A 576,716-nucleotide genomic window follows, 5' to 3' on the forward strand; every position below is an offset into this window, starting at 1 on the left:
AACGGAAAGTCCCCAGCGTAATATTATAAGTGCAATAAGCAAAGGTTCAGAGAGTATTTTAGTCAGGGGCGGCTTTCGAAGAGGGGCTGCGGAGCTGCAGCACCCCCAGACATTTGTGACTCTTGTCTCGTTTTATGTTGTGAAATACATTTATTATACGGTCTCTATTTAGCGGCTCGATTTTTTTTTTAATTTCGCTCTCATTGACATGCACGTAATCCTTACTGAAGTCACTTCCTCTCCTGGTACTGCCAGAGCGAAGCCAGAGACAAGGACTATGGGTGAAGCCAACTCCTCCCCTGGAGCTGCCAGTCTCGTCTCGGATGCTTTGCGCGTTAGTTTTACCCCTCCCCCTGCTGCCCCTGGCCATGAATCCAGAGTTTCCAGGAGCTGCAAAATTTGCAGCAACTTGTCAGTAGCGCGCAGTTTTAAATACATTTTCTTTAATGTTGTGAGTATAACAAGTGCAACAATGTTTAATTATGTACAATATTTACAGTCTATTCAGTTCAGTACCTTAACAATTCAGGAGAAATGTGAAATTAAGTGCACATCAGTTGAATCTCATAATGGAAAGAGCCACTAAACAAAATACAAAGGCTCGCATATTTTTTTGGTGATTTATCCAGTATCCCTGCTTTCTTCTCTCGATCTCTACTCAGTCTGTATTAGATTAATGTGTTTCAAAGACAATTCCATCAGCTGGGGCAACAAGAAATGCGATGAGAGAAGAAAGACTGACCGCATTAGCTATGTTTTCCATTGTAAAGACTATGTTAAACGACATCGGATTTTAATAAGAAGATGATTCAAACGTTTGCAACCTAGAAGACAAGGCGCATGGAACTAATCTTTAAACAAGGTAAGTTGCATGCTTTATTTTTGTATGCAGCCCTCCTGAATTCAATACCCACGAGCCGCCACTGATTTTAGTGTCTATCAGCTTAGACCATCTGAGCGAAACAGATCAAATAATAATGAAAAATTTATTCACGAATATCATGTTTTCCAAGATCCTACACAAAATGAGTTAGGGTGCACTAGTAGAGTTAAACACAGGATTAACGTGAGAGATGCGCTACCGATAAAGAAAACAGCTAATAGGTTACCACACAAGCAGTGTGCGAATTAACGGGGAGTGGGAGGGATTCCCCCTGTTGGAAAGTTATCCCCTTCTCATAAATTCATATTAACATCCGTGCCAGGGATAACTTCTATCCCCCTCACAAAATATAATTTGTTTTAATACGAGTATACTTTATAAAATAAGCAAAGAAAATAATATTGATGTATTATCATCACCGGCAAGCTAACAACAATCAATAACTTAGGAATTACACATCTTATCTTAAGCCTGCTCATGGATATAATTATTATTGTGATCAAGATGCAAGACAAGCAACTCAGTGCGACCAAGCGTTGAGCCGTATTGAATGAGGATAATAATAATTTTACGTATAGTATTCTCTATCTAGGATTCTAACCCCCCTTATCACAAATCTTAATTCACACCCTGCGCACAAGTATAAAGAAGCAAAGACATGTTATAGGATATTTTATTTTATTGTTATTTATTTATTTGTTATTGAACATAACAGGCAATATGCTAGAGACCATAATCCGACCGTCTGCAAGCCCGTGGTCGCACCCATAGTTCCAGTTCCAATGAAAACACCTGATGAAAGCGAGAAAATGCGATTCTGTACCGATTTCAGAGGTCTATATTCTCTCACCCATGGCGATTCATATCCAATCCCTAACATTGTAGAAACACTCGAAAGTTTATCTGCCACTAAGTACTTGAGTAAAATTGACCTATTCAGCGGCTTTTGGCAAGTCGAAAATGGGGGAAAAGACAAAGAGAAAACTGCCTTCGGCACACCCACGGAAACGTTTGGCATTTGGTTTAGTGCGAGCCTCGAGTACTTTTCAAAGACTTATGGAGTCCACACCTGTGGAGTAACGGTCAGCGCGTACGGCCGCGAAACCAGGTGGCCCGGGTTCGAATCACGGTCGGGGCAAGTTACCTGGTTGAGGTTTTTTCCAGGGTTTTCCCTCAATCCAATACGAGCAAATGCTGGGTAACTTTCGGTGCTGAACCCCGGACTCATTTCACAGGCATTATCACCTTCATTTCATTCAGACGCTAAATAACCTAGATGTTGATACAGCGTCGTAAAATAACCCAATAAAAAAAAAAAAGACTGATGGATGGTGTCCTAGAGGCTTAAAAGGCGAGTCGGCCTTTGTTTATATTGCTAATGTCATTGTTTACAGTTCAACAATAGAGGAACCAGTGGCGTAGCATGAAATTTTAAGCAGGGGAAGCTAATTCAAGTTGTCTTTCATGCAATTTGAGAAAACGTATTACAAAAATATAGTCTTAAAATAAATAGTAGTCAACATCAAGTCAGCAGTCGAAGATTGGTTGGAACCTCGTAAGTAACACCAATAAGGCATGACCTCAAACGGTACGTAGTAAAATATGATTTCACGGTTTACACATCAAATAGACACGTATAGTGTTACACTAGCTCACTCCCTGTCATAGAGAAATCACAATATTAACGGTCAATAGATACAGTATTAGTGGCATTACGTAAGTATGCATCTGTCTTTTGGTTGTGTCCTTCATTGACAGCAAGGTCCACACCTGTGGAGTGACGGTTAGCGCGTCTAGCCGCGAAACCAGGTGGCCCGCGTTCGATTCCCGGTCGCGACAAGTTACCTGGTTGAGGTTTTTTTCGGGGTTTTCCCTCAACCCAATATGAGCAAATGCTGAGTAACTTTCGGTGTTGGACCCCGGACTCATTTCACCGGCATTATCACCTTCATCTCATTCAGACGCTAAATAACCTAAGATGTTGATAAAGCGTCGTAAAATAACCAACTAAAATAAAAAAATGACAGCAAGGGAGTCGGTGATTTGTTTTTTAGATCACACTTTTGTTCGTAAGTCAGTCTTGATAATAGAATTGTCCTAAAAAATTCAAGTAAATTAGTGTCAGGGACTGTTATTTCACTCATTATTTATTATATCAGCCACAATGCACACTAACACTTCAACTGAACACAACTGACGAAAAGGGATAACTCGGAACCTACTTATTTTAAATGTTAAAGCTAGCTTCATACGAGCCTTGCGACCAGGGTAGTTTAGTTAGAAAGGGATGGAAAATCTGCGGGGTGGGTTACACAGAAGAATGAGTGTAATAAACCAGTCTGCTTGGAAGCTGGTGTGTGCAGGCTTCTTGTTTACTGCTGCATCACAAATCATCCTGAGCTGCCCCATCACAATATTTAACGCGTAAATATAAATTCTATTAAAATTAATAAATAATTTTGTCCATAGACTGCAGGTTTATTATGAAATTATTATTAACTGGGGAAGCTGAGCTTCTTAGCTTACATTGACGCTACGCCACTGAGAGGAACAAGCAAAGAGGCTAAAAGAGATTTTGTAGCAGGGGTGGCCCGTCCATAAGAGCTGCGGAGCTGCAGCACTCCCTGCTTTGACAGGAAAATAATAATAATAATAATAATAATAATAATAATAATAATAATAATAATAATAATAGTTTTATTTTTGTAGAAGAATTGTTACAGCTTTTATTGGTAAATTGCTTTATATTTCATCTGGCCGGGAATATGTACTATTATCTTATGCATAATATTTTTGCGCGTCGACTGTATTGGAATTGACACTGCATTCAAAGTCGTCCTGGGATCTGCAGGGTGAACAGCTCATAGAGAATGTGTCTTGCATGATCAGGAGGTAGAAAGGGGAAGGGAAGCAGAGGGAAACTGCTGCTGTTTAAAACCCATATTTCGCTACAGTGACTTGCAGAGCCAGGCCACAAGGGGAGATCTTTCCTCCACTCCCACACCGCTATTGTAATGCTACGTCAAATGGATTCTCTATTCCCTTGAAACTTAATGACAACATTTTTATTTTCTCTTCACATACTTATTGTTGTAGAATCTTATCGAGTTAATATAACGGAATTAATATTCTTTTTTGCCTTATTATTACGTATATATCTGCCTCCAGTAGAACCTTAGGATTTGCCTTAACTCAAAATGATTGCACGAGTAGAATCTTTTTGATATAGCAAGTAAAATACGAAAGAGACTTCCTTTCCAGTTTTAGAAAATTGTTGACCATCAGTATATCTGAGTGTTGCTTTGGTGTGACGTCTTAATACCGTAACTTAACCAGTGCAAATGTGCAAGCATGAGTGTGTGTGAATTACAGAATATTAATTTTATTTTTTTCAACTTTCCCTCGCGGAGAAGATTGATGTAATGAAGTGAAATTACAGGGTCGTCCGTTACCCGACTTACGTATATCTTACTCAAGCTTTATCCGGCCGAAATAGTGCATATATGTAAGGAAGTATAACAATGAAATTTACGCTAAGCATTTGTGGTTACGTATATGTGAACAAAAAAAAAAACGCTGTATATTGTTTTCTTTGCCTCCTCTTCGGTGGTGATCCTGCATTGACTAGGAGTGGTGTGACAGATTTAGGATACTTGCCTCTAAAAATTAAAAATCACGAATCTTCGCAATCTCCCCTGAAATACGTTGTTTCATTGGCTATGTTAGGAAAAACTAATATTGCTGCGCAGAGCAGGGAGAAATATTTAAAAACAAAAAAGACATAGCTAATGAATTTAATAAATATTTCTCAAAAGTAGGACATAGCATTGCATCGAACATCAACAAATCGGCATTTAACACGGAAAATTATTGTAGTGACCATAATAAGCACGCATCTTCCTCCATGTTTTTATCACCAGTAACCGAAGAAGAAATTTATAATATTGTTAAATCCTTAAAAAATAATGTCTCACCGGGAATCGACAAAATTACAAATAACACATTAAAGATTATCATTAAACATATATTAAAACCGCTTGTTTATGTATTCAATCTATGTCTCGCACAAGGAGTTTTCCCAGAATCTCTGAAAAATGCTGTAGTTGTACCGGTCCATAAGTCGGGGGGAAAAAAAAGTCTGAATAACTATAGACCTATATCCTTGCTCTCTAGCTTCTCAAAGATATTAGAAAAATGTTAAAAAAACAGATTAGTAAATTACTTCGAGAAAAATGAAATTCTGCCCAAACATCAGTATGGCTTCAGAAATAAATTATCTACGGATGACGCTATTATTGAAGTCACTGGTAAAATTATGCAGGAGTTGGATAACGGTTCTAAATGTTTAGGGATTTTCTTAGATTTAAGGAAAGCTTTTGACACGGTTAACCATCGTTTACTTCTGGACAAATTATTTGATATAGGAGTCAGGGGTATTGCGCATAAGTTATTTCAATCATACTTAAACAAAAGAACTCAGGTAACCAAAATTGATGATAATATCAGTGAAAATGTAAATATTGATATAGGTGTCCCTCAGGGAACCATTTTAGGTCCTATTCTATTTTTAATATATATTAATGATTTATTAAACATTGATCTGAAAGTACATAATGGCTCCTGTTATTCTTGCGCTGATGATACGGTGGTGATTTTCAGTGGTTTAACTTGGGAGGACACTTATAAACATGCCAATGTAGGTATAAATTTGATCAAAACCTGGCTTGATGCAAATTTGCTATCTCTAAATATAACTAAAACTACTTTGGTGCCATTTTCTTTAACAGTCTCTGGATTGAACAAATTGAAATCACTTTCTCATTTAAAATTAAAAATCCATAACTCATTTTGTAAACTCTCAACAACCTGTAAATGCCCTTGCCTGAAAGAATCTGTAGATGTGAAATACCTGGAAATTATTGTTGATAAGCACTTGAAATGGGAAAGACAAATCACCTTTTTATGTAACAGGATACGTAAAACAATTTACAAATTTGTAAACCTTCGCCATTACTTGCCTACTCATGTATTAGGTTTGGTTTATTTGGCTATAGTTGAATCTGTTATCCAATATGGTATAACGGGATGGGGAGGCATTACAAAAACTGCTCTTTTTCCTCTAATTATGTTGCAAAAACGTATAATCAAAATTTGTTTGAAAAGGCGATTGGATTATCCAACAAATTTGATCCATTCCGAATTGAATGTTTTTAGAATTGACCAAATTTACTCTTTAATGAAATTCTATCATAAAAATAGAATGAAATTTGTAGCTCAGCCACATGCTCATAATACAAGACGAAATGAAATTCTTAAATTAGTTGAACCTAAATATTTCACATCTGCTGCTTTACTACACAGTACAAATTATGGTCCACGTCTATATAATTCGATAATAAAATTTCATCAAGAATTGACTACTTTAAGCAATGAAATTTTCAGATCCAGAATTAAAAAATTTATATGACAGACTTCCCTGTATATATATATATATATATATATATATATATATATATATATATATATATATATTATGTACCATGTATTGTAAAACAAGTTTATTTCTGTCCTAAGTGTATTTTTCTATTTTATCTTGGTTACTATATCAACATGACCTGCACTAATTATACTACTAATAATAATTTAATATTAATCCATCAATCTAAACATCGTCTCTTTTTTCACTCAGTTATTACTATTATTATTATTTAATAATTTTATTATAATCTTTATGTGAGCTTTTTTCTTAAGTATTTTGTCTACAAAGTATGTGTATCTATGTAACGGAACTGTCCCCGAACACGAGCTTTGCTCTTTCGGGGTATTTTAATGTAACGTTTTTATGTATATGTTATTATTAAATAAATAAATTTTATAGCAAAAAAATAATAAGTGAAGCGCGAACAGAACATACATTCTCAAACATAACGACGAAGTGAAAAAAAAAATCGTGAAATTATTTTAAAAAATATTGATTGTATCAAATTTTGTAGCCAGTATGAACTTCCCCTTAGGGGGCATGATGAAAAAACGATTCGAAGAACTCTGGTATATTTCGTGAGTAATCTAAACGAGTCTCTCAAAAATCATTTGGAACATGCCATTGTTTAAAGGTAATTCTAAAACAATTCAGGATGAACTGGTAGATTGCATGTTGAGTGTCTGCCGATTTGAAATTCAGACTGAAATCGATGGTATTAGTTTTTTTTTTCTGTATGGTTGTGAAACTTGGACTCTCACTTTGAGAGAGGAACATAGGTTAAGGGTGTTTGAGAATAAGGTGCTTACGAAAATATTTGGGGCTAAGAGGGATGAAGTTACAGGAGAATGGAGAAAGTTACACAATACAGAACTGCACGCATTGTATTCTTCACCTGCTGACATAATTAAGAACATTAAATCCAGACGTTTGAGATGGGCAGGACATGTAGCACGTATGGGCGAATCCAGAAATGCATATAGAGTGTTAGTTGGGAGGCCGGAGGGAAAAAGACCTTTAGGGAGGCCGAGACATAGATGGGAAGATAATATTAAAATGGATTTGAGGGAGGTGGGATATGATGATAGAGAATGGATTAATTTTGTTCAGGATAGGGACCAATGGCGGGCTTATGTGAGGGCGGCAATGAACCTCCGGGTTCCTTTAAAGCCAGTAAGTAAGTAAGCGATTATGGCAAATGATGCCACAGACATCTCCCAACTAAGTCAGGAAGTTTTGATTTTTCGATATGTAGTGCATTTATTTTAGTCCTATACTTATTAGTAATGATATCAAGAAGAGAAATTTGTATATACCAAAATCTACTGCAGCTCCCCCAATCCACAAGTTCACGAGCCGCCACTGTTTTGTAGCATTTAAGAGACGTGATTTTGAAAGCGCACCCACTAAAATGTACTTTCGCATTACCCGAAATCGAATACTTTGGTCACGTAGTGGACTCGAGAGGCGTACGTCCCGATCCACAGAAAATTCAAGCAGTAAAAATATTTCCGGTTCAGAAAAACGCAAAACAAATACGATCATTCTTAGGTCTAGAAGGCTATTACCGTAGACATGTTGCTAACTTTTCTTAAATTGCTAAACCCTTGTCAGACCTCACAAGAAAGAACGCTAAATTTATTTGGACTAAAAGACATGAAAATGCATTTAGGACGTTAAAAGAAGCACTGTGTAGTGAACCAATCCTGAAATATTCTGATTTCAGTAAACAGTTTATACTAGCGGCAGACACATCAGGAACTGCGCTAGGAGCCGTTTTATCTAATAAAAAAAATGGCGGGGAGGAGCACCCAATTGCATATGCCTCGCGAGTATACTACAGAAATTTGAAAGGAACTACTCCACCACAGAATATGAGCTATTAACTCTAGTGGGCCACAAAGTACTTTGGTGCTACTTATACGGCCACGAATTCACCTCAGTGACCGACCATGCAGCCCTTCGTTAGCTAATGAGTCTCAAGGAGCCGAGTTCGAGACTGCTCCGATGGAGTCTCAGATTGTCCGAATTTAATGTTCAGGTTCGGTATAAACCAGGAAAAATAAACATCAGAACGTAGATGCTCTATCTAGAATTCATGAAATGTGCTTTGTTAAGATCGATAAGATGGAGCCCCAATCCGTTCGAAATCTACAGATTGTCGAACCACAACATGCGCAATGGTTGAATGATACAAATCAGTTTAAATTAGACGACAGTGGGGTTTTATTTCCAATCCAAGATGATCGTGAATTTTGTTTGGTAGTACCTAAATCATTGAGATCGACTATACTGAAGACATATGATTCACCAATTGGTGCACACCAAGGTCAAAGGCGGACCTATGACTTATTAAATCGACGTTTCTATTGGCCAGGTATGAGATCAGACGTAGAAAATTACGTTGCGAATTACATGTAATGTTGCGAAAGAAAAACACGAAAACATGCTGTAGCCCCTCGTCAGGTGTTCGGCGAAGTGCTGCAACCCTTTGAATTACGTAGTTAGCATGGACATCCTTGGTCCATTTTCAAAGATCACTTCCGGGAATGTCTATCTATTGATTCTCATGGATGCCTTCACGAAGTGGAATGAAGCTATTCCGATACCAGACCAGTCAGCAGAAACGGTAGCTAGAGAATTTGTCACAAAAATAATTGCTCATCATGGAATCCCTAGACAAGTATTAACTGACCAAGGCAGGAATTTTGTATATACATTGTTCAAGGAAGTTTGCAAATTCCAAATTGCTACACATAAGGAAAATACAGACAAGTCCGAATCATTCTATGACACATGGACTAGTTGAACGCAGTCATCTAATGTTCACGGCAAGTATGTCTCACTTTGTGCGTAAACACCGAAGAGATTGGGATAAGTGGATAGCTGTAGTACAGATGGCGTACCTACAGAAGTACATCCAGTGATCTCAACATTTTAGTATAGAGCTCAATGAGTACACCTCACTCGCTGACCGGCTATTCCCCTTTCTTTCTCTTGTATGGCAAGGAAATGCCTCTGCCATTTCCAGTCGATATCAGTCCGAAATTTCCAAGGGAAAATATAGAATCCGACTCTATAGTTGGCCTAGCCACGAAGCTAGAGACGACCTACAAAGTGGTTAGAGATCGGCTAGAGCAAAGTAAGACAACGCAAGCCAGACAGTACAACAGCAGACGAAATGTGAAACTTCAAACATTTTAGGTAGGAGACAAAGAATTCCTACTGTTCGCGCAACTTATCTGGGCAGCTAAAAGAGCGTGGTGCGGGGTGTAACGGGGTCGCTTCTAGCGGAAGCGGGGGAGGAGAGGGAAGGATGCTCTACGAGGCGGGTAAAATACATTTACTTGCTTAGTGTGATCTGTACTTACAATAATTTTGCGTTCTGTTGGCCGGTAGTAATACGAGATGCAACAAGATTATACGCGCCTTCTATACTAGAGATTGCCGGTTCGATCCCGGCCGAGGTCGATGGCATTTAAGTGTGTGTAAATGCGACAAACTCATGTCGTAGATTTACTGGCATGTAAAAGGACTTCTGCGGGACACAATTCCGGCACACCGGCGACGCTGATATAACCTCTGCAGTTGCGAGCGTCGTTAAATAAACCATAATTTAATTTTAATATAGCGTACACAGTAAGGAGAGGGAGATAATAAGGTCAGTGGTTGTTTGATGCGATCAAGAGGGAAAAGAGAAATGTCTTACTTACTTACGACTTTTAAGAAACCCGGAAGTTCATTGCCGCCCTCACATAAGCCCGCCATCAGTCCCTATCCTGAGCAAGATTAATCCAGTTTCTACTGTAATCATATCCCATCTCCTTCAAATTCATTTTAATATTACCCTCCAATCAATGTCTCTGCTTCCCCAAAGGTCTTTTCCCTCCAGCATCCCAACTAACAGTCTATATACATTTCTGGATTCGCCCATACGTGCTACATGTCCTGCCCATCTCAAACGTTTGGATTTAATGTTTCTAATTATGTCAGGTGAAGAATAAAATGCGTCCAGTTCTGCGTTGTGTAACTTTCTCTACTCTCCTGTAACTTCACCGCTGTTAGCCCCAAATATTTTCCTAAGCACCTTATTCTCAAACACCCTTAACCTCTGTTTCTCTCTCAAAGTGAGAGTCCAGTTTCACAACCATACAGAACAACCGATACTGTTTTATAAATTCTGACTTTCAGCTTTTTTGAGAGCTGACTGGATGACAAAAGCTTCTCAACCTAATAATAGCAGGCATTTCCTCTATTTATTCTGATTTTAATTTCCTCCGATTGTCATTTACAGTTGTTACTGTTGCTGTACTATGTTCTAGTCACGAGACGTAATCATATACTTTGTCTTTTCGGGATTTATTTGGAAACGTATCTCTTTACTTGCTTCAAGTGTTTTCCTAATAATTTATGGATTTTATTATACGTCTAGACGACACCAGCAGTGATGACTATGATGATGATGATGATGATGATGATGATGATGATAATGAAGAAGGGAAGAGAAGGAGGAGGAAGAAGAAGAATATTGATAATGACTGTATGTGAAAGTGAACTTTTTGGAAACCCAACAACACAGACCTGTGCTTGTTGTTAAAGACTTCATGCATCGCTTACCATCAGTATCTGATGGCCAGATACGAATATTGTAATGATTGGAGTTGTGATCATACTGTATAGCACACAGAAGAAGAAAAATGTAATTTATTTATGTTTGTTATTTTGTGAAACCATATACTTTCACCTGCCATATCCAATAGAACGCACTGAAATTAAATACCGAATGATGTTTTTGTAACTGTACGTAGGCTACTACTGCTGCAGCGATGGTCAGGAGCCAGGAGACAGCTACGGGGCACCGAGAGAGCACTAGGGAACCCAGGTGCCTAAATAAGTTGCGCGGACAATACACAGCACTCTGTTGAAAAGGGAGTAACGAATAAACTGGTTAAACCATGGAAGGCCCAGTTGAGGTAGTAGAAAGACTAAATGCAGTCAATTACAGCATTTGCAAGAACGCAAGTAGTTCACGTAAATAGGTTAAAGTTGTGCCTTGGTAGAGTCGATGGTCTGTATGACGACATTCGCTCTAACGAAAGTAATACGAAATTATGTATACGCATTATTGGGAAGATTATGAATTATCCCTGGGAACGGAATCGGACAGAGAACCCTAAGATGAAGGGATAATCAGCGAAACGTTAGGAACGGCGACAGAAAACGCGTGGACAACGGAAGATGAGATACCACTAAACTAATTAAGAGATGGAGTGGAAAGAGATGAGGATTTTGAGTCTGAGGACGAAATTTCTCTTGTCTCGTGGAAAGCGAGATTCCCTGATCCTCCCCAGGCACACGGTTCTTACGGGTCGACCCTAATTCAGTTAATGCTCCCAGCGTGAGTAATGAAACAATCGAATAGAAAGACCAATCAACTTCACCTCGCTACGGACTGCGAAATAGAAAAAATATTCACTAAACTATTTGATTGTAGATTGTCTAATTTTATTGTTGTTGCAAGAAAGTGATCTAACAAAATGTGGGGACGAGATTTACACTCTCTGTTCTCCGGATGTAACAATATTTTCAGCTACTCAGCCGCACTATCTAGCCAGAGAGAACTGACTGAGGAAGCCTGTCATCGGATCTGAACAACCTCCGTCGTGATATCGTTCATTCCAGGAAAAACTTTGAGTATACTGTATTATATACAGCGTGAAGGACGCCCGGAGTTGCCAGAGTTCAAAATGGCACTCGTAAAATTTACTTCTACTTTTGTAACTTAAAATAACTGTATTATAAATATTTCTATTGATCCAAGTTAACTGCTATGTAACATGTACAGTATATAAATTTGGAAACATTTAGAATAGTGTGATAACATAATATGTTTCTAAGTTTAGGATTGATTTATCACAAGGATATAATAGCATTCAATATAGTCTAGAGCACAAACAGCGCTCAACGAGCGCGTGCGCTCCTTCGGAGCGGGAGAGCTGTGTTTACCGCTCGCCGAATCGGAGAGGAAGATACGTCAGAATGACAAACTTGCTATAGGTAGAGGAGAGGGAAACGACCACTCAGTTATCTAGTGGAGTGCAGTGCGTATTCTCAGTAACTGTTTCACGTTGCTTACCTTCTGCTACAATACAGTATGAAGGAATCTAAAAGACGGAAAAGTGGTGATCAGGCAAATTCTTTCAATGTTCCATGGGAAAATGCTAATTTTTTCATAGCGCCTGGAGTAAATACTCAGTGCTTTATCTGCCACAACATTTGGTAAGGTAGAAAGAAACGTAACATAATGCGTCATTACGAGTCCAGACATAAAGATACTAACAATTTAAATATCTCTCTTCAGGGAAAAGGCCAGCTCAGTGTTGATATTATGAATAAATTACGGGATTTCAGTCGTAAACTTACACTTTTCGTAAGTCAATTTCGGGAAGGTAATATGGCTTACTTTCCAACGATATAAACTGCTCGTGATGAAGCCATGTTAAATGATTATGTGCAAATATTAATCGAAATTCAAAATGAATTTAATTCTAGGTTCCAAGACCTTGTCTTAAGGTCCACACCTGTGGAGTAACGGTTAGCCCGTCTAGCCGTGAAACCAGGTGGCCAGGGTTCGATTCTCGGTCGGGACAATTTACCTGGTTGAGGTTCTTGCGGGGTTTTCCCTCAACCCTGTATGAGCAAACGTTGAGTAACTTTCGGTGTTGGACCCCGGACTCATTTCACCGGCATTATCACCTTCTCATTCAGACGCTAAATTACATAAGCTGTTGATAAAGTGTAATAAAATAACCTACTAATAGTCTTGTCTTAATTGGAAAGAAGTTTAAAGTTATCATAATAAATTCCTTCAACACCAGTTGAAACAATGTCATATAAGTTACAGGTGGGCCTGGTTGGCGCGGTTGGTATAGTGCTGGCCTTCTATGCCCGAGGTTGCGGGTTCGATTCCGGGCCAGGTCAATTGCATTTAAGTGTGCTCATATAACCTCGGCAGTTGCGAGTGTCGTTAAATAAAACATAACATTTAACGATTTACAGCTCGGACTTATTGATCTTCAATGTGGCCTAAGGGCTAAAGATCGTTTGAATAATACTACTAGCCTGGTTGCGTTTTACAAGACTAAACATTAGCAATGATATCCACGACTACACATGCTGGCTGTGAAAATGATTGGTATGTTTGGCTCAACATTTATATTTGTGAGCAATTACTGTTTTCTATAATCAACATTAATAAAGGCAGGCATCGAACATCTGTAACTGATGTTTCATTACGATCAGTAGGCTACTGTTCCTTTCAGCTGCCAACAGCATAAAACCGTTTTTGATGTACTGATAAATAAAAATATAACAAAATGATATTGTACATTTAAGTAGCTATAGAATTTCTATTATTTCTGTGAAATAAATATTTCTTTATTAATTAATAATAGTCCAAGATAGTTTTGCAAACACTGAACGGGAATTCATTTCATAAACACTCGTAATAGTACTTCCTTTTGTGTACATTTTGTACGAGATCATCCCTTCTTCCAGTATAACCTATACAGAGCGCAGCTAATACCTGCATTCCGCTCATGAGCTGTGAGCCGGCTCGGAGAGTGCAAACCTTGTGCAGGCCTGGTCTATAAGGTTATTCTGCCTAATATCCATAACATATGTGTAAATATTCAGTTTTAAACGTATCCCAGATGATGATTTAAAAGAAAACATAGTTGAATAACCCTTCTCGGGATCTCAGCCAGGCGAGTTGGAGATTTGCTTCCAAGCTTTTGACGGCTAGCTCTGCCATCTTGTTCAGGGAATGAAGCAATGTGGGACGCCGCCGAAAAAAATCGAAAAAGAGAGGAGAATTGGGAGGACAAATTTAAAAGGTACGCAAAACGCGTCCTTGCAAGGGATTGGGGGCTGTACGAAACTAAATATGTGAGCTCCAAGCCTGTTGGCCACTAGTCTCACTCCGGGTTACGCTGCTCCACTGACGGAGCTCTAGAAAATTTTGAAAGGGAGAACAGAAAATGGACGTAACCTCTTAGGTACCACATACGCGAGGGGGACGGAAATGTGATCCAGTGATCACGGGACGGGGCGAGGAGGAGATAGCTGGTGTTTGCCGTTAGGATGGCAGGTGTTATTTTGCACATTGAAAGGGGCTTAGCCATTTCGCAGTGCAAGTGGAGTCGTGAAGACTCTGTCATCTGTTGTTCGATGACAAGGCAAGTGAAGGCCGTCAGAAGAAGCGCCGTGAAATCTAAATCTGCAATTTGAGAAGTTCCCTGCCCTTTCAAATTGCGACTAATTGAGTGACCTCGTACATTTAATAGACAATTTATAGGTTCTGAACTAGGGCATACGTCGTTTACAAGAAAAGTGGAATATATATGGGGAAGGGCATATAGATCCGTGGCCCATTTCCTTTAGGGCTCATCTCGACACTTGTCTTACGCCTTAGGAAAACCACGGAATACCTTAGGCTGGATGAGTTGTCTCATATAAGAGACTAGCCAATTTGGCTATTAGGTAGGAGGTGATTGTTGTCATGAGCCTTGTTGAATCGTCTCAATTTAGAGACCAGCCATTTAGCTTTATGGTGACTTAATTACGAAGAGAGGGGAGAGATGTAATTATTAATTAATTTAGAGTAATTAGGGGGATTCATGGGGATATGAGTGCAGGTCCGTGGCCCATTTCTTTTAGGGCTCATCCCGACATTTGTCTTAGCGCCTTAGGAAAACCACGGAAAAACCTTAGGCAGGATGAGTTGTCTCAATTTCAGAGACTAGCCAGTTGGCTCTTAGGTAGAATGACTCTATGAATCGATGGATATATACTAGCCCATTGGCTCTATGATAGTTCCATCAATCAACAAATGTAGATACTGTTAGGGAGGGATTTTGTTTAGCCCAGTTAAGACAAGGTCATTTTGAAGCGGTTGCACTATCAAAGGAGTCTCACGGAGTTGAGTCGTGACTACCAAAACCTGGAAGTAACGCCAGCCTCCCTGTCCTCCTGTCTCAAGAGTATAGCTAATGGACCTGTCTGGTGTCTACGCCGTAACCTAGGATCATACTGGCCGAGGCCAGATATGAGCGGGTTGGGGTTAGCACGAGCTTCCGCATACAGGTTCCTAGCCAGTCGAGCAATGAACTCGTCTATGGTTGGCAAGTCTAGTTCATCACGGAACTTTCTTCTCGAGGCGACTCGGGAGAGATGAGTAATGAGTCGAATCACCTGGTTTTGGATAACTTGGAGTTTACGGAGATGGGACACTGCCGCAAACCTCCATGCGGGTGCGGCATAGGTAATGACAGAGCGAATGAGGGCCTTATGTACATGGTAAGTCCTACCCCCAGGTTGTCAGGGGTTAACGCCGCCAGAATGGGATAGTGTCTAACTATCAGCCCGTTGGCCTTATGAAGAAGGGATTGGATGTGATCTCGGAAGGTGAGATGAGAGTCCATAATGATCCCTAAATATTTAATTAGGTTCATCCAAGGCATTTCTTGTCCGAAAAGGGTGGATGATGGTGGTGGTGGTATGTCTTCGAGCCTCGCTCTTAGTGAAAAGAGTGTGGCCTGACATTTCTCTACATTGACCTTGATTCTCCAGTCGTGGAACGACGGCTTGAGGTGATCTAAGATCGACAGCAATCTACGGGACGCTAATCTATAGGTTTTGCCCATCGCCAAGAGGGCGGTGTCTTCTGCATAGATATACAGATGATTACTTCTGCCGTGGATATAGCGAAACGGGAGGTCATTAATGAATATATTGAAAAGTATGGGACCGATAATGGAACTCTCTGGGACTAGTGCCTACACGGGTTTAGAATGTACGGCCTCGGAGGTAGTTAGAAATGAGGCGTACCATTCCATCTGGGACTCCCATACCCAGTAACTTAACGAGGGGTCCCTCATGCCAAACCTTGTCGAATGCTCGCTCGATGTCCAAGTAAGCTGCAGCTACGACACGCTTCGTTCTCATAGCCCAGGTAATGTCCTCCGTCATGCGGAGTGCCTGGAGTGTAGTGGAACGACCAGGGTGGAAACCGAACTGCTCGTTCCTGATTTGGAGCAACACTACTTCAGTGAGGCGTCTATGTATGACCCGCTCCGCCAGTTTGCTGAGAAAACTGAGGAGACTAATAGGCCTATAGTTGTTTGGATTCGTCTTATCCTTTCCGGGCTTTGGAAAGAGAACTACGTGAGCCTCTTTCCAGGGAATGGGAGTGACCGGAAGCCAAGATGTTATTAACTATCTCTGCTATGCGCTTCATAGCTGACCTTGGGAGATGCTGGAATATAGTTCCTTGGATACCGTCGGCTCGGCCCCCATAAGGCCGCAGGAGCCGACGAATGAAATGGGCGACCTCGTGGGTGTTCGTAGGTCGTATCCCATTTTCCGGCTCCCTGCTAAGGATGTCTCGAACCAATTCCTCAACAGCTCTGATATGGGGCAAGTTTAAATTTTGTTCCATGGGTTGGAAAGTGATCTCTAGAACGTCTGCCAGTACGGTAGCCTTCTCTTCAGGAGTAAAAGCCGTGACATCTGGACCGACTACTATGGGTGTATAGATTGAGACGGATTGGACAGAGTTCAAGATACACGCGAGAGATATCTGGCAAGTTTCTGCTGTCCATCGTCTCAAACTTGGATTTCTAAGCATCCACGAACGTTTCGTGGACCGCCTCACTGATCCGCCTGAGCAAGCGGTTCATTTCTATTCTATGCTCATCTAACCTAGAACGCTTCCACAAAGTTCTTGCTCTATTGCGGGCGATCTTTAGGTCTCTATTATAGGTTGGGAGCTGCATCCGTTCCGGTTGTGAAGACCGTTTCGGTATTGCAGCATCCATTGCCTTCTTGATGCATTCCGTCAGGTCGCTGACCTATCTATCCCTGCCGGAGTGACTTCGGGGGGGAGTGGTGGAAGCGTAGCGGCTACCTGGTCTTGGAAGAACACAGTCTGCTGCCTTATAGTTGAATTTCTCAGCGGTTGGGGAGAGTTCGGCTGGGTGCATGATCTCCATTATCACCGGAAGGTGGTCGGACGGAAGATCATACAGGATTGTTAGTTCTCGCTCTAGTTGTGAGACCTTTCACCAGAGCGATGTTCAAAATGTCGGGGAGTTGATTCGCAGCATCCGGTACGTGTGTGGGTTCCCTAGGGGCCATCACGACGTATCCGTTTCCTGTAGAATTTAGAAAAAGCCTATCGCCCTGCCGATTGGGGCGTTGACAGTTCCAGCTAGAGTGCTTCGCGTTGAAGTCGCCGGCGACTACGAATCTATCGGATAGACTTGTCACTATATCTAAATCGCGTTCATTTACTGTGCCCGGAGGACTGTAGGCAGCCATAAACAGAAAGGGGAGTCTGCCTATGTAGGCTCTAATAGCCACTGCCTCTAATGCCGCTAGCTGGGGAAGGAGATACTCACAGTGCGCGATCGAAGAACGAACGAACACCGCTACACCTCCGCCTCTTCTAGCTGCTCTATCCTGTCTATAGACTTTAAATACCGCGCATCTTAAATTTACTTGGGGTGTCAGGAACTTTTCTGTTATAAATGCTACGTCTATATTATTAGCGTCCAGGAAAGCCCTGAACTCATGTCTATCGTGTCTAAGGCCCCTGGCGTTCCATATACACATCCTAGCAACTCCGTCACTTCGTCTGGCCATTGAGAAAAACCAGAGAGGTTAGGAGCTTAAATATCTCCGGGAGGGCAGACATAGGATTCTCCATAAGGAGAACTATCTCCCTCGTTAATCCTTCGAGGATTGGGGCGAGTGGTATGTTAGGATTTGCTAATTGCAACGCCTCGGCAAAGTGCTGGACTTGGTCGAGAGTAGCACCTTGATCGGTCGGGCCTTTCAGGATGCTTGCAACAGCCTCCTGCTGGGCCGGTGGGACAGGGGCGGAGATGGACTCTACCGTGGTAGTCTCGGTGGCTTTCTGCTGCCCCTGTTGTGCTTAGGGCGCTGGGGAAGGGGTCCTGCATTATTGGCAGCAGTTTGGGGGGCTGTCGCTGCCACGATGGACCACAGAGGCGCGGCAACGGGCACATCCAAGAACGAAGGGATGTCCGCCTGCTGCTGCTGCGGCTGTTGGCGGACCGGCCCGAGTTCCATGCGTCGCTCCGCACGAGGTCCCTGCACATGGGCGCGAGCCTGAGGCTGTGGCTGCTGTTCTCAGAACAGCTGCTGTTGCCTCGCAGCTCGCTCTACCCGCTGCTGCCGGAGCCACTCGTATTGGAGCGTCCGCTGTTCCTCGAGCTCTGCCTCCTCCGTCGGGCATCCCTGCTCGTTCCTTCAGTGGCATCTCTAACCTGTAGTGCTACAGGACACCCTCCTTAATTGGCGGTGTGAGCGCCACCACAGAGTGCGCATGTAGCGTGGACATCGTGCGGCTTGCGACAATCTTTAGTCCTATGGGGGCGTGCGCAAGCTCGACACATAGGCTGCGCTCTGCAGCTAGCCTGCGTGTGGGATTACCACTGGCAGTTGCTGCACTGAGGCGGGCGCTTGCTGGGGACGTAGTCCTCAACCGTTACTCTCATCAGGCAGCACTGCCGCAAGGCTCTCATCCTATCACGGCCTTCGGAGGAATTCTCCACATCGACAATGACCATTCGGAGATTGTTCTTTGTCCTTGATGAGTACATCCTCGTCACTCGCCGGACGGTGATGCCTTGGAATTCCAGGTCGCCCTGGATGTCCTCATCAATGTGAACATCTATGCCCCTCAATACGAATCGCAGAGGCTTGTTCTTCTTGGGGCGCAGCAAGTTGTACGCTACTCCCCGTTCGGTCAGGAACCTGCAAAGATTTGAGTAGTCCCTTCCGCAAACAGTTTTCACGGCCGTCCCGGCGCGCGTCCGGTACGAGCATAAGTCCAACGGTTCGTATTCAGCCTTGAACTGTCGGCCCAGTCGGCCCAGCGAGCCAGTGAAGGCTGGCGTAATAATAACGGGGGGGAAATCACCACGTCGCCTAGTGAGGGCCGTCTCAACATCATCTTCCTCGTCCTCACTCTCCGACACGTGAGTATGAGCTGCGGAAGGGGGGCGGGAAACTGCCTGATCTACCTCAGGGGCAGCAGCCGTCTCCTGTGGGGCCTCAGGTACGACGGGGTTCGCTGCCTCCTCGGTCAGGACTTGAAGAGTCGACGCCCCTAATTGCTCCAAGGTAGAGAGAGCAGCTCTCTCTTCCTTGGTGAGCTCACTGGCGGTACAAAGACCGCCTTGTTGAGTGTTAGCTGAGCCCTTCTTCTTCTTCTTCTTCTTCTTGGCCTTAAAGACCTGAAGTGCGCCGGACCCAGATGGGATTGGCAGCACTTCATCAGTTTTCACTCTATCTGGTTTACTCAGTCCGCTGGGATCTGGCAAGTCAGGACAAGTCACCTCAGTGACCTTGGGAGCTACCTTGGGGGTGAGCTTACGCGAAAGTCCAGAAGGGACTGGGATGGTGAGAGGGGGACGAAGCTCAAGAATTTCGGCGACGGGGACCGGGACAGACGGCGTCCGTATAGGACCAGCCGATCGCAGGTTCCGACGCCTGGGCGGAGGAGTAATGTGCGAGGGACGCGATACGCGCAAGTAGGAGGTGGTGGGCCCTGTCTGGATAGTGCAAATTAGCAACCGCTTTACGCCACCTGCTTTAGGTTGGCTCGTGGCCTTGTTGCTCTTAACTGGAGCCATTCGAATTTTAGATTCGATGCTATCAGGGAGGAAGCCTAAGCGGCACTCTGTCCGCAGTGCAAGATCCTGCTAGGCCCCTTTCCCACTAAGAGTGAAAGCCCAGCAGTTACGTCCGACCGATCGCCGAGGACTAGCCCGGTTAGCTGATCGCAACAAGCGTTGCGGAGCTCGCGGGGGACCGTCGGTTGGGCCGGACGAAAATTTGCGTAGCCCTCAGAAGGGTCGGACAATAGTAGAAGAGTGGAGGAAGGAAAGCAAATTAGCCCGAAGGCCCTGCCTTTAGGCAGTCACTCCGGCACGAAGGCACAGAGTCTCTCCCTAGCAGGAAGCCTGCCTACGGACCGAGGAGGGCTAGGGGTCTCTTCAAGAGAGGACCCAATCCCCGACCCGGATCCGCCTGCCCTAGGGAAGTTAGTGCGCACAGCCCTACGTGGGCTGCGCGGCTTTCTTCGCGCTGCGCGCCTGTGTGGCAAGGGAACCATTAGGCTGCTCTTTCAAAAGGTGCCGATCACGTAGGTGTCCGCCGCCTGGCCGACAGAAGTACGATGCTCGGCGACTCGATTCTCCCTGGCCGAGAGCTGCTTTCTGGTTGGTGGTAGCGGTAGCCAATCAGGAGCTAGTTGCTGGTCCCGACTGTCCTCCGTGTTCTGGTGGTTGAAGCGTATTGGTGGCAGGTTTCCATGCTGTACTCAGCTGTAGACCCCCGTCTCTGTTGAAATTATTGCCATCTAGCTGGATTTCGATGACTTCCTTGATAACCAACCAGAATGCGCCTGGCGGTCGGGACTAGGAAGTAGCTCCTAATTGGCCCGCAGCGGGAAGCCCTACTATTGCATATATACCGGCTAGACATGGTGCCAGATCACTTCATTCCCTGAAGAAATGGCAGAGCTAGCCGTTGAAACCTTGGAAGCAAATCTCCAACTCACCTGGCTGAGAACCCGAGAAGAGTTATTCTACATCAAACGCCGGGTAAGCCTCAAATCAAGAAAACACTCTTTCATGAGTGCGGAAACGATTATCTTAATTTTATCAATTGTGTCGAACTTATATTATCGCCGGGGCCTCGTACTTAACATGCCGGCATCATATGGATACAATAAGGCCGGTTATACACCAGGGGCAGCTTTAGTGGCAGTGCCATCGTGCCATGGCACTGCCAGAACACGAGAGAAAAGCAGAATTCATATTTTCCGTGAAAATCCAGAAAGAAATAAGTTCGTACGCTTGTGCTTGCAAACTATACTGCCAATATCGTTGCCGCCAATCTCGTTGTAACCAATGTTTGCAGCATTGATCTGAGCCAGGCACTACAGCCCATAAGGAATATAATGGGATGCGCGCGCAATGTTCATCTTCTCCCGTCCATTCCAAGCATCTGAAATGTGCCAGGCACAGTTTACCGCTCTCGTTTTTAAATGCTTGGATAGTTGTATACAATCCCATTTACTATCTCAATTCCTTACTCCTCGCACTCTCGTCTGCCCTCCCGCTTTGTCGGAATAAGTTTCTTAGAGGGAAGGATGAAAAAATAAGATAAAATCCCTTTTCGGTTTCTTAAAATATTTTGTTTAAGAATGCTTTTCATTCAGTATATTTCTAATTGTAGTGCGAAACTGTAAACCTGTGAGGTGTTATCGTGTTATGTAATGTTGTGAAGAAATTAATTCAGTTATCACTTTATTAAAATCTCCGCTTTCAATATTAACATATCAAAACTTACTTCATGTTAAATAATTGACTTACATGGCATTTAAATATTAACCAAAACGGCAAAGTGCTAGAGTTAACAGATCTGGCAAATTCAATTTGGATGTTTATTATAAAAAAACAATAGTTGTAAGGATGAGATATGGAGAATGCGTTATTCTGTTTCCCGTGTGTTCTGTTCCGAGGTGAACATTACTACTTAAAAATTGGGTGTTACAGATTTACTACACTTGGGTATAAGGAATAAAATAAAACTCATAAAAAATCAATGTTCAACGTCTTCAGTTTATCTATGCTCGTTAAAGCGAATATTGAAATTTAGTTAAACTTAGCCTACACTACAGATTCGCGATTGCAAAACACATCGAGAAAGTTGAGGAAAACAAGCAGATCTATGTCCTAAATTTAATAGTAAATTATATAAAATTTTATGCGGCAGTAGATTTAGCATTAAGAAGGCACAATTAATCCGACGACTCAGAATACAGGGGCGTGTTTCGTGAATTAGCTCACCTCAGTTTTGAGTTAGATAAAGACTTAAAAAGTAAAAAGAGCACTTAACCAAGTCAACAGCATCATTTAAGAGTACTTCTAAAATGATTCAAAACAAGTTGCTTGATTGCATGTTAAAAATGTACCATGTAGAAGTAAAAAAAGAACTAATGACTATAGACTATGTTTATATCATTGTTGATCATACGGCTGATGTTTCAGTTCGTCCTACTATTACGTTACATTATTGATGGAAAGCCTGTCTATTAACATGAGACTGGCAGACAGACTACAGCGTGTTCATAATGCATGCGTTCGATTTATTTGCAAAGTCCATAGATCTGACCGTATCATACCTTCACTAAATATGTTGTCCTGGGTCCGTCTCAAAGAGCGAAGAACTATTCACTCTCTCATTTTACTCTTCAATATTCTTCAAACCTCTAACCCTAGCTATCTAGCTTCTCGTTTTCAACATTTGTCCTCATATCACGAAATAGATACTCGCTCACAACACCGTATCACACTCTCCATTCCTAAACACAGAACATCCTTCTACTCTTCATCTTTCACCGTCTCTGCAATTCATCTCTGGAACTCTACCACAAAATGACAGAGACTGTCGGACATTGTCTAGTTTCAAAAATAAATTAAAATTGCACGTTTTGAATTAGATTCCTTTCAATTATAAGCCCTTTTCTCTGCCATAGTTTTGTAAAAATAAAGGCTATATATTTCTTTTTCCTTCCTTTCCCCTTTTTGTTCTCTTTATCAGCCGATGAATTTATTATCATAGTCTTTTTATCGTGAATTTTATTTAGTTTTCGTATTTCTTTTCTTTTTTATTACTATTTTATGACATTCCATTTTGATATATTCTTCCTTACGTTTTTCCATATTAACCATTTGTACTAAATGAATTGCTTTCACTATATTCCAATGTATTTTACTTTCTTTTTTTCTATTATGGTATTATTTTCATGTTGTTTAGTGTCGATTTTATTATGCTATTATTATTATTTTTTGTAATATGTTAGTATTCTGTTCTTTAACTTTTTGTTAAATTTTAACTGCTTGTATACTTTGTGACCTGGTAGAGTGTAAGAGAAGGCCCTATGGCCTTAACTCTGCCAGTATAAATAAAGAATTATTATTATTATTATTATTATTATTATTATTATTATTATTATTATTATTATTATTATTATAAAATAATAATACTAATAATAATGATAATAAATGTGAATACTGTGCACTGTTTGTCCCTATAGGCCCTATCTGGCACTAAGCATTAAATGTTTATGAGCCGCCACTGTTATACACTATACCAAGAGATGTGTAATGTGAAATGTGCGCCAAGAAATGCGCGAGCGAGGCGAGACGCGGTTATTTAGTAGTCTATCGGCGAGACAGCATTGTCCACACCAATGTCGTTAAGGTGGAATCACACCAACGAGTTAGAAAGAACTCGTTGAATCACACTATTGCCACGGCATGTGTTCTCCTGTGAGATCATATAAATTGGAAGGCACGTGCTGTATCGTGCTGTGTGCACATTATAGACACGCCATGTCACTTCACACTTACAATCTGTTTAGTCGCTCTTTTATTCAGTAGCTTTTCTGTAGCAGAGATGGAAGGTGAATGGAATATTAGTTCAGCAGTTCTTCAGAGTTTGAAGAAGACATCGAAAATGCTGCTTCGACTATTATCATTCAGGAAAAAAAGTGTTGGAAGTGGGTGCATGACAAACTTGAAACGGGAGGAATTTGGTGAATTTCACATCTTGTTTAAACAGCTGGAGCAGCGTCTTCATATGCACCGTAGTAGGCGCGGATACAAGGGGGGGGGGGGTTTGGGGGGCTATAGACCCCCCTATCAATTCAAAGACTTTTTTGTATTTAAAATGTACAAATCATTATTTTTTCATTCATATAACTTATATGATTTCTTCACTCTCTAAACTTCATATTATTTTGCTATTTTACTTTGGCATACAAACTCTCTTTACAGTTCGCAGTGAATAGATCAGGTAAGTGGTAGCATTCCTTAGGGGCTGTTACCATGGGGTTTAACAATAGCTCGGACTTCGGAACGGAAATGTAACGGTAACCACCCCTACTACACTGTAGCTAGGCCGCTACCAATACCTTTGTTATCGTACTTTAAAATAGCCACTACATTCGACTTCTGAATTGAGACGAGAAGTGATCCGTCCGTACAGGTGAATTGTTTAGTGTAACAGTTATAAGAAATTATAAATGTCGAAACGTAAGTTTCAAACAAATATCTTAGAATTCATCAAGAAGCCGTGTGGTGAAGTGAAAGAAAAGTGCAGTACGGATGACAATGATACAACTGATAAAGAAAAGTGTATGCCTGTTAATACCGTAACAGTGGAATCGGTTATGCGCGGTGAAAGTGATGACGCTAGTTCGACGACTCATAATGTATTAGATATTGGTTGCTTAGTGGAAAAAGAAATATGTAGTGACGAGATAAATTACAAAGCTCTTAACAAATCCGTCGGTTCCAGACGAAAAATATCCATTTCCGAAGACACTAGAATCGGGACAGTCTAGACAATTTCAGCGTGCGTGGCTTAAAAGATTTCCATGGCTCTTTTACAGTAAGAATGATGAAGGTGTGTTCTGTCACATGTGCGTTTTATTCGGACCTAAAGAGAGAGGGCGAAGCAAAGTCACGTTACAGAATTTAGTTACGAAACCTCTAAGAAAATTCAAAAAGGCTCCTGAAATATTCAGGAGACATTCAGAGAACAGTTATCACAAAACTGTTCTCTTAAAATGTGACAACTTTAAACCAGTGTTTGAAGGTAAGGTAGAGAACGTTCTGGTTCAATTGAATAATGAAGTGTTACAAACAGTGCGCGAAAACAGGATGAAATTTGTCCCAATAGTAAAAACAATTATTTTGTGCGGCCGACAAAATATTCCATTAAGAGGACACAGGGATGATGGTGCGATTGACTTGGAAAGCGAAAATCAAAACGAAGGTAATTTCAGGGAGATTCTAAAATATCGCGTTGATGCCGGTGATCAGATTCTGCATAGTCATCTTAAAAATGCCCCCAAAAACTCATCTCTAACAAGTAAAACAACGCAAAACGATATCATAAACTGTTGTGGCACCATTATTGAAAAGAAAATGGTTGAAGAGTAAAGTAAATATTTTTCTACCTTAGTAGATGAAACAACCGACGTCAGTTCCAATGAGCAACTATCATTATGTGTGCGATTCGTAGACCGAGAAAAGTGTTACTTGCATGAGGAATTTTTGAGATTCGTAGTGGTGCAAGATCTAAGTGGAGAGGCATTGTCAAAAGTTGTTTTAAGTGAACTGTGGGACTTAGGTCTAGACATTTCGAATCTTCGCGGACAGGGTTATGACGGCGGTGCTAATATGTCGGGGAAGTTTCGCGGTGTCCAAGCGCGAATTTTAAAAGAGCAGCCTCTCGCATACTATATGCACTGTGCCTCACATTGCCTGAATTTGTCACTTTCAAAATCGTGCTCTGTTCCCAGTGTTAGACAAACTGTAGACACAGTAGCTGAAATAGCAAAATATGTTAGGGAGTCTAGCAAGCGGTCAATCATGATGAAAGAAAAAAATAGTCAAATATGCCCTGAACACAAGAAAACGAAACTAAAGACCTTGTGTGAAACAAGCTGGATTGAACGGCATGACGCAGTGTTACAATTTTTAGACATTTTCTCCGCAGTTATATAATTCCTGGAAGATTTTGGATCCTATGGTACAAAGGCACATTTGATGTTAACTCAATTCTAAAATTGGAATTCATAATTGCATTGCATATTTTAGCAGAAATATTTGGAATAACACTGTGTGTTTCGCGGAAGCTACAGAGCCCAAATCTCGAAATAAGTCAGTGCTACCAGATGGTTGAATGTGCCATGAATACTCTTCAGGCCTGCCGAGATAATAACACTTATAATTTTCTTTTTGAGAAGGCTGTTACATTGGCTCAATATGTAGACGTAGAAGTAAATGTACCTCGAGTGCAATCCAGACAAATCCATCGCAATAATGTTGCGTCTAAGTCTCCTAAACATTATTACCGCCTCAATGTATTTCTTCCTTTTCTTGATCACCTTCTAAGCGACTTTCAGTACGATTTTCGCCTGCTAGGCACAGTCATGTAATTAAACTCCAATCTTTGATTCCTAACATTTTACACGATCCTGATAAAAATATCGATGTCATCCTACAAGCTGCAACGATTTATGAACAGGATCTGCCAGGAACTATTCCAGAGCTTAGAGGAGAGCTACATTTGTGGTTTCAATTTTGGAAGGAGCAACAAAAAAAAAAAAACCAGACACGGCTATAGAAGCTTTGCTGCATACTAGGAATAATTTCTACCCCAATATAAGAGAGCTGCTCACCATATTATGTCATGCCAGTGACAACTTGCACCGCGGAACGGTCATTCTCAACACTGAGACGTGTGGAAACCTACCTCAGATCGACGATGAACCAGGACAGAGTGAATGGTTTGGTATTGCTCAACACTCATCGTAACATTGACGTAAGTCCGGACGAAGTCATAGAACTTTTCGCAAGAAAACATCCCAGACGACTTCAGCTTCGTTAAACTGTAAGTAACATTTAATCGACTTTCCATTCCAGTCACCATTTCCTTTAGAATTAGAACTAACTGAAGATTTAGAACCTAAGAGTGACAATATTGTTGTGGTTTATTTATTTGTTTTTAATTCCATTGTTCTGTGTTATGATTATACTACTGTATTCATATGTTAATTGAGGGGTTGGGTGCAAGAAAGGCACTTCTCTCAAATGCAAGTTTTGAGAAAATTGATGTTGAAAATTCAAACCGTAATAATGTTATCTATGCACGCCTTTACATTTTCGGTACCGGTACTCCTGACCTCTATGATCACAGTATTGAACTACAACTTTGTGATCATGTGCATAACAGATCAGAGAACACAATAAAGCGTTTTACTCAAAAAGGGCATATCCTCTAAAATGCCCTTCTTGCACCCAGCCCCTAAATTATTATTAGCCCCCCACCCATTATTAAATTCTATACTAAAAGCCAGGTTATGAACCGACGAAACAGGAAGTAGTTGGATGGGCGAGAGGAAAGTGCGGGTTAGAGGGGTAGCCTGTGCAGTGATGACACGTTGAGTGTGGGGGGATGGAGGGGAGAACGAGAACGGAGCTTTTCATTGGACCTCGCCTGAAAATGTCGTCTGCTAACGAAAATCTGGCAACGGAATCACGGAGACAGTGTAGCCAGTTCATTTGCAGTACCACGTGCATTACGAGTCGCATTTCGTACCAGCGTCATTAGCTCGTGCTTTCTTAAAAACCGTAATTTTAATTACTAATATTGTTGATAATGTTATCGAGAACTATATACAGTAGTTATTTTAAACATATCGGTGACAAACGCTGAACACGCTTTGAATCTCGCCCTACTATGTGGCAACAGAGCTCAGAAAGAGACCAACAGAACGTTGCTTCCGGTTTAGTCGGTTCATAACCTGGCTTTTAGTATAGATTCGCGCCTGCTGACCGTAGAATGAATAAAGAGGAATTTGAATTTATTTACAATCTAATAAAAGAGAACCGCCTGAACGCAACTTCAGACCGGCAGGCAAGCACCTTAACCGACTGAGCCACGCCGGAGGCTAACAATCAATAATCAATAGATTAATATTCTAAAACATCGGGTGAACAATTTTATTAACACAAATTTTTATGGGTATGTGTATAATTTAAAACTTGATTGTAAATTATATCCCGTAGGATACAGCAGTTTAATTTATATTTTGCACACACAAAAAGAGGTTTGCATATTACTTTCATATAGTAATGGAACGAAAGTGTGGGTGTAACGAACTAAAAAATAAGCAAACCATATAGAAATAGCAAATGTCTGTGCTTTCAACACCGAACATGATATTGGAACCATATAGTGCTGCTCATCGGAGTGACTACTACCGCGGAGGAATCGGAGATTACGAATAACCGGTGATCTGCGGTACTATCTTAGGTGGAACAGGGGACATATGGAGGGATGCGGTCGTTCGGAGCGAAGTGAAGTTGGAGGACGTAGAGCTCAAGGACGACCGGCGCGTACGGACTGACGGTAGTTGTGAGTGGAATAAAATGGCACTAAATCGGATATCCATCGCATGGAAATTCTTTAATTTAATAGAAGATAATAATAAAGTCTCACGCTGTGAACTTTGTGGGCGAATTTACTCTAAGGGTAGTGGGACTTCGAATTTGTTAGACCATTTGAAGCGATCGCACAATCGCGAACTTGAAGAAAGCGTCGACAATTATGTTGGACAGCAGCTCGAACACTCAGCACAACTATCGAACAGTGCTGAAAAAGTTAAATTGGATAAATTGGATAAATTCAGTTTATGTCCAATGATATGCAACCACTCAGCGAGGTCGAAGATCCCGGATTTAAATATCTCGTCAAGGGTTTAAACGCAAGAAATTCATTGCAGCGTCGTAACACTTTTTCTCATGTAAGTAAATAGAGCTCGTGGTTTACGTGATAAAAACATTGTGATAGTGTGCAGAAAACATAAAAAACTATTCATTATAATTATCTAACGAGGGTTCTTTGTTGCTTTTTTCAATTGATATCTATCTTACGTCAATATTGCAAGTTATTTTAGGCGACTTATACGACAGCGTTCAGAATAAACTGCGAACGGAATTAAAGGACTTAAAAAACTGTTGGTCCTCCAACAGTTAAGATGGATACGTAACAGCAACAGGTCACTACGTGACAGGTGACCAATTAAATTCTGTTCTTTGGACTTATCTATCATCAAGGGAAGTCATACAGCCGACAAAATTGCTGGTTGAATTCATGGGGACTAAACAACAGAGTTTCTGCCACTGTCACAGACAATGCCCCAAATATGGTTGCTGCCGTTAAAAAAAAATTAAATTTTTGCCATCTAGGCTGTGGTACGCACATCTTGAACCTTACCGTGAAAGTAGGAAATTATAACACCCCAGATGTGGGTGAATTTCTCTCTCACTTTTCGGTAATCGTCACCTTTTTCAAATAAGTAAATTTAACTGTTCAAAACACTTTTGAACTCTTTTAAAGAGCATGTTTACTTTGATTTATATATAAAAGTTCTAATAAATAATTTCGTAGTTTGATGTGTAGACAGAGTAACATTGCGAATGAAAAACTGAAAAAACAGAAGAATTACAGCAAAAAAGAATCCTCTAAGATTGATCCAGCATATTGTGCTATTGTTCCAAAGGTCCACAGTATAGAACAAGTCTTGAAAGTTCTATAAAACGTAACTTTCGAGGCAATAAAAAACATACATAACTTACATGGACTATTTAAAAGGCAACTTGAATTATATTTTAATGTTTAGATTAAAATATTTACTAAAGAAACGTGTGGTAATAATATAATTACGATTATCCTTAAGTTGATATCAGGTTATATTTTTTATTACGGAGAAAGAGTGACGCGTTTTAAAAGAGACAGTTCAAATACTGGCACCCTTTAACACAATGATCACAATCCTGTTCGGTGAAGAATCTGAATAAATTATTTTGGACAGTAAACTTTAATCCATTGACACCACACGTTTCTTTTGTTCCATTCTGAAACTCCCTTAATATATTTTATGTTAAACTAAACCGATTAGAATAATAATTGACAAAAACTGTTTGTGAATAAACAAGTGTTTCCAGGAAAATTATAAATGTTTACATTAGCTACTGAAAAGCTTTACTTCTGCGTTAGTTTTCAGTTAATTTTAATGTTATTAATTTGACCATTGACTTAAACTAATACGCTTTTCCACATATACTATGAATTTATAAACTAGAAAAAAAATCTGTCAGTTAACTTAGTACTTCAAGCAAAACAAGAAAAAAAGAAGAGCCAAAGAGAGAGAGAGAGAGAGAGAGAGAGAGAGAGAGAGAGAGAGAGAGAGAGAGGTAAATAAAAAAGAGAAAATAAACAACGAAAAATTACAAATTATATAAAAGATACGCGGACGTCAGCGGACTCGAATCACTACCTGATCCGATTAAAGGAATGCTCAGCGGAAAATGTATGTCTGCGCTGCAGCACATACGCAACCCGCGCGGCATCAATCGGAGTTAACTGGAGGTCTCCGATTGAAAGCGCACAAACCGCTCCGGAGAAAAACCTAATCATAAGCAGCACTAGAACCATATCTGTTACAGCAAAGATGTGTAGATGGAGGAATTGTCCTGTTGAAAAAATATAATTCTATCACGTTGCAACATGCGCATACTAGGTAGCATACAGTATTTTCCAGTATGTGGATATATTGCTGGGAAGTCAAATTCTCTTCAATTTTACACAGAGTTCCTCCCCACAGTCTGAAAATCCATTCGAAACAACGATAGAAATACGTCCACTGCGTTGTGTTGATGTTACATATTCTGGCTGGAACCTGGAACCTTGTGGACCCAATAGGACGAAGTACCTGAATAGACCCATGACTGGTGTTTGAGAAAATCTTTTAATCTGAAACTATTACATTTTTCCATGGATATTCATAATATTCTTGTCAAAACGCGATGTGATCTATTCTATGTTCATGATCCAACATGGTAGGCCTATTTATATGTGCAGGGAAGATGAAAATTTTCCTGGTATATTATATAATACTCAAGAGAAATAAACAACATGTTTGAAACATTTCGGTGCAAAATAGACTCAATGTTTTATTTCTGTTAGTTAAGTATATCATTATTCCTCTTAAAGGTTGTCTTTGGTTCGATTAGCTAGGTATATACCTGCAACTCAGAGTTCAAATACCTCCCTTCCCAGGACGACATGTGGAGTGGTGTATGTAGACATATTGTCAACATGATATCTTACAAAGTTCACTTCCACATTATTTCATAGGACGAAAGTTTTTTGAGAGTCAATGTACCTAAAGTCAGAGGCGCATGAACCGCAATGTAACGGCATACAATTCTTAGCCCTAATCATAACAGTTGTAGAGCAGTCAAGTGACGTTGTGAATGGCTTCGCCTTCTAGAGATGTAGAGAGACGGTACGTGATACTGGAGGGGATTACTTGTAATGATTAAATAAGTATTTGTTTTTAATAAAATTTTCGAATCACTCGTGTATTATTGTATATTTACGTTAATCTCAGTGTTTACTTACGTACCGGAATATAGCGTAATTTTGTCAGATATGTAGTGAAATTCCGTATTTGTAGGTTGGCGATACTGACTGAGTAGTATGAGAACGAACTTTGGATTCCTGTAGATGAGCGCGCTAATCTACCTAACTTTTCTGTTTTGCTAGATCAGATTTTAATAGAGACTGAAAGCAATGAAACAACATGGAATCATAAAATGAAATCTGTAGGCCTGCATGACAAGTTGAAGATAAACTGTTACGTACAGATCAATCTCTCTGTTTTAAAGACATTTGTTTATTTAAAGACAGTATGAAGTGAAATTATGAATTCTGTAATCACAACCGTAGTTTCTGACGGAAAACGACTTACATTTCAGTACCGTACACACAGGATGTCACCTAGGCTCTCGCGGTGTCAGACTTCCGCGTTACCTAAGTTTGTTCACATTTCTCCGCACCTACTTCGACTAAATCAGTGGACGATACATAGTTTGAAAGGTAATGGTCCCCAACTCAGAGCACTGTGTCGTCATCAAGCCTTGCCCGCTCGCCCGCGGAAAGTCGTAACAGGGCAGGTAAGACGTTCAGCGGCGGGACCACAATATGAATTTACTGCATAGGTTTAGGATTGTTTTTTGATGCAGTGGCGGCTCGTGAACTTGTGGATTGGGGGCGCTGCAGTAGATTTTGGTATATACAATGTTCACCTCAATCTTCTCCGCAAGGGAAAGTTGAGAAAAATTAATATTCTGTAATTCACACACACTCATGCTTGCACATTTGCACTGGTTAAGTTACGGTACTATGATGTCACACCAAAGCAACACTCGGATATACTGATGGTCAACAATTTTCTAAAACTGGAAAGAGGTCTCTTTCGTATTTTACATGCTATATCAAAAGGATTCTACTCGCGCAAACACTTTGAGTTAAGGAGGCTGGATATATAATAATAAAGTAAAAGAGGATATTAATTTCATTATATTAACTCGGTAAGATTCTACAACAATAAGTATGTGAAGAGAAAATAAAAATTGTGTCATTAAGTTTCAAGGGAATAGAGAATCCATTTGACACAGCATTACAATAGCTGTGTGGGAGGGGAGGGAAGATCTTCCCTTGTAGCATGGCTCTGCAAGCCACTGCAGCGAAATATGGGGTTTTAAATAGCGGCAGTTTCTCTCTGCTTCCCTTCACCTCTCTACCCCCTGACCAAGCAAGACACACTCGCTACGATCTGTCCCATCCTGCAGACCCCAGGACGACTTTGAATGCAGTGTCAATTCCAGTACAGTCGATGCGCAAAAATATTATACGTCACATAATAATAGTACATATTCCCGGCCATATGAAATATAAAGCAATTTACTTAAGAAAATCTATAAAAAATTATTCTACAAATTAAAATTAAAATTATTTTTATTTTCTTGACAAAGCAGGGAGTGCTGCAGCTCCGCAGCTCTTATGGGCGAGCCGCCCGTGTTCTGATGAAAAAAGATACGGGCTGAATAGAAATAACTAAATAAACTATGTTAAGCAATTTGAAAAAAAAAAAAAAAAAAAAAACATTGTAGCCTATTTTCAACAAAGTTAGAAGTTAATAAATTTATAATTACTTTTAGAAATGTAATACACATTTCATGTTAATTATTCGGGTAATACTGTAAATGTGTAAACTGCTTCTGTTAAGGAAAATGTTGAACAAAAAACACAAAAACCCTAGGAATAGTAATGCAGAAATTTAACTCCATTCAGTTCACTCAACACTGGCATTAGCACTGATTTTTCGGGATTTGTTTAATTCTCTTTTCCCTCAGCAATTTATCAACGTTTGGAAGGAACTATTGTTTGTATAGTGCATAATGTGACAGCACATTTTAAGTTGTGATCCGATACTTGGCTTCCATGACATGGCTTATTTATATTCATCATAGGAAAAAAATTACTGTTCGCACAGATATGTGAATCCGAAAATGGATGTCTGTACAATCGGGGAAATCTAAGACATGGAAAGTTCAAATAAAAGTCAGATAACTTCTTTTGTTTTGATATTTGTCCTTCAATTCACTATCGTAAAGTAAATCAATAAGTTCTAATTACAAATAATAATCGAAAATCAAATTGAAAATTTTCCTAGTCTTTAAGGGCCGTATTCATAGACATTCTTAGCGCGGGCTTCTGGTGGATGATCAGCGAACTAACGTTTTTCGTATTCATAAACCAGTGTTAGCGATATGTTATGATATGAATCCTGTACAAGTAACCAGTCGATAGCCGGGGCTAATTTAGCACTCTCGTAGCGCGGACTAGCGAAATGTCTATGAATAGCACCCTAAATCTCGAATCAAATTCCTGGCGCAGATCGTCATGATGTGCGAATATATTCTTCGAAATCCAAAGTCTTAAAAAACTAGTATGCCTATATCGTTAATTTTGAAAAGTGTGCTGTAACTTAACCTTTTAGTTAAGCTAACGTTCCATAATTAGAGGTGGTTTCATATTAAACGCCTTCACTCTGTCATATAACTGTGTAATAATATTTTTGTTACCTTGTAGAAAACAATTTAAAGCATTCAGATAATTCCATTAAGAAGGCAAGTTCACAAATCCATTTTTTCATTTTTCACTTATGATACAGACGTTTCTTCTTTCTCCGTGAACGATGATGTTTCCTCCCTCAGTTCAAAGAACCTATTCAATAATTTGTCACGACTTAGTCACCGTACTTTATTATAATATGACACATCGCCATATTCGCTATTGCATTCATCAAAAAAGAATTAAATTGACAGTGAACCAGACTTTTTTATATAATTGTGTTGGTGGTTTTTCCAACTGGGCTACTTCTATAACACCATTTTGATTTGTTTTGCACATGAATTCTGTTGGTGTATAATGCAGTGAATAGAAATAACTTCATGGGATACATTTCACTTCGTCCCTTAGATTCCTTATTACACCCGTTTTACTTCCTACTATGGAAGGAGCACCATTGGTTGCCAAGGATGTAAGTTTATTTTAAGAAAGTCCAAAATAGTTTCTACAGCCTCTACATGAAAATATCGGAACCAGTAGTAGTATCCTTTATGAGAACAATATATAAGAGCTCTCCTTAACCTGAAGGTTTTCAATAACGCCTCTTACAAAAATCACCAGTTGGGGATTATCGCTTACATAAGTATTTTCATCTACTGCCAAAGAATAACAAATGACAGACCGACAAATAATTACTAGTTGCACCTGAACGTCCTCGGCTAGACCTCGGATGGGATGCATCACGGTGGAAGGAGACAAGCTGATAGATTCAAACTCCTACACTTGAGAAAAGTTCTTCAGTTGTAATTAAACAGTCTTCAAATTTTCAATCTTTAAAAGTTTATAATATCGTACTATTACAAGTGAAATTTTATAACTGAGTCGCACGGCCGATTACTAACATTGTGATCTTAAACAACTTCTAACTCATTTTCCTTCAATTGTTGAATTAATGATACACGGTCTTCTCTTCGTATCTGCCATATTCGTTACTGTGAGTTGTATAATGTATCTCTAAATTGTATTTCTTGAGTGTGGCCCACGTTTTGAAGTGTTTTCTGCTCCTCACATCTCTTGTTTGAATGGATGGCAAGAACCGCCTTTGTTCATTACAACGCAACGTTACAAACCGGTCCTCTGCCCGGTACAGTAAGCACCCATGAGCCAAGCACTGCCCGTGCCCGTTCATACGCGAGTTGATGATCACTGCTCTATAAGAAGAAAAAAAAAAAAAACAGAAAAATCTTACTCTCACCACCTGAAACATTAAGGCCCGTATTCATAGACATTCTTAGCGCTGGCTTCCGGTGGATGATCAGCGAACTAACGTTTTTCGTATTCATAAACCAGTGTTAGCGATATGATATAATAGAATCCCGTACAAGTAACCAGTCGATAGCCGGGGCTAGTTCAGCACGCTCGTAGCGCGGGCTAGCGAAATGTCTATGAATAGCACCCTTAATATCTCGTGAACCACTCAACATACGCTGACGAAGAAATGTTTCTTAGAGAGCTTACGATATCTAACATCACGCAAAAATAAAGTCTGTTAATCAATAAGAAAGTTTAATTTTAAAAAAAGTCATAGCATTTAATCTTGCAGCTTCACAATGCCGACACTGTCGCACATAAGCACACAGAACTCCTTTGCACTCAACTTTATCCACCGTAACATCGTCTTGCCTCTGGAATTCTTTATCTAGTAACGTCAGACATTATACCGGACATCATCACAATTTAAAATGAAATTAGAGAGGTGTGTTTTATTGCAGGAACTCGAATTTTTTAATAATTTGCTAGATATGATGCTAAGTACTTCAATCTAACAAATTTTCATAATAATTAAATTGTGTTATACATTTTTTACTCTTTTGTTACTCTAATTTGCTACTATATGAGTATTACAGTTCTGATTAAGCTGTCATTACTCTTTATATAGACCTGTCACCTAAATTCTGTCATTTTAATGTTGTACATTATTAATAATTGCTAATTTAGTCTTATTTCTTTGTTCTAATTTATATTTGTATTTTGGCGATATGGAAGAGAAGACCTATTGGCATTATGTCCACCAAAAGAAACAAGTAAATAATAGACAGATAAATAAATAATTAATTAATTGAATAAATTAGTAAACAATAAATAAATAAATGTATAAATAAGCAAATGCATAGACAAATATATAAATGCATAAATAAAATAAACAAATATATAAATACATAAACAAAATCAACGAGCGAAGGAATAAACGAACCAAAGAATAGACAAACGAGAAAAACAGGCAAACAAGCAGGTAAACGAGAAAAGAAACAGGCAAACGAAAAAAGAAACAGAAAAGAAACAGGCAAACGAGAAAAGAAACAGGCAAACGTGAAAAGAAATAGGCAAACGTGAAAAGAAACAGACAAACGTGAAAAGAAACAGGCAAACGAGAAAAGAAAAAGGCAAACGTGAAAAGAAACAGGCAAACGTGAAAAGAAACAGGCAAACGTGAAAAGAAACAGGCAAACGAGAAAAGAAACAGGCAAACGTGAAAGGAAACAGGTAAACGTGAAAAGAAACAGGCAAACGAGGAAAGAAACAGGCAAACGAGAAAAGAAACAGGGAAACGAGAAAAGAAACAGGGAAACGAGAAAAGAAACAGGTAAACCACAAAATAAACAGGCAAACGAGAAAAGAAACTGAAATGAAACAGGTAAACTAGAAAAAACAGGCAAACAAGAAAAGAAACATGACAAAGACAACAGTGACCGTGGCAAAGACAACAACGATTATTACAAGATCTATGGCAACGATCAATGTAAGGACCATGACATGGACCACGGAATAATCACCATAAGGACTTTGTCAAAGACAAGGACGATGTTAAGACTCATGACAACAAAACAAAGACGAGGACCACGGTAAGAATAACGACATGGGTCACGACAAACGTTATGATAAGTATCACGATAAAGACCATGACAAACACTACGATAAGGTTCATAAAGACCAAGACAGCGATAAGGACTATGCGAAGGAGAATACGGACCACTATAAGAATCACGATAAGGATAAGGATGAGGACTACGATAAAGATCACGACATGGTCCACGACACGCACCACAAGGTTCAAGGATGAGAAGACTCATAACATGAACCACTTTAAGGATCGCGACACTGACTAAGATAAGGATCACGACAAGGACTACGATAAGGACCAAGATCATGACAAAGACAAGGAGTAAGCTAAGGCTTTTACAATGACAACAAAGATCACGACAAAGGAAACAATGATTACGATAAAAAAACACGACAAAAAGAATGAAGATCACGATAAGGACTATGCCAGAGACAACAAAAACCAATGTATGAAGCGCCACATGGACGAAGACAAGAACCACGATAATTAATAATCGCGACATGAACCACGATAAGAACCATGACAAAAACAGAAAGAACGATAAGGGCCATTATAATGACAACTAGGACCACGACAAAGACAACAATGTTCACGATAAAAAATATGACAAAGGCAACAATTATCACGGTAAGGACCATGTTGGAGACAATTAGGACCAATGTAAGGACGGGAATTGGGCAAAGACAGAAACAACTATAAGAATCACAACATGAATCACGATAAGGACCAAGGCCACGATAGGAACCATGACAAAAACAAGATCGAAGAAGGTCATTACAATGGAAACAAGCACTGTGATAAGGACCCCAACAAAGCAGAGCATAACCACAACAGAGACAACAATGACCACGATAAAGACCATGGCAAAGACATCAAGCACCACTATAAGGACCCCGATAAGGACAAGGACCGCGATAAATATCATGACATGGACCATGACATGCACCACGACAATGATCGAAATAAGTTATTATGGCTTGGACAACAATAATGACCACGACAAGTATTACGACAAAGAAACAACGACCATTATAGGACCACGAAACAGACGAACACAAAGACAAGAATAACAACGACCGCAGTAAGAATCAGGACATGCATCGCGGTACGGATAACAATCAGGACTATAACATGGATACAACACAGGCCATGACAAGCATTACGACAAGCACCAAGGCCACGACTAGAACCATGACAAAGACAATAAGGGCCATGATTAGGACAACAACAAAGGCAACAAGATGACGATAAGAATCAGGAGAAAACGACAAGGACTACGATAATGATGACGGCATGGACAACGGAAAGCACCAAGACAAGGATTACAATAACGACTAACATATGGTTCACGTATAGGAATACGAAAGAACCATGATAAGGGCGAAAACCACGATAAGTACCATGACAAATACACCAAGAATTGTTACAAGGACCACAACAAGGACAAGGACCAGAAGAAGGTTCACGAAGAAGACAGCCACATAAGGCCACGATTTCACAACATAGCTCGGATCACAAAATATCATTACTTCTCTGTACCGAATGGCAAATGCCTGCTATGGGATCTAAATTCTGGACTGCTGCTTATGTCACTGTCTTGTCTCGGTAGCTCATACGAGTAGAGTAGCATGTCGGTTCCACTGTATAACCGAAACGTCTCCTGTTTTTTAACGCCTTATAGTATAGACTATAGTATATAAATATTATTGACAACTTAAACATTCAAGATTTTGCAAAAGATACTGCAATTCATTATTTAACAGATGTATTTAATAATTAGTATTAATATATCTAATTAGTCAATAACTGCAACAGTGCGTTTTCATTCAATCATAACATGAATAAAATTGAATGCACATTAAATTAAACACTATTGCAAACACGTATATAAAGCAGTTAAAATCAACTGAAGGGGTGAGAATGAAATAGTTAAGATTCACACTTTTAACAAAACTTGGCTCTACTGCAGTATTTGTCCCGCTATGCTGTAACATGTGAAGGAGTGCCAACGTATTTCTAGCGCTTTTTGCGCTACCAACCTTAACTCATCTCCCTCCACTGTAACGAAAATTGTTACTTATGTCAATGTTCCTCTCGATAAAAACCTAATGCAGATCGAGAAGAGAGTATAAGACGCGCAAAGAGTGTAAAATACTGCTGTATTATTACAAAGATTGTATTTGTAGTAGGAACGGTTCATCTATGAAACCGCCAACATAGGAACCAATTAAGGCCGAATTCGAGCTCCGAAAATATATAATTCATCATTATAGGTATTAAAAATTACAGGAAAAGTCCAAAAACATGTACACTCAATGCTTCACTTCCGCGAAATTACAGTCTGTAGTTTGGATTCAGTGACGGTATTATATCCTGGGTTTGAGCTCCGAAAATGTATAATTCTTTATTAGAGACATAAAAAATTGCAGGAAAAAATCTAAAAACTTGTACAGACAATGCACATCTTCCGCCAAATTACAGTCTCTTGTTTGGACAAAGTGAGGCAATATTTCCTGAGTTCGAATACCGAAAGTGTATGCTATAATTGTTTATTAGAGGCATAAAAATTTCCAGGAAAAAACCTAAAAACTTGTATACACACTGCTCGATTTCCGCCAAATTACAGTCAGTAGTTTGGACCCAGTGACGGCATTATTTCCTGGGTTTGAGCCCCGAAAACTTATAATTTTTTTTATTAAAGGAATAAAACATTTCAGGAAAAACTAAAAACTTGTATACACAATGCAAATCTTCCGCCACATTACAGTCTGTAGTTTTAACCCAATGACTGAATTACTTCCTGAGTTCGAGTCCTGAAAATGTATAATTGCTTATTGTAGGAATAAAGAATTGCAGGAAAAATCTAAACTTGTATACATAATGAACCCCCTCCGTTTGATATCGGACTGTAGTTTGAACCTAGTGAGCGTGTTATCTCCTTAGTTCGAGCCTCTTAAAATTAAAATTCATTAATGTCGGTATGAAGGATTTGCTGGAAAATCTAGATCTAAAAAAAACCTTACATATTGAACCCCTTCCGTTAAATTTCAGTCGTCACTGTCTTCTCAGTCATTGTTTTATTCTCTCTCTTCTCTTTCCTTCATGAACTGAACTTTGAAACGAGACAGAGTGGACAGAGGGAAGGCAGAGGGCAGAGAAGGCACAAAAATGACAGAGTGAACTGTGTGTACAGAGAGTGGACTAAAATACAGAGAGTGAACTGTGTGTACAGAGAGTGGACTAAAATACAGAGAGTGGACTGAGAGTACAGAAAGTGGACTGTGAGTAGGCCTACAGAGAGTGGAATGAAAGGACAGGCAGTGGACTGAGAGAACAGAAAGTGGTCTGAGAGGAAAGAGAGTAGACAGAGTGGATAGATGGAGCATTGTGGGGATAGCGATGGCACTAAAAGAAAAGAGAGGGACCAGAGAGTGAACTGAGAGAAGATAGAGTGGACAGAGAGGATAGAGTTGACTGAGAGAACAGAGAGTGTACTGAGACCACAGAGTGTGGACTCAGAGGACAGAAAGTGGACGGAGAGGACAGAGAATGGACTGAGAAGGCAGAGAGTGGACTAATAGGACATAGAGTGAACAGAGAGTGACCTGAGAGAACAGGGAAGGTACAGAGTGTAGACTGAGGTGACAGAGAGTGGACTGAGAGAACAGAGTGGGGTGAAAAACTGAGAGTGGATTGAGTGTACAGAGAGTGAACTGAGAGGACAGAGAGTGGGCAGAGAATAGAGAGGACTGAGAGTGAACTGGGGAAACTGCGAGTCAGAGTTCTTTCCTCTGAGTCCTCTCTGTGCTCACTCACTGTAATTTCAGTATCGGTACTCTCTCTTTGATATCGGTCCACTCTGTTTCCTTTCCCTTTTCTACTACCGGTACCTCAGTCCTCTCTCTCTCTTCTCTCGGTCCAATCTGCGTCTTCTCAGTTCACTCTTTTTCTCCTCAGCCCACTCCATCCTGTCAGTTTTCTTTGTATCATTTTCCGTGCTTTCAATCCACACAATGCACTCTCTGTAATCTCTGCCCCTTCTCTGTCCTCTCAGTCCACTCTCTCTTCTCTCAATATACTCAACATTCTCTGTGTCCACTCTCTTTTCTCTCAGTTCACTCTCTGTTCTCTTAACTCATTCCCACTCCTCTTATTCATTCCCTATGCTCTCAGTCCACTCCCTATCCTCTCAGGCTACACACTGATGTCTGAGTCCTCTCCCTGTCGTCTCCGTCCACTCTGTCTCTTCATTCCATTCTCTGCCCCTCAGTCTATTCTCTGTACTCTCAATTCACTCTCTGTAATCTCTGTCCACTTTCTGTCCTCTCAGTCCACTTCCTTTCCTCTCAGTCTACTCTCTGTCCCCTCCGTCTACTTTCTGTCCTCTCAGTCCACTCTCTGGTCTCTCAGTCTACTCACTATCCTCGCTCTCCACCTTCTTGTCACTCAGTTCAGTCTCTGTTCCCTCTGTTCTCTTAGTTTACTTCCTATCCCACAGTGCTTTATCTATTCTCCCAGGCTCCTCTGTCCTCTCAGTCCACTCTCTGTACTCTAATTCCAGTCTCTGTTCTCTCAGTCCTTGCAAAAGTTTCTACTGCTATAGGACATTTGTCACAGCGTTATATCAACATGCCAACAGCACCTAAAGGAACGGCAAGGGTTAAGCACGGATTTTATACGATTTCGCGTTTTCCTAACTATATAAGTGCAATTGACTGAGCACATGTGAAAATACAATCACCAGGTTGAGGAGATCCAGAAATCTTCAGAAATCGCAAGATTTTTTTTCAATTAATGTGCAAACTGTGTCTGATTCTTCCTTGTTGATTCGAGACATTGTGGCTAGGTTGCCAGGCTCATCTCATGACTCACATATTTTTAATTCTTCAAGAATTAAGAGGCGATTTGAAGATGGAGAATTTGGTGCAGCCATTCTAGTTGGAGATAGTGGATATGCTGTACAAAATTATCTCATTACACCACTGACAATTACACATACGCCAGAGGAACAACTTAAAGACTAGAAGTCCAGTAGAGAGGAGCTATGGGGTATAGAAAAGAAGATTTCCTGTTTTAGCTACTGGAATCAGACTAAAATTGGACAGAATTCATACTGATGACCAGTTGGATGCCATTATCGCTGTGCATAACTTCCCTCAAGCAGCTAACAATCACCCAAATGTAGCAGAAAATAATGTCAGGCGAAACCACCTTATCCATCAGTACTTCCATCATTTGTTGGTGAACCAGTGAAGGAAGAGATTGCATTAACATAAAATAAGTTTTATTCACTGCAGTACATGTAACATTGCTTATTATTCATGTTAAACTTGGATATTTTCAAAAGTATATATTATAATTTACTTCACTGATAATTAAGCAGTACCAGTAACTTACACCATAATTATTAAGCCTAAAATTGTTATTTTTTTTATACCTGACTTATTATCTTGTGTGATGTAGCTTTAGATGCAACACAACCTCCATAATATAGAATCTAATGATGACCTGACTTAACTGTAACTGTGTTGTATAAAATATTACTACTGATACACAAACATTTTAACACATTATAGTGTAGTCACAATTCATGTAAAAATTCCACTTTATTTTAATTACACAGTGATGTTACAAGTTGAAATATGTCTGCATTTGTATCAAAATTATATCAATGTCGGATTTCAATGACAGAACGTAACTAAATACTTGAAATATGCAGTTTGTTTATTTTCTAACATATAAGAAATTAGCTGAAGGGAATATACTGTATATTTCATATTATGTTCATGTCTATTAAAATAATTAGAAATGAAACTAACAATTGATTTATGAACATTTTGATGTCATGTTATAATTAGGCCTAGGCCTACTGTTTTTTTCTAATGTATTATTACTATATTATATAAGCCATATATAAATTATGTGATAGGTGATAACATGCAATAAATTTTCTTTTTCAATTGGAATTAAGTTAAACTACCTACTGATTAACTTGTTATTCAATTACTTAAGAAGCTACATAAATTTAAATATCTTCTGTTTTAAGTAGCATGATAACCTGATGTGATATGTTGATTATGGTATTATTAATACAGTGAATAATATAAACCGAATGACTTTATGAAAATATCAAAATGACATCATAACATATTAGGATCACTAAAAACCACTACAAAACTGAAGTTATCAATACTGCCTTTAAATATATAAGTTACCGGTACCTAAAGGGATTTAATACGTTAGATTAAATTTTTTAATTTAAATAAAAAAGAACATATAGACTTGAACAAAATAAACACCATAACTACATCAAAATCTTGTGATTTCAGTTAGCTGTTTGTTTTAAGGTCCAATTCCCTATTCCTAACATCAAGTTCAAGAATTCTTCTTTTCATCTCAAGATCAAACTCCTTATTTTTTATATAAAGTTCTGTGAGTTTCATCTTCACTGTATGTTCTTCTTTCATAATATTGTATATGTTACCGGTACTTTAAATTCATGCTCCATCCTTTGGAATTAAATTTGATCCTCTATTACTTGTTTTTCTTGCCAGAATGCCATAAGTTTATTTCCTGCCAATGAACTGTCTTGTGATGGTCTTTTCTTCTTTACTAGGAGTGGAGTGGAAGTAGGTTTCCTTAGGTCCCTAATACTGAATTGACTGCTACATGAAATGGCTTCTACTTCATTAATTTGTATATTACCGTGAAATACTATTATATTGGTATATCTTCAGTTACCTGATCAGTGGGATTTGAATAGTCACCTGCGACAAATGCTTGGGATTCAGAAGCTACAGACTTGTATAGATTCACAGATGAAAAGGGAATTACATTGGAATTTTGAATTGATTGGATTTGAGGAGGAAATTGTGCTTTTCCAATGTTTGCAGATGGGTGCTCCACAGATGCGAGTAGTGATGACTGGCCAGTACAATCTGAGTCACATACAGATGGTGGCCCCTCAAGTTGTATTGTGCCAATAATCTCTTTTATTTTAATATAAGTTATTATTAAGTTCGGTTGATTTGGGTCTCCACCTGCACCTATGTGTATTTTTTAGCTTCGGAAAATCTCCTTTTACAGGTGTTTTTGAGGTTTTCATACTTCCCCTTTAATATCTTCCAATCTCTTACCGTACTACAGTTCCACTAATTTCATTGAAACTTTCTGCTAGCTCTTGCCAAGCTTTTTCTGTCTTTTAAAGATGTACTATCGGTTTTCTTACATTGTAATATATCTTTCTTTGTACTAACTAAAGAGAGCAGTAAATCAATTTCTACTGGACTGAAATTCTTACTTTTTTTTTTCCCCCTGAATTCTACATTTCTGAACACAGGACCTTACAGTGTACATTAATCAGCTTATGATAATCTGATCAAAATTCGTAATGGACGATGAACGAATCATACATTGCAACCAACCGTTTACTGAAATAAAAATAATACAAGAGGATGACACCTATTATGAATATTTAGGCCCTGGGTTTAAGTCATTGGAAAATTGGACAGAGCAAATGTTGGCACCCTAACCTCTTTCTTTAACTTTATCCCTTCTATTACCAAACAAAAATGTGAAACAACAATTGTGCCAATTCACCAAACAAAAAGCTGTTTTTATTAAATTATTTATAAATATTGATTTTTATTGAGCATGTATTTAACAATTATTTCAACATCCTACCTTAAAATAGTTTCTCTTGCTCCGGGTATTTGCCCATACTAGGCAATTATAAACTAGGGCCTGTGAATATTACATAAATAGTAGATAAGGTCACATACTACAACGTTAAAAATAAAAGCTATTTCCCTTAGAATTATCAAGATCCTGGGTACATCACGTAGGCCTAATTTAGTGGGTTACCGAACACGTTAAAAAGCTAGAAGTTGTCTTCCTGAAATTAATTAAGATCGTGATTTTTGGAGGAAAGGAATAAACTAAAGGAAATTAATTTTTATATTAAAATGGATCCACACATGCCACCAGATAATGCATATTAACACGACACAAATTATTGTACGATCTTGCCTACCAGAGAAAAGTGGAATCGAGAACGCTTTCCAATAAATTCAAGAAAACAGCTGATTAAATGATACACAACACTTCACATGGGTATAAATGATTTATTTATTTGTGAAACTAGTAGATACATTCCTTCTTTATTCGAGTTGATTTGATTATAGCATTAATTCTCTGTAAAAAGCTGATACCGTGATCTGTGGCTGACATGTTACTGACGCGCCATCAGTAATCTTGGCTCTGACTGGGTTGTTGTTCAGTGTAGCCAACACATGAGAAGCCAATAGCATCTAGTGCCAACATTAGTTTAAACGGATGGGCTGTCTGACATTTATTGAGAAAATGGAAGCATGTTTAAACTGAATAGTAAAGTTGAACGGGTTTAATTTATCCCAAGTGTAACTAACTCTGGAAAAAACGGCCCTAAACGATGCAATATAACCAACGAGCACAGAATACATAGAGTAGACACTAGCATCTTAATACTATTGGACGGAGTGAAGCCGGTTTGATGGACCTGACGCCATCTTGTTGCTACCAAAACATTGCAAAATAGCTATTACGTTATAGAAGATCTTATGATAATAGGAATTCCATATGTCCCTAATTTCCTGGAGGACTCACACTTTCTTGTTTGTTTCGTAATACAGAATCGCTGGGCACGTATTTTTAGCAAAAATTGCAAAACTGTCATCGATAAACCACATATATACTTATTTAAATTGACAGCTCTTCAAATTGCAGTATGGTATTTAATGGGTACTCTGGAAGGTTAAACAAACAATAATGATAAAAAAGGAAGATAACAGTTTGATGTTATTTTGCTACTAGTCCAATGAAAATGCTAGCCTATAATAATTACTTTTATATGTTGATCCATTTGCTTCAATTTAATAATGCAACTTGCTTCTTAACGTATCATTCTCTTCCTTTTGCCAGTATTTCGTATAGATGTCCCGATTTTGTTTAGAGAAAAAGTGGAATGGTCTAAACCATATAATATTTGATAGGCTCTTCGTTTATAGTATATAATTAGATTATAACGGCGAACAAAAGTGAAGTTTTATTACCAAGTGGGTCAAGTTAGATCACGACCGAGTTAATGAAGCTACTAAGTCTGCAAAGCATAAGTCTGATTTCGTGATTGTAAAAAATAATTACAATAATATTAATACACTATTCCGTTTTCTTCATCAAACGAATACGTGCATTCGGTTGAAGAGAAACCTCGATACACCCATTTTCTATAGCACGCGACACAAACTTCCAACATGGGTTGTTAGGTTAGCTTCGCTCGTAAATGCAAAGTCTGCAAAGCATGTCTGATTTCGTGATTATAAAAATTAATTATAATAATATTAATACACTATTTCTTTTTCATCAAACGAATACGTGCATTCGGTTGAAGAGAAACCTCGATACACCCATTTTCTATAGCACGCGACACAAACTTCCAACATGGGTTGTTAGGTTAGCTTCGCTCGTAAATGCAAAGTCTGCAAAGCATGTCTGATTTCGTGATTATAAAAATTAATTACAATAATATTAATACACTATTTCTTTTTCATCAAACGAATACGTGCATTCGGTTGAAGAGAAACCTCGATACACCCATTTTCTATAGCACGCGACACAAACTTCCAACATGGGTTGTTAGGTTAGCTTCGCTCGTAAATGCAAAATCTGCAAAGCATGTCTGATTTCGTGATTATAAAAATTAATTACAATAATATTAATACACTATTTCTTTTTCATCAAACGAATACGTGCATTCGGTTGAAGAGAAACCTCGGTACACCCATTTTCTATAGCACGCGACACAAACTTCCAACTTGGGTTGTTAGGTTAGCTTCGCTCGTAAATGGTAAGTCTACAAAGCGTAAGTCTGATTTAGTGATTATAAAAATTAATTACAATAATATCAATACACTAATCCTTTCTCTTAATCAAACTAATAGGTGAACAATTTACAATACGAATATAACCGACTAACCTAGGATAAATGATTCATTATCTACCGGTCATAAGTACATTTCGCACATGCATATTTATCTGTGATAAGTTATTCAAGGGATTTTTTTTGAAAGCCTGTTTGTGCAACCATACGCAGCACATGTAGGCATATTGAAATTAGTTCATTTATTAATTAAAACAACGATGCAACATTACAGTCAACTGCCCATGTGCTAACCTGGAGCCCAATGTTTTGGTAGCATCATAATGGCGACTGTCCACAAAAGCGGCTTCACATTCAAGCTGTTCATGTCTACTCTATGCATTCTGTGCTCGTTGAATATAACTGCCGCCATTTGTTATGTTGAGTCTCAGCCAAAGACGTTTTATAGTTTAACCTAGACTCACTACGAGCGCTGTTCCTCGACCAAAAATTGAACACTTTCGCGCATAGCCACTGCCATCGTGATCTAATACAGGCCGTAAGGCAGACCACGTGACTCGCTTAACAGCTGATCGCGAAGGGCGGTCTTTCAACCATATGAATTAGTTGCAGTGCATGAAGAATAACATATATTTCTCTGAAATGCGGTGTAATTGCGTCAGTAAAATTTTAAACAGTGATTGTGAGACACTTGAGACACAATTTACTTGCAATTTAAGGTATAATATTATTTTTGGTGTGAAAATTACGTTGTTGCATGCAAAGTTCGTATGTGTAATACCTGCCTTTATTTCGATTAAATATTGCGCCCTTATGTGGTTAAGTGAAATTTTGGTCTTATAAACAGTAGGCTAAATATGTGTAATAATATATACGTGAAAGTGAAACACTGACTGGCATGTAAAGTAAGTTGTGATTAGGCCTAAGTGCAGCGTTACCGATGTTACTCTTGTCTAATCCATTATTGTTAGTTTACCGTATTTGTCTTATTAAATTTAAATTATTGCGCCCTTTTTATTTGTGAATAACCTACATTATACGAGTAAATAATACGACGTTTGATAATATATACAATTTGAACTAAAAACGAGATACATATATATATTACGAAAAATTATACCCTATAGTTTTAATTACTGTTACAGTATCTAGAATTGTAATTAGTTGAAATAAAGCACTCATGCTTCATTACGAAATTCTTGCACATTCATTTATGCACGTTTCAACAATTTTCAGTTGCATCGCACGCATATTTTAATGCGTTGAAGTTATAGGTTATGTTTATACTATCAGTACTTGCCTTATTTCCATATTCGCAATTATGCATTATAATTAAGCATAACGCTACGTATAACTTATAATAAATGCAATTTGTCTACACTTCAATTGTATTTATTCGTTTCAGACGGTACTCCAGTCTGAAGTCTGATTAGTTTAATATGTTACTAGGGCTAAACTAGCGCTGAGGTAGTTCCCTTCGTATTCATACATCTTGCATATACAGATTAGTTCGGTTCGTTCAGGATTTTAATATGCCTTGCTTATAGGATCAAATGCATCTCCACAAAAAAATAAATTCAACTGTTTTCAGTCCAGAAATTACCGGAACTATACCTCAGCGCTACTAAGTAATATAACGTATGTACATTTCATAGGAGGGACTGTGGTGAATTTTCTACATATAAGTAAGGACGGTAACCGTGTTCTGAAGTTTATCCTAAAAATATATTCTTCTTTATTAAATCTCAAAACAGTTTTCGTTCTCAACTTAAGCCTAAAATGTTGACGCAGATAGGTTATGTTAACATGGTAAATTCTCTTCACATAAAAATAACACAGTTTTATTTATTATTCCTGCCACATTATGCAACACATAAATGGAACTTATGCACATATTACATTGAATAAAAATTTAATTGCATTATTTATTTGTTCCCTACTATACTGGGTTGTAATGAATTGTATTTATCTAACCTACCAGATTAGCACACAACTGTACATACACTAATTTCATAGGAGGGACTGTGGTAAATTTTGTACCTACAAGTAAGGAAGGTAGATGTGCTAAATTAAAATCACAATATAAATAATTCTTCTTCATTAAATCTCAAAATAGCTTCCATTCCAAACTTAAAATGTTGATGCAACCAGGTTATGTTAACATGTAAAACTTCGTTCACATTAAAATAACACAGTTTTGTAATTATTTCTGCAACATATTATGCAATAAGAAGTGTGAAGGGGTCTTATACACACATTACACTAAATAAAATTGAGCGCCGACACGCTATAAAGTAATATATTTCACTCAGCTCCGTATACTCAAATAGAAAAGCCCGACTCATCGAGTGACGTCACACAACCTGCATTACGGCCTGGTCTAGATCACGATGGCAGTGGCATAGCCATCTTGGGGCAGAGAGCCATGTGATTGCAATATGTTTACATCACAATTCCGCTTAATTTGAAATAACATAGAAGGTTATTAAGTATTATTGAATGTGTTAGGAGTAAGCGCGTATTAATTTAATCAATAGTGTGTGTGTATATAGTGTTTATATAGTTTAAATGAATCGTTCTCCTGTGATATACGTGAAATCACAGTGTAGGCCTACTATTTTGCTACACTATACATAGCCTATATTGTATTAGGATATTGTAAAATGACTGAGAACATTAGTACATATTTATTGTGTTAATAGAAGAGAATGTTTTATAGGAGTAAGCGCAAACTTTCTTTTTAGATTTCCATTGCAAAAGACTGAGCTTCTTAGTAAATGGTTATCTGCTGTTAAACGCGATAAATTTATACCATCAATTCACCACAGGCTTTGTTCAGTTCATTTCATAGAATCTTGTTTCTGGAAGACTAATGGTAATAAATTACTGAAACCTGACGCAGTTCCATCAGTTTTTAATTTTCCAGCCCATCTCACAAAGGTAATCACAAAATAAGTTTAAAAGGCCATAGACTAGTTAGATTTTTGACCTTTAAAATAATGTTTTTTTTATGTTCATTTATTTGTAACTTATATTGAAGTACGGTACTGAAAGTTACTTATAATATAGATCCATGTCTATATTTTGCAAATCATAATTAAAATGCTCATAAGTTAATGTTTTTTATGTGTTGGAACCCGTATGTCCACATTCAGAATTCTTACCACTTCTAAAATTTATTTCAGATTGAACAACCACCCCGTAGAGTATTAAAGAGATCATTAGAATCAGACAAACATGAAACAAATGAAGAAAGTAACAGGTTTCCATTGCAAAAGCCTGAGCTTCTCTGTAAATGGTTATCTGTTGTTAAACGCGATAAATTTATACCATCAATTCACCACCAGTATTGCTTTGCACAAGAAGATAATTAGACAGCATCTCTCTCAATCAATTTTATTTATGAATCAATAAGTGAGTGCAAAATAAATCTGGTTAAGTATTTTCATACTATCTAGATATGGCCTAGTTACAATATTTTGACATTCTTGCACATATTCGATTTAATAAAATAACAGTTGATGCATTTTATTGTTTATTGAAATAACCATTATTAGGCCTAAGCAAAATGCACACAGTGTGCAAGATTAAGTTAATGGCCTAACTCGATTAATTAAATATTTCAGGAACTCCATCGGTACAGATTTGATGAATTGTGTAAATATGACTAGGCCCAATCACGAAGACAAGAATTTTTAATTGACAGTTTTAGCATAACAGCTTAATATTTGTTGTTCACAAAGATGACGATTACTGACTGACAGTTCCAATTTCTCCAATTATTTGCTGTTGTAGACTACTATAGGAATGCAGGTGATTACGTTTCACTGTTTATATTTGTTTTTATCCTTGTTACTCTTTTAGCTTATATTTGGTTGTTTTTTATGGTATAGTAATAAATCTTAGTGTCTTTTGCGTTTGTGTTCTATCAACATTACTTTTCGTCCGCTATTTTTCACGACTGCAAGATGCACACAATGTGCAAGATTAAGTTAATGTTCTCACTCGGTTATTGAAATACATTTCAGGAAGCCCATCCTACGGAAATGATGAATTATGTAAATAAATACCCCCAAGTCACAAAGACGACGATTATTGACTGACAGTTGCAGGATTAATATATTTGATTATTTGATGTTATACCACAAGAATGCAGGTAATTACGTTTTACTATTTATATTTGTCTTTATCCTTGTTACGCTTAGGCTCATGTTTGGTTGTTTTTATGTTGTATAGTAATAAATCTTAGTTTGTTTTACGATTGCGTTCTATCAGCATTGCTTTCCATCCGCTATCGTCACGGCCCCAAGATGGCGGCGAGCGATCGCTTCAATTTGGGTCCAGTCGTATCTTCTGCGCAGCCGGCAGTGTGGGGACTTGGTCTCAGCTATTGTGAAATGTACCTGCTAAAACGGTTTAAGTACATGTTTCTGTAGGGCACCAGCTTTATCTATGGTGTGGTAGCTCCTTTACTTGTCTGTGTCGTGCGCATGCGCAGTGTCCCATCATTGGACTTTGAAAAATTTCTTGCGGGACACTAACTGCAGTTTCTCCCAAAAATTGTTTTGTGGGAGTGCATTTCTTACACCTATGGGAAAGCTACTAATAAAATATTGTAATAATTACTCAACAAATGGCATAGGCCTAAGGACTCTACATTTTTGGAAAAGTTTGTCTGTGTGGCTTAGGAATATTTTTTAAATTTCATTCTAATTGTTAGTTTTTAATATATAAATGGTGTAAATGCATTCATTAAATTAATGTTTATAATATTATAATTTGTGATTTTGTATTGTTTGCGATCATTAACACTTAATCTCAGAACTTTGTAAAACTTTATTTCAACATTATTTAGCTATTTCAACGTCATTTAGACAAAAAAAATCGTTGTGTAGACTAAGAATCGAACTCGCATCCTTCTACAAAACACGCAGAAGTCTTAGCGTCTGAGCTATTGAAACGACACGAAAGCTTTCCTTTCTATGCGGAGTGTCGATCTAGTCATGAAGGTTCAATGTCGATTTAACTACATGATTTATGTATTTATCTATTATTTACGTCATATTACCATTTTTTTTTTTTGGAGTGAATTTGGAAACGATGCTAGTAACAAACCAAATAGCCTGAATTTAACTCAATATTCGATATCTTGTGTATCAGTGCTCTGGTCTCTGATCATGCGCAGTGTGATTCTGATCCATATTCACAGTCAGATCAGCGAATAGGGATTATAAAGAATGGACACTTCACGTCGGTACCTTTGATGTAGCCGGACTGATTTCAATGACCTTCAAGCCAGCTAGAGCGTGAGATTCTGCTTTCTCCCTAGAGTTGGCGCAGAAATCACACCAGCTATCAGTCGACACAGCGGAAATATGACACACATAATTAATACATCTAGGTACATTATGTACTCAAATAAAATAAATTGGATCCATAAAATAATAAATCCGTCATTAACTGTAATGTCTAGACTCTAGAGTTCCTTTATAATGAGAGTTCAGACGTTGACCCCAACAACAATTAAAATATGTAATGATTTGATAGTGCTGAAAATGGAAAAACAAAACACTCATGAGAAGTAAAACCATATACCTGTATTATTTAATTCAATCAATTATAATTAATGCAGTGCATTGAATGGTAATAACAGTTACATTTATACTTCTAATCACAAGTTTGAAAATAATTCAGAAGCAAATGACTTATAACTTATAATAAACTAATTAGATCTATTCATTAATAATAACAAAGTTTCATTTGGAAATATAATAGATTTAAGTCAATGATAGGCTATTTATTTATAAAAAGTGCAGCGAAGAGCATGGGTATGGCTGATAAGAAATATAATAGAAAAAAGACTAGAATTTAACCTTGAGACAATATTGACTTTATAGATTATGAAAAAGCCTTCGATCGGATCAATAGAGCTATATTGTGAAAAATTATGGAGGAAAGAGGATACCTCTTACATTTAATAAAAGTAATAAAAAGTTTATATCGAAACACAGAAATTATAATTAATACCGGAAAATAAAGAACAGAACAAATAAAAATTAACAGAAGTGCGAGACAAGGATGTGCTTTATCACCCACTCTATTTAACATATACAGTATATATTGTAAGACAATGGAAAAAAGAAGTAAACCCAGGAATAAAGCTTACATCCAAAAACAAATGTATAAATACCTTAATGTTTGCAGATGACCAGGTTATTATACCAAAAAGTGAAAATGATCTGCAACATGCAATAGGTACATCACTTTAACCTACTGTGTGAGAATAATAATTGTAAAATTTCTTACAAGAAACTAAAGTTATGGCCTTTAAAGGAAGATATTCAGTACGTTCTAAGATCATTATAAATGACAATATAATTGAACAAATACCTCATTTTAACTTCTCACGTTGTGATATAAGTTAGCAACGAAAAAAAGTAGATAACAGACTTAATAAATTTCAAATGTTATGTGGTACAATTCAGAGAACATTAAAAAATGAAACAAGACAAGAAACAAAGCTAAAGTTTTATAAAGTAATGGTCACGCCTGTTCTAACCTATGGAAGCGAATCATGGACTTTAACCAAGAAAGAATAATGGATACAAACTGCAGAGATGAAATTTTTAACACAGGTAAAAGGTTGCACATTAGATACTAGATGCAATACGAAAATAATGAAGATGGAAGAACAGAACTGAACATATTTTTCATTAATGATCGTATACAAGAAAACAAACAACATATTGGAAGAATGGAAAAGGACAGGATAGTAAAACATATACTAAAATGTAAACCAGACGGATGACAAGAAGTGGGAAGACCAAGAAAAAGAACATGTTTCTCGACGAGAGGCTCAAGTCAGGATCATCAAGTATTCTTATTTTATTTAAAAAATGTGACACTCTTAGTGGAAGATCCTTTATGTGTATGTAACAAAGAGAAATACTTAAATACGTCAATATTTATTATTCGAGGACGAATGTTATTATGTTTCTTTCAATTTTAAAATGGTTCCCTTTAATAGTATAAATAACTGGTTAAAGGGTTTGGGCTACCGCTGACCCTATTATTACACAAAATATATCTAACAATTACTTTAATTTTAATTACTATGGTAAAACTAATAATACAAAATTATTACATTATGTTATATTATAAACTTTTTCTTTTGTAATTTCCTTGGGCTACCGCCGGTAGCCCCGGTAGCCCGCAAAATACGCCCCTGTAAATAATTTTGTTATAACAAAACAAAATATATTATATTTATATTGATTTTTTTTTTTTTTTTTGCAAGAGCAGGTTGTGAGATTGTAAACTGCGCATCCTGCGCATGCGCGGCCATCTCATGCACTGCCAGTGATATCCTTACTGGTATATACTTCATGCGAGTAAATGGAAGCTTGTTATTCGAATATTTACATGTGAATATACAAATGTACAACGTAATTTTTGCGTACCTACCTCTAAAGACAATTAAACGGAAGCTTGTTATTCGAATATTTACGTTTGACTATACAAATGTGCCACGTAAATTGCGGATCCTTCCCGGGATTCACTTTGTGCGAGAAAATGGAATCTTGCCATTCGAATTCTGTTTATGTTCTTTTTGTATATTTACATGTGAATATACCAAATAATGGGCTTCGTAAATGTTGCGTACCTGCCTGTAAAGGCAATTATTTAACTGGTTCGAAAGTGAGTGTATTTTTATTCCCTAAGGATGAAGATTTATGCTGGAAATATATCAGGGAGATGCATCGGGATAATTTTGTCTCAAATAAATGTGAGGTAAGTATTTAGTAGAATTTGAATAAGAGGTTATGTAACATCAAACTGCTATGTAGCCTATGTTGTAAAACTTAACTTGAGAAACAAAAACTAATGAGTATTAATTTGTATCGCAGGTATGCGAATTACATTTCTGAAACCCAAAATATTGAAAGAGAAGCATCAGTGTGCGATTCGAAGACTGGTAGATAATGAACAACAATTGTAAAATTGTAACGTCCCCGTCGTAAGGAAGGTTAGTTGCAATTTGTAAAGAGAAACTAATTAGGCTACATAAGCTCTAATAGCTTCCTACGATAGTGCAATTTATTAGTACAGTACTGTGACTTGTTTACATCCTGAAAGATTCAGAATAATTGTTTTGCTGCAGGTTTGAGGTTATGACCTCACCACTAATAAGACACATTGTTTTCTTTTATTGTATATTTTCCTTACATTCTATAAACTATCATTAAATAAGAATAGCATAAAATCTTCACCATAATCTAAAATAGTTTTCATATGTAAAATTTATTTCAGATACTGTGCCTTCAAAACTGCCTGAGTGTCCTTCATATCTTTCTGAAGCATCATCATCCAGGGAGAATCTTGATGATCGTAGGGAACGTCTACAATACAATTGGCTTAAATGTTCAATGGAGGAGAGTTTAGCCTATCTGTGTATAATAAACAAATGGAAAAGATATCATTTAATTCTTTAGATGAACTTACTTCTAAATCGAAATTGGACAGTGATTGGGTACTTATGAAGAAAAATACCTCTGTGTGCTTGTTGTTAATTAGTGAATACTGGTTAGGCCTATATGCTTATTAATACAGATTTGTTATTAACAGTGCAGTGCAGTGCTTGTGAACTTACTTCTAAATCGAAATTGGACAGTGATTGGGTACTTATGAAGAAAGATACCTCTGTGTGCTTGTTGTTAATTAGTGAATACTGGCTATATGCTTATTAATACAGATTTGTTATTAACGGTGCATGTGAAAGATATACAAGTAAGAATGATAGACAACGCAACTTTTCCAGTCATGGTATACTGTACACTATACACTATACGGTGAATGTAGAGTATCCAACACCCACTGAACGAATATTTCACTTTTATCACTGCCAATGTTGCGCTATAATCGTATATGCAAGGTAGGCTATAACAAAAACCTAAACTAACCAAACCTAACCTGTCAAAGAAGCAACAAGTTATACTAAATATGTGTAAAATTGGCCTATGTTTCTAAAGTGGGCGGGACATAAGAAACATTGACCCACTATACTGAATGAAATTAGTGTTAGATTTAAAAATTAAGAATATGCAGTACTGACAAAAATTGATTCAACACTTGCTCAACAGCATGTGTACCGATCTGCCAGGAAAAGAGATAATTAGCTTGCTTGTTCAACAAGTTTTTCTGTTAAATTGTAAGAAATCCAGCATGAGGTATTCCAGGAAGTTAATAGTTTTCTGGTTGCTGGTACAATCTGTATCCATAGGCTACATTTTTAAAGATAGATAAGAAGCAATTCAGGTTTATTGTTGCCTTTTGAAATTACATTAAGTAGGATCTGGAATAATTTTTCCACAGATACAATAATAGATCAATAGTCTTCAAATTTCTTAAAATACTTGTCCAAGAAAGTATCATTTCTAAAAGAGGAAGATAAAAATGTCTTACTGCTCGTGGATGAAATCCATTTAATAGCTCAGTTTGATTACAAGAGTGGGAATATAATAGTTGTCAGGCAGAAGGAAATTCACAGTTTTTATGATACGAAGTTTGGACGCAAGTTATTTAGATGCAGCAAATAATAATCTTGGATGTTGCAACTATAAAAACTGTACATTTGTAATATTTGTTTGGAAGGGGTATTATTTTAAAGCTGGAGGAGATAGATTTCCAGGTTTTGACCATAGACAAATAAATAGAAAGACCCCCAACTCAATGCATTACCTTCGACACGCTATTGACGCGACGTCGAGACACTTGGCGGCAAAGCATCGGAACTACATCTTGTTACACATAGCGGCAGAATGCGGAACTACATTCCTTGTTACACGGCCCGATCGGCATTACAGGTATCCGTTATGCCAGCATTAGAGCATGATCGGTACTGCAGATACCTATTATACCAACACATACTGGTATTTTTCATATCGCTAAAGGAGTGTGTAATGGTTTATCAGTTTAAATAACATGTTTAACCACAATATTTATATCACATTTTTGTTTTAACATGTGAATATAAATATAATGGTTGAACATGAAACTGAAAACCATTAACACACTCCCTCTTTTAACACCGTCATTTAACCCTTCTATTAAATTAATTTATCAAATTTGACTAATAAAAGTTTTTGCATCTTCTAGATCAAATATGTAATTGAGATACAGGATGCGAGGATAGGATACTTCTCTCCAAAACACCTTAAGCACTATTTTTAAATAATGTTATGTATCATGTATTGGAAGATAAAAACAAAGATTGACTTTGGAATATTGACTTCGAAGTTATTATTGGTCAGTTATATAATTATAATTCGCTCTTAATTTTTTTATGTCAAACATTAGCTTGAAAATAGTCATAAGATGTTTTGCTGTGCCATAGTACAACGCACGTTCATAAACATTTATAATACACCACTTTATTTGTTTTACACTGTCAGAGCTGAACATCTATTTTTAAAAGTAACTGCCATTAGTTTAATATATGGATATTAAAAATCTAAGTAATCAATAATCACCACTGATAAAGAATACAAAGAAAACTATTTGTCTACAACAGACATAAAATTAACTTAGACTTTTAATAAAAACACCATTAAGAAATACAAGTAAAAAAATAATTTTTCATTCTCTGATGTATAGTTGATTCAAAACACTGAACATATTAGAAAAAGTGCAATACAATTTATTAGAGATAAGTCTATACTTCGCAACATTTCCTAATTTTGAGCTTTGATACTGAGTGTTTGATTTGGTTGTGGCCCCATTGCTCAAAATATGTTGTTGTTGTATTCTAATGCCAGGGGTTTGACAAAGTCATTTGACCTCTTGCACTCCAATATTTTTCGAAGATATTATCATGGCCAGCCACTGAAGCACAGATTTTGAAGTGTTCCGAATCCATTTCTTGGTTTGAGTTGCACAGTGGGTAGTTAGGGGACTGATATATTCCTATTCTATGCAGGTGTTTGTTTGGCCAGACAGTCATGGCCTGTTGCCAATCTAAATGCAGCTACAGACGATTTTGTGGTAAATCGGGAATTAACTGTGGATTATGATGCAGAGAGTTCCATTTTTTCCCTTGAGATTTGTGTTATCAAATTTTGTTTGTTGAAGTGTAAGTATGTAGATTTAATAAATCTTTTCACAGAGTAATATGTAGATTTAGCAACAGGTCTGTAAGCAGCAGTGCTGCCCTTCTTTGCTAAAGCATCAGCATTCTCGTTTCCCAGGATTCCACAATGGGATGGTATCCACTGGAGCATTTTAGTTATTTCTGCTGTTTGAAATGAAAGTATGTATTTAGAGACTATTGATAGAATAGCTGCTTTGGAGTCTGACAATATAACTGCATTCTTAAATTTATTGATGTGGCATAGAAGATTCCTGAGACTTTCACTTATTACAATGATTTCTCCTTCAAAACTTGTTGTTCCATATCCAAGAGATCTATAAAGTGAGAAGAGACAAAATATTGTACCATATTTACTCTCTTCTTAGCTGATGTTATACAAGCATTCCATTATAAAAAATTTAGTTGCTTCTGTACCAATAAAGTAGTCCCGCCCAGAAATCCGATTGGGGGACTATTTTGCTGCATAGAATTGGAATATATCAGTCTCCTAACTGTCCATTGTGCTACTCAAACCAAGAAATGGATTCGGAACACCTAAAAATCTGTGCTTCAGTGGCTGACCATGACAATAATTTTGAAAAATACTGGAGTGCAAGAGGTCAAATGACTTTATTGTCAAATGCCTGGCATTAGAAAACATCAACATATTTACTCTCTAAACATTCTAAATAATGCACCCAAATCTCACCAGTTGCAGAAGCTGCAGATTCGTATCGCTGCCACTGGACTCCCTCCTATGCCCCATAGATGACACAACTGAAATGCTCATTGTACTAGTAATTATTATTTGTATTTATATTACTATGTAATGTTAACTTAGGGTCTTAAAGATAGATTTATCATTGCCCTATATATTACAAAAATTATATTGCTCATAATGTAGAAGTAAAGTACTCTACTTTTTTTTTCAGATGAATGAATGAATTCCCCTTATTTTCCTTCAATTAACTGAAGAAATCAACACATTAAACGAAATGAGATAACAATGATAATAATAATAATAATAATTCATTCTAGTACCGAGGTCATGGAAAGCATGGGGCTCTACCTCCATGCCCCCCAAATGCCTTCTTGACATGTTACGGGGATACCTTTACCTTTTACCTTTAATAATAATAATACTAATAATAATAATGATGAATGAAGTCCATTACCATACACTTGTCAACAAAATTAAACACAATTTTGTTAAAAGATAAAGACAATGAATGAATCACTCAATGAAAGAGAATACAGGTTCAAATTGATGCCACAGTGAAGTGCAATGAATGAAGCAATTATGTTAGGTGGTGAAAAAGGTTAATATAAGTAGGCTGGTGATGAAGTGGGTCGTAGTTCTTGAGTGGGATACCAAGCATCCCTTGATGGAATGGCCCCTCTTAGTAAGTTATATCTGAAGTCACCGTTATACTGATTACTGCGAAAATGGCTTGCACATAGGCCCTTCTGTAAGGATGAGGATTTTCTGCCACAGCTGCCCACATGTGGTACCTGTTACAATCAAAATTCTATTATTATCTTAAAAAAAATACACAATGATTTAATCATGATGTAAATAAAATAATTTTCATTTTATTTACATCAAATAACTGTTACTACTTAAATCACAGATTAAAATTATATGCACCTAACATGATTAAGATGAGAAATTAACTTCCTGAAAAAAAAAAAAATATATAAACGTTTTTACATATGACTGTTCCGCTGCTTCTTAAAACTATTAGCAATATATACGAGTAGCAAACTTGCATCTCTGCAATGAACAAAATATTGTATGACTTGAGGCTTTCCCGGCGTTTGATGTAGAATAACTCTTCTCGGGTTCTCAGCCAGGTGAGTTGGAGATTAGCTTCCAAGCTTTCGATGGCTAGCTCTGCCATCTTCTTCAGGGATGAAGTGATGTGGGACCACGTCTAGCCGGTATATATGCAAAAGTAGGGCTTCCCGCTGCGGGCCAATCAGGAGCTAGTTCCTAGTCCCGACCGCCAGGCGCATTCTGGTTGGCGGACACGGCAGCCAATCAGGAGCTACTTGCTGGTCCCGACTGTCTGCCGTGTGCTGGTGGTCTAAGCGTATTGATGGCAGGTTTCCATGCTGTACTCAGCTGTAGACCCCCGTCTCTGTTGAAATTATTGCCATCTAGCTGGATTTCGATGGCTTCCTTGATAACTAAGTCCCAGTAACCTGATGTCTTGTCCAAGATGGTGGTGGCGCTGAAATCTATCTTGTGACCAGTTTCTAGGCTGTGTTGGGCTACTGCAGACTTATCAGGATAATATAGTCTTATGCTGCGTTGATGTTCCTTGCAGCGTTCCATAATAGTTCGTCCCATCTGCCCGATGTAGCATTTCCCACACTCACAAGGTATTCTGTAGACACCAGGTGTCCTAAGACCAAGGTCGTCCTTAACTGGTCTCAGCAAGTTCTGGATCTTTGTGGGCGGCTTATGGGTGGTTTTAATCCCGTGTTTTCTTAGCATTCTGCTAATTTTGCCCGAGATGGGGCCGTAGAACGGGATGTATGCCCTGCCCTTTGTCTCCTCTTGTTCCTCGGCAGGTGGTTTGTTCGAAAAGGCCCTTCTGAGGGCCAAGCTGATTTCCCTGTTGCCGAAGTTGTTCTGTAGGAACGTCTTACAAAGGTGACAGATCTCAGAAGGGAGACTCTCTTTGTCCGAAATCCCTCTCGCCCTATGTAGAAGAGTCGACAGGACCGTTCGTTTCTGTGCCGGATGGTGGTGGCTGTGTCCATTCAGATATAGATCGGTATGAGTCGGTTTCCTGTATACTCTGTGACCCAGTGTGCCATCTGACTTCCTGGAGATGAGAATGTCTAAGAAGGGGAGACATCCGTCTTTTTCCACCTCTTTCGTGAACTGGATGTTCGGGTGGATATTGTTCAGGTATTCTTGGAACTCCTGAAGTTTTTCTTCTCCATGAGGCCAGACGACCAAAGTGTCATCTACATAGCGGTAGAAGTGAGCTGGTTTCAGGGCCATGTTCTCCAGAGCTCTGTGCTCGAAGTCTTCCATGTACAAATTGGCTATGGCAGGTGACAGAGGTGAGCCCATGGCTACACCGTCGGATTGCTCATAGTACTGCCCTTTGTACATGAAGTAGGTGGAGCTGAGCGTATGGTTAAAGAGTCCAATTACCTCAGGCGGGAAGTGAGGTCTCAATAACTCCAAAGTTTCCTTGAGTGGGACTCTCGTGAAGAGGGATACAACATCAAAACTCACCAGAATATCAGATGGATTTGTTCTGATGCTCTGTAGAGTCTTGATGAACTCTGCTGAATTCTTCACATGGTGGCTGCATTTTCCCACAACAGGGTTCAGAAGACTGGTGAGGTATTTGGCCAGCCGGTAGGTGGGAGAACCTATGGCGCTGACAATAGGTCTCAGGGGAACCTCCTTCTTGTGAATTTTCGGCAACCCGTAGAGTCTAGGTGGTCTCGTGGAATGTGGAGTCAAGGACTTCGTCACTTCGGTTGGCAGATTGGCCTTCTTTAGTAAGGCTGTTGTGCGCCTTTCTATGGAGCTCGTGGGATCGCGGCTGAGTATCTTTTATGACGGATCCGCTAGTAGTTCCAGGATCTTCTCATGGTAAGTATTGGACTCCATGACGACCGAAGCATTTCCTTTATCTGCCAGTAGCACCACAATACTTTCATCCTCTCGTAACGAGCGGAGTGCTTGGTGTTTTGCCTTTGTAATGTTGGGTGTGGCTCTACCGGCCCTTATGAGGGCCCCGCAGACGTCCCTGCGAATCTCTTCCGCAGTGTCGGTCGGGAGTTTGTGGATAGCTTGTTCCACTCCGCTTATGATTTCCTTTACAGGAGGTTTCTTGGGTGCTAGGGCAAAGTTAAGTCCTTTCGCTAGAACCGATACCTGGTTCGGGTCCAATGTCTTGCCAGTCAGGTTGACCACCACGCGGTCAGAATCCAAAGGTGGTGTGACTTGGTTGGCAACAGACAGTCTATTAAATTTGTCACTTTGCCTAGTGGTCGCCTTTCTCCTGTAAAGTTGCTCTTGTGCCGTGGTGAAACTGTCAATCCACTCCCAATCCTGCGGATGAAGCGCAGAAGTCAACTGGAGGTGGATGTCTAGAAGCTCGCGGGCGATGGTGTCCAGTACTCTCCTAGTGTGGTGTATCCGTTCTCTTACGAGCGCCAGGCTCGTGCGTCAGAAGATTCTCCAAGCTGCCAGTGAATTGACATGGTGTCGAATCACGGTAAATCGGGGGATGGTGTCCTGGTCCTGGCACCTCTGTAGAAAGGCCAGAGAACAAAGTGCACTGGCCCTCTTCTTACGCAGCTGTTCGAACTTGCGGATGCTGCGATGCATTTCCTCCCCATAAAGGTGAACAATGTATGACTTGAGGCTTTCCTGGCGTTTGATGTAGAATAACTCTTCTCGGGTTCTCAGCCAGGTGAGTTGGAGATTATCTTCCAAGCTTTCGACGGCTAGCTCTGCCATCTTCTTCAGGGATGAAGTGATGTGGGACCACGTCTAGCCGGTATATATGCAAAAGTAGGGCTTCCCGCTGCGGGCCAATCAGGAGCTAGTTCCTAGTCCCGACCGCCAGGCGCATTCTGGTTGGCGGACACGGCCACATGGTGAAATATATTTTTCTTCCTATGAATTCATATAAAATTTCACCACAGAAAAATCTTTGTTTATTACAGACATATAATTCTAGCATTTTCTGAAGAAATGGACAGGTTTTGAAAGTTTGCTTCTCATATGTCTTTTCCCAACTCCTAATTAAGGAGCAAAAGAACACATGGTACAGGTAGTCAAGTAGAGCCTACTTTCGGAATCACCACCTAATTAAAGCACAGTATGATGCTGAGGATTGAAATGAATAGTTGTAGCTCATAACAATATTCAAAGTAAAAGTTGCACAATGCCAAATGGACTATGTATTTATTCTGAAAACACACAATGCTAAGCTCTTCTGATAAATTTATTTGTAAATATTAATCTCCCTAAATAGTTGAATTCTTTTCTAATGAATAACAAACTGAGCATAATATCTTGCCTAAGTCTAAGCTAATTATTATTATCATTAAGTGCAGGTTATTAGTGCTGTAACTCTTCATGTATTAATAATGAGGCCTATGTGTAAACATAGTAAATTATTTTTGAAGCGATGTTGTTAATTACTTAAAATAACACATTAACAAAATACACAATTATGTAGGAACTAATACACAAATTAAGTTTAAATGAATTACAAAAGAAGGCAAAAACTCATTTTAATAAACAAATATGAATTTGACAAATAATTCTCACTTAAATTTAAAAATTACTACAGTTTACCAACCCTGACTATTTACTGATGATATATAAGGATATCTTTGCATTGAGCTTATGCCAATGCCATTGCTTACCTTTTAAGCTGTGCTGCATTACTTGGCACAGGAAACAGGAATAACCAGGTCTTCTCATTACTATCCGATTTCTGACAGTACACTGCAGCACATTCACAGTGTAAAACACCGCCATTTGTCTTTCTATTAACTGAAACAAACCAGCAGTAGCCTAGTATCATATAATGCATTAATAACACTACATTTCATACAACAATTGAAGGATTGCAGTATAATCAACGTTTGTGAAATATTCCTGGAAGAATTCTATCCACGAGTCTATAAAAATAATAAATATCTCCGGCAATTTAACTCCTTTTATTTTATCAAAATTATTCCAGTAAAGGTACTACTGTTAACTGTAAAGTCAAATTTCTAAAATATTTTTTTTCGGGAATAACACTTCTTTACCATTGCGTTACCAAGCTAAGGTACCCTGCCATCCTTTGGTAACGCAACTGTAAAGAATTACACCGGGAACAACATATTTAGTCATATCAGATTCTGTCCCACGAATTTTAAGATGTCTGACCAACTTAACCCGTTAGCGCCCAGAAAAAAAGTTAGTCAATTTTGTTGTTATTTTTATGAAATTATTGTGTTAAGGGTGTAAGAATTAAGGAAATGCCACATTTCTGAAAAAAAAAAAAATAATGTAATCTATTAGATTTTAGCTGATACCATATGGTATCACTGGGCGCTTACAGTACTGTGATTACACAAAAATACAAAGATAGCCTATGCTACAATAATGAGGCCTGAAGCTCTTCACTGAGTTCATGGTGTATGATATTTTGCAAAACATGTCACACACAAGCCTACATTACATTTCTGACACATTGTTCGGCCAAAGGACTTGCATCCTTCTCCAGCACATCTTCTTCTATTGCAGTGCGCAACAAAATGATGGAGTCCATCAAATCTCAAATCTGACAAATTTTGTCGGGAAGGATGTGCTCTTCCAGGGGATTTCTGTGGAACACCATAGCGCGTTAGATACACTTGGACAATTTCTCTTCGGAAGTCAAGCTGCGATGTTCCCTTGTGGATTTTCTTGTAGAGGAACCATGAGTTCATTACGGCCATATCTAACAGCCAAGTGACAATGGACCAATACCACTTTTTGGATCGAATACCGATACGGTATTGCGCAATCCCTTGGTCCATGATATCTGTTCCTCCCATATTGGAATTGTATTTTGCAATACAGTCTGGGCGAGGTACCATAATATTCTTCTTGTCTTTCAGTGAGTACCTCTTCACATTTCCAATTGGGGCAAGTCCAGTGCTGTTTGATGCAATTGTAACAATAGAATTATCCATCCATCTCACAAAAATAATACCATTGTTGTGTTCAATAATATGCTGAAACTTGCCCCTGATTTCCTTGGAGAAAGCTTTCTTATCAGGTAATGGACATGACTTTGGTACTCTGTTCTCTCTTATGGTGCCAACTGCACCATATCCTAAATGTTTCAGGTAAGCGAATAAATTCACTCCTGTAAACAAGTTGTCCATGTAAAATGGTGAAGGGTACACGTTTGGTTGGTAGTTCATCCAGCATGAGCACTAATGGAGACGCAGCTTTGCCAAATAAACTGTCATAATCACTGTCACCACGCTCGGTCTTGTCCTGATACAAGTCAAAATCAACCAAATATCCATCACTAGTATTTAGACACCACACTTTATACCCAAACCTTATGGGTTTGCTACGTATAAATTGTTTGCAACCGTGGTGTCCATAGTACCTAATCATTGATTCGTCGTAAGATAATGATTCAGTAGGTACAAAATTAGTCAGGCATTTTTTCTTTAGTCTGTCCATAAGTGGGCGAATTTTCCACACTTTATCTTCACTATTCGGTGCTGTGTTATCAGCAAAGTGTAAAAATCTCTGTATCTGGAGAAACCGATTTCTTCTCATTGAATTGCTGACCATGGTATTTTTTACATCTTCATGAGTTTCCCAATACATCCTTTTAGAAGGCAAAGTATTATACCCACTTAGAATCAAAATACCGAAGAAACACCGCAATTCTGACACAGTAATTTGAGGATCCGCTTCAGTTAGAAAATGTGCATAGTGCTGAGTCTCTTTGACAAGATATTCTAGTGTCTCGTCATCAAAGAACTCTTCAAATAAGTCAACACATGACATATTTGAAAAGCGTGTATAGTCAGCAGGAGGAAATGAAAAATTACTATGTTCCAAATCACCTTCGATCCAGTCATATGTAGTTGGGTTAGTTTTTCTTTGTTGAATCCAATCAGGTGCTTGTTGCTTACGTTGCTGTTGTTGTTGTTGCTGCTGCCGCTGCTGTGTAGGCTGTATGGATGGTGGGAAGACACTAGAAGCAGTCACTTTTTGTTGAATCAAATCAGGCGCTTGTTGTACAGGTCGTTGTTGTTGTTGTTGCTGCTGCTGTTGTTCTGTAGACTGCAAAGATGGTAAGAAGATACTAGAAGCGGCTAAACTTTGTTGAATCAAATTACATGTTTGTTGTTGAGGTCGTTGTTGTTGTTGTTGTTGCAGCTGCTGCTGTGTAGGTTGTACATATAGTGAGGCGCCACTACAAGACATATCAGATGGTTCATAATCTCCTCCAATTCGTTCATTGTTTGCTAAGCGTATTTCAGCTGCAGCACGTAACTGACGTCCTGTTACATTATATATCATTCCTCCCTCATCTTCATTTGCTGAATCCTCATCAGTGTCAACATGGACGTCTGGTGGCACAATAAATATATCCTCAGTTTTATTTGCTAAGTCATCATTTGCTTCTATTATATCTAATAACTCAGATAGTGTCAATCCATCACTGGAATAAATAAATAGGAGTACCATAAATAAATATATGTAAGTAAATAATTTAATTATATATGAATATACCCTACTTTTATGTCTATGATTGTAGATTGTATATAATTTACGGTTATGCTGTCTAATTAGGCACAACATAACATTTAGAAAATATGATACACGTATACATACCTCGATGTTATAAACGCCCAGTGATACCATATGGTATCGTGGTCTTTAAGACATTGTTGCATAAAAGTTATTTATATTATTGAGATTTAAAATTTGCATGCCACTTCTTTGACTCATTGTTAATATATATTACATATTCGTTAGAAAGATAATGAAGGTTAAAAGGATGATATTGTACTTACACGTATTGAACATCCATGATCTTCACTTCTCACAACCACATCCACACTCTTGAGACTGGCCCAGCTCACTAACAACTCACACGTGTGGAATGTCTACTCGAGTGCATCTGCTACGTCACGCTGAAGAAAATATGACCCTCAGACTCAACCCCTAAAATACCAGGGGCCAGTACTGCCAACGTTACACTTATAGTGCAAGCTGATACCAAATGGTATCTGTGGGCGCTAATGGGTTAACTTAGCTATATACAAAAATAAGATGTTCGTTCATACCCAAAGTGTATATTAACTCTGTTAGCTTACCTTTAAAGCTCTTGGCGTAATTATAGTTAGGCCTAATACACTGTTGTAATTCAACACAGAAGTCAGTTCATCATGTGGTAGTGGTAGAAGGAAGGTAATCGCGTTCTGAAGTTTATCCCTGAAAACAATTACAAATCTCAGTTTAATAAACGTTTAAGATATGACGGAAGAATTCAGTTTAAATTAGAAAACATGACGGTGCAGTTAAGCTGCATCTACACGGTTCAGTTTTTCATGCTCGTACGCACGCAGTCTGGGAAGAATATTGAAAGAATCAAGTTTAAAGCGCATGTCGAATTAAGATACATTAAGATTTTCTATCTACAAGGTACGCCATATTAATATTAAAATACCAGAATACCATGTGATGGAGTGTAAAAACCGATTATAGTTTCACTGACCAAGTTCTGCAGCAGCAAAAGCTAAAATAATATATTATCCTGCACATTGTGTGCACTTCCGTTATTATTAAATACCAATCTTGCAGGCATTGCTTGAATGTGTGAAGTTGAAAGAAAAGTTGAACAGTGTAGATGTAATCTCAAACATATTTCTTTCTTACCTTTAACGTTGCGAATTATTTCTTGTTGCAGGAAAGCACCAGTAACTTCTCGATCTGTTCAAATTTCTTCCTTAAGCAGCCATGTTCGTCCATTCCATAATTTATACAAGCTTTAAACAGAATAGGAATGCCAACATCCAACAATTGATCAACTGAACAAATGAGGTTAATAGGTCATACACAGTACACTAATATGGCTACTTTGTTCTCGAATGAAAATGCAAATTAGCTATATAGTAATAGTAATAATAATCCGAATATTATAAAACTGACACATTCTGTAAATAATGGATATTAATATCTGTTTAAAACTGTCATATTGGCAAAACTTATAACCAAAGAATTTTCGAAACCAAAGAGTTTTGTACTGCTAATTTTACAAACTCTGTGATCGAAATACAGTCAGCGCTGTCCTGACCACATGCGGCAAACTATGGAACATCTATGAGCATCCAACATCTATCATTTGAGTTAAACCCCCCTGGTTTTGACATTGTTTCAGATAACTGTGCTATAAACAGAAATGCTGTTTCATAATTTACTAATACCCCAATAGCAATGTTACAGAGCGACCCCTGTACTTTATTTTTGACAGTGTACTTATTTTAAAGTATGTCAGAAATAACTGGCTGAACCAAACAGATCGTCCAGATATAGGATTAGGGTTTGCTAATATACCACATTTATTTTGTAATTGTTTTGCTTTTCTTGCTAAATAATTAGAAACTCCAAATTATTTTTCAATTGTCTACTAGTTAGTCCTACTTTTTGCGAGAATCGTCAGTATTTGAATCTTTTTTATTTTTTTCTCTCACTATTTGTGACACTACTTTGAAGTTTATCTTTAAGCTGGCTTATAATTTCAGATTCTGAATTTTTTTCACAAATTAATTCTGTGTATGTTTATCACACAGACTGTCTATACTTCCAAGCTTTCACAATTTGTACTCTACACTTAACAAATTGGAGGTACTAATTTATTACTTTACAGGTGGTCAATTAGTCACTGGCTGTGAGTGATTAATAAATATGACTGGTTTTTATAATTTGTATTGTGATTGGTCATAATAAGAATGCATGTTACTGGTTAGTTTAATTTCATAGCATGTTACTGGCTAATTGAAGTTTATAGTTTACTGTGGTTGCTGGTAATAAGATATATTATTGGTTTGTTGAGAGATATGATTTGTTAGTGATTACTTTCATCATATGTGCAAAAACATATACAGGCTATGTGTCAGAAATGTCTTAATATGCTTAGTATGAAAGATCAAGATAGTTATGTGAAACAATTTGCAATATATCATAACATTACTGTTACAATTGAATATCATGGTAATTAATAGAGAACGATTAGGTTAAGAATTTTTTTTTTCCAGAATTTTTAGAAATAACATATTTTGAGTTATTCGAGGTCAAAGGTCAAATTACATGACCTTGCAAACTAAATTTGAAAGGTTTTTTTTTTTTCATTAGCTAAGTTTCATTGATACCTCTTTCAATCCAATGAAATGATAAAGAAAAATGTTATGCTAATTAAATGAAAAGTATTTGTATGGAAAAATGTTTTTCTTTCATCAATTTGAACCCCTGTATCTCATAAAGTTCTAAACCTAGAGAGCTAAAATTTTACACAAATATGTGCTACTTAGTACATACATGCGTATTAAATCAAAAGAGATCAGGTTGAATATTGCACTTCTCTGTGTTGATTTGGCATGGAATGACTCTGTTGTATTAAATTAGAGGCTATTGTTCTTATAGAATATTAAAAGAGTTAAAGAGTGGTAATTGTAAGATTTTTGTATGTAGTGATGGTAATGAAACTAGAGATGTAAGAAATAATTTGATGTGTCAGATGAACAGAGGTCAATTATGATTCCTAGTACAGATGTTGTAACATTAGTGTCTTATATTTTTGCAATTATTTAGAAAATTCTAGGTCACAACAAAGAATTTTTTTTACAACAAGAAAATCAGCAAAAGGTGTTGTTCAGAATTTCTGTAGACAATATGTCATGTAATTTATTATCAGCCCTTCAATGTATAGTAGGTCAGAATGTGGAAAAGATATTGTCCAGTCTAATATATCGCCTATCGTCAATAATTTAATAAATGTGGTGAAGGCAGTCATGGCCTGAAGCTGACTGTCACACCTACGAAGAAGATTAATAATTTAGTGAACAATTATGTGAAAAAAGTGAATGATTTCCTAAGGAAGAATGGTGTTGCAAATTATAAAAGGGCCAAGGGTCACAATGAATTGCTATTTTTCTAACTGTTGGTGAAATTCATTGTCTGTAATATCTATGTAATGTTTTGCAAAGTATTCTGCTCAAGATTTATGTAAAATAAGTAATGATGTAATCAATTGTCGAGTGGGTGTATAAAATCAGTTCAGTCACGAAAGTGCTAAATGTAGTTACAGGCATTCTGCCATTTAAAAAATTGCAGAAATTTTGTGTGTAATCGGCTAAGTTATATCTATGTTCTGTAGGGTACAAAGTTAAGGACAGGTGTATATGCAGCCATGTCCAGAAATCTATATTCATTGGCGGGTTAAAAGCAGTAAAAACAATAAATATTGAATTACTGTGTTATGCACAACATATGTAATGGTGTGTAAAAGAGTCAAGACAGTAATTTAAATCAGCCCAACAGCCACTGTAGTTAAATATATTTTAGAACATTGGCCACCCCTTATGTATCTGGGTCATTCCATAGTTACACACGTAACATTTTTGAAGTAACTATGATCTTCATAGGATATATAATTAAATACTTAATAGTTCATGAAAAAGACAATTTCTTTTAACATAAGCATTCCTATATATAAACACAAATTCTTAAAGAAAAGAATAGTTAATACTGTAAAAAATATTAAATATTGTATTTTCTTGCCATTTGATTTATTACCAAAATGGAAAATGTTCATATTGTTGTGGCAAATGACATAAATGCATTCAGTTGTATTCCAAATAATTAAGACACTTGTGTAGTATACTTCGCACGAAAACATGACGATCTTCCCTCATACCCTTCACCAGTTAATTGCAGGCACGCGCAAGGGATAAACCCTTAGCCGAGTTGCCAATTCTTGAAGTCATTGTGATTTGCGAACATTTTTCAAACTGTGTTCCGTGAAACCGCGATTTTCAGTGAGACTGTATTATCTTTGTAAATATACCTTAATTTATAATTACTAAAACAAAATTCGTATAAAAATGAACAAACTTATTTTTAAAACACTTTATATTTATATTTTCACTAACATGTTTTGCCTAAATAAACAAGGAAATACAGAATTATATAATAAGTGTTAAATTCTCATGTTATTGAAGTTCCAGAATTTTATACTTAATTAAGGATGTTGCGCTGGTAAAATTTTCGAAAACTGTGATCATTGAATAGCAATTTATAGTACAAGAGAGTAAAATTAGATTTTGGGTGATAATTTCCACGAGCGCATAAAATCTGTTTACTCTAGTATGCTATACGATATTTTATTCATTACTGGTATGTAAATTTAATTTTAAATTGTAGGTATTTTCTTTGTAATGTGTTGTTGGAAAAGCAGTTCATATATATTCATTTTATTATTGCTAATATGTTGGTTGTCATGTAGAGAGTGATTTAAAAACATTTAATTCACTGCTGTAAGTTAGAAAACTTTAAGCACTGCTGTGAATAACGTCATTATTTAGGTTGCTAAGGACAGTGAAATAAAGACCAGTTTGGATACCAGTCATGGATAAATGTATTCCTTTTACATCATTATTTCATAACACGAAAATCATATTAAAGCACAAAAGAATATATTTGTTTCTCTGCCAGTTTAGTTGCCGATTCGATGCAAATTTTCTGTAGGCCTAAGGAACGTAATAAGATACGAAATATGATTGAATTAATTAAGGGGCATGTACACTTTTTATACCTTAAAATTCTGTTATGTAATATATATAGGCCTAATATAAAATTTAAATTTCTACACCAACTATTGAAGTTCATTCAGGTAAAACAACCTGTATTAGTTTCTTTTTTAGTTATTTAACGACACTGTATCAATTACTAGGTTATTTAATATCGATGGGATTGGTGATAGCAAAATGGTATTTGACGAGTTGAGGCCGAGGATTCGCTATAGAGTACCTGACATTCGCCTTACTGTTGAGAAAAACCTCGGAAAAAACCCAATCAGATAAATCAGCCAAAGCGGGAACTGAACCCACGCCCGAGTGTAACTTCGGATCGGCAGTCAACTCAGCCAACTGAGCTATGCCAGTGGCTCTGTATTAGTTCTGAAATTATGATTTTTAATGTAAAGTGCGGCATTGGCTATAATAGCTGTTACGTGGAATATGGCATAAGCTTTTTTTTCTTCTTCGCAAACTATATTCCTTAAAAAACCTTTTCCTGGTAATTCCGAAAGTGCTGGATAGAATCGAATGAAATTTTTTCTGCATTCTTAAACATAATGTACAAATCAGGCCAGAATATTTCCGCAAGTTTATTTGCTGTTGGCGATATCTCTTTCGCGTACTGTTCACATACTGTTCGACGAAGTAAATCACGCATAAAATCATCTTACCGAATTATGTTTTAATTTATTTTCTCTTCAGTTGGTGAACTGTAATTCTTAATTTCTATGCCCCATATATATATATATATATATATATATATATATATTTTACCAACTCCGCCGGTTGCGTCCGATGTTAAGTGATTAAGATTTGTACTTATCAAACTGCTTCAACTTTCTATTACTCTATGGGTAGAATTTCTAACGTTAGACATAATTTTAACACTTCGTTTTCTTAGCTACGCTCCTCTGCAAATAACATATTCTGTTTTCTTCGACGGTGTTATTTGTTCTTGTCATGATCTTCAGGTGAATCAGGAGGCCTGACTGTTCCAACACTCTTTAATCATGGCCAGAATGAATTAGACATATTGAAACGCACAACGGTATAAAACAACACGTCGACAAATGTCTAAAAAGACACTGAGAACGGGTGAAACCGAACAGGTAGAGGCAATGACTGCTAGATTTGGCAATGCTGGGATCTATTGTATTTCTGCCACGCGGCTAGGGGTTGAGTAGAGGATGGGGGTTTATCAGGGATTACCAATTCCAAGAACAGAGGCCGTCATGTTTTCGAGCCAAGTATACATGTAACTGCTAAATCACAAACTTTACAAAAAATTAACAGTGCCATTAAGAAATAAAATATTGCAAATATGTTGTGACACACGAACATTTCTGTCATGTAGATTACTAATTATTTCTAAATGCACTGTAATACATCACATCTTGTGAAAGACTTAACTTATACACTGCCTACAATTCTTATTATACAAAACACTAGATTACACTAAAATATACTTTTAAATTCAAAATATGCACTGTTGTTTACAACCATATGAGGTGATATTTCCTGTGTAATGTTATGTGACGAATATACCAATATGTCAGCCATTTGTAGTACTTCTTTTCTTGGACATCACAGACACTTTAAATTCTTCGCTACCACAAGCTATTGTATTTGATGTCTTTTTTTTTTACTTGATCATTTAACGACACTGTAATGACGACTAGGTTATTAATGTCAATGGGATTGGTGATAGCGAAATGGTATTTAGCGAGATGAGGCCGATAATTCACCATAGATTACCTGCCATTGAGAAAACCTCGGAAAAAACCCAACCAAGTAATCAGCCCAACTTAAATTCTTGAAAATACTATCAAAAATGTTCAAAATGTATAAATATTTATATCAATAAAACTAATATAGATTTAAATAGGCCTATCTTTTAGAATTGCTAAATGATACCTAGTGGAAGTTAATTAATGTTATTATATAAAAAGATTTAAAATTAATATAAAAAATTTAGTACCATATACCTAATGTGTAAATAATTACACCAATTTATTTATACATAGGCCTAATATGTTGGCTACCTAGTTACCATTAAAATGTACTGTATAAGCTTGTTTTTATATGAAATAAATTAACATAATCCAATATTTGTAAGTTTTTAATTCAAGGAATTAAAAAAATAATAAACTGTCAACTGTCCAAAGACTGGTATGAACTTCACAGGTGATACCAAGAAGGCACCACTTATGAGGCAACTAGGCTAGGAGATAATGCAATAGCATGACCAGTTCCTTTGCCCCTTACAACAGTTACACATATTTTCAAGAGTGTTTAACCTACATTTTGTACACTGAAAAAAAAAAAAAAACCTCACAGGTAGGTGTGTGCACACACACAATTATCTAAAACAACAAAAAGTATTTTAAAATCCACTACTAATTATGTTTAGGCGTGATTCGATGACTGGGAGATTATGAACAACAAATGTAATGTCCCCTTCTTAAGAAAGGTAAGTTGCAATTTGTAAAGAGAAATTAGTTAGGCTGCATAAGCTGTAATAGCTTCCTATACACTAGTGTAATTTGTTAATACAGTACTGCGACTTGTTCACATCCTGAAAGACTCAGAATTATTATTTTGCTCCAGATTTGAGGTTATGACCTCAACACCAATAAGACACATTGTTTTCTTTTATTGTTTATTTTGCTTCCATTCTATAAAATATAATTAAATAAGAATTGCATAAAATCTTGACCATAATCTGAAATAGTTTTCATATGTAAAATTTATTTCAGATACGTGCCTTCAAAACTTCCTGACTGTCCTTCATATCTTTGTGAAGCATCATCATCCAGGGAAAATCCTATTCTTCGTAGGGAACGTCTACAATACAATCGCCTTAAATGGTTCAATGGAGGAGAGTTTATCTGTGTATAATAAACAAATGGAAATGATATTTAATTCTTTAGATGAACTTGCTTCTAAATCGAAATTGGACAGTGATTGGGTACTTATGACGAAAGATACCTCTGTGTGTTTGTTGTTAACTTGTGAAGTTCCTTACCCAGAATACTGTAGCCTATTATGTAGTTATTAATAGTGATTAGTTATAGTGCATGTGAAAGATATACAAGTAAGAAGGATAGACAACGCAACTCTTCCAGTCATGGTAAGTGACATATGTAAGTTAAACACTATAGTGAATGAAATTAGTGTTAGATTTAAAAATTGAGAATATGCAGTTACTGACAAACTGGAATTGATTCAAAACTTGCTAAACAGCTTGTGTATCGATCTGCCAGGAAAAGAGCCAATTAGTTTGCTATTTTTATAGTTCAACAAGTTTCTCTGTTAAATTGTAAGAAGTCAGCATGAGATATCCATGGAAGTTAATGGTTTTCTGGTCACTGGTACAATCTGTATCCATAGGCTACATTGTTACAGATACATAAGAAGCAATTCAGGTTTATTGTTGCCTTTTGAAATTACATTAAGTAGGATCTGCAACAATTTTTCCGCAAGTACAATAATAGATCAACAGTCTTCAAATTTCTTAAATTATTTGCCCAAGAAAGTATAATTTCTAAAAGACGAAGATAAAATTGTCTTACTGCTCGTGGATGAAATCCATTTAAAAGCCCAGTTTGAATACAAGAGTGGGAATATAATAGTTGGTCAGGCAGAAGGAAATTCACAGTTTTTATGGCACAAAGTTTGGACACAAGTTATTTAGATGTAGCACATATCTTGCGTGTTCCAACCATAAAAGCCGAACATTTGTATTTGTTTGGAAGCGGTATTATTTTAAAGCTGGAGGAGATAGAGTTAACAATGCTATAAACAGAAGTACTGTTTCATTATTTAGTAATGCCCCAATAGCAATCTCATAGACCGACCCCTGTACTTTATTTTTGACAGTGTACGCATACTTATTTTAAAGTGAGTTATGTCAGAAATAACTGGCTGAACCAAACAGATCAGGTTATTAGATTTAAATTTTTCTGTGATGGTATAGCTGCAGAGGAGAGGCTTCTTTTGCTGCTCTTAAAGTCCTTCATGCCCTAGAGGACAATTTATTGAAATATGGTAAAACTCTGACGTGTTAAATTGTTACTCGTTATTCAACAGTGTTTTCCATAATCATTAAAATGTACATAGTACTAAAATGTTACAGGTGGCTATTAAAACATTTAAAAAGTTAAAAGTTTCAGGGCTTTAAGTATCCTCAGTAGCTATTAAGTCAGCCAGCTAAAAACACGTACCACGAACTAATACACTAAATTCTCAGAATATTACAGAATTTATGACTCGCTTTTCTGTGTGGTTGAGCAAAGGAATGACAGGTTTCAGTATGCAGGCAGTCGTCATTCTATCACACAACAGTTGTCTTGCTTGACTTATTTTCATTGGATCAACATAATGCATAGGAACTATTTTTTAACTTGTTGGGTGCAGACAGATGACCTGGAAGACAGATGTGGTAACTACCATCAAATGAGTTTCCATTTTCTCAGGAACCATGACCAAATTTTATGGTGTAGGAGTTGAAGCTACTTGATTGTGGTGTGATGCAATCCTTTATTAATAATTTGGCTGAAAATGTAATATTTACCATCAAATATTTGAAAAAAAAAAACTAAAATTTTCACTGTGCCAGAAACTTTTGTTACACTCTCTAGATCTTTATTCATCAGAGAAAAAAATGTTAACTGTCGTAAATCTATGCATACTAACCTGTTTATTAGATGCTGACAAAACTTCAACAATTATGTTAATAGATCTAAATTTCACAGTTACAGCACGAAATATAATTATTTTTCTGAACCAAATATTAGACTGAACAAATCAAACGACTGTTTTAGCTCCATAGCAGTTGCTACAATCAATAAATTGTCACAACAGATACATATATTGTACATTTTAACACATTTAAAGTCATCTTGCAACATTTGGTAATAGAAACCCACTTTTATGATATTAGGATTGTTTTGAGTGCCACGTAGGTGTGAGGCTGTCAAAATAGAGGGGTAAAATGGCACATTAGAGAAGAGCAGCACTATAGAACAGTGGAGTTAAGCATATTGTTAATGCCTTGACAGCAGTTTTCAGTTTGGTTTTGATAGTTCACCTGTATTGTTAAGAATTATGTTTGAGATTACAGATATACACAAAACTTCAAAATTTTAAGACTGCATTTTACCCATATATTCAAGAAACAGGTTTATGGCTTCATTCATCAGGCATACTAGGAGCAAGTCCTGATGGACTTAATGATGTTGAGGGGAAAAACATGTACACTTGAAGTAAAATGCCCCTATATTCACTACAAATACATTAAACAATATTATAATTAATTAATGAAACACATTACGCACTTAAATTTCTTCCTACGACTGTTTTTGTGAACATGATATATATTGGTCGAAACAACATAGCGTAAAAGAAACTGAAATCTTGGAAAGTTAGAACTCGATAAATAAAAATTCAGGCACCATACAAAAATTTTTTGGTGCCATGGCAACCTGACGCCAGATATTTGTCTACACCTGGATGTGTTGTTTCTAGTGAAATGAAACGTGTAGCTTCTTTCCTAATTTGGTTTTTCTTTCACAGATCCTTATTTGGAAAACTACAATGACTTGAAAATTTGTTCACCACATTTTTTTCTGTTAATGGTATTAATGTAAGTCTATTCACATTATTACTTCTTATGTTCGTGCAACCATGGCACGAATTTATGACTGAAAAATGACTGCAATATTTGCATGTTTTTTCCCATGAAGAGTCCTCAACGAAATACACAACAGGCTGCTGTGGAGCCCATACTGCCAAATATCCTACATCACAACCTGTCATATACAACTGACCTTGGATTTGATGACAGTAATAATGGTCCATATTTAAAAAAAAAAAAAAAAACATCATCATCCACAAACAATATATAATCATTTACCCCTTTCAGTGCCTGAGTCAATGTTGTGTTTTTGTATTTATAGGGGCATTTTATTTCACGTGTACATGTTTTCCCCTGAATATCATTAAGTCCATCAAGACTTGCTCCTAGTACGCCTGTTGAATGAAGCCATAAACCTGTTGCTTGAATCTGTGACTTTAATAACCCTGAGACTTCTAACACAGCTACTGCTTCATGCTGTTTTCCTCACTACACAGCTTTTACACTTGACATATCATAACCAACAAGTTTTTTAAAGATGAATGGGGGAAATCTATCCCACTGACAGGATTTGAGTAAGATACAAAGTTACTTGCAGTAAATCTACACTTTCTCCGAGTTCTGTCCATCTAGTGTTTACTGTCTGCCCCTTAGTCTCATCAACAGAGTAATTGCTGCATCTGACAAGGTGCAGTGTTGCTTTAAGAAAGCACCTTTATCTTTTGCACTATTGTAGTTCTCAGAAAAGATAACCAACTTTTTCCATACATGGTGCTACAAATGGTTTCAGGTAAACGATGTTCTAAACCTAATAACCAAGTAAACCTAACTGTATGATGATCCTTGAATGAAGAAAACACTATCTTTTATGTCTATTGCAGGCTTCTTATTCAAAGGAATGTATTCCTTTTCTGCTGGGAACAATTATTCAATAGTCTTAATTTCACTACCTTCCTTCTGCTTTCTCACACTCCAGCTGCAAGACTAGTCAGTCACCTATACATTGTGATGTGCGTGTATAAGCAGCACTGCCATATGATGACATCCAACTGCTCCTCAAGGACAGAAACTTGCAGCACCACCGATATTACCATCTTCCATCGTTAACTATTAAAAAAATCAGATCTCAAATTAATAGGCCTATTCACACTAGTACTACGCATGTTGAACTAACCTCAAACATGTATCAATTTACACAGTAATTTACACCAACCTGAAATTCATGTTTTATTTTCCATACTAGTTTTAATATTATATACGTATCTTACATTATTTATACATATCATATGCCTTTTACCAGCTAGTCATACTTACCTCACAATTAGTTGGGACAAAATTATCCCGATGCATCGTCATGCTATATTTCCGGCGTAAATTTTCTTCTTAAGAAATATAAATACACTAACTTTCGAACCAGTTAAATAATTGTCTTTAGAGGTAGTTAGCAATATTCGTGTGACATATTTCCGTTTAATTGTTTCTAGAGGCAGACACGCAATATTTACGTTGCACATTTGTACATTCACATGTAAATATTCGAATTAGAGATGGCCGATATTTCACAAACCGATATTTTGTCACAGGTATTTTTTTGTCACAGATGAACCTGTGACTGATGATGCGAAATATCTGTGACAAAATATCGCTACCGAAATCTGCTCCGTATTCAGTAGTCTGTGACTAAAATATCACTAGTGATCGATTCAGTACTCTTATCTCTTAGGAAAAGGAAGTCTGTGACGTTCTCAGAACTTTCTCCTCTACGTCGTGGGTTTGCGCATGCGCATGATACAGTAACAGCAATCGGGCGGTGACATTTGATTATTTTTTCGTGATATTTTCTTCAATATTATTTTTTGCAAAGTGATGATTTGTTGCAAAGTTATTAGCGGCATTATAATAATATAATTATCAGTCTGAAATTTTTGTTTTCATAGTTAGTCTGTAGCCTATATATGTTTTATAAATATTTTATGCATTCTCCGATATCTTTACATTTTCATATAACTGTGAATTCATATTAACTTATATGTATTTTCCACTCAATTTTTACGCAGTAGCAATATTTTTTCAGTTATACTTTTAATTACAAACAGAATAGTTAAAGGAGCCTACAACATTATCTTAATAATGTCACTGAACGTTATGCTCTTCCGAACTTTCGAAGCATTTCTCAGAATCCGACAACAGTACCTATAGGCCTAGTATTAAAACCGAACGAGACAAAACTGGCTAATTTGGTGGGCAACTTATTTGACTAAACTAACCTTGAGGTAGTTTTCTTCGTATTCCCCTTATACACTTTGCATATACGAATCTGTGACAGGTCAGGTTTGGTTAGTTTAAGCTTTTATTATGCCTAGACATATATGATCAACAACTAAACTAGCGTTGAGGTAGTTCTCTTCGTACTCCGCGCATACACCTTACATATACGAATCTGTGACAGATTAGGTTTGGTTAGTTTAGGCTTTGCTATGCCTTGCATATACGATCACCTGCATCTCCACAAAAAATCAAATTCAACGATTTTCATTTCCGATATCACCGAAACTACCTCAGCGCTAGTTTAACCCGATCAACTGCATCTCCACAAAAAATTCCTTATAAATGCAATGATTTTCACGTCCGAAATTGCCAAAACTACTTCAGCGCTAGTTTCACATCTTATTATAAATGATGTGATTACTTCAGATATCACCGAAACTACCTCAGCGCTAGTTTAATCCGAACAACTGCATCTCCACAAAAATTCCTTAGAAATGCAACGATTTTCACGTCCGAAATCGCAAAAACTACTTCAGCGCTAGTTTTACCGTCTTATTATAAATGATGTAGTGATTACACGATTTAAATAATACCATTGATTACCAGTACCACTTTATCTTTTGTAAAATCCTATCTGAAGAACTGTTTTGTTTCGTAATTATTTTCCAATGTTTTTCCGAATACTTATGTTTCGTTAATTTTTATTCTATGACTCAATATTATAATGTTAATGCACGACTTAAAATAATTATCCATTATATTATATACAATAAAAATGACCAATTTTTAAAACGATTAGGATAATCACATAACCTCAATTTCTCCATATCCAACTACATTTAAAAATGATCAATTGATTCAATATTTATAATATAACCTCTTGGCACAATAGGTTAACTTTTGACATTTATTTATTTATTAATGGTACATGTACATAATTTATTTGTTGGATTTTCCCATATAAATCACTGATGTGTGGCGCGTATAGAGAAATCGCATTCACATTTCATTGCTCTTCAATATTTCTGCTAGTTTTTATGGGTGTGACAAAATATCGGTGTAATTCATGCATATTGTGCTTACTTATCGATATAAAATATCGGTGTGACAAAATCACAGATAAAAGTCACAGATATTTAATTGTCACAGTCACAGTTGTCACAGATACTTGAAAATATCGTTTAAGCTCATCTCTAATTCGAATAACAAGCTTCCTTATACTCGCACCAAGTAAATACCGGTAATGATCTGACTGGCAGTGCATGAGATGGCCGCGCATGCGCAGCATGAGGAGTTAACAATCTCACAACCTGCTCTTGGTAATCTCAGACTACTTGATGATCCTGACTCGAGCCTCTCGTGTTTCTCGCGTCAGGATCATCAAGTACTCTGAGATTACCAAGAGCAGGTTGTGAGATTGTAGACTGCGCATCCTGCGCATGCGCGGCCCTCTCATGCACTGCCAGTAGTTGGGCAACACGATTCTTTTTCAGAAGTCGATTCCAACGATTCAATCATACATTATGAATCGATTCTAACGATTCGTTCACGATTCTTCTCAGTCTGCGATTCCAACTATTCTTTTGAATCGTCAACGAGTTCACGATTCTTCCTACTCTGCGATTCCAACGATTCGTCAACGAACGACTTACAGGACACTTTCCATTGCAAACCACGCGTAGAACAAAAACGTTCTACATCTCTCGCATAGATGGCATAAGAGGCGAGACATTTTGATTGTCTCTTTCTCATTGGCTGGAACCATTCAGCATGACCTCCATTAATCTACAAAATTACCCAAGATAATGTTTCTAAATTATAATTTATGAAAACCTTATTACGAAGTACGTTTTTTGCATTACATCTCTATTTAACTATGCACATTTCAGGGCTGTGTTCATTATTTTCCATACTTCACAAATGTAGTACATATTTTGATTTCACTCTCGCTCGGGAGCATTCGACACGGTTCGGAAATGTCCGTTGACAGGTTACATCACGAGACGATAGAAGCAAGAGGAGTAGAATAGAAGAGAGGGGCTCAAGAGGCGGATTAAGTGTAATCTGTCAAGAAGCTTCTTTTTACCAGCAGTGGAGCGCCACATGCACAAAAATGGCGGGATTTTCAAACGACTTCCTGCACCGGAAATAGCGGGAATTTCAAAATACTTCTTTGCACATCCCCGTTACATTCATATTAACATGAATGCTTGAAATGTAACCATCCCTATTACGATTTTTTTTTTTTTATTAGCCAGAAACCTTTTTTTGTAAATTACAATACCATAAGTGTTTTCAGAACGAGATATCTCATGAAGTAGAGTAGTAGAGGTAGGAAATGGACTGTGAAATTGGAAATGATTTAGACATGACCAAGCAAATCTGTTATGTTGGAATGTATCAGATTTATTTATTAACAATATTTCATTTTGTACATAAACACAAAGACCTTTATTGAAATTAACTGTTTGATGTTTTACTGTAATAGAGAAAAGATCGTGAGCTCACAATAGGTACTATATATATATATATATATTAGCAACATAGTAGTAAATGTTACACAAAGAAAAAAATCATACCTAAACATTCTTAACACACTACATATTTATTAATGAAGTAATCTCTGCTCTTTGAAGTCGGCTAACCGCTTAATTTTCTGATATTTTCAGATATACTACCATTAGTTATTATTGTGTTGTAAGGAAAATAATTTCAAATCACCCTTAGTAGAAATTGGAGTCTACAATGCTGTGTTCTTATTGTCTCCAAATAAGTAGCTATAATGTGTAAAGTCTTCTGGTTACATTGAAGGCAATCGTGCACAAATATTTTTTTTAGGATTAACACTTAATGACATTATGTCAGTTTGTTCATGAACTTCTACATTACATTTTGGACTATATGTGGGGAATATTGGAAAATATTGTATTCACTAGTGTAACTTTGTGTTCAAACATTACGAACATTAGTGTTGTGGTTAGTTAATTTAAGTTCCATTTCTCTGAGAAACACAAATATAACAAACTGAAGAAATAAAATCATACACAGTACATGATAAACATAAAATTAAAACAATAAAAATTAATATTTAATGACATTATGCCAGTTTGTCTGTAAACTTCAACACGAAATTTTAAGCTGCCTGTGGGGAATATTAGAGAGTAGAGTAAGAGAGTTAATGGGTTTATTGCCAAAAACTCAGCATTTGTTGATTTCAGTTAAGTTGTACAGGTTTAAGAATTCCAACGTATATGTAGCACCTACTACTGCATTTATTTCCTCAATGGCATAATTTGTCATTTAATATGAAAATATTCTAAATGCTAGTGCAGAATACAATAACTTTATGTTCCAACTTTGCGATTATGGTAAATAGAGTCTACAGTACATTTCACAGGCTTTGTTGAAATATGCCAACAACATCGGTCCTGTGTTTGATATTATGATGTTATTTAAAAAAAAAATTATTATTGCCTTGAGTTACTTCGTATTGTAGTTAATTTAAGTTCCTTTTGTTTGAGAAAAATACTAAATCATAACAAGAAACATAATGTAACAAAAATACAAGAACAATACAAAATAGCAACAAATAGCAACTAAAATTAAACATAAAAAATCTTAAATCAAAAATACACAAAGAAAACATACTCATTTGGCCACAATACCACAGTATCAGTAAATGTGCACATCACTTTTCTGCATCCAGTTTCACAAGCACATTAGGTGCAAAACTTCTCACATCTGCAGTTCTCGTTGACATGAAGAAGAGGAGTGCCAGCGAAGATAAAGTTGTATTTGAAAAGTAATGTTAATATTATTTTACATATACAATCCTGCAGACAATCCTCTGATTCATGATTTGTACAGGAATGTCCCTGGTTAACAGAATTCAAATGTAACGCCCTTAATGTCTACTTACACAGTACAAGTGAAACAGAATTGTTAGAAAATTATTGAGTATTCCTTGTAAAGCCACTCTTCTACGAAAGTTTGCCTTATATACAAATGATGTTGGGTTTTGTGAGAAAATACTGGATAAGCTAAAATATGCTTGTGACAAAATGAGTGACATAGATGAGCTGTGCTGTCTCATATGCGATGAAATACCACTAAAATCAGCTTGGCTTGTAACAATAATGATGATTTTGTTCATGGGTTTCAAAGATTTTAAAAACACTTGTCAGGTTAACCTGCAAATCAGATGCTTGTGTCTATGGTGAGTGGTCTATGTCTTTATTACAAGCAGGTAATGAATTACTTCTTAGCAAATTCTGCTACTCCTGGTATATGTTCAATAGTGCAACACGGACATTAAGCCATTTAGTTGCTGCAGACATTTATTGCTTGTCAACACTGCTTTTAAAGATATTTCATCCCACATAAGGCAACCTACTTTGTCAGTGTGAGTCATCTTACTACAGGCATTCCTTAGTATGTCGAATAATTTGTCACTAAAACCAACATCAGTGGTATACTTTCGCAAAACTCTAAGCAATGTAGCCTTAGAAGGGAAATTTAATAGCTTCCTAATCATTCTATAGGCACTTGGGTTCTGTAAATAAATATTAAGAGCCTTTGCTTTCAATTCCGGTGACCACCGAACTCTCTGTACATACCTTGCATTTGAGGAGACACAATTTTTTACCAATTCATATAATGGCCCGGGAACCTTCTTCCTTAAAGTTGCAAGGGCAATGTCAATCTTCAGATCTCTCTGTGTGGTCTTGAGGACTCTTCCTCTCAGATGCTGCAGTTGTACTCGAAGACTGCAAATTTTCCTCCTCTTCAGTGTTACTATCGGTGTGGCCGTGGTTTGCATTCTTGGGGACTCCCCAGCCTCTTCTCACTGCCTCTCCTCTCTTGGGGGGTCACCAGCCTCTCTGGCGGGGGTCCTCTGTTTCTTCCCATACAAAATAAAACAACCAAAAGGTTACAATTATGAACTGACAGCAAGAGTAAGTAGTCCTGTACCACCAAGGATAGAGGTTACAATTGAAGCGTTGGGCCGAATAATGGTTTATGTTACAATTTTTGCCATTATACTTTATCTTAGAATGTTATCAAGTTATTTCGTTTCAGGAACAGATTTTCGGAAATTCTTTCAAGATGTGCTCACAGCTTGCTCTTGATGTCAGAAAGGAACTGTTTAAAATGTGTTACTCTCTTATAGTCAACATTTAAAAACTGTTTGTCATTGTCTTCATTATTATTCTGTTCATAATGTTACAAACTTCTCCGATGTGTAATATGACTTTCAGTAACATACAATCTATACTTTGCTTAGTGTACAAAACATATTGATGGAATAACGGTGTATGTTGCCCGTCCAATAGTAAATTATTTATAAGTGGAATGACGATGTAACATTTTCGTTCCTCCCGCCCAGTTAGCAGATTGCAATACAGACCATTATTCGCCCCAAAGCTTTAATTATGGGATCTACTTAGCCTGATACTTCACGATTTGTGTGAATGGCTTTTCTTTATGTATTCATTCACAATTTGCAATTACGACAGAATTTATAGGTATAGATATGAAGCACTGAATTTGCATAATATAAAAGGCTTGCAGTTACTTAAGTAAGTTACCTTGACCATTGGAGATAGCTTCAACTTTGCAAGGTATGGCTCCCGAAAGCTGTTGTGCAGTTTGTTGGGCTCTTTAACCATCAAATCTTATATGCCCAATGCTTCTAGGCATGCCTTGCATCTGAAAAACATTGAAATAAAGTGTAAAATAAATATAAATTATGAGCACAGGAAAACCATTTCATGGCACTTAATAAAATCATGCCATGAAATAATTGCGAAATCTACCAATGCACTATTATTATAATTACGTAACTTGTATCACCGAAATGTAAATAATATATGATAATTGTGACGAAGGTGAATAAAACAATTTTTATGCTTACAACGGGGCCCAGCATCACACCAGAAGCGGAAATACTACACTGATGGCGCATGCGCAAAAAGAGAGCCGAGGGTGACTTCTATCCAAGAAAAGAGGAGTAGAATAGAAGAGAGGGGCATCTACTCCTCTTGTCTTGGATAGAAGTCACCCTCGGCTCTCTTTTTGCGCATGCGCCATCGGTGTAGTATTTCCGCTTCTGGTGTGATGCTGGGCCCCGTTGTAAGCATAAAAATTGTTTTATTCACCTTCGTCACAATTATCATATATTATTTACATTTCGGTGATACAAGTTACGTAATTATAATAATAGTGCATTGGTAGATTTCGCAATTATTACTCCAGCTCCAAGTCTAATCTTATTTTCGTATAACTGTATTCCAGAATATTTCCTCATAAGTCTTGATAGGCTATATGTATTAAGAGTTAATTTCTGGTGGTAGTATTGATATTAAACTTGGCCAACACAATATTCCATCTACAACTTCAGAGGGGCGGCAAGAACTAGCGCTGAGGTAGTTCTGGATATTCCAACTGTAAACAAACTTATGAATGTCGTGATGTGCAAATAAATATCACCAAACGTAGGTGCCAACTTCAGAGGGGCTGCAAGATACTTTGTGTGCAAATTTATAAAACCAGGGGCATCACATCCAGTAAAATTAAGAGTGATCTCAACCTTGTTCACAATTCGAAGAGATATTCCTATGTTAATAAAGCGGCGAAACTAGCGCTGAGGTAGTTCTGGTGATTTCGGAAGTGAAAATTGTTGAATTTATAACGGATTCTTTTTATGTAGATACAGTTGATCGTATATGCATCATAGACAAATATATGCATGGCATAACAAAAGCCTAAACTAACCAAATCTAACCTGTCACAGATTCGTATATGCAACATGTATATAAGCGGGGAACTACTTCAGCACTAGTTTAGCTAAAAATTGAATTAATTTGTTTGAAAGATGAAGTAGGATATAGGCCAAAGATTATTATTTGAACTCTATAGAGAGTAGTGGTTTGGTTCGACTGGAACATCTCGGAAAAAAGAAAATATATATATTTTTTTTATTATTACCGGCATAGACCTATATTCATATTATTATTCCACAGTTGAGTAACAAAATGGACAATAAACCATCAAGAAACTGTATTACAATAATCTGTAAGATGTTTACAGGACAAAAATTATTAAAACATGTAACAATGCTATACAATATTGAAGTATAACTTAATACACAATTTATGGCATTCATAGTTGACAAATTACCTAAGCAAGTGGTTGCCCACCTGGGTGTGTGGAACCAATGTATGTTTTCAAACGTTATTTTAACTAAATTTAACTTCATCGCATTCTGTGACATATCAGCTGGCTGAAATATTTTTTATCTCACACTTCTGAGATTTTAACAGGAATGAGTTTGTCCAAGGACTTCCCTTGGCTTGAAACTCTTGCTTACATATCCGATATTATTATTATTTTTCTTTATTTTAATCTCCAGGATCCAACTGTGTTCAGCATTCAGGATAAGACTAAAGCAACAATAAAGAAATTAAACTTGTCTTGCTGAGTTATCAATCGAGAATTCGATTAATGTTCCACTCTGTGACTTTCGTCCAATATGTTTGGAAGCATAAAAGTATCTTCATTGATTGACATTAAAATTACGGAAATATTATCTAATAAAGACAATTGTATGAAAATTCATTCCCGATGACAAACAATTAATAGTTTGACCAAAGAAAAGGGTCTCTTAAAATTATTAGAATTATCTACTGATATCGTGGTTAAAAATTGTGTTTCCTAAAACATCTCTGTTGCAATCTTGGTTCCATGACTCACCAGTATATCTCAATGTTTTCTGGATTGCAGTACTACACTTAATGCCATTTGCATCAGTATATTTCAATGAGAGTACATTTTCTGCTCTGGTTTTCTTGAAGAACAAATACGAGTATAGAAGTAAACATAATCTTAAGGTAGATTTGCAACTTAAGCTATGGTTTGTTTATGGTGATCATCACCGGACGCACATCGCCGGCGATTATAAATGCTGGCGATGATCGTCAGGAAGTGGTTTCTTTATCAGTGTAAATCGCTGTCAATTCTCATTTGTTTTGCTACTTTAACTCGATTAAATATTTCTACATGGCCTTCTCTAAAAATCGATTATTGAACATGTCGCTCATTTGCGACAAGAGAGGCACAACTCAAAATTTTTCATTTTTGAGATTTTTACAAAAATGAACTCCAAAAGTAGTATATTTTCATCGTGAATAACGACAAATACATGATTACATTATTTTTCCCCCAGATGGCAGATGTGTCTTTATTAAATTGTTTTAATGTAACAAAATCATTACAACAACAAAGACTTAATTTCAGTTGTTACGAAGCATTCAAACTGAAACGTTTAAATCTTTTCATGAAGAGTGACAGAATTTGCGTTGCGTCTTTTCATTGAATAATTTTTTTTTCAGCGGCAAAGAATTATTCTGCGTTGTGTCATTATTTTAGAAAAGTAACAAATACTTACTTAACTTCCCTTATCATCAGTAAGCTTACATTTAATATTGTGACAGTATTTATGATTAAAACTATTTTAATTTAATAATTATTTAATGTTATGTCTGTCTATTTGAAAAGTATAATAACGTTTTACCTTTATTTTGAATATGGTTAGTAATTTTTTTTACACAGAAATGAGTCAATTACGTTCCCATGTAATTCTAAAGCTGTCAAAACAAACATTTTTAGACAATGATGTCTGGGAGCCGGTTACTCAAACACAACTCGAATGTTTGTTCAATAATATACCGAAAATTTTATCAAGATGAATAGTATTAATGCCTTGATTAAAAATTTAAAAGAAATAACAGTGTCCCTGTAAATGAAATAAGTTTAAAATATGTAACATGCCCTGTTATTTACATAAAGTAAGCATGCTAGTGTAAATGATGCTGATACAGATTCTAAATAGAATGTTTTTAATTTAACATTTTTAACTTGAAAACAACTGATGTCACCTGTTTCATTTGGCATGTGGGAGAAGCAGAAAGAGATGTCAATGAAATAGGTATCTGTGTACTTAACTTCTTGGAAGAAAAACAGAAAATGTCGGCTGAAGTCATAAACATAATTTTCTATACTGATCATTGCTGAGGACTTCTGTTCTAAGGTTCATGATCCATCTATACGTGTTCACTGTATCCAAATTCCCAAATCTGAAATCCATTATCCATAAATTCTTGATAACTGGACACACTCAGGATGAAGATGATAGTGCCTTTTCAATTATCGAGAGCGAAGTAAAACGCGTGTCCAAAAGTGGTCCGATTTACACTCCACATCATTTTGTCTCTATTGTTAAAGCTGCAAAGAAAATAGGACGGACCTACAAAACCAAAGAAATATCCCATAAGGACTTTTTCAATATCAAGAATCTAGGAACAAATTACAAGAACGCAAATTACTTCAGGAGCACAAGGAAAATGAACGAAGTAAAGGTTTTGACAGTGCATCAAAGTCATCCATTGTCATTTTCCTACAAAACATTCTATTTCGACGAAGAATTTCAAGAAGTACAACTAAAAAAAGTTCTTCAAGAACTGAAACCAAAACCGAGACTCCAGAATTGCCACAAGTTTATAATGAAAAAAATAGGTATAAGTGAGAGAAAAGAAGCAGATTTACTAGATCTCAGTAAACTGAATCACATTCCAAGCTTCTATAAAGAATTCTTTGAATCTCTGAAAGTGTAGAGAAGTGTTGTGAACTGTATTGAAAGTGTTGTGCTGTAGTTTATGTTTACTGGGCAACTTATTTCAAAAATAATTTTGTGTAAAGAATTTCAGATCTTTTATAATGCTTTCTCAATCTAGGTTGTTGCTATTATATTATTTTTTCTAACGTAATTCATAGTCATGTATTTAAAAATAGTCATTAAGTTATACGGTTAATTATAAAGTATAATTTTCATAAAAAGTTATTACATTCGTTGTCAATAAAACAACATCTTTGTTAAAATTTAAATTTATTAATTAATGTCACAGAGCATCCTTATAATATTATTGTGTAATGACATGCCAATAAATTATTCCCTTGCATTACTTTAACGAAAAATTGCTTTTCTACAAACACAATAATTGTGCAGTTATTGTACAACTGCAATAATTGTACAATTATTGTACGTCAGGTAAATATTCTTACTGTCATAACTAAAAACAGACATATATTTATTTAAAAAAAGAACGACACAACTTAAAATAATTGTTGAAATTATTGAAATTAATTAATAATTATGGTACTATACGCTACAACACTAGAAATATAATATATATGCAAAATTGCATTCCGTTTGGAAAAAGCGTGTGCCTACAATTTGATTTTTAAGAATATGAAAATTTTGAAATGCTTCTCCTGTAAAATTAACACTTTTTTAAGTTGTGTCACTCTTATCGCAAATGAGCGATGTATGGAGTGATATGCGTCCTGAATTTGCTTCAGAAGCAACCTCCAGCGATCTGCACCGCGTCCAACAATCATCACTGTAAAGAAACAGTGCTCATTCATTTTAACTGCCAGCAACTCCAAGCAATGATCGCCGTAAACAAACTGCAGCTTTAGAGTACCTACAATTGAGCCAGACTTCGCAAAGCAACTTCACCATTCCACTAATAATTTTATAAGTATAAAAAAAACTTGTTTAACATTAGAAGAACCAACCGATCATTTGACTCATTTCGATATTTAATTTATTTGTACCTCCTCTGTGTATTTGCTCATCAAGCTAGTCCTTCAGGACATTTATTGAATTTACTCTTTTTAGATCCTCTGAAAATGTCAAGTCCCTATCATTATTTATGGGGGTAAAATTACAGTTACCTAGAAGGACGAACATAGGTCATTTTTACTGCAGCAGCAAACTACAAATATTACTGTTTTATGATCGTCTTACGCCTTCTAATAATGAACTCAATAGGCCTACATTGTCCCCATGTGACAAGCTTACTGAATGTATGTGGCAAGTCTTTCATATTACCGAAAATATTCCCTTTATGTAGACTGGTTGATACTCAAAACATAAGAACGACAATAGGGAGTTTATAACCGCTTTCCTGTGACATTACAATATAGTCAATATATTCTGGATAACAGCGGCAATTCTTTTGGCAACTGTGTGAAGTATTTCATTAGTCTATCTCAAGATTTCTATTTGCCATGTACTGTAGTTATTTTGCAAACATGGCACGAAAGGGTTTGAGCGATGAACTTCTGTTATGAAAGATTATGAGTGATGAAGAATTCTGCATTATTTAGAAACACTGTCAGAAATAGATTCGGAAAGAGAATATCCAGTTAGTGTTTGTGACGAAGATGAAAATGAGACTGGTGATTTTAATTATATCTCGCGAGATTATATATGCCAGCAGCGTCCAGGAAACCAGGGAGAAAGACCTGTTAGATTGGAGGGTGTCACAGCAGAAATAAGATATCATATGTCTGCGCAAAGTATAACAAATTCTGAAAGAATCGTGTATGTGTGTGCAAAGTGTAGAATCATGTACATGTGTGTGTACAAGATGTGATTATAATAATCAATAGACTATAGATACATTCAGAAAACACAAAATATATATGTCAAAAATATTTAATGTAAAATTGAGTGAACATGATGTTAAGAACAGAATTGCATTTGAGAAATGGCAGAATTAATATGCTAGTACTTATACACAGTTAATAAAACAAATTTTCTTCATCTACACATAACAATTTCTTCTTAGAAGAAGAGTGTATTGTGGTCTCAAATTTTGTTCTGAAATTATTAACTCGAAACTCTTTAATTATACCCACTAAGTCTGTAGTAAGACGATATTTCAAATGAAAGCTGCTAATGAGACAGAAATTTAGGATAAAACGTGCATGTCAAAATGACCGGTGCTGGTCGTACTAGGTAGTTTGAAAGTCCCAGTCTTTGTAATGTTAATTTTAACAGCAAAAGAAACATCCCACTGGAAACCGTATGGTTTCATTTTTGACAGTAAAGATATGATAAAACATAAAATAACCTTGTATTTGTATATTATATTCAAAACTTAAAACTGATATTTAATATAGCTACCAACTTATTAAGGGTAGTTAATTCACTACATTATGCAAATGTTTAATGAGTACAAAATGATTACCAGATTATTACAGAAAACACTGGAGGTCCACCAAAATGAAATGTAAGCTTCAAAGGGTTCATCACACACCATATTTGGAAACCACTGATTTAGGTTATGGCAAAATATAAGGATAATAATAACGACTATAAGATGCAATGTTACAAATGTAAGATATTTACAGGGTAAAAATAGAGCACAATACATTAACAGAAAATAATATATAAATTATGAGGAATATTTACAGAAATTATCTTTGAGAAAATAAGAGACGATACATGGAGACATTATTCATTTAAGATAAATGATGATAAAAACAATAATACGTTAGCATTAAATAAGTGCAAAATAAGTGTTTGTTGCTTGAATAGTGGTGCGAAATTACATGTTGAGGATGTAATGTAATTAATGGAACACACTGAATATCTGGATTGCGGTAAATAAAACATTTTTATGCTTACAGCGGGGCTCAGCATCACACCTGAAGTGGAATTTCTTCACCGATAGCGCATGCGTAATAAAGGGAGCCGAAGGTGACTTTTATCGTCTCGTGGTAAATACCAGTAAGGATATCAGTGGCAGTGCATGAAATGGCCGCGCATGCGCAGGATGCGCAGTTTACAATCTCACAACCTGCTCTTGGTAATCTGTTATTTGTCTATGGTAATCTCAGAGTACTTGATGATCCTGACGCGAGAAACATGTGAAAACGATGGCTGGAGTGAAGACGGAACAGGCTTCAAGCCTAATCCCTGATAGTGAAGAAGGAGATTCTTCCATCCTTGGGTTTCAGGGTACTTTTCTCTACAGTTTTAATTTTATTCATTATGTGTTTCGATATATGCCATATATCAAAGGTATGATCTGGGTACTGAGTCCTGATTAAACTTCTGACACCTCGATGCTTATCTGTGAGAAATATCTATATAGGACAGTTTTCTTCCTTCATCAGCCTATTTAGTAATTACTCGTATGAAGGTCTCTCTAATTCGTTTTTTATCATACCCTTTTGCACTAATTGAAAATCCACTATAATGTGTGTGTCTCACATCAGAACTGAGATCTCCCTATAGTGCTTATAGTCATGCCTCTTAAGTTTGCTTGGACTGTCATGGTAGCTGAAGCATGTGATATTTCCTGAAAACATCCTATGCCACTCCAGGGGTAATACTGACAGACTGGAGACTCTAATTGTGATTACCACTATTGCTATTATCTCTGAAGGCGATTTCCGAAAATGTACACACTATGTCACGCTTGATCCCGTCTGGTCAATAGCTGAATTACTATAGAGCAGCTTCTCAAAGTATCTTCCCAGGGTCCTGCAAGCCCTATATGATTTTTTAAATTTTATTTTATACTTTGTGGATACTATAAAATGTATATAAAAATTACGGAAATATGAATCAATAATAACATGAAACTTCATGAATAATAATAATGATAATGATACATTGTGTAATTTCAAGAAATGTACGAAATATGTATCAGTAGGTCACTAAAATAAAAATAAGTTTTATTTGCAGCATGCTCTAGGGTGCAAGGGCTGGCGGTCATAAATTTTACTGCCCTACTGGCTAAGGGAGACGAATCTTTTCAAAGATTTTTCATACTTCACAAAATGTTTTTCCGTGTCTGAGCAGAGCAGTGTAACTGTAGTGACTTCGTGATAAAATGTCGCGTAAAAATGTGGCACTATCATTAAGTGATGAAGTAAAAGTTATCAAGTTAAAGGATAAAAAAAAAAAAAAAAAACGAAGTGTACCAGAAATAATGTTGAAGTTCAGTTGTGGGAAAACTCAGACGCATGACACTTTACAAAAGTAAAGACGTGTCATGGGTGGTTCAATTTATACGAGTACAGAAGTAATTAATTTTTTGTAATTGTTTCTTCAACGGTCTAATATCACATTGCTCATGATTATTATTTCGTAAGAATTTTTACAAGATCTTGCTCCAATGTTATATGTCACAGCTCCAGGAACACCAGGAAGTTTGTTGAAGAAAGATTTTGACATTGAATGGATGTACTGTTCTAGTGGAAGAATTCCCAATTCTTGATGCAGTTGTTGATTTCTTACAAACCAGGGGGCATTTGTTGCAGTACGCAGGAACTTGTTCTGGAGAACTTGTAGGCGATGCATGTGTCTCTTATTTGCAGTCCCCCACACTGCGCTGCATAAGTTAAAAGAGGTCGTACAAGCGAGGTGTAGAGTAGCATTGAACAGTCCAATCCAATTTGTGAACGTCTATTAACCAAAGGGTATAATTTTTGAATTCTAGAAGAGGTTAGTGTAACAATGCGAGTTATATGGGCATTCCATGTAAGTTTCGTGTCTAATAATATTCCCAAATATTTGACAGCTTCTTGACTAGAGAGCCATGTAACTTGTTCATTTAGAAGAACCAAAGGAGGTGGATTATGAATAGGCCTTAAAGAGAAGATTTTAGCTTCTGTCTTGGTAATGTTGAGTAGTAATCTCCAGTCAGAGAACCATTTAGACAGCTCCTGTAAGGATGTCTGAAGAGTGCTAATTGCAGTATTTAGGTTACTATGAGAATAGAAGAGAACTGTATCATCAGCATACGTAGCTATGTGTGACGGTTGTAAACATGGAATGTCATATGTGAAGATATTGAAGAGAAGTGGTGACAGTATAGATCCTTGTGGTACCCCGGCTAAAACTGGACGAAGCGTTGATTTAATGCCATCTATACGTACTGAGAACTGACGCTCAGATAAAAAACTTTTCACGATGCGTGTGAGATAGGAGAACCAATTGTATATAATTTTAGCATTAAACCATCATGCCAAACAGTATCAAATGCTTGGGCAATATCCAGAAACACAGTGGCAGTACTCTTGGTTTCACAAGTAAAGAACCTTCGTTGCAGGGTTGGGTTCAGGAAGCCATAAATCTGACTGACACGCTCCCCCAATTAGTGAAACTGTGAACAAAGATACCGCCAGGAGACCGCCGAGAATGCTGTGTTGTGAATTTTCCATTTTTGAAAGAATCCAACCAGTTGCAAAAGAAAATACATTTAAAGAGTCCAGCCAAGAGCAAACGTGGCAACAGCTTCCCCTGACTGGCCTGTCAATCACTGTCATCTGTGCAGAAGTGGTGTGAGGCCAGGGTTCTTTACTTGTGGAGCCGAGAGTATACTGTTTTTCTTCAAAGCCTTTTATAATGGATTCAGTGACTCTTTGCAGTTGGTGTGTTGTAGAATGTTTTGGACGAAAGCCAAACTGAAAATCTGGTATTATCTTGTTTTGGAACGTAAATTTACAAATGAGATGATGAATAACCTTCTCAAACAATTTCGATAGCGTGGGCAGTAAGCTAATAGGTCGATAACTTGATGGCAAATGCTTAGGTTTGTTAGGCTTATGAAAAACAATGATTTCAGCAAGCTTCCAGGCTCGAGGAAAGTACCCAATTAAAAGAGCAGCATTGAAAATTATCCTTAAGTAAGTAAGAGCTTTGTTGGTGAGCTTCTTTAGTACAATGTTGGGTATAAGATCATGGCCTGGAGATTTTTTATTTGGAAGCCTTTGAATGAAGTGAGACAATTCTTGTGGAGTAGTATAGGAAATTTTCTCTGGCACAGTCGGTTTATTAATATTTTCTATACGTTCTTTTTCTAATTCAGAGGTAGTCTGTTCATTTTTATTCTCGTTTGGGGTGAATACATGTTGATAATGAGATGCAAGCAAGTTACATTTTGACTCTGTGTCTGTGGCTATTTGAGAGTCTAACCGAAGTGTCAGGATGACTGTTGGCTCGCGTAGAATACGCTTTGTAGCATACCAAAGAGTATTATCAGCTTCAGATAGAGATGATAAGTAAGACTGATATGACTGCAGGCGATGTTGTTCAAGATTTGTCTTGACTAATCGTATGAGATAATTCAGCTTCTTCCGCTGCCATGGTTGCCTCTCTCGTTGCCATTGTCTACGAATACGATGTTTTTCCTTAATTAATTGGAGTATGGAAGATGGTAAATAGTAGCGCGTTAATGGCCACTTGGAGCACATTGTAGAATAATTTACACATGAGCACATTGTGTCCGTAAAATGTTGAACATCATTGTCAATATCTGTTGCTGTTAGTGGATGATATTCTGTGACTAACATTGAGTCCAGAGTCAACTGAAATTTATCTCAATCAACAAAACCATTAATAAGGCGTTGCACTTTAGGTATTACATTAGGAGACAATTGGAAAGTAATCAACACTGGACAATGATCTGAATCAAGTGCTGTTAATGATGCAATATAAGTTGGTAAATGCATATTCTTTTGAATTCCGATGTCAAGGATATCGGGAAGATTGGCGGGATTATATGGATAGTGTGTTGGTTCAGTTGGTGCGAGAATATAGAGACCAAGGTTGTTAATGCAGTTGTAAAGACGATGTCCATTTGGGTTCGTTACTCTGCATCCCCATGATGTGTGTTTACAGTTTAGATCGCCCACAAGAAGTGTTGAACCGACTGAGGGAAATAAAAGAGCAAGGTGTGCAGTATTTAGCAGATATTTTGGGGGCTTATAAGCACAAAATAAAACAAAATCATGGTTATTTTGACACTTAATTTTGATTCCGACTGTTTCTATATCAGACGTATAAGGAAGAAGGACTTGATGATGTGTAATATTTCGCTTAATTAAAATGGCAACACCACCAGATGCAGTTGAAGCATTCCTGTCATATCTATATAGTTTATATCCTGGAAAAGTGAAGACTTCGTTTGGAAGAAGGTGAGTTTCTGTGATGCTGGCTATCATAATATTATGTGTTGACAAAAAGGCAATCAGAGAAGATCGTTTCATTCTAATACCATCAGCATTCCAATTGATTATAGTGAGTTGATGAATAGAAATTTTATTATTTGCTGCCATTCTGGAAGTAAGATGACAGAGAAGAGATAAAGTAATCTTTAATTTCTGACAAGAATGGAGTCAATAAAGTGATAATGTGCGGAATAACCTTAGAGAGTAGATCGATTAAGAGAGATGAAGTGGAAGATTCTGGAGCAGGTTTTTATCAACTGTTATTGTTATCTAGCTACTGAGTAAAATGAAGGTGATAATGCTAGCGAAATGAGTTAAGGATCAGCACTGAAAGTTACTCAGCATTTGCTCTTAATGGTTTGAGGAAAAACCTCAGAAAAAACCTCAACCAGGTTTTGAATCGGAGCCTCTTTGTTTCAAGTCCGATATGCTAATCATTACTCCCTGTGCAGTAGTTACGATTCAATTTAGTCCAGAATGCCGTTTTGTTTTAAAATAAAAAAATTGATAAAATATTCCATTTTAACTTCATAACTGAATAATACAGATACCTGTCCACAACAGAAAACAAATTAGGAACATATGACTTCTATCTTGAACAGGTTTCACTGTATTAAAAGATCTAAATTGCAAATGTTTTGCCTTACTAGTTATAAATGAACAGACCTTGCCTGTGTCACCGAAAACGAAAATCTATAATACGACATTTCATAGAAGATTTCAGACTTCTGTAAAAGTACATCAATTTTAACATGTTCAAAAAATTGTTGTATATTATTCTATTACAAAGTTCTGAAGCAATATACAGTGAAACTTCCCAATAGTACACATAGCCGGGGAAAAATTAAATGTCCGTTATTGAGAAGCGTCCGCTATTTAGAAAATCGTTAGTATGTACTGTATACAGTATATTAAAATTTCTCATACATATTCACGCTTCACAAATATCAGTAAGTTTACTCTTCCAGTCAGATGCAATTTCTGGATCAACAGAAGTAGATTCACCACATACACTTTTGTAGGAAATATTGTGTCGTGACCGAAACTTGTCTACCCAACCACCCAAAGCTTTAAAATTAGAATAGCACAACTCTTTTTCAATTTCTAAGGCTTTCTCTCTAATCAAGGTCCCAGATAAAGGCATCTTATTTGTTCTAGCACGGCAGAACCATTCATATGTTAAATTGTCAATGGCACGCTCTTTTTTGTTCTCATTTGCATTCTCAGTGTATGATTTTAAAATAACATCCTTGTTTTTCAAAATTTCGTTAACCTGAGTTTTTCCCACATTAAACTTTGTGGTCAGCTCACGAACACTTAATTTCTCCTTCTCACTATGCTTTACAATATCCACTTTCTCTTCCAGTGAGAAACGTTTACATTTTTGTGACATTTTTAATGTGACTGTACTTCCGAACACTCAACTTGACAAACTAAGAAAGTAGACTGCTCATGTACAGTATCACAACTAACAACTGTGCTGCTTACCTTCAATAAAGTACAAGAACGTTCAAATGCACGATAATGATTGTTGCAAAGAATTCCGTTTAATTTACAACCATCTTTTTCTTATTTTTCTTTCACGCTGTCCGTTATTTGGAAGTTTTAATTGTTGTTGGGAGATGTATTTCAGTGTCTGGGTCCGTTATTGAGAATGTCCACTATTTGGAAGAATTTTATCATAACAACATGAAGAACCTGCTCCACACGTCAGGGAGATGACAGATGCCATCCATAGCGTCTTGTTGTGCTAATCTTCGAACAGACTGCTCTGCTGCTGCTATAATTGCATGTCTGGTTTTAAAGCGAACTAGTCCATTGTCGGGAATAGGTCAAAATCACATGGACTCGTATCTGGAGAGTATGGAGGATTCTCCAGAACTTCTCAGAGTCATATGCGAAGTAAATTAACCACAGGGGCAGCTATGTGAGAGCGAACACCATCATGTAGTACAATAGGCTGAGAATTCGGGAGATTTTGACGCTGGTTGTAAATGGTGTTCCAGAAAGTAACTGTACTATGCACTATTCACACGATTTCAGACAGGAACTGAATGAGTGGGAAGGATTTCGTCAAAATCATAACCATTCCATTCTTGCCACATGCAATCTGAATTTCAATGAAGCACCTTTGTTCGTATTTGCTAAACATTTTAGAGCGCTACAGATAACAGTCTACAAATATCTTATAAATGAGATTGTCTTCAAACTCACAGATAACACACATCAGATGCGCTTCTTTCGCATTGTTATCAGTTTGCATCATTTACCGCTGTTAGCACTACATAAAACATTTTTGCCACTAATTATTGAATGATACATGTATTTAATGACATTTGCTATTATAGCACGTTCACTACTGTAAATAACTGATGATTTCTTCCTTCTTGGAGGTGTTCGCAACATACATTTGCTTGTTGGTGGCTGATCTCACTCCATAGCTAACAAAAAGAATACTGAAAAAACCGATATGTTGAAAGTAGGGTAGTACTAACTGCGGTATGCATTATAAAACCATCCAACCTTCCTCTCTGCATCTCACCCCACAAAAAAACAGGTCAGGAAGCAAGACACACACACAGTAGCATATCCATGGCAGATTATATCATATACTTAGCAGAATACCCAGGTGAGTCGTATTGTCCATCCCCTGGTAGTCAAGTATCATTCTTGGAATTATTCATACATTCTCTTTATTCTTTTCTCTCATTTTTCCACAGCTGCTTAATTACTGGAGCGGCAAACTTATTTACAATCTGATCGAATATTGTTCTAGAAATCATTGCCAAGTTAATAGACCTACAGAAAGATCGAAATGGTGCAAACAGAATACCACAAAGCAACAATGAAGACGCAATCATTATATTTCCTTCCAGTAATTTGCCCTTCATGGACTGAGACGTCCAAGCATAAACATTACCACATACAAAAAGTTTTAACATGCAGCATTGTACCCCTCGTATAGTGCTTTATAGTTTTAATTTTTTGCTTACATACAACAAAAATCTCGGAACAGTAGTATCAGACTACTCCAAGCCATGATAAAATAATCATGTAATCCCACAAATCCATTTTCCACATCGTTATTGTCATTGCTAAATTCATCTTGCTTGTATGTGAATCACTGCCAAACACAGGATGGAAATTCTGCATACTGTAATATCGAAACACTTCAGAACCCATTTCACACTGTATTTCTTCATGATGTTGGGAAGATTTGACACACGTAGCAGGGAGTTCGTCTATAGTTTGTTCTTCATTATCTAAAATTTGTTCTATTAACTTCTTTCTCTGCTTTATTTTATATTTCTCAGATCGCATCTGTTTTGATGTTGACGGTCCATCACACTGAAGTATTGTCATTAACACTCGGTTTGAAATTATGATTTTCAAATTTCATAGTAGGTACAGACCCGAGCTTTAGTCTACAGCTGTACAGTTTTTAGTCTTTCATCAATTTCATTTTTAATAATCAGGACTGGTCAAAGCATAGATTAAGGGTGTTTGAGAATAAGGTGCTTAGGAAAATATTTGGGGCTAAGAGGGATGAAGTTACAGGAGAATGGAGAAAGTTACACAACACAGAACTGCACCAGACGTTTGAGATGGGCAGGGCATGTAGCACGTATGGGCGAATCCAGAAATGCATATTGAGTGTTAGTTGGGAGGCCGGAGGGAAAAAGACCTTTGGGGAGGCCGAGATGTAGATGGGAAGATAACATTAAAATAGATTTGAGGGAGGTGGGATAAGATGGTAGAGACTGAATTAATCTTGCTCAGGATAGGGACCAATGGCGGGCTTATGTGATGGTGGCAATGAACCTCTGGGTTCCTTAAAAGTCAGTAAGTAAGGACTGGTCAAAGTCATTTTCAGTGAACTGTAATGAACATAATCTAGCTCCAGATACGGGATTAAGTTTTTTCCTTGTGCAATATTCCCTCCATTTTCTAAACAGAGTCGGTGAAGAATTACGATGAAGAAATGTTCCCAGCTTTTTCTTATCAGGGTTGCTGATAATATTAAAACAACCAAAAGCACTACAAGAAGGCATATCGAAATAATAATAATTCTAACTTAATGAAATTGAACTGACAGTAAAAAAAAAAATCTGAATTACTACTCTCACACACATGCATATTTTGCTATAAAGTAATAATGACAGTCCTAGACTAAATATCGGCTCAATGACTTCACGCAAACATTTTTACAGCTCATTGCAAGAGAACACAGTGGAAGAAGAAAGAAATTAAGTCATTGTTGAATGTGTTTAATCGGAAACTTTAATTTAATAAGTTGTTATTTTGTGTTGTGTTCCCCTTTAAGATTATGATATGCCTATGCCTATATCAGTAGAAAGTTCTATAGTATCGTCATATCAGTATTAAGGATGCATGCAGTTTATTTTAAGTACTAAACAAATACCTATTTTTGTCAGTAGTTTCACTCTGGTTAATTCAATACTATCATTTGTGTTATATTCACTTTATAGTGTTTTAGCGGTATTATATCAATATCTCATTAATGCACGTCAATATGTCAATGTTAATATCTGTCCCTATAAATTTTGAAGAAAAAAAAACTGGTAACTTTACGCTAGTGACGATCCAAGAGTTTTCAATCGAGATCACTGTCAAAACAGGGAACTCCACTCTTATTACTATAAATGAAACATAAAGGAATTCTACTCATGATACAAATGAACCACCAAATGGACGCAGCCACCATCACCCGGCACAACAATGAACGGTCCTGTCGACTCTTTTGCACAGGGTGAGAGGGATTTCTGACAAAGAGAGTTTCCCTTCTGAGATCTGACACCTACGTAAGACGTTCCAACAGAACAACTTCGGCAACAGGGAAATCTGTTTGGCCCTCAGAAGGGCCTTTTCGGACAAACCACCCGCCGAGGAACAAGAGGAGATGAAGGGCATGGCATACATCCCGTTCTATGGCCCCAACTTGGGCAAGATTGGCAGACTGCTAAGAAAACACAGGATTAAGACCATCCATAAACTGCCCACAAAGATCCAGAACTTGCTGAGACCAGTTAAGGACGACCTTGGTCTTAGGACACCTGGTGTCTACAAAATACCCTGTGAGTGTGGGAAATGCTACATCGGGCAGATGGGACGCACCATTATGGAACCCTGCAAGGAACATCAATGCAGCATAAGACTATATTACCCCGATAAGTCTGCAGTAGCCCAACACAGCCTAGAAACAGGTCACAAGATAGATTTCGGCGCCACCACCATCTTGGACAAGACATCAGGTTACTGGGACTTGGTTATCAAGGAAGCCATCGAAATCCAGCTAGATGGCAATAATTTCAACAGAGACGGGGGTCTACAGCTGAGTACAGCATGGAAACCTGCCTTCAATACGCTTCGACTACCAGCACACAGCAAACAGTCGGGACCAGCAACTAGCTCCTGATTGGCTACTGCTTCCACCAACCAGAATGTGCCTGGCGGTTGGGACTAGGGACTAGCTCCTGATTGGCCCAAAGCAAGAAGCCCTACTATTGCATATATACCAGCTAGACATGGTCCCACATCACTTCATTCCCTGAAGAAGATGGCAGAGCTAGCCATCGAAAGCTTGGAAGCAAATCTCCAACTCACCTGGCTGAGAACCTGAGAAGAGTTATTCTACATCAAACGCCAGGAAAGCCTCAAGTCATACATAAAATGTTGAATTGTAAAAAATTCTGATGTGGTACACGAAAACGGATTTCATTTTTGCAATCAGTGTGAAATGTGATTCAGAAATGCTCATTTATTTCGAAACAACAAAATCCATGCAGAATGGTGAATTGTTTTACTCATAAAATTAGGCCATAACAAACAGAGTACATATATATATATATATATATATATATATATATATATATAAGATCTCGCGTGCAGGGGGGTGGAGTTTGAGATTTGAGGTGGCCTACACACCACAAATCGTGCTGAAGATATTGCTGTGCTAATTATTCAGTATGAAGTGTTGTGCAGTATACAGAACTCTTACCTATTAAGCATATAACCTTCTCAGTGATCACATTGTGTCTGTAGAGTAGTGTGTTATAATTCTGATGTTATTTTCATTGATTTAAGTACGTTGTGGTGTGAGAGAATATCGAAGTTTCATCTTATTTTGTTATGTAGGTTGGACATTAACAAATAATGTGTCCCATTTCGTAGGTTCTATATACTAGAGAGCATTCGCTTATATAATGTAGGTCGACCAGGCGACGTGTGACCGGCACGAAGGCCATGCAACATGTGGCAAACGTCTCACATATGCTCGGCAGTTTTAGTAATTACTGAACTTACCTGAAATATAAGAGGTATTGGAAATGATAACTTTCTGCTGCAACACATCTCTGATATCTTTTAAGGATTTATGAATTTTAATGGCTTCATATGCTGTGGTTTTAGAGACACCAATTTTTTGCGCGAGATGATTGAGATATTTTTATGAGGTGTGATCCAATCTTTTCCTCAGTAAGTATACAATGTGGTGTTTTGGTGCTTTTATTCACTAGGTCGACTTGGTTGGCAAGTTGGTATAGCGCTGGCCTTCTATGCCCAAGGTTGTGGGTTCGATCCCGGGCCAGGTCGATGGCATTTAAGTGTGCTTAAATGCGACAGGCTCATGTCAGTAGATTTACTGGCATGTAAAAGAACTCCTGCAGGACAAAATTCCGGCACACCTGGCAACGCTGATATAACCTCTGCAATTGCGAGCGTCGTTAAATAAAACATAACATTTATTCACTATTGACCCAGTTTCTCTAAATGTTTAACGAAGTTGCGTATAGTTTTGACATGTGGAACAGTAACATTACAAAATATTCTTGCAAATCATTTTACCTTTCACAATCACTCTTTTCCGATAAGTCTCCACCATGAACATCCTTTGTTTTAATGTAAATTTTAAATTTCTGTGGTGCTATGTGAACGAGCTAATTTAGACACTTCACTAACACAATCACAATCTAATGTCAATACAGCCACAGATTTACTGAAATGGACTGTTGAGCATTCGGGAGATGGTTCACCGTGGGTTGCTAGGCCTTCGTGCCGGTCGACCTATATTATGTAAACGAACACTCTGTTAATGACACCTCATGATCAAGTGTGGAAGGTTCAATTTGCTTTCAAAATTTCACAAATTTAATACTATTGTTAATCTGATGTTAACATTTACATTGTCTACACCTATACCTAACAATTTTGAAGGGTTCAATCTCAGTTCGTTTACGTTGGATAGGATTGCTTGTGCAATTGATGCTGCTGTGCCATCTGTTAATACCAGCAAACTCAAAAACCTTGAAACGACCCTTGTCATAGTCACACTAAAATAGCATATCACGATATTGTGACAGCTGCAACGGGGTTCGAACACGCGTCCAACAGGGCGCGCGGCAGACGAAACGCTGGTATGGGGAGCATCTGCATGCTGAAGGGCAGACGACGTCAACGCGACGAGGGGAGGTTGCGCGCGCAACTGCTACGTGCGGAGTGAAGGGGGGATGGACCCTCCCGACTCTTCCAGAAGTCCGTCCGAAGTGGAGATATCCAGATAATTCGAGAGGACACCCGTAGAAGTTTCTCGTAACTATGGTTTAGCTATAAAAGAAGAAACACGAGCGAACTTGAGCAGTTTTCAGTTTATTCAGCCATTCAGTGAGTAAGCTAGTGAACAGAGCAAGCCAGCCAGTCTTGTGTACTGGAGTTCGACTTGAGTGTGCGCCCGTAACTGTCAGCATCCGAAGGCCTGAGTTTGAGTCAAGTGGACCGCAGTTGGAGGGACCTGAGATCGAGTGCAGTGGACCGCAGTTGGGGGGACCTGAGTTCGAGTACGGTGGACTGTCTCTGAAGGTCTGTGGTTCGAGATACTGTGAACTCGAGTGACTGAGCTAGAAGAACTGTGAACTGAGAACTGACTGTTCTGTGTTGTAAATAGTGCTTTGTAAATATTAGTTAAGATTAACAGTTCATTGTTGTTCGTAATAGTCCTAGTGAATTGTCATTGTCGTCGTCTGTGGAGTGCACTAACGAATACTGTGTTACTGTGTAGAAAGTGAAGAGTTATTGTTGAGATAATAAAGTTACATTGTTGTTAGTAATAAAACGTTACAATATCTAATACTTTTGTGATAGCAATGTCTGTCGATTCATCAATATACTATAGCCCTGACTGCCAACGTCTGATACCTACCAGCTCTTGTACAAAATGAGGCATAAGAACATTTTTTATTGTTTCCGTACATTTTGTCCAATGCAATTTTATGTTTTTTGCTGTCTCACTGTCGGGAAAGGCTTTAGAACACAATTCCGACAAATCATCAATGGTCACTAACGAACAATGTCCAGCAATAAATAGCGCCAAATTGCCTTCAGCTATGCAACTATTTATATTTTCCTTTTTAAACGGGATTTTTTTGTTGTTGTTGTTTCTGAGACGTGAAAGAGGCAACTCGTGTTTTATGTTTTAGTGTTTTGAAGTGTTTTTTTCAAATCCGAAGTTTTTGCGTAAACTTTACTTTTATAATAAACACAAACACTTTAGTGTTATCAGATTCCACCGGTCTTAACCACTTATACTGTTTTCCCATTATTTCTGATAGCATAATAAATGATGGCTTCCCAATAATTAAAAAACCACTAAATCACTAATACGGAGTAGAAATAATTATTTCTATATACTGTCACTACAAACAATAATTTATACACTATATTAATTCACTTGTCACAAAATTTTATTATGCTACTTATAACACTTGATTAGTAGAGATTTGCCTCTTATCTGCTTGTTACATTTACAGCATCTCGTGCAAGACAAGGATGAAATTGAAGGCAAGTCTCCTAACATGCTGAATCAGTGTACACAACGTGGGGATGGGGGATTTACCAAACTGCATGAATAATCGCCACGTGGAGGGTTGCATAATCATACCAATGTTACTATCTCAGAGTTGCATTCCTGATCACAATATGTTTATGCAACGTTACTGCCACTGTCACTGTCATGTAAAGAATTAAATGTATAAAAAGATAAATTGAAATCCGCCAGAATTGTCCCTAAATGGCTCCTAAAATCGACAGAAAAGTCACTGGTCGCTAGCCTTAATATTTTGTCGCAAATGGCTTCAAAAGACTCCAGATCTAGCGACCTGTCGTTAGAGTTGGCAACACTGCTGAACAACATTAATTTTTTTCACCACTATCACATTTTTTTATTTCTCGAAATTTCTTTCAAATATCACTTTCTCCACTTGCATTCTCACCAAAATATACTCCCCTGTTCGTAGCCTAGCCCTAATTTCTTCCATGTTCATTTTTGTCCATATTATTAATTACCTACCGGTAGTACAGCTCACTTAACAGACTCATCTCACCACTGACTGATAAGAAATGTGACTGACCATGCATAAAGGGAAGGGGTCTGCTAGTATCTAGGATGTATTATTACACGTACAGAAAGACACGGAGAAGTACATAATCAAAACAGTGGAGGTAGAAACAAAATGAACTCCATATTTGTTTTGCTATTGCCAACAGATAAAGCAGAGGCCAGAGAGGTCAGGAACAGCTGCGACTGATTATCAATCCAGTAGTAAAATGAAAAAAGTAATCTCCTAGTCTCCCAGGTAAAATAAATAAGCATTTCTCTGTGTCTATGACAGAGTAGAGACGAGACAAATACCGTTACGAAATACGAAGTGGAACTAAACTAAACAGTAAGTTACGGTGTATTATTTTTTAATCAGTATATAATTCGCAGAAAAATATAATGTGTTTTCTTAAGGCCCGAACCCAACAAGCATGGGCTGGGCCTAGGGCCGCAGGCTTGACCCGAGCCCATGCAGATCTTTAACTCATAACTTCATAAGTCATAACTGTGTATGAGGACGTATTATTATTAAAATTAAAATAACAGGTTCATTACTCGCACACTGGAGGTCAAAGTCAAGGAAAAATTAATGTCAGTACCAATATGGGATTCACGCATAAGTGTAAAAAAGTGTAATGATGCAGAGAGTGGTGCATTTTAAAATATATTGTAAGTACTTTTTTTTTCAGAGGAGGGCCCGTAAGCAAGCACCACAGTCTGAAGCTTATTGTGTAACCTGCTTCATTGGGATGAATTTTGAAGTCCTTAGGACTGCTCATCAAGCACTGATTCACTGCTTGGTACCATCTCATTGATTCGATTCAGCCATAGCATCCAAGTCTGATGGAGTCCGAGTGAACAGGAATGTACATCCGCCTCCCTGTGATGTACCTCTACATCTGTATCTGAGGAGGGCCCTCAGATTGATGGCATCTGTTCGCAATTCAAGTGCATGAATCTGCTGCATCCTTGACCAGAAGGACATGCCACCATTGATTCTGCGACTTACCAAGGCGCCACCTATCCACGGGAGCTACACTCCCCGTCTACTGCAGTCCGCTGATTGAAGCCCCTGCAGTTTTTCTGGGATATGTGCAGCTCTCGCAGACAGATGTCACCTGTAGGCGAATCCCGGAACCACGTCAGGCATGTTCTGGTCAGGCTGTAACTATTAAAGATGATTAATGAAATGATGGTAATGAAGGCGAAATGGGTCCGAGGTCCAATGCCGAAATTTACTCAGCAGGGGCAGCTCATTTCACATTCAGACAGCCTAACTGTCCACAGTGGTGGAATTACTGTATGTACCTACTTCAACTATAATAATACTAGGTACTGTATATATAGAGATATGAACATAAAGTGTAAATTTCTGGCTGTAAACCTATAAACGTGATTTAGAGCTGTGAAAGCATAGCTGTTCTTGTATATTAAATTAGTCATAGCTCTGTGACCGTTCGAAATCTGACATATTCATATGGATATTTTTTTACTCCAAATGGTTTCAAAAGTTATATTCTAAAGTTACAACTTTTCTTCATGAATCCCGCCCTATAATGTTGAATGAGAAACTGCAGTAACCCCCCCCCCCCCAAAAAAAGAATGAAATGATGGAATATTCTTAAGTCTCAGATGTAAGACACTCCACATGATCACATAGCAGAGCAAGATAACGAATATTTGAGTTACCGGTACTTAAATTCAGGCTATTTGGTTTGTTGCTAGCATAGTTCCGTAATGCACTTCAAAAACTGCAAAAAATATGGTAATAGGCTTTGACGTAAATAACAGATAATATATACATAAATCGTGTAGTTAAATCGGCATTTGAATATTCATGATTACATCGACACTCCATGGAGAAATGAAAGCTTTTGTGTCATCTCAATAGCTCAGACGCTAAGTCTTGTGTGTGTTCTGCAGAAGCGAGTGGGTTCAATTCCTAGTCCATACCAACGATTTTTTTTTTGTCTGAATAACGTTGAAATAGAGTCCTGAGATTAAGTGTTAATGATCACAGACAATACAAAATTACAATAGGATATTAAAAACTAACAATTACAATGAAATTGAAGAATGTAAAATGCTTTAACAACAAGCATTAAGAAATTAATTTCAAATAACTACACTTAAATATTAAATATTAACCGAGACAAGATGGAGAGACAGACATTTATCCAGCTTTTTAGTCTCACCGCAGGCAGGTTCCCATTCAAAATACTGATAAAGAATATTATAGCCCGGACCATTTAGAAATACATTCTCAGAGGGAAAATATGCGAGTGAGAGTGCTGACTTCTCCTCCTCGAAAAGGCTTTAAAACAAGTTTTTTTTTTATTTCATTTACTTTATTCTATAGATCTCACAGTAGTATTGAAACTTCAAGATGTGGAATAAGTCACAATTTTATAAGATTACAATTGTACAAACTTCTGTACTACAGTGAAACCTCTCCTTATGGACACCCCTCAGATTCTTATGTCCCAACTGAAACAATATAGATAAAGGTAAAAAAAAAGGTAAAGGTATCCCCGTCACATGCCATGAAGGCATTTGGGGGGCATGGAGGTAGAGCCCCATGCTTTCCATGACCTCGGCACTAGAATGAGGTGGTGTGGTCGGCACCACGCTCTGACCGCCTTTTACCCCCGGGAAAGACCCGGTACTCAATTTTATATGAGGCTGAGTGAACCTCGGGGCCTTTCTGAAAGTTTGGCAACGAGAAAAAATCCTGTCACCACCTGGGATCGAACCCCGGACCTTCCAGTCCGTAGCCAGCTGCTCTACCAACTGAGCTACCCGGCCGCCGAAACAATATAGAAATAAAGATAAATTTAACTCTCGTTTACGGACACTCTCAGACACGGACACGGACAGCTGTTTCACAGTCCTAAAGCTTGCTTTACCTCCTGACTGCGGACAGAACTTGGATTTCATGACCTAATGTGTTACAAATGTGGAAAATTTAGTTTTGAGAACTGTACAGAAATTCTTTACTGTACAGAAATTCTTTAACATGAAAGAAGACAATAAGGGTCTCGTAGGCTACCATTAGTCCAGCTGGCTACCCCTTGTTAGCTAGAAGCGGGTGGATAAACAAAGTCATAGAATTTAACCTGTCTGATAGGTCCAAGGTTCCTGCAATCGTCATATTATATTCGACACATGATAGGGTTAGTAGGATTATTCTCTTCACTTCAATCAGTTGTTCTGTTTCGAGAGACGTGGCACCTGAATGTAAAGGTTAAGTTGAAAACTGTAAATTACAGTATTGCATAACTGCAGATCTAGAATAAAACTGCATGGCACAGTACTGTATTTTCCTTTTTCGGTCTTATCTACTGTAGTTCAAAGTTGCAGAGAATTTACTGTAGTACAGTAGACTGTATTTAGAATACATTTCATTTAAAGCGTGAAGGGATACATAATGCATATTATAAATTTACCGTTAGATTGGGGAGCCCCCCTCCCAATAAGGATACCTCCCAGATGCAGACAGATTGTTACGTTCCTACGATGTCAGTAAGTGAGAGGTTTCACTGTATATAGATGAGGAGGCGAGATATGGCATATGAGCTGTGTGACATGGAAAAGAATAAGCTATCAAAAAGAGGGTTGTTTCATGATGGTTAATATTATACGAATCTACTGACATGAAAGTTCATCTGTCTTCTCCCTCTATACTCATTGGTGATATAGCCATGGCACATGATAAGGTCACAGGATAAATCTTGCATCCTCTACTATAGTATAGTTCACCTCAAAATTAGTGATATGGCGCTTGGTAGAAAATATGAGTATCCTGAGTAAACGGTCAGGCTGCCGTAGAGCATCTTAAGACCCTGCTTTGAGGACATTATCTACCATGTGAAGCAATAGTCACTTGTCAAAGGGGAAAAACGTTATTATTTGAAATGACAATTGTAAGAGCATGATAAAAACAAGGACGACGACAAGGATCACAACGTGTGCTGCGACAAGCACCACAACAAAAATCACAATAAGGATCACAAAATGAATCACGATAATGAATAAGATCATGATAACGACCCTGTCAAAGAAAATAAGGACCATGATAAGAACCATAATAAAAACAACAATCGTCGCGATAAGGACCATGACAAAGATAAGGATCACAGTCAGGACCACGACAAAGACAACAAGGATCAGCATAAGGGCCCTGACGAAGACAACAAAGACCGTGATAAGGACTATGACAAGAAGCACAACAGAACTAAGTATCACAACATGAATCATGGTCCTTGTGATCCATGTCATGGTTCTTACCGTGATCACCATTGCCTTTGTCATATTTTTTATCGTCCTTGTTGTGGTCCTTATCATGATCCTTATAATGTCCCTTTCGTAATTATTATCATGGCCCTTGTCCTTTATCTATGACGTGTTTCTTATATTGGTCCTTGTTTTTCTTGTCATGGTTCTTATCGTGATATTTATTGTTTTTGCTGTGGTCCTTGTTGTCTTTGAAATTTCCTTTTCGTGATCTTTCTTGTCTTATATTGTAGTCCTTATTGGCATTGTAATAGTCCTTATCGTCTTCCTTGCTGGTTTTGTCATAGTTCTCATTAGGTATTTGTTGTCTTTGTCATTGTCCTTGTCGTGGTCTTGGTCCCTATCATAGTTCTTGTCATGATCCTTATCGTGGCCCCTATCTTAGTCATTCTCGTGGTGCTTGTCAATCTCACAGTTCTCATTGCAGTCCTGTTCCTTGTGATCTTTATCGTGGCCCAATGTCATGGTCCTTTTCGTGATCATTCTTGTGGTGCTCGTCGTGGCCCACATCATGATCCTCATTGTGGTCCTTATCCTTGTCTTTGTCCTTGTTGTGGTTCTTGTCATTCTCATAGCTTTTTCGCAGTCGTTGTCCTTGTGATCACTATCAAGTCCTCCTTGTGAACTGTCGTGGTCCTTATGGTGATCCCTATCAAAGTGCTTTTTATGACCCATATCGCCATCCTTATTGTTATTCTTCTTATCTTTGACGCATTCCTTATCGGGATCCTTTCTTGGTCTTTTTATGATTATTTCTTGGTTCTTATCATACTCCTTCTGTGGTCCTTGATGTGATCCTTATCATTCTCCATGTCGTAGTCCTTATCATGATCATTGTCTTTATCGCAGCCATTAGAGCGGTCCTTGTTGTTTCCTCCATGGTCCTTACCATAATCCTTGTTGCCATTGTAATGTTCTTTATTGTTCCACTTGTCATTGTCATGGTCTTTATAGTGGTATTTTTTGTTTTTACCATGGTCCTTATCTTGTTGAATTTCGAAGTTCTTTTCGTGGTTCCTATCATGATCCTTGTTTCGCTTGTCATTGTTCATATACTGATCTTTGTCATGGTGCTTGTCGCAGTTCCCGTCATGATCTTTATCCTGATCCTTGCGTGATCCTTATCGTGATCCATGTTGAGGTCCTTATTGTGATTCTTATTTTGAAGCTCGTCGTGTTTCATGTCGTGATCCTTACCGTGGTCTCTGCCATAGTCCTAATCGTGCTTCTTGTCATGGTCCATGTTATGATCCTTATCATTTTCCTTACCGTGGTTCATGTCGTGATCTGTATTATGATCTTTGTCATTCATATCTTTGTCCTTTTCGTGGCCCTTGTGATGGTCGTTGATATCTTTGTTGTGGTCCTTGTTGTCTTTCTAATAATTTTTTTCGTGATTGTGTTCCTTGTCATAATCCTTATCGTGGAATTTATCATAATCCTTGTCCTGGTGTTTGTCGTGTTTCGTGTCGTATATTATCATAGTCCTGATCTTTGTCCTTGTTCTCTTTCTAATAGTCCTTTTCGTGGTTCTGGTCCTTGTAATCCTTATTGTGGTCCATGTCATGGTATTTATCATAATCCTTGTCATGGTCCTTTTTGTCTTTGTCGTGGTCCTTACATGTTCTTTGCTGTCTTTTCCGTGGGTCTACATTTGTAATTTCAAAATTAATATTGTTCTACCTCTTTGGTGAATGATTTTCTTGTTACACAGTACATTTCAAACTTTCATAAAAGGTAAACGATCAAGGACGTAAAAAGAGATCTACACTAGAAATAGACAACTGATAACATTTTGCACTGGTGTGTACTTTTGAATAGGATGAAAATAGGTCTAAGCATGTAAGACCAGATGTCTTCTTGGCTACATCGATATCACATGAACAGCGCTGTAGAACTTTAACTTTTGATGACCAAGAGTCATCTCATTCTTTTCTTGGGGAACTGTACCTGTCTCATAGTGATGTTTTACTAAGCTGCATTTTGTAACAAGATACATCTGGCCTTACAACCATAAATTTTACAATTAAAGAATTATAATTACTGTTGCACTGTTATGGGAAGTATGGCTGAGGTTAAGAAATTTTATATTAGGTCTAGGCAAGATAAAGCTGATCTGTATATATGTTTAATTTATTTGAATAATATCTTATACTTCAACACACAACAGTATTCTATTAAAGTTTTTATATGTCATTTACTTCAGTATAAAAATAAAAACATTGTGTCACGTATTAATATCAAATCTATTTTGGAAAATGGCCTAACATGAATTAAAATGAGTTTTTAAATGAAACACTACTAAGTGCAAATGAATGTATTAAGTATATTGAAGATAAATACAGCTCTATTATCTGACAAAACACCACCTAGGCCTTTTTTTTTCCCTCTCAAAATATGACTAACATGACTAACCAAACAGATTTATATCTATAAAATATGTCTGAATAAATGAGAAAACTCCGTGATTGTTGATTTGTTTATATTGTTCATATATAATATATCTGACAATAAAAGAAAACGAAGTTAGACTCTTATGTCACTGCCATTATAAAATGAATCAAAATCACAGAAATAGTTTGTCACAATTCTTCACAATGAAATTTCACTCAACATTTTAATTTTTTTATAAACTACAATGTTTCAAGAAATATCACAATTTATATTTTAGTCAATACAGAGACATGCAATGCTAACTAATCTTAAGAAAGAGATTTAATTAAAAGGCTAAAACGTAAACAAATAAAGAACTTTGTACTAAATTCAACTTCCAAATAAAGTTGCCACAATAAGATGTCTTCCAATATACTAATATAAAGACTTTGTATTAAATTTAAATAATGTTTACAAGGATAACAAAAGCTATATTATAAAGTATCTTCCTCTAATGCTACATGCACGAGTTCGAAATTTTAATTTGGCTGCAACAGGACGGAACGAATTCAGAATCCTATAATTGGATTAAATAGAATAATTAATTGGTACAAAATTACATTTTAAGAAAAATAAATGCTGGAAGAGGGATATTTTACGAGAAAATGGTCGTTATTCTGTCTAATAAATGCTAGAAATGTTTCTATCTCATATAAAGAAATAAGTTTAAAATTGTAAAATATGTTTTTAAAAACCTGTTAATATGTGTATATTTTAGTGTTGAGTGTTGTTCTGCTTTAGCTGTGAAGGAATTGATCATAGGATAATGTACTGTTCATATTACTGTATTTTAGATAGGAAAGTTTATTAACACGTTGATTGCCATCGTTTTTATGTACAGATACGGAAATAAAATTTGGATCTCCCTTACAACACATTGTACAGGTGCAGTAAACAAGAGCCCCTGTATATATGCTACTTGTGGACAGTCGTGCGAAATTGTTGCCTACATACAGTTGGACTCCCTTGCTCGAAATATTAATTTCGTATCTGTACATTAGTTTTGAATGCTTGTGGAGACACTGGTGTCCTCTCTGGCAGTCATCATGTTAAAAAGCAAAACTATTTTGAGTCCAGTTAAAATATTAATAGCTGCCGACGCAAACTTGTTACTTTAATAATAGTTCATTAAAATGAGTTTAAGATTCGTTATCTCTTTGAAGAACATTAATGAGGTTTAAGAAAAATAGTTTTTATGGAAAGAAAGTTCCATCAATTTCTTTGTGTATTTCGAAGTGATCATGACAAATTGCTATGTACACAATCACAATTACCTAGATAAGACAGTAATCCACAATATATTCAACAGCATCTTATTGACTTCATGGATGATGAGTGAAAGAGCAATTCTGTGAGAATACTTTCCATTGCCCTAAACTACGAACTATCTTGCTGTACTTTATACATAATCCACGAACCTGACAGAAGGTAAGATTGGGACTTGAAATGAAAACTGTATCCTCTATTACATATTCCTAAGACACATTTACATGCAATGTATAAAATGTACGATACAAAACAATGAAAAGAAGTGGCATGACAAAATAAAATAAGATAATAACATTATTTTTCAGTTCCTTACCATATGACATCTAATTTGTAAGTCTGAGTTTTATGTCAAAATATATTCTGTTCACTTAAAAGAATAACTATGTATTTAATTCTGATCTTGATGGTACAATATTACTAATTTACTTATAAAATGTAATGTACTCTTAAATATTGTGTGCTAGGAAAAAAAAAAAAAAAAAAAAAAAAAAAAAAAAAAAAAAAAGGCAAACAACAGAAAGCCGATTAAAAATCTACTTAGCAATTTCGAAGAAATGAAATGTATTGTACAGAATATAGTAGTCTCCATCCATATTTTTAGTTACTTACAATAAGAAGGCAATTATATACCATATCAGCTGAATCTCATTAACAACAATTTTTTCCAACAATAAATATGCCTGAAATTGATGTGCGTAAATATATCAGATTTAAATACAACTTTTGAAGCATTAAATTCATTAATATGTCACCAAACATCGTAAGATGAATACATTTGTAAAAGTTTCTTTCAACCCATAAGCAGTGCTGACTAGATCAGACGCTATGGACAGTACTCTATAACAGAGTCACCAGTATGAAAGGATAATTACAAGCCTTTGGCGTGAGACGAACTGAATAGCTCAGTGGTAGAGCGCCTGACTGGAGAACAGGAAGTCGCAGGTTCGATTCCCGCTCGAGGTTGTAAAATTTTTCTTTCATACCATGGCATGATTGTGAATAGTATTTAAATTCATTAATATGTCACATCAACGGATGTGTATACGTCATCAAACATCGTAAGATGAAGAATACATTTGTAAAAGTTTCTTTCAACCCATAAGCAGTGCTGACTAGATCAGACACTATGACAGTACTCTATAGCTCTGTGGTAGAGTGCCGACCGGAGAACAGGAAGTCGCAGGTTCGATTCCCGCTCGAGGTTGTGAAATTTTTCTTTCATACCATGGCATGATTGTGACTATAATAGTATTTAAATTCATAAATTCATTAAATATCTTTGATATGCATCACTACATGTAAGTTCTAAGTAATGTCAACAACTTCTTGTGTGCATAAATAAAATTTTCCCTTTTTTAACAAAATCACACCCAAGTTACATTCCAGTCTTAGGTCTTAATTACTATAATAAGTAAAAACGAACACCATTTTTGGTGATTTAAACCAATAAAAAAAGAGACAAGAAGTGCATTCTGATTGGAATATGCGTGTATGTGATTAAAGGAAGAAATACTTATCTCATCTTGAAATTCGAACAATGATGAGGAAAAAAAAGTGTTGCATTTGGAATTAAAATTACTGCTTAATTCAACAAAATGATAATGATAAACACATATATTTTTTTATTATTATTTTTCTTACCGTAACCACTACAGGTTGGCATAAACAAAAAGTACCATGATCCAATAAATATGGAGTAAATGCCTTGAGGCTTAATGAAACATATTTATGTTGTTACAGTGAAAAATAACAAATTGAAATTGATTGAAACACACAACAATATACAAAGAAATGTCAAGAAGATGTGAATTAAAGTCATGGTCCATATGTATGATGCCTGAAAATAGCTATTGATCCTTTGAATGTTGCAATTATTAGATCTCTTAAAATATCTTTATGCATGTCAAAAGATTTACAGAAGTAGATTAGGAACTGGGGTATGGTCCCATGTGCTCCTATCATTAGTCCCATAATGACGATGGATTCCAGATGGTATTTGTCCCTATAAAATTGATTGTAGGTTCATATATATTCATTTTTTCCTCATGTATTTCTTCTTCTGGCTGATATTCATGTGATCCGAATCTCACAATAGGGTCTATGATGTAACCTTCAAGAGAAGGAGGTTTAAATGCAATTATGTCGATTCTTCAATTACTGCACTCACTGGATATGTCGTGTAACCTTTGTTCCTTAAGGCAGTTGCTATTATAGATCTTACTGTATGATGCCGCGTATTTCGTACAAGTTCACAGGACTCCAGGACATGGGCAAGGGTTTCAACCTCCCTGCTGCAACATCAACAGAGGTTACTGCCTGAAGACCTGCCAGGTACACTACATGCAGCTGACACGTTTGCAGTCATCTTGATCACTTCCCTCCACTCACTACATTAAAGACCCTTGTGATTCTGAATCCACTTATTGGCTGGGGTATACGTATTGTTGGTATAAGAGCACGCCTTTGCCTTTATGTTTTTTCTGGCTCCAATTCTCAAATGCTTTTTCTCTTAATACTTGCCGTACCTTACGCATATCTACAGTGCTACATTTGTCTGAAATATTTGCTGATTCGGTGATATTTAGTGCTGTTAGACTGGATGTAATTTCTTGGGATAATTGCCTTGTAGCATGTAGGAAGGAATTATAAGTAAGTTGTAAGTATAATTCCCACGCTTAACAAAATAAATCTAATTCCTTGAATATTGTGTCTGTATACAACGTATCTGTAGGAAGGTCATTAGGTAGTTGCAATATTTCTTTCAGCACACTCCTTATCATAATATCTGCTATTGTTAGACATTTTTTTGGAGGCATGTCTGAAATGGGTATATTAGACCAAGACAAATTGAAGTGTTAATGATGTATTTTTGATCCGCTTGTAAGTATGGTGAAGAAATAAGTAGTTCTAAATTTGTTCTTAGTTTAGTCAATGTTGAAAGATGATCAAAATTAATCTCGTCATAAAAGTTGACACCTAGATAGCAAATGAAGTTCCTTCTTTGCAAACCAGCTACTTCATTTCCAGATGAGATGAGGAAGTTTTCTTCAGACAGTTGACCTTTTTTTAAAATATATGCCTTTACACTCGTTAATGTTAATATCTAGTCCGATTTCATGGAGTAGTTGAACTGCGTGACTGAAGAGTGTTAAAGTAGAATTTCTGTCTTTACCAATGACAACAATATCATCTGCGAAGCCCATTACAGTTAATTGATCTTCAGATGGACTTACGTTAAATCCATACTGAGTAGTCATTCAAAATATGGTCAATGGATAGATTGAAAAGAGAAGGTGACAAAGGGGAACATTGTAACACACCTCTGACTATGGTGACGGGTTTTGTTTTACCATTGTTAGATTGAATCGTTGTGATATTGTTTGTAAGCTGAAGATCAGATTTGTGAGTTTAGTTGGAATAGGTAATGCGTTTAAGGTGTTTCTTAAGTGGTTTTGACCTATGTCATTAAAAGCTTTCTTATATCAATGAAAATAATAGCCAGATCTTTTGCCTTTGCTTTGGTATCGCATAGCAGAGTCGAGAATTGCAGTGCTGATGTGAGTACCAGAGGAGTTGGTGATATCTCTTTGGTTGGAGTTAAAACTCACGAATTCGCAGATACGTCGGTCACGTACATGTTCAATTACTCTTCTGATCACTGAACATATTGTGATAAGCCTCCAGTTTGTTAAATCCATTGTATCCCCACCTTTATGGATTAATATGGTTCAGGCTTGTTTAAACTTGGCGGGTAAGAAGCCAGTTCTTAACATTCGTGTAGCTAGAAGCTATTATTTCTGTTGCTGCTGTTTTATTTTTAACTACTCTCACAATGATGTGATCAGGACCAGGTGATGTATCTATTGCTATACTCCTTAGGGCTGTCTCAATTTCCCCAGTACTGATTGTTTCCATGAACATGTCGTCCATTTCAATTCGTTCATCTACTTTTAGGGTGGAAGAATATTCAGTGCGAACCATATGATTAGGCTGTCCATGTGTATCACAAAAGTATTTAAATATAGCTTCAGTTGAAACTTATATTTTTCTCTACATTTCAGTCGATCTCTTTTAGTCACATGTTCTGGTTTTGTAGTTTGTTTATATTTCTTTTGGTTATCTGTGTTAATTTTGTTTTTCCGATATTGGTAGTACTTTCAAGCTGGGTGTTTTGGATCTGGAAGTAAATCGATTGCTGTAGTCAAGAATTCAGTCCACTAGTTGACATTAAGATCGTAGTTTTCATCATTAACATCAACAATAAATTTATCTCGCCATTCTATTAATATTAATAATAATAATAATAATCCGTGGCACTTACAGCTCGTGAAGGGCTTAGACCGACCAGCCGGCTGCTGGCCTCAGGCACACATGCCGAAGCAGAGGTGGACGATCATCCAACCAGAATGGAGGTATCGGGTGGTTAGCATAATGATCCCCTCCGCCGTTACAGCTGGCTTCGCAACCGGATTTCGCTACCTATCGTAGCTCCCCAAATGCATCACGATGCTGGGTGGGCACCCTTCCCACACACTGGCCGAAATTACATGAGAAATTTTCTTCCCCCATGAGGACTCGAACCAGCGCACATTCCGTAACGCGAGTCCTAGGCAGGATGCCTTAGACCACGATGCCACAGCGCAGGACCGCCATTCTATTATTTTCTGATTAAATTCTGTGCACACAGTGCGATTTCCAATATTGTTATGTCGAGGGGATGATGGGTTAAAAGCTGTATCCTAATATCTCAGAACCATGGTTTCGTTTTCCATGATGTAATAGTAAGGCCTGACGGTGTATTTCATGGTGGACTTTCCTGATATGAATTTTTACCCCGTGTTTACTTGAATAGAAACAGCCACAGTGTGAACATGGAGATGGATCAGATGCTTTACTCTCCTGTATACTTTGGGAATTATGAGAAGTCTCGCTTTCTCGTGAAGTCTTTCCTTGCTGATCAGTATCATTAGAAATACAATCAATGTTGTTAATAGAGTCTTGAGATGACGACTTATGACTTCTAGCTGTATATATGTAAATACCTCTTTTTTTTTTTTTATTTCTTTTGCAAATGGTACATTTTATTATGTCTAAGGAATTAACAAAAGCTGTGGGCAATAGTTGGATTAATATCATTTTAATTTATGACAACATTATAATACTGGTTGCCAATGTAAACAATTCTTTCATGTGATTATCAATATTCAATATTGGAGAAAGAAATGAATATGATATGATATTTATTCCACCAGCTTACATCGGTTGTGATGGCCCTTCACATTTCTGTATACAGTGTCATCACTCGCTTGGATACATATTAGTCTTACTTTTTTTTTCCTTTTTATCATCCGGCTATTACATATAAATGACCCTGAACACTTTTCTATCACTTCTCTTACCTCTGTTTCTTCTCCCTTCTTCTTCTACTCCTCTCCTTTTCCCAGTTATCCATCTTATTCTTATTAATCTCATTAAACTAAACACTCACCTCTCTCAATTCCTTATAAATCATTCCCAACATTGTTTACATTAAGTTGAACTCTTCCATAGCTGTCATTCTATTTATTCACTTGAATCACTAACATTCACTGATCACTTGTTCCAACTAATCTAATCTGTATATTTTCAGACGAACTAGTTTCTACACTTTCATTACATTTCCACTCTCACTTTCTTTATTATATTTGTATTAGTACTTATTTTCACTCCCTGGCTATTACTTGTATCTTTCTCATCCTTTTTGCCTTACCGTCTTTTCTGTCATCATCACCATTTTCACTTTATCACTTTCCTATGTTTTGTCACTCATGCACCAACCCTTAAGTTATAACTTTTCTGTCCCTTACTTCTTCCCACTGACATACCTCTATTTGGTGTCAATAATGTTACTTCATCCCTTCCATTTCTTGCAGAATCTTGACTTCTTATCTTAGTTTCGTCTTCATCTCTCGATCCCTTTCATACTTGCTGATCCATATTTATTCTTCCAGCTGGATTCACTGAACTCTTTTTGCTGTTCTCAGCTCCTGTATGCCGTCCTTCAGTTCTCCCCTGTCTACCTAGTGCCATCATCATTATTTTAGTGCAAGTATCTTGTTTCTTCCTCAATCGCTTGTCGACATCCTCGTCTGCCACTATTGCTGTGCTTTGAATTTTTACTCTGGTCGCTGGCTTCTCTTCTTAGTTCCTATGATTCACTGACTGTTTCATTCCATTGCTTGCTATTCTTTCCTGTGTGATGACCTTTGCATCTTCTAATTTTCCAAATAGTTCTCCCGTCCTATGTTTTACTACAATGTTCATTATCTCCTCCTTCAGGTCTTTTTTTTTTTTTTTTTTTTCCATTTCATTAACATTTGTCTCTATCTCTGTATGGTTCAAATTTTTCAAACAGAATTCCACATCAAACATCTCCCCACTTATCTTTAATTTCTCTCTGTATAATCTAGCAAGATGACTATTTTTCCTTGCAGCCTTCATGAAAGGAATCAATATTCTTCTTCTGCATCTTACTTCACACTCAAAATCGTGTTCCAGTCTAATATTTGAGTTTTGCTCAAAATTTTTTCTTTTGCCATTATACTTGAGAATTTAACTAAAATAGGTCTATTCACATTTTTTCCGTTTCCGTATGCTCCTTTTATTTGGCCATCACTCACATTAATCCTGAACCAATCCCAACACACTTTCATTACAGTCTCATATGTTTCCAATGCCTGTTCCTTCTTCTTTTCCTCGATTCCAAAAAATATTAAGTTCTTTCTTCTCTGATCGTCTTCTAAATATTTCACCTTACTTTTCATTTGGTTGCTTTCCCTCTCCAGAATTTCCATCTTCTTGTAGATCTCTTCAATGTTTGCTTCAAGGTTTACTACTGCTTGACTATTTTCTTCAATATTCGCTATTATTACATCGTTGCATGATATCGTCTTTACTACAATGTTTCCTCACTGCCAAGGTCCCTCCGCATACGTGAATACTGATTTGCTGTTCACTGTGGACTGCGAGAAATGAATATACAAAACTTAGATTCAAGTGCCACTAACATCATCACACGTTCCCATCAACTTATACTTCACATCCAAAATCATAACTAAATAAATTAACTGTTGAAAACTATGAAATCACAAGAAAATAATGAACTAAATATTGGCCTTTGCATTTCTCGTCATGGCCAACTATGTTTTTTTTCTTTTATTCGAAAGTATTTAGAACAGTTTAAAATTTCATTCTCCTATTTTGCTGTAAAGATGATTTTCATGTATTTTGTTCAGATAATGAGTAACATGAAAATGTACTCATCAAATGGACTGGCTGTTAGAAGATATATATGTATAACTTTCAGAAACTTGATAAATTTATAAAGATTTGTGTTTGATTGACTAAATACATACTTAAAATTTCATGTCATATGGAAGTGGCATAACTTCATATGATGAAGCAATTCATATTAAGTTCAATGAATTAAGGACACTTGGACAACAAACATTTAAAATGTTTAAAGAAGAAAAGATGTCAGTTGGAAGAATAAACAATATTCTGCATTATTGTGTGTAGTGCAACCTTGCTCAAATCACCCTCTAATAAAGTATAAGCACAACTTCAATTTCGATATTTCTGACTGATGTCTGCTTTCCAAAATAAAAGAGTCCTGTATATACACAGTCATCAAATAAAATATTGGTGAAACTCATAAAAAGACTTCTCTTAGACAACAACTCAGACAAAAACAAGTTAGATGGATATCTACCATCATCTCAAATTCACTAAATATCACAAAATCTTAGCACTCGAAGTTTTGCTGATTAAAATGTCTGACAAAATTTTAAAATATTTCAAGTTGTGTGCTTTATCTAAATAATTGTTCTTATGTATAAAATAGGAATGATGGTTTACCCTTTTGAAAGGTATTAAGGCAATGATTGATAATCCAGAAATTATTGATGCTATATTTAAGTGTGTGTTCCAGAAAAGCAAAAGTTAAATTAATAGAAACAAAATTATGGTACCTACCATTTGAAAGAATTACATTTGCTCAATGACATCTAACAATGACAAAATATACAAAAAAAAGTTATGAAACACATAGTCCACCACTTGTTTCTCTATCCTGCGATAAAATAATTAAGACTGAAAGGCATATTAGATTCTTTTAAATACAGAAAACAAAACAACGAACTTCTAACGTATTTTTATAGTTCATGTAAAATTTCTCATTTTATTTCGAGTAGTTACCATAAACCATGACTATAACTGGTAACTAAATTTTAATTTTCTACAGTTTTCTCCAGTTATGAATAGCTGTTTATCAGAAATTAAAATTTGTGCACAGAACTTCATTTTAAAATCTTATCAGACGATATAATAATGTTCGAATGCTATAAAAATACTACCTGACCTAGTTTTAAGTAACTATAATTATAAATATTAAATGAAAAACAAGAAGAGAATGAAGTAACATGTATTTCCTACTTTCTATTATTTTCATATGAAATTTGATTTGACCTGTTATGCAGTCAATTTCTAGAAATCTGCTATAATTTACGTAATTAAGATTTTTATTTTTATATTCTCAATGCACTGGCATTTCAAAGAAACTTAATCTCAAGCAACATACCAATTAGGAGATCAGCCTGTTCCACTCTTGCTACTGATACATTTCCTAATAATAAGCGTATCTTGTAGTCTTAGCATGCAGGCTTTCATGGCCAGTGTCTAGTTGAAATGGAGCTTTTGGGCTAAAATTCTGTGGTCTACTGGGTTTTTAGTTATCAGTTGCTACAGGTATCCCTAGCAGAAGACTTCGACCTAGGACACCTAACCACTGAAGATGTCTGCCGCAGTAGTAGACGAAACGTCTGGGAACAGTGGCATCTTAGCCCGAAAGCTCTGTTTCAACGTATCTTGTAGATTCATTAACTCAGTTTTCTGAGAGTAATTCTCGAACCTAAGTTTCTGATATGATTTTCACATACGTGAGGATATTCATTTCATTGATGCAGTAAATATTTAGTAAAAATGGATGTTAAAATATTTGCTTAAAGGGAGACTATAACTGTACCGTATGTATTTTATTGTATCATACTGATTAAGAATGTAACACAACTGTGTTAGACTATAATAAGAATAAGGATGCTGGAGGAAATGAGTGAGAGTTAAAATTTCGTATGTGTTAATGGAATATTTAACAACACCTCTTTTAACAAATGCATCTCTTCATTGACAAGAAACTTCCTTTATAATGCACTGTGAATATGGAGATGGAAATGACTTCAAGACAAATTTATCTTAAATGAACAAAACTATTACTAGAAAAGTACAGCATCTGAAGAATGAATGCAATATATAAGTATTACTAAAGGGTTTTCTGTTTCATGTGAAGTACCCATCTGTAATTCTAACCTTCCATCTTCATCTTATGCAAAGATTATGGAAGTGCATAGTCCTGCCTATTAACATACCACATTTCTTCATGCTTGCTAAGTCATAATGGGAATTTTTGTTTTATTAACCCAACAGTTCAGTTCCACAAATATAACAAATTTAATTTTAAGCTGTTTAAAAAATTACTTTTAGTTGATCCTCTTTAAAGTACTTTAGTAAAGTGATTTTCCAGAGCCATTTATACACAGCAAATAGTAACTCTGCATTGTCAAATGTGCAATTAATACAGGCAAATGGCATATCAAATGGAATGGATCATGAAAAAAATATCTAAATCTCTCATTTTAAAATAACATTATTATAGCACAACAACATTTCTGTAATCTTCATACAACATAAAATAAACTTTCTATATCCTGAATATTACATTAATGGATAACTCTGCTCGTAAACAGCTTTTCATTCTTAGTTTTACTGATATACTTTCAATGTAATTTTACTTAATACTAAAAAATAAAAAATTCTGAAACACGGAATATATTCAGAGAATAATTTTTCACACATGCACATGCACGCACAGAGACAGATATATATAATGGCGAAGACGCACTGTATATATCACACATTTGCTATAAGTTCCAATTACGATGAAGTAGAGCAAGCAGATGGAAAACAAAGTTACTAACTTAATTAAAATATACTAAATCACATAGTTTTAACCAAATATATAGTATATATTTCGAGTTTCTAGTTTTTTTCTTGACTTGCTTACTTCAGACATCCTAAACTACATCTTTTGAAAGAAAAGGAAAGTAATTTGTAATGAATTTCATAAAGTATAAACTTGATAATTATAACGATTTTTATCTTAAAAAGACAACTTCATGCAGTCATATCCTATGGCCCACAATGGCAAACATCATTAGTCATTAAACTTACATTAAAACATTATGTTGCACATACTTTCTTACTGCTGTGAAAAGTACCTATTTTTATAATAATAGAAACTGCCAGTTAAATAATACCGAGCCGGTTAATAAAACATATATTTAGAAGACAATAATGCCGAGGTTTGATATTTGAACTTATCCAATACATCCACAACAAGAGCAAGCAAAATTTAAGCTGTACCAGAATGCAAAGACAGATTTCTTTGATGGACAAGATACTGACTGACAATCACAAATAATTTTCAGTAACAGACACTATTGTAAGCATATAAATTCTTAAATTCACAAAAATGTGAATGTAAACAATCTCATTTATGTATATAAAATTTACAAGTATCAAACATTTGAAAGAGCATGATATGTCAGTCCTCCACAAGCAATGCAATACTCCTTACTTCCATTCACTCTAGACCACTAGATAGAGTTTTCTCATTGTCACATCTTTGTTAATAATAATAATAATATTACTTCAACAGGTGATAGCGTCTAAGTGCATACTTGCAATAAAAATAAAAGGAGTCATTAGTTGTATACTTTTATCACAGTATAACATGAAGGAAGCAAATATAATAATTCAATGTTACTAGTAAATTTACAATGGATTCAGAATGTATGAAATGCTTTATAGTATTCACAATTCTCATAGGCAATGGCTAGAGAGTCAAATTTCCAACATCAACTGCAGTGAGGATAGAAAAATAGGTTATTTAACGAAGCTGTACCAACAATACAATTATCAAGGATAAATCAAATTTATGATAATGCAATGGTATGTTTTTGTTGTCGGTTCAATGTCCAGACATTTGATAATGGAGTCATTTGTCCTCTTGCACTCGAGTATTTTTGTACAATGTCATCTTCTTGCAGCAATGCCATGGATCTTTTGATGTGTTCCATGTTCATCTCTTCATTTGCATCACACAATACACAGGCAGATATATGGGAAATTACTATCCTGTGCAGGTGGCTTGCCAAACACTCATGACCTAATATCACAACAGCAGATTTATGTGGCATTTGGGGGATTATCTTGGAGTTAGTAAAATTGCTCCATCCGATTTTTGTTCTTTTCGGGCAGATATGAATTTACTTTTAATCAATTTTGCGAGATGGTATTTGGTAAGATGATTCACAATGGAATTATTTGACATTCACCTTACAGTTGGGGACTTTTTTTTAACTGGATATTTAAAGATGATGTATAAACAGTGAAGCTATCCAGCATTGGTGGAACTGGTGCTAGTGAGATGTTAATTTGATGGGATGAGCTCGAGGATTACATTTACCTTACAGTTCGACACAATCTCCGAAAAACACAATCACGTAATTAGTCCAAGCATAATTGGATGGAACCCATATCTGAATGCATCTCAGCATGAGTTGTGCTGACTAATCCTTAGATTATTCTGGTGACTCACAGTATGATATTTTCATATATTTTTATCACTTTCACCTCCAAAAATATTTGAAAACAGAAATATTTAGTAACATCTCTTAATTGGGGAAATACAGAGTGTATACAAGCCCAAAAGCAAGCTACATGTATTTAATAACAGTGGGAGGTTGTGCACAGAAGATAACTACAAAAAGTAACATTTTTTTTCTGTTAGAACAATAGTAATAGTTCTGAATACGTTTACATAACAATACCTGAATGTGTGGGAGTGGGGGAAAACTTAAAACGAGAAGAAAAATGCATTTCATGGAAATAATCATTAACAATATCCTGTGCATAAAGAAAATCTATTTGGAAGAATGAATACTGGTGGTTACTAGGCTATGTCTACATATACAGCATGTCTCACACTTACATATCAGCAAAGTGATGCATTTATACCTGTTTGCAAAAGAAAATAATACAGAAAATGGACACTGGCACAAAAAGCAGTTTTTAAAGTTTCGGTAAATCAGAATCTTACAGTAATGCTTCTACAGGTATATTTTTGCTTTATCAATAAACTGTAAGGAAAATTACGAAGAATAATCAAGATTCTTCAACCATGCATTAATATTTAATATCTCTGACATCTGATGTTTCAAAACTATGTACAAGTTCCATCATCAAGATCTAGTTGCTTGAGTTAGCCATGCATAACAGATAAAGCAGAATATGTGACTATGGTACTGTACTTTTCAAATGGAAAACGAATTACACAACAGCCAATGGACACTAATATTAGTGGAACCTTACTGCTTCATGCATAAAGAATGTCTACTGCTTTTACTTCGCTTCTTTTGATTGAACATCATTTGTTGCGAGGCTCTTAATGACAAACTGCTTGTTATTTGAAAAGTGCAGTATCCAGTTTGGGGTTATAGGATGGAACCTGTAAATGCTTTTGAAATGGTGAAGACATTAAATCTCAACATATATTTCAGAAACCGAATTATTCTTCACAACCCAACTGTGAGCATCTACAATCTCATAACAAACATATGATGCTATTGTTTGTAGTGGCTAAATAATTTGTCTCCAATGACAGGTATTTGCCGTTTACGTGATTTGTTGTTCTTTCTGCCTTTACGAACTTGCTAAATGTTACTGAATAAAAAGATAAAAGAAAACAAAAGTGAATATGTGTAAACATAGAAAACTGAACATATGAGGTTGTTTCCTAGGGAGTAATGCAATCATATATGAAATGATTAAGTATGATACAGAAACACAGTGTACATAGAAATTCATTTTTGTGACAAATTTTGTAGATCTAAGCAAGATCATATACTGTGCAGCAAGAAGACAACACAAGATGGTATCTCAGTTGTAGTTTCCAAAGAAACTTAATATAGAACTATTACCTCTGGTGGAATTGTGGCTGGCAAAATGTTTCCATTCATTGCATTTCCTTTATGGCAGAGAGTATAGAAGGTGGTTGATTATAATTCCGTATTTAGAATACAGAATAACACTGTTTTTAAATGTCATTATATAGTCATTATTTAAACATGTACTATATCTTAAATAAAAACGCACAAGATTAGTTAATGGATTTGATTTATGTACTCAATACACAAAAAATGATTATAATTTTTAAGTTCCTACTGAGTAAAACATCACAGATTTAATATGCAAACATAGGAATTAAGACAATTAAAGACAAATTGTTTCCGGAACACACTTTATAATCAAAGTAAAAGGAATGAGATAAAAATAAAACATTCACTTATACTCCTATTTATGTATCTAATCTTCATTCCTCCATTTTTCAACAGCTTCTCGCCTTGCATCAGGTACTAACTGACTTCGCATTCCACCCAACACATTGGACGTTGCTTCTGTTGCCAGAATTATAGGTTTCACAACTGTGGGTGGGATCTGACGCAGCACACCTCCCACAGCTCCCGACATGCCTTTCTGCTCATGTTCTTCACTTGCAACACGCATAATGGTCTGTGCTGTTTCACCAATTCCCTGAATGCACATAAAGTATCATCATTACTTCAATGAGTTTTTTTTATCTGTTTAATGTAATATAAATTTGGTTTTTGAAAAATGGTTTACAAGGAGAGGAGCAACAGAAAGCTGCGATTTCTTTTGTGGATAATCATTAGACATTCATAATACAGAATATACATTGACCAGCAAAAAAAAGTGAATTACTTCCTACAAATTGAATCACCACCAATAAACTACTCATTTAGAGGCGACATAGTAATCAGCAGATAGCACACAGCAGACAACACGAGACAGCAGAATGGGACGGTCTGAGGAACTCATGAACTTTCAACGGTCAAGTGGTTGAGTGGTACTTGTGTAAGAAGTCTGTGCTCGAGATTTCCACTCTCCCAGGCATTCCTAGGTCCACTGTTAGCGATGTTACAGTGAAGTGAAAACGTGAAGGAATGTGTACAACCCAAAAGCATGCAGGGTGGCCTCCCATGACTTCCAGAGACTGTCGAGTGTTGAGAGTCTATTGCCACCATGATACAAGAATTCCGAATTGCATCAGAATCTACTCTGAACACCATGACTGTTCAGCACAAGGTGTGTAAACTTGGTTTCCATGGCCGAGCAGCTGCCCATAAGCCACACACTACACAGGCAAATGCCAAATGCCATCTTGCATGATGTAAGGAGCGTCGAAACTGGACCTTAGAACAGTGGAAAACCATTGTGTGGAGTAATAAATTACGTAGGTATACAATGTGACGATCCGATGGTAGGATGTAGGTGTAGCGAATGGCTGGTGAATGACATCTACCAGCCTTTATAGTGCCGACTGTAAAATTCGGGAGTGGTGGAATCACCATTGTGTCTTTCAACATGACTGAGCACCCGTTCATACTGTAGGGCTTGTGGGGGAGTGGTTTGACGACAGCGTCGTACTAATGGACTTTATTGCGCACAGTCCTGATTTGTATCCAATAGAACATCTCTGTGATGTCGTGCTAGACTACATCGACACCTCTTCTCATGTTGGCGCTCAGGTAGGAATGGGCTGCCATTCCTCAGGAAACCTTTCGCCAACTGATTGAAAGTATGCCTGCGAGAATGAAGGCTGTCATGAAGGCTAAGGGTGGGCCAACATCGTATTGACTGCCACTTATTTGTAATGTTCTCAGCATGATCGGTCTGTCTGTCTGTTGTTGGACAATAACTTAATTTAGGTCAAAATTACATAAATTCTTACTTAACAAATTAATTACTGATTAATATTTATTACATATAATGAAACTAACATTTGTCCATTCTTATTATCATTAATTTCTCTAAATAGATTTACAAAACCTCTAATGGCAATTACATTAATATTCTCATTATAGAAATATTTTTCAGATTTATATATATATATATATATATATATATATATATATACATATTTTTTTTTCTCCCTGTAACATAGTTCTAGTAAGCTTATATTAAATTAATTTTCATCATTTTACTAGCTATCTCAAATTAATTATAAGTGATTGAATTAAATTAGCTCATAAATTAAGTTACTATTTTATCTTATACGTTTATCTAAACTTAAATAAATATGTAGTCTACTAGTCGTTAAAACTTAACTGAAGAATATTGCTGGAGAACCTTTTAAGTGTAGTGTAAATATTCGTAATTTAAATATGTATTGTATTGATTAAGGCTGGTTGAGTGGAAGAGAAGGCCTTATGGCCTTAACTCTGCCAGCGAAAATAAAACATTATTATTATTATTATTATTATTATTATTATTATTATTATTATTACCTACCTACCTACAAACCCATTCACCCACCCACCTACCCACCCATCCACCCAGTTGCTATGACAACAGATGTTATTGTGCATGGTTAAATGTAGAGCACTATTTTTAACTGCTCTAAAGCATGTTTACTAAACCTGAGCAGCGATCGTGGATAAAAATGAGGTAGCCCATAGTAGAACTGCATGCCAATGTCATTAAGAGTTACTTGAAGCTTGTGGCAATGATGCACTACCATATCGGACAGTTGCAAGATGGTTATCTGCATTTCATATGGGTCAGAATGAAACGGCAAATGTGGCTCGAACAGGTTGCCTGTCCATTTGTGACGAACAAGTGGAGTTAGTGCGAGGTCTCCTTGCTGCTGACCATCGCTGGACTGTACGAGAATTATCCATCGAGGTTGGACTTGGCACATCCTGAAGAAAACCTCCACATGAGAAAAATTGCAGCACGCTGGGTTCCTCATAACCTAACAGAAGCACAGAAGTAGCACCAATACGCAATAGCTCAACTTCACCTACAGAGATATCACAATGATGGGGATGTATCCCTGCAACGTATTGTTGCCACTGACGAGATGTGGGCATGGGCATATGAGCTTGAACTAAAGTATCAGTATAATGAATGACACCACAAAGAATCACCACGTCCAAAAAATGTGCGATATGAACCCTGTAGAGTGACAATCATGCTGATAGTGGCATATAATAGTGAAGGTGTTATCATTAGCCATGCCATACCTCAAGACCAAAATGCCAATGCAGCAACATTTTCTCGAACACAACCTACGTCCAGCTATGCAGCACAAATGTCCACATTTCCTGAGAGACAATCCGCCTTTCATCTTGCATGATAATGCTCGTCATGTCGCAGGAGCAATGGCTGAATTGCTACAGAGATGGGATTGGGAAATATTGAAACATCCTCTGTGTTCCCTGACATGAGTCCTTGTGACTATGACTTGTTTCCACGATTGAAAGAACCACTTAGAGGCAACAGGTTTCCAGATATTGCATCAGTGCTTCATGCAGTAGGGCAACCCCTCAGAGAGATCAACAGAAATAATCTTGCTAATGACATTTAACGATTACCATGGATTTGACAAAAGATACAGGAACACGCAAGTGATCGATTATATTGAAGACATGTAAATGTATTTTCCATGTAAGTTCAATACTATGTTCGTACTGTCTATGTTGTCATTACTTTATTGACAATCCTCGTATATGGACTAGCAAACTTAATAAATACTCCGAGCGCCTAAGTTTTAATTGTTTCACTGATTGTGAATTTAATGAGCAATGATAAAAGACGAATTTCTGATATCTTACAGTGAGCTGCAGTCTGTTGGTTAGTTGGTGTGTCTCTCTCTTTTTCCAAACATGTGTCACTGTTTCTTAATGTAACAATTCAAGAAGTTTCTGTATCCTTAAGGCTTATTTTTTATATTAGCCTACCTGCTATGGACATTTACATGGACAGTTTGAAGGGAGGTTTCGACATGAGCTCATTATTACTTCCCTGATAAGTTCCAGTTACCAACAAAATCGTTACTAGCAAGACTGACAGTACTCACCTCCTTGACTAGCATGTAGGCATTGGCCATGCCTTCTCTGATGTCTGCAGGCTGATTATAACGTCGCCGTCTGCCTTTAGGACCAGGAATTCTGCGACGGACACTTGGACCAGGGGATACCATATCATACGCCATTTCTGCAGTGCTCTGCAATTTGAACATTGATTCAAAATACTTGTAAAGCAAAAGTGGTTATACCAGGAAATTTAACCCTCCATTGCACAAATATGCAGACTGGCTGTGTGGATGTCATGACAAAAATGCCTTTTTTATGTTGTACATGTTTAGTTATAAATGCTAGTAATCCTGCATTGACATAAAATATCTTGGTGAAAAAGTTAAAAAAACATAAACTGAGTCGAAAATATATAAACACCTCAAAATCTGTGCTTCAGTGGCTGGTCATGATAATATCTTTGAAAAATATTGGAGTGCAAGAGGTCAAATGACTTCATTGTCAAACGCCTGGCATTAGAAAACAACAACATAAATGCTGGGTAAGATGTCAGTTAAACAGCAAATACAGATTACAAATAAAACAATTTAATGAAGAGGTGTCAAAAAATTGCTACATTCTTAGTAACTAATAGAGTGCATAAAATTTTGCGGAAAATTTGAGTTCACGTTGCGGGGACATGATGAAGTAGACTTATCTGAGAATCCTGGCATTTTGCGCGACTTCGTTAATTTATGTTGTTGTTTTCTAATGCCAGGCATTTGACAATGAAGTCATTTGACTTCTTGCACTCCAATATTTTTCAAAGATATTATCATGACCAACCAGTGAAGCACAGATTTTGAGGTGTTCCGAATCCATTTCTTGGTTTGAGTTGCACAATGGACAGTTAGGGGACTGATATATTCCAATTCCATACAGGTGTTTGGCCAAATAATCATGGCCTGTTGCCAATCTAAATGCAGCTACAGACGATTTGCGTGGTAAATCGGGAATTAACTGTGGATTTTGATGCAGAGAGTTCCATTTTTTCCCTTGCGATTGTGTTATCAAATTTTGTTTGTTGAAGTCTAAGTATGTAGATTTAATAAATCTTTTCACAGAGTAATACATAGATTTAGTAACAGGTCTGTAAGTAGCAGTGCTGCCCTTCTTTGCTAAAGCATCCGCATTCTCATTTCCCAGGATTCCACAATGGGATGGTATCCATTGGGATACAATTCTTTTATTGAGTGATATTAATTGAGAGAGCATTTTAGTTATTTCTGCTGTTTGAGATGAAGGTGTGTGTTTAGAGACTATTGATAGAATAGCTGCTTTGGAGTCTGACAATATAACTGCATTCCTAAATTTATTGATGTGGCATAGAAGATTCCTGAGACTTTCCCTTATTGCAATGATTTCACCATCAAAACTTGTTGTTCCATATCCAAGAGATCTATAAAGTGAGAAGAGACAGCACGTAACACCTGCACTGGCACCTTGTTCTCTGGAGATCAAGGATCCGTCGGTGTATAAATGAAGCCAGTTTTGTGGAGGGTACCTAATATTAATTGTCTCTAAAGACAACTGTTTCAATATTTCAGTGTTTTCGTTAATTTATGACTGAGCTTGACAGTACCTTAAAGCAACTTATTGAAAACACAAACAATCGAGTTTTTCTGGGACTTCTAAGTCTATACACAATGAATTGTTAGATTCTATCAATTTTGTGTTTTTAAAGTTCATTTGCGAAGAAATATCTGATTATCTAGCAATCGAGGTAGCTGAAAGCCGGACTGTGCTACATTATTACAACTAGTGTTGTTGTTCGGTACGAGTTATGTGGTCAAATACATGAAAGGTTTATCACACAGCCGAGGGAATTACGAATGCTATATTGAGTTAGATAAACTAGAAATAAATAAATCTCCTAACAAACTGATTGCCCAGAGCTATGAAAGACCCCTGTCATGAGCGGTAGGCACGTTGGTGTCCAGGCAAAAATTTGTACAGTTTACAACAATGCTAATTTTATAACTTATGTGCACCAATTGTATTTGATAGCAGAATGTTGTGTGACTCAAAATAAGCAAGTAAAAATATTCTTCAATAATACTGAAGGATTCTATTCATTTTTTTCTAAATTGGCCGTCCTTGATGAGGTAGTTAAAAAACGTATACGGTAACTAAGAATGCTGCGAATAAGGTGGAATTTTAAAGAAAGATGCATTAACATGGCATTTGTGTACAGAAACGAGATTTATGATTGTATAAAAGTTATTGTCGATGATGAAACCAGTGACTATTCAACAAGGAAAGCGATTGGTCTCCAAAGCATTTTAAAGGATCAGAATTTTTCGTTAGGGCTACAAATTTTTTGCATTCTGTTTACTGAACTACAACACAGGAAAATTGTAGTGTTAAAGACATCAGGCAAAGACAAAATGGCGGCCAGTCAGATTGCGTGTACTTGTGCTTACAGGAATAATCGTAATATTGAAGGTAATCAAGATCATCAGTGTACGTCTTGTGCATTCTTACAATTGGAATTGTGTAAAGTTTCCGCTGAATTGAAGACTGCGTGGGAAATTATACGGATTCTCCAAGAAAATGCAAACCAAATAGCTACCAACCAAGCCCACACAATGGCGCCTAGGCATAATGTTTCCACTGTTGAAACTTGGTCTCAACCTGATCGAAAAAGAGGTAGAAATATTCGCACCAGCCTTGTGGAAAATATACCCACAAGTAATAGATTTACTCCTCTACAATACGATGAACGGCATCAGATGAGTGAAGAAGGGAAAAAAGTTGATGGAGAAGGAAGTAGGCCAATAGCAGCGAAAGCAGTGAAGCAAACCAGTTCCAGTAGGCCTAATTTTAGCACACGTAAAAAACATAAAATACTGGTAATAGGTGATAGTCATGCCAGAGGGTGTGCATCTGAGCTAAGGTTACATGTGAATGAATATACGGAAGTGAGTGGTTTAGTAAAGCCTGGTATGTGCCTGGACGTTATAACAACTTCTGCAAAAGAAGAGATGAAGAAAATGACCAAAAAAGACACGGTAGTGATCTGGGGAGGTTCCAATGATATAGCCAGGAACAACACAGACAATGGACTACGTCATCTACAACAATTTGTGGAAAGAAATGACCAAACCAATATCATAGTAATGAACGCTCTACATAGACATGACCTTCCTACAACATCATGTGTCAACAGTGAGGTTGTAAATTTCAATAGGAAACTGAAAAAGAGACTAAAAGTGTACAATCATGTAAAGGTAAATGAGATAGACTTTAATAGAGACAATTTCACTAGACATGGCTTACATTTGAACGGTAAAGGAAAGGAGGCAGCAGTGAGAAAAATAGCAGCGATATTACATAGCAAGTTAATACTCCCGAGTATCCCCATTGCTCTTCAGTGGAATGACGATCAGTCCCAGGGATTGGATCGGCCAAATGATGAGACCTGCACGAGAGCTTCTTCGCGATCTAGTAAAGCACCTGCTCGTCTTCAGGATTCTTTATGTCCAAGTTTATCCCGGAAGAAGAGACAAAGGAGTCTGTCAGAGGAGAAGCTGTCGTCACCTGGACTGGATTTGAATTTGGGGGAATTGGAACTACCTCTTCAATGGAAGTCCGACTCGATGGTAGATAATGAAGAAAATCGATGCCTCCAAGAAAGTCTTCAGAGCCCGGAAGCGGCAACTAGATCCTCGGCTCGACTTGTGAAGACGCCTGCCCATCTACGTGATTTTTTATACCAGGGCCACTCACGGAGATTGGAACCACAGACCTAAATAGTGCATGTAAACTTAGCTCTTTCTCATTTGCTGATAAAAAGACTTCTTATAATGCTAACAAAATGGCCTCTGTCACATTAATGCATCAAAATTTTCAGTGCATTAGAAATAAGCTGTATCAATTAGAAATAATCATAAACCATGATTTAAAGAAGTTAGATATCTTATGCTGTACAGAGCACTGGCTAAACACAAAGGAAATAACATACTGTCATATTCCAGATTTCAACCTTTCAAGTTACTTCTGTCGGGACACTTACAAAAATGGAGGAACAGCTATTTTTGTGAGACAACATTTATCACATATAGAAAAAAAGAATACGTATTATCTAAACCAAGACAAAGTATTCGAACATGCTGTGACTGAAATTAGCGGTCAGGATTATAATTTAACTGTACTGTGTGCCTATAGGTCCCCAGATGGCTGTATAAAAACCTTTTTTAGAAAAGTTTGAACTTCTTTTAAATCACCTAAAAAGCAAAAAGAAACAATTAATTTTGTGCGGTGACTTCAACATAGATTTTTTAAATAGTGATGCTACCATAACAGAATTCAGATCGCTAATTCGATCATATAATCTGATAGAAACAATAGACACTCCAACTAGAATAGCCTCTAATTCTAAAACATGCCTAGACCAAATAATTATTGACCATGATTCTTATCCGTTCTCAGTAGGAAATATTGATATGGGTATCGCAGACCACAATGCTATATTCTTAAATATTTATGCATTTGAAAACCCTAAACCAAATAGCATTAAGCCAATTAGGTATAAAAGATCTTTTAATGATGAAAACGTTGAATATTTTAAACGTTTGCTAAGCAAAGAAAATTGGATTGAAGTAACCAACTTAACAGATGTGGATGCGAAAACAAACGAATTTATAAACTCAATAACTCATTATTTTGATGTTGCTTTTCCACTAAAAAAATGTACACTTACAAATAAGCAGTTCAACAATTCAAAAAATTGGATAACGAAGGGGATTGTAACTTCTTGTAGGAGGAAAAAGGAGTTATATAAATTGTGCCAAATTACAAATAGCCTAGATCTTAAATTACATTATAAACGATATACCAGCATATTAAAGAAAGTTATACATGCAGCTAAACTGAAATTCAATGGAGAATTCATTATGAAAGCACAGAACAGAGGTAAAGCTATATGGGAAGTTGTAAAGAAAGAAACTTGTAAAAATACCAAAGTCTCAAATCAAGACTTTTCAATAATACATAATGGTCAAACAATTCAAAATTCCTTCGAAATAGCTGAAATTTTTAATAAATTTTTTGCAAATGTAGCAGACAATCCTAATAACCAGGTAACAGGTAGTCAGGAAACAACCTTACATGGAACAGGAAATGTAATCACCATATTTCTATCTCCCGTGACTGCAGATGAAATTCTCGATATAATAAAAAAACTAAAAAATAATCTTTCCTGTGGACCTGATGACATTCCGGATGGTATTGTAAAGAAATGTGCTGTACTACTAGTAGCTCCACTAGTAAACATCTGCAATTCATCTTTAATTAGTGGTAAATTTCCCGAACAATTCAAATTCGCAAAAGTATGTCCTATATTTAAGAAGGGAGATAAACAAAATATTAACAACTATAGGCCGATATCTCTATTATCTACATTCTCCAAAATCCTTGAAAAAGTTATGTATAATAGATTAGTTCGGTTTTTAGATTGCAATGGTGCACTATCTAATGCTCAATTTGGATTTCAAAAAGGCAAAGGAATTAATAACGCCATATTCACTTTCACGGAATTTATTCTAAATTCAAAAGACAACAAGAATCAAACAGTTGGGCTATTCCTGGACCTGAGCAAAGCATTTGACACAGTTGACCACATGATACTGATCCAGAAACTACAATGGTTTGGCATAAGGGGGTTAGCTAAAAGTTGGTTTGTTTCTTACCTAAGTACAAGGCAACAATTTGTTGAAATAGGCTCAATGAAATCATATCCCACTATCATGAAAAGCAGGGTGCCCCAGGGTTCCATACTTGGCCCAATTCTATTTCTCCTGTATATAAACGACCTTCCCTCAAGGATAACACAAGCTAAAACCGTTCTCTTTGCAGATGACACCAATATTGTTTTCAATGCTCTTGATAAAAATAATTTACAGGAGAAAATAAATGAAACCTCAAGACAACTAGAACAGTGGTTAGCTAGCAATAGACTAAAACTGAATGTCAGTAAAACCGTTTGTATGTATTTCAGTCAGAAACAACTACATGACTCCATTGAAATACTACTTAATAATACTGGAATAAAGGACGTCGATTGTACAAAATTTTTAGGGATATGGATTGACTCCAACCTCACGTGGGAAAGTCATATTCAATTCTTAACTGATAAACTAAGTCGTTTGTGTTATGCTTTCCGTGTCCTAACCAATATAACTCCCAAGGAACTACTTAGAGCGGTTTACTTTGGCTATGTTCACTCTGTATTATCATATGGGATAATTATCTGGGGGTCGTCATCAAAACTTGCACAAGTGTTTAGACTGCAAAAGAGAATATTGAAAATTATAAAGAAAGTACCTATTCGCTCGGATAGTAAAAAAATATTCAAAGAGTTTGATATTTTGCCCCTACCTTGTATTTACATTCTTGAAACAGTCTGTTTCATCCACCAAAATTATGATAGTTTTAAAATAAACTCTGATTATCACAACTACAGCACAAGAACATGCAATAATTTACATTTTAATCATCATAGGTTATCCAAAAGTCTCAATAGCTTATCACATACAGGGATAAGACTTTACAACAAACTCCCTGTTGAAACTAAAGCCCTTAACTATGCTAGATTTAAAAAGTCAGTGAAGCATATTTTACTTTCCCACATGCCTTTTACTGTCAATGAGTATCTTAGTTTAGCACTCCAAATTTAGCTTACAGTCGTTAGTATCTCCTTTTGTGTTTACTGCTGTTCTTTTCTGTCTGATTCATGTCTGGGGTGAGACTGCCCAAGAAGATAAGGAAACCAAGAACCTTGTACAAGTAATGATCTGGAGAAAACTGTGGAGAATTGACTTCATTACTGAATGTGTTGATTGTATATTATTTGTATATTATTGTAGACATCTTGTATGTCGGAATAACATGTATGTAACCGCATATTTATTATGTATTCACTCTGACGATGCCATGAAATCATTGTATTTCCTAAGGCTAATAAACAGGGAAAGGATTTATATGTAAATACATATTTACTTATAAAGCTAATATAATTTATATTTTGCATTATCTTTATGTTTCACAATGTGTAGGGTTGAAAAATCCTACTTTTATTTTCCATATTTTTCCATATTTTAGAGTTTAGTACATATTTTCGTTAATTTCCATATATTTTCCATATTTCATATAAAACAGTCCATATTATATTAGGTTTAACAATAAAACAAAACAAAATTCCATTAACTTTTAAAAATACATTTCAACAATAGAGATTTAAACACATGTTCAGTAATCCCTTTAACATCAGAGTTATTTGAAAATTAGCAGTCCTATCAACAATGGGAAAGTAAGTTACAAAACTGTATTAATTTAATTTAAAATTTTTAACAGACTTCAGTTGTGCAGCTCAACAGTTAAATGCCAGTCAGAGTACACATAGGTTCAGTTTTGTAAATCATACTATAAAGACGGTAAATATGCCAAAAGTACGTCATTCAGTCAATTTAAAATCAAAACTAACAAGTTACATTTCAGAATTTAAAGAAGATGGTTTATCAACTGACAATAAAATATTATTTTGTAATTTGTGTCAGTGTGCAGTATCATCTACACAAAAGTTCCTGGTGCAACAACACATTACAACTAGTAAACATCAGGCCAACAAACAACTAAATTCCAAGCAGAGACAATTGTTTTTAACACAACCAACAACATCGAATGTAAGATCTGAGTTTAACATCGACCTGTGCCGTTCTCTCATCTCTGCTGATATTCCTCTCTACAAACTAAAGAATAAGGTCTTCAGGGAATTCCTTGAAAAATATACTCAACATACAATCCCGGATGAGTCAACACTTAGGAAGACGTATGCTCCATCCATCTACGATGAGACAATACAGAAGATAAGAGATGAAATTAAAGATAGTTCAATTTGGGTTTCCATTGATGAGACTCCCGACAAAGAAGGTAGACTTGTTGGTAATGTAGTTATCGGTTTGTTAAGTGAACAATATTCTGAACGAATTCTTTTACATTGTGATGTTCTAGAAAAGTGCAATAACAAAACTATAGTTAAACTGTTCAACGAAGCTATGGGTATCCTGTGGCCAAAGGGTATTATGTACGATAATGTGTTATTCTTTATTAGCGATGCTGCCCCTTATATGGTCAAAGCTGGACAAGCATTATCTGTTGTATATCCTAAATTGACTCATTTTACTTGTGTGGCGCATGCATTTCATCGTGTGGCAGAAGTGGTCAGAGACAATTTCCCTAAAGTAGATTTGTTGATTTCATCAGTGAAAAAAGTATTTCTCAAAGCTCCCAGTAGAGTTAACATGTTGAAAGAAATGTACCCTGAAATTCCATTGCCACCAAAGCCAATTTTAACTAGATGGGGTACATGGCTAGAAGCAGTTGAATATTATGCCGAACATATAGACTCTATTAACAATGTTCTCCTTGCATTGGACTCTGAAGATGCAGTCTCAATTGATACTGCGAAAACAGTTACCTGTGACATAAGTGTGAAGAATGACTTAGCTCACATTCAGCATACATTTTCATGCATCATAAAAACGCTCAAAAGTCTCCAAAATAGGCACCTTTCACTATCTGAAAGTTTTGAAATTATAAATAGTACTGTGGAACAACTGAATCGTGGTAGAGGTAAAGTTGCAGATGCAGTAAGAGCTAAGGTGGACACTGTACTTTCAAAAAACCCTGGATATGAAGAACTACAAAAGGTTGTTGCTGTGATGAGTGGTGAATCAACAGTGAAGATTAACTTGGACTTATCCCCAGCAGACATTGTGAAATTGAATTATGTACCAGTTACTTCTTGTGACGTCGAACGCTCTTTTAGTCAGTATAAATCTATCCTCAGAGACAATAGAAGAAGATTCACTTTTCAGCACTTGAAAGAAATGTTTGTAACCTATTGTTATGGTAACAGACAATAAAAATTGTGTTTTGTTGAAACTACATTGGAAGATAAGGTACGTCCATTATATTTTTTGTTTAGTTTGATTAAAATGTACTAATATTTAACGTACATAGTCATTTTTTTATAATTTTAAGTCCATATTTAATTCCATATTTTGGTAAAAATCCATATTTAATTCCATATTTTGGTAAAAATAACTACATATATATTTACATATTTCATATATTTTTAGTCCATATAAATCCGTTCCCTGCTAATAAATATCTATCTATCTATCTAAAGCTAAAAAAAAAAAAAAGAAGTTACAGATTTCAAGTCTGCAATCCAATGCATAAAGAATTCTCTTGATCATGAACAATATTAGCATTCATTCATTCATAGTTTTCTGCCCAAGGGCAGGTCTTTCACTGCAAACTCAGCATTCTCCAGTCTTTCCTATTTTTCGCCTTCCTCTTTGTCTCTGCATGACCCATGTAATCGTAATGTCGTCAATCATATGATTGATATCTTCTTCTGCCTCGAACTTTAGTCCTGTTCATCATTTCTTCCACTGCATCCTTCAGGAGACAGTTTCTTCTCAGCCAGTGACTCAATTCCCTTTTCTCTTCCTGATCAGTTTCAGCATAATTCTTTCTTCAACCACTCTTTCCAACACAGTTTCATTTCTTATTCTGTCTGTCCATTTCACACGCTCCATTCTTCTCCATATTCAGGTTTCAAATGCTTCTATTCGCTTCTCTTGACTTTGTCATAATGACCATGTTTCTGCTCCATATAATGTCACATTTCACACTAAGCACTTCACTAGTCTCTTCCTTAGGTCTTTTTCCATAGATCCGCAGACGATGCTCCTTTTTTTTTAATTAAAAGCTTACTTTGTCATTATTACTGGGATATGGATACAGAAGAAGACCTTCACTATGCTCAAATGGAAAACGTGTGCAGTTTGACACTAGCAAAATGAAGTGTGCGACATTATTTTAACAGGGACTGAAGACCATTTTATGTTTAGTGATCATTTATCTGTAGCTACTCTACTGTAGCCTAGTTTCTTTCCTAGACATAAATTACTGTTTCCAGAAACCGAATTTAAATTGGCTGTTCTATTGTTCAGCTTAAATGCAATGGAACTGAGATAGGAATTTACCGTTATCTATGGCAGAAATTATTTTGCAAATGCATCAGGTGCTTCGGCACTTCTTTCTTGCATTTATGAGATCAATATAGATCTCCTTTTACCGAAATCAGTGAAATCCTTACGAATTATTTGCACGATTCCTGTGACTACATTAGAGTGCGAGAGGTGTTTTTCAACTCTCAAGAGAACCAAAATGTCACAAGGAGTACAATGAAGGAAGATAGGCCATGTGTTCTATTGAGAAGGCTCTACTGTCCATTACCGACTTCAATGAACATCTCATCAACCACTTTGCAAAAAAACTTAATCTATAAGCAAATTAATTAGGTAAACTTAATTATTTTGAAATCTAATGTATTTTTATTATGTATTTTTCTGCTAGTATTGTGGATAGAGTGTTAACATATTTTAATTATGAAAGTTGGAAATATGAACAACTGTCCTCCCAATTTTTGAAGCCACAAGCTGCCACTGCATTTAAATAAATATACATTCCTACCAAAGATGATGCACTTACGAGGCATGTCCAGAAAATGACCCCAATCGGCTAAATAAAAAAAAAAAAATTCAAAATTTTTTATTTCTATAGGATTCTACATATCTTAAACTATTTTTATATTTTCCACTATTAATAAGGCACTTGTAATGAGGAACTAGTTTTTGTATTCCTGCTTTATAGAATGATGCAGTCTGTGACGAAAACTACATATTCACAGCTTCACTGACATCATCATCTTCGAAGAAACACTGGCCACTAAGGAGCTTCTTCAGGAACAGGAAGAAATGAAAATCACTTGACACTAAGTCTGGACTGTAGGCAGCATAACCAAATTGTTCCCAGTAAAATGTCTTGATGAGATCTTGAGATTTGGTGGCAATGTGCAGCTGGGCACTATCCTGAAGCATGCCAGGTCTTTTGTTCTGAATCACAAAATGCAGTTTCTTTAGTGTCTCACACAGACGTTTCTGCTGATTGTTGTCTCTCTGAAGCCAAAAATTCACGAAGCAAACACATTGTCTCTTTCAAAAAAAAAAAAAAAAAGCACATGATAAGCTGAAATGGTTTCCTCGACTGTTATCTCTGTTGGTGACGACATGTGCCTCTACTCCATGGACTGCTGCTACAATTCAGAAGTTGCGACACCCATACCTTATCACCAATGGCTCAAGGAATCACCATCACCTTGCTCACTGCATTGTCTGAGAAAGGTCAATGTACTGACAGCCCATTTCCATTTGTGTTCCGTGGTGAGTGACTCTGGCACCCAGCATGAGCATAACTTCCAAAAATTCAGGTGATCAGTCGACCTGGTTGGCCAGTTGGTATAGCACTGGCCTTCTATGCCCAAGGTTGTGGGTTCAATCCCAGGCCAGAGCGATGGCATTTAAGTGTGCTTAAATGCGACAGGCTCATTTCAGCAGATTTACTGGCATGTAAAAGAACTCCTGCGGGACAAAATTCCGGCACATCCGGCGACGCTGAATAACCTCTGCAGTTGCGAGCATCATTAAATAAAACATAACATTTTTCAGGTGATCTGGCAAAATTTCGTGGAGAAGTAACCATGAAATAAGGAAATTGAAGGTAAAATGATGAAATTATGAATCTGTTCTCACAAACTTTCTGTTCTACTGCATAAAGCAAGCTATCACTGATCTTCATGCACATTCTCACGACCTTTATTAAAGTTCCTAACCCATCTCCTTACCTTTGATTAACTTGTGGCATATTTTCCATTCACCTCACAAAGTTGACGATGAATACCTACCAGTTTCACATTTCTTGCATTCAAGAAATAGATAACAGACAGTATTTCACAGGTGGCAGGCTGCTCGATTGTCTTGAACATTTTAAACACACAGATCATCATGATCTGACTGTCTGCATGTGGCATCTGTGGCTTGGCACACGCACAAGCAAAATTATGACTGCAGTAACAATATTTGCAACTGGTATCCACTTTATGGACACGCCTCACAATTCCAACAAATGTGTCAGCTATGCAGACAACCTTTAGTCCGACTGATCAATCAGGACAATTACATATTAGAGCCTACTTTAACGAAAGATATGTAGCTTTCTTAAATACTCTACATGTGAAATAAAGAATCGTCAAAGTGATGGGTTGTCAAATTATTTGTTTATTGATGTTGATAAAATGGTTCTTATTTTAACGAACTATTAGAAAATTGACAGCCTTCAAGTTCATGTTCATCAACAGGCAAAATCTGATGAATTTTGATGAAACTAATTATAAATCATGCAAAAGAAGTGCTCACTTCTCTCTAAAACCTACCTGTATAGCCTGAACAAGCCTGTTGGTGAGTTCGAGAGCAGCCATTGCTGTAGAAGTAGTGAAAGAATTGGCCCCACGCTGCAGCCCTCTCACAATACGTCCATCCTTTTGGTATTGCTCAATAGGAAGCCAGAACAAGTCTCGTATGCCTTGAACTATAGAAAAACAAAGACACATTCATATTTTTTTTATTATTTTCATAGGCAAATAAAGAAAATAGAGATCAAGTGAATTTCATATTTTAAAATACTCTCTCCTGTTAGACTCGTTTTCTTCAAATAAATCAGTAAAAGAGTAAGTCTCATCACTAAGGTGACATATATGACATAACATGGCTAACAAGAAAGACAAGCTAAGGCAGGACGTCACATTCTTAGTCATAAACATGACCTACATTAAATAAGTTTATATATAAATGCATGTTTAACATGAGTTTAATAGAGCAATTCCTTTGTTTTTAGAACTTTCAAGATATATTTATATTAGGCGACTGTCAAGATAGCCATGACTAGACCATGACAATCACGTGACTCTGATTCGTGCCAAAGCCTTGTTGTGAAGTAATAGTTAGTGAACACCAATAAGGCATCACTCATGAGGCACCAGTCCAGAGATAATGGGGAAGGGTGGCCAGTTCCTTTCCTCCTCCACTGTATACATCGCTGATTAGTAACATATTACACTAATCAGACTTCAGATGTACTGTATACAAACAATTGTTCTTCCTCTGTCAAGTGAGATGTAATGCCTGATAATACAGTAAATGTACATATGTCGCTGGCATAATCACCACCAATTGACTCCGATGCTAAATAACCATTGCAGTTGATAAAGTGTAGTAAAATAAACTAATTAAAAAAATACACCCTTTCATTATATGAGGTATCTAGTATCAAAACTGGTCAAGTCACAAAATTTAAGAAAATAAGTTTTAATTATAAACTGAAAGTAGTAGTGTATCTCTGGCTGGTGAAACAAGAATTTGCTACAAAATTGGCCACATCATCATATTACAGATCACTGAATACAGAGCTGTGCAACAAAATGGGCCAAGTGAATTCAAAACCGGCCAAGTTAAGGAGCTACTCAGCATCATCCTGCTGCAATGTTTTTGTTTTGAATCCTATATTGTTGGATTACGCAACATTGTTCCCAAATAAGTAAACAACATATTTGTCTATTCTTGAAATCCTTATATTTCATTTTTGCGATGTTGCCACCAAAAATTCTGAAAGTTTGCATTCTCGACAAACATCTTCCGGAGGTTTGCATTCATTATGTTGTTGTCTAGTGCCTTGCATTTGGCAATGAAGTCATTAGCAGTTGCATTCATTCATTATCTGGAGACGAAATTTGTTATGTAAGAAGGGTCTTTCATTAATTTTCAGGTATTTTGCAGGAAAATTGAACTACAGTTCTACTTGTCTTCAATGGCCAAACTAACAAGTAAGCTTTATTACTTTCATGGTTCACCAACGAATTAACTTTTTGGCTGATGAAATCTTGCCATAGTAAGAACAATTACATTGTAAGAATCATTACTCGAATTTCGACTCATAAATGGCGGAACTCATTTCAATCGTTGATTTGAGTTCCAATGACTATGGTAGATAGCACTATCTACAGATGACCAAGGCGTGACTCAACTCTGTGATCGAAGAAACTGTGCTTCATAGATTACACTTTAGCAATTGCCACTTTTATGTTTCAATAGGTTATACACTAATTTGTATGAAGTTTTTGCCTGAATTGAATAAGTCCGAAGACATACTTTAAGAAAGCCAATCCATGGAGGACAGTCTAGAAGAACTCTATCTACGTATAAGTATCGCAGATCTTTTTGGTCCCTGAAATTCTAAACTCCAAGCTAAGAGCAAGTCACTATCCAACTTATATGTTGTCTCCCAACTAGCTGCAGTTCCCAACTGATATCCATCTGCCAATCACTGTGACATTGGAAGTACACTCATAACTCGTGTAAAGTGACTTATAATGCCAATAAGTAACGAACACAAACTCTAATATGATATAAAGTGTGTGTTTATTGTTAGACATTTTTGCCACTGCATTATCACTACTGTTTTCATTTTAATTTGTTATTATGATGATCTCCATTCTCTCCTCTACCATTGTGGCTTCTACAATAATCTTACTCTTTTTCTCTGAACTTTATGGCTGACAAAAATTATATTTTTCGCCTCTTTATCAGTGTACACTTCTATTTTTCCCAGATTTCTTCCACTTGAACTATAATTCTCTTAAAACACTTCTTAAACTGGAATTCTTCACTGTATGATGGATGATTTCGTGTATTATTGCCGCAGTTTCTTGCTTAACATTTGGCAGGTCTCTGAGCAGCCTCGTGCATAACATTCGGCAGGTCTTTGAAATTTAGTTGTATTATTGTTTTCAATTTCTTATGTTGCCGCTCCAATCACTCGCCTCAATTTCAATGTTGCAACCAATAAGCTGCTTCCATTATAAAATGACACCTACTTGCCTAATCCACTTGGACTAAAACCGAGGTTGCAATGTCTTGTGCTAAGGACGAACATTAAGGTATGTGATTAAAAATTATTATTAAAGAGTTATTATTAAGAGTTAAGTTAAGAATGTCAACGTACTCGTGTATGAAACAACAACTAGAGGGAACCCAAGAGTTGGAGCTTAATCTGAGACGATTCTAACCGGCGTCGGAGTTGTATCCGGTGTGGCTTAGTGGATAAAGCATCAGCACGTAGAGCTGAAAACCCGGGTTCAAATCCCGGCGCAGGAGAGAATTTTTCTCCGTTCCATTACTCTTTCATCGTATGATGACGCAGAATATCTGCATGGAAATATCATATGTACTTCGGTACATTAAAATAATATATATGATATGCGTAAATCACTTCGTGATTTAAGACGGCGCTTATTCCGTCGGATCCCGGCCAACTAGTCACTCATATGGAGTGCACCTCGGCACATATGTGGACTTCGGTCCTGCGTTCATAGACATCTATGACGTAGTGCAGAGGGCGGCCACTAGAGGGAACCCAAGAGTTGGAGCTTAATCTGAGACGATTCTAACCGGCGTCGGAGTTGTATCCGGTGTGGCTTAGTGGATAAAGCATCAGCACGTAGAGCTGAAAACCCGGGTTCAAATCCTGGCGCCGGAGAGAATTTTTCTCCGTTCCATTACTCTTTCATCATAAATAAAGAAGGTAAACTTGTGAATTCTAAATGAGGCAGTAAAGCAAGTGGACAGCTTCAGATCCTTGTGGTGTACTATAAACAGTAACATGAGCTGTTGCCAGGAAGTCAAAAGGAGGATAGCAATGGCCAAGGATGCTTTTAATAGAAAAAGGAGCATTTTCTGCAGACTTCTGGAAAAAGAACTAAGGAAGAGACTAGTGAGGTGCTTTGGATGGAGACAGAAACATGGACATTACGATGAAGTGAAGAAAAGGGAATAGAAGCATTTGAAATGTGTATAAGGAGAAGAATGGAACGTGTGAAGTGGACAGACAGAATAAGAAATGCAGCTGTGTTGGAAAGAGTAATTGAAGAAAGAATGATACTGAAACTGATCAGGAAGAAGAAAAGAAATTGGTTCGTTCACTGGCTGAGAAGAAACTGCCTACTGAATGATGCACTAGAAGGAATGGTGAATGGGAGAAGAGTTCGGGGCAGAAGAAGATATCAGATGATACATGACATTAAGATATATGGATCATATGAGGAGACAAAGAGGAAGGCAGAAAATAGGAAGAGTGGAGAAAGCTGGGTTTGCAGTGAAAGACCTGCCTTTGGGCAGAACACTGAATGTAATGAATGAATGAATGAATGAATGAATAGACTTATCAGAAATTCCACAATGAATTGTAAGCTAAAGAATAGCAGAGGCGACCAAGGTATCTCAAACAACAGTAAAGAGAATTTTGCCTGAACATAATAACAAGAAGCTGAAGGAACATCAATGAGTACACCAGGGAAGAAGTGTTGATGGCGAAAGACTGCTACTAATATTGACGACTTTCATAAATGTGTGACATGACAAAAGGTTCACAAATTCTATTTTTTGCACCAAATTTCTCCTCCAGTTTCGAAGTTATTGCCCATTGTATTATTGCCATGGTTTCATATTTAACATGCCGGCATCATACAATAACGTGTGGTTTGCTTTTAAAACATAATTTTGCTGAGTGATTGTTGCTCTGTAGGTTTTACATTGTCACGTCTACTTCCTCGATAAGAATAAGCACTAGTTTGTTATACTGTTAAATGGCTGCTATTATTATTATTATTATTATTATTATTATTATTATTATCACCATCATCGATACAGATATAAGAATGACGTAGATGATGCTGATAATGGTGGTGGTGGTGGTGGTGGTGATAATAATGATAATAATAATAATAATAATAATAATAATAATACTTACTTATGGCTTTCAGAGAACCCGGAAGTTCATTGCCGCCCTCACATAAGCCTGCCTTCAGTCCCTATCCTGAGCAAGATTAATCCAGTCCCTACCATCATATTCCACTTCCCTCAAATCCATTTTAATATTATCCTCCCATCTACGTCTCGGCCTCCCCAAAAGTCTTCTTCCTCCGACCTCCCAAATAACACTTTATATGCATTTCTGGATTCGCCCATGCATGCTACATGCCCTGCCCATCTCAAACATCTGGATTTAATGTTCCTAATTATGTCAGGTGAAGAATATAATGCGTGCAGTTCTGTGTTGTGTAACTTTCTCCTGTAACTTCATCCCTCTTAGCCCCAAATACTTTCCTAAGCACCTTATTCGCAAACAACCAGAATAATAATAATAATAATAACAATAATAATAATAATAATAATAATAATAATAAATATTCCTTCCTCATTTCTCAGTTCTGACAGCTTCTTTGATAGGTTTCCTCTGCCAAGCCATATAATATGTATCCACTCAAAGACGAGGAAGTTCCTCGTGAAGTGCCATATCTGGAATATTACTGCTTTTGCATTTCAGGTACATCTCTTATTAAAGGTTAGGTTGATAATTGTGTTTTAAGTGGTTCGGTTATTATTCCTGATGCTGTTAAAATGATTGAAATATATAAACCGTTCAGAGCAGAAGTGGTGTAAGTCAAAATTGGGTAATGAGCTTTAAAGTAAAAATTCTGTATAATACGGCACAAAGTAGCAATTAATATGTCCTTCGTGCTATCCACTGACTACTAATAGTTTAAATAAATTCAATATTAATTGCAACTTTGTGCTGTATTTTACAGAATATTTACTTTAACCCTCATTACCCATTTTTGACTTGCACCACTTCTGCTCTGAATGGCTCATATGTTGTCGTCATCGATACTGCCACTGTCACCACCACCAACATAAAAAAATTAGGGAGGAAGGCGAAGGCTCAGAAAGAGGAAGAGGAACAGATAAAAAGTAACTTACCCAATTTTACTAATGCATTTATTGGTCCAACTCCACCTAGAAGACTTGGTATCTGGTTCTTCTTAATATCCTGTAGCCATTCATTTAGGACGAAAGTGACTAACTTATCAAAACCAAGTAGCCTGGAAGAAAATAATACATCATAGAAAGCAACAAGAGGTTTTATAAGTGCTAGTAATACGTTTATAATCACTGTTAGAACACGCTATTTACACTAGTCAAAAGTTGATTCCAGCATCAACTAGAACAAAAGAAAATATATTAACCTATCCAAATTAAAGCTGTGAATATAGTTAAAAATATTAGGGATAGTACATTGTATTCAGTGAGCTTTCTGCTTTCAGTGGCACAAGTTTCATATCGCTGCCAGTAGAGAGCTCTGAGTTATAGCCTGAAACATGTACTGAACTATGTCCGTGGATCTGAAGCAGCGTGCTGTGATCGAGTTTTTAACAGCAGAAAATGTAATCCCAATAGACATTCATCGGAAATTGAAGGCTGTTTATTGTGATCAATGTGTCGACATCAGTGCTCGTGCTCATAATGAACCTGGTGCAACTCTCAACTTGTGTGACAAAGTACGCAGTGGAAGACCATGTACTGCAACTGATGATGATCATCAGAATTGTGTTAATAACTCATTACAGTGAATCATTGCATAATGCAGGAACATCTGTCAATCAAGTGTGGCATATCAAGGGAGCGTGTGTAGGCAATAGTTGCAGAACTGGGATTCCGGAAAATCTACGCATGATGAGTGCCTAGAATGCTCCTTCCTCAAATGAAACAGAAGAGACTGACATTAATTTGCCAAGAGTTGCTTCTGTGCTATGAACAGGAAGGTGATTAATTCTTAAAGAACTTTGTCACAGGTGATGAAAGCTGGGTCCTGAAAACAAGAGGTCATCAATGCAGTTCTGCCACAAAGGATCACCTGCACCCAAAAAGTTCAAGGCTCTGCCACCAGTAGGCAAACTCGTGCTTACAGTCTTTTGGGATATTCAAGTTGTGGTGCAGATGGAATTCATGCTTGAAAGCGCTATCATTAATTCTGTAAGGTACTGTGAAACCCCCCCCCCCCAAAAAAAAAAAACTGAAAGCACGAATGCGAATGATTCGTTCAGATATGGAGCAGCCCCTCCTACAGCATAACAATGTGCTCGTCTGCACACTAGTGCAATGACAACAACACATTCAGTGTCTTGGTTTTGCTGTTGTTGATCATCCTTCATATAGTTCCGACCTGGCACCATCAGATTTTCATGTGTTCCCAAAACTTAAAGAACACCTGAGAGGACATCTCTTTGGTTATGATGATGCAGTGCAGATAGAAGTAAGGCTGTGGTTCATTACGAGCACGAAGAATGTTGCACAGTACTGATGTCGACACATTGATAACGATAAACAGCCTTCAATTTCTGATAAACATTTTCTGTTGTTAAAAACTCGATCACACCACGCTGCTTCAGACCCACCGACATAGTGCCGCCATGTTTCAGACTGTAACTCAAGAGTTCTCTATTGGCAGAGATACGAAACTTGTGTCACTGAAAGCAGAAAGTTCACTGAATACAATGTACTATCACTAATATTTTTAACTATATTCACAGCCACGAAAAGAAAATAGGAGGCATTACTTTTCAGGACACCCTCGTGTATTTGTCAGAGGAATTATTATTTTTAGAACCATACTGTTGTATTGCCTCAAATATAATATGACCCCAAGCTTTCAGATGTTTTAATGGGTTGGGGGGGGGGGGGAAATCTCAATATAATACAACCTACACTTCCAAAATGTTACAAGAATGAAAAAAATTATAAATATAAAGTTATTTTCAAGTTTTCAGTTACAATCTAATAGCAACATCATCTTCTGGTTGTCATTTCTAGTCTTCATCATCATTATCTTCTTCTCCTTCCTCCTCCTTCTCCTACTGCCTTACCTTCTGAATTGGAACTGGATACTTCTTCAGACTCGTAACTCTCCCACAAAATATCACCATATAATCCATGTTATTTGAAACACAATCCTTTCGAAACCTTTTATAATTGACTCTGCTAATCCCATAGCATTCTGTGATTATCCATCGGGAACAACTGCAAACTGGCTCTCTTCAATTTGTCTATTGGGGTAAGAGCATGGTCTCCTTTAAGCAATGAGTCATTATACTCTCTGTGCAGGTTATCCTTAGAGGACTTACTAACAACAATGTCTAGCACTGGAACTGAGATATCTCGTCTGGGATAGTGACTATAAATCATGTTCATTTCTGCTTTCTTGATTTTGTCAGTTGTGTGACCACAAAAAAAAAAAAAAAAACAATCACGAAATAACATTTCTCTCTTCCTGAGCAAAGCACCTGGTTGTTGTCCTCGCACAAAACTTTAAGCAAATCAGCCTCCAACTCCTCAGTCATCCAGCCCTTTCCTGTGTTCGAATTATAATATCAGGATGTAACTGCTTTTTAGCAAGGGTTTTCCATTTTAGACTACATATAGTGACAGTCTGGACACTTTGTAAAACAGACTTCCTTTACAATTGAAAATGGCTAGGCTGCAATAAGAACACAAGTACAGTTTTCACACAGCTGACTTTTATTCAAAATATGTCATACTAGTCTCGGGCCAATGTGATACTTCCTTTCAGAAACTACTTCAAACAAAACATTATAGAGCAAAACTGACATAAACTACCCATTACAGAAATAGAGCAAACAATAAACTTTATTCTTCTAACAAAAATTTTAGGGTTTCATGATATCTACAGAAATTACTTTGTAAAATTAACGTGACCCTGGCCATTAATGAAATAGAGCAAAATAGACAATCTGTATTTTTCTGTGAAAATTTTCTTTCATAGAGATGAAATAGCAATTGCGCCCTCAAGCATCCATTTCTCACTATAAACAATTTAAAAGTCAGGTATGACCACAGGACCATCCATAACTTCTCTTGTACATACAGGCAAATGTCCATAATACATTATCAGTTTACGACTTTCCCCTTGAATGGCTTGCATTCAGAATACTGTTGACTAGTTGAAAATTATACAATATTACCCCACTTTTACATTCCCGGATTTAATATTTTCCCACCTTTTAAAACACTTTCTTTCGGTCCTTTCAATTTTCCTATATTCACAATGTATTAAAATCCTCGCTTTTACGTTTTAAAAAAGACGATGTTTCTCACTATTTATGCCATGTTTGTAAGTGTGAAAATGAAACCGAAGTACCATGGTGTGACAATTAAGTCAAATTATCATGTGCAATGAACTCTAATAACCATGACTGGAAGTAGTGAAATAACCATGGATCGACCTTGAACAACATAGTCTTTGTAGGCTTGGCTTTAGCAGTATTCTCTCATAGCATCCTTTTTGAGTGTGTATTCATTCTCATTGTGTAAAGTGGTGTGAAGTTTGGCATGAGTGTTCTTTGATGATAAGTTTTCTGTTAATATTGTTACGAAAAGTTGTTCTTTTAGCTATTTGTTACGTTTAAATTTATTTGTTATTTGTTAATTGAAAAAGGAGAGGAAATCTTTTTCGAAGAAAAAATTAGAAATTAAAAAAAAGTAGACTCATTTTGCAGCACATTTGAATTGCAAATCTCTGTATCAACTTTAAAAACTATTGTGAAAAACTGGTCAACTACAACCGTAAATGCATCTGAATGTGGCCCAAATTCAAAGAAGAGGAAATATACCAGCTAATCAGAATACGATGGGCTAGAAGACATTGTAAAAAGTTGGTTCGAGACAGCAAGGGCGTCGGGCATCTCAATTAATGGTGTGATGTTGAAGGAGAAAGCACTTAGAGTGACCACCATGCTAGAGATCGACAATTTCACAGCATCCAATGGACGGATCGACAGATTTAGGAAACTATATAACATCATATACAGGTCTGTATGTGGGGAATCAAATGATGTTCCTGACCGAACTGTTGAAGGATGGACTAATGGAAAGGCAACCTTACTCGGAAGTACCAGCCCAGAGACATCTTCAATATAGATGAAATGGAGCTGTTTTTTAGTGTCTTGCCCAGTAAAACTATGGCATTCAAAAGAGACCAATTCCATGGGAACAATCACAGCAAAGTTAAGCTAACTTTGATGTTGGGAGCCAATGCTGATGGCTCTGAAAAACTTCGCCCGTTTGTGTTTGGGAAATCAAAAAAGCCTCCATGTTTTAAGAATGTGAGGTCCCTACCCACTACTTATGATGCCAATAACAAAGCGTGGATGACTTCTGATCTGTTCCGCCAGCAGCTAGCCACACTGAATGCAAAAATGGTGACGCAGAATCGAAAGATCCTTCCCTTTACTGACCACTGTCCTGCACATTCCATAGATTTGCATCTCAAAAATGTGCAGTTAGAACTCTTGCCAGTTAACTGCACAAGCAAGCTACAACCACTGGATTTGAAGGTATTTCACTCCTTCAAATCCTTGTACAGGAAGAGTTTGGTACAGCGAGTGTTAAGCCTAATGGACAGTGGTAAAAATCCTTCATCATTCAAGGTATCAATCCTGGATGCCCTGCACTTCATAGCTAAGGCCTGAAAGGATGTAAAGCAGTCAACAATTATGAACTGCTTCCTGAAAGCAGGCTTTTTCAAGAATAGTGAAAATAGCCAGCTATCAGAAGAAGAAGAAGAAGAAAGCCTGCTTCCTGTTGTATGGGACAAATTACAGGTAAACTGACTTTAGAGTTCGAACCATGTTGCCTATTTTAGGCAACAAATATTTCTTATTCTTTCTCATTTGAATAATAAACCAGTGAAATTCCACAATTTTGTGATCAAAATCATGCGGCATCATGTGATAAAGAGATGTTCTTCCTCTAAATGAAAGTATACTTCTCTTAAAACGGCATATCAATCCCCTGCTTGCTCTTGCTTTAAATTCAGTGAAACTGATGGCCATACTTTTTGTGACTTCACATGCTTTGTACTGCTACATTTCGTGTGAAATACCAACTCCATTATTACACAACTTAGTTAGGTACATATTCCAAAATTCATGGATACTTGCTACTTTTCGGATCTCAAAATGCTTTTCTTGATTTGTTTGGCATTTCTGAAAGTGCCTGTTTCTGTTTTTGCCAGTTACGCATATTGCATTCAGAAACTGTACACTCTCGACTGGCAGTCCTATTTCCGTGAACTTCTGCAAATTTAATTACCTTTAGCTTGAAATTTGCCCAGTAACTTGTATATTTACACTTATTGGAGTTTATTATAAAGCAACACAATAATAACACAAAACACAACTGAAGCAAGCAACATTACAAGAGACAAAAATTGACATTAATGCTGCTCATAGCATGCTTAAAGTTTCTAAACTATTAAAAAGAAGCAATGACAATCCACTTTTGCATTTTAAAAAGACCCAACCGTAATAAATTAAATCTTTGTTTTAAAAATTTAAACATGAGAAGTGCATCCAACATTACGATTGTATATTACTACAGGTAGCAATTAAAAATGTAATGAATACATTTTTTTCTTGCATATTACAGTAAAAAATAGGGGTGTGTACATTATGCACTGGCGTCTATTACATGAGTAAATACGGTACCGGTATTACAATAATTAATTTCTCTAGTAAACACTTTTTCTGTTAAATAAAGCCTTTAAATGCTTCTATTGCATTTCTTTTAGACATTCATGACATAATATTACTAAATTTATAACTAGACTGTAAAGTATTTAGTTTAGTTTACTACATTATCGTCTAATTAATATTAAAGATATCTCTATTTCAAAAATTGAATTCAACATTGTGATACTAGCAGTGTATGAGAGTCTCAGATGCATCTGGAGTCAATGGAAACCAATCAACCTTATCTTATATTAAATGAAAGATGAAGTGAAGATGAAGAGTGAATAATCTGGGTATACGTAAATTTTTCTGTAACCTTCACAAATTAGAATTCACGTCCATAATCATTACACTAAATAAGCTATTTAAGTATGATATATATCCTTACTTGTAATAAAATGGAATTCAAAGTGTGCCCTGAACTTCTCATGTAACAGATAGGTAAAATTATAATACTTCTAGTTACTGGACTTCAATCTAGTGGCAGAGGGGCTATGTATTTACATGTAGGTGGATGCGCATATATGCATGGTATCAGACTGCAGTTTTCAAATCAGTTGCAAGCTATTTGTCAGTGGTGTACGTAATTATGTAAGTTTAAGTTGTCATTCTTAGAAGTGTTTACTGTTCAGTGTGTGTGTAAGTGTGCACGGAAGCGTGTGTGTGTGTGTGTGTGTATTTTGTGGTCAAGTCTGTGAAGCCATGTGACTGTGTGTATTTGTACAATATATACATAAGAAACAGAAAATCGTGTGCGACAAAACGCAAATTCCGAGAAAAATGTCCAAACAGTGCAATAAGAAGACTTGCTAAAAAATTCAAATGGATAAGTTCAGTAAACGATCATAAAAAACATATAAGATGGCACATCTTTACAGAAGAAAATAGACGAGATTGACGAAAAATCTCTTAGGCACTTGGCGCCTTCTGCTCGTAGTGCAACAAAATTACTTAGATTAAAGCCATACAATATTACATGATGGATGTGGATAACTATGCTACCACCTTGGCCCAACGGGTGTCTGATACTTAGATGCATAATGAGTGTTCTGCTCTGTAGAACAATAATATCATTCATTAGTGCTTAACAATACAGGATTAACGAAAACTTACCCATGTCTGTAACTGATGCGTTTAAGTTTAAATTCAGAAGAGTTAAGTTCTCCTAGTCCCAAAAGAATACCAGTCAATGGGCCATGAGACATATCTACTCTTTTCCCTTGATAGTCTAGTCGAATGGGAACATCACGCGAAAACAGAAAGCTCCTGAAAAGAAAAAAATTCAATATTTTAATTTTATAAATTATTCTGAATAAATTTTATTTATTCAGCTTCCTCCAAGTGGAAGCTGCGTACAAGACAAAGCTTACCATAAAATTGTTGTTTATTTCTTAAATAAATGGTAGGCAAACAATTATAATGGAAAAAAATATAAAGCTCCTGAAAAGAATAAATTGAATATTTTAATTTTATAAATTATTTTGAATAAATTTTATTTATTCAGCTTCCTCTAGGTGGAAGCTGCGTACAAGACAAAGCTTACCATAAAATTGTTGTTTTTTTTTTCTTAAATAAATGGCAGGTAAACAATTTATTATAACGGAAAAAATATAAGACAATGGAGAAGGAAAAGAAAAAATACAATTATAAATAATTGAAAACGATTAAACAAGTCATCATTAATTCCAGAAAAAACATAAACTCTTACCAGTATCTATTTTCTACCAGGTGATCGTCATAGGAAAAAGGTCAGTTTATTTAAGTGTAGAGATGGTTTTTTATAATTTTTTATAGATTCCTTCACTGCAGACAGAGATATTGTGACAAGAGTTGTCCTAGATCAAACTGCTTGCAAAAATGCGCGAATATTTTTGGGATGACCTCTCTAGCCCCAATCAGTAATCCAATAACTTTGATCGATGTTAGATGATATATTTTTTTTTCCTTATAAAGTAGTATGGTATAGTGGAATTATATATATCGCATTTTTCCTGATGTAACTCAGCAGGTTGATTTTCGTATGTTTTCATCCTTACAGTTGAATCAATTATGAATCCACTTGTTGATCTTGTCAGGATAGCAATGATGTCAAAATGCGTTGTAGACCCATTTGTGGACAAACCATGGACCTCCTCTTCTACTTGGTTGTTTTTTCCTCAATCAATCACAAAAATGTTAAAACTTCTACATAGGAATCAAGTAGATCGAAGATACAGTTCACAATGCATGACTACTTTATTTTATCTTACACTTAAATATATATATTGTTTTATTTAGTATTAACATTTTATAGTCGTGACACCAGGGATCTTCAAAATAGTTTTCAGCAAGGAATGGAGAAGAGTGCACTCCTGTATTGTGCTCACATCTTTGCACTTATTGAACCAGAGTTTAACTCTTTGGTACGTTTCAATGTGTAATACAATTTTCAATGAAGTAATCACCACTTTACTGTGTGCCCAAGCATCCAGTCAAATCGGAAGGAGGTGATTACTGTAGCTACAGTATGTTATGACCAGTTTGTTTGTAGTTATGTCACAGATGCTGTACTGTTCGGATCATGTACACTGCAGTATGTTCTGAAATTCTTACTCCAAACAAATCAATATTATAAGAATAAGTAACCATGCACATTAGTACAGGGTAATTTTATTGCAACGAGTGTCTATATAGAGGACAAGTTACACAATTTGCGACTTGGACCTCATTATCATCATACTTTAATCGCTACTACAGTAATTAGTGCAAACAAGGCCAAATCACAACGTGTGCAAAGTTGCAGTGCTCTAACTCTTGTTAATATTAGTATTATCCATGGCATTGAACAGTATATTCATTTTTACAAAATATATATATATATATATTTTAATCAGATTCGCATTTAAGAGTGCATAGATGATTTGCAGATTAATAATTGTGTAGTATGCAATACTATTTAAAGTGATATTTTAATCCTTACTGCTTGGCTTATTTACCTTCTTTTCGAATTCTACAGATCACTTTTTCATTTAATTTTACCATGGCTGCTGTTTGTTCCATTACCATAAGGGAATAGTTAATCCATCTTTCTTTCTTAAATCACAAAGTTCAATTACATTATACTGTACAGTAGTGTCAAAAAGAACCGGATCGACCCTTGTAGCTGATTTCAGAGCTTTGTTCACTCCAGAGCACGATAGACTGGTAACTAAGACTTTTGTGGTTCGAAATCTGCTTGGGAAGGAAACTTTTTTTTGTTCCTTATTCAAATTTATTCCCAATACTTTTCGATTGCTGGTAAAATTCATGTTCTGGGAATAATAAGTTAATTAAGTAGTAAAATATCGCTGCAATCGAAAAATATTGGGAATAAATTTGAATAAGGAACAAAAAAAAAAAAAAAAAAAAGATTCCTTCTCAGGCAGGATTCGAACCATGAAAGTCTTAGTTACCAGTCTATCGTGCTCAGGAGTGAACAAGGCTCTGAAATCAGCTACAAGGGTCAGTCCGGTTTTTTTTTGCTACTATTGTACATATAATCCCCTCTTTCCCATGAAACACACGAGACTTCTTTGGAGGCACTGTTACACTGTGCGACACTAATCACTCAACTATACTATGTTGTGTATCGAAAGAGAATGTACTTATACACGTGCATTCTGTTCTGTGAGTGATAGGAATGACGCAATACATTTAGTTCGGTATTTCTCCAATATGGTTGAAAGCTTGGTCGCACTGTACCTGGCATCCTAAGCAATGTTGGGACTGTACAATAAGTCAAATACACTGTATTTGCACTTGACAAAAATATATTATTATAATGTACCTTTATGTCCTAGTTTCGAAAGTGAAATCCGTTTGCAATATTACCTAAAGTTTTGGGGAAAATCGATTTTGAGCAGTTTGTTCTTGGCACTGTAAACCACATGTACTGCACATGTTGCAGATCATAGTGAGTTCTCGATGAGGTGGACCTCATGTGCTTCACATCTTAAAGACAGCTATATGATCTCAGCACAGTGGACCACGATTTTGCACATGTTGCAAATAGCCATTCAAAACTTCGTATCTATTCCATACCTGCTTTGATGGAATTTGGGTCTGTAGAGTGGCAATAATAATATAGTTTCAGTAGTATTTTCGCGTTTGTGAAGTACAGTGTTATTCGGCACTCTTTGCAATTTTTATATCAATAATTGTAGAATTTGTTCGATCGATCCATCCATCCATCCATCCATCCATCCGTCAATCAATCAATGAGAAATGGGAGGAGAAACATTTAAAAGATACGCGAAAACGTGTTCTTGTAAGGGAAATTGGGGCAGAGACGAAGTGTCTATGTGAACTCCAAGCTTCTTGGCCATTTATCACACACCGATTTTCGCCATTCCATTGAAGGAACATAGAGAATTTTGAAGGGGAAAGTCGAAAATAGACGTAACCTAATAGATACCACATGACGGAAGTGAAGTTCGACAGAACAGCAACAGGGCAAATCGCCAAAGAAGTTAAAAGTCTGCACATCGAGTAGGATGCCGCAGTCCTCACAAGAGAAGGGATCTGAGCCCTTGCACTGTGTGAGTGATACTCAAGTAAATTCGCCCCAGGGTTCTGAAGGTAATAAGCGAAAGCCAGAAGACTTTAATTTGGAAAAATGCTGAAATTTGCGAGAGGAGACGTAGGTCTGTGGCCCATTTCTTTTTTGGACCCACCCTGACAAGTTGAAGCCAAGGCAGGATGAGTTGTCACAATTTAGGAGTTTTTATTAATATATGTATATATTTACATATTTCATCTAAGTCTAGTAATTTACCATATTTAACATTGATCCACTTTGAATTATATTGTGAAAAATTCTGACAAAGGCTGCAAAAACAATGATTTTTGAACTCACATTGCTATATATTTATATTAAAAATGTAATCTTATGTTTAACCAAATGAACAAATAATAAATAACGTATATAATAACTGCCGGAAAATACTAAATATCTTTAAACTAAATTGTTCATGAAAATTTAAAATTTTAACATGTAACATATAATGTGAAGCTAAGAGGGATGAAGTTACAGGTGAATGGAGAAAGTTACACAACACAGAACTACACACATTGTATTCTTCACCTGATATAATTAGGAACATTAAATCCAGATGTTTGAGATGGGCAGGGCATGTAGCAAGTATGGGCGGATCCAGAAATGCATATAGAGTGTTAGTTGGGAGGCCTGAGGGAATAAGACCTTTGGGGAGACCGTGACGTAGATGGGAGGATAATAAATATTAAAATGGATTTGAGGAAGGTGGGATATGATGGTAGGGACTGGATTAATCTTGCTCAGGATAGGGACTGATGGCGGGTTTATGTGAGGGCGGCAATGAACCTCCGGGTTCCTTAAAAGCCATAGTAAGTAAATAAGTAACATATAATGTGACCTGATGATGCTCAATGTAAGCAAAAATGTTTGTCATGTAGATAATGTATTCTTATTAGTAAGTTATTAGATAGATTTTGTAAATATATACTCGTACATATATGAATAAAAATTGTAAACTGTAACATAATGGAACAGCAAAAATGAATATAAAAATATAAATTTAGGAAACTAACCAATTAGCTGTGAAATGATTAATAAAATATGGCCTGCTTGTAGTGCTGCTCAGTGGAGCTAATACTATTGCGGAGGAATCAAAATATTATGAATAAAGCTCTCCTCCTTTAAATAGTGCCACTCATTTTTTTACAGACAGAAACGGATTTCCCCAGTGTAGCATCCATGTCTGCTTCAATTTCTGTTGGATTCATTCCCTTTTTACGAAATATTTAATGACGGCACGAAGCTCGATATTTTTCATTTTTGCCAGCACGAAGCTCGATATTTTTCATTTTTGCCAATCTGTTTGGCGCACAAACTTTAAAACCAAATTACACAAGATGTAGTCAATATGATATTATGATTTTTCGTACCTGAACTAATGTAAAATGGCCGCTAACAATGGTGGCATTGTTGACAGTTTTCAATGCCATCTATGTGTCAGGTCACGAATTTTTCTAACACACCTCGTATAATTACTATCATCATTATAATCATCAATTCTTCGCCTGTGTCTTCTACCTTATTTCTTTCTGGTAGTATTCAGCTTGTTACATTTTGTACACATTGGTCACATTGTTTAACTGCGTATTTCGTATTTCATCAGTTAACGGTTTTTCTGCCTTCTTTATCTCTCTAATTTGTATAGGCCTAAGTATAATAATAAAAGCTACTTATATTGTGCAATGAAAGAAAATGCATGCTATCTTTACACAAATAAAAAATCATGCAATTTAATAATAATAATAATAATAATAATAATAATAATAATAATAATAATAATAATAATAATAATAATAATAATATCAACATTAAACTACAACCCTGAAATTCGTTATTCTATTGTAATTTAATTTAATTCTGCATCAAGTTCATTAGATGCATAAAAAATATCGTACAATACTTTTCATTACTACACTTTCTTACGAGCATAGATTTCATGTCTAACCAGTGAGAGCATTGCAATATTTCCTGGGACCAAAACAAAGACTGATGCTTAATATTTTTAATGAAGAGGAGAGAAAGAGAGAATGGAAAAAGACACTTTATGCAACAAAATTCTTATAAATATTTTTGTCAAAAAAACCAGATGTGAATAACATTTTCATCACAGTCATGGTTTCACTAATTCTTCTACACATACCTAAAGAATATCGGTGGTGTTGGAGGTTTGTCATTAAGTCTCTGAGTTATTGACAAACTATGTCTGTGCCCAGGACTTAGGTTACTAGCATCTTCTTCCAAAAGAATGAGAAGTCTTTGAGGCTCAGGGGAAGGTGTTCTGGAACCTCCACCCACATTCACTGTCATCACAGGTGCCTGGTGTGTGGGTGTGTTGTGACGAGGAGTGTTGCATTGGATGGTTCCATGCTCTGTACATAACACAAAAGTTTCTCCTACATTTCATTGATGTGCAAGTTAATATTTAAAAATTTCTGTGCCATTAATAATAATTTTACAAAGAGTGGCAGATAAAATGTATTATTATGAAGTTTAATTGCCAGTTTACTCAACGAATGTCTCTCATATGTACCTTCATTTTTTTTTAATCCAGATATATCAGAGAAGAAATTGAAGAGGAAGAGAAGAGAATCTTGATCGATGTTTAGCCGCAAGGGAAGAAGTGTAACTTTCAGGCAGCATTCCTGAACAACCAATTTCGGATCTGGACGTACATGCACAGCAACTATTCTTATCTGAAATTTAAGAAATTTATAAATATAAATAAAAACAGTTTAGACTTCTTATTAAATAAAGATTTATTGAGGTTGCCTTTTCAGAATAATTAAGAATCGCATTCTAACTCTCCGTTAGTGTTAGCAGAGATCAGCACCTGACCCCACTCCACTAATATATACACACACAGGTAAAAACTACAAACATTTTTTTTTTCAATTGTTATAATCTAGCCTTTTCAAATCTCAATTCTTCAGAGTCTGGTTGTTATTTTATAAAAGAGGTATGAATAAACTATACTGTATATCATTTCGCCTTTTCCTTCATACCCATTTTTATTTTAAAATCATTGAAATTTAAATTCAGCAACTTATAATTTACTTAGAATGGATACTATTAAGGAGAATAAAATACTAGTAAGTAATAATTATATATATTGTAAAATGTAGTCCCATGGAACAATAACATTTTATTGAAATAAAGAGGCATTACAAACAGGTGAGAATACAAAAAGTCGATCAGGTTCAAACTGTGTCCAGATTATAATTACTTCTTCTTTCTCATGTGTGTGAGATAAATATAACTGCTGCACGAAGTCCACACCTTCACATATTTCAGATCTTTGCTTTTGCTGCATGTATAACAGAAATCTTTTTTTGATACATTCTGTATGGTCGTTCAAGTTACTCTGAGTGAACAGATTCACTCCTTCATCTTCATTGCAATGAAGCCCATATAAATGTATTGCTGTTGCATATTTCTTGTACTGGACTATACCATTTTCGACAAATCTTCTTGCGTTTACCAGTATATTATTAAGTTCTGAGGCAAGCCGTTTCGAATAATCTTTTCTTCTTGATCCCTTCTTAGAATATTGGGTTGTCCATTGCTCATTGGTCTCCCAAAATATGACATAAGAATTGTATGCTGCAAGGTCAATAAGTTGAGCAGGACTGCCAATTACCACTGACACAATTTCTTACATAGGAGTACGAGGCACATCTAGAAAGTAAGTTTCCTATTAAAAAAAAAAAGAACACACACTTTCAGGAAAACATTTATTGGCAACAGGTACAGCAATGTTTCAGCTATTTTTCAACATAGCCACCATCAGAATTGAGACACTTGTCGTATTGTGCGATCAACTTTTGTATCCCTCTGTCGTAGAACTCTGCCGCCTGTGAATGGAACTAGTGTGTGACAGACATCTTCAGCTCTTCGTCATTGCCAAAACGCTCACCGGAGGACAGGAATTTCTTGAGGTGCAAGAAAACGTGGAAATCGCTGGGAGCAAGATCAGGACTGTAGGGTGGGTGATCAAACAACTCCCAGCCAAATTCCGTCAAAACAGCTGCTGTGCGCCGAGTCGTATGTGGACGAGCATTGTCATGGAGGAGCACAACACCTGCAGTAAGCATTCCACGCCTCTTGTTTTGAATGGCACGTCACAATTTTCGCAGTGTTTCACAGTAACAGTCAGCGTTCACTGTTTCACCTCTTGGAAGGAAGTCAATGAGCAGAATGCCCTTCCTGTCCCAGAACACCGTGCACATCACTTTCCGTACCGACAGCGTCTGTTTGAATTTCGTCCTGACCAGAGATCCACTATGCTGCCAATGCATTGACTGCTGCTTGGTTTCTGGGGTGAAGTGCGAAATCCAAGTGTCATCGCCCGTGACGATCCTGTCGAGGAACTCGTCGCTGTCATCATGATACCGTTGCAGAAATGTTAGTGCTGCTCCTAAACGTTGCATTTTGTGTTCGGGTGTCAGATTTTTCGGCACCCACCTGGCACACACTTTTTTGAACAGCAGGTGCTTAGTGACAATCTCATGCAACAAGGATCGCGATATCTGCGGAAAATGGCTGTTCAGCTCCGTAATCGTGAAGCGACGGTTCTCCATGATGCACTGCCGCACCAGCTCAACACGAACATCATTGATGAGGGACAGTCGCCCACTGCGCTCTTCATTATGGACACTTTGACGACCTTCGGAAAACTGCTTACACCAGCGATGCACCATCTGCTTACTCATGATGTTCGGCCCATAGACCTGACAGAGCTGCCGATGAATTTCAATTGGCGCAATGCTTTGTGCATTAAAGAACTTTATCACCGACCGAACCTTGCAGGCGGAGGGGGAAGGAATAAGAGCTTCCATTTCGGACCACTTCTGCCACGCTACTGGCACCAGGCGGGACCTGTCCGGCTGGCATATGATTGATACGTCAAAGATCTGTTACGCTTGCACAATTGACACGGCTAATTACGTTTACTTTCAAGGGGGAAAAATCAGGAAACTTACTTTCTGGATGCGCCTCGTACATACGAGTATTTACACTTTTGCCAAATGCGTCCATTTCTACTTAGGCAGCATTAACATAGTGTCTGGCTTATCATCTGTCACCTTCATGCCAAGAAAGATATAAAATGCATTTCTTAGAATCAAATGCTCCATTCCCAAATTACATGATGTTAATTCTTCAATAGTTATTCTTCCACATTACTCCTGATGAAGCTTCACCTCTGCTAAGTTTATCTATCTTGGCCACTAGTCTTAGATGGTATTACATGGGTTGGATATCTAAAGGTCATTTCATATGACACAGGGCATATTTGTTCACTATTCACTGGATACTTTGGACACAGCTGTGTAAACCTGCTCTGTGTAATAAGGCTTAGTAACAAATTTTCTACTCAGAAACGAGAGCAACCAAAGTTGAACTCTGCTCTATTTTATTCACTGGTTGCTGGCTACTTTGGTTGCCTGTACTGTTGGTCGCTCCATGTCATACTTATCAAAAGATAAAGTAGCAACATGTGGTAGACAAAGATGTTGAAAGAACTCGTGAATGTGGGTGTTTTGTTACTAGCAGCAATTCTAAGAGAACAAATAACTCAACAAAATAAAAGAATTGGGAAAAAGAAAAGAAAATGGGTAAAAAAAAAGATTGTTTCTTTCAATAAGTTGCTAGCACAAAAGTCACCATGTGTCATTACATTAGCAACTTCATCCACTACTCTCTTATTTCTCGAGCTTCCAAAGATGCTACAATGCAGCAAACAAATATGCTCTATGTTATATGCCCTTAAACAAAATAAGTATATAATGATGGAGAATGAGAGAGACGTAGGAAAAAAAAAAACAAGACCAAACTTTTTATCAAAGAAACTCTATAGTGTAACATTAGCCCTAGCTCTTACACAATATTGGAGGGAAGGGGGGAAGATCGCAGATAATGAAACTGCACAGACAGATGGAGACAAAACCAGCATGCCATGCCCACTCTCCTCCACCTCACTGCTTCCTGCCCTTTTTTTCTGAAACTGACTGAACAAGATATCCTGAGTTTTAATGTCAAAACTGTCAAAGATTTATCATAGAAATTCACAATCTCTTAAAACTTTTCTGCTGACAAGGATTTTTGTACCATTAACATCTTTACTGTTATTTAAGAATAAGAGGGAAGTTTACACTGTAACTTCGATGGTGTACTGTTTTTGTTGGGGGAGGGGGAGAGACGAACTACATAAAATAAGGAATGTTTCATTTCTACAACCTTTTCTTTTCCACACTGTAATAGAGTTGGCCAGATACTTTTGAATCTCCTGTTTATATAATAAATTTGCCGAATTTTCAGGACACAAAACAGCCTCAGTCCAGGACCTTTCAGAAGGGTAGTTTTAATATTTACTTGTGCCTGGAGTTTGTTGTGAGCAACAAATTGCACTAAACGTCTTTTATTTCTTTTCAGACAATACAACAATTGACACCAGAAACTACACATCCATATTCCTATATAATACACTATTTCTCTACAATTGACACCAGAAACTACACATCCATATTCCTATATAATACACTATTTCTCTAAAAATGTTATATGAGTGTGATTGAGTTTATGTTTATGTGATTATACACAGGACCTTGGAGGCAACATGTTTTCATTTCTTCAAAATAAAGTAGATCATGGTATTTCCATGGTTACAGTGAAATCGTTTTCATGTCTATTGTAAAAATGGCTACAGGTATCAGTTTGGAGCAAAGACAAATGATTGTGGCATGAATGGAGGTTCAGTCCCCCACAATGAAGCCTATTTCAACAGTGATCCACCACCTAAATTAACCATTTACCGTATTTATGACAAGTTCGTCAAAAGCAGTTCAGTTGCTGACAATTACAAGGGTAATAAGGAAAGTTGTTCCGGTAATTTGTTTTTACAGAAAGCACTTTATTGAGAAAACTTCTATGACATGTAAGTAAAAGTGCACTTTTCAATTACTTTTCAACATAAATCCCAATTACATTCAGACATTTGTCATACCGCTTCACAAGCTTCGAAATTCCCTCTGCGTAAAAATTAGTTGTCTGTCATTGTAGTGACCCACTGACACTCTCCTTGAGCTCCTCATCCGTTTGAAACTTTCTGGATCCAAGCCATTTCTTCATGTTTGGGAACAAGTGGTAGTCACTCTGCGACAAGTCAGGACTATATGGTGGATTATGGTATGGTATGGTATAGTTTATTCTCACTCAAACCTTTGGTCCTGCTGGTCCTTCACATTATAGTATTCGGGCCAGCAGTCCCTTTCATATACTATTTACAACTTGCACAATACCCAATGTTAATGACCGACACCTCTTCATCATTTAATGTTCACCCACTATGTCTTTCATGTTCGTTCACCACACTTCCTATATTTCTGCGTTTATTAACTATTCCTTCTTTCCTTCTAATCCTACCTTCTACTATTTCCTATTCCTAATAACAACATAACAATTACTTTTTTCTACTCTGCATTTTCACAGACCCAACTTATTTACAAATCACTACAATCATTTTACTGTACTATAGTCTTAACTAGGCCTACCCTCTATTATTTGCTTTACATCTATCTATATTACTTCTTTGTCCTACTGATACCAATTAGTCTAGTCCTACTTTTAGCTCCTCTACTCTTCCTATATTTACAGTACATTCTACTCATTCCTACTAATTAAATAAACTCATCATGACCCTTCTCATACTTAAACACTATTCATCCATATTCATTGCACCCTTAATTAATCCTTCATTCCACTGACACACCATTTCCTTAGATTGTATGCTGGTGTGTCCTTGCTGCTATCCAACTTATTTTCTCTTGGATTATGAAACACCTCCCACTGGAACTGTCCAGGAGGGTTTGAGTGCGTGCAGTGGTATGTGGCCGAGCATTGTCATGGAACAAAACAACTCCAGAACTCAACATGCCATGTCGTTTGTTCTGAATTGCTCTCCTCAGTTTGGTTAGTGTCTGATAATACATGCCAGAATTTATTGTAGTGCCTCATTCCATGAAATCCACAAACAAGACACCTTTCTTGTCCCAAAAGACAGTTCCCATGAGCTTCTTCACTGATATGTTTGGAGACATTTTCGTGATTTCTTGGGGAGGTGGTGTGACCTCACACCATTGACTGTTTTTTTGTTTCGACATTCACATACCGAACCCACATCTCATCTCCGTGACAATCTGATCGAGAAATCTGTCACCTCACTCTCGTAGTGCTGAAGGAATGTCAGTGGGGCTCCAATCTTTGTGGTTTTTTGGGCTTCAGACAGAACTTTCGGTATTCACCGAGCACAAAACTTGCAATAGTCTATTATGTCACCACTTTATACACAACAGTCTGACTGATTTGCGGAAAATGCCCAGTTACGAAATTATGAAATTGCGAGTTTGTTTGACCACATTATCCACTTTTGCAACAAGTTCATCGTTTACAACAGACGGTCGGCCACTTCGCTCTTCATTATGGATTAGTGCATCCATTTCGGAATTCACGACACCAACGTCAAACAATACTGTCACTCATAATGTTCCCGTATATTGCAGTAATCTCACGATGAAATGTGGCTGCCATTAATTGTTTTGCCCACAGAAACCGCATTACTACACGTACCTCACAGTTGGTGGGAGCTTTAATTACTGCACACATTTTAAACATCTGTCTTGTTGAGAGAAACAGTCAAATGCAACCTCACAAAGATACTGCTGGGAGTACACTGAACCAAGCTACATAGCAGAACAAAGATGATGCTGCTACCACCACTCCTGCACATGACAGACGAGACCTGAACTAACTTCCCGAATCACACTCATACAAAGCAAGATCAGTCGACAATGTGCAGACTGATCCCTTGACAACATAGGTGCTGTACAAGAAGCCTTCATATGTATTTTTTTTTTATTTTAGTAGGTTATTTTACGACGCTTTATCAACATCTAAGGTTATTTAGCGTCTGAATGAGATGAAGGTGATAATGCCGGTGAAATGAGTCCAGGGTCCAACACCGAAAGCCTTTATATATAGTCCAAGCAAACCAACAAGAAGATACAGTACAGAACCTGGTTTCTCCAGGTCAACTGCGTGGAAAAACGTTGGATGGTGTTCCGCTGCACTTTGCTCAGAATGTGCGAATGTATCTTTATGAAACATTTCAGCAAACATGAAGTGATAAAGGAGGACTAATGCAATGGCCAGCACATTCACCGGATCTTATTTCCGCAACTTTTGGCTGTGGGGTATGCTGAAAGATCGTGTACATGCAACTAAACCACATCATTTTGAGATCTGTGAGAGAAAATACACTCCCTAGGGGTTGCATGACCTTAATGGTGATGGGAATATTAGCATGGTCTGGTGATCCTTTCGGCTGTGTCGGAGGTAGCATAGCTAATGGCAGGGTCTCCCATGCCAGAGAGGCCAGAGGTGAAGGCCCAGACAAAGAACCAGCTCAGAAGAAGGATATGAAGGCAGATGAGGAGTGAGAGTCCCAATGGCAGAAGAGGTGGAAGAGATCCCTCAACGTAGGGAGGGGGCAGATCAGGCTCTGCAGCTGTAGAGAAAGCAACTGATCTAGGAGATGGAAACTCCGAAATCAAAGGACACACCCTCCAGGTTGGAGGTTGGACGTAGGGCCAACAATCCTACCCCATAAAAAAAGTTATCTGTTCAGAAAGCTGAAGCAAATAAAATGAATTTGGTATAGACTAGCTACTTGGAACGTCAGAACCTTGTTACAAGTGGGAGCTCTTAGCAATGTGAAGGATGTTATGAAAACATATAAACTGGGAATTTTGGTGATACAGGAAATGAGATGGAAAGGTGAAGGAATTATGAAGTCTCATGGGTTTACTGTACTGGAGGAGTAAATAGTTAAATGGAACAGGTTTTATAATTAACAACCATTTTAAGGGGTCTATTTTAAATTTTAATGCTGTTAATGACAGGATTAGTGTTTTAAGGATGAAAGGAAGATTTTTTAATATTTCATTAATTAATGGATATACTCCAAAAGAAGAAAAAGAGGCAGATATTAAGATCATTTTTATGATACTCTGGAGACTGTTTTTAATAGAATACCGATGAATCATGTTAAGATAATTGTAGGGGATTTTAATACAAAGGTAGGAAGGGAAATTGCAAATAGAGGTACAACTGGGTTATACAGTTTACATGAAGTCAGTAATGATAATGGCAATAGACTAATTGACTTTGCTATTGGAAGAAACCTTGTGATCAAGAGTACAATGTTGCCAAGGAAAGATATTTGGAAGCATACTTGGATATCCCCAGATGGTTTGGTAGCTAATCAGATAGATCATATATTGATAGAAAGAAGGCATGTGTTGGATATATTGAATGTGAGGAGTAGAAGAGGTGCTGATTGTAATTTGGACCATTTCTTAGTTCAGGCTAAATACTGTGACAGCCGGGAAACGATCTCATGACCGGCAGAAGGAGGGCAAGGTCGGCTGTGGCTCGGCAAATGAAGATGCACGTGCATCTGCTTCCTGGGGCATGTGCTGTGGCGTAGAGAGAGGAGAGGAGAGACAGCGACCGCGGCAGAAAGGGAAGAAATCCAGAGAATTCGAGAAGTGCCATCTTTTGGACATCCGTAGAAATTTCCAGCATCGTACTTTCCCGAAACTATGGTTTAGTTATAAAATACAACACACGAGTGAACTTGAGCAGTTAGTTGTTGCAGTCGTCAGTTTTTGGTCAAGGCAGTCTTGTGTAGCAGTGAAGCCAGCTTTGAGACCGGAGTTCGACTTGAGTTGTGTCCGTAACTGTGGGAGCCGGAAGTCCTGAGTTTGAGTGCAGTGGACCGCAGTTGGGGGACCTGAGTTCGAAGTTCAGTGGATTGTCTCAGAAGGTCTGGGGTTCGAGATACTGTGAACTCGAGTGACTGAGCTAGGAGAACTAGCCAAGGCAAACGAACTGTGAACTGAGAACTGACAGTTCTGATTTGTAAATAGTGCTTTGTGAACATTAGTTAAGATTAGCAGTACATTGTTTTTCTCAATAATCCAAGTAAATTGTCATTGTCGTCTGTGGAGTGCACTACCGAAAACTGTGTTACTGTGTGGAGTGGAAATCCCATTGTTGACGGGAGTGTTTACATTCAATTATAGAAAGTGATTATTGTCGTAACAATAAAGTTACATTCTTGTTTTGAATTAAAGTTACAATACCGACAGAAAATTTGTACACTCAGACACACAAAAGGAGCTAGAAGTGAGGTTGAAAGACAAACAAGTGGATGTAAGGAGTAGTATTGATGGCCAATGGTGCGAACTGAGGGATGTGATGAGTGACGCAGCAGAATTGGTGTTTGGAAAGAAGAAAACTGACAACAATAAAAAAGAATGGTTCAATGAAGAATGTAGGAAAAAATTAAAATAAGAAACGAGACTAGGATTAATTGGCTACTCAAGAAAACAAGAGCTAGTGCTGAGATTTATAAAATAAAGAGAAGAGATGCAATGAAAATGTGTAGAAGGAAAAATAGAGAATATATGAAACAAATGATGGTAGAACTTAATGAATGGGGAAAAAGAGGAGACTACGAAATTTTATACAAGGGTAAAAAATTTTAAGAAAGGATATCAGCCAAGAACTGACTACTGTCGAGATGTAGAAGGAAAATTGATTGGAGGTAAGAATGGAAAAAAGGATAGATGGACAGAACGTTTCTACGAACTACTGGGGGACATAATAGGAATGAGGATAATGATGAGAGTAGTGTGAATGTACAACAATACGAGGATGAACAATTGGTACCAATGGAAGAAGAGATAATATTATCTGAAATGTACTCAATCAAGAATAATAATGCTTCTGGTGATGATGGTATGGTAGCAGAACTATTTAAATATGGTGGAAGAGAATTGGGATTACGTATTGTCAAACTTATCCAAGATGTATGGATTAAGGAGGAAATCCCAGATGACTAGAATAGAGTTACACTTCTGCCAGTTCTTGTCTACAGAAAAGAAGATCCCCCTACTTTCATTCATTATTCTGGTTCTGGTACAAATCCAGACTTATTACTAGTAACATCAGATATCCATCACGAAACCAAGAAAAAAATAATTGAAGACCCTGGATCTGGCCGTAGAGTCATCATTGCTTCTATCCATCTCCACCAAAACCGAAGAAAAGAACCCTACAATAACAAATCAACATGGAACTTTAAGAAAGCGAATTGGAAACTATTTACAACAGAACTCGACGAACACCTCAAGCTCAACACACCACTAATGGAAAATACAAACTCAGATAGATTGAACAAATATTTCTGTGAATCTCTTCTTAAAATTGCAAAAAAGCACATTCCACGAGGCAAACCAAAAAAATACACCCCATTCTGGACAGAAAACCTGAATTTATTGAAACAAGATAGAAATAAAGCAAAACCAAAGCAGAACATAGCAAAACACCAGAAGATACTCAAGATTGGAGGAAGAAGACTGCCATTCTTAAAAAAGCAATCATAACAGCAAAAAAGAACAGTTTCAATAAATTTATTGAAAATATTAATTACAGAACCGATAACGCTAAAACATATAAATTTCTGAAGAATATTTCCAATACACAGGAAAATACTAGCCAACCTATTATTCATAATAACAAAACACTAACAGATGGTAGGGATATAGCAAACACATTTAATAAACACTACTCAAACTCTCACAGATTACATCCCAATATAAAAAAAAAAACTGACAAATTTATCAAAAGAGAATTACATAAAAATAATAAAAACAATATTACTAGTACAAAACTTGAAATATTTCATCAAAATTTTACTTCCAAAGAATTAACTCTAGCTATACAAAATTTAAAAACCAAGAAATCTCCTGGCTCCGACAACATTCATTCCGAATTTTTTAAACATCTGGGGGAAAAAGCCAAGTCTGTACTTTTATCCATTTTCAATTTATCATGGAACACCTCAATTCCTGCAGCTTGGAAAAAAGCAATCATTGTACCAATTCACAAAAAAGGGAAACCTGCTCATGATGTTAATAGTTATCGACCAATAGCACTATTAAGCATGATAGCAAAAACCATGGAGTCCATGATCTCCAACAGATTAACTTGATATTTAGAATCCCAAAACCTTTTATCACCAAGACAAGCCAGCTTTCGGCAACTACACTCTACCAATGAACAAGTCATATGCCTCGGCCAAGAAATAAAAGACAGTTTTAACAAGAAAGAAGATACCTTGGAAATATTGACTTTCAGTTAGCATATGACTCTGTTTGGAGAAATAAATTATTACTAAAACTCCAGAAATTAGGTATCTCCAGCAATATGTTCAGATGGATATCAGAATTCCTTAGTCAAAGATTCATTGCCACTAAATTCAATAATTCACTTTCTAGTTACAGACAAACGTATCGAGGTCTACCTCAGGGCGCTGTCCTCAGCACAACTTTATTCAATATTTATATAAATGACTTACCCTCCCTATTAGAGGAATCAAACATGAAAACAGCAGTATTTGCAGATATAGTTTTGTGGACTTCCGGATCTTACAGACATAGAGACAAAATTCAAAATTCTGCTCTTAAAGCTCTAAATCAACTACACGAATGGAATACATCAAATTTGATGACACTCAATTTAAGCAAAAGTAACTACCAAATATTTTCACATGGTAAAAAAGAAAGAGAATTCAATATCCAATACAATGGCCAACACCTTCCTAGGACTTATGAATCCAAATATCTTGGAGTTATTTTCGATAGTAAGTTAACATGGAGCAACCATTTGAAATACATTTCTGAAGAAGCTCGTAAAAGATTCTCCCTTCTAAAAAGACTAGCAGGAAAGAAATGGGGATGTTTTAGGAATACTTTGAACACTACATACAAAATGTTTATACAGCCAGTGCTGACATACTGCGGAGAAATTTTAATTACTTCACTTTTCATAAACGACATCAAATATGTTCAAAACCAAGCTCTCAGACTCATTACTGGTGGAATCAAAACAACTCCAATAGATTCTATGAGATTCCTCACTAATGTTAACAGTATCAAAATGACAATAGAAGAAAAAGCACTGATTCAGTATGAAAAACTTATCAGATTACCAGGAAACAATTGGCATTCATACAGTCGTCTCTGTAGATTGAAAACTCAAAAAAGTTTCATATCCATTGTTCAAGAATTAAAACAGAAAATCAATATCCCGAATTTAAAAGAAAACTTACAAATTAAACCAACTCTATTAAATACAGAATATCATCTAAATTTAACAGAAGAAATACTGAAATCAGAAGTAAAACTGAAATACTGAAACAATTGTCTTTAGAGACAATTAATATTAGGTACCCTCCACAAAACTGGCTTCATTTATACACCGATGGATCCTGGATCTCCAGAGAAAAAGGTGCCGGTGCAGGTGTTATGTGCTGTCTCTTCTCACTTTATAGATCACTTGGATATGGAACAACAAGTTTTGATGGTGAAATCATTGCAATAAGTGAATGTCTCAGGAATCTTCTATGCCACATCAATAAATTTAGGAATGCAGTTATATTGTCAGACTCCAAAGCAGCTATTCTATCAATCGTCTCTAAACACACACCTTCATCTCAAACAGCTGAAATAACTAAAATGCTCTCTCAATTAATATCACTCAATAAAAGAATTGTATCCCAATGGATACCATCCCATTGTGGAATCCTGGGAAACGAGAATGCGGATGCTTTAGCAAAGAAGGGCAGCACTGCTACTTACAGACCTGTTACTAAATCTACGTATTACTCTGTGAAAAGATTTATTAAATCTACATACTTAGACTTCAACAAACAAAATTTGATAACACAATCGCAAGGGAAAAAATGGAACTCACTGCATCAAAATCCACAGTTAATTCCCGATTTACCGCGAAAGTCGTCTGTAGCTGCATTTAGATTGGCAACAGGCCATGATTGTTTGGCTAAACACCTGCATAGAATTGGAATATATCAGTCCCCTAACTGCCCATTGTGCAACTCAAACCAAGAAATGGATTCGGAACACCTCAAAATCTGTGCTTCATTGGTTGGTCATGATAATATCTTTGAAAAATATTGGAGTGCAAGAGGTCAAATGACTTTATTGTCAAATGCCTGGCATTAGAAAACAACAACAATAACAACAACAACAACTTCTGCCAGTACACAAGAAAGGAGATAAAACTCTCTGCGAGAATTATAGGGAAATAGCTCTGCTGAACGTTGCATATAAAATTATGTCTAAGTTAATTGCGAATAAAATATCTAAGATTGCGGAAAATCTGGTTGGTAAATATTAAGGTGGTTTTAGGAAAGGTAAATCTATCAGCAATCAGATATTTATAATTAGAACCATTCTGGAAAAATGTTATGAATTTAATGTGGACCTTCATTTACTATTTATCGACTTTAAACAGGCATATGATGGGGTATTAATAGAAAGGCTCTTATAGAAACGCTTGTGCAATTCTATGTACCCAGGAAGCAGATTAGATTAATCCAAATAACATTAACAAATAATAAAGGAAAAGTGATGATTCAAGGATAAATTGCCGATGAGTTTGATATTAACCTTGGTGTGAGGCAAGGTGATGTGCTTTCCACAATATTATTTAATATTGTGTTGGAAAGAGTATTTAAAAAAATTGACATCAATCCTGGGGGCACGATATATAACAGAATGGCTCAAATCTTGGCAAATGCTGATGATGTACCGATTAGTAGATCTGTGCAAAAATTACAGTCAAGCTTTACCTAACTAGAACAAGAAAGTATTAAAATGGGTTTGAGAATGAACACTAGTAAAACTAAATATATGATTGCTACAAGAGAAGAAGGTAGATGGATACACTGTAATAACATAACAATTGGAAGGAATAATTTTGAAAGAGTACAGAGCTTTAATTATCTCGGGAGTATGATTACTGATAATAATATGGCATTGATAGAGGTTAAAGAAAGATTACAGGCAGGAAACAGATGCTATTAGGCCTTACTTCCTTTGTTATGATCTAGGGATCTCTCAAGAAATGGGAAAAAGAAAATATATAGAACAATAATCAGGCCAATGGTTACATACACCTCCGAAACCTGGTCTTTACTAATAAATGAGGAAAGGAAAATTCTGAGAAGAATATATGGGCCCAAAATGGAGAATGGAGAATGGAAAATTAGAACTAACAAGAAACTTTACAAGATATATGGTGAACCGGATATAATGGAAATAATTAGAAGCACACGGTTGAGTTGGACTGGCCATGTTGAAAGAAGTGAAGAGGGATCATTACTGAAAAAGATTTATAGAGGGAAGCCGGATGGTAAAAGATGTGTTGGAAGACCTAGGAAGAAATGAATTGAAGGCGTTGAAGAAGATATAAAGCAGTTGGGTATAAGGGCATGGAAGAGAAGAACTCAGGACAGAAGAGAATGGACTTCTATTGCTAGGTAGGCTCTGTTCCTTCAAGGAACGTAATCACCATGGAGTAAGTAGTGAGAGAAAATAACAGATGTAATTGCAGCAGTTCCACGAGAAATGTGCACCCAATCTCTGCATCATATGTGAAAGTTTTCTTACATGTGCTGAACACAATGGTAAACAAATGAAGAAATTCTGAAATTAGTGACTATAAGTATGAATCACTATCCATATAAGTGTTAACATTTTTTTTACAGACAAAATGTATATAAATAAAATTCCAAGATTTAAAAGAGATACGACCAAAAATCCATGTGACACACAATCTGTGACCTCCCTGATAAGTATACGAATGTTAAATCTCTAAAGCTGAATACTACTTTTAGACAAGAATACTACTGCCCAGCCATTCCAAAGTAACGGACGTGACACTTAAGACCCTGTATACTCTTAAAAATTTCATAAAGATTTTACATATCGAATATGTACATTTTTTATTAACTAAATTAACACCATTTAAAATATATATGTATAGCCAAAGGTGAGTTAAACTATTAAATTACAGATGGTAACGGACGTGACTTGCACAGATCAAACTTTTCGCATTAGCTCAAAGTAAAACTTTTGTGTTTCTGTTAAGAGTTATAGAATTTTTTTAACAATTTTCTTAGAATTTTATTAATAAGTTTTCTTTTGGTAACGGTTGTGACAAGGCATAGTAACAGATGTGACATTTACATTCTATTGCTTTGTTTCTACATTTCAAAGCAGTAATATTATGTAAAATCATCAGTACCAGTTGCAGAAGACACAGCCCTGCAGTATATATTGACTACATCCTAACTCTGGCTACTAGCAACAGGTATCTATAATGAACACCAATCAAAATACCCCTCATTTCTCGTAAAAAACAACAACTGAATAGACTACAGTGGACTATAGTTGACTTTATGTTGTCAGCAAACAGCTGGATACATTAAGAAGATTGACTGATTCCCAGGAGCTTGTTGGCTTATTTCATCAAGGTAGTAAAATTCTTTCACTCTAGCCTCAAGAACTCTGTTATTTGATAGTCTTTCCCCTAAGTCCTTTTTTGAAAAAATATTTTGTTTACAATTTTCAGGGTTAAAGGTTTATGTACCGGTACTTATTTGTTGAACTACTTATTTACATTTGTCAAGAGTGTTTAGTAAAGATTGAAATGCCATTTTGACTGCTTTGCCAAGTGATTGAGAAGATCTGAATGTGCCCAATTTTGACTTGGGAACCTACATTTTGTGCTTCTATTTTTTTAAATTTAACCTGGCAAATTAGGCTTAAAGCTTCAATTTCATAACACAAACAGTTAGTGTCTGAACTGAATAACCATTGTTACCGGTACTACTAAATAAAACTGAAGAAGATGCAAACAAATATGCCTGTTGTACATAACCTATTTAGATAAAAAAAAAAAAACATATTAAAATATATGTTGTATTCTTAATACAGTACTAAATATGAAAAATCGAACCTTTTAGTTTATAAATATATACAAGTAAATTTATATAACTTATATTTTAATTTTTCAACATTTGGTTGATATTTTTCTGGAATAGTTGTGCCTCTAATTGTAAAACAGAAAATGACCAATACGGGCTTACCAATTTCTTCTCTGTTGAAAATACTGATTGCATTAATATTTTATGCTAAATCATCCTATCAGGTATGTTTACTGTATATATTCAATAATGCACTAAGCTTAATTACATTTGATCAATAAATAATATTATAGAAAGTTATAATGAAACTTTATTTTCAGTCGGTTTGTGCAGGTTTATACTGTATTAGCCAGTGAAGTGTATGCCAAATTATTTCATAGGCTTCTAAAATTATTGCCCAGTATGTGAAGTTCATAAAATGTTCTTCAATACAAAGAGAACAGAGTAGTGTGAGACTGCGATTTTATAAGAAAGCTGATTTTTTTTTTTTTGGATTTGTTAGAATCACTGACAGGGCCCACAACCCCATTAAAAGCCCAAGGGAAAAAGAGAAGTTTTCAGAAAAAAAAAAATATTTTTCCATAAATGTGCAAATTGTTTCGGGCACTAATGAAGAAATCCTTGATTTAGTTTTAAGACATCCTGGTTTCGCACATGATAGTAACATTTTTGTAAGAGTTAAGACTTTATGAGGGACAAATTCATAGACACTTACAGTAGATAACCACAGTGAAGTTATATTAAATTAATTACATAAGTGCTACGTCCTACGAGCCAACAGAAACAAAATTACAATCTTAATCTGAAAATAATTATAAGTGGAGCTGAAAGAACAATTCGAAGATGGAGAAGGAGATTCCCGTGGTGTCTTTATTTTGAAACTCACAATAAATTAAAAAACATCACAAGAATTAGAACTGCTTATGCTATTCTATATATAACACACACACACACACACATATATATATATATATATATATATATATGAATGTCTCAGGAATCTTCTATGCCACATCAATAAATTTAGGAATGCAGTTATATTGTCAGACTCCAAAGCAGCTATTCTATCAATAGTCTCTAAACACACACCTTCATCTCAAACAGCAGAAATAACTAAAATGCTCTCTCAATTAATATTTCTCAATAAAAGAATTGTATTCCAATGGATACCATCCCATTGTGGAATCCTGGGAAACGAGAATGCGGATGCTTTAGCAAAGAAGGGCAGCACTGCTACTTACAGACCTGTTACTAAATCTACGTATTACTCTGTGAAAAGATTTATTAAATCTACATACTTAGACTTCAACAAACAAAATTTGATAACTCAATCCCAAGGGAAAAAATGGAACTCTCTGCATCAAAATCCACAGTTAATTCCCGATTTACCACGAAAATCGTCTGTAGCTGCATTTAGATTGGCAACAGGCCATGATTGTTTGGCCAAACACCTGCATAGAATTGGAATATATCAGTCCCCTAACTGCCCATTTGCACACTCAAACCAAGAAATGGATTGGGAACATCTCAAAATCTGTGCTTCAGTGGCTAGTCATGATAATATCTTTGAAAAATATTGGAGTGCAAGAGGTCAAATGACTTTATTGTCAAATGCCTGGCATTAGAAAACAACAACAACATATATAACAAAGGAATAAAAGCTGGTGACAATTGGAGGGAAGAAGGGGAATTATAGAAAGTCCAGCAGCTTCACTTCCAGTAAATCCAGAAGAAATGAAATTAGTAATTTCAATTGATAAAATCCAGTATTCATAAAATGTCTGAATATTAATGTTAAATACTATTTGCACAATATTGGCTGTTTCAGTTTATTCCTCTCATTGTTTGAAAAATGCCACACCAAAACTAATGACTGCAATCTAGCATATGCATCACATGATGCAACATTACAATATCTGTTTTGCCATAAGCGAATGCTCATTTCATCACATTTTACTTACTACTTATACACATAAGTATCGTTTCTAGAAACAGTTCCTTATTACTTATCACTAGGGTACGGATTTTTAGATTGTTAAAATGTAATTTTAGATGCCTAAAATAGGTTTAAAAGTGTAGGAAATAGTCTCTAAAGAATCGAAATTAGGCTGTAACAAAAATAATGTTTTCTTTAAAAACATGTTCCAAATCATCAGGAATTCACTTTTAGAATTTAATAATTTTAAATGCTTATACACTGTTATCACTACTACTGCTACTACTACTGAAAGTACAAGAACAATAAATATCTAACTAGTTATAAATAAACTAAACAATTAAATGTGAAAAATAAGTTTTAGACATAAAATCAGTACACAAACGAGTCAAATATAATCAATTTTTACCAAGTCTTTTCCGTTAATGTCCATAATTAGCTCCACAATTAATTACTAATACTTTTCATAAATTTTCAACTAAAAAGCAATGCCATCTGTCACTCAGCACAAATTTGTATGGTGAAAATGAATGTTCCCTAGATATCACATGAAAATTTTATTGGGGGATTTCAACGCTAAAGTAGGACGGGAGGAGGTTTTTAGACCAACTATTGGAAAAGAGAGCCTACACGCAATTAGTAGTGACAATGGAGTTAGATTAGTCAACTTTGCCACATCGAAAAATGTAATTGTCAAAAGTACAACATTCCCCCATAAGATATACATAAATATACTTGGACTTCTCCAGATGGATTGACACACAACCAAATTGATCACATCTTGATAGATAAACGGAGACATACTAGTATAGTAGATATTCAAACTTTCAGGGGTGCAGACTGTAATTCTGACCATTATTTGGTGATTGGAGAATTAAGAGAAAGATTATCAGTAGCCAAGCGAGTAGAGCAACAAGTTAATATTACTAAATTCAATATTTTGAAATTAAAGGACGAGGAAGCTAAGCAAAATTATCAGGTCGAAATTTCGAATAGGTTTGCCACTTTAGAAAGTTCCGACGAAGTTGAGAAAGAATTAGATGTTAATAGCGTGTGGGAAAATATCAGAGATAGTATCAAAATTGCAGCTGAGCAGAGCATAGGTTATTATGAAACTAAGAAAAAGAAACCGTGGTTTGATGAAGATTGTTGCATGGTAGTAGAAAGAAGGAAACAGGCAAAATTGAAATTCTTACAGGATCCAGTTGAGGAGAAGAGAGATAATTATTTCAATGAAAGACGGGAAGCAAGTCGTACACTTAGGAATAAAAAGAGAGGTTACTTGAAGGAAAAACTGAATGAGGTAGAAACAAATAGTAAGAATAAAAACATTCGAGATTTATATAAGGGTATAAAGGAATTTAAGAACGGATATCAGCCAAGGGTAAACGTGATCAAGGATGAGAATGGTGACTTGCTTGCAGACTCTCCATCAATCCTAAACAGATGGAAAAACTATTTTGCGCAACTACTAAATGTACATAGGCCAAATAGAAATGATCGGGACGAAATTGAAATACAAACTGCTGAGCCATTTATACCCGAACCCACGCTTTCAGAAGTCGAAATTGCGATAGAAAATCTGAAAAAGTACAAGTCTCCAGGTATCGATCAGATTCCAGCAGAATTAATACAAGAGGGTGGAAGTGCATTATATAGCGAAATTTATAAACTTGTACTTGCTATTTGGGAAAAGGAAATTGTACCAGATCAATGGAAGGAGTCCATAATTCTACCTATTTTTAAAAAGGGGGACAAAACCAACTGTGGTAACTTTCGAGGAATATCACTTCTGTTGACGTCGTACAAAATTTTGTCCAATATTCTTTTGAGGAGATTAACTCCATACGTAGATGAAATTATTGGGGATCATCAGTGCGGTTTTCGGCGTAATAGATCGACTATTGATCAGATTTTTTGTATTCGGCAGATAATGGAGAAAAAATGGGAGTATAAGGGTACAGTACATCAGTTATTCATAGATTTCAAAAAGGCATATGACTCGGTTAAGAGGGAAGTATTATATGATATTCTTATTGAATTTGGTATTCCCAAGAAACTAGTTCGATTAATTAAAATGTGTCTCAGTGAAACATACAGCAGAGTCCGTATAGGTCAGTTTCTATCTGATCCTTTTCCAATTCACTGCGGGCTAAAGCAGGGAGATGCACTATCACCTTTACTTTTTAACTTCGCTCTAGAATATGCCATTAGGAAAGTTCAGGATAACAGGCAGGGTTTGGAATTGAACGGGCTACATCAGCTTCTTGTCTATGCGGATGACGTGAATATGTTAGGAGAAAATACACAAACGGTTAGGGAAAACACGGAAATTTTACTTGAAGCAAGTAAAGCGATCGGTTTGGAAGTAAATCCCGAAAAGACAAAGTATATGATTATGTCTCGTGACCAGAATATTGTACGAAATGGAAATATAAAAATTGGAGATTTATCCTTCGAAGAGGTGGAAAAATTCAAATATCTTGGAGTAACAGTAACAAATATAAATGACACTCGGGAGGAAATTAAACGCAGAATAAATATGGGAAATGCGTGTTATTATTCGGTTGAGAAGCTCTTATCATCCAGTCTGCTCTCCAAAAATCTGAAAGTTAGAATTTATAAAACAGTTATATTACCGGTTCTTCTATATGGCTGTGAAACTTGGACTCTCACTCTGAGAGAGGAACATAGGTTAAGGGTGGTTGAGAATAAGGTGCTTAGGAAAATATTTGGGGCTAAGCGGGATGAAGTTACAGGAGAATGGAGAAAGTTACACAACACAGAACTGCACACATTGTATTCTTCACCTGACATAATTAGGAACTTGAAATCCAGACGTTTGAGATGGGCAGGGCATGTAGCACGTATGGGCGAATCCAGAAATGCATATAGAGTGTTAGTTGGGAGACCGGAGGGAAAAAGACCTTTAGGGAGGCCGAGACGTAGATGGGAGGATAATATTAAAATGGATTTGAGGGAGGTGGGATATGATGATAGAGACTGGCTTAATCTTGCACAGGATAGGGACCGATGGCGGGCTTATGTGAGGGCGGCAATGAACCTTCGGGTTCCTTAAAAGCCATTTGTAAGTAAGTAAGTAAGTAAGTAAGAAAATGAATGTTCCACATCCACCGAAGTAACAGAGAGTATTTCAATTTTGACACTAGTTGGACAGGATGTTGCATTGTAAATCCGTGTTCTTCCCTGCTAGGATATGTGAAACAGGTCCTTCAGTCATACATTTCTCTGCAGAACTTGCTCCAGTTTATCCCATACTTTATTTTCAACAGAACCAGGAACACATTTGGATTTTAAAATACCAATTTTCGAAATAATAATGGATGTTTTGACCTATCAGAGATAAAACATACTTAATAGGTCAAAGTAGGCTTAGTCGTCAAAATAGGCATTTTAGGCACTATTAAAATATCAATTTTAGGCATAGTTTGATATGAAACGTGTAATTTCAAGCTTTTACGAACTTATGTTTTAAGGATTAAAATAGGTTTTTACCTAAAATCCGAAGTCTACTTATCACTTAAGGAATTCTTGAAATTATAAACATTGTCTAATGGATTCGGCCCTAAGAAGTAACATTTTATCTTATTTTCATGCACAACTGCATTTCCAACTGTCTGAATAATGCTTTTAATAATGGAGTTCACTCACATTTTCATATAACATTATAATTTTAAAATGTATAATTTGTGTCACCACATATTCGTAATATGACGAGTTCAGTATAATGCAATGATAAGCCACATGTATGTCAAAGTAAAAATTTCATTGCAATGTAGTATAAAAATAGTCCCACTAAACTTTATATATTTATAAAATATTAATTCCATAGTTTTGCCATTACCACTATAACAGTGTTACTTTTTAAATTAAATTTAAAATTCTATCTTGGTCATAAGTACTTAATACAGAGAGCAATATAATTTTTAAAGGTGTAGTTTAAAAAATGACAAAAGAGAAATTTAAATTTCTCTTTTCATGGAACTGATTGAAATATTTAAACATCTGCAAAATTATCAATATATATGTAAAGTTTCCCATTATACTGTATTGCCCTTCATATTGATTACATGAGTTTTACATTCACAATTAACAATAAGAACTGAAATTGAATTAAATGAAAAATTCCGTGTATGAAAAATACATCATGGTGAGAAATGTTTTCAGTTTAATAATTATAATGGAGAGAGAAAATCCTTTCTTCTCAAAATTTAGAATGCACATTTGTGTCCACCTAAAAGACTGCTGCTTTGTAGTGATCAGTGGTGAGAAACTTTTCTGCAACTAATGAAGATCCAGTATAGTATAATGTAACTGTTAATTCATAAGCTTCTTATAAAATTAGACTTACAAAATGAAAACTGTATTTTCAACAACCTGTGGCTACTTACCATGTTTGCATGAGATTGTTTGGGCCTTGTTTCACTACAGAATTGGTAGAGGAACTTGTTAAACTGCGATGAAGCCAGCCTGTCTCTCACTTCCACTTCACTCACCAACAAAATTTGTCGAGAGGCTTCCTTTGCATTGTCTGGATAAACTTCATGCCTGAATTTCACCTAGATTAATACATAACAATGTTGTTGATGTTGTTATCTTATTGCTAAATGGGGATATTATCCCATTTGTCACACACACAAAAGAATGTAGTAGCAGTAAGAACAGAAGAGATAATGAAAACAAAATTCAACTTAATATCAATATTTGAAAGTATAATTTTCAAAACGTGGATCACGTATGAAACTAATCAAATGTAAGTTATGTTAAAGCAAGTATTTTAGTAGAGAAATCAGGAAATAATAACAAATAAAGGATACAAGAAGAAATCAACAGTTTGTATTAATATAAAAAAGCTAATACCAAAGACAATGAAGAATAGGTATGGTATTCTTAAATATCTTTACATAATTCCAGGAATAATTTATTTCCATCATTTATCTGAACACTTATGTTAGGCGACTGGGTGGTTTCAATAATTACAATCAGTCAGCAATTAAGTTTCCTTGACTGAAATTAGTTTCAATAACACTCATTTTCATTTCTGATCGTTCTATTAGTACTGTATATTAACAGGCAATGTCACTTGAAGAAGACAGTAGACCAGTGAAATTTTAAATCGACAAGTTCTCACTTTTTTCTACCAAAGGTTTCACAATCATTATCATAGTGACTGTACAGTAGCGTGCAAATTAATCCGAACAACGTAATTACTTATGCAAAAACACTCAAACGGGATAAAAAAAGGATCTAAGACATACCTCAGTAATCTATGTGGCCTCCCTTGTTCCTAATAACAGCTCTGAGACGATTTGGCATGGATTCCACTAATTTCCCACAAATATTCATTTCTTCATCGCGAAACCATACATCAATGAGGGCAGAAATCATCTTCCCCTTTGTAGAACAATCCATTTTTTGCATTCTTCTTTTGCAAATTGACCACAAGTTCTCAATGGGGTTGATGTCGGGTGAGTTGTCTGGCCAGGGGAGTGCCTGAATATTCTTCTTGTTGAAGAATTCTGTAGTTTTTTGAGACGTATGGCATGGTGCCAGGTCTTGTTGGAACACACCTCTGCCATCCGGAAATGATTTTTGCAGCTGGGGTACGATTCTGGTTTCCAATAAGTGAATATATTTGTCAGAATTCATCATTCCCTTGATAGGTATTAATGCTCCAGGCCCTTCGTGTGTAAAACAACCCCAAAACATTACTTTAGGGGGGTATTTGGGTGCTTGTTGGAGATGAGCTGCTGTTACTTTTTTGGATCCTTTCCATACGTAAGAAACATGGTGGCCGTGGACCTCGAAATGAGACTCATCGGAAAAAAGTACATTCTTCCAGTCATTCACTGTCCAGTGTTGATGTAATTTTGCCCACATTAAGCGTTTTTGCACATAACAGGGATTAGCAGTTGCTTCTTAATAGGCTTACGAGCCCTTCGTCCAGCTTCCAAAAGCCTACGCCGCACTGTTGTGACGTGAATATTCGCCCCAGTGGTAGCCATTAACTCGCAGGTTAAGTCGACAGCAGTTAGTCTAGGATTTAATTTACTTTTCCTGACAATTAAACGATCATCTGTAGGTGAAGTCTTCCTTTTCCGGCCACAGTTTCCTTTTTTCCGGGGTGTGATGGATCCAGTCTCCCTGTATCGTTTTATGATCGAATTAACAGTAGCCAAACCGATGTGACATTCTGCAGCAATTTGCCTCTGTGTCATAGAAGAATGCTCTGCTAATGTTATAATTTTAGACCGTTTTCGTGGAGTTGTATCCATTTGTGAAGACGACAGAATGTACACAGGATTGCAGTATTAAGTCTTCAACACAACTGAAATGCTTATAAGTACAAAACAACAGGCAAAATGTCACATATTATAAAAAAATGACAGACCTTCAACAATGGAATTACACATACTACAGATGTTAATTAAAGCAGTATGAGCAGCTGTGAGGCCAACAATGACAGAAAATTTAAAAATATGTCGTGTTCGGATTAATTTGCACGCTACTGTATATTACCAAGAGTTGAAGGCAGCATAATGGTATGACTGCATATAAAAATTTTACCTTTGTCCATGAATAAATAAATTTTTAATATGCAATATAATCTATTATTTGGGCACAATGGTTGTACTTCATCTGATAGAGATCACTCTTGGTATTTTTTCCCTAAAAATCCATCACCCTTAGTCAGAATTGAACCCAAGATGCTTGAATCAGATGTAACATGCTACAAAATTTAATTAAACCAGTGATTGATAATTCATTAAATTATTTGTCAACATATCACACCATTTTCATGTGTACTAATACTCCTGAAGTATTAAGATTATGCTATAGGTACTTAATTATTAATATGTACTTACTTACAATCGGACTTATCTCTTGTTTGCTTACCTTGTTCAGTTGTAATTCCATGAGAACATCATGCTGACGTCCAGAACCTCCACGAGCCTGCCATGTTAAATGGGTACTGCGGGGTATTATCTTTGGACTATTCAAAGATGAACTTTGAGACCTGAATCGAACCTGATACAGACAGAAATAATTCACGTAATTCTGAGGTCATGTGGTGTTGTGAAAGGAGAAACTGTTGCAAAAGAAATGCACTGTCTTCTCAGATACAAATACTCTACATTTAGTAACACAACATTAATTCCTCCCCGTTTTGTATTTATTATTCACTTGTACAAAAGGCACATCCCCATTAACAGACACACCAAAATAGATATAGTCATATTTGCAGATGATAAGGCCTTATTAGCTACCACAGAGAATGATTTTCAGATATCAACACATTTTTTTAAATATCACTGCAAAATATTTTAATATGGAAATATCTGTGGAAAAATCCAAAATAATGGCATTTCACGGGAAACATCCTATATGAAGCAAAATTTGTATTGATGCTAAAATTTTTAGAAAAAGGTAACATATTTAAATACTTAGGCTATAATATCTCATATGTACAAGAAAAAGATATACATTTCAAAACCACATATTTTGTAAAAGTCAAGCTCACTCTGGTACAGTGCTACAAGATTAAGAGTGTATAATCTCTTGGCAAGACCTACTCTGTGGTTCTGAAGCCCAGATAATGACAAAGAGGGATGTTCAGAAAGTAACAGCTAGTGAAATGATATTCATAAGGAAAACAGCAGAATACACTATTTGGGATAAAAAACGAACTGAAGACATTTTGGAAAACTGGAAGTAAAAATAGTGACTGACTTCCTATATGAATACAGAGCTAACTGGAAAAGTCATGTAGAAAAAATGCCGGAGAACAGATGGCTGAAAGCGCCTTAAGTTATCGAACTTTCAGAAGACATCTATTAGAAGTAGAAGGCCCTTAAAAAGATGATCATTGAGACTACAATGGATCACTAGGTCCAAAGCTTGAATTGGTTGGTGAGGATATTAAAAAGGCATATATAAACTCCTTACCTTTCATGATAGCATATTATTTAAATACCATTAGCAATGAAAATGATCTTTCATATGTTGTTTGGATACAATGACGCAACAGATTGGAGCACTGCTTTATTTTTCCATCTTGAGTCTTCCATACACTACTTTTAACACTTTTTTATAGAAGATTGATCTTCTGCTTTATTTTTGTTGCATAGCAGTGGCCTTCAAACCATAAGCTGCATTAGCATTTTGTAACCACACAAACTTAGATGGGTGCAAAGTTACTGATGATACATTCCTTATTTTAAAGTATGAAAAAGGCGCAGATGAATTAACACTCCAAGTTTTCTTAGCTTTGCTACTAATAACTAGAATATTAACAAATGTTTTCTGTCAAGACAGCGTGCCAACATGAATGAAAACAACACACATTTCTTTCTTTCCCTTTGCAAATCTGTCCGTATAAATCTGAATGTCATAACTATCTCAGCAGCATTAATTTATTGGATCTGAAGTCACAACAAGGATCTTGGTTCTGTACTCTCACGAACTCATTTGTCAGCCTAATACAACTTCAAATTTATTCCTACAACCATCAAACTTATCAGTATACAAACGTGATTGAATAGACAGATGCTAATTACACATATTAAAAGATAAATGTTAAACCTTTTCCGTTCAAAGGAACCACTTCAGATGAAATAAGTGAATCTAACAGAGTACATTATATAATTCAAACAAATAGTGAATTATGTATGAAGTAAAAAGGGGGAACATAATGGAGATCAGTAGTGCATATGAATGTCATTTAGTTAAAATAGGTTAAAATGGAATAAAAACATAGAACATTAGCAATTATAATAAAGATGTACAGGGTGATTAACGAGGAAAGGTAAAAAATTTAGGATACAATATCTTAGGCCATTTTGAGTGAAAAAGTTCATATGAATATATGTCCATTTTCGAACGATGGCGGAGCTAGATGCATTTTTTTGGTAAAATGTCTCGCCCTAATGTGAATCAGACGTTACCATATGCTGCCGACGTGAGAAGTGAGACAAGGTCACTGATCGCAATGAATGATGTAACATGAGAATCAACATTGTGAGCGATGTGATTAGTTCATTCACCTCACAAACCGGGTGGTGGGGCATTACAAATGTCCAATTGTCTGCCCTTGTCTGATGTAATTATACAGAACTCGCACATAATACAAATACAGTATCACTATCAGTTCACAGCAGTTCAATCAGCTACCTACAGAACAGTAGTTATACAGGTACAGTTATCGAAAGTGTTAAGTTGTGTTTGACAAGGTACCTTCTAATTTTCGATTGCAGAATATGCCGATATTGTGTATGTTTATAGTTTATGCAATGGAAGTTCCTTGTGTGCTGTTGCTGAATATGAATGATGCTTTCCGAACAGAAGGGTACCAGATCGAAGAGTATCTACTGTCTATGGGGTTGGATGAAAGACTTGGCATACCAACAGAAGGTGGAAATGAGAGAGGCGCTAATCGACCGTATATTGGATGCTGCACGCTGCATAAAGAACAGCCACGAACAACTCTCCCGAGAGATGAGCTCGATTCATGCCCGGCGCAACAGTGCATTGAAGCAGAAGGGGGTACCTTTGAAAATGTGCGAAAACATCGACCCCGAGTCTAGAATATTAAGTATGTATGCGTATGTGAATGTAAACTTTAAATTTGTCCGTTATCTGTCTCTAAATGCACGTTAGTACAATGAAATCCCAGAAGTTTTTGTGAAATCAAAGAGTGATATCTCTGTAACCGTTCGAAAACGGACGACCCATATTCATATGAACTTTTTGACTCAGAATGACTTCAGAATTCACATCATAAATCTTTTACCTTTCCTCGTGAATCGTGAATCACTCAGTATATATGAGTTAGTACAATTATGTTTTGGTAGGAAGTAATAATTAATCCTTAACTTGTATTAGAGGAAGGAATTGTGAGCAGATCAAGGGCATTATATGGCAATGCCATGAGACATAAGTTCGTAAAAAATTACAAGTACCAATACAAATGTGTTTGCAGATAAATGAAGCAGGATTGTAGCAGGTGACAGCATATACAAAAATATGAGTTCCTGAGTGTTGTTACAAGATAAAATTAAATTGAATTCAAATCAAGATTTCTGGTATAACTCCCTGTAAAGTTGATTTGAATAATTTCGAGGGAAAAATTGTTCCGGAGCCGGGTATCGAACCCGGGACATTTGGTTTAACGTACCAATGCTCTACCACTGAGCTACCCGGGAACTCTAACCGACACTGATCCAAATTTTTCCCTCTATATCCACAGACCTCAAAGTGGGCTGACAACCGTCAAGCAACCAACTTCGAGTGCACACTCACTCCGTGTGACTTAAATTGTGGTTTTCTGTTAACGAACAGTGACGTGTATTATGCAAATCAAGATTTCAGGTATAACTCCCTGTAAAGTTGATTTGAATAATTTCGAGGGAAAAATTGTTCCGGAGCCGGGTATCGAACCCGGGACCTTTGGTTTAACGTACCAATGCTCTACCACTGAGCTACCCGGGAACTCTAACCGACACCGATCCAATTTTTCCCTCTATATCCACAGACCTCAAAGTGGGCTGACAACCGTCAAGCAACCAACTTCGAGTGCACACTGACTCCGTGTGACTTAAATTGTGGTTTTCTGTTAACGAACAGTGACGTGTATTATGCAAATCAAGATCAGGTATAACTCCCTGTAAAGTTGATTTGAATAATTTCGAGGGAAAAATTGTTCCGGAGCCGGGTATCGAACCCAGGACCTTTGGTTTAACGTACCAACGCTCTACCACTGAGCTACCAGGGAACTCTAACCGACACCGATCCAATTTTTCCCTCTATATCCACAGACCTCAAAGTGGGTTGACAACCGTCAAGCAACCAACTTCGAGTACACACAGACTCCGTGTGACTTAAATTGCGGTTTTCTGTTAACAGAATGATTTGCATAATACACGTCACTGTTCGTTAACAGAAAACCACAATTTAAGTCACACGGAGTCAGTGTGCACTCGAAGTTGGTTGCTTGAAGGTTGTCAGCCCACTTTGAGGTCTGTGGATATAGAGGGAAAAATTGGATCGGTGTCGGTTAGAGTTCCCGGGTAGCTCAGTGGTAGAGCGTTGGTACGTTAAACCAAAGGTCCCGGGTTCGATACCCGGCTCCGGAACAATTTTTCCCTCGAAATTATTCAAATCAACTTTACAGGGAGTTATACCTGAAATCTTGATTTGCATAATACACGTCACTGTTCGTTAACAGAAAACCACAATTTAAGTCACACGGAATCAGTGTGCACTCGAAGTTGGTTGCTTGACGGTTGTCAGCCCACTTTGAGGTCTGTGGATATAGAGGAAAAAATTGGATCGTGTCGGTTAGAGTTCCCGGATAGCTCAGTGGTAGAGTATTAAATTGAATTGATTGCAAGTTAATTACATGTCTTCATGCATTGAAGAAAAGACGAAACGTTCACAACAGATTTTGCCTTGAAATCTGAAATTAAATATGTAAAATATAGGTTGGAGGATTATTAATGTAATATATATATATATATATATATATTACATTCCCTCTTTTTTAATTCATACATAACTCACTAACTTATTTGTTTGCATTATACCGGATGTTTCAGACCACATGTATCAGCCTTTTTTCTCGAAAACTATATGATACTGGTTGTTTATAAAAAAATTTGATAACCAAAACCTATGTAAAGAATCGATTGGTGGTAGTACCATTCCCCATAACAAACCAGAAGTAGGAGTACCTGCGGTCAACTTCGAAATTTCAAATGAGAACATGGGTCATTGAAGGTGGCATTGGAAACTACTTTTAGAAAGAAACAACTTTTACTAAAATTTTTTTTTTCTAATCTTTATTGTTTACTCACAAAGCAACAAAAATGGTATCTTCTGAGAAATGTTATATGTTGTTTATGTAAGTAGGCTACACTCTTCATAGTAGTGTTCAAAATGTATGCTATCCTGTGCTAAACAAGGTTCTGATCATCTCCTGACATCCGTGATTGCACTTCAGCATAGCTGAGACACCCACAGGCTTCTCTAATTGTTTGTTTCATGTCTTCTCTAGTTGTTGGAAGCACCTGGTAGACCATATCTTTAATTATCCCCCACAAGAAGGCTTGCCTGTGACTCAGGATTGCACCATAATACAATGTTTAGAGTTCTGAAAGACAACAAATTTCATTCATACCATATTCATCTCCATCAGGAAGTTGGGGGACATGACTTCCAGACTCGCGTTGATTTCTGCAACTGGTTTCTAAACACAAACCGTGATTTCGAGCTCAGAATTCTGTGGACTGATGAGGCAACTTTCAAAAGTAATGGTCAGGTGAATCTACAATGCCCATTACTGGTCTCTGGTTAATCCACACTGGTTACATGAAGTGGATTACCAGCACGTGTGGAGCCTCAACACATGATGTGGCCGCCTCGGACACCATCATAGGACCATACTTTTTTGAGGAGAACTTGAATGGTAGAACGCACGCTTCCTCCAAAACATTATGCACCAGTTCCTTCACGATGTTCCCCTTGAGCTTCAGTTAATGATGTAGCTTCAGCAAGACGGCTGTATGGCTCACTTTTCACGTAGGGCTGGACAAGTTATTAACCAGTTATTTCCCTTACGGTGGATTAGACGAGGAGGACCAGTAGCTTGGCTGGCCCAATCTCCTGACTTCACTCCAAATGACTTCTTCTTGTGGGAGAGAATTAAATACATGTTCTACCAGGTGCATCTAACAACTAGATAAAACATGAAACAAAGAATTAGAAAAGCCTGAGGGTCTCTCAGCTGTGCTGAAGTGCAATCACGGATGTTAGGAGGTGATCAGAACATTGTTCAGCATAAGATGGCGTACATCTTGTACACTTACTATGAAGAGTGTACGTACATAAACAACATACAGCATTTCTCAGAAGATACCATTTTTGTTGCTTTGAGAGTGAACAATATAAAAGTTACTTACTTACTTACTGGCTTTTAAGGAACCCGAAGGTTCATTGCCGCCCTCACATAAGCCCGCCATCAGTCCCTATCCTGTGCAAGATTAATCCAGTCTCTATCATCATATCCCACCTCCCTCAAATCCATTTTAATATTATCCTCCCATCTACGTCTCGGCCTCCCCAAAGGTCTTTTTCCCTCCGGTCTCCCAACTAACACTCCATATGCATTTCTGGATTTGCCCATACGTGCTACATGCTCTGCCCATCTCAAACGTCTGGATTTAATGTTCCTAATTATGTCAGGTGAAGAATACAATGCGTGCAGTTCTGCATTGTGTAACTTTCTCCATTCTCCTGTAACTTCATCCCGCTTAGCCCCAAATATTTTCCTAAGCACCTTATTCTCAAACACCCTTAACCTATGTTCCTCTCTCATAGTGAGAGTCCAAGTTTCACAACCATACAGAACAACTGGTAATATAACGAACAATAAAAGTTAGAAAAAAAAAATTCAGTAAAAGTTGTTTCTTTTTGAAAGTAGTTTCCAATGATACCTTCAATTACCCATGTTCTCATTTTAAATTTCGAAGTTGACCACAGGTACCCCTACTTCCGGTTTGTTACAGGAAATGGTACTACCTATCAATCGATTCTTTACATAGAGCGTATTCCGAATCTCACCGGTGAGCAATCCAATGGCATCACGGTGTTCCGAATTCCACCGATGACGTCATTGATGCTCCACCGGTGTCGCACTGGTGCCATCAACTTGCAGAGGTGGTGGCAGTCTCCATCAGCCGCCATCAGTGAATCTGATTGGTTCTTGTATAGGGCGGGAATTAGCAGACGAATGACATCGTGCACTGTTGTGTCATGGCGGTGTGTTCTGCTTTAGTTCTGCTGTATTGTTTGTAATGAGCACAACGTAAAAACAATATGTTAATGGCTTATGAGCGAACATATCAACGGACCAGTTATTACTACCGGTTCAAGAAATAAGTTGTTTATGATCTCTTTTATTTGAACAAGATGGCAGTACGGAAATTTCGCAAAATTTTGCTAGCATAGCACAGATAACCACTTACACAGTCGCCATGACAGCATCGATTCTTCCAGCAGCTTTGTCCCTTATTTTCGTTGCAACGTGACGTCATTGATGCCACCAGACCGGTGAGATTCGGAATACGCTGATAGGTTTCGGTTGTAAATTTTTTTTTTTTATGAACAACCAGAATCACATAGTTTTCGAGAAGAAAGGCTGATATGAGTAGTCTGAAACACCTGGTATAATGTACTCAGTAGGTTCACTTATTTGATCTGAAGATGGTTCCTTTGAAACGAAAACGTTTATCATTTATTTTTTAATATGTGGGGTGTAACTTTAATAGTGGCAACACTGCTGTAAAAGCAAAACGAGACAGAGTTAATTGTTGTCACTTCTACCACATGTTAGTCTATGTCTGCCCTCCTCCCCTCTAAAAGGACTCTTCCGTCAGACTCACAGCGCATGCGCTGTGGAAAGCTGAAGTTAGTCTCCTATTAGTTACAGCTCTAAGCGGTTGTGTTTCACCATGTTTACAAAGCAGAAATAGCGATCTTGGCTGAAAATTCAATCTGCCCATGGTCGTACAGCATGACAATGTCATGACGGTCTTGTTGAGGCATGTGGAGAGATGGTGGACTGTGGCAAGGTCGGTTCGAACCTTCAACGAGGGGCGTGACCACGTGGAAAACATTGCTCGGCTGGGTCATTCGAGTGTTAGTGAAGAGGAAGTGCAAGCTGTTTCCGCACTATTAGACAACAATTGACGAGAGACGGTACGTGAGTTAGCCCAGGAGATAAGAATATCACATATGACTGTGTTTCATATTCTAAAGTATCGCTTAAAAATGAAAAAAAACTGCATCTCGGTGGGTTCCCTAGGATTTGATGGAGACACAGCGATGGATATGATACGACACAGCTCAAATTCACTTGGAGCATTATAATCATGAAGGAGATGCCTTCTTACGGCATATTGTTGTGCTTGATGAGACATGGGCCAGGTCATATGAACGTCTACTGAAGTGCCAATCAAATGAGTGGCGTCATTACTGGTCACCATGCAAAACAGTGGAGCATCGTACACCTACAAATTTTAAAGTTATATGCTGATTGTTGTGTACGTCTGTGATGGCATCATCCTAACACATACTCTCCCGCAAAGACAGAATGTTAATGTACAGTATTTCCGTCATTTTTGGAGCATAATCTGAGACCAGCATTGCGAAGAAAGCACCCACATGTTTTGCAGAACCTTCCCACCATTTTGCAGGATAACGCAAGGGTGCACACGGCATATCCTGTAGCTAATTTATACTGTCACTGGGGATGGGAAGTGCTTTTCCATCCACCACATTCACTGGACTTAAGCCCCTATGATTATGACTTAATCCCAAAGATGACGTTCGATTCCGGACTGTTCCCGATATTCTGCAGGCAGTAGGGCGATCCATCAGAAATATCAACAGAACAGGAGCTGCTACAGGATACTATGACTTCCACATCACTGATGAGTTGTAGACAATGCTGGTTACTACACTGAAGGACTGTAGAAGTTTCACAGACATATCATTTGTATATTCCTAATAAATAAATAGTTGTCATTATTAAAGTTACAACTTGTGTATGTGTAATTAGCATCTGTGTATTCATTCACATCTGTATACTGATAAATTTGACGGCTGTAAGAATAAATTTGAATATTATTGCACAGCTTATCAGATCTAACATGGTTTTCAAACTTTTACAACTTGCACTAAACCTTAGTTTTCTTTTGGACCACTTTGTGAGTTCATAATCACAGGCAGAGCTCATTGAGCCTCAACAGTTGAGATTTTCTCCCTTCTCTGCTTCTGTAATCAATAATCACAGCAAGTCTTGATAGCAGAAGCTTGCTTTCTTGACTAGAGCTTCAATAACAGGGGTTATTTCCTCAGTTGATAACCACAGACAGAGCCTGCTAGAGTGTCAATAGATTACACTTGTCAGTTACTTTTCCTCTCATAATCAAGTTCCAGAGTTCTTGTCTGTGATACTGCTTTCCCTCTTAACTGTCTACACTTCAGAGGACATAACAGCAGTCATGACATGGTAGCAATGGATACTGAGCTTAGTTAAACAAAATCAACAACAATTATGGATAAACACACTTTCTCCATTTTCCACATACAATTATGAAATTATACAAAATTGATCTCTACCAGAAAATGGTATTTACAAAACAGTCACACTCATACAATAATTCTCTTCCACAAAGTTGAGTTGTAATAAAAGATTTTATTTCTGAACGATATACTCCCTTAATGTAAAAATATTTTGCATAATATTAATCTGTGAAATAGCCTAATCATTTCCCAGCAAATAATACGAAAAAAGTTTCAAATATATGAAGAGTATGCGGGGAAAAAAGATGAATGTCACAATTTAAGGGTGGTGTTATTATCTAATTCAGTGATGGTCAACAGGTGGTCCATGACTTGATTTATTCCAGCCCTCGGGGAGTCTGGGGTTTACTTTTCAAAATCATAATTTTACTACTGTACCAACATAGTGTCGATGGAATTAGTGACAGTGAGATGGTTTTTGGCAAGATGAGATATTCAGTTTTATCAGGACGCTTCACAAATTTACAGTGTTTTACAATAGCCTTATACGTTCTCACTGTGTAGGATATTGACTTCACCCTGTCTTCTAATAACACTTAGGCCGGGTGCACACAGAATCAGACGCTACGTTTTGCTTTACAACGCCTCGCGACAGCTTAAAACTGTCTGCTCGCGACAACTGATTTGGTGGCTGTGTGGGTTTGGAAAACTGGCCTAGGCTAGAAAATGGCGTCAATAATAGAGGACTGTCTATATGAAAAATTCTATTGTAGTTGCTTATTATTTCCTAAGGACGCAAGCTCCTAAAAATCTATGCTATACGATTGAAAGAGTCTTAAAATTAAAATGTACTGCACAAACGTCATTTTTTATGTTATGACTACTTCACGACTCACAATAAAGAAAAATAATATATTAAATCAATAATGAGTGATAGTTTAGAGCAGAGAATTAGGCTTACTACAAATTACACTGGTCAACAGTCATTTTGCGCCAGACATAAAACTAACAAAATCTTAATAATTTAGACCTCCTGAATTAAAAAATAACAAGCAAAATGTTCCATCACTTCGGGTTTTCGAGATGCACAATATAATTAATTTTTTGTGCATTTTATTTAAAAATCACCGTATTAGGTGTGTAAATATTTTGTTTTACAAATGTCAAGACCCATTATGTGAAAACAAATGTAGTATATGTAGGGCACCATGTTAGAAGCACTTGTAGAAAGGGCAATTATTTTATTGCCCTTCTACGAGTCTATTTCGAGGGAGTGAAACAGGTTCGCGGTATAAATTCACTTGAGTTTACCTGATTTTACTTGAGATGTGCATTTCTTTCACGGTGAGCTTAATTACATTACTGTAGTTTATATTATGCAATATAGCACCATGTCAAAACCACTTCTAGAAGCGGAAATTGTTTTGTTGGCCTTTTCGGTTCCATTTGGAGGGGAAGAAATAGGTTCGCCGTATGAAAATGCTTCAGTTTACCAGGATATTTCTGTGGTGTTAGTATTCTGTGTAGGACGTGTAGGCTATTTCTTTAAAGTGTGCTTTAATGATAATATTCAAAGTACGAATGGTTTATATGTGCGGATTTGAAGGTTGTAGCAATGCTTTTTGGGATGCAATTAGACTACACAAAATTTTGCTGCTTTCTGTACGAATTGGACAGTCGCGCTCCAGATATTTTATTTTTATTTTATTTTATTGGGTTATTTTACGACGCTTTTTCACGATCTAGGTTATTTAGCGTCTGAATGAAATGAAGGTGATAATGCCGGTGAAATGAGCCCGGGGTCCTGCACCGAAAGTTATCCAGCATTTGCTCGTATTGGGTTGAGGGAAAACCCCGGAAAAAATCTCAACCAGGTAACTTGCCCCAACCGGGATTCTAACCGGGCCACCTGGTTTCGCAGCCAGACGCGCTGACCGTTACTCACAGGTGTGGACTCGCGCTCAAGATAAGCATTATAAAATAAAACGACAATCACTAGAGCCAAGGAAGAAAAATGTTATACATCAACCCCTTGTACCTCAAAGCGAAGTAATTTTACTCCTTTTACACAATAAGTTAGGGTTAATGAAGAATTTTGTTAAAGGGATAAATTATAAAACTGAAGCATTTAAAAATATCCAGGAAAATATTCTTGCTATTAATAATCCGTGGCGCTACACCCCGTCATTATATCTGGCTTTCACTACCTATCGTAGCTCCCCAAGTGCATCACGATGCTAGGTGGGCACCGGTCCCATACACTGGCCGAAATTTCATGAGAAAATTTCTTCCCCCATGAGGACTCGGACCAGCGCGCATTCCTTAAAATTTCCTGCTATTAGTGATTCAAAAATAAAAGAGGGAGTTCTCAATGGACCACAAATTAGAGAAATAATGGACAATCACTTCGAATCTTTGCTGGAAGGAAAAAAGAGAGCCGTCTGGATTGCATTCAAGGAGGTTGAATTAATTTTCTGGATAACTGTAGAAGTGAGAACTATGAAGAACTAGTGAAAAATTTACTGTTGGCGTATTAAACTAGGAATTGTAAAATTTCCCTGAAAATTCACTTCCTTCACTCACATCTTGATTTTTTTTTCCCCGAGAATTGTGCGATTTCAGTGATGAGCATGATGAGCGCTTCTATCAAGAAATTTCAACTATGGAAAAAAAGATACCAAGGACAAAGGAGTACCAATATGCTAGCAGACTATTGTTGGACTTTAGCTCATGATGTACCTGATGCCCAGTGTAAAAGAAAATAGAGAAAAAGAAAGCTGTAATCTTCTGAACAGTGAATATTTAGCCTTATTGTCATTATATAAAACAATATTTTGAATAGATAGAAATTCCAAAATTTCTCAAAAACCGTAACCAACAACTGTTTTTATTGCCATACAGTATTCGTATTCAGGAGGCTCAAATTATGTAGAAAATATATATCACATGCCTAGCGCAAAAAAAAAAAAAATGTTAACATTTGTTACGCAGTGTTATTATTATAAATATTATAAATTATTATTCACCTGGTGCTTTCATCTCATTTGCAATTTTTCACATATTTTCAGAAACCACATTATTCTCGTGATATTGTTTCAAAGATTGTACAGAATGTATCTTTCCTGTATTAAATCAACTAATTTATCCTCATCGAGCTCCATTATGAATAATGTGCACTACACAACAATAGTATTTTTTGTAGATAATGAAAGCGTGCAATCATAGCCACTACTAACGCATGCGCAGTACACTGCCGCTATCAGACAGTCTCCTCGCGACCAACTTCAAGCAGTAATTCGATGTTGTCTCTTCGTGTCGCCTTGTGTCTCCTCGCGACCGTCGCGCCGCGTCTGATTCTGTGTGCACCACATCATAAGAAATCAATGGGAGACAAGTACCACGAGACAAAATGTCGCGTCGCGCCGAGTCTGATTCTGTGTGCACCCGGCCTTACTCTTCTCTTGAAGTTCCAGGAGAGATCAAAATAAGCTCCCTGCAGTTCTACTCTAAGGGTGAAGACACTGAACAAAAGTCCGGAGTGATTAAGAGAGAAGGATTTATGATACTCTCAAATAATAACAGTGAGGTTGAGGATTAGTCATATACTACTTAACATTCACCTTAGAGTTGAGAAAAGCCTCGGAAAAACCCAACCAAGTAGTCAATCTAATTGAGATTCGAACCCACATCCGAGCACAGAGCAGCTAGCAGTTTTAAAGGAATACAACCTCAAGAGACATTATATGACAAGCCATAAACAAAATTTTGTGAAACATCAGTGTGAATATAAATATTTTACAGTAACAACCAGTCATACAGTGTTACTTAAATTGTAATGGAACATGATGTAAATAAAATAATAAATAAAAATACCAGTGCGGACATGAACACAGTTCCATAGTAGCTTAAATATAGGTCAGTTTCAAAAGGTTGAATATCAATACATGAACGCTGGCAGTAAGAAAACAAAATATGTGAAATTTCTGTAATATTCCATAATTTCAATTCTATCAATATTTACTTCTTAAGGTTTGCAGATTGTGAGAAACTGACAAAAATTGCATAAAAATTCATTAAAATAAATCTCTGCTGCTTTCCTTACCTCAGAAGGACTGGATTTTGAATATGTGACAAAGCCACTGCTTCCAATATGTGTATCACTTGGAGATCTGGCAAAATGGTATGTCATGAAGGGTGGTGAAGATGGGCAACTGCTGCTGCAAGAGACCATACCATACAAATATGTCTTATCGTATTCAGAAGGAAACAGTAAACAAACACAATATTTGATAACATTTCTCTGCACGATAATTTCAATTTGAAACAGAATTAAATGGAAGGGAAATTGACATTTCTAATTTATTTGCTTCATTTTTTGCTTCAGTGGCTGACCATGATAATATCTTTGAAAAATATTGGAGTGCAAGAGGTCAAATGACTTTATTGTCAAACGCCTGGCATTAGAAAACAACAATGAAGTTAATTTTAAATTTCTTAGCCATCATAAGAGGTGATGCAATGTTTGATTAGTAATAAAGGATATCGCACATACCGTATAATATTACATCAATTTTCTGAATCTCACAAAAAGAAAAAATTACCAGCTTAGAAACGTTTTAATGGCAGCTGTGCAATACAACTGTGCCAAAATTTTGAATCATTCTATCTTTATAATTCCACTTACCGTTTTCCCTCCCACACCTTTAGAATGAATTTATTCCTATTCTGTCATTATCTGTTTCTAATTTAGATAATGATATAACTCAAGAAACTTCCGAATACACGACTTCAATAATAATGAATAATGCCAGGTGCCAGCAATGTTCACCAGGCATACTCGTAGGACATAGGGTACAACATATTCTGAATCTCAGTGCTGAGCAATCAGACGGCATCACGGTGTTCCAAATTTCAGTGATGACGTCATATATGCTCCAGTGTTGCAGCAGCACTTCCATCACCTTGCAGAGGTGGTGGCTGTGTCTATCTGCAGCCATCAATGAATCTGATTGCTTCAAGTAAAGGGCGAGAACTGGCAAATGAATGACTCTTGCATTGTTGTATCATGGTTGTGTGTTCTGTTGTGGTGTTTGTAATGGGCTCCATGTGAAAAAAAAAATAAAATAAAGTTAATGACCTATAAACGAACATGTTAACAAACAAGTTATTGCTACTGGATCAAGAAATAAAGTGTATGATTTGAGTATTTCTTGGCGCTGTTGCAAGTAAAAGAGAACCAAGGGCTTAAAACACCAAGGAAGTCACAGACCGACTCCAGTGACCCACTTTTACAGACGAAACATGGCTCATCACCCACCAACATCATGTCCGGTGATGTCACGAACTATGCTGAAAAATTCCTGGCCTGCATTCAGTCGCCTCTGATTGGCTGATCTCTCTGCCAATCCTAAAACATACGACTTAAACTGAACATAAAATACACGACTTTCTGGTCACGACCATCATTTCCCTGAAGACAGCTGCAGAGTTAGTAGCTGAAAGCTTGGAAAATTTCAATAACTTGACTGATAGTCCACGAAACCATCAGAGAAAGAAATAAAGTTTTTGTGCTCTCTTTTATTTGACCGAGAGCGAGGTGACTATGAAAATTTCGCAAAATCTTGCTAGCGCAGCAAATACAACAACTCAGATAGCCAACATGATAGCCACTGAACCTTCGAGTGGTTCTATTCCTAGTTCGCTGCAGCGTGATGTCATTGATGTCCACTGGTCCGGTGAGATTCAGAATACGCTGATAGGCAATGACTTATTGTCAAAGTGTGTGGTAGCTCAATGGTACAATATTGCACTACCTACGAAACAAAAGTTATCATGTTCGAATCCCACTCATTGCTTGATTTTTTAAAAATATAAGTTTGTATTTAGTTTCACGTGATATTAATTTTATTCCATTATCATTGTTGCAATTGACTAACCTACTCAAAGCAAGAACACTTATGATTAGGGACCATATTTTTTTGTAATAGAATGAGTGATTTTGTGTTAAACCTGCCACTACTTTTTCTGGTGGGTATTTCGTGATATAAGTTGTCAACTATATTATGTTATGTTTAATATAAAACTCTTTGCATACAACAGTCTTCAATATTTGCTGCAGTTGACTACATGGGTCGATTTTTTTTTTCAATAGCCATAAAGGTAATAAAAGTGAGTGTACACAATATCCACAAAGAAAATACACAAATATTAGCATTACCATGCAAATGACAAATTAACTGAAACAAAAGTGACAAATATGTTTTTAACAATAAATAAACAAAAATTTGGTGCATATTTCCTAGTTCTGTGATAAAGGGAGTATATTTCGTGGTTATTGACATATTTCGCACAATGATCCAAATTTCGCGAGTTTGTTTTACTTCAATATGACATTTTAAGTAGGCCTATATATCTAGAGGGTTAATGTAACAAAGAAAGTAATTGTGAAAAATTTCACGCATATTGATATTACCAAAACAAGTGGTCACTACTCATGACAATATATTATAAATAATCTTGCATTTGACTGACACTATATTGGTGTGCTTCTGAGTGACCCATTTTTCTTATGATACATTTGTTGTTAACAATCAACAGTTTGTTTTAACTCAATAGGATTTTAACTTCGATAAAAGGACTTGTGCTATAGAACAGTAACATATGGAGTACTTAAATGACAATATAATCAAATAAAGACGAATAATTACTTTGAAGTGACAATGCCAGTTTTATAACATACACCAATAACTCTGACAAGGTTTTTCTTATCGAATGATTCTGTCTGCACTTCGTGGTATATTGGCTAAGATACGAGTTTAAATATTATTTCCACGTGCATTTTCGATCCTCAAACCCCATGAGAATAAAAGATTTTAATGACATATTTTATCTTTTGTTCATAAAGTTACAAAAATTATTTAAAAATTTCAGTAATACAATTTATGCAACCTCTTGATACACATTTTACTTTTATTCATTTTATTTGATATTCCATCATTATCATTTTTATAATATTAACATTATGCAATAATTCCAGTTGTGAAAAATACGAAGTAGACTAGAGTTTCATTTAAAGAAAAACAAATTACAGCTATTGTTGTCAGTCAACTGTCCAAAGACAGGTCTGAACCTCACAAGTGATACCAAGAAGGCACTACTTATGAGATAATGGGGTAGGGTGGCCAGTTCCTTTCCCCACCTCCATTGCATACATCACTGACTAGCTACATATACACTAGTCAGACTTCAGATGCATACAAACATTGTTTTTCCTCTGACACATATAGTCAAGTCAAATGTACCGCCTGATAATAATAGATTTACATATCAGCCAGAACCTCAATCAGATGATAAATTACAGCTAGACTCTGTAAATTATTATTGAATTTATGACGATTTTATTGTACTCAAACATTTTAAATATTTTGTTTGTATTTCTGTCCTTCATTCACTATGGAGTAGAATACATACCTAGTGATAATGCTAGTCATATACTGTATTACAGATGGCAATTATAAATTACTGTTCTGGTCTATGTAACTGTTTCAGTCTTAGAATATGTCTCCACAACTATTACAAATTAGTGTGTCCCTTCCCACTCGACTACAAGAAGTCAATGAGAACAGAGGTCATTGGCGTGTATACTAAATGGACACTCTTCCCAAAATGTATTCAAGAAACATACAATTCTGAGCATCACAGATTCAAATTGCAAAGATGTAATAATAATAATAATAATAATAATAATAATAATAATAATAATAATAATAATAATAATAATAATAATAATAATAATCATCATCATCATCCTTGCATGTATTGGGCCTAGTGGCCTGTTACGGTCTCTTGCCAATGCATGAATCTCTTGCCCACAGGATGATGATTTAAAATTTGGCGTGGAATTCTAGAACGAGGCACTCTGATGACATGTGATCTCCAGTTTCGTCTGTATTTCTGTAGGTATTCCGTAATCGGTTCAATCTGCAGATCTTTCATAATGTCAAAATGTTTAATGTGATCTATTTTCGTGTATCCCGCTGTACGACGCATAAATCTCATTTCTGCCGCCGTTAATCTTTGTGAATTAATATTACGAATCGTCCAAGCTTCACTACCAAAACAGAGTATAGGTCTGGCCAATGTTTTATAAATTCTGATGCGCGTGTGTTTTTGTACTAAGGTTGGTTTGGATATCTGATTAATTATCCCCATTGCTCTGTTGAATTTAATAATTTTCTCATTCAAATCCTTTTCTTCTTCATATGAAATCTGGTAACCGAGATAACTAAAATTTTTTACTTGTTTGATGATCTTATTATTGATGGATATTTTGCTACGGACTGGTTCCTTTCCTAAAAAAGCCATCACTTTAAATTTGTCAGTTGAAATTTCCATATTGAAACTTTCTGCCATTTGATTAAAGTTGTAAATCAGACGTTGTAAATTATCTTCTGAAGTTGCCATAAACACAATATCATCAGCAAATAATAAGGTATCTATTTGGGACAAACGACTTATCGGTATACTTCCATGTGGTTTCAATCTCCATTCTTAATAATGTGATTCATGTATATGATAAATAATAGAGGAGATAAACTACAACCTTGTCTCACTCCTTGATTTATTCGTTTCCATTCTGAATATTTCTTTTCAATCCTAACCTGTATATGATTATTATTATAAATATTGTAAATAGCTGTTAATTGATTTGGAATACCATCATGTGCTAAAATATTCAATAATTTGTTTCTATCTACTCTGTCGAAGGCTTTCTTCATATCAATAAATGCCAGGTGGGTTTCAATATTAAATTCTCTGTTTTTCGATCAAAAGCTTCAGTGTAAAATATCCTTCTGCACATGATCTGCCTTTTCGGATATTTTTTGGTAGGCTAACAATCTACCATTCAGCTACCAAAGAGATACAGAATGCATGACTATAATATTGAAGTTGATTCGCATATATTAAGATTATCTCTAATATAGGCTACATTTTTCAATCAACAAGCACTTACACATACTCTATAATTATGTAGGTACAAGTACCTTCTCAACATTCTAGATCTCGATTAGGATGCATGTTCTTGTGTTTTAATTATATTATTGTGCTTTACATATGCATGTTGAATTTATGCCTACAATTGTACCATTTGACCCCGTGGTGTCATTGGGCCAGTATGGGCTGGTATGCAGTACCATCTAAAATAAAAACTTGCTGTTAGCATATTGGCAAAAAGTATAGACTCGAAAATATATTATGTTTCACTAGTCTTTAATATATTTTGAAAAACATTTCAACTTTGATATCTGGCATAAAAATAGTGGCTCGCATCTAGAGATTTTCTTAAATGCTTGGCCATTCGTTGTTTGATCAAAAACCATAGTCTGGCACTTCTGGAGTAGTCGTGATTTGTTAATTTGAAGCTTGCATACTGCTGTGGTATTTCTACAAGTAATTAACTCTAACTTTATGGCATGGCGCCTCAAGAAATCTGCTACACTGCTTCACTAATTTCAAAACTTGCGTAGATGCCTTCCCATAACACTAATCTTATGATGTGGCACCTCAAGAATTCTGCTGCAGTGATTTGCTAATTTTAAAACTCGCTTGGGCGTAATGCATTTTGCTAAGTGAGGGAAATATAGACACTATACTGAAACCACAAATCCGCAAAGGAAATCCAAACGAGAAAAGCAAGTCAGACTAGAAAAATACAATTACCAGGTGACACAATTCCTATATTATAACCAAAGAAAGAAAGCAGTTCGTCGAATATTTGAACCAAAGAAATGTCCTTTAAGTATTCCGGTAAATGAGATTGAAACTACGTTTAATAATAAATTTAATAATGTAAACCACCATCACTTGGATAATTATCCGAACCATATTACTGAAGTTGACAAAGATGATATTAACAACAAATTTCTGGATACTGTTAGTAAGGAAGAAATTCTTAAAGCTATGCAAGGTATTTCGATTGACACTTCTGCAGGACCAGATAAAATATTGATGCGAACTATTAAATGTGAAAAAGTTGCAGTAATTTTAGCATTAATAGGAACTAAAATGTTATCACACAATTGGGTACCTAATTTTTTTCGGAAAGCTAGAACTGTTCTTATATATAAAGGTGGAGAAAAAAAGGACCCAAATAATTATCGACCTATAACCATTTGTTCAGTAATTCGAAGAGTTTTGGAGAGGTGTCTTTGTTCAAGAATGCAACAATACGTAGAATTTAATGAAAACCAACGAGGATTTGTATCTACTGCTGGTGCACAGATTAATGCCTCTATATTAAATTCAGTTCTTCGTAAGGCCAAAATCGAAAAAGAAGATGTCACCATCTTGTTTCTTGATGTGCATAAAGCTTATGATACTGTTGGACATCGGCATTTGGAATCTGTCATTCACAATTCTGCCCTTCCCCAAAAATTACAGGATTTAATTATAAATTTACAGTGTGGAAATGAAACCCAGATAGAGGTTGGAATCCATAAAACAAAACCCATACCGTTTAAACAAGGGGTTATGCAAGGCGCTCCTCTTTCCCCAATGCTTTTTAATCTCAGCATAGACCACATTTTTGATGAATTATCCGAGCCTAGTGTGGCTGAAGAATTTGGATATGACCTTGTATCGGATCTAAATAATGTAGTAACATTAGGATTTGCGGATGATATTGCACTTGTTGCTAAAAGTACAATTGCTGCATCTGAAATATTTACCATGACAAAACGGTCATTACAGCAGATCGGATTAAGTCTAAATGAATCTAAAACTCAAACCATCGTTATTGAGAAAGGAAAATTAAGTAGTACGACATTGAATCTTGGAGGATCAATTGTTAATAGTATTGATGGAGATGAACGAATCAAATACCTTGGGATTAATTTTTCTGATGAAATTAAGTTTGACATTGCCAAAGTAATCAATAATTTAAATAACAAGATCCAAGCTTTAACATCTACTTATCTTCTGAAACCAGAACAAAAACTCAATGTTTTAAATATGTATATTTGGCCTATACTTGTTTATCCTCTTCAAAATGCTCCCCTTCACCAGCTTTCTGACCGGTTTCTCGAAGATGTGGATAAGTTAATTAAAAGTTCGGTGAAGGAAATTTTATGTTTGCCAGGAGACACGCCCGACGCGATGTTGTACACCGAACGTAAATATAAGGGTCTCAGCCTTTTCAAAGCTCAATGGGAAGCATATTTACAGCATCTCAATATTTGCAACACATTATTGAGAACCTCGAATCCTCTTGTCGTTTCTACAAGGAACATAGCAGCAGAAAAGAAAGTATGTTCCAGGAAGTTAAAAATTCCACCTGAAGATCTGGATATAAGTAACATCAATGTCCATAAACTACGACAAAATCTTAGGAAACAAGAGTACGACAAATGGTGTGCGCTTCCACATAAAGGAAAAGGTGTTATTTTATTTCAAGAATATACTCCCGGAAATAAATGGATTTTTTCTAAGGAGGGTCTATCTTCCTCTGAATGGCGGGACGCAATTAAGATGAATGCTAACGTAGCACCAGTGAGAAGTCTTCATGGGAGATCCTTGGACGGTTTCCGTTGCAGATACTGCAACGAGACTGAAACCTTAGCACACGTCCTAGGATCCTGTCAGCATGGAGAACTCCTGAGAAATTCACGCCATCATAACATCCGAAAACTAATAGCACAAGCTCTTAGAAACAAATCCCTCGAGGTCCATGAAGAGGTGCACTGCGTTGCGTCTGAAGGCGGCGGAATTAGAAGAGCGGACATCGTGGCTCTAGACAAGACTAATAGTAAAGGCTTTATACTGGACCCAACTGTTAGATTTGAGATGAGCCAGTCCCAACCATCCGAGGTCAACAAAGAAAAACAACAAATTTATGAGCCTACTATTCCGTATTTTCGAGAAAAATATCAGATGGAAGGCACCTGGGAAGTACATGGTTTAATGATCGGAGCGAGGGGCACCATCCCACGATCAACTGTAAACACTATCAAAACATTTGGAATCCATGACATCATTCCAAAAATAATTACTTCAACCATTAAAGGGTCTGTGGCAATTCTGAAAAATCATTTATACGGAATATCATAATACCCCCCCCCCCTTTTCTATTCGTTAGTGTGTGATTGTTACAAATATATGTACAAATTTATTATTTCTTAAACTTAAGCTCCTAGTTCACATTTAAATTTGGCTCATCTATCTTACTGTAATCATTACTATTCTTATATGTGTGTTATTCTGTGTTTTTGGCAACCCAGGATGCCTGGGCAGACTATTTCTTGAAATAAATTATATATTCGTGTATTCACGAATCTCGAGTTCTGAGGTAATGGTTGAACATCGAAAGTGTTGAACTACTCTGACAGTGGACATTAAAGTCTTCATTTGTGCGTTATAATGAGTTTGCTTAACTGATTGAGAAGTTCAAAAAGAAAAGAAACAGAATGTACTGTTCACGATGAAAAAAGTGATAGTAACAGATATCAGACGTACAAAGTTTCCCAGAATACGAGGCTTACAAGGGAAGGGTTTCAGCTCGAACAGGAATTTCGTATCCAAAATTTGTATACAGGCCCATCTTTACATCTCTGTAAAGCTCCCAAAAGCATTCATTTGTGTAATGTGTGCTTTGTCTGTTAAAGCACTGTACAAGTTGAGGAGTGGGGAGAGCACTGCACAAGTTAAGGGGATGAGACACCTTACCCGTAAGCCTAGCCTAGCCTAGAAGCTAGTGCGAATGGTAAAATGTCTAAAGCCCATTTAAGAACATTTTTCTCGAACGTTCTGTCTGAAAATATTGCAGCTAATCATAAGTATATACTGTTGTGTGAGTCATTGAATGCGCACAAGGACGCAACCTTAACAAATGAATCATTCCAAGGCTAGGATATGGAATGTATGATCATTCCACCTAAAAAACTAAAAATATCCAATATATTATTTTAATGTACCGAAGTACATATGATATTTCTTTCATCGTATAAATATATCCAGCCTCTGAATATCTATTTCCTTAAACAATACAACATATATGCTTGGAGGATAACACATTACATAAGGACTCTTGCCAAGAATCCAGAACTTAACTTGGGAAATCGACTGTTTATAATGAAAATGCACTCTGTTATTCATAACCAGTTGTCTGCTCCGTATACTGCCCTATGCTTCAGTATTCCTGGCAGTCAGCTGGTTACGTGAATCGTGAACAAGTCTCGGACTTCAAAAATTTAATTCAGGTGGCATTTGATTTTTCAGCACTGGAGCGTGGTTCAGAAGATTGTTCAGGTGTTGCTTCTGTGTGTTGTGATTATTGCTCTGCTCCATGCAGTTTCATGCATTTTATAGAGAATCCTCATGTACATTTTTAAAGAAGTGTATTGACCAATAACAACCAAACGGAGAGTGACACAAATCAATGCTTTTACGGTCTTCATCAGGCTGTTAGATTTGAAGGATGGCTGGCTGTTTAGAAGCTGTGTTGGAGTCAGACGAAATAAGTGAAAATTTGTAGTTCCACCAACAGATTTTCCAGAATATTTTTTAATATGATTAGCCCATTTTAAAAAAGAACAGCTGGATGATTGAAAGAAATGAAAAACTTGATTGTTTTATGTATGTTCAAGTTTGTAAGCTTGGGTTAGGTCCATCCCAAGACACTTGCTTAAATTAATCAGGCAAAGAGTGGGTCGATTGTGACGTTAGAGGGTTTGGAAACACTAATGAAAAACAGCAGAATGATCTGTTGATAAAGATACATGAACATAAAGGCACTACTACTTATACAGTATCAAAACAGATTAAGAGTGATGCTAATAAGAAGTCTTTAGAAAGTGGAGTAGAGAAGAAGAATGTGGTGCAGTATGAAACAACTATTATAGTTTAGATCAGCACATAAAATTGGAAAATTTGGTAGACCACTCACTGATTTTCTAGCAGTTATTCAAGTTCAGTTAAATGGATTACACTTGGACAGAGTTTTACACTCCAAATTTAGCAGCACTAATATCTTGGACCATGTCTACAGAAATGAGAATTAGAATAGCCAAGCATATAATTTCAAGGTAATTTCATAGAAAACGGACACTTGGTTGAATGTACTAAGTATTACCAACTTTTTTTATTTCAGAGTTAAATGTTAGTGGCCTTTTAGTGACTTTTATATGTTGGTTCTAGGTTTTTTTTACTAGGTGTCGCCATGATTTTCTTTTAATTTGGTTATAGTTGTCATTTGTCCTAAAATTTTCATTAATTTTGAATGATTAATGACGTCAGTTGTTCTTGGTTGTTTGACGTGAGTGGTGTTATGTCGTGTCTGATGGCTAAAGATATTGAAACTTTGTCATTTTATGATTTTCTTTCGATTTGATTGGTTATAGTTGCCATTTGTTCTAGAATTTTTCGTTAATTTTGAATGGATAATGACGTCAGTTGTTCTTGGTTGTTTGACGTGAGTCGTGTTATATTATGTCTGATGGCTGAAGCTATTGAAAGTTTGTCATTTTATTATATGTGTGAAAAATGTGTGAACTTAAAACAAAGTATTAAATTTTGTGTCGGTTTTGGTTTAGTTCTTTCGCTGGTGAATAAGAATTGTGTTGAATGATAAAACTGTTTTTGTGTGGTTTAAAGGAATTATTTATTGAATTTTCTGTAGGCCTATAAGTTAAGGTGTAATAAGTGTTCGAAGAGAATTTCATTTTGTGTACATACATGGTTTATTTAGGTGAAGTTGACTGTACGACAAAGTGTTGGTTTAGTTCTTTGTTGCCTGCATAGTTTCTTTAGATTGCCTTAAAGCCTGTGTCATATACTGGAAGTGAAGTGGTTGTCGTTGAAGATGTCAATGAGAATTGAATTTTATTTAATAAGGTGATAAATTATCATGTTTTAGTTTAGGGGTAAAGTCCGGATGAAAACTGCCAGAAAAGTACTGCCAGCTATGAAGTTCGAATGCCACCAAACGCCAAAAATCAAAGGTGAAAAATTAAATATATTTTAATTTTTCAGGAGGGCTTGTTCTTCTTTAAAAATATGAATATGTATTTGATTTTCCATCTTTGATTTTGTGATGTTGGTGACATTTGAACTTCATAGTTGGCAGAACGTTTTTGGTAGTTTTCGTCAGCCATGTTGGATTTTGCCAGTCTTCTAGGAAATTACCAATTTCAAATAATATTAAATTCAGTGTCATGGTAGATGAATCAACGGCTATCGACAATAAACCTGTACTGGTCATGTTTAAAATGTGCAATGACAGAAAATACACCTGTGCATTCTTTCTTTTGGGACATAATTAAACTTAAAAGACACAATTAGCAATTCGATCAAGAATGTTATAATATAGAATCTGATTTTCTCTCAAAAAATATGGTTGAATCTGCTTGTAATGGAGCATCTGTTATTTTGAGAATTTGCCATTGAGTTATAGAAACTTTTCCACAATTTCACTGTATTGCGTTGTGCTAACTATAGATTAGAGCTAGCAGTCCATGATACAAGAAATGAAGTACAGGGCCTCAACCATTTAAATATTTTCTTTGACAAATTATACTTTGTATGCAGTATGTCCTTAAAAAATGTAAATACAACTTCATGGCTGCAGCTGAGTTGAGAGAAAAGTTCAGTAAAGTTGGGAAGATATTTTTTATTAGATGGGCTGTCTCCAGTACCAGGACAGTGGAGTCAATGTGGAAAAGCTATAGAATTGTCAGATGTATCTATACTTCTGCAAGGGAGAGCTATAGGAATTCCAGAAGCTGATAGAAAAGCTATCAAGCACACTGTCAGGGTCTTCGAATCTATGGTACATTTGCCAGAATCTTATATCGAGGACTATTCTCTGCTTTAAAACAGACTGTTTTCAAAGAATTCAATTGCACAGCAGTACAAAGAAAGTTGAAATAAATCCTGGTCAGCTTCACAGAAGCCTGCAGAAAATCTCAAGCAGAGGCTTATTATCAATCCCACACAAGCATCCTTCTTACATTTACAATCTAAGATTAGTGATACAGAAATAAAAGACAGACAGAAAAACGAAACTTGAAAATGTGGCTGTTGTAAATACAAACAGATAAAATCTATAGTGATACAAGCATCCAACTTGTGTGAACATTTCCATCTTGAAGACAAGCGAAAGTACATTCAGGCCTTCAGGAAATATATTGATATCAATGTGAAACCACCAGACCTTTGTAGTTTTTACAAATTGTTGTTATTGGTTAGCCAACTGTTCGAAGACAGGTTTGAACCTCACACGTGACATCAATAAGGTATTGCTCATGAAGTAACTAAGCCCGGAGATAATGAGGTAGGGTGGCCAATTTCTTTCCTCGTCCATTGCATACATTGCTGACTAGTAACATATTATCAAACTTCAGCTGTATACTAACAATTGTTCTTCCTCTGATACATATCGTCAAGTGAGGTGTACTGCACATCATTCATTATAGTAATACTCATTCACATTCTTTAGTTGAAATTGGAATATAATCTATAATATGTAATTGGACTCTAATTGAGGTTCTGGTTGGTATGTACAGACTTAGAAAAAAGTTTGTCGCACAGATACTTTATAAGTCCCGGAAAGTAGGCATTGCACATGATCAGAGGACGAGCGACCTGGTTCACAAGAAAATGACTAGTTAAGGTAATAAAATTAGTTTTGTTTTGTTGTATGTCTGATCATGCGCACTGTTTCCATTCTGGGACTTACAAAGTATTTGTGCAACAAAACTTTTTTCTAAGACTGTGGGCCTACATCTATTTTCAGGCACAGTACCCCCTAAAATTTGTTTCCAACTACAGCACTGATTTAGCCACTTTGTTTCCGCGAGTGTACATACTACTTAACTGGCATCAAACAGTCCTGCAATTCTGTAACAATATATCTATAGCTACTGCTCAAAAAATCAGCAGACCACATCAAAACTCATAAAGATGTAAGAACTGAAGAAATCAAACTATTAAAATGAAATAAAGAAGATACTAACAAGGATAGAAAAGAAAAAGGAAGCAGAAAAAAATAAAATGAAGAAAAGATAGTAGGAAAGAGAAATAGAGTGATCCTTTAACTGTTTTGAGCAGTGTATTTTCAACAAAAATATTCAAAAACGAAATTTATCGAAAGCTTAAATTACGAAAAATACTGACAAGCTTTCTGCAGGTCACCACTTTCACAGCAACTTTCCACCCTTATTCTGGTGTGAAATTGGCGTCGCCATTCAAAATGTCTTTTGTTTACAGTATGTATAACTCGATTAGAAGTCAAGTACGTAAATAGATCCCACCTTTCTTTGGTAACGTAACTGTAAAGAAATTTTAAAATTTGTTACCATCCTGTCCTGTAATTATCTTCAATCTTGACCTGCTTCTTGGGATGCTGAGTTTTGTCTTGAATGGCATTAGAATCAAAATCATATCCTCCATACATATGCCAAATTACTGTCATTTCACAGAGAGTGTAACGAAGCACAGCATCTGGGAAATGTTCTGGAGCACGCAGCTGATCAGTCTTTCCTATTGGAACTGAGAAATGATTATCCACTATCCGTACAGGCTCATGTGTAAGTGTTCGCACTTCTGGTGGTCCATTCTGAGTCTGAAACAAAATATATTTGCAGATTTTACATGAGAAAATATTTGCGTTTTTATAGTCAGAAACATGTAGTCTATTTCTAACTCATACTTTAATGGTAGGCCTACTGTATAATCACTATACCAGTGAATGAATGAATGAATGAATGAATGAAAGAACAAGCCACTGTGTCCCATGTAGGACTAGGGGTTCCTGCGAGAGGGGAAAGCACGTGTATGTGGCTCATGTGATGAGCTACTCCACATGAGCAGATGATTTACAATCACACTTTAAGCCTTGCATTAAGATTTACAAATACAGTTTATCAAAGTCTTTTACTCTTTTTGAGATTGTTCACTATTGACTCTATTTGTTCCTGTCATGGGTGATGTTGGACCAGTGAACTCCTATTTGTTGCTTGAATGTGTCTGCCCATCTCCTTTTTGGCATGCCCTGTGTTCTCTTGCCTGTGTAGGGATCCCACATGGTAGTTTCTTGCGCCCATCTGTTGCTGCCTCACCAGGTGACCACTCCACCTCCATTTTATCATTGAAGCTTGTTGAGCAATGTTTTCTAAAGCTGTGATTTCCTGTAGCCTCATATTTGAGATCCTATCTCTCAGCGTTATACCTAAGATCTTTCTTTCCATTTTTCTTTTGCATACTTCGATATTTTTCCTCTAACTATCCATGAAGGCCAAGTTTGCTGACCGTACAACAGAACAGGGAAGGCGCAGGTGTTGAGAGCCTTCAGTCTCAATTTCTGATTTAAAGATTTGTCAAGAAATAAGGATTTGAGTGACCAGAAAGCCTTCCAAGATTGGCCTATTCTCCTTTTTATTTCTTTTTTCCATTCTTTGGGTGAATAAAACTATCTGTCCTAAATAAATATATTCGTCTACGTAGTGTATCTCTGTCCCCATTATTGCTATTGGGCTTGGTGTCTCATTTGTCATTATTTTTGTCTTGCAGTGGTTCATCAAGAGGCCGACAAGAGTTGCTGAGCTCATTTAGTTCCTGAAGTATCTGTTGTAGTTCGTTGGGTGATCTGGCAAATAGTATTACATCATTGGCGAATCTTAAATTGGTTTGTCTTCTGCCATTTATTTTTATCCCATATTTGTTGTCCCACTTGAGTTTCCTAAAGACATCATCTAGTAAGCTCATGAAAAATTTGAAAGAGATTGGGTCTCCTTGTCTAACTCCCCTGCCTAGATTGAAGTTCTGTCCCTCCCTTTCCATCTTCACTTTGGATTTGCTCTGTGTGTACAGTTCGTTTAGGATTCTGATGTATTTTGTTTCAATTCCTTGATTGTGCAGTGATTGCCGTATGCTTGTATGTTCGACCGAATCGAATGCCTTGCTGTAATCAACAAATGCTATGTGGAGTGGTAGCTGAAACTCTACCAATTTCTGTATGATCTGGTTTACAGCTTGAAGATGATCTGCTGTGCTAAATCCTGATTGGAAGCCTGCTTGTTCATTGGGCTGATTCTCATCCAGGTCTTTGTCAGTTATTTTGTTATTACCTTTGAAAATAATGTGTACAGGTTGGACATTAAGCTAATGGGTCTATAGTTTCGTAACTCATCTTTTGAGCCCTTCTTATGTAATAAAATGATTGTACTTGTTTCCCATTGGTCGGGTATGGTTTCCTCTTGTAGTATTTTGTTGTATAGCATAGTGATTGGGTATGTTAGAGGTGTTAATCCGTATTTCACGTATTCGTTCCAAATTCTGTCCTCTCCTAGGGTTTTTCTATTCTTTAGTTCTTCTACCGCACTTCTAACCTCACTCTGGAGAATAGTACGGACCATGTTGACGAGTTCGTGTATATCTTCTGGTGTAGTGTATAATGGTGTGTTGCTTGAATATATTAGGTTAGTGCATAAGCTCATAGGATTTTTGTTTCATATGTTGGTACTCTGGTTGCTACAGGTTTATTTATCGATTATAATTTTTTATTTTAAGTTTCATTGTTGTGCTTGAGTTTACATATTGAAGTTTTCATTTTTGCAGATAGTGTGTGGAGCCTAGACACTAGAAAATGGAGTGTCAAGTGGAGAAAATGGAACATTTCCCACATATTCTTCTTTTTGAGTTCAATAGAGGGATGAAAGTAGTGGAGGCAAGCAGAAACATTTGCTCTGTGTATGGGGACAATGCTATCGGGGAGAGCACAACAAGAAAATGGTTTTCTCGTTTTAAGGAGGGTCATTTTGACATTAGCGACATTCCATGTTCAGGAAGAACCTTCAGGGTTTGATGAAGACCATTTAAATACATCAATCCACAATGATCCACATCAGTGTACCCGAGAATTGGCAAATGTGATGAACTGTAACCATTTCACCATCGTGCGACATTTGCATTCAATGGGCAAGGTTAGAAAATGAGCCTGAACAAAAAAGCAACTCCCCATACAAAGGCCAGTGCCAGAGCCTTCTTTAGTTACAAGCCGGGGCCATACGTCGGCAACACTGTAATTATCTGTCACCCTGAGGCTGACCGTACAGTATACGTGTTTGTGCTAATGCCATTTCCAATGTAAATTAATGTTACAATATAAGTATGTGTCGATGGAATTATGTTTGCGGTCGTACCAAATGTCAATTGTTGATGTATTATAAACTAAATGCGTGTTGGTGATAAAAAAACAAGACAATAAATGAAAATAAAATGGTTGCAGTCTTTGGGAATTTTTACGGTTATGGATGACAAAGTAATTGACTATTCTAACCACATTTTTATATTCTTATTTGTGATTTGTGTGTATCAGAATTCTAGTCAAATTGTTGGGTCTCGCCTGCTATATCAATAAAGTTACGCCATTGGTTTTCAAAGTCATTGTAAACAGCTGTTTTGTGATCCCATAAATGTTGCAGTTTTGTTGAAGATTCGGAATGCCTGCTACACGTCAGAACTATCCATAATTTGTACATGCATATAATCACTTTGTTGGTTTGGTCAATGTTACTTATGTCCCGCCCACTATAGAGACATAGGCCAATTTTACACATATTTAATATAACTTGTTGCTTCTTTGACAGGTTAGGTTTGGTTAGTTTAGGTTTTTGTTATAGCCTACCTTGCATATACGATTATAGCGCAACATTGGCAGTGCTAAAAGTGAAATATTCGTTCAGTGGGCATAGGATACTCTACATTCACCCACTTGGTATTTACAGGATTTAAAGTCAACTGAGTTTACGCTAATTGATACATACATGTACTTAATAGATAATGTTGCGTTTTGTTACGTATTATGTTGAAGGGATGTGTTTTCATTTTTTCATAGATTGTTTTACTTACTTACTTACATATGGCTTTTAAGGAACCCGAAGGTTCATTGCCGCCCTCACATAAGCCCGCCAGCGGTCCCTATCCTGTGCAAGATTAATCCAGTCTCTATCATCATACCCCACCTTCCTCAAATCCATTTTAATATTATCCTCCCATCTACGTCTCGGCCTCCCTAAAGGTCTTTTTCCCTCCGGTCTCCCAACTAACACTCTATATGCATTTCTGGATTCGCCCATACGTGCTACATGCCCTGCCCATCTCAAACGTCTCGATTTTATGTTCCTAATTATGTCAGGTGAAGAATACAATGCGTGCAGTTCTGTGTTGTGTAACTTTCTCCATTCTCCTGTAACTTCATCCCGCTTAGCCCCAAATATTTTCCTTAGCACCTTATTCTCAAACACCCTGAACCTATGTTCCTCTCTCAGAGTGAGAGTCCAAGTTTCACAACCATACAGAAGAACCGGTAATATAACTGTTTTATAAATTCTAACTTTCAGATTTTTGGACAGCAGACTGGATGATAAGAGCTTCTCAACCGAATAATAACACGCATTTCCCATATTTATTCTGCGTTTAATTTCCTCCCGAGTGTCATTTATATTTGTTACTGTTGCTCCAAGATATTTGAATTTTTCCACCTCTTCGAAGGATAAATCTCCAATTTTTATATTTCCATTTCGTACAATATTCTGGTCACGAGACATAATCATATACTTTGTCTTTTCGGGATTTACTTCCAAACCGATCGCTCTACTTGCTTCAAGTAAAATTTCCGTGTTTTCCCTAATCGTTTGTGTATTTTCTCCTAACATATTCACGTCATCCACATAGACAAGAAGCTGATGTAACCCGTTCAATTCCAAACCCTGCCTGTTATCCTGAACTTTCCTAATGGCATATTCTAGAGCGAAGTTAAAAAGTAAAGGTGATAGTGCATCTCCCTGCTTTAGCCCGCAGTGAATTGGAAAAGCATCAGATAGAAACTGACCTATACGGACTCTGCTGTATGTTTCACTGAGACACATTTTAATTAATCGAACTAGTTTCTTGGGAATACCAAATTCAATAAGAATATCATATAATACTTCCCTCTTAACGAGTCATAAGCCTTTTTGAAATCTATGAATAACTGATGTACTGTACCCTTATACTCCCATTTTTTCTCCATTATCTGTCGAATACAAAAAATCTGATCAATAGTCGATCTATTACGCCGAAAACCGCACTGATGATCCCCAATAATTTCATCTACATACGGAGTTAATCTTCTCAAAAGAATATTGGACAAAATTTTGTACAACGTCAACAAAAGTGATATTCCTCGAAAGTTACCACAGTTGGTTTTGTCCCCCTTTTTAAAAATAGGTACAATTATGGACTCCTTCCATTGTTCTGGTACAATTTCCTTTTCCCAAATAGCAAGTACAAGTTTATAAATTTCGCTATATAATGCACTCCCACCCTCTTGTATTAATTCTGCTGGAATTTGATCGATACCTGGAGATTTGTACTTTTTCAGATTTTCTATCGCAATTTCGACTTCTGAAAGCGTGGGTTCGGGTATAAATGGCTCAGCAGTTTGTATTTCAATTTCGTCCCGATCATTTCTATTTGGCCTATGTACATTTAGTAGTTGCGCAAAATAGTTTTTCCATCTGTTTAGGATTGATGGAGAGTCTGCAAGCAAGTCACCATTCTCATCCTTGATCACGTTTACCCTTGGCTGATATCCGTTCTTAAATTCCTTTATACCCTTATATAAATCTCGAATGTTTTTATTCTTACTATTTGTTTCTACCTCATTCAGTTTTTCCTTCAAGTAACCTCTCTTTTTAATCCTAAGTGTACGACTTGCTTCCTGTCTTTCATTGAAATAATTATCTCTCTTCTCCTCAACTGGATCCTGTAAGAATTTCAATTTTGCCTGTTTCCTTCTTTCTACTACCATGCAACAATCTTCATCAAACCACGGTTTCTTTTTCTTAGTTTCATAATAACCTATGCTCTGCTCAGCTGCAATTTTGATATTGTCTCGGATATTTTTCCACATGCTATTAACATCTAACTCTTTGTCAACTTCGTCGGAACTTGCTAATACGGCAAACCTATTTGAAATTTCGACCTGATAATGTTGCTTAGTTTCCTCGTCCTTTAATTTCAAAATACTGAATTTAGTAATATTAACTTGTTGCTCTACTCGCTTGGCTACTGATAATCTTTCTCTTAATTCTCCAATCACCAAATAATGGTCAGAATTACAGTCTGCACCCCTGAAAGTTCGAATATCTACTATACTAGTATGTCTCCGTTTATCTATCAAGATGTGATCTATTTGGTTGTGTGTCAATCCATCTGGAGAAGTCCAAGTATATTTATGTATATCCTTATGGGGGAATGTTGTACTTTTGACAACTAAATTTTTCGATGTGGCAAAGTTGACTAATCTAACTCCATTGTCACTACTAATTGCGTGTAGGCTCTCTTTTCCAATAGTTGGTCTAAAAATATCCTCCCGTCCTACTTTAGCATTGAAATCCCCCAATAAAATTTTCATGTAATATCTAGGGAACTGATCAAAAGTATGTTCCAATTCCTCATAGAAGCTATTCTTTATATGGTCGTCTTTCTCTTCTGTAGGGGCGTGAGCATTTATAACTATGATGTCGCACCTCTACCCTTAAGTACTAAATATGATAACCTGTCACTGATAAATTCGACCTTTTTTACTGCTGATTTTACTCTTTTATGAACAAAGAATCCTGTTCCTAATTGGTGATTATTGTTTCCTTCCCCATAATACAACAAGTAATCTCCTATTTGTGATATGCCATTCCCATCTAACCTAACCTCTTGTACTCCTACGAAGTCTATTCTATATCTAGCTAGTTCTTTTGCTACTAATGTTACCCCTCCTGTTCTATAAAGACTAGTTACGTTCCAAGTGCCAAATCTCAAATCCTTATTCCTTTGCTGTGGTCGTGCCAGAGAATCAGTCCTATTCCGAAGCTTATTATAGGGATACGTAACAAGCTGTTTTTTATGGTGATGGGTTGTTAGCCCTTCGCCCAACCCCCAAGCTGGAGGACCACCCCTTATCGGCTGTCCACGACTGCTTATTCAATATATTCGCAGCTACCCTCCATATCTGGAGGCCGTCTCCTCTATCCGCAACCTGAGGACGCGCCATGCCGTGGTGATATCATAGATTGTTTTACTTGGCTTAACTATATTTACATCCTCATACTTTTATTATAATAGGAATGCCAATAGTTTCTTCTGTTTACATTTTGTTTTAGGCCTATTTGCATAATTCACATTCTTAGCTTGTTTTCTGTATTTATATTTATTTAAAATTATATTTTTAAAAGTTTATAACAAATAATTTAGGATAACAGTATTATTATGGTGACTGGCCAGGTTCAAACTAAAACTGGCTTCCTGGACATCTGAAATATTTATAGAAAAGCACGACATAATCACATGAAATTAAAATGCATATGATATCCTACACCTTTCATGTCAGAGGTGAAACAACATTAAGCGGCAAAAACATTGTCAATTTACTAGCCACATAATGGTTAATTGATTGGAATAGGGTATTGCGAAAGTACGTCATTATTTTATTTATTTTTGGTACAAGTAACATTTCTTTAAGCATTTATTTATTTTCCCTTGTACCATCAATAAAATAACAAGTATGTTTTTATTTTTTTTTAATTATAAGTGTAGTTGCTACGACACATAGGCACACAGCACTTTCTAGGCATCTGAAATATTTGTAGAAAAACACGATAGATAATCGCATAAGATAATATTAAAATATATCCTAAACCTTTCACAGATGAAACACTATTAAGTCGCAAAACATTGTCAATTTGCTAGCCACAAATTTGTTAACTGAAAGGAACTTAAGAATACTGCGTAGGAACTTACGTCTTTATTGCATTATTGATTTTATTATTTTCGGTGCAAGGAATATCTATTTTATTTATTTATTTATCTTCGTACTATCAAAAACATGTTTTTTTGTAATTATTTTAAGTGGCAGCCTTTGTATGTAAGTAGCCTACTCACGCCGTATTCTTTAGTATAGCTAATTGATTGCAATAAAACACTATTTTCGAACCCGTAATAATTTACATCACTACTCTGAATCTTGATCTTACCTTTGTGCATGAAGTAATATTGAAAAAATACGTGTTACGTATAACTAAAGCAATGAGCAAACACAATATCACTCTAAAATCTCCCGCCTCCACTCTGCGTTGCCAAACCTACCCATGCCCCGGCTTGTAACGAAAGAAGACTCTGCCAGTGCGCATATACAAAAGATAATGTTATGCATCTGGTGGAACTACGAGAGTGTGCTCTACTACGAATTGCTTCCCCGAGGTGTAACCATCACTTCTGACATTTATTGTAACCAAGTGAGACGTCTTGCACGCGCAATCTAAGAAAAACGACTGCGTGAAATGGTGCTACTCCACAATAACGCTCGTCCACACTCTGCTAACCTGACACCAAACACTATCCAGGAGTTGGGTTGGGAAGTCATTCTGCGCCCACCTTATTCACCTGATCTTGCGCCCTCAGATATTCATTTTTTACGCTCTCTATCGAACAACCTTTAAGGAACTTCTTTTCCGGATGAAAATGTGCTCCAAACATGGCATGAAGACTTCTTTAACTCAAAACCACGCGAGTTCTACAGGCATAGAATCAAAAAATTACTCCAGCATTGCCAGACTGTTGTAAGTAGTGAAGGAGAATATACTGTTGATGATTAACTTCTCTCTTATGTGTATCTGATGTGTTTAACAAACTTCTGAAAAAACGCTATGAACTTATGCACCAACCCAATAATTGCTTGTAGAATCTTGTTGCTTCTTCTATATCTCTTTTCGAAGTCATGCGGTTTCCAGAAGATTTCTTGCTTCCCAGCATCCATTGCTTTCCTCGACTTGGGCATGACCTTACGTTCTTTATTGATTTAGTGCAGTAGTGTCAGAGTTGTAAGCTCCAAAACCGGTTGTGGAGCTAGAGTCAGAGCGTGAACTTGCTTATGTCTGTGGAAACACCAGAGCACACAACAAGTCTAGTGGAGCGCTCCGCTCTGTTTAGTCTCTGTCTGACAACGCTGATTTAGTGTCTTAGAATATCTGTTTTGCCACTGTTGCATGGTGGTCTCATATGTCCATATGTACTGCTCTCTTTGTTAATTTATCAATCTTTATATACTCTGTTTGCTTCTCGGCAGAGTTTAATCCTGAGTGTTGCAATCTCTCTCTTCTATGAGTGCAATAGTTTGTTCTTTGAGTTTGTCCTTGGATTTCTGCATCTCTATAGTAATAGTTGCGTTACTATTGCTTTGAAGTAGCCTATAGCTTGTTCCAATTCATTGTAGACTTCCGCAACTTCACATTCCAGTTCAATAGGTTCATATGATATTTGGTTTTGCAGCTCTATGAGGAATATATCTTTGTCTAGCACTTCTATCTGTGGTCTTGCGGGTCTGACATGATAAGGTCTTCCCTTGTTCAGCTTAATTACTGCTAGAATCATTCTGTGACCAGTGTCGAATTTCAGTTTATGCACCACTTGTATGTCTGTGACTACCTTCAGTGTGTCTCCTATGATGTAGTCGACTTCATTGAGCATTTTCCCATCTGGAGATCACCATGTCTATCTCTTACTTGTTCTTTCTTAAAGTAGGTGTTTACTATTTTCATTTCATGGGCTTGTGCAAAATGGATTAATCTTTCACCTCTATCGTTCCTTACTCCATATCCGTATGCCCCGACTGCTTCCTCATCTACAAGTTCCCTCCAGTCTACTTTACTCTTTAAGTCTTTCATCACGAAATTTATTGGCGATCTATATTCACCCAGTGTGACTTCTAATAACTCATAGAAATCCTCTAGTTCATCTTCGCTGCTCTGATGTGGGGGGCGTGGGCTTAAGTGACTGCAATCTTATGAGAACCAAGATTGCTATTCTTTCAGATACTCCGACTATACTATGTATAATATGTTCCATGTGCTTTTTTTTATTATGAAGCCTACTCCCTTTTGATCTGGTGAAGTCCCCCATGTGGTACCATATGTCCCCATTTTCTTTCTCTAATATATCTTCTTACTTCACTTAAGCCTAGTACATAGAATTTGATTTCTACCTCTCTCATATGTTCTGAGTGTTCTAGCATTTATAGTGGCCAAGTCATATCTAAACATTGAAAATCTATTATAGTGGCATTCAGTAGTTTATTTCACTTTAAGACTATCAACTACATACAAGAAAAGCAACAAGCTGTTATGTGCATTATGTCAGTTCTGCTCTTTATGTATCTCTTATTTGTTGTTGGTGATTTTGTTCACATTAAATCTTTACAACTTCAGATGTAAATAGAAAATTATTGAGACATAATATCTGGATGCAATTAATCAGAAACTGTCAAAGTTTTTATGGGAATTTTGTTGGATTGTTGAAATGCGTTTTTTAGTTACAGGTGTGAATTTTGGTAGAATCTGACACTGAAGGAGATGTAGACACCTCAGGAGAGGCACAATGTGTATCCTGGTTTATCAAAACATGATCAGATACACAGGTGCAACATCATGTCCGGACCCAATATGGAAGAGAATCTCCATCACAGCCAAACAATCTGGGGATGACACCAAAAATTTATGGAGACTGGAAAAAAACAGTGGCAGCAAAACACAAGTGTGGAGGACATTGAGCGTGTGCAAAGTGCATTTGTCAGAAGCCTAAGTAAGTTCATTTGCAGTGCTGCCAGGGAACTGAACTTTCCGCATTTGACTGTCCACAAAGTTCTTCACAAGAATCTGAGGCTATTTGCGTAGAATGTTCAGCTAGTTCAAGCTCATCAGCCAGATGATCGTCCATGCCGCACAGCATTTGCTGTCGACCTGTTGCCTAGAATTGATGCCGAGGAAGAATTCCTTTGGACAAATGCACTTTGCACACGCACAATGTCCTCCACACTTGTGTTTCACTGCCCACTGCCCTTTCTCCGCAGCACACTCCCAATCTCCATAAATTTTTGGTGCCACTCTCGGATTGTTGGCGGTGATGGCGGATCTCTTCCATATTGGGTCCAGATGTGATGTTGCACCTGTGTATCTAATCGTGTCTCGATAAACCAGGATACAAACTGTGCCATCTCCTGAGGTGTCCACATCTCCTTCAGTGCCAGATTTTACAAAAATTCACACCTGCAACCAAAAACTCATTTCAACAATCCAACAAAATTTACATAAAAACGTAGACAGTTTCTAATTAACATGCAGAAAACTACATTCAGATATCATGTCTCAACAATTTGTAATTTACATCTGAATTTGTAAAGGTTTCATGTGGACACGTATTTCCTTGTGTTCATTTTTAATTAATTTTTTTATGTCATGTATTTGTTTATATATTTTCAATTTCTGTTTTATATTGGCTCCCTTTTAGCAAGTTGATCTGCTTGTTCGCTTCGTAAAATTCCGTAGGCCTATTATTGATCTAGCCTATTTAAGATTGTTATGGCGTTAATCAATTACCTTATTTCATTTATGGTTTGTATTGATTTGTTTTTATAACTGACAATGGCTTCCATTGCTGCTTTTGAATCTAAACGTATTACTACTTCTCTTTTTGTATGATGTATGGTTTGTGAGTTATTTTGATTTATGCTAGTTCCCCAACAAAATGTATTTTCATTCAGTGCTATAATTCATTTTGACAGATTCTGTCCATCTCAAATTTTAAACCGTAGTCACGTGACACAGTAGTGGTGGGAGAAGAGCTGCAAGATCAAGATGCTTCAAAACTATAACAACAAGAATAATACGACTTTTGTACTTGGGTTACGCTATATGAGTTTTATAGAAATGAGAAGTTACTGCGAAGATGCAAATAGTGATGATAATGTTTGAATAGAAATGTATTATGTTTATATTATTTCAACAATCGGTAAATATTTCCTATTAATTGTAAATTCCAATTTTAATTATTAGTGCTCAGTTAACTCACAAAACACTAAAAGTAAATGAATCAGTGAGTTGGAAAAGGGGTCAAGTCCATTATTTTTCAAAATGGCGTTTATTGGCGATACGTGACTGCTATGTCCGTACCCATCGTTTGGTATAACAAGGGGTCATGTCCCGTCCACAGAAGTGTGCGTTAGATTAGTATTGAGTTGGAGAAGGGGTCATGTCCGGAGATGACCCTTTTTCGAAGTATTCCATGGTAAGATATTAGGTGTCGCACATGTCATAGTCAGAACTTCCATTTTGTTTTAAACTGTTTTTGGCGTCTGTTGTGTTAAGTTCAGTGAGTGAAACTTGTCTGGTGCAGAGTTTATTAGTCGATAACAATGAGTAGTGACAATGATACATCCAGCAGTAATGGAAATGTGTTACGGCGAAAACGTCGACGTCGCGATGTGATAAACTATTCACCATACAAGAAGAAAATTGCACAAGTTAAAGGACAACCTTTCACAATATCTAGGGGGAAACATATCCCACCTCGCAAGACTGGGTTGATTGTTCGTAAGTACTTGTTTATGCTATTGATGCGTAACACTAGCGGATTGTTCACTTTATTAGTTATCACACGTACTACTTATCCACTAGAGATTATGTTTGTGTACATGTCGTGTTTTACTTACAGGTGTCAAATGAGATGCTTTGATGCATTTTCCAGTGAACAAGAAACGCAGATAATTAGCAGAATCAATGAATGTGACAACAAAAATGATAAAGACTCGTATTTACAATGCCTTATTCAATATCACGCTGTTGAAAGACACAGAAGCCGGAATAAAACAACGGAATCTACCCCAAAACCCAAGACATATTCGTATGAATATTATGTGAAGGTGAGCAGTGAAACAGTGAAAGTATGTAAAGCAGCATACATAAACTTACACGGTGTTTCAAAGAAACTAGTGGAGCATTTGCAAGATAAATTGCCGAAAGATCAACGAGGTAGAAGTGCCAGTTCCCGACATAATGTCATACCAGGAGACATTTTCCTCTCAATCCATGACTTCATAAAGTCGATTCCTGTGCATGATGTGCATTACAGTGACACAAAGAAGTACTATTTTTCAAGCAATTTGAACATGAAAATTCTGCACAACATGTTTATCACGAAAAATCCTCAGAGTGGGGTGAAATATGACTTCTTTGTGAGGTACATGCATGAAAATTTCAACATCGGGTTTGGGCAACCGCAAGTTGATGTTTGTGGTTACTGTGAAGAAAGGAAGACAAAAGTGCGGAATCCTGCATTATGTGATGCAGTGAAAAGGGTTGCTGCTGATGAACTGAGTATTCATAATCGTAGAGCAAAGAAATTCTACCATAAAATGCAGGAAGTTCAGCAATTGTGCAAAGAAAGAGACGATGTGGCAGGCTTTGTCTTTGATTCTTCTGCTACCACACATTCCTGTCCAAGAGATTTTCTACTATCGGCAGCTGAGGGTGTACGAATTTTGTGTTCATAATTTGAAATCGGGCGAAGCATACATTTATTCCTACCATGAGGGTCTTGCTAAAAAAAGGACCAAATGAAGTACGGTATGTACTTGTTTGTTGCACTGCATAATAGAAAACCTAACTTCTGATGTGAAGCAGTTGTATTTGTTTGCTGATAACTGCCCTGGCCAAAACAAGAATCATACTGTTCTTAGATTCTTGCTAATAATGATGCATCTTATTCCAGAGATACATTATTGCTTTTCCGTGCATGGTCACTCATTCAATGCATGTGATAGCGACTTTAGTGTCGCAAAAAGGAAAATAAAACGAGAGGACAGGATATATACTCCAGAGGAGTATGAAACTTTGATACGTTCATCGGGTCAGAAGAATAACTTCAGAGTCATAAACCTGGAAACAGAAGATATTCTGAACTTCAAATCGTGGTGGCCAAACCACTACAAAAGGAATGTTACCTCAGTTTGCTCTTATGGTAGCAAAACAAAAGTAAAGTTTCAGATATCTATGTACAGCCACTTCACTTTCCGTTGCGATTGTCCCGGAATCATTGAAGCCAGCACATCCATTGATGACCTCTCTACAGTACAGTTTTCACTGCTCAAAGGAGAATGTAACGCAGATCTTCCAGATCAAGAAGCATATAGTGAACCTGTTCCAATATACAGGAAGAAACTAGATAATGTAAAGGAAATTCTGCAATACATACCTGACGAGCACAAACCATTTTATGACAGTATCTGCCAGTGGCCAGCAAAAGATGGAGAAGATAAAGATGACTGAAATATACCTACCATTGTCTGCATTTGTGACTGTATTTTGGGTACATTATGAATAAACTTGTATGCACAAAACACTCTTTCATTGATATCTAACGTACGAAACATATAGCCTTGCATAACATGATTATTCCCCTGCAAACAGATGGCTAGTGGCCTCATCAATGTCATAAAGTTCGAAAAGGGGTCATCTCCAGCACGTTTAAACTGGATTACTGACCACACTCAATGTCTAAATTAACTTGTAATAGTGTATATTGTTTCACCCTGGAACCCATTGCTTCGTAGCAACTCCATGACACCATGCTTAAACCCTTTGTGTAGTAAAACAGTTTTTTGTCTCTCCTGAACAATTTACTTTTCAGGACATGACCCCTTTTCCAACTCAACGATTCAAATAAAACAGTTATGCCCGATAAAAGTCCTTTAACCAGATGTCTCGAATAATTTATCTATTTATAATTCATGCATAATACGCTAAATAATTATATAATAGCTACAATATCTTATTTACAATCCAAGAATGAAGTTATGCATTCATCTTTATCCCTATCCTCTTTCACCTTTCCTAAATCGTTCACATCAGAATCACCTCAGTTTACAACAAAATGATTGGTGATGTGATCCATTAATTGATTTGAATTTCAATCTTGTTTACAGTCTGCGAGCATAATATATGCAATCGACAAAATCAACAATATGCTTCCAAAGTCGGTGTCTGTATGAAGGTATTCCGGGCTGAGGTGCCATGGTCTACTGGTAGACTGGTAGCAGTAATTTTATACTTCACTACTTTTTCTCTAGAGAGTTGTATTTTAGAATGTATGCTTCCACGGATGTCTGTGATGAAGGTTTTTTGGGCTGAGATGCATGGTCTACTGGTAACTGGTAGATCATGGCATCTCAGCTCAGAAAACCTGCTACACAGGCACCGGCCATAGAAACACACATTCTAGAATAGTCTCTCTGAAGAAAAAGTAGTGAAGTATAAAATCACTACTAGAGAGTTTTAAACAAGAGTTGGATGGAAATTAAAAAAGTAGCATTGGGACAGTTTTTAAATCTGAGTTCGATGGCAGTGGAAAATAATTTAATTTTGTATGATGTCCGGTATGTGGGCAACTATATGCTTATGCAACACGTGAAGTGAAAGCATAACCAAGTGGAAAACGCACTGTGCAAGTAGAAAAGCAGTAGAATACAACCAACTGGTGGGTTGATGTCAGTGCAGTGCCGAGCAGTGCGGTGGGCTATGGTGGACTTCAAAGTCCAGTGCGATAGGAATCACCTTGGAAATCATTAAGGTATCACGAAATATAACACTACAAAGACAGTAATTTATACAAATAGTCGGATGGAATTGCAGTAAATTCAATAATTTGTTTCATGAAATTAATTAGATATGTAATAAAAAATAACTGCTGTTAGTGTTTTTCATGGAAAAAATAATTTTTAAATGTCACCTGTAGAAATAAGTTTCCATCTGAAAACCAATTGGGCTTATTAAAGTTCGATAATACTGTAGGTAGACATCAGCTACGAACTCATGGCACTTGGCTGCGTGAAACAAGTAGAGGGCAGAAAGGGATGTTTATGGGTGGAGGTAGTTCTTTCTTTTCTAGCACAAGGCGGTCAGAAGGTGGGGTGAGCGCTTGTAATGCTATGACAGAAAAACACAATTCCCTAAACTTACGTAGCCTATAGATTAAATGCTAAGATTTTTTTTTCACATGTGCAAACTTAACGAAATGAAATAAACATTAAACAGGTAAATAACTGAGAATTATGAACTCATATTAGTATAATATAAATAAATAAATTAGTACGTGTATATAATAATACAGCACATAAATTAAATTGTACTGCACTAAATAAATCTCACTGTTTAATCGAAAAGAAGAGGTTCCATGCCATCTAGTGAATCGTCAATTTCACTATCACAGTCGTCATTCTCAGAATTGTCACTTTCAAACTCTATTACTGTCAGATAATTCTAAATTTATAATCATGCTATCTGCGATGTGAACCATGGTATGTTCATTTGTATGTAACCTTTCTTTGTCCTTTTTGCTTTTTCGCATACCAACTTACACTCTTACACCACTGTGAACTTCCATCCTACCAATGTATACATGTCCTCCATATTGAAATTGACATACCACTATCACTACCACTACTACTACTACTACTACTATAATAATAATAATAATAATAATAATAATGATGATAATAATAATAATAATAATAATAATAATAATAATTAGGCCTAATAATTTACCTGTAGCCCAGCTTTTTATAAGACATCTTAACATTTCCTCTTTCTCCTTGAAAATTTGTATTTTTCTTCACTTCATTGCGAATAGCAGATATTGTTGGTCTCTTGTTTTTTTTTTTTTTTCAAACGTGAAAATTATTGTTGATTCTCCTGATAACTTTCTTGTCGAAAGAATCAATTTCTCCAACAACTTCTTTCTGCGGGCAAGATTTTCTAGGAGTACTGAAATGCATTTTAGTGCCATCTTCTGCCTCCTTGCTTTTTTTCTACAATATGTTGTAAAGTGTATTTAGCTATCCCCGCAGCAGCCATAACTCTGTCTGTTACACGTTTTAGTGGAATATTTAGTCCTTCCACAGCTTCAGTATGGCATCCATATATAATTAAACATTTCACGTCCTTAGAAATGAATTACTGTTTTCTTCCCTAACTCAGAAGACGACTTTATGTTAACTTAGCTTAACACTAAATTAATAAATACACTAAACACTAATATCAAAATTATCTAAATATAGAACGAATAAATTGAAAACAGTGAAACTTCAATGCTAGAAAGCTAAGTAACTGATATATTGCAATTGGGTAGTAACAGTGTGAGAGACAACTTCACCGATTTCACAGCACGGCAGTCACTTTCATACTAACTCATGCACCTGCATTTTGTCCCACAAGTAGATAGTGCCTAAGGAAGACGAAAATGGGTTTCTGAGTGGATGCCACCATTTCAGAGCTGGTCTATACATTCGCTATAGTGTCAGAAAATTTCAACTACATATTTATATTCTCAGGAAGATTCGACAAATATTCACTAAATTCATCACATGAAAGAGCAAACTTATTAATTTTACATTGAGTAGCTTTCGACTTAATTAAGGTACATAAATAGTTTTCTGCCCAAGGGCAGGTCTTTCACTGCAAACCCAGCTTTCTCCAATTTTTCCTATTTTTATCTTCCTCTTAGTCTCTGCGTATGATCCATATATATTAATGTCGTTTATCATCTGATTTCTTCTGCCCCAAACTCTTCTCCCATTCACCATTCCTTCCAGTGCATCCTCAAGTAGACAGTTTCTTCTCAGCCAATGATCCAACCAATTCCTTTTTCTCTTCCTGATCAGTTTCAGGATTATTCTTTCTTTATCCACTCTTTCCAACACAGCTTCATTTGTTATTCTGTCTGTCCATTTCACATGCTCCATTCTACTCCATATCCACATGTCAAATGCTTCTAGTCATTTCTCTTCACTTCGTCGTATTGTCCATGTTTATTTCCCGTATAATGCTATACTCCACACAAAGCACTTCACTAGTCTCTTCCTTAGTTCTTTTACCAGAGGTCCGCAAAAGATGTTCCTTTTTCTATTAAAGTTTTCTTTGCCATTGTTAACCTCCTTTTGACTTCCTGGCAGCAGCTCATGTTACTGTTTATAGTACACACTTGCTCTACTGCCTCATTTAGAATTCGCACATTCACCTTCGTTATTTTTCTTCTGATAACCATGATCTTTGTCTTGTTTGCATTTATCTACATTCCACACTGCTCACAGCTGTCACTTAGCTCCAGTAGCATATCCCTTAGTATCATCTCCTCTTCTGCTAACAACGCCATATCATCAGCAAATCTTATGCACTTTATTCTTCTTTCTCCTCTCATGTTCTGAAAACAGTTCTTCACTAAATCCTCCAAGTAAATGTTGAACAGGGTAGGTGATAAAAGGTACCCATCTTTCACTCCTCTCCCTATTTCACTTTCTTCAGACATTTTTTATCCAATCCTGACTTTGACTAGTTTCATATAAAGATTACTGAACAGCCTTTCCAATCCACACCTATTTTCTTCAGGATCCCCATCAGTTTGTTCCAATCCACTCTGTCAAATAGGACCATGCCATTCTGAATTTATTAACAAACATTTCAATAAGTCTAAGCATTAGCACTCAATTTAGTATTCCTAATTGCAAACTTGGAGCCTTTATTATCCTTTTTATAGGCCTGAACTATTAAGGGATATTTAGTGGTAAAAGTGTATGAAGACACAATTTTTCTTTTCACATTCTGTAATTCATTACTGCATCAGTGAACTTTTCGTTAGTGGTTACTGTTATGTATTTCATTTATTGCAATACATTGCTATGGCTGTCATGATTTTGTTGATAAATAAAGCAGAATAAAGCACTGAGTTGGATTCTCAAGACATTACAAATTTGGCGACGAAAATTGGATAATGATCTAGAACAATTCGTTAAATATTGCCATCCTTGTCAGAGTAATGCTAGCAACCCAAAAAAAGTAATGTTAATCAAATTTGAAGACATTGAAAAACCATTTGATTGTATACATATTGCTTTTTTGGATTCTACAAAAGTGAAAATGTATTTAATTATAGTTGATACTTATACAGAGTGGCCTGAAGTTTATGCTAAGGAAGAAACTGATACTGAAAAACTACTTTAGATGAGCTAATGGACTGTTTTTCACGATTTGGTCTTCCAAATACTGTAATTTCTGACAATGGGCCACATTTTACTTCATGAGTTCGCTCAGTTTTGTAAAAAATAATGGAAGTGCTCATAAAACACCAGCTTCATACCACCCTGCCACTAATGGGGCTGCTGAAAATGATGTTAAAAATCCTTTCAGGAAGCATTTAAGAAACTTTTAACTGATTCACGACAATCGAAGTGTAGTATATCTTGTTTAATAAGCAAATATTTATTTTCGCATCATACTAGTCCTCATTGCATGACAAGTCAAACTCCTGCTAAGATGATATTTAGTAAAGAACTAAAACTTTAAAACTGGTTTAGATTTTTTTCCCTCTGTCAATAAGAGTCAGTTTGCCTACCATCATGATAAGCATGAAATCAGTTTCAGAGTTGATGAAAATGTATACGTCAGAGATTACAGGGGGGGGAGGCAAAATGGGTGAAGGCTTTAAGTAATCGCAACTATTTATGCCAGTTAAGTGGAAATAAAAATATAATTCTTAAAAGACATGCTAATCAAATAAAAAAATTGTTCATTTGTGATATGTTGCTAAATTGTTATGATCATAATGTATTTATGTAAAAAAAACACGCACGCACACACAGACACACACACAGATAATTATATATTTCAGTCTTGTGGTGGAGCAATTGTTATGTATTTCATTTATTGTAATACGCTGCTATGGTTGTCATAGCTTTGATGATAAATAAAGCATTGAGTTGGATTCTCAAGACATTACAGTTACTTGTAAAGCCTAGTACAAATGCTCAAGAAAGTTGTCAAATAAAACTGCGCATGCAAGTCATCAAGTAAGTTGTTGGAGAAATAGACGTCCACACAGGTCAGTGTTCGCCCTGTCTTCCTTCAGTTCTTACGAATCTACCATAGAGAAAGCTATGTTACCTACTTTGTACTTTCGCGACTTATCTCGTTGCAAAAATTATCAACTAACTTAAGTGTTTACAATGTCACTGAAAAATTCCACAATATTAATTTGAAAACTAAATAAGGATCATAAGTGAATACTGATTGCAAAAACAACCTAAGTCACATTTTGGTTGAAAATGAGTTGAGCATTGTAATAGTTATCTCGCACACAGATGCATCAGTCTCAGCAGAAAAATAACTGAAGTGATGATTGAGTAATCTGAAGCACAAGGCATCAATATCGCATTGAGTGTAAAAATATCCGAAGTGTAAGATTCTAGTTGTTTTTGCACTCAACAGGCAGCAGTTGGTTCTACTGAAGAAAAGCTCTTTACCCACTTTGATTGTTTCCATATCAGTCTCTTTCACTTAGAGTGGATGTAAATCACATTTTTGAAAATGTCTCCCTGACTTTCAAGGCAAGGGTCTGTACAGGTGTGAACTGCACATGTAGCATTTCAATGGAAAGAAATTATTATAAAGATCTATAAATCACATAAAAGAAGTAAAATCAAGTTGTGGTTGGTTATGGTTATCAATAATATTATACCAATGGATAATTGATTTATAAAAGCATTCAAATTAAGATTGGTTATTTTCCTAACAGGCAGTGTCGTATTCTGGTCCAAGTTTAAATTCCTACTGTAAGCAATTACTTCACACGGAACTGAAGGGTACAGAGAAAAAATGAACAGAGTCACACAAAGTAAAATTTACAGGAGAAGCTTTTTAAAGTTTCAACACTAACCTCCAAAAATAAGGTTGCAATTTTCCAAAATTACTCTCTACATACTTACTGGCTTTTAAGGAACCCAGAGGTTCATTGCCACCCTATATAAACCTGCCATAGGTCCCTATCCTGAGCAAGATTAATCCAGTCTCTATCATCATATCCCACCTCCCTCAAATCCATTTTAATGTTATCCTCCCATCTACGTCTCGGCCTCCCTAAAGGTCTTTTTCCCTCCGGCCTCCAAACTAACACTCTATATGCATTTCTAGATTCGCCCATAAGTGCTACATGCCCTGCCCATCTCAAATGTCTCGATTTAATGTTCCTAATTATGTCAGGTGAAGAATACAATGTGTGCAGTTCTGTGTTGTGTAACTTTCTCCATTCTCCTGTAACTTCATCTCTCTTAGCCCCAAATATTTTCCTAAGCACCTTATTCTCAAACACCCTTAGCCTATGTCCCTGTCTCAAAGTGAGAGTCAAAGTTTCACAACCATAAAGAACAACAGGTAATATAACTTTTTTTATAAATTCTGACTTTCAGATTTTTTGACAGCAGACTGGATGATAAAAGCTTCTCAACCGAATAATAACAGGCATTTCCCATATTTATTCTGTGTTTAATTTCCTCCCGAGTATCATTTATATTTGTTACTGTTGCTCCAGGATATTTGAATTTTTCCACCTCTTCAAAGGATAAATTTCCAATTTTTATATTTCCATTTCGTACAATATTCTCGTCACGAGACATAATCATATACTTTGTCTTTTCGGGATTTACTTCCAAACCTATTGCTTTAATTGCTTCAAGTTTTCCCTAATCGTTTGTGGATTTTCTCCTAACATATTCACGTCATCCGAATAGACAAGAAGCTGATGTAATCCATTCAATTCCAAACCCTTTCTGTTATCCTGGACTTTCCTAATGGCATACTCTAGAGCAAAGTTAAAAAGTAAAGGTGATAGTGCATCTCCTTGCTTTAGCCTGCAGTTAAATTTACATACAATATAAAATAAATACATATTATGGATGTAGCGTACACCTGTCTGAGCAAGTTCGTGTTCGGGAGCAGTTTCTATAAATATTTTATACTAAATGGAACATAATCAATCAATCAATCAATCAATCAATCAATCAATCAATCAATCAATCAAAGGACATTATGGAGCATGTCGACTCCATGTCAGTTTGACAAAATGCTTCCACTCTATTCTGTCTTTTGCTAGTTCCTTCCAGTTGGTAATTCCCATTTCCATGCATTCCTTCTGAATTCATCTTTCCATCTACTTCGAGGTCTTTCCAGTGACTTTGTGTTGTTAAAGGTGTTCATATATATTCGTTTTGGGTGCTGGAGTCAGCCATACATATAATATGTCCTGCTCAATTTAATCTTCTGGTCCGTATTACATCCAAAATTGACAGTTGATTATAAATTTTATAATATTTATTGTGTATATAGTGTTTTTTTTTTTTCTGTTTTATTTCTATTATTGTATTTGTATTCCTGGTGTTGTGGAAGAGAAGGCCTGATGGCCTTAACTACACCAGAATAAATAAATAAACAAACAAACAAACAAACAAACAAACAAATAAATAAACAAATAAATAAATAAATAAATAAAGTTTGTGAATATCATTACTATGTCGAATTTTTCATTTGTATTCGAGTGGGTCAAAAATTGGATAAAATATTTTCCTCAACACTTTGTTTTCAAAAAAGCATTAATTTTTGTTTCTTCTTTTAGTTATGCTCCATGTTTCCAATTCATATAATAGTACAGGTTGGATTAGTGTTTTGTACAAAATGATTTTTTAATTTCTGGTTAAAAAATGGGAAGATAATAATTTGTGAACAACATAAAACGTTTTGTTTGCATTATGAAGTCTGTTAAGTATTTCATATTTTCTGTCATTTGAATTGTCTATCGAAACACCACGGTATTTGAACTGGTTAACTGTTTCAAAAGTATATTTTTTTTATTTTTAGGCTATTGGGGATCCTTTTTGTTTCAGTGATTACCATATATTTTGTGTTACTCTCGTTAATATTTAATCCAATGTTTGGTGCTTTTTCCATTAATTCAATAAATAGCTGTCTTGAACATAACAGATTCAATAAAATTACAAACCCAATACAATTATTACAAAACAAGGATAATTACGCAGATAAAAGTAGAGAATCAAGTCAAGAATAGAATATAAGTTGGAATGAATAAATAGTATATTGAAATTAAGAAGGAAAAAAAAAACATGAATAATAAATCATTTATTTTTTTTTTAATTTATTAAACTCAAAATAACGTAGTCCTATGTCAGGATTTATTACCAAAATAGAATTGTATAACCTTGGCCCGTAACTTTGGCTATGATTTATTCCAGTGGTGGTGTAACATTTTTAGGTACAGTTAAAGAACATGTCAAATTTTTCTGGTAGGATGAACATGTTCTTCTTTATATTTCAGACGATTTTTATGATAATATTTTAATAATGTATATTTATGATGCCACTTCATTTGTCATTTTATTCTATGTAGGCCTAATAGATGAAACACAGAGAATCATTGGTTTTGATTTGGACTAAATTGTCATCATGTGGTTTTTTTACTTCAAACTAAGAACCATTAGAACAGCACTGTTTTTTTATTTGGTTATTTAACGATGCTGTATCAACTACTAGGTTATTTAGTGTCTATGGGATTGGTGATAGTGAGACAGTATTTGACGAGATGAGGCCGAGAATTCGCCATAGATTACCTGACAGTTGGGGAAAACCTCGGAAAAAACCCAACCAGGCAATCAACTCAAGCGGGAATTGAATCCATGCCCAAGTGCAGGGAGGCAAGCACCTCAGCCGACTGAGCTACGCCAGTGGCTAACAGCACTGTTGCTAGGCAGGAACCTGAACACATGTTTCAATGTCATATTGTTGACAAAGTAACCCCATACATGAGCCCAACCAGAAAGCAGTAAGAGTATAACTTTTTACTAAAATTATTATATTTCATATCATTTTTAGATCAACTGACTCATAAATACCAAATATAAACAAAATTCGACAGTTTAGCAGAAGTAAATAAGTCAGTCCGTCGGTCGGTCGGTCGGTCGGTCGGTCGGTCGGTCAGTCAGTCAGTCAGTCAGTCAGTCAGTCAGCCAGCCAGCCAGCCAGCCAGGTCCAAAATCAGTATTTCGGTATCAGATACTGACAGTGTATTTTCGTGAAAATCACAAATTCGATCTTTTTGTAATACATTATCTTGATATAATTATGGTGTAACAAAAAACATACTATTTAGCTATCACATCACTCTTAAAATTCTTACAGATTGAGTTACTCTGTATTTTGTTTATGAATGCATTTCTTCCTAACAAACAGAACTCTCATTGTTCTTTATGAATATTTATGTATTGTGAAAAACATATCTTCCATCACTATGTTGGTTGTTATGGTTTAGTGCGATTTATGTGAGGTATTTGTTAAAACAACATATATTTATGTATAAAAACGATAATACCAGATTATATTAATAAGAAATTTACTTAAAGTTACCGCACCTCACAAACTTAACTTTAGTAAAAATAAGGTCGATATATGAGAGTTTCCCTAGACAGATCCAACGAAGACGTGTGTTTTAATTGAGGAAGAGTATCTTAATAATGAGGCTTGATGTTATGTTGTTTTATTTAACGATGCTTACAACTGCCGAGGTTATATCAGCACCACCTGTGCCGGAAATTTGTCCCGCAGGTGTTCTTTTACATGCCAGTAAATCTACTGACATGAGCCTGTCGCATTTAAGCACACTTAAATGCCATGGATCTGGCTTGGGATCGAACCCGCAACCTCGGGCATAGAAGGCAAGCACTATATCAACTGCACCAACCAGATCAACATGAGGCTTGATGATACTGATATGGTGTGTTAGTGCGAAAAGAATTGTAGAATTTTATATTTAAGAGTAGAAACCTATATTAGAAATATTTTATACCATTATTTAATGAATACAGTACTTGAAGAAAAATTCTATAGGTATTTTCAAGAAGACAACGCAACTACACACACTGTCGGTTATTTCAAGTGTGTGTTGGAATCTGTGTTTTATGATCTGATAATAAATTATAATTTGGATACTTTGATCTTAAACTGTGATTTTTTACAAGGACATATCAAGGAGAAGGACTATGAGATAAATCCCCATAAACTGCAGGATCTGGTAAATATCTCACTCACAACAGGGATATATATATATATATATATATATATATATATATATATATATATATATATATATGTCGTTGTTGTTTTCTAATGCCAGGCGTTTGACAATAAAGTCATTTGACCTCTTGCACTCCAATATTTTTCAAAGATATTATCATGGCCAGCCACTGAAGCACAGATTTTGAGGTGTTCCGAATCCATTTCTTGGTTTGAGTTGCACAATGGGCAGTTCGGGGACTGATATATTCCAATTCTATGCAGGTGTTTGGCCAAACAATCATGGCCTGTTGCCAATCTAAATGCAGCTACAGACGATTTTCGCGGTAAATCGGGAATTAACTGTGGATTTTGATGCAGAGAGTTCCATTTTTTCCCTTGGGATTGTGTTATCAAATTTTGTTTGTTGAAGTCTAAGTATGTAGGTTTAATCAATCTTTTCACAGAGTAATACGCAGATTTAGTAACAGGTCTGTAAGTAGCAGTGCTGCCCTTCTTTGCTAAAGCATCCGCATTCTCGTTTCCCAGGATTCCACAATGGGATGGTATCCATTGGGATACAATTCTTTTATTGAGTGATATTAATTGAGAGGGCATTTTAGTTATTTCTGCTGTTTGAGATGAAGGTGTGTGTTTAGAGAATATTGATAGAATAGCTGCTTTGGAGTCTGACAATATAACTGCACTTTTTAATTTATTGATGTGGCATAGAAGATTCCTGAGACTTTCACTTATTGCAATGATTTCTCCATCAAAACTTGTTGTTCCATACCCAAGAGATCTATAAAGTGAGAAGAGACAGCACGTAACACCTGCACCGGCACCTTGTTCTCTGGAGATCAAGGATCCGTCAGTGTATAAATGAAGCCAGTTTTGTGGAGGGTACCTAATATTAATTGTCTCTAAAAACAATTGTTTTAGTATTTCAGTGTTTACTTCTGATTTTAGTATTTCTTCTGTTAAATTTACATTATATTCTATATTTAATAGAGTTAAAGGGTTTGGTTTAATTTGTAGGTTTTCTTTTAAATTCGGGATATTGATTTTCTGTTTTAATTCTTGAACAATGGATATGAAACTTTTTTGAGTTTTCAATCTACAGAGAGGACTGTATGAATGCCAATTGTTTCCTGGTAATCTAATAACTTTTTCATATTGAATCAGTGCTTTTTCTTCTATTGCTATTTTGATGCTGTTAATATTAGTGAGGAATCTCATAGAATCTATTGGAGTTGTTTTGATTCTACCAGTAATGAGTCTGAGAGCTTGGTTTTGAACATATTCTATTTTGTTTATGAAAGGTGAAGTAATTAAAATTTCTCCGCAGTATGTCAGCACTGGCTGTATAAACATTTTGTATGTAATGTTCAAAGTATTCCTAGAGCATCCCCATTTCTTTCCTGCTAGTCTTTTTAGAAGGGAGAATCTTTTACGAGTTTTTCAGAAATGTATTTCAAATGGTTGCTCCATGTTAACTTACTATCGAAAATAACTCCAAGATATTTGGATTCATAAGTCCTAGGAAGGTGTTGGCCATTGTATTGGAAATTGAATTCTCTTTCTTTTTTACCAAGTATATATATATATCGAATTTATAAAATAAAACCATTTTCCCTTTAATAAGAGTGACCACACACACACACACACAGATATATATATATATATATATATATATCGAATTTATAAGATAAAACCATTTGCCCTTCAATAAGAGTGACCACAAGGATCCAGAAAACAAATACATATATAAAAGTTTACAATGAAACAATGAAAATACACGCAATAATTTTCAAAATAAAATTAAAGATGAAATTGCAGAAATGAATTGAATCCTTTAGAATTTGTCTAAGGATTGTATCAACATTGTAAAATGTGAATCCCTTTGATTTTAAAAAGTTACAGATGTATTTGCAGAGGTATCAATGGCAACAATATCTGCTTGTCTTGTCGAATTATCTTCCAAGATACAATGACTTCTTCAAGGACTTCTAATCCTTGTTGTTTTAGGATATCAGCAAGCATTGTCCTTACCCTGTGATGGCAGTTGTTCCACAGTAACTCAGTCTTCCAGCAGTAATCCAACACATGTGCAAGTGTCTATCTCAGAAATTATTCAAGAGGAGTGCATTCTTGACAAGGTGACTGACATTTCCAGAACACTTGCACTAAGTGTTGATTTTAATTACGTTAGATTGATGTAGCAACTGGTACCACTAGATACTCATTTCATACCGGGAGCAGACTGTTCACTTGATGATTCACATCTGATTACAGCAGGGCCAATATTGTCAATGGTATAGTGTCAAACTTACCAAGATTCCCGAGCCAGCTTCTTTATCCAAAATACAGAAATCATCCTCCCAGTTGTCATCATCCTCATCCTGACATAATTCGGAGTCATTCAGAGGTTTGGCAGGTAGTGGATGATTCTCATCAGGGAAAAAAAATACCTCCACTCCCTGTTTGTTCTGACTTGAGCGCACAGATCCTAAAAATAAAACGAAGTTATTAAATCACTAATTTCTTGACATTTAGAGTGTAATAAAGCAAGAAGTATGGACAGTACATAATGTTCCATACTTTATTATACTTTAAATTACGTCAATATCTATTCTATTACAAAACATTTACAGTACATATTTAGGCTTATATCACACTTAAAAGTATGTTAATATCTATTTTATTACAAAATAATGATGAAAAACTTAATAATTGTACAGTTTACATATGAAAATCAAGGGAATTATAATTATTAAAGAGGACAGAAATCTTTTTAGATTTACATTCACACCTCAATCTCTCGATTTACTAGCTACCTGTGAGCAACGACATAACAAGGGGCAGCAAAGAGAGTTAATATGATCGTTTGCAAAGAGTATATTCCATTGATGCTGCTGCTATCTACAGGCAAGTTACTTGAAAAAGACGTCAAATCAGATAATTCAAAATATCAGGCATACAAGTTACGGAAAGGACATTTCTTCATTTTTTTTAACATCCGGCCAGACCCCGGACAAAGGCCTGAAAAGGAGGAAATGTCCCGACAAAAGAGGATGTTTGGTCACGATAGAAAGGCGGGCGGACGGACGACCAGACAGACGAGATAGATAAGATAAGATAAGATAAGGTAGGTAGGTAGATGGATAGGTAGGTAGGTAGATAGATAGATAGATAGATAGATAGATAGATAGATAGATAGATAGATAGATAGATAGATAGATAGATAGATAGACAGATATATAGACAGATAGATAGATAGATAGATAGATAGATAGATAGATAGATAGATAGATAGATAGATAGATAGATAGATAGATAGATAGATAGATAGATAGAAAGACAGACAGACAGACAGTTGCTACTTTCATGATAACTGTTATACTCCTGGCATACTGCATAGCATGCTTAGATTTCGCAACATGAAAAGTTACAGAAGTTTGTATATGGAACGCGATTAAGTCTCATTTGTTCATTACACACTCTGTTTTAATTTTTTTAATTGGTTATTTTACGACGTTTTATCAACAGCTTAGGTTATTTAGCGTCTGAATGTGATGAAGGTGATAATGCCGGTGAAATGAGTCCAGGGTCCAACACCGATAGTTACCCAGCATTTGTTCATATTGGACTGAGGGAAAACCTCGGAAAAAACTCAACCAGGTAACTTGTCCCGACCAGGAATCGAACCGGGGCCACCTGGTTCCACAGCCAGATGCGCTAACTGTTACTCCACAGGTGTGGACCTCTGTTTTAAACTCATCAATAAATCGATATATTGATATTAATAATAGTACAAAATTAATATCAGAAGACAGACATCTGTTGACCTCAGTGCTGTAAGTATCATGGCCTCTACCATCTCGCCTAAAACCATTTAGCAACTTCTTGTCATGTAAATTCTGTCTTTAATAATATTCACACATATCTCACTAAATGTTGCCATACCTATATTAAAACTCTTTTAATACAGTCTGTTTTAGTTTTAAGACAAGTCAGAAGAGCTCCTTTTGAAGTTGGACGATGATGGATGGCTACAATGACAGTTTAATTACTCTGTATATTTTCCAAACAAGTAGCATGAAAGAATTATATGCAGTACCTGCTAGAAAAGAAAAACACTGATTACCATTAAATTTCAAATTGCACATCTTCCACAATCACAGAAAAGATAGTAAATATAATGTAATAAATCAACCTGTATATATTTTACGTTCCAGTACATTAAAAATAGACTAACTTTTATCGAACTTTATTTCAGAACTTGCAATTTATGAAACAAGATTTAAAACTCAAGTACAAGTACAAGAAAAATGCTCTATTTATGAGCTCCAATTTCAGGCTAAAATAATTATATAATATGAAATTTTAAACACGCAAAAGTCGTGGCATTTAAAGGAAAAACAATAAAAACATGTATTGGAAGGTGATGAAAAAATTCCATATGTACATATGTCTGCAACAAGAGCATTTCAGAGCTACAGCCCTTTCCATAAGGAAATATAAATAGAATCCCTCAAACTACAGTAGATGTTCGAAATTTGATCCTCCCATCTAAAACAGGACTGGGGCACAATGCTGCATTGACTGTACACAGAACATCATCTTAGGCACATGCTTAAAAAATATGCTGTTGCAAAGTTTCCACATCATCCACTATGGTACCTACTATAAACTAAATATGTTCCCACAAGAAGTCTAAAAAATTAAGATCCAATGAGCGAGGAAATCACATACCTCTGAATGAGGTTCTGGCAGATATCCATTATCAGACAGTACATCTCACTTGACGATATGTGCCAGATGAAGAACAGAACATAGAAGATAAATGCCTGATTGATTCCCATCTCCACTACAAAAAGATTCGGATAATGTTTTGCAAGATCTCAATGATTTACATGGCGGACATGAGTGCTGATAAGCTCCTTAAACATAAATATTATTTATAGAAAATCTATATATAAAGATTCTAAATCCATTGCACTTTTCTGCAAAATATTTGGCCACTAGATGGCATGGGGGTAAGCAGATTGGCCAATAGATGGGAGGAATTCAATGTATCAACAACAATCTACCACTCCAAACAGACAGTAGACAATAGACAGTACGGGTAGCGAAGTGACTTGCAGAGTGACTATAAATAAAACCTAAGACAAAAATAAATATTAAAGCCTCTACTGGGAAGCGAGAAGAAAGATGACGTTAAGTCAAGATCCAGCCATTGGAAACTAACTAAATCTATATAAACTATTTTGTGTACACTTTCATAGCCTTATAACAAATTAGACCTACACAAATTACTTTACAAATTAATAACCCCATACGTTTATGAGACTAAAGCAAGAAATGGAATATGTACTAAGTCAGCCAATGAGGAACTAAGGCAAGGAGCTTTTTTTAACACATGTAATCATTTACCACATCAACGATCATCCTTGCTTTGTTAAAATAGTAAATTGCATGCCAATAAGAAAATGAAAGACCAGAATCAAAAATGTATTCAAGTTATTCTGATACATTATGTAAAATAAATTTCATCCTATGAGATTTTAGCCTTCCATGATACAGTAGTAATTCATTTGTGATACAGATTATGTGGTTTGCAACCATACTCTCAAATTTAATTTCAAAATTAAAATGCAACGTATGGTTGTAAAACTTGCAGTCTTGCCTATCATTTGAACCACTAACATCTTTTCTTTTCTTTTTTCCTTTTTTAAATAAGACATCCTCACTCACAACAAGTCAAATCTCAAAACATTCTCCCTACATAAGTATCTTTTCATTACTATGATTATAAACTTACATGAAAGCTAATAAGTTTTATTACCTGCTGAAGCTAAACCTCCTTGGTTATTTCTGTATTTTATAATACTTCAAGGGTGTCTTGTTTTACCATGGCAAAAATGATGTACTTGTAGTAACGAGCTGAACATTGGTTGGGTGATGTCCAAAGCTAAGAATTTGACAACTAGTGTTTCATATTCAGCTCTTCATTTGTAAAAAACACACACACACACACACACACACACACACACACACACACACACACACACACACACACACACACACACACACACACACACACACACACACACACACACACACACACACACACACACACACACACACACACACACACACACACACACACACACACACACACACACACACACACACACACACACACACACACACACACACACACACACACACACACACACACACACACACACACACACACACACACACACACACACACACACACACACACACACACACACACACACACACACACACACACACACACACACACACACACACACACACACACACACACACACACACACACACACACACACACACACACACACACACACACACACACACACACACACACACACACACACACACACACACACACACACACACACACACACACACACACACACACACACACACACACACACACACACACACACACACACACACACACACACACACACACACACACACACACACACACACACACACACACACACACACACACACACACACACACACACACACACACACACACACACACACACACACACACACACACACACACACACACACACACACACACACACACACACACACACACACACACACACACACACACACACACACACACACACACACACACACACACACACACACACACACACACACACACACACACACACACACACACACACACACACACACACACACACACACACACACACACACACACACACACACACACACACACACACACACACACACACACACACACACACACACACACACACACACACACACACACACACACACACACACACACACACACACACACACACACACACACACACACACACACACACACACACACACACACACACACACACACACACACACACACACACACACACACACACACACACACACACACACACACACACACACACACACACACACACACACACACACACACACACACACACACACACACACACACACACACACACACACACACACACACACACACACACACACACACACACACACACACACACACACACACACACACACACACACACACACACACACACACACACACACACACACACACACACACACACACACACACACACACACACACACACACACACACACACACACACACACACACACACACACACACACACACACACACACACACACACACACACACACACACACACACACACACACACACACACACACACACACACACACACACACACACACACACACACACACACACACACACACACACACACACACACACACACACACACACACACACACACACACACACACACACACACACACACACACACACACACACACACACACACACACACACACACACACACACACACACACACACACACACACACACACACACACACACACACACACACACACACACACACACACACACACACACACACACACACACACACACACACACACACACACACACACACACACACACACACACACACACACACACACACACACACACACACACACACACACACACACACACACACACACACACACACACACACACACACACACACACACACACACACACACACACACACACACACACACACACACACACACACACACACACACACACACACACACACACACACACACACACACACACACACACACACACACACACACACACACACACACACACACACACACACACACACACACACACACACACACACACACACACACACACACACACACACACACACACACACACACACACACACACACACACACACACACACACACACACACACACACACACACACACACACACACACACACACACACACACACACACACACACACACACACACACACACACACACACACACACACACACACACACACACACACACACACACACACACACACACACACACACACACACACACACACACACACACACACACACACACACACACACACACACACACACACACACACACACACACACACACACACACACACACACACACACACACACACACACACACACACACACACACACACACACACACACACACACACACACACACACACACACACACACACACACACACACACACACACACACACACACACACACACACACACACACACACACACACACACACACACACACACACACACACACACACACACACACACACACACACACACACACACACACACACACACACACACACACACACACACACACACACACACACACACACACACACACACACACACACACACACACACACACACACACACACACAGAGGCAGATGTAAGGGAAATTCCTATCCTGCGCAGTGGCTTGCCTAACAATCACGATCTCATTGCAACAATGTGGTCCTTGGGGGATTATCTTAGAATTAGTCAAAATTTACCAGGATTATCTTTTGCTACATTCGAATTTTGTTGTTTTTGGATAGATCTGAATTTTCTTTTCATTAGATGTTCTTTTACAGAATAAAATGGAAGTCCGTTATTAGATGGTTGTAGAAGTTCAGTGCCCTTTTTAGCCAAAAAAATATGCTGTTTCATTTTGCTTTATATCATAACACAATAGGAAGGAATCCACTGTAAACACTTTTTTTTTTTCGTAGTATAGTTAGGTAATATATCATTTTCTTACAATCGTGAATTTAGTCTCTTTTGTAGACTGTTTTCAAATTGTAACTTGTATGGCTAACTTTGGCTCTGATAATATGGCAGTGTTTCGAAATTTATTTAATCTATATAACAGGTTTCGCAAATATACATAAATTGCAGTAATTACTTCTTCAAAATTTGTTGTATATTCTCCAACAGGATGATAAATGAAAAGAGAGGACATGTTCATCCAGGATTTCCTCTTAAATGTGATATAAGAGATCCATGGTTAAATTTGTAACCACTCAATTGTTTCTACAGCCAGAATATTCAATGAAGTTTATCTGTTTCAGGTTTTTAACATCGTCCATGATGGCCAAACTGTGTGTTATATAAATGATAATTGATGGGTTGTCTTTCATTAACAAATTTTCTTTTCTTTGAGGAATATTTAAGTCTTCTTTAATTTCCTGTACTATTGTTATAAAAATTTTCTGTGTTTTTAATATATCCACAGTTTGAATATTATACCATTATTTCCTGTATATGGCAATCAAATTAATATCTCGTACTGTATTGGTGCTTATTTTTCTCAATTCCCCAATTAAGTTATGTTATGAGTATTCGTAAGAATCTGCATAGCAACAATTAGAGTTATTTTTACTGCTTCAGTAGTTAATTTTAGAGCCTAATTATGAAATAAACTGAGTTTATCAACATAGTTTTTAGGTGATGTTATCAGTACTTAAATGTTTAATAAATTATGAGTGTATATTGTCTGGGCCTGTTGATTTCCTGTTTGGCTAGTGCTACGTTAAGTTTGTTGTATGAAATCTGCATTGAAAATTGTATGTTTATTTTCTTTACTATCCATATTTATTCTTTCTTTATATGCTTTTTCAAAGAAAAAGGCAGAAAATAGTAAAGACTGGAGAATGCTGGGTTTGTAGTGAAAGACCTACCCTTGGGCAGAACACTATGATTAAATGAATATCCTTTCTTTACGTTTTTTATCAATTTTCTTTATATTTTTAGAACATTTATGGTTATTGGCAACGGTAAAGTCATCTATTTTTTATTATTTTGTGTCACTTAGGGCCATATTCTCAATAGTAGTTTAAACTAAGTTTAATTTAACCTGCTTCCAATTTAATCTATAGCTTAAATCATCCTCCATATTTTCAACACTTTCTGGAAGGTAGATTAGTTTAAACTATTGCTTCACATCCTGAGTTTAAACCAATGTTACAGTAACAAGGAGAATGATTAGCCTGACTTCTAGGCTGTATTAAACTAAATAGAACTGGATTCTCATATTATACATTTAAGTTTATCACAACAAGAAAACAAAAGAATCTCAATACTATAGCACTGACAAAGAGGTTGTAATTACAGAGAGGTTCCAAAGAATTTACTCTACCACATTTACCCCACCTATGTAGTATAGTCTGCTAAATAAGCTGGAGGGCGATGTTCACGAGCACTTCGTCTAGGAGGTTGCTGGTTTCGAAGATCATCTTCAAGTAAAGAAATAGGGTTGTCCATATTCCTAACTTCCTGGGTCTGATCAGGTAAAAATGGTTCTTGTGTCTCTGCATCTTGAATAGAGAATGGAACTCTTTCCTCTAGATTACTTCCCAGAGGTGCCAGATGTCTTGTGGACACTGTTGTCTCTCTTCCATCAGGCAATCTTACGTGTGAGTACTCAGAGTTTCCTTTCAATAAAAATACTTCAACAATAGGTTCGTACTGTGAATAACGAACAGGTTGCTTCATTAGGACAGGTTTGAGGTTCATCATCCATGATGACATCGTCATCCCATAGCTTGATCTTCTCGAAAAGCTGAACAGTCGCTCGTGTTGTGTTGCATTGGTACACGTACATAACAATGAGCGAATAGAATGTAAGACTTCTTCCCATCTGGCATTGTCAAATTTCCATTTCCTAGGGCTAGTTGAATTGTCTTTCAGACTATCCCTTCATAACGTTCTCCTTGCCCATTACCTTGTGGATTGTAGGATGTAGTTCTATTCGAGGCAACACCTACAGCACAGAGAAAGGACTTGAATTCTTGAAACATCAAGTTCGAACCTCTATCAGAATGGACATATGCAGGAATGCCAAACAAAGAGAAAAGTGCCTTGAGCTTCAAGATAACGTTTCTGGCAGTCATATTCTGGCAGGGGAAAGCAAAAGGAAACTGAGAGAATTCATCAACAAGAATAAGAAGGTAACGATTTCTAGGAATAGAAGGTAAGGGACTTTGAAGTCCATGTTTATCCTCTCAAAAGGCTGAGTGGCTTTTACAAGATGACCTTCGTGTTTGTAGAAACATGGTTTAACTTCAGCACAAACACAGCATGAAGATGTTACTTTACGAATTTCTTCAAGTGAAAAGGGAAGACTTTTGCTGCATATCCAATGGTTCATTCTTGTCTCTCCTGGGTGGCAAAGATTTTTATGCAGAGAACTCAGCTAAGATAAACTTCTTCCAAATGCCGAGCATATTCGTGATAAAGCGTCTGCCATTCTATTTTCTTTCCCAGATTGATATATTATATCATACTTGTAACTAGAGAGTTCTAATCTCCACCACATGATTTCCTCCTTTTTTATTTTTCCTGGGTAATTACAGTCGAACATAAATGAGACAGATCGTTGATCTGTTATGAGACGAAAGTGTTTGCCAAGGAGATTGTGTCTCCACTTTCTCAAAGCTTCTACTACAGCATAAGCCTCTTTTTCAACAGATGAATGATGTTCTGATAAAGAAAGCGATCTCAAAAAGGTGTTAGGTCTATTATTTTGAGACAGAGTAGCTTCAATTGCGTAATCTGAAGCATCTGTCTTTATAGTAAAAGTAGCTTTATTGTCAAGTGATGAGACGACAGCATTTTGAATGTCTGATTTCAAGTCTTTTAATGTCCTTGTCACTTCAGAGCTCAAAGAGAATGTACTTCTAGTTATACATTGTATTTTTTTCAGCAAGTTTTGGAATAAATTGTGCATAATGAGAAAACATGGCAAGTGTGCGTCTGAGTGAAGTAATATTATTAGAAACAGGCAAATTTCAGAGAGGTTGTAGTCAATCAGAGTCTGGTCTTACAGATTTATGACTGATAATGTATCCCAAAAGGTGAATTGTTGTCAATGAAAAAGAGCTCTTTTCAAGGTTCAAAGTAAGGTTATATTTGGAAATGGTCTTCATGAATTTATCTAAATTCCTATCGTGTTCTTCTTGAAAGCTACCACAGATGGTTATGTCATCCAAGTAAACTTCTACACCCTTCTACACATTCAGCTGTTACTATCCCAGCAATAGTCCTTTGAAAGGCTGCAACTCCATTCTATACTGCAAATGGAATATGAGTAAAACTGAAAGAGCTTCCCATATGCTTCATAGGCTTATCTTCTTGCCTGACTGGGATCTGATGATATGCACTGCGCAGATCTACCGAACTATATACCTGATAAAAAGCAACTCTATTTACGATATCATTTATTCGGGGCATTGAAAATGCATCTAACTCTGTCGATTTATTGTTTGTGAATAATCAACTACTGTACCATCCTACGTCGATGGTTTTCTGAGGACACTGCCAAGACTTGAGCTCTCCATGGTGAAACACTCTCTTCGATGATGCCTTCCCTCAATAAATGCTGTACTTCAACTTCAATGAATTTTAAATCAGAATCAGAATGCCTACGAGATTTGATGGTTACTGGCTTAGTCAAGTAACAGATTAGTAAGAAGTTGAGGTGGTTCCATTTTAGCTGCTACAACACTGCAAATGTTTAGAGCGGCATTTTCTCCTTCGAATTGAACTTGGACATTGAATGCCGCTTCAAAACATCGTGACCTACAAAAATATCTGAACAGAGATTCGGCAGAATACTGACTGTGAGGTCTTTGTAATCATAACCTTTGATACGAAGATCGATTTTGCATTGCCCTTTCACTTAAGAATGAAGAGATGTAGAGGCCATGGACACTTCTCCTTCACATGGGATGACAGGAATTTTAAGTCTGTGAACTGCATGCTCATTAATGAAACTGCTGAACTTCCTGCATCGATCAAGCCAAAGATCTTGGAACCACTTAGGGATGCAATGACTGCCTTCTCTAAGCATGAAGGTAATGAAGCAATACAGTTAGAAAATTGAGTTGTAGATCGTGAACCTCTAGAAGTTCTAGGTCTAAACTTTTGCTTGCATACTTTCTGATAATGACCCATGACTCTTGATTCCACATGCTCTACAAATTACCTCTCTGGCAGGACAGACAGCTCTGTTATGCTTTGGTAGACCACAGTAGTAACATTCCGGGTTGATAGTGGCTGCGTCAGATAGATTTAGCTTCCAACATCATTTTAAATGTATCTGGAACTCAGATTCGTTGTTGATGGCAGCATTCACTGACGTTGGTGTTAAGTACTGTTGAGATTGAAGTTGGCAAGTTCGATGGTCTGGCTTGACTGAATGCTTCTTCCAAGGAAAGAATGCTATTTTCCATTAACCTCTGACGAATATGAGCTGAGTGAAGGCCGTCTATGAAAGCATCTCGAATACATTTGTTCATGTTAACTTCAGCAGTAACAGTCTTGAAGTTACAATCTTTAGCCAGACGTTTAAGTGATTCTAGATATGTCAATTGTTCCTCCAGGTTCTTGATGTTTACTTTTGAGTTTATGTCGTGCGAAAACTTTGTTCACAGGTTTTGTATAAATATTCTTAAAAATATCAGTGGTCATATCATAATAATTACTACATTCACTTATGTATTCATATATAGAAGGAGAAATAAAATTGATAAGTACCTTCAGTTTGTCGGTTTCCTCCATTTTTGCTGAAAAAATTAAGTTTTCGAAAGTCGTAAACCAATGAATCCATTCTATAGATGCATTTATTTCATCAGGACAGAGTGAATCTTTCAGGACGTAGAATGCATTCCATGATAAGTATTTAGTTTAATAAATTGTTATAGTAATAAAAAGAATGATTAGCCTAACTTCTAGGTTTCATTAAACTAAATAGAACTGGATTCTCATATTATACATTTAAGGTTATCACAACAATGAAACAAACGAATCTCAATAATATAACAATGACAAAAAGGTTCCAAAGATTTTACTTTACCACAACTAATCAGTTGACAATCCTGTATTTCTAATTGTTCACCAGTAAAATTATATGTTAATTGTTGTTAATAGGTAATTTATTTTATGTTATTTTGTATTGAAGATCAATATTTTATTTCATACCTTACAAATTAAATAATATTAATTATATTCATATTATTGTATTATGATGACGCAAAAAAAAAAAAACACTGAAATCAGAGTTTCATTTCTTGGCTTGTAGGAATATGACAGGCTTTGAAATATAATTTAATAAAATGGATAAAACAAGCGAAAGGGCTAAAAATTTCAGGGAAGAGGAATGCAGATTAATTTTGGAACTAGTAAAGGAAAGAAAGGATATTTTAGACAACAAAAAACAGATTTAGTCACTGCAAAAAAAAAAAAAAAAAAAATGAGGCAAGGAAACAGCTTGAAACAGAGTTTGAGGCAGAAGACGATATCAGATGATAGACGACATTAAGATATACGGATCAAATGCAGAGGCAAAGAGGAAGGCAGAAAATAGGAAAGACTGGAGAATGCTGGGTTTACAATGAAAGACCTGCCCTTGGGCAGAATGAATGGGGTCGTAAGTGGACAGCAACAAATCAATGTAGTTTTTTTAGTAGGTTATTTTACGAAGCTTTATCAACATCTTAGGTTATTTAGCATCTGAATGAGATGAAGGTGATAATGCCAGTGAAATGAGTCCGGGGTCCAACACCGAAAGTTACCCAGCATTTGCTCATATTGGGTTGAGGGGAAAACTCTGGAAAGAACTCAACCAGGTAACTTGCCCTGATTGGGAATCGAAGCCAGGCCACTTGGTTTCGCAGCTAGACACGCTAAACGTTACTCCACAGATGTGAATCAAATCAAAGCATGATTCCGATGCAGTAGATGTGACAAGTGATCCGAATCTTGTAGAAAGCTACAAATTTTAGAAGAATATAACATGAAAATTCAACTATTTTTAGGTTTAATCCAATTCCTATCGCTAGTACTGGAAATCTTCTTTTCCATATACCATAGGTGAATTGCACATGATTTCTTGTTCTTGTCAATGATTCTTGAAACAACTGTTCAGCTGATGTTTGTGGATTAGCGAGTGGTGTTACTAAATAGTTCTTTAGCATGTAGCCACTATCCCCAACTAGCACATTTTTTTTTCAAAATTCTCCACTTTCAAATCTAGCACAAATTCTGGAAGATCTAAAGATAGGTGAATCATGTGCCAACGACAAACTAGATCTCTGATTTGATATTTTGAGTTACTCCCTGTTTGAACATTCAAAGAAAAGAAACCTTTATGGTTCCCATAGATTTCTGCATCATCATAACTGAATTGTTATGTGTGTACAGTCAACTGCTTCCATACACAGAGGGAATCCTGCTTTTTGATAACAAATCATGCTTCACAGTGTTAATCTCTTCGCTTGTAGATGACATTTTAATATATCTTTGTGATAATCCTGCTATTGTCTGCGAAACTTCATGTATCACTTTACTTACAGTACTCTGGTGTATGCTATAATGATCCTCAACATTTATTTGAAAATTTCCTCATGCATAATACGTTAAGGCTGTAAAAAGTTTGTCATCTGGAGAAAGAGCATGGTTTCTGTCTGTAGATGATTTGATTCTGTCTTCTATTTGATTTCAAACCATGTTTGCAGTATCCTTGTGGAGTCCAAACCTATTAAAAGACTCACTTCCATTCCATTCTTGAAAATTACTTACTCTTGGTCTAAAAGTTCTCTCTCTGGGTAAAATTCTTATATTTTCATCTTCAGTTTCATTAAAAACTTCCATAAAATTTCTCCATCACTCACAAATTACTAGCAATATTTTTCTAAAATAAACAGTTAGCTTTTAGATTGTAGTACGAAGTTTAACCATCTCGCATAATTTAAACTATCAAATTTGGTGGTTTAAACTAAATTGGTGTTTAAACCAAAAAGGTAGTTAAATTGAAATTGAGATTTTTTTTTTTGTTTAAACCACAGTTTAAACTTACAGTATATTAGACTTAGTTTAAACTACTATTGAGAATACGGCAATTTAAAAAAAGAATTAACAATTTCAGCAACAATTGGGACTTAAAAATTTCCATGTATGTGGAAGCATTATAAACAATAGAACAAGGAATGGAATACAACATACATAGTATATGTAATAACTAATTTGCATAATATTTCCCTAAAAATATAATAAAAGCTCTTTCATAACAATGGAATGTTAAAAATGTTTTTTTTTGTTAGATAAATTTAAATTTCATAGTTACATACAACTAACCACATTATTATACATATTATTATAAGAGTTTCTAGGCTTTTATGGTGATTATATTCAGATGCAGGCTCTTGGATATTCTACCACCATGTCCTGAAACTTTGAAACTTAAAATCTGCATTGTTTCGGAAATACATGCAGATTTCATCATCAGGGCAAATATGTACGACCTAGGATCATATATGTACTCTATTGGACCTGTTATGTTGTTTGGAGCAGCCAAGCACAATGAGCCAACAGACTATGTGATTCTTCAGGTCGTACCTGCTTGCCCTCAGGAATTGATGATGTGACCTTATGTACTTCCAAAACATTGAAATATTTTAAGTTTCAGGACATGATAGAATACCCAAAAATCTACATAGGAATAGGCCTATTACTCTACAGTTTCATAACAGGACGTTGAATTAGTCAGTGTAACACCCACCAAGAAAATTCATAAATTCGCCATTTGGACGAGTGTAAATAGAATTTAATCGTAAATGGACACACGCACGCACGCACACACAAAAAAAATAATAATAAACAGATTGTCATTCAATTTCGATTTATCAACCCAAAACTGCATATGTTAAATAAAATTTAATTAGTGAGAAATAGGTTACCGTACCTATGCAGTTTTATGGACAGATGAATAAACAAAGGTGATGATATAAAGGTGCTTCTGCATGTACAAGAACACATCTAATATAGGAATTACATAAACTCCTAATGTTTTGTGCTATAAATTAACAGTAATATATTTGTAACTATGAACAGTATAATAATGTGTTTTCTATGAAGTGGTGTCAAACTTGGTTTTCCCATTTCATAAATAATTTCCAATCTATAGTGCTGTCCTGCTTATAATGCCTTAAGGCCACAGTCCCTTGATGAGCGTATTAATGGGGTTATACTGTAGTTAAAGTGAAATACAAACTAGGCCTAATTGGCTCCTTACAATTTATAAGCCTGCTTTACTGAAACTTTTATAAAGGCATTTGAATATTCATGTTATATAAACTGAAAAAGTAGCCGAACAGTAGGCTGTAATGGATGAAATGACTAAATGCAATGCTAGTTTTAAGCTAGTATTTCTCTGTAAATGTTATTGTCGCAAGAGTGACGAATTTGAAAATATAAAACAAAGGGTCACAATGTCAGTACCTAACCAATACACTGTAAAATATACGGGGTGGACCATTTAAGTTGATACTGTACAATATCTCCAAAACTAAGAGTTGTAGAAATAAATGTCTTGAATAAAAGTTGCTTGATATTATGGGGAAAGTAAATGCCATTTGTCGTGTTTTATTTGGAGGACGTTGTGATGGTTATTTTAGGGTCAATTTAATTTTTTTAAATAGGAACCTACATTTTTTATGTTGTTTTCTCATTCCTCATAAAAAATTAAACAACTTTTGTATGAAGCACTTTGCAATTGTTCTTACACCAACGTAAATAACAACAAAAATTATGAATGGCTGTGTACGAAGAGCGCAAAGAATGGTTGGACCCATTCGAAACAGTCCAGCATCACAGTAGGCGAGGAGGCAATGAGACATTGTGTCCGTTGTTTTGTTTACATCCACAGTAGGACGATTTCCTTGTATCTGTCGTTAGTGTACTTGCAGTCGCCTTCGAGTCCAGGTGGATTCACTGGTGGTACGTACATACAATTAGTGATTACCGAGTAACAACCATCAGTTCCATGCAAGTCGTTTAACATTTGAAGCGTGCTCAGTTGTCTGTGGGTTGAAATGGACCTACTTTCTCAACAAGAAAAAGTAGAAATGGTTCTCATTTACGGGGAATCTAGGAGAGATGTGGAACAAGCTATTCTTGTGTATGCGTAAAGGTTTCCTAATAGAAGAACTCGGTAACCATGGAAACATAACAACGACGCCATTTCCTCATATTCTGTCGTATACTTCAGCACTCCACGATTGTGTTCTGTTTGCAAATCACGTAAGCATAAGAATGAAAGTTTGGAGTTTGCAAACTTTCATGTTAACGTCTTACGGTAATGTTTATGTCAATGCTTATGTGAATCATTGTGAATGATCCCATTTGGTAGGCTGGGCGCAAACTTCTGTGTTTATGTTATGGTTATGTTTAATTTCATTGTGAATGGGCCTTTAAACAACTTGCATGGAACTGATGGTTGTTACTCGGTAATCGCTAATTGTAGGTACGTACCACCAGTGGATCCACCTGGACTCGAAGGCGACTGCAAGTACACTAACGACAGATACAAGGAAACTGTCCTACCGTGAAAAGTAAACAAAACAACGGACACAATGTTTCATTGCCTCCTCGCCTACTGTGATGCGAATGAGTCCAACCATTCTTTGTGCTCTTCGTACACAGCCATTCATAATTTTTGTTGTTATTTACGTTGGTGTAAGAACAATTGCAAAGTGCTTCATACAAAAGTTGTTTAGTTTTTTATGAGGAATGAGAAAACAACATAAAAATGTAGGTTCCTATTTAAAAAATTAAATTGACCCTAAAATAACCATCACAACGTCCTCCAAATAAAACACGACAAATGGTATTTACTCTCCCCCATAATATCAAGCAATTTTTATTCAAGACATTTATTTCTACAACGCTTAGTTTTGGAGATATTGTACAGTATCAACTTAAATGGTCCACCCTGTAGTAACAAAACCTAGGCCCCATTACATGGTTTACAATTCCATCTGTATCATACAGAACAGAGCATAATGTAAGTACTTTCGTAATAAATTGTCATAATGATGATTTTTATTACGACAATAAGAAAGCTGACGGAAAAAAGAGAGAGAGAGAGAGAGAGAGAGAGAGAGAAAAATAGATATTTACTTGACTTTCCATTGGTGCTGATACCATGTGTGTCTCTCATGGCTTCCTCCATCATGTCGTGGACGTGTTCCACTTGGGACTTGGAGAGATTGTGAGCATTATTTTGATTATTGTCCACTGTACCCATGTTTACAAGAACTTGATCCACTTTTGCACTTTCATTGAATACACTACTCTCTGAATTTTCACTTTCGTCCATAAGATCACCATCAGAAGCAAAATATGTTAGGAGGTCAGTTAAAGCTTTTCCTGAATCAGCACAAGTCCGAATGTGAAGAACATTATTAGAAGCACGGAGATCTACTCTGGGACTTCCTTTGTTCTGGTCTCCAGCCTTGTCGGAGAGACGTAGGGACAGCTCAAATAATCCCAGGTCTAATACACACACATAATCTTTCCGAAGATCTATGGAGGTCGTAAGATGCCTTGGTCCAGTCTTGTCTGAGATGAACAGTGCAGCATCTTCTGCAATAAATCTGAGGGTAGAAGTGCTGGTTTGTGCTGCAATATTGCTGGAGATGCTGAAGCTGCCAACCGTAATCATGGACTTCAGTGGAAGATGCAGTGGTCTGTGCAAAACAAAAAACAAGTCTTCAGTATTAATTTTGCTTCATGGACACTTCCATTCATATTCTACTGATGCAATTTGTTGGTTAAATCAATAATGGTCACGTCTCAAAGAATAAAAAATCCTAATGAATTTGCTAGCCTATTGGCATGTCATATTTGGAGGTTGAGAACTTTGTTATATTGTATTAGGTGAACGATTCACTTAGGTTTTAATTTTTAAAGGTATACAAAATGCACAGTTCTGTGTCTTGGGGCACATGCACTAATATTGTGAACACTTCATTTGTGTAATTTTATTGGTTGTATTTACAAATAAACAGCCACGAGCCACCTAAGCAAAAGGAAGAGTAAAATATATTCACATCCTGATCTCTGGATGGAAGAAGTTATTCCAACAATAGTTTATTCAATGAGATACTTTGTCTAGTAGTTACCATACTTGGCTCTGGCCCAAATCCAGTCAAGGGAGATAGAGTCTTCAAACAAAAAGTATCAGGAATATGGCTTTGTCTGAAAGGGGAATAAAGCTGGATTCCAGCATCATATTATGTTCTCAAAATTTCATTTTATCATCCATCTACAGTTCCTATTTCCATGGGTAGATGGTTCTCATGGCTAGTCCTTCATGGTGGTCTCTGGTAGAAATGTGAAACTTCTCCAAGAGATACATTGGTATAAAAAATACATTGAATAAAATCATGACAACACAGCTATATCGTGGCTTTCATATAATTGGTTCACTAAAATTGGACAAATGTATCAAGAAGAAAAAGAAGAAAATCATATCTGCTTCGTCTCCTGTCAATCTAACCAGAAATATTTAATAGCTCATAAGTTTTTCTACTGCTTTCTTCTCTAACATGTACTACAGTGCCGGCTCGTGAGATTTCAGTTATTAGGGCTACATTAGAATTTGTACATATAGAATTATCATATATCACAATAAAATTTATATTATTAATAACCTTTGCATCTCTGGTTGAGGTTTTATACATCTATTACCAGGCAGTACATCTCATTTGACAATATGTGTCAGAGGAAGAACAATTGTTTGTACTGTATACATCTGATGTCTGATTAGTGTAATATATTACTAGTCAAAGATGTATGTAATGCAAGGGGAAACTTTGATTCTTCTTTAAGACCTATATTACACTATCAAATGTCTGTGGTCACAGAGTATGATAAACTTTTTATCACATATATATATATATATATATGATCAAATGTAAGATTTTGACATCAAGATCTGGGATGTTATAGGAATTATGATTGGAGCTAGGGCCACAATCGCATGGGAGTCCTTAGAAGTCTTCCGAAAATTAAAAGTTCCTAACAGCACCCTGGACATGATATCCTCCACTGCACTGAAGTCATCAATTAGCATAATTAATCATCACTTATATCCTTTATAAAATGTAATTTGTCTTGTTGCATTTCCAATCAATTTCTCAATGATAGCCTACCTAACTAGGGTTTTTATTAAAGAAAAAATTGAATTAAATATTTAGAATTGATTAGGAGACCGATTATTAAACCCTGGTTGGGACGGCTATCAACTATCTATCTATCACACTATGTCAAAACTTTGATCATATCTTTCATCACAGTTCTAATAATGGATCCACAATAGTTCTATACTTGTTGTAACTGTAAAATATGCAGTAATGGTTATTGCATTAATACTAAAAAAGAAATCAAAGAAAAATTGTATTTCGACTGTAAAAGATTTTATCACATCTATTTTATCAAACTTCTGTGACACAGAAATTTGATAGTGTAATATAAGCCTAACTGGACTCCCATGTGCCTTTCTGCTGAATACCTTGACTATGAATGAAGAATTAAGCAGTGTTAAGAAGATTGCAAAGTGTGTAAAGGTTGTAAATGAGTTGACTGAGCATAGGGTGACCAGATTCACATCGATAAAAAAAAGGAGGACATTGTTCGAAAAAAGAGGACAGAAAATATGTACTTAGGTCTAGGCTTATGGCTATATTATACTATAAATTATGTCCTTATCTATTTTATTACAAAATATTTACAGTACAGATTTAGGCTTATATCATACTTAAAAGTATGTTAATTTATATTTTATTACAAAATAATTATGATTAAACTTAATAATAATGATTTTAGTTAGCTACATATAAAAAGTCAAGGGAACTATAATTATTTTTTTATTTTATTTTTTTTTTAATCCAATGCCACCAGGTTGTCATTTGACATTTCTGGTCTCTCCTAGCAATGGCTTATTTGTAACCCACTTCTGAGGTTGGGGCGCCTGGAAGGTAGAGTTATGCTGCCCCAATGATGATATTATGACAAGATGATTATGAAGTGCCAGGAGAGGTCTTAAACCTAAACCTAACCTAATTTCCAGACCATGGACGAACACAGGAATATTCCCCTTTAAGGAAAAATTCCTGTGTTCTAACCGGGAATCGAATCCGGGACCTCATGAACTGCAGCCAGAAGCTCTGACCACTAGCCCATGAAGCTCGTCGAACTATAATTATTAAAGTGAACATAAAATATCTAGGTGTATTTAGATTTAAGCTTAAGTCTATATTATCAATCAATCTTCTTAATGTATCCAGCTGTTGGCTGACAACATAAAGTCCACTGTAGTCTATTCAGTTGTTATTTTTCACGAGAAATGAGGGGTATTTTGATCGGTGTTCATTATAGATGCCTGTTGCTAGTAGCCAGAGGTGGGGTGTAGTCAATATATACTGCAGGGCTGTGTCTTCTGCAACTGGTACTGATGATTTTAATTTACTTCTTTTGTGGTTTATGGATGGACAGTATAGAAGAATGAGTTCCAGATCTTCATCATGATTATTACACCACAGACAAGTAGGATTATCAGAAATGTGAAATCGGTGTAGGTACAACTGAGTGACAATGTGACCTGTTCTGGCTCTTGTTAAAAATGTTTCAACATGTCTAGGCAAGTTTTTGTACATTTCCAGGTATGCCAATAAATATTTTATTGCAGCATACGTACTTATGATAAAAGTTAATAATATAAAATGATTTTACAGTTAGCTACGTATGAAAGCAACGATCATAACAAGTAGGAGCAAAAAGTATATACCATCGATGCTGCTGCCACCTACAGGCAAATTACTCGAAAAAGGCGTCAAATCAGATAATTTCAAAATATCAGACATACAGTTATTAATAAATCAAATATAAGGATCCATCTATGCTTATCTATATAGGAACAAAATACCTAAAAGTTATTTGTACACTTTCCTATATATATAAGCATAGACGGAACCTTATATTTGATTTATTAACATTATAGCTTATTCAACATCCACTATGGCTTTTAAATTTATTCCAGGCATATAAGTTACGAAAAGGAGGACATTTGATTTTTTTTAAATCTGCCCGGGCCCCGGACAAAGGCCTAAAAAGGAGGATATGTCCGGACAAAAGAGGATGTTTGGTCACCATAGCTGAGCATGATGTTGCCGTAATGGAGTAGTATAATAAAGTCCATGAACTAAATGTGACTAATAAATACATCAATATTAATTTATTTTATGAGACATCTGTTTTTAAACATTGTGATTAAAAACGCAGATTATAATAAAATACTGGATTTTTATTAAATTGTGTGAAAAATTGAGCTTTGATAGTGACACTTAATTGTTTTTCAAATAAGTTGAAATTTCATAAACATTAACCATTGTACAAAAGGAACAAAATGATGAGGTACCCCGTAAAAATTTTATGAAACAATTTTTACCACATTATGAAGCACCGTAATGTATACACAATCTTCCAAAATTAAGAAAGCATAACCTAACACAATTTTTTACTGGTTAGTGCTTGGCACAGAAGTTTTCACATACATGCCCATACCTGTAATCCACTGCACAATCCCAGAGATGCATATGCAGTTCTGTGATCACTCCAGGTGGCTCATATCCTGCAACTGGATAGTCTATCACATCGAAGAAATCTACAAGTTGAGTGAACCAACTGTGGCTGCTGATGCACATTCGATGCCTAAGAGTGGCACCACGAAGACCAGCTGCTACTCGGAATGTCTGAAAATTCCAGAATTCAACAGTCAAAACACTTCAGTAAGAAGGGGCTTCACAAACAATTTCCTTGCATTTCTTTCATCCAAGTTAGACATTCTGTCTTCATGGGAAGAGCCAAAAACTGGGGTGCCAGGCTGTACACAATGGTACTTTCAGAACGTTTTCCACTGCTCACCCACCCATTGTAAATGTTTGGGAGGTTCTTTGTTAACTGGCAACTTACCAAGAGGATTGTCAGAATACTCCACCAACCTAAAATACCGTATACCAAAACCTATCATTGTACATTGGGATGCAAAGAAAAATCGACTTTTTAAAAATTCACATTGTAATAGTGCTCAAAAGTTGCCTTTTGATAAACATATGCTATCCTTAAAGTTTGAAATATGTATGACAATTCCTTTCAGTGCCCCAGTACGTTTGAAATTTTGCCTTTTCTCTTCAAAATACGGAAATATTAAGATCCATTCTTCGCACTGTGATAATGGTTTCTTGTCAGGGAAAAATTTGGAAAAATCTAATTGGCGACAACTCATCAGTACCAAAGGAACCAAGAAGAGAAGCTGTTACAATCTTCTGAATGACTACTGGGAACGAATGTTTGGCTTTCCACTTACACCGAATCTCTATCCTCCCAACTTCAGAGTGTCGCCTGTGTCATGAAAGTAGCTCATGAACAAAGAACATTTAACCAAATGTGTAAAATTAAGTGACTGTGGTCAGAACTTAATGACATTGTATTCGGAAGCAAGATAGCGAATGACAATATGTGAATGGCTTTAAGTGATTTATTTAGTTTGGACTTCACTAGCTTAAAGGAGAACGAAACATAAAAATCATGTAGCTTCCTAAATGAAGGGCATGCTTTGTTTATTGCAGTGGTATGCTTATATCTCTTGACCTCTACCCCGTTGTGCCAGGAAAAAGGATAACGAATCTCCCTATGATGTCACACGATCCAGCCATGTGGCTGGCGACAATATGCGGTAGTGGGATTTAAGTTACAGTCGGTACATGTATGCACAATAGTGTCGTAGAATTCGTCGTTGTATAATTATTTCGAATCTTTCGTACACTACTTTTAACACGAATATAAATAATTGATTAAATGGCGATCTTACTCGTGTTAATTATGTAACCATGTGCGGCTTACAGCTGTTTCGGTGTCACTTGACGCCATCCTCAGAGCCTACTAGATCTCAATTTCAGAACACACACACTATTTGACACAACTCTTCATCACACGAACGCACCCACACAACAGGTAGCGAAGTTGAGATAGTGCCGAGATCTGAGGATGGTGTCAAGTAACACCAAAACAGCTGTAAGCTGCACATGCTTATATAATTAACACGATTAAGATCACCATTTAATCAATTAATTATTTCGAGTTCAAAAGTTTGAGATTCACTTTATTATTATTATAGTGCTTTTTAACTCGTGGTGGTGAGAGACAGTCAGTAGTAGAAATACATAAGTGTGAAAAAATGCCTTTGTGTAGTGCACATGGCTGTAATGTAAGAAATGAAACTTATAGGGGAAATAGTTTCCATACTTTTCCAAATAAAGATAAATCCCACCAGGGAAAGAATGTACTCCCAGGTAAGATCACATTTCTAAATTTTGGAAATCTTTTTAATGCATACCAGTCATTATCTTTATAAACTTCGTTTTGTAAAATAAAAATTAGTTTTGCTTCAAGGAGGTTCCATTTTATTGGCTAATTTCTGTGTTTAATTCGATATATACATATTTTCTGCAGTGTGTAGTTCAGATAAAATTGTCAGCATTATAAAACATTTCAATAATGTCCTCCTGTAATTATTGTCTGGAGGTAATGTTTTACACAATAAATGTTTTTATCCATGACTGGTATCTAAACTGGTCACAGTATAAAGAAGATAAAGCAGGGACAACTAGCACATTTTGTGGAAATGAATTCTGAGTGTGCATGTCACGAAACAGAGTGGAATATTTGGACTCTCCACCAGATAGTTCTGCATCTACATAAGGAATCTGACAGGGCTGGCATAATTTAATATTAACTGAGAACATTAATTACTCATTTTTTAACAATTTGAAAGACATGAGGCAAAGAAATGGCAACATAACCATAATAATAATTACTTCCATACGTAACGATACGAAAATATTTATTAATTGACGCTAATGTTCAAGTCACTGGTTGATGCATAGTATTGTGACAGTTGGGAGTTGATCCCGTCCCACAGAGGTAGGGGGCGCACGAGAAAACGAGCGATGCAGCGAAGAAGGTTGCGTCCGCTCGGGTCTGGAGGGGACAGATGTAAGGGGGCGTGAGGAGGCAACATCCTGTTCCGCGGCAGAGAGGGGGGAGTAATGCGCCTGCGACTGAGGGAAGAAATCCAGAGAATTTGAGAGGTGCCATCTTCTGGACATCTGTAGAAATTTCCAGCATCGTACTTTCCCGAAACTATGGTTTAGTTATAAATACGACACACGAGTGAACTTGAGTTAGTTAGTTACAGTCGTTGCTAGTTTGGACAGCAAGGCAGTCTTGTGTAGCAGTGAAGCCAGCTTCGAGACCGGAGTTCGACTTGAGTTGTGTCCGTAACTGTGGGAGCTGGAAATCCTGAGTTTGAGTGCAGTGGACTGCAGTTGGGGAACCTGAGTTCGAAGTTCAGTGGACTGTCTCTGAAGGTCTGGGGTTCGAGATACTGTGAACTCGAGTGACTGAGCTAGAAGAACTAGCCAAGGCAAATGAACTGTGAACTGAGAACTGACAGTTCTGTTTTGTAAATAGTGCTTCGTGAACATTAGTTAAGATTAACAGTTCATTGTTGTTCTCAATAATCCAAGTAAATTGTCATGGTCGTCTGTGGAGTGCAGTAACGAATACTGTGTTGCTGTGTGGAGTGGAAATCCCGTTGTTGACAGGAGTGTTTAAATTAAATTGTAAAAGTGATTATTGTTGTTTTGAAATAAAAGTTACATTCTTGTTTGAAGTAAAAGTTACAACTGGTGTCAGAAGTGGGATATTGTTGACATAATGGAGAACCTACAGCAGATCCTGCAAGCCATCACGGAAATGAAAGCAGAAATGAAAAAACATATCAGTGAGGTGAAGAACGATATTAGTGAGGTGAAAAACGACAAAAGTGAAACAAAAAACAGATATGAACAAGCACATCAGTGAGGTGAAGAACGATATAAGTGAAGTGAAGGCAGACATGAAAGACGACATGAGCAAGCACATTAATGACGTCACTACGCAAATTGGAAGCATTTCAACCCACATAGATGGAATTGTTAACATCGTGAAAGACGAACTTAAGGCCGATTTGGATAAACTAAACCAGAATTTTGCAACTATAAACAAGACAGTGACCGAACTAAGACAGGATGTAGACCATTTCGACGGCAAAATCCGCGATCTCGAGCGTCGTCAAGAGCAGACGAGTGAGTTGCTGGCCAAGACGAGTGAGGTGATGGACAAACACGCTGAGGAAAACAAGCACATACTCGCATTAATGGACCAACATTCTTAAGAAAACAAGTACATCCTCGCGTTGGTGGATCGCCAGGCTAGAGAACATAAACCGATAGTTGCCGAGGAGGTTCGATGGGCCATACAAGAAGCAGCAACAGATTTGAGGACTCCATATAGTGGCCCTGCAGAACCATCACCTTCAGCCAGACATTCGAACGTCAAGACGCCGAAGTTCGATGGTACGACGTCTTGGGCGATATTCCGTCGTCAGTTCGAGGCCATCGCAGAGCACAATGGGTGGACGCCGGCAGAGAAAACTACTCAGCTGCTGGCTGCGCTTCAGGGACAGGCATCGGAGATTCTTCACAGCGTTCCAGAAGATGAGACAGCCGCTGAGATAATGGCAGCCTTGGAGGGACGTTATGGTGACCATCAACTTGCGGCAGCATCTAGGACCCAACTTAAAACGAGGGTCCAACAGTCAGGCGAGTCCCTACAAGAATTTGCTATGGCGGTGGAACAACTGGCCCATAAGGCCCTCAGGGGCCTACCTACTGATTTCATCACTGGAGAGGCGGCCTACACATTCGGCAGTGGAGTTCGAGACCCCGAAATCAGACAACAGCTACTCTTGGCAGAGCATCGTACCATCAACGCAGCTCTCGCGGTGGCCCTCAGGATGGATGCAGCTAAGTTGACAGCGAACGTCTCGGCATCACACCAGATTAGGAGCGTCGCGGCGGCCGACGTCGAGGAACGTCAACCGAAGTCACCCGAGCGACAGAGACGAGAAGTACCCACCTGCTGGTCCTGCAGCGAACGTGGACACTTGAGGAGGGACTGTGACTGATCTGGTCACAAACAGGAAAACTAGAAGGGGCCGATGCGATGAGGGGCACATCGGCGCCATCATCACCATCCCCTCGGCTGATCTTGAAGACAGTTAACAGACGATGCGACGATGGACTGATTGCTGACAGATGGATAAGAGGCCGCCCATGCAGAGTGCTGGTAGACACTGGGGCGTCGCTCACTATCGCCAGACTGGAAGACGTACGTGGCCTACCTGGGAGGACGCCGCTGCGTCGATATGAGCTACGTACTGCCTCAGGCGAGAGCCTGCCCATCCAAAAGGAGGTTTTCCTGGATCTGACGTTGGGAAAGAGGAGATTGGAGATGTGGGTGTTCGTCGCCAACAACACTGAAGACGTTATCCTGGGACTCGACGCCATGCAGATCTTCGATGCGACGGTGGACGTCCGGCGCCGTATCCTCCGTTTTGGCCAGGATGAAGTGTACCTGAGGGACGTCGAAGACCAACCAATGGCCAGCAGACTCACTTTGCAGAATCATGTGACAATCCCAGCAGGCTGCGAGATGGTGGTGACGGCAAGACTGGACGGACAACCTAAGAGAAACCTGCTCCTCGATTCGCAGACAACTCCGATAGATGGGGTTTATGTGGCCAGATCACTACTCCCGAACCAGAAGGTGGTACCAGTGAGGGTCCTGAATGTCACCAATCGGGACAAGGAGGTGCCTAGCGGAACTGTACTAGGTAGTGTCGAGCTGGTGGTGTCTGTGACGTCTCTGGCAGATAACGAGGAGTATCACCGACCACGTCCAGATCTAGACCCATGAAAATGATAACTTATTTTCAGTATTTGATCCATCAACACGTATAATAAATTTATCATTAAATTGAATTAGCACTATATTAGGACTATTTATTATTCCAATAAGATTTTGATTAATTCCATCACGACACTATATTTTATGAAATAAAGAGCTGGCTCGAGAATTGGCGGAGAATTTAAGCAAAGGAGAAGGAAGACAAGTCCACGATCTATTGACAGAATTTCAGGACGTGTTCAGTCTGTCTGAAAACGACTACGGGAGAACGGAGAAAATTCAGCACCGCATGGACACCGGAAATGCTCGCCCAATCAGATAACCTCCTCGACGTGTCCCTCTAGCTAAACAGAGGGAGATTGACAGCCAACTGGAGGGCATGAAAGCAAGAGGGGTCATCGAGGAATCTGACAGCCCTTGGTCATCACTGTGGTGCTGGTGAAGACGAAGAATGGGGACCTGCGTTTCTGCGTGAACCACAGAAGACTGAATGACGTCACCAAGGACTGCTTTCCCCTTCCACGAATTGACGATACCTTGGACACCCTGGCAGGAGCAGAGTGGTTCTCGACGTTGGATCTCAAGTCAGGATACTGGCAGGTGGCGCTACATCCGGAGGACAAGAAGAAAATGGCATTCTCTACAGGTCAGGGACTATGGCAGTTCACCATTATGCCGTTCGGCCTCTGCAACGCCCCAGCTACTAATGGAGTCCGTAATGAGAGGCCTGACATACGACACCTGTTTGCTGTACCTTGATGACGTCATCGTGGTCGACAAGACTTTCGGCGAACAGCTGTCCAACCTGAGGACAGTGTTTGAGAGACTGCGACAAGCCAGGCTGAAGTTAAACCCAAAGAAATGTCATCTATTCCAGAAGAAGGTCAGCTACCTGGGGCACGTAGTAGGGACCAACGGAGTGGCCACGGACCCGGAGAAGCTACAAGCCGTCAGAGGATGGCCAAGACCCAGGGATAAGCAGGAGTTGCGCCGCTTTCTCGCCCTCTGCACTTATTACAGAAGATTTGTAGGTGGGTACGCCTACATCGCTAAGCCTCTAACCCAGCTGACTGAAAAGAAACGACAATTCCAGTGGACTGACGAGGCAGAGTCATCCTTCCAGTCCTTGAAAGAGGCGCTCTGCACTGCTCCTGTACTGGGTTACCCCATCCCTGGAAGGAAGTTCACGCTCGACACGGACGCTAGCAACATAGGCATCGGCAGAGTACTCTCTCAGGAACAGGACGGGCAAGAGAGGGTAATTGCCTACTTCAGCCGAACACTATCCAAGGCTGAAACTACTGTGTGACACGTAGAGATCTTCTTGCCTTTGTGGAAGCCCTGAAGCATTTCCACAAATATTTGTATGGCCAGGAATTCCATCTGAGGACAGACCATTCTGCACTCACCTGGCTATTGGGCTTCAAGAATCTGGAGGGGCAGACCGCTCGTTGGGTTCAACGACTGCAGGAGTACAACTTCACCTCCGAACACCGCCAAGGGAAGAAACATTCCAATGCTGATGCCTTATCACGACACCCATGCTCGGATGGCTGCAAACACTGCCCAAAAGTAGAAGAGCGAGATGGCGCCCATGCAGTGTGAGCAATTGCCGCCCAGCCGAGCCCAGGATGGGATAACGCCGCCATAAGGAGGTAGCAGCTGGAGGACCCAAACATTGGACAGTTACTGCGTGATGTGGAGTCCGGCCAGAGACCAGTATGGGCCGATATCGCCAACTGTAGCACCACTTACAAGAGCTACTGGGCCCAGTGGGAATCCTTCACTGTCAAGGACGGTATCCTGAAGAGGATTTGGGAGTCGGCCGATGGAAGGACCCGCATAGAACAACTTGTCCTGCCCAGGAGCAAGGTGAAGGAAGTGCTGGAGGAGACTCATACTGGCGTGACTGGAGGCCACCTGGGAGCCAACAAGACGCTGGACAAGTTAAGGCAGAGGTTCTACTGGCTGCATCAGAGAACCGACACAGAACAATGGTGTCGAAGGTGCGACACATGTGCAGCCAGTCGCGGACCAAGGACACGCAGAAAGGGAGTCATGCAGCAGTACATGGGAGCTCCTTTTGAGAGGATCGCCATCGACGTTGCTGGACTGTACCCGGTCACGGATCGAGGGAACTGCTACCTGCTAGTCGCTATGGATTACTTCACAAAATGCCCAGAGGTGTACGCGATTCCCAACCAAGAGGCTTCGACGGTGGCAGACGCGCTGCTTGACAACTTCACCTGCCAATTCGGGGTGCCCCGGGAATTGCATAGTGATCAGGGGCGCAACTTCGAATCTAATCTGATGGGAGAATTGTTCGAGCATCTGGGGGTGCATAAAACCAGGACCACTCCCCTCCACCCACAGTCTGACGGCATGGTGGAATGCTACATCAAAACCGTGGAGGAGCACCTGCGGAAGGTGGTGTCCAACCATCAGCGAGACTGGGATGCCAGAGTCCCACTGTTCCTCTTGGCCTACAGAGCATCGGTCCATGATACAACAGGGATGACACCGGCAAACATGGTCTTCAGGAGAGAGCTGCGCCTGCCCTGTGATCTGCTGTTTGGCACGCCAAGCGCCGACCAGCCAGCGACGGACTATGTGGCAGAATTGGCCGAGAAGTTGAGCACCTCTGGCCAGAGAGCATCTCAAGATGCCCAGCGACAGGATGAAAGTGCGCTACGACAGATTAGCCAACTCTGTAGGATTCCAGGAGGGTGATATGGTGTGGCTGTATCGACCTACCAGGACCAAAGGAAAATCACCGAAGCTGCAGCGTGCCTGGGATGGACCATACCGTGTGGTGACCCGGATCAACGACGTGGTGTACCGCATCCAGCGACAACTCCGAGGGAAGATGATGGTGGTGCATCTGGACCGACTAGCGGCCTACCAAGTGACTGTCCGGGACGGCCAGCCCTAAGGAGGGAGCAATGTGACAGTCGGGAGTCGATCGCGTCCCACAGAGGTCGGGGGCGCACGAGAAAACGAGCGACGCAGCAAAGAAGGTTGTGGCCGCTCGGGTCTGGAGGGGACAGATGTAAGGGGGCGCGAGGAGGTGACACGCTGTTCCGCGGCAGAGAGGGGGAAGTAATGTGCCTGCGACTGAGGGAAGAAATCCAGAGAATTCGAGAGGTGCCATCTTCTGGGCATCTGTAGAAATTTCCAGCATCGTACTTTCCCGAAACTATGGTTTAGTTATAAATACGACACGTGAGTGAACTTGAGTTAGTTAGTTACAGTCGTTGCTAGTTTTGGACAGCAAGGCAGTCTTGTGTAGCAGTGAAGCCAGCTTCGAGACCGGAGTTCGGCTTGAGTTGTGTCCATAACTGTGGGAGCCGGAAGTCCTGAGTTTAAGTGCAGTGGACCGCAGTTGAGGGACCTGAGTTCGAAGTTCAGTGGACTGTCTCTGAAGGTCTGGGGTTCGAGATACTGTGAACTCGAGTGACTGAGCTAGAAGAACTAGCCAAGGCAAACGAACTGTGAACTGAGAACTGACAGTTCTGATTTGTAAATAGTGTTTCGTGAACATTAGTTAAGATTAACAGTTCATTGTTGTTCTCAATAATCCAAGTAAATTGTCATGGTCATCTGTGGAGTGGAGTAACGAATACTGTGTTGCTGTGTGGAGTGGAAATCCCATTGTTGACGGGAGTGTTTAAATTAAATTGTGAAAGTGATTATTGTTGTTTTGAAATAAAAGTTACATTCTTGTTTGAAGTAAAAGTTACAGTATGTTGGTAATATTGAAGCATGAGATACATAGATCATGGCTTTTGTTTTGGGTGAAGTGCGGATGTCAACAAGGGATATAAAGGATTTGCTAATAACATTATATTAGTGACTGATATTATTTCATGTCAGTAACATTATACTTAGGCCTAAATGATTATTTCTATTATTGACAGTAACATTTTGTATACTATTGATATTGATTTTGGTTTCCTAATTGGAATTAACATACACGTTAAAATTTCGGGCTGTATCGGTTGAATATGATGTCTCTAAATAAGTGAAACAAAACCAAATCTCGACTACATACTTACCCAGTTAGGTTGGTGTAGAGTTAACTCTTGGGTCTAGCTAGTATGAAGGAGTGATTCGAAAGATAAAAAAAAAGTGATATTAGCAATGACCCTTGCCCATATATTAACATGTTATAGTTTGAACTCAGTGAGTGCATTATTTCCTGAGTTCGAGTCCTGTATAGATAAAAGTAATTAGTATGAGTATAAAGGAGTTAAAAATGTCCTAATTTACATACTTATATAATGACTAGTAATAAGCCATCGTTTCAACTTTGTAAAGGAATTTATTCCCTGAGGTCGAGTCTTATAAAATTATAAGTAATTAGGGTTTCGTGTAGGGCTCTTGTGTCTAGCTATGAAGGAGTTAAGAATTTGTATTACTGACTGCAAAAAATCCTTTACAAGAATGGAAGAAGGTAAGAATTTTAATTTAAATGTGTTACTGCAATATATCTTTTAAGATAATGAAAGGAGGTAAACATAGCCTATAGCAGTTCAAACATACCCTATTACAGCAACGGAAAAGTGAAAGAAGTTACCAGGATTAATTTAAATGTATAGTCAGTGATTCAGGAGAAGACGAGTGCAGAGTGAGAAAAAAGGATGGTTAACAGCTAACATTACGACAACACGTCCAATACTTGTATAATAGTAAGTGGAAACATTATTTTCTGCTTACTAGTACTACAAGTCTTGCAATATTTTCGTAAAATTCTCTATTAACTACCTTTTTCCTCACTCCGCGGTCATCTTCTCCTGAGTCACTGACAGTAGTTATGTATTGCTCTCTAAGTGCAGCACTACATAACAATTTAAGGATTACGTAGTTATGTGATCAGATAAAAGTTGAGGTAGATAATTATTAGACCCACTTTGTACATTTAGTTAGGCCTACAATTCTCCCCCAAGTGGATACCACCATAATGAAGCACTGTTCGTGCGGGTGGGGGAGTGTGCATGATCTAATGATTATTTGGACTATGCTGGATAGGTCACCCATACCAGACAGGATAAATATGAAGAGCCAGACGAAGAGTGTCACGCAACAACCTACCTTCCTAACTCCATTTTTCCCCTATCCTACTTTCCTATACTTAATAATTCTAAAGCCCAATCCCAATGTGTTGTGCGGCCCGTGCTGAAGGGGTGAATAGCAGAGGGGAAATGTGTCTTAAATGGGGCCTCTGGATACCACGTGACCTCCAGAGTATCAGCCTTACCCAGGCAAGCAGGGCTCTATCTGGGCAGAATTTATACATCCCTAGCTACTCGTGGGACTAACCATGAATAATAAATGAAAATCTGTTTCTGAGGACCACATCCATGAGCTCTCAGCAACCACAATATCAACAGCCACTTCCTCTGATGAAGCAGCTCTTATGGAGCAAGCTTCTGATATGGATTTGGGTGATATTTCCTCCGAGGGTGACTTGATCACCTCGAATGAGAAAAAATTACTTAAAAAGTCTACTCCAGGGTTGAATGAAACCTTGGAAAAAAAATGGATGAACTTAAGGTCCAACAGGGCTATGCAGATTACATAGCACTTTTTGTCTTCGGGAAATTTCTCAGTACAATCTCAGACTTAACGGATTGAGAACTGAGGAAAATTCTGTATGCAGGAGGGACTTTCTATCAATCCCAGCAAAACAGTTGTTATTCCATTTACCAACAGGAGGAATTTAAAAGGGCTAGGAAAACTCAGACTAGGCAATTCAATCTGGACTATTCTGAGTCAGTTAAATATCTAGGAATTACACTGACCTGGAAAGCTCACATAAATAATACTCTCCGTAGAGTCAAGTGGTCTCTTCTAACCATCAAGCGTGCTATTAAAATAAGCTGGGGCCTAAAACCACACATCAGCCATTGGTTGTATGTAGCAATATTTAGGTGCCAGATTTCTTATAGTGCCATCATCTGGTGGCACAAAACATTACAAACTACTATAGCAGGCAAGCTTGTCATACTACAGAGATTAGCATGTCTGTGTAGTACAAGGGCCTTCAAAAGTACTCTAACCATTGCATTGGAGACTTTGTTAGGACTCCCATCCATGGACATCTATCTACAAGCAGAGGCTAGACTTACTGCATATTGTTTAGTTCAAATAGGAAATTGGAGAAACAGCTGCTCAACAACTGGACATACTCCATTTTAAATTACCTGGATATCCCAGTACTGAGTATGAGGTCTGACTTAATGAATACCCAGTACTGTTTCTTCCATGCATACACTCGCATCTCGAGAAGACTGGATTGGAGGAATTACACCTAACATAGAATGTGATCAACTTGTGTGGTTCACGGACTGATCCCACATAGGGACGAAGTCGGGCGCAGGCATCTATGGCCAATCTCCTAGAACTAATATCACTATAAGCCTCGGGGAATATTGCAGTTTTCCAGGCGGAAGTATTCATCATCTTAAACTGCGTACTCAGAGGACTTGAGAGAGGTTACCATGGTAAACGAAATCCCATCCTCACAGATAGTCAAAATGCTTTGAAAGCACTTTCTTCAGACCAGGTAAAATCAAAACTGGTATGGGATTGCCTGAATGCCCTGATAGCCCTGTTTTCTCGTAACAAGCTAGAACTGTGGTGGGTACCAGGGCATCAAGGCATCAAGGGAAATGAATATGCAGATCAATTGGCCAAGAAGGGTACGGAGATATCCTTTGTTGGACCTCAACCCGTGGTTGGAATCAGTTTACTCACTGCCAAAACCTCAGTTAAGACATGGATTAAGGAAAGACACCAAATTAGGTGGCAATCCTATCCTTGACAAAAACCGGCCAGGAAACTGGTCTTAGGTCCAAACAACTCTCTCTCCTCATCTCTGCTCAAATTGGACAGAAGAGGAATGAGAAGCGTAGTTGCATTAATTACTGGTCATGATCACTTCAGGAAACACCTACGCACAGTTGGACTCTATAAAGAGGAACCCATCTGTCGAATGTGCAAACAGGAGGAAGAGACTGCCTCACATATCCTGTTTGACTGTTCACTCCTAGAAAGGGAAAGATTTTCCCTTTCCATAACAAGGGAAGATTTAGGAATGGACACTAATGTTGGAGCCAAAATACTGTCGATAGTCCAAGGAACAGATTTTGGAAGACAATGTTAGTGTCCATTCCAATGGGGATGCACAATAAGCCTTTTAGGCTTACGTGCAGGAAACCTTTAAGACTCCTTAAAGACCCCTCCGTAACCTAACCTAACCTAACTTAATCTAGGCCTACAATTAGTAGCCTACATCAGATATACAGTGAACACACATTTTTAATTGTAACAGGTTACCCCAAATTCTAGTGTATTTATTAAACATTTCCCTGGTGTATGTATTTTACAACAAATTATGATCCAAATCGAAATACAATGGTTATGAAGATATAGAATAAAACTATCTTTATAGAGTTCAATTGTGCGTAAATATTTCCTGAAGTGACCATGACCGGTAATTAATGCAACTACGTTTCTCATTCCTCTTCTGTCCAATTTGAGCAGAGATTAAAAGATCCATGAGATACTGGAATTTTATATGTATTTTGAAAAGAAAAAGAATTTTCTTTAGCCCTACATAGAACAAACAAGTATAGCAATTAATACATAATATTTCATCTGAAAGTTTAACATGTCTACACAGCAGATCACTAAAATCAGCTGTTGGCTCCGCCAATACTAGCGACATAATTGGATTCATTGAGAAGTACACCTTCCTGTGTTGGATTTTAGTACCAACAACGTCAAAGGTGCCAACAAGAACTGTTTCTACTGTATCTTTCTTATACTGTAAACTATCTTTATTTCACCATCCTTAGCAATCTAATCAATGGCTTTATTCACAGCACTGAATAAAAATTTTTTAATTCACAGCAGTGAATTAAATTTTTTCCATGACAACCAACACATTAACAACTATAAAATCCATACATTAATTTATTTCACTTCTTCACAAACGACATTTACAAAGAAAAGGCATTCGATTTAAAATTGGATTCAGATACCGGTAATGAAATTTAGATACCAGGAATGGATAAAATATTGCATAGCAACGAGAGTAAACAGATTTTATGTGCTCGTGGAAATTATCAACCTCGGTTTTGCCTCGGGTGTTAAACATTCTACTCGTACATAGAATCTAATTTTACTTTCTTATACCGTGTAACACAGAAGTCAGTTGACAAATGGGAAACATTACTCTAATTGGAAATACAATTATATACAATATGTTCACTACCGCAAATGTTCAAAATGTCCTCCATTACTTGAAGACAGTGCCTCAATTGATCCTGATAGTCTTCTGTCACACTTAAAAGTGTTGCAGGTGGGATGTGCTGGATAACATGGGTGATTCTTTGTTTCAAGTCATCTATAGATGTAGGTTTGTCTGAAAAATATATGTTTTACAAATCCCTCATAGAAAGAAATCAAGGAGTGTGAGGTTTGGTGACCATGAAGGCCATGACTGAGATCCACCTCGTCCAACCCAATGCACACCTAACATCTCATTTAGTTTCTAGTGAACTATTAGAACATAATGTGCCGTGGCCCCATCTTGTTGAAACCACATTCTTATCCATTTGTTCAGTGGCAAATCATACAGGAACTCCAACACAGTGTTGTCCAGAAATTCCCCATATGTGTGTTGGCTTACATTTCCTACAAAGAAATATGGTCCCACAACCATATCACCTAGTATTTCACACCACACCATAACTTTTGGAGCACCAGGGTTGTTAGTTTCATGCATCCATCTTAGGTTTTCTTTGCACAAGTATCATGCATTTTGTATATGCGCATGCCCATCCATAAAGAATAAGCATTGGTCACTGAACAGAACATGCTGAAGGAAGGATCGATCAGTATGCAAAGCTGTGTGATCCAGTTGCAATATGTTTGCCTCTTGAGTGAATCCTCTTCTTGCATTGTGTGTAAATGCTTAATTTGTAGGGGTGAAAACGTGCAGTTTTCAGTACTCTGCAAACAGATTCTCTACTGATACCACTTTCTCGAGCCACATAGCGCACATAGGCTGGACATCATCTTTGCATCACGTCTATTGAATGCTGTCCGTCAGTAGAAGTTTGGGACTACCAATTCGTTTCTTGTCGAGTACACTGAAAGTTGTTTTAAATTTATGCAATAATTTGGCTACATTTCGGTATGATGACGAAAATTAAACTCATCTGCAACTTCTCTTGTTGTTCTGTGATAGTCCCCACAGAGCAGTCCTAGCTCCGCTCACTGTTCAGGAGTCAACATGATCTCTTGAACTTTCAATGAATATCAATATCACAACTGAAAACAATAAACAATAATGTTATCTTCTTCAACTCTTACTCAACTCAAAATAATAACTCAACAGCTTCAAGTTCAAACAATAAACGAAACAAAACACAAACTAACTGTAGCATTGTTTACCGCATCATGGCCTGCTTCAATTTATGTACTTTATTCATTTTATGTATTCCACAGAAACTAATTCAGGAAAACTGATAAGGAGACAAAAGGTGGAGAATTCTAGCGGCACAAAAGGGGAATATGTACTGCCAACCTAACAGTACAAATGAAAAAGGCCACTCAGATTAAGTACATCTTGGAGAGAACACGTCATTATGTTACTTTGTACAATAATTATTTGTTTTACAATTAGTAATGTTTCCTATTTGTCAACTGACTTCTGTGTCACACAGTATTATAAATTACTATTAATATTGTAAATAAAGGCCATCCATAATTTTTGTTATTCAATAATAACAGCAAAACTCAACATAAATTACCACACCTGTTGAACCTTTTTTTGGGGTTCCAAAATTTAAATTCTGCAACAAACTGAGAGAGAGTGACCAATAACATTAACCTCCTTAAAACGAGTACAAATTTAATATTGGTACAAAGTAGTGAAACTGAATATAATGTTTCAAGATTTCAGTCTATGTAACAGAGTGACATTTGCGCTCAGGTGTGGGTTCAATTCCCATTAGACTGATTACCTGGTTGGGTTCTTTCCGAGGTTTTCCCCATCTGTAGGGTGAATGTCAGTTAATCTATAGTGAATCCTCAGTCTCATGTCGACAAATACTATCTCGCTATCACCAAGTCCATTGACGCTAAATAACCTGGTAGTTGATACAGTGTCATTAAATCTAAAAAAGTAATAAAAAACAGCGTGTCAAAGCCACTCTTTCTGTGCTTTATAAAATGCATCAACTATTGACTCAAGAATCATGCAGCAATTGTCATGTCATTGCTTTGCTAAATTTTCCAATTCCAGCTGTCTTAATAATAAACGTCCAAAAGGCAAGCAGAGTGGTCACACTTCCTACTATCTTTCACAATATCAGTGGCTTTAGTGTTCTTTAGTGTTTACTGTCTGGTAAATAAAGACTAGATTGTGTCATCATGACAATCAAGTTGTAATCAGTGAGATCAAAGCTAAAAGGAAAGACCCAAATGTGCAAGATTCACTATATTTGCCATCCTCGGTATTCTAGTAGTTAAAAAGCTACATGAACTTGACAAAATTACCAGCATACATTTCTCGCACAATTTTCACACTTCACTTTTCTATTTGTCTTTGCACAGGGATGTGGGATGACAGACTTGCTGTACTCCTTTATCTCTACATTACTTCGAGTGTTTCATATATATGTTTGGACATTGTTCTTTACATTTCTATTGCTGAAATGAAACTGGTTCTTTAAAAAACTTCGACAGGATATCTATAATGATAATCACATGTCTCTTCTTTAAAGTTGGTAAACAAAAACAAAAAGCCACATCTAAATGAATTATTATACTTTACTGATAATGTCTGAATGCTATTCATCAGAGGTCTGCATTGGACATTTTCGCTCGAGCGCCAAGTAGTTCATAGCATAATCCGATAGGTAGCACACATGCATGATGGGTAAAATTGTCACGAGCGATAAATCCTCGAATGGTATAAGCCGAGCGTTAGACATTCGTTCTTGTTACAGCGAAGAACTATGTAGTAACATCATAGATGTTTATCATTTCAAAACTTTGCAGTGTTTAACTAACCTCTCCATAGTACAACTACAAAACTTGCTTTAAAACGTAATATAAATGTTGCAGGTAAAGCTCCCCCCCCCCCCCCCCCACACAGGAGTGATTTTGTTTTTGCCACATTGATAGAAGTTATTGGATGTAAATGTAATTATTATAAACAGAGAACACAATCACGATAATGCAAGAACTGTATCAATTTTTCTAGTAGTAATAATAATAATAATAATAATAATAATTATAATAATAAAATAATAATCTCTAATAATTAGTGTATCAATCTTTGCGTCTGTAACAGTTGTGCAGCATGATTATTCGTTTTATTATATTTTCTGTGATGCTATCTCTGTACTAATATTATTAATCTACTGCTATATCAATAGGCCTAATATTTTGTAATACGTTTCTATATTGTCACAGTATATAGGCGGAACACTATGTATGGACCTACCATATTATATATGTGGTAAATCAAATATTGAATAATTATTAATTAGCAATAATAACTGTATATCGAAATTTTTCATTCTATTTTATTTATAACTTCATGTTTCTGTTTTGGTACGTTCCATTGACTGTTCCATTAAACGTTTGTCATAAACGCAGAAAATAAAGCCTTATTTTTACCGTGTGAGCAAAACATATGTGTATCTTATCTGTCGTCTTCCATACAAGATAAGACATGTTGGTGAGATGACCTTGTACTGTGCTTCTACTTATTACGAGCGTATCACGACCGATCGTATCTCACTCGAGGGTGCAACACTCGACCGAGTTCAAGCGACCGATTTAACTCCAATGTAGGACTCTGCTATTCATATTCTTATGTTTGTCACAGGATAATAGTTGAAGATTTGAGCAGCACCTCAGAATAATCGTTTTAAAATTCTGGCACTGACAGGGATATAAAGCCAACAAGGTGACATATCTGAAACAACATCATTTCAATCCAATATTTACAACCAGTTGATTCAGTATGGAATGCTATGGTTGCAAGCAAAGAACTCTAAATCTATCCTACCTTAAGATTATGAAGAGAATCATCCACTTGGATTTTGATAGCAACTGCAAGCATATCTAGACTGCTGTTGCTGCCTGAACCAACTTGTACTGCTGTGCCAACCATCACTCCTGAATCTGAGCGATAGATTGTTGGTTCTAGATGTGATGGAGGTGGAGTGCCAACTAGCTTCAAGTTTGGAGTCTCATATGATGTTGCAACTAGGCCTGCAATGTTATAAAATCTTTTACATTTGAAGTTAATCAAATACAGATTACCATACTTTAAAGGTGCACTGTTAGAACAATGATAAGAATGTCCTTTTTTCTGATGGTATACAATGGTACACAGTATTGGTACCTTTACTCTTTCAACTTCTTTGAAATTGATATTTCTGTTATAAAATGACAAAATAAATCATACAGTCAACAGTAGATAAAGCTATGATTCCATGTAGAAGGAGCTGCCTCCAACAGTACATCCCGAACTTTGGGTGTTATTATAAATCTGTATAACTTGTAAATTTTGGTGGGTACTGGCAACTTTTATCAAAGAAAAATTACACTGGGTAAGAGCATGGACTTTACACACTGAAGACCTGGGTTAAAATTCAATTCAGTGAAAAAGAAATAAGAATTTAGTTATAATAACAACTTTCAGGTGTTACAATGAAAACTAAGTGGTAAATTACCTAATTGACTAGTTTCGACTTCGCATCAATCATTTTCAGATGTAGTGAGATACTTGCTTTTTCAGGTTCCTTCAGTTGTTTTGCTCGGGGGTGAAGAAATCGGAAGATGCAAGAACTTCACTAGTTCTGAAGATGACTGACACGAAGTCGAAACTAGTCAACTAGATAATTTACCACTTAGTTTTCATTTTAACATCGGAAAGTTATTATAACTACATTCTTAAGTGATACAAAATGTTACAAGTGTGTAATCAAGATGTATAAGGACATGTTTTCTGAATATTCCTATTTCTTCAGCTACCATTTCTATTATTGTTGAAAATAAATATGTGGACCAAATCTTATAAACATTGTGATATGCTTCATTACAGTGTGTCTGATTTCCAATGGATCAAATTCATGACTTTTTCATTTCATCTTTAGTTAAATTCATGACCTCTCAGAAATGTGCATGGCACAATGACAAAGGTTTTTTTAATGAACTTTTGAACTCCTATCTGAAATCCAGTTGAGAAGAATGCTGAATGTAATGATGTACGACTTGCACTATGCCATTCATCAAATTCTATATGTTTAAAGAAATAAAAACATTCAACTCTCACTTAGGATTGGGTATGGCTATTTTTAGATATATTTATCATTACATCTATTAAGATACAAATTCTTTTAACATGGTAATGCTATAAAAACTTACAAGTTTTATTAAGACAATATAAAAACTATGAAAATACAAAACTGATGAAGAATATTAAATTTCACAGTAAAAGACACACAATCAGTGTTTAAGTATCTTAGGTAAACTTGAAATCTCTACAGCTTCTTCTTTTGCCTTTTCTATAAGCTTTTCGTGTAACATGTTTCTTGATTGAAGTTGTATTTAAATAATTGAAATACGATAATTTTGAGGAAGCATACATTTGGTGCAAGGACAATGCCTTTCACATATTCCCTAATTGCTATAATAGGCTCCATGCATTGCAGGAAGAAATGCATCACTGCGCTCTGAGTGGCAGTGGCGAAAATTGTAAGTTCTTGCATGTTATCGCGCAAGCATCAGCCGTCATCTCACCGCATATTGTCATGGCAGATTTAATAATAACAGCGGTATTTCAAAGTATTTTATATGACAGTAATCGGCCAAATTCTTCTAAGAAAGGTCGTTTACTTGCATAAAGTAGTCATGCATTTAATTTACAAGAAAAACAGTTATAAAGAAACAGTGTCAGCACACAACCATGTATGTCAGCTTTCCACACTTTATATGCTAAACCTAAGTATGCTAGTAAACTGCCTGGGCCTAATTCCCCACATGAAGAAAGAGAATTTAGTGGTTATAGTTCAATTTCTAATGAATCACAATTAAATGTTCTGGCTGGTGTTAACACAGATATTTTAAATTTATTTTTGAACTGTTAGACACTACTCAACGCAAAATTAGTAAATAAAATAGACTTTTATGTTAGCCTTGCTATTTGCTGCCCTTTCTGTAATTTTCAATGTTCACCGTAGTACTATTTCTATAATGTTCCAATCTGTTTTACCTATACTTGCATAGGCAACTAAAAAACTTGTTTTCTGGCCCAGCAAAGATACTATTAATGCAACATTGCCTACTGTTTTTAAGGATAATTATCAGAACTGTAGAGCTATTGTTGACTGCACTGAAGTTAAAACAGAACAAACTCCTGAAATCAGTCAGCGTTTATATAGATACTCTAATTATAAGTCTGCATATACTGCAAAAGTTCTTAATGGAAGTGCACTTTGTGGTATGGTAACATTAATTTCCAAATGTTATGGAGGTAGAGTCAGTGATAGTTTTATCAGAAATGACTGTGGAATTTTGAAACTGACAGAACCAGGAGATCAAATTATAGAAGATAAAGGTTTCCCCGGAATAAAAATTGTATTGGAGGAGAGCAATGCAATTTTGGTAATGCCACCCTTTATGAATGAAGGTCATTAACACATGATCAAGTTAATGACATTTATAATATTGCTAGTGTGCGGATCCACATTGAATGCTGCATTCAAGGAGTGAAGGTGTATAACGCATTTTTATAGCCTTCTCCCCACTAGTTGTAATTACCAATATAACAATTGAGAAGTCCAGGACGAATTACTAGGGAAATGGTCAGTTTCCCTAGTACTGCATTCAGGGGCCTGATTCATAAAAGTTACAAAGCTACAAGCAACAAGTTAATAGTGTAATGCAGCGGTTCTCAGCCTATGGTACACGTACCATTGGTGGTACATGAGCTCTACCAGTGGTATTTAAGTGAAGTGTGAAATAAAAATATGAATTATTGCAAAATATAAAAATACATATATATTTGTTTCCAAACTTCAAACAATGAAAAAGTAAACACAGTAATTTCAATAATATGCGTTTGAATATAAAATGATTTCATTAATATGTGTTTCAATATTTCTAATTGTTGGCCAATTTCACCAAACCTCGTTAATATTAATTCAATAATATCCAGTAAAACTAAACAAGATAACAAGTCAGACACTTGCATTAAAAGACTATTAGCTTTTATGTAACAAGACCCTGGACCTCTCAAGTATTACGTATATTTGTAACAAGTAGGGAGGGAGGCTACAACACATACAACACATCGTTACTCTACACAGATAATTACTCAAATAAGTACTTTATACGTTGAGGAGTGCACCAAGATTGAAGGACTACATTCCATTCTTCGGTTAAAAAAGAGGAACAGCGCGTATTATTAATTGCTAAGTATAGATCGTATAAGTTACAGAATAAGAACATTTCCTGGTGTAAATGTACCAGTCAATAGACTTCATAAGAAGTTTTGCACTACCGATACTGCTTTGGTGTTGCACAAGGAAAGCAAACAGGAGAAGGGCAAAATTAGATCATTGTTGGAAAGGAGTCAAAAGAAATCTATTAATCGTCTAACAGCACAGTGTGCAGTTTCACGTGGATCCACACATACAACAATGGTTCAAGGTTGACCTTCATTCATAAAAGGTGGCATTACCAAATTTGCATTGCTCTGCTCCAATACAGTTTTTATTCCGGGGAAACCTTTATCTTTCAAAAAGGAATTAGGGATCCTGTAGATGAACAACGAATGTTGTATTTAAATGTTAATCCTCTCTTTAAATTTTGTGCACAAGTAGTCTTTACTGTCGAACACTTGCAATGTTGTAGAATACAATTATCCTGTTGTATTTTTCTTTAGAATGATAGAATATCTTATGGAACTTCTTTATATCAAACATTCATAATGTTGTATACCGGAATATTTTCGTCTTGTGCTTGAAATGGGAGAAAGCTTGTAACAATTAAAATTCCAAATAATTACCGTACCGATGTTGACTGCAATAATAGTAGGTACATAAAAATACGAACGTAAACAAACTTGGAGGTTGTGTTAATTACCTATCTTGGCGCATTCTATTTCTTTTCTAGTTTTCTCTTTATTTCTGTCACTTTATGGATCTATCTGGTGAAACAAGAAACGCATGTGCACTATAGTCCCGACGCTGTTATTTCCGGCGTGACTCCGCCTCTTTGCTTACGTCTTAGAAAGTAAAGGCTCTATAAAGTCTACGTAGGTAGTATCATTCGCCATTTTTGTTCTTACGTTGCCAAGCTACCATACAAGGAATCTATTTGCAACACCGTTAAACATTATCATGTCGTAACTCCTATGATAATAAATCAAACGCAATGTAATTCAGCAAATAATTGAGCGGCAAATAACGTCTTCGTGTGCTTTCTGCAAACGCCAACTAAAGAGCTAAAATGGCGGGCGATTATATTAAGTATTTATCGAGCCTTAAGAAATGAATCAGCGAATCACAATACACACACGTTTAAATGTAGCCAACCTGCAACACGATTGGCTGCCAGAAATTAGAGCGACGGGACTATAAATTCGCTCATTTTTACTGTGATTTGCAACTACATAACTACGTTTTCACGACAGGATCGTATTTAAGCTACAACAGGAGTTTTGAATCTAGATAATTCATGTAATAGTTACTATTAGTTAAAATACTTAAATCCCAAATACTTAATTTAAATTTACTCCTTCCGATTTACTGCTAATATCCACAGTCTTCAGGGGTTCGTGATGAAATACGATAAAAAAAGCGCGCGCGCACGCACGCACGCACGCACGCACGCACGCACGCACGCACACGCACACACACACACACACACACACACACACACACACACACACACACACACACACACACACACACACACACACACACACACGGGTGTTTCAGAAATACTTTGACAAATCTTGGGGACATGTTCCTCACATCAAAACAACAAAAAAAGTTCATATAAACGTAAGTCCGAAAATCCTTAGCCTTTTAGTTACTAATGAAAGAACATAATGAAACGTGTTAGATACTGTCAGCTGGTAGCAAGCATATACAGGGTGGAAGGTAACCTTTTACAAATCTACTGGTATATGATGTCTCGAATTATGATAAACAAGAAAGTCTAATAATAATGTATTCCTAGAAGGACGATTTTCGAAAAAAAAAATGGTCTTTTGCAACTTGAAATTATGATTAAGTTTTTCATGAAACTGCTCAAAATTGGATTTTTATCTCATGTAGGATGATAGAGTAAACGATGTATGACCATTTTACAGTAGTATATGCATGGAAAATAAATACAGATTTCGAATAAATCGCGTTAATAGTCGTGTACACATTGCATGGGAACAGGGCTGTGACACGCTGGCAACACTATTTCTTATGTACGCAAACCATGTGGCCAAGCTAGGTGTACGGAGCAGACAATACGCTTACATTCACTTCGTTGTTAGTTGCAGGCTACGTACAATTTGAAGCAGATGAAACACGAGATGCCACAGTTTTCTAATCGTATCTGGATGTTATTAATTTATGACGAAATTGGTCACAATGCCAATGCAGCTGCTCACTTATGGGTACACCATGACAGATAACTGCATCAGGGATGCGAAAGTTGTAGACATGCAAATGGTGGACACTTTGAGCAATACCTTTAGAAGACACTGTAAAGAACTGTGTACAAAATTTAACAGTGTACCTTATATTAATGTGTATCATTTTCATTTAGTTCCAAAGTTGTTTATTTCTTCCACATGTTGTATTGTAATTGAGCTGATGTGACATCAACTGTGTGATCCTCAATGTAAAATAATACTGTATTTAAAGGATTAATTTTGTTTTCTGTATAATTTTTAATTATACTGTATTATTGATGAAATTGCCTTAAAATATAATGGAAACTACGTGTTTGTTCGTACTAAATTTAGTGCTGAAATGATACAATAACGAATAACATAGTTCGATAATGATACAACAGATAATGAATAACATAGTTCATGTAATTATCATGTTACAGTCACATAAATTTTGATTTGACTGCATTCTCAACAATGTTTTTGTTTACAAAATGGTATGTGTGTACATCCTCTCAAAACCTCTGCCAAGTAGATGATTGAAGCAGCATTCAGTATGCTGGGATGCAATGATCTTGCGAAGTAAACACTGCTACTGTCTACAATGTTGCAGCATTGCAACATTCATTTCCAAACTATCGGTCGTATGAAAAAATATTATTTGACAAAATGTTCCCAAATGACATGATCTGTTATGTGTGTGAAGGATCGTAAAAGGTTACCTTATATATATAAGGAAACACTGAAAAAATATACATGTAGTACTATGATACTGTTCAAAATTTCAATGTTTCCTTTAATATAAACAGAGGGTATGAGTAATTTTGAATAATTTCGAGGGAAAAATTGTTCTGGGGCCGGGTATCGAACCCGGGACCTTTGGTTAAACGTACGTTTAACCAAAAATCCCGGGTTCGATACCTGGCACTGGAACAATTTTTCCCTAGAAATTATTCAAATCAACTTTACAGGGAGTTATACGTACCTAAAAGCTTGATTTGCAGAGGGTATGAGGTTGGTTGGAAAATAGTTACTAATTTGACTATCTTGTTCACTCTTTCATTATCACTAATACATACACATCTCAGTAAGCACTGAAATAATACTTTCTCAATCTGTATCAAAAGATGTTGTATAAAGTATTTATTGGTTGAAAAGCAGCTTTGTAACAACTTTAGTGCATTTTTGTAGTGAATATGAATGTAGAATTTGCTAAAACAAGTCTTGAAAATCAGTGATAATCCCTTTTGTTCACTGTTCAATCTTAATTTGGAATTGCAAGAAACTAATGTGTACTGTCTGCTAAGTTGAATATTTCTAATGCAAAGAGTAAAAACATACATATGATCGGCTTGTATACACTATTCTTACAATATTTATTGGCTACTATTATTTAAATTTGTTTACAGATCTGCATATTCATTATTAATTTATCATGAACATATAATAAGAACAAGAACTGAAGATATGTGAACCCACCGTTGTGATAAAAGGAAGCCTGATTTACTTGCAAACAGACATAACCTAGACCTGCTTTGCCTTTGTAGCCAGATACAGAGAACATGTTGCCTTCATCAAACATCACCTGCAATTCACCATGTTGTCCAGGAATTACATTTCCTCCGGAATCCTGAAATAAACTCAGTAGTTGTGCATATTACATGAGGAAATTATATATAAACATTCATAATCTAACACATAATTACCACTCCTCATAATTCTCTGTAAATTTCACATACATAGCTATTTCAATATCACTTTTGTGATGGTCTTATATATCTATCTACAAGAATGAAAAAGAGTTTCGAACAGCTTACAAATGCTAATTCAAACAATATTTACCATGCAACAAGAAAGCTACAAATTGCTGCTAAATATAAAATAAGAAAATTATTCATTATACACTTTGTCATTCATAACAGCTTTGGTTCTTTATGATGTTACCAGTCATATTTCTGTTTATATTTCATTTTCATCAACTGTTATCAGTCGAAAGACATACATAAATTTTACTATCTACTATGTACACCCAAAAAAAGAAAAGAATCTAATTTTCCATATTGTATGAGTACACGAGATGCAAAGTTCTATAATCTCAAAAAGTAAGATATCTAGGACTTAATTTATAAATTATATGATTTACGTACACGTAACTAATCTTTTTTTTTTTAACTTTACGTAGAATAGCTATACTCATACAGGGTGATTCATCAGGAAGGTAAAAAATTTAGGATGTGAATTCTGAAGTCATTGAGTCAAAAAGTTCATATGAATATGGGTTTGTTTTCGAATGGTTACGGAGATATGGCTCTTTGATTTCATAAAAACTTCTGGGATCCCATTGTACTAACTCACATTTAGAGGCAGATAATGGACAAATTTAAAGTTTATATTCACGTATGCATACATACCTAATATTCTAGAAGTCGGGGGTCGATGTTTTCACACATTTCCAATGGTACCTCCTTCTGCTTCAATGCACTGTTGTGCTCGGGCGTGAATCGCGCTTGGGAAAGTTGCTCGTGGCTGTTCTTTATGCCGCATCCAAAATATGGTTGAATAGCACCTCTCTCGTTTCCCCCTTCCTTTGCTACACCAAGTTTTTCATCCAACTCCATAGACAGTAAATACTCTTCGATATGGTACCCTTTTGTTTGGAAAGCATTGTTCATATTCAGCGACGACATGCAATAAACTTCCACCACACAAACCATAAACATACACAATATCGACGTATTCTGCAGTCGAAAATTTATAAGGCATCTTGAAAAAAACAATTTAACACTTCCGATAACTGTACCTGTATAATGTGCTGGTTCTGTGTCATTACATCAGACAAGGGCAGGTGATTGGACATTTGTAATGCCTCCCATCCGGTTTGTTTCTCTTATCTACATCGCTCACAATGAAGATTCTAATGTTACGTCATTCACTGTGATCGGTGATCTTGTCTCACGTTCTCTCATCAGCAGCATATGGTAACGTCTGATTCACATTGGGACAAGACATTTTACCAAAATAAAATGCACCTAGCTCCGCCATCGTTCGAAAACGGATCTATGTTCATATGAACTTTTTCACTCAAAATGGCCTAAGAAATCGTATCCTAAATTTTTTACCTTTCCTAGTGAATCAGCCTGTATATGCTGTAATTGTGTTGTTAGTAATGTTTTGTCACATTAAAAATTGATACTGATACTGGTATTTAAAATTAATACACAAAGTAAATTTTATTACGAACTATACATAGGCATAGATATTTAATGTATTCATATGTTTGTTCTATCAATATAAATGCTCTCCATGTGACTGGGAGCACTGTACTGCAAAACAAAGAAATCATTTTCCTCATCTGCTTACGATGGTTAAGTCTGACCTGAGACAGAAGTGGCATGGTTCTGAATGCTCACTAAGAAGTCAATGCTTTGCTAGCAGCCAGCCTTCCTGCTAGCTGAGGTAGGGTTCCAGTAGTACTGGCCCATATGTTTCCTTGGATTTAAAGAATTCGCAGCTGGATGGCTAAGCAGCAAGGACAAATTATAATACACTCAGGGACAAAAAAAAAACCAGACACTTCTATATTTGCTTGTATTTTGTTGCCAATTATTTCAAAATGAAACAAAACCCATTTAAACAAAATAATGTTTCATTTAGCATCTTATACGACAACATTTGAAAAAAAATCCCTGATGAGAAAATTTACAAAAAATTACAAAGGGCGTATAACTATGGCATCGTTTGGTCTAACTGTTTTTTCATTTTATGGCACCTTAAACATTAAAAACTTTTTTTAGTAACGGGTATTACCCCCTCTGGCTTGAATAACTGCATCCATATGTCTTGGCATGCTCTCAATTTGGTTAGCAATGTCTTCTTGAGGAATAAGTTCCCATTCTTCGCCAAGTGCTCGCCTCAATTATTGAAACGATTCTGGTCTCGGTCGTCTATTCTTAACATGCCGTCCCAGCATGTCCCACACTTGTTCAATTGGGTTCATGTCTGGACTCCTTGCTGGCCATGGAAGAACATGGATTCCCACTTCTTGGAGATAATCTCCGACTGCATGGGCAATATGCAGCCGTGCATTATCATGCATTAAAACAAAATTATCGCCTACAAATTGCCCAAATGGCACAACATGATCAGCCAAACATTCATTTATATACCTATCAGCTGTTAGTCTTCCATTTTCAACAAAAACCAACTCTGTACGAGCATCTGTACACACTCCTGCCCAAACCATCACTCCACCACCTCCATACGGCACATTTTCGGAAATGCAACACTGTGAAAATCGTTCTCCCCTCCTTCTCCAAACTCTTTCACGTCCATCAGGTGAGCACAGATTGAAACGGGACTCATCGGTGAACAGAACACAGCTCCACTGTCCATTTCTCCAATCCCTGTGATCATTTGCAAAACGCAGTCGTTCAACTCGCATCCTGAGAAGTCTGGGACCAGTTGCAGGTCTACTTGATATCAGTCCACTTGCTTTCAACCTCCTTCTAACTGTTTTGGCCGAAATTGGGCGTCCATGCATGTTAACAAATTGCTGGGCTACACTAGTAGCTGGCAGGTTGCGCTCCGTAAGAACTCTCAACACCATATACCTGTCTTCATTTGGATTTGTAGCTCTTGGACGACCCGAACCTGGTCTTCTGGTATACTCTAGGGTCACTCTATACCGTTTTATGGCATCATGGGTTGTGCTTCTAGCCATATTCATAACATTTGCAATGTAACGTACACTGCGTCCATCATCGTAAAGGGCTACAGCTCGAGCCACATCTTCAGGTCACATCTTGTTTTAAGACAAATGTTACAACCCCACTTAAACTCAGAAAATGTAAAAATTAAGAAATAACGAATGATAACGATAATGAAGCACAAAATGGTTGAGACAAAATTGTTACAGCTGAGACTCCGAAAGCAAAAATGGAATATTTGGTTGTAATGGCTTGTTTATAAAACAAAAAACAATCAACAATGTATACACGTCTCCATAACAATAGGTGGCTACCATAATATTGTATGAGAAGATAATGTTTTGCAAAATACCAGCAAATATTAAAGTGTCCGGTTTTTTTTTGTCCCTGAGTGTATCTTCTTAATTGCACCAGTGTCAAAACATAGTAACACAAATGAACAAAAATACATCCTTCTATCTCCCTTTCTATGCAAAGGGTCTGGTCTGGTCTGGTCCGGTCCGAACCGGTCTGTACAAAATCCACAAACTGTTAGGGACAACATGGAAATTTTACTTGAAGCAAGTAATGAGATAGGTTTGGAAGTAAATTACGAAAAAACAAAGTGTTGTTGTTTTCTAATGCCAGGCGTTTGACAATAAAGTCATTTGACCTCTTGCACTCCAATATTTTTCAAAGATATTATCATGACCAGCCAATGAAGCACAGATTTTGAGGTGTTCCGAATCCATTTCTTTGTTTGAGTTGCACAATGGGCAGTTAGGGGACTGATATATTCCAATTCTATGCAGGTGTTTAGCCAAACAATCATGGACTATTGCCATTCTAAATGCAGCTACAGACGATTTGCGTGGTAAATCGGGAATTAACTGTGGATTTTGATGCAGTGAGTTCCATTTTTTCCCTTGCGATTGTGTTATCAAATTTTGTTTGTTGAAGTCTAAGTATGTAGATTTAATAAATCTCTTCACAGAGTAATACGTAGATTTAGTAACAGGTCTGTAAGTAGCAGTGCTGCCCTTCTTTGCTAAAGCATCCGCATTCTCGTTTCCCAGGATTCCACAATGGGATGGTATCCATTGGAATACAATTCTTTTATTGAGTGATATTAATTGAGAGAGCATTTTAGTTATTTCTGCTGTTTGAGACGATTGATAGAATAGCTGCTTTGGAGTCTGACAATATAACTGCATTCCTAAATTTATTGATGTGGCATAGAAGATTTCTGAGACATTCACTTATTGCAATGATTTCACCATCAAAACATGTTGTTCCATATCCAAGTGATCTATAAAGTGAGAAGAGACAGCACGTAACACCTGCACCGGCACCTTGTTCTCTGGAGATCAAGGATCCGTTGGTGTATAAATGAAGCCAGTTTTGTGAAGGGTACCTAATATTAATTGTCTCTAAAGACAATTGTTTCAGTATTTCAGTGTTTACTTCTGATTTCAGTATTTCTTCTGTTAAATTTAGATTATATTCTATATTTAATAGAGTTAAAGGGTTTGGTTTAATTTGTAAGTTTTCTTTTAAATTCGGGTTATTGATTTTCTGTTTTAATTCTTGAACAATGGATATGAAACTTTTTTGAGTTTTCAATCTACAGAGAGGACTGTATGAATGCCAATTGTTTCCTGGTAATTTGATAAGTTTTTCATATTGAATCAGTGCTTTTTCTTCTATTGTCATTTTGATACTGTTAATATTAGTGAGGAACCTCATAGAATCTATTGGAGTTGTTTTGATTCCACCAGTAATGAGTCTGAGAGCTTGGTTTTGAACATATTTTATGTCGTTTATGAAAGGTGAAGTAATTAAAATTTCTCCGCAGTATGTTCAGCACTGGCTGTATAAACATTTTGTATGTAGAGTTCAAAGTATTCCTAAAACATCCCCATTTCTTTCCTACTAGTCTTTTTAGAAGGGAGAATCTTATACGAGCTTTTTCAGAAATGTATTTCAAATGGTTGCTCCAAGTTAACTTACTATCGAAAATAACTCCAAGATATTTAGATTCATAAGTCCTAGGAAGGTGTTGGCCATTGTATTGGATATTGAATTCTCTTTCTTTTTTACCGAGTGAAAATATTTGGTAGTTACTATTGCTTAAATTCAGTGTCATCAAATTTGATGTATTCCATTCATGTAGTTGATTTAGAGCTTTAAGAGCAGAATTTTGAATTTTGTCTCTATGTCTGTAAGATCCGGAAGTCCACAAAACTATATCATCTGCAAATAGTGCTGTTTTCATGTTTGATTCTTCTAATAGGGAGGGTAAGTCATTTATATAAATATTGAATAAAGTTGTGCTGAGGACAGCGCCCTGAGGTAGACCTCGATATGTTTGTCTGTAACTAGAAAGTGAATTATTGAATTTAGTGGCAATGAATCTTTGACTAAGGAATTCTGATATCCATCTGAACATATTGCTGGAGATACCTAATTTCTGGAGTTTTAGTAATAATTTATTTCTCCAAACAGAGTCATATGCTAACTGAAAGTCAATAAATATTGCCAAGGTATCTTCTTTCTTGTTAAAACTGTCTTTTATTTCTTGGCCGAGACGTATGACTTGTTCACTGGTAGAGTGTAGTTGTCGAAAGCCTACTTGTCTTGGTGATAAAAGGTTTTGGGATTCTAAATACCAAGTTAATCTGTAGGAGATCTTGGACTCCATGGTTTTTGCTATCATGCTTAATAGTGCTATTGGTCGATAACTATTAACATCATGAGCAGATTTCCCTTTTTTGTGAATTGGTACAATGATTGCTTTTTTCCAAGCTGCAGGAATTGAGGTGTTCCATGATAAATTGAAAATGGATAAAAGTACAGACTTGGCTTTTTCCCCCAGATGTTTAAAAAATTCGGAATGAATGTTGTCAGGGTCAGGAGATTTCTTGGTTTTTAAATTTTGTATAGCTAGAGTTAATTCTTAGGAAGTAAAATTTTGATGAAATATTTCAGGTTTTGTACTAGTAATATTGTTTTTATTATTTTTATGTAATTCTCTTTTGATAAATTTGTCAGCTTTTTGATATTGGGATGTAATCTGTGAGAGTTTGAGTAGTGTTTATTAAATGTGTTTGCTATATCCCTACCATCTGTTAGTGTTTTGTTATTATGAATAATAGGTTGGCTAGTATTTTCCTGTGTATTGGAAATATTCTTCAGAAATTTATATGTTTTAGCGTTATCGGTTCTGTAATTAATATTTTCAATAAATTTATTGAAACTGTTCTTTTTTGCTGTTATGATTGCTTTTTTAAGAATGGCAGTCTTCTTCCTCCAATCTTGAGTATCTTCTGGTGTTTTGCTATGTTCTGCTTTGGTTCTTGCTTTATCTCTATTTTGTTTCAATAAATTCAGGTTTTCTGTCCAGAATGGGGTGTATTTTTTTGGTTTGCCTCGTGGAATGTGCTTTTTTGCAATTTTAAGAAGAGATTCACAGAAATATTTGTTCAATCTATCTGAGTTTCTATTTTCCATTAGTGGTGTGTTGAGCTTGAGGTGTTCGTCGAGTTCTGTTGTAAATAGTTTCCAATTCGCTTTCTTAAAGTTCCATGTTCTTTTCTTATTGTAGGGTTCTTTTCTTCGGTTTTGGTGGAGATGGATAGAAGCAATGATGTCTCTATGGCCAGATCCAGGGTCTTCAATTATTTTTTTCTTGGTTTCGTGATGGATATCTGATGTTACTAGTAATAAGTCTGGATTTGTACCAGAACCAGAATAATGAATGAAAGTAGGGGGATCTTCTTTTCTGTAGACAAGTATATGATTATGTCTCGTGACCAGAAAATTGTACGAAATAGAAATATAAAAAATTGGAAATTTATCCATTTAAGATGTAGGAAATTTTATATATCTTGGAATAGTAACAAATATAAATGACACTCAAGAGGAAATTAAATGTGGAATAAATATGGGAAATGTCTGCTATTATTCGGTTGAGAAGCTTTTATCATCTAGTCTGCTTAAAAAAAATAAAATTGGAATTTATAAAACAGTTATGTTCTGTATGGCTGTGAAACTTGGACTCTCACTTTGAGAGAAGAACAGAGGCTAAGGGTGTTTGAGAATAACGTGCTTAGCAAGCTAACGGGAATGAAGTTACAGGAGAATGGAGACAGTTACATAATGCAGAACTGCACACATTGTAAGAAACATTAAATCTAGATGTTTGAGATGGGCAGGGCATGTAGCACATATGGATTTTTATTTTTTATTTTATTGGGTTATTTTATGACGCTGTATCAACATCTAGGTTATTTAGCGCCTGAATGATATGAAGGTGATGATGCCGGTGAAATGAGTCCGGGGTCCAGCGCCAAAAGTTACCCAGCATTTGCTCATATTGGTTTGAGGGAAAACCCCTGAAAAAACCTCAACCAGGTAACTTGCCTCGACCGGGATTCGAACCCGGGCCACCTGGTTTCGCAGCCAGATGCGCTGACCGTTACTCCACAGGTGTGGACGAGCACATATGGATGAATCCAGAAATGCGTAACTTATAGAGTGTTAGATGGGAGACCTGAGGGGAAAAGACCTTTAGATGTAGATGGAAGGATAGTATTAAAATGAATTTGAGGGAGTTGGGACATGACGTTAGGTACTGGATTAATCTTGCTCAGGATAGGAACCAATGGCAGGCTTATATGAGGGAGGGCAATGAACCTCTGGGTTCTCATTTGTAAGTAAGTACACTTAAAGCAAATATTCGTAAAATTCTAAGAAATGTGCCTATTTCATTACATGTAGTGTCATCTCAACAGCTGAAATATGATAGTATGTAGCACTTTCACTCACCCTGACAGGTGCATACAGGCTGACTACACCTTGATTCACTGTAAGTGTCACAGTCATTGTACTTTGTCCCTGCTGATTACTGCCTTCAAGTTGTTGTTTTCGTTTGTGTCGTTGACGATGTTCATAAACAGAGTAATACACACCATCTGTGTCTTCTGAATCAGAATCAGACTCTGAAATATAATGCTATATATCAGTTCTGAACGGCATTTAGGCACAACAGCAATTATACTCATATCATGCTTTTTTTAAAAAAGTTAATACTGCTGCCTATTTCACTTCTCAATACATATAATATGTAGCTAAATAAATGCACAGTTTATGTCCTAATACTGTGGTCTATATATGAGCCGTTTAGAGCAGAAGTGGTGTAAGTCAAAATTGGGTAATGAGGTTTAAAGTAAAAATTCTGTAAAATACAGCGCAAAGTAGCAATTAATATGTCCTTCGTGCTATCCACTGGCTACTAATAGTTTAAATAAATTGAATATTAATTGCTACTTTGCGCTGAGTTTTACAGAATGTTTACTTTAACCCTCATTACTCATTTTTGACTTACACCACTTCTGTTCTCAACGGCTCATATCTAACAGAAAATTAAAATATAAATCTTGACTACACTCTTTTAATACTTTCATCATTAAATATCTGGTAAATTTGTTGTAAAAGCAATTTCCGAAACTAGCTATTAACTATGGTACAAATAAATTGCCATCACAGTTTCAATCAACTCAGGAAAGTTTTTATATAACAAATTTACCAAGTCTTTAGGGAAATATAAAAAAAAAGTTATAATGCATCATTCTCACATAGGCTACACCTTAAACATTAATGGAAGCAGTCTGATCAGGACTACTGTGATTACATATACGTTCTAAGGTATTATTTTATTTTCAATAACAAGTGTTTTCAGTAATTACAAACGTCATATGTCATATTTCATAGATTATATACATACGACCAAGAAAGCACAATAAACATAAGATATCACAAAAATGATTATTTTTGTTATGGAGTCGAAGGAATATTTATGGAAAGTTGAGCCAGCGGACTACCACAAAAAGGGGAGGGAGGAGGAAATGGTATTAATGGTACTGAACTTGACAATAATAAATCACAAGAATATATTAAACAGAAAATACGTAAGTTAAGGTCACATTCACAAATGAATGAAATAAAATGAAGTCACAAAGACAAATTGTAATACTAAAAGGGAGTTCTACAATGTCTACTATGTACAAGTCATTAATAAAACTGTAAGTATCCTCATAATTTCATGGTTTTGCATGGTTCTTTCAATCAAACCTCAGAAATTACGTGATCTTCTGCACACGTGTCGGTATCTGAAACCTGAGCATGCTGACTTTTACAGAGTCTTAGTTGCTGCTAATTGTGATGGCACACAGGATCAACAATGACGTCTAAAACACTGAGCATTTTACTGTTTTTACTGTGGTTTATTTTATGATGCTTCATCAACTGCTATGGTTATCTACCGTCTGAGTGAAATGAAGGTAATAATTCCAGCGAAATGAGTCCAGTGTCGAAAGTTACCCAGCATTTGCTCTTAATGGGTTCAGAGAAAACCCTGGAATAACCTCAACCAGGTAATTTGACCAACCAGGATTTGAACCCAAGTCCGCTCATTCCACGGCCAGGCATGCTGTTACTCCACAATGGTAGACCATTTTACTATTGATATTGTGCCTGTATAGTAGTACTGTATTGGCATTCTTTCCTTCTTTTTTCATACCTTGTATTGCATATCTTCCACGCCATGAATAAAATGTGACTAATTTTGAGACAAATTTATTTTTAGTATCTTTTTATATTCAGTGGCATCTAACTTCACATAAAAAATTAATTCACATCCATAATACAAGAAGAAAAGTGCTTTATGGAAATACAATGTATCAACATTATGCATATACATTGTTTTTCCATTGATGTGGACACAAACAATCTCTTACAACAATGAATATGATAGCTTAGGGGTACTTAATGAACGTATCTTCTACAGTATTCACATATGTTTATATAAATACAATAACAAAGTGGAAAGTTTACCATTAACACATTTTCTCACATTTCTCAAAAATAACAAATTGTTAGATACATTGTTTTTCCGGGCAAGGGTTCAATTGTGAATGAGGCAAACATAACTACTGAAAATATAAAATATTTCAATATAACAAACTATACCATTCATGCATTACATAAAAATAGACAGGTGGCAAGTTGAATCCTTGTTGCAATGAAGAATAATATCATCGAGTGAATGCAAGAACTAGGTAACTCGAAATTTGCGTTTTTTAGTTACCTCTTTCATAGCATAGCAAAAATCACACAAAATGTAATCGAGGATCTAGGTAACTGATCAAACGATACCAGCGACATCTATTCTCCAATATAACAAATAGGTAAAAGAAAACGAGACATATTCCTTAGTGCAATAAATAAGTAAATAGGCAATGTCACAAAATATGAAAAATCAAGTTACCTAGTTCTTGCATTCAGGCGACGATATAATGTCCAAGTTTAAAATAGTAAAAGAAATGAATGATACAGATACATCAGAAATAGTGGAAATCACACTATGGAAAATGAACAAAAAAATTGACCATATACGGAATTTACAGTCCTCCAAAAAATAAACATCTAAATTTGGACAACATAAAATCCACTATAGTCCACTGTAGTCTATTCACTTGTTGTTTTTCACGAGAAATGAGGGGTATTTTGATCAGTGTTCATTATAGATCCCTGTTGCTAGTAGCCAGAGTTGGGGTGTAGTCAATAAATACTGCAGGGCTGTGTCTCCTGCAACTGGTACTGATGATTTTAATTTACTTGTTTTGTGGTTTATGGATGGACAGTATAGAAGAATGTGTTCCAGATCTTCATCATGATTATTACACCACAGACAAGTAAGAGTAGCAAAACTTTTATGTTGTCAGCAAACAGCTGGATACATTAAGAAGATTGATTAATGGTAGCAGATTTGAAATGCCATGCTGAAAAATGAGGTCATTGTAGGCCTACTACAACAGCAGAGAGTTTGAGAACAAAATCTCAAATTAATTATTTCAAATACTCTCATCATCAGACATGTCCTAGTGTTTTCTACAGCTATCAGCTATCTTGTATTGTTTTTTTAATATGTACCATTCCCGTGTCCACCACCTCAGTTCAACAGTCTTTCTCTTTATTAAAGAAAATGAAGACATATTCGAGGAATATGAAGTAGAAAAGAGACTTTCCAATTTTGCTATTATTTCTATTGAATCTGCACTGCTGGAAGAAATTAAGAGATGTGATATGTTTCCGAAAGATCTGTGCAGTTTTTGCTACAAAGGGATGACAAATGGATGGACTTCCACTATAAGTAATTACCAACAAGGAAAACTAGGCGAAGAATATGTTCATTTGTAAGTACAGCCACAAATAAAACATTTAAGCTATATATTTTATTGTGCATTTGGATATTTGCAGTGCAGTTGATTAGGCTGTCTGGAAATAATCTGTTAGAAGATATATTACATTTAAGAAAATTCGCTGCTTCCCCTGTCTGCACATCCACAGCATGTCACTGAAACTTACCATACTGGATACCGGACTTGCACATGCTGAAAGCAGTCGGATATGGTGAGTCCTGAAGTAGTGTAGATGCAAGGTCCACTCCAGCCTGACCTCTTGAACAATACAGATCAGCAGATGAAACTGTTTTCGGTTTTGGTGCCGCTGGCTCCCAGAGAAACATGTCTGTGTTGATTCTAGGAAGAAATATTATAATAATTTGCATTATATGCGAGTTTCTTTTTTCCACAATATAACGCCTAATTTTTTTTTTACAAAAGTATATAAATTAATACATAACACAGGTATTATGAAGAGTAAAAGAAATGACATTAACAATATTGTGAATATTCACTGTAGGTGCATTCATACTAATACAGTAGAACAGCCCTGGGAATATAGGGGAGGGAAGAAGGAAAAGAGATAACTCTGCCCATGTCCTTTCCACTTCACTGCTTTAGAAACGAACACATAGTAAAGCACTGTGCATCAGTGGTGGATTTTAGGAGAGCAGTGAGAGCCAAAAGCTATGATGCATCCCTTACACCAGACGTCTCAATAGGGCCTTCTCGGAGCACTTCCTCCTCTCTGTCTTTTTTAATGTAAGAGTGGAACAAGATGCGGGAGAAGTTCGTGTATCTCCGGATGACGTCATTGACCGCAGCATTTTAATAGACATCTGCAACTGCGAATTGCAAATTTCAGTGGATAACTGTTACCGCTTTACTAATCTAAAATTGTTATCTAATTTGAATCCAGACCAGTGTAACAAATATAATGAAGTACTGAAGGACTTGAGAAAAGAATTTGAGACCAGATTTAAAATTTGATAACACAATCCCAATCCCATGGGAAAAAATGGAACTCTCTGCATCAAAATCCACAGTTAATTCCCGATTTACCACGAAAATCGTCTGTAGCTGCATTTAGATTGGCAACAGGCCATGATTGTTTGGCCAAACACCTGCATAGAATTGGAATATATCAGTCCCCTAACTCTCCATTGTGCAACTCAAACCAAGAAATGGATTCGGAACACCTCAAAATCTGTGCTTCAGTGGCTGGTCATGATAATATCTTTGAAAAATATTGGAGTGCAAGAGGTCAAATGACTTTATTGTCAAACGCCTGGCATTAGCAAACAACAACAACAACAGATTTAAAATTTGAATAGTTCTAATTTAAAATAACTGTTTGTGAATTTCTAAGATATTTCGGTTATTTTTAGTTATTTAAAACATTACGAAACATTATTTAACTATTATTGTAATTAATATATTAATATTGACGTATCATAAGAATACATACTTTAACAACCAACAAGTTTAATTGTAACTTTATTATTATTATTATTATTATTATTATTTAATTGAATTTTATTTTATTAAAAAATAATATAAACTTAAAAAGAAAGAGAGATACCAAAAGCCATTTATTAGAAATGAAGTATTGTTCTTGTTTAGTCAACTTCCTGTCCAAAGACAAGTGATACCAAGAAAGCACCACATATGAGGCAACTAGACCAGGAGATAATGGGGTAGGGTGGCCAGTTCCTTGTGCTTAAATAATTACGTAATATGTATCATTCTTCATGCTTCAGATGTCTTCTTTATACTCATTGGTGTATAATTAGAAAATAAATTTATTATTATTATTATTGCAAACTAGTTACGAAATTTTATTCCTTCCGAAAACAACCGTCTATTGTGACAGAACAACTCAAAAGTGCAGCTTTGTGGAATTTCTCCCGCAACAGTTACAACTTAGCTCGCTCATGCTTCTAACATGAATCAGCGATCGGCTATCTTCGTGTACTGCGCTTATCTCTTCAGCTGACTACGCTATCTACATCTGCTCTGTGTAACAACTTTTATGCGTTGGCCTTGAGATGCCTGCCTTACACAATCCATCACTCAGCAATGCTTACTTTCAGGTCTGCTCGTATTGGTTCGATACATAACTGTCTCAGCAGAGAATGTAGAGTAGGAGTTAAAGAGTAGTCTGTATACCTCAATTAAGTTAATAATGCCCAGGTCTACAGCAGAACCTCACTTATGCATTATTCACTTCTATCCTTTTTGTACTTTTATGCTAATTTTTAAGGCACTCACTTTTCTCCATTAAGATCTATCTCAGTTACAGGTTTTCACATTTTGTTGCTGCACCTACAAAATCCGCTACAAGTTTTTAAAAAGATTTTGCAGAAGAAAGAAAAAGGCATTGCACTTTTAATTCCCTTGATTTTGAAAGCAGCTTTGGGTATAATTTCAATCACTACAAGATAATGATGAAGTTATATCCAAAGTAAATTTGAAAATCAAGGGAATTAAAAGTGACAATGATTTTTTCTTTCTCTTGCAAAATCTTTTTAAAAACACAAAGCCGGATTTTGGAGGTGCAGCGACGATTTGTACATTACATTTTTCAGTCCCCACATTCAAAATTCACATTTACATGTTATATTTTTGTTTCTTTGAAAGGAAAAGGATTAAGGATGACATTAATGTAGATTGTTTCTTTTGTTTGAAATGACATGTAATTACTAGTCTCAAGATTCTTTCCATTTCTTTTGAAATGATAACACTGATTCAGTTGCTAATTGCTAGAGCTCGGAAGTTCAGGCATTTATTTTGAAAAGAAAAAAAAACAGCCAAAAAGGCATTTTAAATGTGAGAAATAGGCAATAAAAATGAAAAAAAGAGGCAAAATAAAATTAATATTTTATACATTGAAAACTTTGATTTTTAGTTTTATTGATCATCATAACGATATTAACACTAAAAAATCAACACTACTTTCCATTGTTGTCTTGATTGCACATAACCACCAGATATTTTCTTAATTATCTTTAGTCTTCTGTCTGAGAGAATGTTTTTGGTACCATAATAGAAAATTATCTCTTCACTTCCACTGATATCATAGGGATATCTTATGCAAAGTTTTACCGTTGGTTTGCAGGAGCATTCCTTGCGGCACATGTTGTAGGGCTGTATTATGTCATATGCTACAGTCGATTACTTTCTCCCATATGTTGGTTTTCTGTTATGTCAAAATTATATTCATAATTAATTTGTATAACCTAGTACAATTTAATACAATTCAATATTTTCTTACCTCACAATGTAATTTAATTTACAATAAATAATAGCATAAACTTGTATCATACTGACTGACTTCCTTTAAGAGATGGATGAGGAAATCTGTAGTATGCAGAATATAGATACGAGTAAGTGGAATGTTTAAGAATCTAAACGAGAACTTTGTGAACGAGGTGTATGAATGAAAAAAAAAAAAAAAAAAGACACTTTATCGAAGGTGAATATTGCCTCTTTAATCATTAGTATTGTAAGTACTGTACACGAAAAACAGGATATGCAACCACCAATATGTTTTTTATATGGAAGGGACTATCGTGCTTGAATTCCTCCTATTTTTTCTCTAGTTGCAGAAAGATCAAATGCAATTTTTAATAGGATGATTGCAGTAGTATTGCTTCCAAGTCACTTCGTCTACGGACAAAATGTCTACGGGCACACATGTCTATAAACAAATATGCCTACATATAAAGTTAGTCCACTTGAAATATAACCTACAGTTTTTTGTCTACAATAAACTTGTAGATGATATTGAGATATTTGGTCTACAATTTTCAATTGTAACTATGGAAATTGTTTTTTTCTATTATTATATCATACACATGGATATTAACAATTTCTTTTGGATATCTCTAAGTAAATTTGTGGTAATGAAGCTTCGAACGTTGGAATCCAGCAAAGCAAATAAAATCTTAGTTTAATCTTAATAGATTTTGAAATGCAGCATCTAGTTTTTCCATATACAGCTGTAAAGTGATGCTTATTCCACCTGTGCCAAAATATCTGGCGCAAAGTTATCAGTGTTGGTTTAAGAGATTATTATCTTAACAATAACATTGTAAGAAATGAAGTGCGACTCTTAATGGCACTGCTGTTTGTCCCCCTTGATGACGTCATTGAAGTCTATGACGACATCTATGCTACCACCTCAGAAGAAGTAACTGAAGTGGCAGAATCTATAGATTACAATTATATTAGAGGTAGACCAGCTCATCGAAGGCGGCATGCAGTTCGACCCTTATTTGCACCACTGACATGGAACGTACATAACCAAGTTCAAGAAAGACTTGCATAGAACTACAAATACAGTTGAGGGTTGGCATAGTAAATTCTAGGTACTGATTATATCTCACCATGTTTCAATATGGACTCATCAAGACGATACAGAAAACCAACGAGACAATGATTCATTAATTACTCAGCCACTAGCTGGACATAGAAGAATAAAACATTCTATCAAAAAAACCTATACCATGAACCTTCAACAGATGGAGAACTACAATACATATTATAAGGAAAACCATGATATACATATGTACCTTAGTGTGTTGTCATACAGAGTGAAGCTGTATACTGAGAATGTTATAGAAGAAGAGAATTGAAGTGTGGATCATAAAACATGTAGACATTATGTTGATAAATAAACGACTAGACATTATTTGTGTAGATATTTGCTATTAGATATTTTGGTATTGGACTAAAAAACGTAGACATTCTGTCTTTATACATTATCTTTGTAGAAAAAGTGACTGTGAATCGTAGTATCATGATTATTCGTGGGTTTTGTAGGTTAAGGACATGCAGTTTTGAATATCCTCCCGAGTCCTCAGACATTTGTTGTTTAATTTTTAAGTTTAATATAAGTCTATACTTAAAAAAAGAAAAAAAGCCACAGACATGAGGAAAATGCTGCAGGTTAGTTAGGGCACAAATGCAGGTACTATATCTTGGGTCCTCACACATACATCTTATACCATAATTAAGGCTAGGATTTTTCTGTAATATCAACATGCAAAATATGTACATTTTGTGACAGCCGGAATACAATCTCACAACCGGCAGAAGGAGGGTAAGGTTGGCGGTGGCTCGGCGAGGCAAATGAAGTTGCGCGCGCATTTGCTTCCTGGGGCATGTGCTGTGACGAAGGGAGAGGGGAGAAATCCAGAGAAATCGAGAAGCACCATCTTCTGGGCATCTGTAGAAATTTCCAGCATCGTACTTTCCAGAAACTATGGTTTAGTTATAAATACGACACGCGAGTGAACTTGAGCAGTTAGCTAGTTAGTTAGTTAGTTTGTTAGTTGCAGTTTCAGTCGTTGCTAGTTTTTGGACAGCAAGCAGTGTGTAGCAGTGAAGCCAGCTTCGAGACCGGAGTTTGACTTGAGTGTGTCCGCAGCTGTGTGAGTGTCCAGTGGACTGTCGCCGAAGTCCTGAGTTCGAGTGCAGTGGACCGCAGTTGGGGGACCTGAGTTCGAAGTTCAGTGGACTGTCTCTGAAGGTCTTGGGTTCGAGATACTGTGAACTTGAGTGGCTGAGCTAAAAGAACTAGCCAAGGCAAATGAACTGTGAATTGAGAACTGACAGTTCTGTTTTGTAAATAGTGCTTTGTGAACATTAATTAAGATTAGCAGTACATTGTTGTTCGCAATAATCCAAGTGAATTGTCATTGTCGTCTGTGGAGTGCAGTAATGAATACTGTGTTGCTGTTTGGAGTGGAAATTCCATTGTTGACGGGAGTATTTAAACTAAATTATAGAAAGTGACTATTGTTGAAACAATAAAATTACATTATTGTTTTGTATAAAAGTTACAATATTTATGTAACAATATTAGGTGAAATAAGTAGTTAAATATGTAATATTACTCAACAATTTCTTAAAATATGTAATATTAAAGTACATTAAAATTCAATTTTTATATAAATTTTACATTAAACATTAAGTTACTTCAAGCACCCTTCATTTCATTAATTATATTTTTGCAAAATAAAGTGTGATATAATAATTAATTAAACATGTCGATATTATATGTAAAATTTAATAAACACCATTATTCTGTATGCAAAATGCGAATATATAATAGACGTTACACAATTATTTTCATAGTCACTGTTTAAGCTATCTGTCCAATAAACATTATTTTATAGAACTCAATCTACTTACTTCATTTCGAAGTGCAATGAACTATCAGATACATCTCCAAGCTTTCCATTGTCATGGAATGCCGTCGGTCAGAGAGGATGTTCTTGTACGCAGAAAATGACCTTCAGGAGAGATGTCGTCTGGAGGATTCTCTTCTTCCCCACTGAGGGTCTTGCACACTGCAGTCAATGTCGAGAAGCCAGGGTTTCTTCCCATAACAGACACAAAGTTCTTCATTACTCCTATTCCAACAATCCCTTCAACAGCACTTAACTTTGACTTCACATCTTCCACAATGTCCTGTGATGTCTTCAAAGGCATCCCATGAGTTTCTAATTTTATAATGCTGTCAGCAATGAATCCAAAATTGCACTGTACTTTAGAATCACTGAAGGCACTTTGGGCCTCTCTCACTGAAACTGCCGATTTCCCTGGAAACAAATCTATCACAGATTTCACTTCTTTATAATGTTCACTATAAAAGCAGGCAGCCCCGATCCACGTACTCCACCTAGTCAGGACAGGTTCAGGGGACAATTTCATATTTGGCAATTGTTCCCTATAGCACAACACACGTTGGGGGGCTTTAACGAACACTTTCTTGGTGTTTGAAATAATGCTGTTCACTTGTGGATAGTTATTTCGCACTTATTCGGCGACACATTGCAGTCCATGGGCGAGACAGGTGAAATGGATCATATTTTGATAGAACACATAAAGCAGTTCCTGCTTTTAGCATGTACGCAGCAGCAGCACCAGAATAAAGAACAAGAACTTTATCTTCTTGAACGCCTTCAGGCCACAACACTTTATGTCCATCATTCACAAAATGAGCCACTGTTGCATGATTTGTGTGTTCCAACACTTTCGAAGAAATCAGAAATGATGTGGGGGATATTTCCCCATCCAGCTTACCAATCACAAGGTTGGCAACATAGAGTCCTTTTATATCGGTAGTTTTATCGATGGCAATCCATATATAGTTACTGCCTATATAACGTCGCACATATGCAAGCGCTTCCTCGTAACACAAATGCAGGTAGTTTTTTTGGAGCGTAGAATCGTTAGGTATCTGCCTCCTGCAATACTTCTCTAAAAATGCGCGATATTTAGGTACCTGGAGTTTGTACCATGGGATATTTGCGGCAACCATACCACTACACACGTCATGGAAGAATTAATTCCTTCCATTTGAAGACTATTGCATTTGAGACAGAAGCACTTGCTTTTTAGATGTTTGCAGTACTTTATTCTTAGTATGCAGGGCACTGCAGACATGTTGCTCAAGTTGGGATTTCATTGAACATCCTATCTTCTTATTACAAGCCTGGCACAGGACCACATCATCGTCAGTAGTGAACTAATCGTCTATTTTAACCCACGATTTTAACTTCGATGATAATTTTGATGCTACAGGAGCCATCACTTGTGAAATGCAATGAAACGCTGTGGTTGCCAAACCAATACTAATGTACAAATTTAAGAATAAATTTTGTGAGGTGCACTTTTTCTTTGCGGGGTGGGAGGAAAGATAGTAACGCCCTTCCAAACAACAGATAGAAAAGGAGTGCCTCAGGCACTCAGTGGACAACTAAAATAAAATAGGGTGGATGACCTTTCTACAGTAATGCAAACTGTGAAGAAGGAAAGCAGGGTGTGAGGTAAATTCCCATACCCTTTTCTCCGCCAGTCCCTTTACAATTTCTTGGAATGCTGGAAAACCAGCAGTGTAGCTATCCTTATTTACGGTACTGAGTGAATAGAATTCTTCCCTGACCGTTTCTCAGCAGCTTTTGAATAGCTTGAAAAATCCCTTTCAGTGTCAGGTACCAGAGTTTCTAATGTGAACAAATATTGTCATACAGACTGTTTAAATCATATTGCTCTTACGATATTTTTATTTTAATTAAGAGACAGAATATGTAGTTTTATATAAAAGAAGGTAAAAATATGTAAAATATATAATTATTATCAAATATGTAAAAAATGTAATGATAAATTTTCATATATGGTGAGTAAAGTTCTAATTCGTGAACATTTATCATTTTTAGTTATGTATATGCAAAGGGAAAAAAAACATGTAATTATATACAAATCCTAGCCTTAATCATAATCATGTATGAAGAATAGTATAGCATACTATACTCTCAGGACTCAGGAGGTTAAGTAGGGTGATTTTGAAAATTTGAAGTTAAAACATAGTTTTAACAATTAGTCTACATTAAAGGCATTGTTCACGAAATGGACTTTTGGGGTCAAGGTTCCCCTACTTTCTTATTTTATACATAGACTATATTATTTACAGTCCTATATATTTTTTCACTATGAATCGTCCTGGATAATAAACATCCCAGCTAATAGAGAGTTTACTGTAGGCCTATATTGTCCCATTGTAAAATGCAGACATAAACTTTGGAAACTCCTACAAGTACTGAATATAATCTAAGCTAACATAACTTGCTGTTGAGGTTGCATATGTTTTTATTACAGTTTTCTCTGCCCTCTTCCTAAATGAAACTGTAGCCAGCAATTCCTTACTTGAAATAGTTCTTTTGTTTAATACTAGCACAATTGAGGCGCAATTAAATTAGTTATTCTCTAAGGTTGAAAGCATATTTACTGAATCTTTTGGGACCTGATTGAGGGCACAAAGCTTTCCCTGGTTTTTAACATATAAGAACACAACAAAAATTTGGCATTTTGAGTTGCTTTTAAGAGTATTTAATATACTAATACGCTATGTAAATCCTCAATGTTTATATACTGAAAAATAAATGCACACTCAAAGCGCATCCCTCAAAGTACATGTGCGTTAGCTGTCGGTGCTAGTTCAGGATATCCCTATTAGAGCAGACATAAAACACGCGATAGTTGCTGCATTCATATTAATAACAGAAATTCCATCTTTAAGTATGTCAGAGATTTGTTTAATTGTTTGTGAATCCTCACTGGCACCTACTACATGATTACACTTGTTTGCAATAGCTACCTCCTTTTCTCCTGACACTTTCATCAACGGCCTTACTAATTCTTGAAATAACTGGATGGAAGCCACTAGAGTTCCTCCCCTTTTTTCCAACTTTGTAATTGTCTCTGGTAACATGCTGTAATGTGCTGATATGAACGCAAGATCATTTCTTAGTTGTGAATAACACAGGAGTTTCTTCACCTCACAAATTGAAGCAGCATCATTTTCTTGTAGAGCTTCAATTACCTCATGGATGTTTTCAATATTGTTAGCACTGCACACAGCAGCTGATATCCAGGTCCTCCATGTGGCCAATAATGGCTATGAAGGTAGAGAAAATCTAGGCACCATTTCTTGACAGATATGGGTTCAAGAGGGACATTTCAAGACGATCTTCTTTGTGTTTGAAATCAACTTGCCTATTTCTTGTATAACATCTTTACCTCTTCAGCAATTCTATATATCCCACGAGAAAGGCAAGTGAGATGAAAATATTTGGGAAGAGTACTTTCAAAATTTTAGCAGCCTTCTTCATATAGGGAGCAGCATCATTGATGAAGAGCAGGACATCGTTGTGATGAATACGTTCTGGCCAAAGTATAAGTAGAAAATTTGTAAATAACGATGCTATTGGCAAGCTATTTGCTTTCTCTAATTGTTCTGATGTCAAAAGGTTTGTAGAAGACTCACTTTTTGTGGGTTCCAAAGATCCAATAATGACATTCCCTAGATAGCAGATAGCATCCTATAGGGTTGGTCGTTTAACATATTGATATTCAAATTTTCTTCCTACCAACTTCAACATGAATTTTATTCAGAGCATCTTAATAGTATATGTTTAAATATGTTTTTTTCTGATGACACCTCCTCTTTAGTGTACTTTTCCAGGAATATCCTCAGAGAATATTGTTTTCCAATTTTCAGAATGGAATACCTGTTCCATGAAGGCTTTGCATAGGTGGAGAAAAAACTGAGATTGTCTACTGGATGTGGCGACTACGCTTAAAATTAATGATATCATAACCTTGTTACTCAGTGGTGGCTTGTAAAATATTTTACAAACGCCATCTGAAATTTATTTCAAACTTGGACCATTTGCATGAACAAGTCTCTATGACCAGAAATAAAACTAAAAAATAAAGACTTTTCCCTCTGTTTTTAGAACCATAACTGCAGCACCTAGCCAAGCATTACATTTATGGAAAGTCTAAATACTATGGAAAATTATTAAATACTTTGTTGCTCGGCAACATGCAGAAAAGCTGAGCAATAATTTCAGTATAGTTTGTTTTGGCGCATACCATACTTAACACAAGCAAACTTGTTTGTGGGTTTGCTGCATTATTTAAAAAGATGTTACCTACCTATTGTAAATCAATTCATACAAATGTTTGGAAGTAAGCTGCATACTAGCACAAGGTAGATTTATTTCCAACTGAATGCGACTGTTACGTGAGGCATAGTCAATAAACTCTGCCATTTCTTGTTTGTCTCCTGGTATCATGAGTTCTTCACCTTCTGCAATTCAAAGGTAAATATTAGTAGAAGGTACGTGATTTAATAATTTTAAAAAGTTCACTGTTTCAGTAGCTAATATGAACTACTTGTGACCTAAGCTACATTTTTGTGTGTTCTATGACTCATGAGCACACAATTTTATTTTTATGATTTCACAATGACTGAAGTTAAATTTTGTAATAGACTGAACAAGTAACCATGATCGATTGTAGTAGTGAATATAATTATGTTAATAATATGAAAAGATTCCTTGGGAAACTTAGTTCTTGTATAAAACACGAGCAATTTTTGTACCTTGAGTTGTTTGATTTGATGTTTTGCCATGAGGAGTGTCACTTTCATGTATTACTTTCTTTGAACTAAATGGAGAAGGATCTTTATGACCAGAACTTTCCAAAGTCTCAATTGAGGTCTGAGGAATCTTGTCATCACATTCTACTTCACCAGTTTCATCTAAATCGCCCTGACTGCTAGCTGGATATACCTGAATCACAATTCTGAAACAAACAAAGAACTAAATTTAATAAATGTGTTACTATATGTAAAATCATTGGACATTCAGAGAAGGCTAACATAGAGAGAGAGAGAGAGAGAGAGAGAGAGAGAGAGAGAGAGAGAGAGGGAGAGGGAGAGGGAGAGGGAGAGGGTGAGAGTGCACGCGCATATGTGTGTGTGTGTGTGTGTGTGTGTGTGTGTGTGTGTGTGTGTGTGTGTGTGTGTGTGTGTGCGCGCGTGCGTGTATTCTTGCTGACAATGATACTGCGGCCACTAGGCCTAAATCCTTCACTGTTTGATGATGATGATGATGATGAGATGATTATGATGATGATGATATACTCTTGCATTCAATTATGTATTCAGTTTACATTGTGGGGAAGAGAAGTAGAATCAATGTTGCATCAGACTTCCTGGTAACATATAGGGTTCCTCTTTCCTACCGTTTTCGGATAATGGAGCTAATACAAAGCTTCAAATTATTGGATCTTTCTGTATCTACGACACAGGTAGTACAAAAACCCACAAATCTCACATCATGCTGCCATTCTGGTAAAACAACTTCACTAGCAGTGCATGGTCTCTCTTCTCAATAACTATTGCGTTTCACAAGGAAAAGTTCAACCTTCTAAATTTTCAACAAACATTCACTTCACTAATGGACTCAACACGTCACCAAGCACCAGGGAACTAACACAATGCAATGCAAGAGGAAAAACATACTGACGTCAGAGTTACAGACAATTACACGTTTTGACTACTTACAGCGCCATATTTACATCTGGAGACAAGACTTGGGAACTATTTTTTTGGCATAATTCGCAAGCGCATTAGTTAATTAGCATATCTGCGAGGTTTCACACTCCTACGATCATTAGAATCCGAGCTGTGCCATGCTGAACACTGTTACTTTAATTATGACCACCTTGTTTATGGGCTATTCCATATGAAATCGATCAGTAAAAAACCTCGCATTTTTTTTATACTGAGGAGAGTGCATTTGCAAAAATATACTATCGAAAGTCAAACGGTTTTCGTATTGTTGAGCGACAAATTTAGCGTATTTTAGAAAAACAAGCCTCTTTCAGCACTCAGAACTCTGGAACCATTTACTGTAGGACACTGAACTAGAGCTCATTTTGAAGCTGACATTTGGTAGGTTATGATAAGAAGTAATTCTTATTTTTATTGTGTACAGAGAGACAGCTAATCTGATTTTACTTACTTTTAGGCTTTTTGCTCATTTGTAAAAATGTAAAAAAAAATATTGAGAAAAAACCTTGCATTATTAAGAGTAATTCGGCATTACATATTCATTATATGTCTCGCCATCCTCATTGAATATTATCACCATTAAATCGAGAAAAATTCGTTCCGGCACCGGGAATCGAACCTGGTGTTGTTGAAAAAAAGCCATTTAAATATGTGCTCCTGCATACATGACTTACATAGGTTTAAATGCAGGTAGTAGGCCGTAAAAACAGTACAATGAGAGGAGTTCGACCGGCACCGTGGATCGTGTCCCGGCATAGCTCAGTTGGACTGAGAGATCCCGGGTTCGATTCCCGGTGCCGGAACGAATTTTTCTCGATTTAATGGTGATAATTCGGCATTGTTTGGTTAGTAGTACGGCAATAAGTTTCGAGGGTATTAAATAAATTATTTTCACATGCCTAGACTTGAACGGCGCAGTACGACACGCACTGGCCAAGAGATGATGATAAGTGAGCATTGGGCGTCATTTTACTCCTGTGTTTATGAAAACTTGTGATAAAGCTAGCCCAGCTATGCGCTACTAGACGAAACATCACGTGTTTGTCTCTTGGCCTTGCTTGTCTCGGCTAGCTCCCGTCTCACAGTCAGCTGGTTAGTTCACGTGCGTACTATTTATTTTCTTTATTTGATATTTTCAATACTTGATCAACATACCATCAGTAAAAAATATGTGTTTATTTGTACTTTCAATGTGGAATCTAAATATATATTTTTAAAATATTTTTCCTAGGCAAAGGTGTCTTAATGAGAAAAAATCTAAATTTCTCCATTTCCATAAAAAGTAAGAAAATCTGTTTATATGTCAATATAAACTTTAATTTCTCAGCATCAAAATAAACCATGAATTTGATCATTGGGTGAAAGGGTTTCGAAGCTACAACAGTTTAAAGTTGCAAATTTGATGAAAATACGATAAATTTAAATATTTTTAATTTAAACACTATGAAGTTCTGATGCCTCAAACTTTGCACAAAGCAAGCATTGTATCACAGTTCTCTACGTACAAAAAAGTTTCATTATATTTAGAAATTGTAAGGTCAATTTTCTCTATATTTCGGTCGATTTGAGATGTAATAGCTAATATGTATGATGTAAATATTCGTCACTGTGAGGAAAAGGCATTTTTGTATATATAATAAACAAGAATTAAAATAATACCTAGGCCAACCAAAACCTTCTCCTCCATCTGGTAATGAGTTTCCATTTTTATCATCAGCTGATGCATTCACAAAAGGGACCAGAACTTCTGTCTCAGCTTCCTGTATTAAAAAAAAAAGAGAGAAGAAACAGAGAATTAGAACTGTAGTTGAAGCTCTCAAAATAGAAATATTCTGGCTATCTGCAATATTTATTGTACCTGAAACAGTCCAGTGATGTCCCGACATTGAATTTCAAACCTCTTGCAAGGTTCCCGACTTTCAAACAAAGTATGGAATGAGACATCACTTAGTTCAAATGTGAGAAAATCTTTCCGAACTGCACGTCTCCACCAGGGTGGTCGGTCCATGTCATGAATAGGCCTCAAATCAGGAGTAGGGAACCTGTAATATGAAACTAAATTATTTAAAAAGAATGAACACATCAAACTGACTCAGTCACTGAACAAATGTCACTGCCACAAAGAAAAAAGGGATCTGATGTTAAGGTGTTAAATTAAAGACCACAGCATAATGTATTTACAATAAGGCTCAGAGGAAAATAATCAGATTTCATTATATGTAATAAACATTCAGGAATTATATTTTGTTATACATTGAGACACTGATTTATCACCAAGATATCTGCAGTGCTTGGGAAAAGTGACATAAGTCAGTTTTCACAAACCTTTTTTTGATAATTTATTGACAACTTACACTGGTTTATGTCGATTTGATTTTTTTCTGTATGAATTATTGTAATGGGAGGAATACCTATGTATTTTTTTCCAAGCGAACAGATGTTCCGTAAGTTGTCAATAAATTATCAAAAAAGGTTTGTGGAAAGTGACTTGTGTCACTTTTCCCGAGACTACAGATATATACATAATTTTTTTTTTTCAATGATTTGAGTGATGATATGTCCCATTTTAACGGAAATGTTCCTTTTTTAGACAGTGATCCTGTTGTCCCTAACAACAGCAGGGCACTAACCGCCTCTTTGTTACTAACTCTAGTCCCACTTTGTCCCTTAAAAATTAGTAGCATAACTTAATCCTACTTTGGGTATAATGTGACCTGAATATGTTAAGTGCTTTGTCATATATGTGTCACAGATTCTCAGATCATATCCATGCACATTATGATTATGAACACATTTCTTATACTGTATGAAGTTGAAGAAATACATTCTCAGGAACAATACTGAGAAAGAAATGAGAAATACCAGTATTTGGTAACCAAGTGGTGGAAGAATTGACATTGTTCAGACAGAAAATTATAAGTCGAAAATGTGAAAACTATCAAACATTACACACCACAAATTACTTCAAAATTAAACGAGGTGTTTTGAATGAAAAATTATTTGTATATACCACAAGTCTATTCTACAATACTTTTTCAGAGTATTTCTGTAAATGGACATACAATTTCCTGTTCCTGAAAGTATTTCACTTGGTTAAGATGTAATCTTCACTAACAGAGTGAAGTTGCTAGCAATGGAAAAGTTATCAGTACTGCTAAAAGCAAGGTATTGAATATATTATTGATCAAGATTAACTGTTTAATCAAAACGACATAAGTAGTTAACAAAAAAAAGTGAAAAATAGAAGAGCACAAAGCTGGAATGGACAAAAACTGTGTAATTTTTCAGAAATAACAGTTTATTACCGTTTTATTATTAAGCTGATGCAATGTCAACTATGTTGCAAATGATCTTTGGGTCGTCCGAGGAAGAGATGGTTTGAGAACATCAGTGTTTTCTTCAGAGTGTAACAGTTCAAGAACTAACATGTAGAAGGATGATGATGATGATGATATTATTATTATTATTATTATTATTATTACTGTTATTAAGTTTATGCATAAGTTCGTAGCATTTTTGTTCATCACAACACTGCGTTTTTAGGAGATTCTGTATCATTTGTAAGATGACCCGTTGGCAGGAGAGATCTGCTTTAAAATAAACTATCAGAGTGGGAATGCTTAAATGTTCTGTCTGCTTTCCGATTTTAGAGTTGAACCATAGGCAAAGTACAATTGGGTTCAAAGAGAATGGGCCGACACTTGGTAATTTAAATGTAAAATTTTTAAGTTGGGTTCACACAAGTAAACTCATTGCATTCAAAGGCAATGCTGTGATGTTTGTTCTGGTTGATTCTTTGATTGTGATCCATTTACAATGCAGCAAGTGCTACGAGGTGCTGTAGCATAGGGGTAAGATTTCAGATTTCGAAACCAGATGATGTAAGTCTGCTTCCTGGCAAGGTTGATATTTTTAATGACACGTGTTAGTGGAATTTGTTAATAAACTTAGTTATGCAAGTCTTGCAAACATATTATAACCCATCATTTGTGGGCTATTATTAGGCACGACCTGGCCTTGACCTGTATACAAAATTATAATTGATAATAGAGGAGCAAAATTCGCTCTGGGAATGGGAATCAAACCCGGATCCTTGGTTCTACATACCAAGCACTCTAATCATTGAGCTACGCCAAAGTTCGATCCACAACACAGGATCGAATCCCCCTCCTCCAGTGTTTTTCCCTTTGTGGCCTGACTCCAAGTTCGACATGTATATTGATATTTATATTAACTGCCAATATACAAGGAGCGCACACAATTGAGTGACTTGGTGGCCGGGATTCCACAGTAATATGCACTGCCGGGCGAAAAATCTACGTAAAGATTAATATTTGGTCCTACAGAATATATCTGTTATGGTAGATTATCAGATATGGTATATTCCTGTGTAACTATTCAGTTAATGAAGAAATATTCACATATCATGTTTGTTCAACGATAACAAAAGTTCCTGCTCAGTGGACTGTGCATCTGTGCTGGTGCAAAAATTATTTAACAAAAAATGTTTGTGTAAAAGAACTAAAACAGAAGTTATAGTTGTTAAAGTTTTTGCTCCCTTTGTAATGGAGCAGCTGAAGCCAGTATCACAGTCTGGTACAGTAGCGTGCAAATTAATCCGAACACGACATATTTTTACATTTTCTGTCATTGTTGACCTCACAGCTGCTCATACCACTTTAATTGACATCTGTAGTACGTGTAATTCCATTGTTGAAGGTCTGTCATTATTTTTTTTATAATATGTGACATTCTGCCTGTCGTTTTGTACTTATAAGCATTTCAGTTGTGTTGAAGACTTAATACTGCAATCCTGTGTACATTCTGTCGTCTTCACAAATGGATACAACTCCACGAAAACGGTCTAAAATTATAACATTAGCAGAGCATTCTTCTATGACACAGAGGCAAATTGCTGCAGAATGTCACATCGGTTTGGCTACTGTTATTTCGATCATAAAACAATACAGGGAGACTGGATCCATCACACCCCAGAAAAAAGGAAACTGTGACCGGAAAAGGAAGACTTCACCTGCAGATGATCGTTTAATTGTCAGGAAAAGTAAATTAAATCCTAGACTAACTGCTGTCGACTTAACCCGCGAGTTAATAGCTACCACTGGGGCAAATATTCACGTCACAACAGTGCGGCGTAGGCTCTTGGAAGCTGGATGAAGGGCTCTTAAGCCTATTAAGAAGCAACTGCTAACCCCTGTTATGTGCAAAAAACGGTTAATGTGGGCAAAATTACATCAACACTGGACACTGAATGACTGGAAGAATGTACTTTTTTCCGATGAGTCTCATTTCGAGGTCCACGGCCACCATGTTTCTTACGTATGGAAAGGATCCAAAAAAGTAACAGCAGCTCATCTCCAACAAGCACCCAAATACCCCCCTAAAGTAATGTTTTGGGGTTGTTTTACACACGAAGGGCCTGGAGCATTAATACCTATCAAGGGAATGATGAATTCTGATAAATATATTCACTTATTGGAAACCAGAAGCGTCGTAAAATAACCTACTTAAAAAAAAAAACCCAGAATCGTACCCCAGCTGCAAAAATCATTTCCGGATGGCAGAGGTGTGTTCCAACAAGACCTGGCACCATGCCATACGTCTCGAAAAACTACAGAATTCTTCAACAAGAAGAATATTCAGGTACTCCCCTGGCCAGGCAACTCACCCGACATCAACCCCATTGAGAACTTGTGGTCAATTTGCAAAAGAAGAATGCAAAAAATGGATTGTTCTACAAAGGGGAAGATGATTTCTGCCCTCATTGGTGTATGGTTTCGCGATGAAGAAATGAAGAAAATTTATGGGAAATTAGTGGAATCCATGCCAAATCGTCTCAGAGCTATTATTAGGAACATGGGAGGCCACATAGATTACTGAGGTATGTCTTAGATCCTTTTTTTATCCCGTTTGAGTGTTTTTGCATAAGTAATTACGTTGTTCGGATTAATTTGCATGCTACTGTATATACAGTCACGAAGCTCAATACGTAGTAAATATGCAAACATTAAATAGTTGCTCACCACTGCTAATATCACCTCATTACAGACAATGCGAAATAGTACCGGCACAATCTATTGTTTCTAGCATTCTCAAAACTCAAGCTTCGTGACTGTATACAGAGTGTTTAAAAAATACGGGGCATAATTTCAGGTATTTCCCACATGTAGACAATCAAAATAGTTCATTACAACATGTGTCCATAAATGCTTTATTTCCGAGTTATGGCCTTCACAACATTGAAATTCACCGGAACGTTTTTCTTTCCGCAGGTCGTTGCCATCAAAGGAGACATTAAGAGGGCACTCTGACAGTTCATTCCGAGGCAAAGGTTACATTCAGTGTTGTGTAGGCGTTAAACTGTGCGACATGTATTCAAATCAAGAGCTGGCAGAGATACACTTCATGTACGGTAAGGCGGACGGCAATGCTGCGCTGGCTCATCGTTTGTACCAGGAGAGGTACCCACAGCGACAATGTCCAGATCAGAAGACATTTGTATGTCTCCATTACCGTCTGTGCGTGTACGGAAAATTTAACTCTCCTAGTTTGGGAAGGGGACGACCAAGATCTACAACTCCAGAAGTACAGGAGGAGATTCTGGAGGCCGTGAACATGACTCCTTCTATCAGCACACGAAGGGTAGCGTTGCAAGTCAGTGTTCCTCATACGACTGTCTGGAGACTGTTGAAAGAGTATCAATTGTATCCTTATCATTTGCAACGTGTACAGGCCCTGTCACCAGCAGATTACCCTGCACGAGTTAGGTTCTGTCAGTGGTTCTTGCAGCAGTGTGGTGTAAATCCGAACTTTCCTGCCTTAGTATTATTTACAGATGAAGCACAGTTCACACGAGATGGCATAACAAATTTCCACAATCAGCATGTATGGGCATATGAAAACCCACGTGCAACTGTTCCATCTCATCACCAGGTGCGGTTCTCCCTCAACATGTGGGCCGGTATCATTGGTGATCGATTAGTTGGACCCCCTGTACTAGTAAACTGACTTACGGGGCAGGCGTACACAAACTTCCTGGAAAACACCATACCTCATGTTTTAGAAGACACTCCACTGATCAATCGTCAACACATTCACTTCTTGCATGATGGCGCTCCTGCACACTTCAGTCGTACAGCTCGCCGGTACTTGGATCGAAGGTTTCCTGATCGATGGATAGGTAGAGGTGGCCCAATTGCTTGGCCTCCATGCTCACCTGATCTGAACCCTCTCGATTTGTACTTGTGGGGCCATTTAAAATCATTGGTTTATTCGTCTCCAGTGCCTGATTTAGAATCCCTTCGGAATCGAATTGTGGCATGTTCTGAGGACATACGCAATACTCCTGGAGTTTGGGATCGTGTTCGCAGGTCAATGAGACATCTATGTGAGGTCTGTATTCAAGCAGGAGGTGGACATTTTGAACATCTTTTGTAATGACAACGACCTGCGGAAAGAAAAACGTTCCGGCGAATTTCAATGTTGTGAATCCATAACTCGGAAATGAAGCATTTCCGGACACATGTTGTAATGAACTATTTTGATTGTCTACATGCGGGAAATTATGCCCCGTATTTTTTAAACACGCTATATAGTACACTCTGCCAGTACTACAAAGTGTGAATTTTGTTTCTGTGTTTACTGATGCTTGAAATCACAGCAGGTTAATATCAAAATGTTTCCCATTCTTGTACGTTACTTTTCAATGCAATCAGGAGTGAATATAAAACTCTTGGATCTTACAAATTCGCAGATTTTCAATGTGAGTACTTATGTAATGAACACTCTGGAATAAAACTCACTGACTTGGAATAGTTTTCTTGCAGATATTAGGGTTTCCTGGAAAATCACAAAGCCGAAAACTATGTGGAACTGGTAGAAACTATGGTACAAAATTTTTGCAAAATGGGTTGCAGAATGTCAATTGAAAGTTCATATTCTTGATGCACATCTTGCCAAATTCAAGGAAAATATGGGAGCTTATTCGGAGGAGCAAGGCGAGCGCTTCCATCAAGATATATTGGACTTTGAATGTCGTTATCAGGGACAGTATAATGAGAACATGTTGGGAGACTATATTTGGGGACTTATTCGAGGAAGTGACTTGCAATATAGCCGAAAATCTCGGAAAAATATTCACTTCTAATTTTTTTGGTCGTCTCTGTGTGTTTTCCAATCTTTTTAGTTTTTTTTTATTTTTGTGGTCACTTCTGCAGCGTTTTTCACATTAATTTCAAATCAGAAATCAAATTAATCTACTTTTAAAATACAAAAATACGTAGGTTTGTTGCACTAATTCCTGATAATACAAATAGCAATTTTGGTGGTATTGCTGGAAAAGAAAAAAAAAACAATTTATATATCAAGTGAAGGAGACAAACATAATGTGTTGGGGACTGGCTGTGCATCTCATATAGTACACAACATCATGCAAACTGCAGCAGATTGCCTTTCAAGTGATACTGAAGCATTAATTTCAAAGATATATTCATACTTTTATGTGTATAGTTTAGTAAGGACAGAAGCCTTGAAGGAATTTTGCAATTTTGCAAAAGTCGAATACCAGCAATTACTTGGCTACAGCGAAACTAAACGACCTGCAATTATGCCTTTCCATTGAAAAGTGCCCTGTTCTTATTAATAAGTTTGTTTTAGATTCTTGTGCAATGATGTGGCTTTCTTTTATTCACAGTCAGGTCTCAATACTCCATACAGCTTTTCTACAAATGCACAAAATGTGTCTATTGTTGAGGTTACAGAAACTCTAAAGAAGTTGCAACTGAAATTTAAAAAAAGGCAGAAGCAACGTGTTCTTCCTCTGAATGTAAAATCTTACCTGGTTAAGTTGGAAGAAGGTGTGTTAGACAGGAAAACTGTTGATAGTGCCATTGATATTATGCTTCAGTTTTATGATACATGTGTTCAGTAACTTGCCAGTAGGAGTCAGCATTTTGATGATGTTCAGGTCTTTCAATTTATATTGCTTAAATCAGAGGTTCTTAACCTTTGAGAAATCGCGGTCTGGTAAATTCTTTTTCTACATTGTTCAAAAGAATTAGCAGAGCAGGCTTTTGAATGTATGCCATACTGCATAGAATAATAATTGAAAACTAGCAATGCTACCAGATATACGCACCTGTATTATTCACAGATACATTACACAACAAAACATAATTTGATTCTCATTCATTTTTACAAAATAAACTTAACTGTCCGAGCAGTGTCAAAAGCAAAGTGGAAATAGCAGCTCATCCAGTTTGGTTTTCTTCAGAGTTTGAGAGCTTTAGTATCACGTATGCCCTCCGTGAGCATTTATCACAGCCTGACACCTATGTGGCATACTCTGTAAGTCTACGGAAGACATTCTGCGATATCCATTCCCATTCTTCAATGAGAGCCTGGGAGAGTTCCTGAAAAGTTTGTAGTGCAACAGGATGATGATGAACACGTCTGTCAAGCATGACTCACACGTGCTCAATGGGATTCAGGTCGCGACTCACTGCTGGGTATTCCATCACTTGAATTTGAAGTTTTCTCAAGACATCCCTTGTGTCGCCCACTAATGTGCCCAGGTACTATTGTGCATAAGAAGGAATTCAGGGCCAACACATGGTCTAACAAGATCTGGTTGATGTACTCCCTAGTGGTAGGCAGCCATGGATAATGACAAGATTTGTACAGCTGTCAACATTAATGTCACCCCACATCATCACAGTACCTTGTCCGAATCTGTCCACTTGCTATACAGCCTTTCCGTACATGCACATGGCCATCACTTTGAGGCAGAGGAAATCGTGACTCATCTGTGAACAACACTGCTCTCTAATGGTGAAGTTGCCAATTGACGTGGTTATTACAGGTGAACAGAAGGTGAGCTGCTTGATGTTGCCGTGTTAAGCGAGGCACTCAAACAGGTTGTCTGGGTCGTAAATTCTTTTCTCGTAACCTGTTACTTAGAGTCTGATCGGACACCGTGACTCCAGTTGCCCTTCTGAGGTCTTGTTGCAGTTCTCTGGCAGTGGCGGTATGACGACACAAAGCAGAAATGACCAGATATCGGTTTTCATTTTGGGTTGCGATGTGTTGATGACCTTATCCAATCCACCTGGTAAATTGACCTGTCTCACATCGATTCCATAACCAATATATGACAGACGAGGAGACATTGGAGTCCTCAGCAACACAACGAAAAGTCCACCCTTTCTGGATCAAAGTGACTACTTTTGACATTTGTACGTCGTTAAGATGTCTCACTTTACGTGTTCAGTGGAATACGAACTCTACAAATGACAACTTCAGTCTGTTTACCTTGCTATGACACACGGGTATTCACTTTGTTTTGAGGGGTCTCTGTACTGTACTGTAGGGCTAAGACTACAGCAACACTATGACTCCAAATACACAAGATCTGTCTATGCAATAAAACACTGGTACCACTTGTCAAAATTACAGTAACAAACCAGATGTTCAAAAACATGTTCCACTAGTTCTTTTGAACAGTGTATCTGATGAGGGCCCGGTCCCAACAGATTTGCTCTTAAATACCTTTCCAATTTGTTTAAGGTCATACATTTAACTAATATGAGTATTAATAATTAAGCATGGCGTAATGTTCACTGGATTAACGAAATTTTGTAGCAAGTTGTATTTTCCTCAAGCCAACATCATTAATTAATTTACGTTAATTTTCATTGACTTATCCCTTTATATCCACCAAAATTATTTTTATATTTATAATGCTGGTCATTGTATTATTAAATGATAACGATTTGAAAAAGAAAAGGTAATGGAAAGAATGATTATCCACTGTAACTCACCACAGAAGTCATCTAAGCAGGGGAAGCAGCAGGGTGGTGTGAACATATTTTGGCGAAACACTTATCACACATATACACACCATTTATGACTGACAGATGTCTCCCCTTCTTAGACATTCTCATTTCCAGGAAGTCACATGGCACACTGGGTCACAGAGTAATACAGGAAACCCACACATACCGACCTATACCTCAATGGATGCAGCCACCACCACCCGGCACAGAAACGAACGGTTCTGTCGACTCTTCTGCACAAGGCGACGGGATTTTGAACAAAGAGAGTCTCCCTTCTGAGATCTGTCACCTACGTAAGACGTTCCAATAAAACAACTTCGGCAACAGGGAAATCAGTTTGGTCCTCAGAAGGGCCTTTTCGGACAAACCACCCGCCGAGGAACAAGAGGAGACAAAGGGCATGGCATACATCCTGTGCTAAGAAAACACGGGATTAAAACAATCCATAAGCTGCCCACAAAGATCCAGAACTTGCTGAGACCAGTTAAGGACGACCTTAGTCTTAGGACACCTGGTGTCTACAAAATACCCTGTGAGTGTGGGAAATGCTACATCGGGTAGATGGGACACACCATTATGGAACCCTGCAAGGAACATCAACACAGCATAAGACTATATTACCCCGACAAGTCCGCAGTAGCTCAGCACAGTATAGAAACGGTCCACAAGATAGATTCGGTGCCACCACCATCTTGGACAAGAATCAGGTTACTGGGACTTAGTTATCAAGGAAGCCATCGAAATCCAGCTAGATGGCAATAATTTCAACAGAGACGGTGGTCTACAGCTGAGTACAGCATGGAAACCTGTCATCAATACGCTTCGACCACCAGCACATGGCAGACAGTCGGGACCAGCAACTAGCTCCTGATTGGCCACCGCTTCCACCAACCAGAATGCGCCTGGCGGTCAGGACTAGGAACTAGCTCCTGATTGGCCCACAGCGGGAAGCCCTACTATTGCACATATACCGGCTAGACATGGTCCCACATCACTTCATTCCCTGAAGAAGATGGCAGAGATAGCCATCGAAAGCTTGGAAGCAAATCTCCAACTCACCTGGCTGAGAACCTGAGAAGAGTTATTCTACATCGAACGCCAGGAGAGCCTCAAGTCATACATGGTTTACAACCAATAAACTAGCATTAAACATTAATAAAACCAACATAATTCAATTTAAAATGACTTCAAATTTAATCTCTGAAACATTAGACACAACCATCAACAATATATCCCTACTAGAAACATCAACAACCAAATTTCTTGGTTTGCATATTAATAATACATTAAATTGCAAAATCACATTAAAGAAATAACCCCCAAACTTAGCTCAGCATGCTTCGCAATTAGGTCGTTACAACAATTTCTAAACAGCAGTATATTAAAGACAATATATTTTGCCTATTTTCATTCCATTATGTCCTACGGAATAATATTTTGGGGAAATTTTGCAGATAGTAAAAATATATTCTTATTACAAAAAAGAGCCATTTAGTTGGAACAAAGGCTAGAGAATCATGTAGATTATTTAAAAAAAAAATTAGAGATTCTGACCTTAACAAATCAGTACATACACTCTTCAATAAACTTCATACATAATAAAGAAAATTTTCCAACTAATTCAGCTATACATAGTATAAATACCTGCAGAAAGAATGCCATCATCAAATTTATCATGCTATCAAAAGGGAGTACGTTACATGGCTATAAAAATGTTCAATAGTCTTCCTGAAGACATTAAGAATCATAGCCAAAACCCTGCACTATTTAAGGTAAAACTAAAAAATTACTTAATTTCTCACACTTTCTATTCTGTAGATGAATTCTTGACATTTCACAATACTGTGTAAATACTATTAAATGGTAAACATATTGCATTGTATAAAATATTATTGTTATTAAGGTATTCATTCGGTACATATTTCATATTTGCATTTTATTGTTAAACGTAAGAATTGGACATGTTCTTTATTCTATGCTATAAAGCAAATGTAAGAATATTATGGAACAATTCTACCTACTTACCTACAGACCAATTATTTAGTCCTGACAGCTCAACGACGCGAGAGAGGGGAAGTAATAGGAGGAGTGGGGAGAGTTCCAGAGTAGAGATAGGGTAAGCAGTCAGTAAAGGCAAGCGAGTGAATAACCCAAACACCTCTTGGCATAACTATATGGACTCGCCTGTCCCACGCATACATTTCCGGCGACTGTCATGACTAAATAATCGTACCGCACCTACCTACCTATCCAATTGTTTTTGTATGCAATGTATGCAATTTTATGTACAAAAATGTAAGAATCTTAATTGTAAGCACTAGTTCCAACACTAATTAAAATTATGAACTTGGCAATGCAGTACACTAACAAAGCAATAATTATGAATTACTGAAAAAATTAATCTTAATATTTTATTCTATTTTTTTAACTTGACAATTTTTTAAGTTTTAGCGAGGCTAATGAGATTTTTGTTGCTGTTTTCTGTCTGTTAGATTGTTATTTCTGAGATGAATTGAAGTTATAGCCGAATAGAGACAGTCAGAAAGTTGCAGGAGATTCCTCTGTTTCGTTTTAAGCATAGTCATGCCAGAAAATATAGTTTTACAAAGATATGTGGTAGAAAAACAAAGAAGAACTCTGGTTGTTATTTCATTTAAAGTTTGATATTCATTTTTCATTCTTACCCGGAATTTTGAATTACTCCTAGATTTAAAAGTCCTTTTCAGTCCTTTTTGCGATGATAATTCAAGAAGTTGAAGGGTTTTTCAAGGGAAAGGACTGTTTCTTTGTGTTCAACAAAAGGATTCACAATCCACATGTTTTGCCTCTGGGGAATCCTCACGTCTGGGGGCTGTAACCCAATTCATCACGTCTTTTGTTCTAAAAATCGAAGTAAACAAGACAACTGGACATCAGAATCTGGGACTAGAGATGGAGTGACTCATCACTTGCACAGCAGTTAGGAATCCACAGTATGGCTAGAGGACTATATACAAAATGTCAAGGCAGTCAATTTACAATGTGGCTCCCTTTGGCAAATACCGGCACATAAAATGTAAAGTATTGAAAAGTTGTGAATTGTTTGATGCTGTGACCACATAAAAGCTTGTTAAGTGACTATTAATACTAACAGTGAAATTACGCAAGTTACTCGTTTCGGCAGAGAGCACAACCATAATCCATTGACTGTGGATGAGATTGGGAAATTAGAAGTAAGTATTTATTATTGTTGTGAACTTTGTTTAATTCAATTTGATTTCGGGAATAATTATTGACTTGACTGCTTTGATTTGACATTGTTAACAACTGTAGCTAGAGGTAATTGTACATTACAACAACATAGGTTCGTATTGCTGTGAAACGTAAAGCAAGTGAAGATCTGACTTGTCCACCAAACAAAATAATATGACGAGCTGTAGCAGAATATGACTTTGTGATGCTACAAGATGTGACAAACCTAGTCTGTCTTGCCGGTTAAACTGAAGCCGTGGGAGGAGGCTATTGAAATGCTGGAGAAAAACAACTTGACATACTTACCTTAAAGCAAGAGCATTTCATGTTTGTACATGAAAACATTGTTTTGATAACATGTGATGCGGATCTCTGTATTTTATGTGATCCATCAACATCTCTTTTTGGAGACAGAATTAATGTCTGAAGTCTCTTCTGGAGTGAAAAATTTCGTAGACTATGTGGCTGAAAATTATATTCAGGATGATGCTCAGTTCCCTCCCAAAGTATGGGCCAGTTACCCCTCATGTAACATATAAACCACAACAAATGGCCCTGAAGCCTTTCAAAAGACACTGTAACACATAATTTTATTTGCCTCATCTTAATATATGGGCAGTTCTGGAGCCTTAAGAGAAGTACAGGTGGAAACGTATATGAAGATCAATGGACATAGCACTTTCTTTAGAAAAAGGGATTCAAGTTAACGAAACAGAAATATAAAATCACATAAATTCAAAACATATTTACCATTATGTGCAGAACAATTTACCTGAGCTTCACAGTTAGTAATGAACATGCAACCTTGATATCCATCTTGCTGTCAGATAATGATGGGTTTTCCACAGCTTGATAAAAACAAGACTGTTGATTCTGCAATGAACAGAAAGGAGAAATTATTAAATATGGTTGGTGGTTAGTTAGTTTCTAATGTCGCGCACTTCATAATACTGTATTTTGTCAGTGTGTAATGCTCCCTTGTACAAGAGGGTCATTGCCGCCATCACATAAGTCCACCATCAATTCCTATCCTGAGCAATTCAGTCCCCAGCATCATATCCCAACTCCCTCAAAACAATTTTAATATTATCCTCCCATCTATGTCTCGACCTCCCCAAAGGTCTTCCAACTAACACTCCATATGGATTTCTGGATTCACCAATACGTGCTACATACCTGCTTATCTCAAACATCTGGATTTAATGTTCCTAATTATGTAAGGTGAAGAATATAATAAGACACATCCCAAAAATTAAATCAGTTTTTTTTTTTTCGAAGAACTAAAACAACAATAATCTACTGACTCTTCAAAAGCCTGCCAATTCACTAATATCACTGTCATCAGACTTTTTCATTCACCAATTCCGAACTCTCCATCAGAATTCGAATCTTCATCTTCATACAGGAAATCATCCTCACTTCTAACAAGGACGTGCTGATGTCAAACTTTAGGACAGACTTCACAATATTCTTCTCATAAATTTCAGACCAAAACTTTTAGTTCATTCATACACCTGAGTGATTGTATGCCATTTAAATGCTTCCTTTGGGGTCAAATGATATACACTCCTATCTACAATCCATTCATTCGACAAATGATTCAAGGATTAAAAAAGAAAAAAAAATTCAGCAATGTAGAACAAGAGTTATAAGAAATGTTTCGTTTTTTTAACTTAACAGTCAATTGAGCAGTGAAGCAGAAGCTGTCTTCAGTAGCAAGAAAGATGATCCATTACAATTAGAGTTCACTGAACTACAAGAAGATATGAATTTGAAGAGACTTTTAAAAAAGTAACTTCAGTATTAAAGGTCAGATTTATATACACTAAAAGCTAAGATTGCCACCGATTAATAGAGTAGATGTGGAGTCCATTGGGAGGGTTTCTGGGCTTGATTCACAAGTCTCCGAAATCAAACAATAGATAAATGAGTCACATAGACTGGAGCATCACCACGGCATGGCGCGTCCTCAGGTTGCGGATAGAGGAGACAGCCTCCAGATATGGAGGGTAGCTGCGAATATATTGAATAAGCAGTCGTGGACAGCTGATAAGGGGTGGTCCTCCAGCTTGGGGGTTGGGCGAAGGACTAACAACCCATCACCGTGAAAAACAGCTTGTTACGAATCCTTCAAATAAGCCTCGGAATGGGACTGATTCTCTGGCACGACCACAGCAAAGGAATAAGGTTTTGAGATTTGGCACTTGGAACGTAACTAGTCTTTATAGAACAGGAGGGGTAACATTAGTAGCAAAAGAACTAGCTAGATATAGAATTGACTTCGTGGGAGTACAACAGGTTAGGTTAGATGGGAATGGCATATCACAAATAGGAGATTACTTGTTGTATTATGGGGAAGGAAACAATAATCACCAATTAGGAACAGGATTCTTTGTTCATAAAAGAATAAAATCAGCAGTAAAAAAGGTCGAATTTATCAGTGACAGGTTATCATATTCAGTACTTAAGGGTAGATGGTGCGACATCAAAGTTATAAATGCTCACGCCCCTACAGAAGAGAAAGACGACCTTATAAAGGATAGTTTCTATGAGGAATTGGAACATACTTTTGATCAGTTACCTAGATATCATATGAAAATTTTATTGGGGGATTTCAACGCTAAAGTAGGACAGGAGGATATTTTTAGACCAATTATTGGAAAAGAGAGCCTACATGCAACTAGTAGTAACAATGGAATTAGATTAGTCAACTTTGCCACATCGAAAAATTTAAATGTCAAAAGTACAACATTCCCCCATAAGGATATACATAAATATACTTGGACTTCTCCAGATGGATTGACACACAACCAAATACATCACATCTTGATAGATAAACGGAGACATACTAGTATAGTAGATATTCGAACTTTCAGGGGTGCAGACTGTAATTCTGACCATTATTTGGTGATTGGAGAATTAAGAGAAAGATTATCAGTAGCCAAGCGCGTAGAGCAACAAGTTAATATTACTAAATTCAATATTTCGAAATTAAAGGAAGAGGAAGCTAAGCAAAATTATCAGGTCGAAATTTCGAATAGGTTTGCCACTTTAGAAAGTTCCGACGAAGTTGAGAAACAATTAGAAGTTAATAGCGTGTGGGAAAATATCAGAGATAGTATCAAAATTGCAGCTGAGCAGAGCATAGGTTATTATGAAACTAACAAAAAGAAACCGTGGTTTGATGAAGATTGTTGCATGGTAGTAGAAAGAAGGAAACAGGCAAAATTGAAATTCTTACAGGATCCAGTTGAGGAGAAGAGAGATAATTATTCCAATGAAAGACGGGAAGCAAGTCGTACACTTAGGAATAAAAAGAGAGGTTACTTGAAGGAAAAACTGAATGAGGTAGAAACAAATAGTAAGAATAAAAACATTCGAGATTTATATAAGGGCATAAAGGAATTTAAGAACGGATATCAGCCAAGGGTAAACGTGATCAAGGATGAGAATGGTGACTTGCTTGCAGACTCTCCATCAATCCTAAACAGATGGAAAAACTATTTTGCGCAAATACTAAATGTACATAGGCCAAATAGAAATGATCGGGACGAAATTGAAATACAAACTGCTGAGCCATTATACACGAACCCACGCTTTCAGAAGTCGAAATTGAAATAGAAAATCTGAAAAAGTACAAGTCTCCAGGTATCGATCAAATTCCAGCAGAATTAATACAAGAGGGTGGAGGTGCATTATATAGCGAAATTTTTAATACAAGAGGGTGGAAGTGCATTATATAGCGAAATTTATAAATTTGTACTTGCTGTTTGGGAAAAGGAAATTGTACCAGAACAATGGAAGGAGTCCATAATTGTACCTATTTTTAAAAAGGGGGACAAAACCAACTGTGGTAACTTTCGAGGAATATCACTTTTGTTGACGTTGTACAAAATTTTGTCCAATATCCTTTTGAGAAGATTAACTCCATACGTAGATGAAATTATTGGGGATCATCAGTGCGGTTTTCAGCGTAATAGATAGAGTATTGATCAGATTTTTTGTATTCGACAGATAATGGAAAAAAAATGGGAGTATAAGGGTACAGTACATCAGTTATTCATAGACTTCAAAAAGACATATGACTCGGTTAAGAGGGAAGTATTATATGATATTCTTATTGAATTTGGTATTCCCAAGAAACTAGTTCGATTAATTAAAATGTGTCTCAGTGAAACATACAGCTGAGTCCATATAGGTCAGTTTCTATCTGATGCTTTTCCAATTCACTGCGGGCTAAAGCAGGGAGATGCACTATCACCTTTACTTTTTAACTTCGCTTTAGAATATGCCATTAGGAAAGTTCAGGATAACAGGCAGGGTTTGGAATTGAACGGATTACATCAGCTTCTTGTCTATGCAGATGACGTGAATATGTTAGGAGAAAATACACAAACAATTAGGGAAAACACGGAAATTTTAATTGAAGCAAGTAAAGCGATCGGTTTGGAAGTAAATCCCGAAAAGACAAAGTATATGATTATGTCTCATGACCAGAATATTGTACGAAATGGAAATATAAAATTTTGGAGATTTATCCTTCGAAGAGGTGGAAAAATTCAAATATCTTGGAGCAACAGTAACAAATAAAAATGACACTCAGGAGGAAATTAAACGCAGAATAAATATGGGAAATGCGTGTTATTATTCGGTTGAGAAGCTCCTTTCATCCAGTCTGCTGTCCAAAAATCTGAAATTTAGAATTTATAAAACAGTTATATTACCGGTTGTTCTGTATGGTTGTGAAACTTGGACTCTCACTCTGAGAGAGGAACATAGGTTAAGGGTGTTTGAGAATAAGGTGCTTAGGAAAATATTTGGGGCTAAGCGAGATGAAGTTACAGGAGAATGGAGAAAGTTACACAACGCAGAAGTGCACGCATTGTATTCTTCACCTGACATAATTAGGAACATTAAATCCAGACGTTTGAGATGGGCAGGGCATGTAGCACGTATGGGCGAATCCAGAAATGCATATAGAGTGTTAGTTGGGAGACCGGAGGGAAAAAGACCTTTAGGGAGGCCAAGACGTAGATGGGAGGATAATATTAAAATGGATTTGAGGGAGGTGGGATATGATGATAGAGACTGGATTAATCTTGCACAGGATAGGGACCGATGGCAGGCTAATGTGAGGGCGGCAATGAACCTTCGGGTTCCTTAAAAGCCATTTGTAAGTAAGTAAGTAAGACTGGAGCATGCATCTTATAAACTGTATGCTCATGTGCAAGTGACTATTAAGATCATTAACAAAACAGTGTCGTCCACACCTGTGGAGTAACGGTCAGCACGTCTGGCCACAAAATCAGGTGGCCCGGGTTCGATTCCCGATCGGGGCAAGTTACCTGGTTGAGGTTTTTCGGGGTTTTCCCTCAACTCAATATGAGCAAATGGTGGGTAACTTTTGGTGCTGGACTCCAGACTCATATCACCGGCATTATCACCATCTCATTCAGATGCTAAATAACCTAAGATATTGATAAGGCGTCGTAAAATAACCTACTAAAATAAAATAAAAACAAAACAGTGTCAAGATGCATGCTCCAATCAATGCGACTTATTTATCTATTGATAGATTTTGGAGACTTGTGAATAAGGCACAGAAACTCTTCCATTGGAGACCACATTCACTCTTGTATACTCAGTGGCACTCAGCTTTTAATGCATACAAATCCGATGTCTAGTAATTCGTGGGTGCATGGACAAAAGGGGATAAGTCACAAAACTAAGTTTTGAGATAACTGCAAAAAAACACTTTGACTAAATATTGTGACAGCTGCGTCGGGATTCGAACGCATGTCTGACAGGGCGCCCGGCAGACGAAACGTTGGTTGCTTAGGTGTGGCGGCGAGGGGAGTGTCTGCAGCCGAGAGGGCAGAGGGGCGGTGTACTACGACGCGGCGAGGGGAGGTTGCGCACGCATCTGGTGCTTGCGGAGAGAAGAAAGGGGAAAGAGCAACCGCGGCAGAGAGGAGAGGGGTCCGGATTGTTCGAGTGCTATCTCTGGACACGCGTGGAAATATCGAGAACTCGTACTTTCTCGCAACTATGGTGTGAGTATAAATTACGCACGCGAGTGAACTTGGAACAGTCAGTCAGTAAGTAAGTCAGTGTTGTTACAGTCAGTGGACAGCAAGCCAGCCAGTCTTGTGTACTGGAGTTCGACATGAGTGTGTGTCCCAACTGTGTGAGCATCCGAAGACCTGAGTTCGAGTACAGTGGACTGTCTCTGAAGGTCTGTGGTTCGAGATACTGTGAACTCGAGTGACTGAGCTAGAAGAACTGTGAACTGAGAACTGACAGTTCTGATTTGTAAATAGTGCTTGTGAACATTAGTTAAAATTAACAGTTCATTGTTGTTCTCAATATTCCAAGTAAATTGTCATTGTCGTCTATCAAGTGCAATAACGAATACTGTGTTGCTGTGTGGAGAGCAAATCCTATTGTTGAGATAATAAAATAACATTGTTGTTCAGTATAAAATTTACAATATGAAGCATTGCTGAAACAATTTATTTGCATGGAAATTAAATAAGTTTACAGTTCTTTATTGGTACTTTGAAATTATTTATCAATTGTGTTTCACAATAACGTTGATACTCATGTCGCAAGGACACAGGGAGTAAGTAACTTAACCATTTTTGCACATTTTCATTACATGACTTATTTCCTTTTTCACATAATACTTCTCACTTTTATTGTTTCTAGTTCACGTTAACGCTTTTTAAAGCATGAAACTACTTTAGCAGAATTTTAACACTTTTAACGATTTTACTAATATAGTGTGACAGCCGAGAGTCGATCACGCGTCCCACAGAGGGTGGGGCGCGTGAGAAGATGGGCAACATGGCGAAGGAGGCTGCAGCCATGCAAACTGGAGGGGACAGATGTAAGGGGAATGATGGCACGCTGGGCCGCGGCAGAGTCGAGGAAGTAAAGCTGAGGGGAGAAATCCGGATAAGTTTCAGGAAGCGCCATCCTCTTGGCATTTGTAGATTATTCGCGAAATCGTGGTTTCTGGAAACTATGGTTTAGTGATAAATAGGAGACGCGAAGAAGGAGCGAGTTAGTTAGTAGTTGTTAGTATTGGACAGTGAGTTCAGTTCAGTTTTTGGACAGCAAGCCAGTCAGTCTTGTGTAGCAGTGAAGCCAGCTTTGAGGCCGGAGTTCGATTTGAGTGTGTGTCCATAACTGTGCGAGCGTCCAGGCGAGTGCAGCGTATCCGGAGTCTGTGGTTCGACGTGCAGTGGACCGCAGTTGGGGGACCTGAGTTCGAAGTTCAGTGGACTGTCTCTGAAAGTCTTGGGTTCGATATACTGTGAACTTGAGTGAATGAGCTAGACGAACTAGCCAAGGCAACGAACTGTGAACTGAGAACTGACAGTTTTGTTTTGTAAATAGTGCTTTGTGTTGTTCTCAATAATCCAAGTGAATTGTCATTGTCGTCTGTGGAGTGCTATAACGAATACTGTGTTGCTGTGTGGAGTGGAAATCCCATTGTTGAGGGAGTATTTAAATTAAATTATAGAAAGTGATTATTGTTGTGACAATAAAAGTTACATTATTGTTTGAATTAAAAATTACAATAGTTTCAAGTTCTCATTTTTATGTTATATGAAGGGCCTTAAAATTAACTGAATGACACAAAATAGGTTATTTTAATGTATATTAGTGCATAAGAGTACTCTGCGCTGTGAAGAATGGGTAGAACAAAGAAAAATTCTCTCCAGCACCAGGATTTGAACCTGGGTTTTCAGCTCTACATGCTAATGGTTTATCCATTAAACCAAACCGGATTCAAATTCGAATGCCAGATTGAATCCCTCTCAGTTCTACCTCTCTGTTCCCGTTTGGTGTGACACAGTACATGTGCATAGGCCACCAAAGGGGAACAGAGAGGTAGAACTTAAACTGAGAGGGATTCAATCTGGCATCAGAATTTGAATCCGGTGTGGCTTAGTGGATAAAATGTCAGCATGTAGAGCTGAAAACCCGGGTTCGAATCCCGGTGCCAGAGAGAATTTTTCTCCTTCTACCCATTCTTCAACATATGGTATTGCAGAATTCCTGCACAGAAATATCATATGTACTTCGGTACAACATAGTAATACTCTGCAATGTGTTTCAATTATATGGTGTATTCCTTTCATATTATGATTCTTAATATTTGCTGAATTTAGAACATTTAAACAAACTAAACGAATGACTTGATATTAAAAATAAAAACAATATTTTGAACAACTCATCTTTAATTATAAACATATTAAACACACTCATTATAATTCTTCTAGATCGATAGTTCAATTTGAAAGAAAAACATATACAACAAATCTTTACTATTGACATTATCAGTCAATCTCATTATCAGAATATTAATAAGGTAAAATATTATTCACACAAGGTTTGTTTTTATTTTTAAACTTTAGTAGGAATCATGAAATACAGGAGATATTAAGGGTAGTAAATCTATCAAGTCCTTTTTTCTACCGAAATGGGAAGTGATCCACTCACTGTAAATTAATGATGGTCGTAACAAAGAATTCACATGCTCCCTCCTATAGAACGATAAACCTTCTAAATTCTCATTATCGAGATTGTTTGGTGTTCAGACACATAGGATGTCTTTATACTGCATCCATTTAATGAGGTTCCAATATAAATTGCTGCCATCTTCATTCAGTTTATGATATTGAATAGGACCTTTCATCAGTTCCAATTAAGAGGGAATAAATGTTGTTTTCATTCCCTTTACGATTAGAGATTTCTTCTTCCCTCTGCGTCACACGAGTTGCATTCAGTACTGGCAATATTATATTCTTCCTTCTTTTTGTTCTATTAAAATATTGTCGGTGTCGCACTTCTCATGGGTATGATCTTCCGCAAGGAATTTGTGATCAATGGTATTCAAAAGTACTGCATTATGTAGAATAAGCATACATATGTGCTACATGCATATCGGTAACTTAAACTGAGACATGACAAGAGTTTGTATCACTCAACTTGGTCACATGGTTAACGAATCCTCAATTCATTACATATCTGTATATGCAAGAAGCTACTTCATTCCCTCCTCTTGCACCATATAAATGTAATGTGCGAAAGGTGATATAACATTACAAATGACTTATCTCCCTTTACACATCTTAATCATTAACTTTGCTGTTTTAACTCCATATGCACAATTCTATTTCATCTTAAAATTTCAAAGCTATGGCTTAGCTCATTCTACACAATGTTCTTCTCATCTTTGTCTATCGAAATGTTGACTTAACTCAATTCTGGCCAAAAGGTGACTTATCCCCTCCTTTTGTCTGTGCACCCACGAATTATAGTAATTACATATACATATGTACAACTAGGTTAAGTATGTATCTGTAAACAAACATCCTGAGTTTAAGGAGTTACTGTTAATGTTATGCATTCTTTTTAGTTGTGAAACCGCATTTTCAGATATGAACTTGACAAAAATTAAATTCAAATCATGACTAACAAGTAACCAGTGCTGAAGTTGGGATGGAAAGTCAGTAAAGATAATATTAGGGTTCCACAGCAAATGACTGATGAAGCAATTTAGGCGCTTTTGAAATATCAAAGTTCCAATAAATTTTTTTTTCAACTACAGCACTGTAAATAACCACTTAAAAGACAATGCAAACAGCCTGCACTAATTCAGATCCTGATTTCAATCAAACTGTTACGTCTAAAAAGTGTCAATTCTGACACTGACAAAATAGATACCAGTAGAAGTTTTCTTTCTGCAATATTGTAAAGATACACATGACAGCTAACAACTTTGTACTGAACTTTTTTTTTTTTGCAGTAATTGTTAAAATATGTTTTGCGAAATTTATTTCACTAAAGTTTCACCCATCAGTTGTCGCTATACAAGCATTTCCCTCACACATTTCTAAAAATTGCGTATATTTGTTTATATCTTGATTCTGAATTCTAGATTTGTCTCTAGCTGTAGCTGAGTTCATGATCTTTAGCCACAAAATGGTATTATCTTCAAAAGTACTAAGTGTTCACTGAGGCCATAATTGCGATTTCGTTAAGCCTCTGCATTATCTGTGAGGGATTCTCACCAACCAGGCCTGGGTTTTTCTAAACCCCTGTGCTACCTGTGAGGGATTCTCTCATTACGCGACCAACCAGGCTTGGGTTTTTCTAAACCCCTGCGCTACCTGTGAGGGATTTTCTCATTACGCGACCAACAAGGCTTGGGTTTTTCTAAACCCCTGTGCTACCTGTGAGGAATTCTCTCATTATGTGACCAACCAGGCTTGGGTTTTTCTAAACCCCTGTGCTATATGTGAGGGATTCCCTCATTAAGTGACCAACCAGGCTTGGGTTTTTCTACATCCCTGTGCTACCTGTGAGGGATTCTCTCATTATGCGACCAAACATGCTTGGGTTTTTCTAAACCTCTATGCTACCTGTGAGGGATTCTCTCATTACGCGACCAACCAGGTTTGGGTTTTTCTAAACCCCTGTGCTACCTGTGAGGGATTCTCTCATTAAGTGACCAACCAGGCTTGGGTTTTTCTTAACCTCTATGCTACCTATGAGGGATTCTCTCATTAAGTGACCAATCAGGCTTGGGTTTTTCTAAACCCCTGTGCTACCTGTGAGGGATTCTCTCATTATGCAACCAACCAGGCTTGGATTTTTCTAAACCCCTGTGCCATCTGTGAGGGATTCTCTCATTACGTGACCAACCAGACTTGGGTTTTCTAAACCCCTGTGATTCTCTTATCATGCCATCAACGAGCAGATAGAGGTTGTTGCTGAATGTTTAAGAGGTCAGTCATATGAGGACATTAGAAACATGTTCCAAAGAAAGTTCAGGAAACCGGTTCCAACACGAGATAATATCCAGATTCTCGTGAATAAGTTCATGCGCACAGGATCTTTGGTGGCTGACGTGATTTATCATGTTTTAGTTTTTCTGCCAGTTCCCAGGCTGTCTGCTATGAACGTCATTCTTTGCAAACTGCCATTATTGTAGATTCAGTTGTTAAGTTCAAAGGTGATGGAACTATCCTAGAGTGCTTCAGAGCTACTATGTGTATGAAAAGATTTTTATCTTATCCTTTGTGCTCTGAGATTTGATAACATATATGAAAGGCACAGGCTGCTATATGAAAGAAAGTATTCGAAGATTTCGTCTCCTACTGTAAATCAAGCTATCAGATTAGAGAATATGTAACAGTGGACGAAATGTTGGAAGATTTACCAGGGAGGTGTAAATTTCGCGTATATACTAAGAATAAACAATCAAAATATAGCATAAAAATATATTCTCTGGTAGTTGTCACATGCAGAAAATTTGGAAATTTACCCTGGAAACCAGCCAAAGAGGACATATACAGTTGACAATAGTCAAGTAGTGTTGTCAAGAGAATTGCAGCTCAAATATTGAATAAGGGGAGAAATATTACAATCAATAACTATTTCACGTCTATCTCCCTAGCCAAGAAACTTAGAAGGAAGAACCTCAATTGTGGGAACTTTGAGAAAAAAGAAAAAGGAAATTCCATCGATTTTTCTGAATATGAAAATCAGACTGCCTTTAGCACCATGTTCGGCCTTTCAAAATAGGCGTGTTGACATGGTACATTTCAAGAAGGAATAAAACTGTGTTACTTTTGTCAACGATTAATTCTGATGACAGAATAGATGATGACACAGGAGAGAAAGAAAACCAGAGAGAGTAACATTTCATTACTCGACCAATTTGTGTGGAAATTATTGCGTTTTGTTCTATGTTTATGTTAATTTGCATTAGCTTCAATTCTTGTATAGATCTACCTATTACACTTTACTGCCATTATTGTAATTGCGTATCACAATTTTTCCTCTTTCCCAAATTTCTCATTTTATGTTTTTTTTTTTTTAACACTGATATGAAATTATTACATTTTGTTCTATGTTTATCTTAATTTGCATTATCTTCAATTTTTGTTGTACCGACCTACTTTATTGCTATTGATTACACTTTACTATCAGTATTGCAACTGTGTATCACAACTTTTTATATTTACACATTTTCTATTTTATATTTCTTTAATTCTGTATTAAACATGTGGAAATCATTTCATTTTGTTCTTTGCTTACCATTAATCGTGTTAACCTTCAATTCTTGTTTGCATTATGCATAATTTATAGCCATTTGTTACAATTCAGAGTATCACTATTTTTTCTATTCCGACTTTTTTTTTATTTCATCTTTCTTGAATGCTGTATAAAACAAGTGAAAGTTAGTTATAGAGTTGTGGGGAAATTATTGCATTTTGCTCTCTGTTTATGTTAATTTGCGTTATCTTCAAGCTTTGTAAGGAAATTCTTGCATTTTGTTTTTTATGTTAATTTGCATTACCTTCAATTCTTGTTTGTATAGGCCTACTTTATTGTTATTGAATAAAATTATTGCCAGTCTTATAACTGCGTAGTTTATTGCTATTTATTTTACTGCCACATTTTCTTGTCTTTTTTTTTATCCTAGTCTATTCATATGTGCTTCAATGTACATAAATACAACAGTTAATACAAATACCGATAATTATTTATTACAGATGATTTGAACATTGTTTTAAAAAGGATAACGAAAGCACAGTGTGAGGGAATCACTCATGTGCGACCAACTGAGCCAATTTTTCTTAGTGACCACTCACAGGTTAATTGATTAATTTTGTGACATTATGGATTCATAAATATACACTGTATACCAACCATTATTTATGTCAATTCCTTTTAACAACTTCGTATGTTCATAGTTCCAGAGCTCAGACTTTGTACTATACAATTTCACAGAAGAAATATTGAAATCAGAAGTAAACACTGAAATACTGAAACAATTGTCTTTAGAGACAATAAATATTAGGTACCCTCCACAAAACTGGCTTCATTTATACACCAACGGATCCTTGATCTCCAGAGAACAAGGTGCCGGTGCAGGTATTACGTGCTGTCTCTTCTCACTTTATAGATCTCTTGGATATGGAACAACAAGTTTTGATGGAGAAATCATTGCAATAAGTGAAAGTCTCAGGAATCTTCTATGCCACATCAATAAATTTAAGAATGCAGTTATATTGTCTGACTCCAAAGCAGCTATTCTATCAATAGTCTCTCAACACACACCTTCATCTCAAACAGCAGAAATAACTAAAATGCTCTCTCAATTAATATCACTCAATAAAAGAATTGTATTCCAATGGATACCATCCCATTGTGGAATCCTGAGAAACGAGAATGCGGATGCTTTAACAAAGAAGGGCAGCACTGCTACTTACAGACCTGTTACTAAATCTACGTATTACTCTGTGAAAAGATTTATTAAATCTACATACTTAGACTTTAACAAACAACATTTGATAACACAATCTCAAGGAAAAAAATGGAACTCTCTGCATCAAAATCCACAGTTAATTCCCGATTTACCACGCAAATCGTCTGTAGCTGCATTTAGATTGGCAACACGCCATGATTGTTTGGCCAAACACCTGCATAGAATTGGAATATATCAGTCCCCTAACTGCCCATTGTGCAACTCAAACCAAGAAATGGATTCGAAACATCTCAAAATCTGTGCTTCAGTGGCTGGTCATGATATCTTTGAAAAATATTGGAGTGCAAGAGGTCAAATGACTTTATTGTCAAATGCCTGGCATTAGAAAACAACAACAATGTTTCAATGTGAATCTCAGTTGAAACTAATAATTGATGACCCCTGCACTAGACTACTGAGGATGACAATCTCAAATATGTGATCTTTTAATTATTAATAGAGCCAAAATATTTATCAGAAACATTGTTCTTCCATTGAGTACTGTGATAAAAAGCCTCATTCATTCACAGTGTTCTGCCGAAGGGCAGGTCTTTCACTGCAAATCCAGCATTCTCCAGCCTTTCCTATTTTCTGCTTTCCTCTTAGTCTCTGCATACAATTCATACATCTTAATGTCGTCTATTATTTGATATCTTCTTCTACCCAGAACTCTTCTCCCATTCACCATTCTTTCCAGTGCATCCTTCAGTAGGCAGTTTTTTCTTAGCTAGTGACCCAACCAATTCCTTTTTCTCTTCCTGATCAGTTTCAGTATTATTATTTGTTCACCTACTCTTTCCAACAGAGCTTCGTTTCTTCTTATCTGTCCATTTCACACACTCCATTCTCCTCCATATCCACATTTCAAATGCTTCTAGTCGCTTCTTTTCACTCTGTGGTAATGTCGATGTTTCTGCCCCATACAATGCTACACTCCACACAAAGCACTTCACTAGTCTCTTCCATACTTCTTTCTCCAGATGTCCATAGAAGATGCTCTTTTTTTCTATTAAAAGTTTCCTTTGCCATTGCTATTCTCCTTTTAACTTCCAGGCAGTAACTAATGTTACTGCTTATAGTAGACAACCCCAAGTATTTCAATCCGTCCACTTGCTCTACTGCTACATTTAGAATTCGCAAGTTTATCTTCTTTACTTTTCTTGCTATGACTATGGTCTTCATATTGTTTGCATTTATCTTCATCTCATATTGCTCACAGATGTCATTTAGCTAGAATAGCATATCTCTTAGTATGATCTCCTCTTCTGCTAACAACGCCTTATCATCAGCAAATCTTATGCAATTTATTCTTCTTCCTTCTACTATCACTCCTCCCATGTTCTGGAAATAGTTCTTCACTAAATCCTCCTCCTGACATTTCTTCTTCTATCCTGACTTCGACCTGTTGTTTCATATAAAGATTAAAATTTTTCAGTTATCACAACTTAATAATTAGGAATTACTCATAAGCACAATAAAAAACATTAAATACATTTTGGTCTTCCTGCTATCTGCCATCAGACTTGTTTCCTAAGTGCTCTGATCTGCATTTCAATGGATGTATAACCAACTTCACTCTCAGCCTTCTAGACTGTATTAGACTCGCATAATACGTAATCACTGATTATCGAACCACCACAGCTCAGACAGTGGGACCAAGATTAAATAAATGAAGCAGAACAGTATGTGTAATTTCGTTACACATGATCATTCGAGTCTTTAAAATACGTTACATTCGTTACCTTTGATACTGTAAACATCTTAATTTAAAACTGATTTATTTAAACATTAAACATTGTTACCTTTGTTACTGTAAACATCTGAATTTAAAATTGATTCATTTAAACATTCGTAGTATAAAAAAGAATTTCTCTGAATTTTGTGCCTTCTTACAATACTTTTCTTTCAATTTTTACATAACAGTACTTACTGAAACTTGGCTTCATTATGATATAGGTTTTGACATACCAAATTATAATAAGTTTATTAAACCTTGTAAATACAATAAATGTGCTGGCATTGTAGTGTATTTTAGAAATGATATTGAAGTGTCAGCTTCAGATATTGAAATTTTAAATTCAAAATGCATACATTTTAAATTTAATTTCAACAATACTATTATTGAGTTAACGGCAATATATAGATCCCCCAATTTAAACAAAGCTGAATTTATAAATGATGTGGAAAGCTTTCTAATAAACAAGAAAAATGTTAATAACCACATTATAGTTGGAGATATTAACATTCAAATTCTAGACGATTCTATGGATGACTTAGGGCATAGATATATGAATTTGGTTTTCATCAGTTATTAAAATCCGTAACTAGACCACAGTCGAAAAATTGTCTTGATCATATTTTCTTTAAAACCAATAACAAATTACTTGAATTTGTCCCAAGTGTTAATCATAGCAATATTATTGACCATTACACTACCACTGCACTGCTTTAATTACATTTATTAATAAAGTAGATTTCGAAGACTCTGAGACTTATAAATATCACAGTACTATCAATTATGATGACCTATTGTTAGATATAAGTAATGAAACATTGGATACTGTAATGAGTTGTAATGATCCCTATAATGGTATAGAAATTTTTTATCAAATTTTAAATACGAATATTATAAAGCACACAAATAAAACTACTCAAAAAGTTTCTAGTAAGTTTAAAAAGATAAAACCATGGGTTACAAATGGTATAGTTAAATCAATCCGTACAAGAAACAAACTTGCAAGCAAATTAAGAAAAGAACCATTTAATATTATTTTAAAATACAAATTTAAAAAATTTCGTAACATATTATCTAATGTAATAAAGAGAGCGAAAGCTAATTATTTCTCTATCAAATTAGAAAAATATAGCCATAATTCAAAAATGTTTTGGCAAACTGTGCGAGAAGCGGCAAATATTCAAGTAAATAAAAAAGAACATTTTAATGAGATTGTTTCTCGAAATGGTTTAATCTTAAGTGATAAAATACAAATTGCAACACAATTTAACTCTTATTTTACAAACATTGGCTTGGTTATTGTATCGTCTATAAAAAATAATAATTTTCTTAGCAATGTAACTTCAGTAAATGTTGTTGTTCTCTAATGCCAGGCATTTGACAATAAAGTCATTTGACCTCTTGCACTCCAATATTTTTCAAAGATATTATCATGGCCAGCAACTGAAGCACAGATTTTGAAGTGTTCCGAATCCATTTCTTGGTTTGAGTTGCACAATGGGCAGTTAGGGGACTGATATATTCCAATTCTATGCAGGTGTTTGGCCAAACAATCATGGCTTGTTGCCAATCTAAATGCAGCTACAGACGATTTGCGTGGTAAATCGGGAATTAACTGTGGATTTTGATGCAGAGAGTTCCATTTTTTCCCTTGAGATTGTGTTATCAAATGTTGTTTGTTAAAGTCTAAGTATGTAGATTTAATAAATCTTTTCACAGAGTAATACGTAGATTTAGTAACAGGTCTGTAAGTAGCAGTGCTGCCCTTCTTTGTTAAAGCATCCGCATTCTCGTTTCCCAGGATTCCACAATGGGATGGTATCCATTGGAATACAATTCTTTTATTGAGTGATATTAATTGAGAGAGCATTTTAATTATTTCTGCTGTTTGAGATGAAGGTCTGAGTTTAGAGACGATTGATAGAATAGCTGCTTTGGAGTCTGACAATATAACTGCATTTTTAAATTTATTGATGTGGCATAGAAGATTCCTGAGACTTTCACTTATTACAATGATTTCTCCATCAAAACTTGTTGTTCCATATCCAAGAGATCTATAATGTGAGAAGAGACAGCACGTAACACCTGCACCGGCACCTTTTTCTCTGGAGATCAAGGATCCATCGGTGTATAAATGAAGCCAGTTTTGTGGAGGGTACCTAATATTAATTGTCTCTAAAGACAATTGTTTCAGTATTTCAGTGTTTACTTCTGATTTCAGTATTTCTCCTGTTAAATTTAGATTATATTCTGTATTTAATACAGTTGGTTTAATTTGTAAGTTTTCTTTTAAATTCGGGATATTGATTTTCTGTTTTAATTCTTGAACAATGGATATGAAACTTTTTTGAGTTTTCAATCTACAGAGAAGACTGTATGAATGCCAATTGTTTCCTGGTAATCTGATAAGTTTTTCATATTGAATCAGTGATTTTTCTTCTATTGTCATTTTGATGCTGTTCATATTAGTGAGGAATCTCACAGAATCTATTGGAGTTGTTTTGATTCCACCAGTAATGAGTCTGAGAGCTTGGTTTTGAACATATTCTATGTCGTTTATGAAAGGTGAAGTAATTAAAATTTCTCCGCAGTATGTCAGCACTGGCTGTATAAACATTTTGTATGTAGTGTTCAAAGTATTCCTAGAGCATCCCCATTTCTTTCCTGCTAGTCTTTTTAGAAGGGAGAATCTTTTACGAGCTTTTTCAGAAATGTATTTCAAATGGTTGCTCCATGTTAACTTACTATCGAAAATAACTTCAAGATATTTGGATTCATAAGTCCTAGGAAGGTGTTGGCCATTGTATTGGAGATTGAATTCTCTTTCTTTTTTATCAAGTGAAAATATTTGGTAGTTACTTCTGCTTAAATTCAGTGTCATCAAATTTGATGTATTCCATTCATGTAGTTGATTTAGAGCTTTAAGAGCAGAATTTTGAATTTTGTCTCTATGTCTGTAAGATCCGGAAGTCCACAAAACGATATCATCTGCAAATAGTGCTGTTTTCATGTTTGATTCCTCTAATAGGGAGGGTAAGTCATTTATATAAATATTGAATAAAGTTGTGCTGAGGACAGCACCCTGAGGTACACCTGGATATATTTGTCTGTAACTAGAAAGTGAGTTATTGAATTTAGTGACAATGAATCTTTGACTAAGGAATTCTGATATCCATCTGAACATATTGCTGGAGATACCTAATTTCTGGAGTTTTAGTAATAATTTATTTCTCCAAACAGAGTCATATGCTAACTGAAAGTCAATAAATATTGCCAAGGTATCTTATTTCTTGTTAAAACTGTCTTTTATTTCTTGGCCGAGGCATATGACTTGTTCATTGGTAGAGTGTAGTTGTCGAAAGCCTACTTGTCTTGGTGATAAAAGGTTTTGGGATTCTAAATACCAAGTTAATCTGTGGGAGATCATGGACTCCATGGTTTTTGCTATCATGCTTAATAGTACTATTGGTCGATAACTATTAACATCATGAGCAGGTTTCCCTTTTTTGTAAATTGGTACAAAGATTGCTTTTTTCCAAGCTGCAGGAATTGAGGTGTTCCATGATAAATTGAAAATGGATAAAAGTACAGACTTGGCTTTTTACCCCAGATGTTAAAAAAATTCGGAATGAATGTTGTCGGAGCCAGGAGATTTCTAGGTTTTTAAATTTTGTATAGCTATAGTTAATTCTTAGGAAGTAAAATTTTGATGAAATATTTCAAGTTTTGTACTAGTAATATTGTTTTTGTTATTTTTATGTAATTCTCTTTTGATAAATTTGTCAGTTTTTTTTTTATATTGGGATGTAATCTGTGAGAGTTTGAGTAGTGTTTATTAAATGCGTTTGCTATATCCATACCATCTGTTAGTGTTTTGTTATTATGAATAATAGGTTGGCTAGTATTTTCCTGTGTATTGGAAATATTGTTCAGAAATTTATATGTCTTAGCGCTATCGGTTCTGTAATTAATATTTTCAATAAATTTATTAAAACTGTTCTTTTTTGCTGTTATAATTGCTTTTTTAAGAAAAGCTGTCTTCTTCCTCCAATCTTGAGTATCTTCTGGTGTTTTGCTATGTTCTGCTTTGGTTCTTGCTTTATCTCTATTTTGTTTCAATAAATTCAGGTTTTCTGTCCAGAATGGGGTGTATTTTTTTGGTTTGCCTCGTGGAATGCACTTTTTTGCAATTTTAATAATAGATTCACAGAAATATTTGTTCAATCTATCTGAGTTTGTATTTTCCATTAGTGGTGTGTTGTGCTTGAGGTGTTCGTCGAGTTCTGTTGTAAATAGTTTCCAATTCGCTTTCTTAAAGTTCCATGTTCTTTTCTTATTGTAGGGTTCTTTTCTTCGGTTTTGGTGGAGATGGATAGAAGCAATGATGACTCTATGGCTAGATCCAGGGTCTTCAATTATTTTTTTCTTGGTTTCGTGATGGATATCTGATGTTACTAGTAATAAGTCTGGATTTGTACCAGAACCAGAATAATGAATGAAAGTAGGGGGATCTTCTTTTCTGTCGACAAGTTCCGCGATTGTAGTATTTAGGAGGGCCATGATCATTTTTCCAGGTTGGTTTACATTATCGTAGCCCCGAAGTTGGGAGTGGGCGTTAAAGTCCCCAATTATGATAGTTTTAGGTTGTATATCAAACAAAGTTAGATCAAGAGGATTATTAGGTGGGTTACAGGCACTGTAGATTTTGAAATACTTCAGTAAATGTTTGTATGTATCTTTACTCCGTAACAGATGACGAAATAATCATTATAGCCAAAACTTTAAAAAATGATGTATCATCTGGTCCTGATAACATTAGTGCTAAAATACTTAAGATGGCTATAAATTATATTGCCAAACCTTATTTTATGTTTTCTAAATCGCAAATTCCCAAATAAATTTTAAAATGCAATTGTGAAACCTATTTTTAAAACAGGAGACAAAAGAAATATGAACAATTATAGACCAATATCATTACTTTCATGTATTTCAAAATTACTAGAAAAATGTATTAAAGTTCGATTAATGAATTATCTTGATAAACATAATATATTAAGTGATAATCAATTTGGTTTTCGAAAAAAATTCAGTACAGATAATGCAATATATCAAGTTACTAAAAAAATTGTTAGAGAATTTGATTAAGGTAACAAATGAATTGGTATTTTCCTGGACATAAGAAAAGCATTTGATACAGTGAAATATGATATCTTAATTGAGAAATTAGACTTATTAGGAATCAAAGGTAATGCTTTAAACTTAATAAAATCGTATCTTAATGACAGAATTCAAATAACGATAATTGACAATTATTCAAGTGAACCTTTAATTATTAATATAGGTGTTCCCCAAGGCACAGTTCTAGGCCCTATTCTATTTTTAATATATATTAATGACTTATTAAAAATTGACTTACAACAATACAATGGTGTTCACTATTCTTATGCAGATGACACAGTTTTACTTTTTGGTGGAAAAACCTGGTATGATGCATATAATAATTCAAATAATGGACTTAAATTAATAAAAAAATGGTTTGACATGAATTATCTTTCTATCAACGAAAATAAAACCATAATTATTCCATTCTCATTATCTGAAAAATGTAACAAACCTCCTACATCTACATTAAGTATTAAATTACATAATTCTGATTGTTGTCTTATACAGAGTAAATGTCCGATTATTAAAGAGTCCTCTGAAGTTTATTTAGGCATAATTTTCGATAATCATTTAAAATGGAACTAACACATTGTAATAAATTACGTAAAATAGTATATTATTTTGTTTTATTGAGGGATTACTTCTTAATAAGTTTATTACGTACAATATATTTAACTTTATTTCAATCGATAATTATGTATGGAATTATAGGATGGGGTAGCTCATTTAAATTCAATTTTAATCCATTTTATTTATTACAGAAGAAAATAATTAAAATATGTCTTCCTAAACCTATTGATTTTCCATCTCAAAATTTGTTCCTAGACTTTAGTGTACTTAACGTAAGACAAATTTATTATATTGTATTAATAAAATTCATACATAAAAATCGAAATAATTTTGAATTGTATTCTCATAGTTATGAAACAAAAGGTATGAACTCTTTAAGATTGTTTGAACCAAAATGCAACACTGTTACAGTAATTAATCATAGTAGTAATTTAGGCCCAAGAATATATAACAAATTTATATTTAAATATCCTAATCTTGTCAATTCTAATAGTTCTAGTATTAAATTTAAAAAGTTATGTATGGATTTTATAAAAATTGAAAAATTGTAAATTTAAATTTATATATTATAATTGCACAGTAGACATAAGACAAATTGTTTTGTATAATTATTAATTTCAATTCAGGAATCCGCCCCTGAGCACAAGTTCTACTCTTTTTTTCTGTATGTATTATATTTTATGTTACAATTATTAGCAAAATAATAAATAAATAAATAAATAAATAAATAAATAAATAAATTGCTTAAATTAGTTACTGTTTGGTTACTTTCATTACTTTTGTTATTGGTAGACCCCTAATGGCACAAAATGTGTCTGTCATGGTTGTGGAGAGGTAAGTAAAGCAATACATCATAAAATGCTAAATGTGCTAACACTGAAGTGTTTTCCATTTTAAAGAATGCAGGATAGTGTATTGGTGTCTAGGTTCCGCACATGGGTTTAGGTTCTGAAATCGTAGGCTACCACTCACTTCTACCAAGTCACAAAACACTGTCATTCATATTAGAAGCAGAAAATGACTGATTACATACAGTATTAGCCAACTGCATTTCAAAGTACAGTTTTACTTTATTTAACTACTTACTAAGAGTTTGTTCACAAGCTTCAGACTGCACACATACAACAGAAAACTTGTCAGTTGCTTGGTAAATTATGTCGCAATGTGGACAAATGAACCTAATTCTGCTTTCTTTACGTGATAAAAACACCAACATTACCTATCTCCTTCGAATACTTACATCTCTCATGTGACCTGAAGCAAATTTATTGATATTTCTCCTGCACAAAGGTTGTGGGTTTAGCAATGCTGTGATGCGATCCACAATGGAAACGTCGATTTCAGAGCAACAAGGCTGAAGTGCAATGCTAAAAGCAAATAAAATACTATTAATACAATATCTATAAGAATAACATCAAACAAAAATTACATTACATAACTTTCCTACATACGAGATGTCTGTACGAGGATGGCTGTAGTGCTTGGTTTGTCCATGCCTTACTGATTTCTCTGAATACTTGAAATGCAACTTCAGGTCTGCCTGAGAACTCAGTGGATATCCAGAATGCATGTCATCTTCACTTTTGGCACTTCTTTGGAACTTCAGTAACTATGAGACAGATAATATTATTTTAAGTCAATCTGCATGAAACTTTATAATACTGTATCATAACAATAGACATAACCTAAACAAACACTTATAAAAAAAACAGAAAAGCTAAATTTGGCAACAGAGAAGTGCTTTCTACTTCAAGAAATGCAGTATAGTGTTCTGTTAACCACAATTTCTGAAATTACATTCATCATGTGTTTATGTGTGTATATCATAAATATAATTTCCAAAATGAATGAATGAATGGAATGGAATGAATGAATGTACAGTATGTATTTATGTATGTATGTATGTATGTACAACCAGGGAAAAACCACAGGCTGCATTAAAATATATCCATTTCCATGGTTTCATTCCCATATCACTTACGAGCAGTAATATTTCGTTCTGAGATATGACCAATAAAAATAAATTTTTATATTTTTTATATTATCTTTGAAAAATATTGGAGTGCAAGAGGCCAAATGACTTTATTGTCAAACACTTGGCATTAGAAAACAACAACATATTTTTTAATTTCTTTAGTTCTTTGATACCTAAAAAAAATGAAAATTTTAGTTCATCATGACACTCCATAGGATGACTCCTATGGGTAGGAGGAAAATTCGAAATCCTCTAATCGAAGTACAATTTAATAACTTGGTGTGTTTTGGTGACGCATAATATGATTACGGTATGATAATGATATGTTTATGTTTTCCTCTGATTTCAACCTCCTATACTGGAAAATACAGTTCAAGGGGAACGAAAATTCGAAGTCCATCCATGTAAATGAAATTTAATATCCTAACGTGTGTGTGTGTGTGTGTGTGTGTGTGTGTGTGTGTGTGTGCGCGTGCATGTGTGTGGGCACACGCATATGAGTCATTCCATGTCAAATCGAACACCTACGAAACATGACAACTTAATATTTGCTCCAATTTTTTTTTTTTATATATTCTAGTGATGAAATTAAATAATCCATGTGGTTAGGATGCAAAGTATTATGAAAATGGTTATACTGAAGATTCTATAAATCGTAAAAATTTCGTATTGATATCATTTTAAAGTGCAATAATTGCAGTATTATATACTAATTTTTAGTGTTCAATCAAAATATAAAATGGGCCCCTTTTAGGGGGTTCTATTTTTAAAATACGTTTTTATATATCAGGGACATACTTCTAAAAAGGGAAAAAAATATCATTATATTCTTTGAAATGTTTTACGTAGAACTGTGTTGGTTTTAGAAGGCTATTCGAATAAGAAGTCGCTGTGCAAATAATTTACTGATGGTGTGTTCGGGTCGGAAGGCTCGGATTGAGTGAGACCGTGTGCCAGAACATGCAGCTGCAATAGCCGCAGCGAGAGTGAGTAATACATTATCAGTGGTGCGATGTTACTTTACGTAAATAAACAGATAACCTCTACTTCTAAAAGCACGTAATGTCCCTTCAACACTTAGCAGTTTCCCTTTAATTTATCTAACAATAATTCCTAAGTCTTTCAGAGTAAGTAAGTATCGTGTTGTGTTGTGTGCTTGTCAAATCAAACACTTGTATACGAAACGTGACCATTTAGTATTTGCTTAAATCTTCTAAATTATGTTGTGCACAACAAAATAAGATGTCTGTGGTATTTTCTGGGATCATACTTTAATATTTTACTATTTATACTCTTTTAATTATATGACAAATTCATGCACAACGCAGTATGAAAATGCTCATTGTTAAGATTCTATGCATCATAGACGTTGAGTGTTGGTGTCATTTGAAATGGGAACAAATGGAATATTATATTAATTGATTTATTGATGGGGTTGTTTTAGAGGGTCACTTTTTAAACAATTATTTTTTATAACAGCTTATTGGTACTTTAAAATTGCAAAAAGAAAGTATAATCTATTATATTTTACATAGAACTACGCTGATTTCAAGTTGCTTTCGAATATATTGAAGATGTGTGAGAGCTTAGTGATGACTGAGAATCGCCAATAAAGAAGACAAAATTATCTAAAAATATCCGAAACAAAAAAATGCAGAAAGTTAAACATAAAATCTTTCATATCACAGAAGACACAACTTCAGTTGAAAATTCAAATAATTCCGATATAGGCTAATACAGAAATTGATAAACTTATTTCTTGAAACAGACGACAGAAATCTCAAAATACATATATTAACAATTTTTTTAAGTTGGTCCTACAGTAAAATTCAACAACATTTTAATATCACCACTCACATAATATGAATTTCTAAACAAGTAGGAGCAGAAAAGGGGATTTTGGTTACTCCTAATCCTAAATCGGGAAAAAGTTTGGGAACATTTGTAGTAGAGAAGGTTGTTCAACTTTATAATTCTGATGATGTGAGGAGGGTTATGGCTGGCAAAAAGAATTGTGTTTCAGTTAAAGAAGAGAAAAGATTAATATAATGTAATCTTAAGAAAACGTACAAGTGTTTCAAAGAGCAATATCCGTATATCAAAATAGGATTTTCAAAAATTTTCAAACTCAGACCAAAGGAATGTGTACTCCCTGGAACAAGTGGCACGCAATCAGTTTGTGTCTATGTTCATCATGAAAATGTTAAATTAATGCTTGATGGAATTAATAATATTTATAATATTCCTTTTAAATGTTTACCATTAGCGAATACAAATAACTTAGCTATATTTTCTACTCAAGGTACCAACAAGCAAAAGTGGTACGAGGTATCTTACAACTTCATTCTTTTGTTCCACTGACACAATCTCAGGCCATAATAAAGAACTATTCACTTCAAAGTGAGAGTAAAGTGGTGGACATTAAATAGAATTGGTTGTAGGTGATTAGTTTTAAAAGTGCAGTGTTGTGTAAACTGTAGTTATCATTCTTACAAGTGTATATTTTACAAAAACAATATTTAAATACATACAGTACTATATTACATAAATTACGCGAAAGAGTGATATTCTGACCGTAGAACAGTGTAAAGTGGTCACACGACTCTCATCCAGAGCTGCACTTGCACATCATCTTGCAACAGTACTTATGCAGCCCGCGCACTCAAGATGCGCAGCTTGGTGAATCATTTAATTATTCTTCAACGGTTGAGAGTAGCGCTCTGATTTTTTTAAGGATGGTTAAAATAATTTCAAGGTATTTAAGGATTTTTTCTGTAATTTTAAAGCAAGCTGCAGCCATTAAAACATATTTTTATGTGTTCAAATGTTTTTTAAAACAAAGTTAACGAACTTACATTTTTATATTATTATGCAAAGAACAAAGTATGTACTATCACTTTCAGATTGAGACAAAGGGCAAATCTCTGTGATGATTATTAGTGGAGATAATCATGTTTAACAATAATGATGCGCAAACTATTTCAGAATCTTTGATATCACATACCTACTACAATAATCGATATAGACAACAATAATAAAACACGTATTTACTTTTTCAATCCATAGAATGTGCAAAATTTGTTTTATGTAAATCAGAGACATGAAAGTCAATTCGAGGTTAAATTTGTGCGATTTGACGTGGAATGACTCACATGTGTGGGTGTGTGCATTATTTCACTATACAAATCTACATGCTTTGTAATATTTACCAAATTCTACACACTTACTATTCACAACCAAGAAAAAAAACCTCTGTGAATGTACCACAGCATCTATTTGGTATTATCTAATATCAAAATATAGGGAAGCAAGAAAGAGAATAACTTTATTGTTAAATCAAGAGCATTGGTGTATACATACACATTTTCCTACTTCACAGATGCCTGCTTTAGATAGTAGCAGCATGTGTTAAATTGTTGTTGGATGCAACTTTCTTTACAGTTTGACAACTAGAAATCTAAGATTTGCATAAGTTAGTCCTCACCAATCTGCAGCTCTGGACAATTGCATATTTGATCTACAGTGGACATTGTGTAATCAGCTTATAGCTGGACACATATATTAAGAAGTAAGACGTATGTAAGTTATCAGGGAGCAAAATTTTTTTCGGTCCCATGGGCATACCCCTATCCTAGATCATATATGTAACAGATAGGTTGGCCTTACAGGCTTTGACATTAACAACTTTTGTCAGGTTTACTATGCTGCCATCTAGTTGTTACATAAGCAGTCACGCCATAATTCCCATTTGAATTGCATTAGCGACTGTACTGCTATCTCGTGTTCGTTTATGGCGGACGGGTGGCGATCCTGGCAGTTGTTCTCTTCAAAGTGCTGCCGATTTTAACACAGCGATGAGTTATCTGTTACATATATGATCTAGGCCACTATCTAATTACAGACTGCATGTTTTTATCCTTAAAATGATCGCTTAGACCCAACCTATCATCCCTAAATACACTCAGGCACAAAAAAAAACCGGACACTTTAATATTTGCTGGTATTTTGCAAAACATTATCTTCTCATACAATATTATGGTAGCCATCTATTGTTATGGAGACGTGTATACATTGTTGATTGTTTTTTGTTTTATAAACAAGCCATTACAACCAAATATTCCAATTTTGCTTTCGGAGTCTCAGCTATAACAATTTTGTCTCAACCATTTTGTGCTTCATTATCGTTATTATTCGTTATTTCTTTATTTTTATATTTTCTGAGTTTAAGTGGGGTTGTAACATTTGTCTTAAAACAAGATGCGACCTGAAGATGTGGCTCGAGCTGTAGCCCTTTACGATGATGGACGCAGTGTATGTTACATTGCAAATGTTATGAACATGGCTAGAAGCACAACCCATGATGTCATAAAAACGGTATAGAGAGACCCTAGAATATACCAGAAGACCAGGTTCGGGTTGTCCAAGAGCTACAAATCCAAATGAAGACAGGTATATGGTGTTGAGAGTTCTTACGGAGCGCAACCTGCCAGCTACTAGTGTAGCCCAGCAATTTGTTAACATGCATGGACGCCCAATTTCGGCCAAAACAGTTAGAAGGAGGTTGAAAGCAAGTGGACTGATATCAAGTCGACCTGCAACTGATCCCAAACTTCTCAGGATGCATCGAGTTGAACGACTGCGTTTTGCAAATGATCACAGGGATTGGAGAAATGGACAGTGGAGCTGTGTTCTGTTCACCGATGAGTCCCGTTTCAATCTGTGCTCACCTGATGGACGTGAAAGAGTTTGGAGAAGGAGGGGAGAACGATTTTCACAGTGTTGCATTTCCGAAAATGTGCCGTATGGAGGTGGTGGAGTGATGGTTTGGTCAGGAGTGTGTACGGATGCTCGTATAGAGTTGGTTTTTGTTGAAAATGGAAGACTAACAGCTGATAGGTATATAAATGAATGTTTGGCTGATCATGTTGTGCCATTTGGGCAATTTGTAGGCGATAATTTTGTTTTAATGCATGATAATGCACGGCCGCATATTGCCCATGCGGTCGGAGATTATCTCCAAGAAGTGGGAATCCATGTTCTTCCATGGCCAGCAACGAGTCCAGACATGAACCCAATTGAACACGTGTGGGACATGCTGGGACGGCGTGTTAAGAATAGATGACCGAGACCAGAATCGTTACAAGAGTTGAGGCGAGCACTTGGCGAAGAATGGGAACTTATTCCTCAAGAAAACATTGCTAACCAAATTGAGAGCATGCCAAGACGTATGGATGCAGTTATTCAAGCCAGAGGGGGTAATACCCATTACTAAAAAGATTTTTTTAATGTTTAAGGCACCATAAAATGAAAAAACAGTTAGACCAAATGATGCCATAGTTATACGCCCTTTGTAATTTTTTGTAAATTTTCTCATCAGTGATTTTTTTTTTTTTTCAAATGTTGTTATATAAGGTGCTAAATGAAACATTATTTTGTTTAAATGGGTTTTGTTTCATTTTGAAATAATTGGCAACAAAATACAAGCAAATATAGAAGTGTCCGGTTTTTTTTATACCTGAGTGTATTTGTACTTATTTCTGAAACAACCTGTATATGTGTCTAAATGCAATCAGTATCAAAATATCTGTTAAAGAAATAGCTCAGTATTCTTGAATCATGTAACAATCTGCACATGATCCCTAATAAGATTATACAAAGAAAGAATGATAAATTCTAAGGGAACGAGATCAAGAAACAAACAAGACAAGTTTCATCTACAACTCTTACCAAGATTTCATGTGAATTTGATGGTTTCTATGATACTTTACTGAAATATCTCCAAACCCATTATGATTTTTCACCTTGTAATAAATATGAAATGTTGGAAGCTCTTCTTTGAATGAGGAGATAAAACATAGTGACTTCGAACTTTCAGTTGAAATTTACCTACAAGAACAAGCCAACAGCGGCCATCTGTAGGAAGAAGTTTGTGAAATGAGAATTTTACTAAATGTATAGCTAAAGATGATGATGTGTCTAAGTGGGTAAAATTCTTTACATTTGTGCCTCAGTAAAAAGTGTGAAATATATCCTGAATCATATGTTTTATACCGAGTATACAAGACTCGAATGTCTTTGTAGAAAAAGTATTTTTGATGACGAAGAATAAACGGACTGGTATTAGAAACAGGTTCTCACCAGAACTGATAAATTCAGAGCTTCAAATTGTTATAAATTTTGACATGTCCTGCAAAGATTTTTGACGCAGAATACATTTTCTTGAGTACTTAGTATGAGCACCCATTCTGGGATCTGTGATGAAACAAAAAAAAAGTGGCAGAATTTCAAATGTTTACTGTAACAAAACTATGAGCCACAGCCGAATACTAATGTTATTAGTAGTTAGGTCATGAACCAATGTAGCTTGTGAGATTGTGAGACTATGCCCAATGATACTCCTCTCCTTGCTATGGGAATGAAGGCACCTAAGTTACATATAAAATTAGGCATGCAGTGTAGCCTCTCTCAGTAACATTTTGGCACCAAGAACAGCTACAGACCCGTGCGACTACTCGTTACATTTTACTAATCGCGAATTTGCAATATCAAAGTGATAATAATTAATATACACGTACGATACACTTTGAGTGAATCACAGTGAAAATTGTTGAGAGCTGGAAGTAATTTCGGAATGTTGCTTCATATGAAGAAAAAATAAACTGAATGCCCTTCATTAATTACTTCTCTCATCACAGTCTCATACTCTACATTTGTAAACCAATAAAACATTCAAACTAGCAAAACTGTACTAGTGTCACTCCTGATGATGGGTCACATATTCTACATCCATGAATAAAGCGAAGAATTTTTCTGTATTGAAGAATGACAGTAAATGCTAAATGAAGCTAAATCAGACAGTAAATTGCTAAATGGAGCTAAATCAGTTTCAAAATACCAAACTGTTGTGAAAGGACAGTTTGTAAGATATAAATATATGTTTACAATGGTTGCATATGGCATTTAATAGAAATTAAATATACATGAGCCACTAAAAAATGTCAATAAAAACCTTGCTTTCTTTATTTCGAACAAGTGGTAACCCTACATTTGTGTGACTCACCTCGACATACTCCACACTAGCTGTCTGAGAAGGTGTCTTTTTGTCCACTAGGCACTCCAAAACTTCAAGACTGGCAGATGTCATGGTTCCACTCACTGAACTGGCATGTGATGTCTTCTTTTCATTTCCTTCCATTATGACAGGAGCAGCTAACAGTCTACAACACAGAATTTAAAAATAAAATACACATAAATAAATTTCAAATTGATATTCCCAAAGAATCAGAGTGGAGAAAAAAGAGATTAGAAATATGTTAGATAGAAATTATTATTCAATAAACCATTAGCAATAACTAAACATGCCGTTCATTATATTTACATAAACTAAATTAATTTTAAGTATAAAAAATAATTTATTCATATTATTTTGTCATGATCATGATCATCATTACAAGGGTTCATTTTCTTTTTGGCATAGCTGAAACTTCTTATGACAATATTACGCATATGACTTTATTTACAAAGTTTTACTTCACATAAAAATGCATATTTTGAGTGTTATCACATAAAATCACATATTCTGAAATAAACACACAAAACTTAAATATTTTTTATATTTCTTTCTCTAGAAATCACATGTTTGTAATGAGAGTGCACAAAACGAAAATACTTTTAAAATTTTGTTATGTAAAGTCGTAGAAATGGCCCAAACATTTCTCCTTTTTGCCATCACAGTGCAAGTATGAATGAATCTTTCCATCTCTAATGAAAGAGCATCAGTAATAGTTGTATGATCAGCCTCTAGAGTGCTCTCATTTTCATAAAACAACTGCTCCTTTAAGGGGCCTCCACAGGCAAAGACTTACTTGAAGGTAAGACTGTTTGAAATTGTCCAACTGTAGAGCTCTCCAAATTAAGTGGCAGAAAAAGTAAACACAGAAACAAACGATACTGCGAGCATCTGGTAGAAATTTCATTGTTACATTTTGCCAAGCTATGAAAGTTCAGATTCAAGGAACTATTCCCATGCAATTTTCTTACAATTTATAGAAATGTATAAATCTTTTCCATGCTTATGGAAAATCAAGTAGGTTATAATAACGCTTATAAAGCAAAACTATAGACATACTATTTGAAAATAGTAGTAAGGAATTGTGAACAAATGAATGCAGAACCATAGAGTAATAGCACAGTTTAGCATATATAGTTGCGAAGCTTGGGATGATTTTTTGCATTTCTCGCGATAGTTGAAGACTTGGAACACTGTAGAGTGTTTGCGAAGTTATCAATATTATAGAAAATAAGAGATAAAACGATAGGTACATTATATAATAACTTACCTTATGTGATTAAGTTGGCAGGCATTCACATATACATCCTTCGCCATATTGAAGTCCTTGTTGCCATATCCTGTTACTGCAAAGTGCCCAAGCTCTTCGAAGAAATCTCGTGAAATAGTTTTCATCTGCTGCACAGATGACCTGGCCAAACTGCTGCCATCGCTTTCAACGCACAATGTCAGTATGTCATCATGAAGCAGAACTATGGCTAAGCTGCTTAAACGGATGTGGAAATGACTTACTTCAGCAGTTGGATCAGAATCTGCTGCTGATGCACCATTCTCTGTAAAATTAAGAATTAACAGAGATGTAAAATAATAAAATAAAATTTATGTACACACTTTATTACTATGTAATGTAATGTGCCAAATCTGCTACAACATATGCAAAAGTTTCGGAGAAAAGCCTGCACTTAGGGAAATAGCCAGCAATCATCTTACTTCGTAACAGGGATGCTGAAGACTTGTATCTCCATAAAAAATCTTCATATATCTTATAATGAGAAGGTAAAACTTATACATACGCAATAGCAACTGACATTGCTAAAATTGGAGTACATGTTTTATGAATAGCAAAGAATACTGTCTATTAAACACTTTTTTAAATATCTGATAAGGTACTACCTGACACAACTAACAATAATATGCCATTGTAACTTTATTTACCACTCTTATTACTGCAATAATGTAAGCATGATCGTACATACACTCAGCCTGATACAGAAACTGCAACACAACACTGGAAATGTTTCCTAAATTAGATAAAAAGTAACAGGAAGGCAGCCTGAAATAAATCTCTCTTTGCCCAGTCAAAGTTCGTTACTATTCCAAAAATTAACTAGCAGTAACTGTTCAGCAGAAAAATTGCATGACTTGTGAAGAGTAAAATCCACTATGAAAACAAGCTACGCAAAATCAATGAACTACAACTTTCTGGCCATTCTAGAAGTTTTGCATGTAAATAACAATGAAGACAATCAGAGGTAACACTTTAACTTCATTTCTGAAGTGTATTTTTGTTCATTAGACAAGATGCACTAACTATTCCCATTGTCATGCTTTAGGAGTCATTTTATATGCAGTATAACCCCATTAATCCAGTTCTCAATAGATTGAGACCTTCAGGACAGCGCTACAGACGTGAAATTATTTATGAAATGGGGAAAATAATTTAGACACCATTTCATAGGAAATGTACCTCATTATGCAATAGTTACAGTGTAAAATGCAAATAAGAGCTCATTTCATATGAAAAAAATTCTTTCATTGTTGTTTGCCATGTATGCTACTAGTATGAATGATAACATTTTCTATGCAGTTCAAGGAACTACAGACAACCTCACTTGATATACCGCTAGGAGCAACACTAATGTATTTTCGGAGCTCATTTACTGCCCCAAGAGCTTTGTCTGGTGTGTGGACATTTTCCTCTGCAGATTCAATTTCCTCATCACTGCCTTTATCTTAGGCGGTAAAGGTAGCATGATCCGCAATCATGTCGTCAACACCGCTGATTTCTGAGGTCACTGGACCTTTGTCAATTGATACAAAATCCTCCATGTTCACTTCCCCCAACTTCTCCTATACAGGCACCAAATTCTCGTTATCATCATTATGAAAAGGACATTCATTTTCACAGGTTGTTATATCATTTGACATTGCAAATTTACTGCATACTGAATGCAAAGGATGATTAAATTTTACAGAAATGAAAGGGAGACTTTTTGAGTGTTAAAATACTTTCATAGGAAGGAAAGTACTCATATGTGCAACTTTCGACAGTGCCGACTGGAGGGTTCTTTCAGGTAGAGGGTGAAATTTCTTTCATACACTCGTGGTTCAATAAGCCTCAGTAGTCATAGCAACATATTTTTTTACCATGCTTTTAAAACATAAGTTTCGCAATTCATATGTAATTTTTTACTCATTTCCGATCTGCAAAGAGTGCTACAAGCAGAATTTGGAAGCGTTACAACATGGTAAAATTATGCAGGATTATTATATCCAACATCCAGCAACTGTACAAAAAGAGCATAATGAATGGGATAGTGTTATAAGTGGGAGAGTATTAACGACGTTTTACTGTATATCAATTTGGAAAGTTTAATAATATTACACTCACTCTTAAGTAATGATCAAAATGGTAGTGGATAATACATTAGTATTGTTATTTCAAGTTATCTTGAACTTCCTGAGCAGGGAACAGAGGGGCAGAGGGAAGGAAGCGTGTAACGTGGGTGGAGCCAACTGAGTTGTTTGCGCATGCTCCGCATCATAATCTCTTGTCAAGAAACATAAAACTATTTCCTTCACTGTGTACCAGTAGTGTTAACATGGAGCAGCAACCACAGGGTAGTAATTATGGTGAAATCACACCATGGTGGAGAAAAAGTAACGCTGTTATAGAAAAAGAAATTTATCGAAAATATAATTAAATGTTGCGAGGAGGAAAAATTAAACAAATGTTTGCTGGAACCTCTTGATAAGGCATATGAGAGAGCGGTTAAATACTCTGGCAAAATTATTAGTTCCAATGAAGAGAATTAAGAAGAATATTCAATTACAACCAAATGAACCTCACACTACTCCGGGAAAGAATAGATACGTAATGTTTAGAAATTATTGCAATAATAGTGTACAATAATATGTGTACTGTGAGCAAGATAATGAATTACTTTTGAAAGTTATTATTTTGTTATAGTTCTGCAAAACATAATATTTAATTCCAGAATTAGGACTTGTGGTAAAGTTGAATGGATGACTTCGATCAATTGAAGAATAAAATTCTACCTCGTTCAGAAAGTAGTACCTATGATTAAGAAGAAATTCAGGTTTTGGATAGAAAATTGGATGGCGGTGGAGTTATTCTTCACTCTGTAAAGTCTTAAAAACAATGAGGCTTGTGTGGAAGAAGTGCCAGAGCAAGAGAAAGTTCCTAATTGAAAGAGCAGACATTGTGGACTGTCACACAAGATACACTGTTGGCATGAAGAAATTAACGCAGGAGAAGAAAATATTTTACATGGATGAAACATGGATTGGCAACAATATCACGTTTCGTAAATGCTGGCAGAAGGAAGGTGAAGTAGAAGATGTAACAGCGTGGGAAGAGACTCATTGTTGTGCATATGGGGTCAGAAAATGGATTTCTACCGGGAGCCCAGTTAGTTTATAGAGCTGGCACATCAACAGGGGACTACCATGGGCAGATGAATTCGATTAATTTTGAAAAATGGATTCAGAATCAAATTCTTCCCAATTTGCCTGAAGGATCTGTCATTGTAATGGACAATGTCCTATACCACTGCAAACAGGTAGACAAACCACCCACAGACTATGCCGTTAGGAGAGACATGGTCACTTGGTTGCAAAGAAGAGGGGTGGATTGTAATGTCACTATGAGCAGGGCTGCCCTTCGAGAGATATTGAACCTTCATAAAACCAAGACAAAAGAATACCGGGTAGACAAGTTTTCGAAGCACATGGCCATAGAGTTCATTTACCTCCTTACAACTGCGACCTTAATGTGATTGAGTTGGCCTGGAGTAAGGTGAAACACTACATTCAAGCACACAATACGATAGGAGATATTAGTTTGTCTAATTTAGAAATATTAACAATGAAAGGACTTTCTGATGTGACAGCAGAGGATTGGAGTGGGTACTGCAGACATGTAACTGCACTAGAGGAAGAATATCTACAGAAGGCTGGATGAATGGATGATGCCAATGACGATGATGACAGCAATGATAGCACTATGGATTGATGGATTGTGTATACAGTGAAACCTCTCATTTACAGACATTGAAGGGACATAACAATCTGTCCGCATCTGGGAGGTGTCCTTTATTGGGAGGGAGGTTCCCCAATCTAACAGTAAATTTATAATATGCATTATGTATCCCTTCACGCTTTAAATTAAATGTATTACTGCAGTTTAATTCTAAATTCAGTAAACAGTAAATTCTTTGCAACTCTGAACCGCAGTACATAACACTGAAAAAGGAAAATACAGTACTGTGCCATGCAATTTTATTCTAGGTCTACAGTTATGCAGTACTGTAATTTACAGTTTTCAACTTTATCTTTACGTTCAGGTGCCATGTCTCTCGAAACAGAACAACTGATTGAAGTGAAGAGAATAATCCTACTAACCCTATCATGTGTCGAATACAATTTCACGATCGCGGAAACCTTGGACCCATCAGTCAGGTTAAATTTTATGACTTTGTTTATCCTCATGCTTCCAGCTAACAAGGGGTAGCCGGCTGGGCTAGTGGTAGCCTACGAGACCCTTATGTTATGTTTCATGTTAAGGAATTTCTGTACAGTTCTCAAAACTATATTTTCCATTATTGTAACACATTAGGCCTTGAAATCCAAGTTCTGTCCGCAGTCAGGAGGTAAAGGAAACTTTAGGACTGTGGAACAGCTGTCCGTGTACGTGTCTGAGAGAGTCCGTAAACAAGAGTTAAATTTATCATTATTTCTATATTATTTCAGTTGGGACATAAAAATCAGTCCATATATGAGGAGTGTCCGTATCTTGGAGGTGTCCGTAAGGAGAGGTTTCACTGTAATTGTAAATTAATGTAAATTCAAATAATAAGCCTATAAAATATTGTTATAAGAATATGTACATATTAGCCGTAGGTGTAAGTCATGAGGCCTATATATGTATAGAAATAGCTGTCGTAACTTCGCTATTGCCGGTTCCAAGCCTGGATGAAAAAGGAGGAGGATACACACGATTATATTTAAATATTTACTCATTACAGGTTAATTAAGACCTGCTACGAAACCATGTTCTCCTCTCAAAACCAGAGTGTTGTGTGATGATGTTGTCTGTATTGAACCAAGTTCTTTTACAGTAGAGAGCCATAAAGTGAAAGAACCAACGTTTTCTGAAAAGAGTCATGTTACCTGAGGTAGGGACATCCTTGCCGTGCCATTACGTTAATGAGTACATGCCACACCAAGCATTTCGAAAGACAAAGACTTAGGGGATGTAAGATTCAAGATAACTTGCAATAACAGTACAGTGACCAGTAGGGTTGCTGTGAACAGACCAAGAGCAGCTGATGCCCGTAAAAGCACAGCATTCAGGCTGACACTCATGATGTCACATACTTGCCTGTTATTTACATGAGTTAACATGCAGAGGATTTCAAGAAAAGTGTAACGTTAATTTTCTACAAATGTGCAAGAATTGCCCCAGTTTCTCAGCATGTAAAAGGTTTCCTAGGGAAAATCTGTAAATATTGTTTAATACTGTTATTAACTTAGGTTCCTTCTTTTGATGTATTAATTTATTTCAATAACAGATTTAGAAAAGTAAATGTAGTTTTCAAGAAAAAGGCAATGTTCATTTTCTAAAAATATGCAATAATTTGCCCCATATATACATCTTGATTACACAACTTTTAACACTATATCACCATGGAAAACGCATTATATGTCTTTCACGTGTTAAATTTTATGTTACCTTGTTAACATGTTTCGGCCTGCTATTGGCCATCATCAGAACTGGTTGTTGCTGGTCTTGGTGCCTTTTGTTTTGTTTCCTGTGGCGCCAAGACCAGCAACAACCGGTTCTGATGATGGCCAATAGCAGGCCGAAACATGTTAACAAGGTAACATAAAATTTAACATGTGAAAGACATATAATACGTTTTCCATAATTTGCCTCAGTTCTCAGTTTGTAAAATGTTTCTTATGACACATCTGTAAATATCATTTAGTATTGTTATCAAGTTATGTTTGTTCTTTCTTTATGTACGGTATTAATATATTAAGGTCCTTCATCAATAACATAATTCATTTTACATACAAATGTAATGGCAGTAATACAATCGTTTGTACTGCAACTTCAATACTAATGTCCGTTTGATGAATCTCTCTTTTCTGTTGAGTTTGGTTCTATTGCCCGACACAATTTTGCTTGACAACTCGTTTACTAGACACTAATTGTCAGTCATCACAATTGCTCGACAACAGAATTTCCCAACAACACCATAAGCCCAACAATAATAAACTTCAGGTACATTGTGTATTATAAATAACTTAATTAACTTACAAAGTAACTGTTGTTGTTACATTCCAAGAGACTACAAACAGGATGCCTCTCAACTACCAATATAAGGCAATGTTAAAGATTTCTCTTCTTCACATTATAAGAAATATTTACTCAGCACTCTTTTAAATATATGAAAGAAGGAAAGAAAGAAAAAGGAAGAAGATACGTGAAAAACAAATTAAAATCTTAAGAGCTATTAAGAAAATCAGAATAATGTGCATAACTATGTGACAATGGCAAATTGTATTAAGTGGCCAAAATCACATGTTACAGAAATAAGAGTTTAATATTCTGAGTTGCTTGTAAATTTGGAAATTTACCTTTCTGAGACTTTTTCCTCACGCGATTTTGAATATTTTGATGAAATGAAGAATTCTGTGCAATGGGCAGCCCAGTAAGATTGCTTCCTGAAAACCTGGAACATTAGTAAATCTGATGTATAACATTAGATATAACTGCTGAAGTACAGGTGAATTAAAAATGTTTATTATATTCAACTACAAATTTGTCTGTTGTCACTGTAGAGTTCACCAGCATTTCCATTAATAAAGAAAATACCGTGGAACCGTCTAGAGTCGACCTGGGGGTCTAGATTCGACCACTGTGTACACTTTCTAATTTCACGTGTTTATTCCAATAGCATTGCCTACTACCCGCCACTGCTTGCTTCCAGCTGACTGATAACACTTCCCCTTTCAATCTCGCAAGGTAGTGCCAAATGTATTGTGCGTCCTTGATTATGTAAAATTCATTGTTGCCAATAGCAAAAATAGTAACAAAAAAGTACTCTGTCTAACTTTTAACAATTTAGCCTTGTTAAACTGTAATGCAATACAAAATAACTGTATTTCTGTAATCAGAATTTTAAGCTTAACAACATATTACAACAAAAAATATTTTTCCATATTATTGAGAGATGTCAGAAGTTGAAGTTGTATTCCAGTACAGAGTCGACCATGCAGGCCTGTGGAATTAATCCATTCCAGCCACAAAGAGTCCTTAACAAACTACCACAATCTGGTATCACAGAGTTTCCAGAATCTCAGTCCACACCGGCACTGGTGGGAGAAGCGGTCAGCAAAGTGCTCCAGGGCATGAAATATGAAAAATAATTGGCTGCCAAGAAAAGGAAAAGGAAAATTGAAATTGAACCAGGAAAAAACCAGTAGGCCTACTGAAGGCGGAACATCTAAGTCAAATGAAGAAATCTCTCATCCTGTCTCAATTGAGGAGACCAGAAAAAGAGAAGCCAAGAAAACCACCAAGAAAAGCAGAGAGGATACCAGGAGTCCAGTGATAGTGATGAAGACGGACAACATTCCACTAAAGATTCGTCAGATGAGTGGGTTGAAGAGGAAGCTAACAATGATAATGACAATTTCGATGATTCTAAACCAGAGGATCAGTTTTTAGTGAAGTTCCCAACTAAAAAGACAATAATTAAATTTTATGTCAGTTGCATTGAGGAACTGGTTCCAGAAGGACTTGAACTTCGTTTTGTTAGAAATTGTGATGGATTCCAGTTCAAATATCCTGAGGTGGAGGATGTGAGTCTTATTGACTATGTTCAGATAGAAAGAAAACTAAGTGATTCTGTTCCTATGGAGGAAAAGGGATTCTTAAAATTTGGTGTTGATTTTCAGTGTTATGATATTAATTAGGAGATAGAAACTGTATTTTCTGTATTTTTCAGGGCTATTTTATTAATTAGTACATTAATAATGTGGTAATGTTGTGTGTAGTTTGACGTAATTTTATGTCTGCTAATTAATTAAATATTTTCTATTAAATTTATGAGCCTTTACATATTTAATGTATGCACATTAAAATAACTGTATTAAACTTCGCATTTTTCTATCCCAAATAAATAAAAAATAAAAAATAGAAAAGTAAATAATAATAAAAGCATCCAAAAGGAGGTCGATATCGACTGGAATGAGAGCAAACGTTCATTTACATGTATTTTTAATATGATGGTCGACACCATGTACAGGGTTGAGTCGACCGGCATTTAAAATTTGTTATCCTCAGTGACCGTGGAAGTTCATAAAATGAAAATAACACAAAACAATCCCTGAGTTGTGCGCTATAACATCACATTTTCAGTGAAATAGTAGATCGCATTGTCTGTGAAGTAGCGTTAAAAATACGAAAAAATGCGGTCGACTCTAGACGGTTTGACGGTACTGTATGTCAATCAAACAAACAAACAAACAAACAAACAAACCTGACAGTCAACTCGCAAGTACACAGTTTAACTTCATATAAACTTAACCTATAACAGCCAAATTAATTTTTTTCGTGTAAATAAGGTGACATTTTAGGAAATTAATATATATTAGTCTGAAAACACATAATTATTATCTATATAATTTTATTGTAACTGAAAGAAGGTAAAAACCCCGCCCTCAAATGAGGACACTGGCATTATATGACATACGAACTTACAAGAAACAAAACATTGTTATAAATAATTTTCAAATTATTTATAGACTAATTTTTGTTTTTATTTTGCATGACAGAATCGAAAACGGCTAACCCACAATGTTGCATTGCATTTCATGCATTAGAGTCATTCCACGTCAAATTGCACAAAATTATACATATTTTGATCTTCATATTTCTGATTGCGTTTATATATATATATTTTTTTTTACCAGCTCTATGCGTCTAATAAATCAACAAGTGTATTTTTATTTCCTCCTAAGTCCACATGTTTTTAAAATATTGCATGTTAAAATTCGTTAAAAATGTTGCACAAGGCAACATTTAAAGCTTCATATTTCTGAGGATATTGATGTTAAAAATTAAAAAAAAAAAAAAAAATGCATTCAAAAGCTTAAAGTACTGTTTTTTGTTAAATATGTACTAACAAATTTTAATATAATTATTACAAACATTTTTTATAATTCAATTTTTAAAATTTAGATATCAATGTGAAATAGCCATATTAAAAATAAAAAAAAAAAAAAAATGCCTACTAGGTGCACTGAAGTATTCTTAATAATTTCAGAAAAAAATCACAATGGGATCTCTAATAGTTTAATGGAAATTTAATTACTTACGAAACAATGTGTAGCAGTCGGTGCAGCAGCAGTGGATGGGAAGCATTGAAGCGTGATTGAGTGAATGTTGCAACATTACACCCAGTACGGATCAAGTCACTCAAGGAAACACAGCTAATTTACTTATGATATCTTCAAATATTTGTACATTATGTTTTTTAAATGTTTGTTTTCATTCACACTACACTTTAAATTTTCATTTGCCTACCTTCTTTCTCCAAAGGAAATTGTTTTACTAAAGCTTCAGTTTTTGGCAACGGAATGATAGAATGTAATCTTAATGTACCAGTTATTAGTTTTAGATTGTGGTATCTGGCCTGCATATTTTCAGTGTGGTTTTTGTGCTTATTCAATGGACAAAATATAAATGACACATTAGAAATGTTTTTGTGACCAATCAAACAGTTTTCTTTTTTGGTGTTGTTATAGGGTCTTGTATAGGCTGGCTCTTGTGGCAAGTCTTTTAACAGTTCCTCCAATGCCATCACATGGACCTTTACCATGCGACGTTGCAAAGAAGTGTCATTCAGCACTAATTCCATAATCATCTTCATGTAAGCAATTATTTTTAAAATTATTTTTGTTTTTGTATTGTGAACTTGATCCATCAGAAAAGTAGATGATTTTTTTCATATCGTTGAATTCTTGCTATAAGAAATTGATTGCTTCAGATTGAAAAATTGAAAGGAATTGGTGTCATGTTTCATGCTTTCTTAGATGACGAATTTCTGTATCTTCTTTGAAATATACTACGAAAGGATGTATTGTGGCTTGACATTTGTTCCAATGCACACCTTGTACTGAATCTTGTATTACAAATGAATAATTTTCAGAAAAGTCTGCAATAACTATGTGATTTTCAGGTTGTACATTTTCTCTGCATTCCATCAAAAATAAAATACGGCTGACTTTTGTAGGGATGACGATGCATCTTCTACTTGAAAAACTTTACTTGCTAGGGAGCCTTTTACTTTTTGAAACTTTTCATGGGGGTATCGTTTTTATTGTCGTTCTTTTCTTTATAGGGGATTCTATTGACAACAAACTCCTGTTTAATTCCTCAATATTACTGATTTCTAGCGCTGTATCCATAGAACTGTTAGAAGAAGAACTGAAGTAATCACTTTCTCTGTCTGCACTTTCATTTGATTCATGTTTATTAACCCATTAATGCCCAGATAAAAAAAAGGTTTTCATAATCATATAATTTTATAATATTATATTTGTTACATCTTACTGAGTACAAATACACAAAAATTACAATTTTGTCTCTTCCAGTATAGTAGATATGACCTATATGATATAACATACGCTGGGCAGTTACAGTATCATTTTCATACAAATACTTAATAGGCCCCTACAATGTAAGAAAGGAATTTTGAACTAATATTTGAACAATATATCCATGTCTAATCACTTTAATTATTATTTTAGGTACTTCAACAACATTTTTTTTCGGTTTTCTTCATTTTATATGATATTTTAGAAAACAAGTATCAGGATAAAGATCAACTTTACATTTGACGCAACAAAATTTAGCACATATCCCACGGTAAGCACATCTGCGCCGAGTGCTTTACCAGACAACTAGGTGATCAAGTCTATAAAACGTATTTCATTGAGAATTTGGTTTCTCCCTGTAGGTGTTATAGTCTTAGAAATGCTTATTAGTGGTGTTGCAAGCAATGACTTTACAATTTTTCTTGTGAATTCCAGCAAAGATATTGCCTTCTGATATTATCTGTACAGCATTCACAAGTTGACTATTGATCTGTTGATATAAAAGTCTGATAAGTGGCCAGTACCATTTCTTGGACCATAGTCGAAGTCGATAGAGTCCTCTCAATTTGTCAAACATGTACACACCACCCATACACGCATTATACATTTTTATAACTTTCGGTTGTTGAACAATGATTTTTCTCTTATCCTTAGTTCTCCACCGTGAGCATGAGCCTAAAGAAACTACATCTAGTGTTGCTGCATTTGTTGCTATAGTGACCTGAGCATTGTCATTCCATCGTCAGATTACTAGATGTGTCTTTGATGGCATGGCAAGTACCTCTAACGGATTTTTTTCAGATCCTTTGGAGGTGCCTTTTCAATTCTATCAGCTGTTATAATTCCAAAACATGTGATATTTTCTGCTGAAAATTTTTACAATAACCCAAAGGAAGTGAAATAATTGTCTATAAACAGTTTACTGTCATCAGGTAGCAATCCAATACAAAGCATCTATGTAATAGCATTTCCTAGAGTCACCTCTGGTGCTCGTTCGACTCTCCCTGTGTACGGTTCGAACTTTATAAGGTACCCAGCAGGCGTCGTCAAGCACGAAGGCTTATACCCAGATCTGATTGTTTTTCATCGTATGAATTGCTTGATACTATGATAAAAAAAATATGGTTCCATTCCTTCGTCAACTGAATATGAATTTGGAACAATGTCAACAATGTTCTGGAACATTTCATTTAGACGATTGAAGAGGGGCCTAAGTTTGTATATTTTATCATTCTTGTCAATTGTGTTATTGTGACTGAAATGAAGAAATGATGAATTGTTTCAAATTTGTTTCTGGTGATACAGTTTGCAACTAGAACGTTATGGCTATCAGGACGAATCTCCAAGTACATCCTTCGTGAAGGCAATTAGAGATATCCAGACAAAAGCAAAATGTCAAGGTATTGATACATGTCTTCCATAGATCCTATGATATATGGATAATCTTTCATTACAGCATATTTTACAGTTTCTCGAATTGTGTGAGTAATAAACAGTAAGCTAAATGCCATCACTGTCTCGAGTACAGTACCTACTCACTCACCCTGTGCAGAAGGGATAATACGTCAGTATTCCGTAGTATACCCCTTTCACCTCTTTGCAAGGGTTGTAGTTAAAACTTCACTTTTGAACACCTCTGCTCTAGGCTTATAGTTTGTAGATTTTTTGCCGTCCATTTCACACATGCTCCAAGGAGAATTCATCTAACAGAATATATAGAAAATGATATCGTTACTGCTCAGCGTATGATATATCATACCATATGTAGAAACTGAAATTGCAATGCTTCTATACAAAGATACATGTACACCAAATGGCCTGAATTATTCACGAATACCTAACAAGTAATATTAGCACTAGTTTCATAATTCATGATATAATTTATATTGAAAATAAGTACATTTATTCCAATCAAAGTTTTCTTTTCTTTAAGATCCAAACTCGAAACCTCATACCAACAAGAGAAACAATCACAGAGCATTCAACAATGCCTGAATCTTAAACCACATCCATGTACTGCCTACATGAAAAAAATTGTTAACTTGAAGTCAAAGGAAAAGGAATGAAAAAATCTTTCTCACCCCATATTTTTAATCATACGCTGGGCATTAATGGGTTAACATCACAAGAACTACCAGCTTCACATATACTTTCACCTGACTTATCCAGAAATTGATAGATTTTTTACAGAACGAATCACATATTCGCATATTCAAAGACTCCTTTAAATTGAGCTTTATCAATAAATCGCGACTTACGCGTCTTAGTGTACTTTTCTTTTTAAAAGTGTGATTAGGAAGGTCAAATGGATTTAAACTTGTTATATATTACGCGAGTTTTACCATCACTCATGTTGTATAGAAGTTACGTCACTCCATGAAATTCAAACCCTGACTGATTATTTTTCTCTTCTATATTTTGTCTCCTAACATCTGTTTACACCCATAAAGTTTACTGCCTTACCCAGCCTTGCTATCATTAAACACTTGGCTACATTTTTTTTTTATTTTTATTTTAGTAGGTTATTTTACGATGCTTTATCAACATCTTAGGTTATTAGCGTCTGAATGAGATGAAGGTGATAAAGCCGGTGAAATGAGTCTGGGGTCCAACACCAAAAGTTGCTCATAGTGGGTTGAGGGGAAAACCCTGGAAAAAACCTCAACCAGGTAACTTGCCCGACCGGGAATCGAACCTGGGCCATCTAGTTTCGCGGCTAGATGCACTAACCGTTACTCCACAGATGTGGACCTTGGCTATATTACAGTATAAACGTACAGCATTGTGAAGGGCTCCCCTTCTTAGCTGAGCTGACAATAATAAAATACTTTAGATAAGGTATTTACTGTTCCTTAAGGTATTAATCATTTGATGAATAAATGCATTTGTTTTGTAGTGTGGTGACATCAGTTATTATATGCAATGGGGAATTTCGTAAAACTTTCTGCGGGCAGCCTTCTAGCCTATGACTGCAAGCAGTTCATTAGCTGGGAATCGCGAACGCGTGCATGCCTCCAGAAATTAAATTGTTACAAATGTATGTGTGCAGATCCCACATTTCTGAATGCAGTAGTTTACAGATAATACATCAGCGAATAAGTCTATCCTTTTTTTTTTTTTTTTCAGATTTTTAACTTGGCTATTTAATACAGTAATTTTGCTTTGAAAAAGAAATGATTAAAAAATTAGGCCAAATTTTAAATTTATTCGTGATAGGTCTAAAGTAATACAAAGTGTTGTATTTAGTCTTACAAATGCGCCAAACCGCAAATCTCAATTATATGTAGACACAGAGTTCCAAATGAGTTCATGTAACAGTGCGCGCATAATTTCAAATAGTCATAACTATACAAATAATTAATAATTAAGAAAATAAAACAATACAGGTCTCTTTTATTTGATGTTTGGAATTCATGAAAAAAATTCGATCATTTACAAGAAGGTCGTGTTTTATTGCTGTGAAATTTAATGTGGAATGACTCAATAGCAACGTGGTTTTCCCCTTACATTCAAGAAGGGGCTTTGAAACCTTTTCCTGCAGATTTACCAGTTTGTAAATTAGCCAAGCACTGGAAATACTCATTTCCAACATTCTACTGAAAATTCTCCAATACATTTTTCCCACTTATGGAGACATTAGACATAGAAACCAGCTAATCATGTTTATCTACTCCACCCATATTCAATCCATAATTTTTGATAACTTTCAACTGTGGAACAAGGATTATTTTTCTCTCTTTTCTATTGCAACTACTCATTGGTTCAACTTGATTTCTTGCCAGAATCACAACACTCACAACACTATTGTCATGCCATTACAAAATCAAAATTTCTTCATCTTTGCCAAACCGAAAATCATAAGTTCTCTCTCTTGTTCCTTTATTTGTTTACCAGTAAGCAAAGGGCACCTTTTATGTTCGATTTTCGCAAATCGTACTGGTACCATGAAACCCTACATTCCTCAATTCTGCCAACAGAGATTAACTTGTAAAAAAGTTATCAAAATACGCATATGACATGAATTAGTGGATCATTGACTACTGTAAGTAAGTATTCCACTACATTTGTTCCCAAACTTACTTTTTCTTCAGTATTAGGATCATCATGTGCTTTGCCAGTATACAAATAAAAACTGTAAGAAAGCCTAGAAAAACCGCATAAAGCCAATAGCACAAACCCAGACTTTATTGACTTTCCCCTTTAAATTGTTTTAGTCCATGGTGACCATAAAATTTTACAATCATTTGCTCCCCAGCTAAATTTTCCTCAAATATTCCATACTTTACAAAGTTTCTATTGAGCATTTCCGTTTTATCATTGGAAGAACCTTAAAACATTGTCTGCCTTATTTTCTGGAACTACTAAATTACTACTGTCACTAATATGAAGCATTTCCTTTATTTGCCTGAAGTGATTGTTGGACAGTTTCTTGAACTAAATGAAATCCAACAACTTCACAGGACGAAAAACGTAAGTCCTGTTGTGGAAGCTGGTGATAAGCTGAAAGCATAAGTATGCGTAGAAAAACTTTCAGCTCAACATTCAGAGCAAAGCCTATTTCAATATACACTCAAATTGCATATCTACTTAACACTTTACTTTACAATATTGTATACAGTGACCTTATGAGGGTCAGTATATAATATGAATACTCCCCTTCATACAGACTCCAACCGGATTGGACCACGTAGGACCAATCAGATGCCAGAAGGAGAACCTACCTATACTTAGGAACGAGAAACCAGGTCTCCACATGTACGCGGCGCCCCCCCCCCCCCTTCATCCGGACATCGGGCACAGTATCAAGGTCACTCTTTCGGACCTTATGAGGACCAGTATTTAATATGAATACTCCCCTTCATACAGACCTCAACTGGATTGGACAACGTAGGACCAATCAGATGCCAGAAGGAGAACCTACAACCTATCACCGCAAGTACTCCCCCCATCGAGACTACTATATATATATATATATATATATATACAAGCTGGCAGACTATTTCCTTATCCAACAACAGCTCTGAAGATGACCACAACACAGTGGTCGAAACGTCAGCCAATAACACCAAGACAACGCGGTAGAAGCCCTGAAGCTTATCCACACACCATGCACACCAGCCGCAGAAGCCTACGCGAACATTATATTGAGATGCTTGAAGGCAAATAGTACCTCCATTTAACTACTGCCTTTCAGAAAAGAAAAGGAGAAACTGTAAGAATACTTAAAAGAAAGTTTAGAAAAGGAATAGTACTGAAGTTCTATAAGTAATGGCTGTTCTCATTTTACATTATAGCTCTGAACACATAGAAAACATTTTTTATGCTCGACCATGCCGAAATGTAGTAATTATACACCTGGTAACAGCCCTTTAATGCACATCATTAACGTACACCTATTCATTAAAGTTCAGTTGTTCAGCCAATCAGAAATCACCATTGTAGCATTATAAAAGCGCAAGTATAGATTATTCTCGGATATGCAGTCGAAAGACAGAGGCTGGAAATCCAATACTGTCACATAAGGTTATGTTCTGTTACTATAATAATTAGCGTTAATTGTAAATAATATTCAAATAAATTCAATTTGTCATCTCGTTTTACTTACTTACAAATGGCTTTTAAGGAACCCGAAGGTTCATTGCCGCCCTCACATAAGCCCGCCAGCGGTCCCTATCCTGTCATCTCGTTTTTAAATGTCTAAATCAATTTTCAGATTATATCAAGATTAATGTTCATGTTACTCTGTAGATTATATCAAGGTCAATGACATTCATTCCTCGGAAAAAATCAATACTTTCGCGTCTGCACACATCTCACAATTTAGAAGGTCAGTTCCGCTCCTCACTTAGATAGCCATAACATGAATACTTATAAATAATTTCAAGTTAGAAATATGGTCGAGCATAAAAAGCCATATGAGACTTGCCTATAATGGTAATTAAGACGCTTGTATGAAAATTATGAGACTCGCACTCGTTTCATAAACAAACATACTCGCATCTTAATTACTACCATTATAGGCTCGTTGCATAATGTACTATTTTTTTTTTCAAATTCAAATTCAGAAATTAAATGTGTAAGGCAAGACACAGATTACCAACAGCATGGACAAGGAAGGAAGGAAGAAAGAAAGAAAGAAAGAAAGCAATGAGCAATGAAAAACAAATATGAAAAATTTCGTCTAAACGAAAAATTATTCTATGGTGTCAGTGATAGGAATGGTAGTGTATAGTCCTGCAGTTACTAATGTCACTCGAGCATAAGAAAGCAATCATATAGTTGATCATTAAACTGCTAGATTCTGCAAGTGTACAAAGCTTCATTGCTCGCCACTAATATTAGAGCAAGTGATACTCGAAACAAGCAAAACACACTTGTAACAGTTCCCCAGTAAACATGGATGGGGAAACCCGACAGTTTGTGGAGGCTAAACTTTTAAGCAATGAATATTAAATAAACAGGCTATTATACTTCAGAAGTCATGCATGAGAAAAATGTGTTACAGAAAGAACAAAAATCATTACATAATTTCGTTGTAATTCTTGTATAATTTTTATTTTCGAACCAAATATACAATTCAATATTGTATTTATTCTTCTATTATTTGTTTTTAATCCAAAGACATAATTTAATATAGAAATTATTTAAGTTTCGTGTAGTGTACAGGATGAAAAATGTACAATTAATTTTCACTGACACAGCATTTGAAATACGAGAAGAAAGTAAAATTGAGCACGAAACATAAATAGAATGACTTACATAATGGACATAATATTTCTATCATTTTATCCTTCATTATCACATAGAACATAGCGTGGGCTTACAATGAAAAGGTATTAAGTCCAGAAATGCGAAAAATGAGTTATTAATGGTAATAAATACAACAAATTGTGCTCTATGTACAGGGAAAACGTATTAAGTCTTAGCTCTTATACTGGGTGTTCATTTCAAAGTGTGTCATGACGTCACTGTTGATGAGTCAGCGATTTGAAGCGAGTTTCAGCTTTAATGTCAGAGAAGTTGCCTATAAATCAAGGCGTTCAATCTGAACTTGAGAACGTGTACGGTATAACTTGAACGTCGTAGCAACAGATGGTGGTCTGTATGGTCTGTGTGCTACCATAACCTCTTTCGAACTGTGTTTTGCGCGGCCAAGTCGTACGCAGAGTATTTGTTATCATCTGTTGCGTACGGGAACATTCCACAACACAAATCAAATGCTCCGTGTCCATGTTGACCGTCGAAATTAATGTCAACAAATATTGTACGTAAGTAATCGTCTTAACCCTCTCCCCATATCTCGACAGTAAGAAAAAAACTCACCTCAGTACATGTTTCGAAACAGTTCACATTCCTGCCACTACCGGCGTTACCGTACGTATCGGTAAGTAATCTTCAGAATGAACGCCGTACTATCTAGGCAACTTCTCTGACACATAAGTAATACACCTCTGCGGAAGTGTAGGAAGATTGAATTCTCTAGGCTCATCAACTAGCCACATGACGGCATACAGCGAGCCATGACACACTTTGAACTGAACACCCAGTAGCTTCTTAGTAATGAAAAATTCCCAAATTATTAAGTTCATTAAAAACAAAATGTTGACAAGAAAAAAAATTATTAAGTGCACTTAATACTATTTGCCTGTACATCTCAATAACACTTTTAGAATATCCGTACAGGCAGAATTATTTTAGCCCATAACCTGAGCAGGTTACACAGTGATCTATGCTAATGATTAACATTGTGATTTCACATGTTTTTCTCATAAACAATTATATGACAACAGGAAGGAAATTGTTGCAGCTAGCTGTGCAGAAGAAGGCTGAAGTGATTGCTGTAAGTGCTCTTCTTAAATATACATGATAGCCAAAACAAATAAATACTGTAATTACTTCAACATTTTGAGGTGAAGTTGCTATTTTTATGCTGTACCTAAGCATTTTTTTAAATCTTTGATTTGGCATCCAGTAGATTCATAATTAAAAGTATTTAAATAAATATATAACTTTAAAAACAATAAATTCTGAACGTAGACTAACTAATGACAAGGTAATAAATATTAAAAATTGTACTGTGGATATTCCATTTCTTATTTAAAATGTTGATTAATAAATAAAATTTGATATAATCTGATAATAGAATGTAAGAAGGGTGTAACCAAAATTACAGAATTACTCGTCTTGAATGAGTGAAATACAGATAGGTGAAATAAATTAAATAATACATAATATCTAAAATAAACATGATAATTTAATTTATAACAAAAATTATTTTTCAGGATGCAGTAAACAAATTGATCATTTACCATCAGGAACCTCATCAGTCATAAGTGAACGAGATGTGTTGGAGAAAGTGGATAATGTTTTCGGAAGTGATTTTGCAGATTTGGATTTTCATTACCAACCTAATTCTGAGTATTCAGAAGGCAATAGAAAGAGTGTGCGGTACCTGGGGAACCAACTCAAAGTGAAAGTAGAGAAAAAGGAATCCAAAGCAAATGGAAACGCAATGTGAAAAAAAATTAACGTACGGATGGTTTATCATAAAAAAAATCACAAGATGCTAAAATTCCTAAACCTCAAAATTGTAACTTGTGTGGATTTAAGTGCACTGAAAACATTTCTGAAGAGCAGCAAAAGGAGATTTATTCAACCTATTGGAAGGCAGAAAGACTTCATTCCCCATTGTGTCATCAGCAGCACTCTAGAAGAGGAATCATAAGAATCTTGACGAGGTCCACTGTTTTTTCTATTCCTCCTCCTTTGTATCAGGAAGCCATCAAAATTGTCTTCCTCCTGGTACACAGTGTTTAAAAAAAAATTATTTCCAAACTCTGAACCTTCTCCCTGAAAGACATTCTTCAATATACAGCAGATGGCAAAAATGTTGGTGGAAAAGAAATCCAGAGATGAAAATGTTGTTGATTGGCTTAAAGTGAAGTCTTTCAATTACACGAAAGAAACACCTTGGGTTCTGCAATACAAGTGTGGGTATCCTGATGAATATAGTAAAGCAATCAAAATTCGTGGAGAGAGACGACCATTTGTTTGTGAAAAACAACTGCCTGCAGAATACTCAAATCCGTTGCCAATAAGCTCAGCAAAGAAGAATACTATCGACCAAGTATCATTCTTGAAGAGTTGCATGGCTGGTACAACACTATGCCAACAAATGACAGGTTCCAGTAAACCTGCTGTGGATGACAGTGGAAGTGATGATTCTGAAGATGACTCTTAAGAAGCTTGTGATTTAGCTTCTAAGAAAGACCGATCATTTAATGCACTCTTTGTATCATGAAGTTCAAAATCTGTGAATATATAGTTTCATTAAATTCAGCCCTAGTTGTGTTAAAACCATAATTCAATCTGCAAAATGTGCTAATATGTAGCTTAATACACGTATTATTTAACAAGAAGGAGTAAATGTGTTTAAATGCAAAACCAGATTTCTCATAAACATTCAAACTTTCAAGTCGATTTATCTCAAAACTATCTTTTTGGACTTAATACCTTTTCCTTGTAAGCCCATGATATCCAACTCATTAGGTCAGTAGACTATGTTCACTTTCGAATAAATATTTAAATGATTCCCAGTTGCTTCCTGCGAAATCTCCTTCCAAGTAGGCATAGTTTCCTCATCAACATGGTTTAGAGGGCTGTTTGCTCAAAGGAAACAGTCTTGAGTGCCGGATCTTTGAACGAATGCAAGCCAACGAAAAATTTAATTGCAGTGCACTAGTAGTAGTATGGTAGTGGTAGTGATAGTAGTAGTGGTGGTGGTAGTGATTATTGTATATTAAGAAAAAAGGCATTTAAACTCTCCATGAACATGAGAATGTGTGTGATATTTAAAAAGTGGAATTGATAAAGACCAATGGCTTAAATGCTACACTGAAAGAGGAAAAAAGAATAAATCAAAGCTGTACCTTAAGAAGACTATTTGTAATCAAGAGCAACGTTTTGACTTCTCTATACAACTTTGTTGGCTTAACCTAAAATTTGTTCCAATTATAAATGGAATTATCAGAATTCAAAGCAACAATTCAGGCTATAGCTTCAAAAAAAAAAAAAAAAAAAAAAAAAAAAAAAAAAAAAAAAAAAAAAAAAAACGGTAATACAGAGTGAGTCAGAACTTTCTCTGCACTAGTGGAATAAGCGAGAGCGCGCTAGATACGGAGAATGGAGTGGTACCACTGGCAGCGCTAGTGGAATAAACAAGAGCGCGCTAGGTACAGAGAATGAATATAAAATCATTATGAAGCGACAAATCCTAAATATGGCAATAATATTGAAATTCCAAAGCACTTACCTACTCTACAGAAGATGTTGAAAATGTCGTCCATTTTCTTGGAGACATAGGCCTACCTGTTTGACCTTATTTTCAAAAACCTTGTTCAAAGTTTCCTTCGTCACTGAACTGAAAAAGTTTGTTATTGCATATTTTAATTCATCGATCGTGATAGGACTGGACTGGTACACTTTAGGTTTAGCTGCTCCCCAAAAGAAATAATCAGGAGGCGTTAGTTGGGGTATCTCAGCGGCCACAATTCTTCTGAAATTATTATTTCGTCGAAAACTTCTTCTCACAATTGCAGAGGTCTGTTATGTGTATGAGCTGTGACAATGTCTTGTTGAAAGAAACAGATATTTAATTAAATTTCATTTAATTGTCCAGTAAAAGGAAACAATATGTCTGAGCAATAAACTTCAGAGTTTACTTTATCTTTAAAAAAACTTGTCCTATAGATCTAATGCATGCTCGTGATATGGCACACCATACCCCAAATTTCTGGGAGTGCAATGGTGTTTCATGTATTGCATAATGATTTTCGCAGGACCAGATCCGTGTATTCTGGGAATTTACGTAACCTGAAAGAAAAGTTCATGCACGACCGATACCTTGTACGACTGTAATCCTAGTTCATTCTTTAATGTTCAACACGCACTGGAATAAGATATGTCAGTTTGCTGTGCCAATTTCCTAACCGATTTGTTAAGGCTTTTTATCATTCGATTAGAAAACTATAACAGTTTTTCTTCTGTTAAAACTGTGGGTTTACCACACAATGGGGCCTATCTGGCGAACTTTATTTACCAGATCGCGTACTGTATCTCGATGAGGTAAATAAGAGCTTGGGAAACATTCTCTAAATTTCTGTTTCACTTTTTTAGTGTATTTGTCACCTTCTCGAAGCACTTATTCCACTAAAAAAGCTTATTCTTCAAATGAAAACATTTTACGGAATGAATGCACTGCTGGCTGTAGGGTTTGTGTATAACCTTGGTGAGGCGCGCCAGTATTGTTTGCGTGGCTACCCCCTAAGGCAAGGGAGAAATACCAACCTACACCAGGATTTAAGTGTGTCTGCCACTGCGGAGAAAGTTCTGACTTTCTCTGTACAATGCATGATAGAACAAATTCCGAACTCAAGTAAAATTATAATTTTATAGTTGATTCCAGTTAATTGTGGAATATGTGGAAATGAAAGGGACTGATATTTGGCTAAGAATAAATCTAACCTTACACAGAAAGAAGATAAGAAATTATCATATGAAACCATCAAGCAGATAATAAAAAATAAAATCAACCACAACAACTTTAATTTACAATTGCAAGAAGAATAAAAAACTCTAGATGGATCAAAGTTTTAAAGGAACTTAATTCTGTAACTACCATGAAAATCTGTTGCTGCCATACTTAGATTTATCACTGGTTATGATTGCCTGAGTAAACATCTTCATAAAATTGATTCTTAATTCACCAAATTCTTTGCTGTGTAGTAAAGAAGCACTTGATAAATTGTGAACTAAAATTGTAAGATGATATCAGCTCTAAATAATGGGAAGTAAGCATGACAATGATTTTATTGCTGAATCTAGAGCATCAGGCACACACTCACAATTATCATTATTGAAGCATTATTTTATTTATTCTCAGAAGCTTCCTTAAATTTCGAGGTTTCCCAGTAGACAAAGTATACCAGGTACTGTACATGTAAATAATTAAAGTAATACATTAAATACAGTGTTGAGTTCAGTAACTTCAAATTTACAACAACATTGGATAATCCTAATAAGTTAAATAATTACCTAATGTACTTTTCTTTTATTTCTGTAAGTTTTATTATATCCTATATGCCCTTATTGATGTGCTGAAATCCATATATAATAATGCTTCCTAATGCTTTCATAGAAATATAATATACGAAATTACAGTACATAGTGTTTTAGAATACTTGAGAAAATGGAGAAATTTGGTAAATTATCTGATATAGAAAAAAAAATAATTAATACATTCCTAAAATCTATGTAATAATCCCACTAACATATTAGTATGCAGTATCAACTAAACTAAGATTAGCTCAGAAAAGCAAATGATTTACTCATAAAGTGCTCGGAATTAGAAACTAACTACAATCACTAATAACAGCAGACGTGTTCCTGAAACCTACTTTGCCATTTTTCAAACCATGCTATTAAAAAACATCCCACGAAAAGAGAAGTAGCTCAAACCAGTTACAATTAACCTGCTCGAAGAATACATGTTTACAGTATTTATTATTCTTCAGTAATTCAAAATTCCACAAGTTTCACTGGGTGTAGAATTGGTACAAGTAAATGATTTCACAACACATTCTAAACTGCAAACCTCATGGAAAGCTATTGATAGAAATGTGCAATAAAAGAGGGAATAAGACAGTACTGAGACTTAATACAAGTCAGGAGGAAAACAAGAAAAAAATTGAGCATCAGAAAAATTAAAGGCATGTCATATAAAATCAGGCTTATTAGGTTTATTAAGGTACCTTTATTGTAGTGACATAGACAACTGATCACCATTAACGGATATCAGAGTACATCTTCAGAAGTTTGGAATTAAAATCATCCATTTCATAGCTTCAATAAGACAGACTGAGCTTTACTGAGAATACCATGTCCCATGTTCCAGCTAATTCATGGAACTGTAAGCAGGAGACTTCCAATACAACGTAACTGTGCTTTGTACAATAGCTGTTAAGAGAATGTGTGGCCAAAGAGCCCTACTTATTCGTGCAACTTCATCAAAATGTGAGCAGAAAACTTCCCTACATGCTTGTGCAACTTCATGCAGGAGACTTCCAATACAATGCAACCTTCATGAAAATGTGAGCAGGAGACTTGCAATAGAATGCAAAAGTGCTTTGTACCATACCTGTTAGGAAGAGGTATGGCCAGAGTCCAACTTGCTGGTACAACTTAATGAAAATGTAAGCAGGAGATTTCCAATACAACATAACTGTGCTTTGTACAATAGCTGTTAAGAGGAGGTATGGCCATAGAGCCTACATGCTTGTGCAATTTCATGAAAATGTGAGGAGGAAACTTCCAATACAATGTAACTGTGCTTTGTACAATACTTGTTAAGAGGAGGTGTGGCCACAGAGTTCGATTTGTTGATGCTATTTCAAAAAACGGTGAGGAAACTTTCAATACAATGTAATAGTACTTTGAATAATACCTGTTGAGAGGAGATGTAGCCACAGAGCCTGACTTACTGGTGCTACTGCTGCTGCTGATGGTGGATGATACAGAGCCTTCCATGCTGGTCGTGTCCGACAACACACTCTCACTCATTCCTGCACCTTGCATTGGCAGGAATTCCTCATCACTGTCATCTACACATACAATAATTCTGATATTTCCCTGGTTTATAAAAAATACCTTCTATTACTAATTCCAAACTTTCATTTAATTCATTAGTCACTACATACTTGTTTTATTTCAGTACCATGTCTTGTGTATTTTAGTGAGATATAATTTCAGTGAAATAAATAGGTTTGAAGCCTTGATCATATGTGCCTAAAATTCTTAGTTTTACTAAAATACAGCTTAACTAATTAAGATTTGAGCTTATTTTAGGCACCTAAAACTGAAATTTTTAGTGCCTAAAAATTCGATGTCTGATGATTATACAATCAACAGACTTAATGACTAACCATAGGTAGGAGATCTATCTTCTTCATATAATCTATGTTAGTTTAGTTTTTTCCACCATTTTCTTTTTCCATCTTTATTCTCTTGTAATAAATCGAGCTTAACCCTTCTCCAGGCAACCTACTTTTGTAACGTTGATGGGCAAGGAGGGTCCGTCGGACCCACTTGCCATTTTAATACATTGACAGAAGAAAATCATTTTATTGTACACAATATTAATCTTCTTTAATAATGATATTATTATAGTGACCAGTGTATCCATGATAATATACATAAATGATATAATTTTAGTAGATTTTTCATGCGATAAAAGAAACATGTTTAGTGTATGATCTACAATTTTTTTTTTTTGCTTTCGTCGTAAAACTCACACACATTTACACAAATTTTAGATTTTCTAGCACACACACACTCCCACACGTCGTTACTCTCACACACTCACACGTCATCACTCTCACACGTCATCATGCATCATCATTCTTACAGTGTTTACACACATGGGTCACTTCACTGTGCTCATTATACACAGATTGGCCACAAATGTCACAGCTTTGTTTTTGTTTGCAACTTTTTTCATACTGATACATATGACACCTTTTAGTGCTCTCCTGTAGTTGGGGCACAGTTGATGTAGAGGCCTACTAGCTCTTGGCATGAAAGGAGCAATGGTCATTACAGTTTTTTCTGAAATTAAGGTTGAGGTTGGATGAGACTTTCAGCAACAGCTACAAGAAACAATCTCCTATTTTTCTCTTTTCCAAGATTCCACGAAGAATGAAGGCTCATCCACACAACAAATGCAGTAATTCGACATACATCTAAAAGATTCATAAAAATGCAAATGGCCAGCAATTTGTACGTCTCTTGCACGCATATGCATTCACTAATGATCGAGTATGTCACTATCTCCTTTTGTGCTATTACAGTGAAGAATAATTTGTGGTTTCTTTTCTTCTTCCGAAATGGTTTGTGTGTGGTGCATTGCAGAAAGAAAAACAACTGCCTTATTTGGTTTTGGTACATTGAAACCGATGTTACATATTTTGTAAATCCGAAGATGGATGAACACTCTGGCCGTCTTTTGTTTGGCTGAAACTCAGGTGAGATGAATATACATATTTTTTGTGTACTGTTCCAACTAAGGTGAGACCATTACTGAGGAGATTCTCAGCGAGTTCTTTGTCAGTAAAGTAGTTATCGCAAGTTACATTTCTGTTTGTTCTTTGATAAGACAGTGTTTCTACAACCCTTCGACCTACTCCAGAGTGTACCCTTACAGTTTTCTTTTCCCGTGTATGGCAGATCATTTAGGGGATAGAAGGTTTTGGAGTCACAAGCCCACCATACCTTCATGCCATATTTGTCAGGTTTTGATGGCATGTTTTCCTTGAAAGGACATCTACCACGGAATGGAATAATTTGCCCATCACCCGTTAGATCAGTACAAGGAATATATGCCTAATACTTTTTTTAAAATTCGAATTAACATTTTCCCAGACATCTATAACCAGGGCAACCATATCCTTCTCATGGCAAATGGATCTTGTTGTTTTGTCATCAAAGCAAGTAAACGCTAGCAAAGATTTGAATCTCTAAATACTGGAACACCATACAAGCTGCTCCATGGAATGTCATAATTAGTGTAATTTGCTTTGAGGTGTCCTGCAGTTACCAGTAGACCGAAAAATGGCCGCAATTCAGTGTCGTTACAACACTTCCATGGGTGTGCAACATTTCTTTATAAATACAGCCGCTCAGTCTTTTGATTATTTATCTATGTCACTTAATAACTGAATCAGTATAAAGATTGAAGGCATCAATAGATTTCCCAGGTGAAAGAGTGACTTTATTTATTGACCCTTTGATAATATTGTGAGCCCCAGCTCGGCCTGTTGGAAAAGGCTGAGAGTTCCACGTGGTGTCATCTTTACCAAAGAAATTAGCAGTTTGAACAAATGCTTCCCCCCATATTCTAGTTCTAGACAGTCGAAACTAACCTCTTGTGGATCACATTGGTGATAACTGCTTTTCTCATTGATAGACAGATCCTCATCATGAGGGGTTTCAGGGTCATATGGTGGCTCTAAATGATGATTACTACATTCTGATGCTTCACTCTGATGATCAGATTTGCTATTATCGGCGTTATCGTCTGGATCGTAGCTAGAATCATCTTTTATTAGGTCAGGTTCTATAAGCAAATCCTGAATGGATTCTTCACTTAAGTACTTATGCTGAGTCTGTCAGAATATTTGACCTATTTACAACTCTTCATTATAACAGCATAACTAAGATGCATTCAAATATACTGTAACATCTAAAGACCGTACCTTTGTTTCTTTGACTTTCTTCGGCTTTTCCATAATAATTACTCCTATATAAAAATAAAGTAAAGGTGAGAGATTGTCACTCTTTCTATTATAAACTACACCGTATTATGGCTAGCATAACTTCACAATGACTTATTTATATTTATTATAATGCATAATTGGTCCATTTTTTTTTAAATGTCATTGTTGTTGAGCTTCGGAAATAATTTTGCCAACATTCCATTGCCGTCAGATTATCACTGAATGGTTTCAAAGAGTGAAACCTCGTTACGAAGTGAGAAAAACCAATAAAATATACTATGGTCCAATAGACCCTGCATGCCCGGTTAAGACTTTAAAGAAGTAAAAGTGTTCTAGAACATTTGTTCAAAATATTACAATATTTTCCTTCTCCCTAACTATAAAAAACACAGAAATTAATAGTGTCATGAATTTTCAAGTAGGTAGAAATTATAGTTTTAATTTTATTCACAAAAATAGTAGTGCCAGTGCCTGACGGACCCTGGTTGCCCAGAGAATGGTTAAAGGAATTAGTAACTCATTTTGGAGAATCTCAAGTTGCTGTTCCGACATTTGGCGACAGTGTGACAAGACAGATATATTAATCAATTGATAGATATTACAAGATGTACATCACAGAAACATGGAAATTAATATAGAAGTAACGAAAAAACCAAGGTCAGTTATTAGCCAAACATTCACCAGAATTTATAATGGACTTGATGAGTTACTTAAAATACAGGAGAAGGAAACTGAAGGTATTAGTGTACAGACAGAACTTTTAGAGAAGAAATATCAAGAAATGGCAGATATGGATTCTATCATATATGACAGCATGATTTCGAATTCAGATGTTAGTGATGAATTAGATAAATCAGTGCAGTTGACGAGTATACTTTGAAGTTCTATAAAGCTAAGTCCACTGTAACTAACTTGTTGAATGAGAAGCAAATCAAATCTGAAGTAGCAGCACGAATTCTGGTTCATCACAGCAAGTAAAACGTTCCTACGAGTTGCCTGTATTAGAGCTGAAGATATTTGGAGATAAACTTAAAGATTGCCTCCCATTTTGATCATAATTCAAGAAGATTGATGAAGACCCACTTGTAGATCCTAGTGACAAAATTCAATATCTCGTACAAGCCACCAATGCAGGTTCAAGGGCAAGGGTATTAGTGGAAAGCTTCCCAGTTACAGGAGAAAATTATTATAAAACTGTGTCAAGTCTCAAAGCACGTTATGGGAAAAGTGAATTACTAGTAAAAGTATACATTAGGGAAATATTGAGCTTGATTCTTCAAAATACTGTGAATCCTAATAAGATAAATTTATTGTCCATCTATGATAAGTTCCAGAGCATGTGTGATCTAGATACTCTAGGTGTGACAATAAACATGTGTAATTCTATGATTTTACCTTTAGTTGAAGGTCCACACCTGTGGAGTAACAGCTAGAGTGTTTGGCCGCAAAACCAGGTGGCCCGGGTTCGATTCCCGGTCGAGGCAAGTCACCTGGTTGAGGTTTTTTCTGAGGTTTTCCCTCAACCCAATATGAGCAAATGCTGGGTAACTTTCGGTGCTGGACCCTGGACTCATTTCACCAGCATTATCACCTTCATCTCATTCAGATGCTAAATAACCTAAGATGTTGATAAAGCGTCGTAAAATAACCCACTAAAATAAAAAAAAAACATTAGTTGAATCTTGTTTTCCTGAGGAGATTTTACGAGCTTGGGAGAGAATTTGTATTATTGCATCGGTTGGTCAATATTCTATTAATAGTCCTTCAGTTGAAGAAACAAATACTGTTGTTACAGGTCTGAATTTGAATTGTAAAAATCGTCTAGACAGTTTAATGCAATTTCTCAGATCTGAAGTGGAACAGGAACAAAAAATTACTTTGGCAAAGTCAGGTTTTGAAACAGCTCCTGGGACTGCCAAGGAAGGTATAAAGAAGAAAGATAAAGATTTGAACCCTACCGTTTGTGTGGTAGAAGACCTTCCTACAGCTGCTGGTCTTCTTACTACTTCCAATAAAGGAAAGATAGGATGTGTGTTCTGTTCAGCTAACAATAAATTCCAGGATTGTATTAAAGGACAAAAAATGTCTTTTCAAGAACATCACCTTGCATTTAAGAGCAAACGGTGCTGTTTCTTCTGCCTCAAGAGCAGACATCTTGTTAAGAAGTGTGGGAATAAACTAAGGTGCATTATTTGTGGTCATGTACATTTTGTGATTATGGGTGACAAGTTGCAACAGACAAAAGTAGAATCAAGAACAGTAAAACTGAGACCTACTGAAGACAAAAGTGTTCCTACTTTTCCAACCAAGAAAGATGAGGTTTTAACTAGTCTGTCAAACCACTCTGATATGTTGATGCAGACACTACTCGTCAAATTGAGGGGACAAGGAGTTTGAGCAGACAGCAAGAGTAGTGATTGATTCAGCATCACAGCATTTCTACATCTTGAAGAGTACAGCTGCAGAGATGGGACAAGAGAATATTCAACACTCAATGGTCTGGACAATAGTTACAATTGTCACTTTGAGGTCCTGGACCAATCAAGAATTTGTGACAACATATCTTCAGTTTCAATATCCAATACAATGGCCAACACCTCCCTAGGACTTATGAATCCAAATATCTTGGAATTATTTTCCATAGTAAGTTAACATGGAACAACCATTTGAAATATATTTCTGAAAAAGCTCGTAAAAGATTCTCCCTTCTGAAAAGACTAGCAGGAAAGAAATGGGGATGTTCTAGGAATACTTTGAACACTACATACAAAATGCTTATACAGCCAGTGCTGACGTACTGCGGAGAAATTTTAATTACTTCACCTTTCATAAACAAAATAGAACATGTTCAAAACCAAGCTCTCAGGATCATTACTGGTGGAATCAAAACAACTCCAATAGATTCTATGAGAGTCCTCACTAATATTAACAGCATCAAAATGATAATAGAAGAAAAAGCATTGATTCAATATGAAAAACTTATCAGATTACCAGGAAACAATTGGCATTCATACAGCCCTCTCTGTAGATTAAAAACTCAAAAAAGTTTCATATCCATGGTTCAATAATTAAAACAGAAAATCAACGTCCCGAATTTAAAAGAAAACCTACAAATTAAACCAAACCCTTTAAATCTATTAAATATAGAGTATAATCTAAATTTAACACAAGAAATACTAAAATCAGAAATAAACACTGAAATAATGAAACAATTGTCTTTAGAGACAATTAATATTAGGTACACTCCACAAAATTGGCTTCATTTATATACTGATAGATCCTTGATCTCCAGGGAACAAGGTGCAGATGCAGGTGTTACGTGCTATCTCTTCTCACTTTATAGATCTCTTGGATATGGAACAACAATTTTGATGGAGAAATCACTGCAATAAGTGAAAGTCTCAGGAACCTTCTCTGCCACATCAATAAATTTAAAAATGCAGTTATATTGTCAGACTCCAAAGCAGCCATTCTAACAATAGTCTCTAGACACACACCTTCATCTCAAATAGCAGAAATAAATAAAATGCTCTTTCAACTAATAACACTCAATAAAAGCAATGTATTCCAATGGATACCATCCCATTGTGGAATCCTGGGAAACGAGAATGCTGATGCTTTAGCAAAGAAGAGCAGCACTGCTACTTACAGACCTGTTACTAAATCTACATATTATTCTGTGAAAAGATTTATTAAATCTACATACTTAGCCTTCAACAAACAAAATTTGATAACACAATCGCAAGGGAAAAAATGGAACTCTCTACATCATAATCCACAGCTGATTCCCGATTTACCACGCAAATCATCTGTAGCTGCATTTAGATTGGCAACAGGCCATGACTGTTTGGCCAAGCATCTGCATAGAATTGGAATAGCTCAGTCTCTTAACTGTCCATTGTGCAACTCAAATCAAGAAATGAATTCAGAACATCTCAAAATTTGTGCGTCAGTGGCTAACCATGACAATATCTTTGAAAAATAATGGAGTGCAAGAGGTCAAATGACTTTATTGTCACATGCCTGGCATTAGAAAACAACAACATATTTATAAAAATCCTCATCAAGAGCTTTATTGTTTCTCATTCTTTTACAACTTCGTGAAGTTCTCCATTATTAGAATCAGTTGTTGTCCTTATCAGAAAATGATAATTCTAGATGGTTTGCTTATTTGAGAGCATGATAGTAAGCCCTGAAATAAGAATTTAATTACAGATTTGTTACTATGAAAGGAAATAGTCTAAGAGAGAGGGCGAGAGAGTGAGGGAGGGATGACAGATAAGGGGAAGAGACGTGCTGAAGTAGCAGGGGAGAAATAAAGGTGAGAGGGTGTGCATGAATGTATAAAGTAGTTGTGTTCGCTCTCCTTTCCCTCCCCTCTGTCTCTCTCAAAAACTTCCTTAGCCACTCATTCACTAGTTTTCTTACTCCTTAACTCACTCACTCACTCACTCCCTCTCTTCCTCTCTTACTTCCTTCCTCAGTCACTCTCTTTCTCTTACTTGTTCTCTGAATGCCTCACTAGATCACTCACTCACTTGCTCAATGACACACTCACTCACTTTCCCATTGACACATCCACTCATTTTCTCCCTCACTAACTTGCTGCCTTCCTCTGTCACTCATCCTCCATTCACTCACTTTCTCGCTTGCTCACTCACTCAGATCCTTACATATTCAAACATAAACCAAAAGAGAAAAACAAGCACGTTGTATATATAAACCTCACACAAAAGAATGTAACAAAATGTAAATTCAAATGTATACACAAGTGACATAACTTAGTCATTGTCTTACCTAATGATGCTGTGGACCAGCCTTGTGAGTACTGCAGTCCCTTTGTGCGCACAACTGATAAAGGATGCAATTGCTGTTGAAGCTCTTGCTCAACTCTGTGAAAGTCTGAAGAATCCATTGGCTTTTCCACACAACGAGACCGTGGAGCTACATTGCTACAAAATAAATAATGCTGATTAGGCCATCTGAAGGCACAAATGTTACAAATAACAGAACGTTAACTGTTGAGATTCTATAATTGAATAGACAAGTCAATGATATGGGTGAGTTACATCCCACTTTGTACATGAGCATATCTTCAAACCATATGAAAACATTCACTCTTCAATGGTCTCATTTATATTAATTTTTTCACGAAACTATCTCATTATTTTTTGTTCTTTACAAGTATGAAAGACTGTTCGAACTTGAAGAGAACTTTGTGGCACTATAGCCTCCTGGATTATTATTATTATTATTAATCTCACTGCCTGCTGAATCACATCGTATGGCTGCTTAAACTTCCTACTCAATCAAAGTTATTTTGCTGCTAAGTAACAGATAGTGCACACAGCTATTACTGATAACATTAATAGCGGTGTGCACTAAGACACTACCTGCCACCTAGCAGTTAGTCACGCATTAAGCATTGATTAAGCAGGCAGTGTAAGCAGCCATAGGATGTGATCCAGGAGACAGTGATTAATCTATGTCAAGACGTAGTCATTTGTTTTATTTTTATTGGTAGCGACAATTGTTGTGATACTATTGAGAAAATAAAAAGTTTTCAATTCTATCAAAGGTTACTAATTGGTGACAAATAATGTGATGGATATGCCAGAAGGAACTTCTGTAATGCAAAAGCCTCTAGAAGATGCAAGACACCATTCAATTTCCCGAGTTGCCATAAAATTGCTGCCTTTCTGGAGAAATCGCCCAGATGTTTGGTTTCAGCAGCTAGAATCCAACTTCATTTTATCCGGAATAACTTCCAATGACACTAAGTATCCTTAAGAAATTTCTTTTTTGGAGTGTGATGTTGTTCAACAAGAACATGCTATTATAACTTCACCTCATGACAGTAATAATTAATATGAGACTATTAGACACGCTTTGATAAATGTTTTCGCTGAAAGTGAAGAACATAACTTGCGTAAACTTCTTACTGATGTAGAATTACTAGATCGAAAACTCTCACTGCTACTAAAGCAGATGTGTGATCTTGCTGGCAGTGAAGTCGGTAATTATCTAGTCATATCTTTCTGGATGCAATGCTTACCACAACCTATACAACAAATTTTGTCAGTTAGTATGAAAAAACTAGAATGATTAGTAGTACTTCACAAGAAATGCAGAATTCGATACAACATAGCAATGAGATAAACTTACAGCCAGCAGCACACCTACGACCTTGAATGATTCAATGTAGAAGAATTCAAACGATTCAATCACAGACATTCTTCTTTGCATTCTCGCCTTTATCATTCTCCACGTAGGCTTAATACCACTGTTAAAAATTCTATTATACTGTATGTTGGGAACAGGAATTGGATATAGAGCTACCAAGTGCAGGTAACCATGCTCCTTTACACTTTCCTCAAAGGAAAACTAAACACCTGGTCGCAGTTGGCAATATTGACAGTGAATGGCTTACGAAAATCAATAAATCTCTCTTTGAACTCACTTCGCAACATGGCTAATTTTGTAGTGTATTTATCAGGAGATGAACAATTGGACTCAGCAATAAGCTTAATATAAGTTAATTCTTTTCTTGCAAATTGTGCCTCCCAAAGTTTGAAACTGGCTACAAAAGCTATGAAGTGACCGAACAGATTGTGCACCAGTTGATCTTTGAATTGTAGCCACATATTTAGGTCATTCATGCACAATGAGATATCAGTCACAAAGGTAAAGTCTGTCATCCACTTCGGATGTTTGAATCCTGCAATCAGCTTCCCTAGGTTTGCATGAATTGCTGTATTTCACTCCTTAAGTTAAAGATCCTTTTAAAAACCTTCTCTTGGCTCAACCAACGCACATCACTATAATAAACAACAAGTCCATAACCCGATTTGAACTCTTGGGGTAAAAACTCTTGGAACTGACATTGACTCAATCCTCTTACCCTAACAAAGTTGACAGTCACAATAGACATTGTCAAATTCAATAGTTTTCGCGAACAAATTCTCCTAGTAGTTTAAACAGTGGTAATGGACAAAATCTTTTCCTTTTTGTTCTGGTTCTTTCCGTAGCAGTGCAACAAACCCTTTATAGGAGAGGCACCATCAGTTACCACACCCTAGAGGTTGGTTAAGTTGCAGTCGAAAAGCTGACTTTAAGAATATCAGTGACTTTCGTTGTTCCTTTCATAGCTACAAGCGCTAGCAGTTCTTTTGTCACACTGAATTGTTAATCAATGCCACAGACAAAGATAGCCAATTGTGCTGAATCCTTCACATTTCACATCTGTGCTCTCATCTAAAGCAAATGAATATGACGTAAATTCAGACAATTGTTTTCTTTTAAGTTTCTTCAATGTCACTGGAAAGTTCTTCAACACATCGTACTAAAGTGACCCCAGAAAAACTTGGTTCTTTAAATACTTCCTTATTATATGGGCACAGAATTTCCCCAGCATCAATGAGATATTCTTCCACAAACTTGCTATCCCCGAAGGCTTTTAAGTATAAACTGGCTAAAGCGGGATAAGTAAAGATTTGAACCCTCCACGATTACTTCTGTCTTGTGATAAAGGGGTTAAATCATGCTTCCATCCATGATGCAGTTACAGTGCTCCGTATTTTGTGACAAAGGGGTTTTGTTCAGTACCAAAGGAGAGAAGTTTACATACCTTACAATTCGACTTAGCCCCCTTTACATGAGCACCCACGAATTTACTTTGACGCATGCTCTGCTTCTTCCCTCTGCCTTCTAAACGTACCATAATGGCATTTTAAATCTTGGAGATAGTTCATTTTGTCCACATGAAACTGTTTGGCATATTAAATCAATCTGGAGATGGTTCACTTTGTCCACACAAAGCTGTCGTTGAAGGTGATAGAAACTGGATGCATGTTTTCTTTCATAGTGTCGTTTTATATTGCATTCTTGTGATACTGGCACTAACTCATGACAAATTATACACACTGGCTTATTGTCGACTGGCACAAAAAAGTCAACATTGGTCCACTTTTCATTAAAAACCAGGCAAGAATCATATGATTTATGCTTTTTACTAGTGATGAAAAGTGACCCCAAAAAATTATCCAAAATGGCTGAGTAACAGTTCTTATCCACTGAATATGTCTCACACTAATGGAAAAAGTCTCGCAATATAAGACTACAATATGCAATGTGTATGCTTATACAAGAATATCACACTGTTCATGACAGACCGACCATGAATGAGATCCTCTTGTATTTATATGAAAATAACGAAGTATCAAGGACCTTCGAGGTATATCTGGAAGGCACTATACAGCACACTCGAACTACTGCTTCAGCTATCTACTTATCTGCTATGTTAATACTAATTCACCGCTTGTCACACTGCACTGGGATGAACTACTGCTTCACCCATCTACCTGCTACATTAGTACTAGCACTTAAGCACTGCTTGTCACTGGTAGATGTTGAAGAAGCATGTCTTATTTTTATAGGTTTTTATGTAAAGTATCAAACGCATAGCATTCCTTGTGAATCTGGAAAGCATCTTATAAATCAGTGGCCCGTGGGCTTCATTGAAAATTTTGATGCCCACCCAGCATCATGATGAATTTTAGTTATGGAAAACAGGTATAACAACTGGAGGGATCATTGTGCTAATCACACGATACCGGTACCCCCGTTCTGGTTGGATTATCGTTTACCTCTCCTCAGGCATGAGGATGTGCGACCAGCAACTGGCTGGTAGGCTTGGTCCTTCATGGGCTGTTATGCCACAGATTTAATTTAACAGGTGCATGTTGTGCATTTCTCTTGCAATAGCATCCCTTTCCTGCTGGCTCCTCTGAGTGACACACACAACCTGTTCCCTAATTGCTACTCCATCTTTCTCTTCTTCGTCCTGCTGTAATGGAACTTAATTATCTCCTTCAAATAAGTGCTGAACAACACTGTGTGTGCCATGTGCGAGTCCCACCAAGGATAAAAAAAAAACATATAGATCTCTGTAGCATAGTGGTAAAAGGGAAAGACAATAGTAGTAATTGGGCCATTCCGAATCAACATTTTTAAATCATGTAAACAAACTTAAAAAAAAAAAGCCTGGTTCATACCATAAAGAGATATTCGTCTCTCTTTTAAATCTTTAAATATCGCATATTATCTATGCTGAGGAGAAATTAAAACAGGGTTACTATTTAAAATACTGCATTACACATCTGAATCTTGAATTGAAGACAAGACTCAAGCACTTCTATTAAAAACAATTCTATAAAAGAAAAAAATTCAATTGTCAGGTGTACATTTAGCTGCTCCCAACCCTGCACTTCAAAGTCTCTAAATCTTACACCATTTCCCAATTTACACGTCCATTAACTACATCCAACATACGCAAAAATTCATTTTATCTCACTTGTTTATTGTAAAATCACAATACCTAGTATCCTCCAGATCAGGAGTTGCAAGGCCATGTAATAGCTCCACCAGGACGTGGAGCTGGCGTGCTGACAAGAAAGTAGTGAGGGAACCTAAGATCACTTCCAAGTCAACCTTAGGTCCAAGCACTCCTTCACTCTGCTTCAATTTCAACCTCACCTCTTGACGCCCTGCCAGTTTCCCAAACAGGATGGGGTCTGGCTCTAGTGAGAGGTTTGAACGATGAGAAGTCTTCTCATTTAAAACAGACTCTTGAAAAGAGGCTATATGGGACGTGGAAGGTGACTGAGAAGCTGGTGTAACAGGTGCCGTTCCGAAGTTGGAATCTGAATTCTAAAACAAGATAAACTTCAAGATATTACATTTTTCAGAATTTCTAAGTCCTTTTAATCTGATTTCTTATAATGTATTTTTAGTTTAATGTAACCACAATTAGTGAAGTAAACAAGTAATAATTTATATGTTCCAATTTTCTGTACTTGGATAAGTGTTATGAACATTTAGTGAAAAATCTGTGTCATGAAAATAACACATACTTTTCCATTATATGTTTTATGTGCTTCAAGACAATTCTCAATTTTTCTCTTTAACATACAACTAATGATATTCCTGTTTGTAGTTTATTTTCATAAACGAAAATAACATTTGCAAAACATACAGAAATTAAATAAAGTACTATGTATCCAAAACACATTTTCTACATTACACACAAACGGTTTTTATGACATCAAAAGTAAGATCTTTCATTATAAACTGTGTGCTTTAGGTGCATGTATGTTATATAAATTTCATGATACCGCCCTTGGTGTACTGAAAATGTGTATTGGTATTTAAAACTGATAGAAATCTGAAGTCTGAATTTCTAGTCAGGCCAGAGAAAAAGACAACCCTTCACTTGCAACACAATAATGCCATGTCCCATACCAGTTTCACGACCACCAAGTATAGGGAGCGTCAAGTGACTACACTCTCGGGCGTACGTACAAACCCTCAAGCCCTGACGTACGGCTGTGGGCAAGAGAAGCTGCTTCCACAGTGCCGAATCGTCCGCGTATAGCGCAAGAATGCTATTGCTGATATTTTGATGAAAAGGTAGGTCATTAATATAAATTTGGATAAGTATCGGTGCCAGAATGCTGCCCTGAGGCACTCCAGCGTTAATACCTCGCGACGTGGAGTGCACGTCATTCAGTTTAACATGGAACGTTCTGCCCCAAATATAATTGTCCAACAGTTTCACTAGGCGGCAATTTAAATTATTGTTAATTAATTTGTGTATCAAGCCCGAATGCCATATCCTGTCAAAGGCTTGTGTATAATCTAGGAAAATAGCCGCTACTGTTCGATTTAAATTAAATGCAGTGGTAATGAATTCCGTTGTGCGCAGCAATTGCTGTGTGCACGAATGACCTGAACGGAATCCAAACTGTTCGTTTCGGATTAGATCATTGTTTCCGATTTCGGATTTCAATCTTTTTTGTATGATCTTTTCCGCAACTTTACCTAGAACATTTAGTAGACTAATGGGTCGATAATTACGTGGATCAGATTTATTCTTTCCTGGTTTAGGAATTTGAATAATATGCGAGTGTTTCCAAATATTAGGAAAATAGCCTATCCGAAAGATAGCGTTTATGATACTTGTAAGCAGTTTAAACGATTTTTGTAACAATTGTTTCAATACTTCAGCCTGTATGCCATCGGGGCCAGGGGCTTTTTTATTTGGCAAGTGTCTAACTTGCCATTTTATCTCGTGAACACTAGCAGGACGGATCAGAGGTGCGTCGTTATTGTTGAGGTCCACGTTTTGTAGGTACGTAGTTGTGTCTTGTGTTATTCTGTCATGTATTTGTCTGTCATATAAGTCACCGTGTGGATGGAAGGAGTTCTCGAAGACTTCCGCGAAAATAGCTGCTTTCTCCTCTGGACTGTTGTACATTGTCCCATTGTGCTGGATGGGAGGGATGTCACTATATGGCTTAGTGAAAAACTTTGTAATTTTCCACACTTCGCTCATATTGTCGGTATCTAATTTACTCAGTTTTTGAGTCCAGGCTTGGATAATCTGATCGTTTATTTTCTGAGATATTTCCCTTTTTAAACGATTTATCCTTGGTCATAATTTCTTCACACGTTACATTTTTATACTTCCTCTGCAATTCTTTCAGCATTGGATTTCTTCCACCATGGCCAATTGACACATTTATTAATGAAGAAAAATTCGTTCCAGCACCGGGAATCAAACCCAGGACACTCAGCTTGGTGCACTGAATGCTCTTATCTGAGCTATGCCAAGAACCAATCCACAGTGCCGGTCGAACTCTCCTCCTTTGTATCGGCAATGGCCTACTACCTGCATTTTACACATACAAGTATAATATGTCATATATGCAGGAACACCAGTTTCAGATCACTGTTAATACTGTCATAATATATATATACCGTATAAACAGTAGCGTGCAAATTAATCCGAACACGACATATTTTTACATTTTCTGTCATTGTTGGCCTCACAGCTGCTCATACTGCTTTAATTGACATCTGTAGTACGTGTAATTCCATTGTTGAAGGTCTGTCGTTATTTTTTTTATAATATGTGACATTTTGCCTGTCGTTTTGTACTTATAAGCATTTCAGTTGTGTTGAAGACTTAATACTGCAATCCTGTGTACATTCTGTCGTCTTCACAAATGGATACAACTCCACGAAAACGGTCTAAAATTATAACATTAGGAGAGCATTCTTCTATGACACAGAGGCAAATTGCTGCAGAATGTCACATCGGTTTGGCTACTGTTAATTCGATCATAAAACGATACAGGGAGACTGGATCCATCACACCCCAGAAAAAAGGAAACTGTGACCGGAAAAGGAAGACTTCACCTGCAGATGATCGTTTAATTGTCAGGAAAAGTAAATTAAATCCTAGACTAACTGCTGTCTACTTAACCCGCGAGTTAATGGTTACCATTGGGGCGAATATTCACGTCACAACAGTGCAGCGTAGGCTTTTGGAAGCTGGACGAAGGGCTCATAAGCCTATTAAGAAGCAACTGCTAACCCCTGTTATGTGCAAAAAACGCTTAATGTGGGCAAAATTACATCAACACTGGACAGTGAATGACTGGAAGAATGTACTTTTTTCCGATGAGCCTCATTTCGAGGTCCACGGCCACCGTGTTTCTTACGTACGGAAAGGATCCGAAAAAGTAACAGCAGCTCATCTCCATCAAGCACCCAAATAACCCACTAAAGTAATGTTTTGGGGTTGTTTTACACATGAAGGGCCTGGAGCATTAATACCTATCAAGGGAATGATGAATTCTGACAAATATATTCACTTATTGAAAACCAGAATCGTACCCCAGCTGCAAAAATCATTTCTGGATGGCAGAGGTGTGTTCCAACAAGACCTGGCACCATGCCATACGTCTCGAAAAACTACAGAATTCTTCAACAAGAAGAATATTCAGGTACTCCCCTGGCCAGACAACTCACCCGACATCAACCCCATTGAGAACTTGTGGTCAATTTGCAAAAGAAGAATGCAAAAAATGGACTGTTCTACAAAGGAGAAGATGATTTCTGCCCTCATTGGTGTATGGTTTCGCGATGAAGAAATGAAGAATATTTGTGGGAAATTAGTGGAATCCATGCCAAATCGTCTCAGAGCTGTTATTAGGTATATCCTTTTTGAGGACTTCGCCATATTCTATTGAATATTGTGTAACCAATGACTTTATTAGTGATCACATACAGTAGATACTTATTAATAGAGAAAAATTCATTCCAGCACAGGGAATCGAACCCAGGAACCTCAGCTTGGTGCGCTGAGTGCTCTTACCATCTGAGCTATGCTGGGATCCAATCCACAGTGCCGGCCAAACTCTCCTCCTTTCTCCATTAATAAGTAACCACGTGATGACATTAGTCATTGATTACACAATATTCAATAGAGGATGGCGAGGTACTCTATAAGAATATAATATACGAGGTTGGGTAGAAAAGTAATGAGATTGATTTTATTTTAACCATGAATTTAATTCATTTTACAAATCAAGGTTATCGCCTTTGAAGTAGTTCCGTAGGGCAGCTACACACAGATGGAGCTGTTGTTTCCATTGTTTGTAGCAGTGCTGGAAGGCTTCTGCTGGAATGTGTTTTAGCTTGTGGGTTATGCTCTATTAGATATTATTCAAAGTACCAAAATGGCGCTCTTCCAAGTGAGTTTTGATCCAGGAGAATAAAAAGAAGTCACATGGACTGAGATCCTACGAATAGGGAGGCTGGGGAACTACAGGAATGTCTTTTTCTGCCAAAAACTCGTTGCTGGAGATTGTCGTGTAACATGGGCATTGTCATGGTGCTGCATCCAAGTGCGTGCAATGCGGTTGCACACGTGCCACCCTTTTTGTGAGTCTTTCAAGAACTGACCTATATAAAGTTAGATTGGCAGTTTGTCCTGGAGGCACAATTTCCTTGTGGACGGTCTCTTGACTATCCAAAAGCAAATGAGCATTGATTTGATTTTTGATTTGCTCATTCTTGCTTTCTTGAGACAGGGAGAGTTTGCAGTGTGCCACTCTCAATTTCGGCATTTTGACTCAGGGTCGTACTCGTAAATCCAAGATTCATCATCTGTGATCACACGACTGAAGAATTCTGGCTCTCTGCAGAAGATCAAGACACATTGCAACAGACTCAGGAAGAGGGTGGCACGTGTGCAATCAGGCATTACACACACTTGGACGCTGCACCACAACAATGCCCCATGTCACATAGCAATCTCCATCAACTAATTTTTGGCACAAAAAAGCATTCCTGTGGTTCCCCAGCCCCTCTATTCACCGGATCTCAGTCCATGTGACTTCTCTTTATTCTCCCAGATAAAAACTTACTTGAAAGGGTGCCATTTTGGTACTTTGAATAATATCCAGAAGAGTGTAACCGACAAGCTAAAAGGCATTCCAGCAGAAGCCTTCCAGCACTGCTATGAACAATGGAAACAACAGCTCCATCCGTGTGTAGCTGCCCAAGGGAACTACTTCGAAGGGGATAATCTTGATTTGTTAAAAGAATAAAATTTATGGTTAAAATAAAATCAGTCTCATTACTTTTCTGCCCAACCTCGTATATGTGTTAACAGTGATCTAAAACTGTTGTTGAAATGGCCATAAAGTCATTAGAATATGCGCTTCTGCATATATGACATATACTCATATGTCTCAAATGCAGATAGTAGGCCATTGACAATACAAAGAAGGAGAGTTCAGCCAGCACTGTGGATCGGATCCCAGCATAGCTCAGATGGTAACAGAACTCAGCACACCAGGCTAGTCCTGGGTTCGATTCCTGGTGCCAGAACGAATTTTCCTCCATTAATAAGTATCTAGGTGATGACAACATGAAGTCATTGATTACGCAATATTCAATAGAGGATGCCAAGATCCTCAATAAGAATATATACAATTGCCACATATTTTTCATGAATTACATTAAAAGTTTGTCTGTGTCAATGTATTATCTAACAGTAGAGCTGTTTTCATTCATGGGATAAATACAGTAAGTTTATCACATTCACCTATTCTCACAATATCATAATGCTTTAGTCTTCGATAGTTGGCTGGAGTTTTAACACTTGATTTTAATTTACTTTCTTTCACTTCATCAACTAACTCACTGTATTTTTCTTTGGTCAAAATGTCACAATTTCTTTTTTATTCTGAATAACATCTGATAGTTTGCACTTGAAGCGTTCCATCATTGGTTCCCTATTAGTTGCACCCATAGTGTTACTTAGTAACTTCCTAATTACCCAGTTAAAATAAAAATCAGAGCTTGCACACGCAATGTGCACCAATAAATTTATGTGACCTAACCTAGTGGTGTGACTTTTTCGAAACTGCAGGCATTCCTAGTAATAACCTTAACCTCAATTCATGACTTCCCACCAACTGCAACTGTCTTCTCGATCCTGCATCTCCATCAACTTCAACTGTCTTATCCAATCATTTCGTAATAATTTTAGTGATGTTCTTTATTCGTGCGTAATATTATACTAGGGCACAATTGTATAGATTAATATCTGCATTTACTTGAAAGTAGACTGCAAAGCCGTGATGTGTAGTTTTCACAATCAGCTGACATCAAATCACACAAGTGGAAGAGCAATTATTACACAATATACACAAGTTTCTCAATTCGGTAATTCACCTGGCTTTTCAGCCTTCACTGCAGTCAGTTTCATAAATGATTTTACACTCTTACCATGAAAATTCGATTCACAGATTCGGCAGTTTCATTATGACAATGGAACGAAAGCTCATTTTCACTGATCACAAAATCGAGCCATCCAAACAACTGTTTTTTCACATTAGCTGGTTGCGCAGGGTTGATTAGGTGACAAAAAAAGTGAAAGCACAGTGAATGATTACATAAGTATCTATCAGAGTTCCATACTGAAGAACTGCTAAAAGAAATGTATTATGCTGTTGCCAAGAGCTGAGTACTACACCATACTCCACATCACAAACATGAATTGATTATAATTCACTGTCTTTCCTTCATGAAGATAATGAATCTATCCCTGTCTATTCTAATTGTCAGTCCGGCATCATGTGTAATGTACATTGTAAAAAGATGGCCCTGCCTCCATTTTTTCTTTTTTGAGAACTCTTCCAGAAGTATTATCACTTGGGACCAATAATATTGAACGACCTATTCAGTAAAACCATACAACAAGGAGCAATTGATATGGTATAACTTAACATTGTTTATATGGACTTTTTCTCAGAGTGTACAAATTGAACTATGTATGTGGACACATAACGATTTCTCTGTATATTCTTAAATATAATTTTAATCAAAATCAGAGTCAGTAAAAATGTACAAATTCAGACTGTGCTATCCATCCAAAACTGCTTCTGACTCCAATACACTGTCATTTAAATACCTTCTACATTTTGTTACAGTAAGGACTATATGCGATCATAAGAAAAAAAGTGTATAACCTTAGAATCTGGAGTTGAGCTGCTGGAGAGTGACATCACTGATCTCGAGAAGGTCCGAGCACGTGATGGAAATTCGTCAGTGTACATTGTGACACCTTCAAGATAGAATTTTTTTGTTGTAAAAGCTGCCACTTGGTACACTTTACTTCCTGGCTGCAAGTACGACTCACCAGATGGTGCATTTGGCGGGTCTGTGCCAGCCTCATCACAGTAATCCACACTGTTGAAGAGAAACAAGAATCATTTATTGTAGAGCTATTCAGAAAAGCATGCAATGTGATTTTCTTCCTGTCAGTATCAAATACACAGAGTTCACCTTGAACAGTATTTTGAACAAGCCTGCAGACATTAGTGACCTCAACTCCAAATTGGTAACGAATTGCTGTAAAGACTGTTGGACCTAGTCATAAGGACGAAGTCTGCAACGAGGCAGCTGACTACAGGTTCATTCCAACAACAGTCTGTAACCATCCATAGCCATCATAAGCATGTGCAATACAGGAAAGGCATTCCAACACACTCCGAACCACTTCTGAACCAGAAACATGTACTTCAGTCAGGCGTTACAACAAACTTTTGACATGGATCCAGAACGGTCAGAAATAGTCAGTGGATTGAGGCATGTACTGGTGAGTGTGTGTCTCGGGCATGCGCACACACTCACCAACATCTCCTGGATACTGAAGAAAGACATGATCGATTGTTGGCATCAGTGAGGTTAAGATGGAAAGGGACAGTGCAGACGAATAATAAAACTAGAGAGATTTAATTTAAATTTTCGCTAAAAAGAAAAAGACTGAAAATTATTTGGGTATTGAAATAGTTAATTACATTTCCAACAAGCAACTCTGATTAAAAGTATAATAAATAAAGAACATAAATGAATAAAAGAAGAAAGACTCCCCCAGTTTACGACATGGAATTAGAAGAATTTTTAGCTTCCATATGCTTTGCTATCTTTTTATGGAAAATTATCGAAATTATATTTTCTGCAATTTGAATTAGCTGTGAAACAATAATTAAGCAGCCCGTGCTCAGGCAAAGATGATCACAGTTATAGCATCTCTGGATTTAGTATACGATGATCAGAAAAAGCATTCCAACATCATCCAGTTCTGTTTCAATTCCATAGCAGAAACCTAACAAACGCATATGCATAAGATGATCCATGGTTCGTACATGAACTGCTTGTTGGAACGAACCTTAGGCCGAGTATACATGGACGCACTGCAGCTGTAATGCAGCAAGAGTTGAACAGAATTCGGGACTTTTTTCGCTAGTGTGCACGCAATTTCAAGCACGCGCTGCAGCAAGGACAAGCACACTTCAAATGCAGCATAATGATCCATTCCCTGTCGGTTTTTCTCGCGAACACAAAGGGATTCATTGCTGCAGCGTGTACGGGTTGGTTGCCGTTTGTCTCACGAAGTGCGCACACCTCAAGCATGGAGTGATCTGAAGTAGGTTGGACTTCATAAATTATGTCCAGTCTTGTGGAATCCTGGTGATATTGACTATTATAATAAACACAACGGAACCTGCCAGTGAATATGCAAGATGAGACAGGACTCCAAAACGAGCGAAAAAGCAGAATGATAGTACACAATTACTGGCAATCGCCGTTGGAATTATGCAAGCCACTGCTGGGACGTTAATTTTTTTAAATTGGTCATTTTTACGACGCTCATTCAACTACTAGGTAATTTAGCGTCGATGGAATTTGTGATAGTGAGCTGGCATTTGACGAGATGAGACCGAGGATTCGCCATAGATTATCTGACATTTGTCTTATGGTTGAGGAAAATCTCGGAAAAACCCAATCAAGTAATCAGCCCAAGCGGGAATGGAATCCATGCTCGAGCTTAACTCTGGATCAGCAGGCAAATGTGCTACTGTCTGAGCCATACCGATTACTTCTGGGAGGTTAAAAGCAACTGTTGAACAATGTGAAATCGAATCATTTTGTGCTTTCCTTTCATCAGAAATGATAACATATCGTCCAACTACTAGGAAAGGGATTCAGCAAGCTACTTATGATATTCAGATGAAAGCAAAACGAAACTTCTTTGAAATGCCAACTTACTATGGACAAGAACGTTTTCATTCATCTGCATCTTCATTTGGTATGTCTTCTTCCAAATGGGTTATCCTAGTAAACCTACTCAACCAATTACTCCCTCAACTTCCTATGCTTCAGCTCCCGAACCACCACAATGTCCTCTGACTCAAAGAGTCTTTTCAAGCCGACCTTTCAATGACAAAATCTCCAATTCCATTTTTACTACAGTGCACTCTGTCACTTCTGGATTTGAATCAAGCTCTCTTCGCTCTCTTCAATATCATCCAGCCAAAACTCCGTCTCCAGAATGTTCATCATATAGGCTACTCCGATAGTCAAAACCAGCAAATTTAATATCTTCTGTTTTTCTTATTATTATTTTTAATGAACTGAATAATTTTTGTAGTATTTGTTGTATGTATTTTTCATTTCTATGTTTTATTTGAAAATAATTTTCTTTGGTTAATTTAAAATATTCGTTTTGACTGCACATTTAAATTAAAAACATCATTTGGCAAATCAAATTTTGATTACTCGAAAAAGAAAATGTTTGTAGTCTTATTGTACGTATTTCTTTATTACAATGTGACTTCGAAATAATATTGATTTTTCTTGATGTGGTATTTCGAATTTTTTAACTTTAATTCTCTCAATGTTACATTATTTGTATTGCAATTAAAATATCTCCATTAAAGAACCACATTATGTTTGTACTATGATTAACTCATCTTGATATTTTCCTTTAATGCGCTGACAATTGCTGGGCAAACATCTGGATTATTTGTCTGATGGCCTGTTTTTAAATTGGCAAAAGGTATTAAAGGCTTGTAAACAAATCCTCTGTCACAAAGAATCATAAAGTCAGTGTGAACCTGGAATATTGACATATACAGAAAGTCAACCAAAAATAGTGTTTTACATACTTAGTTAATTACACAACAACATTCTTCAAAGGCTGAATTGAGTTTAGTGTACAATAAATACTGTCCTATCTTGACTTGAGATTGGTTCTCGCAAGTTGGTGGCTGCTTTTTAAAAGTTTGGCACATTTTTCATCACTAATTCTCCAAAATTGGTGAAATCATCCGAGTAGTCTTAAGGTTTTCATACTAGTTGCTGATTTCTTGAAATTTTATAGCACTTAACGAATTACTCCCTAGCCACTTCTTTTTTTTTTTAGTGAGTTATTTTACGACGCTGTATCAACATCTAGGTTATTTAGCGTCTGAATGAAGTGAAGATGATAATGCCGATGATAGCCACTTCTTGTACAGCTCCGTAGGTCTATGTTCCTTTCCGTTGAAAATGTATGCTATTACTGCCAAAGCACAAATAACAGTTAACAAAGGTTCCTCGTTTTCCATGTCATGCATCGTGCACGATAGAATGGAATTAGAATGGTGTTCGAGGATTGTGGTTCATATCGTGCACACTGCTTGCTCGAGAGTGCACAATTTACTCCGTGCATTACATATAATGCCACGTTAATGCCGCGTTACTTCTGCGGCACGCCATGTGTACCCAGCCTTACATAGTAAAGAACAGACTAAAAATACTTATGTTGTACCATAGCCATTTTTGTGAACAGTAATAGTGATGTGCTTATACGGAAAGTCAGTGCTGGGACTGTCTGCGTCATTCTATTTTGTGAATCTTCAGTGACTTGGGTGTACTCCACAGTGAAGTTGTGGGTGGAATTGGAGAATGCTGGTTTCGAGATATCATGTGTGAATATCATGACATCATGAGATATAGTAAGACGAAAATGAGAGGCCTTTACGACATCACCAAGCAGGCACAGTCTGGAAAGAACCAATCTCAGAACTGTGATGGACACTGCATCCTTATGTAACACATTCACAAGACATAATTATATTATAATGACACACCCAGTGTGGACTTTACAACATAAAAGAAGAGACCATCTAGGATATTATCTTTGACTGTAATTCATTTTGGCTCTGAAGATATCAAATGTTTGATTATCAACCACTTGATAACATCAGATTTTGATATCATAAATCCAAGCCAGAGGATACCATGAAAAGGAATTATGAGTCAACTTCTGAAATTGATGAACGTTGAAAAGTTTTAATTACCTCTGTTTTTATGTAAGACAGACTGGCACAGTAGATTCAATGGAGCTGATGTAATTAGGACTCATATAATCCAGCTTAATACAGTACATATGTTATTTCTACACATAAATATAAGTCGCACTCTAACCCATATTTATATTTTGCAATCAAAACGGCATACGAAATTTTCTCACTTGGCAAGAAAAGATAAATATAACTTCATAATATAGTTTTATAATAAACTATCGTGGAAGAACAACACAGATGATATTATAGACAAGGGAACAAGACGACTTTCACTTGTAAAAAGACTGGCAGGAAAGAAGTGGAAATGCACAAGAGAAACTCTCAATACAACATACAAAATGTATATCAAACCAATTATCGAATATTGTGGAGAAGTATTGATAACAATATCAAAAAACTATTTCGATAAAATCAATTTATTTCAAAATCAGGTACTATGATTAATTACTGGAGTAGTAAAAACAACTTCAATCATTATTACGCAGATTCTTATGACTACTCATAATACAATTATTGACAAATTGAAAAAGCAAGCATTAATACACTATGAGAAATTAATTAGATCACCATATACAGGAAATAGTTGACATAATATTCAAACTATGGATAGATTAAAAAAAACAGAGAAGTTTTATAATGTTAGTACAGGAAATTAAAAAAAAAAAAAAAAAGACTGATGTATCACTCAAAGGAAAGAAAATTGATTAACGAAAGACAACCCACTAAAATTCACATAGATTAAAGTTTGACCCTCATGAACGATGTTAAAAATCTGAAATAAAGAAACTATTTTTTAAAACTCTGGCTATAATAACAATAGAAACAAGATGCCCATGTATAGAGTGGTTACAAATTTACACAGATGGAACCCTTACATCACATTCAAGAGAAGCTCCTGGAGGAACATGTCCTCTCTTTTTATTTACAATCCTGTAGGAGGAAATGCTACAAATTTTGAGGGGGAAGTTACTGCTACTTATATATCTTCGCAAAACCCCTTCCACAGATTAAATACATTCCAAAATGCTGTTATATTATCAGATTCAAGGGCAGACATACAAGATACAATTTCACAACAGTCTACAAAAGGAGCTAAAATTCAGGATTGTAAGCAAATTACATACTACCTAACTAAACTAGAGAAAAAAATTGTTTACAGTGGATTCCTTCCTATTGTGGTACAAAGGCTTAAAAGGGCAGCACTGAACGGACTTCCACTTTATTTTGTAAAACAACTAATCAAAAAGTAAATTCAGATTTCCCCAAAAACAACAAAATTCTGATGAAGCAAAAGATAAAATCTGAGAATTTTTATTGACTAACCCTGAGATAATCCCCAAAGGGCTATTGCGATGCTCAGGTCGATAGCAGGTAGGGTTGCCAACTGTCCCGTATTTCCTGGGATCTCCCATATTTGGCCCCATTTTTGACAGTCTCCTAGCTCCCACATTCGACTGCTCTTAGAACGATTTTCTCCCTTCTTCTTATGTCACGCAAAGAGCTTTGTTTCAAACTTTTAATTTTACAGCTCTATTATATTAATTTGAAATACAATGTAAAGAATGCAGAAGGAATGGTTTCTGAAGATATCTATTATCTTTGGTTGTTGTTCTAGGGATGCATTAAAATGTGGAGTTTCTATAGAAGGTAATGCCCACCAGAAATAGATTTCAGTGTTTACCACTTTAAAATCAAATAATGTCAATGTTCCAAATTTGGCCAAATTGGTAGATTTTGTTCTAAGCATACCCGAAAGTAATGCATATACACAGAGAGTATTTTCTCTCATGAACAATAAATGGATAGATATTCGAAATAGAAGGAGTACAATCTCATAAAAGGAGAAATACAAATTGCAGTCAATTTCAAATATTTCTACAAAGAATTTTTACAATTTATAAAATATGATGTACAACTTCTTCATGAAGCCAAATCTGTAAAACAAAATACAATGAGGTTTGACTATTTGAATAAAGGTTTTCTTTAATAAATCTAGCGTTATTACTTGTTGATTTCTTGTATAACAGTTTGTCACTTAATTTCCAGTATTTTCTTGAAAAATAGTTGGCAACTCTAATAGCAGGTCATGATTGTTTGGAAAGCCACCTGCACAGGATAGGAATTTCCCATACATCTGCCTGTGTATTGTGTGATGCAAATGAAGACATGAACATGAAACACATCAAAAGATGCACAGCATTGCTACAAGAAGATGACATCGTAAAAAAGTACTGAGTGCAAGACAGCTAATGACTTCATTGCCAAGTGCCTAGGCATTGGACTAACAACATATCTTGCACAATTTTCCTAATTATAGGGCTGTCAATATGAAATAAATGGTATATAAAATACAAATAATAAAACACTTTAATAACAAGTAATAATTAATGATGACGAAATATAAGAAATATATTAGAGGAAGGTGGAAAATATGGAAGATTGGAGAATGTTCGGTTTGCAATGAAAGACCTGGCCTTGAACAGAAAACTGTGAATGAATGAAATAAAAAAAATAAAACTGCAATGATTAACACATCGTAACACTAGATCTCATTGCAATAGAAAATAAACAGAACGAATGTAGTGAAGTACTCAGTCTTCCAGCATTAGAAACATTACAAATCCGCTACCCACAAGACAAATGGCTGCATGTGTACACTGACAGCTCTCAAATAGAAAAACATGGACCCACTGGAGCCGAAATTCATAGCCAATTGTTCTCTATGTATCTCACTCTAAGCAATAACCATACACCTTTTGATGGAGAAGTGAGAGCCGTATATACTGCTGTGAAACAACTGTTGTGCAGATCCTTCCCATTTCCAAACATTGTCCGCCTCAGTGACTCCAAAGCAGCGATATCTGTAATTGGAAACTACTTATTACGACCAGTTAATGATGACATTCAACAATGTAGAGAAGATAATCAATCAATCAATCAATCAATCAATCTTCTTAACGTATCCAGCTGTTTGCTGACAACATAAAGTCAACTACAGTCCACTGTACTCTATTCAGTTGTTGTTTTTCATGAGAAATGAGGGATATTTTGATCGGTGTTCATTATAGATGCTTGTTGCTAGTAGCCAGAGTTGGGGTGTAGTCAATATATACTGCAGGGCTGTGTCTTCTGCAACTGGTACTGATAATTTTAATTTACTTCTTTTGTGGTATAAGAGAATGTGTTCCAGATCTTCATCATGATTATTACACCACAGACAAGTAGGATTATCAGAAAGGTGAAATCAGTGTACTGAGCCGTGCCCACGACCACGGCCATTCACCTAGTACGTCACTTCATCCGTCAGAACGCTCTCAGACGTCACAGTATAGATAGCGCTATCAATCCCTTCATTTGTTCTTTCCAAATAACCCTATTGGCCGGTTCATTACATCTCATGAGGATAGAGGGGGGGAGAGTTTACCTGTTTTAATGGAGATACACGGAGCGTCTCTCGGGTTCCGGTACGCGACAGATACACTTAACAAGACTTAGGCTCTCGTACGCGGGAGATATATGGAAACAGTTGGCTCAGATTCAAGCTCTCGTACACGGCAGAAACATTTAACAAGACTTAGGATTTTGGTACGCGGCAGATAGAGACAACGTGACTCGGGCTTTGTACGTGTTGGAGATAGATCAGTGGAGTAGTTAAATTGCGTCGTGTGTGTTTGGGATTTTAGTGGATCGTAGTTTGAAACATCGCTTGCTAGTGATACGTCTTGGGGGCAAGTTTTAGTATTTGCATCGAGTAACATATTTGTGACATATAAATATGTGTTTGAGGTAAATTGCATTGGGAATTATGTAATGAGATATGATTTGAAACGTGAGTTCATGTTCCGAGATGGTTAGAGTGATAGAGCAGCGGTTACGGTCTCACATATTGTTTTAGTGTTTTCCCTGCTCCATTTTATTGTTGGTTTCCTTCGCCGCTATTTTGTTATCATATGCGTCGAGTTAGTTGCTATTTAAACGATCCATGAGATTGGAATTATCGTCCGTTACTTATTACGTGTATCGGTCTCCATCCCTCTCTCTCTCTGTTGGGTGTTCATTTTGTAAAGTGCAGAGATTTGTGTTACTGCAATTTGCACAGTTTATGTGAGCAATATGTGCTATGGGTAATGTATAGTGATCAGTCATGTAATGCCTTATGCTGGGTAGAGTTTCTCTCTTATTGAGTGTACGTGTATTTATAGTTTGGTTAGTCAGACTGAGTGGTATCTATGGTCGAATGGATCATGTATTAAGTTAATGTGCTGGCTGGGTGTTGTGTGCAGATTCATACTCAGATAGTTAATATATATATATTTTTAGAGAGTGGTTTATGAACATATGGTTAATAGGTTAGTCACTGATTGTCGAGAGACGGCCATATTAGATGGTTTAATCACTTATAAGTGTGTTGGCCTCAGCCTTGTGATACTTACATGATTTACATATCCTGGGGATATCATTTCAGATTAGTTTGTCCTATTTTCACTCACCTATTTCATATTTATTGTTATTTCATTTTCCATTTATGTACATTGTTACTTATTATTGTTAATTATATTTGTTTTACAAATTCACACTATTCATTTCTAAAAGTCTTCCACTGCGCACATCCAATCCTTCCAATGTGCCGTCCACCTGGCGAAAGCAGCCAATATAAGAAAGATAAAGAGGAGTGGATGATCGTACCGCTGCCGCCCCCTCACAAATGGTAGCCGAGCATGGTTATAAATGGTTTAGCGTGGTTATAAATGGTTTAGTATGGTTTATGAATGGTTTAGCGCGGTTATAAATGTTATAAATGGCTTGCTGTGATTAATGGTCATATATGTTTTGTGTTGGTGCTTATGATTTGACATTGTGGCACTTGTAAATTTCTTTTGGCTGTTTTCGATCAACTGTTTGCATTTTTGCAACCCACTTTTGAGATGCATTGGATTGATTGCTCATAATAGTGTGGATTTGTTGAAAGTTAGATAATTTTTTTTGACTTGAGATTAATTTGATATTTCTTTGTTTAAGTATGAGTGTTCAAATTGGTTGGTGTTGGGACCTATCGAAGGTTACCTTGATTGCGGAGCTGGAGCGTGCTGGCATATCTACGGAGGATAGGAAGCGGGAGTTGCAGTCTCGATTTTCCCTATATTTGAAGACGTTGGATCCAGAGACTGTGAGTAACATTCGCCTGCGAGTTGAGGATGAACTTAAAGACAAATATGCTATGCAGGGATTAGCCTCACAATCTTCAGTCCCTATTGAGCCTAAGAAATGAACTTCCATTCAGGCGGAAGGTGAGGGTCTGTCTACTCTAGTATTAGGTGGAGAAAAACAAATGGATCCCGCTTATATGTCACAATTGGATATAGAGAAAGGAAAATTGGGTAGTGAGAGAAGAATATTTTCTTCCAATGTAAACCAGTGCCATATGAAGGTATATTTGGATTTGGTTAGAAATTTGCGGTTGACTGATGGTAAGGATCCGAGGTTATTGATGGGATTTTTAATGGAAAGCATAGGAATCCATGCCTTGGGATTAGTTGAGGATCGAGAGTTCATATTGGGTTTGATCCCGCGGACTAGTGGTTTATTATTGGAGATTTTTGGACAGGGTATCCGATTTCTATGGGCTTGGACCATCCTTCTCGAAAGAGTTGTTTTGGAACTTCTTCCTTCACGTTTGCGAGAGGACTTAGAGATTATTTATCGCGCCGATTTCAGTTTCTGGAAGAGAATTTTTTGGAATTCCTCGACTCTGTATATAGGGCCAATGTTATATTAAACCATTATTCTACTGAGTCACAACTGATAGAATTGATTTTGCAAAATATGAGTCCGTATATTAGATCACACTTCGTGTTTCAATCTAGGCCACGCACAATCGAAGAGTTACATGAGTTGGGCCGAAGTGTAGATAATTCCCTGATAGCGGAAAGGCAACGGGATAGATCTTTGCCATATCATTTTCGTTCGCGTGAACAGTGTTCAGGTACGCGTCCGTTGAATCCTGTGAGTCAGCCTAAAATTTTTATACGAAAGAGGCCTCTTACGTGTTTTCGATGTGGCAAGTTGGGTCACATTCAAGCTCAGTGTCGGGTCTTGCCTCATAAGAATGTTCAAGATTCTAGCAAACCCGAACGTAAAGAAATACCACGTAATCCGGTTTTTAATGTTAATAAAAGAACACGCCATAGTCAGGCTCATGTCTTGCCTTGGGTCTCAGTAAAATTTGGAGAGGTTATTATACCCGCTATCTTGGACACGGGTGCTGCTGCATCCATAATTAGAGCGGACTACGTTCCATTTTTGCATCATATGAAGAAGATACGGAGTAAGCAGTCGATCAAGGAAACATGCCAGTTAGCTGATGGCAGTGATGTCCCTGTTACTACCTTGGTGCGGTGCCATTTTCGTATTAACGAGTATTCTTGGACTCATCCTTTTAGAATTATCGAACATTTACAAGTCCCCATAATCTTAGGAAACGATTATATCGTGAGGTCTGGCATGGAGATTTTTCCTTGGGATAGGGCGTATGGATTTCACTTCAGGCCAGGAGAGAGTTGGAAGTGGGATGAGAAACCCATAAGTAAGAATCTTCCGGTTAACCTTGTGTATTCGGAGGACACCGACCCAGAACCCATTGGCGCTGGTTTGCCACGTGTTGGGGACTTAGGTCAATACAGTCATCTTGTTGAAGAGTTCCCTGAGCTGTTTGTAGAGCGATTGGGTTGTATGCGGGGAAGGTCATGTGAGATAGAACTGCTAGATAGTACCCCTGTTAGGTCCCCGCCATATTCTTGCTCCCCTCCCAAATTGCAGGTCTTAAGGGAACAAGTTGCTGATCTTCTACGGCGTGGGGTAATAAGGAAGAGTAACTCAAATTACGCTAGTCCTGCATTTTTGGTCCCTAAGTCACATGGGAAATTTAGAATGGTTGTTGATTATCGTAAACTTAATGCTAAAATAAAATATGATTGTTTCCCAATGCCCACTTTAGAGAGTGCCTTTCAACATTTCCACGGAGCTACTGTTTTTTCGGTTCTTGATTTGAATTCAGCGTACTACCAAATTCCTCTTACTCCGGAGAGTAGGCGTTGTACCGCCTTTATCGTACCATTTGGATTGTATGAGTTTAATAAATTACCGATGGGGATTGCGGTGGGATCCCAGATACTGAGTAGAGAGATAGATCGGTTGTTCGGGGATATCAAATACCAATACGTATTTAATTATGCGGATGATTTGCTGATTTACTCTCGATCTCGAGAAGAACATCAGGAGCACTTGCGAGAAGTCTTTAGTAGGCTTCAACAAGCAGGTATTACCTTAAATAAAGAGAAGATCACCTTGGGGGCCACGAAAATAAAGTTTTTAGGACATTATTTGTCCGCCCAGGGAATTGAAACGGATCCCGATTATGTGCGGGCTGTGATGCAATTCCCCAGGCCCGCCAATGTTAGACAAATTCGTAGGTTTGTTGGCATGGTAGGATTTTATGCGAAGTTTATTCGAGATTTTTCAGAGATAGTGTACCCACTTAACCAATTGAAAAGAAAAAACGCTGTGTTCGTTTGGGGAGATGTTCATCAGGCCGCATTTGATAGGCTCAAGAAGGCTTTGTGTTCTGCCCCGGTCTTGAGGTTGCCTGACTTCTCGAAGCCCTTTGTCCTGCAATGTGATGCTAGTGATCTCGCTATAGCCACTGTTTTAAATCAAGACATCGGAGGAGAACTGGCTCCCATAGCATACGCTAGCCGGAAGTTGACCCCTTTGGAGAATAAGTATCCCATATATGAAAGGGAGTGTTTGGCTGTCATCTTTGGGTGCGAGAAATTTAGGTCTTTTCTCGAGCATAAGGAATTTGTTGTTCACACCGATAGTGAAGCCCTCTCCTATCTGAGAAACCATCCTCGGCAGTTGGGGCGAATTGGTCGTTGGATCCTCAGGTTGGCCCCTTTTAAATTTAACATCGTTCATATTTCCGGGAAGGACAACGTTGTCGCAGATTGCTTGTCACGAGTGTTCCAAGAGGAGCCAGCGCGAGAGAAACAGTCCAGCATTCCGGTTAACATCTTGGGGCAGTTGCCTGCTATCTTCGAGGACCTCTGGGAGCATCAAACTAACGATGAAGAGTGTATCGAGTTTTGTACCAGAATAAATAATCAAGACCCTAAGGTTAGGAATTTTCATACAGAAAGGGGATTGCTGGTCTACCATCCTTCTAAGGCTAGGAAGAGTAGAGTGTTTGTTCCACAGGCGTTAAGATCTATGGTTTCCCATTATTTTCATGATTCCATGTTGGGAGTCCACTTAGGAGTAACGAAGACTCTTGATAGGATATCCAGAGAATTCTTTTGGCCTAACATGAGATCATATGTACTGGACCATGTCGCTAAGTGTGAGCTTTGTCAGAGGGCCAAGCCTCCCTCTAACACTCGAGTTGGATTGTATTCTGCGGAAACGGATTCTAGACCTATGCAGAGGCTATTTATTGATTTTGTAGGGCCTCTGATGCGAACCCGTAATGGGAATAAGGTGATTTTGGCTATGGTAGACGGTTTTTCTAAATTCGTCTGGCTGTTCCCGCTGAGGGAAATGACATCGAAGCTAGTAATTAAGACTTTGAACTGTCAAGTGTTTGCCCAACACGGTGTTCCTGAGAGCATAATTACTGATAACGCCACAGTGTTTACGTCGAAAATATTTAACGACATGTGTTTTCAGTGGGGGATTAGACATGTAACTACTTCCCCTTATTATCCCCAGCCGAATTTGGTGGAGAGATTTAATCGGAATTTGAAGTCTGCCCTAACTGTTTTTCATCATGACCACCAGTTGGCCTGGGATGAACATCTTTATGCCCTTCAGATGGGTTTCAACTCGGCGTATCATGAAGCCACAAAGTCCACCCCCGCTGAACTGTTTTTAGGCAGGAGTCTAAATCATCCTCTGCAACTACAATGGAAATTGAAGTTGGAGGAACCCAAGTCGCAAACTGAGTTGGAGGCCCAATGGCGGGATGCTATTCGCAACTTGCGCGATGCAAGCAGAAAGACTGCCGTCCGTTATAATGCCGTTCGTCAACCGCATAAATTTCTGATGGGAGATAGAGTTAGGGTAAGATTATTCCCGCAAAGCTCCGCTCCGAATCAAGTATCGGCGAAGTTGATGTTTAGATGGTCCCAACCCTTGACCATTTCCAGATTTCTTCCCCCTGTCACAGTCGAATTAAGTTGCCCAGATACAGGCTGTTCTATTCGTAAAGCTCATGTCTCGCACTTAAAATTAGTGGAGAGAGAGGAGAGAGTAGCTTACCCTGTTAACGTGGTACCGAGTTCCTGAGTCCGGGGGCACTGCTGTGTGTCCTCGTTATTTGTTTATTTTAATGTGTTGCTTATTTTTTTATTTATATCTGATCACTGTATACTGCTATTATGCTCTGTACTATATGTATGCTATATGTTTGCAGATTTTGTAATCCGGCGCAGTCTTTCCTATATTCCCTTTTAACTTCCGTAAATTTTCCTAATCTACCATACCTTAATAGAGTGCTATCTATGAGAACGAAATCATCGTGGGATTAGCATGCACCGAAGACTTGATGAGCGGGCACTCATCCGACATTGGCCGGGCCGCCGAAAGGATTCTGGGGACGCCTGGGTTCTATTCTGCGATACTCGAGCCTCTTCACTTCTCGACTTGCGAATCTTCCAGGATGCTTTCCCGGAACTCGCATACTTGCACCCACACGAAATTTTTGGAATTTCTACGTATCCGTTAGGCTTCATGTGGTTGGCCGTAAACAGTAACAGCTGGTTTATGGGGACCGGTTGGCATCTGTTTTATCCTCCAAGTGACCTTTGGAGTTACTACTTATTCTTCTTCTACTAGTTGCAGTTCTACGAGCGACGACTGGTGTATGGGAACCAGTTTGGACTTAGGGTCCAGTACCATCGGTTGCAGTAACTAACGGGATGCTGCTCCGGACATCTATTCCAGAGCAGAGGGCATCGGTTTCTGGAGTGACAGAGTTCCTCCAGTTGGGGCTGCCGGAGTGCAGTCAGGAAGAACCGGGGAGTGACCCGGGGCCACTTAAGTTGCTGAGAATCGTCGGAGGCCGAGGTGCCCGAATTGGGGATGTGGATTTCCCAATACCTGGAGCCGCATTGATGCCGCGCAAGGATACCGTGGCATTATGGAGTTCCAGCAAATTGATACTACACCCAACGTCCATGGATAATTTCAACCATTGCTGGTTCACCGGTTGAAATTCAGCACAGTGGGGGAGAGTGAGCTGTGCCCACGACCACGGCCGTTCACCTAGTACGTCACTTCATCCGTCAGAGCGCTCTCAGACGTCACAGTATAGATAGCGCTATCAATCCCTTCATTTGTTCTTTCCAAATAACCCTATTGGCCGGTTCATTACGTCTCACGAGGATAGAGGGGGAGAGATTTTACCTGTTTTAATGCAGATACACGGAGCGTCTCTCGGGTTCCGGTACGCGGCAGATACACTTAACAAGACTTAGGCTCTCGTACGCGGGAGATATACGGAAACAGTTGGCTCAGATTCAAGCTCTCGTACGCGGCAGAAACATTTAACAAGACTTAGGATTTTGGTACGCGGCAGATATAGACAACGTGACTTGGGCTTTGTACGTGTTGGAGATAGATCAGTGGAGTAGTTAAATTACGTCGTGTGTGTTTGGGATTTTAGTGGATCGTAGTTTGAAACATCGCTTGCGAGTGATATGTCTTGGGGGCAAGTTTTAGTATTTGCATCGAGTAACATATTTGAGTCATTCCACGTCAAATCGCACAAAATTATACAAATTTTGACCTTCATATTCCTGATTGCGTTTATATTTTTTTTACCAACTCTATGGGTCTCATAAACCAACAAGTGTATTTTTATTTCCTCCTAAGTCCACATGTTTTTAAAATATTACATGTTAAAATTCGTTAAAAATGTTGCACAATGCAACATTTAAAGCATCATATTTCGGACGATATTGATGTTAAAATTTTTTTGAAAAATGCATTTAAAAGCTTAAAGTACTGTCTTTTATTAAATATTTACTAACTAATTTTAATATAATTATTTCAAATATTTTTTTATAATTCAATTTTTAAAACATATACATCAATGTGAAATAGCCCTATTAAAAATCTAAAAAAAAATGCCTACTAGGTGCACTGAAGTATTCTTAATAATTCCAGAAAAAATCAGAATGGGATCTCCAATAGTTTAATGGAAATTTAATTACTTACGACAGAATGTGTAGCGGTCGGCGCAGCAGCAGTGGACGGGAAGCGTTAAAGCGCGCTAAGAGGTTTATCGGCGCTGGATAATTGACTGAACGTTGCAACATTACACCCAGTAGGGATCAAGTTACTCGAGGAAACACTGCTAATTTTCTTATTATGATATCTTGTACATATTATGATATCTTGATAATTGTACATTATGCTTTTCAAATGTTTCTTTTCATTCACATTTTAAATTTTCATTCGCCTACCTTCTTTCTTGAAAGAAAATTGTTTGACTAAATCTTCAGTTTTTGACAACGGAATGAAAGAATATAATTTTAATGTACCAGTTATTGGTTTTAGATTATGGTATCTGGCCTGCAAATTTTCAGTGTGGTTTTTGTGCTTATTGAATGGACAAAATATAAATGACACGTTAGAAATGTTTTTTGTGACTAATCAGTTTTTTTTTTTTGTGTTGTTATAGGATCTTATATAGGCTAACTCTCGTGGCAAGTCTTTTAACAGTATCTCCAATGCCAACACATGGACCTTTACCATGCGATATTGCAAAGAAGTGTCATTCAGCACTAATTCCATAATTGTCTTCATGTAAGCAATTATTTTTAAAATTCCTTTTTTTTTTTTGTATTGTGAACTTGATCCATTGGAAAAGTAGATGATTTTTTCATATCGTTGAATTCTTGCTTTAAGAAATTGATTGCTTCGGATTGAAAAAAGTGAAAGGGATCGGTGTCATGTTTCATGGTTTCTGAGATAACATTACTTTTGTAACGAATTTCTGTATCTCCTTTGAAATATACTACGAAAGGATTTCTTTATTTATTTATTTAAATATACAGAATAAAGAATATAATTACAAATAAGAGAAATAGAAATAAAATAATACAATCAATATAAAAAAGGAGATGCAGTAGTATTAACAAAATTTGAGACCGAATGAGCAGCGCTCGTGTTCGGTCACAGTGCAGATATAATATTAATAGGCCTATAAGAGAATATAAAATAAAATAAAGTGGGAAGTAAAATTAAAATTGTACTGTATTGTGGCTTGGCATATGTTCCAATGCACACCTTGTATTGAATCTTGTATTACAAATGAATAATTTTCAGAAAAGTCTGCAATAACTATGTAATTTTCAGGTTGTACTTTCTTTGCATTCCGTCAAAAATAAAATATGGCTGACTTTTGAATGGATGATGATGCATCTTCTACATGAGAAACTTAACATGCTAGGGAGCCTTTTACTTTTGAAACTTTTTACGGGGGTATCGTTTTGTTGTATCTTTCTTTTCTTGATAGGGGATTCTATTGACATCAAACTCTTGTTTAATTCCTCAATATTACTGATTTCTAGCACTGTATCCATAGAATTGCTAGAAGAAATACTGGGATAATCACTTTCTCTGTCCGCACTTTCATTTGATTCATGTTTATTAATATCACAAGAACTACCGGCTTCACATATAATTTCACCTGACCTATGCGGAAATTGATTTTTACAGAAGAAATCACATATTTGCACACTCAAAGACTCCTTTAAATTGAGCTTTATCAATAAGTCACGACTTACGCATCTTAGTGTACTTTTCTTTTTAAAAGCGTGATTAGGAAGGTAAATGGATTTAAACACTTGTTATATGTTACGCGATCTTTACCATCACTCATGTTGTATAGAAGTCACGTCACTGCGCGAAATTCAAACCCAAACTGATTATTTTTTTCTCATGCCATCTGTTTACTGCCATAAAGTTTACTGCCTTACCCAGTCTTGCTATCATCAAACACTTGGCTATATTACAGTATAAACAGTGAAGGGCTTCCCCCTGAGCTGACAATAATAAAATAATTTTAGATAAGATATTTACTGTTGCTTAAGGTATTAATCATTTGATGATTAGTATGGTGACATCAGATGGAACGAGAAATTTCCACGGGCAGCCTTCTAGCCTATGGCTGCAAGCAGTTCATTAGCTGGGCATCGCGAGCGCGTGCATGCCTCCGGAAAATAAATTGTTACAAATGTATGGATGCCGATCCCATATTTATAAATGCAGTAGTTTACAGATAATACATCAGCGAACAAGTCTATATTTTTTTCAGATTTTTAACTTGGCTATTTAATATAGTAATTTTGCTTTGAAAAAGAAATGATTAAAAAAATAGGCCAAATTTTAAATTTATTTGTAATAGGCCTAAAGTAATAAAAAGTGTTGTATTTCGTCTTTCAAATGCGCCAAACCGCAAATCTCAATTATATGTAGACACAAAGTTCCAAGCGAGTTTATGTAACAGTGCGCTCATAATTTGCGTAACTTCAAATATCCATAACTACACAAATAATTAATAATTGTGAAAATAAAAAAGTACGGATCTCCTTATTTGATGTCTGGAATTCATGAAAAAAAATTCGACCATTTCCGAGAAGGTCGTGTTTTATTGCTATGCGATTTGACGTGGAATGACTCATTTGTGAGATATAAATATGTGTTTGAGGTAAATTGCATTGGGAATTATGTAATGAGATATGATTTGAAACGTGAGTTCATGTTCCGAGACAGTTAGAGTCATAGAGCAGCGGTTACGGTCTCACATATTGTTTTAGTGTTTTCCCTGCTCCATTTTATTGTTGGTTTCCTTCACCGCTATTTTGTTATCATATGCGTCGAGTTAGTTGCTATTTAAACGATCCATGAGATTGGAATTATCGTCCGTTACTTATTACGTGTATCGGTCTCCATCCCTCTCTCTCTCCGTTGGGTGTTCATTTTGTAAAGTGCAGAGATTTGTGTTACTGCAATTTGCACAGTTTATGTGAGCAATATGTGCTATGGGTAATGTATAGTGATCAGTCATGTAATGCCTTATGCTGGGTAGAGTTTCTCTCTTATTGAGTGTACGTGTATTTATAGTTTGGTTAGTCAGACTGAGTGGTATCTATGGTCGAATGGATCATGTATTAAGTTAATGTGCTGGCTGGGTGTTGTGTTCAGATTCATACTCAGATAGTTAATATATATATATATATATATATATATATATATATATATATATATATTTTTAGAGAGTGGTTTATGAACATATGGTTAATAGGTTAGTCACTGATTGTCGAGAGACGGCCATATTAGATGGTTTAATCACTTATAAGTGTGCTGGCCTCAGCCTTGTGATACTTACATGATTTACATATCCTGGGGATATCATTTCAGATTAGTTTGTCCTATTGTCACTCACCTATTTCATATTTATTGTTATTTCATTTTCCATTTATGTACATTGTTACTTATTATTGTTAATTATATTTGTTTTACAAATTCACACTATTCATTTCTAAAAGTCTTCCACTGCGCACATCCAATCCTTCCAATGTGCCATCCACCTGGCGAAAGCAGCCAATATAAGAAAGATAAAGAGGAGGAGTGGATGATCGTACCACCGCCGCCCCCTCACAGTACGTACAATTGTGTGACAATGTGACCTATTCTGGCTCGTTAAAAATGTTTGAACATGTCTGGGCAAGTTTTTGTACATTTCCAGATCATTCGGTTTCTTTTGTACAGACTGTAAAATTTTTCCTTTGTTGATCCATCTATATATATAATTTGAACTGGTAATGGAAATTACGGGAAAACAGCTGAACGGATTTTAATGAATGACCCCTCAGTTTGAAGCTTGGAACCCAAAGTTTTTCAGAAAAATAGTAGTTTTCAGTGAAATATCAATTTTCCTACATTATTTTCCTATTTTCTAAAATCTATCTTTCGTCAGTTTTGAGAACTAATTGCATTTCAGCTCGGCCGTGATTTCAGAATAAAACAAAACACACACTACAATAAACAAAAGCTATTACACGAAGGCCATGACCTGCAGGATTGCTGACATATTTAGAGTTCAAATTCAATTGGTTATTAAAAACTTGAAGACTCGCTAAGTTACAGGTCTGATTCTGCGGTGTGTAATTTTCTGAGTACAGCTATGTATTGGATATTGAAATCTACAAAACTTGAAGTGGTTTGATTACATTATTACCATTAGCAATGAAATTTCATTATAGTTAATGCCATGATGTGATTATTTTTCATTAATTATACATATTAATGCTATACTGATGATATGAAAGTGAAACGTTTTGGAGTTACATAAGTAGATATAGAGAATGTGTTAAATTAGATCTTCATTTCTATAATTTACTGAGTGGCGGTTATTATATATATATATAAAACTTACGTAAGATAATAATATTGTTATTAAAAATCAAATGTTTTTATAGTTATTAATCAAGTGGGGTTGGGTCTTTTCCATATACTTAATGGTGGTGTGGTGTAGATATTTATATGCGTCATTCTCTTCAGTACTGACTCAAGAGAGCACAAAAATTACAGTTCCTAAGGAAAGACGGTGTAACTTACTGATAAAATAAGACACCTACAAAATGTGTATTCTCTCGATCATTTCAGCAAGATCTCTTAGCAGGATTAAATGATTTTACCCTCTACATTCCAATCTCTACATGCAGCAGCTATACCAAAATGCTATGTCTAATGTTCGAAAGCATAGCAAACCTGACTTTTACAATCCACTATGACCTGAAATAGCTATTGCTTTGCTTCCACATGAAAAACCCACTGATCCCCCTTTCATTGTTACTTGCGTTTTCGCGTTGAAACTCAATAGACATAGGATACATAGGTTCAAGAAAAAGTATTGGACATAAAAACCATTTAGAGGGATGTTTCATTATTATGGAAGCAAATAACTTTCAAAATGTCTGGTATTTTTCATTGAAAATAAATCTGAAAAAATTTTATTTGCACATCTAATGAACTTAGTTTGCAGCATTTGCTGCACAAGCCACTAGTAGGCTTATAAAATGAGACTTTACTGAAGCAAAGGCACTGGATACAGATATCACTTGAAGAGGTCTTGGTTGCAAATATATTATTTGCCTGTTTTGCAATATTATCGACTTTCTCGTTTCCAGGTATACTACAATGACTGGATATTCATTGAAATGTTATTTCTTTTTGGAGTTTTTCTAGCTTACTTAGTTGTTTCTGAATTGGAATAATTCTATGTGCGTATAGGTTTGGCACATATTTAATTATATTGGAGTCTGTAAGTATGCAAATAGATTTTCCAGAAATTTGAGTAAACACTGAAGAGTAGTATCAATAGCTAGCAATTCAGTGCCAAGACTGGAAGAGGATGAACATGCCATGAAGTAACTTTCTTGATATTATGGGATATAATACCCTCTCCTTATGTTCCATTAGTAGGATTTAGAGATTCATCTGTATAAATTTGAAGGTGATCCTTATATGTGCTGCTAATTCCATGGCATCTAATTTAAGAATGTATGGAGGATCATTTTTGGAATGATTTCCTGGAATTTGTATGCTATGTTCTGGAATCATCCATTTGCATGGAGGAATTTCGTTCACAACTGGAGATTTAGCAATGAGTGTGTCTGTGATATAGATTGGTATTTTTTCTTTGTTTATTTTATAGAAATTACACAGGATATTATCTGACAGTTTGAAGAACATCTGAGATCTGGATGAGGCTTGCAATTTTAAATGTATTTTTAAATCCTTTTGTAATAGGTACATAGTAGAGAATACATCAGGAAATTAAATAAAATTGTACATCTGCAGTGGATACCTTCTGATTGCGGTATTGCCAGGAATGAAGCAGCAGACTTTCTAGCAAAGAAAGGAACAACTATCCCCCTTTCATATCCTAACATGCTGCCATTCCATAGAGCATCTACAAATATAAGAAGTCGAATGAGACAATGTTTCCATAAAAGTTTGGAGGAACAAATTAAGGATAAACACTGGAAGGACGCACTAAACTCCCCTATCTCCGAATGGCCCATAAAAGAAGCTGTTGCGATGTTCAGCATCGCAGCAGGCCATGACTGTCTGGCTAATCATCTGTACCGCATGTATACTACTGCTGTACTATCCAGTCCCCACTGCATGCTATGTGGTCACATTAAGATTTATTCAGCGCTTTCATCTGTCAGCTTTGTGGAGGCCAGAGAAAGAATGCAATAGTGCTGACATCCCTCCTTCGTAGTTTCACTTTGCACATTGTTTGCTCTATTTTGTTTTGGTTTTAATCGCCATTGTACAGGCAATGACTCCAGTCAAATGCCACTGCATTGAATAAAAAAAAATTGTAACAAGAAACAATTAACAAGTAACAATAATTAATGTGAAATATAAAAAAATTCTAAAAATTAACACCTAATAATAATAAAAATTAATTATTTCTTGCTAATAAATCTTCTGAACTAAATTAAAGTAATTACTGCTACATAAATGGGTTTGTAAAATTAAAATAGATCCTCTAAGGAAGGCTGTTGCCATCTCTTTCAGAAGATGTTCCTCAAGGCCTATGGAAGTTGAATCTATTCTCAAACATTTATTTACATTAATGTTATTTATTATAATCGACAAAAGGAATTACGTGACATTTTTCACTTAACAACTCCACAATTATACAGATAAGTCTGTACTCATTTTTAGTTTTGCGCCAGAAGTACTTCTCAGAACTGTCAATTTTTTAGTGTTTGTTTTTCGTAAGAACAAGCATGTGCAATACCTCTTGCTAGTGGTGGGTATAATGTTCAACATGTACTTGCTCCACTTTCCACTATACTACTAGAGTACTACTAAAGTTCACTTCATGACATTTCCGATTAAACTTTGTTCTCATTACCAACATGGATTTGAGAGTAGAAATATTTAACTGACACTTTCCAGAAGTCCAGACATTGCTCAACATAGAAAATAGTCGTTCAACAGCTGCTGCAGTGCCCAGTAAACACAAAACAACTTGCACAACTTTTGATAGGCGATAAAAAGGAATATTTTTATAGTATAGTATAGACAGTAACCCAATGCTGGAACAGTTGTGAAAACTTTTTAAAATAACTCACTAACATTAACAATCACTAGTTCGTTTGTAAACGTGGTATACTTGCAACCAGGGGCGTATTTTGCGGACTACCGGGGCTACCGGTGGTAGCCAAAGGAAAATACAAAACAAAATGTTTATAATATAACATAATGTAATAATTAGTTTTACCACAGTAATTAAAATTAAAGTAATTGTTAGATTTATATGTGCTCTCTGCTCTCGAAAAGAAACAAGTTGTCAAGGCGGCATCACTGGAGAAACCGCTTGCTACGTGAGGTAGCCTGTGACCGTACAGCTCACGCTGTCCGGTCGCACAACTGCCCCTCCCCCCGCTCTCTTCTGTTTCCATCGTGCAGTGTAAGGCCGGGTGAGTTGCCGCTCTCGTGATCGGTTTCTTCGCAGGCGCCAAGCAACAATACGCTTAGCACGCTAGCTCATGAATGTAATTGTGTTCTTGCAGTGCAGTATTTTAAATTTGTGATTTGTTCGAGTGTCTAAGAGTTATATTAATTGTGAATTATTAAGTTTTTAATTTCCCAATTAAGTGATATTGTGAAAAATATGGCAGAACAAGTTTCTGGAGGGGTTTGTGTTGAAAACGACTGTGTAATAGAAGGTTTATTAAAAGTGCCTTTTAACCATCGTACATACAACGAGGAAGTTGAAATTGTGAAAATGGAAAGACCAACTCCTGAGTTAAATTTGTCCGTGGACGTAAAAGAAAAACAGCGTGAGTACACACGCCATTTCACTTCAACATCATATGGTAAATGGAATTGGTTGTGTGGTAGTTCTAAACTGTCTAAACTATTTTGCTGGCCATGTTCGTTATTTAGCCGTGAAACTAATGTGTGGTCAAAAGAGGGTTTTCTAATATGAACTCCCTTTGAATGGCAGTCCTAAAACACGACAAATCAAAAGCTCATATTTGTAGTAGCATGAACTTTGCAAACTTTGGGAAGACAAGAATTGATTTACAGCTAGATAAGCAAAAAGCTCTACATATCAACCAACACAATGCTCCTGTGGAAAAAAAATCGGGAGATTTTACTGCATCTTATTAACGCAGTCTGCTTTCTAGGAAAACAAGAATTGGCTTTTCGGGATCATAATGAGAGTGTGGAATCAGACAATAGAGGAAATTATATTGAATATTTAAGTTCCTTAAGTGAATTTGACCATTTACTGGCCAATCATCTTGAGAGTTCAACACTATTTCGTGGTACTTCTCCCGCAATTCATAATGACTTAATATTTGCTATAAGTGGGGTTATGATAAAGAACATAAAATCTGAAATAGAAGAAGCACCTTTTGCGGCCATTGTTGTTGCTGAAACAAGTGGCTGCTCTAATCAGAGTCAATTGTCCACTGTTTTAAGATACGTCGATAGTACTGCCAATGTTCAAGAACGGTTTATAGGATTCACAAATGTCAGTTCGGGCAAAACTGCTGCTGCTTGGTTTCAGCATGTGGAAGGTGTTAGAGCAGAATACAATGTCGGCAATAACTTAATTGCACAGACATACAATGGTGCTTCAGTTATGGCGGGAAATATTAATGGCTTAAAAACAAAAGTTCAAGAAAAGTATCCTCAAGCACTATTTGTCCTTGTTACAGCCATGTTCTCAATTTAGTTTTGCAACAAACTACTTCATCCATTCCAGAATGCCGCATTTTTTTTCAAAACACTGTCGGGTTTAGCTGCATTTTTCTCATCATCTCCTAAAAGACCAGAAAAACTCTAGAATGTATGAAAAAGAAACTCCCAAAAGTAGCACCAACTAGATGCAATTTTACATCTCGGCTTGTAAATACAGTAAAGTAATACAGAGAACAACTGACTGCTTTCTTTGAAAATATCATTTGTAATGACTCTGAAGAAAACTGGGTTGATGATGTAATTGTGCAGGCTCAAGGATATTTGTATTTTTTTCACACAGTTTCAGAATATATTTCTTCTTGAAGTCAATGCTAGAGTGTTCGCACATACAGATGTGCTCTACAATATTCTTCAGACAAAAAGTCTAGACATAGCATACTGCTTGCAAGAGGTATCAAAGTTAAAAAAAAAAAAAACTATATCCGAGTTCAGACGTAGTGGGTTTCCGTCCATATGGAGTGACATGGAAAATGAAAATTCTTCAGCCAATACAATGGAACCACCATTAAAGCGAAGAAAAGGAGATGATGAATTGAAATACAGGCAGCTGTACTACAGCATACTAGATCGTATGCACATGGAAATTACTGACAGATTTTCTGATTATGGAAAGCTTCAGTTCACATATCTTCTAGATTCTCAAAAATTTTCTGCTTATAGAGAAAACTTCCCGAATGAGGCACTAAACAAATTATTTCAGATCAAGTACGTTTGAAAAATGAATTAAGTGTAATATATTCAGCAGAGGTCTTTGATTTTTCGAACAAACCTATCCATGAAATATTATCTGCCATATATGAAAACCAGCTGAACCAAGTTATTCCTGAAGTCCTTAAATTGGCAACATTAATTGTGACAATACCAGCTACGTCAGCATCAGTAGAAAGAACATTTTCTGCGTTGAAGAGACTAAAATCCTACTGTAGATCAACTCATACATAAGAACGTTTATCCGGCTTGGCACTGATGTCCATTGAAAAGTCATTTCTACAGAAACTTCGCAAGCGGCCCAACTGTAATTTCAATGACGAAGTCATCAAAGTATTTTCGTCCCAATCAACACGTCTGGAATTCATATATAAATAGGTAAGGAATTTTATTATAGGGACTTTAAAATATATTTTGTGTAATAATAGGGTCAGTGGTAGCCCAGCCCCTTAAACAAGTATATGCCACTGCTTGCAACATTAACACTCTGACCAATGTAGAGTCAGAGAAAGACACAGCTACCAGAAGAGATAGCAAAGTACTGATATTTTACCAATTGTGCATATGTGGAGGGGATTGGAGACATGGCAGACGGAACCATGATGAGTAAGAATAGAATGGACAGAAATTAGAAGTTAAGAACAACTAATTTCTTCACTCTTCCCAATGACATATATATATATATATATATATATATATATATATATATATAAGTTATATATTCTTATATGAGGACCTCACTGTCCTTTATTGAATATTGTGTAATCAGTGACTTTAAATAGTCATTTACGTAGATAATTATTAATGGAGAAAAATTCGTTCCAGCACTAGGAATCGAACCCAGGACCATCTTAGCATCTGAGCTATGCCGAGACCGATCCACAGTGCTGGCCGAACTCTCCTCCTTTGTATCATCAATGGCCTACTACTGTCTAAAATGCAGGTAGTAGGCCATTGACGATACAAAGGAGAAGAGTTTGGCCAGCACTGTGGACCAGGTCTCGGCATAGCTCAGATGGTAAGAGAAATCAGCATGCCAAGCTGAGAGTCCTGGGTTAGATTCCTGGTGCTGGAACGAATTTTTTTCCATTAATAATAATCTTCCCAATGAGTTTACATATGTACAAGGTAATTAAACTTTACATTGCCATATACCATCAGAATGTTGTAAATGTTTAATTCTTCAACTTCCAAAAACATTTGGAAAATGGGACAACATAATTAATGGGACTGTCCTGGAGAAAACTGAATGTATGGTCACTCTGGTGTTACTAGATTAGAAAGCCAACACTCTAGCCATTTGGCTAACATGTCATTCAGTAGCATACAAAAATAAAAAAACAAGAGATCTGCATCTGAAGCCATGTAGTTTTATGAAGAGGTATCACCAGTGTGAACACACACTGGATACAAAAGTCGGTTACATGTAACAAGTAAAAGTACAAATATGTGTGATTTTAATTTCGTTAAATAGCCTATAATAATTTTAACCTGCTTATTTATCAAAATTGTCAACTAAAAATATCATGCCAGAGATCTGCATTTAGAGTAAATAATCATAATTAAACACCTTAAAATCAACCATAACCTGAATGTGGGTCAGTGATACTAGTCAATATTACATGAGAAGCAAGCAATAATAACTTTGTGAAAGAACTGTTATATCAAAGCAGTGCTGTAATTAACATTACTTACACTTTTATTCTGAATTCAACAGCAACTCCAGAGTTGCTGTCTTTTGGCACATGTTCCAAACGTATGACTGTATCTACAAATTTTACTTTCACACGACTCAAAACTGAAACAAAATACAAAATACAAGTTGTAACATAGTAATGAACACACTAATTATATAATTAAATGGTAATTGTGATTACTAGTAACCACTTTATAGAATTGCACCATGAATGTCTGACAATGGAGATTACTTAGACTATTACACTCTTACTACATCACACTACTTTTGACCAATAAAACGGTATGAAAGGACGTCTTTCAACCAATCATGGCTGCTTATCGCACAATTTTATCGCGTCCCTAGCATTTGTTTAATTTTATCGCGTTCCTAGCATTTGTTTATTTTTATCATTACCCTAGCATTTGTTTCTTTGTTTGCCAACATTTCAAACTGCACTGGTCTGGACGTCAAAAAAACAGAAAATTACAAACCACTCCAGTTGATGCACAGCACTTTCAAATATGACTCGCATTGACATTCAAGAACAAGAATTAATAAAGAACACTGGTCATATATGAAGAGCACCATTCGGAAATCCTGAATAAGTTGAGGGATACACCATGTACATCAACGAGTTCACTTCTTTTACGCACACGTCCAATATAACATAAACTGAACAACCAACCACTAAAACATTCAAATTTGAAAATTGTACTTTCAATAATTGTTTCTTTTAAAATTATTCATGTTTATTTTTTATTTCACAGATTTATCGATAAAATCAAAACCTCTAGTGAGATTACTGTTGATAAAAACCATCAACAAAATCATCATACATTAATCAGAAGGTAACATATATTCTGTCCAAATAATTTTAAATTCGACTGTTCATTATTATTTCTCTTCAAACATGTGAACTTACATCTTTCCCACAGCCTAAAAACACCTGTAAAAACAGTACTATTCATATTTATTTCTATCTAATAGCAATGATCTTTATTGACAAGGGATGTGCATGACCTCGAATGCTCAGAACAGCACGAAAATGTGCTTAGAATATAAATTGTTCATCCCAAAAACAGTGGTACGAGTCATTCTCATACAAAACTGCATGTCTTACCATGAGAGACATTTGAATGATCACCTATTCAAGGTCTAAGAGAGGAACTTTGGTAACATGAAGAAACAAAATATCAATATAATAGGACCAAAAACACATATATTTCAATGTCATGACTATATTGCTATATTTCCCTCTGCTTAAAATAATTACGCTATCTGAACAACAAACTTTTTTTAATGACCTGACAGTGTTGCACAGCTATTCAGTCTTCAAAGTGCAGGTGTGGGATTTCAATGAAGTGGTCAAAGTAAAGCGAAACAGAACAATATGCACATCTGACTAAAGCCATTTTTTCACATTCAACATCACTTCCGCATTCAAGCAGTCCAATATCAAATGCCACACTAATTATATTTTCAAATGATGATATTGGTATGTCGATGTCATAACCTGCCTTTTGCCAAGCATATTGTAACATAGGCTTGTACTTCAGTGCAGAAAGTTGATTGTATAGCACAGAGTGAAGTCTGATTATGAAATGACGATCATGTAACTTTACTTGTGGTTTTTCACATTGTAGTCTTACACAATCAACGCTCCTTCTTATGTTGAGCTTATATTGCCTAAAGAAGTACACATCAAGAGGTTGGCAATATTTTGTTGTCTTTGAACATGAGTGTAACATCCTTGTTCGGAAAATTTCATCCAACAGAGTATGATCTTTATGGCCTGACCAGGAATCACATAGCAATAGGCTCTTCTCATCATCACGTACATGTTCACCAAGGACTGTAGTTCGAAAAATTTTCATATTCTCTTTCGTCATTTTTCCACTGTTGCTTGCTTGTTTCGTGGACATGTTGCTTCAAGTTTCTTTGAAACATTTGGGCCAAAAGTGCCACTCCATAAAGCCACATCAATTGTATAGCTGTGTGTAGAGCTATGCACAGACTGCAACACACCAGCTTTATTTTTCTCTCCTCTGTGAGATAATGTTGACAATGAAGACATTTCATAATTAAATTGACTCTGGTCATTGTTTCAAACATTTTCTTTGTCCACACTCCCGTCTGTTACATATTTGTTCACTTCCTCCACAAACCCTTGTCCCTTTTAACGAATACTATGATCTTCTTGTATGTTATTACATGTGATGAACGTTGTAATATGCCTGGAAGAAATGCTATATTCAGCCTAAAGTTTGTTGATAAAAGTAATCGAAGCTGTGAAATTGTCCAGGCCAACCACTTTAGACATGCAAATCTAAACTTTCAGGTAAAGCTTCATGTAACGCAGATTGGTACGTTCAACCAGAGGTCCCGGGATCGATACCCGGCCCCCGAACAATTTTTCCCTTGAAATTATTCACTTTAGACATTTCTAGTGCCCACATTTGCAGATGCCAATAGTGAACTGCAGATCCATACGCTCTTGACCTATCAAATTGTGACATTACATACTTTTTTTAAGTTTTTAATTGTGACAGCCTGTTTCCCTTGAAGTGAGCTCGACCTCGCCTTTTGCTAGTCATATAATATAATATTAACTTGCAATTTGATTTACTTCAAATGCACTTATAGCGCCTCATAAGTTTGCTATAGGAATTGAAGCCACGATTGTAATAGTCTTCATAAATGTTCTCCAGTACGTTGACATCAATATCTTATAATACAATGAGCCTCGACATTTTGGGTGGAGATGGTTCGTACTCACTTGAAGACTCCTGTTGCTCTGGAGATGAAAATCCTGTACTGCTAGAAGAGCCATCTTCAGGTATAGGCTCTTCCTGTCCTTCAAAATCACTATACCTATCCAACGTATCTTCATGCATTTCTGTGTCATCCCCATTGCATTTGTGCATTATTATGCTATATAACATATTTGCGAACTCCATATTCTCGACTCCGCTTACATTTCCACACTCAGCACGTCTCAACTTTGCCTCTAACATCTTGACAACATTCATGGGATTAATTTGCCTCATGATACTGATGTACATACACTGTTTTCACTTTAACCCACAACCGAACACTCCAAGAGACGGCCTCCTACTGCAGCTATACTATTCACACAACTAGAGTAAGTACAACATGCCACCGTCGAATGGCGCTAGCAGACAACAGCTGAGTTTTGCATAGGAATGACTCATACCACTGTTTTTGGGATGAGTGATTTATATTCTAAGCACATTTTCGTGCGGTTCTGAGCATTTGAGGTCACGCAAATCCTTTGTGAATACTGTTATGTAACACAATGTAATTATAAAATATAAACCACTCATGATAAGAATGAACACTGTCTCAGACGAAAGTGAAAATCAGTTTCTTCAGACTTTCTAGGCTACTCTTAAATAAGAAGAAAAAGGTATACATGAAATTCCAAAACATACCTTACACTCTCCTTTCCTCTTATTCTCTTAAGGTTAAAATTACAGCTAAGCACTTTGATAGCCCTAATACATTACAACTTAGAAGATCTATTGTGTCCAACCAAAATCCCTATTCATTTAGTCTAGTCCAATGTCCGTGGTAAACCAAACAACACTACTGATTAGGGCATTTGACAGCTCTTCTCATTTTAGAAAGTATCTCCCAAAAGCCATGCTCTTTGATGAGCAACAGATTCATAACTACATAACAGATGAGCGAAAGTCTCAACATTCTGTTGGCACTTGCTACAAGTAGGATTTGATGTTTTTTCCGTCTTGTAAAGAAGTCCTAATAGAGCACTGTGTCCTGTTAAAAGACCTGTTACCCAAGAGAGCTGCTTTTTGCTCAGTTTATGCAGATCATTGGTTCAACTTCTGTCTGATTTTCTAATAAGAACTTTTGAGTATCTGTCTGCAATCTCACTTCCTTATATTATTTCTGAACTTCACACATCTTCAGAACAATTTCAAATAAACAAATTTTAGTGATGAATAAAATACATTTCCTCTCTGAACTGGTGAGATGAATGTAACAAACTTCTTTGAATAGAACATTACACGAAAATTGTCTTGAAGCAACCATTCAAAGAAAGCTTTACGAATGTAAATGTTACAATTATAATAGCTTCTGCTACTGATAGCTGAGACATGCACAAATACAAAGTTGTCAAAGAAGGGAGGCTGCTCTAAGGTTTCTACAAAAGATGAGTTTCAATCAAACGGAAATAATACCGCACAAGTTTCGTTTGTGAAAGAGTGGTAATGTTGAGACAAACTGGCATGAAATGAATTCATAACCCATTTGCATTTGATTCGTAATTACGAAAAATTACGAAATTACGAAAAAGAAATAAATGTAAGACAGGACGGCATCCTATTACCTACTTTCTTAAAAACTGTTATGAATGAGATATAAAATACAATATTAGGAAAAAATTATATAGCGAAAACAAAACGAGTTCATATATGCTGATAATATAATGATTTGGGGAGGTAACAAAAGAGAATTAAATCAAGGTCAGGAAAGTGGAATAAATAAAGTTACGATAAATGAGTAAAAACAGTAGCAATGAAGAAATCAAGAAATCCACACACAAACACTAAAATTAAATTAAATGGGAAATATTTAGAAACAGAGAATATTTTCATTATTTAAAAAATCACATGAACACGAACACGTATGGAACATGAATTTAGTAGAATAAATATTAATTGTAAATGTTACTACCTAGTAAAAGATTTGTTATGGAATAAAGATATACCTATAAACTGTAAAAAGAATGATGTGTGTTGTATTTTAAACCAGTTTTGATAAATGTTTGGCAAACATGGACAATAACAAAGGAAAATCGTAGCTGAATTCAGGTAACAATAGATTTCTTTGCAGCATGAAACAGAAGACAAAAAGAAACTACCAAATGAAGACATAAGAAACATTTTGTGAACTGAAAAATTGCAAGAAAAACTGGAAGGTAACAGAATTAGATTTTGGACATATTATGTGGGTGGGTAATGATATATTTCCAAAGAAAACATTGTCATTAAAAGTTAGTGGACAAAGACCTTTTGGAAAACCTTAGTACAAGATGGAAAGATCAAGTGAAACAGGTTGTGGAAAGAAAAGGAAAGTAATGGATGGAAGTAATGAACAAAAATTTGTGGATTTACTGAAAAAACTGGAAGCTGATATCTGACACTCGAAAGATGTGGAAAGAAAAGGAAAGTCATGGATGGAAGTAATGAACAAAAATATGTGGAGTTACTGAAAAAAACTGGAAGCTGATATCTGACACTCGAAAGATGTGGAAAGAAAAGTCCTGGATGGAAGTAATGAACAAAAATATGTGGAGTTATTGAAAAAACTGGAGGCTGATATCTGACACTCGAAAGATGTGGAAAGAAAAGTCATGGGTGGAAGTAATGAACAAAAATATGTGGAGTTGTTGAAAAAAACTGGAGGTTGATATCTGACACTCGAAAGATGTGGAAAGAAAAGTCATGGATGGAAGTAATGAACAAAAATATGTGGAGTTACTGAAAAAACGATGATGATCATGATGATGACTTCTCTTATGTCATTATCATCGTCGGCTCACTTACCATGAATGATTTCCTTGGGGTTGAGAGCACAATAGGATGATAAAATAACCTAATTTATAAATATGTATTATCATGAGCACACGAATATACTCACATGCATTTTTTGACAGAGGAAGGGCTCAAAGGCTTGCACTAGTCGAAGTATTTCTTCAGAAACACAAACTATAGAATACTTTATTGATACAGATTTATCCAAAACCTTCAGAGATACTTGTCTCAGGAAGATACACGAGGACATGAATCTAATTTTACCGTAAGTAAACTGCACTCAGTGGAAGTGATAAAACAAATTCTCCAGATGGTGTAGTAAAGGCTGTGCTGACAGCAACAGAGAATGTTCAGAAGGAAGCTGTCCTTCCTGTAAAGATAAAACTGTGTATGTTGAATTCACTGATGAGCATATTACTTACCAGAAGTGGATAACTAAAAAAAGTGCCTGTTCTGGTGAGACAAGAAACTAGTTCGATTAATTAAAATGTGTCTCAGTGAAACGTACAGCAGAGTTCGTATAGGTCAGTTTCTGTCAGATGCGTTTTCAGTCCAATGTGGGCTAAAGCAAGGAGATGCACTATCACCTTTACTTTTTAACTTTGCCATTAGGAAAGTCCAGGATAACAGAGAGAGTTTGGAATTGAACGGTTTACATCAGCTGCTTGTCTATGCGGATGATGTGAATATGTTAGGAGAAAATCCACAAACGATTAGGGAAAACACGGGAATTTTAGTGGGAGCAAGTAAAGGGATAGGTTTGGAAGTAAATCCCGAAAAGACAAAGTATATGATTATGTCTCGTGACCAGAATATTGTACGAAATGGAAATATAAAAATTGGAAATTTATCTTTTGAAGAGGTGGAGAAGTTCAAATACCTGGGAGCAACAGTAACAAAATATAAATGATACTCGGGAGGAAATTAAACACAGAATAAATATGGGAAATGCCTGTTATTATTAGGTTGAGAAACTTTTATCATCCAGTCTGCTGTCGAAAAGTCTGAAAGTTAAAATTTATAAAACAGTTATATTACCGGTTGTTCTGTATGGTTGTGAAACTAGACTCTCACTTCGAGCGAGGAGAATAAGATTCTTAGGAAAATATTTGGGGCTAAGAGGGATGAAGTTACAGGAGAATGGAGAAAGTTACACAACACAGAACTGCACACATTGTATTCTTCACCTGACATAATTAGGAACATTAAATCCAGGCGTTTGAGATGGGCAGGGCATGTAGCACATACGGCCGAATCCAGAAATGCATATAGAGTGTTAGTTGGGAGGCTGGAGGGAAAAAGACCTTTAGGGAGGCCGAGACGTAGATGGGAAGATAATATTAAAATGGATTTGAGGGAGGTGGGATATGATGATAGAGAATGGATTAATTTTGCTCAGGATAGGGACCAATGGAGGCTTATGTGAGGGCGGCAATGAACCTCCAGGTTCCTTAAAAGCCAGTAAGTAAGTTAGTTCTGGTGAGAGGGAGAGAAAAATTAGTATATAAAATCTTTAAATCACAAAAAAAAAGGCAGTTGTTTCTAGTCGTTTGCCAAAATATTTTGAAATACATACATCATGTGTCAAATATATACCACCAATATAGACAAATTAAAAGTGTCAAAGAAAACCTATCTCCTGGTAATTTATTATTACACACTGACTTCGGTGAAAACTTAGAATGTAAATATGCAAGTGAAATTCAATCAGCCTGCTTCAGAGGTTCCAAACAATCCATAAGGGAATTCGTCACAACTTTTCCATCATCATTACACATAGTCACACTTAATTCGTAATAATTCATATTCGACACATGTACATTTGTCAAAGGTGATTTACTGGTTAACAATAGAATTGGTCACACATGATTCATTCATCACAATTTGAATTGGAGAAATTGAATCCCCATTGAATAATTTAATAATTTAGTTAGTCACACAGTAAATTTCCAATTACTTTGCTGTATGTTTCATGCTATATTATGGTCCAATGCCCAGAGATAGTCCAGAATGTTTACTTCCCCTTATATTGTTCGTAATTTTTTATGATGCGTGAAATATGTGTGTGTCGGTCTCAGCATATGTTTTTCTCTTCGTAGTTGGTGAATTCCCAGCTTGTAGTCATTCGATATCTCTGTCCATTTCTGCTACTTGACCCTGCATATGTTGAAGTACATGATATAACAAAGAATTATGCTTTATGACTAATGTATTCAGTCACCTGTGCCATACCTCACATGAATTAATAATCCTGGGAAGGTTTTCAAGAACCCGAACATAACAGTTTCATATTTCTGGAGAGAAGAGAGGTTGCTGTCTGCCTCTTGCACGACGTAATCCTGTCACATATTTATCTTCGACATAATCAAATATTGGTGTAAGGCTGGTATTACACTATCAAAATTTTTGGCAAAGTACTGGCATATGATAAAATATTTTATCGAATATCTGTGATAAAAGGTAGGATTTTGAGTATATTACACTATATAAAATATTTTATCAAATATAACTTAAAATTAAGGAACAAGAATCATCAGCCTCCATTTATAGTTAAACAAAATAATTGTTTTATCACAGGTATGCAAAAATAATGAACAGCACTATGCATACAAATCAAGCTTTCAGGTATAACTCCCTGTAAAGTTGATTTGAATAATTTCGAGGGAAAAATTGTTCCGGGGCCGGGTATCGAACCCGGGACCTTTGGTTTAATGTACCAATTATATATAATTATGTATAATTATTCAAATCAACTTTACAGGGAGTTATACCTGAAAGCTTGATTTGCATAATATACTGTTCGTTAACAGAAAACCACAATTTAAGCCACAAAGACATTCTGACGTTGGTAGCTTGACGGTTGTCAGCCCACTTTGAGGTCTGTGGATATAGAGGGAAAAATTGGATCGGTGTCTGGTAGAGTTCCTGGGCAGCTCAGTTGGTAGTGCGTTGGTACGTTAAGCCAAAGGTCCCGGGTTCGATACCCGGCCCCGGAACAATTTTCCCTCGAAATTATTCAAATCAACTTTACAGGGAGTTATACCTTAGAGCTTGATCTGCATAATATACGTTACTGTTCGTTAACAGAAAACCACAATTTAAGCCACACAGAGCTAGTGTGCACTCACAGTTGTCAGCTCACTTTGAGGTCTGTGGATATAGAGGGAAAAATTGGATCGGTGTCTGGTAAAGTTCCCGGGTAACTCAGTTGGTAGAAAGTTGGTACGTTAAACCAAAGGTCCCGGGTTCGATACCAGGCCTCGGAACAATTTTTCCCCTCGAAATTATTCAGCACTATGCATGTTATGCTACAAATAGTTCAAAATATTACAATATGTATATTTTTGAAAATGAAACGCCTGTGGGTTAAACCATGGATTTGCAAGACGTGATAAGAAAAGAATCCATCAAAACTCACTATAAAAAAAAAAAAAGAGGTACAATGTGAGGATTTGAAAAGTTATACTGTGTGACACAGAAGTCAGTTGACAAATGGGAAACGTTACTAATTGTAAAACTGAAATAATTACTGTACAATGTAACATAATAACGTGTTCCCTCCAAGATGTCAGAATCTGAGTGACATCTTTCATTTGCACTGTTACATTGGCAGTACAGATTCCCTTTTAGTATTGCTAGAATTCTCCTGAATTAGTTTCTGTGGAATAAGTAAAATGAATAAAGTACATAAATTAAAGTATGCCAAGGTACGGTAAACAACAATGTTACAGTTTCAGTTTTGTTTCATTTATTGTTTCAAGCTATTGAGTTATTATTTTGAGTTTGTAAGAGTTGAAGAAGATAACATTATCGTTTATTGTTTTCAGTTGTGATATTGATATTCATTGAAAGTTGAAGAGATCATGTTGACTCCTGAACAGTGAGTGGAGCTAGGTCTGCTCTGTGGGGACAATCACAGGACAACAAAAGAAGCTGCAGACGAGTTTCATCATTGTCATTCTGACATTCCAAAACCATCATACCAAAATGTAGCCAAATTATTGCATAAATTTAAAACAACTTTCAGTGTACTCCACAAGAAACGAATTGGTCATCCCAAATCTGTTATTGATGGCTAGCATTCAATAGACGTGATTGCGAAAATGATGGCCAGCTATGTCACTTGAGAAAGTGGTATCAGTACAGAATCTGTTCACAAAATATTGAAATCCGCATGTTTTCACCTCTACCAATTACAGAATTTACACATAATACAAGAAGAGGATCCAAGAGGCGAACATATTGCATGTGGATCACACAGCATTTGTATACTGATTGATCCTTTCTTCAGCATGTTCTGTTCAGTAACGAATGCTTATTCTTTCTGGATGGGGATGTTCATACACAAAATGCACAATACTGGGCCAAAGAAAACTCAAGATGGATGCATGAAGTTAACAACCCTAGTGCTCCAAAAGTTATGGTTGTGGGACCATATTTCTTTGATGGAAATGTAAACTAACACATATGAGGAATTGCTGGACAGCACTGTAATGAAATTCCTGTATGATTTGCTACTGAACAAACAGATAAGAATGTAGTTTCGACAAGATGAGCCCACAGCACATTATGCTCTAACAGTTCGTCAGAAACTAAACGAGATATTCGATATGCACTGGGTTGGACCAGGTGGACCTCAGTCATGGCCTCCACGGTCACCCTTTGATTTCTTTCTTTCTTTCAGAGCCTACATCTATAGATGACTTGAAACAAAGGATCACTCATGTTATCCAGCACATCCCACCTGCGACACTTTTAAGCGTGACAGGAGAATGTCAGGATTGAGTGAAGCACTGTCTTCAAGTAAATGGAGCACATTTTGAACATTTGTGGTAGTGAACATACTGCATACAGCTGTATTTCCAAATAGAATAAGATTTCTCATTTGTCAACTGATTTCTGTGTCTTACTTACTTACAAATGGCTTTTAAGGAACCCGAAGGTTCATTGCTGCCCTCACATAAGCCCGTCATTGGTCCCTATCTGTGCAAGATTAATCCACTCTCTATCATCATATCCCATCTCCCTCAAATCTATTTTAATATTATCTTCCCATCTACGTCTCAGCCTCCCCAAAGGTCTTTTTCCCTCCAGCCTCCCAACTAACACTCTATATGCATTTCTGGATTCGCCCATACATGCTACATGCCCTATCCATCTCAAATGTCTGGATTTAATGTTCCTAATTATGTCAGGTGAAGAATACAATGTGTGCAGTTCTGTGTTGTGTAACTTTCTCCATTCTCCTTAACTTCATCCCTCTTGGCCCCAAATATTTTCCTAAGAACCTTATTCTCAAACACCCTTAATCTCTGTTCCTGTCTCAAAGTAAGAGTCCAAGTGATTTCTGTATCACATGGTATAAATTACCGGTATTTGAGAATGAAGATAATTTTCAGTTTTCCAGACTTGTTCATCATTCTTGTACAGTAGTTATAGTCTCTGCTATTTTTATGTTCACTTTCTCGTCTTTTATTTCTGTTTTTTAGTCCATGTTTTGTGTTTTATAACATTTCATTTGCTTCATATTATATCAGCATACTGGTTGTAGTAACAGTCCAACAATATATACATTCAATCATATTCGTTTCAAGCTAGGCAAATCTTTTATAAAATATAACAAGATGCATATACATGTCATAAAAGATCTTTTATCAAAGAAACTTTTATAAAAGAAAACCCATTATAGTGTCATATATTTTATAATATATATTTTATAATATATATTTTATAAAAGGTCTTTGTCAAAGAACTTTGATGGTATAACACCAGCCTAAGATCTTCTTGGACTGTTCCTTACAAGGTGTTAAATGCATTTGGAATATCTTTTTCAGATATGAACGCCAGTGAGATCAGTGAATGAAACTGTGCTCTAAATTCACTATTTTCTTCTTGTTGATATTTTATTGCTAAACTTTCTAACTGCAGATGTCTCCAGAAAGACTAACCAAGTGGAACAGATAGCCTGCTATTTTAGTTTCTGGAAATTCAACCTTAATCACATTAACAACTGCTGATTCACAGTCTACCTGACATGAATCGTGGAATCAGTTGACGTTGAAATTTAAGTAATACTTCTTCCTTGATAACTCGAAAAAGTGTTTGATAAAAATTACTGCTCTTTCTTTCCATCAGTACCAGTATAACAGGGAACCACTGACTTCGAATGTTCATGTGTATTGATTAAAGCTGTAGCAGGATTCTTGGTGTAGATTTATCCAATAATGACTTCTTGATAACTCATTTAGATGTCTGTCAGTAAATGCAGCAGTCATCTATCATCATCTAAGATTTCAATATATATCTTTTGGCTATGACGTACAATCCATCGATCATTTTTGGTTCTGGAGACATGTTCTCTCCTGGTGAGGCACAATGTCCTTTTAATGGTTGATTTTTTTGCTAGTTTGACATTCACTTCACTTGACACTCTCTGCAATTTATTTTGAAGAATGGAGAAAACTGGTGCTCTATAAGTACTTGCTGTTTCCTTCATAGAAACTATACACTCTTTTAACTTAATTCTTCTCCAATTGGCAGTATCGCTAGAATGATCTGAAGGTCCTTTTATGATTCTGGTCCCATCATGCATTACTATTAGCAATGAGCTACACTCACCAATTAAATCACAATGCCAAACTACCCCACTTTTGATGGTTCTATGTTTGGTAAATATGAAACCATTACATATAAGTTTACACTTTCATCTTTCAGTTTGTATCAAATTTCACCATTCATAATTTTGAAAATACTGCGAACTTACAGTGGAAGAAGTAGTGAAATTATTTTAGATTTGGAAAGTTGTAGAAAGTATACAAACACAATACAATATTGTGGAAAGGAAAAAGTTAAAAATACTACAAAAACACAATAAATTATTGTGGGGAAGGAAAAAGTTAAAAATACATTATGTAAGCTAAATAAGTTGACACTCTATGGTATATGGAGAAATTTTGACGAATTCCAGTGGACTCCTTATAATTGTTACGAATTGTAATTGTGTGACAAATCGTAACTGTTACAAATTGTAATTTTATGACGAATCATAACCCACTATGAGTGTTATGAATTGTAATTGTGCTGAATCGTAATTGTTATAAATTGTAATTGTGAGACAAATTGTAATTGTTGCGAATTGTAATTGTGTGACGAATTATAATTGTTACAAACTGTAATTTTGTAACGAATCATAACCCATTATGACTGTTATGAATTGTAATTGTGCGAATCATAATAGTTACAAATTGCAATTGTCTGACGAATTGTAATTGTACGACAAATCGTAATTGTTATGAGCTCTAATTCTGTGCTGAATTGTAATTGTGAAAATTAAATTGTGGTGTATTCTCTGGATCTCACTGTCTTGTATAACCATGGCCAAGATCCTTCAAATATATTTAATTAAATATTTAAACAATTTAGAACAGATTTCTCCATGGAGCAGTCTACTATATGCTTAATAACTGGCATGAGATGAGCAACTATTGTTGCTGGATCATATGTCTATTACTTCAGATAAAGTTATTGTGTTTGCAATTACCTCTTAAATACCTAAGTTTTATGCCAAGTACATCTATTTGTCTGACACATTGAATTAAGATTATCATCAAGAGTATTAACACACTTCAAAATAATTTTTGAGAGACTTTTCATTTTGTCAATCTTCTTCCTGTTAGCTTTTGTTGACAATGATCTAAGTATATAAACAAAACTGTTTTTTTCTTACAACTTGTTATCATTGATACAGCAGTCCACATATCACTGACTGATTGTCAAAAAAAAAAAAAAAAAAGTCATTCCCAATAATTATTTTCTTTACATTTTTCGAAAGCATCTTCATCGTCCTCTTTTTCGTTTATTGTTTTGCTTGACTACTTTATATTTTGTTCTTGTAGGCAGCCTACAATGATACGAATGAAAACAACAAAACAAATGAAATTAAACATTTACATTTTCGTTCATATCAGCAAAATTTCGACTTACAAAAACACGGGACCCAATTTGTAAACAATATTCAATTAAGCAAAACAATAAAGTTCCGAAAACTTAGGTTATCTTGTATGTAATAATGACGAAGGATCCGATTACGAAAAAAAGAGCAACAGTTTACATACTTGAATCAATAGCTTGAGCAAACAGTTCAAGGCCTTCCAATGGCTGAGACTGGTCTGCATCTTTTCCATCTGATGCACCTTGCTTCAAACACTCTTCTGCCAGCTGCATGCTACTGGTCATGCTGCTCCACATTGACTCAAACATGGACACTCCTGTAATACAAACAGTTTCTTTTTTGTATTAATAAAAAAAAATCTATTGAGGAAGAAAAATTTAGACTGGATGATTTCTATTGCTGATAAAACATAAAAAGTAATGTTTCGAATACTAAATTCATGTTTTGAAATTGAGAGAAGAAGAGAAGGAAAAGGAAATCTACTGTTTGACCACTACAAATGCTCCAGTCTACTTGAATGAGTCAGACCTCTACTTTCCAGCCTGAATACAAAGGTGTTTCCAATGTCAATAACATCATGCTTTCTACATATTTCTTTAACAACGCTATATAAACTGCAAGGTTATCTAGTGTCAGTGAAATTAGCTATAGTGAAATTATATTTGGTGAGATGAGTCCGAGGATTGCCTGATATTCGCCTTACAGTTGATAAAACCCTCGGAAAAGACCCAACCAAGTAATCAGCATAAGTGGGATTCGAACACACACCTGAGCACAGTCTTGGATTACAAGTAAAATTTGCCACTATTTGAGCTACACCAATGGTCTTCTGTATTTCAAATTTCACCAATGATGAAAAAGTTGCAATTCACTAAGAGCAACTTCACCACAAGACAGATGATAATGACCAAACTATATTTTTAACACACTAATTCCTATTTTTTATATGCTGCAATTCCTTCACAAAATATACCAGTGGTAACTTTTGAAATAATATAATACTGAAATATAAAACTTTTCGGTGTATTTAGAGCTCTAATTTCTTCCAAAAAAAACACACACTAAGCAATATTTTTCCTACACAAACTTTCTTAGTTTAAGTATTTGGCTTTACCCCTTCACCCTCAAATTAAGATGTTTCATACGAACAGGGCCGGCCTTGGGCAAGGAAAGTGGGGCGGTCACCCCAGCCAAGAAAAAAATTCAATCTGGCGATTACTAATTAAAATAATGTCACTCCTATGTTATTGTTACAATTTTTACTGCGAGAAACTTAAAAATAAATAGCGAAGTGAATGTTGAGATAGCTTTTGTATATGTAACGAAACCAATTGTTGACAACAATGTTAATGTATGTGGATCAAATGTTGCACCGTTTGTTGAAGGTTTAATTACCAATATGTGTTGTACTAAAGTGAACCTTCATTTCACGTGTAGCCTAAAAATATATACTGTAATTTTTATTATTCACACAGAAAATTTACTTTATTTTGTATTATTTATAAACAAAGGGGACCAAGATAAACCGAACCCGATATTCGATATAGAAACACGCAATAATTCGATTGCTGCAGGTGTTTCCTTCACATGCAAGCTTTAGCATTAACAGGGTTGCCAGACTGAGCGATATTTCGCTGTTTGGGCTACACAAACAGGGATTTTGCGACCTATTTTTTAAGAATTGCGACTATCGCCATTTGGGCGACTTTTTCCTGAAATTCTGCGAAATTTGGGTGACATAGAAAAACTCACGCAATCGTTTATTTTATTTTACTTTACTTCTTAGTTTTAAAAACACACTCTCTATAATTTAAATTAATACTGTTGTTATTAGTAATATTACTATTTTATTTATCTTTATTTTTCTCGTTTTATTTTCCTCGCAAATGTTAAATGCAGCTGTATTTAGAATAATTTCATTTTTCTCTGGTTCTCAGCCAGGACACTTGGATAGTCGCAGTATCACCGCCCCACTGTATCATTTCATTTTTGGTGCTGCAGACGTTTATTATCTTCACTAGATTCCATGGTAGTGATTAATTAATGTACTTAGGCCTAATAAATTGTGAGCAACTGACACTTGTATGCACAGTATGATTAAATTACTACAACTGGTATAATAAATCTTGATGTTATGTTTAATTCAATAATGAAAAATAACTGAAAGCAGGCATTTCTTAAAATGAATTGAAAACTCAGTCATTGTTGAGGGGTGAGTTCTCGGCTTTGCTTCAGGCAACTTTACAGAAAAAAATATACTGCAACAATATTAATGAACGTGGTGAGAACCTTCTGCCAATTGTTACATTACATTAACTTGAACTGAGAAGTATAATACAACATTTTCATATTAAATTTTATATTATTAAGCAAATTATGTTATTTTTTGTACCATAAATGAAGTATTACATTATAGTACATGCTGCAATTAAATTATGGTATGCGTATGTTGAAATCAAAGTGAGATGTAATATGTTTTACATGAGCTTAATTTTGTATGTTTGATTGATTGATTTCAAGAGGCCTGGATCCGGGATGGATTCGTGCACTTAGGCCGTTTAGGTCCATTGTACGCCCTATACTCGATGACTTTCTAAGTCCGATGTAAGACCTAGAAGGCATTCGTGAATCTGACGCTAACAAGCCAGCCATTCTGCCTGGGAGCTGCAGGTAATATCCCATCATCTACTGACAAGCCCTAATCGAGAGTCCGGAGTCCCAAGCCTTTAGAATCTAGATCAGCATTGGAAACTGTACTATCCATAGACTTCATCCCAGCCTATTCTTTTACTATTACAATGACAGCTGAAATGAGGGGAAGTGGAGAGTGATGGTGGAATGAAAGAGGGAAACAGGAGTTCCCCAAGGAAACCCTTAGCAACATCTGTTTTGTCCACCACAATGGGACGTAATGGGTTCGAACCCAGGCTGCCTAGATGAAAGTCCAGTACACTAGCACGTAACAACAGCTGCAGCAATTTTGTGTGTTAAAATTTAAATTATGGTTTATTTAACGACGCTCGCAACTGCCGAGTTTATATCAGCATCGCTGGTATGCTGGAATTTTGTCCCATAGAAGTTCTTTCACATGTCAGTAAATCTACTGACATGAGCCTGTCGCATTTGTGTTAGGTCGCTAATCTGTTGCAAAATCGAAGTGAAACATATTTTTCCATTTAATTGATTTCTTTAATTATGCAACCTATTCTATGAAAATTGAAAGGTAACACATTGCATAGTCAAAGCAGAAAAATGGTTGCAAATGGAGAGAGAAAAAATAATATTTCTTTCTCTAAAAATTTAACAAAAACAGATATATATGATTTAATCACAGTAAATAAGCTCGTACAAAAAAAAACCAACATCAGTGCCAAATTATTATCTGAAAACGGTTCTGCAACTTCAACCTTACCATCTTCAAACCTGTCGAAGGAAGGATGTTAAATAGAGGGGTTGGAAGCAGCAATACAAAATTCCAATTAAATTATATAGAACTATTGTGTTAATGTAGGTTTCAAGAAAGTGGACAAGTAGAATGGGAGAACGTATTTCACACTGGATAAAATGATAAACATTATTATTATTATTATTATTATTATTATTATTATTATTATTATTATTATTATTATTATTATTATTATTATGAAAAGTACGGAGTTGCTGACAGGACTGCAGAAAGAATCCTCATACAAGATAATAGTGATGAGGCAACAGAAGGGACTTGACGGAAATTGAAGGCATGTCAGGGGTGGAAGAGTTGGAGGACGATTATTTCTTTATTCAAGTGTGTGTGATTCATCTCAGACGATCAACTGTTAAGAAACAGCAAAGAGAGTACAGTAATTAAGTACATATAGAAAATGTATAATATTTTGCAGTGACTGTACAGTACACTACAATTCGATGCTATCTATACAATGATAAAAATATTGTGCATGTGACTCATTGGTAAGCAATTCACTTCCAAGCTATCATCAACAAATCTCACACGTCACGAATGCTGCATCTATTGCCACTTTCGATATTGTCGAGAATGAGAGGTGTCGACATTAACGGAATGGAGAAAAATCTCCATGTTCTCAGCAGATGAGTCATTTGGCTATGATAGGTACGCATCATCGCAACGAGACTGCGGAGATTAGGCAACCGATACCGAATGATAATAAGATGGAGTCACCAGGGTCTAGTCTCAGGCTAAAAGTATTTTCTCAATACATTCCATTCCAGGTCTCCATGTTGATATTGAGCAAGGAACACAATGAGGAAACATTGCAAGAATTCTTTAACTTTAGATGAAGTGTTACACTGAAGAGAATAGTATAAAATTGATATTAAATAGAATTTAAACGTGTTTTTCTAATGATTTACTGACAATGAACTCCTGTCCTGAAATTCTTTGAAATATACCTAATAAAAAACATACCATTATCAGCTCTCTGCTTAGGCTGTATAGTCAATATGAGTCCTGTAACCTCGACGAAACTGGAATCACTGAGAAGTGAAGACCATGGGATGGACACAGACATCTGTGAGATGTATCCATCCACAAACTCAATAGGGAGATTCTGCTGCTCACCCAATTCATTGAGAGCCTGCAAAATGAATACAAAACTTGACAGTGTTCTTTTCCTGAAACTTTCTGCTACAAGGACAATAACATAATGACTATAATTTGAGGAACACAAAAGGATTTGGGAGTAGTTATTACCTACATGAAGGAATTGTCCTACAAAAGATATAATTGAGACAGATGTAGCCTATTGAAAGAAACTACACTAGAGACAGAAGATGTAGGCAGGTTTGGCGAACTCCTCCTTCATTACCCAGATTTCTATACCCCCGTCTGTCCTACATTCTATGATCCTGTCCCAAATAACTTTCTCCTCCATTCACACGTTTTGCACTATAGGAAAGTTAACAAAAAAAACAATAACGTGATTTCTAGCAATTACAAATACCTGATTTACTGAATACAGTATTACCATTTATAATATTTCGCAAGTTATGCAATTTCAGACTGTAATATAGAGTAATGTAACCCTAATATAAATCAAATATTTAGGATTACACACAAATATTTTGTCTTTATGTATTTTCACAATATTGTATTGGAATAGTGAACACTAAATAATGTTTATACACTTATCAACTTTATGAATCATGAGAAAATTAAAAATTAAAAGTTACAAAAAATTAATGTATTTTTACTGTGTGTAGAAAGTGTACACATTATTACAACAAAAACGAGTTTCGTAATAAAAAAATACGTATGTATTAAAAGCACACTTACGAATGGCTTAGCTTAACAAAACAAATTACACAGTAAGTATGACTCACAAAAAAAATTGTTTTATAAATTAACACTATTCTGATTCTACGCAATGAGTTTCATTCACTCTAAATTTGTTTATGTGTCTGTATTATTGCACTAAATAAACAATTAAATACAAGAAGTGTTGAAATTGCCTATATTCAATTTAAAAAAAATAGTCAATAGAAAAAGTCGCCAGTCACAGTTATATCTACACAGTTAATGTACTGCAAACAAGACAGATGGTCATGTGCAAATTAAGCTTTCAGGAATAACTCCCTGTAAAGTTAATTTGAATAATTTCGAGGGAAAAATTGTTCCGGAGCCGGGTATCGAACCCGGGACCTTTGGTTTAACGTACCAACGCTCTACCACTGAGCTACCCGGGAACTCTGATCATGGTGAAGATGGTCATGTGTTAGGATTCTGTTGAAAAACGTAGCTGATGCGCAACAATCGACACCATAAGGTTAGGACCGGTATTGCTGATGTCCTCAAGTGTCGTGGATGGGAGGTATATGAGGAGATCCACTGCGTTTCAACCTTATATTCGAACAGAAGAGCAGATATTGTAGCCATCCACAGGACTCAATCTAAGGGAATAGTTCTTGATCCTACAATCCAGTTTGAGAGGGATGCCCTGCAGGCACAACACGTTGATAAGGAGAAGAAATCCCATATCTAAGTGAGAAATACAACCTTCGCACTAGAGAGTGGAGTGTTTCTGGTCTTTTGTTTGGTGCACATGGCACACTTCTTAATTCACATGTAATATGTTAAAAGCACTAGGTCTCCAATTTTTTTAATTAAAAAAAAATTATTGAATATTCTTAAGGATTCAATCCAAATATTACATTACCATTTATATTTTGGCCATTGATGATTCTATTGGGTTTGCATTTCTCTAGATTTTTTACTAAACAATTCCTGTACTTAATCTTTTTCTCTTTCTAAATTATTATGTAGTGCTTTTATTCTGGATCTTTATGGTCACCCTAATTGAGGGCAGATTATTTTGTTAAAAATTAATACATTAAAAAATGATATATATTTCGTCACAGCATTTCTTACATGTAATGGTGGACCTCACATACTGCAGACAAACTGTTAAATAATTTTTCATTTTATGATAATAAAGTTTATCTCCAAACACAATATATTTTACATGATTAAAACTAACACTGGAACTTCTAAAAATTCAGCAATCAAGAATATGTTAATACAATATAACACAATTCATCCATTTGACATAGATATAATTAACATATAAAAATACTGGAGTGCAAGAGGTCAAATGACTTTATTGTCAAACGCCTGACGCATTAGAAAACAACAACAATTAGCAGATCAATTCTGTGAAAAATTATTAAAAATGAAATTAACATAGTAATGGTATTTAACAATCTAAATAACGAAATCATTTTCCATTGTTAATGTCTTTAATAAACAAGTTAATAAAATACAAAATAAAGTGTTATAGTATTTAAGATATTACTAATTTAAATGTAAAATTACATATTATCTCCATCTGTCCATATATTCTTTAAATAAATAAATACATAAAATTACCGATGTAATTTACAAAATTTGTAATTTTTAGTTGTTATGTACGCATTATGTAAGCACAAGTACATATTTAAGGAAATATAATGTATTTCCATTTAAAGAGAAAAAAAATCTGCTGTAGCACAGTAGTAGCACAGATGAGCACTTCTCTGTTAATAACTAAGATTTGAGCACAATGACATGAATGCTTCTTTGTTTGATAGAGGTTCAGGTCATAAACAGCTAGAGAAAGTGTGGGGAAGTCGTTTCCTTACAAGACCAAAAACATGCCTATTTCTCTAAGCAGTATGGCAGGTGCCTAAAGTGAATGAGGGAAAAAGAAAAACACATCATAATCAATTTAGAGGAAATTAAATACACAAATCCTAGTCACAGAGAGACCACATTTATTTCAATAATACAACAAACTTAACACACAACAATAACAGTAATAAAAATAATAAAAAATAACAATAATAATAATAATAATAATAATAATAATAATACTACACAGTAACAAATAAATTTGTACATATAATTACAACTTTATCAATATATGAAACAAATAATAATGTTTAATAGTTTAGTACAAATTTAATTGGCTTCTTGAGTTATCTCTCTGTTATAGGTACTCTGGAGCCATAAATCACAATGAATATACAGTAATACTTACTTAGTGGCTTTTACGGAACCTGGAGGTTCATTGCCACCCTCACATAAGCCTGCCATTGGTCCCTATCCTGAGCAAGATTAATCCAGTCTCTATCATTATACCTCACCTCCCTCAAATCCATTTTAATATTATCTTTCCATCTACGTTTCAGCCTCCCCAAAGGTCATTTCCCTCCGGCCTCCCAACTAACATTCTATATGCATTTCTGGATTCGCCCATACATGCTACATACCCTGCCCATCTCAAACGTCTGGATTTAATGTTCCTAATTATGCCAGGTGAAGAATACAATGTGTACAGTTCTGTGTTGTGTAACTTTCTCCATTCTCCTGTAACTTCATCCCTCTTAGCCCCAAATATTTTCCTAAGCACCTTATTCTCAAACACCCTTAACCTATGTTCCTCTCTCAAAGTGAGAGTACAAGTTTCACAACCACAAAGAACAACCGGTAATATAACTGTTTTATAAATTCTAACTTTCAGATTTTTGACAACAGACTGGATGATAAAAGTTTCTCAACCGAATAATAACAGGCATTTCCCATATTTATTCTGTGTTTAATTTCCTTGCGAGTATCATTTATATTTGTTACTGTTGCTCCCAGGTATTTGAATTTTTCCACCTCTTCAAAGGATAAATTTCAAATTTTTATATTTCCATTTTGTACAATATTCTCGTCACGAGACATAATCATATAAATTGTCTTTTCGGGATTTACTTCAAAACCTATTTCTTTACTTGCTTCAAGTAAAATTCCGTATTTTCCCTAATCGTTTGTGGATTTTCTCCTAACATATTCACGTCATCTGCATAGACAAGCAGCTGATGTAACCCGTTCAATTCCAAACCTTCTCTGTTATCCTGGACTTTCCTAATGGCATACTCTAGAGCAAAGTTAAAAAGTAAAGGTGATAGTGCATCTCCTTGCTTTAGCCCACAGTAAACTGGAAACGCATCTGACAGAAACTGACCTATAAGAACTCTGCTGTACGTTTCACTAGACACATTTTAATTAATCGAACTAGTTTCTTGGGAATACCAAATTCAATAAGCCTATCATATAAAACTTCTCTCTTAACAGAGACATATGCCTTTTTGAAATCTATGAATAACTGATGCACTGTACCCTTATACTCCCATTCTTTCTCCATTAGCTGTTGAATACAAAATATCTGATCAATAGTTGATCTATTACGCCTAAAACCACACCGATGATCCCCAATAATTTCATCTACATATGGAGTTAATCTTCTCGAAAGAATATTGGCAAAATTTTGTACGACGTCAACAAAAGTGATATTCCTCGAAAGTTACTACAGTTAGTCTTGTCCCCCTCTTAAAAATAGGTACAATTATGGACTCCTCCATTGTTCTGGTACAATTTCTTTTTCCCAAATAGCAAGTACAAGTTTATAAATTTCGTTAGATAATGCACTTCCACCCTCTTGTATTAATTCTGCTGGAATCTGATCGACAATGAATATAGTAATATTACATTAAAGATGCTGACAGCTATCACATCTGATATTAAAATGAAAAAAATTTCATCCAGAGAAGTGGATTCTGGAAAGGTCCCCAATATGCTTGCTGCGTTTCTATGTTGAATGGCTATTCCTATTCGTTGTCGTAGACGATTTTTTTTTGCAGTGAGGATCTCCAGTAATAGTTACCAAACTTCTACCGATCCCACAAACCATGTATTTTGCTTCTCTACACCAGGAGCCTATCGTTTCAACAGCAAAGAAGATAAACACGTAATTATCTAATAGATGTTCGTATTTATGACATTTACTTCATATGCCAGATTCTGCTGCACAGCTTATGACTTCAGAAGTTAATGGCAAGTGGGGTGGAAGTACGGTATCCATGAACGTCGTATCCCACCTTAGCGATTTCCTATGCTCCATGGGACCAAGATTATTCCATTGGGGTGCTTTCCACCTGTGCGACTAATCCGAGTGGGTTCTAAAATGGTAGGGATATCAGAAAATGTTTAATACTCTTAATTATGTCGTTAATTGTGAAATCTCTCGAAAATCGACCCTTATTTTTGACAAACTCAGAGCGTGATGACCATAATTGTCGACAACTTCTTCACATACACATCTATGTACTTGACAGATTTTGCATCCAAGATGTAATGTGACTGCAATCATAAAACATTTGTTGTCCATCAGCATTCCATCATAAAGTCACCACACTTATGAATTCGAGGAGTCATTCAGAGTCTTACATAATGCTATATGTGATCAGTAGGGAGCAAATTTATGTGTTAAAAAATTTAAATTATTTATTTTATGTGGTAAAAATATATAAATATTTGCCAAAACATTAAAAATATTTAGTCAAAATTTTACCCAATTAGCCTACCTGTTCTTTTATAAAAAAAAAAAAAAAAAAAGATTACTATTAATAAGAAGCAATAGTTGGTATCACTTGTGAAGTTCAGACTTGTCTTCGGACAATTGATAAACAACAAACAACAGCAAAACATTACTAGGATTTATTGAAAATCAATCATCCTCAAGTGAGGTTGACCACTGGGATCCGGAATTATAGCCTAAGTAACAAAATAAAAAAAATAAAAAATGGAATGAGTGAAATGATTATTTGCCTTCTACATATGAAACAAAAATGTACATGTTAACATACAAATGATTGTGTAGAATTTGAAGAGAGGCCTTCAGAATTTCCACCACAATCTTCAGAATCTCATAAAAGGGAATTTTAAAAGATTTTAAAATATTACATGTAAATTTTGGTAAACATCCCCTCACTCCAATTAGTAAGCCTGTAACATCTCAGTGGTAAACCGAAATGCCATATTTTCCACTGAGTATGAGAGGCAAGGTACATATTTAGCTCACTTGTCATTTGTCTGCAGTGACTGATTCATGTCTCACTCAAAGCATATCATAGGGTCTAAGACTATCGTTTTCTGGGTTCTTCTACTGATGGCAATTATATCCTCCTCCTATGAGAATCATCTTCAGACACACAATGAAGTTCTTCATGTACTTCCCATCCTCTATTTCTTAGCAGGTTGATAATTGCCGCATGAGCTCGATGGTTACTGTTATGCAGTAGCTCCCCCTTCTTACAGAACTCCAGTACATGGCCAAATGTTTCAGTCTCGCTGCAACCATGATGGTGACGAGTAGTACTGAAGGTTCTGCCAGGACAGATCTCACTGTGGTGATGTTGCAAGACATCTTTATGGCATTGATGTATTCTGAGGAGGAAAGCTACTTTTTAGAGGAGATCCAGAAGTTGGCTTTGGGGCATTCACCACATGTACAAACACCTTTGCCTTTATGTGGGAGCTGGCACCATAATTGGAATGATTGTTTTCTGAGAACTTCTCCGAGATGTTTTCTGGTAGTTTGAGGAGTGACACTGTTTGGAGCAATATTCAGGTACGTGAGAGATGTTTCAAATGTTGCTAATAGTTTCAATAGAGTTGCAGCGTATAACAAATGTCATCTCCAAATTCTCGAATTCAAATTCATGTCGACTGTCTCTGAAAAATGCCTTATACTGGGAAAATGTACGTTCCTTGACACAGGATGCATATTTAAAAAACGAGAGGTCACAAACACACACATCATCAATTTCACTTACAGCTGTAGTCTCCAAAACTCAAGTAATTTTAAACATCGTTTTATATCCGCTGTGTTTTTAAATGGCTTGAAAATTATTTTTTAGCTTTTGTATTTCCGAACCGGGTACTAAGTTCAGTTTTTTCTTCAACCTTCCTGACTGTTTCGAAAATGACGTTTCTATAGTAATTTCTTATTCTCACACAAAAACCCTAAATTTGCAGATAAGATTTTCTATAGATTGTGTTCTTCACACATTAGTAAAAAATGAATATTTGTAAGCATTTTCATCAATTTTTTAAACACTGAAAATAATGTGTTCTATTTTCCTATTATTAGAACCAGTGGTTCTGTCAACATTCAACAACACAATCCCCCCCGCCCCCACAAAATGATCTAAAATTTTGTAAAGATTCTTCATAGCATTTTGAGACAATTCTTCTGTATCATCAGGAGGATCAATGCCAATGCATTTAGGAACCTATTAACTTCCCTGTTATTTAATATTTTCTTAAGTGGTGTTGTTACCATGATCACAACTTCATTCATGTAATTGAATCTAAACAACAATTTAAAGGCCAAATTGAATACATTAGAACAAAATTATTACTTCAAAATAACATTTCATTTTCAGTTGTCAATGTACATATACCTCCAGACCTAAACCTAGTAATGGATGGTGTAGAACAACTGATCCCATCTGATCGCAAGTTTATCATATTTGGTGACTTTAACAGTAAACATCACATATGGAATAAAGAACCTTCAAATCAATATGGAAACATAATCTACAAATGGTTACTGAATAATGACATAATTTTACTTATGACAACAAAACATCAATGTGCAAGTACAAGATCTACAGGTACTCTAGATCTCTCTTTCTGCTCATCAAACATATATAATTTCGAAAACTGGAGTGTTGGTGAAGATCTGTCAAGTGATATCTTCCTGATTATTTAACATTTTCATTCTCTACAAACAACTCGCCAGATAACATGCTACCTAAAACAAAATGGAAAATAAAGTCTGCAAACTGGTGTAAGTTCAATAATGAAACTAAAAGATTTATCAATTTTAATGATGAAACAGAATTATCTCAAAAAATGATTGATTCCACAACTTCAGAAATTACTGATACCATAACTTCAGAAAAACAGTCTATTCCCACTATCAAACAACAATCTTGTAGACCTATGAACATCTGGTGGAATAATGATTTAACTTACATGAGAAAACAACAGCAATCTGCTCAGTGACAATGGATGAAAACGAGGACAGTTGATGACAAAATAAATGCGTTTGTAGTCTTTTGTCTACTCATAGGAAGCATAGCAAATGGAATGTGTCTGCAGAAAATGTGGGAAGGATTCGTACGACCTTCGTAAGAAGTCCAAAGCAGTCAATTTGACGCACCAGAGTAGAGCTTGCATTCAATGTCCACGTTCATGATGTAGTCCACAAAAGATTTCTATGGGCCTACAAGATTCAGTTACATCAACGTATCTAGCCTGATGACAAATGTAAACATCAAACATTTGCTGCAGAAGTTTTGAATAAAATTGAAGAGGACAGTGCTTTGCTGAATAAAGTGTGCTTCTCTGATAAAGGAACTTTCCACATGTGCGGGAATGTTAATATACATAATTGTCGTATCTGGAGTAGTGAAAATCCTCTTAAGGTTCATAAGGTCGAAAGAGACTTGCCAAAATTAAATGAATGATGTCCACTAACGAAAAATAGGATAATAGGCCCATTCTTCTTCACTAAGAAAACAGTGGCAGCAACAAATTATTTGGATATGTTGGAAAATTACTACCTCTTGGAACCATTTTCCAGCAAGACAGTGCACCACCTCACTTTGCGGTCCAGGTGTGAGAATTTTTGGATAAGTTCCCAGGTTGAAGGATTGGAAAAGGGGCTGAACCACTTGCTCAGCCTCCACACTCCCAAGATATGACCCCACTGGACTTTTTCCTATTGGGTTTTGTGAAGGACCAAGTGTACAGCACTTCTGTGAAGAACTTCGGTCATTTGCGATGGAAGATTTATCAAGCCAACGTCACACCGTAAATGTTGTTAAATATCTGGATGAAGGTGGAGTATTGGTTGGACATCTGCCACGCCACTGTGGGTGCACATGTTGAAATTACTTGAAATGTAGGCTATCGTTAATGGCATGACTTTCTCTATCAGATAATATCAGTCTTTTCATTAAGTATGGCTTACTTTAAAATATATACTCTCTTAAAATGTTACATCTATAGGCTGGACACGGTGTATATAGATATTATCTATATTAATAATAAAACTGTAACCAAAATTTTTCGGATAATTTTGGCTTTTGCAAAAATAATAAAATTGTTGTTAACATATACTATAATTAACTATCCTGAGACCCAAAATCGCATTTTTGAAATTTTTGTTTGTATGTCTGTCTGTATGTTTGTTACATTTTCACGCAATAATGGCTGAACTGATTTCTATGAAAACTGATATGTAAGATAAGTTAGTTCCCACTCAGATTTTAGGCTATATGGCATTCGAAATACAGTACTTTCTTTAAAAGTTCTTTAAAAGGGAGGTTATAAGGGGACCTGAATTAAATAAATCGAAATACCTCGATTATTGATTTTTAGAACAATTATACTAACTGCGACGAAGGTCTTTTTCACTCTGGTCTCCCAACTAACACTCTATATGCATTTCTGGATTCGCCCATACGTGCTACATGCCCTGCCCATCTCAAATGTCTGGATTTAATGTTCCTAATTATGTCAGATGAAGCATACAATGTGTGCAGTTTTGCATTGTGCAACTTTCTCCATTCTCCTGTAACTTCAACCCTCTTAGCCCCAAATATCTTCCTAAGAACCTTATTCTCAAACACCCTTAATCTCTGTTCCTCTCTCAAAGCAAGAGTCCAAGTTTCACAACCATACAGAACAACCAGTAACATAACTGTTTTTATAAATTCTAACTTTCAGATTTTTTGACAGCAGACTAAATGAGGCCAAGACGTAGATGGGAAGATAGTGACTGGATTAATCTTGTGCAGGATAGGGACCAATGGCAGGCTTATGTGAGGGCGGCAACGAACCTGCGGGTTACTTAAAAGCCATTTGTAAGTAAGTATGAGAGTAAAATGAGACAGGCAAGACAATTATTCTGTTTAAACTAAATTATTTTCGTACTAACTGGATTAGAAATACATACTTTTCAATTATCCACTGGCATTTTTTCTGTTCAATACTTATCTTTATGTAATTGTGACATATTATGCTTTCTACAAAATACAAAATACGTTTGAGTGCTACTGTACTGTATAGGCCTATTTAACAAGCTGGTGTTTACATGAATCATTGTAAAAATAATTTGAGAAAGAAACTGTTAAAAATTTGGAGTTTTCTGCAACTATTTATAGAAAAGTTGATACATTACTTTGATCGATTTAATTATGGCATGCTTTGTCTTTATAAACTATACTATCAATACACTTGGTAATGTATACTAGAACCTTTATTACACTCAAAATATTACATTTACTTTATTATAATTTACTGAATCTAACAATATTGCAATTTATACAACAAAACTATAAAACTTAGGATAACACCAATATAGCCTACATAAGTAAGTATTTCTCCCTCAAAGAGCTGATTAACATGTTGGCTTCAGGCTCATGATGTAGGCTAATGTGTTCACAGTTATTGTTACTGCAACCAGGTAGCACAATATCGCAGCCATTCCAGGGGAGATCCTCTTGTGGTGGCAAACCTGAATTGCTGTTCCACCATGCATGGATGCTCGATTACACTAAGAGAGCTCTCACACAGAAGCAATAAGCAACAGGCAATATTTTTCTGAACTCTTCTCACACCAAAGCAACATGTGATTAGCAATCTAGCCAATGCGAGTTTGATGTTCTGTAGTAAAAGTTGAGATTGTCATCATCTTATGACGATGAGGTTCTCTTGCTCTGGTGGCAATGGAAAACAAGAGGAAAAGGCAGAGATTCTGGGCATAGAATTCATAAATTGCAAGTGCATGTATCAAAGAACTCAATGTATATTCCACATAGTCAAAAAATTGCTGTTGAATGTTAATTTTTCAAGTTATTTTAAATTTAGCTGCATTATAAATCACAAAAGGTATTCCCAACTTATGCCATGAAGCAAATGGGGGCATGGAGGTAGAACTCCATGCATTCTTTGACCTCTGCTGTTCTGGAACTTTGGTCATGAGAAAATCCCATCACCGCCCAGGATCGAACCCCAGAAGCATCACAAAGACAAAGAAAGACACAAATTACAGGGAGGTCTTCACCTCAACAAAGAAATTATTGACTGCACTAAAATAATTACTGATTAATGTAAGTAATTAACTTACTAAAAAGTTACATTTGCATTATCCTCGTGATTACGAACTCGCAGAAAAGTTATGAACATATTTCTTTATATTGAGATTACCACCTCCATACGCAAGCATAGGGGGTATGCTGGGTTGTGTTTGAGTTAAAAAAATAATTGGACATATCACGACTAGGTAAAGCTGAGGCATATGTGCATGCATATCTTGAGGAGGAACCTCACACAAAATGAAATCAATTATGTAAATAACATTGCATTTTTTTTATAGTCGCTCATTTTTGCTAGGTATGGTAGTAAACTTTTTTAAAGAATCAAGATATGAATTGAGATTGGGTGCAGCTTTATTGCGAAGTAGAAGCCTTTCTGTAATTTAGATAATCAACAATATTTATTTGTTTCATTTCTCATGCTTTTCGATGTTTTCTGTTTTCACAAAGTTAGTTGGCGCTTCATCTACCTCTTTTCCACCTTATCCAATAGTCCTGACCGCAGTTTCAGGATGTTTCATAAATATATACATAAACAGGCCTAAATATATGTGTAGTTTTCTACCAATTCCACAAAACTAAACATTTGAAATTGTTGGCAAAATCGTGAGGCATTTCTCGATTGTTGTAGCAGATGTTTTCAGAGTCTGAAGCTCTAACTTTTCACAGGTCAATGCCACTAGAAGAAATGTTGCTCTAATCGAGTGATATACTGTATAGGCTATAGTCTACTGCTTTTCAACATTCATGCTGTATCACCGGCAACATGTATCGCTCAAAGACAGCAACCACTTGCAAAGGCGATATCACATTGCTCCAGTGTAAGAGTCTACACCTATTACATGTAACCAGCCCAAAATCAGCGATATCACACATTGCTGGTTGCCAGTTGCTTGTTGTGTATTGCTCCTGATGAGAGCTAGCTAATCTTCAAGTGCATGCGCACAAAAAACAGAACAGGAATTTCGCTGAGTATCAGTAGAATGTGCATTCCTTTATGCTGTTTTTGCACTACACAACACAAATTCGAGAAATAATTTTTCTACATTGCATTCAAATTTGCACAAATAAATTTCAGTGGACCAATGACTGTAGAAGCACTCTCGTTTCTCGATTATTTGGTACAAGGCGCATAGGTCCACATTCTTCGTTGAGAATCAGTCGACAGTAACGCATTCTGGTAAAATTGCAATTTTGTTAAAACACAATTAAGTAGGTACAAGATTCTTCCCTAGGTAGTGTTTACAGAGTAATGGAATTAAAATATAATGCCATAAAAACTTCAGAACACGGTTGCCTGCCTGCCTGCCTTCCTTCCTTCCTCTCTCATTCTAAAGTTCCAACCTTGTGCACACAAATTATTCGTACCGTACTGAAAAGTGTATTTTCGTAAGCATTCGACAAACATAGACAAATTTGCTCTTTTTAGTGTTTTAAGATAAACTGTTTATAGTGAGGTAACCGTCCTACTGAAATTTTTATTTTACGGATATTAATAATTGCCCCTGTCTGTTATATAGGCCTAGTAAACATTAAGGTAATTCATTCTGTGTAAGCATTTGGACTCATAATATGACATACACAATATCCTAAAAAGTAGCGAAAATATAAACAACTGTACCTGCACGTCCAATCGAACTTCTGTAACAGTGCCAGTGCCATTGTATAGATCCACTGTCAGCTGATCCAAGGTCAGTTTTTCTTCTAAAAACTGGCCCAAATAACGCTGTAATAAATATCTACAGGCTCGTTTTTTTATACTCTCCGACCATGGAAGACCCAGGTACCAGGGCATTTTGAATGTATGAAACATTCAAATTAAAGTAAAATTTAGTACTTTAAAAACAGCTGTACGCATTGTATACAACCACACTTCCCATTCGCTTCTCTTGTAATCTGCAAACAAAAACAGAAAATGAGTCATTTGTTTTATCAAAACTATTGTGAACAATGTGCATGCTTCTCCATAAATGTCTCGTGTAAGGAGTCTAAATAATAGTTATCGTCCATTTTATTGTAATTATTTACATACTGCATACTGACCTTACAGCTAATTCCTCCTTTTTTTTTTAACTCAAACCAGATAAATGCAAATACGCACAAGATACGGAATGTTTTGCTATTTCACTATCGAGAATATTAAATCGATATATGATCACATGTACCATGTACTGTCGACACCTCCTCCACAGTCTCGATTTTGTCTGACAACTACAGAAACATCGCAATGTATACCGTGCTCAATATCAATAGACATTTGTTTAATAGAAACGATAATTTTATAACATTATAATATATATTCTAGAGATGTTCTAAACTCGGGTTGAACTTCACCGAAACGAGTTTAAAGTAAAATTAGTCCATTCAGTATAATTGAAATATTCATTATGGCTCTTACAAATATTCTTTTATTGAGTCAGATTGCTGGCTATGTAATAGCACTTATACTTTCTTTGTGTATTGCTGTTCCGATGAGTTTGCATCAAGATGAATTTAAGTAAGTATATTGGGTAAAACTAGCGCTGAGGTAGTTCTGGTGATTTCGGAAGTGAAAGTCGTTCAATCTATGACAGTGATTTTTTTTTGAGGTCCAGTTAATAGTATATGCAAGGCATATCAAAAGATTAAACTAACCAAACTAACCTGTGACAGATTCGTATATAAGCTGAGTACGAAAGGAACTGCCTCAGCGCTAATTTAGCCGTATATTGGGCTTAATTACTATTATTCCCAATTATTTTATGGAAGTGTTAGGATAGCATATAATTTAAAATGGCAATGGTAAAGTTTAGCGGTCCCTGCTTAGGTCGTTCTTGCACGCATGAAAGTAACAATGGAATTTACACTCTTTGGACAGGAAGTACTACGTGACTCAAAAGGATGACGGAAATAACAGAAGGCTAACGGTTTCATTTATGGAATTATTGACGTAGTTTAAGAAGGCTACACCAGAGTCGCATTCGCGGTATATGTCTGCAGTTTGAACCCAGTGAGGGCAATATTTGCTCGATCCCCGACATGAAATTATTATTTTTGGGTACAGCAGAGTCGCATTCGCATTGAAAATAATACATTTTGATAATATACACAACATTCGCGGAATATGCCTACAGTTTGAACCCAGTGAGGGCAATATTTGCTCGATCCCCACATGAAATTATTATTTTTGGGTACAGCAGAGTCGCATTCGCATTGAAAATAATACATATTTGATAATATACACAATTAGAACTAAAAACGAGATATGATAGTATATTACCAAAAATTATACCGTATATTTTCATTACTGTTACAGTACCTAATATTGTAATTAAATGAAATGAAGCATGCTTCATTACGAAATTCTTGCACATTCATTTATGCATGAATCAATAATTTTCAGTTGCATCGCACGTATATTTTGATGTTTTAAAATTATAGGTTATGTTTACTCTATCACTACTTTATTTCTACATTCGCAATTATGCAATTATAATTAAGCATAACGTTATGTATGACGACTTGTAAAGGCAATTTGTCTACATATCAATTGCATTTATTCGTTTCATACAGTACTTCAATCTGAAGTCTGATTAGTTAAATATGTTACTAGGACTAAACTAGCGCATATATTCTTTGCATATACGAATTAGTTTGGTTAATTTAGACTTTTATTATGCCTTGTTTATAGGATCAAATGCATTTCCACAAAAAATAAATTGAAATCACAAGAACTACCTCAGCGCTAGTAGTCAGTGACGTATGCAATGGAAGGGAACAGGAACTGGCCACCCTACCCCCATTATTTCTTGGCCTAGTTGCTTTATAAGTGATGCTTTATTGGTCTTCGGACACTTGACTAAACGACAGCTGTATTGCAATAAGGCGACCTCAAAGCAACCAGATTTACAAGGTTATGTTGTCATGTCGAACGTGAATGTGATAGCACAATTATTCAAATTACAGACCACTGTATTAATATATGTATAAATATATTGCTGAATAATTTTTTTACAGCGAAAGAAAGCATTTGTGTTGAGAAATCTTCACATATATGCTACTAGTTATGGACACTGATAAAGCATTTCCGGAAAATATCAGGAATACTTAATGTACTCAGTTCAAATTAAGAACCAGTTATATAATATAACCATTTCTGTCTAATTTTGATGTTCTTCAATGCCCCGTCATTCCATAATTACGTTATGATACCATATAGGAATTATAGGTTATGTTTACTGCATTTACCTCATATTTCTATATCCGCAATTATACTCATAATTAAGCATAATGTCACGTATGATACCCCGCACTTTCAATTGTATTTTAATTAACTTATTTATTATGATACTGAGTTGTATTGAATTGTATTTATCGACTATCTACGAAGGGAAAATATATACGGTAGGCCTAACCTATGTAGGCTACATTTCATAGGAGAGACTGTGGTGAATTTTCTACCTACAAGTAAGGATGGTAATCGTGTTCTGAAGTCTATCCTAAATATATTCTTCTTTATTAAATCTCAAAATAGCCTTCGTTCTCAACTTAAAATGTTAATGCAAACAGGTTATGTTAACATGCTGATTTCTCTTCACATTAAAATTAAAACAGTTTTATAATTATACCTGCAACATATTATGCAACAAATAAATGGAACTTATGCACACTTTACACTAAATAAACATTTTAATTTTATTATTTATTTATTTCTTACTGTACTGGGTTGTATTCAATTATATTTATCTACTAGCTACCAGAGGACGTAAACTAATATCATAGAAGGGACTGTGGTGAATTTTCTACCTACAATTAAAGAAGGCAAATGTGCTAAATTAAAATAAACTCTCACTTTGAGAGAAGAACATAGGTTAAGCGTGTTTGAGAATAAGGTTCTTAGGAAAATATTTGGGGCTAAGAGGGATGAAGTTACAGGAGAATGGAGAAAGTTACACAACGCAGAACTGCACGCATTGTATTCTTCACCTCACATAATTAGAGACATTAAATCCAGACGTTTGAGATGGGCAGGGCATGTAGCACGTATGGACGAATCCAGAAATGCATATAGAATGTTAGTTGGGAGACCGGAGGGGAAACAACTTTTTGGGAGGCCGAGATGTAGATGGGAGGATAATATTAAAATGCTTTTGAGGGAGGTAGGATATGATGATAGAAACTGGATTAATCTTGCACAGGATAGGGACCAATGGCGGGCTTATGTATGGCAGCAATGAACCTGCGGGTTCCTTAAGAGTAATTTGTATTGTTATTTGAGGTTATAAGGCTAAGTTGTTCCTGTTTTGGTTTTGATTTCTCTTTTCGGCTGAAATGCCATCAATTTAAAGTAAATCAACTATAGTGAATATGATTAATGAATCAAAGGATATTTTATTCGGTGCTTTTTAAAGCATATTAGCAAAAAAGGTAAAGTAAACCAATGAAGAAAAATGTTTGTAATGTTTGAGGCTATGGAACTGATACCTCAGAACAAAGATTATGCATACATTAAGAAAGAAACTTTGACAAGTACAAATTCAAGTTCACAGTTAGTATCATAATATAAACATATTATGTAGCCAGTGGGTCTACTGCCGACCTGAATGCCACTTAATATGACTTGATGAAAAATTCGCTATTTTTTTTTCAGCTTTACATTTGATCTATTCATAAACTAGTGTAGTTTTATATTTAATTTGTAGGCTAAAGTTGACAGTGTCAGAAGAACTGGCAGTGGAGGAGGAAAGCCAGCAAAAATTACTGCAGTTGATGAATTGGTATTAGATTATTAAGAAAAAATTCTGCAAGTGTTGCTGGTCTAGGACAGAAAGACCTGATGGCATTGGAAAATATGCCAAATAATCAACATTCCAATTTGTAGAGCAACTTGTATTTGAAGCTTTCCTCATAATGCATGACTTCTATTTGTTTGTCTTGTTATGGCAGGTCCCACTATATTTAACAACTCTTCAAGTTTTTCAGCACTTTACCTAATCTGTTCATTATATTTAAACAGTGCTCCCATAATGGAATAATTGTTCTTTCTGGATATAATTTTAGCTCTTCTCACAACAACTTCATCACTTGAATCGCAACCAGTAAACCACTTATTAAAAAAATAACTACAATATTTTGTTTTGATTATCTGAGAAAGGTTGTCACTGGTAACTGATAATATAGAAATCATCCAATCTTTAGACTCTTGTAGCAATATTCCTGTTGAATACTAGTATAATCAACTAAATCAGCATTTTAAGAAACAGAATCACTTATGAACTGGTGAAATCGAACAATATTACTAGTCTGTGAACTGGTAACTACTACTTTACCCTTGTATTTTGTAGAAACACAGACTTTTTAAAAAATTTATTTAATAAACTAATATTACTACTGTGCAGACTAATAATATTACGTAGTCCATGAGTTTCGAGAAACAGGCCCTGGTCTAGATCGAGAAGGCATTGATATCAGTCTTCAGTTTGAACCCAGTCAGGACTATATTTGCCAAGTTCGATCTCCGACATTTAATTATTATTTTTGGCTACACCAGAGTCACATTCGCTTCCATCGAATATCCGTCTTCAGTTTGAACCCAGTCAGGGCTATATTTCCCTAGTTCGATCCCCGACATTTAATTATTATTTGAAGGGCTCACAACCAGAGTTGGCCAAGTCCACCCGTGATCAGTTTGTGGAGTAATACAATCTCGGATGAAGAAAACTTAGATTTATCCATTGCTATAACAAACAAAGTCCATAACTCATTTGTTACTCCACAGAGGACAGCATTTCCTAAAGAAGGTGAATGAAGACTCAATATCTCAGAACTATTCGAGATGAACTTGGTCCACTCTGGTTGTGACCCCCTATGTAGGTATAATGAAATCGCTGGAAAAATCTAAAAACATGTATAGAAAATGAACCTCTCACTTTATATGTCAGTCCACAGTTGGGACCCACTGACGGCTATATTTCCTCAGTTCGAGTCCCGAAATTTAATTATCCTTTATTCTAGGTATAATACAATTGCTTGAAAAAAAAGTATGCACAATTACCCTCTCACTTTAAACGTCAGTCCACAGTTTGAACCCAGTGACGGCTGTATTTCTTTGAGTTCGAGCACCGAAAATTAATTATTGTTTTATTATAGATATAATACAATTGCTGGAAAAGCCTAAAAAAAAAAGTATACAAAATTACTCTCTCACTTTAGACATCAGTCTACAGTTTATACCCAGGGCGGTTATATATTCTCAGTTCGAGACCCGAAATTTAATTAAATTTATTACATTACTAATTTTGACAACAGCTTTGCTTGTTAATTTAAAATGGCTGTGTTATTACATTATTGTGTATTATTCATTGTCTATACAAGTTTTTAGATTTTTACAGCAATTGAATTATACCCCCAATAAAAGTAATTAATTTTCGGTGCCCGAACTCGGAAAATATAGCCGTCACTTGGTTCAAACTGTAAACTGAGATTTAAAGGGAGAAGTTCATTCTGTATACACTTTATTTAGATTTTTAGAGCAATTGTATTATATCTATAATAAAGAATAATTTAATTTCGGGGTTCGAACCGTCGACTGACATTTAAAAGAGAGGTTAAAGCGACAGACGTTCATTGTGTAAATATATTCATAGACAACATAATTGCGCTTTTTATATACCTATAATAAAGAATAATTTAATTTCGGGGTTCGAACCGTCGACTGACATTTAAAAGAGAGGTTAAAGTGACAGACGTTCATTGTGTAAATATATTCATAGACAATTAATATAATTGCGATTTTTATGTACCTATAATAAAGAATAATTTAATTTCGGGGTTCGAACCGTCGACTGACATTTAAAAGAGAGGTTAAACCGTCGACTGACATTTAAAAGAGAGGTTAAAGTGACAGACGTTCATTGTGTAAATATATTCATAGACAATTAATATAATTGCGCTTTTTATATACCTATAATAAAGAATAATTTCATTTCGGAGTTCGAACCGTCGACTGACATTTAAAGGAGAGGTTAAAGTGACATACGTTCATTGTGTAAATATAATCATAGACAAATTAATATAATTGCGCTTTTTACGCCACTCTAGTTTCGGCTTCGTAAACTACGCCGTCAATTGCATACATAAAACCGTCAGACTTATTTTATTATGGCAGTGCTTTTGAATCCCGTTGTACTTGCATGCGTGCAATAACGACCTAAGCAGGGACCGCTAAACTTTACCATTGCCTTTAAAATGATAGCTACAATCGTATAATATATAGCTACAGTATAGGTATAACGGTGTTGTTTGTACAGTTCTATTTCCCAATTGAAACTCTAATTTATCTTACGAAAATATGTTGTTTTCTAATGCCAGGCGTTTGATAATAAAGTCATTTGACCTCTTGCACTCCAATATTTTTAAAAGATATTGTCATGGTCAGCCACTGAAGCACAGATTTTGAGGTGTTCCGAATCCATTTCTTGGTTTGAGTTGCACAATGGGCAGTTAGGGGACTGATATATTCCAAATCTATGCAGGTGTTTGGCCAAACAATCATGGCCTGTTGCCAATCTAAATGCAGCTACAGACGACTTCCATGGTAAATCAGAAATTAACTGTGGATTATGATGCAGAGAGTTCCACTTTTTCCCTTGAGATTGTATTATCAAATTTTGTTTGTTGAAGTCTAAGTATGTAGATTTGATAAATCGGTTATTTCCAAGAAGTCGTCGCTGAACGATTCACATCGTTTATAGTTCACTTCTATTGTTACACAACAAGATGGATGCACTGAACGATTCACATCATTTATAGTTCACTTCTGTGAACGATTCCATTGTCTATTGTTACACAACATTTTCAAGATGGATGCTAATGCTAATGTTGCGCTATAAACCAATTTTCGGCAATCTAATGTAAAAGACTGCCTACAAATATTTGGAAAGTTTCAGAGAAAATACACAAATTCAATCTTCTAACACAATTTTTTTGTTTTTAAATTAAGTAATTTGCTGGGAGGCATCGTCAGATATATAGGCCACTCTTACACTAAACCTGGAGTAATTTAACCTTATTAATCAAATAAATGATTCTACTTACTGTTTTTTATATGCTCACTTGTATGTAATTTCTATTTTATACATATTTCATTGTTATTTTCCATCCAAAGATCATTAAGAACGATGAATATTACTTAATATGTCCTATCTTTCTTCAAATAGTGTTTATATGCCATGTTAATTTTCATTTGTTTTCATAAGTTAACAATGATGCACATTGGAAGCAACATATAAGAAATTATTTTCCTACACAATCCACGCTATATTCACGTTGTTTTGGAATTATTAATCGAAGATGGTTTGCTTATTGTTTATTACACGCACATTTGTATGTAATTTCTATTCCATACGTTTTTTTTCTATCCCCCGATCATTAAGAATGGTGAATATTGTTCATGCTTGTTTCCTGTGTTTCTTAAAATAATGTTATGTGGCATGTTAGTTTTTATTTGTCGTTATTTACGTAAAAATGATGCGCCAAAAAATAAAAAATAATAATAATTCCGTACTCACTCCACATCCTATGTATTCACGTTTGTTTTTCAGTGATTTATTAAAGAATGTACCGGTATTTAAAAGACTAATAATTTAAAAACATGTTACATAAATCATCCTTGTGCCAAAAGAGAATGCTCCCTGGACCAAATTATCGTATTTTGCAGTGGTCGTCAGTACTCGCAGAAATGGGTAATAATATAATATAATTGTGTTGCACGTAGCAAGCGGGGTATCGGGGCTTTATGATGATCCGACGTGTAGCACATGATGTAAAAAGCGGGGTATCGGGGCTGCAAGCCCCGATGATGATCCGACGTGTAGCACATGATGAAAAAAGGCGGGGTATCGGGGCTAGCCGATGATGATCCGACGTGTAGCACATGATGTAAAAAGCGGGGTATCGGGGCTGCAAGCCGCGATGATGATCCGACGTGTAGCACATGATGCAAGAAGCGGGGAGTCGGGCACTGAAAAGTGCCTTTTCGAAAGCATGGTGATGCGCATTTGACAAATGCAGTGTATGTACTTGCTAATAATCCCTTTTTATTTATCGTTATTTACGTAAAAATGATGCGTCAAAAAATAATAATTTCGTACTCACTCCACTTCCTATATTCGCATTTGTTTTTCAGTGATTTATTAAAGAATGTACCGGTATTTAAAAGACTAATAATTTAGAAACATTTTACATAAATCATCCTTGTGCCAAAAGACGATGCTTCCTGGACCAAATTATCGTATTTTGCAGTGGTAGTCAGTACTCGCTGAAATGGGTAATAATATAATATAATTATGTTGTACGTAGCAAGATCGATTATTCAATTGATAAGATATTTTATGAGGTTGTCATGACTGAGATATCTATTGTCAATTGCTTTTATTTGTCAGAAGGCCTTGACTGACGGGTATATAAGGACCGGCGCTCTTAGGTGTGGAGGTCGGGGTTTGGGATGGCTCACAAGTAACAAGAGAAGGGAGAGAGATACCTAGTATTTTAAAGATTTATATCGTTCACTAGATGAGTTGATTCAACTAACCTGGAAATAATGTGAATCGTTCAGCGACGACTTCTTGTAAATAACCGATAAATCTTTTCACAGAGTAATACGTAGATTTACTAACAGGTCTATAAGTAGCAGTGCTGCCCTTCTTTGCTAAAGCATCCGCATTCTCGTTTCCCAGGATTCCATAATGGAATGGTATCCATTGGAATACAATTCGTTCATTGAGTGATATTAATTGAGAGAGCATTTTAGTTATTTCTGCTGTTTGAGATGAAGGTGTGTGTTTAGAGACTATTGATAGAAAAGCTGCTTTGGAGTCTGACAATATAACTGCATTCTTAAATTTATTGATGTGGCATAGAAGATTCCTGAGACTTTCACTTATTGCAAAGATTTCTCCATCAAAACTTGTTGTTCCATATCCAAGAGATCTATAAAGTGAGATGAGACAGCACGTAACACCTGCACCGGTACCTTGTTCTCTGGAGATCAAAGATCAGTCGATGTATAAATGAAGCCAGTTTTGTGGAGGGTACCTAAGACAATTGTTTCATTATTTCAGTGTTTACTTCTGATTTCAGTATTTCTTCTGTTAAAGTTAGATTATATTCTATATTTAATAGAGTGAAAGGGTTTGGTTTAATTTGTAAGTTTTCTTTTAAATTCGGGATATTGATTTTCTGTTTTAATTCTTGAACCATGAATATGAAACTTTTTTGAGTTTTCAATCTACAGAGAGGACTGTATGAATGTCAGTTGTTTCCTGGTAATGTGATAAGTGTTTCATATTGAATAAGTGCTTTTTCTTCTATTGTCATTTTGATGCTGTTAATATTAGTGTGGAATCTCATAGAATCTATTGGAGTTGTTTTGATTCCACCAGTAATGAGCCTGAGAGTTTGGTTTTGAACATATTCTATTTCGTTTATGAAAGGTGAAGTATTACACAAGACGAATTACTAAGGTTGCCTTTCTTATGGATTCTATTACTTATAAATTCAATCAGGTACGGTACCAGTTCTCTTTCGACCTCAATAAAACACTTGGTAGTTTGCCAGTTTCATATAAAATCCTGTAAACATAGGAAAACACACAGCTAGATGGAACCCTTCAACTGGGAAAATGTCTGTGTTCCTCACCAGCAGCCAATGCATTGCCATCACAAAATCCATAAACAAAAAGCATGTATACATCTTGATTACACAACTTTTAACACTATATCACTTCGGAATATGTATTATATGTCTTTCTCGTGTTAAATTCTATCATACGTGGTTAACATGTTTTGGTGCCAAGACCAGCAACAACCAGTTCTGAAGAAGGCCCATAATAGGCCGAAACATGTTAACCAGGTACAATAGAATATAACACGAGAAAGACATATAATATATATTCCAAAACGCATGTCAACTAAATGTGTACTCAGTTGTGTGTGTTGTGCTGGCTTTGCAGTACTCAGATGCTGCCATGTGCAAAGGATCCGGCATAACACGTTAAGTATAGTACATGGAACTGCAAGATGTTCCAGTATATAATTTATTATATACAAAACATAAAACATTGTTACAACTAGTTTATCAGTGAGAAATAAGGAAAAGCTGTTAACTTGAATTTATTTAAAGCAAAGCCATTACTGGATAATGCAGCAAGGAAGGCGATGTTTGGATCCTGTGTCTCAACTCTCATATTCAATTATTATTGAGGAACTCTTAGCGTGTGCTCGATTACACTAACCTCTAGTCCTTAAAATTGGAAATAATGTCAGTGCACAGAAAAAAAAAAAAAAAAAACAGAAAAATTCGCTCAGTGTCCATTCTATATAATCCCTATTCACTGGGTGCTCTGTGTATATATTTGCATTTTAATTAACAATTTATTATTCACTATTCATTTATTTTTATTCACAACAGTTGTGATGTACAACTTTTTAACGATTTTTTTTTGTAGGATAGAAAATTAAAGATTGAGTATGTTTAAGTACAAAATGTGAATATCCATATCAGGTAGAGAAAATCATTTATAAAAAAGTTCGAGTGTAGTATAGGTTTACAACAGATATTACAGCCATTAGTCTACTTGAGAAAATCAGCCATATGTAGGATTTATCATGAAAACAGTGATAGAAAAGAGTTGGGGGTTGGAGGAGGTTATAATGATATAAAATACATGTTTAAAAATTATTTTGTGTTTCAGGGGACATTGCTTATTGTTCTCAACAGGAGTGTGGCAAGAGGAAGATGGACAGTTCAAAGTAGATTGGGCATCACAAGCCTATTGCAACTACACGATATTTGTTGGTGTAATTTTATTTGTTACATCTGCAGTCCAGATCTATCGAATGTCATTGTATTTATATAAAGGCACAGACAGGTTAGATATTTAATAAAGCAGTGTGCAATCTGATGTCATAATGACATAATTAACATGTGTTAAATTTTATTCTGTTTCCTTTTTGCAGCTCGTTTTTATCAGCGTTTGTGGATGTTGTTGGCAGTATAATTCTTTGCGTTATGACAATAGTTGCAGCTCTTATGATTACTCTCGGTTTTCTAGTATGGTGTGATGAGATGACCAAGAGATTTCCTTCGTAAGTATGAATATTCTTAGAACTTTCTACTTGTGCAACTAACCAGCCAAGACTACGACTTGTATGGTCGTTTTAATGTGATTGTTAATTCCATGAAATGTTTCAATGTTTCATTTGTAAGTGTAATAGTAACAAGGAAGAAAATTTTACACATAAAAATAAGATAAAATACGCACTTTATTTTAAATTGCATATTATCTCACACTATATAATAACTCTGTTTTACAACCGTAATATTTAATAATAAACTTCACAAAACAGGAATAATGTATGAATTTCGTACTAAGAAACTGAAATGTTTTCCTTTTGTTAATGAAAATTATTATATACACTGTATTTATTCAGAGGTGATTAAAGTGATTATTATTCAGCTATCACATTATTATTATTTTATACAGGGGGCCTTCATTTCAAAACTTCTCAGTCAAAATAACTAATTATTTAAATTGAATTCAATTTAAACAAAAAACACGTCAAATTAGGTTGAGGGGGAAGTCTGAAACCAGGCTTAAATGCATTTTAGATTTCACCCCTCCACTTCAAAGTCACCCCCACTTTGAAATTTCAAATGGCACCCCTAAGTATATTTTTATACTTAAGTAAAAAAGAGCATTCAATTGTTTATACACCTCATTCATTTATTTCACAACTTTTGTTTTATATTTTTGACTGGCAACTATTGATTAGAACTGCAGCTGCAAATACCATTGAACATTTCTTGTAATAGTTTTCTGTTTGTGTATTAAATTATTGTAAAAAGGTGTATACAGAGAACAGAGATGATATTTATTTATGGAGCTGAAAACCTTTGTGCTTGTAGAACTGCTAGAGCTTTCATCAAGAAGCATCCTGAGAAAAACGTAAGTCACCGATATGTCATAGATCTAATACAGAAACTTGAAATTTGAAGAAACTGGTTTTGTGTGCAATAAAGCAAATGGCCAACCTAGAAAACTCGATGAAACTTCGCAGATTGAAATACTAGATAATTTGATTAATGAACCCACCACCTCCATTCCAAAATTAGCTGCTGTAACAAACATTTCAGTTTCTTCCATACATAAAGTGTTGAAAATCAACATATTTTTTCCCTACAAAATCCAGTCACCAACAGCTCAACGAAGACAATTTTGATAGAGGAGTAGAATTTTGTTAACAGATGTCTCACAGAATTGAAGATGATCCAAATTTGACACAAAATATTTGCTTTAGTGATGAAGCGAATTTTTTCTTAAATGTGTTTGTCAACAAATACAATTGTAGGTACTGGGACATTGAAAGTCCTCATGTGTTTCGTGAAGATAATACCCAGTTTCCTCAGAAGATCAATGTGTGGGCTGGAATTTTTGGGTATGATATTGTTGGACCAGTTTTCATTAAAGAAAACCTGACTGGAGAATTGTATGTGAACATATTAGAAAGTGTAATTCATCCATTTATCACAATGCTGCTAGAGAACCAAGTCAATGAAGGAAACCTGGTGTTGGACAAACAAAATTTGCATTTTCAACAGGACGAGGTAGTACCTGTGCGACAGTGGCTGGATAGAAGATTTCCTGATTGGTAGGAAAGGTGCTGTAGAATGGCCAGCGAGATCTCCAGACCTGACGCCGCTTGACTTCTTCCTGTCATTTGAAATCAGTTGTTTATACTCCTCCGCCTGAGAATATTCAAGAACTGAAAAATAGAGTAACCCAAGAATGTAATTGGATTAGTAAGGAAACACACCAAGACTTTCGCGAGGAGTTCCAAAGTAGACTGTATTACTGTTTAACTAACAATGGAGCACATTTTGAACATTAGATTTAACAGTAGAGCAAGCTTCATATACTTGGGTTGTACTATAAGCAGTGTATGAGCTGCTGCCAGGAAGAGATTAGTGAAGTGCTTTGTATGGAGTGTGGCATTGTATGGGGCAGAAACATAGACATTACAAATATGATGTGAAGAGAAGTGAATAGAAGCATTTGAAATGTGGATTAGGAGAAGACTGGAACGTGTGAAGTGGACAGACAGAATAAGAAATGAAGCTATGTTGGAAAGAGTGGGTGAAGAAAGATGATACTGAAACTGATCAGGAAGAGGAAAAGGAATTGGTTGGGTCACTGGCTGAATAGAAACTGCCTACTGAAGAATGCACTGAAAGGAATGGTGAATGGAAGAAGAGTTCGGGTAGAAGAAGATATCAGATGATAGGCAACATTATGGATCATGTGAGGAAACAAAGAGGAAGGCAGAAAATATGAAAGATTGGAGAAAGCTTGGTTTGCAGTGAAAGATCTGCCCTTGGGCAGAACACTAAGTGAATGAATATTGTAATCTACTATACATTCTTTACTGCTAAATTTTTAGGAGCTCCAGTGTTATAATTAAGTAAAATACATTATGTTTGGGAATAAAATATTATTAGGATGATAAAATTAAATATTATTTAATAACTTGTCAGTAATACATTAACTTAACTTGTGTAGATATAACTGTGACTGGCGACACTTTCAGAAGTCGAAATTGCGATAGAAAATCTGAAAAGTATAAGTCTCCAGGTAACGATCAAATTCCAGCAGAATTAATACAAGAGGATGGAAGTACATTATCTAACGAAATTTATAAGCTTGTTCTTGCTATTTGAGAAAAGGAAATTGTACCAGAACAATGGAAGGAGTCCATAATCGTACCTATCTTTAAGAAGGGGGACAAGACTAACTGTAGTAACTTTCAAGGAATATCACTTTTGTTGACGTCGTACAAAATTTTGTCAAATATTCTTTTGAGAAGATTAACTCCATATGTAGATGAAATTATTGGGGATCATCAGTGTGGTTTTAAGCATAATGGATTAACTATTGATCAAATATTTTGTAATCGACAGATAATGGAGAAAAATGGGAGTATAAGGGTACAGTGCATCAGTTATTCATAGATTTCAAAAAGGCATATGACTCAGTTAAGAGAGAAGTTTTATATGATATTCTTATTGAATTTGGTATTCCCAACAAACTAGTTCGATTAATTAAAATGTGTCTCAGTGAAACATGCTGAATAGTCCGTATAGGTCAGTTTCTGTTAGATGCATTTCCAATTCACTGTGGGCTAAAGCAAGGAGATGCAGTATCACCTTTACTTTTTAACTTTGCTCTAGAGTATGCCATTAGGAAAGTCCAGGATAACAGAGAAGGTTTGGAATTGAACGGGTTACATCAGCTTCTTGTCTATGCGGATGACGTAAATATGTTAGGAGAAAATCCACAAACGATTAGGGAAAATACGGGAATTTTACTTGAAGCAAGTAGAGAGATAGATTTGGAAGTAAATCCCGAAAAGACAAAGTATATGATTATGTCTCGTGACGAAAATATTGTACGAAATGGAAATATGTTGTTGTTGTTGTCTAGTGCCTTGCATTTGGCAATGAAGCCATTAGCAGTCGTTCTTTCCAATACTTTTGAACTGTAGTTTCTTCTGATCTTAATGCTTCACAGGTCTTCAAGTGATCTTCATTCATTTCTGCTGGATCGTTACACAGGACACACATGGGTGAAGCTGAGATACCTATTCTGTAGAGATGACTTGCTAGACAGTCATGATTTGTCAATAGTCTGAAGGATGCAACTGCTGTTTTCATTGGTCTCTGGGGGATTATATCTGGGTTGGAAAGTAGTGTAATCCATTTTTTGTCCTTAGCATTTGATTCTATTTCTTGTAGGTATGAATGAGAAAATTTTGTAGTGATTAAGCGTTTTATTGAGGAATATGAGAAATTAAATTTAGATTTTTGTTTTATTGTTGTGCCTTTCTTGGCAAGTGTGTCTGCGGTTTCATTCCCCATGACTCCACGGTGTGCTGGAATCCATTGGAGACGGACAATCTTATTAACTTTTTGGAGTTGTGTTAACATTTTGTAGCATTCTCTTACTTTTGTTGACTTCTTTGTAGCATTTGAACATATTCCCTGAATTGCAGCTTTAGAATCTGAAAGAATTACTGTCTTGTTATATTTATTTAAGGGAAGATTTAATAATTGTCGGAGAGCAATGTGTACAGCCTCTATTTCACCATCATAATTTGTTGTGTCTCTGCCAACAGAATGATAAAAGGAAAAATGTGTACATGTAACTCCAGCTCCAGTAAGGTTTTCTGTGGTTGATCCATCAGTATATATGTGTAGCCATTCTTCTGTAGGGTATCTAATATTGATCGTTTCCAGTGCTAGAAGTTTTTGTATTTCTTTTGGTGTGTCTGATTTACTTATTTCCTCTGTTAATTCCAGACTGAAGGTAGGTTGCAATAATTCCAATGGATTTTCTCTTACAAGTAAATTTTCTCTTGTGTTAGGAATGCTCAGTTTGGATTTAATCTGTGTTACCTTTTCTAGGAAACTACTATGAGTTTTAAGGATTGAAGAAGGGAGGTTCTTTTCTGTCCATTTAGAGTTTGGCAGTCGTAACATTTTCTCATGTTGGAGCAGTGCTTGTTCTTCTATTTTTGTTGTTATTGATGGGATCCGTGTTAAGGCAAGCATGGCATCAACAGGTGTGATTAGGCGAAGAGCCTGATTTTGTATTTGTTCAAGTTTATTGATGTTAGCATTTGCTGCTGTTATTAAAGCTTCAGAACAGTACAATATAAATATAAAAATTGGAAATTTATCCTTTGAAGAGGTGGAAAAATTCAAATATCTGGGAGCAACAGTAACAAATATAAATGATACTCGCAAGGAAATTAAACACAGAATAAATATGGGAAATGCCTGTTATTATTCGGTTGAGAAACTTTTATCATCCAGTTTGTTGTAAAAAATCTGAAAGTTAGAATTTATAAAACAGTTATATTACCGGTTGTTCTTTGTGGTTGTAAAACTTGTACTCTCACTTTGAGAGAGGAACATAGGTTAAGGGTGTTTGAGAATAAGGTGCTTAGGAAAATATTTGGGGCTAAGAGGGATGAAGTTACAGGAGAATGGAGAAAGTTACACAACACAGAACTGCACGCATTGTATTCTTCACCTGACATAATTAGGAACATTAAATCCAGACGTTTGAGATGGGCAGGGCATGTAGCACATATGGGTGAATCCAGAAATGCATATAGAGTGTTAGTTGGGAGGCTGGAGGGAAAAAGACCTTTAGGGAGACCGAGACGTAGATGGGAAGGTAATATTAAAATGGATTTGAGGGAGGTGGGATATGATGATAGAGAATGGATTGATCTTGCTCAGGATAGGGACCAATGGCGGGCTTATGTGAGGACGGCAATGAACCTCCGGGTTCCTTAAAAGCCAGTAAGTAAGTAAGGTAAGTCATGCATGTACCATTTTCTCCATTGTCTTTACGAAAACACAAGTGAGAGATATTGGATGATGGATTAATGGAATTAGGGGTAATCATATTCAAAGTGACCAGTTGCCATGGTGTCCGAAAATTTTCACTGACGCTAAGGATTTTCTTTTATTAAACCATGATATTTTTACCTATGACTTGAAAAAGATTTTCTGTCTTCTGATAATTTTGGAATTTTATCTATGCTTGTCCTCAGCTACAAAAAGTATATACAAAAACAAGTATATAATGTTATAATTCTACAAATCCTTGAGACGTTGTTTAATTACCAGCAAGGAAGTGGAGATTTAAGGGGGTAGGGAAGTCCTACTTCTTGTCACTGTATAGTGTCAATTCATAATCCCCTCACAAGTGAGAATTTAATGGGCCAAAAGAGCCTGACCTTTGAAGTGGATGATGATAATAATCTCTTAATTCAATTTAATAGTTATATTGGTACATTTTAGTAAGTCCTAAGGAAGAAAAAAGTCGTTGAGAAGATCTTAAGTTCGATTTATGGGGTCTATGAAAGAGTGAGCCAAGAGTTGCATGCAGGTGTTCCCTACCATATTATTTCATATCCCACTATCATAATATAATTATCATCTCTGCAGTTTTAAACTGTTATTAAATAGAGAGTGAATAAACAAATTTAGAGGAAAAATAGAAGAGATGTTAATAATATGGATTATTTTCATTTGCAGTTGTGAAATAGCTGCAGGCAACAATATTGACTTCCATGATGGCATTGACACCTATGGTTTCCCCATTGAGATGGGGACAGCTCAGTTTGGTGCGTGGGCATCATGGGCTTGTTGGGTGGGTCTCACAGTGTTTGCAGTACTGAAGCTCTGTCGATACCACCAGCTTGAGAATATGAGAGTTAGCATGTATCGGGAGAGGCAGCGGCTTATAAATGGAAACAACAGTGCCACAGGACAGGAAAACAAGATTGGAACAAGCCATGATGCCAAGAACTTTCCTGCCACTCCAGAGTGAGGTTATGTCATAATAAACAATACACAACTGCAGAAGTGATACTGAATTTTATGCTCACTGATTGCAGATCATTTTACACTAATGTAAAATGGCATTTATAAATTGTGTGTAAAAGACTGGAATGAATGTCATTATACTACACAGAAATTGAATTCCTTGTAGAAAGTAAGAAATAAATTTTTTTTTTTTTTTAAGAGGTCATTGCTCAAATGTCTAGTCTGTGGTTAATAAATCCAGTGTGAACAGAACTACAAGTTTAATGTTTAGCTGTTCAAATACCAACACTATAATTAAAACCAAAATAAAATATTATGAAATAATTATGGAAATATTAATTTATTATTACATATGAAGAATCTCTTAGTAAAAGTGTTAAATCATTTAATGCGATACCAGAGCAAATAAATGAAGTGTAATCACTCACAGAGTTTAAGTGGCTGCTACTAGGCAGTATTAATGTCATTAAGACTTACAAATACATGTTGTCCATATTTCTTCTGCATGATAATAAGGCACTATAGAGGCATTCCTTGTCAAATCGAACACTTTTTTGGGGAAAATTGAATGCACCACTTTTATTCTCGTAATTTTTCTAGTGCATCCTACAGGGGAAAATATGAAGTAAACAATTTGTCTTTTGTTAATCGAGTCATTTTTTGAAGTCGTCACGATTTTTTAATTATTGACAAAAATGAGGCTACAGCACTCGTGTTTTCAGCTATTTTGTAATCAATCTACAAGTTTTTATCACAGGAAATTGAATCTTGGCTCAAACGAAAGCCAATTAAATTATATTTAATTTAGTATCAGTTTGCTTTTTTATAAAATCTAAACCTACCAATTAATTACAAAAAATGAAAACATGTTTAAACTCAATTATGACTCACTGTGCACCAAGCTTTTGCTTGCTTATCGTTACCAAAGAGTCTTACTTAAATTCCCTACAAGTATCAAGAGGTTTCAGGATGGAGAAGCTGCAGGATTTTATATTTTTTTTATTTTATCTCAGCAACACTGCTGTAGATACTTCCATCCATTCTGGCATGTGCTTACCTGATCTCGTTGCATAGTGAGTGTCAGCAGGTACCTTTGAATGACAAAGAGAGAATGATATTTGATAAACTGTTTCTACCAATGTAGTGCGAGATTTGTCCGGGAATGGAACTAATTTGCATGTGTTGGTTCCAGTGGCGTATACTGGTTTAAGGGTCTGGGCTGCCACTGACCCTATTATTACGCAAAATATATTTTAAAATCCCTATAATAAAATTCCTTACCTATTTATATGCGAATTCCAGACATCTTGATTGGGACGAAAATACTTTGATGACTTCGTCATTGAAATTACAGTTGGGCCGCTTGCGAAGTTTCTGTAGAAATGACTTTTCAATGGACATCTGTGCCAAGCCGGATAAACGTTCTTGTGTATGAGTTGATCTACAGTAGGATTTTATTCTCTTCAACGCAGAAAATGTTCTTTCTACCATTGCTGACGTAGCTGATATTGTCACAATTAATGTTGCCAATTTAAGGACTTCAGGAATAACTTGGTTCAGCTGGTTTTCATATATGGCAGATAATATTTCATGGATAGGTTTGTTCGAAAAATCAAAGATTTCTGCTGAATATATTACACTTAATTCATTTTTCAAACGCACTTGATCAAAGTGATTGTTATAGGACTGAAATAATTTGTTTAGTGCCTTATTCGGGAAGTTTTCTCTATAAGCAGAAAATTTTTGAGAATTTAGAAGATGTGTGAACTGAAGCTTTCCATAATCAGAAAATCTGTCCGTAATTTCCATGTGCATACGATCTAGTATGCTGTAGTACAGCTGCCTGTATTTCAATTCATCATCTCCTTTTCTTCGCTTTAATGGTGGTTCCATTGTATTGGCTGAAGAATTTTCATTTTCCATGTCACTCCATATGGACGGAAACCCACTACGTCTGAACTCGGATATAGTATTTTTTAACTTCGATACCTCTTGCAAGCAGTATGCTATGTCTAGACTTTTTGTCTGAAGAATATTGTAGAGCACATCTGTATGTGCGAACACTCTAGCATAGACTTCAAGAAGAAATATATTCTGAAACTGTGTGAAAAAATACAAATATCCTTGAGCCTGCACAATTACATCATCATCCCAGTTTTCTTCAGAGTCATTACAAATGATATTTTCAAAAAAGCAGTCAGTTGTTCTCTGTATTCCTTCACTGTATTTACAAGCCGAGATGTAAAATCCCATCTAGTCTGTGCTACTTTTGGGAGTTTCTGTTTCATAAATTCCTTGAGTTTTTCTGATCTTTTAGGAGATGATGAGAAAAATGCAACTAAACCCGACAGTGTTTTGAAAAAAATGCGGCATTCTGGAATGGATGAAGTAGTTTGTTGCAAAACTAAATTGAGAACATGGCTGTAACAATGGACAAATAGTGCTTGAGGATACTTTTCTTGAACTTTTGTTTTTAAGCCATTAATATTTCCCGCCATAACTGAAGCACCATCGTATGTCTGTGCAATTAAGTTATTGCCGACATTGTATTCTGCTATAACACCTTCCACATGCTGAAACAAAGCAGCAGCAATTTTGTCCGAACTGACATTTGTGAATCCTATAAACCGTTCTTGAACATTGGCAGTATTATCGACATATCTTAAAACAGTGGACAATTGACTCTGATTAGAGCAGTCACTTGTTTCATCAACAACAATGGCCACGAAAGGTGTTTCTTCTATTTCAGATTTTATGTTCTTTATCATAACCTCACTTATAGCAAATATTAAGTCATTCTGAATTGCAGGAGAAGTACCACGAAATACTGTTGAACTCTCAAGATGATTGGCCAGTAAATGGTCAAATTCACTTAAGGAACTTAAATATTCAATATAATTTTCTCTATTGTCTGATTCCACACTCTCATTACGACCCCGAGAAGCCAATTCTTGTTTTCCTAGAAAGCAGACTGCGTTAATAAGACGTAGTAAAATCTCCTGATTTTTTTTCACAAGATCATTGTGTTGATTGATGTGTAGAGCTTTTTGCTTATCTAGCTGTAAATCAATTCTTGTCTTCCCAAAGTTTGCAAAGTTCATGCTACTACAAATATGAGCTTTTGATTTGTCGTGTTTTAGGACTGCCGTTCGAAGGGAGTTCATATTAGAAAACCCCTCTTTTGACCACACATTAGTTTCGCGGGCTAAATAACAAACATGGCCAGCAAAATAGTTTAGACAGTTTAGAACTACCACACAACCAATTCCACTTACCACATGATGTTGAAGTGAAATGGCGTGTGTATTCACGCTGTTTTTCTTTTACGTCCATGGACAAATTTAACTCAGGAGTTGGTCTTTCCATTTTCATAATTTCAACTTTCTCGTTGTATGTACGACGGTTAAAAGGCACTTTTAATAAACCTTCTATTACACAGTCATTTTCAACACAAACCTCTCCAGAAACTTGTTCTGCCATATTTTTCACAATATCACTTAATTGGGAAATTAAAAACTTAATAATTAACAATTAATATAACTCTTAGACACTCGAACAAATCACAAATTTAAAATACTGCACTGCAAGAATGCAATCACATTCATGAGCCAGCGTACTAAGCGTATTGTTGCTTCGCACGATGGAAACAGAAGGGAGGGGGGACGGGCAGTTGTGCGACAGAACAGCGTTAGCGGAATGGTCACAGGCTACCCCTCGTAGCAGCGGTTTCTCCAGCGATGCCGCCTTGACAACTTGTTTCTTTTCGAGAGCAGAGAGCGCATATAAATCTAACGATTACCTTAATTTTAATTACTGTGGTAAAACTAATAATACAAAATTATTACATTATGTTATATTATGAACTTTTTCTTTTGTAATTTCCTTGGGCTACCACCGGTAGCCCCGGTAGTCTGCAAAATACGCCCCTGGTTGGTTCTGTCTATTTGTAAAGAAGAAATAATATTCTAAATATTCTGTACTTATAAGGCATATGTGAAACCAATCATGATATATAGCTGTGGTGCTTTTATAACTGCATCTGATCAGACAATCAGTAAGCTAGACTGTGTCCAAAATCAAGCCATGAGACTGATTACTGGTGCTGTCAAATCAACACCAATAAACTCACTATTGCTACTTACCAATAACATGGACATCAAATGAGAAATAAGACAATCAGTGTTAAAACTTCATGAAAAACTCACTGGTTTGTCTGATATTGAATACTCTCCTTGCTCCTCACACACCAACCGCAGATTAAAAACCCAAGAAGGTTTCCTGCAAAAAGTAATCACAGAAAGGCATAATCTGGATCTATTCTGGAAACCCCAGCAATTGATACTACCAACCAACCCACTTGCGTTATATCATATTGACTATGCACTAGATCTTATTGCAATAGAAAATAAACAGGACGAATGTAGTGATGTACTCCATCTTTCTGCCTTAGAAACATTACATATCCGCTACCCACAAGACAAATGGCTGCATGTGTACACTGACGGCTCCCAAATAGAAAAACACGAGCCCACTGGAGTCGGAATTCATTGCCAACTGTTTTCTGCCTACCTCACTCTAGGCAACAATCATACACCTTTTGATGGAGAAGTAAGAGCCATATGTACTGCTGTGAAACAACTGTTGTGCAGGTCCTTCCCATTTCGAAACATTGTCCTCCTCAGTGACTCCAAAGCAGCGATATCTGCAATTGGAAACTACTTATTACAACCATCTAATGATATTCAACAAGGTAGAGAAGACATCAAGAAACTAAATAAAATTGTACATCTGCAATGGATACCTTCTCATTGCGGTATTGCCGGGAATGAAGCAGCAGACTTTCTGGCAAAGAAAGGAATAACTATCCCCCTTTCATATTCTAATGTGCTGCCATTCCATAGAGCATCTACAAATATAAGAAGTCGAGTGAGACAATGTTTCCATAAGAGTTTGGAAGAACAAAGTAAGGATAAACACTGAAAGGATGCACTAAACTCCACTCTCCCCGAATGGCCCAGAAGAGAAGCTGTTGCGACGTTCTGTACCACAGTAGGTCATGACTGTCTGGCTAATCGCCTCTACCGCCTGGGTGTACTATCCACCCCCACTTGCATATTCTGTGGATGTTCAGACAACATGGACTCAAGTCACATTAAGACTTGTCCAGTACTTTCACCTGTCAGCTTTGTGGATAGATACTGGGAGGCCAGAGAAAGAATGCAACAGTGCTGACATTCCTCCTTCGTAGTTTCACTTTGCACATTGTTCGCTTTATTTTGTTTTCTATCTTTTAATCGCCATTGTACAGCGAATGGCTCCAGTCAAATTCCACTGCATTGAATAAAAAAAATAAATATATTCTTTCATTGAACATTTAATCTTCATTCCAGTAGCATGTCGTGAATCACTTTTGAGTAACCAACTCTGTATATATGCAGTAAGAGTTGAACTACTGTCCAGATGTTACATGCATACTTAAATATGATGTCACCATACACCACTGTTTCATTCCATACAAGATGAATCCACTTATTACCAAAAATAAAGCAAACTCATTCCACGCCCTGACCACATATTGGTTCCTATGTTCTTATCTTCTGTGTTGGGTTATGTTCGGGTTCGAAATGGGCATTTTCACGAATCACAACGTTTTGTTATTTTCATAGACACGGTGTTGTTGATGATGATGATGACAATTAATGATGCCAAATATTATTATGAAATATAGTCTATACACACATCAATTAGTATAAAAATTTCGGACACATACCTTCAGAATGTTCATCCTTTTATACAAAATGGATATTCAGGTCGCAGTTTAAACAAGAAATCAGATCCTGCCTAACAGTGCCCTATGACATTATTTCGATATAAAATGCCCATACTGTGGAAAAATATTTTCAGGTGATCGTGGTGTTAGAATTCATATTAGCAGATCCAATCCTAATATACAAAGGAAATTAATAGTAAACAGAAATAGGGATAATAAACCAATAGTGAACACACAATTAAGTTCAAATGATGAGCCAAATGGAGTCAATGGGTCCACTGTTAACCAATACAAAACCGAATTGAAATCCTGGACTGCAAAAATAAAAAAAGAGCTGGAGGAGGGGGAATTTTTCAAAGCAGTAAGTGATTTCACATCATTCTTAGCAGATTTCATTGATCTTCTGCCAGGTCCAAAACATCCTGCCCGGAAATATGTAGAGGCTAGGAGACAAAAGAAAAATTCTGGTATTAGTAAAAGTTATGCCAAGTCCACTAATCCTGAGAGATCGACTCGGAGGGAGAGGGAGAAGAGACGAGGTAAATATCAATACAAATTGATACAATATCAATATTACAATCAATGAAGGAAAGCAGTGAGGTCTGTCTTGAGACATAACAATAAATCCTGTAATATTGACCCTACAACTGTTTCTGACCACTTTTCAAATATATTTTCCTTTCCCAACAATAATGTCCGACCTGATTATCCGACATATGCTTCAGAAATGGAAAAGGTTATGAATGAAGAAACATTTGATCCACTAGTAACTCCGAATGAAGTTGCTTCAGTCATTAACGGTATGGCAGTTGATACCTCCCCTGGACCGGACCATGTTCTCATACGAGCAATGAAAGATACTCTAGTACATGAAGTCATAAGCCTAATTGCAACACGAATGCTCCAGTCAGGAATAGTTCCCCCTAGCCTCCAAAAAGCAAGGACAGTTTTGGTTCCCAAGACAGGGAATAGTCAAGAGATATCTAACTGGCGTCCAATAACCATCACTTCTGTACTTCGTAGGGTAATTGATCGCATTTTGGACAAGAGATTGCGAAATTTCATATCATTTAATGACTACCAAACTGGTTTTTCTAAAACACCAGGGACGCTACTAAATCCTTCAATTCTCTGATCAGTTTTTCATGCTGCTAAAACAAAAAAGACTGACGTAACAATTGTCTTTCTGGACATCACAAAAGCTTTTGATAGTGTTGGCCATGACCACATAAGAGCTACTTTGGAAAGTTCTCCTGCCCCAACACAACTTACCCAACTTGTGATAGCTCTACAGGAGGGAAACACAACATGAATTGAATTAGGTCACACAAAAACTAAACCAATTGTTCTAAAGAAAGGAGTCATGCAAGGATCTCCTCTGTCGCCAGCTTTATATAATTTAGCAACAGATCATATTTTAAATGAGTTATGCGAGCAGACAATAACATCAACTTTTGGATTTGAACTTGTACCAGGACTGCCTCCTTTAACTGTTCTTGGCTTTGCCGACGATACCATAATTAATGGCAAAGACGAAGTTTCCGCTATTGAACTGACAAGAATGGCTTATCAAAGATTTACAGACATTGGGCTAAAATTAAATCTTAATAAATACATAATTATAAATATCTTCAAAGGTAAGCTTGTCGGACACAATTTCAGTATATATCCTGATTTTGAAATTAAATCTATTGGTACAAACGACTCTATTCGCTATCTGGGAGTAAACTTCTCTGACTCAATAGTTTTCAATCCCCAGTCAACATTGAAAGATCTAAATAATAAACTTGAAACTCTTACCTCGTCACCTTTTCTTCATGCAGACAAGAAATATTGTGTTCTAAATACTTCCATCTGTCCTTCCTTAATATATCAATTTCAAACCATCCCTTCTGAACTTATACCAAAAAAGTTCTTGGATGACGCCGACAAATTAATAAAAAGTGCGCTGAAAGAGGTACTGAATCTGCCTACAGACATTCCTGATGCAATGATTTATAGTCCTAGGAAGTACAAAGTACTAGGAATTTTTCGAACAAAATGGGAAGCACTATTACAACAAATTAATGCCCTTCGATGTTTACACAAATCTTAAAACCCATACATCATACAAACACGTCAGATTCATGAGGAGAGCATTAGATGTGCCCAATCTCTGAACATTGTTCCAGAAGATGCCTTATTTCATAAGAATGAACATTTCTTAAATGTTACAAAGATTCGTAACCTTCTGAGGAACAGAGAATTTGATATTTGGTGTCGTCATCCACAGTAAGGGAAAAGCGTAGTTTTATTTAAACAATATCCTGGTGCCAACAAATGGATTTGTAAACACGAAGGACTCTCCAACAGCGAATGGCGTGATGACATTAAAATGGTTGGAAATGTTGCTGCAGTACGTGCTGTGCCGGGAAGATCTCAGGACAACCGTTGTAGGCATTGCCACAACGAGGTTGAAACTCTTGCACACGTCCTGGGATCCTGTCCTCACGGCGAAACTCTGCGAAATGCTAGACACCACCAAGTACGATCAATTATAGCCACTGCCTTTAAACATGCTGATTACAACACCTTTGAAGAAGTACATGGTCTCTCCGTCACTGGCAGTACACAGCGAATAGATATAATAGCTTTCAAGGAATCTACAAGATCTGGATACATAATTGATCCCACTGTGCATTTCGAAACGGATGAGGAACAGCCAGCAGAAGTGGATAATGAAAAAAAGAATATCTACAATCCTTCCATTCCCTATTACCTCAAAAAATACTAGCTAAAAGAGCTTGAAGTAATCGGACTTCTGGTTGGAGCAAGAGGTACTGCTACTCTCTTCATGAAAGATGTGTTTAAGAGGCTTGGAATACCTACATCTATTATTCCGATTGTAACCTTAGCTGCATTGAAAGGATCAATTGCTCTCCTGAAAAATCACCTATATTCGAAATCAAACTAAGTTCAGTAGCATTCTTTACTTTTTTGTAACACTTACCTTTCTAAAAATAGGTATATTTTCACTAATCTCAAAAAAAAAAAAATTATTTGCAGTTATGTACTTGTAGGAATTTCATTGTTAAAACAAAATCAATGGTTTTTCATGAACTTGTAAAAATTTCTATGGTTAAGTACTCTTTGTCCCTTGTGGCAGCTCATGAATGGTGAGAAGATATATAAATTTATTCTGTCTAATGACGCACTATTATTCAGAACCTCAGCAATACTCAATGCAAAATCAGACATACCAAAAGTATGCTGCAAGGGAAAATTTTTTTACTAATGGTGGTCACTTGACTGTTCGTCATTCACCCATATGAAACCAGTTGTGTAGATCAATTTACCAGCAGAGTCGTTTTCCAGAGTGTACCATAAGAGGTTGGTCTATACTAGAACCACGATGAAATGAGGTGATGGGGATTTGTTGGGATCTCACAGGGGAGTTAGAGCTCCCAGAGAAAACCCCTATGTTATCGGGGGTATGCAGGGATCGAACCCAGTTCCATAGAATTATAAGTTCAGTGTTGTAGCCACTAGACTGCCATGGCAGCACTCCAAGAGTATTATAAATTAGTTTATACAAATGTAATATAATAAAGCAATGCCGGCAGTATCACTGCGAGTGTTATTTAACAATTTACCGGTAATTCACACTCAATTGAAAAATGTATCGTAATATAATAATAGGAAATTAAACGATCTGGAAAGGAAAATAGCCATTTCTTACAAGATGGAACATTATATTATACTGCGGATGGAATGGAAAGGCTCCTGAAATTCACGAGCCGAAATGCCATTACTGTTGATCCGGTCCGGTTCAAGCACTGTTTATTTTGTAAGTGGTAACACAGCTGTATGTCATCTTATCACGCTTCATATCTAACAACAGTCCCTTCTCGCCCTGTCTACAAATTACTGTACATTCTCTCTTCACAGACTTAGTAATCAGTTTTTCATCTGTTTCATATATCATATTTATATCAGATTATATTCGTCGTGTTCTAAATGTGAAAGACTGGTTTTACAACCCCCAGCATGGGGGTTAGGGAAGGCTTCTCATGTGATAGTCACATTACGTCTCTGGTTCAGGATCTAGCTGAAGAGGTAGATAGAGGTGGAAGAATCGATGCATTTGTGATTGATTTTTCGAAAGCATTTGATTTGGTGCCACATGACATATTAATAGATAAATTAAGTAGGCTAGAAATAGATAAAAGAGTGGTGCTATGGATCCAAGAATTCTTAAAAGGTAGAACCCAGAGAGTTAGAGTAGGTCATGAAATATCGGAAATTGAAAATGTAAGTTCAGGGGTGCCACAGGGCAGCATTCTGGGGCCATTACTCTTTATAATATACGTAAATGACTTATGCCAGAATATTACATCAAATGTGAGGCTAGTTGCAGATGACTGCATTATCTATAGAAAGATTAGAAATAATTCAGATGTGGATGCTATTCAAACAGACTTGAATAAAATTTATAACTGGGCATTAATGCCTAGGATGAAAAGTAAATCTATAACATTTTGTAAAACCCAAGAGGAAACTAGTCTTAATTACGAATTCAGTGGTGTTGTAATTCCACAAGAACAATGTTGTAAATACCTAGGAGTGTATTTAAACTCCAAGCTTTCTTGGGGAGAGCATGTTGATAATGTTACAGGTAAAGTGTGGAGGGCACTTCACTTTATTATGAGAATCTTGAAAAAGGTTAACCCCAAATCGAGGGAAATAGCATATCTAACATTAGTGCGCTGTTAATGGAATACAGAACTACATGTTGGGATCCCTGTAGAATATATCAGATAAATTCCTTAGAAAGAATCCAGTATAGGGCAGCTAAATTTGTTAAAGGTAAAAGAGAAGATGGAAACGATACGATAAAAGAATTTAAATGGGAAACTTTGGAAAACAGACGTAGGAAAACTAGAATAACATCATTGTATAGAGCACATCTAAGTCAGAAAGCATGGGTAGACATAACAGCTTGGTTAGATAAGCCAACATACTATGGCAGGAATGATCATGATTTTAAAATCAAATGTAGGAAACAGAAAATGGAACTATAAATGATTGGAATGACCTACCTGCAGCAGTCTTTGAGGGCTGTCCTTCCTTAAGGAGATTCAAGAATAACTTAAAAAGTTGTGTATAAAGTATAAATTAAAATTAAGGTGACATTTAACATTTAATTTTTTAAGGTGACGTATTTATTTAGCCTAACGAGTTACTCCCTTGTTTTGAATTGTAAATTATTTAAAAATAGCGTGTAAGAGGGTCTTTGACTAGAAATGTATAGTTTAAATGTAGTTCTGTTTATAAGTATGCATAAAGGTGTAATTATTTGTCTTATTTGGACTGTTGTATCAGTGAAGCGAGGTGAGTCAGTGAAGTTATGATTTTACAGTGCAGTGAATAGTTCCGATCAGTGATAATTTATAGTGTCAATGAAATGTGTTTTATAGTGTCAGTGAAATGTGTTAAGCTTATAGTGTGTCAGTGAAATGTGTCCTAATGTGTTAGTGAAATGCGTCATAGTGCCACTACAGTGAGTGAGATGAGAGTAAAGTGAAAGATTATTATCAGTACCAATGTGAAACTTATGTAGGGCCTTTACATATGTAGGTTGTATTGTAAAATTAGGTTCACTTATTAATTAGGTTATTTTATGTATTATTATTAATTGTAATTATTATGTTAAATTGTATTGTGTATTCTTATTGTATAGTGTGTATAATGGAGGCAAGGACTCGCTAACGCGTCTCATTGCTGACAGTCTTCAGTGTGACCATGGCAAGTGTGACAATAAAATTTCTGTTGTAATCCATCATAGGTCTTGTCCTTTTTTAGGGTAAATAAAAAAAAAAGTAAAAATAACAACAATAATAATAATAATAATAATAATAATAATAATAATAATAATAATAATAATAAACAGAATCAACAAATCGTAATACAATCAACATTCAGCGTATTCCATCAGAATATAAGAAGTATAAGAAATAAGACTGATGAATTCCTTGCATCCTTAGATTCCGAACATTTAAATTCGAATGTGCTTATGTATTACCGAACACCATATGAAACAACAGGAAATATTGTCTCTGTCACCGGAAGGATATAAATTAGGTGCTAGTTACTGCAGACAAACTCTTGAGGATGGAGGCATGAGTGTATTTCTCAAATCTGACCACTTTTTGCGAAGACAGGGATTTAGAAATTTGTGTTGTTGAATTAGAAAATGAAACATATAATTTCATTATAATATGTCTATATAGAGCACCATCTGGAGACTACGAAAATTTTATTCATTTATTGGAAAAGACACTAGAATACTTACAGAAACTGAAAAGTGAATGCATTATATGTGGAGACATCAATGTCGATTATCTAACAGAAAGCAATAGGAAAGATCAACTAAATTCATTGCTAGCATCTTTGAATTTAATTTACCCAGTAAACTTTCCAGCCAAAATACACGGGGATTCAGCTACTGCAATAGACAACATATTCATCGGAAAAGAAAAAATAGGTATACCTCAAACAACCCCAATAATTAATGGTCTTTCGGATCACGATGCTCAACTCCTAAGAATAAATATTAACACATCATCAAAAAAACCAACTAAGGTGAGATTCAAAAATATAAACATGGAATCATTAAATAATTTTTAAATAAATCTTAAAAATGAAACATCGGAATCAGTATAAAGTCAAAGTGATATGAACAGTAAATTCAACGAGTTTCATAAAATATTTATAAATATTTTTGAATCAAGTTTTCCTCTAAAGTCCAAAAAATGAAACAATGTAAAAATAGATGGATTACACACAGTATTAAAATCTCATGCAAAACCAAGAGATCATTATACATACAGAGCAGAAATAGTAATGATGCAAACTTAAAACAACGCTATAAAAATTATTCAAAAATATTACATAAAGTAATTCAAAAAGCTAAAGAATTACACTATAATACAACAATACAAAACTCTGATAATAAAATCAAAACAACTTGGAACATAACCTAATTAAAAAGGAAAGTGGACGATCAAAAAGTAAAGTAACAAACTATACCCTTATATCTAACAATACATAAATGTCAGACCCAAATGAAATTGCAAATATATTTAACAAATGAGGCACTCAGAAGCAAAGTGATACAAGTGACATTTAGTAAGTTTTGAGATAAGTGACTTTGAAGTTGAAAAGGAAATTAAAAAATCTGTTACAGGACTATGTTGCTGTAAATTTACAGTTGTGTATGTTGGTACCTATATTTTTTAACTTCTAAATAGAGATTATCTATTCTAAAACAGTTTAGGTAAAATAGGGTCCTAAAGTCACTTGTATTATTTTGCCACGAAAATATTTTTGTGGAAAAGCAATATAAGTGCAAGGGTTTTCAGTATTTTTATATTAATTAAAACAAGAACAAGGACATTGCTTACAACATTGAAACATTTCTGTCTTAACAGCACTTGAGCTTTCTTATCATCATATTATAACAAAAAATGTGTCTGTATAACCGAAAGAATCAATCAATCTTCTTAATGTATCCAGTTGTTTGCAGACAACATGAAGTCAACTATAGTCCACTAGTATTTTCATAGTAAATTAGGGGTATTTTGATCAGTGTTCATTATAGACGCCTATTGCTAGTAGCCAGAGTTGGGGTGTAGTCAATATATACTGCAGAGATGTGTCTTCTGCAACTGATACCGATGATTTTAATTTACTTCTTTTGTGGTTTATGGATGGACAGTATAGAAGAATGTGTTCCAGATCTTCATCATGATTATTACACCACAGATAAGTAGGATTATCAGAAATGTGAAATCGGTGTAGGTACAATTGAGTGAGAATGTGACCTGTTCTGGCTCTTATTAAAAATGTTTGAACATGTCTGGGCAAGTTTTTGTGAATTTCCAGGTCATTCGGTTTCTTTTTAACGGACTGTAAAATTTTTCTTTGTCAGAAGAGAGCCAATTGTTGATCTATAGGTTTATAAAATGAAACTTTACTGAAGTAAAGGCATTGGATAGAGATATCACTTGAAGAGATCTTGGTTGCAAATATGTTGCCTGTTTCGCAACGTTATCGACTTTCTCGTTTCCAGGTAGACCACAATGACTAGGTATCCATTGAAATTTTATTTTCTTTTGGAGTTTTTTTAGTTCACTTAGTTGTTTCTGAATTGGAATAATTCTATGTGCCTATAGGTGTGGTACATATTTGTTTATATTAAATATAGCACCCTTGGAGTCGGTAAGTATGCAAATAGATCTTTTAGAAATTTGAGTAACACATTAAAGAGCAGCATCAATAGCTAGCAATTCAGTGTCAAGACTGGAGGAGGCTGAACATGGTATGAAGTAATTTTCTTGATATTTTGGAATATAATACCCTGCTCTTGATGTTCCATCATCAGGGTTTAGAGATTCATCTGTATAAATTTGAAGGTAATCCTTATATGTGCTGCAGAGTAGTTCCATGGCATCTAACTTAAGAATGTATGGAGGATCATTTTTGAAATGATTTCGTGGAATTTGTAGTCTATGTTCTGGAATTATCCATTTTCATGGAGGAATTTCATTTACAACTGGAGTTTTAGCAATGAGTGTGTGTGTGATATAGACTGGTATTTCTTCTTTGTTTATTTTGTAGGAATTACATAGGATATTACCCGACAGTTTGAAGAACATCTGAGATCTGGATGAGGCTTGCAATTTTAAATGTATTTTTAGATTCTTTTTTAATACATAGTGTCTGATTGGTTAAATTGGTTCAATTTCTAGGGCAACAGTTGATGTGGTTTTTGGTACTCCGAAAGAAGAGGGCTAAGAAAATTTCAAATTTTAAATGAAATTCAGCCTCAGTCGCTGTTCATTACGTCACTAGCCTCATCTAATGAAGTCACATCTCTCTCTGCTAAACATCTATGTTTCTGTCATGAAGTGCATCTGTAGTGTTCCTACCGCGAATATTCCTTCAACTTCCTCTTCCACGCACTTTTCCACGTCCTACAGTCCTTATTATAGGCCCATCCTAATGCTTCAGGTCATGAAAGAAAGAGTGTGTATGAGTGGGATGAATTTCGTTAGCTATTGCAAGTTGCTCCACTTAGCAAAAGTTATCCTTATTGTATAGTTGGTCCAGCTCAATGTGTGCAGGCCTTCCACGAATATGTAATCCATTACCTCTCTCCATTATGGCAAATGAATTAGTCATACACAGAAGAAACGGAACAACAATATGTAAACAACGCACTTGTATTAGTTTGCCTCTCAGTCAAAACTCTGTATGCATTGTAATACAAGTGTAAGGCCAACATGGAGCAGCACTGACTGGAACTGCACTTATATTACTTTTTCTCTGAACAGAAGTGACGTTAAAGATTTAGAATATATACTTATCTCACTTTTTAAAAAAATGTCACTTATGTTACTTTGCTTCTGAGTGCCTCAAATATTTTCTTACAATAACTGATAACTTCAACATTCCCCAAGATAATGTTATTAACAGTTTAGATTCTTTAACACAATATTTTCCGACAAAATTCCCAAATATTCAAATATTTCCAACAAACAAACAAGAAATAATTGCAATTATTAAAAATCTAAAGTCAAAAAGCTCCTCAGGGTATGATGAAATAACAAGCAAAATATTAAAAGCGAGTTCACATATTATAGCTGGGCCATTAAGTTATTTATGTAACTATTCAATGTTCAGTGGTTATTCCTATCTTCAAAAAGGGAGAAATGTCTCCAGAAAATTACAGATCCATATCACTTCTACCAGTCTTCTCCAAAAATCTTTGAAAAAGTAATGTATAAAAGATTATATCATCATCTAGAAAGATACAACATTTTAGTCCCAGAACAATTTGGATTTAGAAAAAATAAAAGCACAGAAAATGCAACATTTAGTTTAACTTACAAAATTCTGGAGGCAGTTAATAAAAAATTACAAATTAGAGGGATTTTCTGTGATTTATCCAAAGCATTTGACTGTATAAATCATAAAATCCTGCTAGATAAATTAGATTATTATGGAATTAAAGGTGTTGCATACCAATGGTTTCACTCATATCTCATAGATAGGAAACAGGAAATTGAAATCAGTACAACTACGAAATCTGCCTTGACATGGGGAACTATTAATAATGGAATTCCTCAAGGATCAATATTAGGTCTTCTACTTTTTCTAGTGTTTATAAATGATCTTGCCCCCCTAATAAAAGAAGTAGGTTATCCCAATATTATTTGCAGATGACACAAGTATAGTAATTACAGCCCATAACTCCAACACATTCCAATCTTCAACAGACGAATTTCTCTTCAAAATATGTCAGTCAATAAATTGGTATTAAATTGTAACAAAACTAACATAATTAATTCAATTTAAATCCTGTCCAAATTCAACCTCGCAAATTTCTAACGCAATAATTAACAATAGAGCCCTATCAGAAACAACAACAACCAAATTTCTTGGCTTAAATATCGATGTGTTAAATTGGAAAAATCATATTAAAGAAATTTATCCCCAAACTAAATTCAGCTTGTTTTGCTATTAGATCTATGCAAAACATAGTAAATATCAATACCTTACAAACAATATACTTTGCATACTTCCACTCGGTAATGAGTTTTGGAATAATATTCTGGGGAAATTCCACAGATAGTAACAGTATATTTCTATTACAAAAAAAGAGTAATTAGAATAATAATAATAATAATAATAATAATAATAATAATAATAATAATAATAAATAATAATAATAATAAATTTAGCCCGTACACATCCCCTAAGGGTAAAGGGCTCCTGTTGTCACAGGGAATTGCTCATAAGTAGGCTCCTAAGGTGAGCGAGTCCTTGGAAGCTTGGTCATATTACTGATATTTCTTCGTTTCACTGTTCCTGACTTCCCTCTTCGATCATTTCTACTATACTCATCCCCCACACTTCCTCATATCACTTCACACGAATTACACTCACTGTCGTTGACTTTCTGTCCTATCTGGTGCTTGTTGATTCATGTTTGGTGCCAGCTGCCTCCATACTTCTCTGTCTCGTGCCACTCTCGACCATTGACTTCCCGCTCTGGTTCTGAAGTAGTCCGCCCATCTGGTTTTTTGTCATCCCACATGCCGTCGTCCTTCTCTCGGGTCCCACATTGTGGTGCGATTCGTCCATTTCTGGTGATCCATACGTGCTACGTGGCCGCCCCATTTCCATTTTAGGTTTTCTGCCCTTTCTACCACATCGCGCATTTTTGTCCTTATTTCCTCGTTTCTGAGTCTGTCTCTTAGTGAAACATTTAGGATCTTCCTTTCCATTCTCCTTTGACAAACCTGTAGCTGTTTTTTCTGTTTTTCTGTCAAGGACACGTTTGACAGCCATAGAGTAATGTCAGCATGACACATTTGTCTAGGATTTCAGCTTTCATACTTGCTTTTTGCCGTTTGTCCAGGAGTAGGAATTTGAGCGACCAAAATTTGTTCCATGCCAGTCCTATTCTGCGTTTGATTTCATTCTCTGTGTTCTTGTTTAGGGAGATGCTTTGCCCGAGGTACACGTACTGCTGCACATACTCAAGTGGTGATTGTTAAATTTGAATAGGGTCTTGTGTTCCATTGGTTATAACTTTTGTTTTTGTGGGATTCATTGTGAGTCCTACTGCCCTGCTTACTTTGTCCACTTCAATAATCATTTCCTCTAGCATTTTTGCTGATCTTGCTATCAGAGTTATGTCATCTGCAAATCTGAGGTGTGTCAGTTTCCGCCCATCTATATTTAGTCCATGTGTGTGTTTCCATTTCAGTTTTCTAAATTGGTGTTCCAGCATGCTTGTAAATAGTTTTGGTGATAGAGGGTCTCCTTGCTTCACACCTCTTTTTATTTGGAACCATTCACCATCTCTTTCTGTTCTTACTTTTGCTGAGCTGGTTTTGTATATTTTCCCTAGCAATCTTATATATACTTGATGGGGATGCCTTGTTGTTTTAAAGCCTGTAATACGCTTCCATGCTCCACGGAGTCAAAGGCTTTGTTATAATCTAATCTATGAAGGCGATGTAGATTGGCTGTTGGAACTCATGTATCTTTTCTGTTAGTTGACACATAGTTTGGAGGTGGTCGATGGTGCTGTAACCGGACCTGAAACCGGCTTGTTCTGTTGGTTGGTTGTCATCCAGTATTTTTTCTAACCTTTTACTTAGAATCTTCATAAATAGTTTGTAGATGTTTGAGGACAAGCTGATTGGTCGGTAGTTGTTTATGTTGTCTCTGGTTCCTTTTTTGTGTAATAATATAATCAAGCTTCGCCCCCAATCTTCTGGTATTTCTTCCTCGGCGATGATCTAGTTGAATAGTTCCGTAATTGTTGGTGTTAATTCATCTTCTCCCACGCTGAGGTACTCATTGTATATATTGTCTTCACCTGGACATTTATCCTTTTTTAGTCCTCGTACAGCTGCTCCCACTTCGCTTGGGAGGATGTTTGGGACGTCTTCAGTAGGATCTGTGAATTGGTTCATGATGGGAAGTATGCTCTGTGATGTGCTTTCATATAACTGGCTGTAGAATCTGGTGGCTTCCTTTGAGATCTCTTCTCTTCAGGTCAGTTTGTGTCCTGCTTCGTCCTTGACTCCCAACATCCAGTGTGTGCCTTTTCTTGTCTGTTTTCTTATTTTCTTCATAGATTTTGAGTTTTCCATTATTTCTTTGATTTGGCTGTAATTATATGCCCGCAAGTCTTCTTATTTCTCTCTTGGTGTTCCTGTTAAGTTCTTCATATTCCATCCTTAGTTGCTGGCTTGTATCTTTAACTGCCTTCAGTTTCTCCCTTTGTTCTATCATGTTGATTGAGTTGTCAGCTTGTTCCTTCGTTTTCTTTGTGGTTTTGCTTCCTGTGATTTCCTGACTGCTTGGTTTATGCGTGATACCATGTACTTGTATAAGTCCTGAGTGTTAGCCTCTCTTGGTCTGGGCACTTCGTTGGTGTAATTTTCCAGTGCCAATTTGTATAATTCCTTGTCTAATAGCGCTGGAGTGGGTCCCCGTTGTTTGATGAAATGACGTCTGTTCTTCTGAAAGTTCATCTTCAATCTTATCATCCTGTGATCTGTGTCATACTGTAGGCCGTTTGTTACTTGTACATCCGTTATTCCTTCCATTTTGCCCAATTAGAATAATAGTAGGTGCCAAATCTAGGGAATCGTGTAGGACTATTTTTAAAAAACTACAAATAATGCCCATGGCTTGTCAGTATATCTTTTCATTAATAATCTTCCTTGTATGTAATTGTAAAAACTTTGTAACTAATTCAGCAGTTCATAGCATAAATACACGTCAAAAAATGACTTTCATACTCCATCGGCAAGTCTATCGTGCTATCAAAAAGGAGTGCATTATCTGGCAGTAAAAATTTTTAATAGCCTATCTATCGATATAAAAAATGAAACTCAAAACATAAGATTATTTAGGGCCAAATTAAAGAAGTACCTAATTTCTCACACTTTCTATTCTGTAGGTGAATTCATTACATTCAATAACACTTCATGAAATTGATACTAAAACTATGTGTTGTACTAGTAGACTATATTGTAAATCTCGTCTATATATTTCATCTAGACTGTGACTATAAATTAAGATTTTATAATAGTATTAAGTTTTTTGACTTGTTCCATATTCCAGCTGTAAAGCAATGTATGAATACCATGGAATGTTAATAAATACAATACAATACAATTGTATAATTGTATTGTGTATTATATAATTGTACTGTGTATTGTAATTTTATTGTGTATTGTTTATATTGTGTATACCACTGCCACCCGGTGCTTGCCCACTTGCAGTGTAAATAAATACATACATACATATTTTCCTTTCGTGTTTAAAAACAGCACATTTTTTATTTAGTCTCCGAAAATAATAGGTTGTGTTTTCAGACTGGGAATTAATTAACTTAGCATTCTACTCTCCATAAAGAAGTTTTTGTCCTGCAGTCAATATTATGAGATTCATACACTTGCATTTGTTTACATGCAGAATGAAATGAACGTTAGTTAACATTACACGCTTGTTATTGAAGTTCAAAAAGGTAGTATGATTTAGTGCGAGATTTGTGTGTGAATAGAGCTAGTTTGTATGAGATCATTCTGTTCTAACTTTCAAAATTGAACAAAGAGTGCCAAGCTGCCTCGCTTCAATGTTTGTTTTAACCTCTTTAATTTAGAAAATAATGGAAAGAAACATGCGAAATATTTGAGATGAGTGCTTCCAGTTATGCTTGAAAAGTTGAACAGAGCAGATAGGCCTAATCAGCTGACCCCTCATCTGAAAATATGTAATTCTTGTCGTGTACAAATTAAAAAAAAATATCTAGTGCAAATTCAATACCAGACACACAATCGTACCATGCATTCTTACCGTCTCAAAACAAGTTATATCAGCGAAAATGTACTCTAATTCAGGTACTCAAATATTATTTAAGATTACTCGTGTGTAAAATTATTTGTACCTATGAACTATGACGTAATCCTAGTGTATTATAAACAATTATTAGTGGCCTCTGTTACGTGGTAACTTATCATATTAAGGATGCACACCATCCACAGTTCCAGCCATATTTCGGTGAGTACTAAATGTAATAATAGTTAATTCGTACATATTCCATTGCTTCCTCAACTTCAAATCTTTTCCATAAACGATGTTACATAAGAGGGTTATTTGGTATATTTAAAAAAAAATCTTGGTGTGATCATAACGAAAATTAAGCTTAAACTTTTTTTCTGAAAAATGGTAATTACACAAAAACAGATATCGCTATGAAAATGTGGTAGCAGCAGAAAGAAAAGACTTTTTAATTTCCTTCAAAATGACCTATCGTTTGTGTTTCTGCGATGGATAGAATCAGAGTTACGAGCATTAAAATTTTGTGGTGCACACCAATCTAAGCTTTTCATGCTGAAGTACAAAAGTCTATAACTTCGAAAATACAGTCGATATGTCGTAAATCTTCCTGTAAAAATACACGTCACATGGCTGGCATAATGATGTACATTTAGAAGGAATAATTTTTAAAGTACATGTTGGCAGGTTGTCTTCATTATCAAAATTTTCGTCGTATACATTACCTTTTATCCACCCCAAGAATCTAACATAAGAAAGGACTGTTTTTTTTTTTTCACATATGACTGGAGGACTGTATCTAAAAATTTCTCAAAAAGCACAGAAGTTAGTTTCCCTGAAATTGAACATGTTTACAATCACATTTTAGTTCATTCTGTAATTCATTAACCCTTAAGGCTGGTTCACAATAAGCTGGGAGTGGAAACGACAATGAGAACAAGAACGGAAATATTGTTAAAATAAACGTATTTAAATGTGAGAATTCACAATTAACTTTAACGTTCCCGTTCCCGGTTTCCGACAAGCTTCTCGTTAATTATGAATGCTCACATTTAAATACATTTATTTTAACAATATTTCCGTTCTCGTCCTCGTCATTTCCATTTCCCGGTTTATTGTGAACCAGCCTTTACATTAAATTTACTCTAGGCCCAAATTTACCACCAAGTTCCTGCGTACATAAAACACTTTAGGTAATGTTTTCCCGAAGATATTATTCCGTAATGTGCAGTGTACGAATGTGTCGTTTCTTAAAAGCAACGACCCAGCTGCAACTTGCTGTGAAGTCGAATGAAGAATCCGAAAGATATTAAAGGTCTTATGAAAGGTCGTCACTAAAGCCCACTCCTGCAATGTCTTGGTTGTCACTTGTTCATTCCTTCTCCTGGCCTCCACAAATCTGTCATATACCCACTTGTCTATCATCACCATTTTATTATACCACGTACCTCCCGGTTCGATGTCCCTCCACCACAATGCAAGAAGCTCCTTGTGTTTTAACAGACGAGAACCCTGATGCTGCAATGTATGCGAACTCTAGTGAGCCAAATTTACCACTTTTATTTTTGTGTCCAGTGGGATCCGCTTGTATCTCTGGAGTTTTTCTGGACTTGGTTGGAAGTCCGACATATCACTCTCTTCTGCTGAGGTAGCACTAGGTGTTTCTGCATCCTTTTCAGGAACAGCTTCATTGAAGATTAATTCTTCTGTATCTTCGAACTTGAAACTTTCTTGATCTTCACGAATAAATTTAGCCCTATAGCTTCGTCACCTATCTGTCGAAACTGCAAATTTACTTCCACACTGGAGAGGTCTTCAAACAGTCCCAACTCTAGAAGCCCATCTGGTAGTTAAAATAAATAACATAAACAATTCTGGGCATCTAACAAATTAGTAATCTTTTAAATTATTATGTTTTATGCAGTTAATTTTATTATTATTTTAATGACCGTATTTCTACTATGAATGAAAATTGATACTAAATTTTCATAGAATGAAAAACCCTTATAATGATCATGGTAATTAATTTTAAAAAGTAGTAATATATAACGTCTTCACCTTGAAAATATCGCACCATTCCCGTAAGAACAGCTTTATTGACAGTTTCCGCATTCATCGAAACGTCAGGCGATGTGTTTGTGTCCTTGTCACTTGACATTATTGAACAAGTAGAAGAAAATCAACAAACACTAATTATAATAAGTAAAATATAATAGGCTTAATAATATCAAAACAAAAAATATTATAATGCATGTAAACTCGGTTATAGAGATCGAAGACATCAGTCTGTGTTGCCGTGTGACCGGTGATTAATTTGCATGCAACAACGACTGAAGAACAGTTGATAGTATTTCATACTTTATTTCTTTACGAGTAAACTAGGGCCTGTATGAGAGAAAGCTGAGACATGGGTCGTTTTATTCTTTATGTATTTTCACCAAACAAATCCCCATACAAAACTGTGACATTGATCTGATAACCTCTCCTTGTCAGCAATATTTGTAAAAGATAACAGTAATGTATCTCATATTGAGGAAAGACAAACATACCACCTTAACTAAGAAAAGGACTTTGAACATGTACTAACAGAAATCCTACTCAAATTATTGTTTCACAGTAGCCTGATTTTATAGATCATCAAGTGGATCTTTGAAAACATTTCTTGAGAATCTTGAAATTCTATTGCACTCAAAAACAATGATAAGCCAGTAGTTTTATGTGGCGATTTCAATATATATTTCAGGAAACAATAGTGCAGCTTCTGATTTCAGATCATTGATTTATTCATTCATTTAACTTAATGGAGACTATAGATTCTCCCACGTGTATAACTCCTACATCATGTACATGTCTGAATCAAATAGTTATTGATAATGATTTTTACCTATTCTCAGCAGAAAATATAAAAATTGGAATCTCAGACCATAGTGCTACATTTTTACACATGAAATTAGAAGCAAATGCAAAACCTATATCTCAGCCAAATGAGTCAAATATAGAATAATTTAAGTCTGTGCTTCTAAAAGAAAACTGGTTTCATGTGTTTAACAAAACAGATGTAGATGAACTAAAAACCATGCCTGTATCCTGCGTCTCATTTTAGAAATAGTTTGCTTTATTCATCAAAAAATAAATTCCTTTACAACAAATTTAACCTATCACTGTCCAATTTCCACATTCATAAGCTGTCACCAAGTCCCTACAGTCTCGGCTGCACCAAATGAGGAAACCGGGGCAAATTGAAGGTTGCACTTGCCGCCATGATGATGGAAAGCAGATGCATAATAGCAGTATGTAAATCACACAATTTAACGCTGTGATGATCTAAAATTGACAGATTATGGCCATTTTCGACGTTTAACGTAAAATTAGGACGAAATAAATATATTCAAAGTTTCATTGATATGTGTCAGAGCATTAAAGGAAAGAAAATACTGTACCTACGTAGCAATTGATTGAAAAGATGTTAATACATCCATAAATAGGACTGCACAATACACATTATAGAATGTATAATTTTACGTTAATCAGCATATTGTTAGGTTTCAGAGAATCGAAAATTATATTAACATAATATATATATTATATTACTCTTACATCACATGACATAAATATATGATGCAACTTGATTACACAAGTTCTTATCATAATCAAATTCTTCAGTGAAATAAATATGTGATAATCAGTGTAGACCTGTTGTTAAGTTTTATGTATTCATTTCCTTACATCTTAAACATAGCATGTTCTCCAACAAGATCAAACCCACAGCTGGCTAATTTATTAGTCTAGTTAGGCCTATACATATTGATCATGAACCCTAAATCATAAGTTTATAAATTAGGGTTAGCTATTATAGCCATTTATTTATTTATTTACTTATTTATCCACATAAAGATTTTGAATCGATGTTTATTATCTTGCAGATAAATTAATTTACATAATAAAAACAAAAAGTTATCTTTCCACTAATAATTGTGTTTAATATCTGATGTGTAAGCCTAAATAATTCACTCAGTGGGATTTCTCTACAGTCTGATATACTTGTACTAACAATTAAGTATTCTTTATTGTCGTAAACTACTAATTGATTTTTAATGATATTGATAGTGTAACAACAGAGATAATATATTGTTCCTTTTGCAAATGGCTTGGAAAATTAAACAGGGATGGTACGGCATCATCTTTCAAAATTCTATTGTCATTACTTTTCCAAAAATCTATGTCTTTAAAATGAGCCGAACACAATTTTACGTATGGTGAAGGCACAAATTTATCTCTTTTAATAGCAACAAGCCACTTAGCAAGTAGCTCGGGCTTCGTCAAAGGGAACCTGTAAAGATAGATTGTTGCCTAATTATAAACTTTTTCAACTACGGTATCTAAGATATATTAAAGCTTGTGTACTTACAGTACTTGTGAAAAGAAATTCCTGACCCTCTAAGCCACATGTTATTGCAGTTGTATGCTGCACAGGAAACTAACATTTTACAATATTTACAAAGCACATCACTTCATATCAACTATAATAATATTGTAACTTTTATTTCAAACAAGAATGTAACTTTTATTGTTACGACAATAATCACTTTCTATAATTGAATGTAAACACTCCCGTCAACAATGGGATTTCCACTCCACACAGTATTCGTTATTGCACTCCACAGACGACAATGACAATTTACTTGGTTTATTGAGAACAACAATGTACTGCTAATCTTAACTAATGTTCACAAAGCACTATTTACATAACAGAACTGTCAGTTCACAGTTCGCCTTGGCTAGTTCTTCTAGCTCAGTCACGCGAGTTCACAGTATCTCGAACCCCAGACCTTCAGAGACAATCCACTGAACTTCGAACTCAGGTCCCCCAACTGCGGTCCACTGCACTCAAACTCAGGACTTCCGGCTCCCACAGTTACGGACACAACACAAGTCGAACTCCGGTCTCGAAGCTGGCTTCACAGCTACACAAGACTACCTTGCTGTCCAAAACTAGAAATGACTGCAACTAACTGCTCAGCTCACTTGCGTCTCTTCTTTATAACCAAACCATAGTTTCCAGAGAGTACGATTTCGCGATCAATATACAGATGTCGAGAAGATGGCGCCTCTCGAATTCTCTGGATTTCTTCCCTCAGTCACAGGCGCATTACTTCCCCCTCTCTGCCGCGGAACAGCGTGTCGCCTCCTCACGCCCCCTTATTTCTGTCTCCTCCAGACCCAAGCGGCCGCAACCTTTTTCGCTGCGTCGCTCGTTTTCTCGTGCGCCCCCGACCTCTGTGGGACGCGATCGACTCCCGACTGTCACAATATTTACAAGACATAAAATTTCATACTGTTATCACAGCAATTTACATCACTTTCACAGTGTTCACAAAAACACCCAGACAAAACACAACACAAGCAGGCCAGAACCGTGTTTACCGCTGTTTCTACCAGTATCATGGCGGCGTAAACATCCGCAGACTGGTTTCAATTTTGGACAGGACATCAGCACTCTGTGTGAATCTAGTATATTATTATAACATCTTTGGTTGTCACAGGCCCTGTCATCACTTTTTTACCATTTCATTTGTGTAATTTTTTATCCCTGTGTTTCATATGTTTAACAGACTGACAGTACAAAATAGATTGATTTAAAATAATTTTAAAAGATGTGTTAATATTAAATTAATACAGATATTTACACAGAATACTTAATAAATTTTACAGGAGAAAGAGTTCGTCCAAAGGGATGGATTTGGGAAGAGTACCTAAAACGCTCATTGCATTTCCGTTTTGAATAGCAATACTTAAACGCAAATAAGTAGTGCAACGGCGATCGCCAGTAGTGGAGATCAAAATTTGGCCGATTTGAGATACCAAAACTTTAGCGTCATGACTCCAAGGACCGAAAATCTCCACAGCAAAGGGGATAAAATTACAATTGTCTAAAAGATGAGCATATTTATTGACTTTTTTCTTCACGGCTAATTGAGCAGCAGATGCTGCGCATCTGGAGGTATTCAGCAAGTGAGTTGCAGCTAGTGTGTCAATGCAAGTGGAGTCCCAAATTAAAGATTTTCCTCTAGACCATGGAATCAAGGTGAGACCATTGGGTTGTTTACCATCCATGCGACTAATACCTGGTGGTTCCAAAAGAGACGGGATGCCACAAGAAGTCAGAGATCTTTTAATGATATCATTGAGTGATGTATGTCTGGGAATGCGACCTTTGCTCCTCGCACAGCTGAGTGCATGATGGCCGTAAATATCAGCAATTCCTCTGCAAATACATTGGTGTGGCTGGCAGAGTTTACAACCAAGGCATAAAGCCATTGCGATTTTAAAGGATGTACTATCTATTAGAGTGCCGATGTGAGGAGATGGTAATGCATGTAACCAAGCTCCAGACTCACTCTCTTGAAGAGCTAGGAGACGTGCAATGTCTTGTTCGGATTTGAAAGAAGAAAGGAGTTGATCAAAAATTTTTGGGGAAAAAATAACGTCCCACTGCTTTTGAAATTCAGGATGGGCAGCAGGATGAGTGGTTTGTGAGGAAGTATACCAACTAGTCAGAGCATCACGCACATGACAGATTTCAGTCGTATAAAGGAAAGAGCGATTTGATGCAACGGAAAACTCCAAAGCAGAAGAAAGAAAAGCAGGTATACAAACGTCAGAAAGTTTCCGAATGCCCACACCACCAAATTTAATTGGGAGAGAGGCTTGAGTCCAACTAGTATTGGTAAAACATATATTTAGGATCATCTCCAAACTGGATCGAAAAAGAGCATCAGCTTTATGTAGGAAAGATGGAAGAAGCCATAAAGGAGTAGTACACATAAAGTAAGTCATCTTAGGGATTAGAAAACAATTTTTAAGAAGATAATAAGAAATATGAGGATGTATTAGTTTTAAACGATCAATGAAATATTGCAAAGAAATTAGTTTTTGTTCAGTGATGTAATCGGCAGCTTCCAAAAAGACAGGAGATCCAAGAATTGTTAAAGTGGATTTTGACATTAGTAAAATACCAGAGCAAGTTTTTGAAAAGAAGAGAAAACAGATTGATTAAACTTAGAACAAAAATAAATTTCACATTTATCAGGATTAAGCTGAACCGAATTGAATGATTTTATTAAGTTCTTGTTAAACATTTGAAGGGGTCCTACTTAAGCAACCATCATCTAAGTAAAAAAGGTTGAGACCACTAATAAGTTCCTTAATAAGGGGACTAATTGTTAGACTAAAAAATTAAGGGCCAGCCAGATCCCGTTGTTGGCAACCTGATTGAGACATAATTGTATCAGAACCAAAAAATAAAGTAGAATGGTGTCTGTATGATTGCCAGAAATAGGGGAAAAGTTGTGTAATTTTAAGTTTGACAGCTTGCAACGTGGTATCTCTTTCAATACAATTGAAGGCATTTCTGAAATCTAACTTAAGAACGATTTTATCAGAGTGAGAATTGGCAGAAATGAATGACAGCAATGAGTGAATAATACTTTCACAGCCCTGAGGTGAACCGAAGCTAAATTGATTTGGTCTAAAATATGCACTAATTTCTTCTTTAACACTAACAAAAGCCATTTTGGATACCAATCTTCGGAAAGTGTTCCCATTGGCAATAGGTCTGATGCCACCATCCTTCTTATTGATCACAATAAGGAAAGCTCCGTAAAATACAGGACAAATCCCAGGATCTATGTCGTCATGTAACAGAAAATTGCAAAGGTAGGTTAATGAAGAAAGAAGCTGTTTACTGGAATCACCTGCAGATACAGGAACCAGATTTTTACAGTGTTGAGGTTGTAAACCATCAATACCAGCGCGGAACCTTGTGAAAAGCTCTGTAGAGATTTCAAGATGTCTTCATTGGTAACTGATAGCGTGGGTACTGTAGGATCAGGAATGTCAGGGAAGGAGGAAGGTCTAGAACAAGGGTCGTCAGCACAGAGCACGCTGGGGCTGCCATCTCTTACCTGCTGAAAACGCAGCGCACCATAGTGCACTGTGTAGTTGCTAGTGGGTATGCTCTCTATCTCTCCCTGCTGCACGACGGTGTACATGGGACGGCACCACGTACCTGTTGCACATTTCAGCGAGTGCTGATGACCACTGGTCTAGAAGGAGGTGGATGTGTAGATTTTAAAACATCCTATGTAGCAGTTGTTGGATCTGCAACTCTCATATCCAAAGATAAGAAGTGAATAGCGCCACAGATATCTCCTTCCAAAACTTTCTGTTCTACACAACGGATTTGATTAAAAGGAGAATCACCTTTATATGAACGATTTCTGACATGAGGATTAGATGGGAAGTTTGTCACATTGTCTTTAATTTTTATTTATTAGAGATTTATTACCAGAACGATCAGGAACTCGAAGAGCTAAATATGTGAATAGAAATAAATCATGCCAGGAGGTAGTATTGCTGTACAACCAGAAATAAATTTGTTGACTTAAGTGACTGGCATCATACTAAATCTAACTGTGGTTTAAAATGCTTTAAATTTCCACATGTGCATGCCTAAGTGTTAGTGAAGTGGATTAATGTCTATATCCAGTAATATATTTTCTGGTTTCTAAGGCCATAACATCAGTAAACAATAACTGGACAAATTTTAATACATAAGTCAAGTAAGTACAAGCAAAACAGTGAATCTAACTTTTACAAAACTTAACAACTTAACAGAAGATTATTTCATGGGTGTCTATTTTAGAAAAAAGTCTTCACGATCTTAATTATGGCTGACAATTCTTTAATTTCTAATACTGACCAACCTATACAATCAGTATGCCCATACTGTGGAAAAATATTTGCAGGTGATCGTGGTGTTAGAATTCATATTAGCAGATCCCATTCTGATATACAAAGAAAATAATAGTAAACAGAAATAGGGAGAATAAACCAATCGTGAACACACAATTAAATTCAAATGATGACCCAAATGGAGTCATTGGGTCCACTGTTAACCAATACAAAACCGAAATGAAATCCTGGACTGCAAAAATTAAAAAAAGAGCTGGAGGAGGGGGGATTTTTCAAAGCAGTAAGTGATTTCACATCATTCTTAGCAGATTCCATTGATCTTCTGCCAGGTCCAAAACATCCTGCCCGAAAATATGTAGAGGCCAGGAGACAAAAGAAAAATTCTGGTATTAGTAAAAATTATGCCAAGTCCACTAATCCTGAGAGATCGACTCTGAGGGATAGGGAGAAGAGACGAGGTAAATATCAATACAAATTGATACACTATCAATATTACAATCAACGAAGGAAAGCAATGAGGTCTGTCTTGGGACATAACGATAAATCCTGTAATATTGACCCTACAACCATTTCTGACCACTTTTTAAATATATTCTCCTTTCCCCACAATAATGTCCGACCTGATTATCCGACATATGCTTCAGAAATGGAAAAGGTTATGAATGAAGAAACATTTGATCCACTAGTAACTCCGAATGAAGTTGCTTCAGTCATTAACGGTATGGCAGTTGATACCTCCCCTGGACCTGATCATGTTCTCGTACGAGCAATCAAAGATACTCTAGCACATGAAGTCATAAGCCTAATTGCAACACGAATGCTCCAGTCAGGAATAGTTCCACCTAGCCTCCAAAAAGCAAGGACAGTTTCGGTTCCCAAGTCAGGGGATAGTCAAGAGATATGTAACTGGCGTCCAATAACCATCACTTCTGTACTTCGTACAGTAATTGATCACATTTTGGACAAGAGATTAAGAAATTTCATATCATTTAATGACTACCAAACTGGTTTTTCTAAAACACCAGGGACACTAATAAATACTTCAATTCTCCGATCAGTTCTTCATGCTGCTAAAACGAAAAAGACTGACGTAACAATTGTCTTTCTGGACATCACGAAAGCTTTTGATAGTGTTGGCCATGACCACATAAGAGCTACTTTGGAAAGTTCTCCTGCCCCAACACAACTTACCCAACTTGTGACAGCTCTACAGGTGAGAAACACAACACGAATTGAATTAGGTCACACAAGAACTAAGCCAATTGTTCTAAAGAAAGGAGTCATGCAAGGATCTCTTCTGTCGTCAGCTTTATATACTTTAGCAACAAATCATATTTTAAATGAGTTATGCGAGCACACAATAACATCAACTTTTGGATTTGAATTTGTACCAGGATTGCCTCCTTTAACTGTTCTCGGCTTTGCCAACGTAATTATTGGCAAAGATGAAGTTTCCGCTATTGAACTGACAAGAATGGCTTATCAAAGATTTACAGAAAATGGGGCTAAACTTAAACCCTAATAAATCCGTAATTATAAATATCTCCAAAGGTAAGCTTGTCGGGCACAATCTCAGTATATATCCTGATTTTGAAATTAAATCTATTGGTCCAAACGACTCTATTCACTATCTGGGAGTAAACTTCTCTGACTCAATAGTGTTCAATCCCCAGTCAACACTAAAAGATCTAAATAACAAACTTGAAACTCTTACCTCGTCAATACAAAGATTTATTTTCAGTCAATGACTTTACTTTCTATATGTGTAAGGTACAAGTCCTTATTTTACATAATTTAACACTGTATTAACGTTTTCGTCGGTCATGCCGACATCATCAGATACAACTTTTTATGCTGCAATATCATCTCTAAATAAGTACATGTGCCTCTACGATGAAAAATACAATATACACTAATAAACATAAAACATATTAAAATCAACAGGGTTTGGGACACTGCTGCCGCCACCGCCACCGCCACTACCACCGCCGCCACCACCACCACCACCACCGCCACCACCACCACCACCCACCACCATACTAAATTTGTTTATTGTCGAAATTCTACTGTTGCCGTTTTTGCTCGATGATGTGCTGGTACATTTCTTTTTGATAACTTGCTCACTAACAAATGAGGTTTAGAGAACTGCCATTGGTCTCTATCCTGAGCAAGATTAATTCAATTCCTAGCATCATATCCCAACTTCCTCAAATCCATTTTAATATTATCCTCCCATCTACATCTCAGCCCTCCAAAAGTCTTTTTCCCTCAGGTTTCCCAGCTAACACTGTATATGTATTACAGTACTGGATTTACCCATACGTGCTATATGCCCTGCCTATCTCAAATGTCTGGATTTAATGTTCCTAATTATGAGAGTGCAGTTCTGCATTGTGTAACTTTCTCCATTCTCCTGTAACTTCATTCCTCTTAGCGCCTAGTATTTTCCTAAGCACCTTATTCTCAAACACCCTTAACCTCCGTTCTTCTCTCAACCACACAGAACAATCGGTAATATAACTGTTTTATAAATTCTAACTTTCAGTTTTTTTTTATAGCAGACTGGATAACAAAAGCTTCTCAACCATATTTCCCATATTTATTCTGCGTTTAATTTCCTCTCAAGTGTAATTTATATTTGTTACTGTTGCTCCAAGGTACTTGAATTTTTTCACCTTTTCAAAGGATAAATTTCCTATTTTTATATTTCCATCTCGTACTATGTTTTGGTCATGAGGCATAATCATATGCTTTGTTTTTTCGGGACTTACTTCCAAACCTGTCTCTTTATTTGCTTCAAGAAAAAATATCTGTGTTTTCCATAATAGTTTGTGATATTTTTCTCCTAACATATTTACGTCATCCGAATAAACAAGCAGCTGATGTAACCCATTCAGTTCCAAACCCTCTCTGTTTTTCTGACTTTCCTAATGGCATATTGTAGAGCAAAATTAAAAAGGAAAGGTGATAGTGCATCTCCTTGCTTTAGTCCACAGTGAATTGGGAAAACGTGAGATACAAACTAGCTTTTACAGACTCTACTTCACGTGAGACACTCTTTAATTAATCGAACTAACTTCTTGGGAATATCAAATTCAATAAGAATATTATATAAAACTTTTCTCTTAACCGAGTCATATGTCTTTCTGAAATCTATTAATAACTGATGTACTGTGCCCTTACATTTCCAATTTTTCTTCAGTACACCAAGTCCTGCTTAGAGGGACCGATAAATAAACGCTCATCACTTAAAATCAGATAAAAATATCGTTGTGATTTATATCTGACAAGATAGAGAAACTGTCCAAATTAATACAACAAAATTTGAAAACATCTGCATGGGTAACTTTCGTTTGTTTGTTGCTAGGGCACTAAAACAAGCCTGGCACCATTTTGTAGGAGAATACATTATGGTAAACATCTGGACACCACAACAAAATGTTCAGTATTGCTAAGGCTAGTAGAAGGAAAAAAAATCTGTTACGTAAGTACAACACCATGTTCGTCATACATGGAATGTAGATCCACCTCGGCATAAACCAATTTTCAAGTAGGACACAACACTCCGAGAAACAGGATCTTTGCTTCATCCACTGGTAAACATGCCAAATGGTGTGTAACTGAGGAGACAGTCGAACTTGTGCGAAATGGCATTCATTTGGAGTTCACAGAAGTCGATATAAAGAGCTAGTGCCGAGCTTCAAATCCCTAAATCAACAAATCACAGGATCATGCATAACTGTCTACATTTGTATGCTTGCAAGATCCAGCTTCATCATTAAATAAAGCCCAATGATCGTCCACTTAGGGAAAATTTTGGTGCTGAAATGCTTCTACAAATTGACAATGACAACTCGTACCTAGACAACATTGTTTTTTCTGATGAAGCATATTTTCACTTTATGTGGAAAAGCAACTGGCACAGCTGCCGGATATGGGGTTCAGAAAATCCACATGTTATACGTAAACATATAAGAGACACGTCCAAAGTGAATGTTTGGTGTGGATTGACGAGGAATTCCATCATTGGCCTATTCTTCTTCGTAGAGGCTACAGTAACAGGAAATGTGTATCTGGACATGTTGCAGAACTTTGTTGTTGACCAACTTCCCCCAGGATCGGTTTTTCAGCAGGATGGGGCCCCACTCCATTATCATCAATGTATGTGTGAGTTCTTGGATGAAAAATTCCCTGATAGGTGCATCAGAAGATGAGGATCCCTTGCCTAACCACCCAGGTCATCTAATCTGGCTCCCTTGGATTTTGTGAAGGATGCTGTGTACTAAAGAGGCAGAGCTAACACTTTGAAGGAACTGAGGTGATGCATCACAAATGCAGCTGCGCTAGTGACTCCACAAATGCTACAGAACACTTGGCGAGAGATTGAATACCATTTAGATGTCTGCAGAGCAACTCAAGGCACACACAAGTTGCATTGAGTATTCTCAGAAACTCGGAGAGTTGTCACATCAAGTTATGTTAAGAAACCATTATTTACACTTGAAATTATCACTTATTTCTCGATCCCTCTAAGTGGGACACTGTGTTTTTGTCGAATATAAAATATCTGATCAATAGTCGATCTATTATCCCTGAAACCACAATAACGATTCCCAATAATTTCATATACATATAAAGTTAATCTTGTTAAAAGAATATTGGATAACGTTTTGTACAATGTCAATAAAAGTGATATTCCTTGAAAGTTACTACTGGTACAGTTAGTCTTTTTCCCTTTCTTAAAGATAAGTACAATTATGGACTCTTTTCATTATTCTGGTACAATTTCCTTTTCCCAAATAGCAAGTACAAGCTTATAAATTTCACAAGGTAAAGAGTTTTCTCCTTCTTGTATTAATTCTGCTGAAATTTGATTGATACCTGAAGACTTGTACATTTTCAGCTTTTCTATCACAATTTCGACTTCAGAAAATGTGGGTTTGGGTATAAATGGCTCAGCAGTTTGTATTTGAATTTCGTCCTGATCATTTCTATTTGGCCTATGTAAATTTAGTAGTTGCCCAAAATAGTTTTTCCATCTGTTCAGGATGCAATGAGAGTCTGCATGCAGTCACCATTCTCATCCTTGATCACGTTTACCCTTGCCTGATATTCTTTCTGAAATTCCTTTATTTCCTTATATAAATTTCTAATGTTTTTATTCTCACTATTTGTTTCTACCTCATTCAGTTTTTCCTTCAAGGAATCTCTCTTTTTGATCCTAAGTGTACAACTTGCTTCTTATCTTTCATTGAAATAATTATCTCTGTTAACCTGGACTGGATCCTGTAAGAATTTCAATTTTGCTTGTTTCCTTCCATGAAACAATCATCAAACCATGGTTTCCTTTTTTTTTTTTTTTTTTCTTTTTTTGATAAGCTATGCTCTGCTCTGATGCAATTTTGATATTATCTCTGATATTTTCCCACATGCTATTAATATCTAACTGCTCCTCAACTTCGTCGGAACTTCCAAAATTGGCAAACCCATTTGAATTTTCGACCTGATAACGTTGCTTAGTTTTCTCGTCCTTTAATTTCGGAATATTGAATCTCATAGTATTAACTTGTTGCTCTACTCCCTTGGCTACTGACAGTCTTTCTCTTAATTTTCCAATTACCAAATAGTGGTCAGAATCACAGTCTGTCCCTCTGAAGGATCAAATGTCTACTATACTAGTATGTCTTCGTTTATCTATCAAGATGTGATCTATTTGGTTGTGTGTCAATCCATCTGAAAAAGTCAAAGTATATTTATAACATTCCCAAAATCTCGGGCTTGCAGTCGTGTGCTGGAGTGCTTCGTTTTATACTTCAGTCATATATAGCGTTTCAGGTATTAATTTCAATCCCAAAGTAGATCAGCACACATACCATCCTACAGAAACACGTGATTCAGTGTCAATTGAATTTTACAGCATTTACTACGCTTTTCTGTTGAAGTCCTATAATGTATGAGGAGCATCATTACAAAACGACAGAAGTTCATAAATCATGATTTTACAGGAGAGCCAAAAACCTCATATCTGCTAAAGTTCAAGCATTTTTTAAAGTAAAGTTGTGGCGTTATGTTTAGATATTTGAATTTGGAGGAGTGTCGAAAATCACTGTCTTAATGCAAAGCTGTTTTTTTAAATCACTGGATTTATCACGTTTTGCACCAAAGAACTTATTATTTTCGTTCCAGTTGTCACCAAAACGTTCCTTCAAAAGCTTCATCAAATCATTATTTTTTTCCAATCTGATAGGGTGTCCCAACAGGAAAATAAATACATCTGGTATTTGTTCCACTGAAATGTGGAAATGAAACTCTTATATTCATCATCTAGTCTGTGTGACATTTCCATTTTGAAAGAAACATAATACATAAGACTTTTTTTTTAAGTATTACTCTTTTATTTTCCTTACACTCTATAATTTTTAAACACTTACAAAGATTCTTAAAATCATGATTGTATATGCCAATCCTTGCCAAATTCTTTAACAGTTTCTACCTTACGATATTCGTTCATTCACTGCAAACCCAGCTTTCTCCAATCTTTCCTATTTTCTGCCTTCCTCTCTGTTTCCTCATATGATCCATAAAAGTCAACATAATCTTCTTTATTCTTATTGTTACAGATTAGTTTTATGATATTGATAAGGTGGTAGGCAGGGATGGAGTAGCATTTAAACCTTCTCTAGAAGACTCGAACTCCAACATGCAAGCCATAAACTGCTCTGAATATAATATTTTACGTACTGTGTTCTTGCTAAACATAATAAGAGAGTTAAAATTAGTATCTATCTTCTCTTTCATTCTCTTGTTCATTACATTATACCCTTCTGTCTCTTCCTCTAGGCTCTTGAATGTTTTCCAACTTTCACACTGTTTTTAAAAACAGCAACCTAGGAATAATCGTGGTGGGAATATAATGTTGAAGCAGTGCGCAGTCTCGCCCGTTCTCCTAGTACGTAATGACGTCATGCGGGAAGCATTGCAGACTCTCTCGCAGCTTGCTAGCTTAGCTCAGCTCAGCTCCGTAAGGTTTTGGAAGTGGGGTAGGTTAATTGATTATGAATACCAAGAAGCTGTATTAACTAATCCCTTCCCTACTAACGTCTTGTCAGGAACGTGATGCACTCCCAAAGCATAGCCGTCTAGACATGACGTCTTTGTGACCCTGCGACTTTTATTGACAGTTTTCATTCAAGCTGTCAAATGCAGTTTTTTCAAGCTGTCTATTTAGAGGGTTGTTGTATGTTGTAAAACGATCTTTCGTGAAGAAGAGGAGTTATTTTTCCTCTAAATATACGCGAAAGGTTTTCCAGAATTCTAACTGTTTGAATAAAAGTGCATTGAAGTTCTGTCCTGCATTCCAAGTGGAATGAACAAAGTTTAAGAAAGGGAGTCAGGATCGAGGTCTTGTAAGAGTTATTGGCAGTAAAGTGACATGACAGAAAAGGTCTGTCTACGAAGCACAACATTCACATGGTCAACATAAAGGAAAAAAGGATAACAATGAAGGGGAATAAACAGTGGTGAAACTGAACGGCGTAATAGAGTACAATAACATTATGTTGTGGGTTGACTGTCAGGTCAGCGTCAGAATGAAGTCGTATATCCCTTCTCCATTATGGGAAAATACGTAAAAAAAAAACTACAGAAATATTTCCTTCAATATAATGATTATGGTACTTTTCAGCTTTTCAATGTCTATGTAATTGCATGTAAGACCGTGAAGGGAAGCAAACCCAGGAAGGAAAGGATCTATACAAATCATCGACTAGACCTGGAAGCAGAGGGTTAACCTTGCCTAACTGCAGTGTTAGTGAAAGGGGAGGGGATGCTGGAGTTACGACGACAATATTACAAGCAAACTGTTGGGCTTATTCCCCCCTCCCGTCATATACCTACCACCAACGAATTCTAACTCGTTGCCTACCACCCACAGGAAAAGAAGCCAGCGAGAACCTGCAAAGTTTGTAAATCTCACAAGAAAGAAGCGAAACAACGTGGGAGTGCAAACAATGTTTTGTACTGGAGTCTTTCGAAGCTTAACATACTGTTCAAATTGTTACCAAATTACGAGTATAATATCACAAGACCCATGTTTATTGCAAACGACCTCCACCTGCCTTTAAATGCCACTTACCGCGCAGCACCAATTCACTGTCTGCGTGTGGAGATTTAAATAGAGATTCCAGGCAATAAATCCGTCCTTTTAAATCTTACTACATGAACTTACAGGTAGCAACAAGCAAACTTTAGAAAAGAGTCAATAATGAACATTTGTTAAAGGCAGATGTCGAATTAATTACGTTCATACTGGTGTACTGGAAGATATCTTAAGTTCATGGACTTAACTCGGTTTGATCCATTCAGGGTGATGGGCAGAATACGTTCTGAATCAGACCTTCGATTTCAGGCTGGCTTTAAAGAGGCTAAAAATGTGAATTGCAACAAATGTCAAGTGTAGCATGATGAAGTGTCCCTAAAAGAACGCAAATTCGGAAAAAAACGCATTTTCGATAAAATGTGGACTTAACGCATTTTGATTCCGAGCTCCTCAAATACGTTCAATAAAGTTTCATCGTCAACATTTTTACATTACTTAAAAAAAAAACACACATCAGTTTTTCATTCCAGAGATTCTGCATATTTCTTTTAGTAAAATGCTTCTGCACACAATTTTAATATCTGAATATTTTTTACACAAATTAAGTCCACAATTTCCACATCTGACATTAATTTTCGTAATGTGAACGGCTTTCTTGTTAGCAGCTAGACCTTGAAATAGACCTTGATTCACCCTCACCAACCACTTCTGTATTATCTTCCTCACTACCACTTTCTTTCTTCAACTCCGCCGGTAAATCATTTTCCAATAGCATTATAATATCACTTTCACCCAAAACATTAAAGCTGCTATTATCCACAAAACAACTCATGCCTATGCTCTGTATCCCTGAATACAACTAGATTTGAATAAACACCAATAAAGAAAGAACAAATTTACCAACTCAAGTTTCTACACTGCAAGTAAATGGTAAAGTGGAGAATTGAAACAGTAAACGACTTTAACGGCATTACAAGCAGTTACAACAATGGACAAAAATCACACAATTCAAACTTGAAAATGTTTAAAAGTGTAGGTCATATGAAATGCCAAGGGTGGGTAAAATCTGTCCACTAACTAATACTTCAAATTATTAGTCTGCTATATTTGAAATCTAAAACAGAAAACATGTGTGTATACTTTATCATGTTAGAGACAAATAGAGTAAAGGTGAAAGCTGTCAGATTTCATTAATTCAAAAAAATTTAGAAAATAAAAAGGGTGAGCAATTTTTTCCCAACCGTGATAATGCTAGGGTTAAGCGAGAAAATAATTATTTTATGCCCATTGATTGACGCCTTTTTTTGCTCCTCTATGGACATTCGGGACAATTGAATCCTTCCATTTACTGAAGCCTTTTCTGTCTGGAAGTTGTTAAAAGATACCACAGCTTTAACATTTTATGAGACATGTAATTAAGTTCTTTTAGCTTAGAAAGTTTCCAAGAACTATGAGAAAATTATTCCCTTCTGCGTAGCGACTCATATGTGAAAAATTTTAACAATATGATACACAGGAACATACCAGTTAATAGTTATTATAATTATATAATTGCTATAATTACTTACGTTTCGTTATTTAGGTCTAATGCACTATCCTCTGATACATGTTCGTCTGAATTGGTTTTGGAAGTGGCCTGAACAGTACATGAACTATTGGCAATGATGTCATGAATTTCTTTTCTCCTTCTCCGTTTTTCACATCTGTCCAATCTCAGATTATCTGTTGATTTTCGTTTCAAGCAAGACTGCGCCAGAGCCTTTGTGGGTACAGCATCTACTTTCAGATTACGACTGCTTTTTGGTTCATAATTTAGGAGTTTCTGCTTTAAAGGTACTTCGTAACTTGACTCCTCAAAATGAAGTGAATATATTCGAGCTGAAACAACATTAAGTCTTAAGATTTTTACCCCCTTTGTTTTCCCTCAAAGCAATCTATGGAATAAATCAAACAATAAGTTTAACATGAAAATATATTTTGCAAATGAGTTGCGAAGCAAATAAAATTTAGTAACATGCGAGAAAACTCATTGTGCTGTAAATTTACTTCATCCTCCCTTCTACAGCATGCAACCATTGTCTTGCCAAGTCTTCATTCTTCGGAAACCTATAATATTTTACGTCAGTTCCTTTTGTTTTTCGATTGTAACTCAACCAGATACTGGACATCCAGGCATACTAATAGCATGTGTCACATTAATAGCATTAATGATACAAGAATAACATTCAATATAATATATATAAACAAAGAATTAACACCGTGCACGTACACACAACAGGTGTTTGTTTTGTTCCTCGAGCACTGCGGCGCAAATTAGCGCACCGCTGCTGCTTCCCAAGTGACGATATGCACAGTAGAAAACGAGTTTGAGTCAACCGTCTGCTACACCATTATATTCCCACCACGGGAATAATATAAGCTGTGGTACCTGAGCAGTTTACACTAGTCTCAAACAATTTTATAGAAGAAATTCTCTTAACGCACTCCGTCTACTGTAAAACACAAATTCAACAATGAATTCTAATTACAAATACACCTGGTACTAACATTTACATGAAGAACAGATGGAAAATTCCTGCTCATATTCGTGAAAATGGACATTTCGCAGTTTGATCTGACCAAGGAGTTGGACTACAGTGACACCTCGATTCATCATTTTGTTCTGGACTTCTGAAAAAAAACCGGTGGAAACGGGAAAACGATTGATACGGGAACCTGTCTAAAATGAATATAAGCAGTCAAATTTACTTATAGTACACACATGTATTCATATACTAAAGAATGTGTGTTACATGAATGATTTTTTGATTAACTCACTTCATTTCTTGTTAAAAAAAGTCACTAGTTTTCATTTGCTTACTTGCACCTTTACTTTTTAAGCTAAACAGTAGCTTCTCAATATTAATAATGTTCACTTGGTCTCTGTCGGCGATCTCGTGAGCATGTATGAACGCTCTCATGGTCTCGAACGCACTTAGTGCTTCTTGAAAACTCGGCACTGGTTTCGGATCAACTTCATCGTTATCGTCACTGTCGACTTGTCCCTCCTCCATGGAACTTCCACTCGCCACTTCCTCACACATTTCTTCCACAGACAGCACACCACATGTCGCGAGTTCTTGGTCCACAGACACATAAGCGTCGAAATCAACGCGAGCGGTTCCTGTCTCCAGCTGAGTCCAGTCTTCGTCTTCATCATTTCTGTTGTATTCCGACATGTCTGACTCTTCATTTCTGTCCCCATAACCACATTTTACGAAACAGTTCTGAATTTTGAACTGAGTCACTTGTTGCCATGCCGAAACAATAAAGTGAATGGCCTGTAGTATGTCTATCTTCATTTTTACCTCTTTCCTTTCACCCATCAAACACAAAGCCCTCTGTACTAGCTGGTTCCTATACGCCTGCTTGAAGTTCTTTATAACTCCTAAATCAAGTGGCTGTACAACACTCGTGCAGTTTGGGGGATAAAATATCACCTTCACATTCTTCAACGAGAATGTGTCTGGAGAATGTGCAGCACAATTATCAATAAAAAGGAGGATTTTCCTGCCTTTTGCACCAAAGAATTTATCAAGAGCATGAAGAATGTCTCTGAAAATCTCCGATGCCATCCATGCTTTGGAATTAGCATAGTATTTCACAGGTAGTTTCTTCACGTTTTTGAAACACCGTGGTTTTGCAGACTTGCCAATAATGATGGGAACTTGTTTGTCTCAGCCATCAGAGTTTGTGCACAGCAGTACAATCAGTCGCTCCTTCACACTTTTGCATCCGTGGCAGGATTCTCCTTTAAGTGCCAGTGTACGGTCTGGAAGACAGTTGAAGAAGAGGCCTGTTTCATCTGCATTATAGATGTCCCGAGGCTCGTACTCTTCCAGCAGCTCTGGGAGTCTTTGGAACCAGAGATCCGTGGCGTTGGTGTCCACAGCAGCACTTTCCCCAGCCAGTTTCTTAAACACCAAGCCATGGCATTGTTTGAAACGAGAGATCCAGCCGTTCGATGCAGAAAAGTTCTCAATCCCCATTGTTTCAGCTGTTTTCAGAGATTTCTCCTTCAAGATGGTCCCATCAATGGGAATGCCTGATACTCGTGCCTGCTGATACCAGGAAAAGAGGACATTTTCGAGCTCGCTGTAAGTTGACTCCTTGCCTGTCTTCCTCTTTTTGGCTGCTGTATCACACTTATCAGCCTGCTGTCTGATTTCTATTTTCTTTGCCATTATGCAATTTAGAGTTGAAGGTGGCAGGCCAAGACGCTTAGCTATGTCAATCCTCTTCTCCGTCTCCGTTGGATTTTTCTCCACCTCTTCTATAATACGAAGTCGTTCTTCTAAAGTCCAAACTTTTTTACACGGAAATGCCATATCTGAGAAAATCAGATTAGAAACTGCCAAGTTAAAAATACGAACTGTCGAGAATCGAACACGTGTGATAGACTGCGTACACAACTTGGTGGAAGCGCGGACTGGAATGTTTTACAATAGAAAACGATCGATAGGACACATGGACCCTTCTACATTGTCTTGCCAGGCAAGCTGTGAGGAAGGTCGGTGCGTAAGCAGGCCAATAACCATAAAACTTCACAATTGGAGCTTGCAGCACAACATTCTGAAGACATCAACTGCTACAAGCAATTGTAAGCTTGTTGCTATTTCTTAAAACTGATCAATCCGGGATTTACACACTTCAGGGCTAAAAAATCTGGCCAATAGATGCGGGAAAACGATAAATCGAGCAACGATAGATGCGGGCTTTATAGTCGTAATTTAAATAGAATATGTTCAGGGACAAACGAATTTGAATGATGGATCCGGGAAAATGATACATGCGGGAACGATAAATCGAGGTTCTTCTGTATTCACATTTTGATAATACGAACATGTGAAGTTTTGATATTTCAGTCTTTGATTTATTTATAGCAAAATATAGGCCTATCCACAAAGTTATTTTTTTGCTAATACAACTTAGTTAACGTTTTCGCCCCTTATTGTGGGCAACATCAGACTAATGTAAGGATATCTATATATATGGTAACAAATCCATATTACATATTGCAAAAGTTTAAAAATTTTTTTAAAATTTAAAAACCGACCTTCAGATTAAAAATAATTAACAAGCATTACATATATAAAATTTATTGAAAATATGCATATATAATATTAACATTCTGAAATTGTCTATGAGAAGTTTGGCCAAACACCTACATAGAATTGGGATATATCAGTCTCCTAACTGCCCATTGTGCAATTCAAACCAAGCAATGGATTCAGAACACCTCAAAATCTGTGCTTCATTGGCTGACCATGATAATATCTTTGAAAAATATTGGAGTGCAAGAGGTCAAATGACTTTGTCAAACGTCTGGCATTATTATATTAATCACTTTTTTCTTTTTATCTGCGTAAATAACATTTTTCTACAACATTACATACTGTGACTTTCATCTCACACAACAATATAACTTTTATTACACAACAATAATGGCTTTCTATTTCTGAATTTAAACACTCCCGTAATGGGTATTTCACTCCACACAGCAACACAGTATTCATTGTTGCACTCCACAGACGACAATGACAATTCAATTGGATTATTGAGAACAACAATGTGCTCCTAATCTCAACTAATGTTCACAAAGCACTATTTACAAAACAAAACTATCAGTTCTCAGTTCACAATTCGTTTGCCTTGGCTAGTTCTTCTAGCTCATTCACTCAAGTTCACAGTATATCGAACCCAAGACTTCCAGAGACAGTCTAATGAACTTCGAACTCAAGACTTTCGGATAAAGTTCACTGCACATCGAACCAAAGACTCCTGGGCGCGTTGCTTCTGCCTGGGCGCTGCTACAGTTACTCAAGTTCACTCACGTCGAACCAAAGCCTCCTGGTCTCGTTCCTTCCATCTGGACGCTTACTGCTGTTCCACAAAAACTAACTCAACTCTGAACTGCTCACGCTTTTTTTTGTTAGTAAGTCACACTTTCCAGAAACTACGATTTCGAGAACAATTTCGTTACAACAATTGGTTCACGTGGCTTTTCGAAACTTCCAGCTTCCCCCCTTTGCTTCGCACCACACCGCACAGGCCCATGCACTAGATGCGTGCGCAACTTCTTTTGCCGCACCGCCTGTCTCTCGCGCTCCGTCCCGGACAGTCCCTTGGCAGGCTGCTAGATGGTCCAGATGCACCATCATCATCTTCTCGGGGTTGTCGCTGGATGCGGTACACCATGTCGTTGATCCGGGTCACCATGCGGTATGGTCCATCCCAGGCATGCTGCAGCTTTGGTGATTTTCCTTTGGTCCTGGTAGGTCTATACAGACATACCAGCGAATCCTGGAATCCTGCAGAGTTGGCTAGTCTGTCGTAACGCACTTTCATCCTGTCGCTGGCCATCTTGAGGTGCTCTCTAGCCAGCTGATGGACTCCATCCAACTTCTCGGTCAGTTCTGCCACGTAGTCAGTCGCTGGCTGGTCGGCACTGGGTTGCATGCCAAACAGCAGATCACAGGGCAGGCGCAGCTCTCTCCTGAAGACCATGTTTGCCAGTGTCACCCCTGTTGTATCGTGGATCGAAGGTCTGTAGGCCAAGAGGAACAGTGGGTCTCTGGGATCCCAGTCTCTCTGATGGTTGGAAACCACCTTCCGCAGGTACTCTTCCAGTTTTGATGTAGCGTTCCACCATGCCGTCAGACTGTAGGTGGAGAGGATTGGTCCTGGTTTTATGCACCCCCAAATGTTCGAACAATTCTGTCATCAGGTTGGATTCGAAGTTCCGCCCCTGATCACTATCCAGTTCCTGGGGCACCCCGAATCGGCAGATGAAGTTGTCAAGTAGTGCGTCGGCCACCGTCGAAGCCTCTTGGTTGGGAATCGCGTACACCTCTGGCCATTTTTTGAAGTAATCCATGGCTACTAGCAGGTAGCAATTCCCTCGATCTGTGGCCGGGAATGGTCCAGCAACGTCGATGGCGATTCTCTCAAAAGGAGCTCCTACGTTGTACTGCTGCATGGCTCCCCTGCTGCATGTCCTTGGTCCGCGACTGGCTGAACATGTGTCGCACCTTCGGCACCATTGCTCCATGTCGGTTCTCCGTTGCAGCCAGTAGAACCTCTGCCTTAACTTGTCCAGCGTCTTGTTGACTACCAGGTGGCCTACAGACACGCCAGCATGAGTCTCCTCCAGCACTTCCTTCACCTTGCTCCTGGGCAGGACAAGTTGTTCTGTGCGGGTTCTTCATTCGGCCGACTCCCAAATCCTCTTCAGGATACCGTCCTTGACAGTGAAGGATTCCCACTGGGCCCAGTAGCCCAGTAGCTACGGTTGGCGATATCGGCTCACACTGGTCTCTGATCGGACTCCACATCACGCAGTAGGTGTCCAATGTATGGGTCCTCCAACTGCTCACTCCTTATGGCAGCGTTATCCCAACCTGGGCTCGGCTAGGCGGCAATTGCTCGGACTGCATGGGCGCTATCTCGCTCTTCTATTTTCGGGCAGTGTTTCCAGCCATTCGGGCACAGGCGTCGTGATAAGGCATCAGTGTTGGAATGTTTCTTCCCTTGGTGGTGTTCGGAGGTGAAGTTGTACTCCTGCAGATGTTGAACCCAACGGGTGGTCTGTCCCTCCAGATTCTTGAAGTCCAATAGCCAGGTAAGTCCAGAATGGTCTGTCCTCAGATGGAATTCCTGGCCATACAAATATTTGTGGAAATGCTTCAGGGCTTCCACAATGGCAAGAAGTTCTCTACGTGTTACACAGTAGTTTCTCTCAGCCTTGGATAGTGTTCGGCTGAAGTAGGCAATCACCCTCTCTTGCCCGCCCTGTTCCTGAGAGAGTACTCCGCCGATGCCTATGTTGCCAGCGTCCGTGTCGAACGTGAACTTCCTTCGAGGGATGGGGTATCCCAGTACAGGAGCAGTGCATAGCGCTTTTTTCAGTGACTGGAAGGAAGACTCCGCCTCGTCCGTCCATTGGAATTGTCAGCTGGGTTAGAGGCTTAGCGATGTTGGCGTATCCACTTACAAACTTCTGTAGTAAGTGCAGAGGTCGAGAAAGCGGCACAACTCTTGCTTGTCTCTCGGTCTAGGCCACCCTCTGACGGCTTGCAGCTTCTCCGGGTCCGCGGCCACTCCATTGGTCCCTACTACACGCCCCAGGTAGCCGACCTTCTTCTGGAACATATGACATTTCTTCGGGTTCAACTTCATCCTGGACTTTTGCAGTCTCTCGAACACTTTTCTCAGGTTCGACAGTTGTTCGCTGAAGGTCTTGCCGACCACGATGACGTCATCAAGGTACAGCAAACAGGTGTCGTATGTCAGACCTCTCATTACGGACTCCATTATTCTCTGGAATATAGCCGGGGCGTTGCAGAGGCCGAACGGCATAACGGCCAACTGCCATATTCCCTGGCCCTTAGAGAAAGCCGTTTTCTCCTTGTCCTCAGGATGTGGCGCCAACTGCCAGTATCCTGACTTGAGATCCAACTTGAGAACCACTCTGCTCCGGCCAGGGTGTCCAAAGGTGTCGTCAATTCGTGGAAGGGGAAAGCAGTCCTTCTTGATGACGTCATTCAGTCTTCTGTAGTCACGCAGAAACGCAGATCTCCATTCTTCTTCTTCACCAGCACCACAGGTGACGACCAAGGGCTGACGGATTCCTTGATGACCCCTCTTGCTTCCATGCCCTTCAGTTGGCTGTCAATCTTCCTCTGTTTAGCTAGAGGGACACGTCGAGGAGGTTGTCTGATTGGGCGAGCATTTCCGTTGTCGATGCGGTGCTAAACTTTCTCCGTTCTCCCGCAGTCATTTTCAGAGACTGAACACGTCCTGAAACTCTGTCACTAGATCGTGGACTTGTCTTCTTTGTCCTCTGCTTAAATTCTCCGCCAATTCTCGAGCCAGCTCTTTCAGTGATGGGCCTAGATCTGGATGTGGTCGGTGATACTCTTCGTTATCTGCCAAAGACGTCACAGACACTACCAGCTCGACCCCACCTAGTACAGTTCCACTAGGCACCTCCTTGTCCCAATTGGTGACATTCAGGACCCTCACTGGTACCACCTTCTGGTTCGGGAGTAGGGATCTGGCCACATAAAACCCATCTATCGGAGTTGTTTGCGAATCGAGGAGCAGGTTTCTCTTAGGCTGTCCGTCCAGTCGTGCCGTCACCACCATCTCGCAGCATGCTGGGATTGTCACTTGATTCACCAAAGTGAGTCTGCTGGCCATGGGTTGGTCATCGACGTCCCTCAGGAACACTTCATCCTGACCAAAATGGAGGATATGACGCCGGACTTACACCGTCGCATCGAAGATCGGCATGGTGTCGAGTTCCAGGATGACATCTTCAGTGATGTTTGGGGCGGACATCCACATCTCCAGTCTTCTCTTTCCTAATGTCAAATCCAAGAAAACCTCTTTCTGGATGGGCAAACTCTCGCCTGAACCATACATAGCTCATATCGGTGTAGCGCCGTCCTACCAGGTAGGCCAAGCTCAACTTCCGGCCTGGCGATAGTAAGCGACGCTCCAGTGTCTACCAGTACTCTGCATGGACGGCCTCTTATCCATCCGTCAGCAATCAGCCCATTGTCGCATCGTCTGTTAACAGTCTTCAAGATCAGCTGAGGGAATGGTGATGATGGCAGCGATGTGCCCCTACTCGCATCGGCTCCGTCTAGTTTTCCTGTCTGTGACCAGATTGGTCACAGTCCCTCTTTAAATGTCCAGATTCGCCGCAGGACCAGCAGGTGGGCACTCCTCGTCTCCGTCGCTCGGGTGACTTCGGTTGACGTTCCTCGACGTCGGCCGCCGCGACGCTCCTAATCCAGTGCGATGCCGAGACGTTCACTGTCAACGTGGCCGCCTCCATAGCCTCGTTGATGGTGCGATGCTGGGCCAAGAGTAGTTGTTGTCTAATCTCGGAGTCTCGAACTCCGCTGCCGAAGGTGTAGGCCGCCTCTCCAGTGACAAAGGTAGGAGGTAGGCCCCTGAGGCCTTATGGGTCAGTTGTTCCACCGCCATTGTAAATTCTTGTAGGGACTCGCCTGACTGTTGGACCCTCGTTTTCAGCTAGGTCCTATACGCTGCCACAAGTTGGTCACCATAACGTCCCTCCAAGGCAGCCATTATTTCAGCGGCTGTCCCACCTTCTGGAACGCTGTGAAGTATCTCCGGTGCCTCTCCCTGAAGTGCGGTCAGCAGCTGGGTAGTCTTCTCTGCTGGCGTCCACCCATTATGTGCCGCGGCAGCCTCGAACTGGCGACGTAAAATCGCCCAAGACGTCGTACCGTCAAACTTCGGCGTCTTGACGTTCCAATGTCTGGCTGAATGTGATGGTTCCACAGGACCACTATATGGGGTTCTCAATTCTGTCGCTGATTTTTCCACGGCCCGTTGAACGTCCTCGGCAATTATCTGTTTCTGTTCTCTAGCCTGGCGATCCACCAACGCGAGTATGTGCTTGTTTTCTTCAGCATGTTGGTCCCTTAATGAGAGTATGTGTTTGTTTTCCTCAGCATTTCTATCCAGCAACTCACTTGTCTGCTCTTGACGATGATCGAGAGCGCGAATTTTGCCATCGAAATGGTCTACGTCATGTCTTAGTTCGGCCACTGTCTCGTTTATAGTTGCCAAATTCTCGTTTAATTTGTCAAAATCGGGTTTAAGTTCGTCTTTCACGATGGTAACAATTCCATCTACGTGGGCCGAAACGCTGCCAATTTGCGTAGTGACGTCAGTTTTCACTTCGCTTATGTCGCCTTTCACTTCACTTATGCCGTTCTTCACCTCACTAATGTGCTTGTTCATGTCTGTTTTTGCTTCACTTATATCGTTTTTCACCTCACAAATATCGTTCTTCACCTGACTGATATCTTTGTTCATTTCTGCTTTCATTTCCGTGATGGCTTGCAGGATCTGCTGTAGGTTCTCCATTATGCCGACAATATCCCACTTCTGACGCCAAATGTGACTTTTATTTCACACAACAATGTAACTTTTATTACACAACAATAATGGCTATTTCTGAATTTAAACACTTCCGTCAACAATGGGTATTTCACTCCACACAGCAACACAGTAGTCGTTATTGCAACTCCACAGACGACAATGACAATTCAATTGAATTATTGAGAACAACAATGTGTTCCTAATCTCAACTAATGTTCACAAAGCACTATTTACAAAACAAAACTGTCAGTTCTCAGTTCACAGTTCGTTTGCCTTGGCTAGTTCTTCTAGCTCATTCACTCAAGTTCACAGTATATCGAACCCAAGACTTCCAGAGACAGTCCAATGAACTTGGAACTCAAGACTTTCGGATAAAGTTCACTGCACACCGAACCAAAGACTCCTGGGCGCGTTGCTTCCGCTTGGGCACTGCTAGAGTTACTCAAGTTCACTCACGTCGAACCAAAGCCTGTTCGTCTCGTTGCTTCCATCTGGATGCTCACTGCAGCTTCACTAAAACTAACTCAACTCGAAAAAAATCGAAAATCGAAAAATCGAAGGAGAATTGGGAGGAAAACTTGAAAGGTACGCAAAACGAGTCCTTGCAAGGGGTTGGGGGCTGTACAAAACTAAATATGTGAGCTCCAAGCCTGTTGGCCACTAGTCTCACTCCGGGTTACGCTGCTCCCCTGAAGGAGCTCTAGAAAATTTTGAAGGGGAAGCCGAAATTGGACGTAACCTCTTAGGTACCACATACGCGAGGGGGGCTGAGATTGATCAATTGATCACGGAACGGGGCGAGGAGGATTTGGCTGGTGTTTGCCGTTAGGATGGCAAGACGCCGTCATCTGTTGTTCGATGACAAAGCATGTGAAGGCCGTCGGAAGAAGCGCCGTGAAATCTAATCTGCAATTTGAGAGGTCCCTGTCCTTTCAATTTGCGACTTATTGAGTGACCTCGTATATTTAATAGACTATTAATATTATCTGAACTAGGGCATACATCATTTATAATAAAGGTGGAATATATATGGGGAAGGGCATATAGGTCCGTGGCCCATTTCTTATAGGGCTCATCCCGACATTTGTCTTACGCCTGAGGAAAACCACGGAATACCTTAGGCGAGATGAGTTGTCTCATGTATAGGAGACTAGCCAATTTGGCTATTATGTAGGAGGTGGTAGTTATGAGCCTTGTTGAATCGTCTCAATTTTGAGACAAGCCATTTGGCTATATGATGGCTCAATTACGAAGAGGGGGAGAGATGTAATTAGTTAATTAATTTAAGTAATAGGGAGATTAATGGGGATATGAGTGCAGGTCCGTGGCCCATTTCTTTTAGGGCTCATCCCGACATTTGTCTTAGCACCTTAGGAAAACCACGGAAAAACCTTAGGCAGGATGAGTTGTCTCAATATCAGAGACTAGCCAGTTGGCTCTTAGGTTGAATGACTCTATGAATCGATGGATATATACTAGCCAATTGGCTCTATGATAGTTCCATCGATCAACAAAAGTAGATATTGTTAGGGAGGGATTTGTTTAGCCCAGTTAAGACAAGGTCATTTTAAAGCGGTTGCACTATCCAAGGAGTCTCATGGAGTTGAGTCGTGGCTACCAAAACCTGGGAGTAACGCCAGCCTCCCTGTCCTCCTGTCTCAATAGTATAGCTAATGGACCTGTCTGGTGTCTACGCCGTAACCTAGGATCATACTGAGCGAACTCAACTCTGAACTGCTCGCGCTTTTATTTTTCACTTTCCAGAAACTACGATTTCGAGAACAATCTCGTTACAACAATCGATTCGCGTGGCTTTTCGAAACTTCCAGCTTCTCGCCTTTGCTTCGCACCACGCCGCACATGCCCATGCACTAGAGTTGGGTCGATTCTTGAACGAATCGAAATAAAGAATCGTGCGAATCGATTCGTCGATACAAGTAATCGTCTTTCAAATGAATCTTTGGAATCGTAGAATCGTTTCTGTAGTACATCGCAGCGACACGACTGCGCCACAGAATATTATTCCGTTATATCAGTACTCATCCACAAACTGACCGAACTTTACCGAACTCTGCCGAATGAAATACGATGATTCAAACAGCCCGATCATGTTCGCCTCTTTCTTCCAACATAATACCACAGTCTAAGACATACAGTCACGAAACTTCAACACTTTTTCTGCCAACATTCGCGACACTAGCGCCCAAGCGGCAGGCAAGGCACTGGCCATAGTCTCGTTCAGCCAGCACGTGCTTTAAAGGGATGCGAGATGTTATAATAACGTTTTAATCATGCATCGGAATAAAGGCAATGTGTGCAATGACGAAAATTGCAGTAACAACAAGTTTAAATCTCCGAATTTGTCGTTCTTCAGATCCCCTAAAGACCATGAGAAAATCATAACTCAGGAATAACCAATAATCCACGTTGTAGGTAGCCTACGTATTGTGTTCTATAAAACATTATTATTACTTATCAGTTACCTATTTGTATGTCAGGAAGGAGAGTTTAAATAAAAACAAAGTAAATACCTGTTACAGTATATTATTTTTTTGTAGAAATCATATGTGTAAATGTGTAACCATTCCGATTTTGGATAATGTATCTACAGTTTTTAATGCAAGTAATTCCATACTTTTTGTATTCGTGTTTTTTTTTCTATATATTTTTCAAAAGTTGAACGTTATATTGCATTCAAGTAGGGATCATGGTGTTAATTTTTCAAGAATTCATGGAGTATTGTAATCCTTTTGCAAAATATTCACTTCTTGAATAAATCCAGATTGTGTCGATAGATTTCTGATGTGTTGGTGTAGATTCATGTGGCAGACGTATTAAGTTCTCAAGAGCCTTTTTAAATTTAATATAAAAAGCAATCTTTTCTGTAATAATTTGTATGACTGCTATTGGTGTTGATTTTACATTCCCAGTGATTATTTGAGCTGTTCAGAGCAGAAGTGGTGTAAGTCAAAATTAGGTAATGAGATTTAAAGTAAATATTCTGTAAAATACAGCGCAAAGTAGCAATTAATATATCCTTCGTGCTATTCACTGACTACTAATAGTTTAAATAAATTCAATATTAACTGCTACTTTGCGCTGTATTTTAAAGAATGTTTACTTTAACCCTCATTACCCATTTTGACTTACACCACTTCTGCTCTGAAAATAAAATTAGGCCTACATTTTCTGAGTTAATTGAAGTCACAATTTTTTCAACAAAATTGTGTGTTCATTTATTTGTTTTCACCTACGTCATATTAAAAGTAAGGGCATGTAAATTACGTATTATATAGGTAGGATAAGTTAAAATTAGGCATTATGTGTGAAAACTGGAAATGTAATGTAAAATGCGGTAAACTTGCCATAAGCATTTAAACCATAATATCAGCACTATTTGTCACTCAAAATAATAAAGGAAATACCGGTTCTTAAGAAATGAAAAATAATAAACTTCATAAATCAATGTCTGTCATATTAAGGTTTAAATCTTTCCCTTTTTTATTTTCAAGTTTACCTCAGCGGCCGAGTTTACCCCAATTTGCGGTATGGAAAATAGTTAATTTCTCAGGAAATAGGGAGATGAGTTCACCACGCAATGTAACCTACAATTTTGAAGCTACTAATTTTGACTCTTCTCACAGGAAATATAGAGTTCTAATGATTCATAAATATATTCAGGAATGAATTTAATTAACCATCCACGTACGAACAATTATATTATTTCAAACCATGATACGTGAACAGTTCCATGATTCAGTTGTAAGGAGCAGATAGAATTACGTTTATTCTCAGCTTCTGAAACTTGTAGATTAACTGCGTGTGAAATTCTTCTAGGATCCTAAATTAAAATTAATAAGAATCATATACACTTACTGTATAGCATAAAAATATAAAACAAATTACGCAAAACCCGTTTTCTGATATGTTATCATATGTCGTGTGCACACTTTTAACTTGCCTGCCGCTAGAGGGCTACTGTCGCGCCAGCTGTCAAATGTTGGCATATTTTATACGTATGAGTTGCGTGACTGTATGTCTTAGACTGTGATAATACCAAGCCCCTACAGTCCCGGCTGCGCGAAACGAGGAAACCGGGGCAAATTGAACGCTGCGCTTGCCGCCATATTGTTGGAGAGCAGACAAATAATAGCAGTGCGTAAATCACGCAATTTAACGCTGTGATGATCTAAAATTGACATATTATGGCCATTTTCGACGTTTAACGTAAAATTAGGACGAAATAAACATATTCAAAGTTTCATTGATATGTGTTAGAACATTAAAGAAAAGAAAATACGTATGCAGCAATTTATAGAAAACATACTGATACATCCATAAATAGGCCTACACAATACACATTAGAGATTGTATAATTTTACGATAATCAGCAAATTGTTAGGTTTGAGAGAATCTAAAATTATATTAACATATTAACTCTTAGATCACAAGACATAAATATATGCACCTTGATTACACAAGTTCTTGTTATAATCAAATTCCTAAGTGAAATAAATATGCGATAATCAGTATAGACTTGTTAAGTTTTAGAGAATCAAAAATAAATTATATTACCGGTACTTTTAGACCACAGGACATAGGTAATCTGGCAAAATATAATATGCGAAGGTAGTCAAATTACATTGAATTCATTCTTCAATTAATAAAGGGAATGCTATCAATTATAAAAAGTATCGGTACCTAATACATTGCAAACAATAGGTAACGTGAAGACCTAAAAACTAAACAATCACTTTATGCAAGATAAAAAAAACCACATACTTTTTATGTGTGGATTTTTTACATATTGTATTTTTATTTTAAATAAATAAAATAGATATATTATCATTGCTTGCGGAGTGATGGTACATAATTTTTATGCACATATGCAATATCAATAAGATGCCATTCCTTGCTTTTGTTAATAAAATATAAAAGGTAAAAGGTATCCCCGTAACATGCCATGAAGGCATTTGGGGGGCATAGAGGTAGAGCCCCATGCTTTCCATGACCTCGGCACTAGAATGAGGTGGTGTGGTCGGCACCACGCTCTGACCGCCTTTTACCCCCGGGAAAGACCCGGTACTCAATTTTATAGGGGGCTGAGTAAACCTCGGGGCCGTTCTGAAAATCCGGCAAAATGTAAAAGAGTTATTTATAGGTGAACTCTGAATCATAAATTCACAAAGGAGGCTTAGCTATTATAGCTATTTATTTATTTATTATCTGTATATTTATTTATCCATATATGGATCTTGAATGAAAGTTTATTATCTTGCAGATAAATTCATTTACATAATAAAAACAAAAAGTTATCTTTCCACTAATGGTTTAACATCTGATGTGTAAGTTTAAATAATTTACTCAGTGGGATTTCTCTACAGTCTGATATACCTGTACTAACAATTAAGTATTCTTTATTGTCGTAAACTACTGATTGATTTTTAATGATATTGATATTGTAACAACAGAGATAATATTATATCGTACCTTTTGCAAATAGCTTGGAAAATTAAACAGGGATGGTATTATCGCCGCGCTCTCATGGTTAACATTCGGCAAGTCTTTGAGCGGCCTCATGCGTTCGGCAGGTCTTTGAAATTTAATTGTATTATTGTTTTCAATTTCTTGTGTCGCCGCTCCAATCACTCGCCTCAATTTCAATAATGCAACCAATAAGCTGCTTCAATTATTATTAAATGACACTTACTTGTCTAATCCACGTGGACTAAACCCGAGGTTGCAATGTCTTGTGCTGAGGACGAACATTAAGGTATGTGATTAAAAATTATTATTATTATAGAGTTATTATTAAGAGTTAAGAAAGCCAACGTACTCGTATATGAAATAATAATAATAATAATAATAATAATAATAATAATAATAATAATAATAGCCATTTAACAATATAACAAACTAGTGCTTATTCTTATCGAGAAAGTAGACGTGACAACGTGACGCTTAGAGTGAAACCTACAGAGCAACAATCGGTCGGCAAAATTATTTTTTTAAACCACACCGCACGTTATTGTATGATGCCGACATGTTAAGCATGAGTCCGCGGCGATAATATATCATCTTTCAAAATTATATTGCCATTACTTTCACACTATTCACTAAAAACACCCGAGGCAAAACAAAGGAGAAGTATGACAATCGTGTTTACCGCTCTATTTCTACCAGTAGCATGGCGGCGTAAACATGCGCAGACTGGTTTCAATTTTGGACAGCACACCAGCGCTCTGTGTGAGTCTAGTATACTATTATAACGTCTTTGCATAATACAAAGACCGACGGACGAGATGGAAATGAATTGCGATTTACAGCTGTCTGCCTAATCGTTCCAACACGTATTTCCCTTGAACACAATAATTATGATATAAATATATAATACTGTAGGCCTAAGAGAAATTTGTAGTTAGGCTTACCTGAAAATAATGATGTAGACTCTAATCGACCACAAATATGTTGAAAATTCCACTTTCTTCACATTACAAATTATAGTTCAGGAACACTATCTTCCTTAGTTTTTTGGACGTTAGACGTCTTCTTAAGTCAGTTAAAGTATTTCCAGCTCTGGAAAACACACGCTCACAAGGAACAGAACTCCCTACAACACACAATCTTCTTTTCATGAGTTCGTGTAGCCTCGGATAGTACAATTTCCTTTCTTAAATGGATCAGCTTTTCTTCCTAATAAAGGTTCTTCGATGAACTTATCATATTCAATTATAGCTGCTGCAGTTGGTGTTACAAGACTGAAGGAACTTTTAGCACTGGAGTCGAACTCGCCCCATATCGCACTTTCATCTTCACCACTCTCTTCTAAATCCACTGTCACATTCGATTCTTTACCATCTTCACCCTCAAATATTCTTACTGAAGCGGCTTTCTGACAAATTGAATCCTTCACTTTACTGTAGGCAATTTCATTCTGGAAGCCTTGTTTTTTGAACCTGGGATCTAGTAATGTAGCTTATGCTAACATGGTTCTTTCTTCAATGTCTTTGAAGCGTTTCTTCAGTTCTTCACAAATTTTCTTAACAACTGCTTTTATGAGGTCGTGCTTATCATTTTGATTATACTTATTAATATAATTTGTTAGTCCTCTAGCAAACAATATGAGCTTGGAAATTGTGACCTGCTTTTCCGAGCTTACTTCCAGGGTGATTTCTAGAAATGGTTTTAGTATCCTGCACATTTCTTCAATTATCTGGATATCTTTCTGTGAAATCAAAATAGCAGGATTCAGTATAGCTAATGAGGACAAAATCGCGTCCCTATTTTTCACAACACTTTCGAACATCAACAGTGTTCAATTCCATTGTGTTGCTACTTCTTGCTTTAGTGTCTGCTCGGGGAGTCCCATTTGTTTCTGTGTGTTCTTCAATTTTGAAAGAGCATGAGAGCTTCTTTTAAAATATTCAACAACTGCTCTCACTTTTCCTCGCAATTCTTTTATTTCTCCCATTGCATTTTGCACAATAAGATTTAATGTATGTGCAAAACATGGAATGTGATTCCACCCTAAATATCTTGCGGCTCCAACCATATTTGCGGCGTTATTGGATACCAGGGCGACAACTTTATTACACAAACCCCATTCCTGGGATAGCCGTCTGATCTCATTGGCAATATTTAGAATAGTATGTTTTTTGCTGAACATGAAGCAGTCTAGAAGAGCACTGTTTAATTTATATTGTTCATCTAAATAATGTACAGTTACTGCAATGTAGCTTTCATTTGCAGCTGAAGTCCAGCTGTCTGTAGTCATACAACATGAGGTAACACTTTCCAGGGACGTCTGTATTCTCTGTTTGACATTGTTATATGTCGAATCCAGAAGTGCATTTGACAGGGTCTTTCTCGAGGGATTGCATAATTTGGATTTAGATTGTGCAGTAGCTCTCGGAATTCTGGTTGTTCAACAAGTCTAAATGGGTGAAACTGTTTCACGATCAATTTTAAAATTATATCATCAATAATTTTACTTTTTGACACTGATAATGGTCGCTTCACAAAATCACTTATTTTGCATTGGTGACTAATATTCCGTCTTTTGGGTGGTGGCTCCGATTGTGCAGCAGCTGATGACGTGGAGGGTGTAGGTTCTACCTCTTCGAGTTCAATTAGTTCTTCTGGCTCTTCAGGTTTTATGGCAGCAGTAGGATGTTTACTTTTTAAATGTCGTGTTAAATTCGAGGTAGTTCCAGCCTTATAGGAATACACATTAGCACAAATTTCACATTTAGCACGTCCTGGGCTAATTTGTAAGAAATACTTCTGAATGAAACTCCATTTATTCTTATCCATCATTAATTCACTATAATTATAATAGTATCCTTTTAATTAATAGACATCCAACCACTATCTGTAAATACGTACAACGCAATATTGTACCGACTACCGATATACACTATAAATTGCAATATTATTGTTTTAACTTTTTCTATTGTAGGCTACATCTATACATTTTTCTATTGATTGAGACTCAGAATTGCCAATCGTGCCACAAAATTTATTGAATTCTGTGCATAGGATAATTATTATCACTTATATCATTTTAATATTATTTCATTCTATTACTACTGCTGCAGAAAGAGAGAGAGAGAGAGAGAGAGAGAGAGAGAGAGAGAGAGAGAGAGAGAGAGGGGGGGGGGGGCACTGGTCATTAAGTTCATGTAATAGAGCTAGTAATATGTTATTAATGTTGTGGTAGGACTGCAAAAATCCCCTTCTTTCCCCACCCTCCTGGGTGCAGTCACATGATAAACACAGCAACACATGGACACGTGAGAAGTAGGCTACATAACAAAGACAGAGCAACGAGAAATGAACGAATCTTTCTCTTTCTAACTCGTTGGATGTAACATGTCAACGGACATTTCCGAACCGTGCCGAATGCTCCTGAGCAAGAGCGAAATCAAAATACTGCTTTTGTTAGGTGTGAAAAATAATGAACACAAACCTGAAATTTGCATAGTTAAATAGAGATGTAATGAAAAAAATGTACTTGATAATAAGGTTCAGTTGATAAATTATAATTTAGAAACATTATCTTGGGTAATTTTGTAGACTAATGGAGGTCATGATGAATGGTTACAGCCAATGAGAAAGAGACCATCCAATGTGTCGCCTCTATACGAGAGATGTAGAACGTTTTTGTTCTACCCGTGGTTTGCAAAGGAAGGTGTCCTGTAAAACGTTCGTTGACGAATCGTTGGAATCGGAGACTAGGAGGAATCGTGAACTTGTTGACGATTTAAAAGAATAGTTGGAATCGCAGACTGAAAGAATCGTGAACGAATCGTTAGAATCAATTCATAATGCATGATTGAATCGTTGGAACCGACTTCTGAAAAAGAATCGTGTTGCCCAACTCTACCATGCACTAGATGCGTGCGCAACTTCCCTTGCCTCGCCGCCTGTCTCTTGTGCTCCAGCCCTCCCTTCTGTGGGACGCGTGATCGACTCCAGAGGCAGCTGTCACAATATATTGACACACATTTATAAGTTAAGAAAGTTCAATTTTGATTTTTCAAATCTTCAAACATGGTCACATATATAAGTTTCAGTTGTACATGTATCACTATTTTAGCGATCCTACGCACTCATCGCTAACTTATTTTATTTCATAATCTGTTACACATTATTCAATTGCACCCTATGCTATGATTTCTGTCTTCATCTTTAGTACATTGTTCCCATGATTTTAGTTACATGTTTTCTAAATATGTAATACAGAATATTTTGCAGACGTTTTGTACATTTTGTAAAAAGTATGCATATTTAATTCTTTTCCACATCATTAAATAACAAGATAAACAAGTGATTACTTACAGGTCGTTCTACATTCAAATAGTCACTGTGTAAAGTACACTCAACAATCCACACATAACATAGTGAAGACAGAAAAGCACGTATATATAGTAAAATCTTCCATCTTGTAGACAATTTCAGTATGTTAATATTTATTTCAGTAGGTTATTTTACGACGCTTTATCAACAGCTTAGGTTATTTAGCATCTGAATGAGATGAAGGTGATAATGCCGGTGAAATGAGTCCAGGGTCCAGCACCGAAAGTTACCCAGAATTGGCTCATATTGGGTTGAGGGAAAACCCCGGAAAAAACCTCAACCAGGTAACTTGCCCCGACCGGGAATCGAACCCGGGCCACCTGGTTTCGCGGCCAGACGTGCTAACCGTTACTCCACAGGTGTGGACGTGTTAATATTAAATGTGCATAGTTTCAATAAGCTTTATATATGTAATCCTTGTTAATTATTTTTAATCTTTATTGTTTTTAATCCCATGTATTGTGGGTCCCTATCACCACGGCATGGCGCGTCCTCAGGTTGCGGATAGAGGAGATGGCATCCAGATATGGAGGGTAGCTGCGAATATATTGAATAAGCAGTCGTGGACAGCCGATAAGGGGTGGTCCTCCAGCTTGGGGGTTGGGCGAAGGGCTAACAACCCATCATCATAAAAAACAGCTTGTTACAAAACCTAACAGTAAGCCTCGGAATGGGACTGATTCTCTGGCACGACCACAGCAAAGGAAAAAGGTTATAAGATTTGGTACATGGAACGTAACTAGTCTTTATAGAACAGATGGGGTAACATTAGTAGCAAAAGAACTAGCTAGATATAGAATAAACGTCTTGCGAGTACAAGAGGTTAGGTTAGATGGGAATGGTATATCACAAATAGGCGATTACTTACTGTATTATGGGGAAGGAAACGATAATCACCAATTAGGAACAGGATTCTTTGTACATAAAAGAATAAAATCAGCAGTAAAAAAGGTCGAATTTATCAGTGACAGATTACCGTACTTAGTACTTAAGGGTAGATGCAATATCATAGTTATAAATGCTCACGCCCCTACAGAAGAGGAAGACGACCATATAAAGGATAGCTTCTATGAGGAATTGGAACATACTTTTGATAAGTTACCTAGATATAACATGAAAGTTTTATTGGGGGATTTCAATGCTAAAATAGGACGGGAGGATATTTTGAAACCTACAATTGGAAAAGAGAGCCTACTCGTAAGTAGTAATGACAATGGAGTTAGGTTAGTCAACTTTGCCACATCAAAAAATTTAATTGTCAAGAGTACAACATTCCCCATAAGGATATACATAAATATACGTGGACTTCTCCAGATGGAATGACACATAACCAGATAGATCACATCTTGGTAGATAAAAGAAGGCACACTAGTATAGTAGACATTCAGGGGAGCAGACTGTAATTCTGACCATTATTTGGTAATTGGAGAATTAAGAGAAAGACTATCAGTAGCCAAGCGAGTGGAGCAACAAGCTAATATTAGTAGATTAAATAGTTTGAAATTAAAGGACGAGGAAACTAAGCAACGTTCTCAGGTTGAAATTTCAAATAGTTTTGCTGCTTTACCAACTGCTGACGAAGCTGAGGAAGAGTTAGATGTTAATAGTGTGTGGGACAATATCCGAGATAATATCAAAATTGCAGCTGAGCAGAGCATAGGTTATCATGAAACTAAGAAAAAGAAACCATGGTTTGATGAAGATTGTTCCATTGTAGTAGGCAAAATTGAAATTCTTACAGGATCCAATTGTGGATAATAGAGATAATTATTTCAATGAAAGACGGGAAGCAAGTCGTACACTTAGGAATAAAAAGAAAGATTACTTGAAGGAAAAACTGAATGAGGTAGAAACAAATAGTAAGAATAAAAACATTCGAGTTTTATATAAGGGTATAAAGGAATTTAAAAACGGATATCAGGCAAGGGTAAACATGATCAAGGATGAGAATGGTGACTTACTTGTAGACTCTCATTCAATCCTGAACAGATGGAAAAACTATTTTGGGCAACTACTAAATATACATAGGCCAAATAGAAATGATCAGGACGAAATTCAAATACAAACTGCTGAGCCATTCATACCGGAACCCACGCTTTCTGAAGTCGAAATTGCGATAGAAAATCTGAAAAAGTACAAGTCTCCAGGTATTGATCAAATTCCAGCAGAATTAATACAAGAGGGTGGAAGGGCATTATCAAGTGAAATGTATAAACTTGTACTTGCAATTTGGGAAAAGGAAACTGTACCAGAACAATGGAAGGAGTCCATAATCGTACCTATCTTTAAGAAGGGGGACAAGACTAACTGTAGTAACTTTCGAGGAATATCACTTTTGTTGACGTTGTACAAAATTTTGTCGAATATCCTTTTGAGAAGATTAACTCCATATGTAGATGAAATTATTGGGGATCATCAGTGTGGTTTTAGGCGTAATGGATCGACTATTGATCAGATTTTTTGTATTCCAACAGATATCGGAGAAAAATGGGAGTATAAGGGTACAGTACATCAGTTATTCATAGATTTCAAAAAGGCATATAACTCGGTTAAGAGAGAAGTTTTATAGAATATTCTTATTGAATTTGGTATTCCCAAGAAACTTACTTACTTACAAATGGCTTTTAAGGATACACTGATGTGAAATTTTGCCATATTTGGTCAAAAATATTGATTTTTTGTTTTTATCTTTAAAAAATTGTTCATGGTGTAGAGATGTCCTCTGCCAATTTTCATGGCCATACTATCGGTCTATCACCTGTTTAGGGCCACATTTCAAAAAGGTTGCGCGCTCTGACTGGTAATGTAAATCCCCCGTCCACACCCTCAACTCTGAATTCTGCGATGATTGTGGAAATTACGCTGTATTTAATATATTATTTATTACACTACTGTTTGTGAAAAGACAACACCCAGAAAGAATGGCCCGAACGATTCCAATCTCGGGAGATGTGTAGAACAGTGTGCCATTAATAATTGATTACATTTCCAGAGAAATGGCGTACACATAGGCTCAACAGTGACATCTCTTATGTCACCAGCAAGGTCAATGTTATGCCTTGCTCAGTCAGTGTAGAGCTTCCAAAGGAAGTGGAAACGCGAATCTAGTGTAGATATGCCTCGTCGACGAGGAAGGCCGCAATATCAGCACGTGAATGAGTTCGGGGGGAATGATTGTTCTCCAGTAAGCAGGTTTGTCATACCATGACATTTCGGCTCATACAGGGCATGCTGCTATGACAGTGATGAGTGTGAGGAACCAGTGGATAGAAGAGGGTCGTATGCAGAGATGAGCGGGTACTGGACCACGTAATGTGACCACAGCATGGGATGACCGCCGTCTTATCCTCTTGGCCGTGACGGACAGTACAGCTTCATCCACAATGTTGAGTCGACGTTGGAGTACTGCATCGGGTGTTGATCTATCTGCCGTCGTTCGTCGCCATCTTTTGATGGATGGACTAGTGGCTCGCATGCCGTTGCGTCGGCTTCCATTGTCCAGGAACCACCAACGCCTCAGACTATAATGGGCACGTGAACACCGTCACTGGCGTGCTGAGGAGCAAAATGTAGTGTTTTCGGACAAGTCATGCTAGTCCTACTTGTCCTACAATGATGGTTGAATACATGTTAGACCATACCATGGTGAACACAATCTGAGAGCCTGCATTGTTGAGCAGCATAGCGGAGAAACGCTAGTGTGATAGTTTGGGGCGCCATTGGATACAATATGCGATCTCGCCTTCTACATATTCAGGGCAATCTGAACAGCAATTGCTACATTAGGGAGGTTTTAGAGCCCGAAGTACTGCCCCTCCTTCAGGCAACTCCACATGCCATATTTCAGCAGGACAATGACCGGCAACATGTGGCGAGGGTTGTGCAAGCCTTCTTTTGAAGAACGATGGGTATCCTCTTCTCTGGCCTGCACGTTCGCCAGACATATCGGTCATCAAACATGTCTGGGAAATGGTTGGTTGGCAATTTGTTCGTCATGGTCCTCCAGCACCAACCCTTGACTCTTTGTGGATTCGCATACAAACTGCGTGAAGGGAGATTCCCCAGGAACATATCCAGTCTCTCTTTGATTCCATGCCACGACGCTTAGAAGCTCTGATTGCAGCGCATGGAAGCTTCACACCATATTGAAATCTCACGATCACAGATCAGGTACAATTCTGTAATTCTAATCATTTTTATATTGTTATGTACCTAATCTGAGGTATGAATTTCATTTCAGTCACGTGTATCTTTCTTGGTGTTGCAATTTCCACAAACATTTGTGTACATTAGATTTCCAATTCAGACAGTGTAGCTTCTCGACTTCTCGAAATATTTCTTCATAGGATCCAACAGATGTCACTTCAAAGGATGCTTTCCTCTGAAAAATATTCAGTTACCAAGGAGACCACAACTCTTGTGTAAAGAAAAATTCCATTTGTTGCTAGTAGCCATCACAGCGTGTTTTCCATGCTTGGTTTTTGTTTGTTATACAAGAAATATTTGCAAGTTTCTAACAGTTTTATTATTAGTGTTATAATAGTGTCTAGAGTCTATAGTGATTTGTTTTCACAAGTTTACAGGTTTTTTTTTTTCAGTCATCTTTATTTACTAGTGCAGGTACTGGTACTGTATGGTAGTGTATATAATAGTAAGTTCTGCGTATAATAAGCAAGGCCTATATATCTCAAAATGCCTAGGAAATAAAAAAGATAGAGTTCTTGTTTATTATTATCATCCCAAACTTTGAAGTCAATTTTCTCCACTTTCAGTTTTTGTAAATTATGCATTGCTAAAAATGCTACTCTCCCTACAAATTTTGTACTACATGCATGATTTTCTTTGTAGAGGTTTCTGAATGTGTTCTTAACAAAACTTACTATCAGGATTATATCTAATATTCCTATTTTATTTAATATTAATTTTTCTTTATGCTCGAGTTGATTTTTTTTTTTCCATTTTTTCACTTTAGTGCATAAAATATTTTATTTTATTTTTAGTAGAATAAAAGGAAAAATTGTATAGTAAGTTTTATGTCCGAGGGTCTGACAAGTATGTAGACAAAATTTCAGGCCAAAATATTTGAATTTGTGGGAGGAGTAGCAATTTTTGAAAAGCTAAATTTACACAATTTAAAATTACAAAATTATTAATAATTCATATATTTCTGCATCAAATGAGACGAACCTTTGTACACAGACTATTTGTATACAGTAGGACAACTGTACAAAATTTCAGAGATCTACAGAGAATAGTTTAGAAATTTCAAATTTCTCATCAGTGTACCCTTAAGGAACCTGAAGGTTCATTGCCGCCCTCACATAAGCCCGCCATCGGTCCCTATCCTGTGCAAGATTAATCCAGTCTCTATCATCATATCCCATCTCCCTCAGATCCATTTTAATATTATCCTCCCACCTACGTCTCGGCCTCCCCAAAGGTCTTTTTTCCCTCCGGTCTCCCAACTAACACTCTATATGCATTTCTTGATTCACCCATACGTGCTACATGCCCTGCCCATCTCAAACGTCTGGATTTAATGTTCCTAATTATGTCAGGTGAAGAATACAATGTGTGCAGTTCTGCGTTGTGTAACTTTCTCCATTCTCCTGTAACTTCATCCCGCTTAGCCCCAAATATTTTCCTAAGCACCTTATTCTCAAACACCCTTAACCTATGTTCCTCTCTCAGAGTGAGAGTCCAAGTTTCACAACCATACAGAACAACCGGTAATATAACTGTTTTATACATTCTAACTTTCAGATTTTTTGACAGCAGACTAGATGATAAAAGCTTCTCAACCGAATAATAACACGCATTTCCCATATTTATTCTGCGTTTAATTTCCTCCCGAGTGTCATTTATATTTGTTACTGTTGCTCCAAGATATTTGAATTTTTCCACCCCTTCGAAGGATAAAACTCCAATTTTTATATTACAATTATGGACTCCTTCCATTGTTCTGGTACAAGACGGATAGAGGAGATGGCCTCCAGATATGGAGGGTAGCTGCGAATATATTGAATAAGCAGTCATGGACAGCCGATAAGGGGTGGTCCACCAGCTTGGGGGTTGGGCGAAGGGCTAACAACCCATCACCGTAAAAAAACAGCTTGTTACGAATCCCTACAATTCCCAAGAAACTAGTTCGATTAATTAAAATGTGTCTTAGTGAAACTTACAGCAGAGTCCAAGGCCAGTTTCTATCTGATGCTTTTCCAATTCACTGTGGGCTAAAGCAGGGAGATGCACTACCACCTTTACTTTTTAACTTCGCTCTAGAATATGCTATTAGGAAGGTTCAGGATAACAGACAGGGTTTGGAGTTGAATGGGTTACATCAGCTTCTTGTCTATGCGGATGACGTGAATATGCTAGGAGAAAATCCACAAATGATTAGGGAAAACGCGGAAATTCTAGTTGAAGCAAGTAAAGCGATAAGGTTGGAAGTAAATCCCGAAAAGACTAAGTATATGATTATGTCTCGTTACCAGAATATTGTACGAAATGGAACTATAAAAATTGGAGATTTATCTTTCGAAGAGGTGGAAAAATTCAAATATCTTGGAGCAACAGTAACAAATATAAATGACACTCGGGAGGAAATTAAACGCAGAATAAATATGGGAAATGCGTGTTATTATTCGGTTGAGAAGCTTTTGTCATCTAGTCTTGTCAAAAAATCTGAGTTAGAATTTATAAAACAGTTATACTACCGGTTGTTCTGTATGGTTGTGAAACTTGGACTCTCACTTTGAGAGAGGAACAGAGATTAAGGGTGTTTGAGAATAAGGTTCTTAGGAAAATATTTGGAGCTAAGAGGGATGAAGTTACAGGAGAATGAAGAAAGTTACACAATGGAGAGCTGCATGCATTGTATTCTTCACCTGACATAATTAGGAATATAAAATCCAAACGTTTGAGATGGGCAGGACATGTAGCACGTATGGGCAAATCCAGAAATGCATATAGAGTGTTAGTTGGGAGGCCAGAGGGAAAAAGACCTTTGGGGAGGCCGAGACATAGGTGGGAAGATAATATTAAAATGGATTTGAGGGAGGTGGGATATGATGGTAGAGACTGGATTAATCTTGCTCAGGATAGGGACCAATGGCGGGCTTATGTGAGGGCGGCAATAAACCTCCGGGTTCCTTAAAAGCCAGTAAGTAAGTACATACAACTGCTGCAGCGACCGTCAGGAGCCAGCAGATAGCTATGGGGCAGAGAGACAGCACTAGGGAACAGGTGCCTAGATAAGTTGCGTGGACAATAATATGGATTTGTTGCCATATATATATATATATATATATATATATATATATATATATATCTTTACATTAGTCTTATGATGCCCACAATAAGGGGCGAAAATGTTAACTAAGATATATTAGCAAAAAATAACTTTGTGGATATATTTTGCTGTAAATAAGTCAAAGACTGAAATATCAAAACTTCACGTGTTTTTATTATCATTATAGGACTTATTGGAACAACTACAAAAATGAATTCAAAATTCAAATTTATTCACATTTTGCACTGACGTCTTAAATTCACTCTCGATTCAGATGGCGTAACAACACAATTTGCACCAAATAAGAGCCATAGCATGATGAAGTGCACTCACAAGAACAGAAATCCGCTTCAAACTAATTTACAATCATGAGTGGATTTATCGCGTTTTGAAACTATGCTCCTCGTATGTAATTGACTTAAAAATCTTTTCTTAAATTAAGTCAGTATGATGGTGTTAAGGGACGATACTAGTATTATAAGCATTCTGAATATGATTAATTTGAAATTTCTAACAGGCTAAAAACAAGCTAGGTTTTGTTGTAGCAGATTAAAAGTGGATCTGTAAACTGCAAACTATTTTTACTATTTTATTGGAATATCAAGTCTCTTGAGCTGTAAATTTTTGTAATAGCTTACAAGGATTTCGTACTTTGAAGGCTAACCAGTTACAGTATATTCTAAGCATATTATTGGACAGTAATGTGAGGGGGGGGGGGGAGAAAGAGAGGAGAGGAGGGAGAACTCATTTTAATAATGTAACAGAAACCAGTGGCAATCTGAATCTAGAGTTGTTTGGGAATTGTTGAACACTAACATGATATAGTTCCTATGCAGAGACAACTTTCATAGTACAAATAAAATGCAGTTAATGATAGAGTAGACATACTTTAGAAATTAAAATTATATTCTGGTAGAAAAATTTGTGTAGAAATTATAAATGTATCAGACTTATCTTTAAACAGGAAATTTTTGGTTTCTATTGCATTCTTAAGATCAAGTGCAAATAAATGAAATGGTAGTGTTGGAATAATATAAGTGATTATATGGAAATAAATACTTACGGTTTTCAAGTCATAACTCTGCAATAAACAATTAAAATATTTTTGTTTATTCTTTCAAGCAATGTGGTCTCACACAATTCCTCTCTGTATATCCTCTCTGTGACAGATGCTTTCTTGCTCAATCGCTCATGACAGTCATCACACGAACACTCTACATTCTTCTAAAGACACATTTTACACAATATTCACAGCTTTACCACTAGGTCAGAGTGTAAACACACAGGTTCTGATAGCAAACTGAGTTTTTGTTTTTTCTCTGACACAACCTCACATTGGCAAAGGTATCACGTGTTCTGTTACTGGTGACCCGTATTATCACATGTGAAGTATGTTATTGTGGCTTTGCCTCTTGTTCAAGAAAAGACATTATCCCACGTCCAACATAGTTGCTGTAGTCACTGATTTCTGGAGAGTCATTGCGATTTTATTTTGTCACAGTCCAAATAGTTTTTCTTAAATTAAAGCTATGGAAATAAAAGTTACACTGGAGTCTGTGTCCATTTACAAAACTGAGTAATGCACAAATGAAATACCATTCATTAAGTTATGTAATTTGAAAAGAGCAAGTCTATTAAACAATTACAAAACTGTACTTTACTGTCAACTGTAAGTGGAACAGACTGTACTCATGCACATACATTTTATTTATTTATTTTTTTGTTTCCATACGCATGTAAGAAATTTAGGACAATGAGACAGTCCATTGCTCTTGTAATGCCAATATATCAAAATCAAGATATTGCTTATGAGAATTATTGGAATATAGAATATTAATTTACATCATTCTTCAACATGCAATTAAAATAATATTAAAAGAGTAAATTATATTTTAATAATGCATAATTGACTTGAAAAAGAATCACAGTGCAAAAATATCAAACAAACGAATCAATGCTTCTGAATCACTGCCTCCTCTCTTCAAAACAAATATGCAGAAAAATAACTACATCTTTGGGATAACACAAGATTTCACATACCGTACTTTGTATCATCTGCAAACATCTTTGGAGGTGAAATTCAGTCATAATTCATAATAAATAATTATACTACAAAATGTATGGTCTATAACAAATTTTACTGCCACATGTGTAATAACAGTGACACTTTCTTACAATATAAATTCTTTTGAAGTCCCAACAGAAATACGAAGAATAGTACGAAACTCATAGCACATCATCAGTCTTGGGGGGCAAGATAAACGAGAATCCTTAAGCGTTAATTTTGGTCTTGTGAATATACCTTTCCAGGTGTACATACTATCACACCCAACAGTTCTGACAGACAGAAACACACTCTTTCATTCACATACTTTTGACACCATTTTCTCCATCTCCACATCAGTATCAATATCATGATTCACATTCTCTTCAACAGGATGTTTCTCATTACTGCCAAGTCCACTTGAAAATGCCTGACTAGAACTACCAACTAGTGGTAATGTTTCCTTCGAGTCCTGAGCACACTGAACACTTGATGGAGATGTGAGCTGAAAAGTACAATCTGCAAGATCTTCAAGGCCTTCGGGTGTTTTCAGTTTACTCAATTCTTCTCTTAGTTGTCGAAAGTGCCGCTGAAACCATACACACACAATGTAAGAACGCTTGTTACAAGTTATCTAATATTTAAAATCAATAAGGAGAATATCAGGTAATTGCAGCAGTAGCATAAATATCTGTGATATAATTTTTATTTACGCTACTGTTGCTTAAGAATTATGTTAAAAGTGGTTACGTTTCTGTAATGGAACACTGCATCTATATAGTACAACTGCAAAGCAATACCTTGAGAGCCATTGCATTCAATGAGATTGCTCTTCCTGTTCTTCGATCTCCACACTGTGTCTCCATATCTGAGATCCAGCCCTCAATCTGGTTAACAATTTCTTGACGTTTCATCCAGAAATGTGTATGTATAACCTGTGTAACACATGAAACATTTCAAATTAACCTTTATTGTTTGAAGCAATTTTTTGATGTGTAAGAAGTAAATATTATACCCTTCTTCCTAAAAATATATAATGTGTCCCACCCAAGCTGTTTATATTTGTTTAGGCAACTCAGGTGACATTTTTGGTATGCAGGGAGTAGGCCTATTCAACGACTCTGGAGGCAGATTTAGGGATGGGTCTTCTTTCTATTGATAATGCCAGTTTTGGAGGGTTGAAGCTGAAGCGATAAAGTCGTGTTTGTAAAGGGTTAGGCTCTAATAAGCTAATTCATCATTGGTTCAAATCCCAGCTCTACAAAATCTTAGTCTTCTGTAATAATAATTGTATTTTAACCATATGTGGTTATTCTTTTACTTATTTACGTACTATATCTTCATTTACTTTGTATAACATTAAAGTTGTATTTGTGACCCGCTGCGTGAGAAGGGGCCTAAAGTCATGAATGGAAATTTTACAGCAGAACAAAATAACGACTTTGCAGTGTAAAAACTGCATTTCTATGTTTTGACATATTGTGCTACCTGTAGGCTTTTTTACATACTAAACTAGGACGTAGTTTTACATAGTGCTTATTAAATACCAAAATCTTTCTTATAGTTGCTAAGAAAACAAATGAAAACTTTAATTTGCATTTTTCTCGAAAATGTACATAATATAATATCAATATTCAATAAGTAATATATTAAAAACTATTGCACCTAGAACCATGAATTTTTTTAAATGCTACTTCATCCTCCTTTTGAAACCACAAAAAACAACAAAATTTAAAATCCGACTTTAGGTCCCATTTCCTGCAACTAGTCACAAATATTGTGTAGGAACAATTCATGGATGTCTGCAATGGGTCTTAGCTTTGATGACAATCTATACTCATACTTCCGGTCATCTTTAATTTTAGGACCACATGTCAGAATATCTTGGTCAGGCGATGATCTGGGAATTGTTTTTTAATTGATTTATTTTACGACACATCAACTACTATGGATATCTAGCATCTGAGTGAAATGAAGGTGATAATGCGAGTGATATGAGTCCAGGGTCCAGTGCCGAAAGTTACCCAGTATTTGCTCTAAATGGGTTAAGGAAAAACTCCGGGAAAACTTAACCAGGTAACTTGTCCCAACTGGGATTTGAACCCAGGTCCACTCATTTCGTGGTCAGACATATTAACTGTTACTCCACAGTGGTGGCCTTTGAAAATTATTGACTGTTGTACTCGTTTCTTCTTGCTGTCTTCAGCTTTGTTGTGAAGTTAAACCATATTACTATATTCTTGCAGCATCTACCACTCCAATAGTGATCTGAGCTTTTATACTGCTATGGGATATTGTAGTCTGTATTGCATTATTTTAATTAATTACATGTTTCCCTTTGAGATTAATAAGCTAGAAGTTCCTAGAATCTCCTGGAACTTCATTTCGAAATTAAAAAAGCTAATGGCAAAGACTGGGTTCGAACTCTCAAAAACAGTTCATATCTATTTTAAATTCGTAACTATAGCAACGAGCTATGGCTACCACGGGAATATAGTATTGAGTAAACATGTTACAGAGTCAATCAATCAATTAATCAATTCTATTAATTATTTATTACAGGTATGTCGATTTTACACATTTTTCTAACAATAAAATGTAAAAGTTGTGGGCTGAGAAACTTCAATGATGAAATTCATTGTTTGTCCATCCTTTGCTGTGTTGTGTGGATTGCCTAATATAATTTTTGAATGGCTTAAGTGAGACACACTGTATATGCTAGTGAAGATGTCATTACATCTAATATTCACAAAGAGATAGGGTTCAATCAGAGAAAAATGTAAGGTCTCTCCTCCTCTTGAAAGAAACAATAATATTACATCTCACACATAAAGTAACTATGGTTCACACAAACTTACATCTCTAAAACAGGGACATGGATTCCGAACTTGTTCCAACATTGCCCATTTAACTGTGGCCTGACAGATGTTCGAATTATATTCTCTTGAACTCTGGTTTCCTGAAGGAGTTCCTCTAGATCGTTCGTAGCCTGGTTCATTAAAATATGGTTCTGGAACTAAGATTAGTGATTGTATTGACACTAGGACCTGCGAACAGAAAAAAATTCTTTAATGAAGCATGTAAGATTGATTCACTTTCAGTATAATTAAGCTTATAAGAGAGAACAAAGGAAAGGCAGAGAACATAACAAGAAATGAATATTACAGTATGTAGATGCACATGGATTGAAATGGGCAGAATTAATTGAGGGGGTTAGAACAAAAAGCAGGTAAGTGATATTATTAAAAAAAATGAGGTAAGTGCGTGTTGTGATAGCCCAAAAGGATGTTTCTTTGGGATAAAATCAGGTAAGTGATCACACTGTGCAGTGCTACTATATGGGCATCATTTCACCAAACCAGTGTATAATGTTCCATTGCATGTAGAACTTTAACTGTAATTTTCTCAAAACTATGTTTCCGTCACTTACCTGCTTTTTGTTCTAAGCCCCTCAATTATGATGTTAGCCTCCATTCACATATGATATAAATATAGGGTTGTTTCTTCTTAGGACTTAATTTTCCCTTTTGTTCGTTCCCCTCCTTTCTCTTTTGTGATCTGTTTTTGTTTTCACTCAATATGTTTATTATGCTTTGTCCAATGAGGCAGTCCCGTCATTGGGAAAGCTTTAAGAGTGTCTTTCAATGTGTACTGGTCTCCAATTTCTCAGGACATTTGGATCACAAGATTTATATATTAGGATACTCCCTCCATTTTAAAACATTAAGGAACATAACCCAAACGAACATTATAGTAGCTATTTTACTAATGATTTTGGCACAATCAACTCTTTAACTACATTCAGTGGTACCCTGTCAGGATCATGATGTGAGTATAATGGTGTGTCAGTGCACACGGCTATGGTCAGATGACGCCTAACACAGAGCAATCTGTGGAGCTAGCGCTGTCTTCCCTTATGGTATGTGCATGTTTGTGAACACCAGTGGCGTAGCGTCAATGTAAGCTAAAAAGCTCAGCTTCCCCAGTTAATAATAATTTCATAATAACCTGCAGTTTATGAACAAAACTATTTATTAATTTTAATAGAGTTTATATTTATGCGTTAAATATTGTGATGCGGCAGCTCAGGATGATTTGTGATGCAGCAGTAAACAATAAGCCTGCACAACCAGCTTCCAAGCAGCTTTTACATTCAAAATAATTTAGTTTCCGAGTTATCCCTTTCGTGAGTTGTGTTCAGTTGAAGTGTTAGTGTGCACTGTGGCTGATATAATAAATAATGAGTGAAATAACAGTTCCTGACAGCAATTTACTTGAATTTTTTAGGACAATTCTATTATCAAGACTGACTTACGAACAAAAGTGTGAGTTAGAAAACAAATGACAGACTCCCTTGCTGTCAATGAAGGACATAACCAAAACACAGACGCATACTTAAGTAATGATAGTAATACTGTATCTATTGACCGTTAATATTGTGATTTCTCTAAGTATGACAGGGAGTGAGCTAATGTTATACATATACGTGTCTATTTGTTAGAGATACTGTATGTGTAAACAGTGAAATCATATTTTACTACGTACTATTTCAGGTCATGCCTTATTGATGTTACTTACGAGGTTCCAATTAATCTTGACTGCTGACTTGACATTGACTATTATTTATTTTAAAACTATATTTTTGTAATACTTTTTCTCATATGTACATGAAAGACAACTTGACTTAGCTTCCCCTGCTCAAAATTTCATGCTACGCAACTGGTGAACACGTGTGTTGTTTTTTTTTATTTTGCATTTAATGTGCATTACTCCTTAAAAGAACTCCTTCACATCCTCTCCCTTCTTATCTCTACTTTCATTTTATGACCTAGCTTATTACTTATTACAGTCACACACAATTACTGTAAAGTGCAGTGTCATAAAGGAATCTTATTTCTGTATCAATTTTACAAGTAATTGTTCATCACTAACAATCAATAGCACGTGGGTGAAGGGTTTGTTGAAAGGCTGTTAATATCTATTACTATGAAGGTCTAATTCTTTCGTGGTTTTGTAAATGTTATGGCAGTTTACAACATATTAGACAAGCTTTTCCTTTGTCAAAGACATACATTTCTACAGCAGCTCAGCATTGAGTCTATAACATAATATAATTTTTAACAATACTGATTTGAGAAGTCTGTCGTGTAATTATTATGTTCTTTTTACCAAACTAAATCACTGTGAAAGGCTTACTAGAACGCTTTTGAGCTATTCCATCTCAAATCGACCGAAATATTGAGAAAATTGACATTACAATTTCTAAATACAATGAAACTTCTTTTGTACGTAGAGAACTGTGATACAATGCTTGCTTTGTGCAAAGTTTGAGGCATCTGAACTTCATAGTGTTTAAATTAAAAATATTTAAATTTATCATATTTTCATAAAATTAGGAACTTTAAACTGTTGTAGCTCCGAAACCCTTTCACCCAATGATCAAAAATATGGTTTATTTTGTTGCTGAGAAATTAAAGTTTATATTGACATATAAACAGATTTTCTTACTTTTTATGGAAATGGAGAAATTTAGATTTTTCCTCATTAAGATGCCTTTGGCTAGGAAAAAAATATTTAAAAAATATATAGTTAGATTCCGCATTGAAAGTACAAATAAACACATATTTTTTACTGATGGTATGTTGATAAGAAAGTATTGAAAATATCAAATAAAGAAAATAAATAGTACGCGCGTGAACTAATCAGCTGACTGTGAGATGGGATCTAGCCGAGACAAGCAAGGCCTGGAGACAAACACGTGATGTGTCGTTTAGCAGTCATGGCTGTGCTAGCTTTATCACAGGTTTTCATAAACACAGGAGTAAAATGACGCCCAACGCTTGCTTACCTCAGCTCTCGGCCAGTGCGTGCGGTACTGTGCCATTCAAGTCTAGGCTTGTGAAAATAATCTATTTAATACCCTCGAAACTTATTGCCATACCACTAAGCAAACATGCCGAATCCCTCTTAATAATGCAAGGTTTTTTCTCAATATTTTTTTTAATATTTACAAAAAGCCTAAAAGCAAGTAAAATCAGATTATCTGTCTCTCTGTCTTAACATAACCTACCAAATGTCAGCTTCAAAATAAGCTCTCGTTCAATGTTCTGCAGTAAATGGTTCCAGAGTTCTGAGCGCTGAAAGAGGCTTGTTTTTATAAAATACGCTAAATTTGTCGCTCAAAAATACGAAAACCGTTTGACTTTCGATAGTATATTTTTGAAAATGCACTCCCCTCAGCACCTTGTATAAGAAGGGAAAAAATTAGAGTATAAAAAAATGCGAGGTTTTTTACTGATCGATTTCATACAGAATAGTCCTTTTGTATACATTTTATTGTTGAAGATTATCTCAGGTCGGTGGGAGGGGGGTATACTTTTTGAAAAGAATTGACATGGGGCAATTTAACCCAGACTAAACATAAGCGAAAAAATATTTATATTGTTGGTAATAAATCTGTCATAATTTTCCCACCCAAAAGTCAACATTTTTTTCTATCATACACACTTTTTCTCTCTACCTCATAAACATTACTTGATTCTGTTTTCTGACTACATATTGAGAATTTTAGCCAATGGAAAAAATGCTTTCCCTTCAAATTTGAGTCTGCCTTCCTTCCAGTGTACATTTCATAGAAAGCAGAGTTTATATTTTCTTAAACTTATATATTTGAAGATACTGGATATGTTGTTTCGTATTTTCAGTTTTGATGTGGTTCTTGGAGATTATTTGCTTGTGGCACGTATATACTGTGGAGGACTAGTAACTGTGTCCGTGTGAGAGGGGTCTGCCGCAGCCGCGGGGAAGAGGGTAGGTACTAAAGGTTCGGGATGGGGGTGGCCTTTCTATGACATTGACAGACAACTACCAGTTCTGAATATATATTGCGAGAGTGCAGTCAACTTGAGTTTACAGTATTCTTTACATTGTTCAATTCAGAACTTCCTTATACAGTAATTACAGTAAATCTGTGTAATTCAGTGTAGTGCGTATATCTAGTATAGGATTAGTGTAGTGTAGTGTAGTATAGTGATAAATTAGTATAGGATGTGTATAGCTATAGTATAGGAATAATAGTGCGAGATTATAGAGCAGTGATATTAGCAAGAACGATAGTCTTAAACACTTTCGTTTAGTATGGCTAATAGAAAGGCAAACACAACTATTCATAGTGAAGCAAGAGAAATAATAGCTAACATCATAGAGAAGTGCGATGAGGAAAGAGTGCAAAAACATTTGAGGATTCCCTTAAATAAATCAACTGAAAGAGCGGCCGAATACACTGGAGTAGGGTATAGTACAATAAAGAAGATTAGTAAGGAACATAAGATAAGAAAAGAAAACAGTCCGGATAGACTTCTGAAATCGCCAGGAAAGAAGAGACAAATAATATCTCGTAATATACTGCATGTAGACGACTTCGACAAGTGTGTTATAAGAAATACAATACAAGACTTTTATATTCAAGAAAAGAGAGTGCCGACAATACCTAAACTTTTTACGGTAATTAAAGAAAAAATCAATTTTCCTTGGGGCAGAAAATCACTAAACAGAGTCGTGAAAAGCATGGGGTTTAAATGGAGGAAATGCCAGTCAAAACGAAAAATCTTGGTAGAAAGACCGGATATTATTGATTGGAGGGCAAACTATCTGTGTAAAATGGAGAAGTATCGAGAAGAAGGACGTGAAATTGTGTACGTAGACGAGACGTGGGTCGATAGCAATCTAACTCACCGAAGATGTTGGCAAAGTGATGGCGTAATGGGAATTCAGGACAATATGAATTCGGGTAACAGACTGATAATACTACATGCCGGGGGCGCAAGTGGTTTTCTTGCCGGTGCAGAACTAATATACAAAGCTGGCTCTACAACAGGAGACTACCATGGGCAAATGAATAGCGGCAATTTTCAAAAGTGGGTAGTTAATCAACTTATGCCAAATCTTCAGCCAAATTCTGTTGTCGTTTTAGACAATGCACCATACCATTGTATTCAGGTTGATAAAGCGCCATCACCCTATGCCCTCAAAGGGGACATGATAGAGTGGCTGAGAAAGAAAGGAGTCGAGTGCAATGAGACAATGCGTAAGAACGACCTTTATAAACTGATTCTTCCACTGAAACCAAAGGAGAAGACGTATAGAATAGATAACATGTTGTCAGGTAGTGGACATGTTGTGATACGTCTTCCTCCATGTATGTGTGATCTAAATGCCATCGAACTCGCATGGTCGAAAATCAAGAGAATTGTAGGGGACACGAATGTTACAGGAGATTTGTCTTTAACAAAGCTGCGCGAAACTACGAAGAACGCAATACAGGAGGTAACACGACAAGATTGGGCAGGTTTCTGCCACCACGTCGCCAATTTAGAAGCAGAATACTGGGAAAAGGACGGAGTAGTTCCAAATGTAATTGACCAAATATCAATCAACTTGAACACTGATAGTGATAGTGAAGCCGGGGGCAGCGATAGTGAAAATGGCAGTTCATCTTCTGAAGAATCCGAGTGAAACGCGACTCCGTCTGCAACCCACTGCAAGCCTAGGCGAAGACAAGGTAAGAGGAAATGTTTCTTGCACGTATAATAGTACGTTTACCAATAAGCTCAACTCCCCCCTCCCTCTTCGCTTCCCTCAGAAAACCTTTTCCTCACCAACAAGACCGCGGACACAGTTACCAGTCCTGTACAGTATTTCGAAAATGTGTATATGTGAATATGGTGTACCGCTGTGTAACAGTACTTCAAGAAGTGTGAATTTCCGACCCATGTGCAATTGAGAGACAGATGATTGAAGGCATTTCTTGGAAAGGTAAATGAAGATTTATTTTTTTTTTTTTTTTTACAAAATTATTGAAGTGACACTGAGACAGGAAGTTTAATGTAATTGATAATGTATATTCAGTTTCAGAGTGTCAGTTTAAATCACAAATAAAATATAATTTTTATATATAAGTCAGATTGATATATAATATATAATATAATATAATACTTGTACATTTGACACAAAAATAAGATAGAACGACATCTAAATATAATTTCTTTTTGTATAAAATATTATCTAGTAATGAAAAAAAAAATACTTCTAAAAATATCTATCTATATATACTAAATAAATTTTACAAGAAAAATAGTTCATCCTAAGGGCTGGACTCGGGAAGAGTACCTAAAATGCTCAATGCATTTCCGCGTTGAATTGCAATACTTAAACGTTGACGCAAATAAGTAGAGCTACGACGATCACCAGTAATGGAGATCAAAATTTGGCCGATTTGAGATACCAAAACTTTAGCGTCATGACTCCAAGGACCGAAGGTCTCCACAGCAAAGGGGACAAAGATATAATTGTCTAAAAGATGAGCAAACTTATTGACTTTTTTTGTCACGGCTAATTCAGCAGCAGATGCTGCGCGTCTGGAGGTATTCGGCAAGTGAGATGGAGCTAGAGTGTCAACGCAAGTGGAGTCCCAAATTAAAGATTTTCCTCTAGACCATGGAATTAAGGTGAGACTATCAGGCCGTTTATCATCCGCACGACTAATACCTGGTGGTTCCAAAAGAGACGGGATGCCATAAGAAGTCAGAGATCTTTTAATGATATCATTGAGTGATGTATGTCTGGGAATGTGACCCTTGCTCCTCGCACAACTGAGAGCATGATGGCCGTAAATATCAGCAATTCCTCTGCAAATACATTGGTGTGGCTGGCAGAGTTTACAACCAAGGCATAAAGCCATTGCGATTTTAAAGGATGTACTATCTATTAGAGAGCCGATGTGAGGAGATGGTAATGCATGTAACCAAGCTCCAGACTCACTCTCTTGAAGAGCTAGGAGACGTGCAATGTCTTGTTCGGATTTGAAAGAAGAAAGGAGTTGATCAAAAATTTTTGGGGAAAAAATAACGTCCCACTGCTTTTGAAATTCAGGATGGGCAGCAGGATGAGTGGTTTGTGAGGAAGTATGCCAACTAGTCAGAGCATCACGCACATGACAGATTTCAGTTGTATAAAGGAAAGAGCGATTTGATGCAACGGAAAACTCCAAAGGCAGAAGAAAGAAAAGCAGGTATACAAACGTCAGAAAGTTTCCGAATGCCCATACCACCAAATTTAATTGGGAGAGAGGCTTGAGTCCAACTAGTATTGGTAAAACATATATTTAGGATCATTTCCAAACTGGGTCAAAAAAGAGCATCAGCTTTATGTAGGAAAGATGGAAGAAGCCATAAAGGAGTAGTACACATAAAGTAAGTCATCTTAGGGATTAGAAAACAATTTTTAAGAAGATAATAAGAAATATGAGGATGTATTGGTTTTAAACGATCGATGAAATATTGCAAAGAAATTAGTTTTTGTTCAGCGATGTGATCGGCAGCTTCCAAAAAGACGGGAGATCCAAGAATTGTTAAAGTGGATTTTGACATTAGTAAAATACTCGGAGCAAGTTTTTGAAAAGAAGAGAAAACAGATTGATTAAACTTAGAACAAAAATAAATTTCACATTTATCAGGATTAAGTTCTAACCCTATAGTTGAACCGAATTGAATGATTTTACTAAGGTCTTGTAAAACATCAGAAGAGGCCCCACTTAAGCAACCATCATCTAAGTAAAAAAGGTTGAGATAAATAAGATCCTTAATTAGGGGATGAATTGTTAGACTAAAAAGTAAAGGGCCAGCCGGACCCCCTTGTTGGCAACCTGATTGAGACATAATTGTATCAGAACCAAAAAATAAAGTAGAAGGGTGTCTGTATGATTGCCAGAAATAGGGGAAAAGTTGTGGAATTTTAAGTTTGACAGCTTGCAACATGTTATTCTTTCAATACAATTGAAGGCATTTCTGAAATCTAACTTAAGAACGATTTTATCAGAGTGAGAATTGGCAGAAATGAATGACAGCAATGAGTGAATAATACTTTCACAGCCCTGAGGAGAACCGAAACCAAATTGATTTGGTCTAAAATATGCACTAATTTCTTCTTTAACACTAACACAAGCCATTTAGGATACCAATCTTCGGAAAGTGTTTCCAATGGCACTAGGTCTGATACCACCATCCTTCTTATTGATCGCAATAAGGACAGCACCATAAAATACAGGACAAATCCCAGGATCTAAGTCGCCAAGTAACAAAAAATTGCAAAGGTGGGTTAATGAAGAAAGAAGCCGTTTACCGGAATCATCTGCAGATACAGAAACCAGATCCTTAAGGTGTTGAGGTCGTAAACCATCGATACCAGCTGCGGAACCTTGTGGAAAGCTCTGTAGAGATTTCAAGACGTCTTCATTGGTGACTTATAGGCTGGGTGCTGTAGGATCAGGAATGTCAGGGAAGGAGGAAGGTCTAGAAGGAGGTCGATGTTTCGATTTTAAAACATCATATGTAGCAGTTGTTGGATCTGCAACTCCCATATCCGAAGATAAGAAGCGAACAGCGCCACGGATATCTCCTTCCGAAACTTTCTGTTCTACACGACGGATTTGATTAGAAGGAGAATCCCCTTATATGAAGGAATTCTGACATGAGGAGGATTGGATGAGAAGTTTGTCACATTGTCTTTAATTTTAGATATTAGAAATTTATTACCAGAATGATCAGGAACTCGAATAGCTAAATATGCGAATAGAAATAAATCTTGCCTGGAGGTAGTAGTATTGTGTGATAAACAAAAATCAATTTGTTGACTTAAGCGACTGGCCGCTGAGGATTGATTGATTAAATGGGTAGTTTTCTACACCTAAAATGCCCTGGACCCCGTAGGGGGCTCTATGTGACTGTACATGATCACTGGTCCAGGCTCCACACCTAGACTTGCATATAGGGACAGTACAAAGGGTTCACTATCACTTTCTTTGCTGGGTGCTCTGTTGAGCCACACAATTCAGAAGTCGTGCTCAAAACTGTGGGACAGAACCACGGAGATAGAAAAGATCCCCACTGGTGAGACGGGAGTTAAAAGCGTAGGAAACTTAACCTACTAATGGATATATAGGTAAATAACTAGAATAGAAAGAATGAAGCCTAATCAGACATTCTTAACAAATCCTGTCATGTGGGCGGACGTGGCAAAAAGGAACAGTGGGGGGTGGAAAGGTGAAAATGACTGTGATGACGTGGTGGGCATTCTGCAAGCAATGGTGGCTGGCAGAGAGAAATATAGCGATGAAAGAGATGATAGCACTAAAAAGTCTGGGTGGTGATAAGTCAGTATATGGGCAAGAAGAACAGCACTATAAGAGCCACCCTCTGTTATGGTAGTGAATCATGGACCAAATGCCACACCTGTGAGTAACAGGTTAGTGCGTCTGGCCGCGAAACCAGGGGGGCCAGGTTTGATTCCCGGTCGGGGCAAGTTACCTGGTTGAGGTTTTTTCTGGGTTTTCCCTCAACCCAATATGAGCAAATGCTGGGTAACTTTCGGTGCTGGACCCCGGATTCATTTCACCGGCATTATCACCTTCATCTCATTCAGACGCTAAATAACCTAAGATGTTGACAAAGCGTTGTAAAATAACCGACTAAAATAAAAAATAAAATGGACCAAATGAATGCAAGATGAAAGATGTATGACATCTGCTGATATGAATTTTAGAGAAAAACTGCTGGATACAGCCCTTTACATTATAAACGAAATGAAGCAATAGCTAATAAACTCAAAATAATCCCTATAGCTGAATATTTCTGTGACTATAGACAACATTGGTTACAATTAATCAATAGAATTCAATGTTCCAGAATACCAAAAATATGCTACAGAACATCTCCAGAAGCCACTGGTGTAACTGGACAGCTGAGGTGTTTGCCTGCCAATCCAGAGCTGCGCTCGGGCATGAGTTCGATTCTGCTTCAACTGATCATCTGGTTGGGTTTTTTCTGAGGCTTTCTCCAACAGTAAGGTGAATGTCAGGTAATCTATGGTGAATCGTCGGCCTTATCTCACTATCACCAATCCCATTGACGCTAAATAACCGAGAAGTTGATACAGCATTGTTAAATAATCAACTAAAAAGAAACATCCCCAGAGGAAGACAATCATGAGTCAATCATTTCGAAGAAGGCAGGAGTCCATAACAGGCCACTAGGCCTATCACTTGGTAGGCAGATTATGATGATGACATAGAAACTTAAGGTTTAGAATATTTGTTATAATTAAACGATAGCAGCAATATCGAAGATTTTTAGAATCAGTAATTAAATGCACACTGCCGAAGTGTATTATCTGATTTTCTAATAGATTTAATGAAAGTAATTTTGTATTCAAGCTCGACTTAATATCAAGAACTGTAATATTCTCAGTTCAAATACATTGTAAGCAGTAATTAATGTGACAAATTACTGAACTGTAAAAATGGATCACCTTTCAAACAATAAACATACCTGCAAAAAACTCGACGTTTGAGCATTCCACTTCTCTTCTGGACGTCCATGCCATGTGTTCAGAACACTTAAACACACTTTGCCATCATTGTAGAGATTTGGATTAAACCTGATAGTGTGGTGACCCGTGGTCTCCAAGTTGATAAGCATTGGTGAATTAGGATAGTCAGGTGGGAAATATACGTCGAACTCAAAGCATCCATTGGCATAAGGAGTCTCAGCAGGCCCAGTTATCAGCACCTGTACAATATTTTCAGTCAGTAATAGCTTTAAAAAGTGAACTTTTTCGTAATTCCACTATTTCCCAGAACAATGTGTCAGATTACCTACACACTGAGAGATACTACTTAAGTGTAATGTACTTAGTGAATTCTGAATTGCATGAATTTTGGTAAATTTAATTTCAAAAACCTAATGGACACGAGTAAATTTGAACTATTGATCTGAAGTGTAGATTCGACTATTAAAAAATTTAATGAAACATAGAGAATTTGCACCCTGTTTACAAAGGAAAAGAATGGAAGACTGAATATTAATATTTAATCATGATAACAACATTATTATTATTTAGTTATATAGATGAGACCTCCAGAACACTCTCTGTAAGAATCAAAGAACAGAAATGCAATATAACACAGTGGCTCATTGACAAATTCAGAATAGTTTAAACACAATTTCAAAGATGGTCACAAAATACACAAGCAAAACACTAGGTGCCTCACGTTAAAGTAGCCCACATCATGTGCTGGAAACATGCAAAGTAGCATGGAAAATATTGATCTGTGTCTGTGTGTACTTATTACTTACAGAAGATGCTAAAAATGATCGCCTTAACGATTTATATACCTTTGTGTCCAGTTCAACATGTTCTGGTACCTGCTCTGCAATTTGGACAATTTGATATGCTGAATGGCACAGCGTATATTTTCCTTCAGTTCATCCAACATGTGTGGGTTGTTGGCATACACCTTTCACTTCAAAGTACTCAAGATAAAAATCACAGGTTTATAAGTCCAGAGAATGTGGTGACTTAAATCCTCACTTTTTAATTCTTCAGTGAATTCATCGTGAATTCTCCTGAGAGACGCCCTTGATGTGTGGCATGTTGCTCCATCCTGTTGAAAGAAGGCGTACTCCCTCTCCTCAGGAGCGAGTTGTGCACAAAACTGTTCAGTCGACCTGGTTGGCAAGTTGGTATAACGCTGGTCTTCTATGTGCAAGGTTGCGGGTTCGATCCCAGGCCAGGTCGATGGCATTTAAGTGTGCTTAAATGCGACAGGCTCATGTCAGTAGATTTATTGGCATGTAAAAGAACTCCTGCAGGACAAAATTCCAGCATATCTGGCGACGCTGATATAACCTCTGCAGTTGCAAGCGTCGTTAAATAAAACATACCAATATTAACAAAACTGTTCACAGATGTCCAGATAGACCAAGTTGTACACAGAACTATTTCAGAAATTTCCAGATAAACTTCAGAAATGATAGTTGTATCGAAAAATATTGGACCCATAATCCATGAACTAGATACCAAACTCCAAACACCAACTTTGAGATTATGCAGCAGTTCTTGGTGCATCGCATAAGCAGGGGCATTAACTGAAGGGAGGCTGGACTGGACAAGATGAAGGGAGTCCACCAGTTATTGTTTTTATTGTAGTATTTTATATTTATATTTTTTGTTTGTTACAATACCATTCTGAAGATTAAAGATGTGGCATTTAGTTATGTGTAGGCCTATACAGTGCATTGATAAATAATAAATTGACTCTATGATTTCTGACTTGAAAGTGCTAATTTCTAAGAAGTAAACGAACACATAAGAAGATTTGTTATAGAAAATGTAAGCCTAAAGATCCCTTTCATAAAGACAATAAGCTTAACAGAAAGAAGTTTCTCAGAAAAGTGTTATAAAACAATTCCAAAATCAGGACTAAAAATTGAAAGAACTTGCTTATGTTAATCACTTGCTCTTAAAAAGATACACTGTGAATCGTGCTGGATTATTTGAGATAGCACTCCAAAGAATGACGGAATCTTTGGATAACTGGTCACTGTGATTGGAACCATATGAATGCAGCAGTAAATTTGTATGAATCTTCAGAAAATACTTGGATTCCCATCATGTGCATAAACATTGTGTATAACATACTTCAATCCAAAAATATGGATTTATCAAAAGCAATAAAGCTTTTACAGTGGTGCCTTGAAGAAATGAAAAATGATCTGAATAACTTGGAGAATTGAAGGAAAAGGCAAGCTGGTTCATTCAGTCTGAATGAATTTTTTCATTCTCCAAATAGGAAAGTGACGATGTCATTAGGAAAATTCCTTTCATGTAATTATGTTTTTCGCATGCTGAATGTGATTGCAAGTGAAAAGTATGCCGTTTCAATGATTTATGTGAAGTGATATCAGACTCTGGTGTTCTGGAATCTAAGTGCACAAAATCTGACACTGATCGGCTAAGGAGGTTGCAGATTTGTACAGCAAAGGCAATTTTTCAACATTTCCACGAGAAATTTTTAATATGCTACCAGTACTTAGTAATGTGCTCTCAAAAGTGACAACAATCGGTGAAAAATCACTTCTTTCATCCAGTTTTCCAAAATTTTGATGTTGTTTCTGACCATTCCTGTTACAACTGCCTGTGCTTAGTATTCATTTTTCAAACTTACAATAATGAAAAGTTATCTAAGAAGCACCACAGGTCAGGAAAGACTGAAAGATTTACCACTTCTATCTAGTGATCAGTCTGTGAATAGGAAGCTGGATTTCGAGGAAGTAACAACTTTGCCATAGGAGGTTTGTGTATACTACACTTGTGATGAGATGAGATGAGATGATGATTAAGATTTGTTGGAATGCCACAAGGGAACTGGAGCTCCTGGAGAAAACCCCTGTGTTACCTGGATCATGGGCTTGCCTAATACAAGTTATAAATTGGGGGTACGCTACCGGGGATTGAACCCAGATCCATATGATTATAAGTCCAGTATTCTAGCCATAGGTCTTTGTAGTAGCTTATTTACATATTATAAAATGTATGTTTCACTTTCTAGAACTCAAAAGTGATGGAGGGCTCACTTCAAAACTTTTCCAGATGCCTCCAAGACTCTAGTAATGCCACTGCACATAAGATTCTCTGCAGACCAATCCTGATGTTCTGAGAGTTCACGTGCCCATTCAGATGGAACGAGGTCTAGTTAGTCATGAAGTAATGAAGTGATCCAATAATCCTTCTGAAACCATGTTAAGCAACCACATGCAGTAATTCACATGTTTGGCTTTGTCAATTTCCTTCAACTCCTGGACACATATTACATGATACAGATTCAAAGTGAGAGATAGCAAGACACGTGGCACACGTTGGCTTGCTGAGTTAACTTTCGTACTGATTTCTTCAGACTCACTGTGATTCACTGTTGTATACTGGCAGCAACTGCTGGCATACGGATGGATAGTGTTCTGTTTCTCTTCACACTAACCATAGAACCTGTTCTGCACCATATTCGCATCAGCTACTGAACAGCATATTTGGCTGGGGAACTTCTAAACTTCTGCAAGGGAATGTGTCTGCAAAGATGTTCTGTGTTCTTTTAATGGAGCCAGTATTCACATATGCCTCCATATTGGCAATCCTTTCTTTCTAAGAATACGCTATGCTTTCACCTCAATCACTGCTAGCATAGGAAGAAAAGCAGACGACACATGTGCATATGTGCTGTTTACTGCACATCATGCCTAAACCGACAATCATGGAAATACATTCCTTAAGGATATCACAGTATGATGAATATTGGAGGTAAAATCTTGAATATATTTGAAGCTTGGCTACTTTTATGTGGGACACCTGTAGCTCTATCCTGCAAATTGAACCATCTCATGTTCACAAAGAATACAAAGCTACACATATTAATTGCTCAGATAACCCTATCAGCCAACTCAGTCTAAACCTCCCTGATGTGTGGCTACCTATCATCCAGGACGAAGTTTTTAATCTTTGAGCAAAAGAGAAAACATAATAACCCATCACTCCATCTATGGTTTCTTGATTTCTTCTTTCATCACTAGATGTCAACACGGAGTTCGAATACCAATTTTATACATATTTTTAACCAATTTAATCTGCTAACTTACTCAGTTTCAGTGATGATATGCATTGCTACTTACTTCCAGTATACTATCTTTCTACTCTCTGTTTATTTTATTCATATATTTCTGTTTTGGAACCCTCATATGACCTTTGTTCTGTTGCCTATAAATCCTTGCACTCTCATGACAAGTGTTGCTTAATCAAGCAGTCTTACATGTTTGTAACAATCCCAGAAAGTACGATACCCTTCTCACAAAAACGGAACCAGTCTTCAAAATGTCGGAAACTCCTTCATTCACTAATCATCACCAGCAATGGACAGTCTTATAAATTTGAAGTATCCAAGTGATTATGATGCCATAGCAGCATTCAAAGAAATTTTGGAACACCTATAAGTTAAAATTTGTTGAGATATCATTATGTCCATCTTGCATGGAACTGTTTGTGCATATTCAAAAAAAGGCTCACAATTAATGAAGTCGGAGATCTCATTGAAATGGACTCTTCAAAATTTTCGTGTTCATAAACATAAAACAATCTATCATGAACATATCCACTGAAATTAAAGAATACAGTATACTTACTGCAATTAAAAATTGAGAAGTGGGTATTTCCAAAGAATATTTCTTAGATGCAGACATGAGTATTCGCATGTTGTTTACAATGGAGAAGAATGAAAGATTGAATATTAATGTTCACTGATGAGAACTATAGTACTAATCATGTTGATAAACACTGACTTCAATTTTAATCTCATCTAAGCTCAATAAACCTGATCTATACTAAAAGCCAGGTTATGAACTGACTAAACAGGAAGTAGTTGGCTGGGCGAGAGGAAAGTGCGGGTTAGAGGGGTAGCCTGTGCAGCGATGACAAGTTGAGTGTGGCGGGACGGAGGGGGGACAGAGAATAGAGCTTTTCATTGGACCTCACGTGAAAATGTCGTCTGCTAACGAAAATCTGGCAACAGAATCATGGAGACAGTGTAGCCAAACTTCCCAGTTCATTTGCACTACCACGTGCATTATGAGTAGCATTTCGTACCAGCGTCATTAGTTCATGCTTTCTTAAAAAGAGTAATTTTAATTAGTAATATTGTTGATAGTGTTATCGAGAACTATAGACAGTAGTTATTTTAAACACATCGGTGACAAACGCTGAATATGCTTTGAATCTGGCGCCACTATATGGCAATAGAGCTCAGAAAGAGAGCAACAGAACATTGCTTCCAGTTTAGTCGGTTCATAACCTGGCTTTTAGTACAGAAACTGCAGCATTAATACAAGATTAATGTTAATTGCAGATCATTTCCTTCAGGAACTCAGTAACAAATGTAAAAATTGATGCCACGACATTCTAAACTTTTCTATACAGATAGCATGCATTGATAGTTTGCACCATTGGATGTGATTAACAGAAAGAACATGCATAAAGAAGATATGATGGAACACTGTATTTTGACCTTCATTATATCAAGTCGATCTGTATCACAGCGAACAAACACTGAACTGCTATAGGACAGTGGCAATGATGTCGACAGTGTAACTGTCTCTTGTGCCAATCTCTTAACTCTTGATGGATGACTCCTTTCACCTGCTGCACGCATATTGGACTCAAAGTGATATGAAACTACAAACTGATAGCCGCCTTCACTGCATTCTGTAATCATTTCGTATGTATCTAGAAAAAAAGAAAAAAGAACATTAGACGAGTTGTACTGTAATAAGTAGGCCTATACATTTCAACATTGAAATCTAATGCACTTTAAACTTCCTCTGTTTCTGGACAATGCAAAATAATTAAATAAGGTCAAATATCATTATTACTAGAAAAATAAACATGTTTTTAATTTTACTGTTATTTATTAATTAAGCCAGAAACTGGTAAAGAGCAGCTTACTGCAATGTCTCTTTCAATATTTAATTCAAATATCACAATTCCGTTTCACATATTAAACCTTGTGGTCTGTTACTATCTCTTTCCATCAACGTTCTGTTCTTCCCTTGTATCTTCGACCTATTTGTGCACATGTTAAAATCTGTTTGGATATGTGGTTAGTGTGCATCCTGTCAACATGTTCTGTCTACTTCGCTGGACAATTGAAGTCATTTGAAATTCCTTGAGGATATCTCGTCTCTTTGATGACCAAGTAAGGAGAAGCTGGTAGTTCTTCTTATGAATCTCTTTTCTTCTGTTGTTAGTCTCTTCTCATTTGTCTTCCTAGTAATCCAAGCTTCATATATATATTTCTCAGCAAAATATTGTGTATACATTGATGGATCACAAATATAATGAAATAACAGGCATTCCATTAACAACTGGCATTGGCCTACTAACGTCTGCAACAAACATTATTAATCTGTGCTGTATTGTATACTGGTATTATTTATCTCAAGCTTATATTATTTCGGAATATGTATGATAGGAACTTTCTTGTGTTAAATATTAACGTACCTTGTTAACATGTTTCGCCCTATTTTCGGTCATCTTCGGAACTGGTCGTTGTTGGTCTTGGTGCCTCTTGTTTCCTGTGTGGGTGCGTTCGTAGTATAGAGTCAAAGAGTGTATGTGTTTTGAAATTGAGTTGTGTGTTGAGAATATCGTTGGGGTGTGTTTTCGTGTGTCTGTATATTTCATATTGTTCTAGTGTGTTGAGTTTCTGGCTTTTTGGTTGGATGTGCAGTATTTCCATGTCTGTGTTGATGTCTTTGATCCAACCACCCCACACAACACAAACAAGCTGCATTCCGAACAATGGTACACAGACTACTCAACATACCAATGAACCAACAGGATTACAACGAAGAACTAAACACAATCAAATACATAGCACAAGAACACGGATACAATCCCAACATAATAGACAACATAATACGTAAGACAAAACAAAACCGCAAAAAAACAGAAGAATACAACACAAACACAAGAACACAAAAAATACATCACACTAACATACGAAAACAAAAAAACACATAAAATTGCAACCTCATTCAAGAAATTAAACTATAACATCGCATACATAACAAATAACACTCTACAAAAACATCTCAACACACAAACAACACAAACAAACAAACAAATACAATCACACAGGCATATACAAACTCAAATGTAACACCTGCAACAACTTCTACATAGGACAGACAGGCAGATCATTTCAAACACGTTACAAAGAACACATCACAGCCATAACAAAATTACAAAACACCTCCACATATGCAGAACATATCACAAATGCCAACCACACCTACAAAGACATCAACACAGACATGGAAATACTGCACATCCAACCAAAAAGCCAGAAACTCAACACACTAGAACAATATGAAATATACAGACACACGAAAACACACCCCAACGATATTCTCAACACACAACTCAATTTCTAAACACATACACTCTTCGACTCTGCACTACGAACGCACCCACACAGGAAACAAGAGGTGCCAATACCAACAACAACCAGTTCCGAAGATGACCGAAAATAGGTCGAAACATGTTAACAAGGTACGTTAATATTTAAAACAAGAAAATTCCTATCATACATATTCCGAAGTGATACAGTGTTAAAAGTTGTGTAATCAAGATGTATGCTTATATTATTGAAGGAAGCTAGTTTCTCGGTTTTGTTCACAAATGCCTAATTACTTTTTCTTCAAAAACACAGATGCCAATTTCTTCAAAATATGTCTCAAGGAAATACAGATTTTCCATTAATGTGCTTGCTTCAGTAGTTTATTAGGTTGGTGATTTATATATATATATATATATATATATATATATATATATATATATATGATGTATACGTAAATACGAACATTTCTGAAATGCCATATCAGATTCGCAGTAAAATTTTCCTGGAATTAATGTGCCTCTTTATACTTCATAATTTGTTTCTCTCTTGTGCAGACCATTCTCCTTCCAATGCCATCATATTGCATATTTCTGGTAATTTTGAATTTCTTGCCACCTCTCGCGTCAATACACCTCAGATCCATTCATAGCACCGTCCCTTGCTGCAGCATCAGTGGCTTAATTTCTAGGAATTCTTACAGGACCAGAAATCCACACTACTCCAATCTCAGAATCAGAGCTTAGGAGCGTGTGGAAAAGCTTCTGGGTTCTCAACAGAAGCAGATCATCAGAATTTACACAATGGCGCTCAAAGAGTCGGAGCAGATAAGGAATCTGCCCCAGGGCTGACTAATTAAAAACAATAAAGGTCTGTAAAAAGCATAAAGTTCGGAAGTAAAAACACTGGTATATTGGCTCAATTTATATTTAAATATCTGTCCATTAGCAATGAAGCAACCAACAAAATCATTCACCCGGGATCCGTCAGTAAAAATTAAAGAATAATTTGGGAACTGTGATAAAAGTTCACTAAAACGAAATCTATAAACAAAGCTGGTGTAAAATTCTTAAAACTCCGGCTCAGAGTTACGTCAAACATGGGACGTCGCATAAACCATGGAGAAGTTGTGGTGTATTCCAAAATGCGAACTGGTGGTAGAAGAATGTCGAGCTCAGAGAGCCGTTCACGAAACTGGACACCTGCTGGACGAAGTCTGTGGATTTTCGCTGTATAGGCAGTAAATAGACGAAAAGTGAAATGAGTCATAAGAATTGTGCTCAGGCTGCCAGTGGAGCTTAACAACATATGAGCACAACAAGACATTACGTCGCCAATAAAGAAATGGTTCTCCCGATTCACAATACAGGCTCTCTATCTGACTCGTTAGTCATATCTCATGATGATGGATAGTATCTAAAAGACGTAACTTCAATCTATTTGCTAAGCTATAAATAAAACAACCATAATCCAGCTTTGATTGGCTAAGAGCACGATAAAGACGTAAAAGCACTATGCAGTCTGCACTCCAGCGAACCCCTGATAAAAGACGTAAAATATTTAATGGCTTTTCACAACGCCTTCTCAAATCACGTAAATGCGCCTCCCACGTTAATTTATAATCGAAGATAAGGCCCAAAAATCTCGCAGTGTCTGTATATTGCAACTCCACTCTATTAAGACGCAGTTCAGGATGTGGATGGAGTCCACGATGGTGGTAGAAATGACACACTGCGTTTTCAGAGTGGAGAATTTAAACCCATTGCGAAGTGGGTTGCTATCTCAATTCGCTTATCAGGTATATTTTCAAGAGGTAACGTTTGTGTGCATGCATCAATTCCCTCTGTTGCTTTCTGCAATACTGATGAATAGGACTTTTCCGTTGGCTTTTTTTTGTTGATCAAAAATACGCTTACGCGCCTCGAAAAACGTAGTATTTTCTCGGATTCGGAGCTCTTGAATATCATTCTCTACCATACACTTCGCCCAATTTTTAGAATTAGCAGCGTGGTCCCCAGAACAATTCACACAGTGCTTGGCGCCGACACTTTCCACATATGATTTTGTTAGTGCAACGTTTTTGCGTATGTCTGAACTGTTGGCTCCTAAAGCACCGCATTGGGTTCGGCACATATACACGAACAGGGACTCGCTCGTACCTGACAAGAATGTATTCTGTCCGTCCGTCCTGCTTACCCAATAAATGGTAAGCCTTGGACACGGACTGCTCCTCCAGTTCTAGTTGGATCTCTTCATCAGATATATGCACTACTCCCTGCATGGTGTTCAGCGAGGAGTACTGTTCGACTTTAACAGGGTAAGACCCTAGCAACTTCGCTTTCAACAGCGTCTCACTCTGTTTTGGAAATATAGTCTCGATGAGGAGACTACCGTTGCGTAGTAGAGTTGTATTTTTTACCTTCCCTACGAGTCCGTCGAGTGCGCGTCTCATGTAAAATGGATTGGTGCTTTTCATTGTTTTATCAGATCCATCCAGTGTTATGCTAATAAATTTCGGAGGTGATACTTTAACTTTTACTTTCTCAGGGTCCAGATCCATAGCAATATTTATCATATGACCACCAGTCGTGTCTTTTCCTATTTTTTTTTCTTGTGTTGTTGTTGCTGTTCTAAGGGAGGAGGAAAGGAGCGCGAAGAGGCCATTTTGAAACTTGCCCCCCCTATAGAACTGCTGGCGTCAGGCTGCCACCGCGAGGGGGGACAGAAGAAAAAGAGACCTAAAAATTCTTCATGGTCTGTGCCGGCCATGGAGAGCCCCCCCCACAGCCCAATCCCAAGCAACCCACCTCACGCAATTTACCCTTCAAACTGGGCATTACACACCTAACAGCAAGTCTTACACCAGAGGCGAGCCGCAATTTTATGCCCCTACCACGACAATAATCGCCCGTGGCTCCCCACTCTACACTGAACAACTGCAGGACTACCCATCTAACTCCGACCCAATTCCTAAAAGTCTCGTCCACCAAAGCCGAATAATTCGAGACTGCACAGCTTCAGGAGAATTGTGGTTGATTACATTGCAACACCCATTTGTCAGCGCCCCAGCGAGCAGAATCGATCACCGCGCGTCGATATCGCCCTGGGCCCTCATTAGGGCTCTACGTGAATGTACTTGACTACTGGTCCAGGCTCCGTGCCTAGACTTGCATATAAGGGCAGTATAAAGGGTCCACTATTGCTTTGTTGCTGGGAATCCTGTCGGGTCAAACAATTCAGAAGTCGCGCTCGAAACCAAACCGTGGGACAGGACCACAGAGATAGGAAAGATACCTGCTGGTGAAACAGGAGTTATAAGCCTAGGAAACTTAACCTACTATTGGATATACAGATAAATAACTAGAAGAGGAAGAAGAATGAAGCCTCACCAGGCATTCTCAACCAATCCTGTCATGTAGGCAGACGTAGCAAAAGCTAACAGAGGGGATAGAGAGGTGAAAATGACTGTGATGATGTTGTGGGTGTACCGGATGCAATGGTGGCTGGCGAAGAGAAATACAACAATGAAAAAGATGAGAGAACGAAAAGGGCTGGGTGGTGATAAGTCGATTAATGTTCGAGAAAGAAATCACAAGAGCCACCATTGCATCCCCCGATCACCAGCTTGGTGGAACCCACCTTGACCGGAACACAGACCTATATTCGTAACGGAAACCTATTGTTATTGTTATTATTATTATTATTATTACTTACAAATGGCATCATTGGTCCCTATCCTGAGCAAGATTAATCCAGTCCCTAGCATCATATCTCAACTCCCTCAAATCCACTTTAATATTAGCCTCCCATCTATGTGTCTGTCACCCACACCTGTGGAGTAATGGTTAGTGCGTTTGGCAGCGAAACCAGGTGGCCCGGGTTCGAATCCTAGTTGGGGCAAGTTACCTGGTTGAGCGTTTTTCCAGGGTTTTCCCTCAACCCAAAAAAAAAGCAAATACTGGGTAACTTTCGGTGCTGGACCCCAGACTCATTTCACCAGCATTATCATCTTCATCTCATCCAGACGCTAAATAACATAAGACGTTGATAAAGCATCTCCCTCAGGTCTTCCAACACTCTATATGCATTTCTGGACTCACTCATAAGTACTACATGCTCTGTCCATCTGAAATATCTGGACTTAATGTTCCTAATTATGTTAGGTGAAGAATACAATGTGTGCAGTTCTGCGTTGTCTATCTTTCTCCATTCTTTGTAACTTCATCCTTCTCAGCCCCAAATATTTTTCTACGCACCATATTCTCGAGCATCCTTAACTTCTGTTCTTCTCTCAAAAGTGAGAGTCCAAGTTTCCCAACTATACATAACGACCAGTAATATAACTGTTTTATAAATTCTAACTTTAAGATTTCTTTTAAAGCAGACTAGATGACAAAATCTTCTCAACCAAATGATAGCAGGCATTATCTAAAAGGAAAAAATGCAAAGGAAATGAAAGTTGGTGGAGTGATAGAATAGAACAGTTTGTCGCGGCCTATAATAAGTGGACTGCAACAAAACTTGATGAGGATCGAAAAGTTTGCTGTGTCAAGAGGAAAGAAGCATAGACAAAAGTAAATAAAGCCAAAATTGGTGAGGAAATTAATAATTGTCAAGGGAACAATATGAGAATGAATAATTCATGGAAAATCCTTAAAGGGATTAGAGTAAACAATAAGGATAAAGCTTGTGTTAGTCTAATTAGTCTACAGGAGTGAAGTAAATATTACACGAATTCACTAACAGAAGACAGACAAGAATTTATGATTGTTGAAGAAGTAAAAGGCGATAATGGGGATACAAATGTAACAAGAATCACTAAGGAGGAGACCGAGAAGGCAATGTTATGCATGAAGAATGGAAAAACTTCAGGTCCAGGAAATGTAAATGTAGAAGACTGACCCAACTGTTCTTCCAGAAATGTTAGCCAAGTTAATTAATAAATGTTTAGAAGGAGATCATGTGCCAGACAAGTGGAAAAAGGCAACAATAACCTCAATTTGTAAAAAGGGGAATAGACAAGACTGTTAAAATTATCGCGGAATTACTGTAAGTATGTTCTACAGCACGATTATATGGAAGAATAATAATAGAGGAACAGATAAAAGAATCTGAAGAACAGAATGGGTTCAGGGCTGGTCGTTCCTGTATTAATTTACTGATGGAGAAAGGAGCAATGTTTGGAAAAACTGTTCATTTAATGCTTATAAACTTAGAGAAGGCTTATGATTCAGTTCCATTAAGTAAGCTGTGGACTAGTTTGAAAAAAAATGATGTCAGTAAGACCTATGTTAAGGTGATTAGTTATATGGTTAGATATCTGCAAGAGGAATATCAGATGTGGAGCCTCAGCTGGATCTTGGAAAAAGTACAATTTAATCAGAAGATGCAATAAGGAGACATGCGACATTTTTTGCAATTTTCAGTTTTTACTGGATTTAAATTCTACAGAGATAGGCGCGTAATTCTATGCAAAAAGGTGACCCGTAGTGGCACACTATGTGAATGAAACAGCAGTAAAAAATTCTTGAAAAAAAAAAAAAGGGCATGAGCAGCACATATCACCTTATGGAAAGTATGAATAATGTTGGTACTCTGTGATCAGCTGGTGTTGACTGTCTGGTTTGTATGTTATGTTGCATATATTCAAAACCATCACATAGTACGAGTCGTGTTCTTAGAGTAAGTTCCGTTTTCAATTATAGCTGCAATCATTATTTTGCGCATGCGTGTTTTCTTCTTCAGTCCTCAGGTAAGCTGTGCATGCAGTTTCAGAGCTTCAGTCCGTGTGTGTGGTTAGTTGTGATCAGTTGAAATGTTTAAAGTGATCGAGCACCCCGCCAACTGTGAGATGTGGTCTGAAACATCAAACCAGCTGACATTCATCGTCAACTTTGTGGGGTGTATGGTGATGATGCCATTAGTAATGGAATGGTCAGGAGATGGGTTAGGAAGTTCAACGAGGGTCGCGTCTCTGTGCATGACGAGCAGTGTACCAGTCGGCCAACTTTGATCAATGACGATTTGGTGCGTGCTGTTGATGAAAAAATTCATGAGGGCAGGAGGTTCACAATTTCTTCGCTTTCTTTGAATTTTCCACAAATGTCGCGGAGTGTTCTCTACAAAATTGTGACAGATCGATTATGATATCGAAAATTGTGCTCACGATAGGTACCCAAGATGCTCACTGAGGAACACAAAACCAAACGAGCTTCCAGTGCATTGAGCTTTCTCACACATTACAGTGAGCAAGGCGATGAGTTTCTTGACCATATCATGACAGGTGACGAGACTTGGGTGTCTCACATGACACCTGAATCGAAGCAGCAGTCCATGGAATGGAGGCACACTGCATCACCAAGGAAAAAGAAATTCAAACAAACCATGACAACATGCAAGATCATGTGCACTGTTTTTTGGGACAGAAAAGGAGTCCTACTCATCGAATTCTTGCCTTGGGGTGAAACCATTAATAGAGAAAACTACTGTCAGACCTTGAAGAAGCTCCGTCGCGCAATTCAGAACAAGAGACGTGGGATGCTGACCAACGGAGTTGTGTTGCTTCATGACAACGCTTGGCCACACACAGCTCGTGACACCCAAAATCTCATCTCGAAATTTGGCTGGGAACAAATTGACCATCCCCCCTACAGCCTGGATTTGGCTCCAAGTGACTTTCATCTCTTCCTGCACCTCAAGAAGTTCCTCGGTGGTCAACATTTTGATGGCGACGATGAAGTGAAAACAGCAGTGCGCGAGTGGTTTGCATCGCAGGCGGGCGAATTCTACAATGAGGGGATAGAAAGACTTGTGCCACGACTCGATAAATGCCTCAATAATGGTGGAGATTATGTTGAGAAGTAATTGAAGTGTGGGGAATACAATGCAACAAAAATGGTTTGTAAATATCTTCCTGTTTACTTACTACACCCTTTTGGAACTTGCTTTAAGAACACGCCTCGTATTTCCCTATTTGTGGGCATTTGTTTTACCCTGTGATAAGGACTTTGGCCAAATAAAATTACTTGTTTGGCTAACTGACCATAAATAATAAAAGTTGAACAGTATGGAGAACTTATGCTAAAATCATCAACATCTCCCAGATGTTGATGATTGCTGTAACATACTTGAACTCTAAAATAACCCATAACTTTCAGTCTTGGTGAAAAACATACTGTGTTTCAAAATGAATCCTCTGGAAGACATGTTTCAAAAAGTGAGAAAGTATCTTTTAACAAGAATGTGAAGGGAGAGGATTCAGCAAGATCTTTCATTAATGGACTCGAAAAACATACATTCACGTTCCTTAAGTTCAATGCTCAAGTCATCAAACTGAACATGCATACAATTGAAATATTTCAAGTCATGAAAAAAAAAGTGTGATAAAAAGAAGGTCTTCAAATATGATCTTGATGGCGATGAACTTTATAGTGAGCTTTTACAATGCTTCTAACATCAAAAGGGAGAGAACAACATTCTGATGAAAGTGACAGTGAATGAAGAAGAAAATAATAAAAACATAGAAAGAAAATCATGTAAATCAAAAACATAACACTGTACAGTATTGTAATGTATACAATTTAATGGTACCCAATTATAATTCGTGACAAGAAAGATAACAGATCCTCAGGAAGGCTATAATTTGCAAAAAGGTGACATGTGAACCATAAACATTTATTTTTTATTCTTTAGTCCAAAAACACACAGATTTCAGATGTTGTAAAATCAAAATATGTAGACTGACACACACACGTAACTTAATTTTATGTAAGTACAGAACATGATTTGCAGGAATTAGAAGGTTTTTATGATCTCCTGTAAAATTTTTTGACACACGTCACCTTTGTGCATCTTTTGATTCAATTAAGAACTGTAAATTATTGAAATACTAGTGGCTTGTGCAGCAAATGCTGCTAACTAAGTTCATTAGACGTTCAAATAAAAATTTTTCAGATTTATTTTCAATAAAGAATACCAGATATTTTGAAAGTCATTTGCTTCCATAATAATGAAAGATACTCCCTCTGAATGTTTTTTTATGCCAAATACTTTTTATTGAACTTATTCACCTTCAGTTTTTGAGTTTCAACTTGAAAACGCAAGTAACAATGTCAGGACAATCAGTGGGTTTTTCATGTGGGAGTAAAACAATAGCTATTTCAGGTCATTGTGGATTGTAGGTGAATGTTAAAAAAAAAAAGTCAGGTTTGCTATGCTTTCGAACAATAGACATAGCATCTTGGTATGGCTGCTGCATGTAGAGCTTGAAATGTAGAGGGAAAAATCATTTTATCCTATTAAGAGATCTTGCTGAAATGATCAGGAGACTACAAAATTTTGTAGGCCTCTTATTTTATCAGTAAATAATACCTCTTGGTCTTTCCTTAGGAATTGTAATTTTTGCGCTCTCTCTCGAGCCAATACTGAAGAGAATGACGCATATAAATATCTACACCACACGGCCATTAAGTATATGAAAAAGACCCAACCCCACATAATAACTATAAAAATATTTGATTTTTAATAACAATATTATTACCTTACGTAAGTTTTGTAGTTTTATATATAAATAATAGCTGCCACTCAGTAAATTATAGAAATGAAGATCTAATTTAAGATATTTTCTACTTATATAACCCCAAAAGTTTCACTTTCATATCATCAATATAGCATTCATATGTATAATTAATGAAAAATAGTCACAGCATGGGATTAACTATAATATTTCACTTCTAATGGTAATAATGTCATCAAACCACCTCAAGTTTTGTAGATTTTATTATCCAATACAGAGCTGTACTCAGAAAATTACACCACAGAATCAGATAAAAATGAGATGATAAGACAAATAACGGGAGTAGACAAAACAATCTTGGGCATCATAGAAACTAAAAGACACCTTGGTACGGCCACATTGAGCATATGAATATAAATAGATTGCCAAGGAAAGTGTGGCTATTGTCTCTTGTACAACATAGAAGGGGGGGAAGACCAATAAAGACTTGGAAAGAAGATGTCTTAGATTCCATGCTACAAGAGGTCTTCAAGAAGGAGACTCGAATGACAGAAGATGGCTAATAGGAAGCGAGAAGTGACAACTGTCATAGCAACTCGTAATTATATACAGAGTGTTTAAAAATTCAACCGAATAAATTTAACTGGTTATAGATGGATTGCAGACAAGCAATTTGATATAAGGAACTCAGGGTCTCCGACAAAGAATATCTGAATTATCAGTTGTTAAAGTTGTTTACATTTTATACTCATATTCCAGTATTAAAAATGAAACAGAAGTATGGAACAGTATGCGATGGTTTCGGACCATATTAGGGACTGTATGAAGTCTAAGAACTAATCAAGAGCATCTCCAAATTTAGCCTTCACAGAATCTGTAAAACTGCCGGCAAATAATGAGACAGCACACCACTGCACTGCTTGTTTCATCCTCATTTGTTTTCGTTATTGTACCTATTTCAGAATGGAATTATCGATATGAGGCTCTAGTATAACGAACAGTGTGTCAGACCTCAGGCCACAAGGTAGCATCTTCGAATCTCATCGTGGTGGTTTTTTTTAAATCCCAATACCTGTTATTTTATTGATGAGATATCTGGATTCTTTCTTTTCCGAAACACGTGTTGTAGTGTTTATTTATTATCCTTTTGGCAAGAGTATACTGTATTCTGGCTCATTACAGTTCACATGAGATCAAGTCAGTCGTATTGGATGCCTATGGAACTCAGTTAGGTACAGTATTTGTTAGAAACACGCTAGCTTTAGTTGCAAATGTGATGAGTGCAGGACCATTTTGTGTTCTGTATTAATATTTTCATGCATTTTTATCCCATTTGTTTATGTTGTATGAAATTCGTTGTACGTAGTTTGTAATGATTAAACCAGAATATTTAACGAACTTCAGAAAAAAGTACTTTATTTGTTGCAGAAAAATACTGTACTTAAAGAGAAGGTCGTTATTTTGAACAATTTGTTTTCCTTTATTAAAGTGTATATACATACTGTATTGTACAGTAATTCCTGAATATTGCTTACTTGCTCCTCTAAGAAAGAGGAAAAAAGAAATTTCTTTCTTTTATCATTTAACCATTTTGTTACGACATTTTCCATTAAACAGAATGTACACAAGTTAACTGATAAACATACTGTGACTTGTTCAGAGTAATGGATATGCATTTCTTAAGTTACAATCCTTCTTCATTCTTCTAAACAATTATTGTCATTATTACGTACATTACAAAATAACTAGAGCTGGCTTTTTAATGTTACAACATTACTGTATTCTACTCATTTCTAAATGTAACGCTATGGCACATGCAAGTTTGAACCAGCAGACTCCCTAGCTTCCCATCTCAAAATACTTACATAGGACTACTCTACAACCCTTTAAAATTCTTTGGTTGAATTCTGAAACATCCTGTATATATTTCCCATATTTATTCTGCGTTTAATTTCCTCTCGAGTGTCATTTATATTTGTTACTGTTGTTCCAAGGTATTTGAATTTTTCCACCTTTTGAAGGATAAATTTCCAATTTTTATATTTCCATCTCGTACTGTTCTGGTCACGAGACATAATCATACACTTTGTTTGTTTGTTTTTTTTTTCTTTTTTTCGAGATTTACTTCTAAACCTATCTCATTACTTCAGAATATGTATGATAAGAACTTTGTGTTAAATTTTAACATACCTTGTTAACACAAGAAAGTTGTGTAATCAAGTTGTACTATCTCATTACATGTTTCAAGTAAAATTCCCGTGTTTTCCCTAATAGTTTGTGGGTTTTATCCTAATATATTCACAGCTTCAACATAAACAAAACGCTCATGTAACCCATTCAATTTCAATTCCTCTCCGTCTTCCTGGACTTTCTCAATCCCATATTCTAGAGCAAAGTTGAAAAGTAGAGGTGATATTGCAGCTCCTTGCTTTAGCCCGCAGAGAACTGGGAAAACATCAAATATAAACTGGCCTATATGGACTGTGCTGTATGTTTCACTGAGACACATTTTAATTAATTTAATTAGCTTCTTGGGAATATCAAATTCAATAAGAAAATTGTATAAAACGTCTCTCTTAACTGAGTCACATGCCTTTCTGAAATTTATGAATCTTATAATCCCATTTTTTCTCCAATATCTGTCGAATACAAAAAATCTGAACAACAGGCGGCTTCACTATCACTATCAGTGTTCAAGTTGATTGATATTTGGTCAATTACATTTGGAACTACTCCGTCCTTTTCCCAGTATTCTGCTTCTAAATTGGCGACGTGGTGGCAGAAACCTGCCCAATCTTGTCGTGTTACCTCCTGTATTGCATTCTTCGTAGTTTCGCGCAGCTTTGTTAAAGACAAATCTCCTGTAACATTCGTGTCCCCTACAATTCTCTTGATTTTCGACCATGCGAGTTCGATGGCATTTAGATCACACATATATGGAGGAAGACGTATCACAACATGTCCACTACCTGACAACATGTTATCTATTCTATACGTCTTCTCCTTTGGTTTCAGTGGAAGAATCAGTTTATAAAGGTCGTTCTTACGCATTGTCTCATTGCACTCGACTCCTTTCTTTCTCAGCCACTTTATCATGTCCCCTTTGAGGGCATAGGGTGATGGCGCTTTATCAACCTGAATACAATGGTATGGTGCATTGTCTAAAACGACAACAGAATTGGCTGAAGATTTGGCATAAGTTGATTAACTACCCACTTTTGAAAATTGCCGCTATTCATTTGCCCATGGTAGTCTCCTGTTGTAGAGCCAGCTTTGTATATTAGTTCTGCACCGGCAAGAAAACCACTTGCGCCCCCGGCATGTAGTATTATCAGTCTGTTCCCCGAATTCATATTGTCCTGAACTCCCATTACGTCATCACTTTGCCAACATCTTCGGTGATTTAGATTGCTTTCGACACACGTCTCGTCTACGTACACAATTTCACGTCCTTCTTCTCGATACTTCTTCATTTTACGCAGATAGTTTGCCCTCCAATCTATAATATCCGGTCTTTCTACCAAGATTTTTCGTTTTGACTGGCATTTCCTCCATCTAAACCCCATGCTTTTCACGACTCTGTTTAGTGATTTTCTGCCCCAAGGAAAATTGATTTTTTTATTTAATTACCGTCAAAAGTTTAGGTATTGTCGGCACTCTCTTTTCTTAAATATAAAAGTCTTGTATTGTATTTCTTATAACACACTTGTCGAAGTCGTCTACATGCAGTATATTACGAGATATTATTTGTCTCTTCTTTCCTGGCGATTTCAGAAGTCTATCCGGACTGTTTTCTTTTCTTATCTTATGTTCCTTACTAATCTTCTTTATTGTACTATACCCTACTCCAGTGTATTCGGCCGCTCTTTCAGTTGATTTATTTAAGGGAATCCTCAAATGTTTTTGCACTCTTTCCTCATCGCACTTCTCTATGATGTTAGCTATTATTTCTCTTGCTTCACTATGAATAGTTGTGTTTGCCTTTCTATTAGCCATACTAAACGAAAGTGTTTAAGACTATCGTTCTTGCTAATATCACTGCTCTATAATATCGCACTATTATTCCTATACTATAGCTATACACATCCTATACTAATTTATCACTATACTACACTACACTACACTAATCCTATACTAGATATACGCACTACACTGAATTACACAGATTTACTGTAATTACTGTATAAGGAAGTTCTGAATTGAACAATGTAAAGAATACTGTAAACTCAAGTTGACTGCACTCTCGCAATATATATTCAGAACTGGTAGTTGTCTGTCAATGTCATAGAAAGGCCACCCCCATCCCGAACCTTTAGTACCTACCCTCTTCCCCGCGGTTGCGGCAGACCTCTCTCACACGGACACAGTTACTAGTCCTCCACAGTAGTAGCTGTCCAAAATATTTTTTCTGTCTGTTCAGGATGGAATGAGACAGTGGCATAACTTATACCCCCCGAAAATGTTCAGTGGTTACTGACACATATTAGGAAATGAGTTCGAATTACAGTTCAAGGCCCACATTATGTATTTTCCGTAATGCATAGCCACTCTTTTTATTCTCTTTCATATGGAAATATGTGGTAATGACCACCATCACTGGACCCGAGGATGCGCTTATAATGATCCAACTGACAGTACTTCGCATCATACACCCCCAATGATTGCCTCAGTAGACTTGGCCACAACCATACTGTAGTGACGTCAATGTTGAAAATGTGACAGAGTGACTTTTATGGATGGAGACATTGTTTCTTGTGGTGTATTTTCATGTCATCAGGTTGTCAGCCATAGTCGCAGCATATAAACAGTAAACACACATTGAAAAAAAGAAGTTTTTTATAGCAACACGTCTGCTTGTTACTAGATTTAATTCATCATTTTTCTCGTGTTCTGTGACAATGAAACCTTTTAAAAGTAATTATGGACATTTAAGTGGTACAGAAAAATGCAAAAGGAAAAAAACTTGAAAACTATGTTTCAAAATTGACTAAAATAGACTCAGTATTTCGACCAAGTAGTCAAACACAAACTACCTGCGGTGGGACGAATCCCAGTGTTCCAGTACCACGACTCAAGAAAGACTTAGTGCTCTCAGTGTAATAAGTATTGAATGTGAAAAGGCCCAAAGACGATCTACATGATTTGATTGAGTCATTTGCTTCTCAAAAGGCCAGAAGAGAAAAGCGCTTGTTGAACTAAGCTTCACATTAAATTTATCTTAGGTAGGCCTATTATTGTGTAATTATAGCCTTAGTAAAATAGAAGTTATATCATTTAAATTTTTTTTTCAATTCTGTTCACTTCATTTTGTTTTATAATGTAGTATTTTACTATGCTAAATTGTTTTATTCAAATTAGATGTAAAAAATAAAATTACGAAAATATGAAAAAAAAAAAAAAAAAAAAAAAAAAAAAATGGCAGTAAGGAAAGGGGCCCAGATTATCATTTTTGCTGGGGGGGGACCAGCTATAAAAAGTTACGTCACTGGAATGAGAGTCTGGAAGATTATTATTATTATTATTATTATTATTATTATTATTATTATTATTATAAAACATCACATCCTGATAAATGTTTTTTATACAACACAATAAAAATCTGGAAGCCTGTGTGCTGTGAAATTGGTACAACATATATTGTTGACACATCAATATGATTAAGAATGCATTTCTTCCAGTCATTTTGAGTATTCATGATCATTTCTTGGCTTTCACTTGGTTTTTCAAGAGCTGGATCCAGAATGAGTCCTTGCACTTAGACTTGTGTTGGGTCATTGTGCACCCCATACATGCAATAATTGTCCACGTCGGATAGGTGACCTAAGTGGCATTCGTGAATACGATGCTGACAGGTGGACTATCTTGGCTCAGCCCTGACAGAGTCAGGTTCCATCCTCAGACGAGAAGCCTGATAAGCCCCATACTCTTCCTAGGCCTGTATCAGTATCGGAAGACTGTAGAATCCCTAAGACTTTACCTCAGTCTGTGGGTATTTTTAACTACTACAGATAATAGATAAAATGAGAAAAGATGGTGTTAGTGAAATGAAAGGGAAATGGATTACCCCGAGAAAAACCCTCTGCAATGTCTGCGTTGTCCACCACAAATTTCATCATAACTTGGCTTGGGACTGAACCTGGGCCACTGAATGGAAGACTAGTGTGATAGGGCTTGGGCTACAGATGTGACCATCATCTTCTAGTAGTATATTTATATTTAATAATGCATATTACTATCTGCACAGTCCATCAACCAGATAATTTTGTGTTATTAAATAATAACTATTGTGCTGGGTCATCCAATTATCTTCTCATCAGAGGTGCGGCAAGAACTGCCTAGCTGATAAGGCAATGCCTATGGCCGGGCAGGGAAGTGGTTGGGTGGGCGGAGTTAACTGGCTTTTGACCTGACTCTCACGTGACACAGTTAGTGTTGTTTGAACAGTGCAAGCAACTACTCGTGTACTGTCTGCTATGATGGTGATGGTGATGATCAGGGAACGGATTTATATGGACTAAAAATATATGAAATATGTAAATATATATGTAGTTATTTTTACCAAAATATGGAATTAAATATGGATTTTTACCAAAATATGGAATTAAATATGGACTTAAAATTATAAAAAAATGACTATGTACGTTAAATATTGGTACATTTTAATCAAACTAAACAAAAAATATAATGGACGTACCTTATCTTCCAATGTAGTTTCAACAAAACACAATTTTTATTGTCTGTTACCATAACAATAGGTTACAAACATTTCTTTCAAGTGCTGAAAAGTGAATCTTCTTCTATTGTCTCTGAGGATAGATTTATACTGACTAAAAGAGCGTTCGACGTCACAAGAAGTAACTGGTACATAATTCAATTTCACAATGTCTGCTGGGGATAAGTCCAAGTTAATCTTCACTGTTGATTCACCACTCATCACAGCAACAACCTTTTGTAGTTCTTCATATCCAGGGTTTTTTGAAAGCACAGTGTCCACCTTAGCTCTTACTGCATCTGCAACTTTACCTCTACCACGATTCAGTTGTTCCACTGTACTATTTATAATTTCAAAACTTTCAGATAGTGAAAGGTGCCTATTTTGGAGACTTTTGAGCGTTTTTATGATGCATGAAAATGTATGCTGAATGTGAGCTAAGTCATTCTTCACACTTATGTCACAGGTAACTGTTTTCGCAGTATCAATTGAGACTGCATCTTCAGAGTCCAATGCAAGGAGAACATTGTTAATAGAGTCTATATGTTCGGCATAATATTCAACTGCTTCTAGCCATGTACCCCATCTAGTTAAAATTGGCTTTGGTGGCAATGGAATTTCAGGGTACATTTCTTTCAACACGTTAACTCTACTGGGAGCTTTGAGAAATACTTTTTTCACTGATGAAATCAACAAATCTACTTTAGGGAAATTGTCTCTGACCACTTCTGCCACACGATGAAATGCATGCGCCACACAAGTAAAATGAGTCAATTTAGGATATACAACAGATAATGCTTGTCCAGCTTTGACCATATAAGGGGCAGCATCGCTAATAAAGAATAACACATTATCGTACATAATACCCTTTGGCCACAGGATACCCATAGCTTCGTTGAACAGTTTAACTATAGTTTTGTTATTGCACTTTTCTAGAACATCACAATGTAAAAGAATTCGTTCAGAATATTGTTCACTTAACAAACCGATAACTACATTACCAACAAGTCTACCTTCTTTGTCGGGAGTCTCATCAATGGAAACCCAAATTGAACTATCTTTAATTTCATCTCTTATCTTCTGTATTGTCTCATCGTAGATGGATGGAGCATACATCTTCCTAAGTGTTGACTCATCCGGGATTGTATGTTGAGTATATTTTTCAAGGAATTCCCTGAAGACCTTATTCTTTAGTTTGTAGAGAGGAATATCAGCAGAGATGAGAGAACGGCACAGGTCGATGTTAAACTCAGATCTTACATTCGATGTTGTTGGTTGTGTTAAAAACAATTGTCTCTGCTTGGAATTTAGTTGTTTGTTGGCCTGATGTTTACTAGTTGTAATGTGTTGTTGCACCAGGAACTTTTGTGTAGATGATACTGCACACTGACACAAATTACAAAATAATATTTTATTGTCAGTTGATAAACCATCTTCTTTAAATTCTGAAATGTAACTTGTTAGTTTTGATTTTAAATTGACTGAATGACGTACTTTTGGCATATTTACCGTCTTTATAGTATGATTTACAAAACTGAACCTATGTGTACTCTGACTGGCATTTAACTGTTGAGCTGCACAACTGAAGTCTGTTAAAAATTTTAAATTAAATTAATACAGTTTTGTAACTTACTTTCCCATTGTTGATAGGACTGCTAATTTTCAAATAACTCTGATGTTAAAGGGATTACTGAACATGTGTTTAAATCTCTATTGTTGAAATGTATTTTTAAAAGTTAATGGAATTTTGTTTTGTTTTATTGTTAAACCTAATATAATATGGACTGTTTTATATGAAATATGGAAAATATATGGAAATTAACGAAAATATGTACTAAACTCTAAAATATGGAAAAATATGGAAAATAAAAGTAGGATTTTTCAACCCTACACATTGTGAAACATAAAGATAATGCAAAATATAAATTATATTAGCTTTATAAGTAAATATGTATTTACATATAAATCCTTTCCCTGGTGATGATGATGATGATGATGATGATCATCATCATCCAAACAAGTATAAGGCCTAAGACCTGTTACGATCTCAGTGAATCATTCTTGGTCTGCTAAGAATAAATGGCAAATAATACGCCCAATTATTCTATTTCACATTAAGTGTTTGTAATACAATTTAATAAATTAAATTAGTTAATAAATTTCTGGAAATGGGAATTGTTCGAGATAAGAAGCAAAGAACGCGATGTACATTGCTCACAGAAGAAAGTCTGGATGACAATGGACAACACCTGGAAAATTCCCCTAAGAAATCTTCTAAGCAGATGCCAGAAATGTATGGAAAATGGAGGCAGGCAGTTCCAGCATCTCCTTGCGTGACATGGGTGAGCACATGACTTTTAAGTGCATTAGAATTTATTAGGCAGTCATTCTAGCATAACAAGTAACCACTGAATCACGGCTGCATGTATTGCCTGGCCAATGGGAAGTGACAGTTTATGGGCTGACACAATTCTTGCCGCAGCTCTAGTCAGATGATAACTGGACACAGTATATATTGTACCTATATAAGAGGGTCAGTCAAATGAAAACGAGAAATAATTTTTTCTCCGCAGAGAAATTTTATTTCTCAAAATAATCTTCACCGATGTTTAGGCACATATCCCACCTGCTCATCAGAGTTTTGATACCTTGTTCAAATATCTTTTGGTTGCTGGTGGCACCACTGCTGTATTGCCTCAATCACATCACAGTCTGTCGCAAACCTGCACCCTCTCAGATCACTTTTGAGCTT

General features: G+C 36.5%; 4 protein-coding genes and 1 long non-coding RNA gene across 16 annotated transcripts in view; 2 read left to right on the forward strand and 3 right to left on the reverse strand.

Annotated features, from left to right (window-relative positions):
- The first annotated feature begins 52,867 nt into the window (after positions 1–52,867).
- On the forward strand, positions 52,868–57,259 carry LOC138705074 (uncharacterized). Its single transcript, XR_011333578.1, has 3 exons — positions 52,868–54,625; positions 54,742–54,860; positions 55,145–57,259. It is a non-coding gene; the product is annotated as an uncharacterized lncRNA (long non-coding RNA).
- A 7-nt stretch (positions 57,260–57,266) lies between these two features.
- Positions 57,267–80,528, reverse strand: LOC138705073 (piggyBac transposable element-derived protein 3-like). 7 transcript variants are annotated; one of them, XR_011333577.1, is made up of 6 exons: positions 78,259–80,526; positions 77,895–78,051; positions 67,393–67,502; positions 66,831–66,948; positions 63,372–63,501; positions 57,982–59,471 (listed from the first exon to the last, which is right to left on the reverse strand). XR_011333577.1 is itself a non-coding variant. In XM_069833675.1 (2 exons), exon 1 carries the CDS (start codon positions 66,373–66,375, stop codon positions 64,756–64,758), a length of 1,620 nt encoding a protein of 539 aa, XP_069689776.1. In that variant the 5' UTR covers positions 66,376–66,508; the 3' UTR covers positions 57,982–59,471; positions 63,372–64,755. The 7 variants fall into 7 exon arrangements, 1 of the variants encoding a protein (XP_069689776.1); XR_011333575.1 differs by having other exon boundaries at positions 57,268–59,471; positions 67,393–78,051; positions 78,259–80,519; XR_011333574.1 differs by having other exon boundaries at positions 66,831–67,502; positions 78,259–80,528.
- Positions 80,529–126,778: 46,250 nt separating this feature from the next.
- Positions 126,779–453,471, reverse strand: Atg2 (Autophagy-related 2). Of its 2 annotated transcripts, none has more exons than XM_069833677.1 (37): positions 453,334–453,471; positions 452,912–453,186; positions 440,228–440,396; positions 435,968–436,120; positions 422,292–422,394; positions 395,865–396,084; positions 388,856–389,187; positions 384,277–384,431; positions 376,653–376,809; positions 359,126–359,220; positions 352,731–353,013; positions 351,452–351,608; positions 343,868–344,025; positions 343,657–343,783; positions 322,391–322,491; positions 309,396–309,579; positions 309,197–309,297; positions 306,563–306,765; positions 306,115–306,268; positions 295,790–295,962; positions 292,190–292,362; positions 284,157–284,307; positions 277,062–277,267; positions 259,685–259,872; positions 255,239–255,807; positions 238,599–238,774; positions 211,816–212,081; positions 198,570–198,681; positions 185,282–185,413; positions 182,776–182,943; positions 161,047–161,209; positions 160,657–160,885; positions 155,057–155,209; positions 148,338–148,459; positions 142,901–143,055; positions 130,563–130,709; positions 126,779–127,213 (listed from the first exon to the last, which is right to left on the reverse strand). In XM_069833677.1, the coding sequence occupies exons 2-37, from the start codon at positions 453,101–453,103 to the stop codon at positions 126,986–126,988; spliced, it is 6,555 nt and encodes a 2,184-aa protein (XP_069689778.1). In that variant the 5' UTR covers positions 453,104–453,186; positions 453,334–453,471; the 3' UTR covers positions 126,779–126,985. The 2 variants fall into 2 exon arrangements, with proteins under 2 accessions (XP_069689778.1, XP_069689777.1); XM_069833676.1 differs by having other exon boundaries at positions 198,570–198,684.
- Positions 453,472–453,480: 9 nt separating this feature from the next.
- On the forward strand, positions 453,481–471,048 carry LOC138705076 (transmembrane protein 179). The gene is made up of 4 exons (XM_069833678.1): positions 453,481–453,787; positions 464,021–464,197; positions 464,286–464,414; positions 470,434–471,048. Exons 1-4 carry the CDS (start codon positions 453,678–453,680, stop codon positions 470,726–470,728), a joined length of 711 nt encoding a protein of 236 aa, XP_069689779.1. The 5' UTR covers positions 453,481–453,677; the 3' UTR covers positions 470,729–471,048.
- A 65,904-nt stretch (positions 471,049–536,952) lies between these two features.
- The window catches only part of Bruce (BIR repeat containing ubiquitin-conjugating enzyme), a 571,194-nt gene continuing 531,430 nt past the window's right edge, over positions 536,953–576,716 (reverse strand). For all 5 annotated transcript variants that reach the window (XM_069833681.1, XM_069833684.1, XM_069833683.1 and 2 more), the window contains 5 exons: positions 556,848–557,065; positions 551,290–551,529; positions 540,766–540,954; positions 538,708–538,842; positions 536,953–538,496 (listed from right to left, as the gene is read on the reverse strand). In XM_069833681.1, coding sequence (XP_069689782.1) covers positions 538,224–538,496; positions 538,708–538,842; positions 540,766–540,954; positions 551,290–551,529; positions 556,848–557,065 — 1,055 coding nt within the window. In that variant the 3' untranslated portion in view covers positions 536,953–538,223. The remainder of the gene's footprint in view (positions 538,497–538,707; positions 538,843–540,765; positions 540,955–551,289; positions 551,530–556,847; positions 557,066–576,716) is intronic.

The sequence above is a fragment of the Periplaneta americana genome, chromosome 8, assembly GCF_040183065.1.
Source record: "Periplaneta americana isolate PAMFEO1 chromosome 8, P.americana_PAMFEO1_priV1, whole genome shotgun sequence".
In the NCBI taxonomy this organism is placed as follows: domain Eukaryota; kingdom Metazoa; phylum Arthropoda; class Insecta; order Blattodea; family Blattidae; genus Periplaneta; species Periplaneta americana.

Coding starts and splice junctions, on each gene's coding strand:
- LOC138705073 (XM_069833675.1), bottom strand. CDS start 66,375: ATGGTATCACTGGGCGTTTATAACATCGAGGTATGTATACGTGTATCA.
- Atg2 (XM_069833676.1), bottom strand. CDS start 453,103: ATGTTTCATACATTCAAAATGCCCTGGTACCTGGGTCTTCCATGGTCG. Junction 396,085..422,291: donor GTTGAATTCAGAATAAAAGT/GTAAGTAATGTT, acceptor TCTCTTCAACAG/TGTGGATTACTGTGATGAGG. Junction 376,810..384,276: donor CTGGTCCACAGCATCATTAG/GTAAGACAATGA, acceptor TTGTATGTGTAG/ATGACAGTGATGAGGAATTC.
- LOC138705076 (XM_069833678.1), top strand. CDS start 453,678: ATGGCTCTTACAAATATTCTTTTATTGAGTCAGATTGCTGGCTATGTA. Junction 453,788..464,020: donor TTGCATCAAGATGAATTTAA/GTAAGTATATTG, acceptor TTTGTGTTTCAG/GGGACATTGCTTATTGTTCT. Junction 464,415..470,433: donor ATGACCAAGAGATTTCCTTC/GTAAGTATGAAT, acceptor TTTCATTTGCAG/TTGTGAAATAGCTGCAGGCA.